This window comes from Sus scrofa, chromosome X, assembly GCF_054392235.1.
Source record: "Sus scrofa isolate SSC_HxYL_T2T_F1_AM1 chromosome X, Sscrofa_HxYL_maternal_Yorkshire_Landrace_v2.0, whole genome shotgun sequence".
Taxonomy (NCBI): Eukaryota; Metazoa; Chordata; class Mammalia; order Artiodactyla; family Suidae; genus Sus; species Sus scrofa.
Genome location: NC_139401.1, coordinates 1,059,405 through 1,636,120, shown reverse-complemented (window position 1 = coordinate 1,636,120; position 576,716 = coordinate 1,059,405). Strand labels below are relative to the sequence as shown.

General features: G+C 49.3%; 5 protein-coding genes and 1 long non-coding RNA gene across 22 annotated transcripts; 3 read left to right on the top strand and 3 right to left on the bottom strand.

Annotated features, from left to right (window-relative positions):
* The first annotated feature begins 58,951 nt into the window (after positions 1-58,951).
* On the top strand, positions 58,952-129,050 carry LOC146394433 (uncharacterized). The gene is made up of 8 exons (XM_085008474.1): positions 58,952-59,151; positions 61,531-61,689; positions 70,803-70,895; positions 75,389-75,500; positions 78,017-78,148; positions 124,177-124,268; positions 125,644-125,849; positions 126,563-129,050. The coding sequence occupies exons 1-8, from the start codon at positions 58,952-58,954 to the stop codon at positions 127,297-127,299; spliced, it is 1,731 nt and encodes a 576-aa protein (XP_084864600.1). The 3' UTR covers positions 127,300-129,050.
* A 21,234-nt stretch (positions 129,051-150,284) lies between these two features.
* LOC146394431 (serine/threonine-protein phosphatase 2A regulatory subunit B'' subunit beta) lies at positions 150,285-258,426 on the top strand. 5 transcript variants are annotated; one of them, XM_085007371.1, is made up of 14 exons: positions 167,801-169,096; positions 171,282-174,468; positions 175,118-175,303; positions 247,111-247,214; positions 247,395-247,497; positions 248,421-248,495; positions 249,349-249,435; positions 250,158-250,314; positions 253,350-253,398; positions 253,874-253,963; positions 254,178-254,353; positions 255,206-255,324; positions 255,396-255,502; positions 257,657-258,426. In XM_085007371.1, exons 3-14 carry the CDS (start codon positions 175,277-175,279, stop codon positions 257,799-257,801), a joined length of 1,239 nt encoding a protein of 412 aa, XP_084863497.1. In that variant the 5' UTR covers positions 167,801-169,096; positions 171,282-174,468; positions 175,118-175,276; the 3' UTR covers positions 257,802-258,426. The 5 variants fall into 5 exon arrangements, 4 of the variants coding, with proteins under 4 accessions (XP_084863494.1, XP_084863496.1, XP_084863495.1 ...); XM_085007368.1 differs by lacking the exons at positions 167,801-169,096; positions 171,282-174,468 and adding an exon at positions 150,285-151,061; XM_085007370.1 differs by lacking the exons at positions 167,801-169,096; positions 171,282-174,468 and adding an exon at positions 150,285-151,096.
* LOC146394432 (uncharacterized) lies at positions 248,060-249,355 on the bottom strand. The gene is made up of 2 exons (XR_014835169.1): positions 249,110-249,355; positions 248,060-248,987 (listed from the first exon to the last, which is right to left on the bottom strand). It is a non-coding gene; the product is annotated as an uncharacterized LOC146394432 (long non-coding RNA).
* Positions 254,600-482,546, bottom strand: LOC146394430 (uncharacterized). 5 transcript variants are annotated; one of them, XM_085007372.1, is made up of 10 exons: positions 264,190-264,275; positions 263,003-263,105; positions 261,611-261,724; positions 261,061-261,279; positions 260,703-260,828; positions 260,450-260,619; positions 259,956-260,010; positions 259,812-259,861; positions 256,300-258,300; positions 254,600-256,162 (listed from the first exon to the last, which is right to left on the bottom strand). In XM_085007372.1, the coding sequence occupies exons 3-9, from the start codon at positions 261,668-261,670 to the stop codon at positions 257,925-257,927; spliced, it is 1,056 nt and encodes a 351-aa protein (XP_084863498.1). In that variant the 5' UTR covers positions 261,671-261,724; positions 263,003-263,105; positions 264,190-264,275; the 3' UTR covers positions 254,600-256,162; positions 256,300-257,924. The 5 variants fall into 5 exon arrangements, with proteins under 5 accessions (XP_084863498.1, XP_084863499.1, XP_084863503.1 ...); XM_085007373.1 differs by lacking the exons at positions 259,956-260,010; positions 264,190-264,275 and adding an exon at positions 482,363-482,546 and having other exon boundaries at positions 259,812-259,885; positions 263,003-263,088; XM_085007377.1 differs by lacking the exons at positions 254,600-256,162; positions 259,956-260,010; positions 264,190-264,275 and having other exon boundaries at positions 257,815-258,363; positions 259,812-259,885; positions 263,003-263,089.
* Positions 482,547-538,357: 55,811 nt separating this feature from the next.
* LOC146394429 (putative GTP-binding protein 6) lies at positions 538,358-549,020 on the top strand. Of its 4 annotated transcripts, none has more exons than XM_085007286.1 (10): positions 538,358-538,717; positions 542,042-542,179; positions 542,674-542,744; positions 542,834-542,960; positions 543,289-543,359; positions 543,837-543,995; positions 545,298-545,506; positions 546,535-546,683; positions 546,990-547,142; positions 547,343-549,020. In XM_085007286.1, the coding sequence occupies exons 5-10, from the start codon at positions 543,350-543,352 to the stop codon at positions 547,464-547,466; spliced, it is 804 nt and encodes a 267-aa protein (XP_084863412.1). In that variant the 5' UTR covers positions 538,358-538,717; positions 542,042-542,179; positions 542,674-542,744; positions 542,834-542,960; positions 543,289-543,349; the 3' UTR covers positions 547,467-549,020. The 4 variants fall into 4 exon arrangements, with proteins under 4 accessions (XP_084863412.1, XP_084863411.1, XP_084863409.1 ...); XM_085007285.1 differs by having other exon boundaries at positions 543,194-543,359; XM_085007283.1 differs by having other exon boundaries at positions 542,830-542,960.
* A 169-nt stretch (positions 549,021-549,189) lies between these two features.
* On the bottom strand, positions 549,190-576,303 carry LOC110258926 (PI-PLC X domain-containing protein 1-like). 6 transcript variants are annotated; one of them, XM_085007288.1, is made up of 9 exons: positions 575,998-576,222; positions 574,229-574,505; positions 572,113-572,213; positions 565,721-565,870; positions 562,193-562,329; positions 557,936-558,064; positions 557,005-557,160; positions 555,108-555,291; positions 549,525-551,949 (listed from the first exon to the last, which is right to left on the bottom strand). In XM_085007288.1, exons 4-9 carry the CDS (start codon positions 565,848-565,850, stop codon positions 551,711-551,713), a joined length of 975 nt encoding a protein of 324 aa, XP_084863414.1. In that variant the 5' UTR covers positions 565,851-565,870; positions 572,113-572,213; positions 574,229-574,505; positions 575,998-576,222; the 3' UTR covers positions 549,525-551,710. The 6 variants fall into 6 exon arrangements, 5 of the variants coding, with proteins under 5 accessions (XP_084863414.1, XP_084863415.1, XP_084863413.1 ...); XR_014835142.1 differs by lacking the exons at positions 572,113-572,213; positions 574,229-574,505; positions 575,998-576,222 and adding exons at positions 549,190-549,439; positions 570,493-570,531 and having other exon boundaries at positions 551,632-551,949; XM_085007289.1 differs by lacking the exon at positions 574,229-574,505 and having other exon boundaries at positions 575,990-576,303.
* Positions 576,304-576,716: the final 413 nt, after the last annotated feature.

Sequence of the window (576,716 nt, the reverse complement as noted above, 5' to 3'; positions counted from 1 at the left end):
CCCTGCATGTCAGGCCGCTCCCCAATTAGGGGCCCCCTGAGAGCCGCTCCTGCTCAGGAACCGCTCATGGCAGGAGACGGGGCCCGGGCTGGGGGCGGCCAGGGCCAGGTGTCCACCTGCCATGATGAGGTGGGGGCAGCTCAGAGACAAAGCCACAGACAGCGGACATGAGGGGGCACTGGGGTGAGACCTCCCCCCAACAGGAGGCACAGCTTCCCAGCCACAATGGAGATCTGACCCCAAAGCTCAGAGAGCGGGGTGTGTGGGGGTCTGTGCTTGGCAGATCCTGCCACCAGGAGGGGGTGGGCAGCAAGCATTTAGCTGGCAGGGTCCCCACCGTGGCGGGGGGATGGGGATGAGGGAAGACCCCCGGGGTGGGACTGGCTGGTGCTCATTAGAGCCCCCCCAGAGGGGTCAGGGGACAGAAAGAGAGACCCCTAGATGCGGCTGGAGCCTGTCTTGGGGGGAAGCGAAACACACGTTCCATCTTCTCAGCGTAAAAATCCCAAGGTCCTAATTATCTCGACACAGCCTGTAAGGAGGGCTGCGTTCTGTCCTGTAAGAAGCCCAGGAGGACAGGGACCCCCAGCTCCTCTCATTTCTCCCGTCCTGCTTTCTCCTCCTCCGCTGCCCCCCTGCAGGGTTTTAGACAGAGAAGCAGCTTCGAACACCGTGTCCACACACACAGCTCACGAGACACACATGTCTCCGGGATGAACAGCACGCAACATACCGGATGCTGCACACAGGAAGCTTTGCTGCACACACAGGACTCAGTTCCTCCAGGTCTGGGCCTGGGATGACGGAAGCCCAGGAACCATCCGGTGTGTGCGTGGAAATCACCTCTGGGAGTAAAGGTACCTCCTCCCCAAGGTGGAACCGAGACGCTCAAAGGCCATTTTTATTCCCATTGTTAGCTCCTGCCAGAAAGATAGGAAGGGAGGGAGGGAAGAAAGGAGGAAGGGAGGGAGGGAGGGAGGGAGGGAGGGAAGGAGGGAAGGAGGGAAGGAGGAAGGAAGGAGGAAGGGAGGAGGAAGGAAGGAGGAAGGGAGGAAGGGAGGAGGAAGGGAGGAAAGAGGAAGAAGGAGGAAGGAAGAGGGAAGGAAGGAAGGAGGAAGGAAAGAGGAAGGGAGGAAGAAGGAAGGAGGAAGCAGGAAGGAAGGGAAGGAGGAAAGGAGGGAGGGAGGGAAGGAAGGGAGGGAGGGAAGGAAGGAGGAAGGAAGGAGGAAGGAAGGAGGGAGGAAGGAGGAAGGAAGGAGGAAGGAAGGAGGAAGGAGGAAGGAAGGGAGGGAGAAGGAAGGGAGGGAGGGAGGAGGAAGGAGGAATGAAGGAGGGAGGAAGAAGAAAGGAAGGAGGGAGGAAGGAGGGAGGGAAGGAAGGAGGAAGGAAGGAGGGAGGAATGAAGGAGGGAGGAAGGGAGGGAGGAAGGAGGGAGGAAGGAGGGAGGGAGGAAGAAGAAAGGAAGGAGGGAGGAAGGAGGGAGGGAGGAGGGAGGGAAGGAAGGAGGAAGGAAGGAGGGAGGAATGAAGGAGGGAGGAAGGAGGGAGGGAGGAAGAAGAAAGGAAGGAGGGAGGAAGGAGGGAGGAAGGAGGGAGGGAGGAGGGAGGGAAGGAAGGAGGAAGGAAGGAGGGAGGAATGAAGGAGGGAGGAAGGAGGGAGGGAGGAAGGAGGGAAGAAGGAGGGAGGAAGGGAGGGAGGAAGGAGGAAGGAAGGGAGGGAGGAAGAAGAAAGGAAGAAGAAAGGAAGGAGGGAGGAAGGGAGGGAGGAAGGAGGAAGGAAGGATGCCTGTGGTTTTACGGCACTGGATTTGCAGTTATTTGTGACAACAGCCCCAGAGGAATAAGATCATTACACCAGTGAACCAAGCAAAGAGCTGGGTTCATTCTCTCCTTTGAAATTTGTACCCCCCCCCCCCCCGCGAAAGGCCACCTGACCTCTGACAGCCGTTGGGCAGATGGCAGCCATGACTCAGGGCCCTGCAGAGAACTGCCTCCTGCGCAAAGGTCCTGAGGCAGAGGGAGGTTCACCTGACAGGTAAGCAGGCAGAGAGCTCCCTAGGTAAGATGATGGCCAGTGCAAAGTCCTGAGACAGGACCACGGGCAGCTTGCCCAGGGAGGAGCCAGGAGGCTGGCAGGGCTGGCACTGGTCTCTAGGTGGAAGGAGGGAAGGGGGGAAGGAAGGACGTGAGGGGCTGCGGGGGCAGCTGGTCTCCCGGGTAGGACCCAGGCAGTGAGGAGACCTCATTTGCCCTCCCACCTGCTTTCCCGTCTGTGAGTTCATGGGGTGGAGCCTGCTCTTCCTGAGACACTGCCAGCCAAGCCTGATCCGTCTTCCCCTCCATCCAGGAGACGGCTCCGTCCTGCACCCGGGGGAGCAAGAGGCATGGACACAGAGTCACGGAGACTTTGGAGGCAGCTCGGCCAGCGCCCTGACCACAGAGGACCCCGCGTGCCTTGGAGCTTTATGGGAACAGCAGCTCTGAGCCCCCGCGTCCCCGTGTGCAGACCAGACAACCATCCAGAGTCCCCCAGGGTCCCGACGTGAGCACAAGAAGGGTTCACAAGCTGGGGGAAAGTCTAGGAAAATTTCCAGAGACGCAGCGAGCGGATGCTCCATGTCAGCGTCCGCCTGAGTCGCCAAATAAGGCAATTCCTCAAGCCGCCTTCGGCTTGATCCAAAACCCGTCTCCGGAAATAGGAGACCTGCCCTAAAATGCAGTGAGTGTACTCAGACGTAGCACGTATGAAAACGGAGACTCAAATTCCAAACATGTGGAAAAACGAGCTCTCATGTTCATCCTGAGTCATTATCTTCCAAAAGCAGTGTGTGACCTGATCCCTCAGCTGCTCCGTGAGGGTTCGCTCTGCTGATGAATGCCTCCCCCCCTCCCCCTCCCCCCTTTCTCTCCCCATCTCTCTCTCTCCATCCCTATCTTTCCTTCTCTCTCTCCCTTTCTCTTCCTCTCCCTCTGTCTCCCTCTGTCTCCCCCCTCCTTCTCTCTCTCCCCCTCTTTCTCTCTCTCCGTCCGTATCTTTCCTCCTCTCCCTTTCTCTTCCACTCCCTCTGTCTCTCTCCCTCCCTCTCTGTACACATGTGTGCACACACCCTCCCTCCCCCACCCCTCCATCCCTCATCCCTCTCCCCCCTTCTCTCTCTCCCTCTCTCTCTCTCCGTCCCTATCTCTCCTCCTCTCTCTCCCTTTCTCCCTCTGTCTCTCTCCCTCCTTCTCTCCCTCCCTCTCTGTACACACACGTGCACACACACACACACACACGTGCACACACACACACACACACACACACACGGGTTCCTTTTTCCTATTCTTAATGCTGCGCTAATGCTCTGCACGAGATTTTGTTCTGCTATCTGATGAAGTAGAACCCCTCCCACCCCTTTCCCTCCATCCACCTCTACCCATCCCTCCACTTAGCCATTACGTATATTTATTCTCAATTATCTATCATCAATCCATGTGTCTACGCAGGTGTGCATCTACCCACTCATCATGTCTATCTGACTAGCAATGATCTGTCTATCCACCCGTTACATCTATTTACCTCTCAATCAATCATCTGTCTGTCTATCTATCTATCATCTATCTATCTATCTATCTATCTATCTATCTATCTATCTATCTATCATCTATCTATCTATCTATCTATCTATCCATCCATTTTATCTACTTAGCTCTCAGCCAATCACCTATCTTTTTTTTTGGTTTGTTTTATCTTTTTAGGGCCACACCGGTGGCATATAGAGGTTCCAGGTTAGGGGTCGAATCAGAGCGGTAGCTTTGGCCTACACCACAGCCACAGCAATGCCAGATCCGAGCTACATCTGCCGCCTACACCACAGGTCAGGGCAACACTGGGTCCTTAGCCCACTGAGCGAGGCCAGGGATGGAACCAGCGTCCTCACGGATGCTTGTCAGATTCATTTCTGCTGCGCCACGACGGGAATGCCGATGTCATCAGTCTGTTTGTCCTCTGTCTATCCATCATGTCTGTTACCCATGGCTGCCTCTCTGGCGCCTGTTTCTATCTGTTGTCCACACCTGTCTACTCTCTATACGCCGATGTATCTACTATTGACCCGTTCCCTCTCTCTTCAGCCCCAGTGCCGTCGGACTTAAGCATGTGGCCACACCCACGTCCTGTCCCCTCACAAAAGTGGCTGGAACGCTCCGTGTCATTCTAGCCCCTTCTGGACAAAGCAAACTCCTGTCCCTGGGGGTGGGGATGGGTGCTCACCCCTGAGGCCCCCCTCAAACCCAGAGCATCCCTTGGGTGGGGAGAAACCTCCACGCGCCATGCTTTTCCATGCCCTTGTCTTGGTCTTGAATGTAAGCCCTGCACCCCCTATGCCCTCAGACCCGCATGTCTCTCCGGGGAGCCCGCTCAGCATTGAGTCCAGACTGGCCCTTTCGCCAGCAGCAGGATGTCCTCCCCGGCCCTGCAGCCAGCCCTGGATGCCAGGAACCACACTGGCACCATCCGACGGTGGGACCTCTCACCTCCTGGGGCAGAAGAGCGTGATCCTGCACAGGCATCTCCAAGCACGTGTTTCCCATCAAAACCCGAGGGGGACGTACACAAACACCCCTGGAAATGCAGTCTCCTCGGTGGCCGATTGTGACCTCTGAGCAGCCGGCCCCCAACGGTCCCCATGGCTCCTCGATAGGGTCTTATCTGCAGAGATTCTGATTCCTCAGATAGATGCTCATTCATCAGAGACTCATCATTTAATTCATCTCTTCCCCGGAGAGATTCGAAAGCACCAGACAGCGGAAGAAAAGCGTGGGCACCCACACTGGGAATGACCGGCGGCTCAGAGGTGGCCCCTCGGGGATGACATCAAAGCCGTGACGAGGACTGCTGCCCCCAGCCCACCGCCCCTGTCCTGGCACGAACCGCCTAGTCCTCAGCCCTTCCTTCACCAGGGTTGTTGGGTTTTTGTAAGGAGACCTGGGTGGCATCTTCTGGTTGGCTGGGCTGCCATGTGGCCAGCACCCTTGGGGCTGGCGTCGGGTGGCTAAGTTCAGAGCCAGCCCGGTTCCACGGCCATGGGCATGGCCTGCCCATCCTCAGCCTGGGTCTCTCCAGCTGTGTGGTGGGATGAGACCCACTGAAGGAGCCACGGTGACTCACGGGGGGCTCAGAGGTCACCCGCGATGTCCGTGCCTCTTCCAGACCCTCTCGCCCCCTCCTCCACAGAGAAGAATGAGCTTTGGGCCCCTCAGGCCAAGGCTTGTGCCCAAAGCTCCCTTCCTCACACCTGAGGTTCCCAACCACACCCAGGCCCAGACATCCAGCCTCCAGGACTGTGAGAAACCTCTGGACACTGTTTGGGTCACCCAGGCCACGGCGCTTTGTTGGGACAGCCCTGGAAGGTGGAAGCAATGCCCGCGGCCTAACGATGGGCGTGGATGCAGGTGACCACCCCAGGGGCTCTGCGCACACAGCAGCTGTGAACCACGACCCTGCTGCAGAACTGGAAGGAGACGGCTGAGCTCTCGTGGCCAAATGCCTCTCTTTGCAGGTCAAATGCTTGGACTGGGCTGGCCAAGCTCTTGGCTACTGGCCTAGGAAGATGACCACGCTGGGCACACCTGCTTCCACGGCAACCGCCAGCGAGCACAGGACACCCCCCTCTTCTTCCATCCGGCTGGACCCCGACATGTGCCTCCAGAAGACTCCCCCAGCCCACACCCGCCTTTGGTTTCCACGCCTGGCTGTGGGGAATTCCTAGGTATGAGCAGGTGAAGTGCCCTCCTGCAGATGCCACCGCGGTGGGAGCGATACAGTGACATCAGGGGTATCCCGTCTCCCTCACGTTGGGTTTCCTGTTTCGACCAAAGGGAGCCCCCCTGGATGTGGCAGGGGAACATTAAGAAGCACCAGGGACCGAGGCGTTCAGCAGAACGTGCCCGAGCTGTCAGGGAAGTGACAGGCTCGTCTGTCTCGGTTTTGGCACCGATGGCGTGTCACTCATCTCGGCTGGAACATGACAGGTCCTCAATGAGGAGAGCGTGTTGCTTGCAGACCCTGAAAGGCACGGGGGCCTGTGCACCTGTTGGGGAACATGCATATTCTCCTTCAAGTCCGAGGACCTACAGGTGTGCTCTACGCAGGTACAGCTCACACGCCCCCGCTCGGTGACAGCCCCAGATGGGCTCTTATCTTATCCAAATGCCCATGAGCGAGTCAAGAGACTTCCCCGGGCAGGAGACGCCTGTCACAGGCAGAGTATTGAGGCAGGAAATCTATTCATAAAAACCCCACCTGCTTAGCGGGGAGAACAGGAGTGCGCCCCAGCTCCTGGAGCATAAAACCCTGACACACGTCTCCATGTCCTCGTAAACGCTTTGCACGCTTTCAGCCCTTGTAAGACACACGCACACACACACACACACACACGCACATATGCACGCACGCACGCACGCGCATGTCAGCAATGCACTGTGAAACTCTGAGAGCGGTCAGATGTTTCCAGCGGAATAAAAGGGCCCCCCGCCTGCCCCCAGCTTAACCAAACAGGATGTGGGAAATGTGTGAAAGTGCTCAGGGGTCAGGAGCCTTCCTACTGGAGAGCTGTGGGCTCGCGGATGCGCCTGCGCGGGGAGGAGCGTGAGGGGTCAGATGCGCCTGCGCGGGGAGCAGCACGCGCGGTCGGGCCAACACTTTGCGATGTCCAGCGGCCAGGCGTCCGCAGAAGCAGCAGCCCACCGCGGTTTGTCGAGAGCCCAGCCTTTCCGTCAGCGGCCAGGCGGGACTGCCCCCTTCTGTCCCCTGGGGACCTAGGGACCCTCCCGGCCCCAAGACTCCCGGGCCAAAAGTCGCCACTTCTGCTCAAACTCCAGTCCTTTACCTTCCGTCATTTTTCTGGCTGTGTTTCTGGTGCCAAGTGTTCAAACCTCAGTGTGAACCATTGTCAGGCTCCGGCATCGTGACCTGGCCACTTCTGACCGTACGCTCTCAAATGAAATGCCCCTGTGGCGGGGGGGGGGGGGGGGGGTATACATAAAAGGGAGCAGAACAGGTCCTTCTGTAGCCTCTTAGGAGAACTTAGGCAGTCGTTTCATTTCTGCCCCACATTCCGACCCGTGCTTGGTGTTGGCAGAGTTTTGTAACAACTCCTCCGGGGCTGGTTGGCTCCTGGGCAGGTCCCAGGGCTGGAAGACTGCTCTGGACCTGTCCTCAGCCATCACCACGTCACGAAGTTGTGGACCAGGTACAGGTCACAGGTGCATTTCCTTGTTTTCTTATTCTCTCTCTCTCTCTCTTTTTTTTTTTTGTCCTTTTACAGCTGCATCTGCGGCATATGGAAATTCCCAGGCGGGGGGTGGCATCAGAGCTGCAGCTGCAGGTCTTCAGCACAGCCACAGCAATGCCAGATCCTTAACCGGCTGAGCAAGGCCAGGGATAGAACCCACATCCTCATGGATACTAGTCGGGTTCTTCACCTGCTGAGCCACGACGGGAACTCCCATACATGCATTTCCTGACGGGCTCAAGACTCCGACAGGACACAGGATGGACCTCAGGCGTCTCTTCTGACTTCCCCGATGCCCCCAGGCATGTAAAATAGCACCGTGTGGCCGAGAGATTGCCGGTCATCAACAGAATGTCTTGATGGGGTCGGACCCGAAAACAAGCCCCCTCGCCACTAAGACGACGTGATCGAAAGGAAGCAAGGCTGTACACGTCATCCGGCCACAGACCGGTTCCCACGAAGCCAGATCGGGTCCCACGGGGCCCTAGGTCAAGCCGCCTGTCCGCGGCTCTTCTGACGGTTGACTCTCCTTGTGTGCAGACTCCACCAAACCCTCTCATCGTATGAGACGGCTGGTGCCAGCGTGAACGACTCTCCCGTGTGTGCCGTCATCCCCACAGGTCAATTTTCTTAGTTACAGGATCAGGACCAACACGGGTGAACAGACTTTGCAAAACAGGAAATCACAGAAGGAGCCTTCATTCAACTGTCAGACTGTTGTCATTGCTGGTTTTTTCCTACCTATTTTTTACTAAAGTGTGGCTGATTTACAATGTCGTGCCCATTTCTGTGTTCTGCAAGGTGACCCAGTCATATATATATATATATGCATTTCCCTTCTTATAGTCTCATATTATCTTCTGTTATGGTCTATCCCAGGAGACTGGGTAGAGTTCCCTGTGCGACATACTTTTTTTATTGAGCTACAGTGGCTTAAGAGCTATAAACTACTGAACATAAAATACATAAGCAACAAGGTTTCACTGAATAGCCCAGGGAAGTAGATTCAGTGTTTTGTCATAACCATCATGAAAAAGAACCTGAAAAAAAACACTTGTGTATAACTGAATCGCCTTGCTGTACGCCTGAAACGCCCACGACGTCGTCACGGCTGTTTTTTTCCTCCGCTGTGAGTCCCTGTGAATGTCCCTCTGGCTCGTCCACGTTCGGGAAACACCACCAAAGGAGCCACAGAAAGACACTCAGGGATGTGGATATGGCCGTGGGAGGACAGGTTCTCAGCCAGGCTGCGGCTGGGGGCTCAGAGCAGAAGGACGAGCTTGGCAAATTGCCATGGCGACCTTCTCGGGGCTGCCAGCGAGGTGTCTTGTGAGGACGATGTGACATGGGCCACACCCTCCTTTGTCTTCTGTCGCCCTTTGCCGTTTGGCCTTTCAGATGCATCTTCACCATATTCCAGAGAGCAAAAAAACAATGTCCGTGGGGAGAGATGGCCAAGTGTGATCCTGGTGGCGGCGTCAGGGCTGGAAAGCAATTCCCTTCCATGGGGGAGCAGGACGTGGACCCAGTCACTGGACGGCAGGAAGCACCACCCATCACCTACCCAACTCCATGGACGGTCGACCTCATTTAGCTTCTCTGCAGCTGTAGATTTATGATCTGTCTATATCGGTGACATCTATTCTCTCTCCCTCTGTCCATCATCCACTACGCACTGCAGTCTACCACCTAACGATATCTGCATCTAGTATTTATCTATGTCTGTCATCGTTAGCTATGTATCTAATCAGCTGTCTATCCATCTTGCCTGTCTACCCATCCATCTATCTCTTGATCTCGCTATCATCTCGAGCTATCCTTCTCCCCATCTCCCCACTCAGCATCTGCCTGCTCTTTCTGTCTATCTATCGATCAATCTGTCCTCCCTTCTCTGTATCTATATGTTCAGGGTCTATTTATAGCTGTCCGTACTATCTCTGTATGTCTATTCTCTGTCTATTATATACCTACCCTTTTCAGTATATGGTATAAATATATCTTTCTAAACCTATTATTAATCTATCTCTATCATCATTAGTTATGTATCTATTCAGCCATCTATCATCTCATCCATCCATCTTATCATCTGTCATCTGTCTACCTGTCTGTCTGTCTATCATCTGTCTGTCATCTGTCTACCTGTCTGTCTATCATCTGTCTGTCATCTGTCTACCTGTCTGTCTGTCTATCATCTGTCTGTCATCTGTCTACCTGTCTATCATCTGTCTGTCATCTGTCTACCTGTCTGTCTGTCTATCATCTGTCTACCTGTCTATCATCTGTCTGTCATCTGTCTACCTGTCTGTCTATCATCTGTCTGTCATCTGTCTACCTGTCTATCATCTGTCTGTCATCTGTCTACCTGTCTGTCTGTCTATCATCTGTCTACCTGTCTATCATCTGTCTGTCATCTGTCATCTGTCTGTCTGTCTATCATCTGTCTGTCATCTGTCTACCTCTCTGTCTGTCATCTGTCTGTCATCTGTCTACCTGTCTGTCTATCATCTGTCTGTCATCTGTCTACCTGTCTATCATCTGTCTGTCATCTGTCTACCTCTGTCTATCATCTATCTATGTATCTATCATCTCTATCTATAGTCTCTGTCAGTTTTCATTATCTAGCCATCTACCTATCTTGTGCAGCTTCTGTCTACGTATAATCTATCTATATCTGTGTCTACTGTCTGTGTACATCTATTCTCTATTTGTCTAATTTCTATCCGCTCTTTTCAGTCTATTATCTAACTATATATCTGTTATTTATCTATCTCGATCCATCGTTCTTAGCTTGCATCTAATCTTTATCTCATCTGTAAATATGCCTATTCATCTATCCCACTGGTTATCTAACTATATCTATATCTGTCATTTATCTATCTCGACCCATGTTCTTAGCCCGTATCTCATCTTTGTCTCATCTGTAAATATACCCATGTATCTTTCCCACTGGTTATCTAACTATATCTATATCTGTCATTTATCTATCTCGACCCATGTTCTTAGCCCGTATCTCATCTTTGTCTCATCTGTAAATATACCCATGTATCTTTCCCACTGGTTATCTAACTATATCTATATCTGTCATTTATCTATCTCGACCCATGTTCTTAGCCCGTATCTCATCTTTGTCTCATCTGTAAATATACCCATGTATCTTTCCCACTGGTTTACCACTGGGGAGATTCTGTTCCCTAGGACACCCGGAGATGCCTGGACTTATTTCTCATTGCTGCAGCCGTGGGTGAGGGGGAGCTGCTAGTATCTGGGGGTGGAGACCAGGGAGCTGCTCCACCCACCACCGTGCACAGAACGCCCCCTATTAGGGTCCTCTGGCCCCCAGGTCAGCAGACGGAGGCTGAGAAGCCCATGTTTAAGGAATCAGAATAATGGAGAGCCGTGTTCATGTTCACGGGGCTGTTGGCTGGGTGCGGACACAGACTCTGTGCCCACCTGTGCTTTTGTGTTCACTGCCACGCTTCTCGTCCCCTCACCTAGGCTGCCCCCCCCATCTCCTCCCTTTAGACCCAACCTGCTGTAGAAAGGAAACAACTGCAGAAATGCTTGGAGGGCACCTCTTGAAAAGAGCCTTGTCCAGCTAAGCCGGCATCCGGACGGCTGTGCTCCACGAGGGCTTATTGATGGGATGTGGAACATGTTATTTCTGTAGGAACACGGCCACGTGGCAACACCGTGAGAGGCGGCCTTTGAGCCGACTCCACGCAGCAGAGAAACAAGGACAGGCAGAGTGACTTTCACAAACAGTAGAGCCAGCAATTTAAATCTTGCATCTTCCATTGGAGATTGGGGAAAACGAAAGTAGGTAAAAAATGTTTTTCGTTAAGTGCGGCTTTGTAGACACGTGTCCTCTGACCGACTCAGGAGGAGTGCTCACGTTCCTAGGGTGGCGAAACCATCACGCTGGTGTGATGCTGTGTAAGATAAAAATTCTTTGGCCTCATCTCCAGAGATGGTGTTTCAGTAGATTGGGGGGTAAGGCCTGGGAGTCTCTCTTTTTTTAAAATATTTTTATTTTATATGATCACAAGGGAAAATTAACTTTATGTGTGTGTGTATGTGTGTGTATTGGTGTTCTATGAATTTTTAATTAAAGTACAGTTGATTTAGGAGTTCCTCTTGTGGCTCAGTGAATTAAGAACACGACACAGTGTCCAGGAGGGTGCAGGTTTGATCCCTGACCTCATTCAGAGAGTTAAGGATCTGGTGTGGCCACAAGCTGCAGCATAGGTTGCAGGCGGGGCTCAGATCCAGTGTTGCTGTGGCTGTGGCATAGACCTGCAGGTCCAAGTCCAGTTCTACCGCTAGGTAGATGGTGTCCATATGCTGCAGTTGCAGCCATTGAAAGAAAGGAAAAATTTTGATTGGATTAAGAAGGTGTGGTTTATATACACAATGGAATACTATTCAGTCATCAAAAAGAATAAAATAATGCCATTTGCAGCAACATGGATGGAACCAGAGAGTCTCACACTAAGTGAAGTCAGTCAGAAAGAGAAAGACAAATACCATATGATATCACTTATATCTGGAATCTAATACACGGCACAAAGGAACCTTTCCACAGAAAAGAAAATCATGGACTTGGAGAACAGACTTGTGGTTGCCAAGAGGAAATGGGATGGGGTGGGATGGACTGCGAGTCTGGGGTTAATAGATGCAAACTGTTGCCTTTGGAATGGATGAGCAATGAGATCCTGCTGTGTAGCACTGGGAACTATGTCCCATCACCTAGGATGGAGCCTGACAATGGGAGAAAAAAGAATGTGTACATATATGTGTAACGGGGTCATCTTGCTGTATAGCTGAAAATTGACAGAACCCTGTAAATCAGCTATCACGGAAAAAATTAAAACCGTTATAAATAAAAACATGATAAAAAGAAAATGTTTATTTGATATTATCATCAAGTAAAATGGACTTGGTGTGTGTGTATGCGTGTGTGTGTGGTGTTCTATAAATTTTTAAATCAAAGTCGACTTGATTTATGATGTTGTGCCAAGTTCTGCTGTACAGCAAAGTGACCCAGGCATACACACACACACACACACACACACACACACACACACACACACACACACACACACATTCTCTTTCTTATTTTCCATCACGGTCCATCCCAGGAGACGGGATATAATTCCTTATGCTGTTCAGCAGGACTGCATTGCTTATCCATTCTACACATCCCCTTTTGCATGTACTAACCCCAAACTTTTAAAAGAAGCACCCCAAGTCATTCATATGTGATGAACCCAGCGATGCAGTGAAAAGAGCATGAGCCTCGGCAAGTCCCGTGAGGGCATCAGGCTGGAGGGTTTCCCGGTTAAGGCGACGGGGCCGTTTCCTAGACCTGACCACCGTGCCTTTTGTCAGACCACAGGGGTAATGTTTATCTCACAAAGTGGTCGTGAAGAAAGAAGAATGATGCCAGCCAAATCTGGCCTATAGTAGACGTTCATTTAATAATATCTACTAAAAACACTGGCTTGTAGGAAAAGAAATCAGGAGTTCCCACCGTGGCTCAGTGGTTAATGAACCTGACTAGCATCCGTGAGGACAAGGTTCTATCCCCGGCGGGGCTCCGTAGGTTAAGAATGTGGCGTTGCCGTGAGCTGCGGTGTCCCGTCGCAGACGCAGCTGGGATCCCGAGGTACCGTGGCTCTGGCGTAGGCCAGCAGCTCCAGCTCTGACTGGACCCCTCGCCTGGGAGCCCCCACACACTGTGGGTGTGAGCCTAAGGACCCTCCCGGATACCACCCGGGCCCGTGATCCACTGCGCCACGAAGGGAACGCCATCTCTTCATTTTTTAAAGTCGTGTTTCTTTCTGTGTTTCATTTTGGGTATCGTCTATTCCGTTCTTTTCACATGAACGACTCTTCTGCACTATCCGACCTGTTCCGGCTCCCCCACAGTTTTTTCAATCAACCTGTACAGGTTTCCTCTGGAGACGCTGCAGCCTGTTTTGCATCTTCCGTGGCTGCAGTTACCATGCGACGTCTCTCCTCTAACTTTCTGAATAAATTCCCCACCGTCTCAAGAACAGTTTCCATGGACTCTTCTAACGGTAACGTTTTTGACCCTCCATCACGCCACACGTGTGTCATTCTTTTGTGAAGAGGCTTTATAAGCTGGAGCGCGAAGCCACAGCTTTGAGCTACTCATTTTTCCATGGGTGTCTCCCATGTACAGTCCGGGAAGATGTGTTCACACACTTTCGCTGGCTTTTCTCTTGCTCATCTGTCTCTTATTACAGACCCCACCTAAGACCTCAGAGGGTAGAGGAGGAAGGATTTTTCTTCCCTCCGGAAGGTGGGTGGAAGGGCTCTCTGGTAAGAAGGAATGGACACCACTTTTAAACCATCGTTGAAGCCTACTTCCTCCAGGTTCATCCTCACGTCATTCGTACAGCCTGTCTTCTTGATTTACGCTGGTTTTAAATCCCCCGGGTGGAAAGGCCAGAGCCCACAGGAAGCCAGGAGCCAGACCATTAACTGGGTCCGTAGCGTTTTCTTCTAGCATTCGAGAGTCTGTAGAGAATGGCCGGTTGGGAGCGAGCCTGAGGGCATTAGCGTCAAAGATCTATCTCATCACCCAGGAGGGGACACAGCCCAGGGAAGCTTCCGGTGGTGTTGCCCCAAGAGATAGAATCAGGGGCAACACCAGCTTTATTTCATTCTCTCGAAACACAGACGTGGTCGTTCACACAGGGGTTCAGTGGTCCAAGACGGATGCGAGAATGTTTGGAAGCCTGCCCCCTTAACGAGCTGGCTTGCGTGTGTGTGTGTGTGTGTGTGTGTGTGTGTGTGTGTGTGTGTGTGTGTGTGTGTGTGTGTTGCTTTCCTTTGTTTGAGAAAAATAAATTAAACTTTGCTACGTTTGGACTATTGGACTCCCCGGATAATGGATGACGGTGACATTCAAATTACATCAGGAACAAGATGTCTCTTCAAGAAAACCTCATTAATTACGAACTCATAAATTCAGAATTTGGGCTGAAATTTATCTTCGTGTTGGCTATTAAGAAAAGACTCTGAGTCAATTAATAGCGTAACGACTTCAGGCGAGAAGTTGGAATTACTTAGGAAAGCGAGACTTTCCATAGGTTAGAAGCAATTTCTTAACCTCTGAAAATAGGGGATTAATTGTAGTTGTCTATCAAATGATGAGGGGACCTACCCAAACAGTATTCATTAAAACTTTGGGAAGAGTTTAATCGGATGTGCACTGAAAGTAAGTCTCTTTTTACAATATTCTGTAACACCTGCGGTTCAATCATTAAGACTGGCGTTATTCTTATTTTAATACAATTAGGGAAATTTGTACGATAGCGAATCTCAGCAAAGTGCAGGGAATTACTCGGTAAAGTTTTCCCTTACAGCTCCTGCGTTTCCCTAGCTGGTGCTCTTTTGTGATTTTGCTGAGGTGCATGTTAGCGTGCCGGTTTGGGGTCTGGACTCCAGTTTTGGCTTTGCCCATGTCTGCTTTCCTGATTTCGGAAGATGCTTAATCTCCGTGCAGCTACTTCTTTCTGCATAAAGACCAGGTGGACTGAATAATTGCCCCAGGGTCTTGGATCCTATTGCTAAATTAATAACATTTATACTGTCACTCTTCATTGTTTTCCCTGGTAAATACAGATGTGCAGGAGGATGTGTGTATGAAGTGGGGGGAGATAGGTTAGGAGTTCTTTTCGTGGGTCTGCGTCTTAAAAATAACGAGAGGCTGAATGACAGGAACTCACTTCCTAGGTCCGACACAGTCCAGTGTTGGCAAGTCCCTGAAGCTCAGTCTTTGGATAAGCCTAGCTTAGTTCTCCTGGTGATTTTGAATTCCATGAGTGTGGGGTTGGAGTTTCACGTTTTTGCATCCAGCCAAGGGCTTAATACAGCACCTTCCAAACTAGCTTGTAGCAGTCAGCGCCTCAGAGGCGTAGAAGGATAATCATTCCTTCTTGTTTCCTCAATTACTACATGGAGGAGTGTGAGGCAGCTGTGCTTCTCCCTCTTAAAAATTACTTTTTAAAAATTAGAGTATAGTTGATATACAATGTTGGGCCAATTTCTGCTGTACGGCAAAGTGACCCAGTCATACATATATATATACACACATTCCCCTTCTCTTATCATCTTCCATCCTGGTCCATCCTAAGAAACTGGATCAAGTTCCCTTCGCTGGACAGCAGGACCCCCTTGCTTATCCCTTCTCAATGTCATAGTTTGCGCCTACAAACCCTAAAGTCCTTGCAGCTCTGCTTGTTGATTGGCGATAAGACATTTGTTCGCTCTGGGCCTGAGCTGAGCCACTGTCAGCTGACCAGGGAAGACCGATCTCATGGCAATGGCCAAGCTGTGGGTGCAGATGCAGCTCAAGCAGAAATGTGCAGGACCGGGGGTTGGGGAGGGAGGGGTGCAGAGACTTTTAAGCCACAATCTTCTTGATTTTTTTTTTTTTTTGAGGCATGGTTTCCATAAGAATGTAAATGAGACATTGCCTGAAGTAACATCCTTGCCAGAATCCGGTGTTCCAGATGAATGCAAAGCACCCTTTATAATTTTCGTGTGTTCCCCAATTACATCGCTGTGAGCATGGTTAAATGTCCTGGAGTGATGCTCAGGCACCAGTCTCTCTGGGTTACAGGTGAGCATGATCGGGAGTTGGACATGGAGGTACCGTCAAAAAGTGTGGTTCACCAGCCTCAGGCTGTGCACCTTTGTGTGCATTTTCCAGGGACCCTGGGGTGGCTCCGAATGTGGCAGGGGATGGACAGAAGAGGGAGCCACATGCTGCCCCTTTGCAGGGCAGGTGGATCCACCTGCATCTCAGGGCATCTAAGAACCAAGGAGACGTTTGGCTGCCTCCTGGAAGGGCCGTCCCTTCTCCCTCCTGGAAACCAGCCACGTCCCCACACCCGCCGAGACTTTCAAAGCCCAGCCTCTCCAAGGGGCAGGCTCTTGTCCCTCTGAACAGTGGGCTTGGCTGAGGGTTCATGATTATTTTCAGAGCATCCACTGTGTGCAGGACCAGGCACTGCTCCATCATCCAGGAACCCCACAGGGAGCCGATCACCTTGTTTCCAGATAAGACAAGGACAGGCTTACCGATGGGCATTCGGTAGCAAAGCTGACACTTCCACCCCAATCCAGAAATGTCATGGGCACTTTGGGGCTATCTGTCACTCCCAGCCAAACTGTTTCCTTTTCAATGTAAAAAGGCTGTGCCATCTTGTCCCTAAAGAAAGCATCTATTCCTTAGGATTTCTCCAACAGATGTTATTTTAATCTACCAGATAAAATACCATGATCTCAGAGTTCCCTGGTGGCTCAGTGGGTAAAGGATCCAGTGCCGTCGCTGCTGCGGTGCGGGTTCAATCCCTGGTCCAGGGATTCCACAAGCCATGGGTACAGCCAAAAAAATAGGACATACATCTGCTGAGAGAGTGGTGCCTGTGAAAGAGTTTAAGATGTAAATGCTTTTAACGGTGCCACTTATAAAATATTTGGGATATGCACACCCATGTTCACAGCAGCGTTATTCCCAGCAGCCAAACGGTAGAAGAAACCCACGCATCCATCAGTGGATGAGTGCATGAACAAAGCGGTCCCTCTGCACCGTGGAATATTATTCAACCTGAAAAAAGGAAGGAAATTCTGACAGGCTATGCCATGGATCACCCCTGAGGACATGAGGCTCATGGATTAAGCAGACACAAAGGGGCAAACTCTACAGGGTTCCACTCACGCAAGTCCCTGGAGGAGAGAGATTCACACAGACAGAAAGGAGACGGTGGGGCCAGCGGCTGGCGGGGAGGTGGGGTCCGTGTTTCATGAGAAGGGTCTCCGTTAGAGAAGAAGAGAAATTTCTCCAGGTAATGGTGAGAACGGTGGCACAGCTGTGTGAATGTGCTTAAATGCCAGGGAACTGTGTGCTTAAAAATGGTGAAGACGCTGAAAGTGATAAAAGATAAATGTGAAAACTGCCTTTCTTCAATAACCATCTGGAAGACTGGGTCTTCTCACCCACGCTGCCGGCCTCTTTCTGGGAGTTGAGGGGCTCTGTGCTTCGTTCTTTGACAGGAAGACGGAGGACATGTGCTTTTACGCCTTGGGGCAGAATTGGAAGGGGGTGGGGCAGGGAGGGGAGAGGAGGCTGGTGTTTCATGACCTCGCAGCCTCTGAGCCCCGAGGACCTGCTCCGGGCTCATGAACTGTGTGGTCCCTGATGCACACCTGCAAGGCAGCAGCGTGATCCCCACACCTCAGTGGGGCCACAGGTGCAGGGGGTCAAGGGTACTGAGTTGAACGGAGCCCCTCAAAGATACACCCTCTGGGAAGCTGTGAAGGGGACCCCATTCAGAAACAGGGGCTTTGCAGGTGTGATGGAGTGAGGGATCTGAAGGACAGCCCTCCATCCAAGGACAGTGTCCTCCTAAGAGACAGAAGAGGAGACACAGACATAGAGGAGAAGACAGAGGCAGAGACAGGAGGGAGGTAGCCACCAGCCCAGGGCCGCCTGGAGCCCCCAGAAGCTGGAAGAGGGAGGAAGGACCCTCCCCTGGAGCCCCTGGAGGGAGCTTGGCTCTGGAACCCCTGACCTCAGATGTCTGCTCCCCAAATACAGCCACCCTCTGAGGTCCTCGGGGTCGGAACTTCAACCTGCAAATGTGTAAGGGCACCACAACTCCTCCTATGACAGGAGACAGCCAACACGCCAAGGCAGGCTGGCCGGAAGTGACTTGAAATCGAAACCTTTTCATCAAAGGTTTACCTGGAAGACCCTGGATCACCCCTGTTCCCACCCAGACTCCCATGACAGAGGCTCCCTAGAGTTCCTGTTGTGGCTCAGCAAGTTAAGAACACAAAAACAGTATCCATGAAGATGTAGGTTCGATTCCCTGCTTTGATCAGTGGGTTAAGGATGTGGCATTGCCCTGCACTGTGGTATAGATCATAGATGCAGCTCTGATTCGGTGTTGCTGAGGCTGTGGTGTGGACCGGCAGGTGCAGCTCGGATCCGACTCCCAGCCTGGAAACTTCCATATGCCGCAGGTGTGGCCCTAAAGAGACAAAACTTAAAGTAAGTTAAATGAAATAAACCAGAGACCCCACGGCTTCCAGGGCCCCCTCTGAAGCTCAGCCCACCCCTGTGGAGTCACTTCCACCCCTTAGGAGCCCTGGAGAAAAGGTTTTGTGAGGTCTAAACCATTTGTCAGGGGCCAATTTCCTGCCGAAAGCCTCTCTATGCCAGAGAGAGAGACAGGGCACCTCAAATGCCCCTTCCAGCCAGATACCCGGCAGGTGCTGCCCAGTCTTTAGACAGAAAAGGCCAGTGTGGTCAAGCTTCCAGTGCGTCCATCTGCCAGCTGCAAAACACAGACAAAATAGCCTTTGATGGGGGTGAGGGGGTGGGGAAGCTGGGGCAGGGGAGACGGAACGCATCCAGCAATCCCACGAGGGCAGGGGACCGGCTTTCAGAGACCCCTCGGAGGGTTGGAGGACTGGGGACGGACAGACGGATCCAGCCCGGCTACGCCCGCCAACGGTGCCAATCTCTGAGCATTGAGCGGTGTGATTAAATACGGCGCGGCCCGGGGGTGGGGGGAGAGAATTTTTGATTTGAAGGTTAAGCCAATATTAGCAAGAAAAATAAAATCGACTGAGCTGTATGGCCCAGAGCGAGGCTGCCACGGTCGCTTCCAAGAATGTTTAGCCACCAAATGAGCAAGTGACTAATTGTGTAAATGCCGCTAATTACGTGTGCAGAAGCCCCTAACCGGGGCTTCTCCCTGTTACTAATAAGAAATCAATTAGTTAATGAAGTGGCCATTACATGCATGGCTCATCTTAGCCAGGGCTTTTTTCATGTTTCTCTTTTTTCCCCCCTATGATCCTCTGTAATTGCCACCGCCATACGGAGCTCTGAGCTTTCAGCATAGCTAATGAAACATCATTATATGGTAGCTGGCATTCTTGGAAGGGCTGAGAAAAACCTGCTTCCCAATTATTTTTAATTGCCAGATACTCTCACAACTGGGGCTTCCAGCCACGCGCTGTCACGGAGCAGGCACAGAGACCGTGTCTCTCTCGTCTCCGTCTGTGAAGGATGTCGGCGGTGGTTCTGGTCAGGCTGGAGACGCCACCCCACCACGCAAACTGGGTGCCCGGCGTCCAGGTGCCTTTGATGGGGCCCAGGGGAAGCCAGCCTCCATCCGCACCCGCTCCCCGGGACCAGCTCCGAGAAGGCCCATCCAAAGGGGGCTGGGGTCTCACACCCAGGGAGCTCACTGGGGCTGGGAGACACGCCAGACACAGGTGCCTTCCCCGCCATGCACGTCACCACCCCGACGCTCCGGGCTTCCAGCTGCGAGCACTCTTTATAATTATGAAGTGGCTTCGGAGCAGAAGGGCCTGCAAGTGACAAGTTGTCACCTGTGCAGAGTGCCTTTCTGACCCCAGCCACCATCCTTGCTCCCGAAACGGGCAAGGCATAGAAAGTCATGCTTTCTGGCACGCCTTCCCTCCGAGACATTCCCAGGGCGGTCATGGCGTTCGTCCAGGAAGCTCGCAGCCGGGAGGGGAGCTTTCTTATCTCACATCGAACTGAACTGCGTCCCCCACGTCCGAGTGGGTCCTGCTGCTCGTGGCCCCATGTCCCAGGATGGCTCCGGGGACGCCTCCTTCGCAGAAACCAAATTCAGTGATGGATGCGGTCGGCAGAGGTGGGCGCCTCGGCTTTTATTTGGGGATAACATGCAAATTCAATTAGTCGATCCGGCACCCCCGTTTCAGGAAATCTGCCACCAGCAGCTGCCAGGGGCTCAGACATCAGGAGCAGAGAGATGCGATGTGACGTTTTGTTCATTAAATCAACAAACCGGGTTCGGATAACAGCATTAGGTAGAAAGCCTCATCAATTCTCCTCCATTTAGGGCCCATAACGAGAAGTGACAATTGTACCTCAGATTCCCAGGGATGGCGCCGGGGAACAAAAGGGTTCGACACTGCGAACCGTCTCCGCGAAACGCAGGAGAGGCTCATGTATATGGATGAGAAACGTCACTTGTGGCCCGAGGCACCACCGAAAGTCCGTACGGCTGCTGACAAGGTTGGGGGGCAGTGAACGGATCCTTTTTTTGGATGAGGGTTTCCCCGCCTTCCCACCCCCACCCCCCAAGGCACCTCAGCTCCAGCAGCTCAGGGACCAGCCCCCTGACCACGTATGTCTGGCTTGTTCCAAAGAAATGCACTGGTTTGTGTTCAGCACGGCATGGATATGGGGAAGGGGGTGGCAGTGGGGGACACTTGTGCCAGCAAATCCTCCTTGCCCCCCAAACATCTCTCTCATGCCCCTGGTAGTCCTGTTCAAAGGCACAACATCTCAAGGCCACGCCGGCCCCCAGCACCCCCGCACATCCAGGACGCACAGAAGCCACTCCGCAAAGACGTGGGCACGGGACACGGAGAAGAGGAACCGTGTCTGCAAACAAGACCTCGCGAGGCTCTGGTTGAGCCCCTTGCACGTCGTACGTGAGCCCAGAGCTACAAAGCGCGCAGAATGTCCACCAGAGTCTCGGCGCTTTCCTCTCCCAAGTGGCCTTGTCTGTGCAACGGCCACACATGTCGCTGATGCAACACCCAGCATCTCGGGCATGTCTCCCAGACCCCAGGTCCACGCTGCTCCCTCCACAGGGGTCGAGCTGCCAGCTGGCGGTGGGTCTGAGGACCGCCTGTGTGACTGCCAGCTCCATGACACTGATAAAACTGGGGCATCGCGTGGCCATGGGGCAGGACCGCTGGAGGCTAGACCTTGGATACTGGCAGAGCTCCCAGGAAATCCAAGCTTGAGGCCAGGTTCTGGATCATCAGTTTCAGGGGCGAAGTTTCTCATGCCAGTAGAGGCACAGCCGCTCTTAAAATTCCCGACCAGAAGTCAACGGGGCTGCTATGTGGAGCAAGGTGTTGTGTCTGTCACGGTTCTAAGAACTCATGAGATGTATGCACAGGTGTGGAAAGAGAGACTGATTTTATATTTAATTTTATTTTATTTTTGTCTTTTTAAGGCTGTACCCACAGAGTATGGAGGTTCCCAGGCTAGGGAATGAATTGGAGCTGCAGCTGCCAGCCTACACCACAGCCACAGCAACATGGGATCTGAGCCGCGTCTGCGACCTACACCACAGCTCACGGCAACGCTGGATCCTTAACCCACTGAGTGAGGCCAGGGATCGAACCCGCATCCTCATGGATCCCCTAGTGGGGTCTGTTCACCACACAGCCACGACGGGAACTCCCAAGAAATGGCTTTCAAATGTGAATCTTGCTTTGTCAGTCTAATGAATACGTCTTACGTTTGGCAGTTATTGCTCGTGGAGACAGAAGATGCTATACATCTGTCTGCAGTTTATACCTTTTTAGTTCAAAGGCTTTGAGCAGCTGAGTGCTCGGGATCATGGATTGGGACAGAAGCAGAGAGAGAAGTTTCATCAGCAGGTTGGAAGGTGGGTTCAGCTTAGGGCGATGGAGGAAGCACGGCCGGACTGCTAAGTGGGGGTGTCCTGGTACCTCCATTCCCATCCAGCACCGTGAGGCTGCCTGCTGCTCTGACCCACAAGTCAGCACAGAATGGATGGGAGGATGATGCGTGGACAGAGGGATGGATGATGGAGGGATGATGGAGGGATGGATGGATGGGTGAGTGGACAGGTAGGTGAGTATTTGGAAGGAAGATGGGTGGATAGAAGAAGGATGATGAGTGGATGATGGATGAGGGATGGAGGGATGGCTGGATGGGTGGATGGATAAGTGGATAGATAGGTGTTTGGAAGGAAGGAAGGATGGATGGACAGACGTGTGAGAAAAAATTGTGCATGTGCGTTTATTTTTATTTTTTTAATTTTTTTGTCTTTTCGCCATTTCTTGGGCCGCTCCCTCAGCATATGGAGGTTCCCAGGCTAGGGGTCGAATCGGAGCTGTAGCCACCAGCCTATGCCAGAGCCACAGCAACGCGGGATCCGAGCCACATGTGCGACCTACACCACAGCTCACGGCAACGCTGGATCCTTAACCCGCTGAGCGAGGCAAGGGACTGAAACTGCAACCTCATGGTTCCTAGTCGGGTTTGTTAACCACTGCGCCACAACGGGAACTCCTGTGCATGTATGTTAGATTATGTTTAGACTCTTATCAGACTCTAGTCTTTTTTTTTTTTTTTTTTTGGTCTTTTCGCCTTTTCTAGGGCCTCTCCAGCGCTCCAGCGGCATATGGAGGTTCCCAGGCTAGGGGTCGAATCGGAGCTGTAGCCACCAGCCTGCACCAGAGCCACAGCAACGCAGGATCCGAGCTGCATCTGCAACTTACACCACAGCTCATCACGGCAACGCCGGATCCTTAACCCATGGAGCAAGGCCAGGGGTCGAACCCACACCCTCATGGTTCCTAGTCAGATTTGTAGCCCTGATGGGAACTCCCCAGACTCTGGTTTTTTGAAAGGTGGGATTCTTCCCCAAATTTCTTTATCATCATCCAGGGATTCCATGCCCTCCTGTTTGAGAGACTAGACAGGGCAAGCTGTTTTTTAAATCCCATAAATTTTCAGTGTGTGTTTTGTCATCGGGGGAATTGTCAAACAGGAGAAAGTTCTCCTTACCTCATTTGTCATGATAAGGAGGGCAGGTATTTTCTCTTCAGAACCATCTATTTTCTTTGCCTGAGGAAACAAATAGGAAGGTTGAAATTTGTGCAGGCAGCGAGTCGGCTGGTGCACCCAGAGAAGCCTGTGTGTGAGCAGAAAATCATCTTGGACAGGAGTGAAAGTGGCATAATTAATTTACTGATCTGTGCTGGCTCTGGCAAGGGAGAGAAACGCTCTGGTCTCCTACACAAGAAAAGCACCGCGTTCAATCCGGGGAGCTGCACATTTCCTAGCTATCTGGGGGAATGAGGCGCGGCTGATGAGGCAGTTTGGAAGTACAGAGAGCATTCCGGGCAGGCCAGTCGAGCCTGTGCACCACAGCCCAGGGAATTTAGAGAAACCAACGAAATCCATCATCAGAAACCGAGTGACTCCAGCCTCGGAGAGGAAACGGACTGCCACCAAGCTGCCACCCAGAAGATTAAAATAATCAAGCCACCCCAGACTCTGCAGGCATCCCTGGCACGCATCTCATTCGCGCGTCCTCCCCAAAGTCTGACAGACGAGAAGGAGACAAGAAGCATATAGGAAACCGGCTGATGGGACCCCCTGAAATCCCCACCTCAGCTCCAGAAACCTCACCCATGAGAGAACCTCTGCCTCTGCCTCCGGACGATGGAGATTTGGAACGTCGACTCTGCGGGTCCTCCAGGAAACAAAAACCGCAAGACACCACGTTACTCGCGCCAGAAGGACTATCGTTTGCCAAAGGCCCGATCTGCGCACGAGTCTGGGAGGAGGGGGAGACGCGGGGACCCCGTTGCGCCTCTGGGGGGAACGTCACTCGGCTCGGCCACGTTGGAACGATGTGCTTTCTCGAAACACCAAACGTAAAATCACCCTTCAACCCTTCACCCCAGGGGTTCCCCAAGAGAAACGAAAACATACGTTTCCACGGCGACGAAGGGTATGGAAATGTGGGCGGCGGCGGCGGGATGACGGACCGCGCCGCAAAGGCGTGTCCCTCTGCAGGTGCGTGGGTGCACTCACGGGTCCATCCACACGCTGGAACACGCTCCAGCCACAAAAAGGCGCGAAGCCCCCACGCAGCCCACGCCTCGACGGAGACCTCGGAAGCACGATGCTCCGTGACAGGGCCGGTCACAAAAAGCCAGACATTATGATGTGACCCCAGCATGTACAGCCATGGCCCAGGAACAGGGAACTCTGCGGAGACAGAACATTCGTGCTTGCCTAGGCGCTGGGGCTCGGGGCGGAGGCCCGAGAGTAGTAGTCCTGTAGTTCCTTCGGCGGGGGAATGTTCCAGAATTCGATGATGGTTGTACGACTCTGCACGTGTGTTAAAAGCATCCAGTCTCTCCTCCCAAAAGAGCGGCCGTTGGGGTGAGCAGTTCACACGTCCGAAGTGTTGGGAAGATCAGCACGGAGCTGTCTGCTGGGATTTTTCCATCCCTCTGCGTTGATGTCCCCGTCTTTACGGGAAAGTCCTCTTCCGCCGAGGTCATCCAGTAGTGTCCTGGCCGTGGAGTTCTGTCTAAAAGGCTTTCTTTTTCCACAGCCGTCCTCCTACAAAGAAGGGGCTGGCTTGGCTCCCCCAGATGTGTGTTTGCGGGGTCTCACCCTGTGGAAAAAAGGGAGCTTCATTCACCCCTGAAGGGCGTGCAAAGGTGGCCCTGGGATCTTCTGAGCCCGGTGACCCTACACGCCTTGACTCAAAGCTCCTCTTCTGCAAAGAGGTCGGACGTTACCCTACACACCCACAGAACCATCTCTGTTCATCTCCGTCTCCAGCAAACAGTCATCCTCCTAAGACGCAGAGACGGATCGCCTTTTCCTGTTGCACAAGCATCATGTCCAGAAGCACGTCATCGCCCCAAACTGAGGCGCTGCCCCCCTGCAACACTGACTCCCCAGCCCCTGCCCCATCCGCTACTCCCTGTCTCTGTAGTTACCACTGCTCAAGTGGAATCACACAACATTTGTCTTTATGCGTCTGGATGATTTCATGGAGCAGTTTCCTCCAGGTCCATCCCCGTCATTGCCTTGGATGGCACACCTTCCTTTTTTGTGGCTGAATAATATTCCCTCGCAGGGATTGGACCCCCTTTTCTTTATCCGTCCATCCATTCATCCATCCATCCATCTGAGGACACTTTTGGCAGCTGCGAATCGTGTGCCGAACTAGCTTCATTTATTTTACGGCGCCCGCTTTGTTTCAGGGCACCCTACATCTCAAAACACGCTGGTTCTGATTGCTTTTCAGAGGTTAGCGGACTCTGAATTCGGAAGATCCCCAAATGAGGACTGACGCAGAGTGTCCCAATCCCCCACACAGAGATCTCCTCCAGTCCTCTCAGATGGATTCCAGATCCCAGCTGAGAAGGTGAGACGTCTCGATGCATCCCCAACACACAAAGACGAAACGCATTTGGTGCTGCAGGAAACTCCAAGGAAAACGAGACACACGCTCTGTCCTCCAGGAGCTGACTCTCCTGGGGAGGGAAGTGGGTAAGAATGGCTTGTGAGAAAAGCGTCAGATCTGCCTCGGAGAAGAGACGCCGTCCCTGGTGGAAGGAGGGACAGGTTCACTCCAGCTTCTCTCCACGCGTGATGCTCTGCAAAGGTGATGGAAGAAGGACCATGCCTTGTGAGGCAGGCAGGCAGGAGCAGGAAGGGTGTAGGCGGGAACAACAGTACCCGATACCTTTGACCAGCACAGGTGTCGCCAGGATGGTGGGATAGTTGTCAGACAATGTTCACCACACGTTTTTAGCAATTTGTTTGTCTTTTTAGGGCCACACCTGCGGCATATGGAGGTTCCCAGGCTAAGGGTCGAATTGGAACTGCAGCTGCCAGCTACGCCACAGCCACAGCCACAGCCACATCAAATCCTTAACCCACTGAGCGAGGCCAGGCATGGCGCCTGCGTCCTCATGGATGTTATCTTGGGTTCTTACCTGTGGAGCCACAGCGGGAACTCCTAGGTCTTTACACCCCATTCACAGAAAGGCCAGCCTTCTCCTTCCTGCCCATATAAAAAAGCACCCACTAAAACCGGCTAGCACCCCAAAGCAAGAGCAACAGCCCTCACTCACAGCCAGCACCCTCCCCACTGTAGGTGGTTCCCTGTCCAGAAGGCTCCAGAAATTCACAGTACCCACCGCGCAGCTGCCCACCCCGCCCACAAGTCGGTCCTGGAGTTCTGCCTGGGACGCAGAGGCTGCCCAGCGGGGACTCCGCCTCCCAGACCAGCCCGGCAAAGCCCCCTTTCTGGGGAGATTAAGACCCTATTTGTTTCTATCATTTGCTGCTTCATCCTAATGGGCTACGGCTCTGCTCCAAAGCCGTCGTCCTGACAGCGGATGCCAAGTGTGATTAGGGGCCCTCGAGAGACGCCCACCCCGCCCTCCGGGTGTGCCGCATGTAATCACGTCGCCACCGATGGCAGAGCCGCCGACAACCCTTCTCCCCGCTTCCGGCTGGAAACAGGGACGTTCCATAAGGAAAATAGGCCTCCCTGTAATTCTTATTGACAAAACAAAGATGACATGTGTACATAATGGGTGACACGTCTCACTTTTTACGTCTCATCTTCTATTCATTAGGCTGCAGTGACAACCTTCCCCCACCCCCATCTCGCAGAAATAAAAAGACAGAAATATGGATGTGGAGTTGTGGGATCTTTTTTCCTGACCCAAGACGTCAGATCTCTCCTGCCTCGCCAGCATCTCTCCTGCCAGATGAACATCTCACGAATGTGAACTGACGCATCGGAGGTCACTGCCGTCCACTCCCTGCAGGTCACCCAGAGATAGCCCGAATGCCTCCCCCTCATCAGCGTCTTGAATCTGAGCAGGGAGGCGGCAGAGATGCGGCCAGTCCAGCTGGGGTCGGCTCTCTCCCCAGTTCAGGCCCCCCCACCCCCCGGACAGCACCCAGGGCGACGTGCAGGCCGTTCTCGTCGGCCCCACAAGACTTTGGAGCTCCCTCCATCTCCCTCCAAACCACATCAAAACACCTAAGGGTCAAGGTGCGTCTTCTCCCAGCAGCTAAGGAGCAGCACCCGCCTCAGTCATCCTCACGCCTGGAGCAGCCCACGGTCTCTGCTGTTTATCAGAACATCTCCAACCACCTCCCTAAGGTTTGGGGTAAAGGGGTCGGGGGAGAACCAGAAAGAAAGCTTTTGCCACAACTCTTTAAACACGGGTTGTGAAGTAAATTGAACCCACATGTGTCTGGTTCATTTTTGACTTAACTCGTTGCAACGTCTTTGGGTCAGAATGGTTTGACTTCCAGAGCACGTCTGGAAGCGCCCGTCCCTCTGAACAAGGATGAAGCACTTTGTTAGCAAATATTTCTCATGATCCCAAAGAGAGGCCCGAGTTCTCTGCTCAGAGAAAAAAAAAAAAATGTATATCCCAGTGTTGAAACAGGGCTCGCATCACATGTTTCCACTTAGCCGTCCTGTTCCCGCAAGAAAAAGACCGTAACCCCTCTCAGAGGGGAGACCACACCTCCTCAGTGGGGGGGCAGGGGGGATCTTCACTCCACAAGCCATTTTCCGTAGACAAATGAAATCTGCGCCCTGTGGCAGCATCAAAGCAGACATGGTCCTAGGATCCCAAGGCCCTGATAAGGTCTCAGCGAGTAGACGGAGGGGCCAAGCCGAGCACCCCAGGGCTCCTTCTAAAATAAACACTGTCGTCACTTGATGCTGGCCCAGGAAGCAGTCCCTGTCACCTGGATGCTGGCGTTTATTTCCTCGCCTGGGTTTCCAAAAATCAACACTCAATCACCCACCCTCAAGGCCAATCCCCAGGGGACGACCGCCAAGCTCCATGGAAATGCAAGCATGACCTCTGCTACAAGCAGGGCAGAGATGCACAAGCAGGATGCCGCCCAGGGCTGCTCAGGTGGTGAAGGACACCCTGGGGAAGTGTGAACGTTTGCCTTGCGGATGTGCTGCTCCGGCAGGTCTGTGCCAGAAGCTCCACGGACACGGTGATCCTCCAGGGGACAGGCTCAACCTACAGGTTCCTCTATACCGAGCAGCCCTGGGGGTGGGCATGCCTTCCTTATAGGGCTCTGCCTCCCAGGATCCGTAGCTAGAAAACCAGATACCATCTCTTCGTCTTTCCAAGGTTTGAGGCTGACCAGAGGGACGCACAAGTGGCCATCTCCACGCACAACTGCTGGGGAAAGACATGCATGGTCGTGGCTGTGTTGTAACCAGACCACCCCGCCATGGCCTCCTCTCATGCCTGTAGGTGTGTGTTGCTCATACCTCTGTATTCCCGTTGTGCATGTGTAAAAACACGGTGTTTCTGACCAAGGATGTTAGCGTTGGTTCTCCCTGAGTGGCGAGATTGTAACTAAATTTCCTTTCCTCATTTCCCCCTCTTCTATTATTTATTTATTTATTTATTTGTCTTTTTAGGGCTGCACCTGTGGCATATGGAAGTTCCCAGGTTAGGGATCCAATCAGAGCTGCCGCTGCCGGCCTCCACCACAGCCACAGCAACGCGGGATCCGAGCTACATGTGCAACTTACACCACAGCTCGCAGCAGCACCGAATCCTTAACCCACTGGGCAAGACCAGGGATCGAACCTGCGTCCTCATGGATACCAGTCAGGTTTGTTACCACTGAACCACAACGAGAACGCCTATTTTTTTTTTTTTAATTAAACAGTGCTGCCTGTGTCCTAATCTTTTAAGCTGTTTATTTTCTCTAATATTTCCCCGCAACTAGGATATACTGCCCCCACCTGGTACTCAAGTGTGACCTGATGGGCTTGCTAAGGCCACGTTCACGAAAATTCCTTAAGAAGAAAAAGCAAGAGTCGGCTGGGCTGTCTCTGAAGACGTAGTGAGGTGGAACCAAGGTGGGATTCAGGAAAGGGGAGGGGCCGTTTCCCTGTGGGGACACAGGATGGCAGGTACCCAGCCCGCCTTCTGAGCCTCCCGGCCCCAGATGCCCCGCCCCGCTGCGCCAGGGGGCACCCCCCACCCCATGCCTGATGGCACCTGTCCTGTTTCATCCCCCAGAACTGGAGGTGAAAGCAGTGTGTGGGCCAGTATCCCCTGTACTGCCCATAGTCCCAGGCCCCATGGCTGAGAGCCCTCCATGATCTAGTGGAGCCCAAGCTCACGAGGGCAGGGCTCAGCCTGCCTCCCAGAAGCTGGCTTCCTCCTTCTCCCGTCCTACGCTGTATTCTCAAGGGCTTCCTGTCTTGGGCGGCTGTAACAAGTGACCACACACTGGAGGCCTTAAAACAACGGACATCCACCCTCCCCCACCCTGGGGACCAGACCTCAAGGGGACCCAGGGCTGTGCTCCCTCCAGAGGTGCCAGGGAAGTGTCCTTCCTGCCTCTTCCAGCTTCTGGGGGCTCCAGGCGGCCCTGGGCTGGTGGCCACCTCCCTCCCGTCTCTGCCTCCGTCTTCCCGTGGCTTCTCCTCTGTGTCTGTGTCTCCTCTTGTGTCTCTTAGGGGGACACTGTCCTTGGAGGGAGGGCCCCCCCTCATCCAGGAGGACCTCCTCTCAGACCCTTCGCTTCCTCACACCTGCAATGACCTTACTTCCAAACAAGGTCTTGTTCACAGGTTCTGGGGTGAGGGCATGTGGGAGGCGCCATTCGGCCCACTGCCTGGTCCGTCTCCGAAAAGGTCATTTTATCCCCAAATACAGGAAAGCAGCAGAGGAGTGGATACAGAAGATGTGGTCTATATATATATGTATATATATATATATATACACACACACACATATACACACACACACACATACACACACACACAATGGAATATTACTCAGCCATAAAAAAGAATGAAACGATGCCATTTGCAGCAACACGGATGGACCTAGAGATTCTCATAGTAAGTGAAGTTGGTCAGAGACAAATACCATATGATATCACTTCTATGTGGAATCCAAAAAAATATAATTAAAGAATATAAAAAATAGAATCAGACTCACAGGCACAGAGAACCAACTAGTGTTTCCCACCAGGGAGAGGGCGAGACTAGGGGAGGAGAGTTGGGGAGAGGAAAAGTCTTATACTGGAGTCTAGAAATCATGTCTGTGAAATGCTGAAAATAGCAAAGCAGGGAGGTCTCTGATGGCCTCTCAGGTGGAGGCTCTGCATTCTCACCACTGTGGCTCTGGTTGCTGCTGTATGGTGTAGGTTCGATCCCTGGCCCAGGAACTGCCACATACTGCCTGTGTGCAAAAAAGAAAAAAAAAAAAAAAACCAAAAAAAGAGAGAACCTGAAATAAACGTTGCAAATCTCATTTTTTTAAAAAAAATTGCAAAGCACTGTCAAATTTCAAAAAATCTTTCCTTCAATAAACGGGGGAAAAAGGAAAGTTACAGAAACCCCCGAGTGGGCGTGGGTGGGAGTGGGCAATAATCTCAGAGGCTGTGCTGAGGCCCCAGTGTGAGGGCGCCGGGCGGGGGCGGGGGGTCTCTCGGACCCCGCCCACCTCGCTGTCAGGTCCTTGCGCCCCCGCGTTCACGCCGGGACCATTCCTAAGGGTGTCCGCTGTGCATCCTCCAGTTCTGAGCTCTGGTCCGCATCAGCACAGAAAGCCTTTCTGTCCTGGGGGAGTGGGGGGGGGGTGCTGCCAGCCGAAAACACATCCTCAGGACAGAAGGGCTTCCGAGTTGATTGGTGTGTGGCTAGGGCAGTCAGAAGCCCCTTCCCATGCGTTTCAAAGACTAGCTGGCCTTGACACTTTGGTTTCACCCCGTCGGTAATCGCACGCAGTCACTGAGAGCCAAGCCCCTGCAAATGCAAAAGGAAGTGGTTTTCATTCTAGCAAAAGCCCAGAAAAGAGGGCGGGCATGACCGACCAAAGAGCGGGAATCTCAGGTTGTAAACGATGCCTTTCCCCTCGGAGGACGTCGGTTGGCTGCAGAAGGGCCTTAGGAAGTGCCTAAGAGGAGGCGGGGACTGAGAGAAGCTCGTCCCGTCCTCATCCGCCTGCGCTGAGCTGTGGTTCACATCTGCCCCCCCAGCCGGCGCCAGATTGATGTGACGCCCACTGCTGGCCGTCCCTCCCGTAGAAGGAAGGTCCTTGCGAAGCTGAGCATTCATCACCCACGCTGCAGCCACAGCAGTAGCCAAAGGAAATTGAAAATGCCTTCATGGGCCTCCTGTTCTCCTCTGCTTTCTGCTCCCCTTTCATTGAAAGGAATTATTCTTGGCAACAATCTTTTCTTTTCAACGTGAGCCTTCCGCCTGAGCCCACGTTTCGCTTTTTCATGTCATCCCAAGTAAAAGAAGCTACCAGAGGATTCTGTCTCTTGTTTCAGAAAAACGAGGGAGAAAAAAAAAAAAATCTCTGCTTGCTCAGAAAATCTCTTTCTGAACTGAGAGAGCTGGGGTGGGGTGGGGTGGGGTGGGGCGGGTAATTTCTTCCTCTTCCTCTGTGTTTTAAAATTTTATTTTAACCAGACAAAAATGGCGAGGGATATAAAAAAAGATTAGTCCCCCACCCCAAGATACAGTGTCCCCTGCATCTTCTGTGTGCCTTGCCACCTGTAGGCTCAGACCAGACTCCACAAACGTCCCCGAATACAGACATTTCTGTTAAAAAACCAGTTCTTGTGGCGTTGCATGGTAGCCTCGCATTTAAGGATTTGGCATTGTGGCTGCTGTGGCTCAGATACATCCCTGGCCCGGGAGCTTCCTCATACTGCAGGCACGGGAAAGAGAGAGAGAGAGAAAGGAAAGAAAAAAGAAAAAGAAAGAAAGAAAAAGAGAGAGAGAGAAAGAAAGAAAAGAAAAGAAAAGAGAAAAGAAAAGAAAAGAAAAGGAAGGGGGGAAACAGCTCTTAATTCCAAACTGTGGACCACCTCTGGTTTTAGTTACGGTATGACTGACATTATCCATGAAGCACTCAGCAGTTTTGAAGCCAAAACCGGTGGCAGCATCTAATTCAAGGAGCAGGACCAGTTTGGGAACTTCCAATGATGTACCTGCTTCTGTGTGACTTAGGACTGGCCGGGTCTTTGGTAGTTGCTGTTTTGTAACTTTTTTTTTTTTTTTTTTTTTTTTTTTTTTTAACCTTGCCTGTAGCAGTCGGAAATTCCCAGGCCAGGGATCGAACCTGAAACCTGAGCCGCTGCAGTGACAACACAGGATCCTTAACCCACTGTACCACCAGAGAACTCCTAGAACTGACTTTTTATTTTGGATTTATGGCTTTCTGATCTTGGGATCTGCCTTTTCATGCCATGGTGTTCTTTTCCCATCTCGCAAGTCTATTTATTAATTTTTAAAATTTTATTTTACTACTATTTTTCTTTCTTTACATATACACACCTCTTCTTTTTCAGATTCTTTTTCCATCTCGAAAGTTTAAAATGGGGGCGGGTGCAGGCTGACTTTCTGGGTGTTAACATCTTGATCTGTGTTTGAACGGGGGCCCCCTCCTTGTTAAACCCAGCCAACATGTTTTAAAATTCTTGAAATAGCTTCTTAGTGGTGTTGCCACCCCCCGCCCCCCATCTCCTCTGGCCTCCCACCAGCCTGTCCTGAATTACAACCAGGGACAGTCACCCATGTCCCCCCAGACCCACTGGGCGGCCCCCGCCCCCAAAGCCGGCCTCTGGGAGCAGAGGGTACACGATGGAAACCCTTGAGCTGAACTGAAAGGCCTTTGGCTGGAAAGAACGCGCCACCACAAAACTGGGGCAGGAATGTGCCTCGCGGTTGCCGAAGAAAAGCATGGCGGGAGCTGAGCGCCAGACCCGCCCTCCGCGCGCAGCCGCTTTTGCAAAACACACAGGACCGCGCCGTGCGCCCTGGGCCCCGGGGGAGCCCAGCCCAGACAGCGGGGCGCTGAGGCCGCCCTGGGGCCCGACCGCCTCCGGCCCGTGGACGTGGACGCCACAGGGTGGCCACGCAGCAGGGACCGCACCGTACTTTCCTGGCAGCAGTGCCCACAGGACCCTGCGTGGGGCCACGCTCGTAGCGCTTTTCACGCACAAAACCATGGAGGAGGGAGAGTTGCCACGAACTACCCGAGTAGTCAGCGCCACCCTTGGCCGCCCCCACCCATGTTCCTGGCACCAAGTGTGTTAGTTTTAAGGGCTTCTTTTCGTTTTCCCTTGCTGGGAGATGAATGAAAGAAAACAGTGAAGGGAAATCACGCACCGGGAAGGGGAGCGGCACCGCGGTCAGGACAGACCCTTCGCTTCCTCCGGCATCCATGCTTCCTACATACCGAGCTCGCTGTACGGTGGGCCCCGCCACCCACAGATGCCGGGGCCACCCCCTCCCATCAGCGGCGCGCGTCCACGTCTGCAGAAGATTTATGACAGGGGCGCGCCCAGGCAGGTCTTGTTACAAAAGCGTTCTTCTTTGGGGAACGCAGGATGAAATATAATTATAATTTAGTGGTACCAGTGAAAAACAAACAAGCCGGTGTTCTGCACCGCCCAGGTTTTGCTAAATCTCAGAGCCTTAAATTGCTTCCCTTCCCTGCAAATTCCCCCAGTTTGCCGGGATGGACGTTTCGGGAATCTCAAAGTGGGTCCTTGTCACCCAGAGTCTGCTCTGGAATCTGACACTGCACTGGACATCCAGGCAAAGCCTTGCCTTCTCCATCATATCCAGACGTTTCTGAATAGCAACCGCTCATGGGGTCAAATATCTCAAAACCTGCCTAAAATCCAGGGGATTGTCCAGCTGTGGAAATCGGGTGGAGAACGTTGGACCTGGCGTCTCTGGAAATGCTCCTGCCTTTTTGCCAATAGAGGGAGCGTTGTGTTATAAATCTGCCAATGGGTGCCGGGGTGGGGGGCGGGGGTCACGATGAAAAGAAGTTGCTGAGGTTTGCTTGGGGCTGGCAGCCTCAGAATCATGGGACCAAGACCGAGAAAGCCCAGCGTTTCACACTCATGGGTCACTCAGCCGAGGAGGTTGCTTCCCAGCAGGTCAGCCCTGGGTACAAGCAGAGCAGCATTTTCAACGCCAAGTCCTGCCAAGAGAACGCAGGTGCGGAGGGCGGCTCCACCCGGGCGTCCGTGAAAGGAATCCCCCCGCCACACACACCCCGCAAGACCCAAGAGCCCAACTCCAAGTGTCTTCCTTGCCGAAACCGGCAACGGACGGTCAGGTCTGCTTGGTGGGCTGGGATCGTCCTGCGATGCTGAACCTTGAAGAATGGGGTCCGAGCCGACTACTTCCTCCCCCACCCCCAGATCCCTGCACGCATGAAAACGGTGGAAAAATACGCCCTCCAAAGCTTTGGAGTTCCCATTGTGGCTTGGCCCCTTAAGAATCCAGCTAGCATCCATGAGGATGTGGGTTCCATCCCTGGCCTCGCTCAGTGGGTTACCACAGAGCCGCAACGGGAACTCCTGTTACAGGGTTCCACACCACCCCTGCTGGATCTGCACCCCGTCTCTCCATGAAGTGCACCCCTGCTCCAAAGGAGCCTCCTTTTTTAAAGACTTTGAGACCATGTTTCTAACCTCCCTGGTGGGCCCCTCAGTTTTTTTGGGGGAATCTTCAGCAGCTTCATTTTGCTTCATCCGCACACTGCATCAGGATCCTGCAGCCCCTGGTTTAAGTTTTTGAGACAAGATTCACCTAACACAAAGCAACCACTTTAAAACGCACGAGTCTGGGGTGTTTAGCATGGTCACCGCATTGCACAACCATCACCCCTACGTAGTTCCAGAACATTCTCATCCCCCCAAAGGGACCCCTCTCCTTGGGCTGTCACTCTGCTCCCCCAGCCCTGACACCATGAGCCCCTTTCGTGTCTCGGTGGATTGGCCTGTTTCCTACAAACGAAATCCTACATTGTGTCCTGCTGGGTCTGGCTTCTCTCCCTGAGCATCATGGGTTCAAGTCCATCCGTGTGGCAGCCTGTGTCAGAGCTTGACTCCTTTTCACGGCTGAGTCGTAGTCCACTGTGTGCATGGACCCTATTGTGTTTATCCATCCACCCATCCATCCCTCCATCCACGCATCCACCATCCACCCATCTCTCCGTCTATCACCCACCCATCCACCATCCACCATTCATTGTCCATCTAACCAGCCAGCCAGCCAGCTACCCACTCATCCATCCCTCCACCCACCCATCCCTCCATCCACCTATTCATCCATAATATGGAAAAAAGAAAGCATATGTGAGTATGACTGGGTTACTCTGCTGTGCAGCAGACTTGGACAACATTGTAAATCAACTCTATTAAAAAAATTTAAAAACACCAATGTTGCTAAAAAACATAGTTTCTGACATATTGTAAATGTTGATACTTTCTGATCCATTTCCCATGGAAAGGAACCAGAGCTTCTTGGAGAAAAGGAATATATGTATATACGGTGTGTGTGTGTGTGTATAATGTGTATACAAAACTTATATAAATAATATATATTCCATTATATAAATAATATATATTCCATTATATAAATAATATATATACTTACCTATCACACACACAAATGCATAGGCATGTATCATGTGAGATACACACACATATGTACCCACTAAGGCAGAATGTCAATTATTAAAGCTCTCAGTTGATATCACAGACCTTTTTTTTCCCCTTGTTCAGTATTCTTACAGCTTTTGTGGACACTTGGGTGTCCTTTTTTTCCCTCACAATTAAAAACTAAGTCACAAGAACAAAGCCAACTTTTATTTCTTTTGGGGGCCAAAGCTGGGGCACATGGAAGTTCCCCACCTAGGGGTCTCATCAGAGCTACAGCTGCCGGCCCACACCACGGCCACAGCAATGCAGGATCCAAACCACGTCTGCGACCTACACCACAGCTCACGGCAACACCAGATCCTTAACCCACGGAGTAAGGCCAGCGATCAAACCCGCATCCTCATGGGTGTTAGTCAGGTGCTTAACCTGCCGAGCCGCAGAAACTCCAACAAAGCCCCTCAGGATGTTGTCCAGACTGAGGTGAAAGGACACCCATTGGGACAGGTCCTGGCCCACCCCTCGCGGGCCAGACGGGCCCCAAAGCCAAGTGGTCAAGACTGCCGTGGGGGAAGGGGGTCTCCCCTGTCTTTCCCACCTGGGCGCCCGGGATGCTCTGGTCGACGGCCCAGCCTTCACTCTCACCAACATCGTCCTGGCTCCAGCTCGTGTCACAGCTATGTTGTAATTGAATTTAATTCTGCTTCCTGTTCCCGGAGGGGCTGGAAACAGCTGGTCCCTTTGACCAGGACTGGTCCTCGAGCCCTGAGGACACTTATTAAATTTCCCTTCAGCTGGGGCCGCTGCATGCAAATCGCGCCATGGGTGTGCAAACGCCCCCTTTCCCCTTGCGGGGGACACACGGGCTCAGGCCCAGGGGCCCAGGCCAGCCCCTGCTCCTGTCCGGCTCTGTGTCCAAGGAGAGGGGACCAGCCCATGTCCCCACCGATATTAGTCTCTGTCGGGGACGAGAGCGCTAACTGTTCACGGGGAAGTTGAAAGGCAGCCCACCGAGCTCAGAGGTTGCAAGATGAAAACGTCGCCTGTGAGGGAAAAAAATCAAAACACCATCCCAGAATTGCTGTTGCAGGGGTGGGCTTTGAACCGACCTCCTCTTGCACGAGTCCCTCGAAACCTGGCCGCTAAAACGCTCGCTGTGAGAGGGGCCGGCCCTCCTCACAAGAACCATCCGCCCCGGGAGTAACACCAAGGGCAGGTATAAAAAGAGAGACCCAAGTGACCAGGGAGGGGGCATCGGCTTGAAAGGCAGAGGACGGGGGACAGACATTTGGCTGGAAAAACGAATGAGCGGTGCCGGGCGGAGAGAGAGCAGCAACACCGTACACGGGGAGCTGCATCCTCGCTGCGTTATCATTAGCGGGAGGCCCAGCTTCCCATTAGGGGTGCAGGCTTGGTGTTTGCAGAAAGGCGTAGCGACCTGTATCTGTCCCCACAGGGTCCTACAGACGGTTTGCTCAGCCCTCAACATTCTCTGGGATCTGCCCGCTCCTCCTCCCACGCCCTGCCTCCAACCCCTGACGCAGTGGGTCTTCTGGTCACTCGTCGGATGTCCCATCGCTGGTACCTCTGTTTTTCCGTATACGCTCAGCTTACACTTAGCACATGAGTCATAACGAACTCAGGGTCAAACCCTCCATATTCTGTGCTGCCGGGGCTGTACCATACGTCGGATTAGGCTGGTCATAAACGCCCAGGAGAAAAGCACTGAATCAGCGGTGGGCGGGCAGATCTCCAAAGACGGGGGGTGGGGGGTGGGGTTGCTGGCTGCTTCTGTCATGGAGCCAAGTCCTCCAGAAATAGGACTTCACACCCACACCCACCCCCTGCCCCCCGTCTGTAGCTCCAGACACTGGCCCCTCAGCAGTTGTCAGCTAGCCACAGAGACATGAAAAGAGGTCGGTGAGTGAACAGGTACAATCTTCTCTGGTTTATGGCATCGAAAGGGCGGTGGTCCCTCCTGGGTGGGGCATTAAAAGGGGGATGATAGATGGGGGTGGTCTGGGGATGTGACTTCACAGCCATCGAGGTCCTGCTGTCCAGCACAGGGAACTATGTCCAATCTCTTGGGATAGACCATGATGGAAGATAATAAGAAAGAAGATGTGGTACAGATATGCACTGGAATACTACACAGCCATAAAAAAGAATGAAATCATGCCATTGCAGCAATACGGACTGACCTAGAGATTCTCATATTAAGTGAAGTTAGGCAGTGGGAGATAAATACCCTATGATATGATATCACCTCTATGTGGAATCTAATAAAAGGGTACAAATGAAATTATTTGCAGAACAGAAACAGATGCACAGGTTTAGAAAACAATCTTATGGTGACCAAAGAGGACAGGCGAGGAGGTGGGCGAGGGGTGAGATTGGCACACGCACCCTGAGGTCCATGGAACGACTGGCCAACGGGAACCTGCTGTCCAGCACAGGGAACTCTACCCAGGATTCTGTGGTCATCTCTGTGGGGAAAGAGTCCGAGAGAGAATGGCTGTGTGGACATGAATCGCTGAGTTCCTTTGCTGTACAGCAGGTAGGATCACAGCGGTGTCCATCAATGCTACTCTAAAAAAACTGAGAAAAAGGAAAGAAAGAGAAAGAGAAGGCACATATGGGTATAAACGAGTCACTTTGCTGTGGAGCACATTGTAAATCAATTACACTCCAATTTTTTTTAATTTAAAAAGAATAATAAGAAAAAGGGGGGAAAGAGACTGAAAATATACTCACTTAGGCTACAGGAAACATATGGGGGGGGCGCTGCAGCCCCCCTCCCTCCAAACCTGCCTGGCGAATCACAGCCACATTGCAGTCCCCAGAAAGCCCGGTCCATCCACCTCAGGATCAAGTGCTTAGACCCGGGTGGTGGAGACCACGCGAGGCTGGTTCCCGGCGGGGATGAAGTGTGAGCCCTTCTCCGCGCAGGGTGACGGGAACATGTGATTCCACTTAGCTCAGCATGAAAGCGGTCTGCTCTCATACCAGAGGTTCGGTGCAAAGAATGTCAGGTCACTGCAGGTCGCCGTCCGGCAGGCTTTGAAAGAGGCTGGAGGCGGGGAGTGCGGTCCTTGTGCCGAGACGTCCTCTCATGTTTTTGTAAGAACAGACGGCGGCTGGAAAGTCAGCTCGGAAGATGAGGGCACCACCCATCCTTTGACCCACACAGGAGAAGGTCCAGGTTTTCAGCTCAAAAAGAAAAAAGGATGAGATCCTTGGACTCAGCCAGTGGCTTGGATCTTTCGTAGCCCTGAGCTGTTACAGCCAGGGCTTGGGGTCCTTAGGACTTTGGTTCAGAGTCATGGACACGCAAAAGAATAATCATTTCTTGTGTCGTCAAAGCATCAAACATGCTCTGGGGTGAGACTGACCTGACACTCTCTCTCTTTTATTTTTTAAGCTTTATCGAAAGTCAGAGTTGATGTACTGTGTTCTGATCATCTCTGCTGGATGACAAAGGGATTCATTTACACATGTCCACACATCCCTTCTCTTTCAGATTCTGGTCCTACATAGATGAGCACAGAATCCTGGGTAGAGTTCCCTGTGCTAGACAGCAGGTGCCCGCTGTCCAGTCATTCTATGCACCTCAGGGTGTGGGTGCCAGTCCCACACCCCCAGTCCATCCTCCCCCAACTGCCCCCTTTGGGAACCATAAGATTGTTTTCAAAGTCTGTGGGTCTCTTTCTTTTCCGCACATAAGTTCCTCTGTATCCTCTCTTTAGATTCCGAATCCTGGTGACGTCATAGGATGTTTGTCTTTCCCTGACTCACCTCACTTAGTCTGAGAATCTCTAGGTCCATCCATGCTACGACAAATGCCATGGTTTCATTCTTTTTCATGCCTGTCCTTTTCATCTCTCACATTGTTTTTAGCACCCTCAGCCCAGACCCAACCTCATGGAGAACCTGGCTCTGTCTTAGAGTATAAGAATGGGGAGCCCCAAGGAGCCCCCCAATAAGAGCTGATGGTGTAACTCCCCACCCCCCCAATCCCTTCCCAGTGTCCACCCAGGAACTTCAAGAGAGAAGTACCTGCCTTGTGACTGCGGTGAGCACTGACACAACACCTGGCACCTCTCAGCACAGGGCCCCCCCACCCTGCAACAAGCCCTGCCCCCAGCCTCCACGTCAAGGTCAATGACCTAAGCTTCCAGTACTGGTCTGACCAGGACCTGCGCTGCTTTCTCAGCATGTAGAACATCCATCCTTGCCCAAGGTCCAGTGTCCCTCCCGAACTCAGTCAGCCCCATACAGAGGTCAAGAGGGTGGTTTGGATCAAACAGTGTGGGTTCAAATCCAGATGCACTGATGAAGGCACTGTGTGACCTGAGGGAAGGCACTTAACTTCTCTGTGCCTTGTCCTCCCCATCCACAAAGCCAGGGAAGGGTACCGCTCACCTCCCCGCAGGTGTGATGGGCACTCATGGCCGCACCTGTCGCAGGGTGAACCTTCACCATGTCCACGACTCTTTACTGATGTCCCACCCCATCCTGCTGTTTTCCAGGTGTGCCGCCTGTGTCCTCATCTCTCAGCCTCCACCTGAAGCACCCCTTCCTACCCCTGTGGGGCTGAGTGCTCCTGGAGGATCAGGGACGACCCCTCCTGCATCTGCCCCCTGCTTCTCACCTGCAGCCAGGCTGGCTTTGTGCATCATGAGTGTTTTCAGCACGGGCCACGGGGCTTGTTTGTTATCCGACCTCAGCACATGCTTTGGGAATAAACGTGCATCTGGCGTTGGAGGGGGTGGGGGGAAGGAGTGGGTGGGAGCAGATGGCCGCTGTGCATCCTTCCTGAGGATCCATGAAGACCCCGGACTGGGAGGTGGAGTCAGAAGGACCTGATCCTGTCTCCAGCGCACACGTCCTCCCTGGCCTGTCCACCCGGGGATGCAGCTTCCCCAGGACCGCAGCCCCCAAGGAGCCAGACTGGGGCACTGCCCCATGGGGAGAAGCAACAGTACCACTGTGGAGGAGGTGGCTGTCCGTGGCATCTCCATCGCCCACCTGGGGCCACCCGCTGGGGATCCCAGCCACCCAGTGCCAGGCAGAAGTGGAGAGAACGCTGGTTGCTTCTGGAGGATGCCAGCGTGGCCCAGCCTGCCGGCACCCACGCAGATGCACGGTGATAAGGAAAACAATTGCAAACCGGGCAAACCTCATAAAGGTAGGTCAGCTCCTCTCCTGAGCAAGGTCCCCATATCCCAGAAGGTCCCCATGTCCCAGAAGGTCCCCATGCCTGAGAAGAACCTGCTGGTGTTCATACCTCCTGCAGAAGGTCCCATGTCCCAGAAGGTCCCCATGCCTGAGAAGCACCTGCTGGTGTTTCTACCCTTGTCATCCTGCCTCATCTGATAAGACCCCTCTTTCCAATGGAGATGCTTTGCACTATGGACTGCTTGGGACAAAGGGGGTAAAGGAGCCACCTCTTGCTCCCGGCGGGGCTCCTGGGGCTCAGAGACAGGAAGACGCAAAATCGAAACCTCAGGGAAGAACAAACACCACCATGCAGGGAACAGGGTACAAAATAAACTGTTTAGAGGTGAACAGAGCAATCAGTATTGAACAGAGCTTATCAGGGAAAACCGCAAAGGAGAGTCACTCCCCCAAAAAAAGGGCCTTGGTTTGCGGTGCTTGGGGGAGGGGAGGGTGCTGGCTGGCATGGGGACCAAGGACAGGGAGAGAGCTGGCTCGCCCCTCTGCTCCCCAACATCACCCAGCCCCACCCACCTGTTCACCTCCCCAACAGGCCCTCAGCCATCATCTCCAAACACGGGTCTGAATCCAGCACCACGCCAGTTGCCACTGAAGAAGGAAACGTGGAAAGTGGCTTCCTGGGGCAAGAGGGGTTCCCGCCGGGGGAGGTATCCCATCCACCAGCATCCTGAGTGTGTCCTGAGTGGGACATCCTGGGCCACAGGCCGCATCCACCAGGCATGCATGCTCACCCTCTCAGGACCCACGTCCAATGGGGCAGGTCCAGGGGTCGGGGGGTGATGAGGAACGTCCAGAGTAGATAGACAATTGCACAGGGAGAAGGACGAACCATTGCACAGGGAGAAGGACGAACCATGGAAATGGAGGGCCAGGCAGGGGAACCTGGAATGAGTTAGGGGCACTGGGAGGGGGCTCCCTCAGGACCTCCGCAAGGCCTCCAGCGACGGACTTGGATGGACCTGGAGCCCCATGGCAGGTCCCCATCAAGCACATGGTGAACTGGGAGTTCAGATGTGCCAGGAGGATTATGGGAACACGGAGGCTATTAGTTCTCCTCTGCCCTTGCTAGAAAACGACGCCTCATTTGAAATTATGTCAGAGAAGCAAATGCAGAACGGGTGACAACGTCAAGCATGTGTTGGTTGAATAAGACAGATTAGGTAACAGATGAGAGGGAGAGAGATGCATAGAGAAGAGATGGATGAAAAAGATGACATGAGAGATGAAAAGAGAAACAGACACAAATATAGATTGATAGTAGATGTGGATCAATAAGAGGTGTAGACTAATAGATGAAGAGGTACGACAGATATGGAAGAATATAGAGATAGGTGATAGATTCAAAAGAGGACATGATGGGTGGATAGACAGAGACACAGATATAGATAACTAGAAACTGATTGGTACAGATAGATAATAGATATAGACAGATGATAGATAGTCCATAGATAATAATAAGTAGATAGATAGATAAATAGACACAGATGATAGATAAATAGGTGATAGATAGGTAATAGATATAGGCAGATGGTAGATACTAGATGATAGATAATAGATAGATATAGACAGATGATAGATAGTCCATAGATAATAATAGGTAGATAGATAGATAGACACAGATGATAGATAAATAGGTGATAGATAGATAATAGATAATAGATAGGTAGATAATAGATGATAGATAATAGATAGATATAGACAGATGATAGATAATAGGTAGATATAGATAGATGATAGATAGGTAGATAGATAGATAGATAGATAGATGATAGATATATTGATAGGTCAAGAGAGAGGAAGAGACACACATACACACACAGAAACTCCAAGACCCTTACAAAATTCTCCCCTCTTGGAAAACCCTGTTCCAAGCCTTCTGGAATTCTTGTAAACCGAACCACGATTTGAGTGAAACAGGGAAATCTGCTATTTGAGCAGCCCCTCGCATGTGCGTGGGCAGCCGGGAACCCACAGCCCATGAGCAACGCTCCCCATTCCCGCACTGTCCGTCCTCATGGTTCCTCAAGCGCGGCAGAAACCTGCAGCCTCGCGTCTCGGCAAAGCCTTTCATTGCAGGTTTTGCAGAGCAAGCCATAGTTAGCGGTTAGAGCAAGCAGAGGACACGGGGCAGGGTGCGGAGGAGGCGAATTCGGGCAGAGCCATTAGAATTCGTCATTGGTCTTGGAAAAATAAGATATCTTCGTGCCAAGGCATAAAGATGTGAAAGTTGGCTAGAAAACGCACTAACAGGATTTGGATCTGTGTCCACTGTGTCTGGTGATCTGACGTGTGAACCTCTGCAAAATCTGACCTGAACTCTCGTGTCTCTGTCTCTCTCTGTCTCTCTTCCCCCTTCTGTCTCTGTCTCTCTCCGTCTCTGTCTCTGTCTCTCTGTATCTCTCTCGGTCTCTGTCTCCATCTCTCTTCCTGAATTCACAGCTGTCTTTTGAAGGAAACCAAACTTCTGTACAAATAAAACAACACACATCTGAGCACAAAGTCCTCTGGGAGCAGGCAGTGACTCCTTCACACGTGGGAAGTCCACAGGTGGCGGCCTCAGCTGGACATTATGAAAGGCCCAGGTCCTTCCACGTTGTCACCTCAAGGTTGCAGAGTGGCTGCAGCTCATCCAGGCATCACAGCCAGATCCAAAGGCAGGAAGTGAGCAGATGCCGAGAGGCCAAGGGAACGGCTACTTACACTTGGCTCTGACAGAGGTGCCCCACCCCCTGCCCACCCCCCAAATGTCTTGACGAAATTTCCTGGTAGGTCCTGACTTATCTGCAAAGGCTTTAATTGAAGGGCTGGAGAAACAGGCAGGCCGAGAGGTGGCTTGTTTCTTCTTCCTTCCAACATGTTGCAAATGGGAAGGCCCCGGGGGGGGGGAGCAGGGTTCTGCTCTCTCTTCTTCAGCTTTCCGGGGGTAGACCCAGGGTTTGAGGGAAAAATAGAGCAGAGGAGGAGACAGCCTTGACTTGGCTGGAGGCTGGTGGGGAACAGAGCTGGCCACCGCCACCCCTGTCTGGCTGGTGTTTAAAACTGACCATCTTTCATGGCATCTTTCTGAAGCTCCTTGGGTCCCCCGCGCTGGACTCTCCTGAGTCTTAGAACCCCTTGCACGGGGCTCAGTTGGGGGTCATTTCACTGGGAGGTGTGCCGTTTCAATCAGAACATGGCGGCGAGCCCATCCCCCCGGGAAGCCCCATGAACCTTTGTGTCCCAAAAGCAAGAATTTTTAAAAAGCTGACATGTTTGTTTCTTTAATACACGTGTAACTTCATTAATTAACTCTAAAGCCCAGAATATAAACTAGATCAGCGCTCCCTGAAAAGATACCAATTGATTTTTTCCCCCTTTTTACACAACGCGGTGCAAAATTTCTCCCATGATTAATTTATGGAACACCTGTCTTTGGGGGAGTTCATAATACCTGCCCAACTTCGGCGCTTATTAAACATTCATAATCGCCCTTGGAGGACGGGAAGAGGCAAACATTATTCCATTACCAAACAATTTCTCCATGAAAATCCATAATTGGAATAAAAAGCAATTTCACGCAGCAAAGGAACAGCACCTCCTCTAATGACAGACTTGGCTGATATTCAGCACACTTGAGCTGCAGCATTACTCCCGTCCAGCCTGGGGATCAAGCTGCTCACTCGCGAGCGAGCACAGGAGCTCAGCCCCCCCGCCATGGGGGCCGGAAACCAACGGAGGACCCTTCCTGTGGACTGGTGCCCAATTTCACAATGTCAAAAGGCGGAGGGAGAGATACACATTTGAAACAGAAACACGGTGACCCCCAAGCTTGGAGCCTGCCCTTCTCAGATTCCCTGAGGTCCCAAACCAGACCACCCCTCCCAGGCCCAAAGGTCCCCAGGGGGCTGCAGGCACTCACGGTCCTTACGCGAGGTTGCTTTTCTACATACCTGAGGATCTTCTGAGGGACCTATCTTCCAAAACCCAGCCTCTTCCGACTTCCTCACCAAACCCTCAGGCTTTCAGGAGAAATGACACAAAGAATGAATCCCACTTCCACCCCCGCCCCCTGCTGATAACCCCTCCCCACCTGGGTTTCACTAGAACGTTTGTAATTGTCACTGGGCACAAACTGTCACTCCGGTTTTCTTTCTCTTTATTTTTTCAGCCACTCCAAACTTAAAATCCGTTCTTAGCTTGCAGGCTGCACGAAAAGAGCAGGCAGGAGGCCAGATCTGCCCCCCAGCTCTAGTTTGCCGGCCGCTGGTCGGGACCATCCCTGATGGCCAATGGTGGCACTCTGAGGGTCAGAACAGAAGCAGGATGTGTGCGGAGGTGGCACCATCACAGCTGGACTTCACCACTCAGGACCCCTGGGGCTGGGAGGAAAGCCCGGTGTGCCAGGAACAGGGGGCTGCTGGAGTGGCCGGCAAAGCTCCTTCTGCGACCTGCCAGGGGCAACCACCTGCGCTTCTGGGACAAGGCACATGGTCTCAAAGCCGAGACAGTGGTTGCTGGTGTTTAACTGCAAGCTCCATCTCCTTCCTGGAGGACGCAGGTGGTGGAAGCTCGCAGCTTCCAACCGTAGCGTGTTCTTCCCAGGGACCAGCCCCAGCCACCCAGGAAATGGTCTCTTTAGGACCAAAGATGCTCCTATCACCCAGAAAATTCCAAGGACTTGAGGCTCCTTGTCTGAAACCAGAGACAGAGACCCAAGAAGCATTGCTCATTACATCACCAAGACCCACCTTGAGAGCTTCCCATCCGTGTGGACTGAGCACCACGCAACTCCTGTGTTCTGTGGCCCCTCTCCCGTCTCCCCCAGTCCCCAGGACACATGGGCTCCATCTGATCATCCCTGCGTCCTCTGCATCCAGCCAGGGCTGTGCCGACATCCTGGAGAAGCCCCTGGCTACACAGTGGGAACAGCCACTGGTGAAACGTCAATGCCCTTATAAAGAGATCCTCCGTCCTCTGTCGGGGAGGGCAGCCTCAGCGCGGACTGCTCCTGCTGCCCCCGGTGCCCACCTCCCCAGGGCTGCTCTCTGGTCCACCGTCCCCCTCCCCCAGTGGGCAGCCCTCCCTCCAAAACACTCCAGTCGGTTGGCAGCGAGGCTGGAACACCAGTCCCAGGGCCCTCAGGGAGATTTTTCCGGGCTGAGTGCATCTCCAGCCCTGCAGGATGTTGGGATGGAGCCAGAGGCCGGCAGACTTCCACCTGCAGGGCACAGCCATGCGGTCCGTCGGGCGACGCGGGTGGACCAGAGGCTCTGAGCTGCCCCAGGGGCCACTCCCCACCCACTGCTTCATCACACTGGTGCACACAGGCTTGGGAGCAAGTCTTCTCCTGGGACCCGCCCGCCATCCTCAGAGGAGCCAGCCGTCCTGGTTCTTTTCAGACTCCGCGTTTGCAAGGTCACCTACGCACCCATCATCTCAGTCGTCCTAGAGCAGTAGTCCCGGGCTGTTACTGCCATTGGCAGAGGTGCACAGAGGGGAGGAAAGTGTCCATCCCAGACCTGCATGTTCCCAGCCCAGGATTTACACAAGCTCGTTTCATGGTTCACATGGGACTACGTTTTTCAAATTTTTACTGATTTTCTGTGGCTTTCTTTAGTGAAATTTCCCTCTGCCTTTCCTCTCTTAAGGTCTTTGTGATTGTGTCGAAGGGCCACCTGGATAAGGCAGAAGCATCTTGGGAGTTCCTGTTGTGGTGCAGCAGAAATGAATTCATGAGGATGCGGGTTTGATCATTGGCCTTGATCAGTGGGTCGGTGATCCAGCGTTGCCATGAGCTGTGGTGTAGTTTCGCAGATGCAACTCGGATCCCGCATTTCTGTGGCTGTGGTGTAGACCTGCAGCTGTAGCTCCAATTTGACCCCTAGCCTGGAAACCTCCACATGCTGCAGGTGCAGCCCTAAAAAGCAAAAAAAAAAAAAAAAAAAAAAAAGACAAGCATCTCTCCATCACAAATTCGCACCTGCAAAGTCCCTTCTCCCATGTAAAGTCACATGGCACAGGTACTAGGTGTTAGAACATGGACGGCTTTGGGGACATTATTCTGTCCCCCACATGGGGGTCAGGGTTTGCATATCTTTGGGGACACTGTTCTATCCCCCAGGGAGAGGGGCCAAGAGGGCTCCAGGAGTGGCCAGGGTGGCTATTGATGGAACATCTATGACACAGGAGACTCATCTGGGGACAAGGGACAGCCACAGAAGTGGATGGGCCAGGGTAAAGGGTTCATCTCTGCGGACTGGCCCCTTGGTTGCATCTCCCCCTGGGGAGGGGACTGGAGGGGGAGGGGGAGCAGGGCACCCAGTGCTCAGACCTCCCCCAGCACCAGGGGCCAGCGGCAGCAGCAGTGTCCTGGAGGAAGGTGAACACTTTGGAGTCCATTCAGAGGGTCAGCCCCTGGGGGATGGTGGCAGGGGGATAGTCAGGAAGGGTTCTGTGTGTCCTCTGCCCCCAGGGGTGGCAGTGAGGTCCTGGAACAGGGCCAGGCCCTGTGGAGCTCCTGGGCACACAAGTTTTTCTGTGTCCTGTTTTTTGTTCTTAGGAAATGGGCCTCCTTCAGCCTCCAGGACCTTCCCTGAGTTCCAAGAGGCAGGTTCAGAGGGTTGCTGATCAGGGAAGGGAGGGGAGGCAGAGACCAGGGAGGAGCCATCAAGGCACAATAGTTCAGCCTTGGGGTGGGATCCTGGTCCCCCCTCAAGAGATACTCATAAGGATGTAGGCATCAGATACACCTAAGAGAAAAGCGATATTCCCTATGCTTCTCTTAGAAATGAACCCTTTAATATTGAACAGCTTGGACTACCTTGAGCTTCTCCCTGGCTTAATCGCACCCCACACACAATCACCCATAAGCTAAAAATTAGGTACCCTGAGCACAGCGGCCTGTGGGTTGAGGACGATGGGCAGGTGATGTTTCTCAGGAACTTTCCTGGTTCGTTCCAATGTCTGATCAGCATCCCCTTTTCACGGGTACTGTTATTCTCGGCAATAACCCAGCAGACCGCCCCCAGCACCAGGCCGAGATCTGACTCCAGCTTCCACGACGAAGATTCCCCCACAGAAAGAAGCATGCACATCTGCCCAACTCTCATTCTTATCTGAAACCCTGTTTTTCTCCATTTTACTGTAAAACTCCCCACAATTCTTCCCAATGGTGGGACACAGTCTTTAAGGCATGAGCCTGCTGTGGCCTCCTCTGCTGGGCAAAGCCATAAAAGCCATCTTTTGCTCCTTCACCCCAAACTCTGTCTCTGCATTTCAATTCGGCACCAGCGGAAAGAAGCCGAGTTTCGGCAACAGTCTGTGGGCTGGGGAAACAGCCAGAGCCAGCAGTGAGGTGGCCCTGGGACAGGGCCGAGCTGGTGCAGGTGGACGCACCTGTCTGGATTGCGTTTCACCCACCCTGTTGCCTCTTCCTGCCCAGAGGGACACGTGCTCAGTCATGGCACCTGCCGGTCCCTCTCTGTCCCCCAGAGCCGAGAAGCCCTGGTGTGACCCCTCTCCTCCCTCGCAGGCCCTGGCATCTGTGTGACTCTGGGTCAGACCAGGGACCCAGACCTTCACAGAAACTCCTCCTTCCTGGAAACTCCTCCTTCTGGAGACTCTGCTTTGACAGGAGGGTCCCAGCCGGTGGGGGGGGGGCTCTCCAGGAAGACATGGATGGATCTGGAGGGATGACAGGGGTGGGACTCCCCCCCGGCGCATTCTGAACCTTCCAGCCTCCACGTAGAGGGCATGGTGCCCCCGGCCCCCGACGGCCATGGGAAGCTGGTGGAGGGGGTGGATGCCCAGCTGATCCACGGGCCCAAGGAAGACGGTTGGCACCCGTGCCTGCGGCGGGGCTTGCACACTGCCAGCCTCGTCTCCTCCGCCCCCTCCCCAGGTCCCCACCATCCCCGTGGCTTTTGTGGGCGGCCATGGAGAAAGCTGCTGCGCATCTCGGAACTCGTGTGAACAGGTGGCGATGGCATGACGGCTGTCCTTGTGGGGAGCTCCCGGCTTCCAGCTGCAGCCACCATGTGGGGAGGGATGGAGGGCATCCAGACCCATGGTCGGGCCCCCCGTGGGGAGAGAACGCCTGTCTGGTCCTGACAGGCCCGCTGTGTGTGTGTGTGTCGTGAGTGTGCGTAGTGTGCATGTAACATGTGCGTAGCGTGTGCTGTGTGTGTCTCTAGGTGTGTGTATTATGTGTGCATAGTGTGTGGTGTGGGTGTGTGTGCGTCTATGCGTGTCTGTGTGTGTTGTGTTTCCATGTGTGCTGTGTGTCTGAGTGTGTGTGTGTGTTCTATGACTCTGTCTGTACGTATCTGTGCTGCATCCGTGTTGTGTCTGAGTGCACATACAATGTCCGTAGTGTGTGTGCAGTGTATATGTGTGTCCATGTGTCTCTGTGTGTTCGTGCTGTTTGTGTATGTGTCTGTGCGTCTGCATGTGTAGTGTGGGTTGCTGCCCATGTATGTATTGTGCATATCTGACTGTGTCTCTGTGTATCAGTGTGTTGCGTGTGTGCCTGAGTGTGTGTGTATAATGTGTGCTGTGTGTGTATAGTATGTGTATGGGTCTGTGTGTAACTGTGTGTGTGTGTGTGTGTGTGTGTAGAGAATGCGTGTGTCCGTGGGTCTCTGCACATCTCCCTGGTCTATGTGTATGTCTGTGTGTGTCTGTGTATTTGTGTGCACAATGTATGTCTATGAGTCTGTGTGCACGTGTGCCCCAGGTAAGACCCCAGCACTGCCCTGGTCCCCCGGGCACATCCCTCCATTAGTGGCAGTTTCACACACAGGGCAGCTGTCACGCTGGGGAACAACACGTGTGCCGCCTTCCTGCATGACCCTGTGGCACAGATGCCTGTGCCAGAGCCAAGAACAGAACCAGAGCTTCTCTGAGACCCATCCTCCCCGCCTGCCCCTCCTGGAAGGCCCCCTTTCCTTTCCTGGGGTTCCTGTTAAAACATGAAGTGCCCTGCAGGGTGCCTGGAAGAGGCTTCACCTGCACCCAGGAGCCTGGCGAGGCTGGCGAGCCTGACAGGTGAGATCTTTGTGTTTCCAGGCCTTTTGTAGTTGCTCTGGTTTCAGCCTCATCCACGCTCTTTGGGTCCGGGCCCGGGGAGCGGAGTAGCGCGCCCGCCTCCATGAAGTTACAATGGTCTCAGCCACGGCCTCCGATGGGACCCAGTCGACATTCAAGAACTCATCTGCGTCCACACTCCACAGAGGATTCCATCCCCTCACAAAGACCCCCTCCCGGTCCCGGTGGGGACCGGAGCACGTGGCCGGCGAGGCCCCAGCGGCCGCGGGAATCGGGCCCTGCTCGCCCGCTGGCTTTGCAGCTGATGTCAGCAGCCTGAGCTCGCAGGGTCACATGGCTCCGGGCGGCCGGGCGGCACAAGGCCAGGCTGGGACGGCGTCTCCCGGCTTCTGCCCAGCATTCCCGCTCGGCCCAGCCAGGCGCTGGCTCCGCAGGGCTTCTGGGACCGGATTTGCACCAGGGACCGCCTTCCTGCTCGGATTAAGGGGATTAAACACCATTAAACGAGAGCCCTCCGCCCGCCGGCCTGCGGGGGCCAAGAAAGGATCCCTTAGCATGACAAAGAGCCGCGACGTCCCCCAGAACAAATGGCATGCACTGGGCTGGGGCCATTGTTGAAAACTCCAACCCTGGCCGCTCCGTCTTGTTTTTCATTTTCCCATGCGGAGCTCAGGGTGTCACATTAATTATTTAGATCGCGGGGAGATTTCAGCAGGACGCTCGAAGGCCCTGTTCGGTGCCAGAAGGCCTCGGATCCCGCGTTAGCTTTGCTTAATTAGAGCTGAACCGGGAACTTTGATCTCGGGGAGGAAAAAGGCCAAAGACGAAAACTTTCCGTGCGCCTGAGCGCGTACCTAGCTTCTGCCCGCGCTGCTTTTCCACGCCGCCGGCCTTTGATTCTCCCAGTTCCGCGGCCCGGGAAACAACCCCAGACCACGAGGAGTTTAAACAGCTTCAAAGCCCCAGCCGCGAGGACAGTTAAATGCCAGGCACGCGGGCCGCCGAGCTCCCTTGGAGCCGAGTGGCCAGGCGGCAGGATGTATTTGTTTCCGGGGGAGGGCGGGGGCGGGGCCGGGCTGCTGGGCGCCCACGCGCCCCCGATGTCGCGTATCACCACCGGTTTCACCGCGGCCTTAGATGTCCCGCTCATTAAGCGGCTTGTTTGCCTGCTTGGCGGGTGCGGATGAAATAGACGGCCCGCTTTCCCCCGCAAGATGTTCCCGGCCTGTGTCCGCTCAGCCACGCCTGGCGGCGCCGCTTAGATCCACGCGGGTCACCGCCGAGGGCTTGCCTTGTTAAAAAATCTCCGCTCATTTACATTTTCCGGGCTGCCAAAGCAGAGGGACATGAAAAAACAAAAGTTAACCAAGGCTGGTGGAAAAAGATCCATCCCGCTGTTGTGACACCCAGGTCTGAGGACGCACCTCCGTTCCTGTCCGTCTCTCGGCACCATGCGAATCAAAGGGCGCGGGATGCAGACCCGCGCGCCTGGCCCGAGAGCGCAGCACGCCCGGCCTCCGCGGGTGTGGGTTTTCAGGACGAGCTTCCCCCGCCTTCATTAGGGACCCAGCGACTCCTCTGACAGCCGTGTCGCTGTCCACAGGAGCCTCCGCTCCCAAAGGCGCAGTCCCCGGTCCTCGGAGGATGCGGTTGGTAAATGTAGTCCATCCCTTTGCAGGGAAGGCGGAGTGGAAATGCCCTGAAATCAGAGCCCCTGAAAACACTGGCGACCATCACAGGGATCCTGAGAGATCCCGGTTGGGGTCTAAATAATACCCCAAACTGGGGGAACCCCCCCTCCAAGCATGTGTATCTTACAGCAGATGTTCTGTGAAATAATTGGGATTTACAGCTGTTAAGATAATGAGATTTTCTCTCTGTCAGGCGCTTCTTCCCACTCCCCTAGCGGATAATCCCAAAGGGCCCGATCACAACGACTTTATCCTTTCCTCCCCGGCCACCCCCACCCCATGCTTGGGGTGCAGGGACCCTTGGCACCTGCCTTGAGAAGGCTTCCAAGTCTCACCTGGAGATTCTGACACGACGTTGGACCAGGCTGCCACTGGATGGCCGAGAAGGGCTTAGCCGTTGCGGTGATTCTAGCCAAGAAGTTCCAAGGAGTTCTTGTGGCGTGCCGTGGGTTAAGGATCTGGTGTTGTCACTGCAGCTGCTTCAGCACAGGTTCGACCCCTGGCCTGGGATCTTCTGTATGCCATGGCGCAGCCAAAAAAAAGTTTAAAAAAATGTTCCCCAGTTCCGAGCAGAAAGTTGGACACAGCCTGTCTGGGGGATGGGGTGGGGGGTCACACCTTCTTTTTTTTTTTTTAATTTGTTATAGTTGATTTACAATATTCTGTCAATTTCTTTGGTACAGCTAAGTGACGCAGTTTTATACACACACACACACACTCTTTTGTATGTATATATATGTATAATGTAATATGTATACATAATATGTGTAATGGGTGTATATAGATATATGCATACACACACATTCTTTTTCTCACATTATCCTCCATCCTGTTCTGTCACAGGTGATTGGCTAGAGCTCTCTGTGCTGTACAGCAGTATCTCATCGCCTATCCACTCCAAACGCTGTAGTTTGAGTCTACTAACCCCTTCTAAACTCCCTTTAGAAAATAAAGCAATGCCTCTGAAACAGCCGTCAGGTCAGGCGGAAGCGGGGCTGAGAAACACAAGGAATACATGCTGAGGTTGTTCAGACCCACAAGGAAGGGCAGGCCGTGGAGGTGCACCAGACACCAAGCAGGTGGCCCCCGTTTCTCCCTCCACACTCCTTCTCACCACCCCTTCCATCAGGGGGTGGGCGTGAACTTGGCGAGACCCTTGTCAGGTGGTGGGGCAGCTGCCGCCTGCGACTCCACTTGGCTACACAATGGTGTAGACCGGGGGTTCCCATGGACTGAAGCCGGCCCCCTGCCTGCTTTTGTAAATAAAGATTTATTGTTTGGAATGGATAAGCAATGAGACCTTGCTGTATGGCATTGGGAACTGTGTCCAGTCACTTGCGATGGAACACGATGGAGAATGAGGTGAGAAAAAGAATGTGTATATGTGTGTGCATGTGACTAGGTCACCTTGCTGTGCGGTAGAATATTGGCAGAACACTGTAAACCAACTGTAATGGAAAAAAATAAAAATCATTTAAAAAAAAGATTTATTGGAACTCCACCACTCACAGACCACGTTTCCGATACCGGCAGAGTTGAGTGGCTCTGACGGAGGCCCTGTGATGCCCAAAACTGGACCTAGGGACGACCTGGTCCTTCAGAGCTGCCCTTGGCTCTCCGCCCAACCCTGAGCCTGGCATTTGTGAGGAGGAAGCAACCAGGGCAGGGGGACCCCAGCTTTAGTTCATAGAACGCTCTCCCGTCTGTGGCCGTGAGACGGGACGAGTCGTCTGACCCTGGTGGGTCTTGTCAAAACCCGTCACCGGGCTGTTTCCACGAACAAGGGGTGCAGCCTGAGTGGAAGCAGCTCCAGGCTCTGGGGACATGACGGGGTGGGGTGGGGGAGCTGATGTGACTCTCGAGGAGGGAGCAGCTTGGCTGAGACCCCAGCCCAGTACCGGTCCACTGTGTTACTTTCAGGGAAAAATGGAAAAATGCAAGTCCTGGTTACAAAGGAAGGACAGCTTGTCTTTTCCTTTGAGGGGTCTCCCTCTTCCCTCTCCACCTGTGCTGGCCTTTCCGACATGCTACCCAAAGGGGTTCTCCGGGGCGGGGCAGGTGCAGACTCTGGAGGATGCTGGGGGTCCAGCGGGGTCGCTGGGCACGTGGGACTGCTCCCCCCACCCCGACTCCAGGCTCAGGCCCTGGGGCGGGGCGAGGTGGCAGGGGATAAGTGAGTTTCAGGTGCACAGCAACGTGATTCACTTGGACATGTTAGACATCTTCTTTTTCGGATTCTTTTCCATCACAGATACTGTAGATATTCCTGTAGATACTGAACACCGTTCCCCGTGCTGTACGGCAGGTCCCTGCTGTTGATCTGTGTTATATAAGCAGTAAGGATGTGCCAATCCAAGACTGCCAATTTATCCCTCTCCCCACGAGAATTTTAAGAAGTCCTCTCTTACCAACTTTCAAATACACAGAAATATAGTCTCTGTCCCTAGAATGCTGCACAGAACTCACCTTTGCTTTTTTTTTTTAATTTTTAAATTTTTTAAATTTTTTATTTTTTATTTTTAGGGCCATACCTGCAGCCTGTGGAAGTTCCCAGGCTAGGGTTGAATTGGAGCTACAGCTGCAGCAACGCCAGATCCGAGCTACATCTGCAAACTACCCCGCAGCTCACGGCAACACTGGATCCTTAACCCACTGAGCGAAGCCAGAGATCAAACCCGCATCCTCATGGAGATTAGTTGGGTGCATTACTGCTGAGTCACCACAGGAACTCCATCGTTAGCAGTGTTTAACTGCATGCAGTGGTGCTTTTCGTGGGAGGCCAATTCACAGCACAGGCCCTACCCCCACCACACACACCTACAAACACACACACACACACACACACTCCGCCGGGGCAGGGACACTATGGTGGCAGAGGCTTGAAGTGACGGAACGTCTAGGCTGGAGACGACATACCTCATTCCCCCCCCCCCCAAATCCAAAGCCCTCAGGTGCTTTGGGGTGTTTTCTGGGATGGGCTGGTGTAGCCATCACAGCATAAATCACAGAAAGAAGTGGACTCTCAGCCCACACACTGCGTCAGGACTGGCTGTGATTCAAAATCCCGTCTTGCCATTTCATCCCGGCAACACACCCACACGGCCTCCCTCCTGCTCGGCCATTCTGGGACGCGCCAGGTCGGATTTCTGCTCAGCCTTACACCAAGGTTTTTCAGCTTTTGCGAGGTCTGACAGGTTAAAAGTGTATGTCTTGCAGCGGAGTTCCCGTCATGGCTCAGTGGTAACAAACCCGACTAGTATCCATGAGGACGCAGGTTCCATCCCCAGCCTCGCTCCGTGGGGTTAAGGATCCAGCGTTGCCATGAGCTGGGGTGTAGGTCAGAGATGCAGCTCTGATTTGACCCCTAGCCTGGGAACTTCCCCATGCCACAGGTGCAGCCCTGAAAGAGAAAAAAAATTTAAAAACACACACTCATTACCTCACATAGTTACTGTGCGTGTGTGTGTGTGTGTGTGTGCGCGCGTGTGCTGCAAACACTTCAGAGCTACGCCTTAGCAAACATCAGATGCGCAGTGCAAAACCATCAGCTATATTTACGGAGCTGTTCATTCCGCCTCCAGGATGCGTTCTCACAACTGAAAGTCTGTGCCTTTGACCATCAGCCCCCTCTTCCCCTCCCCCAGCCCCAGGCAACCACCCCCTCTCTGCTTCTGTGAGTCTATTTTTGATTCCGCATATAAGTGAAATCATACAAGATTCGTCTTGTCTCCGGCTGACTTCTCTCACTTAGCATAATGCCCTCAAGGTCCACCCATGTTGTCACAAACGACAAGATTCCCTCTTTTTTCAGGCTGAATAATAGTCCCAGGTGCCTTTATAAACACACCAGGGGTTTTTATACAAATACAATTTCTCATCTATTCATCCGTCAACAGATACATAGGTTGTTTCCATATCTGACTTACTGGGAAGCGTTATTCCAATTACTGAGATGCTGGTTTTCAACCATTAGCCCTCCTCCCACCCAAAAAACCCCTCAGAATTTATGCTTACAAAGAATGATTGCTTTGCCTGAGTCCTCCCTCAGACCCCCCAAAACGGGCAAATTCATTCAATCCGTTAATGACGACTCGGATGGAGAAAGGAGAGCGTTTTCTTCTCTGATCTGAAAGGCAGACACCAGACTCCCTATTTCTCGGTGAGGCTGGCAGAGGTCTTTGGAGCCGGGTGGCCAGAACTCGGAGGACTAGAAAATGTTCCCTGGAGATGCCCCCACACAACCCAGAAGATGGGAGGGAAGGACCGTGGCTTCCTGAGTGCGTTTGCTCCAAACATGACAGGCCCCCACGTTCAATCATCTTGGCATTTTGCAAAAAAGAGGAGCCCCCAAAAGCAACCGGTCCCTGAGCTGGGAAGTTGCTGTGAAGTTGTTGGTGCAGAATCCCTGCAGCTGCAGCCAGCACGGCGAGGGGCAGAGCTGGAGGGGCCAGGCCTCTGGGGTCCTGTGCAGACATCCTGGACGTGGGGACCGTGGAGCCACCGTTACAGACAGCGATGGCTGAGGACAAGCACGCACACCCAGCCTGGCGGGGACGCTCCTCTTATCTCCACCACTCTCCCCAGAAGCCAGTCTGCAGAAATGAACTAGGTAAAAAAACGGATTGTGTGCATGTAAACCCCAGAGTGTTTTCTGAGCCATGAGGGGCGCGAGCGTGTGTGTGTGTGTGTGTGTGTGTGTGTGTGTGTGTGTGTGTGTGTGTGTCTAAGTTTGAAAACCCAAGAGAAAGGAGCTCCCATCGTGGCTTATTGGTAACAAATCCAACTAGTATCCATGAGGATGCAGGTTCGATCCCTGGCCTCGCTCAGTGGGTTAAGGATGCACCATTGCTGTGAGATGCGGTATAGGTCACAGATGTGGCTCGGATCCTGTGTTGCTGTGGTGCAGACCTGCAACTGCAGCTCCAGTGGGACCCCTAGCCTGGGAACTTCCATATGCCACAGGTGTGACCTTAAATAGAAAAGAAGAAAAAGAAACCCCAGGAAGAGAACAGAAGGGGGTGACCTTTTTCATCCAATTTCAAATGCCCCCCAAACGCTTGTCCAGCTGCTGCATTCTGTCTCCCTGCAGCCTGTGAGTCGGGTCTGCCTGCATCTCAGATGTTTGAGAAGGTGGTCCCTTGAGGGACCCCAGCCTCATCCAGCGGAGGCTGGGTGTTGACTGGATTCTGTTGGAATGGCCCACAGCACCACGGCTCCACAGAGCTTGGACCAGCCGGGACCTCCATGGGGAGTGGTGATATACATTGCTGGGCTGTCTTGGGTAGGCTGGTCGACTTACCCCCTTAGCTGATATTGACGTAAGTGACGCACCAGCCACCCAAGTTCCAGTGATAGCTGGGGCCCTGCCCTTCTCCTTCCGGCCGGGCTCCCAGCCCCATTGGCCACATCCTTGTCGGTGTGCCTGGCAGGGCGAGAACCTCGGCCCGAGGGAGAGGCCCCCGCGTCGGCCGGGGAACGGGCTGCACGACCCTGAGTAATATTTATTATCTCAGCAAGAATAATAAGCCGCCCGTCTCCGAGGGGTAAACCCGCGTCTGTCACACGGATTTTCTTCACCCACCGCAGGCTCTGCGGCCTCCACGGAGCCCGCCCTGGATTTTCTGCCACTTGGGGGGAACTTTGCATGTCGGAATGCCCTCGGCTCTGGACAGACACGCAGAGGACGCACAAGGTGATGGCCTGCCTCCCTGATGCCCGGCTGACCTCGGGCCGGTGCCCCCCGATGTCAGCCAGAGGCTTAGCTGCCAAGCCCTCTTGGAAAATTGGTTTTGGGAGCCTGGGAGCCCCCTTCCCTGTCTGTCCCGCCCCCATCTATGAAAGGCGCATTTTAATTACCTCTTTCCTCCAAAGACGGCCTCGCCCCTGGAGTTGGGGGTTTAAGACATTAGCAAGTGAATAAGAAGCCTTCTTACTGTATATCATTTTAATCTCTCACGTCTGACTCAGCCAGATGGCTTATTATTACAAGCTCTGCCTCGAGAAAAAAAAAAAAAAAAAAAAGGCAAACTTTGAATCCGCGGATTTGCAATATGACGAGAAAAGAGACCAAATGGGGGGCAGGGGGTGGCCTCGCGTCCCCCTGCAGAGCCCGCGTGTTCACGCACGGCCTCCGTGGGCGCTCGTTGCCACGTAATCACCCCCCCCACCCACCCCCGGCAAAGGAATTGGTGGCGGAGATGACCATCGCGGCTTTGGACGTTCCCAGGCGCCAGATCCGTCGGTAAAATATGAAGCCGCTTATACGGAGCCGCTTAGCCGATGTCAAGGTCTCGCGTGCCCCGCCCTGAGCTTCCGGACGCAGCGCAGCCTCACACCTGAGACAGTGAAGGCGCTCCCCGTTCAGGGGCTGCTCCCGGAGCTGGCAGTTCCAGGGTTTATGGCCCGGACCACGCGGCCATAAACTTCTTCCCCATGAACAAAAGTCCCCCCTCCCACCGCCCCCGTCGTCATTAAACTAATCACTATCTGGTTTTTAATGGGCCCGGGGCTTCGGGGTTCGGGGACAAGGCACCGTTTGCATGTATGCGATCTGGCAACGCGTTTCTCCCCAACTCAGCGTCAGGGAGAAAACCTCAGACCTGGAAAAGTGTCCCCTCTTAGAGCGTCTGCCTACGCGCCTTTCTAAAAACATATGTGCATCTGTCATTGAAAACCTACTGCAAATGAATATAGGGTTCTAAGACGGATTCTTCAAAGGAGGGTGGGTCCGACATGGACTGGAACTCCTGTCTGCAAATAGCAGGATCACAGAGCATCTGCCCCTGGGGAGAAAAGACGCCTGTGTAGGATGCAACTGTGCAGGTGAGGCTTGCCCTTCCTGATGGGTGTGCTGGAGCTTGCATCTGCTGACATCCATGCAATGTTGACACAAAGAAACCATCAGGAAGATTTACCCACTTTTAGATACAGTGTGGCCTTTATAACAAAGGATATGTTTCTCTGCGGCTCAGCAGGGTGCCAAGGCAGAGACAGAAGGTTCCAGAATGGTGGGGGAGGGGCACACTTCTGTCACACTGCCCTTTAATGACTCACCTCCCTACCCATGCACTCCCAGCTCTGATCTGGCAGATCTGGCAGCCGCACATCCATGCCCCCCACCAACCCATCCCAGTGGATGGTTCGTTTTCCTACCAGCTACACTCTTTTCCTGCTAAATCTGTGCATTGCAGCATGTTTGTAAGACTATGCTTATTCACCTGTGAAGCATGAATTGCTGTAGCTCGGCCCCTAGGAGCCCCGCATCCACCCCCAACCCCTGAACCCCCTTCTCTTTCCTGTGTCCAGAGCCTAAGCTCCAGGAGTGCAGCTCCAAACTCCCAACCTCTGAGGGCTGTGGGCTGTGCACTGGGACCCCCGGGGACGGAGGGGGGAGCGTGTGTCTCCCCAGGCCTAAGAGGGGGTTCCCGACCCAAGACATCTCAGTGGGTGAGGGGGGCCTGAGAGCGCCTGCCTGCCGGCCTCTGGGGCAGGTCAAACTGGACCACATGACCACCTTGGGTGAGGGAGTTGCTCCTGTGGCCTCAGGGGACCCTCCCCCCACCATTGGGCTCTGGGGTCCTCTCTCCCGGGCATCCTTCACCTGCCCAGATGCCCCTCCTGGACCCCGAACGGCTCCTGGGCCTTCCGCAGGATTCACCATCCTGGCGGCCCCTTCTCTTCCATGTCTCCATGGACGTGTCCCCAAGACCAGACCTACCCGTCCTCAGTCTGACCAGCGCAGGGAGCCCTGACTTCCCGCTGCCACCTGGCGTCTCTGTGCTCCGCGTACACATTCAGGGAGCCCTCTGGTGGGGTGAGCTTATGTGTGTATGTGTGGCTACCGTGTGTGTGCACGGGGGTTTGCGCACAGATATATGTGCCTGCGTGTTCATCACATGCAGCTGTGAGCAACTGTACAGATGTGCTTGTGTGTGTGTAACCTGTGAGGCTGTGTGTGCAGTCACACGGGTTATGCGTGCATGGGTACTGCCTGTGGCTATGGGCATTTGAACATGTGTGCACATATATTTGCGTGATGATGTGTGTTACATGAGTGAGTATCTGTGTGCATGTTTATTGTGTGTGCCCTGAGCCACGTAAGAGTCTGCCCGTATTTTTGCAGGTATGTGGTGTCGTGTGTGGGTGTGTGCACATGTGAGGATTGTGCACACGTGGCTCAGGATGTGCTTGTTTATTACACATGACTGTGCACCCCCACGTGTATATTTGCATGTGTGCGCATGCGTGACAATCTATGTGTGTCTGTGTGTGTATCTGTGTGTGTGTCCATCTGTGTGTGCATCTGTTGTGTGTCTGTGTGTGTGTGTCTCTCTGTGTGTGTGTCTCTGTACGTGTGTCTGTGTGTGAGCACGTGCATTCTGGTGAGTCTCCCACCCCCATTTATATTCCAGTGGATTAAACTGTAGGTGAATATTAAACCTCTCCACTGAGAGAGACTTTCCAGGAATAAAAACAGCAGAAGCAAATGCTATGGAGAACACAGATCAGTTTGATTACATGCAAATTTTAAACTCTTTATGTCTGAACAACCATAACCAATGTATAGCATTGTCTAAAAACCGTAAACAAGAGACTAGCACAAAAGGTGTGGAAAATATTTGTGAAATGTATGAATGAGAAAGGGTTCGGGTCCTTAATATATTAAAAACTCTTACAGGAGTTCCTGTTGTGACTCGGCAGGTTATGAACCCAACCCATGAGGATGCAGGTTCGATCCCTGGCCTCGCTCAGTGGGTTAAGGATCCAGTGTTGCCGGGAGCTTTGGATTAAGGTCGAAGACTCAGCTTGGATCTGGTGTTGCTGTGGCTGTGGCGTAGGCCTGCAGCTTCAGCTCCGATTCAACCCCTAGCCTGGGAAATTTTAGGGTGCAACCCTAAAAAAATAAAAAAATAAAAAGCTCTCACAAATCTGTCTGTAAGAATGACAATTATTTACAGAATCCTTTCTGTGCACTAAAATTTTGTATTGCACTGTTTACATATGTAATCTCGTTTAAAACAACTTCAACCACAAATCAAACCTAGGTGATTTGTTACAGATTAGGAAACTGAGAATTAAAGAAACCAAACTTCCCAGAGTCACAGAGCAGGTAGTAAGCTGTGGTTTGTGATTCAAACCCAGATCCGTTGGACGCAAAAGCTCAGTGTCTTAAAGACTCTGCTATCCTGCCCCAAACACACACTAGAAGAATAATCAACCATCCTAAATAATTTACAGATGAAAAATACACAAGGAGAGTAAACCTGGGGTCGGGGGTGGGGAATGTTTACCACGGAAAAGAATACAATTCAAAATGATGGATGCTATTTAAAATATGTCAGCGCGTTCCCATTGTAGCTCAGTGGTTTAAGGACCTGACATAGTGGCCATGAAGATGCAGGTTCCATCCGTGGCCTTACTCAGTGGGGTTAAGGAGGTGGCATTGCCGTGAGCTGTGGTGAAGGACGCAGCTGCAGCTCCCATTCAGCCCCCAGTCTGAAACTTCTGTATGCCACAGGTACAGCCCTAAAAAGAAAAAAACACGTCACATTTTCAGAGTTCTTTTTTTTCCTTTAAGAAGAAAGCTCGTCACTGAGACCTGCTCTGTTGGCCTCAGTATAAATCAGCGTAGCCTCCGGGAATGACTCTTTGTGCCGCGGCCGAGAATCTGGCCTTTTACAAGTGCAGGAGTTGGATCCAGTCATTAAACAGTCACTCCTTTGTGCGCCAGGATGGATAGGGAATAATGGAAATTCTCCCAAATACGTGCCGAGCTGAGTAGATGCTGATGTAAACACCACACAGCTACAAAAACCCTGTTTGGCAAAAATACGTGATGATATTCCACGTATGTAACTTCTGAGCCAGTCTCTCCATTCCTCCCCAAAATGAACCCCAAAAGCTGAAAGCCCGTATGGGGGCAGGGGGCAAATGGGCTCTGATACCTCCCTGGCTGCCAGGCCTTCCTGCCCCCTCGTAACAAGGCACAGAGCCCCTCCCCAGGTGGTCTCAGATCCAGTGACGAGATCCCTGTATCTCAGATACAGGGTGTCTGGAAGGGCGAGCTGCATTTATTTTCTGATGTCCTGGTGTCGGGGGAGGGGGGGTCCGTCCTGATGGAGAGATGCTTTGCTAGGGTTAGATACGCTGCCTACCCCTCCCCCCCCCATGACCCTCCGCACACCCAGTTCAGGCCCTGCAGGCCCTGATCCACCGTCTCCGCCAGCCTCCCTGGCAGGTGTCACGGGGACTGGCGGGACCATGCCCCTGCCCTGGGCACTGAGGGGCTGGAAGCAGTTCCAGGACACGGCCCAGCAGGAACCAGGACCCCGGTCCTTAGCAGACCCGTAGCAGGAAAGCCTCGGCACAGGGGAACCACAGAGCCTCCCAGGGTGGCCCCAGGGTGCCAGGTCACTCGCCTCGTGCTTTCTTGAAGGACCTGGAGCTCCAGACAGGGATGGGTCGTGCACGTCCCCACATGGGGAGGTGCAGGTCACCCGCCAGCACAGGCCTCCTCGCTCCCAGCCACAAGTATGACGGAAAAGTGAATTTTCCATTTGAAAACCGGCCAAGCCGCGTCGGGTAGCGGAACACACCTGTGAACCGTCCACCACCGTCCCAAGAAAGAGGTGCCCGGATGGACTTGTGGAAATAAAATGCCCCACGGGTTTTACTGTGTGCCTTTAAACGCTGCAGGTGCACCCATGTGCACCCACGAGATATTTATATTTGATGTCTATGTATCATGTCTACACAATACGGATAAACGTGTTTATAATGTCTGATGCTTGTTTATAATGTCCCCATACAGTGTTTCTAATAATGTCTATGTACGATGTGTGTCTATAATCCCCTCGTATATAACAGCGGTATGTAACATCTGTGCACAATGTTGATACATAATATCTATAGACAATGCATACAGAGAATGCCTATATACAGTCTCTCCATACAATGTTTCTAATAATGTCTATGTACGGTGTGTGTCTATAATCCCCTCGTATATAACAGCGGTATGTAACATCTGTGCACAATGTTGATACATAATATCTATAGAATGCCTGCCTGCAATGTTTCTGTATATTTATACTGTCTGCATACAAAGTGTATATATCGTGTCTCCATACAATGTCTATATACATATTTATAATGCCTGTATACAGTGTCTATATATAACACCTACATAAAATGTCTGTAAGGTTTATGCACAAGGTTTACATAGCATATCTATAAACAGCGACTATGCTTAATGCCTATACATGTGTCTCCGTACACGGCTGATACATAACGTTCACATGCAACGTCTCTATAACGGCGATACGATGTCTATACTTATGGCCCGTGTACGATTTTCATATGAAATGTCTATGTACAATGTCTATACGCAGTGTTCATCTATATACCCCACATGTGACACCCACATATAATGTCTACATACAATGTCTATAGACAGTCACGCTTGTCTGTATAAAATACATGTCTGTGCCATACTTGTATGTAGTGTCTGTGAAATACCCACATACAGTGCCTGTCTGTGATACTCGTGTATAATTGTATATATAATGTCCACATACAGTGCTTAGATATAAAGCATCTCTATACAACATCTATACATACAATCTGTATACAATTTCTTTTTTTTTTAATACTTTATTTTCCAGGTTTCTGAAGGGTCCAGCCTTTCTCCTGCCAGTGACAATCTCAATGCTGTCTCTCTCTCTCTCTTTTTTTTCTGTTTTTGTTTGTGTTTTTTAGGGCTGCACCCACGGCACATGGAATTTCCCAGGCTAAGGGTCAAATTGGAGCTTCAGCTGCGGACTTACACCACAGCCACCGCAACACCGGATCCCAGCCGTGTCTGTTACCTACACCACAGCTCACTGCAACGCTGGAGCCTCAAGCCACTGAGCGAGGCCAGGGATCGAACCTGCATCCTCATGGATACCAATCAGGTTCATTACCACCGAGTCACCACAGGAATTCTTACCATTTCTATATAGCATGTCTGTGTGCAATGTCTGTATGTAATATTTGTCTGTATGCAACATATATAACACCTACAAATAATGTCTATTTACAATAAGTACATATATATATTATATCTATATATAAAGCATCTCTGTATAACACATAGATTATGCTGATGTATAATACTTATGTATAATGTCTATATGTAATACTTACATGTATGTACCTATGATGTCTACTGACAATGTCTGCATATGATATTTACATACGTATATGTAGAAGGTTTATATATAATGTCTGGGCATAATACATACATTATCTCTATGCAACATATAATATCTATACAATATACATATAATATCTATACAATATACATATAATATCTATTGGTGATGTCTACATACAGCGCTTAGATACAATGTTTCTATACATACTGTCTGTTCACAGTTTCCCTGAAAAAGGTCTGTGTACCATATCTATTCGAGTGTACCCACATACACGTAAGTGTGTATATATATGTACTTACGCAGACACCCCCCCACACAATGATGGAAATGCAACCTGACCAGAACAAATTGTGCACAGGAGGAAAATGAATGGGCAGGTTAAGCTGAACCGACGCCCCGCTCGGCAGGTCAGCGCGGAAAACGCAGGTGTCGGCCTCCATCTGCATATGCAGACGCTGGCAGACAAGCCTCTGTGTTTCCTGAACAGTTTTCCACCAGATGTTCGCCTTTCTGTCCCCGAAGTTCCAGCGTTTCCTCCGCGTGCCCCTCACGACCGGGCGGGGGGGTACTTCTTTATTCTCTTAGGTTCTAAATAAATGATAGGCTTGGTCCGCACCCCACCCCCACTAAGTAATGGTGCTCCGTGGTGGAGCAAAAGCACCTTCCTCGGCCGCCTGGAAATAAAAGATCCACGTCGGAACAGAGCATCCTTCCAGCGTCTCCGTTTCAGAAAAGTTTTGTCCCCGAATCACCTAAAAAAAAAGAAAAAAGAAATCAGGGGAAGAAAATAGGCGTTGTCAGCCCCCATCTCCGCGTCACTTTGTTTGCTGGGCTGTTTTGCATTTCAAGACATTTCTACTCACCTTGAGTTCCCGGTTCAAAAAGAAACAATAAGTTTAATCTTCTCACTTGACAATGATGTATGGTTCTGGAGAAAAACAGTTTTCAGGTATGATCATGCAAAGCCTACTCCCTGCCCCCCCACCGTGGCTTCTTCACACACCGTGTAAAATACCCAATGCACCAAAGCTTTATCCAGAAGCCACCCAGGTCACAGCCACGCCATCCTGTGTACAGCTGGCAGCCATACCTTGGCCGGGACCAGCACGTTGGGCACCGAACACACAGCCCACAGCGGAGGCAGGAATCTCCAGAGGCCGTGACAGCCACCGCCCCACCCCCCATGCTGGTCCTGATGACCTTGTCCAAGTTAGCAAATTTGCCTAGTGCTGCCTCTTATGCAACTGGTTTCAATTAGGATTCCTGCCTGTTTCTCCTCCTGCCCCCTTGCCGTTAACTGCAGATTAGCATCTGTCCACTCAGCGGGGAGAGTGGATCTGGAATAAAATACAGCACAGGGCCTGCAAAACACCAGGGACCCCAGATAGAAGGCAGGGCCATCCCCTCCACCCCACGGGCGGGCTTGGGGCGGTCCCCTGACTCGGATCCATGGCAGGGAGGCTCCAGGATGAAGCCCCGTTTCTTTGTATAACTCAGGATGTACAGAGTAGACGGAGGCAGGAAAAATCCCTACCAACCCACCAACGGTGATGGAGAAGGAAAAAAAATCCCCACCAACACCTACCCATTTTAGGTTCTGGGGGGAGCGGGGGAGCTGGCAAATTAGATTGACAAAAGACAGATTAGCAGGAGAAGACAGAATTTACACACACCCTCTCAGGGATGAGCATCTCAAAGGGATGAGTGGAACCTGGGTGCCTACAGCGTCTTCTCAAAGAACTTTCGATTTCTGGAGACCAGAAGAAAGAAACGTGGGCAACTGTGGGGAGGTAAGCAGGTGGGGAAACCACCGGAGGGAGATGTGTTTAAGAAAAATCCCAGTGAGTGTGTGTGAGGATGTAGTCGGCTTTGTTGGGTGAGCCGTGACCCCCACAGCACCCCGTGCAGAAAGGACGCGCTCTCCCATGCTCTGAGGACGGGCTGCACAAAGTGGGAGGTTTTTATAGGAAGGAGGGGGGTGGAGATGCTGATTCCAAAGAAAAGAAAGGGTTATTTTGAAGCCAAGCCCCCTTCTCTTGTGGGGAGGGGAACGGCCAGGTTCTTTAACATGCAAATGGTCTCCCCTGGGTCGACCCGGACTTTTCTGAAGGGTTTTGGAAGGTCACATTTCAGAGAGGAGGTGAAATCGCAAATCAGCTCTGGGTTTGCTGTCCTGGGGGCAGGAGACTCCGTTTAGGGCTGTGGTTTCTTTGTAACAGGTGTGTTTGTGCAGGTCCGCCTCTGAGCCAACTCCTCACCCTCTGTGGGGCCATAAAACCTCCCCAGAGATGGGGTTCACCGTTGGTAGTGTCCTCTGTCCGCAGAAGCTTCTGTGTTTTGTCCTTTAAGGGAACCTCCCGGGAGGAGTCTCTGTAAATGTGCTTCTCCACTGCCTCTAGCTCAGAACAATCCTTACGCCAAATGGCAGCATTTGGGTGCAGCTTCTGCCTCTATAGCAAACATGCTCATCTGCACCCCAATCCCTGCCCCCCCAAAAAACTCAGAGTTACCGAAACACCCATGCTGCCTTTTAGGGATGCTCTTCTGGGGGCAGGTATAGCTCTTGCTATTGTTATGGTGATGGGTTAACATACAAAAGGGATTTTAAAGATAGTGTGTACTTGTACACAGATGTGTGTAGCAGCCCCACTTAGGACAGCTGCAAGGTGGAAACAACCCAAATTTCCATGGATAATGGCTGGTTGGTGGATGGATGGATGCATGAATTATGGATGGTTGTTAGATGGATAATGGGTGGGTGGATGGATGGATGGATGGATGGATAAACAGAATGGGGTCCATCCACACCGTGGCCTATGACTCAGCCGAGGAAAGAAGAGAAGCACGGACACAGGTTGCCACATGGATGGACCTTGAACCCACGATGCTCAGGGAGAGAAGTCAGACCCAGAAGGACACACAGTGTGGGATTCCATTTGTAGGAAACATGCAGAGGCAGGCCAGTCCACAGAGGCAGGAAGCAGATTTTTGGTTGCCCAGGTCTCAGGAAAGGAGGTCGTGAGGCGTGACTGTGTCACGGATGGGGGTTAAAAATAAACGTAAAAGAAAAGAATACGTCCCCTTCGAAATGGGTTAATATTCATTCCATTTTAATCATATTTAAAGACATGTACAATTTTTAAAAATCAGAGGGGATGAGAGTGTTCTGGAATGAGATGGGCTCTATTCCCAATCTTCCCTGTGCTATAAAGTGAATCCTTCTACTTAGTTTATATCTTGTAGCTTATTTTATACCTTGCATATCCTTGTACAAATAGAGCCCTGTAGCTTGTTTGTTTCCATATATTCTTGTAGCTCATTTTCTATTTTGTAACATATTTTATGCCTTTCCTCTATAAGTTACACATTGACGAAGACTTTATCTAAAAAAAAATTCACAAGCAGGAGTTCCCTGGTGGCCCAGATGGCTAAGGACCTGGCATTGTCACTGCTGTGGTTCAGGTGGCTGCTATGGTGTGGGTTTGTTTCCTGGCCCCAGAGCTCCCACATGCTCTAGTCAATGAATTACATAATAATTAAATAAATAGAAATAATTGTTTAAAGTTCACAATAGGTCTCCTGAAGAGCAGAAATCTATTGCCCAGAGTCAAAGGAAAAGGTGCACAGACCCAGAGAATATCATGTAATGAATGTCCCTGGGCCAGTGACACGCAGGAAATCGGCCATTTGTCATAATTAATGGGTTATTAGTGGGTATTAAGGCGCCCCTGTCATCAGAGAGCATGTCGCAATCCTGTCTCAGTGAACAGCAAGCATGGGGAGGGCGCCCCCCTCTCCCCACTCTGGCCCCTTGTTTCCTACCCGGGTGGTGGGCTGAGGGGGCTGCCTTCTGCCCCAGGCGAGTCCCATTTGGGGAAGAGATGAAATTTCAGCAGAGCCGGGGAAACACCGAAATGAAAAATCATCCCGCAAATAATTAGAAACAGGATAGAGTAAGGGGTTCCTTAACCCTCTGACCACAAGTCAAATACACAGCCATCCGTTAAGGTAAAATCTGAAGCTAGGGGGGGCCAGTGGGAATGTCATGGGCGGAGACAGACAAAGGACCAGCCCAGCCCAGCATCCTAACACAGCACCCCAGCCCCCAGGATCCCAGTGCAGGATCCCAGCCAGGCACCCCAGTCCACCATCTGCAGTCGGGCACCCTAGCCCAGCGGCCCAGCCCACCCTCCTACTCCAGCATCCCAGCCCAGCATCCTAGTCCAGTGTTCCAGTCCAACATCCCAGCCTAGTGTCCCAGTGCAGCAGCACCCCAGCCCAGCCACCCAGTCCAGCAGGCCAGTCCAGCAGCCCAGCCCAGCAGCCCAGCCCAGCACCTGAGCCCAGCAGCCCAGTCCAGCAGCCCAGCCCAGCATCTGCAGTCCAGAAAAAGGATCAGAATCACCTGTTCCAGGGCATTGTTTTGGATTCAGACACACGAACCCCTCAGGTGCTCACAGTTTACCCCTGTGTGAAGGTGGTTCCAAGGTCGCCGTCCACTACCACAGAGTCTTTATGTGTGTAACTGCCACCCTCAGAACCACGGGCACGGGGCCATCCTCAGGCATTTGTGGAAAGCCTGCAGCTCAATCTACGTGAACCTCACGCTCATCACGCAGAGAACGCACACTTCAGGCTTAAGGCTGGGGCAGCCTCGTTAAACGTCTACCCTTTGACCAGAATGGGCATGTTCTCCTTTTTCTGAGGCTCCCACCCAGGCTGTCTCCCAAGGGGACCCCCGGTCACTGTGACCGCGAGTTAGAAGCTGCCTGAAGTTGCTTATTTTATTTTATTTTTTTTGCTGGCGGTTCTGGCGGGAGGGGGGATTAAGCCTTTCTCACTGTCCTCATGGGTTTCTTGCTGCCCCAGTGTCTTTTTCAGTTTTATTTTTAAAATGTCACCGAGACGGCAGCCCTGTTGTGACCGGCAGTGAAAGGGTTAACAGGGCACTGTGGATGCACAAGCATCATGTCACCTGGTCTTAGACATTATCCTTGGAGATGCTCTGGCTCCTGCATGGGGGCCACGAGTCACCAGAGCCCGGGGTCCTTAGTGACAAAGCCACTCTCCCCAAGGTGCCCAGGGACACACCGCGTTCTTGAGAATTGCTCGAAGGTCAAGAGGTAGATGAGAAAAGTCAGGGGACAGGGCACTGGGCCTCACATCCCAGGACTCTGTCCAGGGGACAACACATGGGACACTGAGACCAGGAGAGCACTCAGCAGCCCAGACATCCAGGGCCCATTTTGCCAAGAACCCCACAGCCACAGCCATCCCATCGTCCCCCTCCACCAGCCCAAGGGAACCCCAGAGACCACAGCCTCTCAAACTCCACTGAATGCTCAGTAAAGCTAACTTCTGGGGCTGCTGTAGGCCATTTACCTAGTTAACCTACTCCATCGTTAACCTAGTCCATCATTAATCTAGTCCATAGTTAACCTAGTCCATCATTAGTCTACACTATCACTAACCCAGTCCACCATTAGTCTACTATATCTTTAACCTAGTCCATTGCTAACCTAGTCCATCATTAACCTAGTCCATCATTAACCCAGTCCATTGCTAACCTAGTCCATTGTTAACCCAGTCCATCATTAGGGTACTCTATCATTAACCCAGTCCATCATTAGTGTACTCTATCATTAACCTAGTCTATCATTAATCTAGTCCATAGTTAACCTAGTCCATTATTAGTCTAGTACATAGTTAACCTAGTCCATCATTAGTCTACTCTGTCATTAACCTAGTCCATCATTAGCCTACACTATCACTAACCCAGTCCATCATTAGTCTACTCTATTGTTACCCTAGTCCATTGCTAACCTAGTCCATTGTTAACCCAGTCCATCATTAGGGTACTCTATCATTAACCCAGTCCATTGCTAAACTAGTCCATCATTAACCTAGTCCATTGCTAACTTAGTCCATCATTAACCTAGTCCATCATTAGTCTACACTATCACTAACCCAGTCCATCATTAGTGTACTCTATCGTTAACCTAGTCCATCATTAACCTAATCCATTGCTAACTTAGTCCATCATTAACCTAGGCCATCATTAGTCTACACTATCACTGACCCAGTCCATCATTAGTGTACTCTATCGTTAACCTAGTCCATTGCTAACCTAGTCCATCATTAGTCTCCTCTATCATTAACCTAGGCCATCATTAGTCAACTCTATCATTACCTAGTCCATCATTAACCCAGTCCATGTAAACCCGGTCCATCCTCGGCCTTCCTCTGCAACACCCACACCCAAAGCCATCAGCGCGGCTGGAGGACTCATCACCACACACCTTTCCTCTTCCAAGTCAAGGTTAATTTTAAATTATCACAAGGCAGCAGAGACTTTAATTACCAAGGAGCGAGGGGCCCCACCAGCCCCAGGAGTGGCCTCTGCCGGTGTCGTCTCAAAAGCCGGAGAGACTTGTGGGCTTTCCAACCAGGTGGAAAGAAAATACAAAAATGCAGGACCTTTAGAGGGAAGGGCGCATCACATCTCGTGTTTAACTCTTACCGTGCATTTGGGGGGGGGCACGTAATTCGGTTCATGGATGAGCCAAGTGAAAGAGCCCCTTGGGTAAAAATCCTCTGCCTGATCTGACACCCGAGCGGAGCTTCCTAGAATTCTGCGCACCTGTGACAGTCACAGGTCAATGCCCAGCTGGCTCGCTGGCCCGCTGGCCGCAGGCAGGGCAGTGGGGGGTAGATAGGGAAGGCCCCTCCCGGCCTGGATTCCGAAGCATCCTGGCTTCCAACTGCTCTTCCTTTGTCGCCCCCTCCCTCTTTGTGTTCAATTGCGAGCCTGGAAATCACGAGGAAAAAAGCCCAGGACACCTCCCGGGAAACAAAACCATTTTGGTGCCGCGGTGTGATTCACTGCGTTTCTTCCTAAAGCCGGGTCTGCGGTGCATGCTAAGCCTTCATTTTGTAGGATGCACTCGGGCCTTTTCTTTTCTTTTTAACCCTCTGTGCCCTCTTTTCTCACTAAAAGAACAGTCGGGATGTTAAGCATAGTCATTGTTCCTGAGTGGGTCTGGCTCCTGGTCTCGGTTTCACCCCGAGGCAGGCTCCTGCCTCCACGGGGTCAGGGGTCACCTGCTAAATCATGCATACCCACAATCCCCTGTGAGTCACGCGGCCGACAAGCTGGGTGCTAATGATTAAACCGAGCTGCATTAAACTCTGGCACTAAATTGCTATTACCCGCGTGATGGATTACACTTCTAACGAGCCGATTATTGCCACCCGCGACCTTGCAGGCAGGCAGAGCGTCGCATTACCCCCAACACGCCAGGGTCAGCGCAGCCGCGACACGCCTACGTGTGCGCGCGCGTGGACGGGCATCTGGGCACGTGCGTCACCTCGTTTGATCCGGGATTGGCTCCTCTGTCTTTCCACGGCTCCTCGGAGCAGGGGCGCTCATGCGACCAGCTCTATGAGGTGCGCCGCTCCTTACAGTGTTTGCATAGACGGGAAATGGAAATATCTGCTGAATAACCCTCATGCAGAGTAAACCGGGGCGGGCCGGGTAAGGGAAAGGACCTCGAAGGAAAAGGACTTTCCGCAGGAAGCCGCCCACGCGTCGTCCGGGTGGGGCATAGATGTGGTCTGGCTGCCGGTTTGAGGCCAACTCTCAAGAGCCCCCTTGACCGTCAACCTGACAGGAGGGCCCCATCAGGTGTGACAGCAATGACCCATGGGTTCAGGGCGGGGGGGTCACCTGGGGCAGGAAGAGGGGGTGAAGGGAACAGAGCCCCACACTCAGGGAGGGGTGGGAGCTCCCCTAGGGGCCTCCATGCAGATCAGCGGAGGGTGGGAGTCGGTGAAAAGCTGCCTGGTGTCCCCAGAGTCTGGGGCTGCGTCTGGCTCAGTGCCTGCCCCCAGCGGCCCGGCCAGTTCAGCTGGGCAGGGGAGGGTCGCGGGATGCCCAGAGGTCAGGATGCCCACGGGGGTGGGCAGGTGGCACATCCCACCCAGGAGGGAGGCTGGGCTCCCACGAGGCAGCAGGGGCTTCTGCAGACCACGAGGGGCACTCTGGCCCAACCAAGGGGAAACTTGAGCTCCGTGGTGTCTCATGGTGGGGGAGGTGCAGCGGAGACCCCCTCCTGAGCCAGTGTCTGCCCTTCCCCCAAGTCGGGGCTCCCAGACCCCATGAAAAGTGAGGCTGACAGGAGGCACAGGGAGCCAGGTTGTGTTCTTTCTGGGGAGACGGTGATAAAGTATCACAAACCAAAGGCTCAGATTATCCCCCATCCGCCCTCCCCAAGCCCTGGAGGCCAGATGTCTGAGGTCAAGGGGTCCCAGGGCCCCACTGGCTCCAGAGGCTCCAGGGGAGGGTCCTTCCTGCCTCTGCCAGCTTCTGGAGGCTCTAGGCGGCCCTAGGCTGGTGGTCGCCTCCCTCCCGTCTCTGCCTCCATCTTCACGTGGCTTCTCCTCTGTGTCTGGGTCTCCTCTTCTGTCTCTTAGGAGGACACTGTCCTTGGATGGAGGGCCCCCTCATCCAGGAGGACCTCCTCTCAGAGCCTTTGCTTCATCACATCTGCAAAGACCCTGTTTTCTAACAAGGTCCATTCTGAGGTTCTGGGTCTATCCTGCCCTGAATTCTGCCTCCCTCGAATTCACATGCTGAAGCCCTGACCCCCAGGACCTCAGACGGGGCTGTGTTAGGAGACGGGTCTGTCAAGAGGGGATGGAGGTAAATGAGGTCACAGGGCTGGGTCCTGATCCCCCAGGACAGGGGTCCTTCGAAGAAGAGGAGGTCAGGACACAGACACACAGGGACGACTCTCTGGGGACATGGGGAGGAGACGGCCGTGGACACGCCCAGGAGAGAGGACTCAGGAGGGACCTGCTGCCCCTGGGGCTCAGGCTCCAGCCTCCAGGACTGGGGTAGATCATGTCTGCAAATTAAGATGAAAATGCATAATCCAACTGTATGCTGTCTCTAAGGGACTCATTTGAGACCCAAAGACAGAAAAAGATTGAAAGTGAAAAGACGGAACAAGGATAGCCCCTCTGAGTGATAACGAAGAGAAAACAGGGTGTGGCCTGCTCCTGTCAGAAAAGAGATTTCTTTAGAACAATTTTAGATGAACAGAGAAATTATATATATTTATACGCAATCATGTTGATCAGTATTATAAGGTGTTACAATGCTAAAACAGTTTAATGGTACAATTATATTATTTTAATTAATTTTTATTTACATATTCTCTGTCACTATATAAATACATGTATAATTATATAAAAGTATAAATTTATGTACAGTTATATAAATATATAAATTTATGGAGTTCCCATCCTGGCTCAGCAGGTTAAGAACCTAACTAGTATCCCTGAGGATGCGGGTTCCATCCCTGGCCTTGCTCAGTGGGTTAAGGATCCAGCGTTGCCACAGTCTGGAGTGTAGGTCGCAGATGTGGCTGGGTTGCAGTGTTGCTGTGGCTGTGGTGTCAGCTGGCAGCTGCAGCTCCTATTTAACCTCTAGCCTGGGTGCATCCGTATGCTGCTGGTGTGGCCCTAAAAAGCAAAAAAATATTATATTAGGCAATTATGTGAATACAGAATCAAATTATATAATTACACAATATATAAATATATTAGACTATCTGTAAATATATAAATATAGACATATGTAATTACATATAAGGAGGAAATATAAATATTTATATTTAATACATATAAACAAAAATTAATAAAATGTAACTAGAAACTATATTAAATTATATAAATATTAATATAAAATATATTCAATATAAATTACATTACATATTATATACATATAACAGAAAATAAATGCAAAATATATTAAATTACGTTATATATAAAGTATGCACATGTAAAATGTAGCGCGTGCACGTTCTCTATGCAAAGCCTGACTCCCATGTGCCCCGAAAAGAACCTGTCTACATATTTGAACACTAGGCAAAGGCCATCTACTCACTGTCAACGGCGGGCTTGATGCCCCTGGGAGACGGGTTGGCGGTTTCTCCACTTCCTTCCCTCTCGGTGCCTCCCGGCACGTTCCAAACGCCGCCCCCGGGGACTGTAGGGTCCTAAGTCCTCGTTCCGAAAGCGTTTACAGAAGGAAGAGCCCGTGTGTGGGGAACGAGGGTTCAGGGTCAGCTCACAACTGCCATCGGCCAGAGAAGGACAGCCAGGCACTGAAGACCCCTCCTCTCGGGGACTGATGAGTGCCCCCCAGGAGATGCCCCCGGAACGTCCCAGTGTGACCCTATACGACTTGGGGTCTTTGGAACATCACTAGGGCCTGGGTCACGGTGTGTTCAAGGGCCCCATCGTCCACACACACCCAGTGACCTCGTCCTACAAGAAGGAAATTCGGACACAGACACACAGAGGAGATGAGGTGAAGGCGGGGGCGAAAATGGGGCTGGAAGTCGCCCCACCCAGGAGTCCAGCCCCAAAGCTGGAAAGTGGGCAAGATATACTCTTCTGTGGAGCCTCCGGACGGGACCAGCCCCGCCTGCACCTTGAGTTCCCGCTTCTGGCCCCAAGCACCGGGACAGGATGAAATTCGGCTGCTCTGAGTCACCCAGTGTTGGGTCACTTCTTACCACTCCAGTGGTCACTCCCCTGGAGGCTAAAACAGAGCTTGCAGCGACCTTACTTCCCCCAGTTCCTCCGCGAAGCTGCCCCTGCCCACCTGGCCTCCCCTCCCCCTGGCCCCCCAGCCACCTGCAGCCACACCCCTTGCCCAGCTGCCTGTCATTATGCTTTCTTTGAGGGCAGGTCCCCGTCTCACTGCTGAGGGTTGTAGTGTGGGGGCCCCAGCCCCCAAATTCAAATACCCCAGTGCAGTGGCATTAGGAGGTGGTGCCTTTGGGTCAGAGGAGGCTGGGACCTCCATCAGCTCTCGTTTGTCATTTTTTAAAGCTTCAGTAACTAGAGCTGATGTACCAGGTTGTGGTCATCTTGGTGTCCAGCACAGTGATTCGGCGATCCACGTCTCTCTTCTTTCACTGTCCTTCCCCATCTAGGCAGTCACGAGAGTGGGCAGAGGTCCCTGTGCTGGACAGCAGGTCCCCTGGACCGTCCATCTTTCATGGTGGGATTAGTGTCCATCTAAGAGGAAGAGACACCACAGCTTGCTGTCTCTCTCTCTCTCTCCTCTCTTTCTCTCTCTGTCTGTGTGTGTGTCTCTCTCTCCCCTGACTTGAGAAGCAGAACTCCAAACTCTAAGTCACTTTTACCTCCAGCAACGGGACAACCAAGACGTGACCCAGCAGACAAGTCCGTCCTCTCCCAAACCTTTCCAGCGCTGACCATACACGCTCTGCATAACCCGGGGGCTGCTACGTCGCTGGGCTGAGCGCCACTGCGATCGCAAGTCCACATAACAGCTCCAGGTCTCCTGGAAGGCATGACAGCAGTGCCGTGGCTTTCCACGGGAGCAAAAACCCACAGACCCAGGCATGGGCCCGAAGGGCCCCCGGCAGTAATCAGAAGTCAGCTTTGCTCTGTAATTTTTTTTTTAAATTAAAGTATCATTGATTTATTTACAGGGTTGTGGTAATTCCTGCTGTACAGCATAGTGACCCAGTCCTAAATATATATACATTCCCTTTCTCATATTATCCTCCATCCTGGTCTATCCCAAGAGACTGGACAGAGTTCCCTGTGCTGGACAGCAGGACCTCATGGCTGATCCATTCTCAGTGTCATAGTTTGCATCTATGCACCCCAAATGCCCCATCCCTCCCACTCTCTGTAATTAAAAAGCATGTTGAAGAAAAGAGAAGGAACCCACGGGCTGAATGGGGTCCTGCCTGTGATGCTGCGGGGCAGTGCTTGCAAAAAGCAAACCCAGGGTCTCTGTCCACAGGTGCCCCGTGGCCACCGTCCGCATCTCCGAGGACACTGACCTCTCCAGGATCACGGAAGGGCAGGATTCAGAACCTTGGAACATCGCCAGCCCCTTCAGCAGAAAAGTGCACGTCCGTTCAAGGGGACATGACTGCAATTCACACCAGCTGCTAAAGGGCGAAGGAGTCTGTGGGGTTTTCCGGCTGGAAAGGGGGCTTCTCCACGCAACCCCGTCCCCAGGGCTCCGAGTCTCCCCACACGGCTGGAGACCATGGCCTCAGACACCCGCCCCTCGTCAGCTCTGGATAAACAGCTTCTGACACGTTTTCAATATGATTACATTAGAACAAGTGGGTCGTGATTGATAACCTAATATCCGGGCCATGGAAGCCATCCATCATGGGAAGTATATTAATTATTCAATGTAGCTCTCTAATGCGAGAATCAATGCTGGAAATGAAGAGAAGGAACTCCAAACTCCCGGCAGACCCCCACAACACGACACTAAAGGAATACTGAATAATCACCACCCGTAATCGTCGGCTTAATAAAATCCATTCATTTCGCTGTCAAAGGCACCGCACAGCTCCATCTTACAAGAGGATAATTGAATGTATTTTTACATTCTGTTTTTTGGGGACACAGTGATGCCGGTGTTTCCAAGGTCGTTAGGTCTGAAGGGCATAGCTGATGTTAACATGTCAGCAGCCAGGATACGTGGTGGGGACCCTCATGTGGGGCGGCTGACACAGGGTGGCCAGTTCCCGAAGGCAGACGGGGGGCCAGGGTGGGTCCCAGCTCAGAGACCCAGGAACGCCTGTGGATTCAAGAACCCGGCAGTGCTTGACCCCGCCCCGCCGGCAACACGATTCTGACTCGCGCTCTTGGTTGGAATGTGCCTGGCTTTGTTCGTAGGGCTGGATGGACCCCAGGGAAACTCACCCCCTACAAAGCGAGCTGGTCAGCTCACTTTGCTGGTCAGCATGGTTTAATTTAGTGAAAAGGCGGAGGAAGACGTGCCTTGCACAGGTGCCCTGTGTACTGCAGGATTCAAGGACCTAATTCCAAACCCAGGCTGTGGGTTAGGGGCCTCCACACCCCAGGCAGGTGGCAAAAGAAATGCCTGTGCAAGTGGGACCTACGTTGAACTCAGTATCTGCCAGGCAACCATTTAGGAAAGGCACATTCTTTATCGACAGAGGTGGAGATGGTGCCTCCAGGTTTGGTCCCTGGAGGAACCCCACGGGCATTTTTATCATATTCTATTTAATTCCATTTAGGAATCAACATGAGACCATGAATACTTAAGATAGGTGACCAAATGCCCAAACTTTCAGGGCACAGGCTCCAGGGGAGGCCTCACCAGGAGCTGAGCCTATGCTGTAGCAGGAAGTCTGGAGTTGGTGCTGCCTGGACGCTTGATTCATTTCCTCAGTGGAATCCTTATGGAAAGGGGTTCTTACCTGATATGGTAGCTTTTGTCTTCGGGCACATCCCCTCGTGGCACAAAGTGGCTTCTGCTGCTCCAGACATCACACCCTTTAACAATAGCATTGATGGCAGGAAAAGAGACGACCTCCCTGTTCTCAAACTTACCTGCTTCAATAAGGAAAAGTCTTCCCAGAATCTGGCTCAGCATCTTTGCTAATCCCACCAACCATAACTGGAGCTTCCAGGGACCTGAGAAAGGGAAGCTGGGTGCCTGGTGTTTTCTGTTGTGAGAGGTAGGAGCCTTCCGATAGGTGGACAGGATGCTCTCCTGAGGGCATTTCTCTTCACCAGGAGACAGGATGCATCTGGAAGTTGAGAAGGCTCTGAGGGAGGGTCCTTCCTGCCTCTTCCAGCTTCTGGGGTCTCCAGGCAGCCCTGCGCTGGTGGCTGCCTCCCTCCTGTCTCTGCCTCCATCTTCCCATGGCTTCTCCTCTGTGTCCAGGTCTCCTCTTCTGTACCTTAGGGGGACACTGTCCTTGGATGGAGGGCCCCCCTCATCCAGGAGGACCTCCTCTCAGACCCCTAACTTCATCACCTCTGCAAAGACTCTATTTCCAAATAAGGTCTCACTTCCAAGTGGACATGAATTGGGAGGGGGGGCACAGACCCCCTGGGCCCCACTGTCCAGGGCGAAGCTGGAAGGGAGATCACAGTGGACGCTGGGGCTTCTTCCACACAGGGTCTCTCCCCCGGGTCTCCCCAGCCATCTGGGTGGGAGGTGTGCCCCCTGGCAGAGGAGAGATGGCTGATGGTGTCAAGACGGGTCATGAGATTTTAAGAGGGTTTTTTTTTTTTTTCTGCAACCCTTTCTTGTGAAAGACATGAAAAGCAAAGGAGAAAAAATGAAAGCAATACATTGAGAGTGGAATACAACTCAGCCGTAAAAAAGGACAAAATAATGCCATCTGTGGCAACATGGATGGATCTAGAGATTCTCATACTAAGCGACATAGGTCAGACAGAGAAAGTCAAATACCACATAACGTCGCTTCTATGTGGAATCTAAACTGTGGCACAAATGAACCTGTCTACACAACAGAAGCAGAGTCACAAACATAGAGAACAGACTTGTGGTTGCCAAGGTGTGAGGGAGGGGGCTGGACGGGGAGTTTGGGGTCCTCTCCAGGGGCCACCTGACCCGCCTGTCCTTTTCCAGGTGACAGACAAGGGGGATACCCTTCGGAGTGGGAAGGGAGCCACGGAGAAGGTCAGCCTTCACGTGGGGTGTCCGAGAAACCTGGCTTTCCCAGCATGTGTGCTTCAGAACAACCTCATCAGCTTCGCCCTGGTGCCTCTGGGGGAGCGGTGGTGGTGGTGGTGGTGGTGGCGGTGGCAGAGATGACGCCCACGAGACGATCCCGAAGCCGAGGACGCCTGGCCGGCAGCGCTGAAACACAGCCAGGACCACCTTTGTTTGCGCTGCAGCTTCTCTCCCCATTAATAGAGAGAAACCACCCCAACTGCCGGAAAGGGGTTCTCCAGGTGCACCACCCAAATCCCTGAACCCCAAGACACGTGTCCCTGGCTTGCCATTGCCATGGGAACCGGCCGCCCCCAAGCAGGGGGCTGACAAAGGCGTCCACCAGCTGCCTTGACACTCCCGCTGGACCAGCCGTGTCCGCACCCAGGGCGGGTCACACCCGAGTCCCAATTTTCCCCTTTGCACCCTCAAAATCATCCCAATCTGTGTCAGAAAATATGACACATTCCCACGGAGGCTTTAGTTCTCCATGCTTAGGGGGGAAAGAAAGCCCTCAAACCCCCTGTTTCTAATAATCAGTAATGGATGCATTCCAACGTGCCGTTGGGAAACGCGCGTTTAAGACAATTTACACAAAACTGTCAAATCCTCCTCAGAAAGAGCGACAGAATACAGAGGGAGGCAGGGAAGGCAGCGCCTGCATTCGGGCCAAGAAAGACTTGTCTTATTTTTTCCGTGTTAGGCATTGTTTGAAATAATAACAAAATAATAGAAAAGGAAAGGACATACGCTATAATTGCAGGTGTGCTTGTGGGGCTTTTTGTGGGCGTCTTTGTCTTCCATTCACGCCAATATCAGTTGATTAAATCATAGTTCAAGAGGTCAGAGCAGCTTTCACTCCACTGTCTATTCACTGATTAACCCAAAACACAACAGGTGCCCCTCGGTAGGTGACTAGCATAGGAAAGCCTGTCCAGCCATTTAAAAATTGTAAATCTATGCAGCAGGAATACAAACTAGACATTTACAGCTCAGGGGCAAGGCTGGTTTCATTTCGGGCACCGGTTTCAAGAAAGAAGGGTGAGAAAGAGCTTTCTCATTATATTTCTTTACAGGCTGTTATCCTGGGAAACCGTCGCTTAAAGGTGCCAGCGTTGGCGGCTGCAAATTAATGACAGTTGCCTTCCCCAGAGTCAAACCTGTTTCCTGGAGCATGGTTCCTGACACTCTTGCCCATGGGTCATTTGACTGCAGGGAGTGAGGGCTGAGGTCTAGCCACCACCCGTCCCGTCCATGGCGCCGAAAAATGATGCCCTCCACTTTGCAGGAGTTCCTCTTCTGTGGTCAGCGCTGGGACTCTTCTGCCACTTCCTCCTTTTCCTTAAACCCTCACAGGCTCTCAGAAGTCTCCCTTCAGTGCTGGGCTGTGGGCATGGAAAGGCACCTTTGCAAGAGGAGGTGTTACTTCTTGCCTCTTAAAAATCGAACCTTCTGCAGAGTTCATGGCTTATGTCAAGAAAAAGAAAGAACCTAGGAAGGTCCCATTGTGACTCAGCAGTAATGAGCCCAACGAGCATCCATGAGGATGCGGGTTCAATCCCTGGCCTTGCTCAGTGGGTTAAGGATCCAGCATTGCCGTGAGCTGTGGTGTCGTTTGCAGATGCAGCTCGGATCCTGGGTTGCTGTGGCTCTGGCATAAGCCAGAGATGTGGCTCGAATCTGGCATTGCTGTGACTGTGACTGTGACATAGACCTGCAGCTGCAGCTCCAATTCCCTGGCTCAAGAACTTCCATACACCACAGGAGTGGCCTTAAAAAGAAAAAAAAAATCTAACCTTTCTGTAGAGTTCAAGGCTCATGTCACGATAAAGAAAGAAGCCGGGAATGAGTTGGTGCCAATTTACCAAGTTTCCTTGCTCCTTGGACCATAGCGTTTACAGAATGTCCCCCGGGTCTGACTTGGGCCTTGAGGTTCACCCCACCCCAGCCTTAGGTGTTCTTGTCTGGGCCGGGGGACCCAGGCGTGATGTATCAACCTCGGCTGACCCACATCCGGGTTCCCTGGGAGACCCCAGGCGGCAGGCGGGTCCCAGGACCATTTCTGAGCATCCTGTGGGAGGGCGGAGGTTTCTGCCCCTTTAGGTGGGTGGGGCGGTCGGTTCATGTGACCCAGTGTCTGAGCCTCCAAGTGGAATTTACTGTAGAGGAAAAGCACACCAACAAAAGAAGGTGGCGTCCTGGTGGCCGCAGGGTCCAGTCTGGGTGGCTTCTCACTGTACCCAACCGGGATGGCCCCTTGTGGCCGAGAACCAGATCATTCATCATGGAGGTAAGACAGAAATCCTTTAGGAATTTCATAACATCAAATTCATCATTTTAACTGTTTTAAAGTGAAATGTTCCATTCAGTGGGGCTTGATTTCATGCATTCGAAATGTGCAACCCTCACCACTGTTTAGTTCCAGAATATTCTCCTCCTCCAAATAGACCTCTCCTCAAGAGTTGTCACTCCCCCTGCTCAGCCCCTGGCAGCACAAAACCACCTTCTCTCTGTTCTGGACATTTCCTATCCATGGAATCCCACACACTGTGTGTCCTTCTGGGTCTGGCTTCTCTCCCTGAGCATCATGGTTTCAAGGTCCATCCACCTGGCAGCCTGTGTCAGAGCTTCACTCCTTTTCATGGCTGAGTCATAGTCCACTGTGTGGATGGACTCCATTCTTCTTATTCATCCATCCATCCATCCATCCATCCATCCATTACCCTGCCATCATCCATCCATCATCCATCCATCACCCACCTATCCATCCATTCATTCATCCACCCATCCACCCATCCATCATCCATCCATGCATGCATCCATCACCCATCCATCCATGCATTCATCCATCAGCCACCTATCCATTCATCTGTCCATCCATCATCCATCACCCACCTATCCATCCATTCATCCATCCATCCATTCATCCACCCATCCATCATCCATCCATGCATGCATCCATCACCCATCTATCCATCCATCATCCATCCATCCATTCATTCGTCCATCAGCCATCTATCCATTCATCTGTCCATCCATCCATCACCAGTCTGTCCATCCACTCATCCATCCATCCACCCATCCACGCATTCATCATCCATCCATCCATCCATCACCCATCCATCCATCCACTCATCCATCCATCCATCCACCCACCCATCCATCCATCCATCACCCCACACATCCATCCATCCACCCACCCATCCATCCATCACCCATCCATCCATCCACTCATCCATCCATCCACTCATCCATCTATCCATCCATCATCATCCATCCATCCATCACCCATCCATCCATCACTGGTCTATCCATCCACTCATCCATACATCCACCCATCCACCCATTCATCATCCATCCATCCATCCATCCATCCACTCATCCATCTATCCATCCATCCATCATCCATCCATCCATCCATCCATCCACTCATCCATCTATCCATCCATCCATCATCCATCCATCCATCACCCAGCTATCCATCACTGGTCTGTCCATCCACTCATCCATCCATCCACTCATCCACCCATCCATCCATCCATCAAGGGACACTTGGACAATTTCCACCCTTTGGCTGTTGTAAATAGTGCTGCCTTCAACATGCATGTACAAATTTTAGTTTCGGTTTCTGCTTTCAATATTTTGCGTTTCATATATATCCACACCCAGGAGTGGAATTACTGGGTCTTATGGAAATTCTATACTTAACGCTTGGACGAAACCCGGGGCTCAGCCTGGGCTAGGGTCTCCGACCGCCCATGGAGGCTGGCATGAGGCCAGGGAAGAAAGGAGGTGTGGGTAGCAGGTCCCAGGAGGCAACCTTTGTGTGCATGTGTGTGGACACACACACACACACACACACACACACACACACACACACACACAGCATGAGGGGGCGTCAGGCAAGACAAGCTTTCCAGCAGATTAGAAAGCCTGGCAGTTCCTTCCAGCTCCCACCAACACACACACATTCATTTCACAAAATTCATCCTAGAGGTAAAATCCTAAGGCCTGGGATGGGGAGGGGGCAGGTTCTTTGTGCCAGATTTCACAGAGAGCAAAAAATACAGAGCCAGGGCTAGAAGCTCCATCTTGAGTTTCTGGCCAAGGAAAGGGGGCCTGGACCACCCACAGAGGAGCCAGGGCGTCCCCTCCAGTTTTGCTCAGAGACCCCTCAGCCTCCCCACGGCCCCCTCCCTGTTCTGCTTCTCATGGTCTGACTGTCCACCCAGACCCAGCCCACCCCCCGCTGCCCCCAGGGAGGGGCATCGAGACCCTAGGACCCTCCTCCGCTAAGAGCCAACGTTGAGACGCGAAGCAGTCCTGGGAGTGCCCAGGACGCAGGAGCCAGATGTGGAACTTGGTGGGGCTGGCGCTGCCCAGCACAGCCACGCCCCACGCTGCAGGTCCAGCCCAGGTCCAAGGCCCCTTGGGGACCCTCCTCAAGGGCTGTTTGCAAACCCTGGGACATTCCCATCTCTCTTTCACTCTCCAGAATGAAAACGTCACACGCAACGGGACGGCACACATGTAAATTTTAGTCTGAGGTGCAGGGAACTATGCAAATAGCACACTTATTTATTAAATGCATTCATTTATTACAATGAGTAATTATTCCTGGCGAAAAGAATTACTTTTATTAATAAACATGGTAATCAACAATGGGGACTGGTCGGAGGATTTTGAGTGGAGCAGCATTTTGTTTCCCGGTCATACACACACACACACACACACACACACGTTTTCTTTCTCTGCACAAACACGCATTTCCCCAGCATACACACGCACACACATCCTCTCCACACACACGCACACACACACACGCACACACACAAAGTCTGTAGTATTTCTGTCAATCTCACGGAGCTCCAATGAGACTGTGAGAAATGTGAAAACTTACGTGATCAGATCTGACAGTTCTTGGCAGCTGGGCAGCTGAGCCCTGGAAAGTATCTCTCTCTCTCCATCCAAGATTGAATTTGGACTGAAACACAGGGCTCATTTAAGCAGCAATTAAAGGGCCTTATAGACTGGAGGAGAATGAAATGATTAATGCAAAGAGTCTTGTTTAATGGGGATATTAAGTAAACTGCTGGTTAAAATGCCCATATATCATCCGCGGGCCCCTAATTGGCTTCCTGTTCCGCCGGCATGTGGCATTTTCAGGAGGAATTACGTTCCTTTAGCACGACCGTTGCAAATGCAGTAAATCAACCCCGTGGATTTTAGCTAATTTTGATGGAGACTAAATTGAAGCCATAGCGGACACGAGGGCTCGTAATTAAAGTTCATAGCAACTTCCGAGATGCAGAAAGCAGGACGCCTCTGGAGGAAGGCAGGGTTCTGAGTGCCGGCCCAGGAGCGCCCCCAAACGCCCTTCCCCTCGAGCGCTCCTGCCACTGGGACCCATAGGACCACATGCATCTGGTACCCACCCCCGAGGGTTCAGCACACGCACCCTCGTGGAACCCGGGGGTGACCGGCATTCAGGAGCACAGAGAAAACTACAGCTGAGGAGTGGAAAGGGAAACTTCCACATGCAGTCCTGGGCCTTCTCTCCCTGAGGGTGGGTGGGACCCAGCTCTGTTGGAGGTCGCCCCTCGACTGGGTTACAGTCCATGGCACAGGTCACAGCACGTGACCTCCATGACTCTACCCGGGTACCCGAGAGGCCCTCTCATCGTGGCTCAGGAAACAAGCTGCTTCGTGGAAGGAGGGCTCCATGGCAGGGCTGGGGACCTCCTCCTGGGGCTGAGAGAGGCCCCTGGCCAACGGCCTGTAAATAACCAGGACTCTAGTCCTAAAACCACAAGGAACTGGGTTTTCCCGACAATCTGAACGAGCTTGGCAAAGGCTCCAGGGCTTCACATGAGAAATGCAGCTGGCTGACCTCGAGTTTGCATAGAATTAAAAGACGTGACATGATAGAAGAAAAGAGAGAGAGAGTTTGCATGTTTGAAGTCATGGCACCGTGGTAAAACTAATCACTTACAGGAGGCTTGAAGAAGTCACCTGTGCATGTTGCAACAGCGAGAGTAACTGGAGTTTCCTGTAAGTCCAGTTTGCGGTAGAAAAAAGAGCAGTGAACTGGCAGGCACAAAAATGTGAAACATGGTACAATAAAAATACAAAATCAAGACAAAAAGATGAAAAATGGGATGGGAGGGGGCAGAGTAGGTAGGCAAAAGAAAAGCAGAATAAGAAGAATAGATTCAGGGGTTCTCGTCATTGTGTAGCATAACAAACTTGACTAGTATCCGTGAGAAAGAGGGTCGATCCCTGGCCTCGCTCAGTGAGTTAAGGATCCGGTGTTGCCATGAGCTGTGGTGTAGGTCACAGATGTGGCTCGGATCCCGCGTTGCTGTGACTGTGGCTGGCGGCTAGAGCTCCAATTCCACCCCTAGCCTGGGAACATCCATATGCTACAGGTGTGACCCTAAAAAGGTGAAGGAATGAAAGAGAAAGAAAGAAAGAGAGGGAGGGAAGGAAGAAAGGAAAAAGAAAGGAAGAGGGAGAAGGAAGGAAAGAAAGAAAAATAGATTTAGAGCCAAATGGATCCATTCCATTAAATGTAACATCAATTACAATACAAGCCAAATGGATAATTACATTAAATGTGAAAGCAGGAGTTCCTGTCGTGGTGCAGTGGAAATGAATCCCACTAGGAACCATGAGGTTGCGGGTTCCATCCCTGGTCTCGCTCAGTGGGTTAAGGATCTGGTGTTGCTGTGAGTTGTGGTGTAGGTCGCAAACACGGCTCGGATCCCACGTTGCTGTAGCTGTGGTGTCGGCCAGCAGCTGTAGCTCCTATTGGACCCCTAGGCTGGGAACCTCCCTGTGCTGAAGGTACAGCCCTGAAAAGCAAAAAAAAAAAAAAAAAAAAAAAAGAGAGACACATCCCTGGAGACAAACAACGGCATTTCGTACAGATAGGAAGGTCAATCCACCAGGAAAATACAACAATTCTAAACGTCTATGCTCAGAATGACAAGTCGTCAAATAGAGAAAGCAAATTTGATAGAAGAAAGAAAAGGAGGAAGAGATAAGTCTGTAATAATGATGGTGCATTTAACACACCTCCCGCACCGATAGAATAAAGAGATTGCACATTCAACGACGGAAAAGAGAGATTGCACATTCAACAATGGAAAGAAGAGACTGCACATTCAGTGATGGAAAAGAGAGACCGCTCACTCAACGACAGGGAAGAGAGATTGCACATTCAACGCGGATCTACGCGTTTGAACAGGGCAATTAACACACCTGCCCTGACAGCAACCATCCCACCCCCCCAGCAAGTGCAGGATACACATTTTTTTCCCAAGAGAATAATTTCCCGAAAGTCATTGTGTTCTGGGTCATAAAACAAAACCGCTCAAACAGCAAAATACTAAAATCATTGCGTGTGGTCTCGGACTACAGTAGAATGAAGCTGGAACTCAAATTTTTACATAATGTTTACACAACTGCCAAAATGTTTAGAAATTCATTGGCGTCTGTCTAAAAAAACAGGTCAGGCGTTCCCAGTGGGACTCTGCGGAAACCAATCCGAAGAGTATCTTTGCTGACACGGGTCTGATTGATGACCTCACCGGTGGGTTAAGGATCCAGCATTGCCGTGAGCGGTGGCGCAGGTCGCAGATGAGGCTCAGATCTGGTGTTGCTGTGGCGGTGGATTCAACCCCTAGCCTGGGAACTTCCATATGCCGCGGGCGTGGCCCTAAAAAGCAAAAAAATATAAAGAAAGAAAGAAAACCACAAGTCGAGAAGGAGATTTCAATGATAATCAGAAAACCACCTGAATGGATAACACCACAAATTAAGACTTCTGGCTGGCAACGAAAGCTGAGTTTGGTGGAAATTTCCTGGCCTTAAAATTGTATTTTAGAAAGGAAGAAAGGTTGAAAACTAATACTTAAGATCTCATCTTAATAAGAAAACAAAACAAAACAAAACCCAAAGGAAGCAGAAGAAAGGGGACAGTAAATAGCAAAGACTAATGAAACAGAAAACAAGAATTTGACAGGCTTCAGAAAGCCAAAAGTTGGTTATGTGAAAAGACTAATAAAATTGATAAAATCTGGGCAAGCATAATAATAAAAAGAGAAGGCACAAATCAGCAGAATGGAGAATTTTTTAAATGGAAGGGGGCATTGCTGTACATATTAAAAAGAACTCTTATGCTAATGAATTTGAAAACAAAGATGGAGCAGACAAATTCTGAGAAAAACGCAGTATCTCAAGATCCATGCGAGGGATGGAAAAAGGGATTGGTTCCATATCTATTACAGAAGTTGAGGGGTTTTTTTACTTTTATTTTTAAAAACTTTTTTACACGTGTACTTTTTAGACTTCATTTTACTTTTATCTTTTTTTCTTTTTTGGGGGGTGTGCTTGCAGCATGTGGAAGTTCCTGGGTCAGAGATCGAACCTGTGCCACAGCAGTGACCGAGCCACTGCGGTGACAAGGCCGGACCTATAACTGGCCGTGCCACAAAAGAACGTCTGAATTTATAATTTGTAATACTTGCCCCAAGAAACCGTCAAACCCACATGGCATTCCTCAGGGAATTCTGCCAAACATTTAAGGATCTTACGCAAATTCTTCCAGAAAAGAAGAGTGGAGGGGAGAAAAAAAAAAAAAAGGAAGATTCCTCAGCTGTCGTGGGGTGGACCGCATTGCCGTGGCTCCAGGATCCTTCGGAACCATTATAAGCTCACAAGACAAGGCAGCCAGACGCCAACGGCCCTAGGAGATTGCGGCCGCAGTGGTTCTGGGAAGCACCCCCTGCAAAGCCAGCAGCCGCTTCCTGCAGAAATCCTTACGGAGAGAAAAGCGAGCCTGGGCCTCCGTGGGGTTGGTCAGGTCCTCTACTTGACCCTGAATCTCACCCTAACGCCGTCAGGAAGCCAGTACAGAGCTGCTCACAAGGGTCCTTTGGCCTGAATCGCTCGGCAGTAGGAATTAAAGACCCAATTCAGTGAATGCATGTGGAGTGTCTGGCGGGTCCCTGGCGTGGCATGGGCACAGGGAACCCCATCACGGGAAAGACGGGGGCCTCCCGCAGCCTCCCGGGGCTCGTGACCCCACACGGAGGAAGGTGAGACCAGTAAGGCCCCCAGAGCCCCCGCTGGGCTGGATGTGTGGTCCGTCCCCCGGTGAGCACTCATGCAGTGCCCTGTGTTAGACATCAGTACGCGGCATCCAGATTCCGCCCCCCGCCAGACCCCCTGCCCAGCTGCTTGGGGACACTGTCCAGTGACCTGCTCCTTCTGCCTCCGCCTCGGCTGCAGAGAGCTGCCTGGCCAAAGTCACCCCTCACCTCCAAGGACTCAGCCGGGCGGGGCAGACGTTTGGGCTACGTCAGTGCAACAAGGGACACCTGTGGTGGACAGTGACTGCCCAGAGCTCCCTGCCAGTTGGTCCTGCATGGCCAGTCCACATCTCCCTGTGCTGGACCTGCTCCCAGCCCCTTCCCGGGGGGGAGGCTGATCCCTGGTTAACACCCCGCACCCTAACTCCCACGTGTCAGCATCAGCTGCGGGAGAGGCCAGCCGTCCATGGGTACCACCCTCGGCTCCAGCTGCATCCCCGTCTCTCCTGCCCCGCTTTTCCCTCTGCCCCAATTTGCTCACCTATTTTTTAAGTTGTTATCATTGCCGTTCTGTTCTCCTGTATCTACCACATGTAGGTCAACGTAAATTGTTTTCAAATAATGGGAATGTATGTTTGAAAGGAGAGTTTGCCGATGATGCTAGTACCTCAAAGGAGCTGGTGTTTCATCTTCCTGCGTTGGAAATAGGCCGTCCCTCCTTAATTTGCTTTTAAAAACCTGGGACTTTAGAGCCTGCCCTTTCTCACGATAAGACTCACCTTCAGCACCGACTGGGAAAAGAAGTGTTTTACTTTATTCTCCCTGAAGCTCTGCTCAAAAAGAGCAGCTCCCATCCTGCCGTGATGTGTACCCTCTCTGACCCCAAGACTGCTTGACCAAAGCCACTGCCCCCGCTCCCCCACAGACACATGAACGCCGGCGCCACATCCGTGTGGCCTTGCCAAGTGCTGTCCTGCTTTGAGAGGTGGATTCAAATCCCTTAAGCATGAACGTGCTGGCCAGAGTCCCGAAAACACCCTCCCCCTCCACCAGGGCTGGATCCTTCTTTCTGGGAGAATCGGACCCGGATAGGGATGGGAAAGGGTCTAAAACCCCAGTCCAGATGAGCCCGAGGGTGCTAAGGATTTGAGTCAAGTCACAAGCAGCCAGGAGACCCTCCCAGGAGGCTGCCCGTCCCGAGTCCTGTGGGCAGAGGGGACAACCTTGGGCAAGGGTGTCCTGCCCCCAGATTCCCGCAGGTCGGTTACTGCAGGGTGAGGAGAGAACCGCTCCAAGGTGTAAACAGATGGGCCCCGTGGGGTCACAGCTGTCACATTTCATAACATTTGTGGTTTGCCAACAGCTGTGCTTTATTAGATGGACGCCGTTGTGGGTGAGAGGGTAGGACCGTCTCCGCACACGGGACCCCAGGGCCTGCGTAAGGAGGGTGTGTTATTCTGACGTGTTGTTCTGTGGCCCTGTTCTTCCTCCTGCTGGTGCTGCTGCTTCTGTTGCTTTTGCTGTGGTCATGGTGCTGGTGGTCCTTGTTGCCCGGATGCTGGGGTTCTCATGGCAGCTGTTGGAGGGCAATGAGAACTGTCCCCAGAGCTGCTGTGCTGGGTTCCCATAGGAGAAGACCCGCCACCACTGTGTCCCTGGATATGAGGAGAAACTGACTTTTCCTGAGATGCCCTGGGTAGAAGAGTGCCCCCCACACATCCTGGCACCAGAGCCTTTGAACAAGACCTGGTTTGCAAATGAGGCCTGTGCAGGTGTGATGAAAGATCTGAGAGGAGGTCCTCCTGGATGAGGGGGGCCCTCCATCCAAGGACAGTGTCCTCCTAAGAGACAGAAGAGGAGACACAGACACAGAGGAGAAGCCACATGAAGATGGAGGCAGAGACAGGAGGGAGGCGGCCACCAGCCCAGGGCTGCCTGGAACCCCCAGAAGCTGGAGGAGGCAGGAAGGACCCTCCCCTGGAGCCTCTGGAGGGAGCGTGACCCTGGGACCCCTTGACCTTAGATGTCTGGTCTCCAGGATGGGGAGGGTGGGTTTCTTTGAGCTCAGCCTCCTGAAGTGTATTCTAAAGCTTCAAACACATGGAATCAGAGCTCCTAGGGATATTCCTGGAAGAGGAGTTGCCACAGTTGTGTTGTCAAGCACCAGGAAGTACATCTTTCTATCTTTGTGGGTGTATCAGTCAGCACATGCTGCTGTAACAAAGTACCCCTGTCTGGGGGCTTAAAGAACAGACACTTATTTCTCACAGTTCTGGATGCTGCAAGTCTGAAGTCAAGCCATGGGCAGATTAGTTCCTGGTGAGGCTGTTTCCAGAGAGGCTCTCTTCCAGACTGGCAGATGCCGACATTGTCACCGTGTCCTCAGGTAGTAGAGGGAGAGAGATTGAGGTCTCTTCTTCCGAGGACACCAGTCCTATCAGACCAAGACTCCACCTTACAACCTCATTTAATCTTAATGACTTCCTTACTCCAAATGCAGTTCCATTTCATGTCAGGGCTTCAACATAATGAGCTTGTGGGGGACACAAGCCATTCCAAAGCAGTGAGACCACATGGTCTCTGTCACAAAGACTCAACTCTGCCATTGTAGGGCAGAAGTAGCCCTAGACCATACATTAGTGAAGGGGCATGGCTGTATTCCTATAAAACTTTACTGTCAAATTTGAGCGTCATAAGAAGTTTCAGGGGTCAGAAGATGTATTTTCTCCAGATTGGTGTTCAGCCATTGAAGGATGTTACACCCCCATTATGTGGTCCATGTGTATGAAATGTTTAGAACAGGCAAGCAATAGATGCAGGAGTAGATTAGCTGTTGCTTAGAGCTGCTGTTGTGGTGGGTAAGAGGGTGATAGCACAAAGGTACCAGTTTCTCTTTGGGATTCTAAACTTGATTGCCATGCTGGCTCCACAATTCTGCAAATTATTTCTTAGGAAAGCTGCTTAAAACAATGTAAAATCATTTTTAACCTGTGGGTGGGCCACACCAAAGCAGGTGAAGGGCCATAGTTTGCAAACCTGCAGCAGGATACCGTGGTGCTACCAGAGTTACTGTCATGGCCTGCAGAGGTATTTGTTGCCATCTGCAAATGTCCTAGTGCCCAGAGCCATAAACGGCAGACCTTAGGTGTTGCAGGAAAGAGAGAGGATGCTGGATCCCATCTCAGTAGAAAAGACCCCCATAGAAGAAGGAAGTTTGTTGTCAAAGTACTGGGTTTGCCCATCTTAGCCATTTCCACGGCCATTGTGCAGTTTCACCACTGTAGCATTAATTGTCCAAAATTAATAACCCAAATGCCAGGTAGTAATACCTTCAGACATTTGTCTTCTAGAGTCCTGGATTTGAAGATGGAGAAACCAAGCTTCACAGAAGAAGCAGTACAGTCTATACTCAGGGACACACAGCTGAGGGAGATGGTACGAGAGCTGGAGCCACATTGCTGGGCTCTGCTGTCCCCAGACCCCTCAGCATCCTCAGGGGTGGCTTGACAAAGCTGCAAGAGGCTTTCCCACACAGGGAGGTGATTTTGAGAAGGGTTTCTCCTCTGGAGCCTTCACCTATGCAAAATATATGCTACACAGCTCAGAAAGAATGAGAAAGCACACCCATAAAACACCAGATTCCAGGACAGCTAAGTCCTAATGGTGCCCTGAAACATTCAAACGTTAAAGCAAACGCTTAGAAATGTCATGACAGCATCGTTCCAACATTCATCCTGAGCCACTGCTTCTGGATCAGTTCTATAAACGGTCAGAAGCAGCGGTAAACACATCCCAGTACAGATGCACCGGCTTGCTCCAGGTCAGCAGGATGTGATTGATGTCGCCTCAAAATCTGTGTCCTCGTCAATCACTGGGTTTGTTCAGGTTGTTTTTCTTGGTGGGGAGAGGGGATGGGGGGGAGTGTGTCGTTTTCTTGGGGCAAACACACAGAGTTTGTGCTTAAGCTCACTGCGGCCAGTATTCTACTGCCCTGAGCATGCAAGACGGAGATGGACAAGACATCAGAAAAAGCAGCCAGGAGCCCTGGTCCCTGAAGCCAGATTCTGGTATGGGCACAACATGGCACCGAATGTGTCCAAGCTGCGGCAAGCAGCTGACACTTTCGGAAAGGCGGCAGATGTAGCAGCTTGCTGGGAGGAAAACGCTGCTGGACGGGGATGGGGCCACAGGTGATGACGCATCTTCGTGGTTCAGCAACTCTCATCCTGGGAGATGAAGGGTCCAAACTCTGCTCCTCCTGCCTCCTCCTAAGGTCCCGTGGGGACTGCGGGTCTCTGCCGGCTGGACTGGGAGGATTTGCTTTCTGGGCTTTTTGCTCCCTGAGACAGAGGGACACGTGTCCCCCCTTGCAGGTGTTGGAGAGGGTGCTGGATACTGGAATTCTGGATGGTCTGTCATTTCTCGCCCCCAAACAACCTCTCTATAACCTCAGCACCAAAAGTAGACCTCTTTCAGATCTTTTTTTTCTCATGGGCCATACCTGCAACAGATGGAGTTTCCCAGGCTAGGGGTCACATCAGAGCCAGAGCTGCAGCTGCCAGCCTACGCCACAGCCACAGCCACGCAGGATCCGAGCCACATCTGGGACCTACACTACAGCTCACGGCAACACTGAATCCTTAACCAACCAGTTGAGGCCAGGGATGGAACTTGAGTCGTCACAGATCCTGTGGTGGGTTCTTAACCCACTGTGCCACATGGCACTCCTGTCATATCATTTTTATTACATCACTTATTGTTCACTGACTGTTTCTCCTTGCGTCCAGTGAGCACATGGATGCACTGAGGCATCAGGAATGATAAACATGGAGATGGGATTGTAAGGAGAACGCCTGAGGTGAACCTCTACAAAAATAAAATAAAACCGAAGTCATGATCCAGGAAAACCAGGAACCCCCCGACCAACAGCCCAAAGGAGAAGCGGTCAGCACCCACAAGCCAGCACTGTTTCTGAAAGCCCCAGGCTGGCCGGATGAGTGGCCCCTGTGGTACTTAAGTGTGGGCATGTTCTCAGGGTGGAGGGGCAGCCAGATCACCACACAGGGTGTCTGGGGTGAGCCGGGACATGGGCATCCAACACCCACCCTGACAGACAGCAGCCTCCTGTGCCACAAAGCACCCGCGTGCCACTCCCGGTAAATCCTCTCCTCCTCCTGGAGAGGAATGAAAAGAGCAGGTACAAAAATAAACATTTCCTGCCACACAAGTGCTCACTTTTGACAGGCAAATCCCCTGAAGCTACGAGGGGAGAGGGCGCCGGGCTGCGCTGAGCCGCTGGGGGGAGTAACTCATCTGCATGCGAGGAGCGTCTGTGGCTTCCTCCAGGGGACGGGGACCCAAGGAAGGGCGGCCGACACACAGGCTCACGTGCGTCCAGACACAGGCAGTCGGGCACATAGACACACATGCACACGGTCCTACAAACATGGGTACATGGTCCCACACACATGTGCTCATGGTACCCCACACACGTGTAGGAGGTAACACACATGTGTTCACAGTCCTACACACTCATGCACATAGTACCACACACACATGCACAAGGTCCCACACATACGTGCTCACAGTAACACACACGTGCATGTGGTAATACACGCATGCACACGTTCCTACACACACATGCACATAGTCCTAAACACACGCACACACACACACACACACACACGGTCCCACACACATGTCCGCACAGCCCTACACACATACACACGTTGCTACCTACATGCACATGGTCCTACACACAGAGAGACATACAAACATACAAACACACAGACACACCTACCTGTGCACAAACATGCACAGATCACGCTCATATACACAGACACACATGCCCACACTTGACACACAGACACACGTGGACACACAGAGACACAAGCATGTGTGCACACATGCAGTTACACAGACACACACATCTACACAGACACATACAGTTACACACACACACACCTACCTGTGCACAGACATACATAGATCACGCTCATGTACACAGACACATATGTGGACACTGACATGTGCACACAGAGGCACATGGACACATGGAGACACAAACACACACATCTACAGACACATACGGTTATACAGACACACACAAACATATACAGATCATGCTCATACACACAGACACACATGGACACAGAGATACCAACACGCACACACATGCACACGCGTGTGCACACACACACACACATACTCCAATGGGAGGCACATGGCCTCTCTTCCAGCAAACAGCTGACATGACGTTTGCAGGAAGCGCAGGAGAATGACATTTTGGGGGGACCCGTCACTCCATGCAGGTGGTTCTCAGCGCGCGCCCCGCCATCAGCGCGTGGGGGAAGAGGCTCCCCGGCTGATTATCACCTCCAGGAAATGATCCTGACGGGTGGGGGGCCGGAGCCGGGGGTTGGGGGGGGGCTGGGGTGACGAGGGGTCAGCCGGCGAGCCCCCCACCCGTCCACCCGTCCGCGTGGGTCCAGGCCAGGCCCGGCATAATGTGTCATAATTTGGCCGCGGAGCCTGACAGCCCAGGCTGACTTGGGCATTAAATCATCGCCCTGAGGGATTCTCATCGCGGCAATTTCTGCTGGCAGGGCTGTCATCTCGTCCCACACAGCACCTATCATTCTTGACATGATTGGATCAAAATTAGTCAGTGCATTTAGATGTAAATTAGAGACATCCAAGAATAATAATGAGCGGAGCGATCCAGCGCTGTGTAATTGACACGGCAACAGCTTCCTTGCGCGCGCTGCGCGGCCGGCCTGATTAATACCCTGATAACGAAAGTCACGTATCAAAAAAAGTCGGAAAACTTTTTTGAGGGGCATATTTAACTCAGCCTTAAATCCCAAATAAGTCTGTAATGTTAGCTCACCCCGCAGTGAGAATTACCAGACGGTCCCCCACACGCATGGAGACATGACCACAGCGGCCCCGCCCTGAGCCCTCCCGCTCACGCTGCCTCAGCCCCTGTTCCCGGGCTCCTTCCAGACCCGCAGTTCTCCTCTGTGGCCCACGATGCCTGCCGCCGAGCTGCCACATCCCCCGGCGCCCGCAGGGATGTGCTGATGGGTGGCCATGATCCACTTGGCCCCTGGCGGCTGGACGCTTCCTTAGAGCTGGGGCCTTATTTCTTCTGGGATGAATGCTCAGGAACCCTCCCAGGAGTGCCTCACACCCTGCAGGTGCCTTTCCCCAAGAAACTCTCCCCAGGGCTTTGTGCGCCTCCCCTAAAGCTATCTGACCGCGCTGCTGGGAGTGAACGGGGTTTTCCATCCAGGCCTGCTGCTTGACTCCAGGCAAGACCCGACCCGTCCCTGGTCCTGGGGCACAAGGTGACCCTAAACACTGCACCCCCATCAAGCCATCAAGGCTCCAGGGGCCAGAAGCTGGTTAATAACAACCACAATCAAGCATTCGACTATGCTACTTTGTCTATAAATGGTGATAGATGGACAGATGATAGATAGATAGATAGATAGATAGATAGATAGATAAAGATATGATAGGTAGATGATAGATAAACAATAGATGATAGGTAAATAGATAGATAATAGACAGACAATAGATACATACGTAGACTGAAAATAAGCAGATATAGAAGACAGATAGATAGGTAGATAGATAGATTATACCTAGGTAGATAGACAATAGGCAGATGATAGATAATGACAGACAATAGGTAGACAATGAACAGATAATAGAACATAGAAATAGATAAATAGATAACATGCAGACATGGGTAATGGATGGATAAACAGATATAGATACAGATGAATGGACAGATGCTACACACAGAGATAGGTGATAGATAAACAGGTGATGCATGATCCACAGACTAAGGTGAAGGCAGAGAGAGGTGGATACAGATTAAGGAATTAAAGGAGTCCAAACAAATGGCTTTTCCTACTTCATCAGAAGTGTTCTATAAAACCGAAAGTGGGTCTGGGGTGAGGTGGGGTGGTGGGAGACAGGGTTCCCCACAGATGGTGGGACCCACGCGGGGTTGGAACAGCTCATGGGCAGGAGCGGTCACCGCGCCCTGGTGGACACACGTGGTCATGAAAGACCCGGATGTTGGACCATCAGGGTCCAGCTCCACCATCAGGCTCTTTGTGGGTGGGCCTGGTTGAGCTGAGGGCATGAGGAGCCCAGAAGACCCCAACCCAATACCCGCCACCCTGGGAGGAGGATGGAAACGTGGACACTCACGTGGGGGACGGTGAGGAGACATCGGCGTCTACGAGCCAAGCGCTCCGCAGATGACCAGCAGCACCAAGGAGCTGCAGGAGACGTGGGGCAGTTTCCCTTGAGCCTCCAGGAGGACCAGCCCCGCCCACAGCTCCAGCCCCAACATTTGGCTCCTGGACCGAGAGCGTTTCTGTGGCTCTCAGCCAGCACACAAGGAACAACCTTGTTCCCACAGCCCTAGGAAACAATGTAATAGACGGCTCTGTTACAGAATATAACGTACTGAGTACATTATTACAAAATTGGTGTAATCTGTGCTTATCTGTCATGGACTGATATCAACACAAAATTACAGCAAGGATTTCCCGATGCTGTTTCCCCAAGTGTATTTCTCATCTCCTGTCCCCATCAGTCGCCCTCCTCCGAGTTGTTCTCAGGCACAGGCTGGGCTGTGTGTCTCTGCACTCACCGCCTCCCCCCAGCACCTGAGCAGTTTTCGGCTCTGAGTCCCAGGTCCTGGGAGAACCACTGGTCCCCATCGTGAAATGCACGGATGTCCAGCAGAGGCTGGCACCGCAGGTATCGGTGAGGCAAGTAGAACAGGGGACATCAGGCGCTGACCCCTCAGCCAAGGAGGACCGAAGGTGGGGGCAGGCGTCAGGAGGCACATGAGGGCCCCTTCCCACCCATCCTTCCGCCCTCCCAGGGTTCCCACTCACCCACCAGGACGAGGTGAGGCTACTCAGGAGGGCTCGGCTGAGACAGGGAGGCCAGCTGCTTTGGTCACTGACCAGCTGCCTCATGATAGATAATAGATAGATGATAGATAATTGACGATTGATTGATTGATGATGGATGACAGATGATAGATAGATGACAGATGACATATAGATAGATGATAAATAATTGATAGAAGATAGATAAATGATAGCTAATAGATAGGCAATTGATAGATAATAGTTACATAGTTACATAGATAGATGATATATAGATAATAGATAGTTACATAGATAGACAATTGATAGATGATGGATAGATGATAGGTAGACACATAGATAGATGACAGATGATAGGTGATAAATAATAGTCACATACATAGATGGAGAGATAGGCAATTGATTGATAGATAATTGTTATGTACATAGTTATATGGATAGATGATAAATAGATAATAGTTACGTAGATGATAGGTAGATGGGTAGAGGATAGATGATAGATAGGTGATAGAAATTTCATGCTAGGTCAGGGTCCCTCAGCACCACCCTCCTGAAGTGGGGGCTGCAGGACTCTGATGGGGGCATCCTGTGCTCTGTGGGGGGCTGAGCAGCATCTTTGCTTCCCAGATGCCAGCAGCTCCCCACCACCCACACCACTCAGGTGAGGACAGAACCTGCCCCCAGACATGGTCAGAGGTGCCCTGAGGGACACAGCCTCCCCTGCTGGGGCACTGCTGTTGGGGACACGCTCAGAGGGCTCAAGACTCCGCCGGGGCTGGTTCCTCCCTGCAAGAACGTTTGGCTCCCACGCTGTTACGACTTTGGAATTTTTCTGCGTTGATCTCTATACCCACAGAGTCCTCTGCTGGCTGAACCCTCGGACTAAATTCTTCAGCAGAAAGAGGTTTTTTTGTTTTGTTTTGTTTTGTTTTCCATGAATCTTTGCACCCAAACAGAGCGTTGCTGACCTAGGTCTCAGGACGCCAGGTGGAGGTTCTGCAGTCTCCCAGCTCCGACCCTGGGATCAGAGGCAGTGGGAGGCGGAAGTGAGAGGCGAGCGGAAGCCACGGGGAGGAAGAATCAGGGGCGGTGCTCTGGCCGACAGAGGGCAGTGCTGTGCACCCCCAAGAAGAAAGCAGAGAAAATGAACGTAGGCTGAAGCCAGAGCGTGAGGGACTCAGGTCAGCTACCAGCAGGGACTTCCCTGTCACCAAACACTGGCTCACAGGGGGAGGGGACATCTCTGTGTGCCAAGCACCCAGGGACCGGACCACGCACCCGGAGGGGACCCTGCATCCCTGTGCTGTGCCGACCACCCTCGCACCTCCTGAAAACCAAGCTGAAAACGGCATCTCCCTCTGCGCGTCCCGCTGGGCTCCGACCGTGATGCTTTACGAAAGAGTCCCCAGAGGGACTCAGAGAACCAGCACAAGCTTTGCCTCAAAGGCCACGGTGGTGCTGCGTTGCGGGGAGAGGTTCAGGCGCTGGGCGCCCCCACGTGAAAACAGAGCGAGTTCGGCTTGCACCGCGCCCACCTGGAGGCCCTTGGAGAGCAGGTGCCCAGGAGCGCGCACTAGTGGTGGGCGTGCATTTGCCCCACTAAAGTCAGCGAAATCAAGGGCACTGCAGTCCAGCATCCTTTCAGACGTGAGGGAGGGAGGGGGTATGTGGCTGGACGGTTCCACTTGTGCTCGAGGCACCTTTGAAAGACTCCCAAGGGCCAGAGGACCCATGTTCTGTGATAAACTTCAGAATAGCCCTGCAGGAGTTCCCCTTGTGTCTCAGTGGTTCAGGAACCCCACCAGCATCCATGAGGATGCAGGTTCAATCCCTGGCCTGGCTCAGCGGGCTAAGGATCCAGTGTTGCTGTGAGCTGTGGTGTAGGTCACAGATGCTGCTCGGCTCCTGCATTGCTGTGGCTGTGGTGTAGGCTGGCAGCTGTAGCTCCGATTCAAACGCTAGCCTGGGAGCTTCTACATGCTGTAGATGCGGCCCAAGAAAGAAAGAAGCCCGTGTATGGAGCGGGCCAGCCTTCTCCTCACTCCTAAGCCCCAACTGAAGCACCCCAGGTCTGCACAGGAGGTCTCCCACCAGCCAGCGCAGAGGGATCCCGGTAATTCCTACCTCCTGGAAGACCTTGGATCTGAGTGGAAAGCCGCTGAGGTGTGCTCAGCCTGGGCCCCCGTCACACTGGTCTGGAGCTCTGCTGTGTGGGGTCCTCAGCCACTGACTCACGGTCACCAAGGATGACAAACTTGACCTTCTGACAGTGTCTCCAGCAGCGGCCACACAAAACCTCCAGCTGCACGCTGGCTGGACGAAGGATGTTGGGTTATGGCTGTGCTGCCCGCCTCCCGAGGCACCACGTAGGAAAACGTCCCAAGAATCCAGCAAACATCTGGAGAATAGCACACACCGGGAGCCTTGCGTTTCCACGCGGACGCTCGATGTTTGCTAACAGTCATTATGCAAATGTAAACACTTAAAACGTGTCACGGTTTTCGCAGACTCGCAGGTTGGCACGTTCTGTTCCCTTAGCTGTAAAAATGTGACAATTACAGGCTTAGCGCAAGAGTGGATGTGTCAAAACAATGGCAGGCGTGCGGTAAGCACTAGCTGGGCGTTTAGCACCCGTAGCCGTTCATTTCGAGTGTCTGCCACAGATGAGCTGCGCCACCGTGACGCTAACGTCTTGTGTACACAGTCTGACAGTTCTGCGAAACCCACGCACATGCATAAGCAACCCTCCCTTGGGCACCAGCTGTGGAAACAGAGATGCCTCCTCTCATGGGCGCTGACCGTCTGCACTTGGAGCCACTCTTGCTGGTCCGTCCTGAAAATCCCAGCAGAACCTGGGTCCCACAGACCATGGTCTCAGAGCCCTTGACTCTGTGCTGCTGACCCCCTCTAAACTGCCCAGACCACCATGGCGCTGAGGGACCATGGTACCTGGAGGCTCGCCAGACCCCACGCCTTCGCTGCGGGAGCACATGGCAGGTGTTCAGGTACCAGCACTGATGAACTCGATGGCTGATGCATTGGACCAAGTAGCCTCTGCTTTGTGAATTTACAAATATGCGCAACCTGAAAGCTGAGGGTTCTGTTTTATTGGGGGAACATGAAGACTAGTGCCCAGGAGGCAGCATCTCAGGAGCTCTTAGAAACTGCTCCAAAGAGGCAGGGGGATGGCAGTGTGTCTATGATTTTGGTGAAGGGGGAGGTCCCTACAACCAAGCACACATTGTGTGGAAGGTCGTTGCTGGTCTCATGAAGGTCACTGGTGGTTACGAGGAGACGTCACCATGAAAGATGGTAGTGGTTTTCTAGGGACAAGGAGATGCAGGACTTGGCCTTCTAAAATCTTCTGAAAACCTCTTACCATCTGAAGTCCTGTTCTGCCAGTTTTCCCAGAGCGCAGAGCCCCTCACTCTTGGTCTCCACCCTGAGCTCCTTTCAGGGGGTGTTGGAGGTCGCCAGCTGCAGCGGCTCAGGATTCAGTCCCTGTCCAGGCAGTGGCACGAGCCCATGTCCACTTCACTCATCCATCATTTCATGTGGCCTCCACCTTGACCTGGAGGTCCTGGGAAACATCCCCACTCTCCAGTCAAATCCTTTCTGTCCCGTTACCCTTGACTGCTCTCGGGGGACCCTCAGTCCTTCCCTGAGATCTCACTTGCCCCCACTTAGTCTCTCTACGGTAGGGGCAGGAGGTGGGAACGGAAGAGCACCGCTGTCTCTGTCCCCGTGATGACGTTACGTGGCACCAGTGTCTTTGCAGAAGGAACTCAGGACATAATCTGTGACTTAGAGCTGATCTAAAGGGAGATTAGGCAGACTGGCCAAACCTGATCACACGAGTCCTTTGAAAGTGGAGCGTTTTTCTCTGCCGAGTGGAGAAGGGCAGTCAGAGAGATTCCAAGGGCGAGGAGTCTGTCCGTGCTTGTGGACTCGAAGGTGGTGGGGCCACAGGGCGAGGCATGAGGGCAGGTTCTAGAAGCTGAGAGCAGACCCTGGCTGACCACCAGCAAGTCAACAGAGACCTCAGCCTTACAAGAGCAAGGAACTGAAGTCTGCCAACACCTCATAAGTCATTTCCCCCAGCAACCCGGAACCCCCTTGTCTCTCAGGACGGGACTCGATAAACCAGACGCGCTTGGGAAAAACCGGAGGAAGCCCCATACCTCCCTCCCTCCCTCTGTCGATGGGGGCCGTCTCTCCTTGGACACCCTTGGGCACCTCGCAGCCTCCCCCTAAACACCCGTTGCTGCAGCTTGACTGGAGGACTCCTGCTGGTGGTAATTAGACTCTGCCTGGATCCCAGCCCCCGGCTATCAAGCCCACGGTGCCCCCTGCCCTCACCTGACCTCCTGGCAACTCTGCCAACACATCTCCTTCCGCTGGAAATGTTTCGGGCTTCATCTCGGGGTGGGAAGTTTGAAGCAAATTGGACCAGCCATGTTTGACTCACAAGCCTCTGAAAAATTAATACGTTTCTGACTTTTGCAAAAAGTGTCCAAAATTTTTCTGCTCACCACTCGAAAAAAGGCCAGCCTTGGAGATTTCCAACTTTTTCCGTACACTTGGTCAAAGGGCGAGTTGGGTTTGGGGGTGGATTTTTTGAGAGTGGGAGTGCCCAAAGTTTTACGATCATTGTATGGAGACACAGAAGGTGTTTGCGAGGATGTGGGGCTTGGACGTGCTGTTCATGGGCGTTTTCTCATAATGCTGTCAATTATGGTTCAGCAGGTTCTTGAAGACATGCATCACCTGGTCACACCCATGGCACGTGGAAGTTCCAGTGGCAAGGGGCGCGCGGCACCACAGCAGCGACTCGAGCCACTGTAGTGACAACGCCAGACCCTTAACCCGCTGAGCCACCAGGGAGCTCCAGTGAGATTCCAGTTTATGTTTAGCAAAGAAGAAATGCAGCCGTGAGGCATCTTCGGCACTGCTGCTGGCCACGGCCTCTTCCCGCACGCACGCAGCCAGTGGTGGATCCCCTCCTGGACCACGGTGCTGCTGATGTGAACCCACCTGAGGGTCCTTCTGTTTCTCATGTTCCTCTCGGCTCCCCCGCTTTCTGTGCGTTGATTTAATTCCCCATCCCCCTAATCCTGGAGCAGCGTCGTCCTGCCAGAATTCAGAGCCTTCTTATCTTTGGTTCCTTGAACATTTGGCAAGCTTGGCAGCAGCCAGGCCCAACTTCCTCGTCTGGGGGCAGGGGCAGACGTGCTTCCTGCCGATGTCTGGGCATCGTTCAGACGTCCATCAGAGGGGGTGCTCTGGCCAGCATTAGGGTCTTGAGGGCGTGATGGAAACCAGGGGCAGGTGAGAAATCCATCATGGCAGCAGCAATGGCCCCAGAGTCCACAGTGGCTTGGAAAGGTCTTCTGCCACCTCCTGGCCTTGGGGTCTGATCTGCGCTCCGACACGGGTTCTTCAGGCTCCCTGTTGGGTGTCAACTCCTGGACATTCTTCCCACCAATTCCTTTCCTATGAGGACGTTGGCATCTCGTGGGTTCTCTCGGTCTCTGACTGAAAATCCTGACTCTGACTCTGACCTGGTCCCGGTCCTGGTCCCGGTCCACCTTGCTTCCACCACTTTGCTTATTTGGAGACTGTGCTGATGCTTCTCACCAGGATATGCTTTCTCAACAAACTCTAGGGGCATCTCTTGGTTGCCAGAGAACGTCTTTGCTTGGACGCTTGACGATTAATGAATCAAGCCACACTCCACGTCCAGGAGCGGGTCAGAGGCCTGGGAGAACCTCCCCATTGGCCTCCATATCGATCCACAGGGAGAATCTGCAGAGACAGTCTGACCGCAGAGTGGACCTTCCTAACGAGCCCTGAGAGTGTAATTTCAGTGGCCGGGGAAACTTCTCCGCTTGGACCCTGAGAGGTTAACCAATCCCACGTGCGCCCTTGAAGATGGACCCATCAAGCCACACCCCAGCTCAAGAAGCAGCTCAAAGACATAAGAATACCCACTTTGGTCTCAATAGTCCCTACATTTCTGCCTGGAGAATGAAGCTGACATGTAGATTTATATATTTTTTTTTAATTTTTATTATGGTTGATTTACAATGTTCTGTCAATTTCTGCTATACAGCAAAGTGACCCAAATATATATATGTCTTGAGATGGAGAATACACATACACACACACACACACACACACACGCCTTCCCTTGATCAGAGCAAATTGCTGCCTGTGACCTCATTGGATGGACACTGAGACATCTCCATCACACCTGTTGAGCTCCCAGGATACAGGAGATGTTTTACTCTGCTTTACTGCCCTGTTCACGCTACATAAAGTAACCCCCCTGTGGTGGTCCTTCCCGGATTAAAGCAGTGACGTTACGTCAAAGGAGCGCTCCGAGGCTGCGGGATCACGGTTCACACACTCCGCCTGGATTAGAATCTCTGTGACTCTCTCTTAAAAACCATCCCGGAGTTCCCATCGTGGCGCAGTGGTTATTGAATCCGACTAGGAACCATGAGGTTGCGGGTTCGGTCCCTGCCCTTGCTCAGTGGGTTAATGATCTGGCGTTGCCATGAGCTGTGGTGTAGGTTGCAGATGCGGCTCGGATCCTGCGTTGCTGTGGCTCTGGCATAGGCCAGTGGCTACAGCTCCGATTAGACCCCTAGCCTGGGAACCTCCATATGCCGCGGGAGCGGCCCAAAGAAATAGCAAAAAGACAAAAAATAAAAATAAAATAAAATAAAAACCATCCCAAGATCAACCGAGACCACAGATAAATGACCCAGGACTCAGACTTTAGGCACTACCAGGAGGTCAAGCAACCATGACCTTCAAAGGCATGGGAGAGATTTCCTTGTGGAACCAAGTCTGAAAGAAGGACAGGATGAGGTAGAACATGTGGGGAAACATTATAAATTCTGAGAAAGCTGAAAGAATGGAACTTCTAAACATGAGAAAGAACAGAGAAGAGGGACGTAGAAGAAAATCATGGACTTGGGCAATCAGTCGACATCAAAGGATGTTGGGGTCAGCAGAACAATGGCCCCAGGGGATCCATGTTTCAGTCCCAGTGTCGTAGACAGAACAGTGTCCCCAAAGATGTCCATCCCCCAACCTACAACTTGTAGATACGTTAACGTACATGGCAAAAGGGACTTCAAAGTTGTGGCTCAGTTAAGGATCTTGAGTTGGGAAGTTCTCCTGGATGACGGGGCTGATCCCCACGTCGTCATGAGGGTCCTGACCATAGGGAGGTAAGGGTTGCAAGAAGACAATCCAAGCTTCTGGCTCTGACGATGGAGGAAGGGGCCATGGGTCAAGGAACATGGGCAGGTTCTTGAAGCTGGGCAAAGCAAAATATGAAGCAGAGTCTGCCCTGGAGGCTCTGGAAGGAACCAGTCCTGGCCACACACGTTCGACCTCGCCCCTCCATAATTGCAAGACAAGTTTGTGTTGCTTTCGGCTACAGACTTTGTGGTAATTTGTTACAGCAGCTCCAGGACCCTCATAGAGTTGCCACTTAAACTGAGAAACCAGCCAGTGAGATGTTAAGACGGCAAATGAGAGGATGGAGGGAGTCAGGGCACTACGTGTAAACAGAAAAGTGAGAAACAACAAACAACACATCTTTGTAAATGTTAAAGGGAAAATTTTTTTTTTTTTTTTTGCTTTTTTTTAGGACCGCACCTGTGGCATATGGAAATTCCCAGGCCAGGGCTTGAATCAGAGCTGCAGCTGCCAGCCTACATCACAGCCACAGCAACGAGGGATCTGAGCTGAGCTGCAACCTACACCACACCTCATGGCATGGCCACACCCTTAACCCACTAAGTGAGGCCAGGGATTGAACCCACATCTTCATGGGTACTAGTCAGGTTCGTTACCACTGAGCCACAATGGGAACTCCAAGAAAATTTTTAACTACAAGGAATATTCATCAAATACAGAAAGAAACAGTAATTGCAACCTAATGTAAACATCAGTTATAAAATATTCTGGCTGAACAGCTGTGGTGCAAACCACAACTGTGACTTGGATCTGATCCCTGGGCCAGGAGCTCCATATGCCACGGAGTGGCAAAAAAACAAAAACAAACAAAAACAAAAACACCCCAAACCCACACACCTAGGAAAAAAACTAGGAAAAATAGAATATTTTTACAATTTTATGATGGTATTGAACACTTAAAATATACTCAAATGTTTGCATTTCATCTGAGATTCTCTTTTCACATTATTTGCCTCCTTTTTCTTACTGAGTTGTCACTTTCTTATTGAATTGTTGAAGCTCTTTACATAGGATAGTGTCATTAACTCTGTTTTCTTCTAATGTGTATTTGATTATACTTTTGCTCATGGTTTCTTTAGCCCTGCAGAAGTGTTTAGTCTTCATGCATGTAACTCCACCAGTCTTGCATGTGTGTTTGCATGTGTGTGTGTGTGTGTTCGTGGCATCTAAGTTTTGTGCTGCACTTTGAAAGTCTGGGGGTGCTTTGCTGGTATCTCCAAATGCTGCCTGTGAGAAATAAAACAGCTGCTGCTGCTTCTTTTCTAATATATATAACTATATATATTTATATATATATAATGGCCAAATTAAAACAAATAGCATTCATCTCAATAAACATGAATGGGTTTAATTCGTCTATTAAAAGGGAATGGTTTTCAAATTGATGTATCAAGCTATATCCAGCTGTAAGCACTACATGAAAGACATGCAGAAAAGAGTGACATTTCAAAAGGTCAAACATAAAAGACAAAGAAATCCTAGATAAATGGACACCATCTGACAGCAGGGGTTAAAGTCCTAATAAAAGACAATTGAGGATTTAGACCGAAAAACATTAGCCAAAGAAGGGCACTTCCTGATACTTGAGCACAATCCACAATCAAGACACAACAGTCCATGGGGAGTTCCCGTCCTGGCACAGCAGAAATGAATCTGACTAGGAACCATGAGGTTGTGGGTTCGATCCCTGGCCTCGCTTAGTGGGTTAAGTATCCGGTGTTGCTCTGAGCTGTGGTGTAGGTCATAGACAGGGCTCGGATCCCGCGTTGCTGTGGCTGTGGTGTAGGCTGGCAGCTACAGCTCTGATTAGACCCCTAGCCTGGGAACCTCCATATGCCGTGGGTATAGCCCTAAAAAAGCCAAACAAACAAACAAACAAACAAATAAAAACAAAGACGTAACACTCTTGGATATCTACATGCCAAATAACTCAGTAGCCACCTACATAGTATCAGAAAAGGAGGGTGCCAGGAGAAATAGTAACAGATTAGTAATAATGATACAAAGTAAGTCTACACTATTAGAAATAAAGATACAAGAAGTGCCAACACTCGACACACACGTCTTTGCAAATAACGTGGACATTTTGACCATGGGCACTGCTTCCTATGCAAATATCATTTTCACTGTTAACCCCAAAAGCAATCAAAAGTATAAAATTACCCCTTCCAACCAATGACATAGAGAAAAATCATATAAAAAACTACCTTATGGAAAGTACCAGGATTAGATGGCTTCATGGGAAAATTCTACCAAGCCTTCAAGAAGCAGAGATTCTCAAGCCTCCTGAACATCTTAGAGAACATGAAGAGGGAGCAAATCCCCCCAGAGCCTTTCTATGAAGTAAGTAAAACAACTTACTAAACCGAGTATAGGTAGGAAAGATTGAAGTATATCACATCCTCGAGTCACTCATGGATATTAATGTAAAAATCCAAAATAAAATATCAGCCAGCGGATGCCAACGTCACATTTAAAAAACAATACACTGTGACCAAGTGACGTTTATAGCAGGAATGCAAGGGTGGTTTGATATTGGGGAAAATGTTAGTATAATTCACGGTAGGTAGATCTGAGGAGAAAGCTCATCGGAGTAACTCTACAGGTGCTGGGAAAAACCCTTGGCATAATTCCTAAAAACACGGGGAAAACTAGGAACAGGAAGCTCTTTATTAACGTGATAAAAACATGTAGTGTAGCGGAATCCGAAAGCCAGCATCCTGCTTAATAGAGAAACACTAGGAACATTTGTGCCACGGTTAGAAATCACACGAGGACATCCTTCAGCCTTACTCTCCTTTAACCTTGTGCTCCAGGAGTTAGCTCAAGCAGTTAATTGGACAAAACAAAATGATTACGGGAGTCCCTGCTGTGGCTCAGCAGAAACAAATCCAACTAGCATCCATGAGGACACAGTTTCGACCCCTGGCCTCACTCCGAGGGTTAAGGATTGGGCGTTGAGAGCTGTGTGTAGATCACAGATGTTTCTTGGATCTGTTGTGGCTGCGGTGCACACCTGCAGGTGCAGCTCCCATGTGACCCCTCACCTGGGAACTTCCATACGCAGCAGGTGCAGCTGTAAGAAGGAAAACAACGAAAAGAAGAAAGAAAAAAGTGCGCTGTTGGTGCCTGACTCAACAGATCAGTAAACTAGAATAGCATCCAGAAAATAACCCCAACTCCACATGGAAATCTGGTACCTCAAGTCCCTGGGAAAGATGGACCTACCCCATAAATCAGAAAAGATCAAATTAACTCTGTTCCTGTTACCATACACCAATAAACTGATTAGAGACGCACATGTCTTTTTTTAGTGGAATTATGTAAGTAATGCGGGAAAACCTGCTTGAATTCCCACATTTTCTGTGTGGGAGGAAAGGCTTTCCAACTATGACTCAAAACCTAGATGCAAGAAAAGGAGAGAGGGACAAATTTGACAACAGACAAATATTTTTGGCCTAATTGTGTGTCCTCCAGCCCCCCCAAAATGCATAAGCAAAGTCAAAAGGGGAAAGACAAATTGAGAAAGAAATATTTGCCACACTTACCACAGGTACACGGCCAATAGCCTTACTATCATAGGTTTTCTTTCTTTCTTTTTTTTTTTTTTTTTTAGTAAGGAGACAGGTCCAGCATCCTACAGAAAATGGGCAAAATATACAGACAGACAAAACAGGGAAACGTAAAAACAGCCCTTTAATGTATGAAAAGATGATAGAGAGAGATAACAGCTAGACGGATAAGAGCTACCTGATAAATATAACATAGATAAAAGATAGATCAATGACAGATAGAGAGCACGGATGGCTCTATCAATCCATCTACCAATGGACAGATGGGCAGATAATAAAACAACAGAACCTAAGAGCGTGAGGCTCACCGTCCATGTATTTCTTTGGCCTAGAAGCGTGTGCCTGTGTGTGTCTGTGTGTGTGGGGGGGGAGTCTTCTGAAATCTCTTTCCTGAGACGTCTGCCCAGCCACGGAGGCCTGAATCGGAGTCCAGCTGTGCAACTTTGGGGAAGTTATTAACCCGCTCGAACTTGTCAGAAACCACCCCGCCATTTAAAAAAAAAAAAATGAAGACCAGGGGGAAAAATAAAAAACAGCGAAATGCACAAAAGTATTTGTTATGATTTCCCCTCTCTTCAGATGTTTCCTTTATATATTTTTTATTTTCAGCATGAAAAATTAATTAGTAGGTTTTGCCTCACGGGCCATGGTACAGCAAGCTATAGGAAAACAACAAGAAATCCCCCCAATTCCACACTCATCTGCCATGTAAGGCACGGAAATCTAGCGGCGTCAGAAGCTTTTCTATGGAGAAAATGCCAGAATTGACATTCTCCGCCAGAGCACGCAGGACCAAAGGGAAAAAGCCCGGAGCCTTCATCTCCTCATCCGCGGGCATAATCGCTGGTTGCGGAGGCATAGCTGTGGCGTGTACGCGTCACGCCGACGCCCCGATGCATGTCAATCACCCGCCTCCAGGCCTCTTGGAACCTGGCCGTGTTCATGGTTCACAAGTGGGGCTGTCCGACCGCAAGACACGCCGCAGACAATCCCCAGTCCGAGCGACCTGGCGCTCTGACCGTCACAGGCAGCCCACCGCGTGGCCAGCAGAAACCTGTGGCCCATCTCGGCTGCTGGAACGCTGGCCGGTGGCTTCTGTCTCGCCCCCAGTGGGAGGAGGGGGGTGTCCCGGCAGGAGGAGAATCCTGGGCCAGCAGGGCCATCCCCTTCCTGTTCCCAAAGTCAGCTCCATGTTGGGCTCAGGAGAGACAGGCAGGGCCCAGGGCAGGGCGTGTGCGTGTGTGTGTGTGTGTGTGTGTGTGTGTGTGTTTGCAGGACCAGAGGTGAGAGTGCATGTGTTCCATGTGTGTGAATGTATGTGGAGATGTGTGTGTGCATCTGATGTGGGTGCTGCATGGGTAAATGTGCATGTGTGTACAGATGTGTGTGTGCGCACATGTGTGGCTGGGTCATGTCTGTGTGGCTGTGCCTCATCCCATGTGTGTTTCCCCATCACACATCCTTGTGTCTCGCGGACAAGCCAACCGAGCTCATAACTAAAGAAACGGGTTCTTTCCTCTGACCAGCGTCTGCGTCCTGATCTCCTGGTCACGTGTTTTGAACCTGAAGACGTTTGGTGCTAAGGGATGGCTGAGCATGGGGGCGGCTGGACCCCAGCCTGCTGTGCGGCCCCCTGTCCACTTGACTGCCTGGGGCCAAGGCTGCGCCCTTGCCCGTGGACACCTGGGTGCATTTGCATGATGCCGGGTTCCTGCTGCCCTTCACGGGGGACACGATCTTTCAGGCTGGAGGCCTGAACCTGTTCTCCCTGAAGACCCCTGAGCCGGAGCAGTCTGGAGAATGGACCCTGCCTGCTCGTGATGGAGAGGCAGTGTCACCTCTGCTGGGTGCCCTCGGCACGTGGGGACACAACTGCCTATCTCCAACTTCACATCCTCCATACCCAGAACACCAGCCAAGGCATCACCCACCAGCCGCAAGCATCACCCACCAGCCACAAGCATCATCCTGCTAATCACAAGCATCACCCACCAGCCGCAAGCATCACCCACGGGCCCCCCTTTCCTTCCCTGGCCAACTGCAGGGGCACAGGGCGCTGGTTCCCCCGTGACTGTCAGTATTTGTTCTGGCGGCTCTCCAGGATGCTGCGCCTCAGTGCACACAGGACCCCAGTGCACGCGCCCCTCTGTGAGCCCTTCCTGTCTTGGGATCCCAGCCGTCATTGACTGCTCCCCCGCATCCCTCATAAGGGACAACGTTCACGTGACAGCCCTTCATCCTGTGCCTGCGCCAGGCAGCCCCCCGCCCTTCCCCGCCCTCCCCCGCCCCCGCTGCTCCCCGGCTCTCTCCTTAATGCCCACGTCTCCGCGATCAGGAACAAATATGATTTCTGATTGAACACCGCTTTATTTGCCAGTTCTGTGGTCTTTTCTTATCTTGTTCCACATTGCTCAGGCTTTGTGGTTAAATTATGTATTAAGGTCAATGTCAAAACAGAGAAGATCTGTAACCTACAGGGAGCTGGCTTTTATTCGTGATTAGGGTGAAGTGCGGGCTGCCTGTCAGCGAGCGGGGGCGAGCGCAGCGTGGGGGCTGCCGCGCAGCGGGGCTCTACAAAGGCAGCGCGCGGCTCCCGGGACGCGCCCGTGATGGATTCGCCCGGATCGCCCGCCTCTCTTGAAAGCCGGCTTGCCTGGGCTCAATCTGAGAGCTGTCAGCCGCACCTATGGCGCCGTGTCATAAATCAAACGCAAAGTGAGTTCGCTGGGGAGCGCCGCGGATGTCATGTACCCGCTTGTAGTTTGAGATCTTCTAAAGGAAAACGGTGTCAGAATAAGGAAGACAGGGAGGGATGTGGGTTTTTTTTTTTTTTTTTTCTTTTCCTTAAAAAAAAAAAAAAAAAAAAAAAAATGAGAGACGGCTTGAAAAGCCTGGCTGCAAACTTTTCCTCAAAACTTGCAGAGTTCTGAGCGCCGGGTTGGGCCCCGTGGTAGTCCAACCAGGGCGCGTTCCAGAGGGGCGGAGGGGACTCCCGGGACGTGAGGCATGCGGGACTTGACTCTGCTCCCCGGTTTTCTTCTTCACGGCTTTGTCAACACAGAGCAGCGTCCCTTCCTGGGCGTGACCTAGGAGATGCGTTCTGCGCGATGCGCACGGACCTGAGGCCACCTGCTGCGCCCAGGGAGGAAGGAGCACGGAGACGCCCCTGAGCACGCAGAGACGCTGCTGCTGGCCAGGGCGCATTCTGCAACTTCACTTCTGCCACCTCTTTTTTTGCGGGGGGGGGGGGCTATGCCCTCGGCTTGCGGAAGTTCTGGAGCCAGGGATCAAATTCGCAGCAGCAAGGGTGGCGATTTCCTAACCCACTGAAACGATTGCTCTGCACAGAGGAAGAAAAGGCTCCCGTGTGCCTGCGTCCACGTCCAGCACCGGTGCTGGCCGTGAGAGCTTCGGGGACAGCCGGACCCTTCAAGGAAGGGGGCTCCCAGCTGGGAGGGAGTACCTGTCGGGGTGGCTCAATTCTTGCCCCCCCAGCAAGCCCACGGAAGGTGGATTAACTTCTCATGCGGGAGGAAGGGTTTGATCAAGGAGCTCCTCACCTGGGTGATGCCATAGGCCTCCCGGTCCAAACGTGAGGAGGGTGGCCTTATCCGCTCCACCTACGCTGCTTCACGCTCTGGCAAGTCCCGCAGGGCTGTGAAACCACCCACCGTGTGTCCCGCATCCTATGCCATCCATGACGTCATGAAGGCATACGATGCCACGTACGCTCCAGTACGTGTGCCGCATGTGCGTGTGTGTATGTCCACAGACTCACATGCCGTGAACGTGTGGAGTGAAACGTGTCGGGGTTCGATACAAACCAGAGCACCAAGGGCCTCTGGGCGGAGAGGGGACCCAGAGGGGCACCTGGGGACATCCTGGCTGTTGCAAACGTGTGCTGCTCCACACAGGAGCTGGCGTGGGGGAAAGTCACCGGGTCGGTGCCTGGGGAAACTCTGGGCCTCTGCAAATGTGTGGGGGTTTGTTACTGCATTTTTAGGGCCGCTCCTGCGGCATATGGAGGTTACCAGGCTAGGGGTCCAATCAGAGCTGCAGCTGCAGCCACAGCAATGCGGGATCCTAGCCGCATCTGCGACCTACACCACAGCACACGGCCATGCTGGATCTTTAACCCATTGAGTGAGGCCAGGGCTCAAACCTGCATCCTCGTGGACACTATGTTGGGTTCTTAACCCGCTGAGCCACCATGGGAACTCCACAAAGGTGCACCTTCCGTCTGTAGAAAGATGTGAACTCTGGAATCAATACCTGCCCCCCAACATGGGCCATGTCTCCCGTATTTTACTCTGTCTCATTTTTTCCTGACCGACCAACAGTGACCCGGAGGTGACAAATGTGTGTCTGTGGCTCATGCAAGGACAAGGGTTAATGCAGGGTCTGCCTCTCAGGAGCTTGAGCCCCCGGTGCGGGGGTGGTGGTGAGGGGTTAAGCCTCCGGTCCAGGCAGAGCTGAGAGAAGCCCCCTCCCTGGGGCCTCGTCTCTGCAACTCCTCCTCATTCCTGAGAGTAACTAAAGTCAGCGCTCGCTCGCTGGGTTAAAACCAAGTATCACCCCATCCTTCAAAAACGAAAAATAACCCCATCTTTTTCTGATACCTGTGGAGCTGTGCACAGACAACGTGATTTGATGTCATAATTTCTTTCTTTCTTTCTTTCTTTCTTTCTTTCTTTCTTTCTTTCTTTCTTTCTTTCTTTCTTTCTTTCTTCCTTTCTTTCTTTCTTTCTATCTTTCCTTCTTTCTTTCCTTCTTTCTTTTTCTTTCTTGTCTGCCCTGTGGCACATGGAGTTGCCAGCCCAGCGATCACATCCGAGCCGCAGTTGTGACCTAAGCTTCAGTGGCAGCAACACCAGATCTTTAATCTACTGTGCTGGGCCAGGGATGGAACCTGCGTCCCAGCGCTGCAGAGACACCTCCAAGCCCACTGTGCCACAGTGGGAACTCCCACCATTTCTTTTTTAAACTATTAAAGTATAGTTGATTTACAATGTTCCTTCAATTTCTGCTGCTCAACAAAGTGACTCAGCTATATGCGTGTGTGTGTGTGTATATATTCTTTTTTTTTTCATACTATCTTCCATCGTGGAAGCTCCTGTGAGGACACACGGAGGAGACGGCCATCGACTCGCCCAGGAGAGAGGCCTCGGGAGGGACCCGCCCTGCCCTCCCCTGGGGCTCAGGCTCCAGCCTCCAGGACCAGGTGGGATAAAAGTCTGTAGCTGAAGCTGTCCAGTCTGGGGTATTATGAGCCTCGGGAATGTTTTCCAGCCCCACGTCACCACAGGCAAGTTGTTTTACTGTTACTCCAATGACGTAAAAATCATCCCATGTGCCTTGTGCTTAGAGTTGTGAGACGCTGGGGCCATGAACAGTTTGCAAATTAAATCCCAGCCAAACAAGAAGCCCTTCAAGCCCACCTCCTGCCCCCAAGAAGTCAGAGAGCAGTTGTGCCCCCACCCCAATCCCGGGGTGGGGGCAGTCCAGCTCAGGGAGGCGGGGCTGTGGTTCTGGTTCCATCCGCTTCCTCCGGGAGCCTCCCCTGTGCACGTCCTGCCTCAGGTTTGCGCGGGTGTTTTTGGAACTGCAGCAGAACCTATGTCCCAAAGCAATTTCAGGCCCTCCAGCTTTCTGGGCAAGATAAAGGGCATGGTTTTGGAGCCTGGCCTCCCAATCGGGCCAAGCAGGGTCCAAGGCAAGACCACAGACCGAACCCACCAAGATGGGTGCGGTGCTTCCAGCCCCAACACCCGCTCTGCAGGGGGGCCCTGCACCAGCCCAGAATACCCCAGCATGGAAGAAATGATCCTACCTCCTTCACATGGGTGCAAGATATGGAGCAAGGGGTCTTCAGACGAGGTGAAGGGTCTAGGGTGGGTGCCCAGGCGGAGGAGGTGAAGCCCCAAAAGCCAGAAGCCCCAGAGGGCCCCCCCGCCGGCCGCCGTGGTGGTGCTGGCCTTGTTAGAGCATCCCTGGGCAAGGTTTCCAAGGTCATCAACTATTTCTCTGATTCACTAATGGGCCAACCCTTTTAAAGTCAGGATCTTAATTTTTAATTAAAAAAAAAAGTCAAGGCGTTCCCATTGTGGCTCATCAGGTTAAGAACCCAACTTTTATCCGTGAGGATGTGGGGTCAATCCCTGGCCTTGCTCAGTGGGTTAAGGATCCCTCCTTGCCGTGAGCTGCCGCGTGGGTTGCAGATGTAGTTTGGATCCGGTATTGCTGTGGCTGTGGTGTAGACCAGCATCTGAAGCACCGATTCATCCCCTAGCCTGGGAACTTCCATATGCCAACTTCCTGTGGCCCTAAAAAATGGAAATAAAAATGCTTAAAAAAAAGTTTAATATTAAAAGAAAAGGAGTTTTCATGACTCCCTCGGAGGTAGCAAATTATTTTTCTTGTAACGTTGCTTTAGCGCAAATGTAAAATAATCACCTTCGGCCTTTTTATACACCAGAACAGCACCACGACAACTTGGCACGTTGACTCCCAGCAGCGCAATGAACCTGACAGTCAAACCTGACAATAACCGGTGTGGGTATTATAACCGGCGATGTTGGGTCAATGTCAGGTTCGGTGGAGAAGTATTTTTCTTCAAACTTCCCCATTGAATCTGCTTTGGTCTTTTGATGCCAGCGGTCTTCATGCAGAAAAATCCGTTTTGAATAAAGACGTCAGAGTTCCCAGTGTGGCTCAGTGGGTTAAGAACCCAACACAGTGTCCATGAGGGTGCGGGTTCCATCCCTGGCCTCACTCAGAGGGTTAAGGATCTGGCGTTGTCAATGAGTAGGAGGCAAATGCATACACAGGCGTATCCAGGAATGTGTTGAGGGGGGACGGATGTTAGAGCCGCCCCGCCCTGTTCTGTGTGTATTTGCTGCACAGGACTGGATTCAATGTATGGGTTTCCTGGGGTGGGAATAATGGAACCACAAACTGAGGGCCTTAAAACAACAGGAACCCGCCCTCCCCCATCCTGGGGACCAGATGTCTGAGGTCAAGGGTCCCAGGGCTGCACTCCCTCTAGAGGCTCCAGAGGAGGGGCCTTCTTGCCTCCTCCAGCTTCTGGGGGCTCCAGGCGGCCCTGGGCTGGTGGTCGCCTCCCTCCCGTCTCTGCCTCCATCTTCCTGTGGCTTCTCCTCTGTGTCTGGGTCTCCTCCTCTATCTCTTACGACACTGTCCTTGGAGGGAGGGCCCCCCTCATCCAGGGGGACCTCCTCTCAGACCCTTCCTGTGGCTTCTCCTCTGTGTCTGGGTCTCCTCTTCTGTCTTAGGAGGACACTGTCCTTGGATGGAGGGCCCCCCTCTTCCAGGAGGACCTCCTCTCAGACCCTTCCCGTGGCTTCGCCTCTGTATCTGTGTCTCATCCTCTGTCTCTTAGGAGGACACTGTCCTTGGATGGAGGGCCACCCCCCATCCAGGAGGTCCTCTGCCAACCTCTTGATTTCAGACTTCTGGCCTCTGAAACTTGAGACAATAAGATGCTCAGCTCATCTTAAATAATTTTTGCTGCTTGAACACACTGGTTTGGGGTGACATGTGACCATAGCCTCAAGACAGCCAGACACACTTTTACGGGGTCCGCCTTGGGGTCACCCCCGCAGTCCCCTCCCATGGAAGGTAGCCTTTACTTCCGACCCCCCGCCCTCTGTGCACTCCCCCCCGCCCCCGTTCTGACCCCATTCTCCCCCATGAATTTTCCCCTCACCTGGGACATACCAGAAGCAGAGCCCAGCCCATCCCACCTGCCCATTCCCTCTCCACAGCATCCACTTTGCAGACCACGGCCTGACTCCTACCCCCGGCAGGCTTGTCAGTGCCGTGTGGACGCTGGTCGGCACCCCCCCCCCGGGGGGGAGTGGGCTCCTTGGAGGAGTCTGGATGCTCAGCTCATCTTAAACAGGACACAGATGCCCCTTCCCCCAGCAGACAGCCCGGTCCAGCCTTACCGGGGAGGGGAGGGTATCTGGATGCCGTTCCCCCCCCCAAGAATGTCAGAGGAAACCCTTTCTTTCATCAGGTATTTGATACGCAAATCCCCTGCCCCGTTCACAGTTGGACAGAGACATCCCCCCCCACCTTCAGCCCTAATTTATTTATCTTAAGGCCGGCGATGCCGCGTGATTTCATCATGAAGGGCTCCCAATCAAAGCTTACCTTATCTGGAGGTAATTAATACAAAGCTTGTTGAATTAAAGATGTGAGTCCTGACACTTTGGCAGGGGGTAGGGACATGGTCTCTGGGGCCCAAATCATGCCCGAGACAGACCAATTAACACCGTGCATCTTCTTTTATGTTAACTCCAATTAGGATTTCTTAAAATTTTTAAAGTTATTTTCTTCTTCACCGTCTCGGCGTGTCAGGCGCTACATCAAAGGCCCTCGGAGGAGCACCGCAGGTAATGCCGACTGGCAGGCAGGACTGGGGGGACCAGCTCCAGGCACCGGGCGGGAGGCAGGGCTGGGTCTGGGCGTCCGGGGACCAGCGCTGTTCCCATGAGCACCGGGGTTGGGTTTACCCCACAGCCCCCACTCCAACCAGCAAGGGGCCGGTCCTGCGGCTCAGGCAGGCCCTCCCCTCAGGTTGATGGGACGTCCTCTCCCTGCAAGGTTGTATCCTATCAGAGAATTAAGGCTGTTCATCCAGGGGGCTGCCAAGGGCCAAGGAGGACCTGGAGCTGTAGCAGCCTGACGGGCTTTCTTGCAGTAGCAAACAACCACAACCAAGCACCTAAAAACACAGTCCTCCACATACACGCACCCCCGAGCCCTGGAAGCTACAAGTCTGAGGTCAAGGGATCCCAGGGCTGTGCTCCCTCCAGAGGCTCCAGGGGAGGGTCCTTCCTGCCTCTTCCAGCTTCTGGGGGCTCCAGGCAGCACCTCCTCCCTCCTGCCTCTGCCTCCATCTTTATGTGGCTTCTCCGTGTTGAGATCTCCCTTCTGTCCCTTAGGAGGACACTGTCCTTGGATGGAGGGCCCCCCTCGTCCAGGAGAACCTCCTCTCAGACCCTTCCCTTCATCACACCTGCAAAGACCCTGTTTCCTAATAAGGTCCTGTCATAAATATCCTTGTGGACATGAATGTGGGGGACCCTGACCACCCTCTGGGTGGCTTTTGCTCCCAGGAGAGCCTCCTGTCCTGCAAGATCACCCCGGCCCTCGTCCCTTCCCCTCCCCCGAGGAGGGCCCTGGGGCAGGGGTTCCCAGGAAAGTGCACCAGGAGGGAACATCCGGACTTCTCGGTCAGTAACAGAAATGCAGGAAGGACGTGTCCTCCACCTCAAGGCCACGGCAGGAGACCAGGGTCCGTGGGCATCTCGGTGGAAACATGGACCCAGAACTAACCACAGGGTCTGTCCTGGTTTCCTCCGGGATCTGCACAGACCAATGGGCTCCTGCTGCTGGCCCATCGGTGGGTGACCAGACTCAGGGTCAACTGGACAGGCTTTCCTATTGACACTGTGGTCTGGGGTCCTGGGGGAGGTGACCCAAGAGCTGTTGACGAGACCTGGCAACAGGCATATCTGACTGCAATGTCCGGGAGCAAGGCTGGTCCCTCAAGGTCCTCTGTCCAGCTTCCTCCACCTCCCATGACTGAGGTGGGGGGGTCCCACCATTGTGTTTGTTGATCTGTGCTTTGAGGGAGACTGAGCAGTAGACACAGAGAAAGAGATGACAGATAATAAATAGTCAGATGATACATAGATACATGATTAGATAGATACAGATGAATGATAGGTACAGGTGATAAAAATGGGTGACAGATATATGGATAGACACTTGGGTATATCAATTGATTGATACATGGTAGAGGGTTGGATACAGATGATATGATTGGTAGATTGATGATGAACACATCGATACAAGTAGGTGGTAGGTAAAAATGAACAGATATATGGTGGATATAGATAGATGATAGATAGACAATAAATGGATGATAGGTACAGTAGATAGATAGATAGAAGTAGATGACGGATATATAGACGGATACGTAAGTGGATAGAGACACGGATAGACTGATAGATGATTAGATATGGGTGATAGATTAGCAGCTATGATAGATTAGTGAGGGTGGATACCTAGGTACCAGAGCTCTAGGTATACTGGATATATAGGTATGATAGATGATGTGCATGCTTATTGATTCTTGCTAGGTGCATAGATGGAGAGGTGGGGATTTTCACCCTAAGGAGAGCTAGTGATGCCTTGATAGATGATGACTGACAGCAGTTCTGATTAGGAAAACGATGCTCTGTCCGGAGTTTCTCAGCCTCACATTGTGGGCGCGTGGGGCTGGACGGCTCTGATGAGGGGCACCCTCTGCACTGTGGGGGGCTGAGCAGCCTCCCTGATCTCCACGCACCACATGCCAGTGGGTCCTGCCCATTTATGACAGAGACGCCCCCCCCCAGCACTGCCAAGGTCCACAACTTAGTGATTGACAGTGGCTAAGATTATGCTCCGTTCATAGTTATTGTAAAATGGTGGCTCTCTTCCCTGTGCTGTACAATCTACCTTGTGCTATTTATTTTATACATAATTCTTCCTCCCCTCTTCCTGCCCTCACCTCCTTCTTGCTCCCCACTGGTAATAAATGGCTTGTTCCCTGTGTCTGTGGGTCTGCTTATTTTTTGCATATATGTTCATTTGTATTTATTTTAGATTCCACATAGAAGTGATATCATATGGGAGTTCCCATTGGGGCTCAGCAGTAACGAACCTGACTAGTATCCATGAGGATGTGGGTTTGATTCCTGGCCCCACACATTGGGTTAAGGATCCAGCATTGCCGTGAGCTTCAGAGTAGTCACAGATGTGCCTCAGATCTGGCGTTGCTGTGGGTGGTGTAGGCTGGCAGCTGCAGCTCCGATTCAATCCCTAACCTGGGAATTTCCATATCCCATAGGTGTGGCCCTAAAAAATTAAAAAATAAAACTGGGCACAGTTACGTACACCTTAATGGTGGCACCCAGCAATTCTACCTCTAAGTAGGTACACAAAAGACGTGAAAATAGGATCTCCAACACATACATTCACAGCAGCACTGCTCACAACAGCAAAGGTGAAACACCACAAATGTCCATGGATGGATGGGTGGGTGGGTAGATGGCTGGATGGATGGGTGGATGGATGAATAAATGGGTGGATGGATGGATGAATGTATGGATGGGTGGATGGGTGGGTGGATGGATGGATAGATGGGTGGATGGATAGATGGGTGGGTGGATGGATAGATGGGTGGGTGGATGGATAGATGGGTGGGTGGATGGATGGATAGATGGGTGGATGGATGGATGGTTGGATGGGTGGGTGGGTGGATGGATGGGTGGGTGGATGGATAGATAGATGTGTGGGTGGATGGATGGGTGGGTGGATGGATGGGTGGGTGGATGCATAGATAGATGTGTGGATGGATGAATAGATGGATGGATGGATGGGTGGGTGGATGGATGGGTGGGTGGATGGATGGGTGGGTGGATGGATGGATGGATGGATGGATGGATGGATGGATGGGTGGGTGGATGGATGGATGGATGGATGGGTGGGTGGATGGATGGGTGGGTGGATGGATGGATGGATGGATGGATGGATGGATGGGTGGGTGGATGGATGGATGGATGGATGGGTGGGTGGATGGATAGATAGATATGTGGATGGATGGATGGGTGGATGGGTGGATGGATGGATAGATGGGTGGTTGGATGGATGGATGGATGGGTGGGTGGGTGGGTGGATGGATGGATGCACATGTAGATGGATGGATGGATGGATGCATGGGTAGATGAGTGGAAGGGTGGATGGATAAACACAATGGGGTCCATCCACACAGTGGACTGTGACTCAGCCGTGAAAAGGAGGGAAGCTCTGATACAGGCTGACACATGGATGGACCTTGAACCCACGATGCTCAGGGAGAGAAGCCAGATCCGGAAAGACACAGGGTGGGATTCCGTGGACAGGAAACATGCAGAAGAGGCAAGTCCACAGGCGCAGAATGTAGGTTTGTGGTTGTCAGAGGCTGGGGCAGGGGTGTGGAATGACTGTAAATGGGGACGGGGTCTCCTTTTGGGGAGAGGACAGTGTTCTGGAACCAGGTGGAAGTGGTGGTCACACAGCCCTGTGAGTGTGCCAAATGCCCCTGAATCACCCACTTAAAATGGTTCATTTTAGGTGACACCATTTTACCTCAAGCTCATTGAAAACAGTCTTTTCTCTGAAAGCCACATCACCTCTGAAAAATACAACGAGGCTGCCAGAAGGTTTTTATCCACTGTAAAGTGCTCTACAGGTGTGAGCTGTTACTGTCACTGCCACAGTAAAGCATCCCTCTCGTTCCCGCCAAGCTCTAGCGATGGAGGCCGAGGCACAGGTGACAATGAATGTGACAATGGTGGAGGTGACAGTGCCAGCGCTGGTGGCCAAGGTGGAGGTTGATGGTGTTGGTCTGAGGGCTGATTATGGAGGTGACAGTGGTGGTGATGCTAGACAAGGGGATGACAATGGTGGAGGTGACGGTGGAGGTGACAGTGCCAGCGCTGGTGGCCAAGTTGTAGGTGATGATGTTGGTCGGAGGGCTGATTACAGAGGTGACAGTGGTGATCAATGCTGCCGAGGTGGAGGGGTCCGGGTGGGAGCCAGGCACAGCAGTGGCTTCCTCTCAGCCCCGTCTTCCTCACCTCAGCAGCACGTCCCCACATCCCTGCAGAACTGTCCGCCTCGGCAGCCTGGCTCGTGGGGCCAACTTACTGAAATTGTGCCAACACTTCTGCACCACACCCCCGACTATGTCCAAACCCAGGAGCTCCCATGCACGGCATTTCTGCAGGGCCTGCGGGGAAGGGAGTTGCTAGCCAGCCGGACAAGAGCAGGTGCAAAGAACGGAGGTCACTGCCTAAATGGGGGAGGAGACCCCTTTCCCTGAGCACAGTGGCAGGCACTTCTGAGCTGGCCCGTCAGTGGATGCCAGACATCCTAGAACCGCCAGTGCACAGCCGCCAGCGGATCTCACAGCTCTTTACACAGTGTCTGGACACCTCCCATCACTTCTGGACATGCCTGTCCTTGCATCTTATCCTCGTGCAAAGGCAGCACAGACCTGCCACTTGCAGAACCTTCCATTCATGCTTCTTAGAGATGCGAAGAGCAGCCTGTGGCCAAACACCAGAAATCCAGCTTGCGACCCTGAATAACTCACATGGGCAGCCACATATCCTTTCATCCCCACACATGTGCATCTCTGTGGAGAAGGAAAGCGGGACAATTCATGCACAGCGTCAGCTGTGAATAGATGTCTGCAAAACAGACTTTGAAAAATGTATGGTTACCAAAGGGAGCAGGTTGGTGGGAAGGGATGGGCCGGGGGTTTGGTGTGGAAATGCTATAAAATTAGGTGGTGACGATGGATGTATAGCTATAAATATAATAAAATTCATTGAATGAAAATTTTTCTGCCAAAAAAAAAAAAAAAGAGTTTTTGGAAAAAACCCTGCAAGGCTTGCAGTGCGGTTCCTGGAGCTGCAGGGTAAGAGGTGTTTCTGGCAAGGCTGAGCCAGACTGTCTCCAGCAGGGACCCAGTGGATTCTTGCACCCTCGGTGGTGCCTGTGGCCCCCAGCGTGGGCTGAGGGCCGTGAGGACAGTGCCAGCTGCCCTGCCTGTGTCTGGAAGCAGCCAGAACTTGGCTCAGCCCGTTCTGGATTCCAAACCCAAGGATTTGATGCGTTCTTCCTATTAAGTGGCCAGGCGGATATGGGGTTCCTGTCTCCCCTCCGTTTTAATCATATCTGGTGTGGGATGACCGTTAAATCCAGAGAAGGCAGTGAAGACAGAAAGGGGATGAAGGGATGGTTTTGTTAGGAAAAGTCCACGGGCTTGCCAGCTTCGGTTCTGAATTTGTCAGTTTGCAGTGGAATCCAGACCTAGTTAGGAACCAGGAGCAGGGTGGTTGGGGGCAGGTCGATGCTGGTTTCTAATGAACTTTCTAAAAACCCCAAATGCCCGCCTCATTAAACACAGAAGGGCGGGGGAGGCGCCCTCCCCTCACCAGAGAAGAAAGTTGCAAACCTACAGCGAGGGAGATAAGTCTCAAAACTCTGCAAAGCCCAGAAATGCTGCATTTCTGTGGGTGACAGCGCCATCGCGTGTCTGCACAGAGAACGGGCAGCCGGATACTGGTTCCAACCCCAAGCAGGCTTCCTCCTAGCCCGCCAGGGAACAGCACCCGCCCACACGACGTCGCCAGCCTCCAGGTCGGGAGAAACAACACCACGCCTGCATGGGGGAGGGGGGCATAAATGTCAACATGACGATACAGACGGGGGTCCAGTGTTTAGGGGATGGTTCACTGTCTTAGATGCCCTGGGGTCAGGGTTAGGGGAGATGCAGGCTGGAATGTTCTGAGCCACTGAGACTATTTTCAAAAGGTTCAGAAAAAAACACACGTATATACATAATGTTTACACATAGTGTGTGTGCGTGTCTGTATACGGGTGAAGGAAGGAAGGGAGAAAGTCACTGCCACTCAGAGATGAGCCGGGGACCAGAGCCTCCCAGGGTGCCTGGGAGCTTGTCTTAAATGATGGAAGGAAGGAGGGAGGGGAGGGGGGGAGGTGGAGGGAAAAGGGAGGGAGGGGGAGGGGAGAAGGAGGTCCTTGCCTTCTGTCTCAAACCTTCGCTCCAACTCCATCGTGAGTGGCGTCCAGGGTCCCAGGGTCCCTCCCTGCACACAGACACCCCCAGCCCCACTGGCCTCCTCGGGACCCCCTCCCCCTTCCTTCTGGTCCTAGGGCAGCAGAGAGTCCCAGGTCTCCACCTACACCCACCAACCATGTCCAAATGCTTGCTAATTCTGCAGGGACCGGGCTGAGGCCACCTTCAATGTCCGAATCCCAGCATGCGTGCCCCTGGGCCCCATTGGGACAGCTGGCCTCCATCTCCAGGACAGCCGTGCAGGTCAGCCGAGTCATGGGGCAGGGGTCTCGGGGGCCAGGCATAGCCTGCTGGCTGTGGGGTTCCAGGTAGTGCCTGGGAAGCCACCCAGAAACCTGAGATCCCTGCAGGGAAAGCTGTGCAGGAAAACATCTCTAGGGCCCCCCTGGCATGACTCAAAGGTGCCTTTCCTGTCTGGGTGCTGGGGGCCACGTGCTGAGGCCTGGGCCCCTCTAGGGGAGACAGAGGAGGCCATACACAGACCCTGGTCCAGGGTTTCATCCACGGGAGCAAAGGGACCAGTGCAGGTGCTCTGCAGGTGAGGGCCACCCACACACCTGGGCACACAAGGGAGTCTGAAGCAGAGATGGAGAAATAGCTTGGGGGTTTCTCAATCCATTAAAGAGAATTGCTATGCAACCCAGCAATTCTGCTCCTTGATACATCCCCCAAATTACTAGAAACATGTGTTCAAGCAAGCACTGGTACACGAAGCCTCAGCGGCACTATGCACATCAGCCAAGTGTTCAAGGATGGGCAGACAGACGGGTGGATGGATGAATGGACGGGTGGATGGGTAGATGGATGGGGGAGTGGATGGATGGGGGATGAATGGATGGATAAGTGGATGGATGGATCATTTTTAGATGGACAATGGATAATGGATGGGTGGATGGCTGGATGGTGGATGGATGGATTTCTGATGGTTTTTAGATGGGTGTTGGATGGATGATGGATGGACGGATGGATGGATGGATGGGTAGATTGGTGGATGATGGGTGGATGGATGGATGGAGGGAGGGATACACAAAGCATCATCCATGGAAAGGAGAGAAGTTCTGACACAGGCTGCCACATGGATGGACCTTGAACACATGATGCTCATAGAGAGAAGCTGGACTCAGGAGGCTTCATATTGCATGACTCCATGATGTGAAAAATCCAGAACAGGCAACTCCATGGAAACAGAACACAGACCAGTGGCTGCTGGGGGTGCGGGGAGGCAGGTTTGGATTGGTTGAGAGCTACCCACATGGATGGGGGTTAATTTCGTGCTGTCACAACCTCCCATGTGGAGGGCTCCATAGCCCAGAGATAATGCTGTTTGGGCATGAGAGGCTGGACTCTCAGTCCAAGAGCCTTGAGTGGGTCAAAGGGAGGGGACACAGCTGGGCACCAACAACTTCTTCTACTCCCCTATGTCCTTTGATGGAATCTGGACCCCTCACCAGGCCTCCAAGGATCCCTGACCACCCCCAAACACCCCACTCCCAGGAATTCTCCCTTGGGCCTTGGCCCACCCTGACTACCTTCAGTTCTCAGAACACGCCAAGCTCCTTGCTGGCTCAGAGTCTTTGCACGTGCTGATCCCTCTGCCCAGATTGCTGTTCCTCGTACATGACTGGCAACTCCTGGTGCTTTAACTGTTGCCCTACATGTCCTTCCCTCTTCAAGGGTGACTCCACCACCCACCCAAGTTGACATCCTCACTCTTCCTTCTCCACACCCTGCGAGGCCACCATCCCCAAGGAACTCCCCATGTGCAGCAGTTATATATTATTTTGTTTATCTATGCACTTTCAGTCTGTCTCCTCCACTGTAAAGCTCAACCAGCATCTAGGAAGCTGAAGTCCACAGGGTAGGGCCTTGAGGCATAGTAGAGAGGAGAAAAGCATTTTCTGGGCCGATTCCCTGGGGCCTGTCCGAGTGCCAGAACCACGTGCAGACTCTTGTTTTCCTTCCCTATCTCCGAGGTCTTGCACAGATAATCTTCTGCCACCACTGCAGCCTACAGAGCCAGCCCCTCGCCCTTCGGCGCCGGCAGCCACCTACGTGGTGTGGTGCATCGACCCCCCACCCCTGCACCTCCACAGGTGCCTCCAAGCCCCGCTCCCTTCTGCAGGGGAGGAATCAAAGGCAGCTGTCAAAACACACACCTTGCCTGGGTTAGGTCTGGGCCGGCCATTAACGCCTTCCCCCAAGTTTCCCGGGATTCCCGGGCAAGGCCGGGGGTGGGGGGGTCTGAACCACAATGTCCCCGGGGCCCCAAAACCAGGAAAGGAGGGACGGAGGCTCAGAAGGAAGGTAGGCGAGTGCAGGGCAGGGATGCCCCCGTGATGCCGCCGACTCGGGATCCCAGGATCCCCGCTGACCCAGGGCTGGTGCAGAGGGAACCCCCGAGTCCTACCTGAAGTCCTAGCCAGACACCCAGGGAAGGGCTGGGTGGCTCCTCTCCAGTCCTACCTGACTGCCTAACTGGCACCTCCAGCCTGGCCCTGGGTTCTGCTACACTCCAGACCCAAATCACAAGGTGACTCGGAAAGAGGCAGTCCCCCCAGAAGAGCCCACGACACAGAACCGGTGGGCAGGGACAGACCACATAGCCCATGTCCCGGAGATGGCGCTTTGCAGGGCAAAACTTTGGAGAAAACGGCACCGTGGATCCCCCGGGGATCCCCCGGGATCAACAAAGCAGAAGCCTGGACAGAACACGGAGGAAGCACATGAGCATGTCCACGTTTCCAGGACAGGAACGGCCTCCCACGCAGGAAAAACATAGAGTGTCAGTTTGGTAAATCCAGCAACTCCGCATGTAGATATGCAGAAAATTCAAAAGGCCAACCAGAAAGGGAGGGAAGGAGTTCCCGTCGTGGCGCAGTGGTTAACGAATCCGACTAGGAACCATGAGGTTGCGGGTTCGATCCCTGCCCTTGCTCAGTGGGTTAACGATCCGGCGTTGCCGTGAGCTGTGGTGTAGGTTGCAGACGCGGCTCGGATCCCGCGTTGCTGTGGCTCTGGCATAGGCCGGTGGCTACAGCTCCGATTTGACCCCTAGGCTGGGAACCTCCATATGCTGTGGGAGCGGCCCAAGAAATAGCAACAACGACAAAAAAAAAAAAAAAAAAAAAAAAAAAAAAAAGACAAAAGACAGAAAGGGAGGGAAGCTGCTTACCAAAAGGCTTGGCAATCCGTAAGCAAACAGCCACTTGTGGCAGAAAAATACATACAAATGAAAAACATACGAATGTTTCACTGGGAAAATGCCGCTCACGAAGAAATGAGGCAAATTTCCCCACTGGTGATCCCCTACAAAGGCAAAATAGCACTGGAAGGACACCTCCAGCCCTGATCTCTGGAGCCTGGGAGCAGGACTTTATCTGGAAATGGAGTCTTTGCAGAGGTGATGGAGTGAGGGGTCTGAGAGGAGGTCCTCCTGGATGAGGGGGGCCCCCCATCCAAGGACAGTGTCCTCCTAAGAGACACAAGAGGAGACACAGACACACAGGAGAAGCCACGTGAAGATGGAGGCAGACACAGGACGGAGGCGGCCACCAGCCCAGGGCCGCCTGGAGCCCCCAGAAGCTGGAAGAGGCAGGAAGGACCCTCCCCTGGAGCCTCTGGAGGGAATGGGGCCCTGGGACCCTTTGACCTCAGACGTCAGGTTCCCAGGATGGGGGAGGGTGGGTGACTGTGGTTTTAGGCCCTCATCTGTCCTTTGCGACAGCACCCACAGAGCCTGTTTTCAGTGGCAGAGTTGACAGTCTCAAGGAACCTGATAACGCAGCAGACATGCGTGTTCACGGCCACAGGGAGGCCGGCACTGGAGCCTTCTGGGAAAGAGACACAGCTCTGGGTACCGAAGACTCCAGAAACTTCCTCTGGGCCCTCCCTCCAAGAACCACTCCCTAAATCAGCGTCGTGCTGGAAGGTCGTAAGTCAGCGCCGTGCCCGGAAGATCCCACGTGGGCAGCGTTCGACTTTGCCGTGTGGAACTTGGAAACGAGGGAGCGCCTTGGACATCAGGGAAACGGCTGAGCCGACAGCTGGTGAAGAGCCACACCGCGAACCAGACCCTCACCGGGAGAAAGAAAACAACAACACACTCACCCCACAGTTTAACTGGAAAAACTTCTGGACGTAAAAGCATCTGCTGCAAACCTGGTGAGATCCCAACTTACAGCACGAGACGCGTGCCATCCCTTCCCGGCGGGGATGAAGGGGAGTTGCTACTGATGGACAGTCAATTGCTTGGGGAAAAAACCAACAGAAGGAAACCCACAAACTCTCTCTAGGAGTGACATTATTTACGCCTTTTTCCTTTCTTTTTAGGGCCACACCTGCAGCCTATGGAAGTTCCCAGGCTAGAGGTCGAATTGGAGCTGCAGCTGCAGGTCTGCACTACAGCCACAGCAACACTGCATCCAAGCCGCGTCTGTGACCTATTCCACAGTTTGTGGCATTGCTGGATCCTTAACCCACTGAGCGAGGCCAGGGATCAAACCCACATCCTCATGGATCCTGGTCAGGTTCTTAACCTGCTGAGCCAGAACGGGAACTCCCTTGCCTGTATGTTTCTTAAGGCTGCCTTAGTCTTTTTTTCCTTTATTGTTTTCTTCAATGTTCTACCAGGAGTCTTCCCAGATAGCTTTTGCAATCAGACGAAGCATCTTCGGATTTTTCAAAGCTCGGAGAAGGTTGCCTTCTGTCCTGGGCTGGGTGGGGGGGGCAGCACCAGAACAATCCTGAGCCTCTGTGGGAAGAAAGGAGGCCCCTTCTTCAGGGCAGGCACCAAACGTCCATCTGGCTGGGGAAAGGTCGGGAGCGGTGTGAGGGACCCTCACCCCCACATAGTAACTGCTTTGTTCTACTTCCAGCAGAGCAGACCCAGCAGGTGCCACAGCCGTGCTTAGAACCCCAGGCCACTGACCTCAATGGCGGCCCTGCCCACTCAGGTGAGTCACAGGTAAGGCGCCCGGCCCTGCTGGGCACTTTGTCTCTGCTGAGCAGGCCACCGCCTCTCCAGGGGCCGCAGACACAGTTCCCTTGTTTCAGGAAGCAGCAGGCGCCCATCCTGAGCGTGTGTGGAGGTGGCCTGGGAGGCGTCGTTGGGATTAGCGCCTGCAGACGTGGTCGGACGCGGGCCCAGGTCTCGGAGGGGAGCCGTTTCTTCCCCCACAACCGTGTGATGTGGGCAGCAGCGGTGTTTGGGCAGCGGCGGTGTTTGTCCAGCGGCGGCATCTCCCCGTTGGCTGGGGCCTCGAGGCCACTAGAGACAGACCAGGGATACTGGCTGTCAGGAATGAGGCCACGAGCAGGATTTATCATGTTTGCTCAGTGCTGCTCCGGGCGGGTGTGGCGGGGGCACCAAATATGTGTCCAGACGCTGCCGGTTCTCCTGTCGGAGCAACCCTGGGGGGCTCCCCAGCCTCGGTGGCCTCGGGGAGCCCTAAGTCATCGACTGGGTAGGCTTGAGGCTGTTTTGCAGCTTCTCCTGTGTCGGCCCCGTGTCCAGAGGTGGCTCCGGCGTGAGAGGAAGGGGTTTGAGTTCCGTCTCCGTGGTGTTCGCGGCTTCCCCCCTCAAACCAACCGCTGGACTCAGGCTCAACCCTGAGTCACCCAGAAAGGAGACTCTGTGGGACCTCCTGGACCCGCCCAGGGCGCGGGCGGCTTCTGCTGGTGTCAGGTGCGCCTCTCTATCTGGTGGACATTCGAGAGCAGATGGATGCTATGCAGGTGATCATGAGGTCACCAGGGCCTGTGGGCATCTGTGCCCCGCAGACATTGCCACCGCGCAGAAAGCGGTGCGTACACCCGGCACTGTGCCCCGCCCGGGTGGTTACAATACAAGTGCACGCCCTCCTCGCCCCCTGTTCCATCACCCCCGGAAGACAGCGGCGGGAAGCCGAGTTGGAGGGACTGGCCTTGTGTCAGGAGGGGCGGTTGCTCGGGGGAAAGCGGTGTGTTCGGATGAGCGGGGGCAGAGGTCGCAGGTCCAGAGCGCGGTGGGGCGGTGGCGGGTGGGGGACAGAGTCAGACGCTCCCACAAGTGCACGTGGCCTAGAAAGTGCCAGCATCTGTGTCTGGGGATCCCTCTGCCTCTTCTTCCTCCGAGCGTTCCCTTCCTTGGGAGGAAAAGGCAGACCCCAGAGTGTCCCACCACCTCACACCCCTCGGGACAGCGATTGTCAGAGAGCAGAAATTCAGGTGTTCCTATTGTGGCCCAGCGGGTTAAGGACCTGACGTCCTCTCCACGAGGATGCAGGTTGGACCCCTGGCCTCGCTCGGTGGGTGAAGGATCTGGCGTTGCTGCGAGCTGTGGTGCAGGGTGCAGACGCCGCTCAGATCTGGCGGCTGTGCTGTAGGCCGGCAGCTGCAGCTCCAACTGGACCACTAGCCCGGGAACCTCCACGGGGTGCAGGTGCGGCCGGAGAAAAAGAGCAGAACCCCGTTGTGTTATGTGTATTGTACCCTAGCCAACAAGCCGGGCAGGAACCGGTTCGTGAACCGGCCACGCGGAAGGACCTGGCCGCCTAACGCGGCTCAGTTCTCTGAGGGATTAGCTCCCGCCGAAGGCGCTGGGCGATTCCAATACCGGGTACTCGGTGTGAAATCTGCATGAGTGCGCGCTACCTGGGGCGCCCGGATCCTGAGCCGCAGAATAATTAGACACACTCGCGGACTTCTTTTCATCTCTGTCTGATCTTAATGACAAGTCTGCAGCTCCCAGGGTCGAAGTTCACATCCAGGGGCGTGGGGTCATTGTCTAACGATGTTCGCTCGCGGCTGCTGGGGTTCAATACATACACCAGCCAGGGTGTTTTGTAACGTTGGGATTTTTTTAAAAATTTAATAAGGGAAGTTTAATTTCTTTCCATGAAACGCTCTTAAGAAGCCCATGCCTGTCATTGCTGGCTGAGGTATAGTGAAATAAGTGCCAGTGTTATCTCCCTGCATGATAAACCCCAAAAAATGAATTAGGCAGTTCCCCTGCGGCTCAGCAGGTTAAGGGCCCAGCATCGTCCCTGCTGTGGCTCCGGTCATTGCTGTGGCACAGGTTCCACCCCCCCCCCCCCCCCCCGCCTGGGAACTTCCCCATGGTGAAGGTTCAGCCAAAAACCAAAAGCACACAAACAAAAAACCTGGAGCGGTTCCCGTTATGGCTCACCAGGTTAAGAACCCAACAGAATATCCATGAGGGTGTGGGTTCAATCCCTGGCCTCGCTGAGTGGGTTAAAGGATATGGCGTTGCTGTGAGCTGTGGTATAGGCCTGCAGCTACAGCTCCGATTAGACCCCTAGCCTGGGAACTTCCATATGCTGCAAGTGCGGGCCTAAAAAGCAAAAAAAAAAAAAGAAAAAAAAACACCTGTCTTGGAGGCGGCTGTCCTCGGCCCCAGCCTGTGTTTCTGGAAACGGAGACAGGACGTGGCCCCTTGGGCCCCTGGCAGCCCTGAGGTTTGCAGAGTCACAGGCACTGTGCAGGCTGCATCCCAAAGCCCCCCGTCATCTGTTAAGGTGCCACTTCCCCTGTGAGCAGCAGCTCAGGATGCCAGGCCCCGGGCTGGCCCTGTTTACAGCAGCCGCTCCCTGGTCTCCCACAGCTGCCCGGCCCCAGCCGACCCCTCCTATTTATAACTCGCTTCTCCCAGCAACCACACCAACACAGCACCCGCAACAGCTGAGGGGCAGAGGTGAGGCCCCGAGGTCTTAGATGCACAGATCCTGTTTCTTTACGTGAGCCCAAAAAAGACCCACACCCCAGGGCTCCCGGGTCTCCCAGCCCTGAGCTGAGGCCCCAGCTCAGGGGCCGCTGGGTTTTCCATTTGAGCCCAGCTGCCAGCAGGACCTGGAGGTCGAGCAAGGTCGAGTGAGGCTGAGCGTCTCCCCCTGGGTGGGTCCAGTTCCTCTCCGACAGGACACGGAGGGTCCCCGAGGTTGAGGTCCGCCCCAGCCAGGTGCTGGCTGGTCTAGGGGTCAGAGGGTGGGGCCGCGGCTGGAACCCTGGTGCCTCCAGTGCTGAGCCGCTCTGTATGCCTTTTAAAGGAAACTGACCACATGGACAGCCTGGGAGGGCCTTATGCTCAGGGAGACACGTCAGGCAGATAGACAAGCACTGCAGGGCATCACATAGACGTAGAATCGGAAAAATACAACCCACCAGGACCATGATCAGAAAAAGCAGACTCAGAGATACAGAGAGCAAACTAGTGGTGACCAGCGGGGCGGGGGCCGGGGTACGGGGCGGGGGGGACAATGAGGGGAGGGGAATAAGAGGCACAAACCACTAGGTATAAAATCAGTAACAGGGAGTTCCCGTCAGGGTGCAGTGGAAACAAACCCGACTCATATCCATGAGGGTGCAGGTTCAATCCCTGGCCCCGCTCAATGGGTTAAGGATCCTGCGTTGCCGTGAGCTGCGGTTTAGGTCACAGACTTGGCTCAGATCTGGCATGGCTGTGGCTGTGGTGCAGGCTGGCAGCTGCGGCTCCGATTCACCCCCCGCCTGGGAACTTCTGTATGCCACAGGTGCAGCTGTAAACAAATAAAAAATTAAAAAATCAATAATAGGCATATGTTGTACAGCACAGGGAGTCGAGACAGTGTTTTATAATAACTGCAAACGGAGCCCAGTCATTAAAAACCGTGAATCACTAGGAGGTCCACCAGAAACTCAGATAATCTTGTGCATCAAGTGTACTTCCGTGGAAGAAAGCAGCAGCCAGGTACGTAGACCACACGTTAATGACGAAATTGGTTTTAAAGGCAGGCGTCCCGCCGAGCCCACAGGCATCGAAGTGGGACTGTGTTTCTGCTGGCGATCCAGACGCATGTGGTCCCTCTCCGCAGGCTACATCTCGGCTCCTAGGAACGTGGGAGCAAGTGCTTTTACCAGGGGCCATCCCTGCTCTCCATTCGGCCGCTCTTCATGGCCACCAGCTTTCAGGGAGTGTCCCAGCCGCGGCCTCACAAAAGCACGCGTTGTGGAATTTCAGGAGGGGCGGCAGGGCTGGCCTGGACGGAGGCAGGATGCCACAGCTGTCCCTGCCGGCTGCCGTGCTTTCCATTTTTATTTCAATCGCACTGGATGGACGCCTGGAGCCCCCGAGCCCGTGGGGTCCCTGATACCCCTCTTCCATTTCCTTCCCCAGGAGCGGAGCTCACGTCTCAGGAAAGGCATCTCATGCTTGACATGAATGAGTGAACTCCTGGCTCTTCCCCAAATGTGACTGCTGGCCGGGCCAGCCCTGGCCCCACCCTCCTCCTCACCCCACACCCAGCCAGCCAGCAAATTCTGCAGACTCTGCCTCCAAAACCCACCCAAGTCCAGCTGGTTCTTGCCTCCTCTGCCACTGCCTGGTATGGGAGCAGCCCCAGGCTCTGGTCCGAGTTCTGGCCCTGGGCTCTCTGGTCCCACACTGTCCACAATGGTCGGTTGTCACCGGGAGCCAGAGGCAGATCCCACCAGCCCAGCCTCAAAGTCCTCCCTGAGCACCACAGCCAAATGTTGGAAGCCACCCTAGTGGCCATGGATGGAGGGATGGATGGGTGGATGGATGGATGGATGGATAGAAAAGAGAGATTATTGACAGAAGATAGATGTAAAGATAAATAATGGATGGATGGATAATAAATCAATAATGGATGGACGGATGGATGGACAGATGGATAAATGAACAGGTAGATAAAAGATAGAGATATTGAGAGATTATAGGCAGATGGGTAGATGTCTGGACCCAACAGCCCACAGCCGGGGAGAATTATCCCCATACCTTCCCACACCACCACCAGCTTCCCAAGTTTTCACCCTGATCCCCCCTTTGTAAGCCCCTCAACCTCCTCCCATCCCCTGGCAGCGGCAGAGGAGGCAAGAACTGGCAAGAACCCTTCCCTCCAGCAGGTCCAGAGTGGGCAGATATCCTGGGAGAGGGAGGACATCTGGTCACCCTTTCAGGATAGAAGGACCACCCCCTGGGAGACAAGGCAGGAAATATCGCCCTGGGCAGCAGCGGCAACACACATGCAGGTGATGGGGAAACAGACCCACTGGCCCTGCTGATAGGAAGGAGGCCACCTAGCCGGCCAGAAGGTCACAGGAAGGGGCAGCGGCTCACCCCCACCCTTGCCATCACCTCCCCCAGGGCCACAACCAGGTGAAGGATGGCTGTGCGACAGCAGCCCAGACACACCTGAAAGGTTGCAGCCCTGGATGAGCTGCTGTGCAGCCAGAGTTTGCAGGGTCGTTGGGTGAGAAGCCAGCGTTTCTGCGCTGTCACTGCGCGGCTTTGGCTTATGTATGGTGACGCTTGGCCTTGGTGTTCAAGTGGAGAACCCTTGAAGATGTTGGTTGGGGCAATACGGGGTTGGACGCTTGCAAGAGGCTGCGACCGCAATGGTCATATCCTTTTGGGCCACCAGGTGGCGCCAACCGCCACCGGCAGCCGCTGCGCCCCTTAAACGCATTTAGACCCGCACCCGTATAGGTTTGGGAGCTGATTTTCACATCCAGCATGTTCCACATCCCTAAAGCTGCCAGGATATCAAGTGACGTAATTTATAAGTCACATTCTAAATGAAATAAACCCAAATGCAGTTGACAACAACAAAAAAAGCTTGCAGACCCACAATCACTAACTGAACTTTTTACGGGTATGGTTTGTCTGTGTTGGTGGGAATGCAAAATGGTGCAGCTGTGAATGAAATCACATGGCTATGATTAGGAGTTCCCACCGTGGCTCAGTCGCTAATGAACCCAACTAGGATCCATGAGGATGTGGGTTCGATCCCTGGCCTTGCTCAGTGGGTTACGGATCTGGTGTTGCCCTGAGCTGGGGTGTAGGTCGCAGATGCGGCTCAGGTCCGGCGTTGCTGTGGCTGTGGTGTAGGTTGGCAGCTACAGCTCTGATTTGATGCCTAGACTGGGAACCTACACATGCTGCCCATGCAGCCCTAAAAAGACAAAAGACAAAAAAAAAAAAAAAAAAAAAAAAGACAAAAAGACAAAAAGAAAACAAATCACTCAGCTATGCTTTAGTGCAATTTCTACTTCCCACCTGGGGGGCAATAACAAAGAGCTTTCATTACAGGGATGTGATATCTGAGCTGGAGCCTCTGGGCCCCCGGGGTAGGGGGATGGACCCTGAGTCCCTGGCCACGGGATGCTCAACTTGCATTTTTCTTTCAGCCGCCAAAGGCACCTGTTTGTAAGAGAGCATCAGGAAACCCTCAGGGGTGCACGCACTGGCAGGTGGCAATGCCACCTGTGTGGCTGCCCTCTTCCCAACAGATGGTTCCTGCCCCTCTGTGCACATGGGGCTCTCGGAGGGCACAAGCGTCAAGTGTCAGGGGCCCACCAGGTGGAGAAAACCAGGCTGCCCACCTCCCACCACAGCCTCCCTGAGTGTTGAGGGAGAGAAGAAGGAGCAGGGTGGGAATGCACTCTTCCCGCCCGCCTGCCTCAGCCACACACACACACACACACACACACACACACACACACACACCCCTCCACAAGTGTTTTATTCCTACATCCAAGGTGCGGACACACAGCACTGATGAGCAAGGAGATTCTGGGGTGATGTTTTTCCAACCAGGACACCACCCACTGCCATGTCATACCCATGACTCCACCCACCCTCTCCCCACCCAAGGGGGCAGGGCTCGGTTCTGGCGGCCCCGCCTCTCATCAGAATGTACCAGAATTGTCAGAACTACCTCCTATAATGTCCACGCGGCAAGGGAAGTTCCCTCGTGGGGCAGTGGAATGAGGATCTGGTGTGGCCTCAGCTGTGGGGCAGCCTGCAAGTCCGTTGAGGGTTCAGTCCCTGGCCAGGGAACTTCCACCTGCCATGGGTATGGCCAGAATAAGAATGAGAGTAAGAACAGCCACGGGTGAGGAGATGGTGGGGAAATACCTCATGTTAACTGATGAACAAAGGCCCCCTTTTTTCCAGCGGATGCGGCTTAAATGAATAGCCAGGGGCAGGATGCGGAGAGGCATCGTCTGCACTGAAAACACACTTGTTCCCTGAGCAAACAGCTTCGATGTGGGCTGATGTTGGTGCCGTTTGAGCTGCGGGGGGGATCTACTAGATCCAAGAGAAACCCAAGCCCTCTGCCTGGTCGTTTGCTCTAACACCCTGTCTCCGGCTTATCCATCTGTGTGACGGTTGTGCAAACGTAGGTAGACACCTGCCCTGTTGCCAGCCGCCATCCACAGCTGGGGTCCCAGCAGCGGGTGAAACCGACTAGTTCCCTCTCCTCAGGGGGTTTCATTGTAATAGGGGCTGGGGGCCGCCCCGATAGGGAGATCACATCCAGAGAGCCAGGACATACCTTGCGTTTTGTTGGCTTGTTTGTGTTTTCTCTTTTGCTTCGTTTCTTTTCATGGCTGCACCTGCAGCATGTGAAATCTCCCAGGCTAGGGGCTGAATCAGAGTTGCAGCTGCTGGTCTACACCACAGCCACAGCAACGCGGGATCCAAGCTGCGTCTGCGACCTACACCCCAGCTCATGTCAACACCGTATCCTTAACCCACTGAGCGAGGCCAGGGATCCAACCCACATCCTCGTGGATCCTAGTCGGGTTCATCACCGAGCCGCCACGGGAAATCCTAAATCTGTTGAAAACTTTGGACGACATGCCTGTATGTCCCCAAAATTCCGAGGTGGAAGCCCTGATCCCCAGTGGGTGTGTTAGGAGGTGGGGCTTTGGGAGGTGATTAGTGTTAGTTGAGGTCATGAGGTGGGTCCTTTTTAAAAGAGGAAGAGACCCCAGATCTGTCTCCACCGTGTGAGGACAGAGCCTCACTGGAACCTGAGCCTCGCCAGGAACTAATCTGCCCCTGCCGTCGTCTCGGACGTCCAGCTTCCAGAGCCCTGGGAAATCCATGTCCAGTGTTGAAGCCACTCCCGTCTGTGGCATTTTGTAACCGCAGACTTGGGAGATAATGACAAGGCCTCTGAAACAAATCTGGGGAAAATAAATGACCCAAAGGTGAGCTTCGGGCATCACCTCTCCTTCCTCTGAAGCTGTCACTGATGAGGAGGAGAGCCTCCAGTTGGCCCGAGACCTGAGAATCCCACGTCGGTTGTCACCGAAAGAGCTGGTGCCCACTCACCCCGGTGATGGGGTGACACCTGCCCGGGACTTGCGAGGAGCAGGGCCTGTTCCTGGGGTCGGGGCTGCCCCATGTCGTCTCTGGGTTAGCCCGATCCTTCAGAGCTGCTCCCACAGCTGCCTCCCTCAGGGTCCCTGCCCCGGACGGCTGGCTCTGTACGAGTGTCCTGGGTGCTACCCACGGCGGGGCTGAAACTGCAGGACGCTGCCCTCCTTCATTTCTGGGGGTGTGATGTCCGAGGTCTCCGTGGGCAGGGCCGGTTCCTCCCGGGGGCTTGCGGGGGAGAAGCGGCCCGGGCCCTCCCAGCTTCTGGGGGCTGCCGGCACGCTTGGCGGTCCTGGGCGTGCGGACCACCGCGTCGTCTCTGTCTCTGCTCCGTCCACTCGCGGCTTCTCCTGGGGCGTGGCTGCCTCCGGATCCCCCCTTTGGATACAGACCCCATCGGAGCGGATCAAGCTCCGCCGGAACAGCCTCGTCTTGATCGTCTCGCAGAGACCCCGTCTCCGCACACGGTCAGACTCTGAGGTCCCGGGGCGAGGGCCGCACCTGGTGAATGGGGCCACGTTCCGCCCAGCGCGGGTGTCCCCTCCCGCGTCTTCCTCTCCCTCTTGCGTCCCCCTGCACGGCCGTCTCCTCTGTCCAGCATCCCTCATCCTGTGTGCTCCTCCCTGGCCTCCGTGTCCCCCTTCTCACCTGCCACCCCCCCCAGCCCCACCCTGTGAAGGCCCAGCTCACCAGCTGCCACATCCTCAGGACTCAGCATGTAACACCCACCCCCAGGAGTGTGCAAAAGCCTCGGACCCTGGCGGCTATGAACCATCTCACTCTGTGACTAAGAGGAGGAAGGCTTGGGCTCTTGCCTTGGAGGATGCAGCCTCTCCATGAACCAGGCAGCTGGCTCGTCAGGGGAGGTGGGGATTTAATACAGATGGAGGGAGGGTCAGGGAGCCCTGAAACCCTCGGGACCAGATGGCCCCCACACGGGGAAAGAAAACTGTACCTAACGAGCCCTGCCTGTGCCCTGGAAGCTGCCAGCCTGCCTTTGCAGAGCCAGCTTTCCTGGGGGCCCGCCAGAATGTGAGTCCCTGTGCCACATCTCTGAAGGCCCATGGGGGCCACGGCGGTGCTGCAGGGCAGCCAGGCTGAGATCCTAGACCCAGAGGCCCATAAAAGGCCACTTGGGGAACCGCTGGCCGTCAGAAGCAGCTCTGTGTTGTCAGCTTGGAGAGAAGGGGGCAGGGGCATGAGTTCCTGCAGCGCCATCGGCTTGTGGATGGTGGGGGTTGAACTACGAACGTGAGGTCAGGCTTCCCGTCGCTGGGGGGCAAGGAGGGTCCCCCCACCCACGCACAGCGAGCTGGTGAGGTCGGAGCAGTGTGCGAAGCCGGCCCCTTCAAGGCATAGCCTTTGCAACCGAGAGGGAAAATCTGAGCTTCTGCCCCAGGGCAGTGGTCCCCCAGTGCAGAGAGCCTGCTGACACTGTCACCCCTCCTGGCTCCAGGGCCCTGGCCTCAGACACTCCCTGCCGCTCGTTCCCAAGCGGCATGGAGCAGGGCTGTAGAATCGAAACGCTACCCACCCGGGAGCCCCTCGTCGTCCTGCCGGACACAACACGGCCGTGGGGGTTGCCTCCTTCCTCCAGCTGCCTTCCAAAAATAGAGCCTCCAGGACACACACGAGGTCAGGTGTTGGACGCGGATGCCAGCTGCTCGCCTGCAGGGATGTTTTTAGAGTGTCGGCATCTCGGCCACTTGTGCCGCGGCCAGAAATAAACTCTGCCACTCATGCGGGTGAGGCGCCTGGGAGACGCGGGCTGGGCGCCACCTGATCCACCCCTGCTCTGCACACATGGCATCGATTGAGCCAGGAGGTGGGGGGGTTGGGTGGAGGGGACTCCATCCCACAGCTGCTGTCCTGAGTGTCCAAAGCCACGACCTGACCACCCTGGACCAGGCTGGCTCGCGCTGAGGGTTCACTGCAGGCTGCCCTTTCTTAGAAGGTGCCGTGCCTTCCCTCCCAGGCTGCCACGGTGTGTGTCTGAGTCTCCACTACACTCTCGGTCCAGAGATCAAGAAGCAGCCTGGCCATCCTCCCAGCCCCCACTGTCCACCTGGAACTCCTGTCCCCCTGCCCCCACTGTCCACCTGGAGCTCCTGTCCCCCTGCCCCCAGCATCCACCTGGAGCTCCCAGCCTCCTGGCCCCCAATGTCCACCTGGAGCTCCTGTTTCCCAGCCCCCAGCATCTACCTGAGGCTCCTGTCCCCCCTCACCCAGTGTCTGCCTGGGGCTCCTGGTCCCCCAGCCCCCAGTGTCCACCTGGAGCTCCCATCCTCCCCCCTCAGCGTCCACTTGGGACTCCCATCCCCCTGCCCCTAGTGTCCACCTGAGGCTCTTGTCCCCACCTCCCCCAGTGTCTGCCTGGGGCTCCCGGCCCCCCAGCCCCCAGCATCCACCGGGAGCTCCTGTCCTCCCTCCCCCAGCGTCCACGTGGGGCCCCCACGCTGAGCTCTAATGCACAGCCAGCTTGGACTGTGCCCACACTGAGCTCTGATGCACAGCCAGCTTGGACTGTGCCCTCGATGACACAAATCCTACATTGTGGACCCACAGCTCCTGCTGGACCACAGCTCCGAGCTGCAGAGGGCATTTGGTAAACACCTCTCTGGGGGCACCTATCACCACCCAAAGGGACACAGCTCTGCCCCCACCCGGGGGTGGGTGGGACTCGGTCTTCCTGGTGTATCCAGACCACACAAGCTGGGGGTGATCCAAGCTGTGGTGCAGCCTGCTGAGCGCGTGAGCCCTTGAGGCTCTGCCTGTGGGGACGGATTTGAACACTCAGTGAAAACAGCTCACTGCTAACGACAGAGCAGGACTCACAATCCCAGGAATGGGGGAGTCTGTCTCCCAGCCTTGCACAGCCCACGGGGTATGGGATAGCTGTCCCGGGGACCCCCCAGCTGAGGTCCCACCCCTCCTATTGGCTACTGTGAGGTCAGCCCCTCTTCCACACCTAGAGATGGGGTGCAGCCAGCTCAAGGAGGATAGAGAACGACCGGCAAGCTGCCCACAGGTCAGTTCTGTGGACTCCAGTGCTCCTGGGGTCAAGGGCATCCCTCCCGCGTGGTGAGCCGTCTGGCACCAGGTGGGCCCTACCTGTGCCGGGAACCAGGCAGCATGACAGCAGGTGAGAAGCGCCTGGAGACCATCAACCTCTCAGGGCCAGGACACCCAGGCAGTGGCCTCCTGAAGCCCAGTCCGGCCAGACGCAGCCCCCAGCCCACTGGGTGGACAGTGCTGTCCACAGACCATATCCCACGGCCGCCCCAGGAAGGTTCCTGAAGGAAAACAGGCACAAGGTTGGAATCCACGTAAAATTGTCAAATCCACCTTAGTAATTTGTTGGATGGTAAAAAAGATGCACAAAGAATCAAATTATAGGAGTTCCCTGCTGGCTCAGCAGGTTAAGGCTCCGGCGTGGTCACCCCTATGTCTCGGGTTGCTGCTGTGGCAATGTTTCGCTCCCTGGCCCTGGACCTTTCAAGCGCTGTGGGCAAATCCAAAAAAAAAAGAGAGAGAGAATCAAATTATAAATAATATAGCATGCTACCGTAATTGCATTATAACATATGTGCCTATGAAATGTAAAAGGCACAGTATTGCCATATTGTGCCATGTTCATTATATAACACACCCATATACTGTGTAATAATATGGCACCGTGGTGCATTAAGCATATAGTGTCTTATTGCTACATGATAGGCTTACATGTATCATGTAAAGTTATATAAAGTAAAATGTATACATGTGGGTATGATATATAATTATGCGTCATGAAATTTTATAGGATACATATTATATGCATCATGTAGAGTATAGAATATACAATAATACACATAATTTTTATATGTAGATATATGCATGTACCTTACAAGCTTTTTGCTTGTTTCCAAGCGGCATGTGTGCATGTGTCTTAAAGGAAATAGGTCGGCATCTCATCCATCTGTCTATTGTGTATCTGCTTAGCATCATCCATCTCTATCTACCCATCTGTCTATCTATCCAGCCATTAAGTGTCTATCTCTCATGTATCTATCTGTCTATCATCTCTCATGTATCTATCTGCCTATCTACCTATCTATCCATCTATTATATATCTATTATGGATTTATCGAGCATCCGTCTCTATCTGCTTATCAATTATTTATCTACTTACCTATCTCTCCATCACCTGTCTATTTCTCTACCCATCTAACCTGTCATCGATCTATCAATATCTATCATCTATTTACCTTTCATCGCCTGTCGGGACGGAAACACAAGCTGACTATGCAAGTTGCATTTCAAGGAGTCAGGTACCAACCATCTCAGCATGTTTGCAGAGAAAGAATTGAACTGGTTTGGGCAAGGTGGTCGGGTTTGGCTTTAAGATGGGTCAGAATCCTGTTCACCATAGTGAATAACCCACTTCCTGGGTGGAACCCAGTTCTGACTCTGCCCCACGCGTGGTCAGAAGATGGCCTTTTGAGAGACATGCTCACTCATCGTAGAAGCAAGTTGTGTCTGGAACGATGGCATCCCTGACGACGGGGCAGGAGGTGATGGGACATGATTTGGTGCCCACTGACAGCGCTGGCTCTGTCTGAGCCTCAGAAATGCCACAACTCTGAGAGCTGGCCTTTCACGTGACCAGAAGCTGTGGGGGGGTCACTTGTCGCCGCCATGGAACCGTCATGACCGGGCAGCACAGGCAATGCCCACCACGGTGTCGGCTGAACCCACGCGAGCTCTGTGTCCCCCGCACCCCAGTGAAGCCCACGGGTCAGGGCGTCACTGTCCTCGAAGTGCCTGACCGCGGCCGATGCTGGAGGTCAAGGGTTAATGACATTCCTCAGATTCTGGAGCCAGACAGCAATGCAGCCTTAATGCCAGGCGTGGCTGCAATTTCCTGAAATTTCCTGGTACGCAACCTCTGGGGCATGAAGAAGAGCCCTTAAAATAACCTGAGGTCCATGCTGCCAACAGGAGCCTGTGCCCAGCTGTCCCCCAAGGACATGCCTGCTGCCTGGCTCCGGAGGGACACAACGCACAGCCGGGACCGCCGAGCCCCGTGTCCTCGTCAACCTTGGGGATGGCGGCCAGAGAAAGACCGGGGTGTCTGGGCAGCCTCGTCCGAATGGTTTGTCACAAGACGCCCCCGTTTGAGAGAGTCGTCAGGACTTCTGCCCACTCCCAGCCCCAGGCTGACGGGCTGCGTTCCGTTCCCGACACCCCCCACCATGCGGGGTCCCCGAGGCTGCAGGTGACCACACAGTGGAGCTTAAAACCACAAACCTCCATCCTCCCCCAGCCCTGGGGACCAGACCTCTAAGGTCAAGGGGTCCCAGGGCCGTGCTGCCTCTGGAGGCTCAGGGGAGGGTCCTCGGCCCCCGGGGTCTGTTTTCTCTGTAACTTCCTTAGATGTTCCGATTTCTCCCATCGCACCCAAAACTTCCATGGTTAGAAAGTAATTCGCTGTTGCTGTGCCGTGATCTAAGGCACGAACCTTGGCCCTCAGAAGTAAAACCCTGAGGGATTTCCTGCCGTGGTGCAGCAGAAACGAATCTGAATAGCATCCATAAGGTGGTGGGTTTGATCCCCGCCCTCGCTCAGCAGGTTGAGGATCCGACATTGCCCTGAGCTGTGGTGTAGGTCGCAGACAAGGCTCGGATCTGGCGTTGCTGTGGCTGCGGCATAGGCCAGCAGCTGTAGCTCTGATGCAACCCCTAGCCTGGGAACCTCCATATGCCACCAGTGCAACCCTTAAAAAAAAAGCAAAAAAAAAAAAAAAAGAAAAATACAGCCCTGCATCATCAAGGAAAATGTGAGCTCACATTCAGAATCAAATGTGGGTCTTAGAAAAGGACAAATACCATGTCTAACCCCCCAGCACCCTTAACACTGTGTTCACTGAAAGAAAAATACACCACACCCGTTGTCTAAAGAGTTTCCACCTCCTTTGAGTCCAAGGGGAATCATAGGTCACAGCAAAAGTCCTCCAGCTAGGAGTTCCCACCATGGTGCAGTAGGTTAAGAATCTGACTGCAGCAGCTCCGGTTTCTGCAGAGGCACAGGTTGGATCCGCAGCACATCGCAATGGGTTAAAGAATCCGGGGCTGGGAGTTTCCGTCGTGGTGCAGTGGAAACGAATCTCACTAGTACGGAGGTGTGGTTGACTTACAATATTATATTCGTTTCAGGAGTACAGCGTAATGACTCACACATCTGACAGGTTATCCTCCCTTAGAGGTTATTACAAGATAATGGCTCGAGGAGTTCCTATTGTGGCTCAGCAGGGTATTACCTGACATAGTGTCCATGAGGATGCGGGTTCGATCCCTGGCCTCACTCAGTGGGTTAAGGATCCGGCATTGCCCTGAGCTGTGGTGTAGGTCACAGATGAAGCTCAGATCTGGTGTTGTTGTGGCTCTGGTGTCAGTCGGCAGCTGCACCTCTGATTCAACCCCTAGCCTGGGAACTTCCATATGCTGCAGGTGCGGCCCTAAAAAGAAGGGGGGGGAAGGTCATGCCTCTGTTCCCTGCGCTGCATGATCTGTCCTTGCAGCTTCTCTCTTATACATGGTCGTCTGTACCTCTCCCCGCTCCCCCCTTCTGCCCCTCCCCCTTCCTTCTCCCCCTGGGAACCCCTCCTTGCTTCTCTGCATCCGCATCTACTTCCTTTTTGTTTTATTCACTAGTTTGTTTGTTTTAGATTCCACATGTAAGTGATATCATGTGATTTTTGTCTTTCTCAGACTTCACTTACTAGGAAAATCTCTAGTTGCATCCATGTTGCTGCAAATGCATGACACATTCTTTGTCAGGGCTGAGTAATATTCCGCTGTGTATGTGGACCACCTCTTCTTTCTCTGTGCCTCTGTCAATGGACCTTCAGGTCACTTCCACATCTTGGCTGTTGTGAATAGCAGGGCAGTGAGCATGGGCGTGGGAGGCGGGGCGATTTTCCTAAGATAGTTTTGCAGAGTGAGGACTTTTAAACCACAGAAAATGCACATCTCTCAGAACCGATCACAGAGTTGCTTTTGAAGAGAATTTAAGGGAACAGCCGAAGGGGAGACCATGTGTTTATTAAAGCAAAACACAGGCAGGTTATCTGGACTGAAGCAGAGGCGTCACTCCCCCTCTGGGGCAGGTGTATTCCACAAGGCTCCTCTCCCAGCCCAGGTGGGCGGGGGCCCCAACCAGCCTGGAACCCACAGGAGAAGAGCATCCTGAGCATTTGCGTTTTTCACCGCGCCCCGATCAGAGCTGATCCTCAAAGTTTGTGACTCTCAGCCGAGTAAGTGCTTGGCTCCCAAGGGTGCTTTTTGCCTCCGTGCAACGTAACCAAATGAGGAAGTTTTTCCCCATTATCTGGAATCATTATTTAAAGTTGTTGGCTTAAGAGCCTTATCAAATGACTCCAGGCTTACAGAGAAGTGTCTCTTCTCTTCTGAGGGGGATAAAGGGCGGTGGGCGATGGTGAGTGAGGGCTCTGGGTCCACCACAAGTGGAGGTGGGGCTGCGTGAGCATTCTGGGGCGGCCACAACCGATGGCCACACACCAGGGGCTTAAAGCCACACAAAGTCATTGGGCTCAAGTCCTGGGGGACAGGCGTCTGAGGTCAAGGGGTCCTGGGGCCGTGCTCCCTCCACAGGCTCCAGGGGAGGGTCCTTTCTGCCTCTTCCAGCTTCTGGGGGCTCCAAGTGGCCCTGAGCTGGTGGTCACCTCACTTCTGTCTCTGCCTCCATCTTTATGTGGCTTCTCCTCTGTGTCGGGGTCTCCTCTCCTGTCTCGTAGAAGGACACTGTCCTTGGAGGGAGGGACCCCTCATCCAGGAGGACCTCCTCTCAGACCCTTCCCGTGGCTTCTCCTCTGTGTCTGGGTCTCCTTTCCTGCCTCCAATTCCATCCAATTCTCCATCACCCTCCAAGGATGCATCTTCCCCATCAACCCTCAGGAAACATGTCCAGGTCTGTGGGACCCACGGCTTCTGCTCATTTCCCACAAGGACAACGGTCCTGGTCTTCGGTCTCGGTGGCAGGCAGCTGCCGCCTTGCCCTGGCCCCTAACGCCTTTCCAGGCGGTTGCATCCATTACATCTTCATTTCTTACCAGCCGTTATTCTCTCCCATTGCGACGGAGCAGTTACAGGTTCGGTCATCAGAGGATGCGGCGTCTGGGCGCTGTGATGCGTGTTGCTGCACTTTGCGAGAATACTGAAGAGACGTCATTATTTCCCTCGGTCCCGAGGTGGCTTCTGCCTTTTGATTACCTGCACCAGAAGCATTTCCATACGCCATCCTTCACCCTGCGGGTGCCAGGCGCTGAATATTCAGATTACATTGGAGCTTTTTGCCCATGGATAAGGAATTGGATGCTCTTCTACCACACACAGTGTCTCCCGGGACGGGAAATCGAGTGGAAGGTGGCAGAAAGCAAGTCAGAAGCCGAAGTGCTTTTCCTTATCACCGAAACCTGAAACAGCGCCGGGGGGAACCGGGGGCTGCAGAGGGAATTCAATCAGACGAGAAAAGGAATGGGGGCCTTTTTAACCTGCCGCTCATGTTGCCAAACACGTGGCAGCCAGGGGCTGGGGGCGGCGGGCAGGGTCGCCTTCCCAGGGATGAGGACGCGGGCATGGGGACTTAGGGGAAGGAGAGACACACACACACACACACACTCACTCACTCACACACACACACACACACTCACACACGCCGCTGCCCTGCAACCCAGCTCTCCTGCCAGACGCCGTGCCCGCCACCCTCTGCTTCTTCCTGAACGCTTAAGATACGCAAAATTGACACCATGTCCTAGTTACACTTTCTCAGAGCATCTCTGACAACCAGCTCTCCCAGGCTGCATTAAAGCTGAGCTGGCTGGACTTTCTCACCAGAACTGCCCCCAGTGACCCCAGGCTGTGAGTGTCCTGGGGTGGCCACGACAGATGACTCCAAACTGGAGGGCTTAAAACAGCACAAGGGCACCCTCCCCCATCCTGGGGACCAGACTCTGAGGTCACAGTGTCCCCGGGCCACGCTCCTTCCAGACGCTGGGGGGAGGGTCCTTCCTGCCTCCTCCAGCTTCTGGGGGCTCCAGGCGGCCCTGGGCTGGTGGCCGCCTCCCTCCCGTCTCTGCCTCCATGTTCCCGTGGTTTCTGCTCTGTGTCTGTGTCTCTTAGGAGGACACTGTCCTTGGAGGGAGGGCCCCCCTCATCCAGGACGACCTCCTCTCAGACCCTTCCCTTCATCACACCTGCAAAGACCCTGTTTCCAAATACGGCCTGGTTCACAGGTTCTGGGTCGGGGCGAGGACATAACTGTGGGGCCCCCACTGAAGCCCTCACCCTGGGGTCAGGGAACTGGGATCTCTGTAAGAATGGTGTTGCCCTTTTCAGAGGCAACACCAGGCTTGGGACAACCTTCGCTAGGTTCTCCAAACCTCAGGGCAGCCCTGCCTCTGCCAACTTTCTGCAAACACCTTCACTGGTTCTCCCCAGATGGCTAATCAGACCCGCGTCACCAGGTCGTCTTAGAGCCAGGTAAGACGCAGGGCACCCTTAGCAACGGTCTCCTCAGAGGCCTCAAATGTTCATGGGACAGTAGAGAAAGCGCATCAAGGACAGAGAGTGGCCACAGGGCCAGGGGCACAGGGAGAAGGCCGCTTCCGCCTGGGCACGGCCGGGCCTGCCTCGTTCCTCGCGGGCCCTGTGCTGGGGCCCCTGCCGCCTCGCCTGTCACATTCTGATCCCACGGCCTCACACCCTGTCTTCCGAGCCCCTTCCCTGCTCCCTTTCATGGGTGTGTCTTGGTTGCTACCTACGGGCTTCCTCTTCTTTTTTAAAATTAAGGTGATATTCATGTGATATGAAAATAAGCATTGCCCCTGGACAGTGGTACCACCATCTGGAGTCCCATGCCCATAAACGACCATCCTTCTCACTGTCACGGTCATAGTCACAGGCCTCAAACATACTGCATCATTTCAGTCCCCGGCATGAAAACCTTCACTGTTCTGCCTCTTGTGTAGCAGTCAGCTAGCGGCAGGTAACAGCCACTCCCATGATCACTGGTTACAGGAGCACTCCTCTCTTTTCCTTTAGGCATCTACACCCATGGGTGGCTGGGCATTGGCTGACGTGCACTGGCCCTTCTCTCTAAACTCAGTGACTGGGCTTCTTCCCTGAGTTCCCTCAGGGCTCACTGGCCCACCCTTGGGAGTGGCTGTGCTCACAGGTAGCTGTGACACCTTTTGTTTTGTCCACTTAAGGATAGCCCAGGAGGCAGTATCCTGAAATACTGCCCAAGAGGAAAGGGGGACTCTCAGGATAGAAGTCATAGGAGCTCCTGTTGTGGCTCAGTGGTAACAAATCTGACTAGTAACCATGTGGCTGACTGCTTGCAGTGCAGAAATACATTCTGTTGGAGTTCCCGTTGTGGCTCAGTGGGTGAAGAACCCAACTAGTATCCATAAGGATGCGGGTTCGACCCCTGGCCTCACTCAGTGGGTCAGAAACACGGCTTGGATCCTGCCTTGCCTGCCAGCCTACACCACAGCCACAGCAACACAGGATCTGAGCCACATCTGCGACCTACACCACAGCTCACAGCAATACCAGGTCCTTAACCCACCGAGCGAGGCCAGGGATCGAACCCTCATCCTCACGAATACTAGTCGGATTCGTTTCCGCTGCGCCATGATGGGAACTCCTGTAAAGTATATTTTAAAATCTTTGGTTTTCAAGGATCCCTTTTGGGATATGGTGAACTGTGATCACACAAAATATTTTGTTTTTTGAGAAAAATAAAATTATGGTCCTTTCATTTAAAATTTTTTTTTAATTGTCAGGTTTCTGCGGCATTTTGCCTACAAAGCTGCTGCTTAGGAAACATTCCATGGATCTCCCCTCCTTTTTGTCCCCATTGCAGAAAATCTGAAGTGTAAGGAATGACCCTAAAACAATCTTCGTTGAAGAAAACGTTCAAAGGCCATTTGAGCCCGGGTTTCGCATCTGGAAACCTTTCCCTGAAGCCACGTGGCTTTTAATGAAGCGAGAAGTGGGGCAGTGGGTCCTGGGGTTGTTTGAGGCCCACCAGGAAGGCAGCGCAGGGGTGACCGTGGTTGACAGGAAGGCACTGTTTCCTCAGGCATCACAGAAGGCGCAAACGTCCAGTGTGGGAATGTGTGTGCCGGGGCCACCCCACCGAGACGGGACGCACTTGTCACTTCCCCCACTTTCTCACGGTACAAAAGGAAGTTTCATGGGGCAACGAACTGCTGAGGAAGAAACCAGCCAGGAATAAAGCAAAGCACAGAAAGGCCAGGGAGGGGAGGTCCTGCTGCGGCTCAGTGGGTTAACAACCCGACCAGGATCCCTGCAGGTTCGATGCCTGGCCTCTCTCAGTGGGTTAAAGATCCTGCGTTGCCACGAGCGGCTTGGATCTGGTGTGGCAGTGGCTGTGGCGTAGGCTGGAAGCTGCAGCTCCCATTTGACCCCTAGCCTGGAAACTTCCATATGCTGCAGGTGCGGCCCTAAAAAGCAAAAAAAAACCCGTAACATACCTCCGTACTTTCCATCCTCAAGGAGACCCCAACTCCACGTGCACAGAGAGACTGCTCTGGGTCAGAAGCTGGGGTGGGGGGGTACCAGGCCATAACAAGTCTAGATAAACTTCCCACCATGCTCTGCACCGAAATCCATCTCGGCCAAAAGGTGGGGATCAGGGAGGACCCCGGGTCCAGTCAGGTGTGAAGGACAAAACAAGGTCCCTGCCCAAAGGAAGACGAAGTCCCGGAAGAACTGCCCCATGATTTAAATCACCTCTCTGGCTCCTCATTCAGGGGGACGCCCGCACCCTCACTCCTCCTCTGGCTGCGTGTGACTGGGCTGCGTCTGCCCTACACGCATAAACTACTGCTCTGTGTGCGCTCCCACAGGTGGTACTGTGTCTCTAACAATACCCTTTGTATCTGTTTCAAGTCTTTTGCCTCCTTGAAACACTCTTTCTTTCCACAGGGGGCAAGAATCCGGGGAAGTCTGCCTTTCGCTGATGGGGATGGAGTCGGCCCAGGTGGTTGTAGAGGTCCCAGGAGAGGACTACAGATATCGAGGGGAACGTATGGGACGTTGGGAGATCACCGTAGGTTAATAAATTGCTCCTGAAAAAAGCCATCAGCCAAGGCAGGCTGGCTTGCGGAGTGGAGGTGCCAGAACTGCTTCAGGTCGTTGGGTGGGGATGGGATGAGGCCTGCCTTCGGATTCCGTCCACCAAGGGCAGAAGGCTGAGGACCGCCCTTCAGCTGATTTAAATACCCACCTTACCCATACCAAGGAGGAGCCACTCCTCCTGGAAAGGAAGAGGCAGGCTTTTCCAACCCCGACTCCCCCTTGGAGGAGAAAACTGTGGCCCATCGGATCCTGGGGGCAGAGCTTCCCTGCCCGCCCCTTGCATCTCTCACTAGCATCCTTTCTTAGTAGATCTATTTCTTGTCCATCACTTTGTCGCTTTGCTGAATTCCTTTGGCGCAGAGGCACAAAGAATCTGAACCTTAGTAAGTCCAGACAACAGGTGAGTGCTAATTTAAAATGTTGATTCAAGTCCCAATCTGGGTTTAGGCTGGGTTCGAGCCGAAGCACGTGGGTTCAAGGCCCAATCTGGGTTCTGGCCGGGTTCAAGTCCCGGCACGTGGGTTAAAGGCCCAGTATGGGTTCTGGCCGGGTTCAAGTCCTGGCACGTGGGCTCAAGGCCCATTATGGGTTCTGGCCGGGTTCAAGTCCCGGCACGTGGGTTCAAGGCGCAGTATGGGTTCTGGCCGGGTTCAAGTCCCGGCACGTGGGCTCAAGGCCCAGTATGGGTTCTGGCCGGGTTCAAGTCCCGGCACGTGGGCTCAAGGCCCAGTATGGGTTCTGGCCGGGTTCAAGTCCCGGCACGTGGGTTCAAGGCGCAGTATGGGTTCTGGCCGGGTTCAAGTCCCGGCACGTGGGCTCAAGGCCCAGTATGGGTTCTGGCCGGGTTCAAGTCCCGGAACGTGGGTTCAAGGCCCAATTTAGGTTCTGGCCGGGTTCAAGTCCCAGCACGTGGGTTCAAGTCCCGGCACGTGGGCTCAAGGCCCAGTATGGGTTCTGGCTGGGTTCAAGTCCCGGCACGTGGGTTCAAGGCCCAATCTAGGTTCTGGCCGGGTTCAAGTCCCAGCACGTGGGTTCAAGTCCCGGCACGTGGGTTCAAGGCCCAATCTGGGTTCTGGCCGGGTTGAGGCCGTTAGTGCTGTCAGTTTCACAGCCTCTATCTGGTCTAGCGGCTAAGTTCCTGGTTTTCATCCAGGCTGCTCAGTTTCAATTCCTGAGCAGAGAGTTAAGATCTCGCTTCAAGCCATTACCCACTCTGTCTCTCTGAGATAAGGAGCAAACTCCACCCCCAACCCCCATGCTGAGGCTCTCCTGCCACCGCTGGAATGTAGAGTAGCCAGCAGAGCTCCCCATGTCTGTCTGGAGGGTGGCTGTGCCCATCCCAGGTCCAGCTAGCCTCGGGCCCCACGGCACCTCTTGGCCCTTGGGGTCGGGAGCCTGCCCGGCTGCACGCAGTGAAGGTGGTTCTGTTTCTGAGTTTATTGCCGTCCAGTTGGCAGACACACAGGCTCTTCCTTCGTTCTCTCGGCCTGGCCGGGGGCATAAAGCCGTCTTGTGCAGGCCCTTCCCCTGTAAAACCACAGGGGTGAATGGAAGCTCGTTTAAAAGACCCAGAGTGAAACGCACGTTTGTTCTTTGAGAAGATGTCTGTTTTGCGATGCCCTCAGAGATGTGTATTAGGATTTACTGCTCTCCAGACGCGTCAGCCCGTGAATAGAAAGAAGTGCTTGGAATTCCTGCCTCACGGCTGTCTCGGGACCCAGGACACTCGGGTTTTATCCTCATCTTCAGCTGGACGAAGAACGTCTTGGTCCATCAGTCAACAAAGGATGTTGCAGTCCGCAGTCGCCCGCCCTGGGGGGATTGGGGGCGGGGTGGGGAGGGGAATTAGGGCTCTGGCTGCACTTAGAGATTTAAGGAGCCAACAAGGAGTGATTTCCATGGGCTCAGATTCTAGCATCTTCCCATAATAGAAAAAGGCTAAATTTATTAAGTTGAAATGTCAAGCTCTCTTTTTGTTTTTCTTTTTATGGCCGAGCTCCACCTGTGAAGTTAACGCCACAGCTTTCGGCAATGCCAACTCCTTCACCCACTGATGGATGGGTTAAGGAAGCCAGCCTTGCATCCTCAGAGAGACAACTTCAGGTCCTTAACCCTTTGAGCCTCAAGGGGATCTCCCAGTTTTCTTTAATTAACAGTAACCTTTTAATGTCCCAGGAACCTTGTTTTTGTTGCAAAATCTTCTCCGTATCCTGGCTCCTCCCCAACCCTCCCTCAGAGCCATCTGCAAGGCTGCCTCCTGGGCTTGAAGCCTTCAGCAAGGCGGCCAAATGAAATATAATTCTCCACGTTTGAGAAAATTTTGTTTTCAGTTGACAAACGCGAATGAAGTTTGCAATCAATACACACACAAAATAAAACCATAGTTTAAGAGTATTACGCAATGAGTGTAGCTATATTTATACGAAGAAGAGACCCCAGCTCATAAGAACTTGAAACTACCTCCTAATAGAGAGCAAACCCAAGGGAAGACTTTTAAAATAAAGAAAAAAAAATCAAGACATAAGGGAAAGAGATGCATATGTGCTGCGTGGGTGATTTATTAAAAGGACAAACTGAAAGAAGCTAGTCGAGGGGCCGAAGGCTATTGAGGTGATTAATTCCGCCTCTATCGATTTAGATGGATGCTTTTCGCCATTCTGAGTGGTTCATGCTCATCCTAAAAGGCCAGCTTTAAAGCACTTGCACCCCTCCAACCCACCATTACCATTTCATTAACAGAATTATCGTCGAGGCGAGGCTGGCGGGGTGATGGGGGGGCCCATCTTACTTAAAAACCGCACCTGCGCCCCACCTCCGCCTCGGGGCGCTTCCGCGCCCGCCGCGCGCGTGCTCGTTCCCGGGCCGGTAGGCACGCACTGCGCACGCTCCCCGCGGTACCACTCCCTTCTCCTGCGGCGCTGCCAGGCCTCCCAGGCGCGCTGGGCTGGCGCGCACTGCGCATGCCCGACCCCCCAGCCGCCGCCGCCGCCGCCTCCTCCTCCTCCCCCCGCCCCCGCCGAGCTCGCCCCGAGGATGCCCGCATCGCTGCGGCCCTAGGGGCCCCTCGCTGGCGCAGGCCGTCCCCCACAAATCCCTCAAAGCGGAACGACTTCTAAGTGGGGCACCCGCGGTCCTCAACCGCTGTCCCCACCCCGGTCCCCACCCCGCTCCTGGGCGCCCCCCAGCGCCCTTGCACAGGCCCGGCCCGAGTTGTGGGCGCGGATGGGAGGATCGTGATAACGCCACGCGTTGCGGGTGACGCACAACGCAGGCGACCTTCTAGGGGCGCGCGCCTCGGGCGCCCGTTTTGAAGCTGCCCTGAGCTGGGCGGGCCCTGCTGCGGTCCGAACGCCCGCCTCGCCCGGGCCCCGCGAGTCCACGCAGCCCCGGGGCGGGGCGCCGCCCCCCACCCCTTGCGCAGGAGCCCCACCCGGCCGGGCGCCGCTCGCCCCGGACCCAGGACCCCGGACCCAGGACCCCAGACCCGCGACCCCCGCCGGCCGGCCGCCTTCACCCGGGACCTCCGGTCCGGAACCCTGACTCTGCCGGGCCCCGCCTCCTCCTCTGGCCCCGAATCACGACTCCCTCGGACTCCCCTTTGGCGGCCGTAGCCCGCTCGGCGGTTCATTCAGGCCCGAGTTCTGTCCGGGCCCCGGGCACGTGTGCGGGAGGAAGGGGGTCCCCCAGGAAGGGGGGCGCCGAGTCCCGGAGATGCCGCCCGGCAAAGTCCTGCAGCCGGTCCTGAAGATGAAGGTGGATGAGCTCTTCCTGTGCTGGCTCAGCGAGCCCAGCACGCAGGCGATGCTCCAGGACTGTTTGCAGAGGATCAAGGTGCCCGGCAGGCCCGAGAGGGGCGGAGGAGACACGAGGCAGCCCGCGCCCCCGCTCGCCGCCCCAGCCCCGGCCTGCAGACCTCGCGGCCCCGGTAGCCTGGGCGCGCCCAGTCCGGCCCCGGCGTCCACCGCACTCCCAGTGGGAGCCGCCTCTAGTGCCCGGAGTGGGCCACCTGTTCGAGGGCCTCGTAGATCCGCAGGGACCAGAGTAGTAAGTTACTCTTCCTTCTGCTAACACCTGCGCAGGTAATTCGGGTCGCGTAAACTCACGTGTGGCTCCGAGGTGGCCGAGGCTGGTGGAGGAATGTCAGGGGTGATGGCGCTTGCACGTCTAGTCTGTACCCCCTACCCGACCCCCCCAAGAAACTCCCGCACACCGAAAAATGTCTTTGACGCAGTCCCATGTGGCTTGCGGTTCTGGAGTTTGTTTCCAGTTGGGTTTAGTTACCCACAGCGACTCTCCTACTTAGCTGCCGAACCTGGAGCTTTTATCCCTAATTTATCCCCAATAAGGACATTTGGGCAGCAGTGTATTTCTTTTTTCTTTTTGCTTTTTTGGGCCCCAGGTGCGACCTATGGAAGTTCCCAGGCTACGGATCACATCAGAGCTGCAGCTCCGGTCTGTGCCACAGCCACACCAGATCCCAGCCGCATCTGCAACCCACACCACAGCTCACGGCAACGCCGGATCCGTAACCCACTGAGCAGACCAGGAATTGAACCTGCATCCTCGTGGATACCACCTGGGTTCTTAACCCGCTGAGCCGCCACGGGAACACCAACAGCACCTACTTGTGCACTGCAGACAGAAAGCCACAGCGGGGTGCAAGTTCAGTTCCCATAGGTGTGCACAGCAGGGAAGGGGGGTCTCTCCCCCTGGAGAGAGGTTGTGGACGATGTGAGCTGTGGGACCTGGCAGCGCACTGAACTTAAGAGGGGAGGGCGTGGGGGAAGGGTGGACCTCCCGGGAACCGATGAACAGACTGGGAACAGAACAGATCAGAAGTTTCTGCTCAGAGACCAGAGCGGTCGGACCCCAGAAGGCGGGCTGCTGAGCCGGGGGCCATGCCGGGCAGCTGCGCTGGGCAGGGCGCAGCGTTCTGGGCTGCGGGATGTGCGTCATGGCTGGCTGCTGGGCTCCCGAAGGGTGGTGTTGCCCCAGGACCACTGTCAGGCGTGGCGCCCCAGAGAGGCCAGCTTCCGCCTCGGGGGGCCTGTCGTGGCTGCCCTGCCGTAGAAAACGGGGATGAGAGGCTGCTGAGGAGGCAGGGGGAGATGAAAGACCCCCCCCACCCCGCCCCCGTCCGTGCTTTCCATTACCAGATAGAATAAGACAGCAGCAGGAGGAACGGGTTTTGAGGAAACGCAGAAAGACTGTCTCTTCAAAGTCCCAAGAGTCTTGGAAAAGTAATGACAGACCTTGTGTGGCACCTGAAGGTGGCTTTGAACCCGTCTGGGTGTATGTGCAGCTTGGGGCCTGCTTCTCTTGGATTTTGAGGCACGCGTAACCCAAAAAGACCTGTCTTTTCATTGGGACAAAGTGATAAGCGCTCTTTTGCCCCAAGAAGTGGATAATTAACTCCGGAATAGTGTTCGTAGAGAAAACGCCACGAGGAAAGCAGGGAACCCTACTTCTTCACGGACTGCTAGTGGTCCCTGCCGAGGGGAGCCCCGCTGGCCGGGTGGACCACTGTCTGATTGTCCGTTGACACGAGGACCCCTCGGGTGGTGCTGGGTGCTTCCCGAGGACGGGTCACTCCTGGCGGAATGACCTGGGAGTGGAATTGCTGGGTCGTACGCCACGTGTGTTTAACTTAAAACATAAAAACGGAGTTTCCGTCATGGCTCAGTGGTTAAGGAACCCGACTAGGATCCATGAGGATGCAGGCTCCATCCCTGGACTCGCTTAGTGGGTCAAGGATCCAGCGTTGCCGTGAGCTGTGGTGTGGGTCGCAGATGGGCTTGGGTGCAGTGTGGCTGTGGCTCTGGTGTTGGCCAGCAGCTGTAGCTCCGATTCGACCCTAGCCTGGGAACTTCCATATGCTGCAGGTGCGGCCCCAAGTAAAATAAAATAAAAACAAAAAAGCCGTTCCCAAAGCCCCTGAGTGATTCCATGCTGGGTGTCTGTCCCATTTCCCCCCGCCGTGCGAGCCATCCACGTTCTCCCAGCCCCGGCTGTCTTCGGACCTACTCCAGCCGTCCTGGTGGGTGTGCTGGGTGTCCCGGTTTTATCTGCCTTTCCCAGTCTCCTGACGGCAGCATCGCTTCGTGAGTTATCAGCAGATGTGCGCCGTCCCCGGCCCTCTGCCCCCTGGGGCTCCGGGTGGCTTCTGCTTCTGAGCTGCCAGGGCTCTTCGTGGGGGTCCCGTGCAGCGCCTTTGTTTCACGCGTTTCTCTTCGGTCTGTGTCCCGTTTTGTCATTTGTTTAACATGTGTTTTGAAAGCACGAGCTGTTAATTTTTCGATTCTTTTAATTTTTTTCTCATCTGGTTTTTATTGACAACGTCCTGTCTGCGACATGCGGGCCTCTGCCAGGGTCTCAAGGGTTGTTTGTCTTTTCCCCCCTAGCGGTTTCCTGGGCTTTGCTTTTTCATGCAGGCTTCTGATCCCTTTCACATCAGGCTCCGCGGTGACACTAGTGACCCAGGGACCCCAGCAGTTTTGGAATCTTCTCTCTTCTTTGCCACTAGGTTGCATTGTCGGAAGTCAGGCGGCTGTGTGAGTCTGGGTCTGTTTTCTGATGTCCGCCCCCCGATCGCGCTTGTGCTGTCTCTCTGTGGCGCTGGGTAAGCACCGGGAGGGAGGCAGGTGACGTGCGGCCAGCTCTGTGCTTTTATCTATTTATTGTTCTTTTTACAGCCCCACCTGCGGCAGATGATGTGGGGGTTCCCAGGTTAGGGGTCCAGTCGGAGCTGCAGCTGCTGGCCTACCCCACAGCCACAGCCACGTGGGATCGGAGCTGCCTCTGTGACCTACACCACAGCTCACGGCACCGCCGGGTCCTTCACCCACTGGGCAAGGCCAGGGATGGAACCTGCATCCTCATGGATCCTAGTTGGGTTTGTTACCGCTGAGCCACGACGGGAACTCCAGTTCAACACACAGGAATGTAGAACACACGTGGATCTTGCTTTCGGAAATTCGGAAGCTGGAGGAAATCTGATGAAATCGCCAATGATCCCTGCCGGTTTGCTGCTGATCCACCAGGGCAACTCCAGCTCTCATGTCCGCGTCTCCAGGAGACTCAGCTTGTCAGCTTCTACGAAACACCCTATTGGAGTCTCGGTTGGGGTGGCGTTGCATCTGCTGATACTTAGGGCACAGTTGATGAATTTCACATGCGGAGTTCTCCAGCCCGTGGGTGCTGGATGTCTTTGCATTTCCCCGCGCCTCTCACGCCTTCTCCCAGCAGCGCTGTGCGCAGTCTTGCATCTCCTCTGTTCATTGTTTACCGTCTGTCGAGATTGTTAACTCTTTGCAGCCGCGTTGTAGTTTGGGGGATCCAGTTAGCCCTTGGTTTTCGCAGGATGTGAGGCCGTGTTCTCGCAGGTTGGAAGCGGGTGCCTGGGAGACACGCTCGTGTCCGTGTCCTCAGGCGTGACCCCGCGTGTTTACCTTGACGCATCTTCCGTAGGTGTTCTCGGCGGCTGTGCTGGGGGCGGAAAAGGAGCTGGAAGCCCTCCGAGCAGAAGCCTTTCTGCTCAGAGCCTCGAGGGGCCCGCTGGCGGGCTTTGCGATGGGGCCGAGCTCGGCTGCACTCAGTTCTGCTCTTCCAGCGAAGAACGCTCGCTCTCCGGCTTCCCTATTGTGCTGCCGAGAGTCTCGGTGGAGGAAGGAGGGGAAACATGGAGAACGTGGCCTCGGTTGAGAGCTTTGCCTCGGTGGAGGGGCTGGAAGGGTGTCACCCACCCCGCTCTTCCTGACCAGTGGCCCAGAGGCTTCTGGGATCGTGTGGTGGCACCATGCCATCATCCTGTCCTCTGGGGCCTCCCAGACCGGGAGGAAGCCTCTGCTCCACGGCCCCGCAGCCCACGCGGGCTCGCCAAGGGCAGCTCACTGGGGCCCCCCCAACCAGGCTGTGGATGCTGCCCAGCTGCCAGTCCTGCTCCCGACTGGCCACAGCAGGGGCTGTGGGACAGCTGAGGGGCCAGGGGACTCAGGTTGCCACAGCCCACCCCCCAGCAGTACTGGGCAGGGCCCTGCCCTCAAGTCCCGAGTTCCCCCAAAGCTGCCCGGGGCCACGTGTGCCAGCTTCCCAGACCTCGTGCGGGGGCTCGGCTGGAAGAGGCCGATCACAGCTCTGTCCTGGAAGGCTGCGGAGGGTGGGGGCGGGGGGGAGCCCTGTGTGGCAGGACAAGCCCTGGGGGGGCACTGGTTCAGAGGGCGTGGTTCTGCGGCCCTGGGCCAGGCCCCAGTCAGTCCTGGTTCAGGGGCCTTGGTTGAGTCCTGGTTCAGCCCAGGTTTGGTTCTGGGTCCGTCCTGGTTCCGGAGTCCTCGTTTGGTCCTGTGTCCATCCTGGTACAGGGGCCCTGGTCCGTCCTGGTTCAGGCCTGGTTCAGGGGCCCCGGTTCAGGAGGGGCTAAAGGTAAAGGCGGGGAGAGCCTCTGGGGGCTTCCCAACAAGCAGGCAGCCTCAGGCTGGCTCTGTCCCCATGGCCCCACAAAGACTGTGTGGCCCCCTGAGTTGTCCCGTGTTGGGTGGAGACCTCTGGAGGGGGAGGGGGAATAGTGCCCGTCCTCCCCCCCGCAGAGTCACCCACAAGAATCCCGTGCTTCGTGCTGCAGGGGGAGGCCCTCGTGGCGGCGACTCAGGCCCAGGGCTTTTGGGACCTGGGGTTTAGTGGCTGTCAAGGGAAGAGCTGTGTACCCTGCGTTCCCCTCTGATGGCGTTATTGCTAGGATTTATGTTGGTTTTATTGGAGCATTTGTTTCATCAGCGCTCAGGGCAGGGCTGCGGGAGGGCCTCAGGTCGGGGCCAGACAAGGGCAGCTCTCGGAGCTCTGGAGGGCACTTTGGGAACAGGTCCGCAGCACAGGGGGCTTCCGGAGCCTTTGTTAGTGCTGTGACCTCGTGACCTGCTCAGAGGACCTGGTGAGGATGGAGGTGGGGTGGGGGGGTCCTGAGGGGGAGGACAGGGGTGGAGGGACAGCTGGTTGGGAGGCTTGTGGAAACCGTTGCTGAGCCCCTGTCCCGATTTCCAGTTTCAGGGTCTGAGGTGGTGGTGGAGTTTGTCTCTAGCCTTTTTTGGGGTCTGCTGCTGGGACCCCCCCGGGAGGACCCCTGCTTCACACAGTAGAGACAGTCTGTCCTTTCCGGGGACAGCAGGCTCCTGTGACGGCCTCATGACCCACAGGTGTCCGTGGTTTCAGGAGCAGGACTGGGGACCTGCCTTCTGGACCCACACTCTTCGTCTTGGCCCCGAAGTGGGAAGGCCGTGGGCATTGCGCTGAGAGGGCCGGGCACCGCATCAGTGCAGCCAGGGAGCCGTCGCTCGTGGGCTTGGCCGTGCGCCCTCCCGGCTGTGAGGACGAGGTGGAGGTGAGACCCGTGTCCTGTAGGCTCCCTCCTGGGTGGAGGGGGACGTTGCAGGGCGGGGTCAGGTGTGTCCTCGGAGCCGCGTGCTGGCTTTGGTTAGAGACCGTGGGAAGGTCTGCAATGAGTCCCTGCCCTTCCTCTTGCTCGCTGTCTATCTTAAGTGACCCTGGGCTGTTCTGAGGTCTGTACGTTTAAGGATTAGGTGACAGTTCGGTTGCTGTTGCTGAAACCAGCTGCCAGGACGCAGCTCAGGTGAGTGTGCCGTCCACGGCCACAGCAGCACCTCACCGGGGGCCCCGTCTGTGACGTTTCTGGCTGTTGCAGTTGAGGGAGGGCTCCTGGCACCTGGGGGTGGAGACCAGGAGTGCCTCCCCATCCCGAGGTGCCCAGGACGCCCGAGAAGGGGATGTCGCTCCCTGCCCCGGGCTGCGTGGGTCTGGGTGAGAACGGAGCCAGCAGACATGCTGGTCGTATGTCAGATCTGTCTTCTCCGATCAGGGTTTGCCCGCTCCTTCCTGCGGGTCAGAGGGTGGCTGTCTCGGACGTGGCGGGCCTGGGGGCAGCATTTGGGCCTGGGCACAGCGCCCGGACTGTGATGCCCATTGCACCAGCTTGACCAGCCTGCTGTCCAGGCTCCTCCCTCCCGGGACTCTGTCTCCCTGGTGGCTGCAGCCGGGGACACGAGGGCTGGACTTCCCCTGCTCCTCTGCTTCCTCTGGGTGCACATTCACGCTCTTGGAAGGAGGAACGAGGCACCATCATGAGGCCACGTTGGAAGGAGAGGGAGGGGACGTGCAGGCTGGCCGCGAGGTCCTGGGAGGTGGGAGGTGGGGCGGCCTCCTGGGGGGACCTCTCCGGGCAGGGGTGGAGCTTGGGGGTGGCTCATGCCCTTGGCATAATCATCAGGAGGCACCAGGAACCAGCTGGGCCAGGGAGCAATAGTGGTGTGAACAGGACTCCTCCAGGGGATGCCTGAGAAGGTGGCGTGGGGTCTCCATCAGGAGGTGGGGTGCAGGCGGTCTGTCAGGTGCTGGGGTGCAGGGTGGTCCATCAGGTGCTGGGTGCTGGGTGGTCTCCATTATGTGATAGGTGCAGGTGGTCCGTCAGGTGATGGCTGCAGGCTGGTCTCTCAGGTGCTGGAGTCCTGGGTGGTCTAACGGATGATGAGTACTGGATGGTCCGTCAGGTGCTGGGTGCTGGGTGCTGGGTGGTGTCTGTCATGAGATGGGGGCAACTGCTAGTCCTTGGACTTCAGGGTGACTCTTGCTTCCCGGGCTCCTCAGGCGTGCACTTACAGGCTCTGCCTCTTCCCCAGGCGGAGGTCCTGCCTGACTGTGACCTGGGCTTCTCCAGCCCCACACAGCAGACAGAGTGTGCCACCCCCTGTGTGTCAGCCGTGTGTCGCCTTTGGGCAGCAGTGTCACACGGCGAGGGGGGCCCAGGTCACTGGACGTGCAGAGATGCCGTCCAAGGCAGATGGGCTGCTTGCGCTCTGGCTCTTGGAAGAGTAGGGTCTTGGGTTTTGGAGATGTGGTGCTTTCCCATTTAGGAGTCGAAAGCTGTGCTCAAACTCTTCTTCTCCTGCCTCAGCCACACCGGAGGCAGCCAGGGCTCCTCGCACCCCTGTGTCAACCGCTCTCGTGCGGCTGTAGGGGGACCTTTCCCGGCTGCGTTCGGGAATCTGTTACGACCCGTGACGCTCGCCAAGTCCAGGCGTACGGCTGTCCATGCTGTCTCCTGGCTGCACGCTGCTCAGCTGGCTGCAGGTCCCATGGGTTGTGTCCGGTGGGTCCGGGGCTTGTTTCTGGCCTTGGGCTGTGAGCGGCCCTGTGAGTACCCCTGGGGAGGTGCGTCGCCAGCTGTCCTAGGGATGGAACTAAAGAGCCATCGCGGTGTTCATGGCGAATGTACATGTCACTTTTTAAGGAACCGTCAGGCTGTCTTCCCGAGGGCTGCACACGTCCTCCGCCTCCCAGCAAGGCACAGGTGCAGCAGCGCCAGCATCCTCGCCAGCCCTCAGCATCGCCAGGCGTTGGACCTGCCCCCTTTTGGAATGTGGGCCGCTGGTGGCACCTCTGGTTTTATCTGCATTTCCTGGATCAGTGAGGTTGAGTGTACAGGGATCCATCTGAGCCGCAGCTGCAGCAGGTGCTGGATCCTTAAGCTGCTGCGCCACAGCAAGAACGCCTCGCTGTGTTGCTGAAGGCTGTTCAGACCCTCTGTTGTGTTCCCAGGGGGTGGTTAGTTTTCTTATCGAGGAGTAATTTCTGTACGTTTTCTGGATATAACTCCGTCAATAGGTAGAGGATTTGCAAAATGCCTTCCTGGTGAATGACTTTGCCTATGATCTACTTTTTTCTTCCAGTTTTACGGTGATGTAATTGACACACAGCACTTTATCCGTTTAAGCTGTTTCGCATAATGAACTGACCTACATACATCATGAAATGATTCTCACCAGAAGTTCCGTGAACATTCATCTCATACAGATAGAACTTTAAAGAAATTTTAAAAATGGGAGTTCCCTCCATGGTGCAGTGGGTTAAGAATCTGACTGCACCGGCTTGGGTCACTGTGGAAGCACGGGTTTGATTCCCAGCCCAGTGCAGAGGGCTGAAGGATCCGGCATTGCTGCAGCCATGGCATAGGTTGCAGCTGCAGTTCGGATTCAGTCCCTAGCTCGGAAACTTCCACATGCTTCTGGTGCAACCATGAAAAGTAAGTAAATAAAAAATAAGAAATATAGGAGTTCCGGTTGTGGCTTAGTGCGGTAAAAACCCAACTAGTATCCGTGAAGACGCAGGTTTGATCCCTGGCTTCGCTCAGTAGGTTAAGGATCTGGCGTTGCTGTGAGCTGTGGTGTAGGTGGTAGTTGAGGTTGTGCCTGGGTCGTAGGCTGGCAGCTGTAGCTCTGATTCGACTCCTAGCCTGGGAACTTCCATGTGCCGCGGGTGCAGCCCTAAAAAGACAAAATAAATCAGTAAATGTTAAAAGGAATTTTTCCCCCTTGGGATGGGACCTCACCATTCACGCACCGAGCTTTCATATGAAATGTACATCTGAGCTCGTTAGGTTTCCGTCTACACCACAGCCCTCATACCGTTTATCTCGTGGGGAGACATTTGCATCACTGTCTTCTGATGCTCCCACCCCCCACGTCCTCTGATGGCTGCAAATCTGGTCTCTCTCGCTGTGAGTTTGTTTGGTTCAGACGTGCAGTGGGCCTCCAGAACTGCTAGTCCCTGGAGCAATTCGATCTTGCTTTGCACTTCAGGGAGTCTGGTTGTGACCCGTCCCCACACAGGACCTCACGTGATAACAGGCTGTATTCTCCACTCTGGACATTCCGCCCCCCTCCTCCACTCCGACTCATTTCTTTCACAGCCGGGGGTGTCTCTCTCTCTCAATGTCCCTCACCTTGTCCTGTATTCTCACAGTGTCTTCTGGAAAAGAGAGGCTTATGGTTTGGATGAAGTCCCCGTTGTCACTTATTTTCTTTATATCCGCTTGTGTGTGATCTGGAATCTAAACAGTAGGGTCAAACCCCAGGGCGGGAGTCCCCGTCGTGGCGCAGTGGAAACGAATCCGACTGGGAACCATGAGGATGCAGGTTCCATCCCTGGCCTCGCTCCGGGGGTTAAGGATCCGGCGTTGCCATGAGCGGTGGTGTAGGTCGCAGATGCAGCTCGGATCCTGTGTTGCTGTGGCTCTGGTGTAGGCGGCAGCTGCATCCCCGATTAGACCCCTGGCCTGGGAACCTCCGTATGCTGCGGGTGCGGCCCTAAAACGCAAAACAACAACAACAACAAAAACAAAAAAACAAAAAATCCCACAACCCCGTGCAGAAAGGCTTCCTCCTGGATTTCCGCTGGAACTTTTACAGATGGCACTTGGATGCCTAGTCTTGCCATCGGTGCAGGCTGACTCTTCCATGCGGTCTCGGGTGAGCTGCTGAGGTTAGTTTCTTTGGGACGATTACTCGGTTGCTCTGCTGTCAGTCTTTGAAGTGGTTTCCCGTTGTCCTGGGTTGGCGCCTGGCTGACGGTCCTGTGGCCCCACGGTGGCCATCCCACGTACGCATGTGCTCATGCCATGGGTCCCTGTCCTGCTGCCACGCCTTCTAGTGACCTGGAAATCAGCCTCCCCCCCATCACCTTTGTGCACCATTGTTGGGATGGCTTTTCTGGGTCCTTTATGCTTCCGTAGAGTTTTATTGTATTTTAGGGCTGCACCTGCGGCACATGGAGGTTCCCAGGCTAGGGGTCCAATCGGAGCTGCAGCTGCTGGCCTACAGCACAGCCACAGCCACACGGGACCCGAACCACGTCTGCAACGTACACCACAGCTCACGGCACCGCCGGATCCTTAACCCACTGAACAAGGCCAGGGATCGAACCTGTGTCCTCATGGATACTAATCGGGTCCATCACTGCTGAGCCACGGAGGGAACTCCTGTAGTTTTACAGTCATGTCGATTTCCGCACGAAAAGGCAGCTGAGGTCCAGATGATGACTGTCTGGCCTGCCGGTCTCTGGGGGAGCGTGGCCGTCCTCACGGCGGGCCGTCCATCTCCAGAGGTGCGGGAGGGGGCGGTCTGCCCTCCTGCTCAGGGTTGTGATGTGGCCGACGGGTCTCACGGCTGTTTTCTAGGTGGGACCTGGGTGTCAGTCCCTTAATACGCTGTCGTGAATGGACGGTCGGCCTCGTGTCCGCTCCACACGCTCCCGCCAGCAGCAGCACCCCTGCCCTCCGCCCTGTGACCTTGGGACCCTGTGTCCTAGTTTTGCGGTCCGTGGAGGTGCGGAGGGAGGGCTTTGTGCATCAGGGGCTGAGGTCATGTCTCTGCTGTCTGGGCCTCTGCCCGGCCAGACCCCTCGGGTTGGATCTGGTCGGGGGTCAGTGCTGAGAGTGGGCGCACTGGCACTGTCCCCCCTCAGCCGGAAAGCGCCCCCTGTCTTCCTCCGGAGGGCGTGGCTGCAGGTGTGCTCAGACGCCGCCCACTCAGGTGAGGGGGCTGCCTTGTGCCTTTAGGTGGCCGGGAAATGCCGGAGCGGGTGGGTGTCCAGCTTGTCCAAGGCCTCGTGGTCACGCAGTGTTTGCTCACGGTCTGTGCGCGTTACCTGGCCTCACTGCCTGGGGTGACCCCGCCGATCCCAGGCGGTGACCCCACCCGTGGCTGGGCCGAGAGGGCTCACGCGCTGAGAGATTGGTGTGTCCGCTTGGGACGTTGGTCTGCCCTCCATGTGCTGTTGCGGGTGTGGTGTCGGGCAGGGCGGGCCTCCTAAAAGGAGAGGCCTGTGCCTCCTCCTGTCCTTCCTGCAAGACTGTTCAGGTCCTTTCTGCCTTAAAATGCCGGCGACTGTCACTGCGACCGCTTCTTCCCTGGGTGTCGAGGTCCGACCCCAGCGCCGGTGTGCTGGGCGTCGGAAGCCCCGTGGCGTGCAGCCCCCATGCCCCCCTGGCAGTGCCACGTGGAGGCCGGGCCCGAAGGTCAGTCCGGAAACATGAGAACATATCCTGCAACACCCCTTGCTCGGGGGACACGTGTCGTGGGCTTTGGGAGGTGCTCACAGTGCGTGAAGGTGGGTGCTTCTTGCCGTGGGTCTCGTGGGTCCTTCTAGGACCCGGGGCAGGGGTGCACCAGGGCGGCCCGCGACCTCCCGGACAGCCGACTCCTCAGACCGAGGCCCCCCCGAGCAGTGGGTGTGGGGTCGCCGTTCTCTCATTGACGCCGTGTCGTGGGCAGGCCGTATCGTCCTGGGTTTTCTGGGCAGCCTTTGGCTCCGACACTGAGAACCATGGGAAGAGTGTGTGGCAGGGTCTTGTCTGGTCCCAAAGGAGCCCAGGAACCTCAGGTCTCCAAGGAGAACCCCCGGGTGCCCGCCGTCCCTTCCCCCGAGGGTCTGCACCGCGAGGTCGGGCATGGTCCTACTTGCGCTGCTAAGAGCAGTTTTCACCAGTATTTGCCCAGCGAGTGGCTCCTCTGGCCCTGGAGGCTCTTCCTGCTTCTCCTGACAGTGTCTCCAGCCTGGCCAGGGCCTTGCGTGTCTGGAGCACAGGGCCAGGGCCTCAGGAGGGGAAGCAAGCCTGTGCAGTTCCAGACCCTTCCTGAGTGGAGGTGCTGCTTCCGAAGTCCTGGCTGCAGGGGGGCAGCTGGTCTCCGCCAGGGGGCCCTGAGCCGCAGTCCTGCGAGAGTCCCCTGTCTGCCTGGGTGTCCCAGGCCTGCTCCATCCCGTGGCCTGCAGCCTGGCCTCGTCACCTCTGCCCCTCTCCCTGGGCTGTGCTGGGTGTGCCCGTGCTCTTGGGGACAAACGTTGCTCTTTCCCGTGGTCTGCGGGTCTGTGTCCCTCTCCCGTGCGTTCCCTTTGAGCTGGAGGACCTGCTGACCTTGCCCGGTGGACTTAGCGGCAGATGAATAAGAGGTTGCATTTCTCTGCCTGCATCGACCCTCCTGTTTGCAGCAGGGTTTAGGGTGCGAGGCGCCTGTATGGGAGCCGTCTTGCACCCTTAGCAAGGGGCACGCAGGTCCCAGCACTGCTATGGAAACAGAACATAGAGCTGACTTGAAAGGTAAGGCCCAGAGGCCCTGCGGGCAGGCCGGTGACCAGCATGTGCCACTGCCCTGGGCTGGTCGCTCTGGTGCAGCAGTGCTGAGCTTTGCCACCAGAAATCACCCCCCGGGCTCAGAAGCCAATGGTCAGCCTGGCCCCGGGTCAGGCAGGCTGGTTACGTGGGTCTGCTGTCTGCGGGACAGCCCATGGGTGGGTTCTGCGGGGTCCCCCCCCCCATCTGCTCGCCCCTTTGTTCCTGCAAGAGCATTCCCAGAGCCCCGCGGGGGTCCCACTCTGTGCCTGCGCGGGACTGCAGCCACCACGTCGGCCAGATGGCCACGGCGAGTCTCAGGGCCGGGCCCTGGTCTGGATGGAACACGAGCTCCACACAGACCTGGCGTGTGGGGACCTCCCCCTGGTGTGTGTGTGGTCAGGGCCACGTGCGGCTGCAGCAGTCTCACATGGCTGTTGTGTGTCCAGATCCACAAGGGGTGCACTGCAGGGTGCCCCCAGGATTGTGACAAGGCACCGTGTGCAGTCTGTGTGCAAGTGCCTACGTGGGCTCCTGTTCACACATGAACCTGGACTGTGTGGGAAGCACAGGCTCTGAACTCTGCCGGGGGCCTGTGAGACAAACAGGGGTCAAGAATAACCCCCCAAACAAGTCCATCAAGCAGGAAGCAGGGGATGGGGGGCCTGCCCTCCCCCCAGCATCTTTGTCCCAGGTCCAGGGGGTGGCGGGGAGAGGGCAGGGAAGGTCAGCCCTGGTAGGAGGAGGCGGCCCTGGGGTCCTGGGACCTCAGAGGTGGAGACGGAGGTCAGCTCTGGGGGAGCGGGAGGGGGGATTGTCCAGAGGTGGGGCCTGGCCCTGTCTCTGCTTAGTCCTCATGTCAGATTCGGGGCCCCTGCATTCCCCACTCGGTGCATGACCGTCTGCTCATGCGACCACCCACGCCGTCTGCATCATCTGTGTCACCCTCCACACCACCCGTGTCTTCTGTGTCACTTCCCACACCACCTGCGTCCTCTGCCTTGTCTGCGTCACCCCCTCCCCATCCGTGTCACCGTCCCATCGCGCTCTACACCGTCGTGTCCGGTGCGAGGAAGCTGTAAAACTCCCCATCTTTGGACCGAGCCCGTCAGAGTGTCGCCTGCAGTGTAAAGTTTGTGTATCTCAACTCCAGGTGCCGAGCTGCCTCAGGCCCCGCTCCTTTAGGTGGAGAGGGAACAGCCCTAGGGCCGCACGTGGGCTCGGGGGGCCCATCGGGCGCCGTGGCGTCCCCCGGTGCTGCACAGACCTCCCCTGTCTGGAGCGAAGTCCCCTCCCTCCCGGGAACTCGCAGGGGGCGTCTGCGCACCATCTGTTCCGGCCGGCCGACCGGGAACAGGCCGGGTCCCTGCCCGGCGGAGCCCAGTGAGAGCGCGGCTCCCAGCCGAGAGCAGAGGCGCCTCCGCGCTCAGCGGGAGCTCAGGGCCGCCGCTCGGATCTGCCCGGCGCGGGCCGGCCCAGCCCCGCCGGGAGGGGCGCCGCAGCAGGCGCCCGGCTCGGCCTGTGGAATGCGCGCGGCCCGGGCCCGGCCCCCACAGCGCCCGGCGGGCGACGCATGGAGCGCGCTGAGCACGGCCGCCCGGACCGCCCCGAGCCCGCCGGCCCCGGCCAGCCGCAGCCCCGAGAGCGCGCCCGGCCCGGCCCCCGGCGGCCCATGCGAGGCGACATGCGGCTCCGGGACCTGTCCCTGCGCCAGGACCCCGATCTGCGGCAGGAGCTGGCCTCGCTGGCCCGCGGCTGCGACTTCGTGCTGCCCTCCCGTTTCAAGAAGAGGCTCAAGGCCTTCCAACAGGTGCGCCGGGGCCTCAGGCAGCCGGGCGAGGCCGGGCAGGCGCGGGTGGGCGCCGCCTGCGATCCCGGAGCCTCAGCTGGGAGCGGCTTTCGTGCTTGTTAGCGAGTTTGTTAGGGGAGGTTATTGGGGGAGTTTGTTAGGCGGCTCTTGCCCGCCGTTTTAGCGGGCCTGGGACAGGCAGGGTGCCTCTCCAGCGAGGGGGGAGCTTCCCCCTCGGTAGGAAGCGTGGGGACTGGACCCTCCGAGGGGCCGGGGGAGCCCCGGGGTTGTCGGACGCAGGGCACCGTCGGGGAGCGGTGTTGGGTCGGGGAGCGCTGTTTGCTGTGAGCGCGTGGCGCCCGGGGTTCTGTAAGGACTCCGCTTGTCAACATCTCCGCTCCTGCTCGGGGCTCCAGAGGAAACCCCCTTCTGTCTGTGCCTCCGACATTAGTGGAGGGGCCGTGGGGTTCAAAGCCCTGGCTGCCCTGGGAGCATTTTGTGATTGGAGGAGCTGCTTTTCAGGTCCAGGGCTCTTCATCACTTGTATTTACCCCCCAATCAAGGAGTTAAAGCTATGTCACCCCCCTAAAAAGCCCATCAAGTCAGACCAGGCTGCTTGGGGTGGGAAGGACTGCTTTCTGCTGGTACCTGAACTGGATTGCTTTTCTGAGGCCGTTTCTCAACTTTTGCAGAGCTTCTGAATTTCCTCTGTCTGGTCTCCATCTTCCAGCTTCCCGGCAAGCGGGTAGTGCTTGGGAGTTTGGGAGGAACGTGTTTAGGGTCGGGGTGTGCGGATCTCAAAGCAGAGCCAGCCAGGCTGCTGCCCTTGTTTTACAGGAAGGGGCCTCGGTGTTTGCTGGCTGCTCTTGGTCCTACCTGTGCACACACGCTGTGCTGAGATGGTCTCTAGATTTGGAAACCCTGCCCTCCCCTGACGGTGGCCGTCACTCGGTGGTGGGGGCACCTCCTGGCTCCAGGCTGCAGGCAGACCCGTCCCTGACTGTCTGGGTTGTTCTAGGACAGCTGTTGATCTTACAGAAGCACTTTTTGGGAAACACGCTTCGCGAATGCCTTTAAGAGGAAGGAGTTTCATGTTACAGAAAATGTGGTCCATCCATGTTCCCTGAGAGGGACAGTGGGCTGCCGAGAGGAGTGCCCCTTGGGGGTGGGGGAGTTTTCCTGGTGTTCAGTCCTTGATGTTTGAGGGTGGATTCAGGAGGTAGCCTCCGTGGCTACCCTCCAGGGTAGACCAGGCTGAGGGGAATGGGTTAGAGATGGTGGGGGGAGATGATGGGTGGATGGTGGACACATGGGGGGTGTGTGTGGGGGTGTGTGTGTGGGGGTCGGGGTGTGGGGGGTGTGTGTGTGGGGGTGTGTGTGGGGGGTGTGGGGATCGGGGGTGTGTGTGGGGGGTCGGGGGGGTGGGGTGTGTGGGGGGGTGTGTGTGTGGGGGTGTGTGTGGGGGTCGGGGTGTGAGGGGTGTGTGTGTGTGGGGGTGTGTGGGGGGTGTGGGGATCGGGGGTGTGTGGGGGGGTCGGGGGTGTGGGGGGTGTGTGTGGGGGGTCGGGGGGTCAGGGGTGTGGGGGGTGTGGGGGGGTCGGGGGGTCAGGGGTGTGGGGGGGTGTGTGTGGGGTGTGTGTGGGGGGTCAGGGGGAGTTTGACGGGGATGGTGGGCAGTGCCTTAGACATGACAGCCAGGGCCTTTAGTGGGTGTCCACTGGATGTGGGGCAGTGGATGGCCCACAGTGTGGATTGTGCTGTGTCTGCCCACCTGCCCTGCCTGCAGGTGCTCGGGCCTTGTGCACTCTGGGCGGCCTTGAAACCCCAGGTAGTCCACAGCCATGTCCGTTTGACCTGGTGCCAAGCTCATGACAGTACACTGCTGGTTCTGTGGCCTACCCTGTGCCTCCCCCCAACCCCCAGGACTGCACCATGAGCTCCCCTGCTTCCCTCCATGTTGTCACTGCCCCGTCCTGCTCACACCTGTTCCGCCGCCCTGTGGGGTCCTTCAGGTCCACACGGGCCCCACAAAGCACCCAGACCCCAGTGCAGCTGTCCCCCAGGTGACAGTGCTGGACATGGAGCTGACCCTCCTCACAGTCACAGCCTGGCTTCTGGGCTCTGGGAGTCTCAGAGACCATGAGGAGTCATAGCACTGGGCAGGGCGGGCCCTGAGTGCCCTCTGACGCACAGTGTCCCGACCCGACCTGATGTGGCCACTCTGGATGCAGTACCACTGCCCTGCCCAGCCCCAGCCCCAGCCCCAGCCCTGCCTCTGGTCTGGTGCTGATCCAGGGGTAGCTCATGCTGGGCAGACGTGGAGTCCCTGCTCCACCAGCTCCTCCACAGCTCGTGCTGTCCCCATATGCCCACTTGCTGTCCAGAGCAGCTCAGCCACACCCCAGGTGGTGGCCTCTGGCCTCTGCACAGAGGCTGTGCTGGTTTCCAGCCGTCCAGGCCCTGTGCAGATCTAGTGGGCTGCGGGCAGCCCTGTTAGTTCTGGATCAGTGATGAGTCAGGGAGCCCTGGCCTCCCGGCCTGAGCCAGAAATAGCTCTTTGTGACCAAGCTGTCATCTTGACCAGCACCGGGTGACAAGCCCCAGGAGGCAGCAGGCAGGTTGCTGGAGGTGGGGGTGGCATCGCCTTTGGAAATCTGGTGCCCACCCGTGCTGCTGCTGCTTACTCTCTAAGGGGCCTCAGCCCCGTGGAGCACATGCTCCCTCTCTCTGTCTCCCTCCCCCCACTCTCTCTGTGTCTCCCTTTGTTTCTGCGCCTCTGTTTCTCTGCACCTCACTGTGTGGCACACACATGTGTTTGTGCCACTTTTGCTGTCCCTGTATGTCCATCCTGACTGCAGGGAGCTCTGGAAAGGGTCCCTGTGGCTTGGCTGGGACCTGTAGGGCTAGGTGGGGCCAGCTCCCAGTGGTGCCTTGTGCGCTGCAGGATGCGTGCCTGCAGCTGTGCCTCTGCGCTCTATTTCTGGCCTGGAGATTAAACCGTAAATCTCCCATGTCCGCGCTGGGCTGTTTTGTTTCTCCGTTGTCGGGTGTGGGGAGCTGTGCCCAGCCTCCCTCGCAGCACCTCGGCTTGGCCTGGGTGAGGCTGTGCTGGGGCAGGTTCCCGGCCTAATGCCAGCTGGGCATGGCTGCCCCCTCTGCAGGCCTGCACCTCCAGCCCACTCTCTGGGCATGGCATGGCGATACCGGCCTCCGTTTCCCTGCTGTTGGCTTCTGGATCTTCCCCCATTTGCTAACGGTTTTCACCCACTGAGTCTTTATACCTTCTGTGAGTCTCTTGGAGGTAAATATTCTTTTTTCCATCTGATCTTTGTATTTTAACTGGAACATTAGTCCATTTACATTTATTAAGTCTATTAGTCCATTTTGATTTATTTTCATCTCATTTTGTGCTTCTTCTTAGGCTCCCCTTTCCTGCCTCCTTTTTATCTTTCCCTGTGAGCCTGGACCTCCTGGCGCCAGCTTCCTGCTTTTCTTACGCGCCGGTGCGCCAGTGGTGTCACCATCGTTCTAGGTTCCAAGTCGATCTCTTTACGCTCCACGTCAAAACGCTTAACCCCTTCAGTTCCACCAGCCTTTCAGTTATGCTGTTGTCTTGACAGAGTCCTTACAAGAGGTAGAATGACCTTTATGTGCCTGATTTATGTGGTTGCTACATGCGTTTGCCCCCATGTACACCTGCCTGGATCTTTTTCTGTCTTGCATTTGGGGGCACTTTGCTTCCACCTGACACAGCTTCCTCAGCCTCTCGTGGCAGGTCTTGCTCTCATTTTGGTCTTTAAAATGCCTCAGTGTTCCTGTCATGTGACAGACACCTTCGCAGCAGGGGGAGTCCTAGATGGAGACTGCTTTTCTCCAGCTCCTGGGATCTGTTGTTCCCGCTGAGAGCTGGCTGGAGGTCTAGGTGCGCCTTTGGTCATGGCCCCCCTTCCCCCTTTTCATCCTCTTCGTTCCTTTTGGGCTGTGTCTGCACTTCTGCTGGCAGCTCTGGGCTCTCCAGGTTCGTTGTCCTGGTCCAGGTGCGGGTCTTTCTCCAACCCCTGGGACTCATGGCTCCTGCATTCCCTGGATGCGTCTCCCGCTGTCCCAGCTGCAGTCTGAACACGAGTTTCACTTCTCTCTTCCATCACGGAATCTCTCACTGGCGGTGCCTGATCTGCTCTTTACCCAGTCTGACAAGTATGTTTTCTCTTCATCTCCTTTTCATTTCTAGAAGTCTTACTTGGGTCTGTCTTAAATCTGCCTGCTCGTGTGTTCTCAAGCCTGTGTTTTATTTCTGGAAATACACGAAGCGTGTTGGTTCTCTCTTGTGATAGCTCCAGGGCCTGGAGCCTGTGCAGGTTCGATCCTGCTCCCTGTCTGCAGACTCAGCCGCATGGTGCCCTGTTTCCATGTGTGTTTGAAGGTTTGACCATAACCTCCTTGTTTTCCGGGTGACGTTGGGGGTTTCTGGAGTCCTGAAAGAAGGATGGCTTTACCCTCAGGAGGTCTTGCTGCTTTGGGCGCTGCCAGCCTGGGACAGTTTGACGTTTTCGGCTTGAGAGTCTGGGGCCCATACAGATGGCTTGAGTGTGGCTGGTGGGCTTGAGTGACAGTCTGTGGAGGCTGTGTTCTGGGGTGGGGGGACCTCCAGCCCCCCAGCTCCCTGCCGTGGTGATGGTGCCAGGCTTGAGACCCATGATTTTCCTCTGCTCCCCAGGGGTCACGGGGGGGGGGTGGGGATCTCTCTGTGGTTTACCCTCTGCATCGAAGGTGCAGCCATGGGGATCCCCTGGCAGGGGCGGTCTGTCCCCTGAGCTGCCTCCTGTCCCCTGAGCTCTACAAGGCTGGGGGGTGACCTTCGCCCTGCCCTGGAGGCAGGTCCTGTTCAGGCCCCACCAGCCTTGCTGGGTCCCCCTTCCTGCCTGGTGTGTGAGGCCTGAGAATTCCTCGCCTTCCCGCCCGTCTGTGGACGTGCCCCAGGAGACACCGGAAGATGTGCGGGCCAGCGTCTTGAGCTCCATCCAGCAGAGGGGTTGCCACAGAAAGAAAGGTCCCTTTACAGTTTGAAGCACAGCTTTCTGAAAGAGAGGAAGGTTGTTTCCTGTTGGGGCAGCACTTTTGGAGGTTCTGTGAGTGCCTAACCCTGGGAGCCTGCTCTAGGGTGGGGGTGGCCCTGCTGCTTCTAGTTGGGACTACAGGAAACCCTACTGAGCCTGGGGAGGCCTGTGAGGGGCAGCAGGTGGGGGTGACAGTGGGGCGGGGACAGGTGGGGTGAGCATGGGGGGAGGGAATGGGGGAGGGAACGGGGGGAGGGAACAGGGGGAGGGAATGGGGGAGGGAACGGGGGGAGGGAACAGGGGGAGGGAACGGGGGGAGGGAATGGGGGAGGGGGACAGGTAGGGGACAGGACAGATGTGGATGGAGGTGGGCTCCAGTGCAGGTGGGTGTCATCTGTGGATGGCCTTGTGACCGGGGGTGACAGTTCCTGTGAAGGAGCAGCCCATGGCTGGAGAGGGTGGGCGGAGTGGGCTCTGTCTTGACCAGCTGTGTCAGGTGGATCTGAGCTTGGTCTTGGAGGAAGTGAGGCAGGGGCTGTGGGGGTGTTGGGAGGGACCGTGGTGCCCAGGCCCTGAGACAGGCAGGGACAGTGGCACGCCCCGGACAGATGCACCCCTGCCCTGTGGCCCAGGGCAGTGGTGTGGTGCTCACGCTCCCTGTCCTGCTCCCACAGGAGGACTTGGTGAAAGGGACGTGTGGTGGTCATGGGATAATGGTCCTGCTGGCACTGCAGGGGGTGTTGTCGCCAAGGCTGTTGAGAGCAAACCTCCTGGCATGGTGTCTGTGTTCCCAGCCTCCTGCTCCAGCCTGGGTAGAGTGGCTTCCTTCCCCTGCCTGGACTTTCGCTCCCTCCTCTCCCCGCCTGTTCCTCTCCCCTCCTCCCCTTGCCCCCTCCTCCCCATGCCCCCTGCTCCCCCCTCCTCCCCATGCCCCCTGATCCCCCTGCCCCCTCCTCTCAGCCCCTGGCTCCTGTCTTGGGTGCGTTCTCTCCCACACGCTCCCACTCCAGGAGGCAGCAGCCCCGTGTGTCCAGCACTGCTTTGCCGCGGGCGTGTCTCATGAAACGTGGGCCTGGGAGGTGAGGCCTCTGGGCCCTGAGGCGAGGCATGTGGGGAGCTCAGGGTCCTCGTGTCGGCCCCAGGAGAGGGGAGCAGCAGGCGCAGGAGAGGGAGACCTTCTCCGTGGGTGGAATCCCTGCCTCATGTACTCTGCGAGCACGTCCAGAAGGAGCAGAGGTGTGGTTACGCCCTGAGCCGTTAAAGTACTACTTTCTCTAGTTGCCTTCATTCTCTGGAACTCCAGACGCGCAGGCAGAAACAGCCCGGACCCGAAGCCCCGGTGTGCGCTGGTGGTCGCTCCTTCCACGTGCCTTCAGCTCCCTCTGTATTTCCCGTCCATCCAGGATGGACCGGGACTGTTGGCTGTGGCACCATGACCCTGGGGTCAGCAGTCGCACGACGGACTCCAGCTGCAGTGCAGGGTCTCCCTCCTTCATCTCGGTTACTTCCCTGGGCCTTTGGGGGATGTGTTTACCTTCTTTCTTTGGGACGCAGGCGCTATGACTGCGACGTAGCATCCTTGCTCTCTGAGGTCTTTGCAACAGCATTAACTGGGCGTGGCCAGAGGAGATGGGGCGTGTCATGGCAGGATGTGGTGGGCGTGGCTAGGTGAGATGGGCATGTCGTGGCAGGATGCGGTGGGCGTGGCTAGGTGAGGTGGGCGTGTCATGGCAGGATGCGGTGGGTGTGGCTAGGTGAGGTGGGCGTGTCATGGCAGGATGCGGTGGGCGTGGCTAGGTGAGATGGGCGTCGTGTGGCAGGATGCGGTGGGCGTGGTTGGGCAAGTGGGGCAAGTGGGGCAAGTGGGGCGTAGCGAGATGAGGCGGGGGAGCAGCCCTTGGGTGGGTGCAGGTGACCGCCCTTCTTCGAGTCCCCGACTCCTCCACGATCCTGAAGTTCCTTCTCTGAATAACCACGGGTCCTAGATAGGACTTTGGGGCCCCTCTGCCCAGGATGGCCCATCCAGCTTCCATCCTCCTTGCGATGCGGCTGAGCCCCTGAGCCTGGGCTGGGGGTCAGTCCTCCCATACCTGTGTCCCCTCACCCTGTGCGGCCTGTCCCAGCCCTGCTGGCCATGTAAGGTTTGACAGGCTACTGCACGGACCTCAGACCTCGCCCACGTCAGGGCAGAGCCCGCTGTCGTGAGTCTGCCCGCGGGGATATGGAGTCAGGATCGCCGCCCCTCCCAGCCGTGGTAGGGAGATGAGAGAACAAAGTGACTCCCGGGTTAGAATAACTCCATGTAGTAACTTACATCGCAACCAGGTAAAAAGACAGGTGGTGCCTGGGGACAAATGACCGAACTGTCAGAGCCCAAGTAGGTGGTGCCCTGGAGGCTGGCAAGAGGACCGCAAATACAGGCAGACATCTGTGCAGAGAAGACACCAGAAAGAAAGTACTGTCGGAGTTCCTCGTGCGGTTCAGCGGGTTAAGAACCTGGCATCACCTCTGTGAGGATGTGGGTCTGATCCCTGGCCCAGCTCCATGGGTTAAGGATCTGGTGCTGCTGCAAGCTGCAGTGTAAGTCACAGGCGTGTCTCAGATCTGGTGTTGCTGTGGCTGTGGTGTAGACCTGCAGCTGCAGCTCCGATTCGACCCCTAGCCTGGGAACTTCCCTATGCCACAGGGGCAGCCCTGGAAAGAGAAAGAAAACATAGTCTTTTAAACAGCTGACGGCATGGTACACCTCAGGCATGGGAAGTGGGTGCAGGGTTAAATTTCCCTTGCCTGTCTTTGTTCCCATCAGACGGCAGAGTCCCGGGTTGACTCCCTGTCTGTGGACAGCCCACATGTGGCATATGCCCTGTGCTCCACTCCATGGGGGTGGGGGTGGCGGGGGCCGGTGCGAGGCTGCTCCCCTTCCACGGCTTCAAGTGGCACCCCTCCCCATGGGGCCCAGCTCCCCTGAGACTGACAGTGCGGCCGCCAGTGCCATGGAGGTGCCTCTGCAGTCCAGCTCGTGTGCCGGGCGGGTGTGGGAGGAGGTGCTGCGTGCGGAGAGATTGGAGACTTTGCCTGGTGTAGACTGAGCTTCTAGAGAGTGCTTTTGCACCCCTGAGCAGGAAACGTGCATCCAGGTTGTCTGTGTCCCTGGGACCCGCCCCTCCTGCCAGGCCTCTGTGGACGAGTGCACACCACGCTGTTCCCCCCCCCAACCCCAATGCCTGTGTCTCCCCACGGGGGCCTGACCAGCCACGAGCACAGTGGAGCTCAGGGGCTGCAGGGCGAAGGAGGAAGGCTTGCTCTGGTGCAGGGCTTTGGCGGGACTTGAGTTCTGTCACCCTGCGTCTGTTTTGTGCAAGTCTCCTGAGCCTGCCTGAGAACTACCTGTGAGGCAGGCACTGTGGCCAGTGAGTCAGGGAGTGGTCACTGCACTGTGGTGTCGAATCTCCGCTCTGCCGTGTCTCAGGCAGCTCCTTGGTCCTTGCCTCCTGGGTGGGGGGTGGGTGGTGAGGGTGGCGTCCCCGTCCTGACAGTGGAGGAGAGGGTGGGCGCCACCTCTGTCTGTATGTGCGGCCACAGACGGTCCCCTGCTGACCCTGCCTGCCCCATGGCTGTGACCTTGGGGCTGCTGGCCTCTCCCCTCCTTCCTGTCCCCTCACTTGGCCGCTGATCCTGTCACCCCTCAGGACAGAGCTGGCTCTGCCTCAGCCTGGGAGGTTGTATTTGGCGATCAGGGACCTGACACCCAGCGCCCCCAGGTGGCCGTGTTGACCCAGTCCAGCTGACTCAGGATGCCTCCGCCTTCTCTAGAAACGCGGCCCCGTCTGCGGTCCTGACCCTGTGTGAGGTCGTTGAGCACCGAGCCTCTCACTGGGCACCTCCGGGACCACGTGGGAAACGTAGCACATCCCCGACGTGCTGCTGGGCACTGAGGGGGTCCCTGCGCTGCTGAGGTGGAGAAGCGTCCCCACCGCAGGCTGTCAGCGTGACGTCCACCCCCAGTGTCAGTGTCACTGCACAGATGGCACTGACTGTCCGTGTGTTTGTCCTGGTGGTCAGCTGGCTGCGGGTGTGGAGCCGTGGTGTGTGTGCTGTGCTGGGTAAAGCCCGGTGCTTGGTGGAGGTGGCTGGCACGGGGCACGCCCGCCGTGAGCCCCCTCCTTCCAGTGCTTCCCCGCCAGGACCCTGAGCTCTCCCTGCCTCGTGAGGTGTGTCCGTGGGTGCCCAGCTGCCAAGCACGGGGTGTGTCCTGGACATGGGGCTGTGGGCTGGACCCTGTCTCCTCTTCTCTGCCTGTCAGGGGAACGGGCACATGTTCTCTGTGGCCGCTCACCAGTTGTGACTCAGGGCAGCTGTTTCTGGCACCAAGGAGGCCTTCCTGGGTCAGCATAGAGGGGCACTGTTGCGTCCTGAGGGGGACAGTGACATACAGTCCAGGGACAGCGAGCTTCGTTGAGCATGGCCACAGAGGAGCCTGGCTGTGCCCGCCCGCCAAGTTCCCCCCAGCTACTCGGTCCCCGTGCAGCTGCCTCTCTGCAGGTGTTTGCTGAGCTGTCTGGCTGAGCGCTCCCGTCTGCTCAGGGCATTTGCAGACACAGCCCCAATCTGTGTAGATGGTGCAGCTGGCCTCCGTGTACCTGCAGCCCGGGCCAGGTCAGTCCCATATGTCACCTGACACACTGTCCAGAGGGCCTGGCAGGGGGCACCAGCTGCCCTTTGACATGGCTGAGGGCGTGGGTGTCGGCTCTGGGATGGCTCCCTGCCATGCCCTGTTCTGGGGGAGTGACCCCCATGGCTGTGCACTTGCTGAGGCTGTCCTCTGGCTGCCTGGACCTGTGTCCATCCACCAGGAAGTGCAGGTGTGGGGACAGGTGGTGACTGGTGCGAGCTCCAGACCAGAGGACACCATGTCCTGGCTGTGAGTGATGGCCCAGGGACAGCCCGCCTGTGCCCACCTGCCCTCGGGGAGGGGGCCAAGGCAGGTTGTCCACGAGCACCACACTGGCCTCTGCAGCCTGGGTGGTCAGCTGTGCTTGTCCCCAGGGGTCACACCCGAGGCGCTCTGGGGAGGTGGGCCGTGTGGACCAGCTCAGCAGTCACAAGTGGTACGCCTATGCTTGGCTGGTGTGATCTCGGGGGGCCGGGGGGCCTCACGCCCAGGAGGTCTGTGGTGCTCTGTCCCTGCATGGGTTGGCGGGCCCAGCGCACCCCTCTTGGGGACCCGACCCACCCACATTCGTTGTGCAGGTGGGAAGAGGCCCGCCCCCGCCCCCGCTGATTCCCAACCCTGCTTCGCCCTCAGGTCCAGACCAAGAAGGAGGAGCCCCTGCCCCCGGCCGCCAGCCAGAGCATCCCCGCCTTCTACTTCCCCCGCGGCCGCCCCCAGGACACCGTGAACATCGATGCCGTCATTGCCAAGATCGAGAGGACCTTCGCCCAGTTCCCGCACGAGAGGGCCACCATGGAGGACATGGGCAGAGTGGCCAAGGTGGGTGTCTGGTGTGCAGACCTGGCCCGTGGCCCAGCTGGGGTCGGGGTCACGCCCGGAGCCTCTCGTGTCTGAGCCCCGCCCGCTCCGGCCCCTCGCGCTCTGCGGCAGCGCCAGCAGCTCCTTGCTGACCTTTGTCCCCCAAGCCTGGAGGAGCAGATGCGTCTGGGTGCCATCCCCTGATGTGGCTGTGGTGACGTCTGGGTGCTGTCCCCTGACGTGGCCATGGTGACGCTGGCAGCTTTGAGGAGCCCGTTCCCAGAGGCTCAGGCGTGCCTTGGCTGCATCTCCTGTCAGTGGTGCTCTTGGGGGTTGGTGGGGGTTGGTGGGGGTTGCGGCGTGTGGCTCAGGACCACATGCAGCAGCAGGGAGTGTGGGAGTTTCCACTTGACCTAAGCGTGTGTGTCGCTGGCAGTTCGGTGTATCCAGGTTCCAGAGTCTCTTCGTGGCTGCAGTGTGGTCATTTCAGTATCTGTGCCCCCTGCTGTGGGCTTGCCACCACTGTGGGTGCATGCCACCTGCTGTGGGCACGCCCCATGTGCTGTGGGCACACACCACCTGCTGTGGGATGGAGACACCTGCTGTGGGCTCACACTGTGGTTTACTTACCCCTCCTCCAGGGGTCTCTGTGCAGCGAGGGGCCCATGCGCCCTGCAGACCGTCGAGTGCTCACCCAGGGGTGGGGTCGTGGGGACAGAGAACTGTTCCTCCCCTCCATCAGATGCCAAGGTTGCCCTGCATGAGGAACCACACGGGAGCACCCAGCCCTCCGCACCCCGGCAGCCGGATGTGGGCGCCCCCTGAGGGTGGGTTCTCCTGACCCCGAGGGCCAGGCTGCTTTACCGAGGGCCTCTGAGCTCAGCGTGGCTGCTCCAGCCTTTCCCTCCTGTGGCTGGGCTGGGTCGCTTTCCCTCTCTGCTTCCTGCTACAGCCCCTCCCGCCCCCGCCCCCTGCCTCCTGTGAGATTGCTGTGTGTCTGCCCTGTCTCCTCCTCCCCCTCCCCCGGAGAGCTCTCTGTATCCTGCCTTGTCTCCCCCCCCACCCCCATCCGAGAGAAGGGGGTGTCCTGGAAGCTACCCCCCCCCCCCCCGTCCTCCTGTGCATCTGGAAGCCCTCCTGTTCTGCGAAACTCCCCACGTGCGCCCTTTTGCTTTTTCAGACGTCAGGCGTTGCCGTTCCCTCTCTCTCTAGCAGCTTTTTCGAGACGCGCTGCACAGCTCTCCCGTTTAGAGTGTACAGCGCAGGGCTTGTGTGTGTTTTCATGGAGCTGTGCAGCCTTCACCAGTCCAGTTCTTGTCACCCCCGATCGCCCGCAAAAGAAACCTCACATCCTTGGGCAGTCGTCCCGCAGCCCCCTTCTCCCCCGTGCCCAGGAGACCACTAACCCGCCCTCTGTCTGCGGATGGGCCTGTCCCGTGCGTTTCCTGGGGCTGGAGCTACGCCTTCTGCGTCTGATCCGGCAGCCCCTGTCCAGGCGTCTCTCGGTTCCCGTTCCCGCACATTCTCATCCGCTGATCCTCCACCGACGCGGGGGCTGTTCTGCCGTTTGGCTGCTGTGCGCTGTGCTGCGGTGAACCCTCCGTCCCGTGAGCTTTTATGTGGATGGTCAGGCTTGCCTCGCTCTTGGGTCGGTACCTAGGACCGGAATTGCCGAGCCACACGGCCACACCCTGTTTAACTTCGCGGAACCACGAGACTTTTCCAGAGCAGCTGCTGCGCGTGCCGTTCCCACTGGCGCTGTGGGCGGGTTTCAGCTTATTCACACCCTTCCCGACGCTTGTTACCTGTCTCTCTGTTTGGGGACCAGTCCGTCCTGCAGTGTAAGGGACCACTCATCCCTCCTCTTGTTCTGATGAGCGTGTCCTTGAAGACTGACCTTGAGCCTCTGCTCATGCGCCTGTTGGCCATTTCTGTGTCTTCCGTGGAAAAATGTCTCTTCAGGTCCTTTCACTATTTTTTCCAGCTGGATTTTTTCTTTTTTCTCTTTGTGGCTATAGCTGGAGCATATGGAAGTTACCAGGCTTGGGCGTCTAATCCGAGCTGCAGCTGCAGTCTACACCACAGCCACAGCCACACCAGATCTGAGCCGCATCTGCGACACACACCAAAGCTTGTGGCAACACAAGATCAAAAACCCACTGAGCGAGGCCAGGGATCCAACCTGCATCCCCACAGACACCATGTCGGGTTCTTAACCTGCCAAGCCACAACAGGGATTCCTATTTGTCATTTTATTATTGAATTGTAAGCTCCCTTTAAATATCCTAGGTACAGTTCCTCATCAGATATGTGATGTGCAAATGTTTTCTCCCATTCTCTGGGTGGTTTTCTTCACTTGTTTTGTCCTTTGGTGCAAAAAATATTTACAATTTTTTTTATTACTCAAATGAATTTATCACATCTGTAGTTGTATACTGATCATAACAATCTGATTTCACAGGATTTCCATCCCACAACCCCAGCGCATCCCCCCACCCCGCAGACTGTCTCCTCCCGAGACCAGAAGTTTTTCAAAGTCTGTGAGTCAGCATCTGTTCTGCAAAGACGTTCAGTCTGTCCTTTTTTCAGATTCACTTGTCAGTGAAAGCATTTGATGTTGGTGTCTCATTGTCTGGCTGACTTCACTCAGCATGATAGTTTCTAGGTCCATCCATGTTGCAAAAAATGCTGGTATTTCATTGTTTTTAATGGCTGAGTAATATTCCATTGTGTATATGTACCACATCTTCTGGATCCACTCCTCTGTCAATGGACATTTAGGTTGTTTCCATGTCTTGGCTATTGAAAAGAGTGCTGCAATGAGCATCGGAGTACATGTGTCTTTGAGAGTTGTGGTTTTCTCTGGAGAGATGCCCAGGAGTGGGATTGCTGGATCAAATGGTAGTTCTATGTTTAGTTTTCTGAGGCATCTCCATACTGCTTTCCAAAGTGGTTGCACCAATTGACAATCCCACCAACAGTGTACTAGGGTTCCTTTTTCTATACACCCTCTCTAGCACTTATTGTTTGTAGACCTTTGGATGATGGCCATTCTGGCTGGTGTAAGGTGGTACCTCATCGTGGTTTTGATTTGCATCTCTCTAATAATGAGTGATATTGAGCATCTTTTCATGTGTTTCTTGGCCATCTATATGACTTCTTTGGAGAACTGTCTGTTTAGATCTTCTGCCCATTTTTTGAAGGCTTGTTTGTTTTTTTGGTATGGAGCTATAGGAGGTGTTTATAAATTTTGGCGATTAATCCCTTGTCAGTTGATTGACTTGCAAAGATTTTCTCCCATTCTGTGGGATGTGTTTTTGTGTTGTTTAGGGTTTCCTTTGCTGTGCAGAAACTTTGAATTTGATTAGGTCCCATTTGTTTATTTTTGTTTTTGTTGTCAATACTCTGAGAGGTAGATCTGAGAAGATGTTGCTGTGGTTTATGTGAGGAAATGTTTGGCCTATGTTTTCCTCTAAGAGTTTGATAGTGTCTGGTCTTATATCTAGGTCTTTCATCCATTTGGAGTTGATTTTTGTGTCTGGTGTTAGGGAGTGTTCTACTTTCATTCTTTTGCATGTGGCTGTCCAGTTTTCCCAGCACCACTTATTGAACAAGCTGTCCTTTCTCCATTGTATAGTCTTGCCTCCTTTGTCAGAGATGAGTTGGCTGTAGGTTCATGGGTTTAATTCTGGGCTTTCTATCCTGTTCCACTGATCTCTGTTTCTGACTTTGTGCCAGTACCATGTGGTTTTGATGATTGTTGCTTTGTAGTATAGTCTGAAGTCTGGGAGCCTACTTCCTCCAGCTCCATTTTTCTTTTTCAGGATGTCTTTGGCTCTTCTGGGTCTGTTGTGCTTCCAGACAAACTTTAAACTCTTTTGTTCGAGTTCTGTGGAAATTGTCCTTGGTCATTGGATAGGGATTGCATTGAATCTGTAGGTTGCCTTAGGTAGTATAGTCATTTGGATAATATTAACTCTTCCAATCCACGAGCATGGTATGTCTTTCCATCTATTTGTGTCCTCTTTGATTTCTTTCATCAGTGGCTTATAGCTTTCAGAGTACAGGTCTTTTGTCTCTTTAGGTGGGTTTACTCCTAGGTATTTTATTCTTTTGGATGCGATGGTGAACGGGATTGCTTCCCTAATTTCTCTTTCTGCTCTTTCATTGTTGGTGTATAGAAGTGCTGTCAATTTCCGTGTATTGATTTTGTCTCCTGCGACTTTGCCAAATTTGTGGATGAGCTCTAACAGTTTTCTGGTAGAGTGTTTAGAATTCTCTAGGTATGGTATCACGTCATCTGCAAATAGGGATAGTTTGACTTCTTCCTTTCCAATTTGGATTCCTTTTATTTCTTTTACTTCTCTGATTGCTGTGGCTAGGACTTCCAGAACTATGTTGAAGAGTAGTGCCGAGAGTGGACATCCTTCTCTCGTTCTTGATCTCAGTGGGAATTCTTTCAGCTTTTCAGCATTGAGAATGATGTTTGCTGTGGGTTTGTCATATATGGCCTTTATCATGTTGAGGTAGGTTCCCGTTATGCCCCCTTTCTGAAGGGTTTTCATCAGAAATGGGTGTTGTATTTTGTCAAAGGCTTTCTCTGCATCTATGGAGAGGATCCTATAGTCTTTATTCTTCAGTTTGTGAATGTGGTGTATCCCACTGATGTATTTGCGAATATTGAAGAATGCTTGCATCCCTGGGATAAATCTCACTTGATCATGATGTCCAATCCTTTTAATGGATTGTTGGATGCGGTTTGCTAGTATTTGGTTGAGGATTTTTGCATTGATGTTCATCAGTGAAATGGGCCTGTAGTTTTCTTTTTTTTGTGGAATCTTTGTCTGGTTTTGGTATCAGGGTGATGGTGGCCTCATAGAATGAGTTTGGGAGTATCCCTTCCTCTGCAGTTTTTTGAAATAGTTTCAGAAGGATAGGTGTTAGCTCTTCTCTAAATGTTTGATATAATTCGCCTGTGAATCCTTCTGGTCCTGGATTTTTGTTTGTTGGAAGTTTTTTAATCACAGTTTCAATTCCAGTTCTTGAGATGGGTCCATTCATCTTTTCTCTTTCATCTTGGTTTCGTCTTGGAAGAGTGTACTTTTCTAAGAATTTGTCCATTTCTTCTAACTTTTCCGTTTTATTGGCATACAGTTGCATATATTAGTCTCTTATGATCCTTTGTATTTCTGTGATGTCTGTTGTTACTTCTCCTTTTTCATTTCTAATTTTATTGATGTAATTCCTCTCTCTTTTTTGCTTGATCAGTCTGGCTAGGGGGTTATCAATTTTGTTGATGTTTTCAAAGAACCAGCTTTTCGTTTCATTGATCTTTTCTCCAGTTTTCTTTGTTTCTATTTCATTGATTTCTGCTCTCATCTTTATGATTTCTTTCCTTCTACTAACTTTAGGTCTTGTCTGTTCTCTCTTGAGCTGCTCTAGATGTAAAATTAGCTTGTTTGTTTGAGCTTTTTCTTGTTTCCTGAGGTGGGCTTGTATTGCTATAAACTTTCCTCTTAGAATGGCTTGTGCTGCATCCCAAAGGTTTTGGCATGTTGTATCTTTCTTGTCATTTGCGGCTAGGTATTTTTTAATTTCCTCTTTGGTTTCTTCAGTGATGCATTGGTTGTTGAGTAGCACGTTGTTTAGTGTACACGTGTTTGTGTTTTTTGCATTTTTTTTTCTTGTTGTTGATTTCCAGTCATATAGCGTTGTGGTCGGAAAAGATGCTTGATAGGATTTCAATTTTCTTAAAGTTACCGAGGTTGGATTTGCAGCCCAGGATATGATCCATCTTAGAGAATGTTCCATGTGCACTTGAGAAGAATGTGTATTCTGTTGCTTTTGGATGGAATGTCCTATAAACATCTAAGTCCATCTGGTTTAATGCATCATTCAGGGCCCGTGTTTCCTAATTGATTTTCTGTCTGGTTGATCTGTCCATTGCTGTCAGTGGGGTGTTAAAAGTCCTGCACTGTGATTGTGTTATTGTCAATTTGTCCTTTATGGTTGTTAGCAGTTGCCTTATATATGGTGATAAACCTGTGTTGGGTGCGTAGATATTTAAAGTGTTATATCATCTTCTTGGAGTGATCCTTTGATAATTATGTAATGTCCTTCCTTGTCCCTTAAAATATTCTTCATTTTAAAGTCTATTTTGTCTGATATGAGTATTGCTACTCCAGCTTTCTTTTGATCCTTGTTTGCAGGAAATATTTTCTTCCATCCTCTCACTTTCAATTTGTATGTGTCCCTAGAAGTGAAGTGGGTCTCCCGAAGACAGCATATGTATGGGTGTTGTTTCTGTATCCATTCAGCCAGTCTATGTCTTTTGGCTGGGGCGTTTAGTCCATTCGCATTGAAGGTAATTATTGCTATGTATGTTCTTATTGCCACTTCATTAATTACTTTGGATTTGTTTTCACTGCTCATTTTTCTTTCCTTCTTTTGTTCTTTTCTGCCTAGAGAAGTTCCTTTAGTATTGGTGTAAGGCTGGTTTAGTGTTGCTGAATTCTCTCAGCTTTTGCTTATCTGTGAAGGTTTTTATTTTTCCTTCAAATCTGAATAAGAGCCTTTCTGGGTGGAGTAATCTTGGTTGGAGGATTTTTCCTTTCATCACGTTAAGTATATCATGCCACTCCCTTCTGGCCTGCAGAGTTTCTGCTGACAAATCTGCCGATAACCTTATTGGGGTCCCCTTGTATGTTATTTGTTTCTTTTCCCGAGCTGCTTTCAAGATTTTCTCTTTGTCTTTAATTTTGGTCGGTTTGACTAATATGTGTCTTGGTGTATTCCTCGTTGGGTTTATTTTATATGGTATTCGTTTTGCCTCCTGGATTTGCGTGAGTGATTCCTTCCCCATTTTGGGGAAATTTTCGGCTATTATCTCTTGGAATATTTTTTTTGTCCTCTTCTCTCTTTTCTCCTTCTGGCACCCCTATAATACGGATGTTGGTGCGTTTCACGTTGTCCCAGAGTTCTCTGAGACTCTCTTCATTTGTTTTCAAGCTTTTTTCTCTTTTCTGTTCTGCATCCATAATTTCCACTGATCTGTCCTCCACCTCACTTATTCGCTCTTCTGCCTCCTGTATTCCGCTGTTAGCTGCTTCTAGTGAATTTTTTAATTCAGTTATTGTATTTCGCATCTCTTCATGTTTAAGTTGTATATCTTGTATCTCTTTGGTCAGTGTTTCCTGCAAGTTATCCATCTTTGCCTCCAGTTTATTTCCAATGTCTTGCATCATCTTCAGCATCAACAATCTAAAGTCTTTTTCCTGGAGGCTGAGAAACTCCTGATCACTTAGCTGATTTTCTGGGGGTTTTTCTTTCTCCCTCATCTGAGTTATAGTTCTCTGTCTTTTCATTTTTATAGCTTTTTGGTGTGGTGACCTTCTTACAGTTGTAGCTTCTCTTCCTTCTTGTATCTTCCCCCCTTGTGGCTGAAGTTGGGTGTGAGGGAGCTTGCTGTAGGCTTCTCGATGGGAGGGGCTGATGCCTGCCCCCTGGTAGGTGGAGCTGATTCTACTCCCTTTGGTGGGTGGGGCTTAGTCTCTGGATGGGATTAGAGGCAGCTGTGTGCCTGAGGGTCTTTAGGTAGCCTGTTTACTGAGGGGCAGGGCTGTGATCCCACCTGGATTGTTGTTTGTCCTGGGGCTTCTCAGCAGCTGACTGATAGGTGGGGCCAGATTTTCCCAAAATGGCCCCCTCCAGAGACAGGCAGCTGCTGAATATTCCCGAGAGCTTTCCCTTCAATGTCCTTCCCTCACAACAAGCCAGGTTCACCCCTGTTTTCCCGGGATGTCCTCCAAGAACTGCGGCCAGGTTTGACCCAGATTCCTATAGAGCCTTTGCTTTGCCCTGGGACCCAGTGCACATGAAAGCCCATGTGCACCTTTTAAGATTGGGGTCTCCATTTCCCCCAGTCCTGTGGAGCTCCTGTGCAGAAGCCCCACTGGCCTTCAATGCCAGATGCTCCAGGGGCTCTTTCTCCCAGTGCCAGATCCCCACACGTGAGGATTTGATGTGGGGCTCAGAGCTCTCACTCCTATAGGTGTATCTCTGTGAACCAGTTAGTTTCCAGTCTGTGGGCTTCCTACCTGGGAGGTGTGGGGTTCTTTATATGGCGAAATCGCCCCTCCTACCTCTTGATGTGGCCTCCTCTTTTTCTTCTGGAGTAGGATATGGGTTTCCGGTCCATTTGGGTGGAGATTGCTCAGTCTTTAGTTGTGAGTTTTGCTGTTTTTATTAGAGAAATTGAGCTCCAGTCCTTCTATTCTGCCATCTCAATCCAGCACACCCCTACAGTTTTTTTTATGGTATAATTAACAAAAGACATTCGTTTCAGTCTTGTTGATAATTTTTTGGATTTGACCCCAAAGCGAAGGCACCAGAGGCCAAAGTAAGTGGCACTGGTTGGAAGGAAGGCGCGTCTGCAGCGGCAGGAAGACCACCACCCCAGGGAAAGGCAGCCCTCGCGTCGAAAGAAGTCTGCACAGCCTGTGTCTGAGAAGCAGGGTTTCCAAGTTTTTACTTTCGAGGGAGCACTTTTATCTGTTTCTTTGCTGCCCTGGCTTTGGTGTCAGATGCAAGAAACCATTGCCAAATCCCCAGGCGTGAAGACGTCCCCTCGTTTTTCCGCTAAGGACGTTGTGGTGTTCGGCTCTCGCATCTAGGCCTTTGGTCCATTTTGAGTTCGTGCTTGGTTGTAGTGACGGGGATGTCTCGGTGTCACCCCTTGGCCGGTGGACCGCCAGTCGCCGGCACCGCTCCTTGGAGACTCACTCCTCTTTCCACGCCCAGGGGCCTTGGCAGCCTTGTTGAGAGTCAGCGGACGGTGGGTGTGAGGGACCCCTCTCCGATTTGGTTCTCTTCCCTGGACCGTGTCTTGTCTTCGCGCCGGGGTCACTCGACGGGGCTCCCTCCTCTGCAGCAAGCACCCCCTGACCATTTTCAGATCGGCTGTCTGTTTTGTTCTTCCGCAAGATGCTGTGGAATCTCACGCAATCCCTGCGACTTGTAGTGTCAGCCTGCCAGTTTCTCTTACGAAGAAGCCAGCAGCTGGAGTTCCCGTCCTGGCTCAGTGGTTAACAAATCCGACTAGGAACCATGAGGTTGTGGGTTTGATCCCTGGCCTTGCTTAGTGGGTGAAGGATCCGGCATTGCCGTGAGCTGTGGTGCAGGTTGCAGATGCGGCTTGGATCCCACGTTGCTGTGGCTGTGACATAGGCCGATGGCTACAGCTCTGAATCGACCCCTAGCCTGGGAACCTCCATATGCCGCGGGAGCGGCCCGAGAAATGGCAAAAGAAACAAACAAACAAGAAACCGAAGAAGCCAGCTGGGGTTCTGCCGGGGATGGTGATGAATACTTAGGTCTCTCTGCAGAGCATCAGCATCTTACCCTCAGGTCTTCTGATCCATGTACAAGGTGAGCTGCTCCATTTACTTAGAGCTTCAGTTTCTTTCAAAAGTGTCTCATAGGTAGCTCCCGTCATGGTGCAGCTGAAACGAATCCAACTAGGAACCATGAGGTTGCGGGTTTGATCCCTGGCCTCGCTCAGTGAGTTAAGGATCCGGCATTGCCACGAGCTGCAGTGTAGATGGAAGATGCATCTGGGATCCCGTGTTGCTGTGGCTGTGGTGTAGGCCTGCGGCTGCAGCTCTGATCTCACCCTTCGCCTGAGAACTTCCATATGCCGCGGGTGCAGCCCTAAAAAAGCAAACAAACAAAAGAAATGTGCCTTACAGTTCTGGAGTATAAGTTTGCACTTCTTCTGTTAGATTTGTCCCAAAGTATTTTCTTCTTTTCTGTGCTTTGGTAAATTGAATTGTTTCCTGAACTTATCTCTGCCTTGTTCATGGGAAGCACATAAACATGCAGCTAACCTTTGTGTATTGGTCTTGTACCCTGCAATCCTGCTGGACTCATTTATCAGTCCTAAGAGTCTCTTAGCGCGTGCGTCAGGATTTGGTGCACATGTGACCGCGTCATCCGCCGGTGGAAGTAGTGCCCCTTCCCCGTCCCAGGGTGCATGTGTTCTGCTTTTCTGTCTTGCCTGATGGCTCTGGTTAGAACTTCCAGAGCAGAAGTGGCCAGAGCAGACGTTCTAGTTTTGTTCCTGATCTTAGGGGAGAAGCTCCCGTGTTTCATCACGAGTGTGGGGTTGGCTGTAGGGCTTCCATAGACACCCCTCATTGGTCAAGGACCTTCCTTGCTGTTCCGCGGTTCTATTCTTAGCTGAGTGTTTTCATACAGAAAGGAAGTTGCATTGGTCAGGTGCTTTTTTGGCATTTGTTGAGATGATCCTGTGGTTTTGTTTTTTTGTTGTGTTTTTTTTGGGGGGGTTGTTTTATTTTGTTTTTTTCCTGCTTTTTAGAACCTCTGCTGAGGCATGTGGAAGTTCCCAGGGTGGGGGTTGAATCAGAGCTTCAGCTGCCGGCCTACGCCACAGCCACAGCAGTGCAGGATCCTTAACCCACTGGGCGAGGCCAGGGATTGAACCCAAATCCTTGCCGATACTGGTCAGGTTTGTTACTGCTGGGCCACAGCGGGTCCTGGTTTTTTGTGCTGTTGATGTGGTGTTATGTGCACTGCTTTAGCCAATGCTAAACTTGCATTCTCGGGATAAATTCCACTGGCTCCTGGGGTATAAGCCTTTTTATATGTTGCCTCCTTCTGTTGGCTGTTTTGTTGGGTTTTGCATCTGTTCCTAAGCGATACTGGATTGCGGTTGTCCTATGATTCCTCTGTCTGGTTTTGGTATTAAGGTGATACTGGCCCAGCGGACAAATTGGAAGCATTCCTTTCTATTGGGGATTGCCTTTTACGGCGTTTTTTAAAATGTTGTTTTGACAGTATGTGAAAAACCACCATAGTTCCCAGGTTAAAGCTGGAAAACCAGATACATTCAGAGACGCCCAGATTCTCTTGCTGTCTGTTCAGCTCTGTTCTCTTCCTGCATGGAATCGTTTTCATGGCTTCGGTTAACGTGAAAAGCATTTGTTCTACTTTTAGACTCGAGCAAGTACATTCAATTCTGTGAGTGTGTGATTCTCTCTGTGGGTGTGTGTGTATTTGCTTTCTTCCCTTTCTTAGACGTAAAAAGTCGTATATTGGAGCTCCCCGGTGGCTCCGTGGGTTAAGGGTCCGGTGTTGTCACTGCTGTGGCTCAGGTTCCATCCATGGCCTGGGAGTCCCCGCATGCCACAGGCACGGCCAAAATGATGATGATAATAATGGTAACAACCATAAAGTGTGCCCTGCTGCACACGTGGGTGTTTGTCAGTGAACGTTTGTCTCGGAGCCTAGGCCCTTCACCCAGTGTCTTCGTCCTCACTCTGCGTGGAAAGGATTGTGCAAACGAGTCTTTATTTTTATTTTTTTCCTGTTTGTGTGTGTACATTCTTCTTCTTTTTTCCCCTTTTTTTCCTTTTTTGGCCACCCCATGGTATATGGAGTTTCCTGGCCAGGGAGCAGGTCTGAGCCAGAGCGGCAGCCTACACTGCAGCTGCGGCAACACTGGATTCTTAACCCACTGTGCTGGGCTGGGGATCGAACCTGCGTCCCAGCGCTACAGAGACACCGCCGATCGCATTGAACCACAGCAGGAAGGCCTGTGTGTCCCCTCTTAAATGCAGTTTCTAGAACAGTGTTATTGCAGGATGGACGCCTTCGAACGTCGCAGCCGTTTCAGGTGCACAGCAACGGGAGCCCGTGATGCGCACCTGTCTTCTTCCTTCCCATGGAGGTTATGGCAGAACTCGGAGTCCGGTTCCCTGTGCTCTGCTGCTCATCTCCTGCGGATGTTCTGCTCTGTCTCCTGCAGAGCGGGCGTCGTGGGCTCTCCCCACCCTGCCAGTTCCTCCTCCCCACGTGGTCTCCCCCGTGGTAACCCCGCGACTGGTTCTGAGACCTCCCAGCCTGTCTCTGTCCTCTAAGGAAGCTCTTCTGTACCATTTTATTAGCGTCCACGTGGCAGGCGCCTGTGTCACGTGTCTTTCTCTGTCTGACGTCCTCACTTCGTGTGCGAATCTCTAGGCCCATCCACGTTGCCGCAAATGGACTGATTTCATTCGCTTTTGAAGCATTTCATTCAGTGGGAAAAATTACTCGTGTTTTGTTGTAACCCTTAAAAGATGGTGTTGAAACATCACAAACTCTCTAACAGTGGGTTATAAATGTACAGGGGAACGGAGAGAGTATCTGGAATTCCCGTCGTGGTGCAGCGGAAACGCATCCATGAGGAACCATGAGGGGTTCGATCCCTGGTCTCGCTCAGTGGGTTGAGGATCCAGCACTGCCGTGAGCCGTGGCATAGGTCGCAGATGTGGCTTGGATCCCTTGTTGCTGTGGCTGTGGTGTAGGCCGGCAGTTGCAGCTCCGATTCGACCCCTAGCCTGGGAACGTCCATCTGCTGTGGTTGCGGCCTAAAAAGCACAAAAAAAAAAAAAAAAAAAAAAAAAAAAAAGAGAGAGAGAGAGGGAGAGAGAGAGACTAGTATTTATTTATTCATTTATTTAGGACTAATATTTATTTATTGATTTATTTTCCTTTTCAGGGCCATTCCTGAGGCACATGGAGGTTCCTAGCTTAGGGGTCATATCAGAGCTACAGCTGCTTGTCTACACCACAGCCACAGCAGCACATGATCCTTAACCCACTGAGCAAGGCCGGGGATGGAACCTGCGTCCTCATGGATGCTAGTTGTGTTCTTCGCCTGCTGGGCCACAGTGAGACCTCCCGTGACTTGTCTTCTACGTGTGGTCCACGCCCCAGCTTCAGCCTTCACCCCTTCCATGCTGTGCGGTACCTGACAGCTCCTTTAACGTGGGCTTTGGCCAGTGTCCCCTCCTCGGAGTCAGCACGTTCTCCATCACAGCCTCCTGGGCGGCCGTGACTCTCTGTCGGTTCCCTCCACCCACCCGCTCGTCCTCAGAGCCTCCCGCCCCCGCAGTCAGCTGCCGCTTCTCCAGCCGGTCATGTCCAGTCACTTCCACCTGCTCCGTGTCCTGCTTCCTTCAGTGTGTAGTGCACGGAGTCACCTGCTCTCAGGTTGCAGGTCAGTGACCCCTCTGGACCCCATTCAGGACGGCAGGCCCGCAGACCAGAGCTAGCTGGGCCCCTGGCTGGAGGGCAAGGCGGGTTTGGTGATCAAGAGAGATTTAAACCCCCCCTCCCCCACCGCCTCGAAGCCAGGTGACCTGGCCTTCTAGCCTGGGGAGGGTGGAGTTCTGCCCGCTCGGCCCCTTCTACCCCCGGGGACCGGGCAGCCCCGCCACACATTTGTCATGTGTGAGCTGAGTGCCTGACACACAGCGGATGCCTGACGCTCTGAAAGGAGCCACACGCCGCTTTCACGCTGTCTTGTCCTGCGCGCAGACTAAAGAACCGCCGTGCAGGTGCCCAGGATTCAGGCATCTCTGCCCGAGGAGCGCAAATCCCGCCCGTCTGTGGGGACCGCAGGTGTCGCGGCCGTGGCCGCTGGACTTTGTGCCTGCCGGGGCCTGGCTGCAGCATCCTTCATCCTGCAGTTCCTCCCCCCCGCCCAGGAACCATGCAGCGCAGGGGCGCGAGGTTCAGGTGCACCCTTCCCTCCCACGCGGGGCTGTCAGCGCCGCCGTGACGCTGGGGAGGGCCCTGGGCTGTGCCGGTACCGGTACCGTCCTCTGTGCGCGGTCCCGGTCCGGGCAGAGGCCTGGTGACGTGCTTGCCGTCAGATCCCCGCCTGGGGCTCTGTGGCTCAGCTCTCCCCCGACCCCTCCCGAGGGGGGGCGCCCCCCGAAGGCCACGCGGTCAGACCCAGGAGCTCGCGCTCAAGTGGCTGCGAAATGCTGCCCTGGTGCCCTTGGTTGGCGTTTCTCTCCATTTGCTAAGATTTTATTTCTTAAGTTTGCACCACAGCTGCTGATTGAAGTCGGCGTTGTGTCCCTGTTTATCCTGGGCTTGTCCACTTTGTGATTCAAGGTGAACCAAATGAATCCTTTTATTTCTTTGCAGCAGCAGCAGCGTCCCTCATCGTGCCCCGGAGTTTGAGGAGGGCGGTCTGTTCCTTACAGGCGCCAGCGGCAGCGACCTCACCAGGCACATGCCCTTTATAGAAACACCCCGTTTTCTCTTTGACCGTTAATCTCCTTTAGCAAAATTCCTCTATTGAGGATTTTAATTTCTGGAGTCAGTTTTGGTCATTTATGTGTTTTTTCTAAAACAATTTTTGCAGGATTACAGATGTATTCCTCTAAAGCTTTTACATTATCATTTTTTTTACTTTAATAGTTTATTTTATTTTATTTTACTTGTTTTCCTGCTGTACAGCATGGGGACCAAGTTACACTTACATGTATACATTTTTTTTTACACCCTTTGTTCTGTTGCAATATAAGTATCTAGACATAGCTCTCAATGCTACTCAGCAGGCTGTCCTTGTAAATCCATTCCAAGTTGTATCTGATAACCCCAAGCTCCCAATCCTTCCCACTCCCTCCCCCACCCATCAGGCAGCCACAAGTCTATTCTCCAAGTCCATGATTTTCTTTTCTGTGGAGACGTTCATTTGTGCTGTATATTAGATTCCAGTTATAAGTGATATCATATGGTATTTGTCTTTGTTTTTCTGACTTATTTCACTCAGGATGAGAGTCTCTAGTTCCATCCATGTTGCTGCAAATGGCATTATTTCATTCTTTTTTATAGCTGAGTAGTATTCCATTGTGTATATATGCCACCTCTTCTGAATCCAATCATCTGTCGATGGACATTTGGGTTGTTTCCATGTCCTGGCTATTGTGACTAGTGCTGCAATGAACATGCAGGTGCATGTGTCTCTTTCAAGTAGAGTTTTATCTGGATATATGCCCAAGAGTGGGAATTCTGGGTCACATGGAAGTTCTATGTATAGATTTCTAAGGTATCTCCAAACCGTTCTCCATAGTGGCTGTACCAGTTGACATTCCCACCAGCAGTGCAGGAGGGTTCCCTTTTCTCCACAGCCCCTCCAGCACTTGTTATTTGTGGATTTATTAATGATGGCCATTCTGACTGGTGTGAGGTGGTATCTCATGGTAGTTTTGATTTGCATTTTTCTTATAATCAGCGATGTTGAGCATTTTTTCATGTGTTTGATGGCCATCTGTATATCTTCTTTGGAGAAATGTCTCTTCAGGTGTTTTGCCCATTTTTCCATTGATTGATTGGTTTTTTTGCTGTTGGGTTGTATAAGTTGTTTACATATTCTAGAGATTAAGCCCTTGTCAGTTGCATCATTTGAAACTATTTTCTCCCATTCTGAAAGTTGTCTTTTTGTTTTCTTTTTGGTTTCCTTTTGCTGTGCAAAAGCTTTTCAGTTTGATGAGGTCCCGTGGGTTTATTTTTGCTCTAGTTTCTATTGCTTTGGGAGACTGATCTGAGAAAATATTCATGAGGTTGATGTCAGAGAGTGTTTTGCCTATGTTTTCTTCTAGGAGTTGGATGGTGTCCTGTCTTATATTTAAGTCTTTCAGCCATTTTGAGTTTATTTGTGTGCATGGTGTGAGGGTGTGTTCTAGTTTCATTGCTTTGCATGCAGCTGTGCAGGTTTCCCAGCAATGCTTGCTGAATAGACTTTCCTTTTCCCATTTGATGTTCCTGCCTCCCTTGTCAAAGCTTAATTGACCATAGGTGTCAGGGTTTCTTTGCGGATTCTCTATTCTGTTCCATTGGTCTGTCTGTCTGTTTTGATACCAGTACCACACTGTATTGATGACTGTGGCTTTGTAGTATTTCTTGAAGTCTGGGAGCGTTATGCCTCCTGCTTGGTTTTTGTTTCTCAGGATTGCTTTAGTGATTCTGGGTCTTTTGTTGTTCCATATAAACGTTTGGATGGTTTGTTCTAGTTCTTTGAAAAATGTCATGGGGAATTTGATACGGATTGCATTGAATCTGTAGATTGCTTTGGGTAATATGGCCATTTTTACAATATTGATTTTCCCAATCCAGGAACATAGACTATCTTTCCATTTCTTTACATCTTCTTTGATTTCTTTGATTAAAGTTTTATAGTTCTCGGCGTATAGGTCCTTTACCTCCTTGGTCAGGTGTATTCCGAGGTATTTGATTTTGTGAGGTGCAATTTCAAAAGGTATCATATTTTTGTATTCCTTTTCTAATATTTCATTGCTGGTATACAGAAATGCAACGGACTTCTGAATGTGAATCTTATATCCTGCTACTTTGCTGAAGTTATTAATCAGTTCAAGTCGTTTTGGGGTTGAGTCCTTAGGGTTTTCTATGTATAGTATCATGTCATCTGCATACAGTGACAGTTTGATCTCTTCTCTTCCGATTTGGATGCCTTTTATTTCTTTTGTTTGTCTAATTTCTGTGGCCAGGATTTCCAGAACTATGTTGAAGAGCAGTGGTGAGAGTGGTCATCCCTGTCTTGTTCCAGATTTGAGTGAGAAGGCTTTCAGTTTTTCCCCATTGAGTATTATATTTGCTGTGGGTTTGTCATAAATGGCTTTGATTGTACTCAGGAATGTTCCCTCTATACCCACTTTGGCGAGGGTCTTGATCATGAATGGATGTTGGACTTTGTCAAATGCTTTTTCTGCGTCTATTGAGATGATCCTATGATTTTTGAATTTTTTTTTGTTAATGTGGTGTATGATGCTGATTGATTTGCGTATGTTGAACCATCCTTGTGAACCTGGGATGAACCCAACCTGGTCATGGTGTATAATTTTTTTGGTATGTTGTTGGATTCGGTTGGCTAAGATTTTGTTGAGAATGTTTGCATCTATATTCATCAATGATATTGGGCGATAGTTTTCTTTTTTGGTGGTATCTCTGTCTGGTTTTGGAATGAGGGTGACGGTGGCCTCATAGAATGTCTTTGGGAGTATTCCTTCTTCTTCAACCTTTTGAAAGAGTTTAAGGAGGATGGGCACCAATTCCTCTTTATATTTTTGATAGAATTCGCCTGTGAAGCCATCTGGTCCTAGACGTGTATTTGTAGGGAGTGATTTTATGACCTCTTCAATTTCATTTCTGGTGATCGGTCTGTTCAGTTGGTCTGTTTCTTTTTGATTCAGTTTTGGCAGGCTGTAAGATTCTAGAAAATTATCCATTTCTTCCAGATTGTCAACCTTGTTGCCATATAGTTGTTCATAGTATTCTCTTATGGTTTTTTGTATTTCTGCTGTGTCCGTTGTGATTTCTCCTTTTTCATTTCTAATTTTGGTTATTTGGGTTCTTTCTCTCCTCTTTTTAGTGAGTCTGGCCAGGGGTTTGTCAATTTTGTTCACCTTTTCAAAGAACCAGCTCTTGGTTTTATTAACTTTCTCTATTGTTTTTTGAGTCTCTATTTTATTGATTTCTTCTTTGATCTGTATAATTTCCTTCCTTCTGCTGACTTTAGGACTTTTTTGTTCTTCTTTTTCTAATTCATTTAGGTGGAGTGTTAAGTTGTCAATTTGGGATCTTTCTTCTTTTTTGAGGAAGGCCTGTATTGCTATAAATTTCCCTCTGAGCACTGCTTTTGCAGCATCCCATCGATTTTGAGAGGTTGTGTCTTCATTATCATTTGTTACAAGGTATTTTTTTAATTTCCTTCTTGATTTCCTCATTGACCCATTGGGTTTTTAGTAGTGTGTTGTTGAGTCTCCAGGTAGTAGGTTTTTTCTCATTTCTTTTCCCATGGTTGATTTCTAATTTCATGGCGTTGTGGTCAGAGAAGATACTTGAGATAATTTCTATGCTCCCAAATTTATTGAGATTAGCTTTGTGTCCCAATATGTGGTCAATTCTTGAGAATGTTCAATGTGCGCTTGAAAAGAATGTGTATTCTGATTTTTTTGGATGTAGTGTCCTGAAGATATCAATTAAGTCTAACTTTTCTATTGTTTCCTTTAGGCTCTCTGTTGCTTTATTGGTTTTCTTTCTAGAGGATCTGTCCATTGATGTGAGGGGGGTATTAAGGTCTCCTACTGTGATTGTATTCTGATCAATTTCTCCCTTTGTGTCTGTTCGTATTTGTTGTATGTATCTGGGTGCTCCTGTATTTGGGGCATATATGTTGCCGATAGTAACATCCTCTCCTTGGATGGATCCCTTAATCACTAAGTAGTGTCCGTCTTTGTCTTTCTTTATGTCTTTTGTTTTAAAGTCTATTTTGTCTGATATGAGCGTTGCGACTCCTGCTTTTCCGTCATGTCTATTGGCGTGAAATATTTTTCCCCACCCTTTCACTTTCAATCTATATGTGTCCTTTGTCCTAAGGTGAGTTCCTTCTAGGCAGCAGATTGAAGGTTTTTGCCTTTTTATCCACTCAGGCACTCTGTGTCTTTTGATCTGGGCATTTAGTCCATTGACATATAAGGTGATAATTGATAGATGATTATTTATTTCCATTTTGAACCTCGTGTTCCAGTTGATTCTATGGCTCTCCATTCTTCCTTTCTTTTTTTTTTGGTTGGATGGTCTCCTGTTATTATCTGCTTGAGTGCATTTTTTTTTTCACTTTTTGCAAATGCAATATTTGCTTTTGGCTTGTGGTTGCCCTGTTCTTTTTTTCTTTTTTTCTCATTCAAAACCTATTTTATTGTATTTTACTTTTTACTTTTTCCACTGTACAGCAAGGGGGTCAGGTTATCCTTACATGTATACATTGCAATTACAGTTTTTTCCCCCACCCTTTCTTCTGTTGCAACAGGAGTATCTAGACATAGTTCTCAATGCTAGTCAGCAGGATCTCCTTGTAAATCTATTCTAGGTTGTGTCTGATAAGCCCAAGCTCCCGATCCCTCCCACTCCCTCCCCCTCCCATCAGGCAACCACAAGTCTCTTCTCCAAGTCCATGATTTTCTTTTCTGAGGAGAGGTTCATTTGTGCTGGATATTAGATTCCAGTTATAAGTGATATCATATGGTATTTGCCTTTGTCTTTCTGGCTCATTTCACTCAGGATGAGATTCTCTAGTTCCGTCCATGTTGCTGCAAATGGCATTATGTCATTCTTTTTTATGGCTGAGTAGTATTCCATTGTGTATGTATGCCACTTCCTCCGAATCCAATCATCTGTCGATGGACATTTGGGCTGTTTCCATGTCCTGGCTATTGTGACTAGTGCTGCAATGAACATGCAGGTGCATGTGTCTCTTTTAGGTAGAGTTTTGTCCAGATAGATGCCCAAGAGTGGGATTGCAGGGTCATATGGAAGTTCTATGGATAGATTTCTGAGGTATCTCCAAACTGTTCTCCATAGTGGCTGTACCAGTTGACATTCCCACCAGCAGTGCAGGAGGGTTGCCTTTTCTCCACAGCCCCTCCAGCACTTGTTATTTGTGGATTTATTAATGATGGCCATTCTGACTGGTGTGAGGTGGTATCTCATGGTAGTTTTGATTTGCATTTTTCTTGTAATCAGCGATGTTGAGCATTTTTTCATGTGTTTGATGGCCATCTGTATATCTTCTTTGGAGAAATGTCTCTTCAGGTGTTTTGCCCATTTTTCCATTGATTGATTGGTTTTTTTGCTGTTGGGTTGTATAAGTTGTTTACATATTCTAGAGATTAAGCCCTTGTCAGTTGCATCATTTGAAACTATTTTCTCCCATTCTGAAAGTTGTCTTTTTGTTTTCTTTTTGGTTTCCTTTGCTGTGCAAAAGCTTTTCAGTTTGATGAGGTCCCGTGGGTTTATTTTTGCTCTAGTTTCTATTGCTTTGGGAGACTGATCTGAGAAAATATTCATGAGGTTGATGTCAGAGAGTGTTTTGCCTATGTTTTCTTTTAGGAGTGTGATGGTGTCCTGTCTTATATTTAAGTCTTTCAGCCATTTTGAGTTTATTTGTGTGCATGGTGTGAGGGTGTGTTCTAGTTTCATTGCTTTGCATGCAGCTGTGCAGGTTTCCCAGCAATGCTTGCTGAATAGACTTTCCTTTTCCCATTTGATGTTCCTGCCTCCCTTGTCAAAGCTTAATTGACCATAGGTGTCAGGGTTTCTTTGCGGATTCTCTATTCTGTTCCATTGGTCTGTCTGTCTGTTTTGATACCAGTACCACACTGTATTGATGACTGTGGCTTTGTAGTATTTCTTGAAGTCTGGGAGCGTTATGCCTCCTGCTTGGTTTTTGTTTCTCAGGATTGCTTTAGTGATTCTGGGTCTTTTGTTGTTCCATATAAACGTTTGGATGGTTTGTTCTAGTTCTTTGAAAAATGTCATGGGGAATTTGATACGGATTGCATTGAATCTGTAGATTGCTTTGGGTAATATGGCCATTTTTACAATATTGATTTTCCCAATCCAGGAACATAGACTATCTTTCCATTTCTTTACATCTTCTTTGATTTCTTTGATTAAAGTTTTATAGTTCTCGGCGTATAGGTCCTTTACCTCCTTGGTCAGGTGTATTCCGAGGTATTTGATTTTGTGAGGTGCAATTTCAAAAGGTATCATATTTTTGTATTCCTTTTCTAATATTTCATTGCTGGTATACAGAAATGCAACGGACTTCTGAATGTGAATCTTATATCCTGCTACTTTGCTGAAGTTATTAATCAGTTCAAGTCGTTTTGGGGTTGAGTCCTTAGGGTTTTCTATGTATAGTATCATGTCATCTGCATCCAGTGACAGTTTGATCTCTTCTCTTCCGATTTGGATGCCTTTTATTTCTTTTGTTTGTCTAATTGCTGTGGCTTGGACTTCCAGAACTATGTTGAAGAGCAGTGGTGAGAGTGGTCATCCCTGTCTTGTTCCAGATTTGAGTGAGAAGGCTTTCAGTTTTTCCCCATTGAGTATTATATTTGCTGTGGGTTTGTCATAAATGGCTTTGATTGTACTCAGGAATGTTCCCTCTATACCCACTTTGGCGAGGGTCTTGATCATGAATGGATGTTGGACTTTGTCAAATGCTTTTTCTGCGTCTATTGAGATGATCCTATGATTTTTGAATTTTTTTTTGTTAATGTGGTGTATGATGCTGATTGATTTGCGTATGTTGAACCATCCTTGTGAACCTGGGATGAACCCAACCTGGTCATGGTGTATAATTTTTTTGGTATGTTGTTGGATTCGGTTGGCTAAGATTTTGTTGAGAATGTTTGCATCTATATTCATCAATGATATTGGGCGATAGTTTTCTTTTTTGGTGGTATCTCTGTCTGGTTTTGGAATGAGGGTGACGGTGGCCTCATAGAATGTCTTTGGGAGTATTCCTTCTTCTTCAACCTTTTGAAAGAGTTTAAGGAGGATGGGCACCAATTCCTCTTTATATTTTTGATAGAATTCGCCTGTGAAGCCATCTGGTCCTAGACGTGTATTTGTAGGGAGTGATTTTATGACCTCTTCAATTTCATTTCTGGTGATCGGTCTGTTCAGTTGGTCTGTTTCTTTTTGATTCAGTTTTGGCAGGCTGTAAGATTCTAGAAAATTATCCATTTCTTCCAGATTGTCAAACTTGTTGCCATATAGTTGTTCATAGTATTCTCTTATGGTTTTTTGTATTTCTGCTGTGTCCGTTGTGATTTCTCCTTTTTCATTTCTAATTTTGGTTATTTGGGTTCTTTCTCTCCTCTTTTTAGTGAGTCTGGCCAGGGGTTTGTCAATTTTGTTCACCTTTTCAAAGAACCAGCTCTTGGTTTTATTAACGTTCTCTATTGTTTTTTGAGTCTCTATTTTATTGATTTCTTCTTTGATCTGTATAATTTCCTTCCTTCTGCTGACTTTAGGACTTTTTTGTTCTTCTTTTTCTAATTCATTTAGGTGGAGTGTTAAGTTGTCAATTTGGGATCTTTCTTCTTTTTTGAGGAAGGCCTGTATTGCTATAAATTTCCCTCTGAGCACTGCTTTTGCAGCATCCCATCGATTTTGAGAGGTTGTGTCTTCATTATCATTTGTTACAAGGTATTTTTTTAATTTCCTTCTTGATTTCCTCATTGACCCATTGGGTTTTTAGTAGTGTGTTGTTGAGTCTCCAGGTAGTAGGTTTTTTCTCATTTCTTTTCCCATGGTTGATTTCTAATTTCATGGCGTTGTGGTCAGAGAAGATACTTGAGATAATTTCTATGCTCCCAAATTTATTGAGATTAGCTTTGTGTCCCAATATGTGGTCAATTCTTGAGAATGTTCAATGTGCGCTTGAAAAGAATGTGTATTCTGATTTTTTTGGATGTAGTGTCCTGAAGATATCAATTAAGTCTAACTTTTCTATTGTTTCCTTTAGGCTCTCTGTTGCTTTATTGGTTTTCTTTCTAGAGGATCTGTCCATTGATGTGAGGGGGGTATTAAGGTCTCCTACTGTGATTGTATTCTGATCAATTTCTCCCTTTGTGTCTGTTCGTATTTGTTGTATGTATCTGGGTGCTCCTGTATTTGGGGCATATATGTTGCCGATAGTAACATCCTCTCCTTGGATGGATCCCTTAATCACTAAGTAGTGTCCGTCTTTGTCTTTCTTTATGTCTTTTGTTTTAAAGTCTATTTTGTCTGATATGAGCGTTGCGACTCCTGCTTTTCCGTCATGTCTATTGGCGTGAAATATTTTTCCCCACCCTTTCACTTTCAATCTATATGTGTCCTTTGTCCTAAGGTGAGTTCCTTCTAGGCAGCAGATTGAAGGTTTTTGCCTTTTTATCCACTCAGGCACTCTGTGTCTTTTGATCTGGGCATTTAGTCCATTGACATATAAGGTGATAATTGATAGATGATTATTTATTTCCATTTTGAACCTCGTGTTCCAGTTGATTCTATGGCTCTCCATTCTTCCTTTCTTTTTTTTTTGGTTGGATGGTCTCCTGTTATTATCTGCTTGAGTGCATTTTTTTTTTCACTTTTTGCAAATGCAATATTTGCTTTTGGCTTGTGGTTGCCCTGTTCTTTTTTTCTTTTTTTCTCATTCAAAACCTATTTTATTGTATTTTACTTTTTACTTTTTCCACTGTACAGCAAGGGGGTCAGGTTATCCTTACATGTATACATTGCAATTACAGTTTTTTCCCCCACCCTTTCTTCTGTTGCAACAGGAGTATCTAGACATAGTTCTCAATGCTAGTCAGCAGGATCTCCTTGTAAATCTATTCTAGGTTGTGTCTGATAAGCCCAAGCTCCCGATCCCTCCCACTCCCTCCCCCTCCCATCAGGCAACCACAAGTCTCTTCTCCAAGTCCATGATTTTCTTTTCTGAGGAGAGGTTCATTTGTGCTGGATATTAGATTCCAGTTATAAGTGATATCATATGGTATTTGCCTTTGTCTTTCTGGCTCATTTCACTCAGGATGAGATTCTCTAGTTCCGTCCATGTTGCTGCAAATGGCATTATGTCATTCTTTTTTATGGCTGAGTAGTATTCCATTGTGTATGTATGCCACTTCCTCCGAATCCAATCATCTGTCGATGGACATTTGGGCTGTTTCCATGTCCTGGCTATTGTGACTAGTGCTGCAATGAACATGCAGGTGCATGTGTCTCTTTTAGGTAGAGTTTTGTCCAGATAGATGCCCAAGAGTGGGATTGCAGGGTCATATGGAAGTTCTATGGATAGATTTCTGAGGTATCTCCAAACTGTTCTCCATAGTGGCTGTACCAGTTGACATTCCCACCAGCAGTGCAGGAGGGTTGCCTTTTCTCCACAGCCCCTCCAGCACTTGTTATTTGTGGATTTATTAATGATGGCCATTCTGACTGGTGTGAGGTGGTATCTCATGGTAGTTTTGATTTGCATTTTTCTTGTAATCAGCGATGTTGAGCATTTTTTCATGTGTTTGATGGCCATCTGTATATCTTCTTTGGAGAAATGTCTCTTCAGGTGTTTTGCCCATTTTTCCATTGATTGATTGGTTTTTTTGCTGTTGGGTTGTATAAGTTGTTTACATATTCTAGAGATTAAGCCCTTGTCAGTTGCATCATTTGAAGCTATTTTCTCCCATTCTGAAAGTTGTCTTTTTGTTTTCTTTTTGGTTTCCTTTGCTGTGCAAAAGCTTTTCAGTTTGATGAGGTCCCGTGGGTTTATTTTTGCTCTAATTTCTATTGCTTTGGGAGACTGACCTGAGAAAATATTCATGAGGTTGATGTCAGAGAGTGTTTTGCCTATGTTTTCTTCTAGGAGTTTGATGGTGTCCTGTCATATATTTAAGTCTTTCAGCCATTTTGAGTTTATTTGTGTGCATGGTGTGAGGGTGTGTTCTAGTTTCATTGCTTTGCATGCAGCTGTGCAGGTTTCCCAGCAATGCTTGCTGAATAGACTTTCCTTTTCCCATTTGATGTTCCTGCCTCCCTTGTCAAAGCTTAATTGACCATAGGTGTCAGGGTTTCTTTGCGGATTCTCTATTCTGTTCCATTGGTCTGTCTGTCTGTTTTGATACCAGTACCACACTGTATTGATGACTGTGGCTTTGTAGTATTTCTTGAAGTCTGGGAGCGTTATGCCTCCTGCTTGGTTTTTGTTTCTCAGGATTGCTTTAGTGATTCTGGGTCTTTTGTTGTTCCATATAAACGTTTGGATGGTTTGTTCTAGTTCTTTGAAAAATGTCATGGGGAATTTGATACGGATTGCATTGAATCTGTAGATTGCTTTGGGTAATATGGCCATTTTTACAATATTGATTTTCCCAATCCAGGAACATAGACTATCTTTCCATTTCTTTACATCTTCTTTGATTTCTTTGATTAAAGTTTTATAGTTCTCGGCGTATAGGTCCTTTACCTCCTTGGTCAGGTGTATTCCGAGGTATTTGATTTTGTGAGGTGCAATTTCAAAAGGTATCATATTTTTGTATTCCTTTTCTAATATTTCATTGCTGGTATACAGAAATGCAACGGACTTCTGAATGTGAATCTTATATCCTGCTACTTTGCTGAAGTTATTAATCAGTTCAAGTCGTTTTGGGGTTGAGTCCTTAGGGTTTTCTATGTATAGTATCATGTCATCTGCATCCAGTGACAGTTTGATCTCTTCTCTTCCGATTTGGATGCCTTTTATTTCTTTTGTTTGTCTAATTGCTGTGGCTTGGACTTCCAGAACTATGTTGAAGAGCAGTGGTGAGAGTGGTCATCCCTGTCTTGTTCCAGATTTGAGTGAGAAGGCTTTCAGTTTTTCCCCATTGAGTATTATATTTGCTGTGGGTTTGTCATAAATGGCTTTGATTGTACTCAGGAATGTTCCCTCTATACCCACTTTGGCGAGGGTCTTGATCATGAATGGATGTTGGACTTTGTCAAATGCTTTTTCTGCGTCTATTGAGATGATCCTATGATTTTTGAATTTTTTTTTGTTAATGTGGTGTATGATGCTGATTGATTTGCGTATGTTGAACCATCCTTGTGAACCTGGGATGAACCCAACCTGGTCATGGTGTATAATTTTTTTGGTATGTTGTTGGATTCGGTTGGCTAAGATTTTGTTGAGAATGTTTGCATCTATATTCATCAATGATATTGGGCGATAGTTTTCTTTTTTGGTGGTATCTCTGTCTGGTTTTGGAATGAGGGTGACGGTGGCCTCATAGAATGTCTTTGGGAGTATTCCTTCTTCTTCAACCTTTTGAAAGAGTTTAAGGAGGATGGGCACCAATTCCTCTTTATATTTTTGATAGAATTCGCCTGTGAAGCCATCTGGTCCTAGACGTGTATTTGTAGGGAGTGATTTTATGACCTCTTCAATTTCATTTCTGGTGATCGGTCTGTTCAGTTGGTCTGTTTCTTTTTGATTCAGTTTTGGCAGGCTGTAAGATTCTAGAAAATTATCCATTTCTTCCAGATTGTCAAACTTGTTGCCATATAGTTGTTCATAGTATTCTCTTATGGTTTTTTGTATTTCTGCTGTGTCCGTTGTGATTTCTCCTTTTTCATTTCTAATTTTGGTTATTTGGGTTCTTTCTCTCCTCTTTTTAGTGAGTCTGGCCAGGGGTTTGTCAATTTTGTTCACCTTTTCAAAGAACCAGCTCTTGGTTTTATTAACTTTCTCTATTGTTTTTTGAGTCTCTATTTTATTGATTTCTTCTTTGATCTGTATAATTTCCTTCCTTCTGCTGACTTTAGGACTTTTTTGTTCTTCTTTTTCTAATTCATTTAGGTGGAGTGTTAAGTTGTCAATTTGGGATCTTTCTTCTTTTTTGAGGAAGGCCTGTATTGCTATAAATTTCCCTCTGAGCACTGCTTTTGCAGCATCCCATCGATTTTGAGAGGTTGTGTCTTCATTATCATTTGTTACAAGGTATTTTTTTAATTTCCTTCTTGATTTCCTCATTGACCCATTGGGTTTTTAGTAGTGTGTTGTTGAGTCTCCAGGTAGTAGGTTTTTTCTCATTTCTTTTCCCATGGTTGATTTCTAATTTCATGGCGTTGTGGTCAGAGAAGATACTTGAGATAATTTCTATGCTCCCAAATTTATTGAGATTAGCTTTGTGTCCCAATATGTGGTCAATTCTTGAGAATGTTCAATGTGCGCTTGAAAAGAATGTGTATTCTGATTTTTTTGGATGTAGTGTCCTGAAGATATCAATTAAGTCTAACTTTTCTATTGTTTCCTTTAGGCTCTCTGTTGCTTTATTGGTTTTCTTTCTAGAGGATCTGTCCATTGATGTGAGGGGGGTATTAAGGTCTCCTACTGTGATTGTATTCTGATCAATTTCTCCCTTTGTGTCTGTTCGTATTTGTTGTATGTATCTGGGTGCTCCTGTATTTGGGGCATATATGTTGCCGATAGTAACATCCTCTCCTTGGATGGATCCCTTAATCACTAAGTAGTGTCCGTCTTTGTCTTTCTTTATGTCTTTTGTTTTAAAGTCTATTTTGTCTGATATGAGCGTTGCGACTCCTGCTTTTCCGTCATGTCTATTGGCGTGAAATATTTTTCCCCACCCTTTCACTTTCAATCTATATGTGTCCTTTGTCCTAAGGTGAGTTCCTTCTAGGCAGCAGATTGAAAGTTTTTGCCTTTTTATCCACTCAGGCACTCTGTGTCTTTTGATCTGGGCATTTAGTCCATTGACATATAAGGTGATAATTGATAGATGATTATTTATTTCCATTTTGAACCTCGTGTTCCAGTTGATTCTATGGCTCTCCATTCTTCCTTTCTTTTTTTTTTTGGTTGGATGGTCTCCTGTTATTATCTGCTTGAGTGCATTTTTTTTTTCACTTTTTGCAAATGCAATATTTGCTTTTGGCTTGTGGTTGCCCTGTTCTTTTTTTCTTTTTTTCTCATTCAAAACCTATTTTATTTTATTTTATTTTATTTTATTTTATTTTATTTTTTACTTTTTCCACTGTACAGCAAGGGGGTCAGGTTATCCTTACATGTATACATTGCAATTACAGTTTTTTCCCCCACCCTTTCTTCTGTTGCAACAGGAGTATCTAGACATAGTTCTCAATGCTATTCAGCAGGATCTCCTTGTAAATCTATTCTAGGTTGTGTCTGATAAGCCCAAGCTCCCGATCCCTCCCACTCCCTCCCCCTCCCATCAGGCAACCACAAGTCTCTTCTCCAAGTCCATGATTTTCTTTTCTGAGGAGAGGTTCATTTGTGCTGGATATTAGATTCCAGTTATAAGTGATATCATATGGTATTTGCCTTTGTCTTTCTGGCTCATTTCACTCAGGATGAGATTCTCTAGTTCCGTCCATGTTGCTGCAAATGGCATTATGTCATTCTTTTTTATGGCTGAGTAGTATTCCATTGTGTATGTATGCCACTTCCTCCGAATCCAATCATCTGTCGATGGACATTTGGGCTGTTTCCATGTCCTGGCTATTGTGACTAGTGCTGCAATGAACATGCAGGTGCATGTGTCTCTTTTAGGTAGAGTTTTGTCCAGATAGATGCCCAAGAGTGGGATTGCAGGGTCATATGGAAGTTCTATGGATAGATTTCTGAGGTATCTCCAAACTGTTCTCCATAGTGGCTGTACCAGTTGACATTCCCACCAGCAGTGCAGGAGGGTTGCCTTTTCTCCACAGCCCCTCCAGCACTTGTTATTTGTGGATTTATTAATGATGGCCATTCTGACTGGTGTGAGGTGGTATCTCATGGTAGTTTTGATTTGCATTTTTCTTATAATCAGCGATGTTGAGCATTTTTTCATGTGTTTGATGGCCATCTGTATATCTTCTTTGGAGAAATGTCTCTTCAGGTGTTTTGCCCATTTTTCCATTGATTGATTGGTTTTTTTGCTGTTGGGTTGTATAAGTTGTTTACATATTCTAGAGATTAAGCCCTTGTCAGTTGCATCATTTGAAGCTATTTTCTCCCATTCTGAAAGTTGTCTTTTTGTTTTCTTTTTGGTTTCCTTTGCTGTGCAAAAGCTTTTCAGTTTGATGAGGTCCCATGGGTTTATTTTTGCTCTAATTTCTATTGCTTTGGGAGACTGACCTGAGAAAATATTCATGAGGTTGATGTCAGAGAGTGTTTTGCCTATGTTTTCTTCTAGGAGTTTGATGGTGTCCTGTCATATATTTAAGTCTTTCAGCCATTTTGAGTTTATTTGTGTGCATGGTGTGAGGGTGTGTTCTAGTTTCATTGCTTTGCATGCAGCTGTGCAGGTTTCCCAGCAATGCTTGCTGAATAGACTTTCCTTTTCCCATTTGATGTTCCTGCCTCCCTTGTCAAAGCTTAATTGACCATAGGTGTCAGGGTTTCTTTGCGGATTCTCTATTCTGTTCCATTGGTCTGTCTGTCTGTTTTGATACCAGTACCACACTGTATTGATGACTGTGGCTTTGTAGTATTTCTTGAAGTCTGGGAGAGTTATGCCTCCTGCTTGGTTTTTGTTTCTCAGGATTGCTTTAGTGATTCTGGGTCTTTTGTTGTTCCATATAAACGTTTGGATGGTTTGTTCTAGTTCTTTGAAAAATGTCATGGGGAATTTGATACGGATTGCATTGAATCTGTAGATTGCTTTGGGTAATATGGCCATTTTTACAATATTGATTTTCCCAATCCAGGAACATAGACTATCTTTCCATTTCTTTACATCTTCTTTGATTTCTTTGATTAAAGTTTTATAGTTCTCGGCGTATAGGTCCTTTACCTCCTTGGTCAGGTGTATTCCGAGGTATTTGATTTTGTGAGGTGCAATTTCAAAAGGTATCATATTTTTGTATTCCTTTTCTAATATTTCATTGCTGGTATACAGAAATGCAACGGACTTCTGAATGTGAATCTTATATCCTGCTACTTTGCTGAAGTTATTAATCAGTTCAAGTCGTTTTGGGGTTGAGTCCTTAGGGTTTTCTATGTATAGTATCATGTCATCTGCATCCAGTGACAGTTTGATCTCTTCTCTTCCGATTTGGATGCCTTTTATTTCTTTTGTTTGTCTAATTGCTGTGGCTTGGACTTCCAGAACTATGTTGAAGAGCAGTGGTGAGAGTGGTCATCCCTGTCTTGTTCCAGATTTGAGTGAGAAGGCTTTCAGTTTTTCCCCATTGAGTATTATATTTGCTGTGGGTTTGTCATAAATGGCTTTGATTGTACTCAGGAATGTTCCCTCTATACCCACTTTGGCGAGGGTCTTGATCATGAATGGATGTTGGACTTTGTCAAATGCTTTTTCTGCGTCTATTGAGATGATCCTATGATTTTTGAATTTTTTTTTGTTAATGTGGTGTATGATGCTGATTGATTTGCGTATGTTGAACCATCCTTGTGAACCTGGGATGAACCCAACCTGGTCATGGTGTATAATTTTTTTGGTATGTTGTTGGATTCGGTTGGCTAAGATTTTGTTGAGAATGTTTGCATCTATATTCATCAATGATATTGGGCGATAGTTTTCTTTTTTGGTGGTATCTCTGTCTGGTTTTGGAATGAGGGTGACGGTGGCCTCATAGAATGTCTTTGGGAGTATTCCTTCTTCTTCAACCTTTTGAAAGAGTTTAAGGAGGATGGGCACCAATTCCTCTTTATATTTTTGATAGAATTCGCCTGTGAAGCCATCTGGTCCTAGACGTGTATTTGTAGGGAGTGATTTTATGACCTCTTCAATTTCATTTCTGGTGATCGGTCTGTTCAGTTGGTCTGTTTCTTTTTGATTCAGTTTTGGCAGGCTGTAAGATTCTAGAAAATTATCCATTTCTTCCAGATTGTCAAACTTGTTGCCATATAGTTGTTCATAGTATTCTCTTATGGTTTTTTGTATTTCTGCTGTGTCCGTTGTGATTTCTCCTTTTTCATTTCTAATTTTGGTTATTTGGGTTCTTTCTCTCCTCTTTTTAGTGAGTCTGGCCAGGGGTTTGTCAATTTTGTTCACCTTTTCAAAGAACCAGCTCTTGGTTTTATTAACTTTCTCTATTGTTTTTTGAGTCTCTATTTTATTGATTTCTTCTTTGATCTGTATAATTTCCTTCCTTCTGCTGACTTTAGGACTTTTTTGTTCTTCTTTTTCTAATTCATTTAGGTGGAGTGTTAAGTTGTCAATTTGGGATCTTTCTTCTTTTTTGAGGAAGGCCTGTATTGCTATAAATTTCCCTCTGAGCACTGCTTTTGCAGCATCCCATCGATTTTGAGAGGTTGTGTCTTCATTATCATTTGTTACAAGGTATTTTTTTAATTTCCTTCTTGATTTCCTCATTGACCCATTGGGTTTTTAGTAGTGTGTTGTTGAGTCTCCAGGTAGTAGGTTTTTTCTCATTTCTTTTCCCATGGTTGATTTCTAATTTCATGGCGTTGTGGTCAGAGAAGATACTTGAGATAATTTCTATGCTCCCAAATTTATTGAGATTAGCTTTGTGTCCCAATATGTGGTCAATTCTTGAGAATGTTCAATGTGCGCTTGAAAAGAATGTGTATTCTGATTTTTTTGGATGTAGTGTCCTGAAGATATCAATTAAGTCTAACTTTTCTATTGTTTCCTTTAGGCTCTCTGTTGCTTTATTGGTTTTCTTTCTAGAGGATCTGTCCATTGATGTGAGGGGGGTATTAAGGTCTCCTACTGCGATTGTATTCTGATCAATTTCTCCCTTTGTGTCTGTTCGTATTTGTTGTATGTATCTGGGTGCTCCTGTATTTGGGGCATATATGTTGCCGATAGTAACATCCTCTCCTTGGATGGATCCCTTAATCATTAAATAGTGTCTTTGTTTGTCTTTCTTTATGTCTTTTGTTTTAAAGTCTATTTTGCCTGATATGAGTATTGCAACTCCTGCTTTTCTGTCATGTCTATTGGCATGAAATATTTTTTTCCAACCCCTTCACTTTCAATCTATATGTGTCCTTTGTCCTAAGGTGAGTTCCTTGTAGGCAGCAGATTGAAGGTTTTTGCTATTTTATCCACTCAGCTACTCTGTGTCTTTTGATTGGGGCATTTAGTCCATTGACATATAAAGTGGGAATTGTTAGATGATTATTTATTTCCATTTTTAACCTTGTGTTCCGGTTGATTCCATGGTTCTCCATTTTTTCTTTTTTTGGTTGGATTGTCTCTGGTTATTTTCTGCTTGAGTGTTTTTTTTGTTTTGTTTTCATTTTTTGCGAATGCAATGTTTGTTTTTTATTTGTGGTTGCCCTGTTTTTTAAGTATGTTAACCTCTTACTATAATTGTGTGTTTTAGCCTGATGGTCCTTTAGGTTCAAACACTTCATTACTATACTAAAATTAAGAAGAGAAACAAAAACAACAACAACAAAAAAAAAAAAACAAAAAAACCCAAATTTTTTTTAATGAGTCTATTTATTTCCTTACTTCCCTTGCCAACATTTTATGATTTTGATGACTCTTTTTTCTTGGAAATTTTATTTTGTTTTAAACATGTTCGTGATTAAATCTGTGTGCTGGCTTTTTGAGTGACTGCTCTCTGATTGTGGTTTCCTCAATCCTAGTTCTTCCTCTTCTTTTTTTTTTTTCCTCCCTTTCTTTCCATTCTTTCCTTCCTTTAGAGAAGCCCTTTCATTATTTCTTTTAGCTTGGGTTTTGCACTGCTGTATTCTTTTAGCTTTTGTTTGTTGGAAAAAATTTTTATTTCCCCTTCTATTTTAAATGATATTCTTTCTGGATAAAGTATTCTAGGTTGCATATTTTTTAATTTCAGTGCTTTAAATATCTCTTGCCATTCCCTCCTGGCCTGCAGAGTTTCTGTGGAGAAATCAGCTGATAATCATATGGGGGTTCCCTTATAATTGACACTTGGCTTTTCTCTTGCTGCCTTTAGGATCCTCTCTTTATCATGAACTTTTGCCATTTTTATTATGATGTGTCTTGGTGTGGGTCTGTTTGGGTTCAGTTTGTTTGGGGCCCTCTGTGCTTCCTATATCTTGAACTCAGTATCCCTTAGATTTGGGAAGTTTCCAGCGATAATTTCTTCAAATATATTTTCCATCCCCTTATCTTTTTTCACTCCTTCTGGAATTCCTGTTATGCGTAGATTGTCCCAATGATATTACCCCATAGGTCTCTTATATTGCTTTCATGCTTTTCCTTTGGTTTTCTGTCTGCTGTCCTGTTTGGGTGATTTCCGTTATTCTATCTTCCACATCACTAATTTGTTCTTCTGCATTATTCATTCTGGTTTTTACTGCCCTTAGCTCAGTTTGTGTCTCTGCAAATGAATGTTCTAGTTTTTCTTGGCTCCTCCTTATGTTTTCAGGTTCCTTTCTGATGGTGTCTGCATTACTGTTCATATCTTCTCTTAATTCCTTCAGTATTTTCACTATTTCTCTTTTGAACTCCAGGGTTGTCAGACTGCAGAGATCTGTTTCATTGCTCACAGCTTTAGGTGAGTTCTCCTGTTGGTTTGACTGGGGGTGATTTCTCAGCTTCTTCATCTTGCTTGTTGTTGTTTTTTTTTTTTTCTTGGTGGAGTTGTACTCCCTGTGGCCAGGCAGGCTTTGCCTTGACATTGCCGTGGAATATTTCCTGAGGGCTGGCGTTGTTGGTCGGTCTTCTTTGAGGCAGCATGGCTTTTTCTGAGGGTGGGCAGGGCTGACAGGGTCTCTCTGAAGCAAAGCAGGACTTCCTCAGGGCAGATAGGACTGGGAGGTCCACACCGGTTGGAAGCAGATTTCACACGGCCGGGCAGAGCTTGCTCTGGTGTTTCTGGGCCATGGGGCTCTTCCAGGGGGCTGGCAGTGCTGGACAGCTGTTCCACGGGGGTGCTGCACCCCCTGAGCCTGGGAGAGGCCAGCTGGGCCACTGAGAACCCAAGGGGCTCTTCCCCAGGGCAGCCAGGATTGGCAGGATCAGCCCACAATGGAGGCAGATTTTCCACAGCCGGGCCGGGCTTGTTCTAGCTTTTCTGGACTGCGGGCCTTTTCCAGGGGGCTGGCGGTGCTGGGCAGCTGTTCCATGGGGAGTGCAGCACCCCCTGAGAACAGGAGCAGCTAGCTGGGCCGCTGAGAACCCAAGGGGCTCTCGCTCTCCTCTTTTCTTTTGTTTTACCCAGTTATGTCATGGGGTTCTTGCCGTTATTGGAGTTTAGGTTCTTCTGCCAGTGATTAATTGCTATTCTGTGTGAGTCGTTTAACCTGTAGATGTGGGTTTTTTTTATTGTGTTTGTGGGCGAGGGCGAGCGTGTCCCCCTACTCTTCCGCCATCTTGCCTCCAAAACTCGTTATCTTCTTGAATGATTTTTCAGCTCTATCAAATCTGCACAGACGACCCTTTTCCTTTGTAGGGTTATTTATTTCTGCTTCCTTTGACCGCTCATGCTGTAGAGTAACTGATACTACTTTTTTCGGATAAATATCTGTCAGCTTCATGGGGTACTCTACTTTTTTCATCTTTTGTGAATCTCTGTTTTCATCTTTACTACTTTCTTTTTTCTTTTTAGAGCCACACCTGAGGCATATGTAAGTTCCCAGGCTAGAGGTCAAATTGGAGCTGCAGCTGCTGGCCTACACCACAGCCATGGCCACACAAGATCCACGCGGCATCTGTGACCTGCAGCACAGCTCACAGCGACACCAGATCCTTAACCCACTGAGCGAGGCCAGGGATCGAACCCACGTGTTCACAAACACAGTGTTGGGTCCTTAACCTCTGAGCCACAGTGGGAACTCCTCCTCTTCACTCCTTTCTTATACGTGTTTCCTTTCTCTTTTTTTTCATAATTTTTTTATTTTTCCACTGTACAGCAAGGGGGTCAGGTTATCCTTACATGTATACATTATAATTACATTTTTTCCCCCAGCCTTTCTTCTGTTGCAACAGGAGTATCTAGACATAGTTCTCAATGCTATTCAGCAGGATCTCCTTGTAAATCTATTCTAGGTTGTGTCTGATAAGCCCAAGCTCCCGATCCCTCCCACTCCCTCCCCCTCCCATCAGGCAGCCACAAGTCTCTTCTCCAAGTCCGTGATTTTCTTTTCTGAGGAGATGTTCATTTGTGCTGGATATTAGATTCCAGTTATAAGTGATATCATATGGTATTTGCCTTTGTCTTTCTGGCTCATTTCACTCAGGATGAGATTCTCTAGTTCCATCCATGTTGCTGCGAAGGGCATTATGTCATTCTCTTTTATGGCTGTGTAGTATTCCATTGTGTATATATACCACCTCTTCCGAATCCAATCATCTGTCGATGGACATTTGGGTTGTTTCCCTGTCCTGGCTATTGTGACTAGTGCTGCAATGAACATGCAGGTGCATGTGTCTCTTTTAAGTAGAGCTTTGTCCGGATAGATGCCTAAGAATGGGATTGCGGGGTCATATGGAAGTTCGATGCATAGATTTCTAAGGTATCTCCAAACTGTTCTCCATAGTGGCTGTACCAGTTGACATTCCCACCAGCAGTGCAGGAGGGTTGCCTTTTCTCCACAGCCCCTCCAGCACTTGTTCTTTGGGGACTTATGAATGATGGCCATTCTGACTGGTGTGAGGTGGTATTTCGTGGTCGTTTGGATTTGCGTTTCTCTTATAATCAACGGTGTTGAGCATTTTTTCATGTGTTTGTTGGCCATCTGTATATCTTCCGTGGAGAAATGTCTGTTCAGGTCTTTTGCCCATTTTCCCATTGATTGATTGGCTTTTTTGCTGTTGGGTTGTATAAGTTGTTTGTATATTCTAGAGAGTAAGCCCTTGTCGGTTGCATCATTTGAAACTATTTTCTCCCATTCTGAAAGTTGTCTTTTTGTTTTCTTTTGGGTTTCCTTTGCTGTGCAAAAGCTTTTCAGTTTGATGAGGTGCCATGGGTTTATTTTTGCTTTTACTTCTATTGCTTTGGGAGACTGACCTGAGAAAATATTCATGATGTTGGTGTCACAGAGTGTTTTGCCTATGTTTTCTTCTAGGAGTTGGATGGTGTCCTGTCGTATATTTAAGTCTTTCAGCCATTTGGAGTTTATATTTTTGTGCATTGCGTGAGGGTGTGTAATAATTTCACTGCCTTGCATGCAGCTGTCCAGGTTTCGCAGCAATGCTTGCTGAATAGACTTTCTTTTTCCCATTTGATGTTCCTGCCTCCCTTGTCAAAGCTTAATTGACCATAGGTGTCAGGGTTTCTTTCCGGATTCTCTAGTCTGTTCCATTGGTCTGTCTGTCTGTTTTGATACCAGTACCACACTGTTTTGATGACTGTGGCTTTGTAGTATTTCTTGAAGTCTGGGAGCGTTATGCCTCCTGCTTGGTTTTTGTTTCTCAGGATTGCTTTAGTGGTTCTGGGTCTTTTGTTGTTCCATATAAATGTTTGGATGGTTTGTTCTAGTTCTGTGAAAAATGTCATGTGGAATTTGATACGGATTGCATTGAATCTGTAGATTGCTTTGGGTAATATGGCCATTTTTACAATATTGATTTTCCCAATCCAGGAACATGGACTATCTTTCCATTTCTTTACATCTTCTTTGATTTCTTTGATTAAAGTTTTATAGTTCTCGGCGTATAGGTCCTTTACCTCCTTGGTCAGGTGTATTCCGAGGTATTTGATTTTGTGAGGTGCAATTTCAAAAGGTATCATATTTTTGTATTCCTTTTCTAATATTTCATTGCTGGTATACAGAAATGCAAGTGATTTCTGAATGTGAACCTTATATCCTGCTACTTTGCTGAAGTTATTAATCAGTTCAAGTCGTTTTGGGGTTGAGTCCTTAGGGTTTTCTATGTATAGTATCATGTCATCTGTATACAGTGACAGTTTGATCTCTTCTCTTCCTATATGAATGCCTTTTATTTCTTTTGTTTGTCTAATTGCTGTGGCTAGGACTTCCAGAACTATGTTGAAGAGCAGTGGTGAGAGTGGGCATCCCTGTGTTGTTCCTGATTTGAATGAGAAGGCTTTCAGTTTTTCCCCATTGAGTATTATATTTGCTGTGGGTTTATCTTAAATGGCTTTGATTATATTCAGGAATGTTCCCTCTATACCCACTTTGGCGAGGGTCTTGATCATGAATGGATGTTGGACTTTGTCAAATGCTTTTTCTGCATCTATTGAGATGATCATATGATTTTTGACTTTTTTTTTGGTAATGTGGTGTATGATGCTGATTGATTTGCGTATGTTGAACCATCCTTGTCAACCTGGGATGAACCCTACCGGGTCATGGTGTATAATAGTTTTGTTATGTTGTTGGATTCAGTTGGCTAAGATTTTGTTGAGAATGTTTGCATCTATATTCATCAATGACATTGGGCGATAGTTTTCTTTCTTGGTGGTATCTCTGTCTGGTTTTGGAATGAGGGTGATGGTGGCATCATAGAGTGTCTTTGGGAGTATTCCTTCTTCTTCAACCTTTTGAAAGAGTTTAAGGAGGATGGGCACCAATTCCTCTTTATATTTTTGATAGAATTCGCCTGTGAAGCCATCTGGTCCTAGACGTGTATTTGTAGGGAGTGATTTTATGACCTCTTCAATTTCATTTCTGGTGATCGGTCTGTTCAGTTGGTCTGTTTCTTTTTGATTCAGTTTTGGCAGGCTGTAAGATTCTAGGGAATTGTCCATTTCTTCCAGATTGTCAAACTCGTTGCCATATAGTTGTCCATAGTATTCTCTTATGGTTTTTTGTATTTCTGCTGTGTCCGTTGTGATTTCTCCTTTTTCATTTCTAATTTTGGTTATTTGGGTTCTTTCTCTCCTCTTTTTAGTGAGTCTGGCCAGGGGTTTGTCAATTTTGTTCACCTTTTCAAAGAACCAGCTCTTGGTTTTATTAACTTTCTCTATTGTTTTTTGAGTCTCTATTTTATTGATTTCTTCTTTGATCTGTATAATTTCCTTCCTTCTGCTGACTTTAGGACTTTTTTGTTCTTCTTTTTCTAATTCATTTAGGTGGAGTGTTAAGTTGTCAATTTGGGATCTTTCTTCTTTTTTGAGGAAGGCCTGTATTGCTATAAATTTCCCTCTGAGCACTGCTTTTGCAGCATCCCATCGATTTTGAGAGGTTGTGTCTTCATTATCATTTGTTACAAGGTATTTTTTTAATTTCCTTCTTGATTTCCTCATTGACCCATTGGGTTTTTAGTAGTGTGTTGTTGAGTCTCCAGGTAGTAGGTTTTTTCTCATTTCTTTTCCCATGGTTGATTTCTAATTTCATGGCGTTGTGGTCAGAGAAGATACTTGAGATAATTTCTATGCTCCCAAATTTATTGAGATTAGCTTTGTGTCCCAATATGTGGTCAATTCTTGAGAATGTTCAATGTGCGCTTGAAAAGAATGTGTATTCTGATTTTTTTGGATGTAGTGTCCTGAAGATATCAATTAAGTCTAACTTTTCTATTGTTTCCTTTAGGCTCTCTGTTGCTTTATTGGTTTTCTTTCTAGAGGATCTGTCCATTGATGTGAGGGGGGTATTAAGGTCTCCTACTGCGATTGTATTCTGATCAATTTCTCCCTTTGTGTCTGTTCGTATTTGTTGTATGTATCTGGGTGCTCCTGTATTTGGGGCATATATGTTGCCGATAGTAACATCCTCTCCTTGGATGGATCCCTTAATCATTAAGTAGTGTCCTTCTTTGTCTTTCTTTATGTCTTTTGTTTTAAAGTCTATTTTGTCTGATATGAGCGTTGCGACTCCTGCTTTTCTGTCATGTCTATTGGCGTGAAATATTTTTCCCCACCCTTTCACTTTCAATCTGTATGTGTCCTTTGTCCTAAGGTGAGTTCCTTCTAGGCAGCAGATTGAAGGTTTTTGCCTTTTTATCCACTCAGGCACTCTGTGTCTTTTGATCTGGGCATTTAGTCCATTGACATATAAGGTGATAATTGATAGATGATTATTTATTTCCATTTTGAACCTCGTGTTCCAGTTGATTCTATGGCTCTCCATTCTTCCTTTCTTTTTTTTTTTTGGTTGGATGGTCTCCTGTTATTATCTGCTTGAGTGCATTTTTTTTTTCATTTTTTGCAAATGCAATATTTGCTTTTGGCTTGTGGTTGCCCTGTTTTTTTTTTTTTTCTCATTCAAAACCTATTTTATTTTATTTTATTTTATTTTATTTTACTTTTTACTTTTTCCACTGTACAGCAAGGGGGTCAGGTTATCCTTACATGTATACATTGCAATTACAGTTTTTTCCCCCACCCTTTCTTCTGTTGCAACAGGAGTATCTAGACATAGTTCTCAATGCTATTCAGCAGGATCTCCTTGTAAATCTATTCTAGGTTGTGTCTGATAAGCCCAAGCTCCCGATCCCTCCCACTCCCTCCCCCTCCCATCAGGCAACCACAAGTCTCTTCTCCAAGTCCATGATTTTCTTTTCTGAGGAGAGGTTCATTTGTGCTGGATATTAGATTCCAGTTATAAGTGATATCATATGGTATTTGCCTTTGTCTTTCTGGCTCATTTCACTCAGGATGAGATTCTCTAGTTCCGTCCATGTTGCTGCAAATGGCATTATGTCATTCTTTTTTATGGCTGAGTAGTATTCCATTGTGTATGTATGCCACTTCCTCCGAATCCAATCATCTGTCGATGGACATTTGGGCTGTTTCCATGTCCTGGCTATTGTGACTAGTGCTGCAATGAACATGCAGGTGCATGTGTCTCTTTTAGGTAGAGTTTTGTCCAGATAGATGCCCAAGAGTGGGATTGCAGGGTCATATGGAAGTTCTATGGATAGATTTCTGAGGTATCTCCAAACTGTTCTCCATAGTGGCTGTACCAGTTGACATTCCCACCAGCAGTGCAGGAGGGTTGCCTTTTCTCCACAGCCCCTCAAGCACTTGTTATTTGTGGATTTATTAATGATGGCCATTCTGACTGGTGTGAGGTGGTATCTCATGGTAGTTTTGATTTGCATTTTTCTTATAATCAGCGATGTTGAGCATTTTTTCATGTGTTTGATGGCCATCTGTATATCTTCTTTGGAGAAATGTCTCTTCAGGTGTTTTGCCCATTTTTCCATTGATTGATTGGTTTTTTTTTTTTTTTTTTTTTTTTTTTTTTTTTTTTTTTTGCTGTTGGGTTGTATAAGTTGTTTACATATTCTAGAGATTAAGCCCTTGTCAGTTGCATCATTTGAAACTATTTTCTCCCATTCTGAAAGTTGTCTTTTTGTTTTCTTTTTGGTTTCCTTTGCTGTGCAAAAGCTTTTCAGTTTGATGAGGTCCCATGGGTTTATTTTTGCTCTAATTTCTATTGCTTTGGGAGACTGACCTGAGAAAATATTCATGAGGTTGATGTCAGAGAGTGTTTTGCCTATGTTTTCTTCTAGGAGTTTGATGGTGTCCTGTCATATATTTAAGTCTTTCAGCCATTTTGAGTTTATTTGTGTGCATGGTGTGAGGGTGTGTTCTAGTTTCATTGCTTTGCATGCAGCTGTGCAGGTTTCCCAGCAATGCTTGCTGAATAGACTTTCCTTTTCCCATTTGATGTTCCTGCCTCCCTTGTCAAAGCTTAATTGACCATAGGTGTCAGGGTTTCTTTGCGGATTCTCTATTCTGTTCCATTGGTCTGTCTGTCTGTTTTGATACCAGTACCACACTGTATTGATGACTGTGGCTTTGTAGTATTTCTTGAAGTCTGGGAGCGTTATGCCTCCTGCTTGGTTTTTGTTTCTCAGGATTGCTTTAGTGATTCTGGGTCTTTTGTTGTTCCATATAAACGTTTGGATGGTTTGTTCTAGTTCTTTGAAAAATGTCATGGGGAATTTGATACGGATTGCATTGAATCTGTAGATTGCTTTGGGTAATATGGCCATTTTACAATATTGATTTTCCCAATCCAGGAACATAGACTATCTTTCCATTTCTTTACATCTTCTTTGATTTCTTTGATTAAAGTTTTATAGTTCTCGGCGTATAGGTCCTTTACCTCCTTGGTCAGGTGTATTCCGAGGTATTTGATTTTGTGAGGTGCAATTTCAAAAGGTATCATATTTTTGTATTCCTTTTCTAATATTTCATTGCTGGTATACAGAAATGCAACGGACTTCTGAATGTGAATCTTATATCCTGCTACTTTGCTGAAGTTATTAATCAGTTCAAGTCGTTTTGGGGTTGAGTCCTTAGGGTTTTCTATGTATAGTATCATGTCATCTGCATACAGTGACAGTTTGATCTCTTCTCTTCCGATTTGGATGCCTTTTATTTCTTTTGTTTGTCTAATTGCTGTGGCCAGGATTTCCAGAACTATGTTGAAGAGCAGTGGTGAGAGTGGTCATCCCTGTCTTGTTCCAGATTTGAGTGAGAAGGCTTTCAGTTTTTCCCCATTGAGTATTATATTTGCTGTGGGTTTGTCATAAATGGCTTTGATTGTACTCAGGAATGTTCCCTCTATACCCACTTTGGCGAGGGTCTTGATCATGAATGGATGTTGGACTTTGTCAAATGCTTTTTCTGCGTCTATTGAGATGATCCTATGATTTTTGAATTTTTTTTGTTAATGTGGTGTATGATGCTGATTGATTTGCGTATGTTGAACCATCCTTGTGAACCTGGGATGAACCCAACCTGGTCATGGTGTATAATTTTTTTGGTATGTTGTTGGATTCGGTTGGCTAAGGTTTTGTTGAGAATGTTTGCATCTATATTCATCAATGATATTGGGCGATAGTTTTCTTTTTTGGTGGTATCTCTGTCTGGTTTTGGAATGAGGGTGACGGTGGCCTCATAGAATGTCTTTGGGAGTATTCCTTCTTCTTCAACCTTTTGAAAGAGTTTAAGGAGGATGGGCACCAATTCCTCTTTATATTTTTGATAGAATTCGCCTGTGAAGCCATCTGGTCCTAGACGTGTATTTGTAGGGAGTGATTTTATGACCTCTTCAATTTCATTTCTGGTGATCGGTCTGTTCAGTTGGTCTGTTTCTTTTTGATTCAGTTTTGGCAGGCTGTAAGATTCTAGAAAATTATCCATTTCTTCCAGATTGTCAACCTTGTTGCCATATAGTTGTTCATAGTATTCTCTTATGGTTTTTTGTATTTCTGCTGTGTCCGTTGTGATTTCTCCTTTTTCATTTCTAATTTTGGTTATTTGGGTTCTTTCTCTCCTCTTTTTAGTGAGTCTGGCCAGGGGTTTGTCAATTTTGTTCACCTTTTCAAAGAACCAGCTCTTGGTTTTATTAACTTTCTCTATTGTTTTTTGAGTCTCTATTTTATTGATTTCTTCTTTGATCTGTATAATTTCCTTCCTTCTGCTGACTTTAGGACTTTTTTGTTCTTCTTTTTCTAATTCATTTAGGTGGAGTGTTAAGTTGTCAATTTGGGATCTTTCTTCTTTTTTGAGGAAGGCCTGTATTGCTATAAATTTCCCTCTGAGCACTGCTTTTGCAGCATCCCATCGATTTTGAGAGGTTGTGTCTTCATTATCATTTGTTACAAGGTATTTTTTTAATTTCCTTCTTGATTTCCTCATTGACCCATTGGGTTTTTAGTAGTGTGTTGTTGAGTCTCCAGGTAGTAGGTTTTTTCTCATTTCTTTTCCCATGGTTGATTTCTAATTTCATGGCGTTGTGGTCAGAGAAGATACTTGAGATAATTTCTATGCTCCCAAATTTATTGAGATTAGCTTTGTGTCCCAATATGTGGTCAATTCTTGAGAATGTTCAATGTGCGCTTGAAAAGAATGTGTATTCTGATTTTTTTGGATGTAGTGTCCTGAAGATATCAATTAAGTCTAACTTTTCTATTGTTTCCTTTAGGCTCTCTGTTGCTTTATTGGTTTTCTTTCTAGAGGATCTGTCCATTGATGTGAGGGGGGTATTAAGGTCTCCTACTGCGATTGTATTCTGATCAATTTCTCCCTTTGTGTCTGTTCGTATTTGTTGTATGTATCTGGGTGCTCCTGTATTTGGGGCATATATGTTGCCGATAGTAACATCCTCTCCTTGGATGGATCCCTTAATCACTAAGTAGTGTCCGTCTTTGTCTTTCTTTATGTCTTTTGTTTTAAAGTCTATTTTGTCTGATATGAGCATTGCGACTGCTGCTTTTCTGTCATGTCTATTGGCGTGAAATATTTTTCCCCACCCTTTCACTTTCAATCTATATGTGTCCTTTGTCCTAAGGTGAGTTCCTTCTAGGCAGCAGATTGAAGGTTTTTGCCTTTTTATCCACTCAGGCACTCTGTGTCTTTTGATCTGGGCATTTAGTCCATTGACATATAAGGTGATAATTGATAGATGATTATTTATTTCCATTTTGAACCTCGTGTTCCAGTTGATTCTATGGCTCTCCATTCTTCCTTTCTTTTTTTTTTTGGTTGGATGGTCTCCTGTTATTATCTGCTTGAGTGCATTTTTTTTTTCACTTTTTGCAAATGCAATATTTGCTTTTGGCTTGTGGTTGCCCTGTTCTTTTTTTCTTTTTTTCTCATTCAAAACGTATTTTATTTTATTTTATTTTATTTTATTTTATTTTATTTTTTACTTTTTCCACTGTACAGCAAGGGGGTCAGGTTATCCTTACATGTATACATTGCAATTACAGTTTTTTCCCCCACCCTTTCTTCTGTTGCAACAGGAGTATCTAGACATAGTTCTCAATGCTATTCAGCAGGCTCTCCTTGTAAATCTATTCTAGGTTGTGTCTGATAAGCCCAAGCTCCCGATCCCTCCCACTCCCTCCCCCTCCCATCAGGCAACCACAAGTCTCTTCTCCAAGTCCATGATTTTCTTTTCTGAGGAGAGGTTCATTTGTGCTGGATATTAGATTCCAGTTATAAGTGATATCATATGGTATTTGCCTTTGTCTTTCTGGCTCATTTCACTCAGGATGAGATTCTCTAGTTCCGTCCATGTTGCTGCAAATGGCATTATGTCATTCTTTTTTATGGCTGAGTAGTATTCCATTGTGTATGTATGCCACTTCCTCCGAATCCAATCCTCTGTTGATGGACATTTGGGTTGTTTCCATGTCCTGGCTATTGTGATTAGGGCTGCAATGAACATGCAGGTGCATGTGTCTCTTTTAGGTAGAGTTTTGTCCAGATAGATGCCCAAGAGTGGGATTGCAGGGTCATATGGAAGTTCTATGGATAGATTTCTAAGGTATCTCCAAACTGTTCTCCATAGTGGCTGTACCAGTTGACATTCCCACCAGCAGTGCAGGAGGGTTCATTTTCTCCACAGCCCTTCCAGCACTTGTTATTTGTGGATTTATTAATGATGGCCATTCTGACTGGTGTGAGGTGGTATCTCATGGTAGTTTTGATTTGCATTTTTCTTATAATCAGCGATGTTGAGCATTTTTTCATGTGTTTGATGGCCATCTGTATATCTTCTTTGGAGAAATGTCTCTTCAGGTGTTTTGCCCATTTTTCCATTGATTGATTGTTTTTTTTTTTTTTTTTTTTTTTTGCTGTTGGGTTGTATAAGTTGTTTACATATTCTAGAGATTAAGCCCTTGTCCGTTGCATCATTTGAAACTATTTTCTCCCATTCTGAAAGTTGTCTTTTTGTTTTCTTTTGGGTTTCCTTTGCTGTGCAAAAGCTTTTCCGTTTGATGAGGTCCCATGGGTTTATTTTTGCTCTAATTTCTATTGCTTTGGGAGACTGACCTGAGAAGATATTCATGAGGTTGATGTCAGAGAGTGTTTTGCCTATGTTTTCTTCTAGGAGTTTGATGGTGTCCTGTCATATATTTAAGTCTTTCAGCCATTTGGAGTTTATTTTTGTGCATGGTGTGAGGGTGTGTTCTAGTTTCATTGCTTTGCATACAGCTGTCCAGGTTTCCCAGCAATGCTTGCTGAATAGACTTTCCTTTTCCCATTTGATGTTCTTGCCTCCCTTGTCAAAGCTTAATTGACCATAGGTGTCAGGGTTTCTTTCCGGATTCTCTATTCTGTTCCATTGGTCTGTCTGTCTGTTTTGATACCAGTACCACACTGTATTGATGACTGTGGCTTTGTAGTATTTCTTGAAGTCTGGGAGAGTGATGCCTCCTGCTTGGTTTTTGTTTCTCAGGATTGCTTTAGTGATTCTGGGTCTTTTGTTGTTCCATATAAACGTTTGGATGGTTTGTTCTAGTTCTTTGAAAAATGTCATGGGGAATTTGATACGGATTGCATTGAATCTGTAGATTGCTTTGGGTAATATGGCCATTTTTACAATATTGATTTTCCCAATCCAGGAACATAGACTATCTTTCCATTTCTTTACATCTTCTTTGATTTCTTTGATTAAAGTTTTATAGTTCTCGGCGTATAGGTCCTTTGCCTCCTTGGTCAGGTGTATTCCGAGGTATTTGATTTTGTGAGGTGCAATTTCAAAAGGTATCGTGTTTTTGTATTCCTTTTCTAATATTTCATTGCTGGTATACAGAAATGCAACGGACTTCTGAATGTGAATCTTATATCCTGCTACTTTGCTGAAGTTATTAATCAGTTCAAGTCGTTTTGGGGTTGAGTCCTTAGGGTTTTCTATGTATAGTATCATGTCATCTGCATACAGTGACAGTTTGATCTCTTCTCTTCCGATTTGGATGCCTTTTATTTCTTTTGTTTGTCTAATTTCTGTGGCCAGGATTTCCAGAACTATGTTGAAGAGCAGTGGTGAGAGTGGTCATCCCTGTCTTGTTCCAGATTTGAGTGAGAAGGCTTTCAGTTTTTCCCCATTGAGTATTATATTTGCTGTGGGTTTGTCATAAATGGCTTTGATTGTACTCAGGAATGTTCCCTCTATACCCACTTTGGCGAGGGTCTTGATCATGAATGGATGTTGGACTTTGTCAAATGCTTTTTCTGCGTCTATTGAGATGATCCTATGATTTTTGAATTTTTTTTTGTTAATGTGGTGTATGATGCTGATTGATTTGCGTATGTTGAACCATCCTTGTGAACCTGGGATGAACCCAACCTGGTCATGGTGTATAATTTTTTTGGTATGTTGTTGGATTCGGTTGGCTAAGATTTTGTTGAGAATGTTTGCATCTATATTCATCAATGATATTGGGCGATAGTTTTCTTTTTTGGTGGTATCTCTGTCTGGTTTTGGAATGAGGGTGATGGTGGCCTCATAGAATGTCTTTGGGAGTATTCCTTCTTCTTCAACCTTTTGAAAGAGTTTAAGGAGGATGGGCACCAATTCCTCTTTATATGTTTGATAGAATTCGCCTGTGAAGCCATCTGGTCCTAGACGTTTATTTGTAGGGAGTGATTTTATGACCTCTTCAATTTCATTTCTGGTGATCGGTCTGTTCAGTTGGTCTGTTTCTTTTTGATTCAGTTTTGGCAGGCTGTAAGATTCTAGAAAATTATCCATTTCTTCCAGATTGTCCGACTTGTTGCCATATAGTTGTTCATAGTATTCTCTTATGGTTTTTTGTATTTCTGCTGTGTCCGTTGTGATTTCTCCTTTTTCATTTCTAATTTTGGTTATTTGGGTTGTTTTCTCTCCTCTTTTTAGTGAGTCTGGCCAGGGGTTTGTCAATTTTGTTCACCTTTGCAAAGAACCAGCTCTTGGTTTTATTAACTTTCTCTATTGTTTTTTGAGTCTCTATTTTATTGATTTCTTCTTTGATCTGTGTAATTTCCTTCCTTCTGCTGACTTTAGGACTTTTTTGTTCTTCTTTTTCTAATTCATTTAGGTGGAGGGTTAAGTTGTCAATTTGGGATCTTTCTTCTTTTTTGAGGAAGGCCTGTATTGCTATAAATTTCCCTCTGAGCACTGCTTTTGCAGCATCCCATCGATTTTGAGAGGTTGTGTCTTCATTATCATTTGTTACAAGGTATTTTTTAATTTCCTTCTTGATTTCCTCATTGACCCATTGGGTTTTTAGTAGTGTGTTGTTGAGTCTCCATGTAGTAGGTTTTTTCTCATTTCTTTTCCCATGGTTGATTTCTAATTTCATGGCGTTGTGGTCAGAGAAGGTACTTGAGATAATTTCTATGCTCCCAAAGCATAGAAATTGAGCATTGAGATTAGCTTTGTGTCCCAATATGTGGTCGATTCTTGAGAATGTTCAATGTGCGCTTGAAAAGAATGTGTATTCTGATTTTTTTGGATGTAGTGTCCTGAAGATATCAATTAAGTCTAACTTTTCTATTGTTTCCTTTAGGCTCTCTGTTGCTTTATTGGTTTTCTTTCTAGAGGATCTGTCCATTGATGTGAGGGGGGTATTAAGGTCTCCTACTGTGATTGTATTCTGATCAATTTCTCCCATTGTGTCTGTTCGTATTTGTTGTATGTATCTGGGTGCTCCTGTATTTGGGGCATATATGTTGACGATAGTAACATCCTCTCCTTGGATGGATCCCTTAATCACTAAGTAGTGTCCTTCTTTGTCTTTCTTTATGTCTTTTGTTTTAAAGTCTATTTTGTCTGATATGAGCGTTGCGACTCCTGCTTTTCTGTCATGTCTATTGGCGTGAAGTATTTTTCCCCACCCTTTCACTTTCAATCTATATGTGTCCTTTGTCCTAAGGTGAGTTCCTTCTAGGCAGCAGATTGAAGGTTTTTGCCTTTTTATCCACTCAGGCACTCTGTGTCTTTTGATCTGGGCATTTAGTCCATTGACATATAAGGTGATAATTGATAGATGATTATTTATTTCCATTTTGAACCTCGTGTTCCAGTTGATTCTATGGCTCTCCATTCTTCCTTTCTTTTTTTTTTTGGTTGGATGGTCTCCTGTTATTATCTGCTTGAGTGCATTTTTTTTTTCATTTTTTGCAAATGCAATATTTGCTTTTGGCTTGTGGTTGCCCTGTTTTTTTTTTTTTTTTCTCATTCAAAACCTATTTTATTTTATTTTATTTTATTTTATTTTACTTTTTACTTTTTCCACTGTACAGCAAGGGGGTCAGGTTATCCTTACATGTATACATTGCAATTACAGTTTTTTCCCCCACCCTTTCTTCTGTTGCAACAGGAGTATCTAGACATAGTTCTCAATGCTATTCAGCAGGATCTCCTTGTAAATCTATTCTAGGTTGTGTCTGATAAGCCCAAGCTCCCGATCCCTCCCACTCCCTCCCCCTCCCATCAGGCAACCACAAGTCTCTTCTCCAAGTCCATGATTTTCTTTTCTGAGGAGAGGTTCATTTGTGCTGGATATTAGATTCCAGTTATAAGTGATATCATATGGTATTTGCCTTTGTCTTTCTGGCTCATTTCACTCAGGATGAGATTCTCTAGTTCCATCCATGGTGCTGCAAATGGCATTATGTCATTCTTTTTTATGGCTGAGTAGTATTCCATTGTGTATATATACCACTTCCTCCGAATCCAATCATCTGTCGATGGACATTTGGGTTGTTTCCATGTCCTGGCTATTGTGACTAGTGCTGCAATGAACATGCGGGTGCATGTGTCTCTTTTAGGTAGAGTTTTGTCCAGATAGATGCCCAAGAGTGGGATTGCAGGGTCATATGGAAGTTCTATGGATAGATTTCTAAGGTATCTCCAAACTGTTCTCCATAGTGGCTGTACCAGTTGACATTCCCACCAGCAGTGCAGGAGGGTTCCCTTTTCTCCACAGCCCCTCCAGCACTTGTTATTTGTGGATTTATTAATGATGGCCATTCTGACTGGTGTGAGGTGGTATCTCATGGTAGTTTTGATTTGCATTTTTCTTGTAATCAGCGATGTTGAGCATTTTTTCATGTGTTTGATGGCCATCTGTATATCTTCTTTGGAGAAATGTCTCTTCAGGTGTTTTGCCCATTTTTCCATTGATTGATTGTTTTTTTTTTTTTTTTTTTTTTTTTTTTTGCTGTTGGGTTGTATAAGTTGTTTACATATTCTAGAGATTAAGCCCTTGTCAGTTGCATCATTTGAAGCTATTTTCTCCCATTCTGAAAGTTGTCTTTTTGTTTTCTTTTTGGTTTCCTTTGCTGTGCAAAAGCTTTTCAGTTTGATGAGGTCCCATGGGTTTATTTTTGCTCTAATTTCTATTGCTTTGGGAGACTGACCTGAGAAAATATTCATGAGGTTGATGTCAGAGAGTGTTTTGCCTATGTTTTCTTCTAGGAGTTTGATGGTGTCCTGTCATATATTTAAGTCTTTCAGCCATTTTGAGTTTATTTTTGTGCATGGTGTGAGGGTGTGTTCTAGTTTCATTGCTTTGCATGCAGCTGTCCAGGTTTCCCAGCAATGCTTGCTGAATAGACTTTCCTTTTCCCATTTGATGTTCTTGCCTCCCTTGTCAAAGCTTAATTGACCATAGGTGTCAGGGTTTCTTTCCGGATTCTCTATTCTGTTCCATTGGTCTGTCTGTCTGTTTTGATACCAGTACCACACTGTATTGATGACTGTGGCTTTGTAGTATTTCTTGAAGTCTGGGAGAGTGATGCCTCCTGCTTGGTTTTTGTTTCTCAGGATTGCTTTAGTGATTCTGGGTCTTTTGTTGTTCCATATAAACGTTTGGATGGTTTGTTCTAGTTCTTTGAAAAATGTCATGGGGAATTTGATACGGATTGCATTGAATCTGTAGATTGCTTTGGGTAATATGGCCATTTTTACAATATTGATTTTCCCAATCCAGGAACATAGACTATCTTTCCATTTCTTTACATCTTCTTTGATTTCTTTGATTAAAGTTTTATAGTTCTCGGCGTATAGGTCCTTTGCCTCCTTGGTCAGGTGTATTCCGAGGTATTTGATTTTGTGAGGTGCAATTTCAAAAGGTATCGTGTTTTTGTATTCCTTTTCTAATATTTCATTGCTGGTATACAGAAATGCAACGGACTTCTGAATGTGAATCTTATATCCTGCTACTTTGCTGAAGTTATTAATCAGTTGAAGTCGTTTTGGGGTTGAGTCCTTAGGGTTTTCTATGTATAGTATCATGTCATCTGCATACAGTGACAGTTTTATCTCTTCTCTTCCTATTTGAATGCCTTTTATTTCTTTTGTTTGTCTAATTGCTGTGGCTTGGACTTCCAGAACTATGTTGAAGAGCAGTGGTGAGAGTGGGCATCCCTGTCTTGTTCCAGATTTGAGTGAGAAGGCTTTCAGTTTTTCCCCATTGAGTATTATATTTGCTGTGGGTTTGTCATAAATGGCTTTGATTGTACTCAGGAATGTTCCCTCTATACCCACTTTGGCGAGGGTCTTGATCATGAATGGATGTTGGACTTTGTCAAATGCTTTTTCTGCGTCTATTGAGATGATCCTATGATTTTTGAATTTTTTTTTGTTAATGTGGTGTATGATGCTGATTGATTTGCGTATGTTGAACCATCCTTGTGAACCTGGGATGAACCCAACCTGGTCATGGTGTATAATTTTTTTGGTATGTTGTTGGATTCGGTTGGCTAAGATTTTGTTGAGAATGTTTGCATCTATATTCATCAATGATATTGGGCGATAGTTTTCTTTTTTGGTGGTATCTCTGTCTGGTTTTGGAATGAGGGTGATGGTGGCCTCATAGAATGTCTTTGGGAGTATTCCTTCTTCTTCAACCTTTTGAAAGAGTTTAAGGAGGATGGGCACCAATTCCTCTTTATATGTTTGATAGAATTCGCCTGTGAAGCCATCTGGTCCTAGACGTTTATTTGTAGGGAGTGATTTTATGACCTCTTCAATTTCATTTCTGGTGATCGGTCTGTTCAGTTGGTCTGTTTCTTTTTGATTCAGTTTTGGCAGGCTGTAAGATTCTAGAAAATTATCCATTTCTTCCAGATTGTCCGACTTGTTGCCATATAGTTGTTCATAGTATTCTCTTATGGTTTTTTGTATTTCTGCTGTGTCCGTTGTGATTTCTCCTTTTTCATTTCTAATTTTGGTTATTTGGGTTCTTCCTCTCCTCTTTTTAGTGAGTCTGGCCAGGGGTTTGTCAATTTTGTTCACCTTTTCAAAGAACCAGCTCTTGGTTTTATTAACTTTCTCTATTGTTTTTTGAGTCTCTATTTTATTGATTTCTTCTTTGATCTGTGTAATTTCCTTCCTTCTGCTGACTTTAGGACTTTTTTGTTCTTCTTTTTCTAATTCATTTAGGTGGAGTGTTAAGTTGTCAATTTGGGATCTTTCTTCTTTTTTGAGGAAGGCCTGTATTGCTATAAATTTCCCTCTGAGCACTGCTTTTGCAGCATCCCATCGATTTTGAGAGGTTGTGTCTTCATTATCATTTGTTACAAGGTATTTTTTAATTTCCTTCTTGATTTCCTCATTGACCCATTGGGTTTTTAGTAGTGTGTTGTTGAGTCTCCATGTAGTAGGTTTTTTCTCATTTCTTTTCCCGTGGTTGATTTCTAATTTCATGGCGTTGTGGTCAGAGAAGATACTTGAGATAATTTCTATGCTCCCAAATTTATTGAGATTAGCTTTGTGTCCCAATATGTGGTCAATTCTTGAGAATGTTCAATGTGCGCTTGAAAAGAATGTGTATTCTGATTTTTTTGGATGTAGTGTCCTGAAGATATCAATTAAGTCTAACTTTTCTATTGTTTCCTTTAGGCTCTCTGTTGCTTTATTGGTTTTCTTTCTAGAGGATCTGTCCATTGATGTGAGGGGGGTATTAAGGTCTCCTACTGTGATTGTATTCTGATCAATTTCTCCCATTGTGTCTGTTCGTATTTGTTGTATGTATCTGGGTGCTCCTGTATTTGGGGCATATATGTTGACGATAGTAACATCCTCTCCTTGGATGGATCCCTTAATCACTAAGTAGTGTCCTTCTTTGTCTTTCTTTATGTCTTTTGTTTTAAAGTCTATTTTGTCTGATATGAGCGTTGCGACTGCTGCTTTTCTGTCATGTCTATTGGCGTGAAATATTTTTCCCCACCCTTTCACTTTCAATCTATATGTGTCCTTCGTCCTAAGGTGAGTTCCTTCTAGGCAGCAGATTGAAGGTTTTTGCCTTTTTATCCACTCAGGCACTCTGTGTCTTTTGATCTGGGCATTTAGTCCATTGACATATAAGGTGATAATTGATAGATGATTATTTATTTCCATTTTGAACCTCGTGTTCCAGTTGATTCTATGGCTCTCCATTCTTCCTTTCTTTTTTTTTTTTGGTTGGATGGTCTCCTGTTATTATCTGCTTGAGTGCATTTTTTTTTTCACTTTTTGCAAATGCAATATTTGCTTTTGGCTTGTGGTTGCCCTGTTTTTTTTTTTTTTTCTCATTCAAAACCTATTTTATTTTATTTTATTTTATTTTATTTTTTACTTTTTCCACTGTACAGCAAGGGGGTCAGGTTATCCTTACATGTATACATTGCAATTACAGTTTTTTCCCCCACCCTTTCTTCTGTTGCAACAGGAGTATCTAGACATAGTTCTCAATGCTATTCAGCAGGATCTCCTTGTAAATCTATTCTAGGTTGTGTCTGATAAGCCCAAGCTCCCGATCCCTCCCACTCCCTCCCCCTCCCATCAGGCAACCACAAGTCTCTTCTCCAAGTCCATGATTTTCTTTTCTGAGGAGAGGTTCATTTGTGCTGGATATTAGATTCCAGTTATAAGTGATATCATATGGTATTTGCCTTTGTCTTTCTGGCTCATTTCACTCAGGATGAGATTCTCTAGTTCCATCCATGGTGCTGCAAATGGCATTATGTCATTCTTTTTTATGGCTGAGTAGTATTCCATTGTGTATATATACCACTTCCTCCGAATCCAATCATCTGTCGATGGACATTTGGGTTGTTTCCATGTCCTGGCTATTGTGAATAGTGCTGCAATGAACATGCGGGTGCATGTGTCTCTTTTAGGTAGAGTTTTGTCCAGATAGATGCCCAAGAGTGGGATTGCAGGGTCATATGGAAGTTCTATGGATAGATTTCTAAGGTATCTCCAAACTGTTCTCCATAGTGGCTGTACCAGTTGACATTCCCACCAGCAGTGCAGGAGGGTTCCCTTTTCTCCACAGCCCCTCCAGCACTTGTTATTTGTGGATTTATTAATGATGGCCATTCTGACTGGTGTGAGGTGGTATCTCATGGTAGTTTTGATTTGCATTTCTCTTATAATCAGCGATGTTGAGCATTTTTTCATGTGTTTGATGGCCATCTGTATATCTTCTTTGGAGAAATGTCTCTTCAGGTGTTTTGCCCATTTTTCCATTGATTGATTGTTTTTTTTTTTTTTTTTTTTTTTTTTTTTTTTTTTGCTGTTGGGTTGTATAAGTTGTTTACATATTCTAGAGATTAAGCCCTTGTCCGTTGCATCATTTGAAACTATTTTCTCCCATTCTGAAAGTTGTCTTTTTGTTTTCTTTTTGGTTTCCTTTGCTGTGCAAAAGCTTTTCCGTTTGATGAGGTCCCATGGGTTTATTTTTGCTCTAATTTCTATTGCTTTGGGAGACTGACCTGAGAAGATATTCATGAGGTTGATGTCAGAGAGTGTTTTGCCTATGTTTTCTTCTAGGAGTTTGATGGTGTCCTGTCATATATTTAAGTCTTTCAGCCATTTGGAGTTTATTTTTGTGCATGGTGTGAGGGTATGTTCTAGTTTCATTGCTTTGCATGCAGCTGTCCAGGTTTCCCAGCAATGCTTGCTGAATAGACTTTCCTTTTCCCATTTGATGTTCTTGCCTCCCTTGTCAAAGCTTAATTGACCATAGGTGTCAGGGTTTCTTTGCGGATTCTCTATTCTGTTCCATTGGTCTGTCTGTCTGTTTTGATACCAGTACCACACTGTATTGATGACTGTGGCTTTGTAGTATTTCTTGAAGTCTGGGAGCGTGATGCCTCCTGCTTGGTTTTTGTTTCTCAGGATTGCTTTAGTGATTCTGGGTCTTTTGTTGTTCCATATAAACGTTTGGATGGTTTGTTCTAGTTCTTTGAAAAATGTCATGGGGAATTTGATACGGATTGCATTGAATCTGTAGATTGCTTTGGGTAATATGGCCATTTTTACAATATTGATTTTCCCAATCCAGGAACATAGACTATCTTTCCATTTCTTTACATCTTCTTTGATTTCTTTGATTAAAGTTTTATAGTTCTCGGCGTATAGGTCCTTTGCCTCCTTGGTCAGGTGTATTCCGAGGTATTTGATTTTGTGAGGTGCAATTTCAAAAGGTATCGTATTTTTGTATTCCTTTTCTAATATTTCATTGCTGGTATACAGAAATGCAACGGACTTCTGAATGTGAATCTTATATCCTGCTACTTTGCTGAAGTTATTAATCAGTTGAAGTCGTTTTGGGGTTGAGTCCTTAGGGTTTTCTATGTATAGTATCATGTCATCTGCATACAGTGACAGTTTGATCTCTTCTCTTCCTATTTGAATGCCTTTTATTTCTTTTGTTTGTCTAATTGCTGTGGCTTGGACTTCCAGAACTATGTTGAAGAGCAGTGGTGAGAGTGGGCATCCCTGTCTTGTTCCAGATTTGAGTGAGAAGGCTTTCAGTTTTTCCCCATTGAGTATTATATTTGCTGTGGGTTTGTCATAAATGGCTTTGATTGTACTCAGGAATGTTCCCTCTATACCCACTTTGGCGAGGGTCTTGATCATGAATGGATGTTGGACTTTGTCAAATGCTTTTTCTGCGTCTATTGAGATGATCCTATGATTTTTGAATTTTTTTTTGTTAATGTGGTGTATGATGCTGATTGATTTGCGTATGTTGAACCATCCTTGTGAACCTGGGATGAACCCAACCTGGTCATGGTGTATAATTTTTTTGGTATGTTGTTGGATTCGGTTGGCTAAGATTTTGTTGAGAATGTTTGCATCTATATTCATCAATGATATTGGGCGATAGTTTTCTTTTTTGGTGGTATCTCTGTCTGGTTTTGGAATGAGGGTGATGGTGGCCTCATAGAATGTCTTTGGGAGTATTCCTTCTTCTTCAACCTTTTGAAAGAGTTTAAGGAGGATGGGCACCAATTCCTCTTTATATGTTTGATAGAATTCGCCTGTGAAGCCATCTGGTCCTAGACGTTTATTTGTAGGGAGTGATTTTATGACCTCTTCAATTTCATTTCTGGTGATCGGTCTGTTCAGTTGGTCTGTTTCTTTTTGATTCAGTTTTGGCAGGCTGTAAGATTCTAGAAAATTATCCATTTCTTCCAGATTGTCAAACTTGTTGCCATATAGTTGTTCATAGTATTCTCTTATGGTTTTTTGTATTTCTGCTGTGTCCGTTGTGATTTCTCCTTTTTCATTTCTAATTTTGGTTATTTGGGTTCTTCCTCTCCTCTTTTTAGTGAGTCTGGCCAGGGGTTTGTCAATTTTGTTCACCTTTGCAAAGAACCAGCTCTTGGTTTTATTAACTTTCTCTATTGTTTTTTGAGTCTCTATTTTATTGATTTCTTCTTTGATCTGTGTAATTTCCTTCCTTCTGCTGACTTTAGGACTTTTTTGTTCTTCTTTTTCTAATTCATTTAGGTGGAGTGTTAAGTTGTCAATTTGGGATCTTTCTTCTTTTTTGAGGAAGGCCTGTATTGCTATAAATTTCCCTCTGAGCACTGCTTTTGCAGCATCCCATCGATTTTGAGAGGTTGTGTCTTCATTATCATTTGTTACAAGGTATTTTTAAATTTCCTTCTTGATTTCCTCATTGACCCATTGGGTTTTTAGTAGTGTGTTGTTGAGTCTCCAGGTAGTAGGTTTTTTCTCATTTCTTTTCCCATGGTTGATTTCTAATTTCATGGCGTTGTGGTCAGAGAAGATACTTGAGATAATTTCTATGCTCCCAAATTTATTGAGATTAGCTTTGTGTCCCAATATGTGGTCAATTCTTGAGAATGTTCAATGTGCGCTTGAAAAGAATGTGTATTCTGATTTTTTTGGATGTAGTGTCCTGAAGATATCAATTAAGTCTAACTTTTCTATTGTTTCCTTTAGGCTCTCTGTTGCTTTATTGGTTTTCTTTCTAGAGGATCTGTCCATTGATGTGAGGGGGGTATTAAGGTCTCCTACTGTGATTGTATTCTGATCAATTTCTCCCATTGTGTCTGTTCGTATTTGTTGTATGTATCTGGGTGCTCCTGTATTTGGGGCATATATGTTGACGATAGTAACATCCTCTCCTTGGATGGATCCCTTAATCATTAAATAGTGTCTTTGTTTGTCTTTCTTTATGTCTTTTGTTTTAAAGTCTATTTTGCCTGATATGAGTATTGCAACTCCTGCTTTTCTGTCAAGTCTATTGGCATGAAATACTTTTTTCCATCCCCTTCACTTTCAATCTATATGTGTCCTTTGTCCTAAGGTGAGTTTTTTGTAGGCAGCAGATTGAAGGTTTTTGCTATTTTATCCACTCAGCTACTCTGTGTCTTTTGATTGGGGCATTCAGTCCATTGACATATAAAGTGGGAATTGTTAGATGATTATTTATTTCCATTTTTAACCTTGTGTTCCGGTTGATTCCATGGTTCTCCATTTTTTCTTTTTTTGGTTGGATTGTCTCTGGTTATTTTCTGCTTGAGTGTTTTTTTTGTTTTGTTTTCATTTTTTGCGAATGCAATGTTTGTTTTTTATTTGTGGTTGCCCTGTTTTTTAAGTATGTTAACCTCTTACTATAATTGTGTGTTTTAGCCTGATGGTCCTTTAGGTTCAAACACTTCATTACTATACTAAAATTAAGAAGAGAAACAAAAACAACAACAACAAAAAAAAAAAAACAAAAAAACCCAAATTTTTTTTAATGAGTCTATTTATTTCCTTACTTCCCTTGCCAACATTTTATGATTTTGATGACTCTTTTTTCTTGGAAATTTTATTTTGTTTTAAACATGTTCATGATTAAATCTGTGTGCTGGCTTATTTGAGTGACTGCGCTCTGATTGTGGTTTCCTCAATCCTAGTTCTTCCTCTTCTTTTTTTTTTTCTTTTTCCTCCCTTTCTTTCCTTTCTTTCCTTCCTTTAGAGAAGCCCTTTCATTATTTCTTTTAGCTTGGGTTTTGTACTGCTGTATTCTTTTAGCTTTTGTTTGTTGGAAAAATGTTTTATTTCCCCTTCTATTTTAAATGATATTCTTGCTGGATAGAGTATTCTAGGTTGCATATTTTTTCATTTCAGTGCTTTAAATATCTCTTGCCATTCCCTCCTGGCCTGCAGAGTTTCTGTGGAGAAATCAGCTGATAATCATATGGGGGTTCCCTTATAATTGACACTTGGCTTTTCTCTTGCTGCCTTTAGGATCCTCTCTTTATCATGAACTTTTGCCATTTTTATTATGATGTGTTTTGGTGTGGGTCTGTTTGTGTTCACCTTGTTTGGGGCCCTCTGTGCTTCCTATATCTTGAACTCAGTATCCCTTAGATTTGGGAAGTTTCCAGCGATAATTTCTTCAAATATATTTTCCATCCCCTTATCTTTTTTCACTCCTTCTGGAATTCCTGTTATGCATAGATTCGCCCACTTATATTACCCCATAGGTCTCTTATATTGCTTTCATGTTTTTCCTTTGGTTTTCTGTCTGCTGTCCTGTTTGGGTGATTTCCGTTATTCTGTCTTCCATCTTACTAATTTGTTCTTCTGCATTATTCATTCTGGTTTTTACTGCCCTTAGCTCAGTTTGTGTCTCTGCAAATGAATGTTCTAGTTTTTCTTGGCTCCTCCTTATGTTTTCAGGTTCCTTTCTGATGGTGTCTGCATTACTGTTCATATCTTCTCTTAATTCCTTCAGTATTTTCACTATTTCTCTTTTGAACTCCAGGTTTGTCAGACTGCAGAGATCTGTTTCATTGCTCACTGCTTTAGGTGAGTTCTCCTGTTGGTTTGACTGGGGGTGATTTCTCAGCTTCTTCATCTTGCTTGTTGTTGTTTTTTTTTTTTCTTGGTGGAGTTGTACTCCCTGTGGCCAGGCAGGCTTTGCCTTGACATTGCCGTGGAATATTTCCTGAGGGCTGGCGTTGTTGGTCGGTCTTCTTTGAGGCAGCATGGCTTTTTCTGAGGGTGGGCAGGGCTGACAGGGTCTCTCTGAAGCAAAGCAGGACTTCCTCAGGGCAGATAGGACTGGGAGGTCCACACCGGTTGGAAGCAGATTTCACACGGCCGGGCAGAGCTTGCTCTGGTGTTTCTGGGCCATGGGGCTCTTCCAGGGGGCTGGCAGTGCTGGACAGCTGTTCCACGGGGGTGCTGCACCCCCTGAGCCTGGGAGAGGCCAGCTGGGCCACTGAGAACCCAAGGGGCTCTTCCCCAGGGCAGCCAGGATTGGCAGGATCAGCCCACAATGGAGGCAGATTTTGCACAGCCGGGCCGGGCTTGTTCTAGCTTTTCTGGACTGCGGGCCTTTTCCAGGGGGCTGGCAGTGCTGGGCAGCTGTTCTATGGGGAGTGCAGCACCCCCTGAGAACAGGAGCAGCTAGCTGGGCCGCTGAGAACCCAAGGGGCTCTTGCTCTCCTCTTTTCTTTTGTTTTACCCAGTTATGTCATGGGGTTCTTGCCGTTATTGGAGTTTAGGTTCTTCTGCCAGTGATTAATTGCTATTCTGTGTGAGTCGTTTAACCTGTAGATGTGGGTTTTTTTTATTGTGTTTGTGGGCGAGGGCGAGCGTGTCCCCCTACTCTTCCGCCATCTTGCCTCCAAAACTCGTTATCTTCTTGAATGATTTTTCAGCTCTATCAAATCTGCACAGACGACCCTTTTCCTTTGTAGGGTTATTTATTTCTGCTTCCTTTGACCGCTCATGCTGTAGAGTAACTGATACTACTTTTTTCGGATAAATATCTGTCAGCTTCATGGGGTACTCTACTTTTTTCATCTTTTGTGAATCTCTGTTTTCATCTTTACTACTTTCTTTTTTCTTTTTAGAGCCACACCTGAGGCATATGTAAGTTCCTAGGCTAGAGGTCAAATTGGAGCTGCAGCTGCTGGCCTACACCACAGCCATGGCCACACAGGATCCACGCGGCATCTGTGACCTGCAGCACAGCTCACAGCGACACCAGATCCTTAACCCACTGAGCGAGGCCAGGGATCGAACCCACGTGTTCACAAACACAGTGTTGGGTCCTTAACCTCTGAGCCACAGTGGGAACTCCTCCTCTTCACTCCTTTCTTATACGTGTTTCTTTTTTTTTTATAATTTGTTTATTTTCTCACTGTACAGCAAGGGGGTCAGGTTATCCTTACATGTATACATTGCAATTACATTTTTTCCCCACCCTTTCTTCTGTTGCAACATGAGTATCTAGACAAAGTTCTCAATGGTACTCAGCAGGATCTCCTTGTAAATCTATTCTAGGTTGTGTCTGATAAGCCCAAGCTCCCGATCCCTCCCACTCCCTCCCCCTCCCATCAGGCAGCCACAAGTCTCTTCTCCAAGTCCGTGATTTTCTTTTCTGAGGAGATGTTCATTTGTGCTGGATATTAGATTCCAGTTATAAGTGATATCATATGGTATTTGTCTTTATCTTTCTGGCTCATTTCACTCAGTATGAGAGTCTCTAGTTCCATCCATGTTGCTGCAAATGGCATTATGTCATTCTTTTTTATGGCTGAGTAGTATTCCATTGTGTATATATACCACCTCTTCTGAATCCAATCATCTGTCGATGGACATTTGGGTTGTTTCCATGTCCTGGCTATTGTGAATAGTGCTGCAATGAACATGCAGGTGCACCTGTCTCTTTTAGGTAGAGTTTTGTCCAGATAGATGCCCAAGAGTGGGATTGCAGGGTCATATGGAAGTTCTATGGATAGATTTCTGAGGTATCTCCAAACTGTTCTCCATAGTGGCTGTACCAGTTGACATTCCCACCAGCAGTGCAGGAGGGTTCCCTTTTCTCCACAGCCCCTCCAGCACTTGTTCTTTGGGGACTTATTAATGATGGCCATTCTGACTGGTGTGAGGTGGTATTTCATGGTAGTTTTGATTTGCATTTTTCTTATAATCAGTGATGTTGTGCATTTTCTCATGTGTTTGATGGCCATCTGTATATCGTCTTTGGAGAAATGTCTGTTCAGGTCTTTTGCCCATTTTTCCATTGATTGATTGTTTTTTTTTTTGCTGATGGTTTGTATAAGTTGTTTGTATATTCTAGAGAGTAAGCCCTTGTCAGTTGCATCATTTGAAACTATTTTCTCCCATTCTGAAAGTTGTCTTTTTGTTTTCTTTCGGGTTTCCTTTGCTGTGCAAATGCTTTTCGGTTTGATGAGGTCCCATGGGTTTATGTTTGATCTAACTTCTATTGCTTTGGGAGACTGACCTGAGAAAATATTCATGAGGTTGATGTCAGAGAGTGTTTTGCCTATGTTTTCTTCTAGGAGTTTGATGGTGTCCTGTCATATATTTAAGTCTTTCAGCCATTTTGAGTTTATTTTTGTGCATGGTGTGAGGGTGTGTTCTAGTTTCCCTGCTTTGCATGCAGCTGTCCAGGTTTCGCAGCAATGCTTGCTGAATAGACTTTCTTTTTCCCATTTTATGTTCTTGCCTCCCTTGTCAAAGCTTAATTGACCATAGGTGTCAGGGTTTCTTTCCGGGTTCTCTATTCTGTTCCATTGGTCTGTGTGTCTGTTTTGATACCAGTACCACACTGTTTTGAGGACTGTGGCTTTGTAGTATTTCTTGAAGTCTGGGAGCGTTATGCCTCCTGCTTGGTTTTTGTTTCTCAGGATTGCTTTAGTGATTCTGGGTCTTTTGTTGTTCCATATAAACGTTTGGATGGTTTGTTCTAGTTCTTTGAAAAATGTCATGGGGAATTTGATACGGATTGCATTGAATCTGTAGATTGCTTTGGGTAATATGGCCATTTTTACAATATTGATTTTCCCAATCCAGGAACATAGACTATCTTTCCATTTCTTTACATCTTCTTTGATTTCTTTGATTAAAGTTTTATAGTTCTCGGCGTATAGGTCCTTTACCTCCTTGGTCAGGTGTATTCCGAGGTATTTGATTTTGTGAGGTGCAATTTCAAAAGGTATCATATTTTTGTATTCCTTTTCTAATATTTCATTGCTGGTATACAGAAATGCAAGTGATTTCTGAATGTGAATCTTATATCCTGCTACTTTGCTGAAGTTATTAATCAGTTCAAGTCATTTTGGGGTTGAGTCCTTAGGGTTTTCTATGTATTGTATCATGTCATCTGCATACAGTGACAGTTTGATCTCTTCTCTTCCGATTTGGATGCCTTTTATTTCTTTTGTTTGTCTAATTGCTGTGGCTTGGACTTCCAGAACTATGTTGAAGAGCAGTGGTGAGAGTGGGCATCCCTGTCTTGTTCCAGATTTGAATGAGAAGGCTTTCAGTTTTTCCCCATTGAGTATTATATTTGCTGTGGGTTTAATGTTCCCTCTATACCCACTTTGGCGAGGGTCTTGATCATGAATGGATGTTGAACTTTGTCAAATGCTTTTTCTGAGTCCATTGAGATGATCATATGATTTTTGACTTTTTTTTTTTGGTAATGTGGTGTATAATGCTGATTGATTTGCGTATGTTGAACATCCTTGTGAACCTGGGATGAACCCAACCTGGTCATGCTGTATAATTTTTTTGGTATGTTGTTGGATTCGGTTGGCTAAGATTTTGTTGAGATTGTTTGCATCTATATTCATCAATGATATTGGGCGATAGTTTTCTTTTTTGGTGGTATCTCTGTCTGGTTTTGGAATGAGGGTGATGGTGGCCTCATAGAATTTCTTTGGGAGTATTCCTTCCTCTTCAACCTTTTGAAAGAGTTTAAGGAGGATGGGCACCAATTCCTCTTTATATGTTTGATAGAATTCGCCTGTGAAGCCATCTGGTCCTGACTTTTATTTGTAGGGAGTGATTTTATGACCTCTTCAATTTCATTTCTAGTGATGGGTCTGTTCAGTTGGTCTGTTTCTTTTTGATTCAGTTTTGGCAGGCTGTAAGATTCTAGAAAATTGTCCATTTCTTCCAGATTGTCAAACTTGTTGCCATATAGTTGTTCATAGTATTCTCCTATGGTTTTTTGTATTTTTGCTGTATCCGTTGTGATTTCTCCTTTTTCATTTCTAATTTTGGTTATTTGGGTTCTTTCTCTCCTCTTTTTAGTGAGTCTGGCCAGGGGTTTGTCAATTTTGTTCACCTTTTCAAAGAACCAGCTCTTGGTTTTATTAACTTTCTCTATTGTTTTTTGAGTCTCTATTTTATTGATTTCTTCTTTGATCTGTATAATTTCCTTCCTTCTGCTGACTTTAGGACTTTTTTGTTCTTCTTTTTCTAATTTGTTTAAGTGGAGGGTTAAGTTGTCAATTTGGGATCTTTCTTCTTTTTTGAGGAAGGTCTGTATTGCTATAAATTTCCCTCTGAGCACTGCTTTTGCAGCATCCCATCGAGTTTGAGAGGTTGTGTCTTCATTATCATTTGTCTCAAGGTATTTTTTAATTTCCTTCTTGATTTTCTCATTGACCCATTGGTTTTTTAGTAGCATGTTGTTGAGTCTCCATGTAGTAGCTTTTTTCTCATTTCTTTTCCCGTGGTTGGTTTCTAATTTCATGGCATTGTGGTCAGAGAAGATACTTGAGATAATTTCTATGCTCCCAAATTTATTGAGATTCGCTTTGTGTCCCAACATGTGGTCGATTCTTGAGAATGTTCCATGAGCATTTGAGAAGTTATATGTGTTTCTCTTGTCACTTTTCCAGCTTCTTGAACATTGATACTTCTTTTCAGTCAGCTTTCCTGTGCTCTGACAGTGAGTAAGGCCCCAGCTTTAGGTGTGCACTTTGACCCAAGTGGACATGGTGAATGTCTGGTTTCTGCAGCATCCCCGCAGTGCGTAGGGTGTGCATGTGGCCCTGACTGACCACTGACCGCCTGCCACACAAATGTTGGCCTGATCCCAGCACCCCGGTGAGCCAAGCTGCTGCAGCTGTCCGTGCATGAGGTTCACGCCCCAGACGTGCGTTTCTCTGGGGTGTCCATGCCTCGTTGCTGAATTGCTGCTGGTCTGGTGACTGGGTTGTTTCAGGACACCCCGTAGGGCCGTTTTTGATGTGGTGGCCCTGGCACATTCCAGCCAGAGGCCCTGGAAGCCGTCAGCACTGGGCAGTGATGCTTGTCATGACTGCTGCACTGGTGGGTGTGTGCAGGGCCCAGACACTGGCTTCATGCCTCCCTTCCCAGGACCAGATTGGGTCCCTGCTCATGTTTCTCATCAGAGTCTCTTTTCTGTTTCCCAGCAGCTTCCTTGTATAACTGATGTGAGCAAAGAGCTGGGGTGCACTGTGCATGCATGTGTGTGTGTGTGTGCACTTTAAACAGTGAGTGTGTGCAGTGTGAGCAGTGTGTGTTGTATGTGTGCACTGTGGAGCAGTGAGTTGTGCAGTGTGTGTGTGCAGTGTGAGCAGTGAGGGTGTGTGAGTAGTGAGGGTGTGCCATGTGAGCAGTGTGTGTGGTGTGTGTGCACTGTGTTGCAGTGTGTGAGCAGTGAGTATGCAGTGTGTGTGTGCAGTGAATGTGTGGGTGTGCACTTTGCGTGTGTGGTTACTCTGTGCAGTGTGTATATGCACTGTGTGAGCAGTGAGTGTGTGTGCACAGTGTGTGTGTGAAGTTACTCTGTGTGCACTGTGTTGTGCACTGTGTGTGCAATGTGTGTGTGGGTTGTGCAGAATGTGTGGATGGGTGTGTGTATGGGTGTGTGCACTGTGAGCAGTGGGTGTGTGTGTGCATTAAGTGTGCACAGTGTGAGCAGTGAGTATGTGTGTGCAGTTACTCTGTGTGTTTTCACTCACATTCTCCCAGAGCTCACAGGGCCATAAGCAGCCTGCCATTCCCCAGGTGTGTGTGTGTGTGCAGTTACTGTGTGTGGAGTTACTCTGTGTGTGTGCAGTTACTGTGTGTGGAGTTACTCTGTGTGTGTGTGTGTGCAGTTACTCTGTGTGCATGCAGTTAATGTGTGTGGAGTTACTCTGTGTGTGTGTGTCTGTGTGTGTGCAGTTACTGTGTGTGGAGTTACTCTGTGTGTGTGCGTGCAGTTAATGTGTGTGGAGTTACTCTGTGTTTGTGTGGGGGGGAGTTACTCTGTGTGTGTGTGGAGTTACTGTGTGTGGAGTTACTCTGTGTGTGTGTGCAGTTACTCTGTGTGTGCATGTAGTTAATGTGTGTGGAGTTACTGTGTGTGTGTGTGTGGAGTTACTCTGTGTGTGTGTGTGTGTGTATGGAGTTACTCTGTGTGTGTGTGTGTGTATAGTTACTCTGTGTGTGTGTGTGTGTAGTTCTGTGTGGAGTTATTCTGTGTGTGTGTGTGTGTGTGTGTGCATGTGGAGTTTGTGTGTGTGTGTGTGCAGTTACGGTGTGTGGAGTTACTCTGTGTGTGCAGTTACTCTGTGTGTGTGGAGTTACTCTGTGTGTGTGTGTCTGTGTGTGTGCAGTTACTGTGTGTGGAGTTACTCTGTGTGTGTACGTGCAGTTAATGTGTGTGGAGTTACTCTGTGTTTGTGTGGGGGGGAGTTACTCTGTGTGTGTGTGGAGTTACTGTGTGTGGAGTTACTCTGTGTGTGTGTGCAGTTACTCTGTGTGTGCATGTAGTTAATGTGTGTGGAGTTACTGTGTGTGTGTGTGTGGAGTTACTCTGTGTGTGTGTGTATGGAGTTACTCTGTGTGTGTGTGTGTATAGTTACTCTGTGTGTGTGTGTGTGTAGTTCTGTGTGGAGTTATTCTGTGTGTGTGTGTGTGTGTGTGTGCATGTGGAGTTTGTGTGTGTGTGTGTGCAGTTACGGTGTGTGGAGTTACTCTGTGTGTGCAGTTACTCTGTGTGTGTGCAGTTACTGTGTGTGGGTGTGTGCATGTGGAGTTTGTGTGTGTGTGTGTGCAGTTACGGTGTGTGGAGTTACTCTGTGTGTGCAGTTACTCTGTGTGTGTGCAGTTACTGTGTGTGGGTGTGTGCATGTGGAGTTTGTGTTATGTGTGTGTGTGGAGTTACTGTGTGTGTGTGCAGTTACTCTGTGTGTGTGTGTGTGTGTGTGTGTGTGTGGAGTTTGTGTGTGTGTGTACAGTTACTGTGTGTGGAGTTACTGTGTGCAGTTACTGTCTGTGGAGTTACTCTGTGTGTGTGTGTGTGTGTGTGGAGTTTGTGTGTCTGTGTGTGCAGTTACTGTGTGTGCAGTTAGTCTGTGTGTGTGTGTACAGTTACTGTGTGTGGAGTTACTCTGTGTGTGTGCAGTTACTGTGTGTGGAGTTACTCTGTGTGTGTGTGTGCGTGTGCATGTGGAGTTTGTGTATGTGTGTGTGTGCGTGCAGTTACTGTGTGTGGAGTTACTCTGTGTGTGTGTGCAGTTACTCTGTGTGTGCAGTTACTGTGTGTGGTTACTGTGTGTGTGTGTGCATGCATGTGGAGTTTGTGTATGTGTGTGTGTGCGTGCAGTTACTGTGTGTGGAGTTACTCTGTGTGTGTGTGCAGTTACTCTGTGTGTGCGTGCAGTTACTGTGTGTGGAGTTACTGTGTGTGTGTGTGTGTGGAGTTACTCTGTGTGTATGTGCGTGTAGTTACTGTGTGTGGAGTTACTTACTGTGTGTGGAGTTTGTGTGTGTGTGCATGCAGTTAGTGTGTGTGGAGTTACTGTGTGTGTGTGTGTGTGTGTGTGCAGTTACTGTGTGTGGAGTTACTCTGTGTGTGTGTGTGTGTGTGCAGTTACTGTGTGTGGAGTTACTCTGTGTGTGTGTGTGTGTGTGTGTGTGGTGGGGGGAGAGGGAGAGCCTGGAGCTCACAGGGCCATAAGCAGCCTGTCGTTCCCCAGGCTGTTCCTTCCGGTCCAGCCACCCCAGCCCCAGGCTCCACGGCTCTGCTTTCTGTCTCCACGGCTTAGTTAGCACTTCTTGGAACTTTAACACAAATAGAAGCATAAAGTAGGTAACATTTTATTGTGGTAAAATTCACATAATAGTCTATCAGCATTTCAGCCATTTTAAAATTCAGAGATCTTGGCAGTTCCCTTTGTGGCTCGGCAGAAATGAACCTGACTAGGATCCATGAGGATGCAAGTTCAATCCCTGGCCTCACTCCGTGGGTTGAGGATCTGGCATTGCCATGGGCTGTGCTGTAGGTCCCAGATGCGGCTCAGATCATGTGTTGCTGTGGCTGTGGAGTAGGCCAGTAGCTGTAACTCTGATTCCACACCTAGCCTGGGAGCATTACTATGCCACAGGTGTGGCCCTAAAAAGAAAAAGACAAAAAAATTATAAAAATCAGGTGTTGGAGTTGCTGCTGTGGCACAGTGGGCTCAGCAGTGTCTCTGCAATGCCAGCACGCAGGTTCAGTCTCCGGCCTGGCACCTGATGTTGTCATACCTGTGGCCTGCATCACAGCTACCACTCAGATCTGATCCCAGGCCAGGGCCCAGAACTCCATATGCCACAGGGCAGCCAAGAAGAAAGAGAAAAAGAGAAAACCCATCTGTTGTTTTCGTAGCCCTGAGTTCCATGTGCTTGTGATTCTCTAGGTACACATCCTTTGTCAGCTGTGTCCGTCTGTATGTTTGCTCTTTTCATTCTCATAACAGTCGTCGGATTTGCAAACGTTTCTAATTTTGGTCCCTTTGAGCTTTCAGATTTTTTTTTAACGGAGTTTGTACCTTAGGCAGGAGGTACTGGCAAATCCACGGCCCCTTCATTTCTCAGGTTTTCTTCTAGAGGTTGATCCGGTTAGCGCTTCCCTGCAGGTCTGGGCTGTACTCTGATGGCTCATTTGCACATGGCGGGTCCGAGGCAGGGTGTGTTCTGCACACGGAGCCCAGTGGCTCTGGGCCGCCTGGTGGGCACCTTGTCCTTCTGCTGCCCGGCCTTGGCCCCTCCTCCAGCGTCGGTTGCCTGTCTGTGTCTATGTCCCTAGCGTGGGTTCTGCCAGGTGTCAGGCTGTGCGTGTCAGTCTTGTTTGACACTGTACTCGAATCCTCTAACCTGTGTCCTGAGTCCCTGTGACACTGTCCCCGTGTCCTCTCTAACCTCTGTGTCCTGAGTCCCTGTGACAGCGTCCCCGTGTCCTCTCTAACCTCTGTGTCCTGAGTCCCGGTGACAGCATCCCCGTTTCCTCTCTAACCTGTGTCCTGAGTCCCTGTGAAACTGTCCCCGTGTCCTCTCTAACCTGTGTCCTGAGTCCCTGTGACAGCGTCCCCGTGTGATCTCTAACGTCTGTGTCCTCAGTCCCTGTGACACTGTCCCCGTGTCCTCTCTAACCTCTGTGTCCTCGGTCCCTGTGACAGTGTCCCCGTGTCCTCTCTAACCTGTGTCCTGAGTCCCTGTGACAGGGTCCCCGTGTCCTCTCTAACCTGTGTCCTGAGTCCCTGTGACAGTGTCCCCGTGTCATCTCTAACGTCTGTGTCCTCAGTCCCTGTGACACTGTCCCCGTGTCCTCTCTAACCTCTGTGTCCTCGGTCCCTGTGACAGTGTCCCCGTGTCCTCTCTAACCTGTGTCCTGAGTCCCTGTGACAGGGTCCCCGTGTCCTCTCTAACCTGTGTCCTGAGTCCCTGTGACAGTGTCCCCGTTCCTCTCTAACCTCTGTGTCCTGAGTCCCTGTGACACTGTCCCCATGTCCTCTCTAACCTCTGTGTCCTGAGTCCCTGTGACACTGTCCCCATGTCCTCTGTAACCTGTGTCCTCGATACCTGTGACACTGTCCCCGTGTCCTCTCTAACCTGTGTCCTGAGTCCCGGTGAGAGCATCCCCGTGTCCTCTCTAACCTGTGTCCTGAGTCCCGGTGACAGCATCCCCATGTCCTCTCTAACCTCTGTGTCCTGAGTCCCTGTGACACTGTCCCCGTGTCCTCTGTAACCTGTGTCCTCGATACCTGTGACACTGTCCCCGTGTCCTCTCTTACCTCTGTGTCCTGAGTCCCTGTGAGAGTGTCCCCGTGTCCTCTCTGTGTCCTCGGTCCCTGTGACACTGTTCCCGTGTCCTCTCTAACCTGTGTCCTCAGTTCCTGTGACACTGTCCCCGTGTCCTCTCTAACCTGTGTCCCGAGTCCCTGTGACACTGTCCCTGTGTCCTCTCTGACCTGTGTCCCGAGTCCCTGTGACAGTGTCCCTGTGTCCTCTCTAACCTGTGTCCTGAGTCCCTGTGACAGCATCCCCGTGTCCTCTCTAACCTCTGTGTCCTGAGTCCCTGTGACACTGTCCCCGTGTCCTCTCTAACCTGTGTCCTGAAGTCCCTGTGACACTGTCCCCGTGTCCTCTCTAACCTGTGTCCTGAGTCCCGGTGACAGCGTCCCCGTGTCCTCTCTAACCTGTGTCCTGAGTCCCGGTGACAGCGTCCCCGTGTCCTCTCTAACCTGTGTCCTGAGTCCCTGTGAGGGTTTCCCCGTGTCCTCTCTAACCTGTGTCCTGAGTCCCTGTGACAGTGTCCCCGTTCCTCTCTAACCTGTGTCCTGAGTCCCTGTGACACTGTCCCCGTGTCCTCTCTAACCTGTGTCCTGAGTCCCGGTGACAGCGTCCCCGTGTCCTCTCTAACCTGTGTCCTGAGTCCCGGTGACAGTGTCCCCGTGTCCTCTCTAACCTGTGTCCTGAGTCCCTGTGACAGGGTTCCCGTGTCCTCTAACCTGGGTCCTGGGTCCCTGTGACAGTGTCCTCATATCCTCCCTAGTCTGTTTCCTGGGTCCCCGTGATCATGTCCCCGTGTTCTCTCCAACCTGTGTGTCTTCAGTCCCCTTCCTCCCCCCCAAGTCCGGTGCAGCGACCACACGCGGGGCTTGTCTGGAGCCTGGTTCGGGGTCTGCGGCGACCGCATCCTGCCCGCCACCACTTCCGATCCTGGAACCTTTCTCTTCTCTGCTGACGCTCTGTCCCCGCGCGCAGAAGCTGTTTTCCTGCTGCCCCCGGGGCCCCGCTTCCCGTCGGGTGGCTTTCTGGCCATCACTTTCTGCCGCAATGATTTCTGCTCTGTCCTCGTCTCTGCTGGATGTCACGGCTGAGCTCTCGCTCCAGCGTCTTCACGGGCAGCTTGTGCGCTCAGCCTGTCTTGCTGCTGACGGGGACGTGGGGCTCTCAGAGGCCCCCCGAGCCCTGCTGGACCCCCGGCCCCAGGCACCCACATGCCGGCTTGTTTCCCGTTGCGTTTGCACCTGGCGCAGCGACGCGCGTGTTTGTCGTGTCGTTTCTCCTTTGGGCAAAGCGCTCCTCACAGACCCACTCTTCTCATGCTCGACACCCGCAGCATTAGACGCGTGTGTGCTCCCGATTCTGGCTTGGGTCTGTCCTGGGCCCCGGGGACACCGGCCGCTGCCCCTCACCCGCTCCCCGGGCTGCCGAGGCCGCGGCTCTGGCCTCTCTGCCACCCGCAGGCGTCCTGCAGTTGTGCCCCGCTTAACACCTTGTCCCTGGTGAGCAAGGACCCGTCGCCCCGCCACCTGCCAGCCCCGCGTCCCAGGCCATCCCCTGTGCCTCTTACCTCCGGCCAGGGACCGCCACCTGGAGTCTCTCCACACCCTGCAGCCCCTCAGTCTCTGCCTGGACCCTGGCTGCCCCCAGTCTGTATTCCTGGCCCATAAACACCACCCACCCCAAACCCTCCACAGCTCTGGGGCCTCCCAGCTCTGGGGCCCTGGCCCTCCTGGCTCTGGGGCCCTGTGCTTCTGTGCCCTGCAGGAGCAGCTCCTGGACTCAGGGACAGACCTGTGGTCATAGCAGGGGTGGGGCAGGGTGTGGGTGTGGATTGGTCTGGGGGTCCCAGGGCAGAAGCTCTGGCCCCTGGACTCGGGGCGCCTCTGCCTCCCAGCATGTGGACGGTCTCTCTCCTGCGTCTTCCCGGCCTCTTGGCTCGGCTTCTTGCCTTGGGCATCAGGGATATGTCACCCACTCAGCCCCTGCCCACTTCCCGCGGCAGAGAACGGGCTCTGGAGAGGTCCAGTGTCTGACCCTCGTGCTCTCTGCAGTGACCAGTCCCCTCCGGGGCCCACCCAGGGTCGCCTCTTCAGGACACACATGCTCCTAGCACCCTGGAAGATCCAAGGGGGCAGGGGCTCCGGGTCGGCAACAGGGGCAGAGGTCACAGAGCAGCAGGGAAGGTGCTCCTGGCAGAGGCAGTCACAGTGGGGGCAGGTGCTGCTGGACCCCTGGCCCAGGGGCCTGCAGGTTCATGGGCTCCGAAGGGGCACTCGGCAGAGGCCGGGGCGTCCGTGTACCAGGTCGGGGTACTCTTGTAGCACAGCACTGATGACTGTCAGACACAGTGAGAGCAGAACCAGGCCCACGCCCAGCTGCATGCTGCTGTATTCACGGCGGGCTGGGGGTGGCTGGCCATGCGGATGGAGGACAGAGCTGGGGGGGCTCTGAGTGGAGGGAGAACAGACTTGGGAGAGTGTGAGTGGAGGGAGGGGAGTGGGGGGGGTGAGTGAGAGGGATGGAGCTGGGGGGTCAGTGGAGGGAGGACAGAGCTGGAGGGGTGAGTGGGGGGACAGAGCTGGGGGCTCTGAGTGGAGGGAGGACAGCTGGGGGGCTGTATGTTTTGGGGGGGCTTTGCAGCACAGGCACGCACAGTTTGGGGGGGCTTGGGTGTGGCTTATTGGGACCTGGGCACCACCTGCCTGCGTCTCCACGTCCTGACAGGTGCATCCTCTCCTGCACCCTGTCCCCGTCTGTTCCTTGGGTGGCTCCTTGCTGTTCCCTGTACATCTTTCTGCCTCATTTCCCACTTGCCGCGGGCCCTTGTCGGGAAATGCCCGGTCCACGCCTGGTCTGTGGCCCCTAACGGTGCCTGCCCCCAGGTTCTGATGGCAAAGGTGCCCGTTCCCCCACCTCTGTCTCGGGGTTTGGTGTCTGAGGCCTGTTCAGGGGTCTCCACTTCTGCAGCATCCGGGAGGTCTCCCCTCAGTGTTCCTGCTGGAAGGTGTGCTGTTCCAGCGCCCGTGCGCGGGGCTGGGACCCCGTGTCTGTGAGTTTGGAGGACCTGGCCTGGGCGACCTGCCGACTCTGGCTGAAGACCATGCTTCCTCTGAGCTGCAGCCGGCTTCGCCTCGAGCTGGCCTTCGGGCAGCGCTGGAGGCTGCTCCTAACCGCCGTCCCTTCTGACCGTGTCTGCCCCTCTCTGCCCCCGCGCCCCTGGCACTGCCCGGGAGATTGGACACTCCTGTGGGGTTGTACCTGGGTCTTAAACAAGCCGGTCTTTTCTACAAACCTGCCTCCTGCATGTGGATGAGCTTTGCATTTTTTTTTCTCTTTTTTCTTTTCTTCTTTTTTTTTTTGTTTGCTTTTTAGGGCCGCACTTGGGGCACATGGAGGTTCCTAGGCTAGGGGTCCTATCAGAGCTGCAGCTGCCGGCCTACCCCACAGCCCTAGCAATGCCAGACAGATCCTTAAGCCACTGAGCAAGGGTAGGGATCAAACCTCATCCTCACGGATGCTGGTTGGGTTCCTACCCCCCTGAGCTACAACGGGAGCTCCCCAGCTTTGCATTTTCATCGGGGGCCAGGTGACGGTTTAGCACCCTGCGTCTCCAGTGCAGGAATCAGCACGGCAGGTCCCTCCCCTTGTGGGTGTGTGGTTCCTCCCAGCCCTGCTTTGCAGCTTCCTCCTCCAGACCTCACAGTTTCGGCGTGTCTGTCTGTAGGTTGATGGTTTTGTGCTTTTTCTAAGTGGTTCTGGTGGATTGTTCGTTTCTTAATTATTGGCTGCTCGTGTGCGTGTTGGCACATAGCTGACTCTCGCATGTTGTCTGGGATCCAGTAGCTGTGCCGAATTTACTCTGGAAATCTTTCAGACCGCTGCGCCTGTCGCATATTTAGGAGTCGGCAGTTCCCCTCTTTGTCCCTCCTTGTGCTCCCCGCGGGGTGGAGCCGCCCACGTCCCCGTGTGCCGACGGGAGGTGCCACTGGGAGCTTGACCCCTGTGCGCAGCCTTTGTCCAGGCTCCTTGGTTTCCAGCCCGGCGTCTGTGACGACCTTGCTGCCGACTGGGTTGGGTAGGGTGTCAGCCTCTGCTCCTGAGAGGCAGGCCGGATCCCTGTTGCAGGCCCAGGCCGGGGACGTGGTGCCGCCCTTGTCCCTGTCCCCTGGGGTGCGGACGTGGTCAGGGACGTTCCTCCCGAACCTCAGGCCGGGCTCGTGGGAGACGGGGTGGGTCCAGGCTTTTCTCTGTGGGGACGTTTTAACTGACGCCCGGCGTCCCGGAATGCAGACGCACCCAGGTTCTCTGTTCTTAATCCTGATGACACGCGACAGCCACCGTATCCGTCTGTGTCACTGCGGTCATCACGTTTAGCGGCCGCAGGTTGTCCCCCGTGTGCGCTGCCCGTCTGTCCAGCTGGCGGGCCCTGCCACGGCCACTCGCGTGGGCACGTGCCTCCCTTTGTCTGGTCCCCGGAGCTTTGCTGGGCTCCTGAGTGGTTGGAACCTCTGTGGAGACCCGACTTAGCTTTGATTTTCTCGGCTGTGCCTGTGCTGTGTCTTCCTCCCACCACGTGTTGGAGGTGGATGCGCAGAGCATGGGTTTTCAGCCTCCATCACGCCCAGTGCCAGCGCGGAAGCGACACAGTCACCTCACTGCTGTTGTGGTCCCCGGGGCAGGATGTGTGGTCACGGCTCCATCCCTAACCCACACGGCCGTTTGCGCCCTCATCTCCGGCCAGCAGAGGACACTGCCCTTCCAGGGTTTGGGACATGCTCCTGGCTGGGCACACCTGCTGCCACACTGCCTTCGGTTGGGGAGGTGGCAGTGTGACAGCAGCTCTCCCGGGACGCCTGTCCTGCCCTCACAGTGGCCCCAGCTGTGAAGGCAGCTGCAGGGCCGGGTGCCCCTGACCGTGCCGCCGCTCCCGCTCCCGCAGGCCTGCGGCTGCCCGCTCTACTGGAAGGGGCCGCTCTTCTGCGGTGCGGGGGGAGAGCGCACCGGCTCCGTCTCCGTCCACAAGTTCGTCGCCATGTGGAGAAAGTGAGTCCTGGTGGTGCGGGGGAGGGGGTGGTGGCCCCGGGAGTCCCCTGCCGCAGCCCCCGTGTCCCTCCCGGCTCTCCTGCCTGCGCCCAGCGTCACAGAACACCTGACGGACCCTGAGTCTGGGGAGGGGCCTGGGGACGCCTGTGTGAGGACAGTCTGGCGTCCTGTGTCACTCAGGGTCCTGCAGAACTGTCATGACGATGCTGCCAAGTTCGTCCATCTGCTCATGAATCCCGGGTGCAACTACCTGGTGCAGGAGGACTTCATCCCCTTCCTGCAGGTACGTGCCTGCAGCCTCCGCCCTCCCTGCTCACGCCCTCCTTCGCCTGGCAGGCGCTCCGGGTCCCTCGTTCTCTGCCGCGCATGCTCGCCGTCTGGCGTCCTCCCCGGCCCCCACCCTCGGTTCCCCCCCCCCCGCCGTTCTCCCCCCACCTCCCCACAGCTGAGCAAGCTCTCCCTCCCCGCTTCCTTCCTGCCCCCACCCTCGTCTCTGCATCCTTGCCCTGCACACCTGTCCCCCCTTCTCACAGAGGCGTCCCCGTGTCTGCACCCCACTGGGCGGGGGGTCTGGTTCTCTGACTTTGGGGCCGCCTCTCCCAGAGCGGGTCCGCTCGCCCCTTCGTCCCGTGCGAGGCAGGACTGTGCAGGCACCACTGCCCAGCCCCTCCAGGGTGGCGTCCGCAGGGGATCAGTGCCGTGGGCTGAGGTTTCCGGGAAGCGGGGGGTGGTTTATTTGGGTGGAAGAGGATGGCAGACGACTCCGTTACGTTACTGTGTGTTCCGTCTACACAGCACATAATACAACCTGCCCACGTGGTTCCAAGAGAAAGGATTTCAAAGCCTGCGGGGGCTGCAGTTTTTATTAGATGAGGATATTTCAGATTGGCATTCTCGAGCTTTGCGATCGGCTCGCGTGTCAGTCCCTCTGTTCCCAAGTCAAGTTCCCCTTGCCTGTCAGGCCCTGGATTTACATGTGAAAGGCTGTGACAGCGGCTTTGGTGTGACCCGGGGGCGCGCGCTCGTCCTGGCCACACGCTCCTGCGCAGTCCCTATGGGCCGGGATTCCACAGAACCGCGAGTCTGCACCGACTCCACCGGAGCTGCTCTGTGGCCGGCGGTGTCCAGGCTGCGGGGTGGACACGTGTATGCTGGTCCCCGGGGCGGGCGGTGCACCTCAGGCCGTGTCCTTGTCCACTTGTGCAGGACGTGGTGAACACCCACCCGGGCCTGGCCTTCCTGAAGGAGGCGTCCGAGTTCCATTCCCGCTACATCACCACCGTGAGTACCGCGTGGGCCCTGCTGCCCGGCTGGGTGGGGGCAGCAGCGTTCCAGGCCCTGCGTCCTCAGCGTGAATCGGGGTCGGGCGTCAGAGAGCCTGGACGTCCTCACCACGGGCCTCTTGGGCAGGCAGCCGCCACCGCAGCAGCCATGGCAGGCAGGTGCCGCCCAGAGAACCCGTGTCTTGCTCCTGGGCAGGGAGGGATTTAGGGCACCTGGGCCTGAGGGGTCTGTACCTGTGGGAGGCCCGCACTGACTTAGAGCCTCGTGCTCCAGGCAGGGGCAGGTGAGGGGAGGCGACAGGTGAGGGACATTCCAGGGAGAGGAGGGGTCTGAGTGAGGAATCCCCCCATCCGGGACCAGAGCTGAGCCCCATGTCCAGCGTGGGCCTCCCTGGGGAGGGAGGGAGGGAGGAGGGAGGGGGGAGGGGAAGGAGAGGGATCACGCTCAGGCCTGAAGTTACTGCCTCTCATCCACTCGTAAGTTCAGTGTCTGTGGAAGGTTCAGAGCAGGTTTTTAAACCAAAGCCATGGAAGGGGGACTCAGGCTTGCAGGAACTCCGGTCCCCACCGTCCCGACTCACGAGTGACCCCCTCAGGCATTCGCCCACCTACCCATCCACATGGGGCAGGGGCAGCTTCTCCCGCCACCCGTGCCGCCTCCTGCAGCCAGAGACAAGACCAGATCCCCAAGGGCTGATATGTGGGTGGGGGAGTGGTGCCCTCTGCTGGCCACGCGGTGTCCTGCAGCCCAGGGTCCAGAGCTCCCCCTGAGGCCAGAGGGCACAGGGAAGGTCCCCGTGGGGCCCTGCAGCCCCGCAGTGTACGGCGGTCAGCTGACCACTCTCCTACAGGTCATTCAGAGGATCTTCTACACCGTGAACAGGTCCTGGTCCGGGAGGATCACCTGTGCAGAACTCAGGAGGAGCAGCTTCCTGCAGGTGGGCAGCTGGACGGGGGGGAGGGGGGGGGACTCGTGGCCCTCCCTGCTCCATCGCGTCATCACCCATCCCCTCGTCCATCCCTGCGTCCATCCGCCCACCTCCCCCTCGTCCATCCCTGCGTCCACCTACTCACCCACCGTGTCCATCCCTGCGTCCATCTACTCACCCACCGTCCACCTCTCCCCGCCCCCACCCTCAGCATCCCTGTGCCTCCGCACCCATCACCCCTCCCTCGATGCTCGCAGCCATTCGTTTACCCATAATTCATCCCTCCACCCACCTCCCCATCCCCCATCCCGCATCCACTCCCTCCTCTGTCACCTGTTCATGCGTCTCCTCTTCTTCTCATCCATCCTTCCTCCCACCCTCACATCTTCCCTTCATCCTGGATCCAAACCCGCATCCTCTACTCATTTATCCAGAAGGCAAGCCCCCGCCACTGGGGCGCCGGCCCCTCCCTAACCTGGGGCTGCGGGTGGGGCCACCTCTCCTGCGTCGCCAGTGTCCGCCTGGGAGCCGTCACCTGGGCTGCACGTTGTGGCCGTCAGGTGACGGCCCTGACACAGGTGCGGCCCCGACGCGGTGCTGTGCTCTCGACCCTCCACCCATGAGCCTTCCCTCACGATACGAGGGTCCTGGGGTCCCCCCCTGCGGGAGGCCTGCCCGCCTCGGATGCTGCCTAGGGTTCTGGCTGCAGCGTCCTGGGTTTGTCCTGGCAGAACGTGGCGCTGCTGGAAGAGGAAGCGGACATCAACCAGCTGACGGAGTTCTTCTCGTACGAGCACTTCTACGTCATCTACTGCAAGTTCTGGGAGCTGGACACCGACCACGACCTGCTCATCGACGCGCAGGACCTGGCCCGGCACAATGACCACGGTGAGTACGCGGCCCCCGGCGGGGGGACACTGGCCCCGTCCCCTCCAGGGACACCAGCGTGGCCGCCTCCCAGAGCGCCAAGGACTGACGCTCCGTACTGCCCTCCGGTCACCTCCTGCAGCCCGGCCCTTCCAGGACACTCACTGCAGGACACGTGGGGGACAGGGACACAGGCAGAACATGCGGGGAGCAGGGCAGACGCGGGAAATACGATAGGACACATGGGAACAGAGCAGACACGGGACACACAATAGCACATGCAGGCAGCAGGGCCGACATGGGACATGCACTGGGACACGTGGGAACAGGGTGGACACGGGACATGGGTGGAGCAGGGCAGACGTGGGGCAGGGGCAGGCGGGCCGTCAGCAGCAGGCGTGTCCTCGGCAGCCGTGGCTCCTGTGCACCCAGCTCCTGCCCCACCCCCACCCAGGACCCTCGGCTTGTCGTCACATGGGGGCCTCCCCACCGTCCTCTCGTGCCAGGCCCCCCACCAGGCCCCCTGTGGGTGCAGCTCTGAGCATGGTCCCTGCTCTGCGGGAGAGCAGACGCCTGTGTGCAGTGGGGGGGTCACAGTGTCCCCGCTGCGCACTGCCCTCCCCTCCCATGTTGCAGCCTCCGGTGGGCCTGTCTGCGGGTGGACGTGCAGGGTGAGGGCACCACGTGGGGCACTTGGGTGGGGCCGGGTGGCACCAGGCTGTGCCCGTGACAGCCCGGGGGTTGCGCTGCAGGACAGGGGAGCAGAGCCATCTGAGGGCTTTCGCTCTGGCCTCTGCGTGCGGCCCGTGAGCTCTCGTTGCTCCGGGCAGGGGGCCCGGGCAGGGGCTTCAGGGCCTCACTGCAGCTGCAGCGGGGACAGGCGGCCGTAAATACCTTCTTAGCAGAGGCCACCAGCTCCCAGCTCCGGCTCCAGAGTGCAGGTGCTCAGCGTGCAGACGCGGGATGCAGTTGAGGGTGCCGTGGGCCCATCTGGTAGAGCGTCTGCTTGTGCTGGGCGTCTTCAGCTGCTTAAACCTGCGTGTCGTGATGTGATGCTTTCTTTCACGTCCCTTCACCTCAGGCGCGGTTCTCGGTTCTCCAGCATTTGTTGTATTTGTGGTCGGTGCGTCCCCGCTGTCTGCTCCCTGCCTCTGGTCTCACCCGGTGAGGCTCCCGCGGCTGAGGGTCCTTCTCAACTGCAGCCCTAACGTGACACGTGGTCTCCGCTCTGACCCGAGCTGCGGACTCAGCGGGAAGTGCCCCCTGGCGCAGGGTGGAGATGGCCCCCGGCCCCATGGCCCCTCTCCAGCCACCCACGTACCTGGGACCTCCTGTCCACTCCGTTGAGGCCTCACGTCAGGGGCTCTCGTGGGGACAGTGGGGGAGCTTGTCACCATGCAGGGCTGGGAGCTGGTGGCGTTGTGGGCTCGTCTGTCCTGGTAACACTAGTGATGGGACAGGACACGGCAGCTTCCGGGACAGCCCCGGGCGGACACACGTGCCTTGATGCATCCCATGCGCTTGGCAAGCCTGAGTCCTGCCTGAGGCACAGTGGGGTCGTCTCACACCAGGGAGAGGAACACGCAGGGGCCTCCGTGTCGTCAGCCCACTGATCCTGTCATCAGATCACTTTTTTCCTCTTTCCTTCCCCGTCAGCTGTCCTGTCCCCTGGGGCTGCTGTCGTGGTGGAGGTGGGGCGGGGCTCCCACGACAGGAGATGACCCTCCAGTTCCGAGCTGGACGTACAGCGTCGGTCCATCACCCGGAAGGGGTTACGGAGGCGACTCGAACAGAGCACACAGCCTGGGTGGAAAACACCCCAGACTCCCAGCCCTCACTGTGGCGCACGGCGAGCACGGGCGTCGCTGCCGCTCCAGGACACAGGTTCCATCCCGGCCCCGCGCAGTGGGTTGGAGGATGCTGCCTCGCTGTCGCTGCCGCTCTGGTCACAACCGAGGCTCGGATCTGATCTCTGGCCCAGGAAGTCCTTGTGCCGTGGGGCAGCTAAACCAGAAAAAGGGAAAAACAAAAAAATCCCATATTCATTCTCTCTCCTCCTGAACAGCAGAGGTCAAGGGGGCCCAGGGCCGCGCCCCCTCCAGAGGCTCCAGGGAGGGTCCTTCCTGCCTCTTCCAGCGTCTGGGGGCTCCTCCCGTCTCTGCCTCCGTCTTCCCGTGGCTTCTCCTCCCCTCCTCTGGGTCTCCGCTTCTGTCTCTTAGGAGGACACTGTCCTTGGATGGAGGGCCCCCCTCATCCAGGAGGACCTCCTCTCAGGCCCCTCACTTCACATCTGCCAAGACCCTTCTTCCCACTAAGGCCTTGTTCACAGACATGGGGTCAGGACGAGGCTGTGTCTCTTGGGGACCCCTGTTCACCCTCGAACACCATCCAGTCACTTCCTTACCCGTGACCTTCACGGAGCCTGGATGAACGGTCAGGAAAGAGACTGCCTCTCTACTTCCCCATTTTTGTGGCTTCATGCGTGGTGTGGGCCGAAAAGCGTCCCCAGAATCCGCAGGATGAAGCCCTGGCCCCCAGGACGTCAGGACGGGGCTGTGTTAGGGGTCGGGGTCTTTCAAGATGAGATGGAGATAAATTGGGTGGGGGGGGGGTCCTGATCCCCCAGGACGGGGGTCCTTAGACGAAGAGGAGGTCAGGACGCAGACACGCACAGAGGGAGGGCCGGTGAGGATGCGGGGAGGAGACGCCGTCAACAGGCGCGGAGAGCGGCCTGCGTGGGGACCCGCCGGCCCGCGCGTCTGGCGCGTCCTGTCCTCACCGCGGCCGCAACGACTTACTCGGCCTCGTCCTCTCTCCTTCCCCGCCGCGTGGGAGTTGAAACGCGCTTGTGTTCCGACCGCGGTCGCACCGGGTGTCGGGAGCAGAGCCCCGGCCGAGCGCGTGTGAGCCCCTTCCTCGCCGTCCGCTGGCCAGGCGCCCCCAGGCCGGCCTCTGCCCCCGCGGCTCAGGGTCCTGGGAGGCGCGAGCAGGGTTTGGGCCCCGAGGTTCCGCCCCGCCCGAGGGCGCGGGCGCTCACGGCCTGTCCTGCTTCGCAGCCATTTCCAGCAGGATGATTGACAGGATCTTCTCCGGAGCCGTCACGCGGTACGTCTCGGCCCCGCTGCTCTGCGCCTCCTCAGGGCTGTGGCCGCTTTCGCGCTGCGTCCACCTCTGCCGTTCGCCGCCCACGGGGGCGGCACGTTCAGTGCCTGCCAACGTCACGTGAGGTCACGGGGGTGGGGGGGGGGCACGGGCCTCTGAGGCCCGGAGGTGGCGGTGGCCGTGGCGGTGACTGTAGCAGTCGTTCCTGTCCCACCTGGGGTGCTGGGGGGACCCTCTCTGGTCACGTGGTCCCTCTCAGGCCCAGTAGGAAGGGAGTGTAGGATGGGATGGGGGCAGATGGGGGTGGAGGGATGGGGGGTGGAGGGATGAGGGATGAGGGATGGGGGCAGATGGGGGGGGCAGATGGGGGGGGCAGATGGGGGGGGCACGTGGGGAGATGGGGGTGGTCAGATGGGGGCAGGGACCGTGCTCACGTGCTTCTCCCTGACGTGGTCTTGTGTCCGAATTCCATGCCCAGAGGGAAGAAGGTGCAGAAAGGCGGCAAGATAAGCTACGCGGACTTTGTCTGGTTTCTGATCTCGGAGGAGGACAAGAAGACTCCCACCAGGTAGGTGATGGCCACGGCCCTGGGCTCCAGCTGCGAGGACACTAGGAGGCCGGGGGGGGGGGGGCAGTGAGGGCGCCCCAGGGCTGTCTGGGCCAGGTCGCTCGAGGGGGTGCAGGCTGGGTGCCCGGCTTCCCTCAGCGTCGGTCCCAGGCTGGGTTCCCTGGTTCCCACGGGGCCGTCCCGGGCAGCCGCGCTGATGGTGTCCGTGCGGCAGCATCGAGTACTGGTTCCGCTGCATGGACCTGGACGGGGATGGGGCGCTGTCCATGTTCGAGCTGGAGTACTTCTACGAGGAGCAGTGCCGCAGGCTGGACAGCATGGCCATCGAGGCCCTGCCCTTCGAGGACTGCCTCTGCCAGATGCTGGACCTGGTGAAGCCCCAGAGTGAAGGTGCCGCCCAGAGGAGACGCCCCGGGGAGGAGGGGGACACCCCCTGAGAAGGGGGGACCTGTGGGAGGTGGGACAGCCCTCTGTGAGGGGTGTGAGGGCTTGGCCCACTCGGGGAACAGCTGACCCCACTCTGTGTCACTAATCAGGCGAGGGAGGGCCTCAGGAAGGTGGGCAGGTGCCCAGGGCAGGGCAGATGTCTCACTTGGACTCACCTGCCACCCAGGCCAGGTCCTGGGGTGGACGGGACCCTGTGTCCCAGCCTCCTCACTCCCTCTACCCTCATTTGATAGGTCTGGTCCTGGCCTGGGAAGGTGGACCCCCATCCCCCAGCCTGTGCTCCTTCATCTCCCAGTGGGGAGGCTAGGTCGGGCCCCGGGTGTGGGGTCACTGAGGGTCAGCGGCCCTTGGCTCCCCTCATCCCGGCCCTGTACTCTCCACCTCCCCCTCCTGGTGCTGGGATCCCAGTGTGGGGTTCATCTGGGAGCCAGGGGACCCAGGACACGGTCTGAGGTCAGAGGGAGGCGCTGCCCCCACTCGGACGCCTTGGTTGGGATCCTGGTCTCCGGACTGTCACCTAAGGACCCCCCTGACTCGGCTCCTCCCTGTTCCGTGTCTGCGGTGCTGGGCAGCTCCATCTGGCCCTCAGGCGGTGGGCACATGGGCAGAGTCTCCTCCTGAGCCACGCGCATCCTAGGACACGCAGGGCCCCCCCGTGCTGGGCTCGGTCCCCCTGCCCCAGGTGTCCGTCCAGGGGAACAGCGGCACCAGTGCGGGTTTGCAGCGGCGTGTGCCTCGCGCCCGCTGGCACCAGCCTCTGACGCGCATGCGCGGCCGTCTTCCCCCCGCCCGCAGGGAGGATCACGCTGAGCGACCTGAAGCGCTGCAAGCTCGCCGGCGTCTTCTTCGACACCTTCTTCAACATCGAGAAGTACCTGGACCACGAGCAGAGAGAGCAAGCCTCGCTGCTCAGGGTGAGTGTGGCGGGAGCCCCAGGGCGCCGCCGCCCCCCGCGGCCCGTGTGACCCGCGTGCCTCCTCCGCAGGAGAGCGACAGCGAGGGCCCCGAGCTGTCCGACTGGGAGCGCTACGCGGCCGAGGAGTACGACCTGCTGGTGGCCGAGGAGGCCGTGGGCGAGCCGTGGGAGGATGGGTGAGTGGCCGCCGAGTACCTGGGGAGCAGGGAGGGAGGGGGCGGCGGAGTCGGGGACGGAGACCCGGAGCGCAGACAAGCACGTGCAGCTATCCGGTTGGGGACACTTCCTCTCCTGGCGCTGCTGCACAGAGCAGTCTCGCCATGGCCTGGCCTGTGTCCTCCTGTGGCCTGTGGGCTGAGGTCATGCCCCTGCTGCGCCTTCTCCCTCGTGGCTGTTCTCCTCCTTCTGAGTCTTGGGGGTTCTTTCCCCCGGATGCAAGTCCTGCAGGAGCTGGGTGAGGAGTGAACATTGCCCCCTGCCCTGTGGCTCGTCTCTCCATTTCCCCGACGCCACCTCACGTTGGTGAGCTGCCGTTTGCCAGCTTGCTTTCACGGGCTCTGCTCTGGGTGTGAGAAGCCAGGGCCTGATTTAAAGCCACAACACTTTGTCCCGCAGTTTCGGGTGTTTCCAGTGTACCTGTGCGTCTCTGATCTGCTGGGCTGACCTTCCCTGTGGGGTGCGAGGTCTGGCCCAGCTGCTCCAGCGCCACTGAACGAAGCCACCAAACCGTCCTTGTTATTTTTAATCAGCTGACCGTGTGCGAGGTCGTCCCTGAGCCGACTCCGTGCTGTCGCTGTGTCTGTCCACCAGTGCAGCACCGTCTGGGCCACCGTGGCCTGTGGGCAGTGGAGACTTGTGGCAAGGCCTCCCTCTGGTCTTGCTCAGAACCCTTTGGGTCCCTCCCGTTTCTGCGGCTTCCGTGTGAGCCGTGGGTTCAGCCTGAGGTCCCAGGAGTAGCCTCGGGGGCACTTACTGGGCTGGGCCGTCTCCTGGGGGTGAGAATCGGCCTGTGACCGCTGGACCCCCTGCGAGGCTCGGTCTTGGGAGCATCTGTCCCCCGATCAGTGGGACCGTCCTTTCCCCGGCCGCCCGGTCCCGCTTTCTGCTGCTTTGCGGGAACCGGCCATCGCGTGCTGAGAGCCGGGGCTCTGTTCTCCAGGGTGGTGTGGCTTCCGTTGCCTCCATGTGGAAGTGTAAGAGTGAGCTTGTCTGCTTCTAGAACACGTTGTGCTGCAGCTCTGAGGACTGCGTGAGGCCGGTGGGGACAGTGGCGGTCGTACAGACTCGGAGGTGCCCGAGCTGCAGTGTGCGCTGTCTCTTCACGTCTCCAGCCCCCTCTCCCGGCGGCGGTGGGTGGTTTTTGGTGTACTGGTCTTTGCGTGTTTTATGAGCTGTGAACCGCAGGATGTCACAGTTTGGGGGCCGCCAAGGCTCCGTCAGCGTCTCCATCCTGGGCCTCCCCTGGCGCCACAGAGATGCGCGGTCCACGTGTCTTCTGTTTTATCAGGTGCACTTGTTAGGTTTCTAAGCTGTTTTCCACGTTCTTGGCGTTTTCCTAGTGGCAGCCGAGGTCCCTGTTGACCTGGGGCCGTTCTTCTCCGCTCTGTGGACGTCGTCTTTCTTCCTGGCCGTGGTTTCCTGGGACACCCAGGATGACCTTCAGTGAACGAGATGACCGGAGGTGGCCTGGCCTCGGCCCCGTCTCCGGTCCGGAGTCCCCTTCTCTACCCGAGATGCACGGAGCCCGCTGTGGGGTTTTGTCAGGGTCCTGCACCAGCGTGAGGGCGTCTGTTTGACGCCAGTTTGTGGAGACACTGAACGTGGTCAAGTGCGTTGGCCACGCGGCTCCGGGTCTGTCGCCTGCAGATTCAGTGAATGGTGCTGAGTGAACGGGCCTCGCGTCCCCTGGCCAGCCCGGCCGTGATGCAGGGTCCTTTCTGTATGTTCTTGGCGTCCGCCGGAGACACTGTCCTGTCTTGGGTGGGGGTCATGCTGGCCCCTGGTGACCACCTTGGCTTCCGGGTTATGGCCCCTGGAACAGCGGCCTCCTCCTGCTGTTTTCTGGAAGAGTTCGTATCAGGGACGTGTCCTTTCCCCCGGTTGGCAGGATTCACCAGGGAGGCCTCTGGGCCCAGATGCCACAAGCTCAGAGTTGCAGCAGCCAAGGCCACACGTCATGGAGCACAGGGGGCGCCTCGAGGCCGTTTGGCCAGTGCCCCTGCTCACCTGAGCGCAGGTGGCCCCTCGAGGCTCTGTGGGGAACGCCTCTGCTCACCTGAGCGCAGGGGGTGCCCAGCCCCTGTGCATCCTCACTGCACCCCTCCCTGCAGGTACGAGGCCGAGCTCAGCCCTGTGGACCAGAAGCTGAGTGCGCTGCGGTCTCCGCTGGCCCAGAGGCCCTTCTTCGAGACGCCGTCCGGCCTGGGCACCGTCGACCTGTACGAGTGCGGGGATGACGACCTGCAGCCCTCGTGACCCGCCCGTGGGACGTCCGTGCGGCCCGCTGGAGGCAGCGGCTTCTGTGTCGAAAGCAGACTGTTTGGTGGCTGAGCTGTGTCTTTTACAGAAAGTGAAGTGTGTTTGACGGAATGATAGTTGTTATTTATTCACGCGGAAGCTGGTCGGAGGCGGGCACGGAGGCGCGTGTCCCACCTGTCCTGGAGGGGCCAACGCGCACACAGGAACCCGGGCCTGGCCTGGGGGCCACCCACGTCCAGGGCGTCCCTGAAGATGAGGACGGCCGCGGCCCCGCTGGCCGGCTCTTGTGTCCCGGTGTGTGGAGGCGCCCCCTTGTCCCTGCTGACAGCCAGCCCCAGAGGGGACCGGGCTGCTGTCCCTCGGGCTGGTCGGCGGGCAGGGGCCCGCAGGTGGGCGGTGGTCGTCAGGAACATTCCAGGAGCCCCAGAAGCTTCCGTCCTGCACGAGCGTCCCCGGGAGGGCACGCCACCGCCACAGGGAGCACCCACGCCAGCTTCTGTGAACGTTGTTGTGTAAATGTACAAAACTTGTAAAGTTACCTTTTATTTGCCGTGCAGAGCTGTTTAAAAATGTTTTATGAGATCACGTTTGTATTTTCAAATAAAGAATTTACGGATTTTCAGCCACAGGCTCCGCTGATGACAAAACCAGACAGAGCAGCAGGAATGCTGGACGCAGTTTGCAGAGTGACGGATGGCAGTGTCACCGTGGGGGGGGCCCACAGGGGTGTGGCCCTCGGGGGCAGGGAGCCAGCCCGGCGTGGGTCACGGGTGCTGGGCCTGAGGGCTCCCAGCAGCCTGACCCTCCTGGGCCACGCGGCCTGAGCTCTGGCCCCAGGTGCTGACACTGCCCCCGTGGCCAGCCTCCTGTGGTCCCGTCTATCTGTGACAAACAGCCCTGCAGACAAACAGGGACAGCCTGATACCCACCCCCATGCCCCCCTGGCACCCCCTGCTCCAGGAGAGCCCGGCCCCACGCATCCAGGGGGAGGCAGCCAACAAGCCCCGGGCACAGGGCAGTTGGTCTAATTAAATGGCCACTGACCAGACCTCGGGGAGTGAGTCCGTCTGTCTTGCAGCTGGACTCACGGCGCTGGACACACTGCTCCAACAGCAGGGCTGGGGCCCCGCAGGTCCGCCCAGCACCCTGCGCTGAGCATCGTGGACGGGGTCAGAGCTGTTCTGGAACCTGCCTGCCCAGCGCAGCGGTCAGTCAGCAGGAGTGGGCACCTGGGTAGGTCCTGCATCAACGGTCACATGCCCCGAACCCCGTACAGGGTCAGATCTGCGCATGTGGATGACGGGCCATCGCCAGCCCCTCAGTCTGGGGACCCCAGGGCCTGGGTCGTCCACATGCAGAGGCTGCCATACACACGGATGTGGTGGCAATGCCCCCCACAGCTATCGGGGACCCGAGGACACAGGGGCAAGACTCCGGAGCAGGGCCTTCCTGCGGGCTGGCCACACTCCTGCCCGGAGCCCCTGGGCTGGTACACGGATCCCACAGGATTGGGTCTGCACAGGGCTCCTACCCCACCAAGGGCCGCCCCAATCCACCGGCCTCCCCGAGAACCCCGCTCCAGCTCAGGCCAGGGGGCTGGGGGGCTGGTGCTGCAGGCAGGAGCCAGGACAGGCACCGAGGACCCCAGGGCACCCCAGACGCAGTGCTCTGAGCTGCTCAGGTCCAGGCCTGGAGATGCACCCGAGATCCTGCAGGAGCTCAGAACACCAGGGTGGCTGGGATGGGGAGGGCATGACAACCAGGCCCACCGCCAGGCGACCCTTCCTACAGTGGCCCCAGGTCACTGGTGAGAATCCTGCCCGGAAGCCCCCTCCGTTCCCCACCCCAGGCAGAGGCAGAGGTCACCTGGAGACCCCCGCCTGGGGGTGGGGGCAGGAAGAGGCAGCCCCTTGGGCCCCCCATCCCCTGCAACAGCCGCTCCAGACCCTCCAGCGTCCCTGCAGCCGTGGCCCAGAGCCCCCGCCCCCGCCGTTGCGATGCACCCACCGGGCTGGACGGCTCCGTGACCACGTCTTCCTCGGATGAAATCTGAGTCCCTAGAGACAACGGTGTCACAGACCCTGCAGGGGAGAGTGGCCAGTCCTCCCCTCAGGGACAAGCCAGGCTCAGGGCCGCCCCCGCGGGGCGCACCTTCATCAGACTCAGTCCGTCCTGAGAGGGAACGTGGAAGGACATCGCCTGCTTGCTGGTGGAGGAGAACGGGGGCGCGGAGCCTGATACACGCTGACAGAGGCCCAGCCCCAGGACGCGGGAGCCCAGTGGCCTCTCTGACACCCCCTGAGCCCCCGCTCCTGAGCTGCGGGTCCCTGGGCGGGATGGGCGGAGCCCACGTTGCCTCTGGAACTCTTTGTACCGAGCCAGGGGTCTGCACACGTCCGCCCACCCGCGGAGCAGCCGTCCCCGCCCTTCATCGCCAAGACCCAGGCAGGGTCCTTGCACCAACGGCCAGAAGGGCCAGCCCAATCTCGGGGCTGCAGCCACCCCAGAGCTCCACCTGTCCAGACAGGGTGGAAAATGCGTGAGCGGAGGGTGGGGGCCGGCAGAGGTGCAGACTCCAGCCGGAGGGAGCCCCGCCCCCAGTCCCTCCAGGTCTCCCCCCAGCCTCTACCAGGCCGGGCACTCACGCTCCACGGGGATCTTGCAGAACCTGACGAGCAGGAGTGGGCAGCAGAGATTGGGGAAGTGCTGGCAGCCTCTTTCTCATCGGTCCTGTCTGGCCTCTGGCTTCTGCGCTGACACCGGTCCATTCCGGGGGGCGGGGCTTAGAGAAAGGGGCAGGGCTCCAGACCACCAGCTGCAGATACGAGCTCAGCTCAGCTCGGAAAGGCGGGGGCCCGATGGAGCAGTGGAGGTTAGGCAGGGGAGGGGCCCAGCTACCTGTGGATCAGGTGGGTGGCTTAAGCACCAGGCTGTGAGCCAGCGGCCAGGTAGAGTCGAGGGCGCGGCAGATGAACTCAGGAGCGTCTCTGCCCAGCTGTATGTGTCCAGGTGCTTCTGAAATAGCTGCGGAAGAGCAGGGCAGGTCAGGAAGACACCTCCCATGTGCTGGGGCTCTGGGAGACCACCTGGGTGCAAGGCCTGGGGGCACCCACCCAATCTGCCGGGTCCAGGTGAGGTTCATGGGGAGGGGTCCGTGTCCTGAGTCTGGGGATCCATTTGGGCACCTTTTCCCAAAAGGGAGGAGCCATGGCAGGCTTGACACCCCCTTCCAGCTGAAGGGGTGGGGGCTGCTTACCTCCAAGAGACCCCATAAGAAGCTGAAAAGCCTCTGTGCTGTGGCCACACCCACAGGCTTGTGTGCCCAGTCTGTGATCCAGGGCTGCACCGAGCCCCCGAGGGCGGGCCCCAGAATTGCTGGTGGCCTTCCACAGACTCTGCACTTCAGGGGAGGAGTCCAGCATCTGGATGGGTTTGTCAACCACAACAGGAGCGCAGAGACCCCGCCCCAGGGGACCTGGGCTCAAGACAAAACAGAGGAGAATGTGGAAGGGCCTCCCCCACAGGTGACAAGGACAGGGTCCCAGGAAAAGGCTGGTGCTCAAAGGAAGGCTGATGCTGCGGGTCCCCCTGGGGTTGGGGACACTCATGGGGGTGTGTGTGGCGTAGAACCACAGTGACCCACACGGAGGTCACTGATCTGATTAGTGGCCAGATGGAGACCAGCCTACTCCAGCTCCATCTACACCAGCCACGTCACAGCGGACCCGCGGAAGCTCTCGCAGCTTTTCAACACAATGACCCAAGGGAAACTCACTGACCAGGGGAGGCACCCGTGGTTTATTTACCAGGAGAGAAAAGTACATGTAGGGCCGATGCTTTTTGGAATTTTTGGATCGTTTGAACATTTTGGGCTGCTCCACAACGAGAAACAAACGAGGCCACTCCCACCAAGGAGCAAACTGCAGGAAAACCAAAGCGACATTGGCGTATGAACATCAGGGGGAAAGGGGGGCGGTGGGATGCCACGTCCCCAGGACAGGGAAGATAGGGGGCATCTGACGGGCATCTAGGAAGAGCTGGGCCTCTCGCCTGTGTGCAGCCTGGATCCTGAAGGACACGTGCCAGCTGGGAGCACCGTGCCAGGGGTGCCATGCCTGGGAGTGCCATGCCTGGGAACTCCATGCCAGGAACACCACGCCAGAAACACCACATCTGGTAACTCCACTCCAGGAACACCACACCTGGCAGATCCGTGCCAAGAACGGCACACTAGCAATATCCCACCTGGGAACTCCATGCGAGGAACACCACATCTGGGCGCCCCACCCCAGGAATGCCGCATCGGATGCTCCCCCTCAGGGAGGGGGCGCTCCCTCCCCAGCACTTCCAGAGAAACCACAGACACGCTCGCAGCAGGGGTCAACCCCCAAGAAAGGGAGAAACTCCAGCAGCAGCAGCAGCAGGGAGGTCTGAGGCCCTCGGGTGGGTGCCCATGGCGGGGTCATCACGGCCACTGAGGGCTGAAGGCTGTCCCCATAAGAGCCCAGATCCCCTTCCGGCCTCAGGTGAGCACCTCCTCCTCTGCGACACGGTTGGACCAACACCGCCTGGGGCCCGATGCCAGGCAGACGCCTCAGAGACTCTGCTCATCAGACATTTCTAAGTAGCCCCTGATGCTGGGGCGGGGGCCTCAGCGTGGAAAACACAGCAGGCAACAGCCCAGCAGGAAGTGGGCCACATGCCATACCCTGGACCCCACAATGCTGGGGCCACTCTTCCACAAAGGCAGAGTCAGAAAACCAAGGCTCACTCACGCGTCATGACAACATGACAGCACAGACGTGACGGGATGGATAGATGCCCTCCCCCAGTCATTGTCGCAGCACAGGTCTTCAAGGTCACTGGGAAGGTCACACATGGGGCCTCCCTGGGACCTGGGATCCCGGTGTTGGGAGGAGCCAAGGTCAGCACAGACGTGTCCCAACCCCCCTCACGCACATGTCCCTGCTGTGCGTCCCAACACCCCTCCGCAGGGACACATCATACCTGTGTGTCCCAACCCCCCCAGGCACATGTCCCAGCTGTGTGTCCATGCAGGCTGCCTTGGCCCCTGCTTGCCTGAGTCCTGAGTCCAGTCCAGGACAGCTGACAGCACCCCAAGCTCCCACCAGGGATGGGGGGACCTACAGCCCCACTGTCTCCTGCAAGCACATGTCCTCCCTGGTGTAGGCACCCACCTTTGGCTGCAGACGGGCTCAGGAATGAGAAGGAGCAGCTTGTGTCCTCCTTGGGGACCTGGTAGCTCAGGGTCAGCAGCAGGTCACTGAGAAGGACAAGGGCCTGTGGGGCCAGGGGTGAGTTGGCACCCATTGAGATGGGCATCCAGTCATCCCCATGGGAGCAGGAACCATCCACCCCACGGAGACCCAGCCTTTCCAAGGTGGGAGACCAGTGCTGGGAGGGGCACAGCAGCCGAGCCTGGAAAACCCCCCAACACCCCACCCCTGCCTGCATACAAGACAGAGGTCAAAGGGTCAAAATATGAACATGAACATGAAACCAGTGCACACAGGACAGGAACTGACATGGACAAGTGCTGGAGCATGAGGCTGACTGGCAGAATGACATGCAAACACACTACACCCATGCAACAAGACCATGTGCTGTACAAACACACAACATGCAAACACTCATACAACATGTAACACAGACCATGTGCTATACAAATACATTACATGCAAGCATGCAACATGCATATATCATATGAAACAAAGACCATGTGCTGTACAAAGATACAGCACGCAAACACACAACACACATACAACATGCAACACAGACCATGTGCTATACAAATACATGACATGCAAGCATGCAACATGCATATATCATATAAAACAGAATGTGTTGTTCAAACATATGACATGCAAACACAACATTCATACAACATGCAACACAGACTATGCTGTACCAAGATACAACATGCAAACGCACAACATACATACAACATTCAACACTGACTTGTGCTGTACAAATACATGACATGCAAGCATGCAACATGCATACATCATGTAACTGTGTGCTGTGCAAACATGACATGCAAACACACAACATTCACACAACATGCCATGCAGACCTGTGCTGTACACACAACTGCAAACACGCAACCTGCATACATCATGCTACACCATGTGCTGTACAAACATGCAACATACATGCAACATGGACCATGTGCTGTACAGACAATGTACAAACTTACAACGTATGACCTACAGTGTACAACATACTACAGACAGGTACAAGCAACACACAGGGCATCGTCTGCAGCACCCAGGCAGGAAACCAGCCCCAAGGGGCCATCCCCAATGCTCACAAGCTGCACAAGGGACCATCCCAGAGTCGCTGTCAATGGCCAGAAAGTACAAACCTCCTTCCTGACAGGACGTCAGGAATATGAGGTGCTTTCCTCTAGGGCCCCAGCGGGGTCTTTGCTACCAGGAAGCAGGACCCCCGAGACTGTGGAGGATGGAGGGAGGAAACGACGGCCCAACTGAATGCGTAGAAGAGCCTGGCGAGGCGCTGGGCTGAGGACAGAGCGCACGGAGCAGCTGACATGCTTGGGAGCCGGCAGGACCCCAGGCACGTGCGTCAGAAGCTGCACCCAAGCCCAGGTTATGTAGCTGGAGGGGCCTGGTGTGTAGACAGCAGGGCCTGAGGGGGAAACCTCACTTTGACTCACTGTGTATGATGCGTAACCACCAGCCCATAAAGCATCCACCCCGGGGTCTCCCACACAGGTTCCATCACCAGCCGGGCACAGGGAGTTCAAGGCTCCAGCGTTGCCACAGTTGCAGCCCTGGCCCAGGAACTCCTTATGCCACAGGGCAGCAGTGGCCGAGTGATGACAAGCCAAGCCTGAGTCAGGCTGTTTTCCGGATCATCACAGGGCTCCCCTGGGGGACAGGGGGATGTTTTTTACCCCCATCTACCCACTCACAGGGTAGAAGCCCCCTTCGTATGCTCACGTGAGCAACCGGGGCCCACAAAATGTGACCCCTGTCCCCGGGTCTGCAGAGACCAGTGAATGTTGGGGCTCAGTGGACCATCCCCCAACACGTACACGATTTCATGTGATTTCTACAGAGTGGAAAGGCTGAGCCTAAGGCCCTCCATCGTCACCCCAGGGACACACCCAAGATGCATACCCACCACCCCTGTGTCTGAGGACACACAGCACACACCCCACATCACACACCAGATCCACACCCACATCTACACCCACATCAAACACACACATCGCACCCACACCATGTCCACATCCACACCCACACATCCCGCTGGATGAGCGTGTCCAGCAGTGGGGTCATCACACCAATTCATCGACCAGCCGGGCAGATCGGACACGGGTGGAGCCCCCTCCCTCATTGCAGGATGGCCGGGTCCCGGTGTCTCTGCACTGGTGGTCACTCTGGCCATGTCCCTGTGCTGGGGGGAGAGGGTGGGGACTAAGAGTGGTCAGTGGACTGGGGAGGGGATGGGGAAGGGGACGGGAGAGGAAGAGGAGAGAATGGAGAGAGGGGGAGGGAGCAGAGGGGATGCAGGAATGGGGGAGGGGAAAGGGGGGTGAGGGGACAGAGGGGAAGGGGGAGGGGGAAATGGGGGCAAGGGGACAGGGCCAATGGCAGGGGCAGGGAAAAGGACGGCAGCTCCTCCAGAACACAGACGCCTCCCCCCAAGATTCTGGGCCCATAATCACCTCAATTATCAACCCCAGGGTTCCCCCCCCACCCAGAGTCAGGCATCCGACCTGACCCTCAGGCCGTGAAAAGAGGACACAGCTGCCCCCATTGCCTTAACGTCACCACCCCCACCCCACCCCTGCCTTTGCCCCCCCCTACTCACCCACAGGACTCAGGTGCTGATGGGACCCCCTGGATGGAGGCCAGGCCCACCCCCAGACCCTCACCAACACATAAACAAGAGGACACCCTCAGGTGACTGGACCTCAAGAGGACAGCAGGACACGGCCACAGGGGCTGTGATGGGCACCAGGCCCCACCATTCCCACACTCAGACCCCATGGAGGAGGTGTGTCCCTGTGACTCACCCACCCAGGACGTCCATGGCACACAGGACCAGGCTACGGCCCCATGGGGTCAGCTCTGCCCACTGCAGGGCAAGTGGGAAGGGGGTCTCCCCAGGCTTAACTGCCCCACCCCTGGCTTCACACTTCAAGGCTGACCCCACAGGACTGGGGTCTCTGCAGAAACAAGATGTTGGGACAGAGAGACAGATGTGCAGATGGGAGAAGGTGGCCAGCGCAGGGGTTGGGGGGGTGATGCTGAGACGGGAGGGAGGTGGACACCAGCCCAGGGCCCCCTGGAGCCCCCAGAAGTTGGAAGAGGCAGGAAGGACCCTGCCCTGGAGCCTCTGGAGGGATCGCGGCCCTGGGACCCCTTGACCTCAGACATCTGAACCCAATAGCTGGGGGAGGGGGGATGCCTGTGGTTTAAGCCCCAGGTGGTGGTCACCTGTGAGGCCCCCAGAGACCCTCCCACATGGCACATCCTCTGAGAGGCATCCTGTCCTTGAGACTGACATCTGGGGCACTGGACAGAGGAAGCCACGCATGTCAGGGCCACAGAATGTGGTTGGTGGCTCCAACACCTCCCATGGAAAGAAGTGACAACATGCCCTGAGCTGTCCTGAGTCACGCTGATCCACTGGGACGAGGACCCTGATGGACCCATCCCGATAGCTGAGCACCAAGAAAACAGGACAGAAAAAGAAAAACAGCAGCATCCCCCTGGCCCCTCGGTGAGGACGCCCCACCTTTTCCTGGCTAAGGGGTTCCCACTGGCCCCCAGTTCAAATGCTCTGGGAATAAAGGGGACCCAGCGGGAGGGGAGGAGCGGCTGTACCCCCAGGCAGGGCAGAGGCCCCCAGAATCTCCATGCCTCTTGGCATGAGATGGGCAGAGCCACCCTCCCAAACGTCTGTCCATACCTGGTTGCCTGAGCTCGTGTGTCCATGCAGGCCCCTCATGCGACCCCGCTGTCCCTCTGTCCATCATCACACTAATCAGCTCAGGGTCTGGGATGAGGTCGGGGCCCCACCCGCGGGCACACCCTGACCTTAGCTCTGCCTCTGAGATGTGGGCGGGGGCACATCGGGGGCCGGGAGGAACAAGCCTGGAATTAGACACAGTCCGCACATAAGCCCTGAGCCACTCGTGACTTTTCCTTCGTTGGATTCAGGCTTTTGCCAGGGGACCCCGAGATTTTAGAAAAACCCCCTGAAGTTCTCGCACCTGCTCCTAGTGGGAGGTTACTGCGGGGACACAGGAACTTGGTCTCTGAAACACGGGGTGTTTCCCTCCCTTTGGCTCCACCCAGTGGCCTTAACCGGAAAGCACAGCCTTGGAACTTGTACAAGTGGGGAAGGTTTCATGGGGCGGGGTCTGGGGCGGAGCTAATGCAGCGGCGGGGCCGCGGGGGAGGGGCCACATTGACCCTCCCCAGGAGGTGCACCTCAGCATTGGGTCTGGGACGTGGGCGGGGGCACATCTGGGCCAGGAGGAACAAGCCTGGAATTAGACACAGTCCAGACATAAACCCTGGGCCTGATTGAAATCCTGGGATTTTCCTTTGTTGGATCCAGCCACTCATCGAGGGATGCCGCGTTTTAAGAAGTCCCTGAGTCCCACGTCTCCCACCTGCTCCCACCTGTCAGGTTACAGCTGTGGATCCAAAGACAGTCAGAGCGGTGCTGGGAGGGTCTGGTCTTTTCTCCCTTTGTCTCCGCCCCGTGGGCTTGACCTGAAAGCACAGCTTTGGAAATGGTGGTCAAACACTCAGGGAGGTTTCTTGGGGCGGGGTCCGGGGCGGGGCTAATGTGGGGGGGAAGCAGGGGCGGGGCCACAGTGACCCTCAGCGGAGGCTTACACCACTTTCATGTGCACCAGGTCCAAGGGCAAAGCAGAGACTCCACAGGAATCTGGGTCCTACCTGACTGCACTTCTGGGAGGATCTCCTGGGAAACCGGGGTGACTGTGGCTCCTTGTGGGAGGACACTGGAGGCAAAGGTCTCTGAATATTCAGCAGCACGTGCTCCTCTAGAGGTGGCCATTTTGGGAAAATCTGGTCCCACCCATCAGCACTGAGAAGCACCAGGCCAAACAATAATTCAGGTGGGGTCACAGCCCCACCCAGCAGGCAACAGGCTGCCTAAAGACCCCCAGGCGCACTCAGCAGCCTCTAATCACACCCAGAGACAGAGCCCCACCCACCAGAGGGATAGGAATAGGCTCCTCCTACCCGTGGGCAGGCACCAGTCCCTCCCATAAGGAAGCCTACAGCAACCCCCCCAACCAACCACAGCCACAAGGAGGCTGACATCAGAAGTAAGAGAGGCTACAACTCTACTGTCTGCAAAAAGGAGACTACTCCAAAACTCATAAAAATGAAAAGGCAGAGAACTCTATTTCATATAAAGGAGAAAGAAAAAACCCCAGAAAAATAGCTCAGGGATCTGGAGATTCTCAGTCTCTAGGACGAAGACTTTAGACTGACGACAGTGAAGATGATGCAGGACACTGGAAAGAGACTGGAGGCAAAGATGGATAATTTGCAGCAAACACTGAGAAAGGAATACAAGATTTCAAACTTAAGCACATGAGATGCAAAGTACAATAACTGAAATAACAAATTCCTTAGAAGCAACCAACAGCAGGATACAGGAGGCAGAATAACAAATAAGTTGAGGTGGAAGACAGATGAGTAGAAATCACGTATGCAGAACAGAAAAGAGGAAAAAGATTGAAAAGAAATGAAGAGAGTCTCAGAGAACTCTGGGGCAATGTGAAACGCACAACATCCGTATTGTAGGGGTGCCCGAAAGAAAGACAGAGAGAGAGAGGGAGAGATAAAAACGTTCCAAGAGATAATACCTGAAAACAGAGCTAACATGGGCAAGGAACCACTCACTCAAACCCAGGAAGCACAGTAAGCACCATGTAAAATAAACCCAAGGAGGAACACCCTGAGACAAACGGACCAAAATTCAACACAAAGAGAAAATACGGAGAGCAGCTAGGGAAAAGACACAAATAACGTACAAGGGAACCCTGATAAGGTTATGGGCAGATTTTTCAGCAGGAACTCTGCAGGCCAGAAGGGACTGGCATCATATACTTAAGGCGATGAAAGGAGAAAACCTCCAACCAAGAGGACTTTACACAGCAAGGCTCTCATTCAGATTTGAAGGAGAAAACAAAAGCTTTACAGATAAACAAAAGCTGAGGGAATTCAGCACCACTACACCAGCTTTACAACAAAGGCTAAGGGAACCTCTCCAGGCAGAAAAGGCAAGGCTGCAACAGGAAACAAAAATACCAAAAATGACATGGCTCACCAGGAAAGGCATACATACAGTGAAGGTAGGAAACGGTCCACGCACAAAAGTGCTCCCAAAACCAGAAATTCATGAGAAGAGGTGAGTACAAATGCAGGACCCTGGAGACACACTTGCAATTAACAGACGAACAACGTAAACTCGTATGTATAGAGACTCCTATATCAAAACCTCAGGGCAGGAGTTCCCATCATGGCGCAGTGGTTAACGAATCCGACTAGGAACCATGAGGTTGCGGGTTCGATCCCTGCCCTTGCTCAGTGGGTTGACGATCCGGCTTTGCAGGGAGCTGTGGTGTAGTTTGCAGACGCGGCTCGGATCCTGCGTTGCTTTGGCTCTGGTGCAGGCTGGCAGCTACAGCTCCAATTAGACTCCTAGCCTGGGAACCTCCATATGCCACGCAAGCAGCCCAAGAAATGGCAAAAAGACAAAAACACCTCAGGGCAAATGCAATCCCAAAACCTACAATTGATACACACAAAAATAAGAAAAATCAACTCAAATACAAGACTAAACAGAGTCATCAAACCACAAGAAGAGAGAAGGAGAAAAAAGAGCAGCAAAAACAAATCCAAAACAGCTAATAAAATGGCAACAAGAACATACATATAATTACCTCCAATGTAAATGGACTTGCTGCCCCAACCCAAAGGCTGTCATGACCTGATGGGTCGGAAAGTGTGGGCTGGAGCAGACATAGGCTGGCTGAATGGATATGAACACAAGATCCATATGTATCCTGTCCTCAGGAAGCCCACCTCACTTGTAGGGACACACATACACTGAAAGTGAGAGGATGGGAAAAACTCCTCCATGTCAATGGGAATCCAAAGAAAGCTGGAGTAGCAACACTCCCATCAGCAAAGTAGACCTTAAAATGAAGACTGTTATAAGAGACAAGGTAGGACATTCCGTAAGGGTCAAAGGATCTGAAATGGAGTCTTAACTAAAGAACAACCCCCCTTGGCTAAGAAGGCAGCTGCAAGCCTTTCCAGCTGTGCTCATCACTATGCCACCCTTCTTGTAATAGTGTAACAACTGTGTGCTCTCTGTCCAAGCCAGCAGCCCTGCTAATCAGGTACCCAGCACTGCTCATCAGTTCTGCTTCTGCAACCTTGCTTGCTCAGTTTCTTAGGGAGGAACACTGTCTGCTTGGGGATGGGGGAGGTCCGGGATGCTTACATGGGAAAATCAAGACCTTGTAGTGTATAAAGGTTACTGAGAACAAAGACCTGGTGCTCCGACTCTGGAGGTGACTTCTCTGAGCCTGCACCGGTGCTGAATAAACCTTGCTTTTCCATATCTCCGAGTGCTGTTTGTCTCCTTCCATTGCCACGGTTTTTGCGGTTTCTGCAACATTTTGGTGCGTTGGCCGGGAAGCCGACAACGAAGCTGACCTCTTGTGCCACCGTTGTCGGGGAACCCGGGGAGGCCATGGTCGCTGGCCCAGTGACAGGTGGATAGCACGCACCAGCCACTTTGCCGGATCCAGACCCTCACTTGGGCCGTGGCCTTGGCCCACACCGCTTCCTGAACGGACTCAGAAGGAGAGTGGAAACAGGTTCCAGGACAGGACGTCAGACTGGTGAGTGCCCTGGGGACATCTGCCCAAGTCAGGACCCGCCATACGGTGGATGGAGAGACTGATCACCTCTCAGTGACCAAAGGGTCACTCAGGTCAGGGTTTGCTCCCTTGGGATCAGGAGGCTTGTCAATTCTGGTGTGTGTGTGAGTGACTGGAGAGAACGAGAGCCCATGCTCCACCGTCTTTGGACTACGGAGCCTGAGTGAGTCCTAACCTGCAGTTCCGCGGTGACCCTCATACAGCTTATGGTGGCCCTCTTCGGGGGGATCCTGATGTTGGGGTTTATACAGTCCCACCTATGCTAAGAGGCACCTGAAATATCTCCTCTGGGGGAGTGGTCAGGCGGACGAAGCGATTGTTACCTGAGGCCTTGTCCTCACTGTTTGTTTTGTGTCACCAGCACAGGGTGGGACTTCACACAATGGGTAAATCGGCTTCCAAGCCCACTGTCTTAGAGTGTATGGTTAAGAATTTTAAGAAAGGATTTTCTAGAGATTACGCTGTTAAGCTGAGTCCTGGAAAACTGTGTATCCTCTGTACCCTAGAGTGGCCCTCCTTTGGTGTTGGCTGGCCTCCAGAAGGGACCTTAGATGTGTTCACAGTTGCAGCAGTATATAATAACAGGAGACCCTGGACACCCAGACCAATTTCCATATATTGATCAATGGTTGGAAATTGCCTATTTGAGGCCCCCATGGGTTCGGTTCTGCACCACAGACCAGGGACAGTGTAGGGTGCTAGTAGTCCAGTCCAAGAAGAAAACCTTGTCTCAAAACAAGGTGCCACCTATTTATCAAGGGGAACCTGAGGACGCGCCCCTTATGCCACCACCTTATGTGCTGCCGGCCCCACCTCCAGGAGCCGAAGGTCCCCAGATGCCAGATAGCCCACCGCCTTCTGTTTCTCCTCCTCCTTCTGCTTCTGAAGTTCCCAAGGTGCTATCACCCCCGCAGCCAGATTCTCCAGAACCTATGAGCAGGTGTCTCCGGTCAGCTCATAGGAGCATTTGTAATACTGGAGCAGCCACTCTAGCATTACAAATGCCCTTATGGGAGACACAGCAAGTCGCCCCCAATGGGACCATACAAGAAGGGGGATGTTTTTATTATTACCAGCCCTTTTCCACTATTGATCTCAACTGGAAACACCATATGCCCTCATATTCTGAAAAGACTCAGGCGCTGATTGATCTCTTAGAATTCATTTTCCAGACACACTGTCCCACCTGGATAGACTGCCGGCAACTCCTCTTTACTCTATTTGACTCTAAAGAGCGCTGGTGAATTGAAGCAGAAGCCCCAAAATGGCTTCAGCCCAATACGGGGGGTTGAGCATACTTGGCAAACTGGGTGACGGAAGCCTTCCCAGAAGAAAATCCCCCTTGGGACTATGACACTGAAGAAGGGAAACGTAACCTAGAGAGGTACTGGCAGGCCTTCCTACAGGGGGCAAAAGCTGGGGCTAAAAACCCACTAATATAGCTAAGATCAGTGAGATACTACAAGAGCCAAATGAAAGCCCAGCCAAATTCTATGAGAGACTATGTGAGGCTTTCCAAATCTACACCCCTTTTGATCCCGAGGCCCCTGAGAACCAACAGATGATAAATGCTGCCTTTGTGGGACAAGCCCAATCAGATACCTGTAAAAAGCTACAGAAATTAGAAGGATTTGCAGGAGAGAATGCCACTAAACTATTGGAAATAGCCAACAAGGTTTTTATTAACCGAGACCAGATGGCCCACCAGGATGCAGAGACGAGAATGAAACAAAAAGTGACTCTTCTGAAAGCCGCCCTATCAAAACCGGTGCCCCCAGTGGGACCACCCCATAGGGGACAAGGCACAGGCCAGGGGAAAGGAGTCCCCTGGAACATGACCAATGCGCTTACTGCAAAGAAAAGGGGCATTGAAAAAATGAATACGGAGTTCCCGTCGTGGCGCAGTGGTTAACGAATCCGACTAGGAACCATGAGGTTGCGGGTTCGATCCCTGCCCTTGCTCAGTGGGTTAACGATCCGGCATTGCCATGAGCTGTGGTGTAGGTTGCAGACACGGCGCGGATCCCGCATTGCTGTGGCTCTGGCGTAGGCCGGTGGCTATAGCTCCGATTCAACCCCTAGCCTGGGAACCTCCATATGCCGCGGGAGCGGCCCAAGAAATAGCAACAATAACAACAACAACGACAAAAAAAAAAAAAGACAAAAAAAAAAAAAAAATGAATGCCCCAACCGTCCTGAGAAAAAGACCAAGGCCCCACCTAGCCAGTACTGATCTGAGCCATTCAGCACCAACCTGATTGGCCTGGCAGAGTCTGATTACGGGGGACAAGGCTCTCTCCAACTGGGCCCCCGAGAGCCTATGGTCAGAATTCAAGTAGGGGGCCACCCCATAGACTTTATTGTTGACACAGGTGCCGAACTTTCTGTGGTTACACAACCTGTGGCTCCCCTCTCGGGGAAAGAAACCACCATACTTGGCGCCACAGGTATCCAAACCCACAGGCCCTTCTGCAGTCCTCGACGATGTCGGTTAGGAGGCGATGAAGTAATACATGAATTTCTTTACCTGCCTGACTGCCCAGTCGCCCTGATGGGAAGAGACCTGCTGGCTAAAATGGGGACACAAATTTCCTTTTCTACTGATGGATCGGCCCAACTTAAATTGACAGAACCGCCCTCTCCTTTAATCATGGCTCTTGCTGTAAAAAGGGAAGAGGAATGGCGCTTGCACTCTTCCCCTTCAGAAATGGGGACCATTCCCCCAGAACTAGAGACTAAATACCCATTGGTTTGGGCTGAAGGAAACCCACCAGGACTGGCAAAATGCCACGCTCCTGTCTTGATTGATCTAAAACCCGGAGCTCAACCGGTAAAGCTACAGCAATACTCAATTCCCAGAGAAGCTCGACTGGGAATCCAGGTTCACCTGGATAGGCTGCTTCAGCATGGACTGTTAATAAAACGTCAGTCCCCTTGGAACACCCCTTTACTGTCCGTGAAAAAACCGGGAACACAGGACTACCGCCCAGTACAGGACTTGAGAGCCATAAATGAAGCAGCAGTCACATTACATCTGTCCGTCCCTGACCCGTGTACCCTGCTAGGGCTGATCCCCTCCACTGCTGAGTGGTTTACTTGCCTGGACTTAAAAGACGCTTTTTTCTGCCTCCGGGTGGCACCTGCCAGTCAGCTCTTGTTCGCTTTTGAATGGGAGAATCCACATACAGGGACAAAGGATCAGCTCACCTGGACTAGACTCCCACAGGGATTCAAAAACTCTCCCACTCTTCTTAGCGGCGCCCTAGCTGCTGACCTGGCTGAATTTCCTGGACAAAAACTGGGCTGTGTTTTGCTACAGTATGTTGATGACCTCTTACTGGCTGGCACCACGGAGGCTCAGTGCCTAGAAGGAACAAGAGCTCTCCTTTCCCTACTGATGGAGGCACGGTATCAGGTATCAAAGAAAAAGGCACAAATCCGCAAAGAAACAAGTCAAGTATTATCTGGGCTTCAACATCATGCAGGGCCGACGCATGCTGGGGACTGAAAGAAAGCAGGCAGTCTGTGCCATTCCTGTCCCTACCACCCGCCGGAAGGTTCGTGAGTTCCTAGGGGCAGCAGGATTCTGCCGGATATGGATCCCTGGGTTTTCAGACTTGGCCAGGCCTCTGTATGAGGCTCTAAAAGGAGAAAAAAAGGCTCCCCTTGAATGGGGACCAAGCCAGGAGGCAGCATTTCAAACAATCAAAACCAAACTCACTGAGGCTCCAGCCGTGGGACTTCCTGATGTAACCAGAGAATTTAACCTTTTTGTTCATGAGAAAAATGGCATGGCTTTGGGAGACTTAACACAAAAATTTGGGCCTTGGCAGAGGCCAGTGGCATATCTGTCTAAACAAATGGACTCAGTTGCGGCCGGATGGCCTCCCTGCCTCCGAGCACTGGCAGCTACCACCTTGTTGGTGAGAGAGGCTGACAAGTTGACCCTGGGACAAAACCTCAATGTTGAAGTCCCACACTCAGTTGTAGCCCTAATGGATACCAGGGGCCACCATTGGCTCACACATGCACGAACGACTCAATATCAAGGGTTACTATGTGAAAGTCCACGGGTAAAACTGGAGATTATATGAACTCTGAACCCAGCCACTCTTCTGCCAGATGGAATGGGGCCCCCAGACCATAACTGCCTGGAGGTACTAGATTAGGTGTTTTCCAGCAGGCCTGACTTGACTGACAAACCACTCCAAAATCCTGACCTGGTCTTATATACTGATGGCTGCAGCTTTATGGAGGATGGAAAAAGGATGGCAGGATATGCTGTGGTATCTGACTTAAAAGTGATAGAAGCAGAGGTGCTTCCTCAAGGCTGGTCAGCACAGAGAGCAGAATTATGGGCCTTAATGAGAGCACTGGAACTCAGCCGAGACCAGAGAGTTAATATCTATACCGACCCACGGTATGCCTTTGCAACTTTACATGTCCATGGAGCCTTATATAAAGAAAGAGGGCTCCTCACTGCTGAAGGAAAAGGAATTAAAAACCAGGCTGAAATCTTAAAGCTCCTAGAGGCAGTATGGGAACCTAAAGAAGTTGCAGTTATCCACTGTAAAGGCCACCAAAAGGGAGATGACCCAGTGACAAAAGGAAACCGTAGTATTGATGCAGCTGCCAGACAGGCAGCCCGGGGACAACAGCCAGACAAACCTAAGGTCTTGCTGGCCCCAGAAGTGCCAGCTATCCCCAGATATTCTCCAGAGGAAGAAAAAATGGATAAGGGAGGAAGGAGGAACTAAAACTAAAACAGGATGGTGGGTCACACGGGACCACCGAGTTTACGTTCCAGAACAGCTGGCCTACAGACTAGTCCACCAACAACATGAGCTAACCCACATGGGCAAAACTGCCTTAGAGACCCTACTGGGCAGGTACCATCTCATTGCTCGTCTTCCTGCACTCTGCTCCTCTGTCTCCCAAAGATGCATAAACTATTTACAGAATAATGCCCGCCAGGGTCCCCACAGACCAACTAGAGCACAACACTGTGGACTGTCCCCATTTGAGGATATAAAAGTGGACTTCACTGAAGTCACCCCTAGTGAGGGGTACAAATATTTCCTAGTTTTTATATGTATTTTTTCAGGATGGGGAGAGGCCTTCCCTACCCAAACTGAAAAGGCAAGGGAAGTAACCAAGGCACTCCTGAGAGACATTATTCCCAGATATGGAATGCCTCTGACCATCGGGTCAGGTAATGGACCAGCATTAGTGGCCGAAACAGTACAACAGGTGGCAAAAGCTTTACAGATCTGACGGAAACTACATTCTGCTTATCACCCTCAAAGTTCAGGGAAAGTAGAATGCATGAACCGAACCCTTAAACAGACCCTGGCAAAGTTATGTCAGGAAACTGGCTTGCCCTGGATAGACATGTTGCCAGTGGCCCTCTTAAAAGTGAGATGCTCACCCCAAGAGGGAATAGAATTCTCGCCATTTGAAATCTTATATGGAAGGTCACCTCCACTAATCAGTTTAAAAGGAAACACCAGGGAGTTGGGAGACTTGGAATTACATAAACAATTACAAGGACTGGGGCTCACTATTTCTCGGATACATAAATGGGTCACGGACAGAATACCTGTGTCCTTAGGTATAACAGTACACCCCCACAAGCCAGGGGACCAGGTGTGGATAAAGGACTGGAAAAAGGAGCCTTTGAGGCCGGTATGGAAGGGCCCCTATACTGCAATTCTAACCACCCCCACTGCTCTTAAAGTAACAGGAATAGATGCTTGGATCCATCATTCTAGAGTAAAACCGGCTGGCACAGCTGATGACCGTGGAGAGTGGGAGACTGCCCTCAATCCGGAGAGACCTCTTCGCCTGACAATACAGAGAAGGAGACGACGATCTCAAAGCCCTGCTCTGGCCACACCGGAAGCTGGTGAGTCAACGCACAGCTGAAGCTTGAGGAATCGGCAGCCTGGTAAAATAAACTGCCTTACCTCCCTTCCACAAGACACTCTCTAACTGTCATACACTCTTATCTTATGACCAACATGTATGTTTGCTGCCTGTTGCTGTTAATCTGGTCCCCTTTGGTTCTGCCGGGATCCATGTCCTCATGTGACCTGTACATTCGAGTGACCCGATCAGATCAAGGGGTTACATGGGCTTTGCTTTACTCCACTCATTTCTCCTGTTCCGGAGAAATTCATGGAAGTTGTACTCACAACAGGACCACTTATTCTATCTGTCAACAGGGGGACCAATATACTTGCTTTGATCCATGATACTAACCAACTGAGGAATGGTTAGAAGTCCGGCGCTCTCATAAATCAGGGCAGCTAATTAATCGGACCCAAATTACCAACCCCAAGTTGCCAGTATCAATACTTTTTGATGCCTGTGAAGCTATGAATGGGTCATGGACTTCTACTAGACCATGTGGAAGCCCATCATGGGAAAGAGAACATAGACTCCAGCATGAATATATGTGCTGGGGGACCACCTGCAGCGGTTGCCTGGAATGCACTTTCTGGAGCTGTGTGGCCTGGGCAACCTGGAATAAGGGAGACAAAACAGCTGTCCTTCAAAAGGGTACAGCCCCTCCAGACTGCCAGACTAAAGCCTGTAACCCAGTTAATTTCACTATTTCCAATTCCAGTGAGCCCAAATGGAAGGAGAGTTTCAAAATAAGCATTCGCATTGACGGAAGAGGCCTTGACCCTGGAGCTGTGCTACATTTCCAGAGAATCACGTTTGCACTCCAAGCTGCCTCTCACAGCATCTTTCATTCCTTTTATGAAGAGATAAGAAACATCCCACCTCCCATTCTGGCCACAACTAAGAACCTGTTCTTAGCCCTGGCAGAAACTATTGCACAAACTCTCAAAGTCTCCTCTTGTTATGTATGCGGGGAAACGAACACAGGAGACCACTGGCCTTGGCAAGCCAGAGAACTGGACCCATTAGAGCCTCATAGTGAGACTGCATACCCCCAACTCACCAATGGGGTATGGCTCCTCAGAACTGCTATTATAGGGAGAAATTGTCTTGCGAGGTGGGGAGGATGGTTTAATGTTTCGGTAGGAAGCTTAACATGTTTAGGCCTAAGGTATTATAATCTGACTGCCCAAGAGACTCAATGGTGGTCATCCTCCAATCGCTCAGAGCCCAAGCCCAATCCCTTGTCTAACTTCTCCCTCCTTCGACAAGCATGGGAAGATATCAGTACTAATATGCAGTGGCGGGCACCAAAGGGATTATATTGGATTTTTGGAAAAATGGCCTATTCCATACTCCCCCCAAATTGGGCTGGAGCATGTGTGCTGGGAACAATCAGACCTTCCTTCTTCCTGCTCCTACTGTCACTAGGAAAGCAACTGGGAGTTCCTATATATAGGCACAGGGTGCCCAGAGAGACCAGAGGGCTCTCCAAATTGGAAACTGGAAAGATGATGAATGGCCCCCAGAACAGATAATTCAATATTATGGGCCTGCCTCCTGGGCAGAGGATGGCGCTTGGGGATATCACACCCCTATCTATATGCTGAACCACATCATCAGACTACAGGCGGTTTTGGAACTGATACCCAATGACACTGCAAGGACCTTGACTATATTGGCCCAACAACAAACTAAAATGCATAGTGCAATCTACCAAAATCTCTTGGCCTTGGATTATTTACTTGCTTCTGAAGGAGGGGGTTTGTGGAAAATTTAACTTAAGTAATTGCTGTCTACAAATAGATGACACCGAAAAGGTGGTGAAGGAAATTGCTGACTGCATGACTAAACATGCCCATGTACCTGTACAAACTTGGAAAGGATGGGATGCAGACAGTCTCTTTGGTAAATGGTTCTCTTGGTTGGGAGGAATTAAGACAACGGTCAGAACAATCATGGTTATACTCACAGGGTGCCTACTTATCCCCTGCCTTGTACCTCTCCTGATAAGTATTATAAAAGGATTTATAAGAACCATGGGTAAGGAGTTCCCGTCGTGGTGCAGTGGTTAACGAATCCGACTAGGAACCAAGAGGTTGGGGGTTTGATCCCTGCTAGGAACCATGAGGTTGTGGGTTCGGTCCCTGCCCTTGCTCAGTGGCTTAACGATCTGGTGTTGTCGTGAGCTGTGGTGTAGGTTGCAGACGTGGCTCGGATCCCGCATTGCTGTGGCTCTGGCGTAGGCCGGTGGCTACAGCTCTGATTCAACCCCTAGCCTGGGAACCTCCATATGCCGCGGGAGCGGCCCAAGAAATAGCAACAACAACAACAACAACAAAAAAGACAAAAAGACAAAAAAAAAAAAGGAACCATGGTTAAAAGAAAAACAGCCTCCCACCTGCTACTTATTAGAGGCTACCAAAGGGTTATGCCTGATGATGATCTGTAAAGGGTGCAGATCACCCTGAACATCAAGAGAGTGGAATGAAATGGAGTTTTAACTAAAGAACAACCCCCCCTGGGCTAAGAAGGCAGCTGCAAGCCTTTCCAGCTGTGCTCATCACTATGCCACCCTTCTTGTAATAGTGTAACAACTGTGTGCTCTCTGTCCAAGCCAGCAGCCCTGCTAATCAGGTACCCAGCACTGCTCATCAGTTCTGCTTCTGCAACCTTGCTTGCTCAGTTTCTTAGGGAGGAACACTGTCTGCTTGGGGATGGGGGAGGTCCGGGATGCTTACATGGGAAAATCAAGACCTTGTAGTGTATAAAGGTTACTGAGAACAAGACCTGGTGCTCCGACTCTGGAGGTGACTTCTCTGAGCCTGCACCGGTGCTGAACAAACCTTGCATTTCCATATCTCCGAGTGCTGTTTGTCTCCCTCCATTGCCACGGTTTTTGCGGTTTCCACAAGAGTTCCATCCGAGAAGAAGGTATAACACGTGTACATATAAATGCTCCCAACGCAGGATCACCTCAATACTTACGGCAAGGTCTAACCACCTTAAATGGAGAAACTGACAATATAGCCCAACAATAGTGGGGGCGGTAACACTCCACTTACAGCAATGGACACATCATCCAGGTAGAAAATCAACAAGGAAACACAGGCCCTACATGAAGCATTAGACCAGAGGGACCCAAGAGAGATTTATAGCACATTCCATCCAAAAGCAGCAGAATACACATTCTTCTCAAGGACACATGGAACATCCACTTGGCTGGATCCCATTCTGGGCCAGAAATCAAGCTTCAGGAACGTTCCGAACATTGACAGACCTACACAGTCTCACCGACGTTGACTTCAAAAGGGATATGGTGAAAAGACGGACGGAGTTAAAACAGGATATGAACAGGAGTGCAGAGTCCCTCCGAAAGGAACTAGAGCATATGAGGAGGCACCAAGAAAAACTAGGAAATTCATTGGCAGAGACACAAACTGAGCGAAAGGCAATAAAGACCAGACAGAATAACGCAGATGAAGGAATTAGTGAGGTGGAAGAAAGAACAGTGGAACTCACCCAAACAGGACAGCAGACAGAAAACCAAATAGAAAAACATGAAAGTCATTTAAGAGACCTATGTGGTAACATAAAGTTGGCCAGACTATGCACAACAGAAATTCCACAAGGAGAAGGAAAAGAAAGGGGGTTTGAAAATATATTTGAAGAAGTTATGTCTGAAAAATTACTACATCTAAAGAAACAGATGTCAAGATAGAGGAAGCACAGACGGCCACAAAGACGTTGAATCTGAATAGAACCACATCAAGGCATATTATTATAAACACGGCAAAATTAAAGATAAAGGGAGGAATCTAAAAGCAGCAAGAGAAAAGCAAAGCTTTAATTATAAGGGAACCCCAACAAGGCTATCAGCTCATTTCTCTACAGAAACACTATAGGCCACAAGGGAGTGGCAAAATATCTTTAAAGTGCTGAAAGGAAAAAATTTGCCATCTAGAAGACTCTATCCAGCAAGAATATCATTGAAAATAGAAGGAGAAATAACGCATTTCTCCAACAACAACACAAGCTAAGAGTACAGCAATACAAAACCCATTCTAAAAGAAATACTGAAAGGGCGTCTCTAAAATAAAAAAGAAAAAAGAGGAAAATCCAGGGTGGAGGAAACGACAGTTGGAAAGCAACAACTTAAATAAGCCAGCATACAGATCTAAACATGAAGCTGTCAAAAGAAAAAGAAAAACAAAGACAGCAAATTCGTACACTGTGGGCAAGGGAAGGAAGAAAAATTAGACTCTTTTTCATTGTTTTTAAGGATGTGTTTGAGCCTGTATGATTATCAGGCCAAAGCAAACAGATACAGGAAGGGGTTAACATTCTCAAAAAGCAGGGCAACCACAAATCAAAACTGAACATTACAGTCACAAAAACTGAAAAGTATTTGAGCATAAAATAAATGGAAAGCATCCATCAAAAAAAGAAAGGAGGAAAAGAGAAACATAGAATTAACTGGAAACGAATGTTAAATGGCAATAAATCCATAACTATCAATAATCACCTTAAATGTCAGTGGACTGAATGCTCCAATCAAAAGACACTGACTGGCACATTGGATAAAAAAGCGAAAACCTTCAATCTGCTGCCTACCAGAGACTCACCTTAGGGCAAAGGACACAGATAGATTGAAAGTGAGGGGCTGGGAAAAGATATTTCATGCCAAAGGACCAGACAGGAAAGAAGGAGCTGCAATCCTCATACAAGACAAAATAGACTTTAAAATGAAGGCCATAAAGAAAGACAGAGAAGGACACTACTTAATGATTAAGGGATCCATTCAAGAAGAGGATATTACAATCATCAATTTATATGCCCCACATATAGGAGCACCCAGATAACTACGACAAATATTAACAGACATAAATGGACAAATTGGTGGGAACACAATCACAGTAGGAGACATTAGCACCCCATTCACATCAATGGCCAGATCCTATGGACAGAAAACCAAACAAGCAACAGAACTCCTAAAGAAATAGGAGAAAAGTTAGACAATGATATTTTAAGGACACTATATCCAAAAAAAGCAGAATATACCTTCTTCTCAAGTGCACATGGAACAGTCTCAAGGATCGATCACATACTGGGGCACAAAGCTGACCTCAACACATTTAAGAGTATAGACATTATTTCAAGTATCTTCTAGGACCACAATGATCTGAAACTAGAAATCAACCACAGAAGAAGGTGAAAAAAAGCTATTACATAGAGACGAAAAAAAATGCTCCTAAAAAAACGAATGTGTCAATTGGATTTTGAGGAAATCAGAAAGGAAATTAAAAAATACCTTGAGACAGATGATCATGAAAACAAACCACTCAAAATATAGGGGATGCAGCCAAAGCAGTGCTCAGAGGGACGTTCATAGCAAGACAGGCCTTCCTCAAAAAAGAAGAAAAATATCCAATGGACAACTTAACCCACCACCTAAATGAATGAGAGAAAGAAGAACAAGCAAAACCTAAATTCAACAGAAGAAAAGAAATCATAACAATCAAAGAGGAAATCAGTAACAGAGATTCAAAAACAAGAGACAAAATTCATCAAACCAAGAGCTGGTTCTTTGAAAAGGTCAACAAAATAGAGAAACCTTGGGCTAGACCCAACAAGAAGAGGAGAGAAGAAACCCAAATAAACAAAATAAGAAATGAAAAAGGAGAAGTCACAACAGATACTGCAAAAATACAAAAACCATAAGAGAATACTATCAACAACTATATGCCAACAAATTTCACAATCTGGAAGAAACGGACATAGTTCTAGAGACTGACAGATTGCCAAGAATGAATCAACAAGACAGAGATCCACTGAACAGACCAATCACTAGAAATGAAATTGAATAGGTCAAAAAACACTCCCTACAAATTCAAGTCCAGGACCAGATGGCTTCACAGGCAAATTCTACCAAACATACAAACAGGAACTTACACTCAGCCTCCTTAAACTTTTCAAAAGGTTGAAGAAGAAGAGACACTCGCAGAGACACTCTATGATGCCACCTTCGCCCTAGTTCTAAATCCAAAGATACCACCAAAAAAGAAAACCATAGGCCAATGTCTTTGATGAATATATACGCAAAGATTGTCAACAAAATCTTTGCCAACCGAATCCAAGAACATATAGAATAGAACATACAACACCACCAGGTGGGATTCATCCCAGGTGCACAAGGACGGTTCAACGCATGCAAATCAGTCAACATCATTATCACAGTAACAAAGGAAAAGGCAAAAAGCACATGAGCATCTCCACTGATGCAGAAAAAGCATCTGACAAAGTCCAACATCCTTTCATGATTAAAACTCTTACCCAAGTGAGTATAGAGGGAACATCCCTTCACATAATTAAAACCCCTTACGACAAACCCACGGCCAATAGAATACTCAATGGAGAAAAGCTGAAAGCCTTCCCACGAAAATCTGGAACAAGACAGGATGCCCACTCTCACCCCTGCTAGTCAACATAGTTTTGGAAGTCCCAGCCACAGCAATCAGACAGACAAAAGAAATAAAAGGCATCCAAACAGGAAGAGAAGAGATAAAATGTCACTGTATGCAGGTGATGTGATACTATATATAGAAAAGCCTAAGGACTCAACCCAAAAACTACTTGAACACATCAATATATTCAGCAAAGCATATGAGATTAACCTTCAAAAATCAGTCATTTTTCTGTGTACTAACAATGAAATATTAGGAAAGGAATACAGAAATACAATACCTTCTAAAATTGCACCAAAAAAAAAATCATATACCTGGGGTTACACCTGACCAACGAGGTAAAAGACCTATACGCTGGGAACTGTAAAACAGTAATCAAGGAAATTAAAGAAGATGTAAAGAAATGGAAAGATAATCCATGCTCCTGGGCTGGAAAAATTAACATGGTAAAAATGGCCATGCTACCCAAAGCAACCTGGAGATTCAATGCAATCCCTATCTAGTGACCCATGACATTTTTCACAGAACTAGAACAAACACTCCAAAAATTTATAGGGGACCACAAAAGACCCAGAATTGCCAAAGCAATATTGAGAAGCAAACACCAAGCAGGAGGCATCACTCTCCCACACTTCAGGAAATATGATGAAGCCACAGTCATCAAGAGAGTGTGGTCATGGTACCAAAACAGACAGGCAGACCAAGGGAACAGACAAGAGAACCCAGAAAGAAACCAAAACACCTACAGCCAATTAATCTTTGACAAAGGAGGAAATGGAAAGACAGTCTTTAAATGGAAAGCAGTCTTTTCAGCAAACTGCTCCTGGGAAACCTGGACAGTGGGCTGCAAATCAATGAAGCTAGAACTCACCCTCACGCCATGCACACAAATAAACTCAAAATGGCTGAAAGACTTAAATATACGACAAGAAACCATCCAAATCCTGGAAGAGAACATAGGCAAAACATTCTCTGACATCAACCTTACAAAAGTGTTCTCAGGTCCGTCTCCCCAAGCAACAGAAAGAAAAGCAAAAATAAGCCAATGGGACCTCATCAAACGGACAAGGTTTTGCACAGCAAAGGAAACCAAAACAAAAACAAAAAGACAACTTACGGAATGGGAGAAAATAGTTTCAAATGATGCAACTGACAAGGGCCTGATCTCTAAAATATACAAACAACTTCATACAACTCAACAGCAAAAACGCCAACCACCCAATGGAAAAATGGGCAAAAGACCCGAAGAGATGTTTCTCCAAAGAAGATAGACAGATGGCCAATAAGCACACGGAGCAATGCTCACCATCCCTGATGATTAGAGAAATGCAAATCAAAACGACCACGAGATGCCACCTCACACCAGTCAGAATGGCCATCATTACTAAGTCCACAAAGAACAAATGCTGGAGGGGGTGTGGAGAAAAGGGAACCCTCCTGCTCTGTTGGTGGGAATGGAAGCTGGTACAAGCACTATGGAAAACAGTATGGAGGTACCTTAGAAAACTATACACAGAACTACAATATGACCCACGAATCCCACTCTTGGGCATATATCTGGATGAAACTTTCCTTGAAAAAGACACATGCACCTGCATGTTCACTGCAGCTCTATAAACAATATCCAAGACATGGAAACAACCCAAATGACCATCGAGAGATGATTGGATTCAGAAGATGTGGTGTATATATACACAATGGAATACGACTCAGCCATAAAACAGAACAAAATAATGCCATTTGCAGCAACATGGATGGAACTAGAGACTCTCATACAGACTGAAATAAGTCAGAAAGAGAAAGACAAATGCCATACAATATCACTTATAATTGGTATCTAATATACAGCACAAAGTAACCTTTCCACAAAAAAGAAAATCGTGGACTTGGAGAACAAACTTGTGGTTGCCAAGGGGGAGGGAGATGGATGCAATGCTTGGGGTTTATAGCTGCAGACAATTGCCTTTGGAATGGATGAGCAATGAGGTCCTGCTGTGTAGCACTGGGAACTAAATCTGGTCACTAGTGACGGAGCAGGATAATGTGAGCCAAAGAATGTATACATGTATGTGTAACTGGGTCACCATGCTGTACAGTAGAAAATTGACAAAACACTCTAAAAAAGCCCTAATGAAAAAAAATTAAAAATCATTACCAAAGGAAAAAAAAAGAGAACACTTCCTAACACCATGCACGAAAATAAACTCAAAGTGGGTGAAAAACCTCAATATAAGACCAGATACTGTAAAACTCTTAGAGGAAAACATAGGACAAACACCTTCCGACATAAACCACAGCAACCTCTTCTCAGAGTCACCTCCTAGGGTAAGGTCAATAAAACCAAAAAGGAACAAATGGGACTTAATTAAACTTCAAAGTTTCTGCACAGCATAGGAAACCCCTAAACAAAACAAAAAGGCAGCCCACAGAATCAGAGCACATATTTGCAAATGAAGAAATGAACAACAGGTTCAGCTCCCAAATTTATCAACACCTTCTGCAGCTCTATACCCCCAAATCAAACAACCCCATCGAAAAATGGGCAGAAGATCTAAACAGACAATTCCCCAAAGACGACCTACAGATGGCCGCGAAACACATGAAACTATGTCCAACGTCACTCATTATGAGTGAAATGCAAATTGATCCACTATGAGTTACCACCTTATGCCAGCCAGAATGACCACCCAAAAGTCTACAAACTATAAATGCTGCAGAGGATCTGGAGAAAAGAGGACCCTCCTACACTGTTGGTGGGAATATTCACTCTTGTGTGGAATGTGGACAACTGTATGGAGATTCCTCAGAAAACTCAAAATTGAATTACCATTTGATCCGGCAATCCCACTCCTGCGCATCTATCTGGAGAAAACCATGACTACAAAGACATCCGTACTCCAGTGTGCATTGCAGCACTCTCTACAACAGCCACGACATGGAAACAACTCAGTGTCCATACTCAGAGGAGGGGATAAAGAACAAATGTTCCATATACACAAAGCAAAATCCCTCAGCCATTAAAAGGGAAGAACGAACGGCATTTGCAGAAACATGGATAGACCTAGACATGGTCAGGCTGAGTGAAGTCAGTCCGACAGTGAGACACCCACATCAAATGCTGCCCCTTACATGTGGCATATCATAAGAGGACACAATGATCTTCTTTGCAGGACAGACACTGATTCACAGACTGAAAAATATAGGGTTTCCCAAGGAGACAGGTTGGGGTTGGGGGGATGTACTGGGAGGTTGGCATGGAAATGGTATAAAATGATGTCATGATGATCCTAGCACAATTATAAATACAATAAAATTCATTGCATAATTAAAAAAGGAAATATAGAAATGTGAATCATTAAAACAAAAAGGCCTTTAGCATGGAAACTTCCATATTACACTTGTGTTCCTAAAACACAAAGCAAAATAAAAAAGATTTCTAATCAAGAACCTACTTTACCACTTAAAACTACTACCAAGAACAAATGAAATCCAGAGCTAGCAGAAAGGAGGAAATAATCATGATTAGAGTTGAAATTAGCAAAAGAGATAACAGAAAAACAAGAGAGAAAATCAGCGAAATCAGGAAAGAGTTGGTCCTCCAAAAAAGATCAGCTAAGTTGACAAACTTTTAGTTACATACACTATGGAAAAAAAAAAAAAAACAGTGAAGACTCAAATACTACAATCGAAAATGACAGGGATGAAAGCATTTTCTAAGCAGAAAACCCAAATATTCCACACACACAAACACTGTTGGGCTAACAAATAACTTCAGCAAAGGAGCAGGATATGAAGGCAACGCACAGAAATCAGGTGCATTCCTAGCTACAAATACTAAACAATCTGACAAGGAAATTAGAAAAATACTTCCATGTATAACAGCAAAGGGCTTTCCATTGTGGCTCTGTGGAAATGAATCTGACCAAAAGACCACCAACACGTGAAACAATGTTCAACATCACTCATCCTTGGACATGCAAATAAAAACACTGGTGAGGCAGAAGTGCACATGGAATAGGATGCCTACTGTCAAAAACAACACTGAGGAGTGCCTCTGAGACTCGGAGGGTCAAGGACCAGGGCAGGGTCAAGGTGTGGGCTGGGTTACCGGAGCAGGTCTGATCTGTGGCCTGGGAACTTTCATATGCTACAGGGGGGCTGTAAAAAAGACAAGTAAACAAATAATTGAGACTATAAAAATTATTTAAAAAACTGTATCGACAGGGGACGGGATTAAGATGGTGGAATAGAAGGACTGGAGCTCAACTTCTCTCCTAAAAACAACAAAATTCACAACTAAAGGCTGAGCAATCTCCACCCAAATGGACTGGAAACCTTAAAAACGATATCCTACTCCAGAAGAAAAAGAGGAGGACACATCAAGAGGTAGGAGGGGTGATTTTGTGATATAAAGAACCCCATACCCCCCGGGTGGGAAGCTCCAGAGACTGCACACTAGCTGGTTCACGGAGACACACCTACAGGAGTGAGAGTTCTGAGCCCCACATCAAAATCTCACATGTGGGGATCTGGTACGGGGAGAAAGAGCCCTGGAGCATCTGGCATTGAAGGCCAGTGGGGCTTCTGCACAGGAGCTCCACGGGACTGGGGGAAATGGAGACCCCATTCTTAAAAGGCAGACACAGATTTTTACATGCACTGGGTCCCAGGGCAAAGCAAAGTCTCCATGGGGATCTGGGTTAAACCTGGCCACAGTTCTTGACGGACATCCTGGGAAAACAGGGGTGAACGTGGCTTGTTGTGAGGGAAGGACATTGAAAGCAAAGCTCTTGGGAATATTCAGCAGCCTCTGCATGTTTCTAGAGGTGGCCACTTTGGGAAATTCTGGCCCCACCCATCAGTCAGATGCTGAGAAGCCCCAAGGCAAACAACAATCCAGGTGGGATCACAGCCCCGCCCCTCAGTAAACAGGCTCCCTAAAGACTCCCCCAGGGACACAGCTGCCTGGAATCCCATCCAGACACTAAGCCCCACCCACCAGAGGGATTAGAATCAGCTCCACCTACCAGGGGGCAGTCATCAGTCCCTCCCATCAGGAAGCCTACAGCAAGCCCCCCATACCGACGTCAGCCACAAGGGGGGAAGATACCAGAAGGAAGACATGCTACAGCTCTATTATCTATACAAATGTCACCACACCAAAAACCTATGAAAATGAACAGACAGAGAACTATAACTCAGATGAGGGAGAAAGGAGCAACCCCAGACAAACAGCTAAGTGAGGAGATTCTTGGCCTCCAGGAAAAAGACTTTAGACTGTTGGATGCTGAAGATGATGCAAGACATTGGAAATAAACTGGAGGCAAAGATGGGTAACTTACAGGAAACATTCAGCAAAGAGATACAAGATATCAAACTTTAACAAGAAGAGATGCAAAATTCAACCACTGAAATACAAAATTCACTAGAAGCACCTAGAAGCAAAATACAGGAGGCAGAAGAACAAACAAGCGAGGTGGAGGACAGATGATTGGAAATCGTGGATGCAGAACAGAAAAGAGAAAAAAGCTTAAAAACAAATCAAGAGAGTCTCAGAGAACTCTGGGACAACACTAAACGCACCAACATCCATATCATAGGGGTTTCAGACGAGAAGAGAGAGAGAAGGAGACAGAAAAAATATTCCAAGAGACAATAGCTGAAAACTTCCCTAACATGGGAAAGGAATCACTCACTCAAATCCAGGAAGCACAACGAGTAGCATATAAAATAAACCCAAGGACGAACACCCCGGGACACATATTAGTCAAACTGACCAAAATTAAAGACAAAGAGAAAATCTTGAAAGCAGCTAGGGAAAAGAAACAAGTAATATACAAGGGAACCCCAATAAGGTTATCGGCAGAATTGTCAGCAGAAACTCTGCAGGCTGGAAGGGAGTGGCATGATATACTTCATGCAATGAAAGGAAAAAACCTCCAACCAAGATTACTCTACCCAGCAAGGCTCTCCTTCACATTTGAAGGAGAAGTCAAAACCTTCACAGTTAAGCAAAAGCTGAGAGAATCCAGCAACACTAAACCAGCCTTACACCAATACTAAAGGAACTTCTCTAGGCAGAAAAGAACAAGAGAAGAAGGAAAGGAAAAAGAGCAGTGAAAGCAAATCCAAAGTAATTAATGAAGTGGCAATAAGAACATACATAGCAATAATTCCCTTCAATGCGAGTGGACTAAAGCCCCAGCCAAAAGACATAGACTGGCTGAATGGATACAAAAACAAGACCCATACATTGGCTGTCTTCGAGAGACCCACTTCACTTCAAGGGACACATACAAATGGAAAGTGAGACGATGGAAGAAAATATTTCCTGCAAACGAAGATCAAAAGAAAGCTGGAGTAGCAATACTCATGTCAGACAAAATAGACTTTAAAATGAAGAATATTTTAAGGGACAAGGAAGGCTGTTACAAAATGATCAAAGGATCAATCCAAGAAGACGATATAACACTTTAAATATCTACGCACCCAACACAGGTTCACCACCATATATAAGGCAACTGCTAACAACCTTAAAAGGAGAAATCGACAAGAACACAATCACAGTGCAGGACTTTAACACCCCACTGACAGCAATGGACAGATCAACCAGACAGAAAATCAATTAGGAAACACAGGCCCTGAATGATGCATTAAACCAGATGGACTTCATAGATATTTATAGGACATTTCATCCAAAAGCAACAGAATACACTTTCTTCTCAAGTGCACATGGAACATTCTCTAAGATGGATCATATCCTGGGCTGCAAATCCAACCTCAGTAACTTTAAGAAAATTGAAATCCTATCAAGCATCTTTTCTGACCACAACGCTATATGACTGGAAATCAACAACAAGAAAAACTGCAAAAAACACAAACACGTGGACAGTAAACAACGTGCTACTCAACAACCAATGGATGACTGAAGAAATCAAAGAGGAAATTAAAAAATACCTAGCAGCAAATGACAAGAAAGATACGACACACCAAAACCTATGGGATGCAGCGCAAGCCGTTCTAAGAGGAAAGTTTATAGCAATACAAGCCCACCTCAGAAAACAAGAAAAAGCTCAAACAAACAAGCTAACTTTACATCTAAAGCAGCTCGAGAGAGGAGGACAGCCAAGACGTAAAGTTAGTAGAAGGAAAGAAATCATAAAGATGAGAGCAGAAATCAATGAAGTAGAAACAAAGAAAACTATAGAAAAGATGAATGAAACGAAAAGCTGGTTCTTTGAAAAGATCAACAACATAGATAAACTCCTAGCCAGACTGATCAAGCAAAAAAGACACGGACTGAAATCAGTCAAATTAGAAATGGAAAAGGAGAAGTAACAACGGACACCACAGAAATACAAAGGATCCTAAGAGAATACGATCTGCAACTATATGCCAATAAAATGGAAAACCTAGAAGAAATGGACAAATTCTTAGACAAGTACACTCTTCCAAGACTAAACCAAGATGAAATGGGAAAGATGAATGGACCCATCACAAGAACTGAAATTGAAACTGTGATTAAAAAAATTCCAGCAAACAGGAGTTCCCATCGTGGCGCAGTGGTTAACGGATCTGACTAGGAACCATGGGGTGAAGGGTTCAGTCCCTGCCCTTTCTCAGTGGGTTGATGATCCGGCATTGACGTGAGCTGTGGAGTAGGTTGCGGATGCGGCTCGGATCCCGCGTTGCTGTGGCCCTGGCATAGGCCGGTGGCTGCAGCTCCGCTTGGACCCCTAGCCTGGGAACCTGCATGTGCCACGGGAGCGGCCCTAGAAAAGGAAGAATGACCAAAAAAAAAAAAATTTCCAACAAACAAGAGTCCAGGACCAGATGGCTTCACAGGCGAAGTCTATCAAACATTTAGAGAAGGGCTAACACCTATCCTTCTGAAACTATTTCCAAAAATTGCAGAGGAAGGGATACTCCCAAACTCATTCTATGAGGCCACCATCACCCTGATACCAAAACCAGACAAAGATTCCACAAAAAAAGAAAACTACAGGCCCATTGCACTGATGAACATTGATGCAAAAATCCTCAACAAAATACCAGCAAACCGCATCCAACAATCCATTAAAAGGATTGGACATCATGATCAAGTGGGATTTATCCCAGGGATGCAAGCGTTCTTCAATATCTGCAAATCCATCAGTGGGATACACGACATTCACAAACTGAAGAATGAAGACCATAGGATCCTCTCCATAGACACAGAGAAAGCCTTTGACAAAATCCAACACCCATTTCTGATGAAAACCATTCAGAAAGTGGGCATAAAGGGAACCTACCTCTACATGATAAAGGCCGTATATGACAAACCCACAGCAAACATCATTCTCAATGCTGAAAAGCTGAAAGAATTCCCACTGAGATCAAGAACGAGAGAAGGATGTCCACTCTCGGCACTACTCTTCAACATAGTTCTGGAAGTCCTAGCCACAGCAATCAGAGAAGGAAAAGAAATACAAGGACTCCAAATTGGAAAGGAAGAAGTCAAAATATCCCTCTTTGCAGATGACGTGATACCATACCTAGAGAATCCTAAAAAGTCTACCAGAAAACTGTTAGGGCTCATCCACGAATTTGGCAAAGTCACAGGATACAAAATTAATACACAGAAATCAACAGAATTTTCATAAAGTAACAATGAAAGAGCAGAAAAAGAAATTAGAGAAGCAATCCCATTTACCATTGCATCCAAAAGAATAAAATACCTAGGAGTAAACCTACCTAAAGAGACAAAAGACCTGTACTCTGAAAACTATAAGCCACTGATGAAAGAAATCAAAGAGTTCACAAATAGATGGGAAGATATACCATGCTCATGGATTGGAAGAATTAATATAATCCAAATGACTATACTACCCAAGGCCATCTACAGTTTCAATGCGATCCCTATCCAATGACCAAGGAGAGTTTTCATAGAACTCGAACAAAACAGTGTAAAGTTTGTTTGGAAGCACAACAGACCCAGAAGAGCCAAAGACATCCTGAAAAAGAAAAATGGAGCTGGAGGAATCAGGCCCCCGGACTTCAGACTATACTACAAAGCAGCAATCATCAAAACCACATGGTACTGGCACAAAGTCAGAAACAGAGATCAGTGGAACAGGATAGAAAGCCCCAAATTAAACCCATGAACCTACAGCCAACTCATCTCTGACAAAGGAGGCAAGACTATACAATGGAGAAAGGACAGCTTGTTCATTAAGTGGTGCTGGGAAAACTGGACAGCCACATGCAAAAGAATGAAAGTAGAACACTCCATAACACCAGACACAAAAATAAACTCCAAATGGAGGAAAGACCTAGATATAAGACCAGACACTATCAAACTCTTAGAGGAAAACATAGGCTAAACAACTCTGACATAATCCACAGCAACATCTTCTCAGATCCACCTCTCAGAGTATTGACAACAAAAACAAAAATAAACAAATGGGACCTAATCAACTTCAAAGTGTCTGCACAGCAAAGGAAACCCTAAACAACACAAAAACACATCCCACAGAATGGGAGAAAATCTTTGCAGATGAATCGACTGAAAAGGGATTCATCTCCAAAATGTATAAACAACTTCTGCAGCTCCATACAAAAAAAACAAAGAAGCCTATCAAAAAATGGGCAGAAGATCCAAACAGACAGTTCTCCAAAGAAGACATACAGATGGCCAAGAAACACATGAAAAGATGCTCAACATAACTCATTATTAGAGAGATGCAAATCAAAACCACTATGAGCTATCACCTTACACTGGCCAGAATGGCCATCATCCAAAAGTCTACAAACAAGAAGTGCTGGCTGGAGAGGGTGTGGAGAAGAAGGAACCCTAGTACACTCTTGGTGGGAGTGGAAACTGGTGCAACCACTTTGGAAAGCAGTATGAAGATTCCTCTGAAAACTAAACATAGAACGAACATTTGATCCAGCAATCCCACTCCTGGGCATCTACCCAGAGAAAACCACAACTCGCAAAGACACATTTACTCCAATGTTCATTGCAGCACTATTTACAATAGCCAACACATGGAAACAACCTCAATGTCCATCGACAGAGGAGTGGATCCAGAAGATGTGGTCCGTATACAAAATGGAATATTACTCAGTCATTAAAAAGAACAAAATACCAGCAATTTTTGCAACATGGATGGACCTAGAAACTATCATGCTGAGTGAAGTCAGCCATACAATGAGACACCAACATCCAATGCTTCCACTGACATGTGGAATCTGAAAACAGGACAGACAGAACAGCTTTGCAGAACAGATGCTGACTCAGAGACATTGAAAAACTTATGGTCTCCGGAGGAGACAGTCTGCGGGGTGCGGGATGGGCTTGGGCTGTGGGATGGAAATCCTGTGAAATCAGAAGGTTATGATCATTATAAAACTACAGATGTGATAAGTTCACTTGAGTCATTAAAAAAAAAAAACTAAAACTTTTACCAGCCCAGAAGACATTAAAATCAAACAAAAAACAAAAAGCAAAGTTACAACCACATGCTGAAAAACCTTCAACCAAAGGAGTGGAAAAAAGATATCCTACTCCAGATGACAAAGAGGAGCCCAGATCAAAAGGTAGGAGGGGTGATTACACAACAGAAACATCCCATACCTGATGGGAGGGACGCTCACAGACTGGAAAGGAACTGTATCACACAGACTCAGCTACAGGAGTAAGAGATCTGAGCTGAACATCAGGTCCCCACACCTGGGGATCTGGCACTGGGACAGAGAGACCCCAGAGCATCTCGTATTGAAGGCCAGTGGGGCTTGTGCATCGGAGCTCCATGGGACTGGGGGAAACTAAGACCCAATTCTTAAAAGGCACACACAGACTTCCATGTTCACTGGGTCCCAGGGCAAAGCACAGACTCCATAGGCATCTGGGTTGGGCCTAACTGCACTTCTTGGAGGATCTCCTGGGAAAGCAGGGGTGACTCTGGCTCATTGTGGGAGGACATTGGAGGCAAAGGTCTCGGGAATATTCAGCGGGTGTTGCTCCTCTAGAGGGGACCATTATGGGAAAATCTGAACACACCCATCAGCACTGAGCAGCTTCAAGCCAACCAAGTGGCATCACAGCCCCACCCATCAGGAAACAGGATGCCTAAAGACCCCCAAACACAGAGCCACCTCCAATCACACCCAGAGACAAAGCCCCACCCACAAGAGGGACAAGCAGCAGCTCCACCTGCCACAGGGCAGAACCATGTCCCTCCCATCAGGAAGCCTACAGCAAGCTCCCGGTACTGAATTCAGCCACCAGGGGGGCCCACATCACAAGTAAGAGAGGCTACAACTCTCTTGGATGAAAAAAGGAGACTGCCCCAAAAACCTATAAAAATGAAAAGGCAGAGACCTGTACCTCAGATAAGGGAGAACGAAAACCCCCAGAAATACAGCTAAGTGATCTGGAGATTATCAGCCTCCAGGAAAAAGACATTAGACAGATGATAGCAAAGATGATGCAGGACTTTGGAAAGAGCCTGGATGCGAAGATGGATAATTTACAGAAAATACTGAGCAAAGAAACACAAGATTTAAAACTTAAGCAAGCAGAGATGCAAAATACAATAACTGAAACAAAAAATTCATTAGAAGCAACCACCAGCAGAATACAAAAGGCAGAAGAGTGAATAAGTGAGGAGGAACAGAGACTAGTGCAAATCACGGATGTGGAAGGCAATGAGAAAAAAGATTGAGTGAGTTCCCATTGTTACACAGTGGAAACTGTGGAATCTGTCTAGGAACCATGAGGTTGTGAATTTGATCCCTGGCCTCGCTCAGTGGGTTATGGGTCCTGCATTGCTTCGAGCTGTGGAGTAGCTTGCAGATGTGGCTCGAATCTGCCATTGCTGAGGCAGGGGTGTAAGCTGGCAGCTACCGTTCCAATTAGACCCCTAGCCTGGGATCCTACACATGCCATGGATGTGGCCCTAAAAAGCCAAAAAAAATAAAATAATAAAAAGAAAGAAAGAAAGAAAGGAAAGAAAAACGAAAGAAAGGAAATGAAGAGAGTCTCAGAGAACTCTCAGACAGCATGAAACACAGCAACATCCATATTACGGGGTTACCACAAGAAGAAGAGAGAGAGAGGAAGGGACAGAAAAAATCCTCAAAGAGAACATAGCGGAAAACTTCCCTAATATGGAAAGAAACCACTCACTCAATTCCAAGAAGGACAGCGAGGACCATGTAAAATAAACCCAAGGAGAAACACCCTGAGACAAATGGACCAACACTCAACACAAAGAGAAAATACTGAAAGCAGCTAGGGAAAAGACACAAATAACTTACAAGAGAACCCTGATAAGGTTATGGGCAGATTTCTCAGAAGAAACTCTGCCAGCCAGAAGGGAGTGGCATCATATACTTAAGGCGATGAAAGGAGAAAACCTCCAACCAAGAGGACTTTACACAGCAAGGCTCTCATTCAGATTTGAAGGAGAAAACAAAAGCTTTACAGATAAACAAAAGCTGAGAGAATTCAGTACCACTACTCCAGCTTTACAACAAAGGCTAAGGGAACCTGTCTGGGCAGAAAAGGCAAGGCCGCAACAGGAAACAATAATGGAAAAAATGACAAGGCTCACCAGGAAAGGCATACATACAGTGATGGTAGGAGACCGTCCACGCACAAAAGTGCTCCCAAAGCCAAAAATTCGTGAGAAGAGGTGGGTACAAATGCAGGACCCTGGAGACACACTTGCAATTAAGAGATGAACAACTTAAACTCGTATATGTATAGACTCCTATATCAAAAGTTAAGGGCAACTGCAAACCCCAAACCTGCAATTGAGGCACACAAAAGTAAGAAAAATCAACTCAAATACAAGACTAAAGAGAATCATCAAACCACAAGAGGAGAGAACAAGAGAAGAAGGGGAGAAAAAAGAGCCACAAAAACAAATCCAAAACAGCTAATGAAATGGCAACAACAACATACATATAATTACCTCCAATGTAAATGGACTCAATGCCCCAATCCAAAGGCTGTCAATGACCTGGTGGGTCGGAAAGTGTGGGATGGAGCAGACATAGGCTGGCTGAATGGATATGAACACAAGATCCATACGTATCCTGTCTTCAGGAGGCCCACCTCACTTCTACGGACACACATACACTGAAAGTGAGAGGATGGGAGAAACTCCTCCATGTCAACGGGAAGCCAAAGAAAGCTGGAGTAGCAACACTCCCATCAGCAGAGTAGACCTTAAAATGACGACTGTTATAAGAGACAAGGTAGGACATTCCATAAGGAACAAAGGGTCCATCTGAGAAGAAGGTATAACTCGTGTACATATAAATGCTCCCAACGCAGGGTCATCACAATACATACGGCAAGTGCTGACCACCTTAAACGGAGAAACTGACAAGAGCCCAACAATATTGGGGGGCGGTAACACCACACTTACAGCAATGGACACATCATACAGATAGAAAATCAACAAGGAAACACAGGCCCTACATGAAGCATTAGACCAGAGGGACCCAAGAGAGATTTATAGCACATTCCATCCAAAAGCAGCAGAATACACATTCTTCTCAAGGGCACATGCAACATCCACTAGGCTGGATCCCATGCTGGGCCAGAAATCAAGCTTCAGGAACGTTCCGAACATTGACAGACCTACACAGTCTCACCGACGTTGACTTCAAAAGGGAGATGGGGAAGAAACTGACGGAGTTAAGACAGGATATGAACAGGAGTGCAGATTCCCTCCGAAAGGAACTGGAGCATATGAGGAGGAGCCAAGAAAAACTAGAAAATGCATTGGCAGAGACACAAACTGAGCGAAAGGCAACAAAGACCAGATGTCATAATGCAGATGAAGGAATTGTGAGGTCGAAGATAGAACAGTGGAACTCACCCAAACAGGACAGCAGACAGAAAAACAAATGGAAAATCATGAAAGTCATTTAAGAGAGCTATGGGATAACATAAAGCGGGCAAAAATATGCAAAACAGAAACTCCACAAGGAGAAGCAAAAGAAGAGGGATTGAAAATATATTTGAAGGAATTACATCTGGAAACTTTTCCAATCTAAAGGAAACAGATGGCAAGATAGAGGAAGCACAGACGGCCACAAAGAAGCTGAATCTGAATAGAACCACATCAGGACATATTATCATAAACATGCAAAATTATAGATAAAGAGAGGATATTAAAGGCAACAAGAGAAAAGCAAAGCGTTAATTATAAGGGAACCCCAACAAGGCTATCAGCTCATTTCTCCACAGAAACACTACAGGCCGCAAGGGAGTGGAAAAATGTCTTCAAAGTGCTGAAAGGAAAAAATCTGCCATCTAGAAGACTCTATCCAGCAAGAATATCATTGAAAATAGAAGGGGAAATAACGCATTTCTCCAACAACAACACAAGCTAAGAGTACAAAACCCATTCCAAAAGAAACACTGAAAGGGCTTCTCTAAATTAAAACAAAAAAAAAAAAAAAAAGGAAAATCCAGGTTGGAGGAAACCATAGTTAGAAAGCAGTCACTTAAATAAGCCAGCATACAGATCTAACCATGAAGCTGTCAAAAGAAAAAGAAAAACAAAGACAGCAAATTCATACACGGTGGGCAAGGAAACTAAGAAAAATTAGATTCTTTTTCATTGCTTTTAAGGATGTGTTTGAGCCTGTATGATTATGAGGCCAAAGCAAGCAGATACAGGTAGGGGTGAACAATCTTAAAAAGCAGGGCAACCCCAAATCAAAACTAAACATTACACTCACAAAAATGGGAAAGTTAAGGATTTGAGCATAAAATAAATGGAAAGCATCCAACCAAAACAAGAAAGGAAGAATGGAGAACAATAGAATCAACTGGAACATGAGGTTGAAACTGGCAACAAATCCACATCTATCAATTATCACCTTAAATGTCAATGCACTGAATGCCCCAATCAAAAGACACAGAGTGGCTGAGTGGATAAAAAGGCAAAAACCTTCGATATGTTGCCTACAAGAAACTCACTTTAGGACAAAGGATACATATAGGTTGAAAGTGAAAGGGTGGGGAAAAATATCTCACGCCAACAGACATGACAGCAAAGCAGGAGTCGCAACACTCATATCAGACAAAATAGACTTTAAAACAAAAGACATAAAGAAAGACAAAGAAGGACACTACTTAATGATTCAGGGATCCATCCAAGGAGAGGATGTTACTATCGTCAACATATATGCCCCACATATAGGAGCTCCTGGATACATACAACAAATATTAACAGACATAAAGGGAGAAATTGATGAGAATACAATCACAGTAGGAGACTTCAATACCCCCCTCACATCAATGGACAGATCCTCTAGACAGAAAACCAATAAAGCAACAGAGAGCCTAAAGGAAACAATAGAAAAGTTAGACTTAATTGATATCTTCAGGACACTACATCCAACAAAATAAGAATACACATTCTTCTCAAATGCACATGGAACATTCTCAAGAATCGACCACATCCTGGGACACAAAGCTAACCTCCATAAATTTAAGAGCATATAAAGTTAACCGCAATAAATTTAAGAGCATAGAAATTATCTCAAGTACCTTCTCTGACAACAACGCCATGAAACTAGAAATCAACCATGGGAGAAGCAATGAGAAAAACCTACTACATGGAGACTCAACAACATGCTACTAAAAAACCCATGGGTCAATGAGGAAATCAAGAAGGAAATTAAAAAATACCTTGAAACAAATGATAATGAAGACACACCTCTCAAAATCGATGGGAAGCTGCGAAAGCAGTGCTCAGAGGGAAATTTATAGCAATACAGGCCTTCCTCAAAAAAGAAGAAAGATCCCAAATTGACAAATTAACCCTCCACTTAAACGAATTAGAGAAAGAACAAAAAGTCCTAAAGTCAGCAGAAGGAAGGAAACTATAAAGATCAAAGAAGAAATCAATAAAATAGAGATTCACAAAACCATAGAGAAAATTAATAAAACCAAGAGCTGGTTCTTTGAAAAGGTAAACAAAATTGACAAGCCCCCGGCCAGACTCACTAAAAAGAGGAGAGAAAAAAACCAAATAACCAAAATTATAAATGAAAAAGGAGAAATCACTATGGATACAGCAGAAATACGAAAAACCATAAGAGAATACTATGAACAACTATATGGCAACAAGTTGGACAATCTGGAAAAAATTGACAATTTTCTAGTATCTTACAGCCTTCCAAAACTGAAACAGGAAGAAACAGAACAAATGACCAGACCAATCACCAGAAATGAAATTGAAGAGGTCATAAAAACACTCCGTAGAAATAAAAGTCCAGGACCAGATGGCTTCACAGGCGAATTCTAACAAACATACAAAGAGGAATTGGTGCCCATCCTCCGTAAACTTTTTCAAAAGGTCGAAGAAGAAGGAATACTCCCAAAGACATTCTATGATGCCACCATCACCCTCATTCCAAGACCCGACAGAGACACCACCAAAAAGAAAACTATCGGCAAATATCGTTGATGAGTATAGATGCAAAAATTCTCAACAAAATCTTAGCCAACCGAATCCAACAACATCTCTAAAAATCATACACCATGACCAGGTTGGGTTCATCCCAGGTTCACAAGGATGGTTCAACATACGCAAATCAATCAGCATCATACACCACATTACCAAAAGAAAAGTCAGAACCACATCATCATCTCAATAGACGCAGAAAAAGCATTTGACAAAGTCCAACATCCATTCAGGATCAAGACCCTCGCCAAAGTGGGTATAGAGGGAACATTCCTGAATATAATCAAAGCCATTTATGATAAACCCACAGCAAATATAATACTCAATGGGGAAAAACTGAAAGCCTTCTCACTCAAATCTGGAACAAGACAGGGATGCCCACTCTCACCACTGCTCTTCAACATAGTTTTGGAAGTCCTGGCCACAGCAATTAGACAAACAAAAGAAATAAAAGGCATTCATATAGGAAGAGAAGAGATAAAACTGTCACTGTATGCAGATGACATGATACGATACGTAGAAAACCCTAAGGACTCAACCCCAAAACGACTTGAACTGATTAATAACTTCAGCAAAGTAGCAGGATATAAGATGCACATTCAGAAGTCACTTGCATTTCTGTATACCAGCAATGAAATATTAGAAAAGGAATACAAAAACACGATACCTTTTAAAATTGCACCTCACAAAATCAAATACCTCGGAAGACACCTGACCAAGGAGGTAAAGGACTTATACGCCGAGAACTATAAAGCTTTAATCAAAGAAATCAAAGAAGATGTAAAGAAATGGAAAGATAGTCTATGTTCCTGGATTGGAAAAATCAATATTGTAAAAATGGCCATACTACCCAAAGCAATCTACAGATTCAAGGCAATCCCTATCAAATGACCCATGACATTTTTCACAGAACTAGAGCAAACCATCCAAACATTTATATGGAACCACAAAAGACCCAGAATCGCCAAAGCAATCCTGAGAAACAAAAGCCAAGCAGGAGGCATAACTCTCCCAGACTTCAAGAAATACTACAAAGCCACAGTCATCAAAACAGTGTGGTACTGGTCTCCAAACAGACAGACCGACAAATGGAACAGAATAGAGAACCCGGAAATAAACGCTGACACCTAGGGTCAATTAATCTTGGACAAGGGAGGCAAGAACATCAAATGGGAAAAAGAAAGTCTGCTCAGCAAGCATTGCTGGGAAACTTGGACAGCTGCATGCAAAGCAGTGAAACTAGAACACACCCTCACACCATGCACACAAATAAACTCAAAATGGCTGAAAGACTTAAATATATGACAGGACACCATCAAACTCCTAGAAGAAAACATAGGCAAAACACTCTCTGACATCAACCTCATGAATATTTTCTCAGGTCAGTCTCCCAAAGCAATAGAAATTAGAGCAAACATAAACCCATGGGACCTAATCAAACTGAAAAGCTTTTGCACAGCAAAGGAAACCCAAAAGAAAACAAAAAGACAACTTACGGAATGGGAGAAAATAATTTCAAATGATGCAACCGACAAGGGCTTACTCTCTAGAATATACAAACAACTTATACAACCCAACAGCTAAAAAGCCAATCAATCAATGGGAAAATGGGCAAAAGACCTGAGTAGACATTTCTCCACAGAAGATATACAGATGGCCATCAAACACATGAAAAAATGCTCAACACCGTTGATTATAAGAGAAATGCAAATCAAAACGACCATGAGATACCACCTCACACCAGTCAGAATGGCCATCATTCATAAATCCACAAAGAACAGGTGCTGGAGGGGCTGTGGAGAAAAGGGAACCCTCCTGCACTGCTGGTGGGAATGTCAACTGGTACAGCCACTATGGAGAACAGTTTGGAGATACCTCAGAAATCTATACATAGAAATTCCATATGACCGCACAATCTCACCCTTGGGCATATATCCGGATGAAACTCTACTTAAAAGAGACACATGCACCCGCATGTTCATTGCAGCACTAGTCACAATAGCCAGGACATGGAAACAACCCAAATGTCCATCAACAGATGATTGGATTCGGAAGAGGTGGTATATATACACAAGGGAATACTACTCAGCCATAAAAAAGAATGACATAATGCCATCTGCAGCAACATGGATGGAATTAGAGACTCTCATATTGAGTGAAATGAGCCAGAAAGACAAATACCATATGATATCACTTATAACTGGAATCTAATATCCAGCACAAATGAACATCTCCTCAGAAAAGAAAATCATGGACTTGGAGAAGAGACTTGTGGCTGCCTGATGGGAGGGGGAGGGATAGGGAGCTTGGGGCTTTCAGACACAACTTAGAAGAGATTTTCAAGGAGGTCCTGCTGAGTAGCATTGAGAACTTTGTCTAGATACTCATGTTGCAACAGAAGAAAGGGTGGGGAAAAAATGTAATTGTAATGTATACATGTAAGGATAATTTGATCCCCTTGCTGTACAGTGGGAAAAAAAATGCCTTGAGAAAGATGATCATGAATACTCAACCACTCAAAATCTAGGGGATGCTGCAAAAGCAGTGCTCAGAGGGAAGTTCATAGCAAGACAGGCCTTCCTCAAAAAAGAGGAAAAATATCCAATCGACAACTTAACTCACCACCAAAATCAATGAGAGAAAGAAGAACAAGCAAAACCTAAATTCAACAGAAGAAAAGAAATCATAAAGATCAGAGAGGAAATCAGTAAGAGATTCAAAAAATAAGAGACAACATCGATCAAACCAAGAGTTGGTTCTTTGAAAAGGTCAACAAAATAGACAAACTTTGGGCTGTACCCACCAAGAAGAGGAGAGAAAAAACCCAAATAAAGTTAAGAAATGAAAATGGAGAAGTCAAAACTGATGCTGCAGAAGTACAAAAACCACAACAGAATACTATCAACAACTATATGCCAACAAATTTAAAAATTGGAACAAACGGACATATTTCTAGAGACTGACAGCCTGCAACGAATGAATCAAGAAGACAGATCAACTGAACAGACCAATCACTAGAAATGAAATGGAAGATGTCATAAAAACACTCCCTACAAATTCAAGTCCAGGTCCAGATGCCTTCACAGGCGAATTCTACCAAACATACAGCCTCCTTAAACTTTTCAAAAGGTTGAATAAGAAGAAACACTCGCAGAGACCCTCTAAGATGCCACCATCACCCTAGTTCCAAAACCAGACAAAGATGCCACCAAAAAAGAAAACCATAGGCCAATATCTTTGATGAATATAGATGCAAAAATTATCAACAAAATTTTTGCCAACCGAATCCAACAACATATAGAAAAGATCATACAACACCACCAGGTGGGATTCATCCCAGGTGCACAAGGACCGTTCAACACATGCAAATCAGTCAACATCATTATCACAGTAACAAAGGAAAAGGCAGGAAGCACATGAGCCTCTACATTGATGCCGAAAAAGCATCTGACAAAGTCCAACATCCATTCATAGTTAAAACTCCTACCCAAGTGGGTATAGAGGGAACATCCCTTCACATAATTAAAATCCTTTATGACAAACCCACAGCCAATAGAATACTCAATGGAGAAAAGCTGAAAGCCTTCCCATGAAAATCTGGAACAAGATGGGGATGCCCACAATCACCACTGCTCTTCAACATAGTATTGGAATGCCTAGCCACAGCAATCAGACGAATGAAAGAAATAAATACTATCCAAATTGGAACAGAAGAAGTAAAACTGTCACTGTATGCAGATGACATGATACTATACATAGAAAACCCTAAGGACCCAACCCAACAACTGCTTAATCTCATCAACAAATTCAGCAAAGTAGTAAGATATGAGATTCACATTCACAAATCAGTTGGATTTTTGTATACTAAAAATGAAATATTAGGAAAGGCATACAGAAATAAAATACCTTTTAAAATTGCACCAAAAAAACAAAATCCTATAACTGAGGTCACACCTGACAAAGAAGGTAAAAGATGTATATGCTGGGAACTATAAAACATTAATCAAGGAAATTAAAGAAGATGTAAAGAAATGGAAAGATACTCGATTATCCTGGGCTGGGAAAATTAACATTGTAAAAATGGCCATACTAACCAAAGCAATCTAGAGATTCAATGCAATAGCTACCATATGACCCATGACAATTTTCACAGAACTAGAACAATCCAAACATTTATATGGAACCACAAAAGACACAGAATTGCCAAAACAATCCTGAGGAACAAACACCAAGCAGGAGGCATAACTCTCCCAGACTTCAGGCAATATTAGAAAGCCACAGTCATCAGACAGTGTGGTATTGGTACCAAAACAAACAGACAGAACAATCGTACAGAGTAGAGAACCCAGAAAGAAACCCAAACACCTACAGTCAATTAATATTTGACAAAGGAGGCAAGAACATTAAATGGAAAAGAGTCTTTTCAGCAAACTGCTCCTGGGAAACCTGGACAGCAGCCTGAAAATCAATGAAACTAGAACACACCCTCACACCATGCACACAAATAAAATCAAAATGGCTGAAAGACCTAAATGTAAGATAAGACACCATCCAACTCCTGGAAGAGAACATAGGCAAAACATTCTCTGACATCAACCCTACAAAAGTGTTCTCAGGTCCGTCTCCCCAAGCAACAGAAAGAAAAGCAAAAATAAGTCAATGGGACCTCATCAAACGGACAAGCTTTTACACAGCAAAAGAAACCAAAACAAAAACAAGAAGACAGCTTGCAGAAGGGGAGAAAAGAGTTTCAAATGATGCAACTGACAAGGGCCTGATCTCTAAAATATACAAACAACTTAATACAACTAAACCCAAAAAATGCCAACCACCCAATGGGAAAATGGGCAAAAGACCCCAAGAGACGTTTCTCCAAAGAAGATAGACAGATGGCCAACAAGCACACGGAGAAATGCTCACCATCCCTGATGATTAGAGAAATGTAAATCAAAACGACCACGAGATACCACCTCACACCAGTCAGAATGGCCAACATTCCTAAGTCCACAAATAACAAGTGCTGGAGGGGGTGTAGAGAAAAGGGAATCCTCCTGCACTGTGGGTGGGAATGGAAGCTGGTACAACCACTATGGAGAACAGTATGGAGGTAACTCAGAAAACTATACATGGAACTACCATATCACCCAGGAATCCCACTCTTGGGCATTTATCCGGACAAAACTTTCCTTGAAAAAGACACATGTACCCACATGTTCACTGCAGCACTGTTCACAATAGCCAAGACATGGAAACAACCCAAATGTCCATCGAGAGATGATTGGATTCGGGAGATGTGGTATATATGCACAATGGAATACGACTCAGCCATAAAACAGAACAAAATAATGCCCTTCACAGCAACATGGATGGAACTAGAGACTCTCATACGGACTGAAGTAAGTCAGAAAGAGAAAGACAAACACCCAAGATATCACATATCTGCAGTCTAATATATGGCACAAAGGAAACTTTCCACAAAAAAGAAAATCGTGGCCTTGGAGAACAGAATTGTGGTTGCCAAGGTGGAGGGAGAGGGATGCAGTGCTTGGGGTACATAGATGCAGAATATTGCCTTTGGAATGGATGAGCCATGAGGTCCTGCTGTGTAGCACTGTGAACAAGGTCTGGTCACTAGTGACAGAGCATGACAATGTGAGCCAAAGAATGTATACATGTATGTGTAACTGGGTCACCATGCTGTACAGTAGAAAATTGACAGAACATTCTAAACAAGCCCTAATGAAAAAAAGGAAAAATTCATTACCAAAGGGAAAAAAAAGAGAACACTTCCTAACACCATGCACGAAAATAAACTCAAAGTGGGTGAAAGACCTCAATGTAAGACCAGATACTGTAAAACTCTTAGAGGAAAACATAGGACAAACACCTTCCGACATACACCACAGCAACCTCTTCCCAGAGCCACCTCCTAGGGTAAGGTCAATAAAACCAAAAAGGAACAAATGGGACTTAACTAAACTTAAAAGGTTCTGCACAGCAAAGGAAACCCCTAAACAACACAAAAAGACAGCCCACAGAATCAGAGCACATATTTGCAAATGAGGAAATGAACAACAGATTCAGCTCCCAAATTTATCAACCCCTTCTGCAGCTCTATACCCCCAAATCAAACAACACCATAAAAAATGGGCAGAAGATCTCAACAGACAATTCTCCAAAGAAGACATACAGATGGCCGAGAAACACATGAAACTACGTCTAAGGTCACTCATTATGAGTGAAATGCACATCGATCCACCATGAGGTACCACCTTACACCAGCCAGAATGACCACCACCCAAAAGGCCACAAGCTATAAATGCTGCAGAGGGTGGGGAGCAAAGGGGAATCTCTTACACTGTTGGTGGGAATGTTCATAGGTGTGTGGAGTGTGGACAACTGTGTGGAGATTCCTCAGAAAACTCAAAAGTGAATTACCATTTGATCCGGCAATCCCACTCCTGCGCATCTATCCAGAGAAAACTATGACTCCAAAAGACACCCGTACTCCAGTGTGCACTGCAGCACCCTCTACCACAGCCAAGACATGGAAACAACTCAGTGTCCATCCTCAGAGGAGGGGATAAAGAAGATGTGGTCTATATACACAATGGAATATTACTCAGCCATTAAAAGGGAAGAAGGAAGGGCGTTTGCAGCAACATGGATGGACCTAGACATGATCAGGCTGAGTGAAGTCAGTCCGACAGTGAGACACCCACATCAAATGCTGCCCCTTATATGTGGCATCTCATAAAAGGACACAATGAACTTCTTTGTAGGACAGACACTGATTCACAGACTGAAAAATGGATGGTTTCCCAAGGAGAGAGGTTGGGGTGGGGGGATGTACTTGGGTTTTGGCATGGAAATGCTATAAAATGCGGTCATGATGATCCTAGCACAATTATAAATACAATAAAATTCATTGAGTGGTTTAAAAAAAAAGGAAAAAAAAGTTAATCTTTAAAAGAAAAAGCCCTCTAGCCTGGAAACTTCCATATTACACTTGTGTTCCTAAAACACAAAACAAAACAAGAAACATCTCATATTAAGAACCTACTTTACAACTTAAGGAACTACTACCAAGAACAAATGAATTCCAAAGCCAGCAGAAAAGCGGAAGCAGTCATGATTACAGTCGAAATTAGTAAAAGAGATAAGAGAAAAAAAGAGAAAATCAACGAAATCAGGAAAGAGTTGGTCCTCCAAAAAACATCAGCAAAGTGGACAAACTTTTAGTTACACACACCAAGAAAAAACAACAGTGAAGACTCAAATACTGCAATCGAAAATGAAAGTGATGAAAGCGTTTTCTAGGCAGAAAACCCAAAGATTCCACACACACAAACACTGTTGGGCTAACAAATAACTTCAGCTAGCAGCAGGATATGAAGTCCACAACAGAAATCAGGGGCATTCCTAGCTACACACACTAAACTATCTGACAAGGAAATTGGAAAACTACTTCCATGTATAACAGCAAAGGGCTTTCCATTGTGGCTCTGTGGAAATGAATCTGACCAAAAGACCACCAACACGTGAAACAATGTTCAACATCACTCATCCTTGGACATGCAAATAAAAACACCGGTGAGGCAGAAGTGCACATGGAATAGGGTGCCTACTGTCAAAAACAACACTGAGGGGTGCCTCTGAGACTCGGAGGGTCAAGGACCAGGTGTGGGCAGGGTTACCGGAGCAGGTCTGATCTGTGGCCTGGGAATGCTCCCAGTGAAGGATCATCTCAATACATACGGCAAGTGCTGACCACCTTAAACGGAGAAACTGACAATATAGCCCAACAATATTGGGGGGCGGTAACACCCCACTTACAGCAATGGACATATCATCCAGGTAGAAAATCAACAAGGAAACACAGGCCCTAAATGAAGCATTAGACCAGAGACACCCAAGAGAGATATATAGTACATTCCCTCCAAAAGCAGCAGAATACACATTCTTCTCAAGGACATATGCAACATCCACTAGGCTGGATCCCATGCTGGGCCAGAAATCAAGCTTCAGGAACGTTCCGAACATTGACAGACCTACACAGTCTCACCGACGTTGACTTCAAAAGGGAGATGGTGAAAAGACGGACGGAGTTAAGACAGGATATGAACAGGAGTGCAGATTCCCTCCGAAAGGAACTAGAGCATATGAGGAGGAGCCAAGAAAAACTAGAAAATTCATTGGCAGAGACACAAACTGAGCTAAAGGCAATAAAGACCAGACGGAATAATGCAGACGAAGGAATTGGTGAGGTGGAAGATAGAACAATGGAACTCACCCAAACAGGACAGCAGACAGAAATCCAAATGGAAAAACATGAAAGCCATTTAAGAGAGCTATGGGATAACATAAAGCGGGCAAAAATATTCAAAACAGAAACTCCACAAGGAGAAGCAAAAGAAGAGGGATTGAAAATATATTTGAAGGAATTACATCTGGAAACTTTTCCAATCTAAAGGAAACAGATGGCAAGATAGAGGAAGCACAGACGGCCACAAAGAAGCTGAATCTGAATAGAACCACATCAAGACATATTATAATAAACATGGCAAAATTAAAGATAAAGAGAGGATTCTAAAGGCAGCAAGAGAAAAGCAGACCGTTAATTATAAGGGAACCCCAACAACGCTATCAGCTCATTTCTCCACAGAAACACTACAGGCCTCAGGGGTGTGGCAAAATATCTTTAAAGTGCTGAAAGGAAAAAATCTGCAATCTAGAACACTCTATCCAGCAAGAATATCATTGAAAATAGAAGGGGAAATAACGCATTTCTCCAACAACAACACAAGCTAAGAATACAAAACCCATTCTAAAAGAAACACTGAAAGGGCTTCTCTAAATTAAAACATAAAATAGAAAAGAGGAAAATCCAGGTTGGAGGAAACCATAGTTAGACAGCAGTCACTTAAATAAGCCAACATACAGATCTAAACATGAAGCTGTCAAAAGAAAAAGTTAAAAAATAACAGCAAATTCAAACACTGTGGGCAAGGGCAGTAAGAAGAATTAGATTCTTCTTCATTGCTTTTAAGGATGTGTTTGAGCCTATATGATTATCAGGCCAAAGCAAGCAGATACAGGTAGGGGTGAACATTCTTAAAAAGCAGGGCAACCTCAAATCAAAACTGAACATTACAGTCACAAAAACAGAAAAGTATTTGAGCATAAAATAAATGCAAATCATCCAAGCAAAACAGGAAAGGAAGAAAAGAGAAACGTAGAATTAACTGGAAGACAAGGTTTTAAATGGCAATCAATCCATATCTCTATCAATAATCACCTTAAATGGAAAGGACTGAATGCTCCAATCAAAAGACACAGGCTGGCACGTTGGATAAAAAAGCAAAAACCTTCAATCTGCTGCCTACCAGAGACTCATCTTAGGGCAAAGGACACAGAGAGATTGAACGTGAGGGGATGGAAAAAGATATTTCATGCCAATGGACTGGACAGAAAAGCAGGAGCTGCAATCCTCCTATCAGACAAAATAGACTTTACAATGAAGCCCATAAAGAAAGACAGAGGAGGACACTATTTCATGGTTAGCGGAACCATTCAAGAAGAGGATATTACAATCGTAAACATATATGCCCAACATATAGGAGCACCCAGACACCTATGACAAATATTAACAGACAGAAAAGGAGAAATTGGTGGGAACACAATCACAGTAGGAGACATTAGCACCCCACTCACATCAATGGCCAGATCCTCGGGACAGAAAGCCAATAAAGCAACAGAGCTCCTCAAGGAAGCAGTAGAAAAGTTAGACTTAATTGCCATTTTCAGGACATTCCACCTAAAAAACTCAGAATATACCTTCTTCTCAAGGGCGCATGGAACTGTCTCAAGGACTGATCACATCCTGGGCAACAAGGCTGACCTCAACACATTTAATAGTATAGACATTACTTCAAGTATCTTCTTGGACCACAATGGTCTGAAACTAGAAATCAACCACAGGAAAAGAAGTGGAAATAAGCCTATTACATGGAGACGAAATAACATGCTCCTAAAAAACAAATGCGTCAATTGGATTTTGAGGAAATCAGAAAGGAAATTTAAAAATTCCTCGAGGTAGATGACCATGAAAACACAACCACTCAAAATCTAGGGGATGCCGCCAAAGCAGTGCTCAGAGGGACGTTCATAGCAAGACAGGCCTTCCTCAAAAAAGAAGAAAAATATCAAACTGACAACTTAACCCACCACCTAAATGAATGAGAGAAAGAAGAACAAGCAAAACCTAAATTCAACAGAAGAAAGAAATCATAAAGATCAGAGAGGAAATCAATAACAGAGATTCAAAAAACAAGAGACAACATCGATCAAACCAAGAGTTGATTCTTTGAAAAGGGCAAGAAAGTAGACAAACTTCAGGCTGGACCCACCAAGAAGCGGAGAGAAAAAACCCAAATAAACAAAATAAGAAATGGAAAAGGAGTAGTCACAACAGATACTGCAGAAATACAAAAACCATAAGAGAATAATATCAACAACTATATGCCATCCAATTTCACAATCTGGAAGAAACGGACATCTTTCTAGAGACTGACAGCCTGCCAAGAATGAATCAAGAAGAGCTATATCAACTCAACAGACCAATCACTAGAAATGAAACTGAAGATGTCATAAAAACACTCCCTACAAATTCAAGTCCAGGACCAGATGGCTTCACAGGCGAATTCTACCAAACATACAAAGAGGAACTTACACCCAGCCTCCTTAATATTTTCAAAAGGTTGAAGAAGAAGGAACACTCACAGAGACACTTTTTGATGACACTTTCCCCCTAGTTCCAAAACCAGACAAAGACACAACCAAAAAACTAAAGACCAATGTCTTTGATGAATATAGATGCAAAAATTATCAACGAAATCTTTGCTAGACCAAATCCAACAACATATAGAAAAGATCGTACAACACCACCAGGTGGGATACACCCCAGGTGCACAAGGACAGTTCAACACATGCAAATCAGTCAACATCATAATCACAGCAACAAAGGAAAAGGCAAAAAGCACATGAGCATCTCCACTGATGCAGAAAAAGCATCTGACAAAGTCCAACATCCATTCATGCTTAAAACTCTTACCCAAGTTTGTATAGAGGGAACATTCCTTCACATAATTAAAATCCTTTATGACAAACCCACAGCCAATAAAATACTCAATGGAGAAAAGCTGAAAGCTTTCCCACGAAAATCTGGAACAAGACGGGGATGCCCACTCTCACACTTGCTATTCAACATAGTTTTGGAATTCCCAGCCACAGCAATCAGACAAACAGAAGAAATAAAAATTATCCAAATTGGAAGAGGTAAAACTGTCACTGCATGCATATGACATGATACTATACAAAGAAAACCCTAAGGACTCAACCGAAAAACTACTTGAACTCATCAACATATTCAGGAAAGGATATGAGATTAACCTTCAGAAATCAGTCACATTTCTGTACACTAACAAGGAAGTATTAGAAATGGCATACAGAAATACAACACCATTTAAAATTGTACCAAAAAAATCATATACCTGGGGTTACACCTGACCAAGGAGGTAAAAGACCTATACGCTGGGAACTGTAAAACAGTAATCAAGGAAATTAAAGAAGATGTAAAGAAATGGAAAGATAGTCCATGCTCCTGGGCTGGAAAAATTAACATGGTAAAAATGGCCATGCTACCCAAAGCAACCTGGAGATTCAATGCAATCCCTATCTAGTGACCCATGACATTTTTCACAGAACTAGAACAAACACTCCAAAAATTTATAGGGGACCACAAAAGACCCAGAATTGCCAAAGCAATTATGAGGAGCAAAAACCAAGCAGGAGGCATCACTTTCCCACACGTCAGGCAATATGATGAAGCCACAGTCATCAAGACAGTGTGGTCCTGGTACCACAACAGACAGGCAGACCAAGGGAACAAAAGAGAGAACACAGAAAGAAAACCAAACACTTACACTCAATTAATCTTTGACAAAGGAGGCAAGAACATTAAATTGAAAAAGACACTCTTTTCATCAAGTGCTCCTGGGAAGGCTGGACAGCGGCCTGCACATCAATTAATCTAGAACACACCCGCACACCAGGCACACAAATAAACTCAAAATGGCTGAAAGACTTAAATGTAAGACAAGACACCATCCAACTCCTGGAAGAGAACAAAGGCAAAACATTCTCTGACATCAACCCTACAAAAGTATTCTCAGGTGAGTCTCCCAAAGCAACAGAAAAAAAAAGCAAAAATAAGTCAATGGGACCTCATCAAATGGACAAATTTTGCACAGCAAAGGAAACCAAAACGAAAAACAAAAAGACAACTTACAGAATGGGGGAAAAGAGTTTCAAATGATGCAACTGACAAGGGCCTGATCTCTAAAATATACAAACAACTTCATACAACTCAACAGCAAAAACGCCAACCACCCATGGAAAAATGGGCAAAAGACACAAAGAGACGTTTCTCCAAAGATAGACAGATGGCCAACAAGCACACGAAGCAATGCTCACCATCCCTGATGATTAGAGAAATGTAAATCAAAACGACCACGAGATACCACCTCACACCAGTCAGAATGGCCAACATTCATAAGTCCACAAATAACAAGTGCTGGAGGGGGTGTGGAGAAAAGGGAACCCTCCTGCACTGTGGGTGGGAATGTAAACTGGTACAGCCACTATGGAAAACAGTATTAAGGTCCCTTAGAAAACTATACATAGAACTACCATATGACCCAGGAATCCCACTTTTGGGCATATATCCTGACAAAACTTCCCTTGAAAAAGACACATGCACCCACATGTTCACTGCAGCTCTATTCCCAATAGCCAAGACATGGAAACAACCCAAATGTCCATTGAGAGATAATTGCATTCAGAAGATGTGGTACATATACACAAAGTAATAGGACTCAGCCATAAAACAGAACAAAATAATGCCCTTCACAGCAACATCGATGGAACTAGAGACTCTCATCCTGAGTTAAATAAGTCAGAAAGAGAAAGACAAATACCATATGGTATCACTTCTATCTAGAGTCTAATATATGGCACAAAGGAAACTTTCCACAAAAAAGAAAATAATGGCCTTGGAGAACAAACTTGTGGTTGCCAAGGGGGAGGGAGATGGATGCAGTGCTTGGGGTTTATAAATGCAGACTACTGCCTTTAAAATGGATGAGCCATGAGGTCCTGCTGTGTAGCACTGTGAACTAGGTCTGATCACTAGTGACGGAGCAGGATAATGTGAGCCAAAAATGTATACATGTATGTGTAACTGGGTCACCATGCTGTACAGTAGAAAATTGACAGAACACTCTAAACCAGCTCTAATGAGAAAAAATTAAAATCATTACCAAAGGAAAAAAAAGAGAACACTTCCAAACACCATGCACGAAAATAAACTCAAAGTGGGTGAAAGACCTAAATATAAGACCAGATTCTATAAAACTCTTAGAGGAAAACATAGGCCAAACACCTTCTGACATACACCACAGCAACCTCTTCTCAGAGCCACCTCCTAGGGTAAGGTCAATAAAACCAAAAAGGAACAAATGGGACTTAACTAAACTTAAAAGGTTCTGCACAGCAAAGGAAACCCCTAAACAACACAAAAAGACAGCCCACAGAATCAGAGCACATATTTGCAAATGAGGAAATGAACAACAGATTCAGCTCCCAAATTTATCAACCCCTTCTGCAGCTCTATACCCCCAAATCAAACAACACCATAAAAAATGGGCAGAAGATCTCAACAGACAATTCTCCAAAGAAGACATACAGATGGCCGAGAAACACATGAAAATATGTCCAACGTCACTCATTATGAGTGAAATGCACATCGATCCACCATGAGGTACCACCTTACACCAGCCAGAATGACCACCACCCAAAAGGCCACAAGCTATAAATGCTGCAGAGGGTGGGGAGCAAAGGGGAATCTCTTACACTGTTGGTGGGAATGTTCATAGGTGTGTGGAGTGTGGACAACTGTGTGGAGATTCCTCAGAAAACTCAAAAGTGAATTACCATTTGATCCGGCAATCCCACTCCTGCGCATCTATCCAGAGAAAACTATGACTCCAAAAGACACCCGTACTCCAGTGTGCACTGCAGCACACTCTACCACAGCCAAGACATGGAAACAACACAGTGTCCATCCTCAGAGGAGGGGATAAAGAAGATGTGGTCTATATACACAATGGAATATTACTCAGCCATTAAAAGGGAAGAAGGAATGGCGTTTGCAGCAACATGGATGGACCTAGACATGATCAGGCTGAGTGAAGTCAGTCCGACAGTGAGACACCCACATCAAATGCTGCCCCTTATATGTGGCATCTCATAAAAGGACACAATGAACTTCTTTGTAGGACAGACACTGATTCACAGACTGAAAAATGGATGGTTTCCCAAGGAGAGAGGTTGGGGTGGGAGGATGTACTTGGGTTTTGGCATGGAAATGCTATAAAATGCGGTCATGATGATCCTAGCACAATTATAAACACAATAAAATTCATTGAGTGGTTTAAAAAAAAAAGGAAAAAAAGTTAATCTTTAAAAGAAAAAGCCCTCTAGCCTGGAAACTTCCATATTACACTTGTGTCCTAAAACACAAAACAAAACAAGAAACATCTCACGTCAAGAACCTACTTTACAACTTAAGGAACTACTACCAAGAACAAATGAATTTCAAAGCCAGCAGAAAGCAGGAAACAATCATGATTAGAGTCGAAATTAGTAAAAGAGATAAGAGAAAAACAAGAGAGAAAAATCAACGAAATGGGGAAAGAGCTGGTTCTCCAAAGAAGATCAGCAAAGTGGACAAACTTTTAGTTACACACACCAAGAAAAAACAACAGTGAAGACTCAAATACTGCAATCGAAAATGAAAGTGATGAAAGCATCTTCTAGGCAGAAAACCCAAAGATTCCACACACACAAACACTGTTGGGCTAACAAATAACTTCAGCTAGCAGCAGGATATGAAGGCAACGCACAGAAAGCAGGTGCATTCCTAGCTACACACACTAAACTATCTGACAAGGAAATTGGAAAAATACTTCCATGTATAACAGCAAAGGGCTTTCCATTGTGGCTCTGTGGAAATGAATCTGACCAAAAGACCACCAACACGTGAAACAATGTTCAACATCACTCATCCTTGGACATGCAAATAAAAACACCGGTGAGGCAGAAGTGCACATGGAATAGGGTGCCTACTGTCAAAAACAACACTGAGGGGTGCCTCTGAGACTCGGAGGGTCAAGGACCAGGTGTGGGCAGGGTTACCGGAGCAGGTCTGATCTGTGGCCTGGGAACTTTCATATGCTGCAGGTGGTGCTGTAAAAACGCAAGTAAATAAATAATTGAGACTATAAAAATTATTTAAAAAACTGTATCGACAGGGGATGGGATTAAGGTGGCGGAATAGAAGGACTGGACCTAAACATCTCTCCTAAAAACAACATATTTCAAAACTAAAGACTGAGCACTCTTCACCCAAATGCACTGGAAACTTAAAAACGTTATCCTACTCCAGAAGAAAAAGAGGAGGACACATCAAGAGGTAGGAGGGGCGATTTTGTGATATAAAGAACCCCATACCTCCTGGGTGGGAAGCTCCACAGACTAGACACTAACTAGTTCATAGAGACTCACCTACAGGAGTGAGATTTCTGAGCCCCACATCAAAATCTCGCGTGTGGGGATCTGCCATTGGGAGAAAGAGCCCTGGAGCATCTGGCATTGAAGGCCAGTGGGGCTTGTGCCCAGGAGCTCCACGGGACTGGAGGAAACGGAGACCCCATTCTTAACGAGTGCACACATACTCGTGCACTGGGGCCCAGGGCAAAGCAAAGTCTCCATGGGAATCTGGGTCAAACATGATCAAAGTTCTTGGAGGACATCCTGGGAAAACAGGGCTGAATGTAGCTTGTTGTGAGGGAAGGACATTGAAAGCAAAGCTCTCAGGAACATTCAGCAGCTTCCCTTCTCTGGAGGGGGCCATTTTGGGAAAATCTGGCCCTACTTGTCAGCTGCTGAGAAGCCCCAGGGAAACCTCAACCCAGGGGGGATCACAACCGCACCTCTCAGTAAACAGGCTACCTAAAGACCCCTCAGGCACACAGCTGCCTCTAATCTCATCCAGACACTAAGCCCCACCCAACAGAGGGATTAGAATCAGCTCCACCTACCAGGGGGCAGGCATCAGTCCCTCCCATCAGGAAGCCTACAGCAAGCCCCCCATACCAACTTCAGCCACAAGGGGGGAAGATACCAGAAGGAAGACAGGCTACAACTCTATTATCTATACAAATGTCACCACACCAAAAACCCTATGAAAATGAACAGACAGAGAACTATAACTCAGATGAGGGAGAAAGGAAAATCCCCAGACAAACAGCTAAGCAAGGAGGAGATTTTGAGCCTCCAGGAAAAAGACATTAGACTGTTGATGCTGAAGAAGATGCAAAACATTGGAAATGAACTGTAGGCAAAGATGGATAACTTACAGGAAACACTCAGCAAAGAGATACAAGATATCAGACTTAAAAAAGAAGAGATGCAAAATACAATCACTGAAATACAAAATTCACTAGAAGCAGCTAACAGCAAAATACAGGAGGCAGAAGAACAAACGAGGTGGAGGACAGATGAGTGGAAAATACAGATGCAGAAAAGAGAAAAAAGCTTGAAAACAAATGAAGAGCGTCTCAGAGAACTCTGGGACAACATTAAACGCACCAACATCCATATTATAGGGGTGCCAGAAGGAGAAGAGAGAGAGAAGGAGACAGAAAAATATTCCAAGAGACAATAGCCAAAAAATTCCCTCATATGGGGAAGGAATCACTCACTAAAATTCAGGAAGTACAATGAGTACCATATAAAATAAACCCAAGGAGGAATACCCCGAGATACAACTAGTCAAACTGACCAAAATTAAAGACAAAGAGAAAATCCTGAAAGCAGCTAGGGAAAAAAAACAAAGAACATACAAGGGAACCCCAATAAGGTTATCAGCAGTTTTTTCAGGAGAAACTCTGCAGGCCAGAAGGGAGTGGCATGATATACTTAACTCAATGAAAGGAAAAAACCTCCAAACAAGATTCCTCTACTCCGAAAGGCTCTCATTCACATTTGAAGGAGAAATCAAAAGCTTGACAGATAAGCAAAAGCTGAGATAATTCAGCAACACTAAACCAGCCTTATACCAAATACTAAAGGAACTTCTCTAGGCAGAAAAGAACAAGAGAAGAAGGAAAGGGAAAAGAGCAGCAAAAACAAATCCAAAGTAATTAATGAAGTGGCAATAAGAACATACATAGCAATAATTCCCTTCAATGTGAATGGACTAAAGCCCCAGCCAAAAGACATAGACTGGCTGAATGGATACAGAAACAAGACCCATGCATTGGCTGTCTTCGAGAGACCCACTTCACTTCTAGGGAAACACAACAATTGAAAGTGAGAAGATGGAAGAAAATATTTCATGCAAACGGGGATCAAAAGAAAGCTGGAGTAGCAATACTCCTATCAGACAAAATAGACTTTAAATTGAAAACTATTTTCAGGGACGAGGATTACATAATGATCAAAGGATCAATCCAAGAAGATGATATATCAATTTTAAACATCTACGCACCCAACACAGGTTCATCACCATATATAAGGCAACTGCTAACAACCTTAAAAGGAGAAATCGACAAGAACACAATCACAGTGGGGGACTGTAACACCCCACTGACAGCAATGGACAGATCAACCAGACAGAAAGTCAATTAGGAAACACGGGCACTGAATGATGCATTAAACCAGATGAACTTCATAGATATTTATAGGACATTTCATCCAAAAGCAACAGAATACACTTTCTTCTCAAGTGCACATGGAATATTCTCTAAGGTGGATCATATCCTGGGCTGCAAATCCAAACTCAGTAACTTTAAGAAAACTGAAATCCTATCAAGCATCTTTTCCGACCACAACGCTATATGACTGGAAATCAACAACAAGAAAAAAAAAATGCAAAAAACGCAAACACGTGGACACTAAACAAAGTGCTACTCAACAACCAATGGGTGACTGAAGAAATCAAAGAGGAAATTAAAAAATACCTAGCAGCAAATGACAAGAAAGTTACGACACTCCAAAACCTATGGGATGCAGCAGAAGCCGTTCTAAGAGGAAAGTTTATAGCAATACAAGCCCACCTCAGAAAACAAGAAAAAGCTCAAACAAACAAGCTAACTTTACATCTAAAGCAGCTCGAGAGAGGAGGACAGCCAAGACGTAAAGTTAGTAGAAGGAAAGAAATCATAAAGATCGAGCAGAAATTAATGAAGTAGAAACAAAGAAAACTATAGAAAAGATGAATGAAACGAAAAGCTGGTTCTTTGAAAAGATCCACAAAATGGATAAACCCCTAGCCAGACTGATCAAGCAAAAAAGAGAGAGGACTCAAATCAGTCAAATTAGAAATGGAAAAGGAGAAGTAACAACATACACCACAGAAATACAAAGGATCCTAAGAGAATACGATCTGCAACTATATGCCAATAAAATGGAAAACCTAGAAGAAATGGACAAATTCTTAGACAAGTACACTCTTCCAAGACTAAACCAAGATGAAATGGGAAAGATGAATGGACCCATCACAAGAACTGAAATTGAAACTGTGATTAAAAAAATTCCAGCAAACAGGAGTTCCCATCGTGGCGCAGTGGTTAACGGATCTGACTAGGGACCATGGGGTGAAGGGTTCAGTCCCTGCCCTTTCTCAGTGGGTTGATGATCCGGCATTGACGTGAGCTGTGGAGTAGGTTGCGGATGCGGCTCGGATCCCGCGTTGCTGTGGCCCTGGCATAGGCCGGTGGCTGCAGCTCCGCTTGGACCCCTAGCCTGGGAACCTGCATGTGCCACGGGAGCGGCCCTAGAAAAGGAAGAATGACCAAAAAAAAAAAAATTTCCAACAAACAAGAGTCCAGGACCAGATGGCTTCACAGGCGAAGTCTATCAAACATTTAGAGAAGGGCTAACACCTATCCTTCTGAAACTATTTCCAAAAATTGCAGAGGAAGGGATACTCCCAAACTCATTCTATGAGGCCACCATCACCCTGATACCAAAACCAGACAAAGATTCCACAAAAAAAGAAAACTACAGGCCCATTGCACTGATGAACATTGATGCAAAAATCCTCAACAAAATACCAGCAAACCGCATCCAACAATCCATTAAAAGGATTGGACATCATGATCAAGTGGGATTTATCCCAGGGATGCAAGCGTTCTTCAATATCCACAAATCCATCAGTGGAGAACACCACATTCACAAACTGAAGAATGAAGACCATAGGATCCTCTCCATAGACACAGAGAAAGCCTTTGACAAAATCCAACACCCATTTCTGATGAAAACCCTTCAGAAAGTGGGCATAACGGAACCTACCTCTACATGATAAAGGCCGTATATGACAAACCCACAGCAAACATCATTCTCAATGCTAAAAAGCTGAAAGAATTCCCACTGAGATCAAGAATGAGAGAAGGATGTCCACTTTCACCACTTCTCTTCAACATAGTTCTGGAAGTCCTAGCCACAGCAATCAGAGAAGGAAAAGAAATAAAAGGACTCCAAATTGGAAAGGAAGAAGTCAAACTATCCCTCTTTGTAGATGACGTGATACCATACCTAGAGAATCCTAAACACTCTACCAGAAAACTGTTAGAGCTCATTCATGAATTTGGCAAAGCCGCAGGATACAAAATCAATACACAGAAATCGACAAAATTTCTATACACTAACAATAAAAGAGCAGAAAAGGAAATTAGAGAAGCAATCCCATTTACCATCACATCCAAAAGAATAAAATACCTAGGAGTATACCAACCTAAAGAGACAAAAGACCTGTATTCTGAAAACTAGAAGCCATTGATGAAAGAAATCAAAGAGGACAAATACAGATGGAACGATAGACCATGCTCCTGGATCAGAAGAGTTAATATTATCCAAATGACTATACTACCTAAGGCAATCTACAGATTCAATGCAACCCCTAACCAACGACCAAGGACATATTTCACAGAACTCAAACAAAACAGTTTAAAGTTTGTTTGGAAGCACAACAGACCCAGAAGAGCCAAAGACATCCTGAAAAAGAAAAATGGATCTGGAGGAAGCAGGCCGCCGGACTTCAGACTATACTACAAAGCAGCAATCATCAAAACCACATGGTACTGGCACAAAGACCGAAACAGAGATCAGTGGAACAGGGTAGAAATCGCCAAATTAAACCCATGAACCTACAGCCAACTCATCTCTGACAAAGGAGGCAAGACTATACAATGGAGAAAGGACAGCTTGTTCAATCAGTGGTGCTGGGAAACCTGGACAGCCACATGCAAAATAATGAAAATAGAACACTCCCTAACACCAGAAACAAAATCATCTCCAAAGAAAGAAAGACCTAGATATAAGACCAGAAAATATCAAACTCTTACGGAGAATATAGGCCAAAAAATCTCTGACATAAATCACAGCAACATCTTCTCAGATCCTCCTCTCAGAGTATTGACAACAAAAACAAAAATAAACAAATGGGACCTAATCAACTTCAAAGTGTCTGCACAGCAAAGGAAACCCTAAACAACACAAAAACACATCCGACAGAATGGGAGAAAATCTTTGCAAGTGAATTGACTGAAACTGGATTCATCTCCAAAATGTATAAACAACTTCTGCAGCTCCATACCAAAAAAACAAAGAAGCCTATCAAAAAATGGGCAGAAGATCCAAACAGACAGTTCTCCAAAGAAGACATACAGATGGCCAAGAAACACATGAAAAGATGCTCAACATAACTCATTATTAGAGAGAGGCAAATCAAAACCACTATGAGCTATTACCTTACACTGGCCAGAATGGCCATCATCCAAAAGTCTACAAACAAGAAGTGCTGGCTGGAGAGGGTGTGGAGAAGAAGGAACCCTAGTACACTCTTGGTGGGAGTGGAAACTGGTGCAACCACTTTGGAAAGCAGTATGAAGATTCCTCTGAAAACTAAACATAGAACGAACATTTGATCCAGCAATCCCACTCCTGGGCATCTACCCAGAGAAAACCACAACTCGCAAAGACACATGTACTCCGATATTCATTGCAGCACTACTTAAAATAGCCAACACGTGGAAACAACCTCAATGTCCATCGACAGAGGAGTGGATCCAGAAGATGTGGTCCATATACAAAATGGAATATTACTCAGCCATTAAAAAGAACAAAATACCAGCAATTTTTGCAACATGGATGGACCTAGAAACTATCATGCTGAGCGAAGTCAGCCATACAATGAGACACCAACATCCAGTGCTTTAATAGACATGTGGAATCTGAAAAAAAGACAGATGGAACGTCTCTTCAGAACAGATGCTGACTCAGAGACATTGAAAAACTTATGGTCTCCGGGGTGGGGGATGTGCTTGGGCTTTGGGATGGAAATCCTGTGAAATCAGAAGGTTATGATCATTATACAACTACAGATGTGATAAGTTCACTTGAGTCATTAAAAAAAAAAAAACTAAAACATTTGCCATCCCAGAAGACATTAAAATCAAACAAAAAACAAAAAGCAAAGTTACAACCACATGCTGAAAAACCTTCAACCAAAAGGAGTGGCAAAAACATATCCTACTCCAGATGACAAAGAGGAACCCACATCAAAAGGTAGGAGGGGTGATTGCACAACACAAACATCCCATACCTGATGGGAGGGACGCTCACAGACTGGAAAGAAACTGTATCACACAGACTCAGCTACAGGAGTAAGAGATCTGAGCTGAACATCAGGTCCCCACACCTGGGGATCTGGCATTGGGACAGAGAGACCCCAGAGCATCTCGTATTGAAGGCCAGTGGGGCTTGTGCATCAGAGCTCCATGGGACTGGGGGAAACTAAGACCCAATTCTTAAAAGGCACACACAGACTTCCATGTTCACTGGGTCCCAGGGCAAAGCACAGACTCCATAGGCATCTGGGTTGGGCCTGACTGCACTTCTTGGAGGATCTCCTGGGAAAGCAGGGGTGACTCTGGCTCATTGTGGGAGGACATTGGAGGCAAAGGTCTCGGGAATATTCAGCGGGTGTTGCTCCTCTAGAGGGGGCCATTTGGGGAAAACCTGAACACACCCATCAGCACTGAGCAGCTTCAAGCCAACCAAGTGGCATCACAGCCCCACCCATCAGGAAACAGGATGCCTAAAGTCCCTCAGGCACACAGCCACCTCCAATCACACCCAGAGACAAAGCCCCACCCACAAGAGGGACAGGCAGCAGCTCCACCTGCCACAGGGCAGAACCATGTCCCTCCCATCAGGAAGCCTACAGCAAGCTCCCGGTACTGAATTCAGCCACCAGGGGGGCCCACATCACAAGTAATAGAGGCTACAACTCTCTTGGCTGAAAAAAGGAGACTGCCCCAAAAACCTATAAAAATGAAAAGGCAGAGACCTGTACCTCAGATAAGGGAGAACGAAAACCCCCAGAAATACAGCTAAGTGATCTGGAGATTATCAGCCTCCAGGAAAAAGACATTAGACAGATGATAGCAAAGATGATGCAGGACTTTGGAAAGAGCCTGGATGCGAAGATGGATAATTTACAGAAAATACTGAGCAAAGAAACACAAGATTTAAAACTTAAGCAAGCAGAGATGCAAAATACAATAACTGAAACAAAAAATTCATTAGAAGCAACCACCAGCAGAATACAAAATGCAGAAGAGTGAATAAGTGAGGAGGAGCAGAGACTAGTGCAAATCACGGATGTGGAAGGCAATGAGAAAAAAGATTGAGTGAGTTCCCATTGTTACACAGTGGAAATGAATCTGTCTAGGAACCATGAGGTTGTGGATTTGATCCCTGGCCTCGCTCAGTGGGTTATGGGTCCTGCATTGCTTCGAGCTGTGGAGTAGCTTGCAGATGTGGCTCGAATCTGCCATTGCGGAGGCAGGGGTGTAGGCTGGCAGCTACCGTTCCAATTAGACCCCTAGCCTGGGATCCTCCACATGGCATGGATGTGGCCCTAAAAAGCCAAAAAAATAAAATAATAAAAAGAAAGAAAGAAAAAAGAAAAGAAAAAAGAAAGGAAATGAAGAGAGTCTCAGAGAACTCTCAGACAGCATGAAACTCAGCAACGTCCATATTACGGGGTTACCACAAGAAGAAGAGAGAGAGAGGGGAAGGGCCAGAAAAAATACTCAAAGAGAACATAGCGGAAAACTTCCCTAATATGGGAAAGGAAAGACTCACTGAAATCCAGGAAGGACAGCGAGTACCATGTAAAATAAACCCAAGGAGAAACACCCTGAGGCAAACGGACCAAAATTCAACACAGAGAAAATACTGAAAGCAGCAAGGGAAAAGACACACATAACTTACAGAGAACCCTGATAAGGTTATGGGCAGATTTTGCAGCATAAACTCTGCCGGCCAGAAGGGAGGGGCATCATATACTTAAGGTGAAGAAAGGAAAAAACCTCAAACCAAGACTACACAGCAAGGCTCTCATTCAGATTTGAAGGAGAAAACAAAATCTGAGAGAATTCAGTATCACTGCACCAGCTTTACAACAAAGGCTAAGGGAACCTCTCCAGGCAGAAAAGGCAAGGCCGCAACAGGAAACAATAATGGAAAAAATGACAAGGCTCACCAGGAATAGCATACCTACAGTGAAGGTAGGATACCGTCCATGCACAAAAGTGCTCCCAAAGCCAGAAATTCGTGAGAAGAGGCGGGTACAAATGCAGGACCCTGGAGACACACTTGCAATTAAGAGACCAACAACTTAAACTCGTATGTATATAGACGCCTATATCCAAACTACAGGGCTACTGCAAACCCAAAACCTACAATTGATACACACACAAGCAAGAAACATCAACTCAAATACAAGACTAAAGAGAATCATCAAACCACAAGAGGAGAGAACAAGAGAAGAAGGGGAGAAAAGAGCCACAAAAACAAATCCAAAACAGCTAATAAAATGGCAAGAAGAACATACATATAATTACCTCCAATGTAAATGGACTCAATGCCCCAATCCAAAGGCTGTCATGACCTGATGGGTCGGAAAGTGTGGGCTGGAGCAGACATCGGCTGGCTGAATGGATATGAACACAAGATCCATACGTATCCTGTCCTCAAGAGGCCCACCTCACTTCTAGGGACACACATACACTGAAAGTGAGAGGATGGGAGAAACTCCTCCATGTCAACAGGAAGCCAAAGAAAGCTGGAGTAGCAACACTCCCATCAGCAGAGTAGACCTTAAAATGACGACTGTTATAAGAGACAAGGTAGGACATTCCATAAGGGTCAAAGGGTCCATCAGAGAAGAAGGTATAACTCGTGTACATATAAATGCTCCCAGTGAAGGACCATCTCAATACATACGGCAAGTGCTGACCACCTTAAACGGAGAAACTGACAATAGCCCAACAATATTGGGGGGCGGTATCACCACACTTACAGCAATGGACACATCATCCAGGTAGAAAATCAACAAGGAAACACAGGCCCTAAACGAAGCATTAGACCAGAGGGACCCAAGAGAGATTTATAGCACATTCCATCCAAAAGCAGCAGAATACACATTCTTCTCAAGGGCACATGGAACATCCACTTGGCTGGATCCCATGCTGGGCCAGAAATCAAGCTTCAGCAACGTTCCAAACATTGACAGACCTACGCAGTCTCACCGACGTTGACTTCAAAACGGAGATGGTGAAAAGACTGACGGAGTTAAGACAGGATATGAACAGGAGTGCAGAGTCCCTCCGAAGGGAACTAGAGCATATGAGGAGGAGCCAAGAAAAACTAGAAAATTCATTGGCAGAGACACAAACTGAGCGAAAGGCAATAAAGACCAGACGGAATAATGCAGACGAAGCAATTGTGAGGTGGAAGATAGAACAGTGGAACTCACCCAAACAGGACAGCAGACAGAAAAACAAATGGAAAATCATGAAAGTCATTTAAGAGACCTATGGGATAACATAAAGCGAGCAAAACTATGCAAAACAGAAACTCCACAACTAGAAGCAAAAGAAGAGGGATTGAAAATATATTTGAAGGAATTACATCTGGAAACTTTTCCAGTCTAAAGGAAAGAGATGGCAAGATAGAGGAAGCACAGACGGCCACAAAGAAGCTGAACCCGAATAATACCCCATCAGGACATATTATCACAAACATGCAAAATTATAGATAAAGAGAGGATATTAAAGGCAGCAAGAGAAAAGCACAGCGTTAATTATAAGGGAACCCCAACAAGGCTATCAGCTCATTTCTCCACAGAAACACGTACAGGCCACAAGGGAGTGGCAAAATATCTTCAAAGTGCTGAAAGGAAAAAATCTGCAATCTAGAACACTCTATCCAGCAAGAATATCATTGAAAACAGAAGGGGAAATAAAGCATTTCTCCAACAACAACACAAGCTAAGAGTACAAAACCCATTCCAAAAGAAACACTGAAAGGGCTTCTCTAAATTAAAAAAAAAAAAAGGAAAATACAGGGTGGAGGAAACCACAGTTAGAAAGCAGTCACTTAAATAAGCCAACATAGAGATCTAAACATGAAGCTGTCAAAAGCAAAGGAAAAACAAAGACAGCAAATTCATATACTGTGGGCAAGGGAACTAAAAAAAATTAGATTCTTCTTCATTGCTTTTAAGGAAGTGTTTGAGCCTATATGATTATGAGGCCAAAGCAAGCAGATACAGGAAGGGGTGAACATTCTTAAAAAGCAGGGCAACCCCAAATCAAAACTAAATATTACAGTCACAAAAACGGGAAAGTTAAGGATTTGAGCATAAAATAAATGGAAATTATCCAAGAAAAATATGAAAGGAAGAATGGAGAACCATAGAATCAACTGGAACAGGAGGTTCAAAATAGCAATAATCATCTATCAATTATCACCTTAAATGTCAATGCACTGAATGCCCCAATCAAAAGACAGAGAGTGGCTGAGTGGATAAAAAGGCAAAAACCTTCAATATGTTGCCTACAAGAAACTCACCTTAGGACAAAGGACACATATAGATTGAAAGCGAAAGGGTGGGGAAAAATATCTCACACCAACAGACATGACAGAAAAGCAGGAGTCAAAACACTCATATCAGACAAAATAGACTTTAAAAAAAAGCCATAAAGAAAGACAAAGAAAGACACTATTTAATGATTAAGGGATCCATCCAAGGAGAGGATGTTGCTATCGTCAACATATATGCCCCACATATAGGAGCACCTGGATACATACAACACATATGGACAGACACAAAGGGAGATATTGATGAGAATACAATCACAGTAGGAGAATTCAATACCCCCCTCACATCAATGGACAGATCCTCTAGACAGAAAACCAATAAAGCAACAGAGAGCCTAAAGGAAACAATAGAAAAGTTAGACTTAATTGGTATCTTCAGGACACTACATCCAAAAAAAGCAGAATACACATTCTTCTCAAATGCTCATGGAACATTCTCAAGAATCGACCACATCCTGGGACACAAAGCTAACCTCCATAAATTTAAGAGCATAGAAAGTTAACCTCAATAAATTTAAGAGCATAGAAATTATCTCAAGTACCTTCTCTGACAACACCACCATGAAACTGGAAATCAACCATGGGAAAAGCAATGAGAAAAACCTACTACATGGAGACTCAACAACATGCTACTAAAAACCCAATGGGTCAATGAGGAAATCAAGAAGGAAATTAAAAAATACCTTGAAACAAATGACAATGAAGACACAACCTCTCAAAATCGATGGGATGCTGCGAAAGCAGTGCTCACAGGGAAATTTATAGCAATACAGGCCTTCCTCAAAAAAGAAGAAAGATCCCAAATTGACAAATTAACCCTCCACTTAAACGAATTAGAAAAAGAAGAACAAAAAGACCTAAAGTCAGCAGAAGGAAGGAAACTATAAAGATCAAAGAAGAAATCAATAAAATAGAGATTCACAAAACCATAGAGAAAATTAATAAAACCAAGAGCTGGTTCTTTGAAAAGGTAAACAACATTGACAAGCCCCTGGCCAAACTCACTAAAAAGAGAAGAGAAAGAACCCAAATAACCAAAGTTATAAATGAAAAAGGAGAAATCACTACGGATACAGCAGAAATACAAAAAACCACAAGAGAATACTATGAACAACTATATGGCAACAAGTTGGACAATCTGAATGAAATGGACAATTTTCTAGAATCTTACAGCCTGCCAAAACTGAATCAAGAAGAAACAGAACAACTGAACAGGCCGATCACCAGAAATGAAATTGAAGAGGTCATAAAAACACTACCTACAACTCAAATGTCCAATGACAGATGATTGGATTGGGAAGATGTTGTATATATACACAATGGAATACTACTCAGCCATAAAAAAGGATGAAATAATGCCATTTGCAGCAACATGGATGGAACTAGAGACTCTCATACTGAATGAAGTAAGTCAGAAAGAGAAAGACAAATACCATATGATATCAGTTATACCTGGAATCTAATATCCAGCACAAATGAACATCTCCTCAGAAAAGAAAACCATGGACTTGGAGAATAGACTTGTGGTTGCCCCAGGGAGAGTGGGAGGAAGTGGGAGGGATTGGGAGCTTGGGGTTAACAGACACAAACTATTATGTGGCACTGAGGACTATGTCTAGATACTTAACAACATAGCATAAGGGGAGGAAAAATTATGTACACATGTATGTGCAACTGCGCCCCCAACCTGTACAATGGGGAAAAAAAGCGTGCTATGGAAAATAACAATAAAAATAAATTAAAAAAAAAAAAACACTTCCTACAAATCAAAGTCCAGGACCAGATGGCTTCACAGGCAAATTCTATCAAACATATGAAGAGGAATTGGTGCCCATCCTCCTTAAACTCTTTCAAAAGTTTGAAGAAGAAGGAATACTCCCAAAGACATTCTATGATGCCACCATCACCCTCATTCCAAGACCAGACAGAGATACCACCAAAAAGAAAACTATCGGCCAATATTGTTGATGAATATAGATGCAAACATTCTCAACAAAATCTTAGCCAACCGAATCCAACAAGATACCAAAAAAATCATACACCATGACCAGGTAGGGTTCATCCCAGGTTCACAAGGATGGTTCAACATACACAAATCAATCAGCATCATACACCTCATTACCAAAAGAAAAGTCAGAAGCACACGATCATCTCAATAGAGGCAGAAAAAGCATTTCACAAAGTCCAACATCCATTCATGATCAAGACCCTCGCCAAAGTGGGTATAGAAGGAACATTCCTGAGTACAATCAAAGCCATTTATGATGAACCCACAGCAAATATAATACTCAATGGGGAAAACTGAAAGCCTTCTCACTCAAATCTGGAACAAGACAGGGATGCCCACTCTCACCACTGCTCTTCAACATAGTTTTGGAAGTCCTAGCCACAGCAATTAGACAAACAAAAGAAATAAAAGGCATCCATATAGGAAGAGAGAAAACTGTCACTGTATGCAGATGACATGATAAGATACATAGAAAACCCTAAGGACTCAACCCCAAAACGACTTGAACTGATTAATAAATTCAGCAAAGTAGCAGGATATAAGAGTCACATTCAGAAGTCAGTTGCATTTCTGTATGCCAGCAATGAAACATTAGAAAAGGAATACAAAAATACGATAACTTTTAAAATTGTACCTCACAAAATCAAATACCTCAGAATACACCTGACCAAGGAGGTAAAGGACCTATATGCTAAGAACTATAAAACTTTAATCAAAGAAATCAAAGAAGATGTAAAGAAATGGAAAGATATTCCATGTTCCTGGATTGGGAAAATCAATATTGTAAAAATGGCCATCCTACCCAAAGCAATCTACAGATTCAAGGCAATCCCTATCAAATGACCCATGACAATTTTCACAGAACTAGAACAAACCATCCAAACATTTATATGGAACCACAAAAGACCCAGATCGCCAAAGCAATCATGAGAAACAAAAACCAAGCAGGAGGCATAACTCTCCCAGACTTCAAGAAATACTACAAAGCCACAGTCATCAAAACAGTGTGGTACTGGTCTCCAAACAGACCGACCAATGGAACAGAATAGAGAACCCGGAAATAAACGCTGACACCTAGGGTCAATTAATCTTGGACAAGGGAGGCAAGAACATCAAATGGGAAAAAGAAAGTCTATTCAGCAAGCATTGCTGGGAAACTTGGACAGCTGCATGCAAAGCAATGAAACTAGAACACACCCTCACACCATGCACACAAATAAACCGAAAATGGCTGAAAGACTTAAATATACGACAGGACACCATCAAACTCCTAGAAGAGAACATAGGCAAAACACTCTCTGACATCAACCTCATGAATATTTTCTCAGGTCAGTCTCCCAAAGCAATAGAAATTAGAGCAAACATAAACCCATGGAACCTCATCAAACTGAAAAGCTTTTGCACAGCAAAGGAAACCCAAAAGGAAACCAAAAGACAGCTTAATGAATGGGAGAAAATAGTTTCAAATGATGCAACGGACAAGGGCTTAATCTCTAGAATATATAAACAACATATGCAACCCAACAGCAAAAAAGCCAATCAATCAATGGAAAAATGGGCAAAACACCTGAATAGACATTTCTCCAAAGAAGATGTACAGATGGCCATCAAACACATGAGAAAATGCTCAACATCGCTGATGATAAGAGAAATGCAAATCAAAACGACCATGAGATATCACCTCACACCAGTCACAATGGCCATCATTCATAAATCCACAAATAACAAGTGCTGGAGGGGCTGTGGAAAAAAGGGAACCCTCCTGCACTGCTGGTGGGAATCGAAACTGGTACAGCCACTATGGAGAACAGTTTGGAGATACCTTAGAAATCTATACATAGAACTTCCATATGACCCCGCAATCCCACTCTTAGGCATATATCCAGACAAAACTCTACTTAAAAGAGACACATGCACCCGCATGTTCATTGCAGCCCTATTCAATATAGCCAGGACATGGAAACAACCTAAATGTCCATCGACAGATGATTGAATTCGGAAGAGGTGGTGTATATACACAAGGGAATACTACTCAGCCATAAAAAAGGATGACATAATGCCATTTGTAGCAACATGGATGGAACCAGAGAATCTCATCCTGAGTGAAATGAGCCAGAAAGAGAAAGACAAATACCATATGATATCACTTATAACTGGAATCTAATATCCAGCACAAATGAACATCTCCTCAGAAAAGAAAATCTTGGACTTGGAGAAGAGACTTGTGGCTGCCTGATGGGAGGGGGAGGGAGTGGGAGGGATCGGGAGCTTGGGGCTATCAGACACAATTTAGAAGAGATTTTCAAGGAGATCCTGCTGAGTACCATTGAGAAATTAGTGGAGATACTCATGTTGCAACAGAACAAAGTATGGGGGAAAAAATGTAATTGTAATGTATACATGTAAGGATAACCTGACCCCCTTGCTCTACAGTGGGAAAATAAAATTAAAAAAAATTAGACCAAACATAAACCCATGGGACCTAATCAACCTGAAAAGCTGTTGCACAGCAAAGGAAACCCAAAAGAAAACAAAAAGACAACTTACGGAATGGGAGAAAATAGTTTCAAATGATGCAACCGACAAGGGCTTACTCTCTAGAATATATAAACAACTTATACAACCCAACAGCAAAAAAGCCAATCAATCAATGGAAAAATGGGCAAAAGACCTGAATAGACATTTCTCCACGGAAGATGTACAGATGGCCATCAAACACATGAAAAAATGCTCAACACCGTTGATTATAAGAGAAATGCAAATCAAAACGACCATGAGATACCACCTCACACCAGTCAGAATGGCCCTCATTAATAAGTCCACAAAGAACAGGTGCTGGAGGGGGTGTGGTGAAAAGGGAACCCTCCTGCACTGTGGGTGGGAATGTCAACTGGTACAGCCACTATGGAGAACAGTTTGGAGATACCTTAGAAATCTATACATAGAACTTCCATATGACCCCTCAATCCCACTCTTGGGCATCTATCCGGACGAAACTCTACTTAAAAGAGACACATGCACCCGCATGTTCATTGCAGCACTATTCACAATAGCCAGGACGTGGAAAAAACCAAATGTCCATCAACAGATAATTTGATTTGGAAGAGGTGGTATATACACACAAGGGAATACTACTCAGCCATAAAAAAGAATGACATATTGCCATCTGCAGCAACATGGATGGAACTAGAGAATCTCATCCTGAGTGAAATGAACCAGAAAGACAAATACCATATGATATCACTTATAACTGGAATCTAATATCCAGCACAAATGAACATCTCCTCAGAAAAGAAAATCATGGACTTGGAGAAGAGACTTGTTGCTGCCTGATGGGAGGGGGAGGGAGTGGGAGGGATCGGGAGCTTGGGGCTATCAGACACAACTTAGAATAGATTTTCAAGGAGATCCTGCTGAGTAGCATTGAGAACTTTGTGGAGATACTCATGTTGCAACAGAACAAAGGGTGCGGAAAAAAATGTAATTGTAATGTATACATGTAATGTTAACCTGACCCCCTTGCTGTAGAGTGGGAAAAAAAATACCTTGAGAAAGATGATCATGAAAAAAAACTACTCAAAATCTAGGGGATGCTGCAAAAGCAGTGCTTAGAGGGAAGTTCATAGCAAGACAGGCCTTCCTCAAAAACGAAGAAAAATATCCAATCGACAATTTAACTCACCACCAAAATGAAAGAGAGAAAGAAGAACAAGCAAAACCTAAATTCAACAGAAGAAAAGAAATCATAAAGATCAGAGAGGAAATCAGTAAGAGATTCAAAAAATAAGAGACAACATCGATCAAACCAAGAGTTGGTTCTTTGAAAAGGTCAACACAATAGACAAACTTTGGGCTGTACCCACCAAGAAGAGGAGAGAAAAAACACAAATAATGTAAGAAATGAAATAGAAGTCACAACAGTTGCTGCAGAAATACAAAACCCACAACAGAATACTATCAACAACTATATGCCAACAAATTTCACAATCTGGAAGAAACGGACATCTTTATAGAGACCAACAGCCTGCCAAGAATGAATCAAGACGACATAGATCAACTGAACAGACCAGTCACTAGAAATGAAATTCAACAGGTCATAAAAACACTCCCTACAAATTCAAGTCCAGGTCCAGATGGCTTCACAGGCGAATTCTACCAAACATACAAAGAGGAACTCACACCCAGCCTCCTTAAACTTTTCAAAAGGTTGAAGAAGAGACACAAGCAGAGACACTTTATGATGCCACCTTCGCCTTAGTTCCAAAACCAGACAAAGATACCACCAAATAAGAAACGTATAAGCCAATGTCTTTGATGAATATAGATGCAAAAATTATCAACGAAATTTTTGCCAATGGAATCCAACAACATACAGAAAAGATCATACAACAACTGGATTCACCCCAGGTGCACAAGGACGGTTCACGACATGCAAATCAATCACCATCATAATCACAGCAACAAAGGAAAAGGCAAAAAACACATGAGCATCTCCCTGATGCCGAAAAAGCATTTGACAAAGTCCAACATCCATTCATGGTTAAAACCTTTACCCAAGTGGGTATAGAGGGAACATCCCTTCACATAATTAAAATCCTTTATGACAAACCCACAGCCAATAGAATACTAAATGGAGAAAATCTGAAAGCCTTCTCACGAAAATCTGGAACAAGACGGGGATGCCCACTCTCAACTCTGCTATTCAACATAGTACTGGAATGCTAGCCACAGCAATCAGACAAATGGAAGAAATAAAAACTATCCAAATAGGAAGAGAAGAGGTAAAAGGTCACTGTATGCAGATGACATGATACTACACATAGAAAACCCTAAGGACCCAACCCAACAACTGCTTGATCTGATCAAGAAATTCAGCAAAGTAATAAGATATGAGATTAACATTCACAAATCAGTTGGATTTTTGTATACTAAAAATGAAATATTAGGAAAGGCATACAGAAATAAAATACCTTTTAAAACTGCACCAAAAAAAATCCTATACCTGCGGTCACACCTGACCAAGAAGGGAAAAGACCTACATGCTAAGAACTGTAAAACATTAATCAAGGAAATTAAAGAAGATGTAAAGAAATGGAAAGATACTCGATTATCCTGGGCTGGGAAAATTAACATTGTAAAAATGGCCATACTACCCAAGGCAATCTAGAGATTCAATGCAATCCCTATCTAGTGACCCATGACATTTTTCACAGAACTAGAACAAACCATCCAAACATTTATATGGAACCACAAAAGACCCAGAATTGCCAAAGCAGTCTTGAGGGACAAACACCAAGCAGGAGGCATAACTCTCCCAGACTTCAGGCAATATTAGAAAGCCACAGTCATCAGACAGTGTGGTATTGGTACCAAAACAAACAGACAGAACAATCGTACAGAGTAGAGAACCCAGAAAGAAACCCAAACACCTACAGTCAATTAATATTTGACAAAGGAGGCAAGAACATTAAATGGAAAAGAGTCTTTTCAGCAAACTGCTCCTGGGAAACCTGGACAGCAGCCTGAAAATCAATGAAGCTAGAACTCACCCTCACGCCATGCACACAAATAAACTCAAAATGGCTGAAAGACTTAAATATACGACAAGACACCATCCAACTCCTGGAAGAGAACATAGGCAAAACATTCTCTGACATCAACCTTACAAAAGTGTTCTCAGGTCCGTCTCCCCAAGCAACAGAAAGAAAAGCAAAAATAAGTCAATGGGACCTCATCAAACGGACAAGGTTTTGCACAGCAAAGGAAACCAAAACGAAAACAAGAAGACAGCTTGCAGAATGGGAGACAATAATTTCAAATGATGCAACTGACAAGGGCCTGATCTCTAAAATATACAATCAACTTAATACAACTCAACCACAAAAATGCCAACCACCCAATGGGAAAATGGGCAAAAGACCCCAAGAGACGTTTCTCCAAAGAAGATAGACAGATGGCCAACAAGCACACGGAGCAATGCTCACCATCCCTGATGATTAGAGAAATGCAAGTCAAAGCGACCATGAGATACCACCTCACACCAATCAGAATTGCCAACATTCATAAGTCCACAAATAACAAGTGCTGGAGGGGGTGTGGAGAAAAGGGAACCCTCCTGCACTGTGGGTGGGAATGGAAGCTCGTACAACCACTATGGAAAACAGTATGGAGGTAACTCAGAAAACCATACATGGAACTACCATATGACCCAGGAATCCCACTCATGGGCAATATCCAGACAAGACGTTCCTTGAAAAAGACACATGTACCCACATGTTCACTGCAGCACTGTTCACAATAGCCAAGACATGGAAACAGCCCAAATGTCCATCGAGAGATGATTGGATTCGGGAGATGTGGTATATATGCACAATGGAATATGACTCAGCCAAAAAACAGAACAAAAGAATGCCCTTCACAGCAACATGGAGGGAACTAGAGACTCTCATATGGACTGAAGTAAGTCAGAAAGAGAAAGACAAATACCCAAGATATCACATATCTGCAGTCTAATATATGGCACAAAGGAAACTTTCCACAAAAAAGAAAATCGTGGACTTGGAGAACAAACTTGTGGTTGCCAAGGGGGAGGGAGAGGGATGCAGTGCTTGGGGTTCACAGATGCAGACTACTGCCTTTGGAATGGATGAGCAATGAGGTCCTGCTGTGTAGCACTGGGAAGTAGGTCTGCTCACTTGTATGGAGCATGACAATGTGAGCCAAAGGATGTATACATGTATGTGTAACTGGGTCACCATGCTGTACAGTAGAAAATTGACAGAACACTCTAAACAAGCCCTTTTGCAAAAAAAAAAAAAAAAGAGAACACTTCCTAACACCATGCACGAAAATAAACTCAAAGTGGGTGAAAGACCTCAATATAAGACCAGATACTGTAAAACTCTTAGAGGAAAACATAGGCCAAACACCTTCCGACATAAACCACAGCAACCTCTTCTCAGAGCCACCTCCTAGGGTAAGGTCAATAAAACCAAAAAGGAACAAATGGGACTTAATTAAACTTCAAACTTTCTGCACAGCAAAGGAAACACCTAAACAAAACAAAAAACAACCCACAGAATCAGAGCACATATTTGCAAATGAAGAAACCAACAACAGATTCAGCTCCCAAATTTATCAACCCCTTCTGCAGCTCTATACCCCCAAATCAAACAACCCCATCAAAAAATGGGCAGAAGATCTCAACAGACAATTCTCCAAAGAAGACATACAGATGGCCGAGAAACACATGAAAATATATCCAACGTCACTCATTATGAGTGAAATGCACATCGATCCACTATGAGGTACCACCTTATGCCAGCAGAATGACCACCACCCAAAAGGCCACAAGCTATAAATACTGCAGAGGGTGTGGAGCAAAGGGGACCCTCTTACACTGTTGGTGGGAATGTTCATTGCTGTGTGGAATGTGGACAACTGTATGGAGATTCCTCAGAAAACTAAAAATTGAACTACCATTTGATCCGGCAATCCCACTCGTGGGCATCTATCCAAAGAAAACCATGACTCCAAAAGACACCCGCACTCCAGTGTGCACTGCAGCACACTCTACCACAGCCAAGACAGGGAAACAACTCAGTGTCCATCCTCAGAGGAGCGGATAAAGAACATGTGGTCCATATACACAATGTAATATTACTCAGTCATTAAAAGGGAAGAAGGAAGGGCGTTTGCAGCAACATGGATGGACCTAGACATGATCAGGCTGAGTGAAGTCAGTCCGACAGTGAGACACCCACATCAAATGCTGCCCCTTACATGAGGCATCTCATAAAAGGACACAATGAACTTCTTGGCAGGACAGACACTGATTCACAGACTGAAAAATGGATGGTTTCCCAAGGAGACAGGTGGTGGGTGGGGGGATGTACTGGGGAGTTGGCATGGAAATGCTATACAATGAGGTCATGATGATCCTAGTACAATTATAAATACAATGAAATTCATTGAGTAATTAAAAAAAGGGAATAAAGAAAAGTGAATCATTCAAAAAAAAAAGGCTTCTAGCGTGCAAACTTCCATATTACACTTGTGTTCCTAAAACACAAAGCAGAATAAAAAAGATCTCACATCAAGAACCTATTTTACAACTTAAGGAACTACTACCAAGAACAAATGAAATCCAAAGCCAGCAGAAAGGAGGAAAGAATCATGATTAGAGTCAAAATTAGCAAAAGAGATAATAGAAAAACAAGAGAGAAAATCAACGAAATCATAAAAGAGTTCGTACACAAAAAAAGAACAAAGTTGACAAACCTTTAGTTACATACACTATGGAAAAAACAACAGTGAAGACTCAAATACTACAATTAAAAATGAAAGTGATGAAAGCATTTTCTAGGCAGAAAACCCAAAGATTCCACACACACAAACACTGTTGGGCTAATACATAACTTCAGCAAAGGAGCAGGATATGAAGGCAACGCACAGAAATCAGGTGCATTCCTAGCTACAAACACTAAACAATCTGGTAAGGAAATTAGAAAAATACTTCCATTTATAACAGCAAAGGGCTTTCCATTGTGGCTCTGTGGAAATGAATCTGACCAAAAGACCACCAACACGTGAAAAACAAAATGTTCAACATCACTCATCCTTGGACATGCAAATGAAAACACCAGTGAGGCAGAAGTGCACATGGAATAGGATGTCTACTGTCAAAAACAACACTGAGGAGTGCCTCTGAGACTCGGCTGATCAAGGACCAGGTGTGGGTAGGGTTACCGGAGCAGGTCTGATCTGTGGCCTGGCCTGGGAACTTTCATATGCTGCAGGTGGGCTGTAAAAAAGACAAGTAAGCAAATAATTGAGACTATAAAAATTATTTAAAAAACTGTATCGACAGGGGACGGGATTAAGATGGTGGAATAGAAGGACTGGAGCTCAACTTCTCTCCTAAAAACAACAAAATTCACAACTAAAGGCTGAGCAATCTCCACCCAAATGGACTGGAAACCTTAAAAACGATATCCTACTCCAGAAGAAAAAGAGGACACATCAAGAGGTAAGAAGGGAGATTTCACGATATAAACAACCCCAGACCTGGACACTAACTGGTTCACAGAGACTCACCTACAGGACTCACCTACAGGAGTGAGAGTTCTGAGCCCCACATCAAAATCTCACGTGTCGGGATCTGGCACTGGGCGAAAGAGCCCTGGAGCATCTGGCATTGAAGGCCAGTGGGGCTTTTGCACAGGAGCTCCACGGGACAGGGGGAAATGGAGACCCCATTCTTAAAAGGCACAAAATGACTTTTACGTGCACTGGGTCCCAGGGCAAAGCAAAGTCTCCATGGGAATCTGGGTCAAACGTGGCCGCAGTTCTTGGAGGACATCCTGGGAAAACAGGGGTGAACGTGGCTTGTTGTGAGGGAAGGACATTGAAAGCAAAGCTCTTGGGAATATTCAGCAGCCTCTGCCTTTCTCTAGAGGTGGCCACTTTGGAAAATCTGGCCCCACCCATCAGTCAGCTGCCAAGCCCCAAGGCAAAGAACAGTCCAAGTGGGATCACAGCCCCGCCCCTCAGTAAACAGGCTCCCTAAAGACCCAGCAGGCACACAGTTTCCTGGAATCCCATCCAGACACTAAGCCCCACCCACCAGAGGGATTAGAATCAGCTCCACCTACCAGGGGGCAGGCATCAGTCCCTCCCATCTGGAAGCCTACAGCAAGCCCCCATACTGACGTCAGCCACAAGGGGGGAAGATACCATAAGGTAGACAGGCTACAACTCTATTATCTATACAAGGGTCACCACACCAAAAACCTATAAAAATGAAAAGACAGAAAACTATAACTCAGATGAGGGAGAAAGGAACAACCCCAGACAAACAGCTAAGCGAGGAGGAGATTGTGAGCCTCCAGGAAAAAGACTTCAGACTGTTGGATGATGAAGATGATGCAAGACATTGGAAATAAACTGGAGGCAAAGATGGATAACTTACAGGAAACACTCAGCAAAGAGATACAAGATATCAAACTTTAACAAGAAGAGATGCAAAATACAATCACTGAAATACAAAATTCACTAGAAGCAGCTAACAGCAGAATACAGGAGGCAGAACAAACAAGCGAGATGGAGGACAGATGAGTGGAAATCGTGGATGCAGAACAGAAGAGAGAAAAAAGCTTGAAAACAAATGAAGAGAGTCTCAGAGAACTCTGGGACAACACTAAACGCACCACCTCCATTTTATAGGGGTGCCAGAAGGAGAGAAGAGAGAGAAGGATACAGAAAAAATATCCCAAGAGACAATAACTGAAAACCTCCCTAACATGGGGAAGGAATCACTCACTCAAATCCAGGAAGCACAACGAGTAGCATATAAAATAAACCTAAGGACGAACACCCCGAGACACATACTAGTCAAACTGACCAAAATTAAAGACAAAGAGAAAATCTTGAAAGCAGCTGGGGAAAAGAAACAAGTAACATACAAGGGAACCCCAATAAGGTTATCAGCAGAATTGTCAGCAGAAACTCTGCAGGCTGGAAGGGAGTGGCATGATATACTTCATGCAATGAAAGGAAAAAACCTCCAACCAAGACTAACTCCACCCAGCAAGGCTCTCCTTCACATTTGAAGGAGAAGTCAAAACCTTCACAGTTAAGCAAAAGCTGAGAGAATCCAGCAACACTAAACCAGCCTTACACCAATACTAAAGGAACTTCTCTAGGCAGAAAAGAACAAGAGAAGAAGGAAAGGAAAAAGAGCAGTGAAAGCAAATCCAAAGTAACTAATGAAGTGGCAATAAGAACATACGTAGCAATAATTCCCTTCAATGCCAGTGAACTAAACGCCCTAGCCAAAAGACGTAGACTGGCTGAATGGATACAGAAGCAAGAGCCATACATTGGCTGTCTTCGAGAGAGCCACTTCACTTCTAGGGACACATACCAATGGAAAGTGAGACGATGGAAGAAAATATTTCCTGCAAACGGGGATCAAAAGAAAGCTGGAGTAGCAATACTCATGTCAGACAAAATAGACTTTAAAATGAAGAATATTTTAAGGGACAAGGAAGGCTGTTACAAAATGATCAAAGGATCAATCCAAGAAGACGATATAACACTTTAAATATCTACGCACCCAACACAGGTTCACCACCATATATAAGGCAACTGCTAACAACCTTAAAAGGAGAAATCGACAAGAACACAATCATAGTGGGGGACTGAAACACCCCACTGACAGCAATGGACAGATCAACCAGACAGAAAATCAATTAGGAAACACAGGCCCTGAATGATGCATTAAACCAGATGGACTTCATAGATATTTATAGGACATTTCATCCAAAAGCAACAGAATACACTTTCTTCTCAAGTGCACATGGAACATTCTCTAAGATGGGTCATATCCTGGGCTGCAAATCCAACCTCGGTAACTTTAAGAAAATTGAAATCCTATCAAGCATCTTTTCTGACCAAAACGCTGTATGACTGGAAATCAACAACAAGAAAAAAAAAAAACTGCAAAAAACACAAACACGTGGACACTAAACAACGTCTACTCAACAACCAATGGATCACTGAAGAAATCAAAGAGGAAACTAAAAAATACCTAGCAGCAAATGACAAGAAAGATACGACACACCAAAACCTATCGGATGCAGCACAAGCCGTTCTAAGAGGAAAGTTTATAGCAATACAAGCCCACCTCAGGAAACAAGAAAAAGCTCAAACAAACAAGCTAACTTTACATCTAAAGCAGCTCAAGAGAGGAGGACAGACAAGACGTAAAGGTAGTAGAAGGAAAGAAATCATAAAGATGAGAGCAGAAATCAATGAAGTAGAAACAAAGAAAACCATAGAAAAGATGAATGAAACGAAAAGCTGGTTCTTTGAAAAGATCCACAAAATGGACAAACCCCTAGCCAGACTGATCAAGCAAAAAAGAGAGAGGACTCAAATCAGTCAAATTAGAAATGGAAAAGTAGAAGTAACAATGGACACCACAGAAATACAAAGGATCCTAAGAGACTACGATCTGCAACTATATGCCAATAAAATGGAAAACCTAGAAGAAATGGGCAAATTCTTAGAAAAGCCCACTCTTCCGAGACTAAACCAAGATGAAATAGGAAAGATGAATGGACCCATCCCAAGAACTGAAATTGAAACTGTGACTAAAAAACTTCCAGCAAACAGGAGTTCCCATTGTGGCGCAGTGGTTAACGGATCCGACTAGGAACCATGGGGTCGCAGGTTTGGTCCCTTCCCTTGCTCAGTGGGTTGATGATCCGGCACTGCCGTGAGCTGTGGAGTAGGTTGCAAATGCGGCTTGGATCCCACGTTGCTGTGGCTCTGTCGTAGGCTGGTGGCTGCAGCTCCGGTTGGACCCCTAGCCTGGGAACCTCCAGGTGCCACGGGAGCAGCCCTAGAAAAGGCAAAATGACAGGAAAAAAAAAAAAAAACTTCGAACAAACAAGAGTCCAGGACCAGATGGCTTCAGAGGCGAAGTATATCAAACATTTAGAGAAGGGCCAACACCTATCCTTCTGAAACTATTTCCAAAAATTGCAGAGGAAGGGATACTCCCAAACTCATTCTATGAGGCCACCATCACCCTGATACCAAAACCAAACAAAGATTCCACAAAAAAAGAAAACTACAGGCCCATTTCACTGATGAACATTGATGCAAAAATCCTCAACAAAATACCAGCAAACCGCATCCAACAATCCATTAAAAGGACTGGACATCATGATCAAATGGGATTTATCCCAGGGATGCAAGCGTTCTTCAATATCCACAAATCCATCAGTGGAGAACACCACATTCACAAACTGAAGAATGAAGACCATAGGATCCTCTCCATAGACACAGAGAAAGCCTTTGACAAAATCCAACACCCATTTCTGATGAAAACCCTTCAGAAAGGGGGCATAACGGGAACCTACCTCAACATGATAAAGGCCATATATGACAAACACACAGCAAACATCATTCTCAATGCTGAAATGTTGAAAGAATTCCCCCTGGGATCAGGAACGAGAGAAGGATGTCCACTTTCACCACTACTCTTGAACATAGTTCTGGAAGTCCTAGCCACAGCAATCAGAGAAGGAAAAGAAATACAAGGACTCCAAATTGGAAAGGAAGAAGTCAAACTATCCCTCTGCAGATGACGTGATACCATATCTAGAGAATCCTAAAGAATCTAACAGAAAACTGTTAGAGCTCATCTACGAATTTGGCAAAGTCACAGGATACAAAATTAATACACAGAAAGCAACAGAATTTCTATAAAGTAACAATGAAAGAGCAGAAAAAGAAATTAGGGAAGCAATCCCGTTTACCATTGCATCCAAAAGAATAAAATACCTAGGAGTAAACCCACCTGTACTCTGAAAACTATAAGCCACTGATGAAAGAAATCAAAGAGGACACAAATAGATGGAAAGCTATACCATGCTTGTGGATCAGAAGAGTTAATATTATCCAAATGACTATACTACCTAAGGCAATCTACAGATTCAATGCGATCCCTATCCAGTGACCAAGGACATTTTTCACAGAACTCGAACAAAAGAGTTTAAAGTTTGTTTGGAAGCACAACAGACCCAGAAGAGCCAAAGACATCCTGAAAAAGAAAAATGGAGCTGGAGGAAGCAGGCTCCCGGACTTCAGACTATACTACAAAGCAGCAATCATCAAAACCACATGGTACTGGCACAAAGACAGAAACAGAGATCAGTGGAACAGGATAGAAAGCCCCAAATTAAACCCATGAACCTACAGCCAACTCATCTCTGACAAAGGAGGCAAGACTATACAATGGAGAAAGGACAGCTTGTTCAATAAAAGGTGCTGGGAAAACTGGACAGCCACATGCAAAAGAATGAAAGTAGAGCACTCCCTAACACCAGACACAAAAATCAACTCCAAATGGATGAATGACCCAGATATAAGACCAGACACTATCAAACTCTTAGAGGAAACCATAGGCCAAACACTCTGTGACATAAACCACAGCAGCATCTTCTCAGATCCACCTCTCAGAGTATTGACAACAAAAACAAAAATAAACAAATGGGACCTAATCAACTTCAAAGTTTCTGCACAGCAAAGGAAACCCTAAACAACACAAAAACACATCCCACAGAATAGGAGAAAATCTTTGCAAGTGAATCGACTGATAAGTGATTCATCTCCAAAATGTATCTACAACTTCTGCAGCTCCATACCGAAAAAACAAACAGGCCTATCCAAAAATGGGCAGAAGATGCAAACAGACAGTTCTCCAAAGAAGACATACAGATGGCCGAGAAACCTGAGAAACACATGAAAGGATTCAACGTCACTCATTATTAGAGAGATGCACATCAAAACCACTTTGAGGTACCACATTATACCAGCCAGAAAGGCCATCATCCAACAGTCTACAAACAAGAAGTGCTGGCTGGAGAGGGTGTGGAGAAGAAGGAACCCTAGTACACTGTTGGTGGGAGTGGAAATTGGTGCAACCACTTTGGAAAGCAGTATGAAGATTCCTCTGAAAACTAAACATAGAACGACCATTTGATCCAGAATTCCCACTCCTGGGCATCTACCCAGAGAAAACCACAACTTGCAAAGACACATGTACTCCGATATTCATTGCAGCACTACTTAAAATAGCCAACACGTGGAAACAACCTCAATGTCCATCGACAGAGGAGTGGATCCAGAAGATGTGGTCCATATACACAATGGAATATTACTCAGCCATTAAAAAGAACAAAATACCAGCAATTTTTGCAACATGGATGGACCTAGAAACTATCATGCTGAGCGAAGTCAGCCATACAATGAGACACCAACATCCAGTGCTTTAATAGACATGTGGAATCTGAAAAAAAGACAGACGGAACGTCTCTTCAGAACAGATGCTGACTCAGAGACATTGAAAAACTTATGGTGTCCGGAGGAGACAGTCTGCGGGGTGGGGGATGTGCTTGGGCTTTGGGATGGAAATCCTGTGAAATCGGATTGTTATGATCATTATACAACTACAGATGTGATAAGTTCACTTGAGTCATTAAAAAAAAAAACTAAAACATTTACCAGCCCAGAAGACATTAAAATCAAACAAAAAACAAAAAGCAAAGTTACAACCACATGCTGAAAAACCTTCAACCAAAGGAGTGGAAAAAAGATATCCTACTCCAGATGACAAAGAGGAGCCCACATCAAAAGGTAGGAGGGGTGATTGCACAACACAAACATCCCATACCTGATGGGAGGGATGCTCACAGACTGGAAAGGAACTGTATCACACAGACTCAGCTACAGGAGTGAGAGATCTGAGCTGAACATCAGGTCCCCACACCTGGGGATCTGGCATTGGGACAGAGAGACCACAGAGCATCTGGTATTGAAGGCCAGTGGGGCTTGTGCATCAGAGCTCCATGGGACTGGGGGAAACTAAGACCCAATTCTTAAAAGGCACACACAGACTTCCATGTTCACTGGGTCCCAGGGCAAAGCACAGACTCCATAGGCATCTGGGTTGGGCCTGACTGCACTTCTTGGAGGATCTCCTGGGAAAGCAGGGGTGACTCTGGCTCATTGTGGGAGGACATTGGAGGCAAAGGTCTCGGGAATATTCAGCGGGTGTTGCTCCTCTAGAGGGGGCCATTTGGGGAAAACCTGAACACACCCATCAGCACTGAGCAGCTTCAAGCCAACCAAGTGGCATCACAGCCCCACCCATCAGGAAACAGGATGCCTAAAGACCCCCAAACACAGAGCCACCTCCAATCACACCCAGAGACAAAGCCCCACCCACAAGAGGGACAAGCAGCAGCTCCACCTGCCACAGGGCAGAACCATGTCCCTCCCATCAGGAAGCCTACAGCAAGCTCCCGGTACTGAATTCAGCCACCAGGGGGGCCCACATCACAAGTAAGAGAGGCTACAACTCTCTTGGATGAAAAAAGGAGACTGCCCCAAAAACCTATAAAAATGAAAAGGCAGAGACTGATACCTCAGATAAGGGAGAACGAAAACCCCCAGAAATACAGCTAAGTGATCTGGAGATTATCAGCCTCCAGGAAAAAGACATTAGACAGATGATAGCAAAGATGATGCAGGACTTTGGAAAGAGCCTGGATGCGAAGATGGATAATTTACAGTAGATACTGAGCAAAGAAATACAAGATTTAAAACTTAAGCAAGCAGAGATGCAAAATACAATAACTGAAACAAAAAATTCATTAGAAGCAACCACCAGCAGAATACAAAATGCAGAAGAGTGAATAAGTGAGGAGGAGCAGAGACTAGTGCAAATCACGGATGTGGAAGGCAATGAGAAAAAAGATTGAGTGAGTTCCCATTGTTACACAGTGGAAATGAATCTGTCTAGGAACCATGAGGTTGTGGATTTGATCCCTGGCCTCGCTCAGTGGGTTAAGGGTCCTGCATTGCTTCGAGCTGTGGAGTAGCTTGCAGATGTGGCTCGAATCTGCCATTGCGGAGGCAGGGGTGTAGGCTGGCAGCTACCGTTCCAATTAGACCCCTAGCCTGGGATCCTCCACATGACATGGATGTGGCCCTAAAAAGCCAAAAAAATAAAATCATAAAAAGAAAGAAAAAAAGAAAGAAAAAAAGAAAAGAAAGAAAAAAAGAAAAAGAAAAAAAGAAAAGAAAAGAAAGGAAAGAAAGGAAAGAAAGGAAAGAAAGGAAAGAAAGGAAAGAAAGGAAAGAAAGGAAAGAAAGGAAAGAAAGGAAAGAAAGGAAAGAAAGGAAAGAAAGGAAAGAAAGAAAAGAAAGAAAAGAAAGAAAAGAAAGAAAAGGAAAGAAAAGGAAGAAAAGAAAAGAAAAGAAAGAAAGAAAGGAAGAAAGAAAGAAAGAAAGAAAAAGAAAGAAGGAAAGAACGATAGAAGGAAAGAAGGAAAGAAAGAAAAAAGAAACAAAGGAAATGAAGAGAGTCTCAGAGAACTCTCAGACAGCATGAAACACAGCAACATCCATATTACGGGGTTACCACAAGAAGAAGAGAGAGAGAGAGGAAGGGACAGAAAAAATCCTCAAAGAGAACATAGCGGAAACTTCCCTAATATGGGAAAGGAACCACTCACTCAAATCCAGGATGGACAGCGAGTACCATGTAAAATAAACCCAAGGAGAAACACCCTGAGACAAACGGACCAAAATTCAACACAGAGAAAATACTGAAAGCAGCAAGGGAAAAGACACAAATAACTTACAGAGAACCCTGATAAGGTTATGGGCAGATTTTTCAGCAGGAACTCTGCAGGCCAGAAGGTAGGGGCATCATATACTTGAGGCGATGAAAGGAAAAAACCTCCAACCAAGAGGACTTTACACAGCAAGGCTCTCATTTAGATTTGAAGGAGAAAACTAAAGCTTTAGAGATAAACAAAAGCTGAGAGAATTCAGTACCACTACTCCAGCTTTACAACAAAGGCTAAGGGAACCTCTCCAGGCAGAAAAGGCAAGGCCGCAACAGGAAACAATAATGGAAAAAATGACAAGGCTCACCAGGAATAGCATACCTACAGTGAAGGTAGGATACCGTCCATGCACAAAAGTGCTCCCAAAGCCAGAAATTCGTGAGAAGAGGCGGGTACAAATGCAGGACCCTGGAGACACACTTGCAATTAAGAGACCAACAACTTAAACTCGTATGTATATAGACGCCTATATCCAAACTACAGGGCTACTGCAAACCCAAAACCTACAATTGATACACACACAAGCAAGAAACATCAACTCAAATACAAGACTAAAGAGAATCATCAAACCACAAGAGGAGAGAACAAGAGAAGAAGGGGAGAAAAGAGCCACAAAAACAAATCCAAAACAGCTAATAAAATGGCAAGAAGAACATACATATAATTACCTCCAATGTAAATGGACTCAATGCCCCAATCCAAAGGCTGTCATGACCTGATGGGTCGGAAAGTGTGGGCTGGAGCAGACATAGGCTGGCTGAATGGATATGAACACAAGATCCATACGTATCCTGTCCTCAAGAGGCCCACCTCACTTCTACGGACACACATACACTGAAAGTGAGAGGATGGGAGAAACTCCTCCATGTTAACAGGAAGCCAAAGAAAGCTGGAGTAGCAACATTCCCATCAGCAGAGTAGACCTTAAAATGACGACTGTTATAAGAGACAAGGTAGGACATTCCATAAGGGTCAAAGGGTCCATCAGAGAAGAAGGTATAACTCGTGTACATATAAATGCTCCCAGTGAAGGACCATCTCAATACATACGGCAAGTGCTGACCACCTTAAACGGAGAAACTGACAATAGCCCAACAATATTGGGGGGCGGTATCACCACACTTACAGCAATGGACACATCATCCAGGTAGAAAATCAACAAGGAAACACAGGCCCTAAACGAAGCATTAGACCAGAGGGACCCAAGAGAGATTTATAGCACATTCCATCCAAAAGCAGCAGAATACACATTCTTCTCAAGGGCACATGGAACATCCACTTGGCTGGATCCCATGCTGGGCCAGAAATCAAGCTTCAGCAACGTTCCAAACATTGACAGACCTACGCAGTCTCACCGACGTTGACTTCAAAACGGAGATGGTGAAAAGACTGACGGAGTTAAGACAGGATATGAACAGGAGTGCAGAGTCCCTCCGAAGGGAACTAGAGCATATGAGGAGGAGCCAAGAAAAACTAGAAAATTCATTGGCAGAGACACAAACAGACAATAAATACCACATGGAATAATGCAGACGAAGGAATTGGTGAGGTGGAAGATAGAACAGTGGAACTCACCCAAACAGGACAGCAGACAGAAAACCAAATGGAAAAACATGAAAGCCATTTAAGAGACCTATGGGGTAATATAAAGCGGGCCAGACTCTGCACAACAGAAACTCCACAAGGAGAAACAAAAGAAGAGGGATTGAAAATATATTTGAAGGAATTACATCTGGAAACTTTTCCAGTCTAAAGGAAAGAGATGTCAAGATAGAAGAAGCACAGACGGCCACAAAGAAGCTGAATCCGAATAGAACCACATCAGGACATATTATCATAAACATGCAAAATTATAGATAAAGAGAGGATATAAAAGGCAAGAGAAAAGCAAAGCCTTAATTATAAGGGAACCCCAACAAGGCTATCAGCTCATTTCTCCACAGAAACACGTACAGGCCACAAGGGAGTAGCAAAATATCTTCAAAGTGCTGAAAGGAAAAAATCTGCCATCTAGAAGACTCTATCCAGCAAGAATATCATTGAAAATAGAAGGGGAAATAAAGCATTTCTCCAACAACAACACAAGCTAAGAGTACAAAACCCATTCTAAAAGAAACACTGAAAGGGCTTCCCTAAATTTAAACAAAAAAAAAAAAAAAGAGGAAAATCCAGGGTGGAGGAAACCACATTTAGAAAGCTGTCACTTAAATAAGCCAACATACAGATCTAACCATGAAGCTGTCAAAAGCAAAGGAAAAACAAAGACAGCAAATTCATATACAGTGGGCAAGGGAACTAAGAAAAATTAGATTCATTTTCATTGCTTTTAAGGATGTGTTTGAGCCTGTATGAATATCAGGCCAAAGCAAGCAGATACAGGAAGGGGTGAACATTCTTAAAAAGCAGGGCAACCCCAAATCAAAACTGAACGTTACAGTCACAAAAACGGGAAAGTATTTGAGCATAAAATAAATGGAAAGCATCCAACCAAAACAAGAAAGGAAGAATGGAGAACCATAGAATCAACTGGAACAGGAGGTTGAAATTGGCAACAATTCCATATCTATCAATAATCACCTTAAATGGCAAAGGACTGAATGCCCCAATCAAAAGACACAGAGTGGCTGAGTGGATAAAAAGGCAAAAACCTTCAACATGTTGCCTACAAGAAACTCACCTTAGGACAAAGGATACATATAGGTTGAAAGTGAAAGGGTGGGGAAAAATACCTCACGCCAACAGACATGACAGAAAAGCAGGAGTCGCAACACTCATATCAGACAAAATAGACTTTAAAACAAAAGACATAAAGAAAGACAAAGAAGGACTCTACTTAATGATTCAGTGATCCATCCAAGGAGAGGATGTTACTACCGTCAACATATATGCCCCACATATAGGAGCACCTGGATACATACAACACATATGAACAGACACAAAGGGAGATATTGATGAGAATACAATCACAGTAGGAGACTTCAATACCCCCCTCACATCAATGGACAGATCCTCTAGACAGAAAACCAATAAAGCAACAGAGAGCCTAAAGGAAACAATAGAAAAGTTAGACTTAATTGCCATCTTCAGGACACTACATCCAAAAAAAAACCGACTACACATTCTTCTCAAATGCTCATGGAACATTCTCAAGAATCGACCACATCCTGGGACACAAAGCTAACCTCCATAAATTTAAGAGCATAGAAAGTTAACCTCAATAAATTTAAGAGCATAGAAATTATCTCAGGTACCTTCTCTGACAACACCACCATGAAACTGGAAATCAACCATGGGAAAAGCAATGAGAAAAACCTACTACATGGAGACTCAACAACATGCTACTATAAAACCAATGGGTCAATGAGGAAATCAAGAAGGAAATTAAAAAACACATTGAAACAAATGACAATGAAGACACAACCTCTCAAAACGATGGGATGCTGCGAAAGCAGTGCTCACAGGGAAATTTATAGCAATACAGGCCTTCCTCAAAAAAGAAGAAAGATCCCAAATTGACAAATTAACCCTCCACTTAAACGAATTAGAAAAAGAACAAAAAAAAGACCTAAAGTCAGCAGAAGGAAGGAAACTATAAAGATCAAAGAAGAAATCAATAAAATAGAGATTCACAAAACCATAGAGAAAATTAATAAAACCAAGAGCTGGTTCTTTGAAAAGGTAAACAACATTGACAAGCCCCTGGCCAAACTCACTAAAAAGAGAAGAGAAAGAACCCAAATAACCAAAGTTATAAATGAAAAAGGAGAAATCACTACGGATACAGCAGAAATACAAAAAACCACAAGAGAATACTATGAACAACTATATGGCAACAAGTTGGACAATCTGAATGAAATGGACAATTTTCTAGAATCTTACAGCCTGCCAAAACTGAATCAAGAAGAAACAGAACAACTGAACAGGCCGATCACCAGAAATGAAATTGAAGAGGTCATAAAAACACTCCCTACAACTCAAATGTCCATTGACAGATGATTGGATTGGGAAGATGTTGTATATATACACAATGGAATACTACTCAGCCATAAAGAAGAATGAAATAATGCCATTTGCAGCAACATGGATGGAACTAGAGACTCTCATACTGAATGAAGTAAGTCAGAAAGAGAAAGACAAATACCATACGATATGACTCATATCTGGTATCTAATATACAGCACAAATGAACCTTTCCGCAGAAAAGAAAACCATGGACTTGGAGAATAGACTTGTGGTTGCCCCAGGGAGAGGGGGAGGAAGTGGGAGGGATTGGGAGCTTGGGGTTAACAGACACAAACTATTATGTGGCACTGAGGACTATGTCTAGATACTTAACAACATAGCATAAGGGGAGGAAAAATTATGTACACGTGTATGTGCAACTGGGCCCCCAAGCTGTACAATGGGGGAAAAAAAGCGTGCTATGGAAAATAACAATAAAAATAAATTAAAAAAAAAAAACACTCCCTACAAATCAAAGTCCAGGACCAGATGGCTTCACAGGCAAATTCTATCAAACATATGAAGAGGAATTGGTGCCCATCCTCCTTAAACTCTTTCAAAAGTTTGAAGAAGAAGGAATACTCCCAAAGACATTCTATGATGCCACCATCACCCTCATTCCAAGACCAGACAGAGATACCACCAAAAAGAAAACTATCGGCCAATATCGTTGATGAATATAGATGCAAAAATTCTGAACAAAATCTTAGCCAACCGAATCCAACAACATACCAAAAAAATCATACACCATGACCAGGTTGGGTTCATCCCAGGTTCACAAGGATGGTTCAACATACGCAAATCCATCAGCATCATACACCTCATTACCAAAAGAAAAGTCAGAAGCACAAGATCATCTCAATAGAGGCAGAAAAAGCATTTCACAAAGTCGAACATCCATTCATGATCAAGACCCTCGCCAAAGTGGGTATAGAGGGAACATTCCTGAATATAATCAAAGCTATTTATGATAAACCCACAGCAAATATAATACTCAATGCGGAAAAACTGAAAGCCTTCTCACTCAAATCTGGAACAAGACGGGGATGCCCACTCTCACCACTGCTCTTCAACATAGTTTTGGAAGTCCTAGCCACAGCAATTAGACAAACAAAAGAAATAAAAGGCATTCATATAGGAAGAGAAGAGATCAAACTGTCACTGTATGCAGATGACATGATACTATACCTAGAAAACCCTAAGGACTCAACCCCAAAACGACTTGAACTGATTAATAAATTCAGCAAAGTAGCAGGATATAAGAGTCACATTCAGAAGTCCGTTGCATTTCTGTATACCAGCAATGAAATATTAGAAAAGGAATACAAAAATACGATAACTTTTTAAATTGTACCTCACAAAAGCAAATACCTCAGAATACACCTGACCAAGGAGGTAAAGGACCTATATGCCAAGAACTATAAAACTTTAATCAAAGAAATCAAAGAAGATGTAAAGAAATGGAAAGATAGTCCATGTTCCTGGATTGGAAAAATCAATATTGTAAAAATCAAAGCAATCTACAGATTCAAGGCAATCCCTATCAAATGACCCATGACAATTTTCACAGAACTAGAACAAACCATCCAAACATTTATATGGAACAACAAAAGACCCAGAATCGCCAAAGCAATCCTGAGAAACAAAAACCAAGCAGGAGGCATAACTCTCCCAGACTTCAAGAAATACTACAAAGCCACAGTCATCAAAACAGTGTGGTACTGGTATCAAAACAGACAGACAGACCGACCAATGGAACAGAATAGAGAACACGGAAATAAACCCTGACACCTATGGTCAATTAATCTTGGACAAGGGAGGCAAGAACATAAAATGGGAAAAGGAAAGTCTGTTCAGCAAGCATTGCTGGGAAACTTGGACAGCTGTATGCAAAGCAATGAAACTAGAACACACCCTCACACCATGCACACAAATAAACTCAAAATGGCTGAAAGACTTAAATATATGACAGGACACCATCAAACTCCTAGAAGAAAACATAGGCAAAACACTCTCTGACATCAACATTATGAATATTTTCTCAGGTCAGTCTCCCAAAGCAATAGAAACTAGAGCAAACATAAACCCATGGGACCTCATCAAACTGAAAAGCTTTTGCACAGCAAAGGAAACCCAAAAGAAAACAAAAAGACAATCTTACTGAATGGGAGAAAGTTTCAAATGATGCAACCGACAAGGGCTTAATCTCTAGAATATATAAACAACTTATACAACCCAACAGCAAAAAAGCCAATCAATCAATGGAAAAATGGGCAAAAGACCTGAATAGACATTTCTCCAAAGAAGATATACAGATGGCCATCAAACACATGAGAAAATGCTCAACATCGCTGATGATAAGAGAAATGCAAATCAAAACGACCATGAGATACCACCTCACACCAGTCAGAATAGCCATCATTCATAAATCCACAAATAACAAGTGCTGGAGGGGCTGTGGAAAAAAGGGAACCCTCCTGCACTGCTGGTGGGAATGGAAACTGGTACAGCCACTATGGAGAACAGTTTGGAGATACCTTAGAAATCTATACATAGAACTTCCATATGACCCCGCAATCCCACTCTTGGGCATCTATCTGGACAAAACTCTACTTAAAAGAGACACGTGCACCCGCATGTTCATTGCAGCACTATTCACAATAGCCAGGAGATGGAAACAACCTAAATGTCCATCGACAGATGATTGGATTCGGAAGAGGTGGTATATATACACAATGGAATACTACTCAGCCATAAAAAAGAATGACATAATGCCATTTGCAGCAACATGGATGGAACTAGAGACTCTCATACTGAGTGAAATGAGCCAGAAAGACAAAGACAAATACCATATGATATCACTTATAACTGGAATCTAATATCCAGCACAAATGAACCTCTCCTCAGAAAAAAAAATCTTGGACTTGGAGAAGAGACTTGTGGCTGCCTGATGGGAGGGGGAGGGAGTGGGAGGGATCGGGAGCTTGGGGCTATCAGACACAATTTAGAAGAGATTTTCAAGGAGATCCTGCTGAGTAGCATTGAGAACTTTGTGGAGATACTCATGTTGCAACAGAACAAAGTATGGGGGGAAAAATGTAATTGTAATGTATACATGTAAGGATAACCTAACCCCCTTGCTCTACAGTGGGAAAATAAAATTAAAAAAAATTAGACCAAACATAAACCCATGGGACCTAATCAAACTGAAAAGCTTTTGCACAGCAAAGGAAACCCAAAAGAAAACAAAAAGACAACTTTCGGAATGGGAGAAAATAGTTTCAAATGATGCAACCGACAAGGGCTTACTCTCTAGAATATACAAAAAACTTATACAACCCAACAGCAAAAAAGCCAATCAATCAATGGAAAAATGGGCAAAAGACCTGAATAGACATTTCTCCACGGAAGATATACAGATGGCCATCAAACACATGAAAAAATGCTCAACACCGTTGATTATAAGAGAAATGCAAATCAAAACGACCATGAGATACCACCTCACACCAGTTAGAATGGCCCTCATTAATATGTCCAGAAAGAACAATTGCTGGAAGGGGTGTGGAGAAAAGGGAACCCTCCTGCACTGTTGGTGGGAATGTCAACTGGTACAGCCACTATGGAGAACAGTTTGGAGATACCTTAGAAATCTATACATAGAACTTCCATATGACCCCTCAATCCCACTCTTGGGCATCTATCCGGACAAAACTCTACTTAAAAGAGACACATGCACCCGCATGTTCATTGCAGCCCTATTCACAATAGCCAGGACATGGAAACAACCCAAATGTCCATCGACAGATGATTTGATTCAGAAGAGGTGGTACATATACACAATGGAATACTACTCAGCCATAAAAAAGAATGACATAATGCCATTTGCAGCAACATGGATGGAACTAGAGAATCTCATCCTGAGTGAAATGAGCCAGAAAGACAAAGGCAAATACCATATGATATCACTTATAACTGGAATCTAATATCTAGCACAAATGAACATCTCCTCAGAAAAGAAAATCATGGACTTGGGGAAAAGACTTGTGGCTGCCTGATGAGAGGGGGAGGGAGTGGGAGGGATCGGGAGCTTGGGACTATCAGACACAACTTAGAATACATTTTCAAGGAGATCCTGCTGAGTAGCATTGAGTACTTTGTGGAGATACTCATGTTGCAACAAAACAAAGGGTGCGGAAAAAAATGTAATTGTAATGTATACATGTAAGGATAACCTGACCCCCTTGCTGTAGAGTGGGAAAAAAAATACCTTGAGAAAGATGATCATGAAAAAAAACTACTCAAATCTAGGGGATGCTGCAAAAGCAGTGCTCAGAGGGAAGTTCATAGCAACGCAGGCCTTCCTCGAAAACGAAGAAAAATATCCAATCGACAATTTAACTCACCACCAAAATGAAAGAGAGAAAGAAGAACAAGCAAAACCTAAATTCAACAGAAGAAAAGAAATCATAAAGATCAGAGAAGAAATCAATAAGAGATTCAAAAAATAAGAGACAACATCGATCAAACCAAGAGTTGGTTCTTTGAAAAGGTCAACACAATAGACAAACTTTGGGCTGTACCCACCAAGAAGAGGAGAGAAAAAACCCAAATAAAGTAAGAAATGAAATAGAAGTCACAACAGATGCTGCAGAAATACAAAAGCCACAACAGAATACTATCAACAACTATATGCCAACAAATTTCACAATCTGGAAGAAACGGACATCTTTATAGAGACCAACAGCCTGCCAAGAATGAATCAAGACGACATAGATCAACTGAACAGACCAGTCACTAGAAATGAAATTCAACAGGTCATAAAAACACTCCCTACAAATTCAAGTCCAGGTCCAGATGGCTTCACAGGTGAATTCTACCAAACATACAAAGAGGAACTCACACCCAGCCTCCTTAAACTTTTCAAAAGGTTGAAGAAGAGACACAAGCAGAGACACTTTATGATGCCACCTTCGCCTTAGTTCCAAAACCAGACAAAGATACCACCAAATAAGAAAACTATAAGCCAATGTATTTGATGAATGTAGATGCAAAAATTATCAACGAAATTTTTGCCAACGGAATCCAACAACATACAGAAAAGATCATACAACACCACCAGGTGGGATTCACCCCAGGTGCACAAGGACGGTTCACCACATGCAAATCAATCACCATCATAATCACAGCAACAAAGGAAAAGGCAAAAAACACATGAGCATCTCCACTGATGCTGAAAAAGCATTTGACAAAGTCCAACATCCATTCAGGGTTAAAACTCCTACCCAAGTGGGTATAGGGGGAACATCCCTTCACATAATTAAAATCCCTTATGACAAACCCACAGCCAATAGAATACTCAAAGGAGAAAAGCTGAAAGCCTTCCCAGGAAAATCTGGAACAAGACGGGGATGCCCACAATCACCACTGCTCTTCAACATAGTATTGGAATGCCTAGCCACAGCAATCAGACGAATGAAAGAAATAAATACTATCCAAATTGGAACAGAAGAAGTAAAACTGTCACTGTATGCAGATGACATGATACTATACATAGAAAACCCTAAGGACCCAACCCAACAACTGCTTGATCTCATCAAGAAATTCAGCAAAGTAGTAAGATATGAGATTCACATTCACAAATCAGTTGTATTTTTGTATACTAAAAATGAAATATTAGAAAAGGCATACAGAAATAAAATACCTTTTATAACTGAACCCCAAAAAAATCCTATACCTGGGGTCACACCTGACCAAGAAGGTAAAAGACCTACATGCTAAGAACTGTAAAACATTAATCAAGGAAATTAAAGAAGATGTAAAGAAATGGAAAGATACTCGATTATCCTGGGCTGGGAAAATTAACATTGTAAAAATGGCCATACGACCCAAGGCAATCTAGCGATTCAATGCAATCCCTATCTAGTGACCCATGACATTTTTCACAGAACTAGAACAAACAATCCAAACATTTATATGGAACCACAAAAGACACAGAATTGCCAAAGCAATCCTGAGGAACAAACACCAAGCAGGAGGCATAACTCTCCCAGACTTCAGGCAATATTAGAAAGCCACAGTCATCAGACAGTGTGGTATTGGTACCAAAACAAACAGACAGAACAATCGTACAGAGTAGAGAACCCAGAAAGAAACCCAAACACCTACAGTCAATTAATATTTGACAAAGGAGGCAAGAACATTAAATGGAAAAGAGTCTTTTCAGCAAACTGGTCCTGGGAAACCTGGACAGCAGCCTGAAAATCAATGAAGCTAGAACTCACCCTCACGCCATGCACACAAATAAACTCAAAATGGCTGAAAGACCAATATACGACAAGACACCATCCAACTCCTGGAAGAGAACATAGGCAAAAGATTCTCTGACATCAATCTTACAAAAGTGTTCTCAGGTCCGTATCCCCAAGCAACAGAAAGAAAAGCAAAAATAAGTCAATGGGACCTCATCAAATGGACAAGATTTTGCACAGCAAAGGAAACCAAAACGAAAACAAGAAGACAGCTTGCAGAATGGGAGAAAAGAGTTTCAAATGATGCAACTGACAAGGGCCTGATCTCTAAAATATACAAACAACTTCATACAACCACAAAAATGCCAACCACCCAATGGGAAAATGGGCAAAAGACCCCAAGAGACGTTTCTCCAAAGAAGATAGACAGATGGCCAATAAGCACACGGAGCAATGCTCACCATCCCTGATGATTAGAGAAATGCAAATCAAAACGACCACGAGATGCCACCTCACACCAGTCAGAATGGCCATCATTACTAAGTCCACAGATAACAAGTGCTGGAGGGGGTGTGGAGAAAAGGGAACCCTCCTGCACTGTGGGTGGGAATGGAAGCTGGTACAACCACTATGGAGAACAGTATGGAGGTGCCTTAGAAATCTATACATAGAATTACCATGTGACCCAGGAATCGAACTCTTGGGCATATATCCGGACAAAACTTTCCTTGAAAAAGACACATGTACCCACATGTTCACTGCAGCACTGTTCACAATAGCCAAGACATGGAAACAGCCCAAATGTCCATCGAGAGATGATTGGATTCGGGAGATGTGGTATATATGCACAACGGAATATGACTCAGCCAAAAAACAGAACAAAAGAATGCCCTTCACAGCAACATGGAGGGAACTAGAGACTCTCATATGGACTGAAATAAGTCAGAAAGAGAAAGACAAATACCCAAGATATCACATATCTGCAGTCTAATATATGGCACAAAGGAAACTTTCCACAAAAAAGAAAATCGTGGACTTGGAGAACAAACTTGTGGTTGCCAAGGGGGAGGGAGAGGGATGCAGTGCTTGGGGTTCACAGATGCAGAATATTGCCTTTGGAATGGATGAGCAATGAGGTCCTGCTGTGTAGCACTGGGAACTAGGTCTGCTCACTTGTATGGAGCATGACAATGTGAGCCAAAGGATGTATACATGTATGTGTAACTGGGTCACCATGCTGTACAGTAGAAAATTGACAGAACACTCTAAACAAGCCCTTTTGCAAAAAAAAAAAATAAAAAAAGAGAACACTTCCTAACACCATGCACGAAAATAAACTCAAAGTGGGTGAAAGACCTCAATATAAGACCAGATACTGTAAAACTCTTAGAGGAAAACATAGGCCAAACACCTTCCAACATAAACCACAGCAACCTCTTCTCAGAGCCACCTCCTAGGGTAAGGTCAATAAAACCAAAAAGGAACAAATGGGACTTAATTAAACTTCAAACTTTCTGCACAGCAAAGGAAACACCTAAACAAAACAAAAAACAACCCACAGAATCAGAGCACATATTTGCAAATGAAGAAACCAACAACAGATTCAGCTCCCAAATTTATCAACCCCTTCTGCAGCTCTATACCCCCAAATCAAACAACCCCATCAAAAAATGGGCAGAAGATCTCAACAGACAATTCTCCAAAGAAGACATACAGATGGCCGAGAAACACATGAAAATATATCCAACGTCACTCATTATGAGTGAAATGCACATCGATCCACTATGAGGTACCACCTTATGCCAGCAGAATGACCACCACCCAAAAGGCCACAAGCTATAAATACTGCAGAGGGTGTGGAGCAAAGGGGACCCTCTTACACTGTTGGTGGGAATGTTCATTGCTGTGTGGAATGTGGACAACTGTATGGAGATTCCTCAGAAAACTAAAAATTGAACTACCATTTGATCCGGCAATCCCACTCGTGGGCATCTATCCAAAGAAAACCATGACTCCAAAAGACACCCGCACTCCAGTGTGCACTGCAGCACACTCTACCACAGCCAAGACAGGGAAACAACTCAGTGTCCATCCTCAGAGGAGCGGATAAAGAACATGTGGTCCATATACACAATGTAATATTACTCAGTCATTAAAAGGGAAGAAGGAAGGGCGTTTGCAGCAACATGGATGGACCTAGACATGATCAGGCTGAGTGAAGTCAGTCCGACAGTGAGACACCCACATCAAATGCTGCCCCTTACATGAGGCATCTCATAAAAGGACACAATGAACTTCTTGGCAGGACAGACACTGATTCACAGACTGAAAAATGGATGGTTTCCCAAGGAGACAGGTGGTGGGTGGGGGGATGTACTGGGGAGTTGGCATGGAAATGCTATACAATGAGGTCATGATGATCCTAGTACAATTATAAATACAATGAAATTCATTGAGTAATTAAAAAAAGGGAATAAAGAAAAGTGAATCATTCAAAAAAAAAGGCCTCTAGCCTGGAAACTTCCATATTACACTTGTGTTCCTAAAACACAAAACAAGAAACATCTCACATCAAGAACCTATTTTACAACTTAAGGAACTACTACCAAGAACAAATGAAATCCAAAGCCAGCAGAAAGGAGGAAATAATCATGATTAGAGTCGAAATTAGCAAAAGAGATAACAGAAAAACAAGAGAGAAAATCAATGAAATCATGAAAGAGTTCGTACACAAAAAAAGATCAGCAAAGTGGACAAACCTTTAGTTACACACACCAAGAAAAAACAACAGTGAAGACTCAAATATTGCAATCGAAAATGAAAGTGAAGAAAGCATTTTCTAGGCAGAAAACCCCAAGATTCCACACACACAAACACTGTTGGGCTAACAAATAACTTCAGCTAGGAGCAGGATATGAAGTCCACATACAGAAAGCAGGTGCATTCCAACCTACACACACTAAACTATCTGACAAGGAAATTGGAAAAATACCTCCATGTATAACAGCAAAGGGCTTTCCATTGTGGCTCTGTGGAAATGAATCTGACCAAAAGACCACCAACACTTGAAACAATGTTCAACATCTCTCATCCTTGGACATGCAAATGAAAACACCGGTGAGGCAGAAGTGCACATGGAATAGGGTGCCTACTGTCAAAAACAACACTGAGGAGTGCCTCTGAGACTTGGCGGGTCAAGGACCAGGCTTGGGCAGGGTTACCGGAGCAGGTCTGATCTGTGTCCTGGGAATGCTCCCAGTGAAGGATCATCTCAATACATATGGCAAGTTCTGACCACCTTAAACGGAGAAACTGACAATATAGCCCAAAAATAGTGGGGGGCTGTAACACCCCACTTACAGCAATGGACACATCATCCAGGTAGAAAATCAACAAGGAAGCACAGGCCCTAAATGAAGCATTAGACCAGAGGGACCCAAGAGAGATTTATAGCACATCCCATCCAAAAGCAGCAGAATACACATTCTTCTCAAGGGCACATGGAACATCCACTAGGCTGGATCCCATGCTGGGCCAGAAATCAGGCTTCGGGAACGTTCCGAACATTGACAGACCTACGCAGTCTCACCGACGATGACTTCAAAAGGGAGATGGTGAAAAGACTGACGGAGTTAAGACAGGATATGAACAGGAGTGCAGAGTCCCTCCGAAGGGAACTAGAGCATATGAGGAGGAGCCAAGAAAAACTAGAAAATTCATTGGCAGAGACACAAACTGAGCGAAAGGCAATAAAGACCAGACGGAATAATGCAGACGAAGGAATTAGTGAGGTGGAAGATAGAACAATGGAACTCACCCAAACAGGACAGCAGACAGAAAACCAAATGGAAAATCATGAAAGCCATTTAAGAGACCTATGGGATAAGATAAAGCGAGCCAGACTATGCAGAACAGAAATTCCACAAGGAGAAGCAAAAGAGGAGGGGATTGAAAACATATTGGAAGAATTTTGTCTGGAAACTTTCCAAATCTAAAGGAAACAGATGTCAAGATAGAGGAAGCACACACGGCCACAAAGAAGTTGAATACGAATAGAACCACATCAAGGCATATTATAATAAACATGGCAAAATAAAGATAAAGAGAGGATTCGAAAGGCAGCAAGAGAAAAGCAAAGCGTTAATTATCAAGGCTATCAGCTCATTTCTCTACAAAAACACACACAGGCCACAAGGGAGTGGCAAAATAATGCCCTTCACAGCAACATCGATGGAACTAGGGACTCTCATATGGACTGAAATAAGTCAGAAAGAGAAAGACAAATACCCTAAAATATCACATATCTGGAATCGAATATATGGCAAAAGGAAACTTTCCACAAAAAAAGAAATCGTGGACTTGGAGAACAGACTTTTGGTTACCAAGGGGCGGGAGATGGAGGCAGTGCTTGGGGTTCATAGATGCAGACTACTGCCTTTGGAATGGATGAGCAATGAGATCCTGCTGTGTAGCACTGGGAACTAGGTCTGGTCACAAGTGACGGAGCAGGATAATGTGAGCAAAAGAATGTATACATGTATGTGTATCTGGGTCACCATGCTGTACAGTAGAAAATTGACAGAACACTCTAAACAAGCCCTAATGAAAAAAAAAAAAACATTAGCAAAGAATAAAAATAGAACACTTCCTAACACCATGCACAACAATAAACTCAAAGTGGGTGAAAGACCTCAATATAAGACCAGACACTGTAAAGCTCTTACAGGAAAACATATGACAAACACCTTCCGACATAAACCACAGCAACCTCTTCTCAGAGCCACCTCCTAGGGTAAGGTCAATAAAACCAAAAAGGAACAAATGGGACTTAATTAAACTTCAAACTTTCTGCACAGTGAAGGAAACACCTAAACAAAACAAAAAGGCAGCCCACAGAATCAGAGCACATATTTGCAAATGAAGAAACCAACAACAGATTCAGCTCCCAAATTTATCAACCCCTTCTGCAGCTCTATACCCCCAAATCAAACAACCCCATCAAAAAATGGGCAGAAGATCTCAACAGACAATTCTCCAAAGAAGACATACAGATGGCCGACAAACATGAAACCATGTCCAAGGTCACTCATTATGAGTGACATGCACATTGATCCACTATGAGGTACCACCTTATGCCAGCAGAATGACCACCACCCAAAAGGCCACAAGCTATAAATGCTGCAGAGGGTCTGGAGCAAAGGGGACCCGCTTACACTGTTGGTGGGAATATTCACTGGTGTGTGGAATGTGGACAACTGTATGGAGATTCCTCAGAAAAGTAAAAATTGAACTACCATTTGATCCGGCAATCACACTCCTGGGCATCTATCTAGGGAAAACCATGACTCCAAAAGACACCCGTACTCCAGTGTGCATTGCAGCACCCTCTACCACAGCCAAGACAGGGAAACAACTCAGTGTCCAACCCCAGAGGAGCGCATAAAGAATATGTGATCCATATACACAATGGAATATTACTCAGTCATTAAAAGAGAAGAAGGAACGGTGTTTGCAGCAACATGGATGGACCTAGACATGATCATGCTGAGTGAAATCACACAGACAGTGAGACACCCACATCAAATGCTACCCCTTACATGAGGCATCTCATAAAAGGACACAATCAACTTCTTTGCAGGACAGACACTGATTCACAGACTGAAAAATGGATGGTTTCCCAAGGAGACAGGTTGCGGGTGGGGGGATGTACTAGGGGGTTGGCATGGAAATGCTATAAAATCAGGTCATGATGATCTTAGCACAATTATAAATACAATAAAATTCATTGAGAAATTAAAAAAAGGAAAAAGAAAATTGAATCATTCAAAAAGAAAAGCCTTCTAGCCTGGAAACTTCCATATTACACTTGTGTTCCTAAAACACAAAGCAAAATAAAAAAGATCTCACATCAAGAACCTACTTTACAACTTAAAACTACTACCAAGAACAAATGAAATCCAAAGGTAGCAGAAAGGAGGAAATAATCATGATTAGATTCAAAATTAGCCAAAGAGATAATAGAAAAACAAGAGAGAAAATCAACGAAATCAGGAAAGAGTTGGTCCTCCAAAAAAGATCAGCAAAGTTGACAAACCTTTAGTTACATACACTATGGGAAAAACAACAGTGAAGACTCAAATACTACAATCAAAAATGAAAGTGATGAAAGCATTTTCTAGGCAGAAAACCCAAAGATTCCACACACACAAACACTGTTGGGCTAATAAATAGCTTCAGCAAAGGAGCAGGATATGAAGGCAACGCACAGAAAGCAGGTGCATTCCTAGCTACAAACACTAAACAATCTGGTAAGGAAATTAGAAAAATACTTCCATGTATAACAGCAAAGGGCTTTCCATTGTGGCTCTGTGGAAATGAATCTGACCAAAAGACCACCAACACGTGAAAAACAAAATGTTCAACATCACTCATCCTTGGACATGCAAATGAAAACACCAGTGAGGCAGAAGTGCACATGGAATAGGATGCCTACTGTCAAAAACAACAGTGAGGGGTGCCTCTGAGACTCGGTGGGTCAAGGACGAGGTGTGGGTAGGATTACTGGAGCAGGTCTGATCTGTGGCCTGGGAACTTTCATATGCTGCAGGTGGGCTGTAAAAAAGACAAGTAAGCAAATAATTGAGACTATAAAAATTATTTAAAAAACTGTATCGACAGGGGACGGGATTAAGATGGTGGAATAGAAGGACTGGAGCTCAACTTCTCTCCTAAAAACAACAAAATTCACAACTAAAGGCTGAGCAATCTCCACCCAAATGGACTGGAAACCTTAAAAATATAACCTACTCCAGAAGAAAAAGAGGAGGACACATCAAGAGGTAAGAAGGGTGACTTCACGATATAAACAACGCCAGACCTGGACACTAACTGGTTCACAGAGACTCACCTTCAGGACTCACCTACAGGAGTGAGAGTTCTGAGCCCCACATCAAAATCTCACGTGTGGGGATGTGGAACTGGGCGAAAGAGCCCTGGAGCATCTGGCATTGAAGGCCAGTGGGGCTTTTGCACAGGAGCTCCACGGGACTGGGGGAAATGGAGACCCCATTCTTAAAAGGCAGACACAGATTTTTACATGCACTGGGTCCCAGGGCAAAGCAAAGTCTCCATGGGGATCTGGGTTAAACCTGGCCACAGTTCTTGACGGACATCCTGGGAAAACAGGGGTGAACGTGGCTTGTTGTGAGGGAAGGTCATTGAAAGCAAAGCTCTAGGGAACATTCAGAAGCCCCTGCCTTTCTCTAGAGGTGGCCAAGTTGGGAAAATCTGGCCTCACCCATCAGTCAGATGCTGAGAAGCCTTAAGGCAAACAACAGTCCAAGTGGGATCACAGCCCCGCCCCTCAGTAAACAGGCTCCCTAAAGATCCGCCCCAGGCACACAGTTTCCTGGAATCCCATCCAGACACTAAGCCCCACCCACCAGAGGGATTAGAATCAGTTCCACCTACCAGAGGGCAGGCATTAGTCCCTCCCATTAGGAAGCCTACAGCAAGCCCCCATACCAACATCAGCCACAAGGGGGAAGGACACCAGAAGGTAGAGAGGCTACAACTCTATTATCTATACAAAGGTCACCACACCAAAAACCTATAAAAATGAAAAGACAGAAAACTATAACTCAGATGAGGGAGAAAGGAACAACCCCAGACAAACAGCTAAGCGAGGAGGAGATTGTGAGCCTCCAGGAAAAAGACTTCAGACTGTTGGATGATGAAGATGATGCAAGACATTGGAAATAAACTGGAGGCAAAGATGGATAACTTACAGGAAACACTCAGCAAAGAGATACAAGATATCAAACTTTAACAAGAAGAGATGCAAAATACAATCACTGAAATACAAAATTCACTAGAAGCAGCTAACAGCAGAATACAGGAGGCAGAACAAACAAGCGAGATGGAGGACAGATGAGTGGAAATCGTGGATGCAGAACAGAAGAGAGAAAAAAGCTTGAAAACAAATGAAGAGAGTCTCAGAGAACTCTGGGACAACACTAAACGCACCACCTCCATTTTATAGGGGTGCCAGAAGGAGAGAAGAGAGAGAAGGATACAGAAAAAATATCCCAAGAGACAATAACTGAAAACCTCCCTAACATGGGGAATCACTCACTCAAATCCAGGAAGCACAACGAGTAGCATATAAAATAAACCTAAGGACGAACACCCCGAGACACATACTAGTCAAACTGACCAAAATTAAAGACAAAGAGAAAATCTTGAAAGCAGCTGGGGAAAAGAAACAAGTAACATACAAGGGAACCCCAATAAGGTTATCAGCAGAATTGTCAGCAGAAACTCTGCAGGCTGGAAGGGAGTGGCATGATATACTTCATGCAATGAAAGGAAAAAACCTCCAACCAAGACTAACTCCACCCAGCAAGGCTCTCCTTCACATTTGAAGGAGAAGTCAAAACCTTCACAGTTAAGCAAAAGCTGAGAGAATTCAGCAACACTAAACCAGCCTTACACCAATACTATAGGAACTTCTCTAGGCAGAAAAGAACAAGAGAAGAAGGAAAGGAAAAAGAGCAGTGAAAGCAAATCCAAAGTAACTAATGAAGTGGCAATAAGAACATACGTAGCAATAATTCCCTCCAATGCCAGTGAACTAAACGCCCTAGCCAAAAGACGTAGACTGGCTGAATGGATACAGAAGCAAGAGCCATACATTGGCTGTCTTCGAGAGAGCCACTTCACTTCTAGGGACACATACCAATGGAAAGTGAGACGATGGAAGAAAATATTTCCTGCAAACGGGGATCAAAAGAAAGCTGGAGTAGCAATACTCATGTCAGACAAAATAGACTTTAAAATGAAGAATATTTTAAGGGACAAGGAAGGCTGTTACAAAATGATCAAAGGATCAATCCAAGAAGACGATATAACACTTTAAATATCTACGCACCCAACACAGGTTCACCACCATATATAAGGCAACTGCTAACAACCTTAAAAGGAGAAATCGACAAGAACACAATCATAGTGGGGGACTGAAACACCCCACTGACAGCAATGGACAGATCAACCAGACAGAAAATCAATTAGGAAACACAGGCCCTGAATGATGCATTAAACCAGATGAACTTAATAGATATTTAAAGGATATTTCATCCAAAAGCAACAGAATACACTTTCTTCTCAAGTGCACATGGAACATTCTCTAAGATGGGTCATATCCTGGGCTGCAATTCCAACCTCGGTAACTTTAAGAAAATTGAAATCCTATCAAGCATCTTTTCTGACCAAAACGCTGTATGACTGGAAATCAACAACAAGAAAAAAAAAAAACTGCAAAAAACACAAACACGTGGACACTAAACAACGTCTACTCAACAACCAATGGATCACTGAAGAAATCAAAGAGGAAATTAAAAAATACCTAGCAGCAAATGACAAGAAAGATACGACACACCAAAACCTATCGGATGCAGCACAAGCCGTTCTAAGAGGAAAGTTTATAGCAATACAAGCCCACCTCAGGAAACAAGAAAAAGCTCAAACAAACAAGCTAACTTTACATCTAAAGCAGCTCAAGAGAGGAGGACAGACAAGACGTAAAGGTAGTAGAAGGAAAGAAATCATAAAGATGAGAGCAGAAATCAATGAAGTAGAAACAAAGAAAACCATAGAAAAGATGAATGAAACGAAAAGCTGGTTCTTTGAAAAGATCCACAAAATGGACAAACCCCTAGCCAGACTGATCAAGCAAAAAAGAGAGAGGACTCAAATCAGTCAAATTAGAAATGGAAAAGTAGAAGTAACAATGGACACCACAGAAATACAAAGGATCCTAAGAGACTACGATCTGCAACTATATGCCAATAAAATGGAAAACCTAGAAGAAATGGGCAAATTCTTAGAAAAGCCCACTCTTCCGAGACTAAACCAAGATGAAATAGGAAAGATGAATGGACCCATCCCAAGAACTGAAATTGAAACTGTGACTAAAAAACTTCCAGCAAACAGGAGTTCCCATTGTGGCGCAGTGGTTAACGGATCCGACTAGGAACCATGGGGTCGCAGGTTTGGTCCCTTCCCTTGCTCAGTGGGTTGATGATCCGGCACTGCCGTGAGCTGTGGAGTAGGTTGCAAATGCGGCTTGGATCCCACGTTGCTGTGGCTCTGTCGTAGGCTGGTGGCTGCAGCTCCGGTTGGACCCCTAGCCTGGGAACCTCCAGGTGCCACGGGAGCAGCCCTAGAAAAGGCAAAATGACAGGAAAAAAAAAAAAAACTTCGAACAAACAAGAGTCCAGGACCAGATGGCTTCAGAGGCGAAGTATATCAAACATTTAGAGAAGGGCCAACACCTATCCTTCTGAAACTATTTCCAAAAATTGCAGAGGAAGGGATACTCCCAAACTCATTCTATGAGGCCACCATCACCCTGATACCAAAACCAAACAAAGATTCCACAAAAAAAGAAAACTACAGGCCCATTTCACTGATGAACATTGATGCAAAAATCCTCAACAAAATACCAGCAAACCGCATCCAACAATCCATTAAAAGGACTGGACATCATGATCAAATGGGATTTATCCCAGGGATGCAAGCGTTCTTCAATATCCACAAATCCATCAGTGGAGAACACCACATTCACAAACTGAAGAATGAAGACCATAGGATCCTCTCCATAGACACAGAGAAAGCCTTTGACAAAATCCAACACCCATTTCTGATGAAAACCCTTCAGAAAGGGGGCATAACGGGAACCTACCTCAACATGATAAAGGCCATATATGACAAACACACAGCAAACATCATTCTCAATGCTGAAATGTTGAAAGAATTCCCCCTGGGATCAGGAACGAGAGAAGGATGTCCACTTTCACCACTACTCTTGAACATAGTTCTGGAAGTCCTAGCCACAGCAATCAGAGAAGGAAAAGAAATACAAGGACTCCAAATTGGAAAGGAAGAAGTCAAACTATCCCTCTGCAGATGACGTGATACCATATCTAGAGAATCCTAAAGAATCTAACAGAAAACTGTTAGAGCTCATCTACGAATTTGGCAAAGTCACAGGATACAAAATTAATACACAGAAAGCAACAGAATTTCTATAAAGTAACAATGAAAGAGCAGAAAAAGAAATTAGGGAAGCAATCCCGTTTACCATTGCATCCAAAAGAATAAAATACCTAGGAGTAAACCCACCTGTACTCTGAAAACTATAAGCCACTGATGAAAGAAATCAAAGAGGACACAAATAGATGGAAAGCTATACCATGCTTGTGGATCAGAAGAGTTAATATTATCCAAATGACTATACTACCTAAGGCAATCTACAGATTCAATGCGATCCCTATCCAGTGACCAAGGACATTTTTCACAGAACTCGAACAAAAGAGTTTAAAGTTTGTTTGGAAGCACAACAGACCCAGAAGAGCCAAAGACATCCTGAAAAAGAAAAATGGAGCTGGAGGAAGCAGGCTCCCGGACTTCAGACTATACTACAAAGCAGCAATCATCAAAACCACATGGTACTGGCACAAAGACAGAAACAGAGATCAGTGGAACAGGATAGAAAGCCCCAAATTAAACCCATGAACCTACAGCCAACTCATCTCTGACAAAGGAGGCAAGACTATACAATGGAGAAAGGACAGCTTGTTCAATAAAAGGTGCTGGGAAAACTGGACAGCCACATGCAAAAGAATGAAAGTAGAGCACTCCCTAACACCAGACACAAAAATCAACTCCAAATGGATGAATGACCCAGATATAAGACCAGACACTATCAAACTCTTAGAGGAAACCATAGGCCAAACACTCTGTGACATAAACCACAGCAGCATCTTCTCAGATCCACCTCTCAGAGTATTGACAACAAAAACAAAAATAAACAAATGGGACCTAATCAACTTCAAAGTTTCTGCACAGCAAAGGAAACCCTAAACAACACAAAAACACATCCCACAGAATAGGAGAAAATCTTTGCAAGTGAATCGACTGATAAGTGATTCATCTCCAAAATGTATCTACAACTTCTGCAGCTCCATACCGAAAAAACAAACAGGCCTATCCAAAAATGGGCAGAAGATGCAAACAGACAGTTCTCCAAAGAAGACATACAGATGGCCGAGAAACCTGAGAAACACATGAAAGGATTCAACGTCACTCATTATTAGAGAGATGCACATCAAAACCACTTTGAGGTACCACATTATACCAGCCAGAAAGGCCATCATCCAACAGTCTACAAACAAGAAGTGCTGGCTGGAGAGGGTGTGGAGAAGAAGGAACCCTAGTACACTGTTGGTGGGAGTGGAAATTGGTGCAACCACTTTGGAAAGCAGTATGAAGATTCCTCTGAAAACTAAACATAGAACGACCATTTGATCCAGAATTCCCACTCCTGGGCATCTACCCAGAGAAAACCACAACTTGCAAAGACACATGTACTCCGATATTCATTGCAGCACTACTTAAAATAGCCAACACGTGGAAACAACCTCAATGTCCATCGACAGAGGAGTGGATCCAGAAGATGTGGTCCATATACACAATGGAATATTACTCAGCCATTAAAAAGAACAAAATACCAGCAATTTTTGCAACATGGATGGACCTAGAAACTATCATGCTGAGCGAAGTCAGCCATACAATGAGACACCAACATCCAGTGCTTTAATAGACATGTGGAATCTGAAAAAAAGACAGACGGAACGTCTCTTCAGAACAGATGCTGACTCAGAGACATTGAAAAACTTATGGTGTCCGGAGGAGACAGTCTGCGGGGTGGGGGATGTGCTTGGGCTTTGGGATGGAAATCCTGTGAAATCGGATTGTTATGATCATTATACAACTACAGATGTGATAAGTTCACTTGAGTCATTAAAAAAAAAAACTAAAACATTTACCAGCCCAGAAGACATTAAAATCAAACAAAAAACAAAAAGCAAAGTTACAACCACATGCTGAAAAACCTTCAACCAAAGGAGTGGAAAAAATATATCCTACTCCAGATGACAAAGAGGAGCCCACATCAAAAGGTAGGAGGGGTGATTGCACAACACAAACATCCCATACCTGATGGGAGGGATGCTCACAGACTGGAAAGGAACTGTATCACACAGACTCAGCTACAGGAGTGAGAGATCTGAGCTGAACATCAGGTCCCCACACCTGGGGATCTGGCATTGGGACAGAGAGACCACAGAGCATCTGGTATTGAAGGCCAGTGGGGCTTGTGCATCAGAGCTCCATGGGACTGGGGGAAACTAAGACCCAATTCCTAAAAGGCACACACAGACTTCCATGTTCACTGGGTCCCAGGGCAAAGCACAGACTCCATAGGCATCTGGGTTGGGCCTGACTGCACTTCTTGGAGGATCTCCTGGGAAAGCAGGGGTGACTCTGGCTCATTGTGGGAGGACATTGGAGGCAAAGGTCTTGGGAATATTCAGCGGGTGTTGCTCCTCTAGAGGGGGCCATTTGGGGAAAACCTGAACACACCCATCAGCACTGAGCAGCTTCAAGCCAACCAAGTGGCATCACAGCCCCACCCATCAGGAAACAGGATGCCTAAAGACCCCCAAACACAGAGCCACCTCCAATCACACCCAGAGACAAAGCCCCACCCACAAGAGGGACAAGCAGCAGCTCCACCTGCCACAGGGCAGAACCATGTCCCTCCCATCAGGAAGCCTACAGCAAGCTCCCAGTACTGAATTCAGCCCCCAGGGGGGCCCACATCACAAGTAAGAGAGGCTACAACTCTCTTGGCTGAAAAAAGGAGACTGCCCCAAAAACCTATAAAAATGAAAAGGCAGAGACTGATACCTCAGATAAGGGAGAACGAAAACCCCCAGAAATACAGCTAAGTGATCTGGAGATTATCAGCCTCCAGGAAAAAGACATTAGACAGATGATAGCAAAGATGATGCAGGACTTTGGAAAGAGCCTGGATGCGAAGATGGATAATTTACAGTAGATACTGAGCAAAGAAATACAAGATTTAAAACTTAAGCAAGCAGAGATGCAAAATACAATAACTGAAACAAAAAATTCATTAGAAGCAACCACCAGCAGAATACAAAATGCAGAAGAGTGAATAAGTGAGGAGGAGCAGAGACTAGTGCAAATCACGGATGTGGAAGGCAATGAGAAAAAAGATTGAGTGAGTTCCCATTGTTACACAGTGGAAATGAATCTGTCTAGGAACCATGAGGTTGTGGATTTGATCCCTGGCCTCGCTCAGTGGGTTAAGGGTCCTGCATTGCTTCGAGCTGTGGAGTAGCTTGCAGATGTGGCTCGAATCTGCCATTGCGGAGGCAGGGGTGTAGGCTGGCAGCTACCGTTCCAATTAGACCCCTAGCCTGGGATCCTCCACATGACATGGATGTGGCCCTAAAAAGCCAAAAAAATAAAATCATAAAAAGAAAGAAAAAAAGAAAGAAAAAAAGAAAAGAAAGAAAAAAGAAAGAAAAGAAAAGGAAAGAAAGGAAAGAAAGGAAAGAAAGGAAAAAGGAAAGAAAGGAAAGAAAGGAAAGAAAGGAAAGAAAGGAAAGAAAGGAAAGAAAGGAAAGAAAGGAAAGAAAGGAAAGAAAGGAAAGAAAGGAAAGAAAGGAAAGAAAGGAAAGAAAGGAAAGAAAGGAAAGAAAAGAAAGAAAAGAAAGAAAAGGAAAGAAAAGGAAGAAAAGAAAAGAAAAGAAAGAAAGAAAGGAAGAAAGGAAGAAAGAAAGAAAGAAAAAGAAAGAAGGAAAGAACGATAGAAGGAAAGAAGGAAAGAAAGAAAAAAGAAACAAAGGAAATGAAGAGAGTCTCAGAGAACTCTCAGACAGCATGAAACACAGCAACATCCATATTACGGGGTTACCACAAGAAGAAGAGAGAGAGAGAGGAAGGGACAGAAAAAATCCTCAAAGAGAACATAGCGGAAACTTCCCTAATATGGGAAAGGAACCACTCACTCAATTCCAGGATGGACAGCGAGTACCATGTAAAATAAACCCAAGGAGAAACACCCTGAGACAAACAGACCAAAATTCAACACAGAGAAAATACTGAAAGCAGCAAGGGAAAAGACACAAATAACTTACAGAGAACCCTGATAAGGTTATGGGCAGATTTTTCAGCAGGAACTCTGCAGGCCAGAAGGGAGGGGCATCATATACTTGAGGCGATGAAAGGAAAAAACCTCCAACCAAGAGGACTTTACACAGCAAGGCTCTCATTTAGATTTGAAGGAGAAAACTAAAGCTTTAGAGATAAACAAAAGCTGAGAGAATTCAGTACCACTACTCCAGCTTTACAACAAAGGCTAAGGGAACCTCTCCAGGCAGAAAAGGCAAGGCCGCAACAGGAAACAATAATGGAAAAAATGACAAGGCTCACCAGGAATAGCATACCTACAGTGAAGGTAGGATACCGTCCATGCACAAAAGTGCTCCCAAAGCCAGAAATTCGTGAGAAGAGGCGGGTACAAATGCAGGACCCTGGAGACACACTTGCAATTAAGAGACCAACAACTTAAACTCGTATGTATATAGACGCCTATATCCAAACTACAGGGCTACTGCAAACCCAAAACCTACAATTGATACACACACAAGCAAGAAACATCAACTCAAATACAAGACTAAAGAGAATCATCAAACCACAAGAGGAGAGAACAAGAGAAGAAGGGGAGAAAAGAGCCACAAAAACAAATCCAAAACAGCTAATAAAATGGCAAGAAGAACATACATATAATTACCTCCAATGTAAATGGACTCAATGCCCCAATCCAAAGGCTGTCATGACCTGATGGGTCGGAAAGTGTGGGCTGGAGCAGACATAGGCTGGCTGAATGGATATGAACACAAGATCCATACGTATCCTGTCCTCAAGAGGCCCACCTCACTTCTACGGACACACATACACTGAAAGTGAGAGGATGGGAGAAACTCCTCCATGTCAACAGGAAGCCAAAGAAAGCTGGAGTAGCAACACTCCCATCAGCAGAGTAGACCTTAAAATGACGACTGTTATAAGAGACAAGGTAGGACATTCCATAAGGGTCAAAGGGTCCATCAGAGAAGAAGGTATAACTCGTGTACATATAAATGCTCCCAGTGAAGGACCATCTCAATACATACGGCAAGTGCTGACCACCTTAAACGGAGAAACTGACAATAGCCCAACAATATTGGGGGGCGGTATCACCACACTTACAGCAATGGACACATCATCCAGGTAGAAAATCAACAAGGAAACACAGGCCCTAAACGAAGCATTAGACCAGAGGGACCCAAGAGAGATTTATAGCACATTCCATCCAAAAGCAGCAGAATACACATTCTTCTCAAGGGCACATGGAACATCCACTTGGCTGGATCCCATGCTGGGCCAGAAATCAAGCTTCAGCAACGTTCCAAACATTGACAGACCTACGCAGTCTCACCGACGTTGACTTCAAAAGGGAGATGGTGAAAAGACTGACGGAGTTAAGACAGGATATGAACAGGAGTGCAGAGTCCCTCCGAAGGGAACTAGAGCATATGAGGAGGAGCCAAGAAAAACTAGAAAATTCATTGGCAGAGACACAAACAGACAATAAATACCACATGGAATAATGCAGACGAAGGAATTGGTGAGGTGGAAGATAGAACAGTGGAACTCACCCAAACAGGACAGCAGACAGAAAACCAAATGGAAAAACATGAAAGCCATTTAAGAGACCTATGGGGTAATATAAAGCGGGCCAGACTCTGCACAACAGAAACTCCACAAGGAGAAACAAAAGAAGAGGGATTGAAAATATATTTGAAGGAATTACATCTGGAAACTTTTCCAGTCTAAAGGAAAGAGATGTCAAGATAGAAGAAGCACAGACGGCCACAAAGAAGCTGAATCCGAATAGAACCACATCAGGACATATTATCATAAACATGCAAAATTATAGATAAAGAGAGGATATAAAAGGCAAGAGAAAAGCAAAGCCTTAATTATAAGGGAACCCCAACAAGGCTATCAGCTCATTTCTCCACAGAAACACGTACAGGCCACAAGGGAGTAGCAAAATATCTTCAAAGTGCTGAAAGGAAAAAATCTGCCATCTAGAAGACTCTATCCAGCAAGAATATCATTGAAAATAGAAGGGGAAATAAAGCATTTCTCCAACAACAACACAAGCTAAGAGTACAAAACCCATTCTAAAAGAAACACTGAAAGGGCTTCCCTAAATTAAAACAAAAAAAAAAAGAGGAAAATCCAGGGTGGAGGAAACCACATTTAGAAAGCTGTCACTTAAATAAGCCAACATACAGATCTAACCATGAAGCTGTCAAAAGCAAAGGAAAAACAAAGACAGCAAATTCATATACAGTGGGCAAGGGAACTAAGAAAAATTAGATTCATTTTCATTGCTTTTAAGGATGTGTTTGAGCCTGTATGAATATCAGGCCAAAGCAAGCAGATACAGGAAGGGGTGAACATTCTTAAAAAGCAGGGCAACCCCAAATCAAAACTGAACGTTACAGTCACAAAAACGGGAAAGTATTTGAGCATAAAATAAATGGAAAGCATCCAACCAAAACAAGAAAGGAAGAATGGAGAACCATAGAATCAACTGGAACAGGAGGTTGAAATTGGCAACAATTCCATATCTATCAATAATCACCTTAAATGGCAAAGGACTGAATGCCCCAATCAAAAGACACAGAGTGGCTGAGTGGATAAAAAGGCAAAAACCTTCAACATGTTGCCTACAAGAAACTCACCTTAGGACAAAGGATACATATAGGTTGAAAGTGAAAGGGTGGGGAAAAATACCTCACGCCAACAGACATGACAGAAAAGCAGGAGTCGCAACACTCATATCAGACAAAATAGACTTTAAAACAAAAGACATAAAGAAAGACAAAGAAGGACACTACTTAATGATTCAGTGATCCATCCAAGGAGAGGATGTTACTACCGTCAACATATATGCCCCACATATAGGAGCACCTGGATACATACAACACATATGAACAGACACAAAGGGAGATATTGATGAGAATACAATCACAGTAGGAGACTTCAATACCCCCCTCACATCAATGGACAGATCCTCTAGACAGAAAACCAATAAAGCAACAGAGAGCCTAAAGGAAACAATAGAAAAGTTAGACTTAATTGCCATCTTCAGGACACTACATCCAAAAAAAAACCGACTACACATTCTTCTCAAATGCTCATGGAACATTCTCAAGAATCGACCACATCCTGGGACACAAAGCTAACCTCCATAAATTTAAGAGCATAGAAAGTTAACCTCAATAAATTTAAGAGCATAGAAATTATCTCAGGTACCTTCTCTGACAACACCACCATGAAACTGGAAATCAACCATGGGAAAAGCAATGAGAAAAACCTACTACATGGAGACTCAACAACATGCTACTATAAAACCAATGGGTCAATGAGGAAATCAAGAAGGAAATTAAAAAACACATTGAAACAAATGACAATGAAGACACAACCTCTCAAAACGATGGGATGCTGCGAAAGCAGTGCTCACAGGGAAATTTATAGCAATACAGGCCTTCCTCAAAAAAGAAGAAAGATCCCAAATTGACAAATTAACCCTCCACTTAAACGAATTAGAAAAAGAACAAAAAAAAGACCTAAAGTCAACAGAAGGAAGGAAACTATAAAGATCAAAGAAGAAATCAATAAAATAGAGATTCACAAAACCATAGAGAAAATTAATAAAACCAAGAGCTGGTTCTTTGAAAAGGTAAACAACATTGACAAGCCCCTGGCCAAACTCACTAAAAAGAGAAGAGAAAGAACCCAAATAACCAAAGTTATAAATGAAAAAGGAGAAATCACTACGGATACAGCAGAAATACAAAAAACCACAAGAGAATACTATGAACAACTATATGGCAACAAGTTGGACAATCTGAATGAAATGGACAATTTTCTAGAATCTTACAGCCTGCCAAAACTGAATCAAGAAGAAACAGAACAACTGAACAGGCCGATCACCAGAAATGAAATTGAAGAGGTCATAAAAGCACTCCCTACAACTCAAATGTCCATTGACAGATGATTGGATTGGGAAGATGTTGTATATATACACAATGGAATACTACTCAGCCATAAAGAAGAATGAAATAATGCCATTTGCAGCAACATGGATGGAACTAGAGACTCTCATACTGAATGAAGTAAGTCAGAAAGAGAAAGACAAATACCATATGATATCAGTTATAACTGGAATCTAATATCCAGCACAAATGAACATCTCCTCAGAAAAGAAAACCATGGACTTGGAGAATAGACTTGTGGTTGCCCCAGGGAGAGGGGGAGGAAGTGGGAGGGATTGGGAGCTTGGGGTTAACAGACACAAACTATTATGTGGCACTGAGGACTATGTCTAGATACTTAACAACATAGCATAAGGGGAGGAAAAATTATGTACACGTGTATGTGCAACTGGGCCCCCAAGCTGTACAATGGGGGAAAAAAAGCGTGCTATGGAAAATAACAATAAAAATAAATTAAAAAAAAAAAACACTCCCTACAAATCAAAGTCCAGGACCAGATGGCTTCACAGGCAAATTCTATCAAACATATGAAGAGGAATTGGTGCCCATCCTCCTTAAACTCTTTCAAAAGTTTGAAGAAGAAGGAATACTCCCAAAGACATTCTATGATGCCACCATCACCCTCATTCCAAGACCAGACAGAGATACCACCAAAAAGAAAACTATCGGCCAATATCGTTGATGAATATAGATGCAAAAATTCTGAACAAAATCTTAGCCAACCGAATCCAACAACATACCAAAAAAATCATACACCATGACCAGGTTGGGTTCATCCCAGGTTCACAAGGATGGTTCAACATACGCAAATCCATCAGCATCATACACCTCATTACCAAAAGAAAAGTCAGAAGCACAAGATCATCTCAATAGAGGCAGAAAAAGCATTTCACAAAGTCGAACATCCATTCATGATCAAGACCCTCGCCAAAGTGGGTATAGAGGGAACATTCCTGAATATAATCAAAGCTATTTATGATAAACCCACAGCAAATATAATACTCAATGCGGAAAAACTGAAAGCCTTCTCACTCAAATCTGGAACAAGACGGGGATGCCCACTCTCACCACTGCTCTTCAACATAGTTTTGGAAGTCCTAGCCACAGCAATTAGACAAACAAAAGAAATAAAAGGCATTCATATAGGAAGAGAAGAGATCAAACTGTCACTGTATGCAGATGACATGATACTATACCTAGAAAACCCTAAGGACTCAACCCCAAAACGACTTGAACTGATTAATAAATTCAGCAAAGTAGCAGGATATAAGAGTTACATTCAGAAGTCCGTTGCATTTCTGTATACCAGCAATGAAATATTAGAAAAGGAATACAAAAATACGATAACTTTTTAAATTGTACCTCACAAAATCAAATACCTCAGAATACACCTGACCAAGGAGGTAAAGAACCTATATGCCAAGAACTATAAAACTTTAATCAAAGAAATCAAAGAAGATGTAAAGAAATGGAAAGATAGTCCATGTTCCTGGATTGGAAAAATCAATATTGTAAAAATCAAAGCAATCTACAGATTCAAGGCAATCCCTATCAAATGACCCATGACAATTTTCACAGAACTAGAACAAACCATCCAAACATTTATATGGAACAACAAAAGACCCAGAATCGCCAAAGCAATCCTGAGAAACAAAAACCAAGCAGGAGGCATAACTCTCCCAGACTTCAAGAAATACTACAAAGCCACAGTCATCAAAACAGTGTGGTACTGGTATCAAAACAGACAGACAGACCGACCAATGGAACAGAATAGAGAACACGGAAATAAACCCTGACACCTATGGTCAATTAATCTTGGACAAGGGAGGCAAGAACATAAAATGGGAAAAGGAAAGTCTGTTCAGCAAGCATTGCTGGGAAACTTGGACAGCTGTATGCAAAGCAATGAAACTAGAACACACCCTCACACCATGCACACAAATAAACTCAAAATGGCTGAAAGACTTAAATATATGACAGGACACCATCAAACTCCTAGAAGAAAACATAGGCAAAACACTCTCTGACATCAACATTATGAATATTTTCTCAGGTCAGTCTCCCAAAGCAATAGAAACTAGAGCAAACATAAACCCATGGGACCTCATCAAACTGAAAAGCTTTTGCACAGCAAAGGAAACCCAAAAGAAAACAAAAAGACAATCTTACTGAATGGGAGAAAGTTTCAAATGATGCAACCGACAAGGGCTTAATCTCTAGAATATATAAACAACTTATACAACCCAACAGCAAAAAAGCCAATCAATCAATGGAAAAATGGGCAAAAGACCTGAATAGACATTTCTCCAAAGAAGATATACAGATGGCCATCAAACACATGAGAAAATGCTCAACATCGCTGATGATAAGAGAAATGCAAATCAAAACTACCATGAGATACCACCTCACACCAGTCAGAATAGCCATCATTCATAAATCCACAAATAACAAGTGCTGGAGGGGCTGTGGAAAAAAGGGAACCCTCCTGCACTGCTGGTGGGAATGGAAACTGGTACAGCCACTATGGAGAACAGTTTGGAGATACCTTAGAAATCTATACATAGAACTTCCATATGACCCCTCAATCCCACTCTTGGGCATCTATCTGGACAAAACTCTACTTAAAAGAGACACGTGCACCCGCATGTTCATTGCAGCACTATTCACAATAGCCAGGAGATGGAAACAACCTAAATGTCCATCGACAGATGATTGGATTCGGAAGAGGTGGTATATATACACAATGGAATACTACTCAGCCATAAAAAAGAATGACATAATGCCATTTGCAGCAACATGGATGGAACTAGAGACTCTCATACTGAGTGAAATGAGCCAGAAAGACAAAGACAAATACCATATGATATCACTTATAACTGGAATCTAATATCCAGCACAAATGAACCTCTCCTCAGAAAAAAAAATCTTGGACTTGGAGAAGAGACTTGTGGCTGCCTGATGGGAGGGGGAGGGAGTGGGAGGGATCGGGAGCTTGGGGCTATCAGACACAATTTAGAAGAGATTTTCAAGGAGATCCTGCTGAGTAGCATTGAGAACTTTGTGGAGATACTCATGTTGCAACAGAACAAAGTATGGGGGGAAAAATGTAATTGTAATGTATACATGTAAGGATAACCTGACCCCCTTGCTCTACAGTGGGAAAATAAAATTAAAAAAAATTAGACCAAACATAAACCCATGGGACCTAATCAAACTGAAAAGCTTTTGCACAGCAAAGGAAACCCAAAAGAAAACAAAAAGACAACTTACGGAATGGGAGAAAATAGTTTCAAATGATGCAACCGACAAGGGCTTACTCTCTAGAATATACAAAAAACTTATACAACCCAACAGCAAAAAAGCCAATCAATCAATGGAAAAATGGGCAAAAGACCTGAATAGACATTTCTCCACGGAAGATATACAGATGGCCATCAAACACATGAAAAAATGCTCAACACCGTTGATTATAAGAGAAATGCAAATCAAAACGACCATGAGATACCACCTCACACCAGTTAGAATGGCCCTCATTAATATGTCCACAAAGAACAAGTGCTGGAAGGGGTGTGGAGAAAAGGGAACCCTCCTGCACTGTTGGTGGGAATGTCAACTGGTACAGCCACTATGGAGAACAGTTTGGAGATACCTTAGAAATCTATACATAGAACTTCCATATGACCCCTCAATCCCACTCTTGGGCATCTATCCGGACAAAACTCTACTTAAAAGAGACACATGCACCCGCATGTTCATTGCAGCCCTATTCACAATAGCCAGGACATGGAAACAACCCAAATGTCCATCGACAGATGATTGGATTCAGAAGAGGTGGTACATATACACAATGGAATACTACTCAGCCATAAAAAAGAATGACATAATGCCATTTGCAGCAACATGGATGGAACTAGAGAATCTCATCCTGAGTGTAATGAGCCAGAAAGACAAAGGCAAATACCATATGATATCACTTATAACTGGAATCTAATATCTAGCACAAATGAACATCTCCTCAGAAAAGAAAATCATGGACTTGGGGAAAAGACTTGTGGCTGCCTGATGAGAGGGGGAGGGAGTGGGAGGGATCGGGAGCTTGGGACTATCAGACACAACTTAGAATACATTTTCAAGGAGATCCTGCTGAGTAGCATTGAGAACTTTGTGGAGATACTCATGTTGCAACAAAACAAAGGGTGCGGAAAAAAATGTAATTGTAATGTATACATGTAAGGATAACCTGACCCCCTTGCTGTAGAGTGGGAAAAAAAATACCTTGAGAAAGATGATCATGAAAAAAAACTACTCAAATCTAGGGGATGCTGCAAAAGCAGTGCTCAGAGGGAAGTTCATAGCAACGCAGGCCTTCCTCGAAAACGAAGAAAAATATCCAATCGACAATTTAACTCACCACCAAAATGAAAGAGAGAAAGAAGAACAAGCAAAACCTAAATTCAACAGAAGAAAAGAAATCATAAAGATCAGAGAAGAAATCAATAAGAGATTCAAAAAATAAGAGACAACATCGATCAAACCAAGAGTTGGTTCTTTGAAAAGGTCAACACAATAGACAAACTTTGGGCTGTACCCACCAAGAAGAGGAGAGAAAAAACCCAAATAAAGTAAGAAATGAAATAGAAGTCACAACAGATGCTGCAGAAATACAAAAGCCACAACAGAATACTATCAACAACTATATGCCAACAAATTTCACAATCTGGAAGAAACGGACATCTTTATAGAGACCAACAGCCTGCCAAGAATGAATCAAGACGACATAGATCAACTGAACAGACCAGTCACTAGAAATGAAATTCAACAGGTCATAAAAACACTCCCTACAAATTCAAGTCCAGGTCCAGATGGCTTCACAGGTGAATTCTACCAAACATACAAAGAGGAACTCACACCCAGCCTCCTTAAACTTTTCAAAAGGTTGAAGAAGAGACACAAGCAGAGACACTTTATGATGCCACCTTCGCCTTAGTTCCAAAACCAGACAAAGATACCACCAAATAAGAAAACTATAAGCCAATGTATTTGATGAATGTAGATGCAAAAATTATCAACGAAATTTTTGCCAACGGAATCCAACAACATACAGAAAAGATCATACAACACCACCAGGTGGGATTCACCCCAGGTGCACAAGGACGGTTCACCACATGCAAATCAATCACCATCATAATCACAGCAACAAAGGAAAAGGCAAAAAACACATGAGCATCTCCACTGATGCTGAAAAAGCATTTGACAAAGTCCAACATCCATTCAGGTTTAAAACTCCTACCCAAGTGGGTATAGGGGGAACATCCCTTCACATAATTAAAATCCCTTATGACAAACCCACAGCCAATAGAATACTCAATGGAGAAAAGCTGAAAGCCTTCCCAGGAAAATCTGGAACAAGACGGGGATGCCCACAATCACCACTGCTCTTCAACATAGTATTGGAATGCCTAGCCACAGCAATCAGACGAATGAAAGAAATAAATACTATCCAAATTGGAACAGAAGAAGTAAAACTGTCACTGTATGCAGATGACATGATACTATACATAGAAAACCCTAAGGACCCAACCCAACAACTGCTTGATCTCATCAAGAAATTCAGCAAAGTAGTAAGATATGAGATTCACATTCACAAATCAGTTGTATTTTTGTATACTAAAAATGAAATATTAGAAAAGGCATACAGAAATAAAATACCTTTTATAACTGAACCCCAAAAAAATCCTATACCTGGGGTCACACCTGACCAAGAAGGTAAAAGACCTACATGCTAAGAACTGTAAAACATTAATCAAGGAAATTAAAGAAGATGTAAAGAAATGGAAAGATACTCGATTATCCTGGGCTGGGAAAATTAACATTGTAAAAATGGCCATACGACCCAAGGCAATCTAGCGATTCAATGCAATCCCTATCTAGTGACCCATGACATTTTTCACAGAACTAGAACAAACAATCCAAACATTTATATGGAACCACAAAAGACACAGAATTGCCAAAGCAATCCTGAGGAACAAACACCAAGCAGGAGGCATAACTCTCCCAGACTTCAGGCAATATTAGAAAGCCACAGTCATCAGACAGTGTGGTATTGGTACCAAAACAAACAGACAGAACAATCGTACAGAGTAGAGAACCCAGAAAGAAACCCAAACACCTACAGTCAATTAATATTTGACAAAGGAGGCAAGAACATTAAATGGAAAAGAGTCTTTTCAGCAAACTGCTCCTGGGAAACCTGGACAGCAGCCTGAAAATCAATGAAGCTAGAACTCACCCTCACGCCATGCACACAAATAAACTCAAAATGGCTGAAAGACCAATATACGACAAGACACCATCCAACTCCTGGAAGAGAACATAGGCAAAAGATTCTCTGACATCAATCTTACAAAAGTGTTCTCAGGTCCGTATCCCCAAGCAACAGAAAGAAAAGCAAAAATAAGTCAATGGGACCTCATCAAATGGACAAGATTTTGCACAGCAAAGGAAACCAAAACAAAAACAAGAAGACAGCTTGCAGAATGGGAGAAAAGAGTTTCAAATGATGCAACTGACAAGGGCCTGATCTCTAAAATATACAAACAACTTCATACAACCACAAAAATGCCAACCACCCAATGGGAAAATGGGCAAAAGACCCCAAGAGACGTTTCTCCAAAGAAGATAGACAGATGGCCAATAAGCACACGGAGCAATGCTCACCATCCCTGATGATTAGAGAAATGCAAATCAAAACGACCACGAGATGCCACCTCACACCAGTCAGAATGGCCATCATTACTAAGTCCACAGATAACAAGTGCTGGAGGGGGTGTGGAGAAAAGGGAACCCTCCTGCACTGTGGGTGGGAATGGAAGCTGGTACAACCACTATGGAGAACAGTATGGAGGTGCCTTAGAAATCTATACATAGAATTACCATGTGACCCAGGAATCGAACTCTTGGGCATATATCCGGACAAAACTTTCCTTGAAAAAGACACATGTACCCACATGTTCACTGCAGCACTGTTCACAATAGCCAAGACATGGAAACAGCCCAAATGTCCATCGAGAGATGATTGGATTCGGGAGATGTGGTATATATGCACAATGGAATATGACTCAGCCAAAAAACAGAACAAAAGAATGCCCTTCACAGCAACATGGAGGGAACTAGAGACTCTCATATGGACTGAAATAAGTCAGAAAGAGAAAGACAAATACCCAAGATATCACATATCTGCAGTCTAATATATGGCACAAAGGAAACTTTCCACAAAAAAGAAAATCGTGGACTTGGAGAACAAACTTGTGGTTGCCAAGGGGGAGGGAGAGGGATGCAGTGCTTGGGGTTCACAGATGCAGAATATTGCCTTTGGAATGGATGAGCAATGAGGTCCTGCTGTGTAGCACTGGGAACTAGGTCTGCTCACTTGTATGGAGCATGACAATGTGAGCCAAAGGATGTATACATGTATGTGTAACTGGGTCACCATGCTGTACAGTAGAAAATTGACAGAACACTCTAAACAAGCCCTTTTGCAAAAAACAAAAGAGAACACTTCCTAACACCATGCACAACAATAAACTCAAAGTGGGTGAAAGACCTCAATATAAGACCAGATACTGTAAAACTCTTAGAGGAAAACATAGGCCAAACACCTTCCAACATAAACCACAGCAACCTCTTCTCAGAGCCACCTCCTAGGGTAAGGTCAATAAAACCAAAAAGGAACAAATGGGACTTAATTAAACTTCAAACTTTCTGCACAGCAAAGGAAACACCTAAACAAAACAAAAAACAACCCACAGAATCAGAGCACATATTTGCAAATGAAGAAACCAACAACAGATTCAGCTCCCAAATTTATCAACCCCTTCTGCAGCTCTATACCCCCAAATCAAACAACCCCATCAAAAAATGGGCAGAAGATCTCAACAGACAATTCTCCAAAGAAGACATACAGATGGCCGAGAAACACATGAAAATATATCCAAGGTCACTCATTATGAGTGAAATGCACATCGATCCACTATGAGGTACCACCTTATGCCAGCAGAATGACCACCACCCAAAAGGCCACAAGCTATAAATACTGCAGAGGGTGTGGAGCAAAGGGGACCCTCTTACACTGTTGGTGGGAATGTTCATTGCTGTGTGGAATGTGGACAACTGTATGGAGATTCCTCAGAAAACTAAAAATTGAACTACCATTTGATCCGGCAATCCCACTCGTGGGCATCTATCCAAAGAAAACCATGACTCCAAAAGACACCCGCACTCCAGTGTGCACTGCAGCACACTCTACCACAGCCAAGACAGGGAAACAACTCAGTGTCCATCCTCAGAGCAGCGGATAAAGAACATGTGGTCCATATACACAATGTAATATTACTCAGTCATTAAAAGGGAAGAAGGAAGGGCGTTTGCAGCAACATGGATGGACCTAGACATGATCAGGCTGAGTGAAGTCAGTCCGACAGTGAGACACCCACATCAAATGCTGCCCCTTACATGAGGCATCTCATAAAAGGACACAATGAACTTCTTGGCAGGACAGACACTGATTCACAGACTGAAAAATGGATGGTTTCCCAAGGAGACAGGTGGTGGGTGGGGGGATGTACTGGGGAGTTGGCATGGAAATGCTATACAATGAGGTCATGATGATCCTAGTACAATTATAAATACAATGAAATTCATTGAGTAATTAAAAAAAGGGAATAAAGAAAAGTGAATCATTCAAAAAAAAAAAAAAAAAAAAGGCCTCTAGCCTGGAATCTTCCATATTACACTTGTGTTCCTAAAACACAAAACAAGAAACATCTCACATCAAGAACCTATTTTACAACTTAAGGAACTACTACCAAGAACAAATGAAATCCAAAGCCAGCAGAAAGGAGGAAATAATCATGATTAGAGTCGAAATTAGCAAAAGAGATAACAGAAAAACAAGAGAGAAAATCAATGAAATCATGAAAGAGTTCGTACACAAAAAAAGATCAGCAAAGTGGACAAACCTTTAGTTACACACACCAAGAAAAAACAACAGTGAAGACTCAAATATTGCAATCGAAAATGAAAGTGAAGAAAGCATTTTCTAGGCAGAAAACCCCAAGATTCCACACACACAAACACTGTTGGGCTAACAAATAACTTCAGCTAGGAGCAGGATATGAAGTCCACATACAGAAAGCAGGTGCATTCCAACCTACACACACTAAACTATCTGACAAGGAAATTGGAAAAATACTTCCATGTATAACAGCAAAGGGCTTTCCATTGTGGCTCTGTGGAAATGAATCTGACCAAAAGACCACCAACACTTGAAACAATGTTCAACATCACTCATCCTTGGACATGCAAATGAAAACACCGGTGAGGCAGAAGTGCACATGGAATAGGGTGCCTACTATCAAAAACAACACTGAGGAGTGCCTCTGAGACTTGGCGGGTCAAGGACCAGGCTTGGGCAGGGTTACCGGAGCAGGTCTGATCTGTGTCCTGGGAATGCTCCCAGTGAAGGATCATCTCAATACATATGGCAAGTTCTGACCACCTTAAACGGAGAAACTGACAATATAGCCCAAAAATAGTGGGGGGCTGTAACACCCCACTTACAGCAATGGACACATCATCCAGGTAGAAAATCAACAAGGAAGCACAGGCCCTAAATGAAGCATTAGACCAGAGGGACCCAAGAGAGATTTATAGCACATCCCATCCAAAAGCAGCAGAATACACATTCTTCTCAAGGGCACATGGAACATCCACTAGGCTGGATCCCATGCTGGGCCAGAAATCAGGCTTCGGGAACGTTCCGAACATTGACAGACCTACGCAGTCTCACCGACGATGACTTCAAAAGGGAGATGGTGAAAAGACTGACGGAGTTAAGACAGGATATGAACAGGAGTGCAGAGTCCCTCCGAAGGGAACTAGAGCATATGAGGAGGAGCCAAGAAAAACTAGAAAATTCATTGGCAGAGACACACACTGAGCGAAAGGCAATAAAGACCAGACGGAATAATGCAGACGAAGGAATTAGTGAGGTGGAAGATAGAACAATGGAACTCACCCAAACAGGACAGCAGACAGAAAACCAAATGGAAAATCATGAAAGCCATTTAAGAGACCTATGGGATAAGATAAAGCGAGCCAGACTATGCAGAACAGAAATTCCACAAGGAGAAGCAAAAGAGGAGGGGATTGAAAACATATTGGAAGAATTTTGTCTGGAAACTTTCCAAATCTAAAGGAAACAGATGTCAAGATAGAGGAAGCACACACGGCCACAAAGAAGTTGAATATGAATAGAACCACATCAAGGCATATTATAATAAACATGGCAAAATAAAGATAAAGAGAGGATTCGAAAGGCAGCAAGAGAAAAGCAAAGCGTTAATTATCAAGGCTATCAGCTCATTTCTCTACAAAAACACACACAGGCCACAAGGGAGTGGCAAAATAATGCCCTTCACAGCAACATCGATGGAACTAGGGACTCTCATATGGACTGAAATAAGTCAGAAAGAGAAAGACAAATACCCTAAAATATCACATATCTGGAATCGAATATATGGCAAAAGGAAACTTTCCACAAAAAAAGAAATCGTGGACTTGGAGAACAGACTTTTGGTTACCAAGGGGCGGGAGATGGAGGCAGTGCTTGGGGTTCATAGATGCAGACTACTGCCTTTGGAATGGATGAGCAATGAGATCCTGCTGTGTAGCACTGGGAACTAGGTCTGGTCACAAGTGACGGAGCAGGATAATGTGAGCAAAAGAATGTATACATGTATGTGTATCTGGGTCACCATGCTGTACAGTAGAAAATTGACAGAACACTCTAAACAAGCCCTAATGAAAAAAAAAAAAAACATTAGCAAAGAATAAAAATAGAACACTTCCTAACACCATGCACAACAATAAACTCAAAGTGGGTGAAAGACCTCAATATAAGACCAGACACTGTAAAGCTCTTACAGGAAAACATATGACAAACACCTTCCGACATAAACCACAGCAACCTCTTCTCAGAGCCACCTCCTAGGGTAAGGTCAATAAAACCAAAAAGGAACAAATGGGACTTAATTAAACTTCAAACTTTCTGCACAGTGAAGGAAACACCTAAACAAAACAAAAAGGCAGCCCACAGAATCAGAGCACATATTTGCAAATGAAGAAACCAACAACAGATTCAGCTCCCAAATTTATCAACCCCTTCTGCAGCTCTATACCCCCAAATCAAACAACCCCATCAAAAAATGGGCAGAAGATCTCAACAGACAATTCTCCAAAGAAGACATACAGATGGCCGACAAACATGAAACCATGTCCAAGGTCACTCATTATGAGTGACATGCACATTGATCCACTATGAGGTACCACCTTATGCCAGCAGAATGACCACCACCCAAAAGGCCACAAGCTATAAATGCTGCAGAGGGTCTGGAGCAAAGGGGACCCGCTTACACTGTTGGTGGGAATATTCACTGGTGTGTGGAATGTGGACAACTGTATGGAGATTCCTCAGAAAAGTAAAAATTGAACTACCATTTGATCCGGCAATCACACTCCTGGGCATCTATCTAGGGAAAACCATGACTCCAAAAGACACCCGTACTCCAGTGTGCATTGCAGCACCCTCTACCACAGCCAAGACAGGGAAACAACTCAGTGTCCAACCCCAGAGGAGCGCATAAAGAATATGTGATCCATATACACAATGGAATATTACTCAGTCATTAAAAGAGAAGAAGGAACGGTGTTTGCAGCAACATGGATGGACCTAGACATGATCATGCTGAGTGAAATCACACAGACAGTGAGACACCCACATCAAATGCTACCCCTTACATGAGGCATCTCATAAAAGGACACAATCAACTTCTTTGCAGGACAGACACTGATTCACAGACTGAAAAATGGATGGTTTCCCAAGGAGACAGGTTGCGGGTGGGGGGATGTACTAGGGGGTTGGCATGGAAATGCTATAAAATCAGGTCATGATGATCTTAGCACAATTATAAATACAATAAAATTCATTGAGAAATTAAAAAAAGGAAAAAGAAAATTGAATCATTCAAAAAGAAAAGCCTTCTAGCCTGGAAACTTCCATATTACACTTGTGTTCCTAAAACACAAAGCAAAATAAAAAAGATCTCACATCAAGAACCTACTTTACAACTTAAAACTACTACCAAGAACAAATGAAATCCAAAGGTAGCAGAAAGGAGGAAATAATCATGATTAGATTCAAAATTAGCCAAAGAGATAATAGAAAAACAAGAGAGAAAATCAACGAAATCAGGAAAGAGTTGGTCCTCCAAAAAAGATCAGCAAAGTTGACAAACCTTTAGTTACATACACTATGGGAAAAACAACAGTGAAGACTCAAATACTACAATCAAAAATGAAAGTGATGAAAGCATTTTCTAGGCAGAAAACCCAAAGATTCCACACACACAAACACTGTTGGGCTAATAAATAGCTTCAGCAAAGGAGCAGGATATGAAGGCAACGCACAGAAAGCAGGTGCATTCCTAGCTACAAACACTAAACAATCTGGTAAGGAAATTAGAAAAATACTTCCATGTATAACAGCAAAGGGCTTTCCATTGTGGCTCTGTGGAAATGAATCTGACCAAAAGACCACCAACACGTGAAAAACAAAATGTTCAACATCACTCATCCTTGGACATGCAAATGAAAACACCAGTGAGGCAGAAGTGCACATGGAATAGGATGTCTACTGTCAAAAACAACACTGAGGAGTGCCTCTGAGACTCGGCTGATCAAGGACCAGGTGTGGGTAGGGTTACCGGAGCAGGTCTGATCTGTGGCCTGGCCTGGGAACTTTCATATACTGCAGGTGGGCTGTAAAAAAGACAAGTAAGCAAATAATTGAGACTATAAAAATTATTTAAAAAACTGTATCGACAGGGGACGGGATTAAGATGGTGGAATAGAAGGACTGGAGCTCAACTTCTCTCCTAAAAACAACAAAATTCACAACTAAAGGCTGAGCAATCTCCACCCAAATGGACTGGAAACCTTAAAAACGATATCCTACTCCAGAAGAAAAAGAGGACACATCAAGAGGTAAGAAGGGAGATTTCACGATATAAACAACCCCAGACCTGGACACTAACTGGTTCACAGAGACTCACCTACAGGACTCACCTACAGGAGTGAGAGTTCTGAGCCCCACATCAAAATCTCACGTGTCGGGATCTGGCACTGGGCGAAAGAGCCCTGGAGCATCTGGCATTGAAGGCCAGTGGGGCTTTTGCACAGGAGCTCCACGGGACAGGGGGAAATGGAGACCCCATTCTTAAAAGGCACAAAATGACTTTTACGTGCACTGGGTCCCAGGGCAAAGCAAAGTCTCCATGGGAATCTGGGTCAAACGTGGCCGCAGTTCTTGGAGGACATCCTGGGAAAACAGGGGTGAACGTGGCTTGTTGTGAGGGAAGGACATTGAAAGCAAAGCTTTGGGAATATTCAGCAGCCTCTGCCTTTCTCTAGAGGTGGCCACTTTGGAAAATCTGGCCCCACCCATCAGTCAGCTGCCAAGCCCCAAGGCAAACAACAGTCCAAGTGGGATCACAGCCCCGCCCCTCAGTAAACAGGCTCCCTAAAGACCCAGCAGGCACACAGCTTCCTGGAATCCCATCCAGACACTAAGCCCCACCCACCAGAGGGATTAGAATCAGCTCCACCTACCAGGGGGCAGGCATCAGTCCCTCCCATCTGGAAGCCTACAGCAAGCCCCCATACTGACGTCAGCCACAAGGGGGGAAGATACCATAAGGTAGACAGGCTACAACTCTATTATCTATACAAGGGTCACCACACCAAAAACCTATAAAAATGAAAAGACAGAAAACTATAACTCAGATGAGGGAGAAAGGAACAACCCCAGACAAACAGCTAAGCGAGGAGGAGATTGTGAGCCTCCAGGAAAAAGACTTCAGACTGTTGGATGATGAAGATGATGCAAGACATTGGAAATAAACTGGAGGCAAAGATGGATAACTTACAGGAAACACTCAGCAAAGAGATACAAGATATCAAACTTTAACAAGAAGAGATGCAAAATACAATCACTGAAATACAAAATTCACTAGAAGCAGCTAACAGCAGAATACAGGAGGCAGAACAAACAAGCGAGATGGAGGACAGATGAGTGGAAATCGTGGATGCAGAACAGAAGAGAGAAAAAAGCTTGAAAACAAATGAAGAGAGTCTCAGAGAACTCTGGGACAACACTAAACGCACCACCTCCATTTTATAGGGGTGCCAGAAGGAGAGAAGAGAGAGAAGGATACAGAAAAAATATCCCAAGAGACAATAACTGAAAACCTCCCTAACATGGGGAAGGAATCACTCACTCAAATCCAGGAAGCACAACGAGTAGCATATAAAATAAACCTAAGGACGAACACCCCAAGACACATACTAGTCAAACTGACCAAAATTAAAGACAAAGAGAAAATCTTGAAAGCAGCTGGGGAAAAGAAACAAGTAACATACAAGGGAACCCCAATAAGGTTATCAGCAGAATTGTCAGCAGAAACTCTGCAGGCTGGAAGGGAGTGGCATGATATACTTCATGCAATGAAAGGAAAAAACCTCCAACCAAGACTAACTCCACCCAGCAAGGCTCTCCTTCACATTTGAAGGAGAAGTCAAAACCTTCACAGTTAAGCAAAAGCTGAGAGAATTCAGCAACACTAAACCAGCCTTACACCAATACTATAGGAACTTCTCTAGGCAGAAAAGAACAAGAGAAGAAGGAAAGGAAAAAGAGCAGTGAAAGCAAATCCAAAGTAACTAATGAAGTGGCAATAAGAACATACGTAGCAATAATTCCCTTCAATGCCAGTGAACTAAACGCCCTAGCCAAAAGACGTAGACTGGCTGAATGGATACAGAAGCAAGAGCCATACATTGGCTGTCTTCGAGAGAGCCACTTCACTTCTAGGGACACATACCAATGGAAAGTGAGACGATGGAAGAAAATATTTCCTGCAAACGGGGATCAAAAGAAAGCTGGAGTAGCAATACTCATGTCAGACAAAATAGACTTTAAAATGAAGAATATTTTAAGGGACAAGGAAGGCTGTTACAAAATGATCAAAGGATCAATCCAAGAAGACGATATAACACTTTAAATATCTACGCACCCAACACAGGTTCACCACCATATATAAGGCAACTGCTAACAACCTTAAAAGGAGAAATCGACAAGAACACAATCATAGTGGGGGACTGAAACACCCCACTGACAGCAATGGACAGATCAACCAGACAGAAAATCAATTAGGAAACACAGGCCCTGAATGATGCATTAAACCAGATGGACTTCATAGATATTTATAGGACATTTCATCCAAAAGCAACAGAATACACTTTCTTCTCAAGTGCACATGGAACATTCTCTAAGATGGGTCATATCCTGGGCTGCAAATCCAACCTCGGTAACTTTAAGAAAATTGAAATCCTATCAAGCATCTTTTCTGACCAAAACGCTATATGACTGCAAATTAACAACAAGAAGAAAAACTGCAAAAAACACAAACACGTGGACAGTAAACAACGTGCTACTCAACAACCAATGGATGACTGAAGAAATCAAAGAGGAAATTAAAAAATACCTAGCAGCAAATGACAAAGATACGACACACCAAAACCTATGGGGTGCAGCACAAGGCGTTCTAAGAGGAAAGTTTATAGCAATACAAGCCCACTTCAGGAAACAAGAAAAAGCTCAAACAAACAAGCTAACTTTACATCTAAAGCAGCTTGAGAGAGAAGGACAGACAAGACCTAAAGGTAGTAGAAGGAAAGAAATCATAAAGATGAGAGCAGAAATCAATGAAATAGAAACAAAGACAACCATAGATAAGTTGAATGAAACGAAAAGCTGGTTCTTTGAAAAGATCCACAAGATTGATAACTCCCTAGCCAGACTGATCAAGCAAAAAAGAGAGAGGACTCAAATCAGTCAAATTAGAAATGGAAAAGGAGAAGTAACAACGGACACCACAGAAATACAAAGGATCCTAAGAGACTACGATCTGCAACTATATGACAAAAAATTGGAAAACCTAGAAGAAATGGACAAATTCTTAGACAAGTACACTCTTCCGAGACTAAACCAAGATGAAATAGGAAAGATGAATGGACCCATCACAAGAACTGAAATTGAAACTGTGACTAAAAAACTTCCAGCAAACAGGAGTTCCCATTGTGGCACAGTGGTTAACGGATCTGACTAGGAACCATGGGGTGAAGGGTTCGGTCCCTGCCCTTTCTCAGTGGGTTGATGATCCGGCATTGACGTGAGCTGTGGAGTAGGTTGCGGACGCGGCTCGGATCCCACGTTGCTGTAGCTCCGGCATAGGCCAGTGGCTGCAGCTCCGGTTGGACACCTAGCCTGGGAACCTGCATGTGCCACAGGAGCGGCCCTAGAAAAGGAAGAATGACCAAAAAAAAAAAAATTTCCAACAAACAAGAGTCCAGGACCAGATGGCTTCACAGGCGAATTCTATCAAACATTTAGAGAAGGGCCAACACCTATCCTTTTGAAACTATTTCCAAAAATTGCAGAGGAAGGGATACTCCCAAACTCATTCTATGAGGCCGCCATCACCCTGATACCAAAACCAGACAAAGATTCCACAAAAAAAGAAAACTACAGGCCCATTGCACTGATGAACATTGATGCAAAAATCCTCAACAAAATACCAGCAAACCGCATCCAACAATCCATTAAAAGGACTGGACATCATGATCAAATGGGATTTATCCCAGGGATGCAAGCGTTCTTCAACCTCCGCAAATCCATCAGTGGGATACACCACATTCACAAACTGAAGAATGAAGACCATAGAATCCTCTCCATAGACATAGAGAAAGCCTTTGACAAAATCCAACACCCATTTCTGATGAAAACCATTCAGAAAGTGGGCATAACAGAACCTACCTCAACATGATAAAGGCCATATATGACAAACCCACAGCAAACATCATTCTCAATGCTGAAAAGCTGAAAGAATTCCCACTGAGATCAGGAACAAGACAAGGATGTCCACTCTCGCCACTACTCTTCAACATAGTTCTGGAAGTCCTAGCCATAGCAGTCAGAGAAATATAAGAAATAAAAGGACTCCAAATTGGAGAGGAAGAAGTCAAATTATCCCTCTTTGCAGATGACGTGATACCATATCTAGAGAATCCTAAAGACTCTACCAGAAAACTGTTAGAGCTCATCCACGAATTTGGCAAAGTCACAGGATACAAAATTAATACACAGAAATCGACGGAATTTCTATAAAGTAACAATGAAAGAGCAGAAAAAGAAATTAGAGAAGAAATCCCGTTTACCATTGCATCCAAAAGAATAAAATACCTAGGAGTAAACCCACCTAAAGAGACAAAAGACCTGTACTCTGAAAACTATAAGCCACTGATGAAAGAAATCAAAGAGGACACAAATAGATGGAAAGATATACCATGCTCGTGGATTGGAAGAGTTAATATTATCCAAATGACTATACTACCCAAGGCCATCTACAGTTTCAATGCGATCCCTATCCAATGACCAAGGAGAGTTTTCATAGAACTCGAACAAAACAGTGTAAAGTTTGTTTGGAAGCACAACAGACCCAGAAGAGCCAAAGACATCCTGAAAAAGAAAAATGGAGCTGGAGGAAGCAGGCCCCCGGACTTCAGACTCTACTACAAAGCAACAATCATCAAAACCGCATGGTACTGGCACAAAGACAGAAACAGAGGTCAGTGGAACAGGATAGAAAGCCCCAAATTAAACCCGTGCACCTACAGCCAACTCATCTCTGACAAAGGAGGCAAGACTATACAATGGAGAAAGGACAGCTTGTTCAATAAGTGGTGCTGGGAAAACTGGACAGCCACATGCAAAAGAATGAAAGTAGAACACTCCCTAACACCGTACACAAAAATCAACTCCAAATGGATGAACGACGTAGATATAAGACCAGACACTATCAAACTCTTAGAGGAGAACATAGGCCAAACACTCTGTGACATAAACCACAGCAACATCTTCCAAGATCTACCCCTCATAGTATTGACAACAAAAATAAACAAATGGGACCTAATCATATTCAAAGTTTCTGTACAGCAAAGGAAACCCTAAACAACACAAAAACACATCCCACAGAATAGGAGAAAATCTTTGCAGGTGAATTGACTGAAAAGGGATTCATCTCCAAAATGTATAAACAACTTCTGCAGCTCCATACCAAAAAAACAAACAAGCCTATTAAAACATGGGCAGAAGATCCAAAGAGACAGTTGTGCAAAGAAGACATACAGATGGCCAAGAAATACATGAAAAGATGCTCAAAAACAATCATTAGAGAGATGCACATCAAAACCACTATGAGGTTCCACCGTACACTGGCCAGAATGGCCATCATCCAAAAGTCTACAAACAAGAAGTGCTGGCTGGAGAGGGTGTGGAGAAGAAGGAACCCTAGTACACTGTTGGTGGGAGTGGAAATTGGTGCAACCACTTTGGAAAGCAGTACGGTGATGCCTCAGAAAACTAAACATAGAACTACCATTTGATCCAGCAATCCCACTCCTGGGCATCTACCCAGAGAAAACCACAACTCGCAAAGACACATGTACTCCCATGTTCATTGCAGCACTATTTACAATAGCCAACACGTGGAAACAACCTCAATGTCCATCGACAGAGGAGTGGATGAGAAGATGTGGTCCATATACACAATGGAATACTACTCAGCCATTAAAAAGAACAAAATACCAGCATTTTTTGCAACATGGATGGACCTAGAAACTATCATGCTAAGTGAAGTCAGCCATACAATGAGACACCAACATCCAATGCTTTCATTGACATGTGGAATCTGAAAAAAAGACAGACAGAACGTCTCTGCAGAACAGATGCTGACTCACAGACATTGAAAAACTTATGGTCTCCGGAGGAGACAGTTTGGGGGGTAGGGGGATGTGCATGGGCTGTGGGATGGAAATCTTGTGAAATTAGATTGTTATGATCATTATACAACTACAGATGTGATAAATTCACTTGAGTCATTAAAAAAAAAAAAAAAACTAAAACATTTGCCATCCCAGAAGACATTAAAATCAAACAAAAAACAAAAAGCAAAGTTACAACCACATGCTGAAAAACCTTCAACCAAAAGGAGTGGCAAAAACATGTCCTACTCCAGATGACAAAGAGGAGCCCACATCAAAAGGTAGGAGGGGTGATTGCACAACAGAAACATCCCATACCTGCTGGGAGGGACGCTCACAGACTGGAAAGGAACTGTATCACACAGACTCAGCTACAGGAGTGAGAGATCTGAGCTGAACATCAGGTCCCCACACCTGGGGATCTGGCATTGGGACAGAGAGACCCCAGAGCATCTCGTATTGAAGGCCAGTGGGGCTTGTGCATCAGAGCTCCATGGGACTGGGGGAAACTAAGACCCAATTCCTAAAAGGCACACACAGACTTCCATGTTCACTGGGTCCCAGGGCAAAGCACAGACTCCATAGGCATCTGGGTTGGGCCTGACTGCACTTCTTGGAGGATCTCCTGGGAAAGCAGGGGGTGACTCTGGCTCATTGTGGGAGGACATTGGAGGCAAAGGTCTCGGGAATATTCAGCGGGTGTTGCTCCTCTAGAGGGGACCATTATGGGAAAATCTGAACACACCCATCAACACTGAGCAGCTTCAAGCCAACCAAGTGGCATCACAGCCCCACCCATCAGGAAACAGGCTGCCTAAAGACCCCCAAACACAGAGCCACCTCCAATCACACCCAGAGACAAAGCCCCACCCACAAGAGGGACAAGCAGCAGCTCCACCTGCCACAGGGCAGAACCATGTCCCTCCCATCAGGAAGCCTACAGCAAGCTCCCAGTACTGAATTCAGCCCCCAGGGGGGCCCACATCACAAGTAAGAGAGGCTACAACTCTCTTGGCTGAAAAAAGGAGACTGCCCCAAAAACCTATAAAAATGAAAAGGCAGAGACTGATACCTCAGATAAGGGAGAACGAAAACCCCCAGAAATACAGCTAAGTGATCTGGAGATTATCAGCCTCCAGGAAAAAGACATTAGACGGATGATAGCAAAGATGATGCAGGACTTTGGAAAGAGCCTGGATGCGAACATGGATAATTTACAGCAGATACGGAGCAAAGAAATACAAGATTTAAAACTTAAGCAAGCAGAGATGCAAAATACAATAACTGAAACAAAAAATTCATTAGAAGCAACCACCAGCAGAATACAAAAGGCAGAAGAATGAATATGTGAGGAGGAGCAGAGACTAGTGCAAATCACGGATGTGGAAGGCAATGAGAAAAAAGATTGAGTGAGTTCCCATTGTTACACAGTGGAAATGAATCTGTCTAGGAACCATGAGGTTGTGGATTTGATCCCTGGCCTCGCTCAGTGGGTTAAGGGTCCTGCATTGCTTCGAGCTGTGGAGTAGCTTGCAGATGTGGCCCGAATCTGCCATTGCTGAGGCAGGGGTGTAGGCTGGCAGCTACCGTTCCAATTAGACCCCTAGCCTGGGATCCTCCACATGGCATGGATGTGGCCCTAAAAAGCCAAAAAAATAAAATAATAAAAAGAAAGAAAGGAAGGAAGGAAGGAAAGAAGGAAAGAAAAGAAAAGAAAGAAAGGAAATGAAGAGAGTCTCAGAGAACTCTCAGACAGCATGAAACTCAGCAACATCCATATTACGGGGTTACCACAAGAAGAATAGAGAGAGAGGAAGGGACAGAAAAAATACTCAAAGAGAACATAGCGGAAAACTTCCCTAATATGGGAAAGGAACCACTCACTCAAATCCAGGAAGGACAGCAAGTACCATGTAAAATAAACCCAAGGAGAAACACCCTGAGGCAAACGGACCAAAATTCAACACAGAGAAAATACTGAAAGCAGCAAGGGAAAAGACACAAATAACTTACAGAGAACCCTGATAAGGTTATGGGCAGATTTTTCAGCAGGAACTCTGCCGGCAGGAAGGGAGTGGCATCATATACTTAAGGCGATGAAAGGAAAAAACCTCAAACCAAGTCTACACAGCAAGGCTCTCATTCAGATTTGAAGGAGAAAACAAAAGCTTTAGAGATAAACAAAAGCTGAGAGAATTCAGCACCACTACACCAGCCTTACAACAAAGGCTAAGGGAACCTCTCCAGGCAGAAAAGGCAAGGCCGCAACAGGAAACAATAATGGAAAAAATGACAAGGCTCACCAGGAATAGCATACCTACAGTGAAGGTAGGATACCGTCCATGCACAAGAGTGCTCCCAAAGCCAGAAATTCGTGAGAAGAGGCGGGTACAAATGCAGGACCCTGGAGACACACTTGCAATTAAGAGACCAACAACTTAAACTCGTATGTATATAGACGCCTATATCAAAACTACAGGGCTACTGCAAACCCAAAACCTACAATTGATACACACACAAGCAAGAAACATCAACTCAAATACAAGACTAAAGAGTGTCATCAAACCACAAGAGGAGAGAACAAGAGAAGGAGAGAAAAAAGAGCCACAAAAACAAATCCAAAACAGCTAATGAAATGGCAACAACAACATACATATAACTACCTCCAATGTAAACGGACTCAATGCCCCAACCCAAAGGCTGTCAATGACCTGGTGGGTCGGAAAGTGTGGGATGGAGCAGACATAGGCTGGCTGAATGGATATGAACACAAGATCCATACGTATCCTGTCCTCAAGAGGCCCACCTCACTTCTAGGGACACACATACACTGAAAGTGAGAGGATGGGAGAAAATCCTCCATGTCAACGGGAAGCCAAAGAAAGCTGGAGTAGCAACACTCCCATCAGCAGAGTAGATCTTAAAATGACGACTGTTATAAGAGACAAGGTAGGACATTCCATAAGGAACAAAGGGTCCATCTGAGAAGAAGGTATAACTCGTGTACATATAAATGCTCCCAACGCAGGTTCATCACAATACATACGGCAAGTGCTGACCACCTTAAACGGAGAAACTGACAAGAGCCCAACAATATTGGGGGGTGGTAACACCACACTTACAGCAATGGACACATCATACAGATAGAAAATCAACAAGGAAACACAGGCCCTGCATGAAGCATTAGACCAGAGGGACCCAAGAGAGATTTATAGCACATTCCATCCAAAAGCAGCAGAATACACATTCTTCCCAAGGGCACATGCAACATCCACTAGGCTGGATCCCATGCTGGGCCAGAAATCAAGCTTCAGGAACGTTCCGAACATTGACAGACCTACACAGTCTCACCGATGTTGACTTCAAAAGGGAGATGGGGAAGAAACTGACGGAGTTAAGACAGGATATGAACAGGAGTGCAGATTCCCTCCGAAAGGAACTGGAGCATATGAGGAGGAGCCAAGAAAAACTAGAAAATGCATTGGCAGAGACACAAACTGAGCGAAAGGCAACAAAGACCAGATGTCATAATGCAGATGAAGGAATTGTGAGGTCGAAGATAGAACAGTGGAACTCACCCAAACAGGACAGCAGACAGAAAAACAAATGGAAAATCATGAAAGTCATTTAAGAGAGCTATGGGATAACATAAAGCGGGCAAAAATATGCAAAACAGAAACTCCACAAGGAGAAGCAAAAGAAGAGGGATTGAAAATATATTTGAAGGAATTACATCTGGAAACTTTTCCAATCTAAAGGAAACAGATGGCAAGATAGAGGAAGCACAGACGGCCACAAAGAAGTTGAATCTGAATAGAACATCAGGACATATTATAATAAACATGCAAAATTATAGATAAAGAGAGGATATTAAAGGCAACAAGAGAAAAGCAAAGCGTTAATTATAAGGGAACCCCAACAACGCTATCAGCTCATTTCTCCACAGAAACACTACAGGCCTCAGGGGTGTGGCAAAATATCTTCAAAGTGCTGAAAGGAAAAAATCTGCAATCTAGAAGACTCTATCCAGCAAGAATATCATTGAAAATAGAAGGGGAAATAACGCATTTCTCCAACAACACAAGCTAAGAGTACAAAACCCATTCCAAAAGAAACACTGAAAGGGCTTCTCTAAATTAAAACCAAAAAAAAAAAAGGAAAATCCAGGGTGGAGGAAACCACAGTTAGAAAGCAGTCACTTAAATAAGGTAACATAGAGATCTAAACATGAAGCTGTCAAAAGAAAAAGAAAAACAAAGACAGCAAATTCATATACGGTGGGCAAGGAAACTAAGAAAAATTAGATTCTTCTTCATTGCTTTTAAGGATGTGTTTGAGCCTGTATGATTATGAGGCCAAAGCAAGCAGATACAGGTAGGGGTGAACATTCTTAAAAAGCAGGGCAACCCCAAATCAAAACTAAACATTACACTCACAAAAATGGGAAAGTTAAGGATTTGAGCATAAAATAAATGGAAAGCATCCAACCAAAACAAGAAAGGAAGAATGGAGAACCATAGAATCAACTGGAACATGAGGTTGAAATTGGCAACAAATCCACATCTATCAATTATCACCTTAAATGTCAATGCACTGAATGCCCCAATCAAAAGACACAGAGTGGCTGAGTGGATAAAAAGGCAAAAACCTTCAATATGTTGCCTACAAGAAACTCACTTTAGGACAAAGGATACATATAGGTTGAAAGTGAAAGGGTGGGGAAAAATACCTCACGCCAACAGACATGACAGCAAAGCAGGAGTCGCAACACTCATATCAGACAAAATAGACTTTAAAACAAAAGACATAAAGAAAGACAAAGAAGGACACTACTTAATGATTCAGGGATCCATCCAAGGAGAGGATGTTACTATCGTCAACATATATGCCCTACATATAGGAGCTCCTGGATACATACAACAAATATTAACAGACATAAAGGGAGAAATTGATGAGAATACAATCACAGTAGGAGACTTCAATACCCCCCTCACATCAATGGACAGATCCTCTAGACAGAAAACCAATAAAGCAACAGAGAGCCTAAAGGAAACAATAGAAAAGTTAGACTTAATTGATATCTTCAGGACACTACATCCAACAAAATAAGAATACACATTCTTCTCAAATGCACATGGAACATTCTCAAGAATCGACCACATCCTGGGACACAAAGCTAACCTCCATAAATTTAAGAGCATAGAAAGTTAACCGCAATAAATTTAAGAGCATAGAAATTATCTCAAGTACCTTCTCTGACAACAACGCCATGAAACTAGAAATCAACCATGGGAGAAGCAATGAGAAAAACCTACTACATGGAGACTCAACAACATGCTACTAAAAAACCCATGGGTCAATGAGGAAATCAAGAAGGAAATTAAAAAATGCCTTGAAACAAATGATAATGAAGACACACCTCTCAAAATCGATGGGAAGCTGCGAAAGCAGTGCTCAGAGGGAAATTTATAGCAATGCAGGCCTTCCTCAAAAAAGAAGAAAGATCCCAAATTGACAAATTAACCCTCCACTTAAACGAATTAGAGAAAGAACAAAAAGTCCTAAAGTCAGCAGAAGGAAGGAAACTATAAAGATCAAAGAAGAAATCAATAAAATAGAGATTCACAAAACCATAGAGAAAATTAATAAAACCAAGAGCTGGTTCTTTGAAAAGGTAAACAACATTGACAAGCCCCCGGCCAGACTCACTAAAAAGAGAAAAGAAAGAACCCAAATAACCAAAATTATAAATGAAAAAGGAGAAATCACTACGGATACAGCAGAAATACGAAAAACCATAACAGAATACTATGAACAACTATATGGCAACAAGTTGGACAATCTGGAAAAAATGGACAATTTTCTAGTATCTTACAGCCTTCCAAAACTGAAACAGGAAGAAACAGAACAAATGACCAGACCAATCACCAGAAATGAAATTGAAGAGGTCATAAAAACACTCCGTAGAAATACAAGTCCAGGACCAGATGGCTTCACAGGCAAATTCTAACAAACATATAAAGAGGAATTGGTGCCCATCCTCCGTAAACTTTTTCAAAAGGTCGAAGAAGAAGGAATACTCCCAAAGACATTCTATGATGCCACCATCACCCTCATTCCAAGACCCGACAGAGACACCACCAAAAAGAAAACTATCGGCAAATATCGTTGATGAGTATAGATGCAAAAATTCTCAACAAAATCTTAGCCAACCGAATCCAACAACATCTCTAAAAATCATACACCATGACCAGGTTGGGTTCATCCCAGGTTCACAAGGACGGTTCAACATATGCAAATCAATCAGCATCATACACCACATTACCAAAAGAAAAGTCAGAACCACACGATCATCTCAATAGACGCAGAAAAAAACATTTGACAAAGTCCAACATCCATTCATGATCAAGACCCTCACCAAAGTGGGTATAGAGGGAACATTCCTGAATATAATCAAAGCCATTTATGATAAACCCACAGCAAATATAATACTCAATGGGGAAAAACTGAAAGCCTTCTCACTCAAATCTGGAACAAGACAGGGATGCCCACTCTCACCACTGCTCTTCAACATAGTTTTGGAAGTCCTGGCCACAGCAATTAGACAAACAAAAGAAATAAAAGGCATCCATATAGGAAGAGAAGAGAGAAAACTGTCACTGTATGCAGATGACATGATACTATACCTAGAAAACCCTAAGGACTCAACCACAAAACGACTTGAACTGATTAATAAATTCAGCAAAGTAGCAGGATATAAGATGCACATTCAGAAGTCACTTGCATTTCTGTATACCAGCAATGAAACATTAGAAAAGGAATACAAAAACACGATACCTTTTAAAATTGCACCTCACAAAATTAAATACCTCGGAAGACACCTGACCAAGGAGGTAAAGGACTTATACGCCGAGAACTATAAAGCTTTAATCAAAGAAATCAAAGAAGATGTAAAGAAATGGAAAGATAGTCCATGTTTCTGGATTGGAAAAATCAATATTGTAAGAATGGCCATCCTACCCAAAGCAATCTACAGATTCAAGGCAATCCCTATCAAATTACCCATGATATTTTTCACAGAACTAGAGCAAACCATCCAAACATTTGTATGGAACCACAAAAGACCCAGAATCGCCAAAGCAATCCTGAGAAACAAAAACCAAGCAGGAGGCATAACTCTCCCAGACTTCAAGAAATACTACAAAGCCACAGTCATCAAAACAGTGTGGTACTGGTCTCCAAACAGACAGACCGACCAATGGAACAGAATAGAGAACCCGGAAATAAACGCTGACACCTAGGGTCAATTAATCTTGGACAAGGGAGGCAAGAACATCAAATGGGAAAAAGAAAGTCTGCTCAGCAAGCATTGCTGGGAAACTTGGACAGCTGCATGCAAAGCAGTGAAACTAGAACACACCCTCACACCATGCACACAAATAAACTCAAAATGGCTGAAAGACTTAAATATACGACAGGACACCATCAAACTCCTAGAAGAAAACATAGGCAAAACACTCTCTGACATCAACCTCATGAATATTTTCTCAGGTCAGTCTCCCAAAGCAATAGAAATTAGAGCAAAAATAAACCCATGGGACCTCATCAAACTGAAAAGCTTTTGCACAGCAAAGGAAACCCAAAAGAAAACAAAAAGACAACTTTCAGAATGGGAGAAAATAGTTTCAAATGATGCAACTGACAAGGGCTTAATCTCTAGAATATGTAAACAACTTATACAACCCAACAGCAAAAAAGCCAATCAATCAATGGGAAAATGGGCAAAAGACCTGAGTAGATATTGCTCCACAGAAGATATACAGATGGCCATCAAACACATGAAAAAATGCTCAACACCGTTGATTATAAGAGAAATGCAAATCAAAACGACCATGAGATACCACCTCACACCAGTCAGAATGGCCATCATTCATAAATCCACAAAGAACAGGTGCTGGAGGGGCTGTGGAGAAAAGGGAACCCTCCTGCACTGTGGGTGGGAATGTCAACTGGTAAAGCCACTATGGAGAACAGTTTGGAGATACCTTAGGGATCTATACATAGAAATTCCATATGACCGCACAATCTCACCCTTGGGCATATATCCGGACGAAACTCTACTTAAAAGAGACACATGCACCCGCATGTTCATTGCAGCACTATTCACAATAGCCAGGACATGGAAACAACCCAAATGTCCATCGACAGATGATTGGATTCGGAAGAGGTGGTATATATACACAAGGGAATACTACTCAGCCATAAAAAAGAATGACATAATGCCATCTGCAGCAACATGGATGGAATTAGAGACTCTCATATTGAGTGAAATGAGCCAGAAAGACAAATACCATATGATATCACTTATAACTGGAATCTAATATCCAGCACAAATGAACATCTCCTCAGAAAAGAAAATCATGGACTTGGAGAAGAGACTTGTGGCTGCCTGATGGGAGTGGGAAGGATCGGGAGCTTGGGGCTATCAGACACAACTTAGAAGAGATTTTCAAGGAGTTCCTGCTGAGTAGCATTGAGAACTTTGTCTAGATACTCATGTTACAACAGAAGAAAGGGTGGGGAAAAATGTAATTGTAATGTATACATATAAGGATAATTTGATCCCCTTGCTGTAGAGTGGGAAAAAAAATGCCTTGAGAAAGATGATCATGAATACTCAACCACTCAAAATCTAGGGGATGCTGCAAAAGCAGTGCTCAGAGGGAAGTTCATAGCAAGACAGGCCTTCCTCAAAAAAGAAGAAAAATATCCAATCGACAACTTAACTCACCACCAAAATCAATGAGAGAAAGAAGAACAAGCAAAACCTAAATTCAACAGAAGAAAAGAAATCATAAAGATCAGAGAGGAAATCAGTAAGAGATTCAAAAAATAAGAGACAACATCGATCAAACCAAGAGTTGGTTCTTTGAAAAGGTCAACACAATAGACAAACTTTGGGCTGTACCCACCAAGAAGAGGAGAGAAAAAACCCAAATAAAGTAAGAAATGAAATAGAAGTCACAACAGATGCTGCAGAAATACAAAAGCCACAACAGAATACTATCAACAACTATATGCCAACAAATTTCACAATCTGGAAGAAACGGACATCTTTATAGAGACCAACAGCCTGCCAAGAATGAATCAAGACGACATAGATCAACTGAACAGACCAGTCACTAGAAATGAAATTCAACAGGTCATAAAAACACTCCCTACAAATTCAAGTCCAGGTCCAGATGGCTTCACAGGTGAATTCTACCAAACATACAAAGAGGAACTCACACCCAGCCTCCTTAAACTTTTCAAAAGGTTGAAGAAGAGACACAAGCAGAGACACTTTATGATGCCACCATCACCCTAGTTCCAAAACCAGACAAAGATACCACCAAATAAGAAAACTATAAGCCAATGTATTTGATGAATGTAGATGCAAAAATTATCAACGAAATTTTTGCCAACGGAATCCAACAACATACAGAAAAGATCATACAACACCACCAGGTGGGATTCACCCCAGGTGCACAAGGACGGTTCACCACATGCAAATCAATCACCATCATAATCACAGCAACAAAGGAAAAGGCAAAAAACACATGAGCATCTCCACTGATGCTGAAAAAGCATTTGACAAAGTCCAACATCCATTCAGGGTTAAAACTCCTACCCAAGTGGGTATAGGGGGAACATCCCTTCACATAATTAAAATCCCTTATGACAAACCCACAGCCAATAGAATACTCAATGGAGAAAAGCTGAAAGCCTTCCCAGGAAAATCTGGAACAAGACGGGGATGCCCACAATCACCACTGCTCTTCAACATAGTATTGGAATGCCTAGCCACAGCAATCAGACGAATGAAAGAAATAAATACTATCCAAATTGGAACAGAAGAAGTAAAACTGTCACTGTATGCAGATGACATGATACTATACATAGAAAACCCTAAGGACCCAACCCAACAACTGCTTGATCTCATCAAGAAATTCAGCAAAGTAGTAAGATATGAGATTCACATTCACAAATCAGTTGTATTTTTGTATACTAAAAATGAAATATTAGAAAAGGCATACAGAAATAAAATACCTTTTATAACTGAACCCAAAAAAAATCCTATACCTGGGGTCACACCTGACCAAGAAGGTAAAAGACCTACATGCTAAGAACTGTAAAACATTAATCAAGGAAATTAAAGAAGATGTAAAGAAATGGAAAGATACTCGATTATCCTGGGCTGGGAAAATTAACATTGTAAAAATGGCCATACGACCCAAGGCAATCTAGCGATTCAATGCAATCCCTATCTAGTGACCCATGACATTTTTCACAGAACTAGAACAAACAATCCAAACATTTATATGGAACCACAAAAGACACAGAATTGCCAAAGCAATCCTGAGGAACAAACACCAAGCAGGAGGCATAACTCTCCCAGACTTCAGGCAATATTAGAAAGCCACAGTCATCAGACAGTGTGGTATTGGTACCAAAACAAACAGACAGAACAATCGTACAGAGTAGAGAACCCAGAAAGAAACCCAAACACCTACAGTCAATTAATATTTGACAAAGGAGGCAAGAACATTAAATGGAAAAGAGTCTTTTCAGCAAACTGCTCCTGGGAAACCTGGACAGCAGCCTGAAAATCAATGAAGCTAGAACTCACCCTCACGCCATGCACACAAATAAACTCAAAATGGCTGAAAGACTTAAATATATGACAAGACACCATCCAACTCCTGGAAGAGAACATAGGCAAAACATTCTCTGACATCAACCTTACAAAAGTGTTCTCAGGTCCGTCTCCCCAAGCAACAGAAAGAAAAGCAAAAATAAGTCAATGGGACCTCATCAAATGGACAAGGTTTTGCACAGCAAAGGAAACCAAAACGAAAACAAGACAGCTTGCAGAATGGGAGACAATAATTTCAAATGATGCAACTGACAAGGGCCTGATCTCTAAAATATACAATCAACTTAATACAACTCAACCACAAAAATGCCAACCACCCAATGGGAAAATGGGCAAAAGACCCGAAGAGACGTTTCTCCAAAGAAGATAGACAGATGGCCAACAAGCACACGGAGCAATGCTCACCATCCCTGATGATTAGAGAAATGCAAGTCAAAACGTCCATGAGATACCACCTCACACCAATCAGAATTGCCAACATTCATAAGTCCACAAATAACAAGTGGTGGAGGGGGTGTGGAGAAAAGGGAACCCTCCTGCACTGTGGGTGGGAATGGAAGCTGGTACAACCACTATGGAAAACAGTATGGAGGTAACTCAGAAAACCATACATGGAACTACCATATGACCCAGGAATCCCACTCATGGGCAATATCCAGACAAAACTTTCCTTGAAAAAGACACATGTACCCACATGTTCACTGCAGCACTGTTCACAATAGCCAAGACATGGAAACAGCCCAAATGTCCATCGAGAGATGATTGGATTTGGGAGATGTGGTATATATGCACAATGGAATATGACTCAGCCAAAAAACAGAACAAAATAATGCCCTTCACAGCAACATGGAGGGAACTAGAGACTCTCATATGGACTGAAATAAGTCAGAAAGAGAAAGACAAATACCCAAGATATCACATATCTGCAGTCTAATATATGGCACAAAGGAAACTTTCCACAAAAAAGAAAATCGTGGACTTGGAGAACAAACTTGTGGTTGCCAAGGGGGAGGGAGAGGGATGCAGTGCTTTGGGTTCACAGATGCAGACTACTGCCTTTGGAATGGATGAGCAATGAGGTCCTGCTGTGTAGCACTGGGAAGTAGGTCTGCTCACTTGTATGGAGCATGACAATGTGAGTCAAAGGATGTATACATGTATGTGTAACTGGGTCACCATGCTGTACAGTAGAAAATTGACAGAACACTCTAAACAAGCCCTTTTGCAAAAAAAAAAAAAAAAAAAGAGAACACTTCCTAACACCATGCACGAAAATAAACTCAAAGTGGGTGAAAGACCTCAATATAAGACCAGATACTGTAAAACTCTTAGAGGAAATCATAGGCCAAACACCTTCCGACATAAACCACAGCAACCTCTTCTCAGAGCCACCTCCTAGGGTAAGGTCAATAAAACCAAAAAGGAACCAATCAGACTTAATTAAACTTAAAAGTTTCTGCACAGCAAAGGAATCCCCTAAACAAAACAAAAAACAACCCACAGAATCAGAGCACATATTTGCAAATGAAGAAACCAACAACAGATTCAGCTCCCAAATTTATCAACCCCTTCTGCAGCTCTATACCCCCAAATCAAACAACCCCATCAAAAAATGGGCAGAAGATCTCAACAGACAATTCTCCAAAGAAGACATACAAATGGCCGGGAAACACATGAAAATATATCCAACGTCACTCATTATGAGTGAAATGCACATTGATCCACTATGAGGTACCACCTTATGCCAGCAGAATGACAACCACTCAAAAGGCCACAAGGTATAAATGCTGCAGAGGGTGTGGAGCAAAGGGGACCCGCTTACACTGTTGGTGGGAATGTTCACTGGTGTGTGGAATGTGGACAACTGTATGGAGATTCCTCAGAAAACTAAAAATTGAATTACCATTTGATCCAGCAATCCCACTCCTGGGCATCTATCCAGAGAAAACCATGACTCCAAAAGACACCCGTACTCCAGTGTGCACTGCAGCACCTCTACCACAGCCAAGACATGGAAACAACTCAGTGTCCCTCCTCAGAGGAGGGGATAAAGAACATGTGGTCCATATACACAATGGAATATTACTCAGCCATTAAAAGGGAAGAAGGAACGGCAATTGCAGCAACATGGATGGACCTAGACATGACCATGCTGAGTGAAATCACACAGACAGTGAGACACCCACATCAAATGCTACCCCTTACATGAGGCATCTCATAAAAGGACACAATCAACTACTTTGTAGGACAGACACTGATCCACAGACTGAAAAATGGATGGTTTCCCAAAGAGACAGGTTGCGGGTAGGGGGATGTACTGGGGGTTTGGCATGGAAATGCTATAAAATCAGGTCATGATGATCCTAGCACAATTATAAATACAATAAAATTCATTGAGTAATTAAAAAAAGAAGAAGAAAAAGAAAAGTGAAACATTCAAAAAAAAAAAAAAGAAAAAAGGCCTCTAGGCTGGAAACTTGCATATTACACTTGTGTTCCTAAAACACAAAACAAAACAAGAAACATCTCACATCAAGAACCTACTTTACAACTTGAGGAACTACTACCAAGAAGAAATGAAATCCAAAGCCAGCAGAAAGGCAGAAATAATCATGATTAGGGTGGAAATTATCAAAAGAGATAACAGAAAAACAAGAGGGAAAATCATCGAAATCAGGAAAGAGTGTTTCTCCAAAAAAGATCAGCAAAATAGACAAACCTTTAGTTACACACACCAAGAAAAAACAACAGTGAAGACTCAAATACTGCAATCGAAAATGAAAGTGATGAAAGGATTGTCTAGGCAGAAAACCCAAAGATTCCACACACACAAACACTGTTGGGCTAATAAATAACTTCAGCCAAGGAGCAGGATATGAAGTCCACACACAGAAATCAGGGGCATTCCTACCTACACACACTAAACTATCTGACAAGGAAATTGGAAAAATACTTCCATGTATAACAGCAGAGGGTTTTCCATTGTGGATCTGTGGAAATGAATCTGACCAAAAGACCACCAACACGTGAAACAATGGTCAACATCACTCATCCTTGGACATGCAAATAAAAACACTGGTGAGGCAGAAGTGCACATGGAATAGGGTGCCTACTGTCAAAAACAGCACTGAGAGGTGCCTCTGAGACTGGGCGGGTCAAGGACCAGGTGTGGGCAGGGTTACCGGAGCAGGTCTGATCTGTGTCCTGGGAATGCTCCCAGTGAAGGATCATCTCAATACATATGGCAAGTGCTGACCACCTTAAACAGAGAAACTGACAATACAGCCCAACAATATTGGGGGGCGGTAACACCCCACTTATAGCAATGGACACATCATCCAGGTAGAAAATCAACAAGGAAACACAGGCCCTACATGAAGCATCAGACCAGAGGGACTTCAGAGAGATTTATAGCACATTCCATCCAAAAGCAGCAGAACACACATTCTCCTCAAGGGCGCATGGAACATCCACTAGGCTGGATCCCATGCTGCGCAAGAAATCAAGCTTCAGGAACGTTCCGAACATTGACAGACCTACGCAGTCTCACCGACATTGACTTCTAAAGGGAGATGGTGAAAAGACGGACGGAGTTAAGACAGGATATGAACAGGAGTGCAGAGTCCCTCCGAAAGGAACTAGAGCATATGAGGAGGAGCCAAGAAAAACTAGAAAATTCATGGGCAGAGACACACACTGAGCGAAAGGCAATAAAGACCAGACGGAATAATGCAGACGAAGGAATTGGTGAGGTGGAAGATAGAACAATGGAACTCACCCAAACAGGACAGCAGACAGAAAACCAAATAGAAAAACATGAAAGCCATTTAAGAGACCTATGCGGTAATATAAAGCGGGCCAGACTATGCAGAACAGAAATTCCACAAGTAGAAGCAAAATAAAGGGGGATTGAAAATATATTTGATGAATTACGTCTGGAAACTTTTCCAATCTAAAGGAAACAGATGGCAAGATAGAGGAAGCACAGACGGCCACAAAGAAGCTGAATCCGAATACAACCACATCAAGGCATATTATAATAAACATGGCAAAATTAAAGATAAAGAGAGGATATTAAAGGCAGCAAGAGAAAAGCAAACCGTTAATTATAAGGGAACCCCAACAACGCTATCAGCTCATTTCTCCAGAGAAACACACACAGGCCACAAAGAGTGGCAAAATATCTTCAAAGTGCTGAAAGGAAAAAATCTGCAATCTAGAAGACTCTATCCAGCAAGAATATCATTGAAAATAGAAGGGGAAATAACGCATTTCTCCAACAACAACACAAGCTAAGAGTACAAAACCCATTCTAAAAGAAACACTGAAAGGGCTTCTCTAAATTAAAACAAAAAAAAGAGGAAAATCCAGGGTGGAGGAAACCACAGTTAGAAAGCTGTCACTTAAATAAGCCAACATAGAGATCTAAACATGAAGCTGTCAAAAGAAAAAGTTAAAAAATAACAGCAAATTCAAACACTGTGGGCAAGGGCAGTAAGAAAAATTAGATTCTTTTTCATTGCTTTTAAGGATGTGTTTGAGCCTATATGATTATCAGGCCAAAGCAAGCAGATACAGGAAGGGGTGAACATTCTTAAAAAGCAGGGCAACCTCAAATCAAAACTGAACATTACAGTCACAAAAACGGAAAAGTATTTGAGCATAAAATAAATGCAAATCCTCCAAGCAAAACAAGAAAGGAAGAAGAGAGAAACATAGAATTAACTGGAAGAGAAGGTTTAAAATGGCAATCAATCCATCTCTATCAATAATCACCTTAAATGGCAAAGGACTGAATGCTCCAATCAAAAGGCACAGACTGGCACGTTGGATAAAAAAGCAAAAACCTTCAATCTGCTGCCTACCAGAGACTCATCTTAGGGCAAAGGACACAGACAGATTGAACGTTTTGGGCTGGGAAAAGATATTTCATGCCAATGGACAAGACAGGAAAGCAGGAGCTGCAATCCTCCTATCAGACAAAATAGACTTTAAAACGAAGGTCATAAAGAAAGACAAAGGAGGACACTATTTCATGGTTAGAGGAACCATTGAAGAAGAGGATATTACAATCGTCAACATATATGCCCCACATATAGGAGCACCCAGACAACTACAACAAATATTAACAGACAGAAATGGAGAAATTGATGGGAACACAATCACAGTAGGAGACATTAGCACCCCACTCACATCAATGGCCAGATCCTCTGGACAGAAAACCAATAAAGCAAGAGAGCTCCTAAAGGAAACAGTACAAAAGTTAGACTTAATTGACATTTTCAGGACACTATATCCAAAAAAATCAGAATATACCTTCTTCTCAATGGCACATGGAACAGTCTCAAGGATTGATCACATGCTGGGGCACAAAGCTGACCTCAACACATTTAGAGTATAGACATTACTTCAAGTTTCTTCTCGAACCACAATGGTCTGAAACTAGAAATCAACCACAGGAAAAGAAGTGGAAAAAAGCCTATTACATGGAGACGAAATAACATGCTCCTAAAAAACCAATGCGTCAATTGGATTTTGAGGAAATCAGAAAGGAAATTTAAAAATTCCTCGAGGCAGATGATCATCAAAACACAGCCACTCAACATTTAGGGGATGCTGCAAAAGCAGTGCTCAGAGGGAAGTTCATAGCAAGACAGGCCTTCCTCCAAAAAGAAGAAAAATATCCAATGGACAACTTAACCCACCACCTAAATGAATGAGAGAAAGAAGAACAAGCAAAACCTAAATTCAACAGAAGAAAAGAAATCATAACGATCAGAGAGGAAATCAATAACAGAGATTCAAAAACAAGAGACAAAAGTCGATCAAACCAAGAGCTGGGTCTTTGAAAAGGTCAACAAAAGAGACAAACTTCAGGCTGGACCCAACAAGAAGTGGAGACAAAAAACCCAAATAAGCAAAATAAGAAATGAAAAAGAAGTCACAATGGATACTGCAGAAATACAAAAACCATAAGAGAATACTATCAACAACTAAATGCCAACAAATTTCACCATCGGGAAGAAACGGACATCTTTCTAGAGACCAACAGCCTGCCAAGAATGAATCAAGAAGACGTAGATCAACTCAACAGACCAACCACTAGAAATGAAATGGAATAGGTCATAAAAACACTCCCTACAAATTCAAGTCCAGGTCCAGATGGCTTCACAGGTGAATTCTACCAAACATACAAAGAGGAAGTTACACCCAGCCTCCTTAAACTATTCAAAAGGTTGAAGAAGAAGAGACACTCGCAGAGACACTCTATGATGCCACCATCACCCTAGTTCCAAAACCAGACAAAGATACCACCAAAAAAGAAAACTATAGGCCAATGTCTTTGATGAATATAGATGCAAAGATTGTCAACAAAATCTTTGCCAACCGAATCCAACAACATACAGAAAAGATCATACGACACCACCAGGTGGGATTCATCCCAGGTGCACAAGGACGGTTCAACACAAGCAAATCAATCACCATCATAATCACAGCAACAAAGGAAAAGGCAAGAAGCACATGAGCATCTCCACTGATGCCGAAAAAGCATCTGACAAAGTCCAACATCCATTCAGGGTTAAAACTCCTACCCAAGTGGGTATAGAGGGAACATCCCTTCACATAATTAAAACCCCTTACGACAAACCCACAGCCAATAGAATACTCAATGAAGAAAAGCTGAAAGCCTTCCCACGAAAATCTGGAACAAGACAGGGATACCCACTCCCACCACTGCTATTCAACATAGTATTGGAAGCCCCAGCCACAGCAATCAGACAAACGAAAGAAATAAAAACTATCCAAATCGGAAGAGAAGAAGTAAAACTGTCACTGTATGCAGATGATGAGATACTATACATAGAAAACCCTAAGGACCCAACCCAACAACTGCTTGATCTGATCAACAAATTCAGCAAAGTAGTAAGATATGAGATTAACATTCACAAATCAGTTGTATTTTTGTATACTAACAAGGAAATATTAGAAAAGGCATACAGAAATACAATACCTTTTAAAATTGTACCCCAAAAAAATCCTATACCTGGGGTCACACCTGACCAAAGAGGTAAAAGACCTATAAGCTAAGAACTGTAAAACATTAATCAAGGAAATTAAAGAAGATGTAAAGAAATGGAAAGATACTCAATTCTCCTGGGTTGGAAAAATTAACCTGGTAAAAATGGCCATACTAGCCAAAGCAATCTAGAGATTCAGTGCAATGTCTATCATATGACCCATGACATTTTTCACAGAACTAGAACAAACAATCCAAAATTTTATATGGAACCACAAAAGACCCAGAATTGCCAAAGCAATTCTGAGGAACAAAAACCAAACAGTAGGCATCACTTTCCCACACTTCAGGCAATATGATGAAGCCACGGTCATCAAGACATGTGGTACTGGTACCAAAACAGACAGGCAGACCAATGGAACAGACGGGAGAATGCAGAAAGAAACCCAAACACCTACAGTCAATTAATATTTGGCAAAGGAGGAAAGAACAGTACATGGAAAAAAGTCTTTTTGGCAAGTGTTGCTGGGAAACCTGGACAGCAGCCTGGAAATCAATGAAACTAGAACACACCCTCACGCCATGCACATAAATAAACTCAAAATGGCTGAAAGACTTAAAGATAAGACAAGACACCATCCAACTCCTGGAAGAGAACATAGGCAAAACATTCTCTGACATCAACCTTACAAAAGTGTTCTCAGGTCAGTCTCCCAAAGCGATCAAAATAAGCGGAAAAATAAACCAATGGGACCTCATCAAATGGACAAGCTTTTGCACAGCAAAGGAAACCAAAATGGAAACAAAACGACAACTTATGGAATGGGAGAAAATAGTTTCAAATGATGCAACTGACAAGGGCCTGATCTCTAAAATATACAAACAACTTCATACAACTCAACAGCAAAAACGCCAACCACCCAATGGAAAAATAGGCAAAAGAACCGAAGAGACGTTTCTCCAAAGAAGATAGACAGATGGCCAACAAGTATAGGAAGCAATGCACACCATCCCTGATGATTAGAGAAATGCAAACCAAAATGACCACGAGATGCCACCTCACACCAGTCAGAATGGCCAACATTCATAAGTCCACAAATAACAAGTGGTGGAGGGGGTGTGGAGAAAAGGGAACCCTCCTGCACTGTGGGTGGGAATGGAAGCTGGTACAACCACTATGGAGAGCAGCGTGGAGGTACCTTACAAAACCATACATGGAACTACCATATGACCCACGAATCCCACTCTTGGGCATATATCCGGACAAAACTTTCCTTGAAAAAGACACATGCACCTGCATGTTCACTGCAGCACTGTTCGCAATAGCCAAGACATGGAAACAACCCAAATGACGATCAAGAGGTGATTGGATTCGGAGATGTGGTATATATACCCAATGGAATACGACTCAGCCCAAAAACGGAACAAAATAATGCCCTTCACAGCAACATGGATGGAACTAGAGACTTTCATCCTGAATGAAATAAGTCAGAGAGAGAAAGACAAATAACATATGATATCACTTCCATCTGAAGTCTAATAAATGGCACAAATGAACCTTTCCACAAAAAAGAAAATCGTGGACTTGGAGAACAGACTTGTGGTTGCCAAGGGGGAGGGGGAGATGGATGCAGTGCTTGGGGTTCATAGATGCAGACTATTGCCTTTGGAATGGATGAGCAGTGAGATCCTGCTGTGTAGCACTGGGAACTAGGTCTGGTCACAAGTGACGGAGCAGGATAATGTGAGCAAAAGAATGTATACATGTATGTGTAACTGGGTCACCATGCTGTACAGTAGAAAATTGACAGAACTCTCTAAACCAGCCCTTTTGCAAAAAAGTAAAAAATCATTACCAAAGGAAAAAAAAAAAAAAGAGAACACTTCCTAACACGATGCACAACAATAAATTCAAAGTGGGTGAAAAACCTCAATGTAACACCAGATATTGTAAAATTCTTAGACGAAAACATAGGCCAAACACCTTCCGACATAAACCACAGCAACCTCTTCTCAGAGCCACCTCCTAGGGTAAGGTCAATAAAACCAAAAAGGAACCAATCAGACTTAATTAAACTTCAAAGTTTCTGCACAGCATAGGAAACCCCTAAACAACACAAAAAGACAGCCCACAGAATCAGAGCACATATTTGCAAATGAAGAAACCAACAACAGATTCAGCTCCCAAATTTATCAACCCCTTCTGCAGCTCTATACCCCCAAATCAAACAACCCCATCAAAACATGGGCAGAAGATCTCAACAGACAATTCTCCAAAGAAGACATACAGATGGCCAAAAAACACATGACACCATGCCCAAGGTCACTCATTATGAGTGAAATGCACATTGATCCATTATGAGGTACCACCTTATGCCAGCCAGAATGACCACCACCCAAAAGGCCACAAACTATAAATGCTGCAGAGGGTGTGGAGAAAAGGGGACCCCGCTTACACTGTTGGTGGAAATGTTCACTGGTGTGTGGAGTGTGGACAACTGTATGGAGATTCCTCAGAAAACTAAAAATTGAACTACCATTTGATCTGGCAATCCCACTCCTGGGCATCTATCCAGAGAAAACCATGACTCCAAAAGACACCCGTACTCCAGTGTGCATTGCAGCACCTCTACCACAGCCAAGACATGGAAACAACTCAGTGTCCATCCTCAGAGGAGGGGATAAAGAAGATGTGGTCCATATACACAATGGAATATTACTCAGTCATTAAAAAGGAAGAAGGAAGGGCGTTTGCAGCAACATGGATGGACCTAGACATGATCAGGCTGAGTGAAGTCAGTCCGACAGTGAGACACCCACATCAAATGCTACCCCTTACATGTGGCATCTCATAAAAGGTCACAATGAACTACTTTGCAGGACAGACACTGATTCACAGACTGAAAAATTGATGGTTTCCCAAGGAGACAGGTTGGGGGTGGGGGGATGTACTGGGGGTTTGGCATGGAAATGCTATAAAATCAGGTCATGATGATCCTAGCACAATTATAAATACAATAAAATTCATTGAGTAATTAAAAAAGGAAGAAGAAAAAGAAAAGTGAATGGTTAAAAAAAAATCCCTCTAGCCTGGAAACTTCCATATTACACTTGTGTTCCTAAAACACAAAACAAAACAAGAAACATCTCACATCAAGAACCTACTTTACAACTTAAGGAACTACTACCAAGAACAAATGAAATCCAAAGCCAGCAGAAAGGCGGAAAAAATCATGATTAGAGTCGAAATTAGCAAAAGAGATAACAGAAGAACAAGAGCGAAAAACAACGAAATCAGGAAAGAGTGTTTCTCCAAAAAAGATCAGCAAAATGGACAAACCTTTAGTTACACACACCAAGAAAAAACAACAGTGAAGACTCAAATACTGCAATCGAAAATGAAAGTGATGAAAGGATTGTCTAGGCAGAAAACCCAAAGATTCCACACACACAAACACTGTTGGGCTAATAAATAACTTCAGCCAAGGAGCAGGATATGAAGTCCACACACAGAAATCAGGGGCATTCCTACCTACACACACTAAACTATCTGACAAGGAAATTGGAAAAATACTTCCATGTATAACAGCAGAGGGTTTTCCATTGTGGATCTGTGGAAATGAATCTGACCAAAAGACCACCAACACGTGAAACAATGGTCAACATCACTCATCCTTGGACATGCAAATAAAAACACTGGTGAGGCAGAAGTGCACATGGAATAGGGTGCCTACTGTCAAAAACAGCACTGAGAGGTGCCTCTGAGACTGGGCGGGTCAAGGACCAGGTGTGGGCAGGGTTACCGGAGCAGGTCTGATCTGTGTCCTGGGAATGCTCCCAGTGAAGGATCATCTCAATACATGCAGCAAGTGCTGACCACCTTCAACGGAGAAACTGACAATATAGCCCAAAAATAGTGGGGGGCTGTAACACCCCACTTATAGCAATGGACACATCATCCAGATAGAAAATCAACAAGGAAACACAGGCCCTACATGAAGCATCAGACCAGAGGGACTTCAGAGAGATTTATAGCACATTCCATCCAAAAGCAGCAGAACACACATTCTCCTCAAGGGCGCATGGAACATCCACTAGGCTGGATCCCATGCTGGGCCAGAAATTAAGCTTCAGGAATGTTCCGAACATTGACAGACCTACGCAGTCTCACTGACGTTGACTTCTAAAGGGAGATGGTGAAAAGACGGACGGAGTTAAGACAGGATATGAACAGGAGTGCAGAGTCCCTCTGAAAGGAACTAGAGCATATGAGGAGCCAAGAAAAACTAGAAAATTCATGGGCAGAGACACACACTGAGCGAAAGACAATAAAGACCAGACGGAATAATGCAGACGAAGGAATTGGTGAGGTGGAAGATAGAACAGTGGAACTCACGCAAACAGGACAGCAGACAGAAACCAAATGGAAAAACATGAAAGCCATTTAAGAGACCTATGCGGTAATATAAAGCGGGCCAGACTATGCAGAACAGAAATTCCACAAGGAGAAGCAAAAGAAGAGGGATTGAAAATATATTTGATGAATTACGTCTGGAAACTTTTCCAATCTAAAGGAAACAGATGGCAAGATAGAGGAAGCACAGACGGCCACATAGAAGCTGAATCCGAATAGAACCACATCAAGGCATATTATAATAAACATGGCAAAATTAAAGATAAAGAGAGGATTCTAAAGGCAGCAAGAGAAAAGCAAACCGTTAATTATAAGGGAACCCCAACAACGCTATCAGCTCATTTCTCCAGAGAAACACACACAGGCCACAAAGAGTGGCAAAATATCTTCAAAGTGCTGAAAGGAAAAAATCTGCAATCTAGAAGACTCTATCCAGCAAGAATATCATTGAAAATAGAAGGGGAAATAATGCATTTCTCCAACAACAACACAAGCTAAGAGTACAAAACCCATTCTAAAAGAAACACTGAAAGGTCTTCTCTAAATTAAAACAAAAAAAAGAGGAAAATCCAGGGTGGAGGAAACCACAGTTAGAAAGTAGTCACTTAAATAAGCCAACATACATATCTAACCATGAAGATGTCAAATGAAAAAGTTAAAAAAAAAAATGACAGCAAATTCAAACACTGTGGGCAAGGGCAGTAAGAAGAATTAGATTCTTCTTCATTGCTTTTAAGGATGTGTTTGAGCCTATATGATTATCAGGCCAAAGGAAGCAGATACAGGAAGGGGTGAACATTCTTAAAAAGCAGGGCAACCTCAAATCAAAACTGAACATTACAGTCACAAAAACGGAAAAGTATTTGAGCATAAAATAAATGGAAATCCTCCAAGCAAAACAAGAAAGGAAGAAGAGAGAAACATAGAATTAACTGGAAGAGAAGGTTTAAAATGGCAATCAATCCATCTCTATCAATAATCACCTTAAATGGCAAAGGACTGAATGCTCCAATCAAAAGGCACAGACTGGCACGTTGGATAAAAAAGCAAAAACCTTCAATCTGCTGCCTACCAGAGACTCATCTTAGGGCAAAGGACACAGACAGATTGAACGTTTTGGGCTGGGAAAAGATATTTCATGCCAATGGACAAGACAGGAAAGCAGGAGTTGCAATCCTATCAGACAAAATAGACTTTAAAACGAAGGCCATAAGGAAAGACAAAGGAGGACACTATTTCATGGTTAGAGGAACCATTCAAGAAGAGGATATTACAATCGTCAACATATATGCCCAACATATAGGAGCACCAGACACCTATGACAAATATTAACAGATATAAATGGGGAAATTGGTGGGAACACAATCAAAACAGCAGACATTAGCACCCCACTCACATCGGTGGACAGATCCTCTGGACAGAAAACCAAACAAGCAACAGAGCTCCTAAAGGAAACAGTAGAAAAGGTATACTTAATTGACATTTTCAGGACACTATATCCAAAAAAATCAGAATATACCTTCTTCTCAATGGCACATGGAACAGTCTCAAGGATTGATCACATGCTGGGGCACAAAGCTGACCTCAACACATTTAGAGTATAGACATTACTTCAAGTTTCTTCTCGAACCACAATGGTCTGAAACTACAAATCAACCACAGGAAAAGAAGTGGAAAAAAGCCTATTACATGGAGACGAAATAACATGCTCCTAAAAAACCAATGCGTCAATTGGATTTTGAGGAAATCAGAAAGGAAATTTAAAAATTCCTCGAGGCAGATGATCATCAAAACACAGCCACTCAACATTTAGGGGATGCTGCAAAAGCAGTGCTCAGAGGGAAGTTCATAGCAAGACAGGCCTTCCTCCAAAAAGAAGAAAAATATCCAATGGACAACTTAACCCACCACCTAAATGAATGAGAGAAAGAAGAACAAGCAAAACCTAAATTCAACAGAAGAAAAGAAATCATAACGATCAGAGAGGAAATCAATAACAGAGATTCAAAAACAAGAGACAAAAGTCGATCAAACCAAGAGCTGGGTCTTTGAAAAGGTCAACAAAAGAGACAAACTTCAGGCTGGACCCAACAAGAAGTGGAGACAAAAAACCCAAATAAGCAAAATAAGAAATGAAAAAGAAGTCACAATGGATACTGCAGAAATACAAAAACCATAAGAGAATACTATCAACAACTAAATGCCAACAAATTTCACCATCGGGAAGAAACGGACATCTTTCTAGAGACCAACAGCCTGCCAAGAATGAATCAAGAAGACGTAGATCAACTCAACAGACCAACCACTAGAAATGAAATGGAATAGGTCATAAAAACACTCCCTACAAATTCAAGTCCAGGTCCAGATGGCTTCACAGGTGAATTCTACCAAACATACAAAGAGGAAGTTACACCCAGCCTCCTTAAACTATTCAAAAGGTTGAAGAAGAAGAGACACTCGCAGAGACACTCTATGATGCCACCATCACCCTAGTTCCAAAACCAGACAAAGATACCACCAAAAAAGAAAACTATAGGCCAATGTCTTTGATGAATATAGATGCAAAGATTGTCAACAAAATCTTTGCCAACCGAATCCAACAACATACAGAAAAGATCATACGACACCACCAGGTGGGATTCATCCCAGGTGCACAAGGACGGTTCAACACAAGCAAATCAATCACCATCATAATCACAGCAACAAAGGAAAAGGCAAGAAGCACATGAGCATCTCCACTGATGCCGAAAAAGCATCTGACAAAGTCCAACATCCATTCAGGGTTAAAACTCCTACCCAAGTGGGTATAGAGGGAACATCCCTTCACATAATTAAAACCCCTTACGACAAACCCACAGCCAATAGAATACTCAATGAAGAAAAGCTGAAAGCCTTCCCACGAAAATCTGGAACAAGACAGGGATACCCACTCCCACCACTGCTATTCAACATAGTATTGGAAGCCCCAGCCACAGCAATCAGACAAACGAAAGAAATAAAAACTATCCAAATCGGAAGAGAAGAAGTAAAACTGTCACTGTATGCAGATGATGAGATACTATACATAGAAAACCCTAAGGACCCAACCCAACAACTGCTTGATCTGATCAACAAATTCAGCAAAGTAGTAAGATATGAGATTAACATTCACAAATCAGTCACATTTCTGTATACTAACAAGGAAATATTAGAAAAGGCATACAGAAATACAAAACCTTTTAAAATTGCACCCAAAAAAATCCTATACCTGGGGTCACACCTGAACAAGGAGGTAAAAGACCTACATGCTAAGAACTGTAAAACATTAATCAAGGAAATTAAAGAAGATGTAAAGTAATGGAAAGATAGTCCATGCTCCTGGGCTGGAAAAATTAACATGGTAAAAATGGCCATACTAGCCAAAGCAATCTAGAGATTCAATGCAATAGCTACCATATGACCCATGACATTTTTCACAGAACTAGAACAAACAATCCAAATATTTATAGGGAACCACAAAAGACCCAGTATTGCCAAAGCAATCCTGAGGAACAAAAACCAAGCAAGAGGCATAACTCTCCCAGACTTCAGGCAATATTACAAAGCCACAGTCATCAAGACAGTGTGGTCCTGGTACCAAAACAGACAAGCAGACCAATGGAACAGATGGGAGAATCCAGAAAGAAATCCAAACAACTACAGTCAATTAATCTTTGACAAAGGAGGCAAGTACAGTAAATGGAAAAAAGTCTTTTCAGCAAACTGCTCCTGGGAAACCTGAACAGTGGGCTGCAAATCAATGAAGCTAGAACACACCCTCATGCCATGCACACAAATAAACTCCAAATGGCTGAAAGACTTAAATGTAAGACAAGAAACCATCCAACTCCTGGAAGAGAACATAGGCAAAACATTCTCTGACATCAACCTTACAAAAGTGTTCTCAGGTCCGTATCCCCAAGCAACAGAAAGAAGAGCAAAAATAAGTCAATGGGACCTCATCAAACGGACAACCTTTTGCACAGCAAAGGAAACCAAAAAGAAAACAAAAGACAACTTACAGAATGGGAGAAAATAGTTTCAAATGATTCAACTGACAAGGGCCTGATCTCTAAAATATACAAACAACTTAATACAACTCAACAGCTAAAACGCCAACCACCCAATGGAAAAGAGGGCAAAAGACCTGAAGAGACGTTTCTCCAAAGAAGACAGACAGATGGCCAAGAAGCACACGAAGCAATCCTCACCATCCCTGATGATTAGAGAAATGCAAATCAAAACAACCATGAGATACCACCTCACACCAGTCAGAGTGGCCATCATTACTAAGTCCACAAAGAACAAATGCTGGAGGGGGTGTGGAGAAAAGGGAACCCTCCTGCACTGTGGGTGGGAATGGAATCTGGTACAACCACTATGGATAACAACAGTATGAAGGTGCCTTAGAAAACTACACATAGAACTACCATATGTCCTAGCAAGCCCCCTCTTAGGCATATATCTGGACAAAACGGTCCTTGAAAATGACACATGCAGCCGCATGTTCATTGCAGCTCTATTCCCAATAGCCAAGACGTGCAAACAACCCAAATGTCCATCAACACATGATTGGATTAGGAAGATGTGGTATATATACTCAATGGAATAGTACTCAGCCATAAAAATGAACAAAACGATGCCATTTGCAGCAACATGGATGGAACTAGAGACTCTCATCCTGAGTGAAGTCAGAAAGACAAAGAAATAGCATATGATGTCATATCTGATATCTACTATATGGCACAACTGGACCTTTCCACAGACAAGAAAATCGTGGACTTGGAGAACAGACTTGTGGTTGCCCCATGGGGTCTTTGCGGAGCTTGGGGTTCTTGGATGCAAACTATTGCCTTTAGAATGGATGAGCAATGAGGTCCTGCTCTGGAGCACTGAGAACTATGTCTCGTCACTTTTGATGGAGCCCGAGCATGGGAGAAATGAGAATGGGTACATGTATGTGTAACTGGGTCACCGTGCCATACAGTAGAAAAAATATTCTATTGGGAAAATGTTTTTTTTAAGTACTAAGAGTTCTTATCACAAGGAAAAAATTTTTTCCTCTTTCAATCTGTATCTACAAGAGATGACGGAGCTTCACTACATTTAGTGTGGACGTCATTTCGGGAGGAAAGTCACTTCACTCTGCTGGACATCTCAGGGAAAGCAGAGGAAAAGTTAGTTAAACCTCATCGGATAATCAAACATTAAAATCTCAAAACTATCATTAAATCTAAAACCATCAGTCCTCTATTTGCTCAGAGGATTTTTTTTCATGTGTTCATTTTTGGATTTTTTGTTTTTTGCCTGTGGCACGCAGAGGACTGATGTGGGATCTCTGTTCCCAGGCCAGGGATTGAATATGGGCCACAGATGTCTGAACCCCTAGACCACCAGGGAACTCCCTCTTCTGGATGCACTCTTCCTGGAAAATTAACAGCTTCTACCTTTCCATCCAATTAGCCAGGAAGAACTGCAGAAATGAAAGCCATTTCTGGCTTGTTATTATATTCTAGCCTTTGGGGCAACGACCATACATACACATCACCAAATAGGGAGAAAAAGTGTGTCCACGTCAGAACACGAGAGACGGTGCATCTGGTGGTACAGGACGAAATCTCGTGAGATGCAGTCTGGATCAAAGAGGGACAGATGAATGGGAGGCCCTGAGCTGTGGCCACAAGCAGCCGGGAGGAGGAGGGAGGTTTCTGGGAGAAAGAATCCCCAAGGCTGAGGCTGACGTCCATCTAGATTGTTCTGAGGGTGCTGTCAAAACACGGCCGCTGTCTATAGCCGAGATAGTGTTTTGGGCAAAGAAGGAAAAAAAAATAGTTTTCATGGCTTTTCCAGGCAGAGGGGGGACATAGTTGGCTCATGCCCTCGTGATGTGGCCCTCCTTTGGGAGTGATGAGGAGGTGGTTTTCTGGTCGGGAATAGAAAATAGGGCCACTGATGAAAATCAGGGATGGGTGCAAGTTTGCGTTCTTCAGACCTGGTGTTTGGTGGCCCCAGGACTGGTCCTGGTGGAATTGGGCTCCCTGGCTTTCAATTGTTGGCGGTTCAGGTCTGCAGGAGAGCTCAAGACATTGCTGTGTGTACCCCTGGAGGGGGAACCAGGACCTGCCCCCAGGCTGCACCATTTTCTCCTGACGGCCCCTCCTGGTCTCTGCATCCCCTCCCTTCCCTGACCAGCACCTGTGGGTACCTGCCCTTTGGGGCTCAGGGAAGTGCCTCAAGGCTGAAGCCTGTCCCCTGAAAACAAGACATGGGGAGGGGGGAACGACACAGAAAGTCCACTGTTTTCCCACTGGGAGCACAGGTCAGAGGCCCAGGCCCAAAGGAAGCAGACACTGTGTCAAGCACAGGCCAGTTCCATCATCTGGGTTCTTCACCAAGTCTCATCCCCACCCTTTGGGATCAGACGCAGAAATGCAGAGAGGCAGACAAACGTGCAACTGCATCAAATCCCAACATGAGAGACTCCAGGTCTTAACTACAGACACTCGAGAAGGTGACAGAGGTGGAAAAATCAGGAAGAATGGACAAGAAGAGCAGGAAGGGAAACGTGACGACGAAGAAGGTACAGAGGTGGCCCCATTTCACAGAGCACCCCCCCAAGAAAATCAGCAAAAGCTAACTAGAAAAGGATGTGTTTATTTTCACTTTGAATGCAGTACCATTAAGTCCACCAAGGAAGGGAAAACTGACCCCATGATCCAGTAACCCCATGCCTGGACACACATCCAGAAAATACACACACTCTAAGTCAAAAAGATCCACGCACCCCTAAGTTGACAGCAGCACTATTCACAATATCCAAGACCTGGAAACAACCTAAATGTCCAACGACAGAGGACTGGATAAAGAGGACATTGTGCGTATGCACAATGGAAAACTACTCAGCCAAGACAAAGAATGAAATTGTGCCATTTGCAGCAGCAGGGAAGGACGTGGAGGGCATTATGTTAAGTGACGTGAGTCAGCCAGAGAAAGACAAATACTGTATCATAGCACTTAAATATGGAATATAAAAAAACACAACAGATGAGTATGACCCAAAAGCACCAGACTCACAGATACAGAAAATTAGGGGTAACCCATTTGGGGGGTGGGAGAAATAGGGGGAAGGGAGTGAGAGGGACCACCTGCTATGTTTTAAAATATACATGTTGCAAAGGGGGATCCTGTACAGCAGAGGGAAGAGAGCCATTATTGTACAACTAACGTAAATGGAACATAACGTCAAACAAGAAAAAGGCCCATCTTCCCAGGCTCTGCACAGCCCTGCTGGCCGGGGCTAGAAGCTGGTTCTGCAGCTCAGCTCCAACCTCCTTCCACACCCGTGTCTACTCACTGCTCCAGGGTTGCCAGGACCCAGGGCACCACATGACCAAGGCAGGGACACTCAAACCTGCTCTGGGAGGGGCCTCTGGGGCCTTTCCCTCTCCCTTCTCCAGATTCTTCTGCTGCTGCTCTTCTAGTAGCTCATGTCTCTTCCCAGCCCCATTATTCACTGATCCTTCCTTCATCCCAAACAGGCTCACAAAATCAAACCCCATACCATTCCCTCAGCTTGGTGCCCCCAGCATTACTCAGGCAAACACATCCCCAAACTCCTCAGACACCTCTGCCAGACCCCTGAGGGACTTAGGATGGTGTATCAGGGCCTGCAGAGCAGCTGAACCAATACAATGTTTGGAAGTAGCAGAGGCAGATTCATTTTACAGAATCATCTCAGGCAGTTATGAAGGATGGCAGGTCCAGAGGTTGCAGGCAGCCTGGCAAGCTGGAGGCCTAGGGAACAGGTGATGCTGTAGCTTGAAGCTGCCATCTGTCTGGAGGCAGAATTCCCCCTACCTTGGGGACCTCAAGTCTTTTCCCTCTAAAGGTCCTCAACTGATTAGGTACGGACCACCCACACAGGACACACATACTTCTTTGTTCTCTTGTTTGCTTCTTAGGGTCCCAACCTCAGCACGTGGACGTTCCTGGGCCAGGGGTCAAATCAGAGCTGCAGCTGCCAACCTACACGACAGCCACTGGCAACACAGAATCTGAGCCACATGCTCTAACTATACCTCACCTTGTGGCAGTGCTGGATCCTTAACCCCTCATCAAAGCCAGTGACTGACCTTGCATCTTCACCAACACTGTCAAGGTCTTCATCCCTTGAGCCACAACCCCTGAGCCACAAAGGGAACGCCTTATTTTTAGACCCTGCGTATGTGTGATAATCACGCAGGATGTGTCTTTCTCTGACTTATCTCACCCAACACCATTCCTCCAGGTGCTGGTTGGACGGAGGGAGCTGAGAGGGTCTCCACCTCTCTCTCCAGGAAGCCGGCATAAGACCCTGGGACACCCTGACCTCAGTCATCTGGTCTCCAGGGCTGGGGGAGGGTGGGTTCCTGTGGTGGTAACCTGGGTGGTTTGTGGTCATTTATTGTCACAAGCCCACGAAACCCCTTTATGGAGCATACACAACCAATCTCTATGTCCGTGAGAATCAACAAATGCCAACTTACATTGTAGAAACACGCCTGTCAGGAGACACCAGCGACATGTAACTGTTTACAAGGATTAAGAGCCTCAGCCGTGCAAAAGCAAATAGTCCAACCTGAGACGGTTGGGCACCAAAACGAGTTCCCAGTGTTGTCATCACTTTCCCAGGTCAGACACAAGTCATAAAACACTGTCCCAGGATGAACCAGAGGGAGGTCACTGCCACCATCCCTAAAGCGTGCTCCAAATCCATGCCCACCCTGCCTTGGTCAGCAGGACAGGGGAGGCCATCTCTCCTTTTTTAACAGCCATGAAAACCACCAAAGGTTTTAAGCAGATATGGACACGCCTTAATTGGTGTTCTAGAGAATTCACTCTGTTCAGAGAGAAAAATGGGTAACAGGAAAAAGGGTGAGATCTCGGAGGTCTGCCAGGAGGAGGTGTTTGACTGAAAAGGGTAAACACATTTAATTGTTCAAACAAAATGTTTTCTTTGCGCACATTGCTTCTGACACCCAATCTGGGGCATTTCAACCCCAAGGAATTCTCCAGTTCCCTTTAGACCCCAGCTGTGTGTGCTCCAATTCAATTTACCTCGGAAAGCACCCTGAGTTGGTTGAAATGCCAACAAGAGGGCCCAGGCCCAGAAGAGATCCCCCGCCCCGTCTCCAAACATACGCCCCCACACTTCCGTCCAACATGCCCACAGATAGAGGGTCCCCATGTCCTCCCCCCAAAGAACTCAGGAAACACCTGACTTACCCGTTGCTCATCAAGGGGGGAAGAGCCAGAGGGGGAGGGGAGGGTGGGAGTGGGTCCCACATGCAGGAGCTTCTCTCTCCTTGGACTTGGCAGGGCTGCACCCTCCCAACTGTGGGCTCCACAACCTGAAAGCTTTCTGAACCCCCTTTTTAGGGAGAGTCCACTAGGAAGGCCTGATTAAAGGACGACCCCTCAGCAAGTCTCAAGGTTTGGGGTGGAGCTAAAAGAGCCTACCCTTTCATCCCCTGGGTGGTTCCTCTGGCACCAGCCCCACCTCATTAGCATAAACAGGTGAGCCTGGGTTTCTCAGGAAAAACTAAAGATGTTCTGCCCTCAGGGATCAAGAACTTGCTGTGATTTAGGAGCTGGGCGCCAGGGACCAGGTCCTCCTGGATAAGGTGGCCCTCCCTGCAAGGACCGTGTCCTCCTAAGAGACACAAGAGGAGACCGAGGTACAGAGGAGAAGCCATGGGAACGGTCTGAGAGGAGGTCCTCCTGGATGAGGGGGGCCCTCCATCCAAGGACCGTGTCCTCCTAAGAGACACAAGAGGAGATGCCACGTGAAGATGGAGGCAGAAATGGGAGGGAGGTGGCCACCAGCCCAGGGCCACCTGGAGCCCCAGGCACTGGAAGAGGCAGGAAGGACCTTCCTCTGGAGCCTATGGAAGGACTACACTGGATATAGGTGGCCTGCACCCCAAAATGTTGCCCCCAAAGCAGAGCCTCAATAAACAGACACAAACACAATGGAGTATCAGCCATAGAAAAAGTGAAATAATGGCATTTGGAGCAACACAATTGGATCTAGAGATTCTCATACTGAGTGAGGGCAGATACAGGAAGACAAATACCATCAGAAATCACTTGTATCTGGACCTTAAAACATGGCACAAATGAACCTGTCTGCAGAACAGAAACCAGCTCACAGACATGGAGCACGGACTTGTGGTTGACAAGGGGGAGGGAGTGGTTGGGGGGAGTTAGCTTGGGGTCAGTAGCTGCATAGCGATGAATCTATTTGTGTGTGTGTGGTGGGTGGAGTGGTGTCAAGTGCACTCCATTGAGTAGAAACAAGTCATTAATGTCATCTGAGACTAGAAAAACTAAACTAGCCCATAATTTATCTCTTTGCATCTGCGGTACATTTTAAGATGACTCTGTCATTAGCCGTCTAAACTCTTTCTACTTGATCCTGAAACATAGCATGCCTCCCGATGATGAACATGAGCTGCAGACTATAATTCCAGATGAGAGAGAAGAACTGCATGTAGGTGGAAAGCAACTAGTAGGCTTCATGCAGAGAAAGAATTTCTTTTCCTCCGGCTTGGTCTCACTGTAAACATTCCGCTTCAGAGAAATAAAATGGTAAGGACAATTGAGGATAGAGATGTATTTATGGCTTTTCCTAATATATTTGGGGTGACATTGAGAATGGAGAAGCAGGAGGTCCCTTCATGAGTCAGTGAAAACAAATCTGACAGGGAACCATGAGGTTGCGGGTTCAATCCCTGGCCTTGTGACCAGTGGGTAAGAATCTTGCACTGCTGTGAGCTGGGGTGTTAAGTCACAGAAGCAGCTCACATCCCGTGTTGCTGTGGCTCTTGCACAGGCCAGTGGCTACAGCTCCGATTAGAACCTCCATATGCCATGGAAGCACCTCTAGAAAAGGCAAAAAGACCAAAAAGAAAAAACGTGTATAAGCAATGAGGTCCTGTTGTACAACACAAGGAATTCTATGCAGTCTCTTGGGATAGAACTCGATGGAAGAGAGTAAGAAAGAAGCAGTGGGGCTTAATCGCAATGGAATATTACTCAACCACACAAAGAATGAGACCATGCCATTTGCAGCCCTGTGCCTGCCCTAGAGATTCCCATAGGAAGTCAAGTCAGTCGTAAAGAGAAGACAAACACCTCAGTGTATATGGACACACACATCCTGTTCTAACAAACCTGTAGGTCCACAAACCACCAGGTCAAACTACCAAAGACCTTATGCCTTCGGAGACCCCAAGGCTTTGGGGAGCTGTGGGCCTAGAAAACAGGGGTAGAGACTACATATCTCGTTCTTAGGTTGTCACTGGAGTGTGGACAGGGGTTTCCCTGTGGGGTCACTCGTCCCCTCTGGGGGCTTCCCACTTGTGCCCAGAATTATCCTCCTGCAGGAGAAGGAAGCAGGGTCCCTCAGGCGTATGAGCCCAATGCTGCTGGGTTCCAGACTCTGGCCTCTTGGCTGGAGCAGATCCCAGTCAAGAAGGACCCTCAGCCCCAGAAGAAACTGTTTGCAGATGGCCACTCCGGGACACAGGCAGGACGGTGCAGCCTCCTGAGCCAACCCAAGCCTCTGGAAGAAACCTCCCTTACAAGTAACAGCCGAGACCAAAAGCCAACAGCATTCAAGTGAGAGGCAGAGAACAAGATGAGCCTTGTGGTCACGGGAGGTGGGGGAACTGGGGGAAGCTGGTGCAAAGGGACCCCACCAGTTAGAAGATGACCTAGTCCTAGGGGTGTGACGGCCAACAGTATACATGTAACCTACACGGCCAGACTGTAGAGCAGGTTTATTCAAAGTCTACCTTAAGAGTTCTCATCACAAGGGAAAAAGTTTTTTCTTAAATCTCGAATTGGGTTTCTCCAGGAAATGATGGACGTTCCCTAGAATTGTCCTAGCCGTCATCTCACGATGTAAGTCACATGGCCATGCTGGACACGTGAGACTATCCCGCTGCTGTGTCTCTTCTACTGCAAACGTGGAAGAAAAGTGGGGGAATGTATTCACCAGTACTTTTCATCTCTGCAGACTTGTGTGACTTTTCAGAGCCAACAGGAGGCTTGAGGGCCTGGAGGCAAATGGGGGGTCAGGTGTGTGTAGAAATAGGGAGTCGCTCTGCTGTGTAACAGGCACTAAAACAGTGCAGATGGTCAGTTCTATTCCAAACACCAACTCGTAGAAAATGAGATGGGGGAGTTCCCCCTCGTGGCTCAGTGATAAGGAACCTGACTAGGATCCGTGAGGATGTGGGTTTGATCCCTGGCCTCACTCAGTGGGTTAAGGATCTGGTGTTGCCGTGAGCTGTGGTATAGGTCACAGATGTGGTGGGATCTGGGGTGGCTGTGGTGTAGCCTGGAAGCTGTGACTTTGATTTGACCCCTCGTCTGGCAACCTCCATATGCCACAGGTGTGGCTGTAAAATAAAAAAAAAAAAGCACTATCAAGTCACAATGTTGTGTAGGAGGAATAAATCAAGTGCTGAAGGTCAATTTTGTCCCAAAAACAAACTCACAGCAAAAGAGATGAGATCTGTGGTTCCCAGAGGCTGGAGGGGGAGGGGAAGGTACCACCGACAGGGTATCAGACACGTTGGTCCTGGGATGAAACGTACAGGACGAATGGCATCAGCACCAACGCACCTTATGCATTAAAGTTGTTGAGAGCAATTCCTGAGAGTTCGAAACAGAAGAATTTTTTCCTCTTTCACTTTGAATCTGCAGGAGAGGATGGAGGTTCCCTAAACTGACTGTGGACATCATTTCAGGATGCGAGTCCCATCTCTCGGCTGGACACCGCGATGAAACTGGATGAAGAGTAACTCAAATCTAGTGTTCAAAAATTAAATCTAAAAACTAAGTTGATTAAATCTAAGAAATTAACCCTATGTTTGCTTAGATGAATGTCCTTCATATACTCATTTTTGGATTTTTTTTTCTTCCTTTGTTTTTGTTTCTTGCCTGAGGTGGGGAGAGGCTTGATGTGGGATCTCAGTTCCCAGACCAGGGATGGACCATGGGCCTCCGTGGTCAAAGGTGTCAGGTCTGAACCTGTAGACCCCCCACCCCAGGGAGCTCCCTTCTGGACGTATTCTTCCTGGAAAATCAACAGCTTCTACCTTTCCATCCAATTAGCCAGGAAGAACAGCAGAAATGAAAGACATTGTTGGCTTGTTATTATATTCCTGTCTTTGGGGCAATGACCATAAACACACATCACAAAGTAGGGAGGAAAAAGTGTGTCCACGTCAGAACCCCACAGACAGTGCACCTGCTGGTGAGAGAAGAAATCTCATGAGATGAACTCTGGATAAGACAGACAGGCCAGTGGGAGGCCCTGAGCTCTGGCCACAGCAGAAGGGATGTTTCTGGGAGAAAGAAACTCCAAGGCGAGGCTCATGTCCATCTAGATTGTTCTCGGAGAATAGGATGCTGCCAAAACTCAGCCTCTGTCTACCATGGAGATGGATTTTTGGGTGAAGGAGGAAGAAGTAACTTAAATTGCTTTGCCAGGCAAAGGGGGTCACAGCAGGCTGCTGCCCTAAAGACTGGGTCCCCCTTTGGGAGAGATGAGGAGGGGGTGGGTTTACAGTTTGGGGAGTAGAAAATACGGACCCAGAGAAGGACCAGAGTAGATGCAAGCTTGCATTCTTCTCCAGAGCTGGTGTTTAAGGGCCCCAGGACTGGTGCTGGGGGTCCTCCTCTCTGGCTCTCATCTGTTGGGGGTTTAGTTCTGCAGAAGAGCTCAAAGACATTGCTGGGTGTAGCCCCTGAGGGGGAACCAGGACCTGCCCCCAGGAGGCACAGTTGTCTCCTGATGGCCCCTCCCTGGTCCATGCATCCCCTCCCTTCCCTGATCTGCCAGCACTTGTAGGCACCTGCCCCTTCGGACTCAGGGAAAGGCCTGGAGATTGAAGTCTATTTCCTAAAAGCTAGATATGGGGCTGGGGGGGGGGGAGATTCAGAAAGTCTGCTGTTTTTCCCAGTGAGAGCACAGGCCAGAGGCCCAGGCCCTCAGGAAGCCGATGCAGAGTCAAGCACAGGTCAGCTGCATTGTCTGGGTTCTTCACAGAATCTAATCCTTACCCTTTGGCCTCAGACGCAAAAACACAGAGACATATAAATATGCCACTGCATGAAATGAGCAACATCAGAGACTCTGGGTCCTTCCAGTACAAACTAGAGAAGGTGACAGAAGTGGCAACTTCAGGAGGGATGGAGGAGGAAGAGCTGGAACAGAAGTATGACAACGGAGAATGTACAGAGGAGGCCACATTTCATGGAGCACCCCCAATTAAAAAAATTAGGAAATGGGAAATACAGATAAGTTATAGTTTTGAAAGCTCTACCGTTAATTCAGCCAAGAAAGAGAAAAACAGCACTTATAGAATGTAGGAAATACAGCAGACGAGTATGACCCAAAAGCACCAGACTCACAGATACAGAAAACTAGGGGTGACACATTTGGGGGTGGGGGGAACATGGCGGAAGGGAGTGAGATACAAACTGCTATGTAGAAAATATATAAGCAGCAAGGAGACACTGCACAGCACAAGAAAGCCCTTATTTTACAATAAACATAAGTGGAATATAATGTCGAGAAAAAGGCCCATCTTCCAAGCTCTGTTAAGACTTCCCAGCCAGGGCTAGAAACTGCTGCTTCATCACAGCTCCAACCTCCTTCCACACAGGTGTGTACTCACTGTTCCTGGGTCGCCAGGACACATGGAACCACATGACCAATGTGGGGACCCTCAAACCTGCTGTGGGAGGGGCCTCTGTGGCCATTCCCTCTCCCTTCTCCAGATCCTGCTGCTCCTCCTGTGCCTCTTCTAGTACCTCACGTCTCTTCCCAGCCCTATTATTCACTCATCCAAATGATCTTCCTTCATCCAAACAGGCTCCCAAATATGAAACCCTATGCTATTCCCTCAGGCTTGGTTCACAGACCATTACTCAGGCAGATACATCCCCAAACTCCTCAGGCACCTCTGCCAGACCCCTGAGGGACATTGGATGATGTATCAGGCCCTGCAGAGCAGCTGAACCAACAGATTGTTTGGAAGGAGAGGGAGAGACAGACTCATTTTATAGAATTATTTCATGCAGTTATGAAGGATGCCAAGTCCAGAGGTTGCAGGCAGCCTGGCAAGCTGCAGGCCCAGGGAACAGGCGATGCTGTAGCTTGAAGCTAACATCTGTCTGGAGGCAGAGTTCTCCCTACTTCGGGGACCTCGGTCTTTTTCCTCTAAAGGTCCTCAACTGATTAGGTACACACCGCCCACATGTGACACGTATCACTGTTTACTCCACTTATTTGTTTCCTTTCTAGGGTCACAACCTCAGCATGTGGACATTCCTGGGTGAGGGGTCAAGTCAGAGCTGCAGCTGCCAGTCTACACCACAGCCACTGGCAACACAGAATCGGAGCCACATCTGTAAACAATGTTGCACCTTGGGGCAATGCCAACTCCTTAACCCACTCAGTGAGGCCAGGGATCAAACCTGCATCCTCACAGACACTATGTCAAGTTCTGAAACCACTGAGCCACAACGGGAACACCTAGTTTCATTTTCAGCCTCTGCATATAGGTTATTATCACACAGGACGTGTTTTCCCCTGACTTAAACTTCACTGACCACCACACCCTCTAGGTCCTGGTTGGATGGAGGACCTGAGGGGCTCCCCCTTCCTCTCTCCAGGAAGTCCTTGTGCAGTTCCATCCCCCGAGGTTTGGATCATCTGTGAGGTTGGAGCCAAAGGTCTTTCTGCTCCACCCTCAGCTGCTCCTGGCAGCCATGGTGTCACAGCCATTTTTGAACGTTGGTATCTTGAGTTTTCACAATCACCCCCATCCCTGCTTCCTTTTATTTGGCTTTTTGCCATTTCTTGGGCTGCTTCCGAAGCATATGGAGGTTCCCAGGCTAGGGGTCTAATCGGAGCTGCAGCCACTGGCCTACACCAGAGCCACAGCAACACGGGATCCGAGCTGCGTCTGTGACCTACACCACAGCTGAAGGCAACGCTGGATCGTTAACCCACTGAGCAAGGGCAGGGATCGAACACACAACCTCATGTATCCTAGTGGGATTCGTCAACCACTGGCCACAACGGGACATCTGCTTCCTTTTCTTTTTGCTCAATTTTTCCACTTCTCCCCTCAAACCCTCTCTTCTCTCGCAGGTGACTCAACACAGGGAGAAGAAACCAGGCTGGGCGGCCACACCTGTTGGACATCTCCCTCCCCCTCTATCCAAGGTCCTGGCTGACAATCTAGATGTCCCTACATTTCCTGAGGGACCTTGTCACCAAGTGTCTTTGGGGGGGGGATGCTAGTATGCATTCCACCAATAATTAGGAACTTTTCCTTCTTTGATTTCATTGGAAGGCAATTCCAGTATAAACAGGGCTTTATTGACCTTTACCATTTATTCAATCCCAGGCCATCCTTTCCCTGAGATTTAAAAGGAAAAGCCTTGCAAGAGCCCCTCAGGTCCCCGCCTGCACTGATGGTGGGAAGGGAACTTGGTGCTGCCAGGACAGCAAAGAGTGTGGGGGTTCCTTCAAAAACTGAAAGTAGGCATTTCCACGGTGACTCAGCAGAAACAACCTGGGATGGAGTCCATGAGGACCCACCTTAGATCCCTGGGCTCACTCAGTGGGTGAAAGATCCGGGGTTGCCATGAGCTGTAGTGTAGGTTGCAGATGGGGCTCCGATCTGGCATTACTGGGGCTTTGACATAGAACAGCAGCTGCCAATCTGAGCTGAACGCTAGCCTGGGAGCTTCTATAGCCTGCAGGTATGGCCCTAAGGAAAGAATAAGAAAACCAACCACCACCACCAAACTCAAGAGAACTGAAAATAGAACTACCACATGATCCAACAATCCCACCTCCTGGACATCTATCCGGAGAAAACTGCAAAAGATACCTGTGCCCCTATGTTCACAGCAGCACTATTCACAGTAGACAAGACATGGAAACTGCCTAAGTGCCCATCGACAGAGCATGAGTAAAAAAAGATGTGCTCCATACCCACAATGGAATATTACTCAGCCCCATAAAGTGAACAAAACGATGCCATTTTCAGCAACATGGATGGACATACTGGCGATCATACTAAGAGATGTAGGTCAAAGAGGGAGAGGCAAACACCAGCTGAGCTCACTGCCATGTGGAATCTCATATGACACCAAAGAACTTGTGTAGAAAAGAGAAACAGATTCATAGAGAACGTATGGTTACCAAACAGGAACGGCTGGGGGAGGAATAAATTAGCTGTTTGGGATCAACAACATACACACTAGTATAGATAAACTCAGTAAGCATCAAGGCTCTCCTGTACAGCCTAAGAAGCTATATTCAATATCCCGTCATCACCTATACAAGGCAAGACTCTCAGAACGATATAACTCATACCCTTTGCCATGCACTTGAAACACAACATTGTGAATCAGCTATACTCCAATATAACACAAATGCCTTTTTAAGGAAAGGATAGAGGAGTTTCCACTGTGGGGCAACAGGTTCAGCAGCATCTCTGTAGCCCTGGGACGTGGGTTTGACACCCAGCTGGCACACAGTAGGTTAAGGATCCAGCATTGTGATAGAGTTTTCAACTGTGGCTCAGATCTGATTCCCGGCCTGGGAACTCCATATGCCTCAGGCAACCAAAAAAAAAAAAAACAAAATTTTAAAAATTGAAAGAATTCTAAAAGTTGAAAAAAATTTTAATTCACAAAATCAAAATTCGAAAAGTCATTTTAACAAGGGAACACCTTCTGAACTAGACCTTTTTCACTGCCATCCTTACAGCCTAGTGAACCCTCCTGGCTAGGGCGTCACTGTGCAGGGCTGGGCTGTTCTCTTAGGAGGGGAGACAGCTGTGTGTTCTGCTTCCTAATTAGTTTCTGTCCAATCCCAGCCACCCCAGCCCTGTGTCCTCGCTGCCTGAAACAGGAGGACCACACAGGGCAGGGAACAGGGCTCACACAGCCCTGCAAGAAATGCAGCATTGGCCCCAAATCAGGCTTTAGGGGCAGAGCCCCCTGGGCCCAGAGACACCATCCTGGGTGACACAGCAACGGAGAGAGAAGAATTGACAAGGGCCTGCCGAGAGGCCTGGCAGAGGATGGTGGGACAGAGGGACAGGCACAGAGGGACACACACATACACACACACAGACCCAAATGTATAAGCAGACCCACAGATGCAGGAATAGAAACACAGACAGGAATATAAGCACAGAATGAAAACACAGGAATCTAAAAAAAGCAACAAATGCAGGAATATAGACACAAGCCTATAAACACAGGCAGAGACACCTAAAAAGACACACAGATGCATTAATAGATGCATCACAGACACACCCAGGTGTGGAAATAAATACAACCAGCCCCAGGTCATTAGCATAAACAGGTGAGCTTGGTTGTCTTAGGAAAAACCAAAGATGCTCTGCTCAAATGGATCAAGAACTTGCTATGGTTTAAGAGCTGTGTGCCAGGGACCAGGTCCTCATGAATGAGGAGGGGCCTCAACCTGGTAACAAGTATCCTTACAACAGAGAAGACACAGAGGAGAAGCCACGGGAAGGATTGGAGAGGAGGTCCTCCTGGATGAGGGGGCCCTCCAAGGACAGTGTCCTCTTAGTAGACACAGGAGGAGACACAGACACAGAGGAGAAGCCCCGTGAAGATGGAGGCAGAGACGGGAGGAAGGCAGCCACCAGCCCAGAGCCACCTGGAACCCCCAGACGCTGGAAGAAGCAGGAAGGACCCTCTCCTGGAGCCTCTGGAGGGAGCACAGGTGACATAGGGGGCCTGCACCCCAAAATGTTGCCCCAAAGCAGAGCCTCAATAAATAGACACAAACACAATGGAATATCAGCCATAAAAAAGAGTGAAATACTGGAAGTTGCAGCAACATGGTTGGACCTAGAAATTCTCATACTGAGTCAAGGCAGATACAGGAAGACAAATACCATCAGAGATCACTTATATCTGGACCTTAAAACATGGCACAAATGAACCTGTCTACACAACAGAAACCAGCTCACAGACATGGATCACAGATTTGTGGTTTCCAAGGGGGAGTGAGTGGGTTGTGGGGAGTTAGTTTGGGGTCAGTAGCTGAAAACTGTGACAGTGAGAATGGAGTCAGTGGAAACAAATCTGACGGAGAAATATGAGGTTGCGGGTTCAATCCTGGGCCTTGCTCAGTGGGTTAAGAATCTTGCATTGCTGTGAGCTGGGGTGTAGGTCACACATGTGGTGGGATCTGGGGTGGCTGTGGTGTAGCCTGGCAGCTGTGACTTTGACCCCTCATCTGGCAACCTCCTTATGCCACAGGTGTGGCTATAAAAAAGCAAAAATAGAAAAAAAGAAAAAGTACTCTCAAGTCAATGTTGTTCCAAAAACAAACTCACAGCAGAAGGGAAGACATGTGTGGTTCCCAGAGGCTGGAGGGGGAGGGGAAGGTACCACCGACAGGGCATCAGACACGTTGGTCCTGGGATGAAACGTACAGGATGAATGGCATCAGCACCAATGCACCTTATGCACCAAGGGTGTTGAGAGCCAATCCTCAGAGTTCTTATCACAAGGAGAAGAACATTTTTCCTCCTTCACTTCGTATCGCCAGGAGAGGATGGAGGTTCCCTAAACTGACTGTGGACATCATTTCAGGATGCGAGTCCCATCTCTCGGCTGGACACCGCGATGAAACCCGATGAAGAGTAACTTAAATCTGATCTAGTGTTCAGAAATTAAATCTAAAAACCGTAAATTGATTAAACCTAAGAAATCAATCCTATCTTTGCTTAGATGCATGTCCTTCATATACCCATTTTTGGATTTTTTTCTTCCTTTGTTTTTGTTTCTTGCCTGAGGTGGGGAGAGGCTTGATGTGGGATCTCAGTTCCCAGACCAGGGACGGAACATGGGCCTCCGTGGTAACAAGTGTCGGGTCTGAAACCATAAACCCCCCCACACACCAGTGAATTTCCTTCTGGACGTATTCTTCCTGGAAAATTAAAAGCTTCTGTATTTCCATCCAATTAGCCAGGAAGAAGAGCAGAAATAAAGGACATTGCTGGCTTATTATATTCTCGTCTCTGTCTTTCGGCAACAACCATAAACACACATCACAAAGTAGGGAGCAAAAAGTGTGTCCACGTCAGAACCCCAGAGATGGAGGATCTGCTGGTGAGAGAAGAAATCTCATGAGACGAACTCTGGATCAAGGACAGACAGGCAACTGGCAGGCCTTGAGCTGTGGCCACAAACAGCAGAAGGGGTGGGGGTGATGTTTCTGGAACAAAGAAACCCCAAGGCAAGGCTGAGGTCCAGCTAGATTCTTCTCTGAGGATAGGATGCTGGCAAAAATCAGCCTCCGTCTACCGTGGATATGGATTTTTGGGGGAAGGAGGAAGAAATAACTTAAATTGCTTTGCCAGGCAAATGGGGTCACAGCAGGCTGCTGCCCTAAAGACTGGGTCCACCTTTGGGAGAGATGAGGAGGGGGGTGGGTTTACAGTTTGGGGAGTAGAAAATACGGCCCCAGAGAAGGTGCAGGGTGGGTGCAAGCTTGCACTCTACTCCAGAGTTGGTGTTTAAGGGCCCCAGGACAGGTCCTGGGGGTCCTCCTTTCTGGCTGTCATTGGTTGGGGGTTTAGTTCTGCACAAGAGCTCAAAGGCTTTGTTCTCTGTGTATCCCTTGAGGGGGAACCAGGACCTGCTCCCCAGGCAGTACTGAGGTCCCCTGCTGGCACCTCGGGGTCTCTGCATCTCCTCTCCCCCCTCATCAACACCTGTGGGCACCTGTCCTTCAGGGCTCAGGGAAGGGCCTGGAGGCTGAAGCGTATTCCCTAAACACAAGACATGGGAGACACAGCGAGGCTGGTGCTTTTCCCGGTGGGGCCACAGGCCTGAGGCCCAGGCCCTCAGGAAGCAGACACTGAGTCAAGCACAGGTCAGGTGCATTGTCCGGGTTCTTCACAAAGTCTCATCCCTACCCTTTGGCATCAGACAGAGAAAAGCAGAGAGACAGACATATATGCTACTGGGTGAAATGCCCAACCTCAGAGGCTCCGGGGCCTAACATTAGAACCTGGAGAAGATGTGTTACACTTTTGAAAGCTCCACCATGAACTCAACCAAGGAGGAGAAAACCGACCATATGACCCCGTGACCCCACTCCTGGACACACACCCAGAAAATACAGAGTCTAAATCCCAAAGATCCATGCACCCCCATGTTCATGGCAGAAGTATTCCCAAGAGCCAAGGCCCGGAAACAACCTAAATGTCCACGACAGGGCAATGGATGAGATGTGGTGCATATGCACAGTGGAAGCCCACTCAGCCAAGACAAAGTGAAACTGTGCCACTTGCAGCAACAGGGATGGACGTGCAGGGCATTATGTTAAGTGACAGGAGTCAGCCAGAGAAAGACACATACTGTATCATAGCACTCAAATATGGAATGTAAAAAATACAGCAGACCAGTGAGAATAACAGAAGTACCAGACTCTCAGAAAACTTGGGGTGACCCATCTGGGGGGGGAGCATAGGGGGAAGGGAGTAACAGATACAAATGACTATGTAGAAAATATACAAGCTGCAAGGGGATCCTGTACAGCTCAGGAAAGAGAGCCCATAGTTTACAATAAACATGAATGGAATATGTCGTCAAACAAGAAAAAGGCCCATCTTCCCAGGCTCTGCACGGCCCTGCTGGCGGGGCTAGAAACTGGTTCAGCAGCACAGCCCCAACCTCCTTCCACACCCGTGTGTACTCACTGCTCCAGGGTCGCCAGGACCCAGGGCACCACATGACCAAGGCAGGGACCCTCCAACCTGCTGTGGGGGGGGGGGGCCTCTGGGGCCATTCCCTCTCCCGTCTCCAGATCCTGCTGTCCTTCTAGTAGCTCATGTCTCTTCCCAGCCCCATTATTCACTGATCCAAAGGATCTTCCTTCATCCCAAACAGGCTCACAAAATCAAACCCCATGCTATTCCCTCAGGCTTGGTGCACAGATAATTACTCAGGCAAACACATCCCCAAACTCCTCAGGCACCTCTGCCAGACCCCTGAGGGACTTAAATAGTGTATCAGGGCCTGCAGAGCAGCCGAACCAATGGAATGTTTGAAAGCAGAGGGAGAGACAGAGTCATTTTAAGGAATCGTCTCATGTATTTGTGAAGGATGGCAGGTCCAGAGGTTGCAGGCAGCCTGGCAAGCTGCAGGCCCAGGGAACAGGCGATGCTGTAGCTTGAAGCTGCCATCTGTCTGGAGGCAGAATTCCCCTCCCTCAGGGACCTCAGTCTTTTCCCTCTAAAGGTCCTCAACTGATTAGGTACGGACCACCCACACAGGACACACATACTTCTTTGTTCTCTTATTTGTTTGCTTTTTAGGGTCCCAACCTCAGCACGTGGATGTTCCTGCGCCAGGGGTCAAATCAGAGCTGCAGCTCCCAGTCTACACCACAGCCACTGGCAACACAGAATCTGAGTCACATCTGCGAACTATGTCTCACCTTGTGGCAATGCTGGATCCTTAAGCCCTCATCAAAGCCAGTGACTGACCTTGCATCTTCACCAACACTTTGTCAAGGTCTTCAACCATTGAGCCACAACCCCTGAGCCACAAAGGGAATGCCTTATTTTTAGACTCTGCATATGGGTGATAATCACACAGGAAGTGCCTTTCTCTGACTTATCTCACCCAACACCACACCCTCCAGGTCCCGGTTGGAGGGAGGGAGCTGAGAGAGTCTCCACCTCTGTCTCCAGGAGGCTGGTGTAAGACCCTGGGACACCCTGACCTCAGGCATCTGGTCTCCAGGGCTGGGGGAGGGTGGGTTCCTGTGGTGGTAACCTGGGTGGTGTGTGGTCATTTATTGTCACAATCCCATGAAACCCCTTTATGGAGCAAAGACAACCAATCTCTTTTTCCATGAGAATCAACAAACGCCAACTTACATTGTAGAAACACACCTGTTAAGAGAAACCAGCGACATGTAACTATTTATTTACAGGGACTAAGAGCCTCAAGCCTTGCAAAAGCAAAGAGTCCAACCTGAGACGGTTGGGCACCACCACAGGTCCCCAGTGTTGTCACCTCTTTCCTGTGTCAGACACAAGTCACAAAACACTGTCCCAGGATGAACAAGAAGGAGGTCACTGCCACCATCCCTCAAGCGTGCTCCAAATCCATGCCCACCCTGCACCAGCCGCCCTGCCTTGGGCAGCAGGACAGGGGAGGCCATTTGTCCTTTTCTAACAGCCATGAAAACCACTGCGGGTTTTAAGCAGGTATAGACACACCTTGATTGGTGTTCTAGAGAATTCACTCTGATTAGGGAGAACAATGGGTGACAGGAAAAAGGGTGAGATCTCGGGGGTCTGCCAGGAGGAGGTGTTTGACTGAAAAGGGTAAACACGTTTAATTGTTCAAACAAAATGTCTTCTTTGCTCACATTGCTACTGACACCCACTGTGGGGCATTTCCACACCAAAGATCCTCCAGTTCCCTTTGGACCCCAGCTGGGTGGCCTCCAATTTACCTCAGAAAGCACCCCGAGTTGGTCGAAATGCCCACAGGAGATCCCCCAACCCCACCAACACCAGCAAACACAGGCCCCCACACTTCTGCCCAACACGCCCACAGATGGAGGGTCCCCATGTCCTCCCCCCGAAGAACTCAGGAAACACCCCACTTAGCTGTTGCTCATCAAGTGGGGAATAGGCAGAGGGGAAGGGGAGGGTGGGAATGGGTCCCACATGCAGGAGCTTCTGTCTCCTTGGACTTGGCGGGGCTGCAACCCTCCCAACCATGGGCTCCCCTACCTGAAAGCTCTCTGGACCACCTTTTTTGAGAGGGTCCACTAGGCAGGCCTGATTAAAGGTTGACCCCTCAGCAAGTATGGAGGTTTGGGGTGGAGCCAAAAGAGCCTACCCTTTCATCCCCTGGTACCACCCACAACTCCTTAGCATAAACGGGTGAGCCTGGGTTTCTTGGGAAAACTAAAGATGCTGTGCTCAAAGGGATGAAGAACTTGCTGTGGTTTAAGAGCTGTGTGCCAGGGACCAGGTCCTCCTGGATGAAGAAGGACCCTCAATCTACTAACAAGTATCCCCATAACAGAGAAGACACAGAGGAGAAGCCACGGGAAGGGTCTGAGAGGAGGTCCTCCTGGATGAGGGGGGCCCTCCCTCCAAGGACAGGGTCCTCCTAAGAGACACAAGAGGAGACACCACGAGAAGACGGAGGCAGAGATGGGAGGGAGGTGGCCACCTGGAGCCCCCACAAGCTGGACGAGGCAAGAAAGACCCTGCCCTGGAGCCTCTGGAGGGAGCACAGGGGATATAGGGGGCCTGCACCCCAAAATGTTGCCCCCAAAGCAGAGCCTCAATAGACACACACAATGGGATATCAGGCATAAGCAACAGTGAAACGATGGCAGTTGCAGCAACACGGTTGGACCCAGAGTCTCATAGTAAGTGATGGCAGATACAGAAAGACAAATACCATCGGAGATCACATATCTGGACCTTAAAATCTGGCACAAATGAACCTGTGTAATAACAGAAACCAGCTCACAGACATGGAGCACTGACTTGTGGTTGCCAAGGGGGAGGGAGTGGGTTGGGGACAGAGTTTGGGGGTCAGTAGACGCAAACTCTGAAATGGAGAAGGGATAAGCAGGAGTTCCCCACGTGACACAGTGGAAACGAATCCACCAGGAACCAGGAGGTTGCGGATTCCATCCCTGGCCTCACTCAGGGGCTTAAGGATCTGACATTGCCGTGAGCTGGGGTGTAGATCACAGATGTGCCTCAAACCCAGCACTGCTGTGGCTGGGGTGTAGGCCAGCAGCTGTAGCTGCTATTTGACCCCTAGCCTGGGAACCTCCACAGGCCTTGGGGGTGGCGCTAAAAAAATGTAAGAGTCCAGAAACAGACCCACAAAAAGGAGAAAAAAAAACAGACTGGATATGCAATGAGGTCCTGCTGTCCAGCACAGGGAAATTTATCCTGTCTCTTGGAATAGAACTTGATGGAAGAGAATGAGAAAGAAGCTATGGGGCATAATCGCAATGGAATATTACTCGACCATAAAAAAGAATGAAACCATCCCATTTGCAGCCATGTGGATGAACCTTTAGATTCCCAATGGAAGTCAAGTCCATCAGAAAGAGAAGACACACACCTCAGTATATATACAAACACACACATCCTGCTCTGACAAACCTGTAGGTTCATGAGCCACCAGGTCAGCCTACAAAAGACCTTATCCCTTCACAGAATCCAAGGCTTTGGGGAGCTGATCACCCAGAAAACAGGGGTAGAGGCTACATACCTCCTTCTTAGGTTGTCACTGGAGTGTGGACAGGGGCTTCCCTTGTGGGGTCACCCGTCCCCTCTGGGGGCTTCCCACTTGTGCCCAGAATTGTCCTCCTTCAGGAGGAGGAAGCAGGCTCCCTCAGGCGTATGAACCCAATGCTGCTCGGTCCCAGACTCTGGCCTCACTCCTCCTGGCTCTCAGCTGGAGCAGAAACCAGTCAAGAAGGACCCTCAGCCCCAGAGGAAACAGTCTGCAGACAGCGTCTCGGGGACACAGGCTGGACAGTGCAGACTCCTGAGCCAAGCAAGCCCAAGCCTCTGGAAGAAAGCTCCCTTCTGAGTAAGAGTCAAGACAAAAAGCCAACAGCATTCAAGTGAGAGGCAGAGAACAAGATGAGCCTTATGGTCACAAGGGGTGGGGGAACTGGGGGAAGCTGGTCAAAGGAACCCCCTCCAGTTAGAGGAAGACTGAGTCCAAGGGGTGTGACGGCCAACAGGATACATGTAACCTACACGGCCGGACACTGTAGAGCAGGTTTATTCAAGGTAAACCTTAAATGTTCTCATCACAAGTGAAAAAGTTATTTTTTCCTCATTGTTGAATTGGGTTTCGCCAGGAAATGATGGACGTTCCCTAAAATTGTTCTAGCTGTCATCTCACGATATAAGTCACATGGCCATGCTGGACTCGTGAGGCCAACCCAGTGCTGTGTGTCTTCTACATCAAAACTGGAAGAATACGGGGAATATATTCTTTGCAGCTCTGCAGACTCGTGTGACTTTTCAGACCCAACAGGAGGCCTGAGGGCCTGAAGGCAAGTGGGGGGTCAGGTGTGTCTAGAAATAGGGAGTCGCTCTGCTGTGTAACAGGTACTAAAACAGTGCAGGTGGTCAGTTCTATTCCAAACACCAACTCGTAGAAAATGAGATGGGGGAGTTCCCCCTCGTGGCTCAGTGATAAGGAACCTGACTAGGATCCATGAGGATGTGGGTTTGACCCCTGGCCTCACTAAGAGGGTTAAGGATCTGGCGTTGCCGTGAGCTGTGGTATAGGTCACAGATGTGGTGGGATTGGGGTGGCTGTTGTGGAGCCAGACAGCTGTGACTTTGACCCCTCATCTGGCAACCTCCATATGCCACAGGTGTGGCTGTAAAAAAGCAAAAATAGAAAAAGTACTCTCAAGTCAATGTTGTTCCAAAAACAAACTCACAGCAAAAGAGATGAGATCTCTGGTTCCCAGAGGCCGGAGGGGGAGGTACCACCAACTGGGTATCAGACACGTTGGTCCTGGGATGAAACGTACAGGACGAATGGCATCAGCACCAACGCACCTTATGTACCAACGCACCTTATGCTTGTTGAGAGCCAATCCTGAGAGCTCTTATCACAAGGAGAAGAATGTTTTTCCTCTTTCACTTTGAATCTGCAGGAGAGGATGGAGGTTCCCTAAACTGACTGTGGACATCATTTCAGGATGCGAGTCCCATCTCTCGGCTGGACACCGCGATGAAACTGGATGAAGAGTAACTTAAATCTGATCTAGTGCTCAAAACTTAAATCTAAAAACCGTAAATTGATAAAATCTAAGAAATTAACCCTATGTTTGCTTAGATGAATGTCCTTCATATATTCATTTCTGCATTTTTTCTCTTTCTCCCTTTGTTTCTTGCCTGAGGTGTGCAGAGGCTTGATATGGGATCTCAGTTCCCAGACCAGGGATGGAACATGGGCCTCTGTGGTAAAAAGCGTCGGGTCTGAACCCATAGATCCCTATCCCCCCACCCCAGGGAACTCCCTTCTGGACGTATCCTTCCTGGAAAATCAACAGCTTCTACCTTTCCATCCAATTAGACAGGAAGAACAGCAGAAATGAAAGACATTGCTGGCTTGTTACTATATGCTCGTCTCTTTGGGGCAATACCATAAACACACACCACCAAGTAGGGAGAAATATGTCCACGTCAGAACCCCAGAGATGGTGCATCTGCTGGTGAGAGAAGAAATCTCATGAGATGAATTCTGGATAAAGGAGAGACAGGCCAGTGGGAGGCCCTGAGCTCTGGCCACAGCAGAAGGGATGTTTCTGGGAGAAAGAAACCCCAAGGCGAGGCTGAGGTCCAGCTAGATTTTTCTCTGAGGATGCTGCCAAAACTCAGCCTCTGTCTACCGTGGAGATGGAGTTTTGGGGGAAGGAGGGAAAAAAAAAAACTTAAATTGCCTTGCCAGGCAAAGGGGGTCACAGCAGGCTGCTGCCCTAAAGACTGGGTCCACCTTTGGGAGAGATGAGGAGGGGGTGGGTTTACAGTTTGGGGAGTAGAAAATACGGCCCCAGACAAGGTGCAGGGTGGGTGCAAGCCTGCACTCTTCTCCAGAGTTGGTGTTTAGGGGCCCCAGGACAGGTCCTGGGAGTCCTCCTTTCTGGCTGTCATTGGTTGGGGGTTTAGTTCTGCACAAGAGTTCAAAGGCTTGGTTCTGTGTGTATCCCTTGAGGGGGAACCAGGACCTGCTCCCCAGGCAGTACTGAGGTCCCCTGCTGACACCTCGGGGTCTCTGCATCTCCTCTCCCCCCTCATCAACACCTGTGGGCACCTGTCCTTCAGGGCTCAGGGAAGGGCCTGGAGGCTGAAGCGTATTCCCTAAACACAAGACATGGGAGACACAGCGAGGCTGGTGCTTTTCCCGGTGGGGCCACAGGCCTGAGGCCCAGGCCCTCAGGAAGCAGACACTGAGTCAAGCATAGGTCAGGTGCATTGTCCGGGTTCTTCACAAAGTCTCATCCCTACCCTTTGGCATCAGACAGAGAAAAGCAGAGAGACAGACAAATATGCTACTGTGTGAAATGCCCAACCTCAGAGGCTCCGGGGTCTCACATTAGAACCTGGAGAAGATGTGTTACAGTTTTGAAAGCTCTACCGTGAATTCAACCATGAAAGAGAAAACCGACCCTATGATCCCGTGACCCCACTCCTGGTCACACACCCAGAAAATACAGAGTCTAAATCCCAAAGATCCATGCACCCCCATGTTCATGGCAGAAGTATTCCCAAGAGCCAAGGCCCGGAAACAACCTAAATGTCCACGACAGGGCAATGGATGAGAAGATGTGGTGCATATGCACAGTGGAAGCCCACTCAGCCAAGACAAAGTGAAACTGTGCCACTTGCAGCAACAGGGATGGACGTGCAGGGCATTATGTTAAGTGAGAGGAGTCAGCCAGAGAAAGACACATACTGTATCATAGCACTCAAATATGGAATGTAGACAATACAGCAGACCAGTGAGAATAACAGAAGTACCAGACTCTCAGAAAACTTGGGGTGACCCATCTGGGGGGGAGCATAGGGGGAAGGGATTAAGAGATACAAATGACTATGTAGAAAATATACAAGCTGCAAGGGGATCCTGTACAGCTCAGGAAAGAGAGCCCATAGTTTACAATAAACATGAATGGAATATGTCGTCAAACAAGAAAAAGGCCCATCTTCCCAGGCTCTGCACAGCCGTGCTGGCCGGGGCTAGAAGCTGGTTCTGCAGCACAGCTCCAACCTCCTTCCACACCCGTGTGTACTCACTGCTCCAGGGTCGCCAGGACCCAGGGCACCACATGACCAAGGCGGGGACCCTCCAACCTGTTGTGGGAGGGGCCTCTGGCACCTTTCCCTCTCCCTTCTCCAGATCCTGCTGTCCTTCTAGTAGCTCACGTCTCTTCCCAGCCCCATTATTCACTCATCCAAATGATCTTCCTTCATCCAAAGAGGCTCCCAAATATGAAACCCTATGCTATTCCCTCAGGCTTGGTGCACAGACAATTACTCAGGCAAACACATCCCCAAACTCCTCAGGCACCTCGGCCAGACCCCTGAGAGACTTAGGATGGTCTATCAGGCCCTGCAGAGCAGCAGAACAGAATGTTTGGAAGGAGAGGGAGACGGAGATTCTTCTTATAGAATTATCTCATGAAGTTATGAAGGATGCCAAGTCCAGAGTTTGCAGGCAGCCTGGCAAACTGGAGGCCCAGGGAACAGCGATGCTGTAGCTTGAAGCTGCCATCTGTCTGGAGGCAGAATTCCCCCCCCCCCCCTCGGGGACCTCAATCTTCTTCCTCTAATGGTCCTCAACTGATTAGGTACGGACCACCCACACATGACACGTACCATTGTTTATTCCACTTATTTGTTTCCTTTTTAGGGTCACAACCTCAGCATGTGGACAATCCTGGGCAAGGGGTCAAATCAGAGCAGCAGCTGCCAACCTACATGACAGCCACTGGCAACACAGAATCGGAGCCACATCTGTAGACTATGTTGCACCTTGGGGCAACGCCAGCTCCTTAACCCACTCAGTGAGGCCAGGGATCAAACCTGCATCCTCACAGACACTATGTCAAGTTCTGAAACCACTGAGCCACAACGGGAACTCCTAGTTTCATTTTCAGACTCTGAATATAGGTTATCATCACAGAGGACCTGTTTTCCCCTGAGTTAAACTTCACTGACCACCACACCCTGCAGGTCCTGCTTGGATGGAGGACCTGAGAGGCTCCCCCTCCCTCTCTCCAGGAAGCCCTTGTGCAGTTCCATCCCCCGAAGTTTGGATCATCTGTGAGGTTGGAGCCAAAGGTCTTTCTGCTCCACCCTCAGCTGCTCCTGGCAGCCGTGGTGTCACAGCCATTTTTGAACATTGGCATCTTGAGTTTTCACAATCACCCCCATCCCCGCTTTCTTTTTTTTTTTTGACTTTTTGCCATCTCTTGGGCTGCTTCTGCGGCATATGGAGGTTCCCAGGCTAGGGGTCCTATCAGGGCTGCAGCCACCAGCCTGTGCCAGAGCCTCAGCAACGCGGAATCCGAGCTGCGTCTGTGACCTACACCACAGCTGACGGCAACGCTGGATCGTTAACCCACTGAGCAAAAGCAGGGGTCAAACCCGCAACGTCATAGTTCCTACTTGGATTCGTTAACCACTGGCCACAACGGGACCTCTGCTTCCTTTTCTTTTTGCTCAATTTTTCCACTTCTCCCCTGAAACCCTCTCTTCTCTCGCAGGTGACTCAACGCAGGGAGAAGAAACCAGGCTGGGCGGCCACACCTGTTGGACATCTCCCTCCCCCTCTATCCAAGGTCCTGGCTGACAATCTAGATGTCCCTGCATTTCCTGAGGGACCTTGTCACCAAGTGTCTTTGGGGGGGGGTGAGGGGAAGTCGGGGATGCTAGTTTGACGTCTACCAATAATTAGGAACTTCTTCCTCTTTGATTTCATTAGAGGGCAATTCCAGTATAAACAGGGCTTTATTGACCTTTACCATTTATTCAATCCCAGGCCATCCTTTCCCTGAGATTTAAAAGGAAAAGCCTTGCAAGAGCCCCTCAGGTCCCCGCCTGCACTGATGGTGGGAAGGGAACTTGGTGCTGCCAGGACAGCAAAGAGTGTGGGGGTTCCTTCAAAAACTGAAAGTAGGCATTTCCACAGTGACTCAGCAGAAACAACCTGGGATGGAGTCCATGAGGACCCACCTTGGATCCCTGGGCTCACTCAGTGGGTGAAGGATCTGGGGTTGCCATGAGCTGTAGTGTAGGTTGCAGATGGGGCTCCGATCTGGCATTACTGGGGCTGTGGCACAGAACAGCAGCTAGAATTTGACCCCTAGCCTGGGAGCTTCTATAGCCTGCAGGTATGGCCCTAAGGAAAGAATAAGAAAACCAACCACCACCACCAAACTCAACAGAACTGAAACTAGAACTACCACATGATCCAACAATCCCACCTCCTGGACATCTATCCGGAGAAAACTAACTGCAAAACATACCTGTGCCCCTATGTTCACAGCAGCACTATTCGCAATAGACAAGACATGGAAACAGCCTAAGTGCCCATCGACAGAGCATGAGTAAAAAAAAGATGTGCTCCATACCCACAATGGAATATTACTCAGCCCCATAAAAAGAACAAAACGATGCCATTTTCAGTGACATGGATGGACATACTGCCGACCATAGTAAGATGGAAGTCAGAGAGGGAGAGGCAAACACCAGCTGAGCTCACTGCCATGTGGAATCTCATATGACACCAAAGAACTTGTGTAGAAAAGAGAAACAGATTCATAGAGAACGTATGGTTACCAAACAGGAACGGCTGGGGGAGGAATAAATTAGCTGTTTGGGATCAACAACATACACACTAGTATAGATAAACTCAGTAAGCATCAAGGCTCTCCTGTACAGCCTAAGAAGCTATATTCAATATCCCGTCATCACCTATACAAGGCAAGACTCTCAGAATGATATAATTCATAGCCTTTGCCATGCACTTGAAACACAACATTGTGAATCAGCTATACTCCAATATAACACAAACGCCTTTTTAAGGAAAGGATAGAGGAGTTTCCACTGTGGGGCAACAGGTTCAGCAGCATCTCTGGAGCCCTGGGACGTGGGTTTGACACCCAGCTGGCACACAGTAGGTTAAGGATCCAGCATTGTGATAGAGTTTTCAACTGTGGCTCAGATCTGATTCCCGGCCTGGGAACTCCATATGCCTCAGGCAACCAAAAAAAAAAAAACCAAAATTTTAAAAATTGAAAGAATTCTAAAAGTTGAAAAAAATTTTAATTCACAAAATCAAAATTCGAAAAGTCATTTTAACAAGGGAACACCTTCTGAACTAGACCTTTTTCACTGCCATCCTTACAGCCTAGTGAACCCTCCTGGCTAGGGCGTCACTGTGCAGGGCTGGGCTGTTCTCTTAGGAGGGGAGACAGCTGTGTGTTCTGCTTCCTAATTAGTTTCTGTCCAATCCCAGCCACCCCAGCCCTGTGTCCTCGCTGCCTGAAACAGGAGGACCACACAGGGCAGGGAACAGGGCTCACACAGCCCTGCAAGAAATGCAGCATTGGCCCCAAATCAGGCTTTAGGGGCAGAGCCCCCTGGGCCCAGAGACACCATCCTGGGTGACACAGCAACGGAGAGAGAAGAATTGACAAGGGCCTGCCGAGAGGCCTGGCAGAGGATGGTGGGACAGAGGGACAGGCACAGAGGGACACACACATACACACACACAGACCCAAATGTATAAGCAGACCCACAGATGCAGGAATAGAAACACAGACAGGAATATAAGCACAGAATGAAAACACAGGAATCTAAAAAAAGCAACAAATGCAGGAATATAGACACAAGCCTATAAACACAGGCAGAGACACCTAAAAAGACACACAGATGCATTAATAGATGCATCACAGACACACCCAGGTGTGGAAATAAATACAACCAGCCCCAGGTCATTAGCATAAACAGGTGAGCTTGGTTGTCTTAGGAAAAACCAAAGATGCTCTGCTCAAATGGATCAAGAACTTGCTATGGTTTAAGAGCTGTGTGCCAGGGACCAGGTCCTCATGAATGAGGAGGGGCCTCAACCTGGTAACAAGTATCCTTACAACAGAGAAGACACAGAGGAGAAGCCACGGGAAGGATTGGAGAGGAGGTCCTCCTGGATGAGGGGGCCCTCCAAGGACAGTGTCCTCTTAGTAGACACAGGAGGAGACACAGACACAGAGGAGAAGCCCCGTGAAGATGGAGGCAGAGACGGGAGGAAGGCAGCCACCAGCCCAGAGCCACCTGGAACCCCCAGACGCTGGAAGAAGCAGGAAGGACCCTCTCCTGGAGCCTCTGGAGGGAGCACAGGTGACATAGGGGGCCTGCACCCCAAAATGTTGCCCCAAAGCAGAGCCTCAATAAATAGACACACACAATGGAATATCAGCCATAAAAAAGAGTGAAATACTGGAAGTTGCAGCAACATGGTTGGACCTAGAAATTCTCATACTGAGTCAAGGCAGATACAGGAAGACAAATACCATCAGAGATCACTTATATCTGGACCTTAAAACATGGCACAAATGAACCTGTCTACACAACAGAAACCAGCTCACAGACATGGATCACAGATTTGTGGTTTCCAAGGGGGAGTGAGTGGGTTGTGGGGAGTTAGTTTGGGGTCAGTAGCTGAAAACTGTGACAGTGAGAATGGAGTCAGTGGAAACAAATCTGACGGAGAAATATGAGGTTGCGGGTTCAATCCTGGGCCTTGCTCAGTGGGTTAAGAATCTTGCATTGCTGTGAGCTGGGGTGTAGGTCACACATGTGGTGGGATCTGGGGTGGCTGTGGTGTAGCCTGGCAGCTGTGACTTTGACCCCTCATCTGGCAACCTCCTTATGCCACAGGTGTGGCTATAAAAAAGCAAAAATAGAAAAAAAGAAAAAGTACTCTCAAGTCAATGTTGTTCCAAAAACAAACTCACAGCAGAAGGGAAGACATGTGTGGTTCCCAGAGGCTGGAGGGGGAGGGGAAGGTACCACCGACAGGGCATCAGACACGTTGGTCCTGGGATGAAACGTACAGGATGAATGGCATCAGCACCAATGCACCTTATGCACCAAGGGTGTTGAGAGCCAATCCTCAGAGTTCTTATCACAAGGAGAAGAACATTTTTCCTCCTTCACTTCGTATCGCCAGGAGAGGATGGAGGTTCCCTAAACTGACTGTGGACATCATTTCAGGATGCGAGTCCCATCTCTCGGCTGGACACCGCGATGAAACCCGATGAAGAGTAACTTAAATCTGATCTAGTGTTCAGAAATTAAATCTAAAAACCGTAAATTGATTAAACCTAAGAAATCAATCCTATCTTTGCTTAGATGCATGTCCTTCATATACCCATTTTTGGATTTTTTTCTTCCTTTGTTTTTGTTTCTTGCCTGAGGTGGGGAGAGGCTTGATGTGGGATCTCAGTTCCCAGACCAGGGACGGAACATGGGCCTCTGTGGTAACAAGTGTCGGGTCTGAAACCATAAACCCCCCCACACACCAGTGAATTTCCTTCTGGACGTATTCTTCCTGGAAAATTAAAAGCTTCTGTATTTCCATCCAATTAGCCAGGAAGAAGAGCAGAAATAAAGGACATTGCTGGCTTATTATATTCTCGTCTCTGTCTTTCGGCAACAACCATAAACACACATCACAAAGTAGGGAGCAAAAAGTGTGTCCACGTCAGAACCCCAGAGATGGAGGATCTGCTGGTGAGAGAAGAAATCTCATGAGACGAACTCTGGATCAAGGACAGACAGGCAACTGGCAGGCCTTGAGCTGTGGCCACAAACAGCAGAAGGGGTGGGGGTGATGTTTCTGGAACAAAGAAACCCCAAGGCAAGGCTGAGGTCCAGCTAGATTCTTCTCTGAGGATAGGATGCTGGCAAAAATCAGCCTCCGTCTACCGTGGATATGGATTTTTGGGGGAAGGAGGAAGAAATAACTTAAATTGCTTTGCCAGGCAAATGGGGTCACAGCAGGCTGCTGCCCTAAAGACTGGGTCCACCTTTGGGAGAGATGAGGAGGGGGGTGGGTTTACAGTTTGGGGAGTAGAAAATACGGCCCCAGAGAAGGTGCAGGGTGGGTGCAAGCTTGCACTCTACTCCAGAGTTGGTGTTTAAGGGCCCCAGGACAGGTCCTGGGGGTCCTCCTTTCTGGCTGTCATTGGTTGGGGGTTTAGTTCTGCACAAGAGCTCAAAGGCTTTGTTCTCTGTGTATCCCTTGAGGGGGAACCAGGACCTGCTCCCCAGGCAGTACTGAGGTCCCCTGCTGGCACCTCGGGGTCTCTGCATCTCCTCTCCCCCCTCATCAACACCTGTGGGCACCTGTCCTTCAGGGCTCAGGGAAGGGCCTGGAGGCTGAAGCGTATTCCCTAAACACAAGACATGGGAGACACAGCGAGGCTGGTGCTTTTCCCGGTGGGGCCACAGGCCTGAGGCCCAGGCCCTCAGGAAGCAGACACTGAGTCAAGCACAGGTCAGGTGCATTGTCAGGGTTCTTCACAAAGTCTCATCCCTACCCTTTGGCATCAGACAGAGAAAAGCAGAGAGACAGACATATATGCTACTGGGTGAAATGCCCAACCTCAGAGGCTCCGGGGCCTAACATTAGAACCTGGAGAAGATGTGTTACACTTTTGAAAGCTCTACCATGAACTCAACCAAGGAGGAGAAAACCGACCATATGACCCCGTGACCCCACTCCTGGACACACACCCAGAAAATACAGAGTCTAAATCCCAAAGATCCATGCACCCCCATGTTCATGGCAGAAGTATTCCCAAGAGCCAAGGCCCGGAAACAACCTAAATGTCCACGACAGGGCAATGGATGAGATGTGGTGCATATGCACAGTGGAAGCCCACTCAGCCAAGACAAAGTGAAACTGTGCCACTTGCAGCAACAGGGATGGACGTGCAGGGCATTATGTTAAGTGACAGGAGTCAGCCAGAGAAAGACACATACTGTATCATAGCACTCAAATATGGAATGTAAAAAATACAGCAGACCAGTGAGAATAACAGAAGTACCAGACTCTCAGAAAACTTGGGGTGACCCATCTGGGGGGGAGCATAGGGGGAAGGGAGTAACAGATACAAATGACTATGTAGAAAATATACAAGCTGCAAGGGGATCCTGTACAGCTCAGGAAAGAGAGCCCATAGTTTACAATAAACATGAATGGAATATGTCGTCAAACAAGAAAAAGGCCCATCTTCCCAGGCTCTGCACGGCCCTGCTGGCGGGGCTAGAAACTGGTTCAGCAGCACAGCCCCAACCTCCTTCCACACCCGTGTGTACTCACTGCTCCAGGGTCGCCAGGACCCAGGGCACCACATGACCAAGGCAGGGACCCTCCAACCTGCTGTGGGGGGGGGGGGGGCCTCTGGGGCCATTCCCTCTCCCTTCTCCAGATCCTGCTGTCCTTCTAGTAGCTCATGTCTCTTCCCAGCCCCATTATCCACTGATCCAAAGGATCTTCCTTCATCCCAAACAGGCTCACAAAATCAAACCCCATGCTATTCCCTCAGGCTTGGTGCACAGATAATTACTCAGGCAAACACATCCCCAAACTCCTCAGGCACCTCTGCCAGACCCCTGAGGGACTTAAATAGTGTATCAGGGCCTGCAGAGCAGCCGAACCAATGGAATGTTTGAAAGCAGAGGGAGAGACAGAGTCATTTTAAGGAATCGTCTCATGTAGTTGTGAAGGATGGCAGGTCCAGAGGTTGCAGGCAGCCTGGCAAGCTGCAGGCCCAGGGAACAGGCGATGCTGTAGCTTGAAGCTGCCATCTGTCTGGAGGCAGAATTCCCCTCCCTCAGGGACCTCAGTCTTTTCCCTCTAAAGGTCCTCAACTGATTAGGTACGGACCACCCACACAGGACACACATACTTCTTTGTTCTCTTATTTGTTTGCTTTTTAGGGTCCCAACCTCAGCACGTGGATGTTCCTGCGCCAGGGGTCAAATCAGAGCTGCAGCTCCCAGTCTACACCACAGCCACTGGCAACACAGAATCTGAGTCACATCTGCGAACTATGTCTCACCTTGTGGCAATGCTGGATCCTTAAGCCCTCATCAAAGCCAGTGACTGACCTTGCATCTTCACCAACACTTTGTCAAGGTCTTCAACCATTGAGCCACAACCCCTGAGCCACAAAGGGAATGCCTTATTTTTAGACTCTGCATATGGGTGATAATCACACAGGAAGTGCCTTTCTCTGACTTATCTCACCCAACACCACACCCTCCAGGTCCCGGTTGGAGGGAGGGAGCTGAGAGAGTCTCCACCTCTGTCTCCAGGAGGCTGGTGTAAGACCCTGGGACACCCTGACCTCAGTCATCTGGTCTCCAGGGCTGGGGGAGGGTGGGTTCCTGTGGTGGTAACCTGGGTGGTGTGTGGTCATTTATTGTCACAATCCCATGAAACCCCTTTATGGAGCAAAGACAACCAATCTCTTTTTCCATGAGAATCAACAAACGCCAACTTACATTGTAGAAACACACCTGTTAAGAGAAACCAGCGACATGTAACTATTTATTTACAGGGACTAAGAGCCTCAAGCCTTGCAAAAGCAAAGAGTCCAACCTGAGACGGTTGGGCACCACCACAGGTCCCCAGTGTTGTCACCTCTTTCCTGTGTCAGACACAAGTCACAAAACACTGTCCCAGGATGAACAAGAAGGAGGTCACTGCCACCATCCCTCAAGCGTGCTCCAAATCCATGCCCACCCTGCACCAGCCACCCTGCCTTGGGCAGCAGGACAGGGGAGGCCATTTGTCCTTTTCTAACAGCCATGAAAACCACTGCGGGTTTTAAGCAGGTATAGACACACCTTGATTGGTGTTCTAGAGAATTCACTCTGATTAGGGAGAACAATGGGTGACAGGAAAAAGGGTGAGATCTCGGGGGTCTGCCAGGAGGAGGTGTTTGACTGAAAAGGGTAAACACGTTTAATTGTTCAAACAAAATGTCTTCTTTGCTCACATTGCTACTGACACCCACTGTGGGGCATTTCCACACCAAAGATCCTCCAGTTCCCTTTGGACCCCAGCTGGGTGGCCTCCAATTTACCTCAGAAAGCACCCTGAGTTGGTCGAAATGCCCACAGGAGATCCCCCAACCCCACCAACACCAGCAAACACAGGCCCCCACACTTCTGCCCAACACGCCCACAGATGGAGGGTCCCCATGTCCTCCCCCCGAAGAACTCAGGAAACACCCCACTTAGCTGTTGCTCATCAAGTGGGGAATAGGCAGAGGGGAAGGGGAGGGTGGGAGTGGGTCCCACATGCAGGAGCTTCTGTCTCCTTGGACTTGGCGGGGCTGCAACCCTCCCAACCATGGGCTCCCCCACCTGAAAGCTCTCTGGACCACCTTTTTTGAGAGGGTCCACTAGGCAGGCCTGATTAAAGGTTGACCCCTCAGCAAGTATGGAGGTTTGGGGTGGAGCCAAAAGAGCCTACCCTTTCATCCCCTGGTACCACCCACAACTCCTTAGCATAAACGGGTGAGCCTGGGTTTCTTGGGAAAACTAAAGATGCTGTGCTCAAAGGGATGAAGAACTTGCTGTGGTTTAAGAGCTGTGTGCCAGGGACCAGGTCCTCCTGGATGAAGAAGGACCCTCAATCTACTAACAAGTATCCCCATAACAGAGAAGACACAGAGGAGAAGCCACGGGAAGGGTCTGAGAGGAGGTCCTCCTGGATGAGGGGGGCCCTCCCTCCAAGGACAGGGTCCTCCTAAGAGACACAAGAGGAGACACCACGAGAAGACGGAGGCAGAGATGGGAGGGAGGTGGCCACCTGGAGCCCCCACAAGCTGGACGAGGCAAGAAAGACCCTGCCCTGGAGCCTCTGGAGGGAGCACAGGGGATATAGGGGGCCTGCACCCCAAAATGTTGCCCCCAAAGCAGAGCCTCAATAGACACACACAATGGGATATCAGGCATAAGCAACAGTGAAACGATGGCAGTTGCAGCAACACGGTTGGACCCAGAGTCTCATAGTAAGTGATGGCAGATACAGAAAGACAAATACCATCGGAGATCACTTATATCTGGACCTTAAAATCTGGCACAAATGAACCTGTGTAATAACAGAAACCAGCTCACAGACATGGAGCACTGACTTGTGGTTGCCAAGGGGGAGGGAGTGGGTTGGGGACAGAGTTTGGGGGTCAGTAGACGCAAACTCTGAAATGGAGAAGGGATAAGCAGGAGTTCCCCACGTGACACAGTGGAAACGAATCCACCAGGAACCAGGAGGTTGCAGATTCCATCCCTGGCCTCACTCAGTGGGTTAAGGATCTGACATTGCCGTGAGCTGGGTGTAGGTCACAGATGTGGCTCAAATCCAGCACTGCTGCGGCTGTGGTGTAGGCCAGCAGATGTAGCTGCTATTTGACCCCTAGCCTGAGAACCTCCATAGGCCTTGGGGGTGTCCCTAAAAACAGTAAGAGTCCAGAAACAGACCCAAAAAACGGGGAAAAAAATAAACAACACTGGATAAGCATGAGGTCCTGCTGTCCAGCACAGGGAACTCTATCCAGTCATTTGGGATAGAACTTGATGGAAGAGAATGATAAAGAAGCAGTGGGGCATACACACAATGGAATATTACTCAACCATAAAAAAGAATGAAACCACCCCATTTGCAGCCATGTGGAGGAACCTAGAGATTCCCATAGGAAGTCAAGTCAGTCATAAGGAGAAGACAAACACCTCAGTATATATGGGAACACACATCCTGCTCTGACAAACCTGTGGGTTAACGAGCCACCAGGTCAGCCTACACCAGACCTTATCCCTTCACAGATTCAAGGCTTTGGGGAGCTGAGCGCCCAGAGAACAGGGGTAGAGGCTACATACATCATTCTTGTGTTGTCAGGGAGTGTGGACAGGAGTTTCTCTTGTGGGGTCACCCGTCCCCTCTGGGGCTTCTCAATCATGCCCAGCATTGTCCTCCTGCAGGAGGAGGAAGCAGGGTCCCTTAGGCATATGAACCCAACACTGCTGGGTCCCAGACTCTGGCCTCACCCCTCCTGCCTCTCGGCTGGAGCAGAAACCCGTCAAGAAGGACCCTCAGCCCCAGAGCAAACAGTTTGCAGACAGCATCTCGGGGACACAGGCAGGGCGGTGCAGCCTCCTGAGAGAAGCCCAAGTCTCGAAGAAAGCTCCCTTATAAGTAACAGCCGAGACAAAAAGCCGACACCATAACTTCAATCAAGAAATAGCCCCATCTTCCCAGGCTCTGCACAGCCAGGCTGGCCGGGGCTAGAAGCTGGTTCTGCAGCACAGCTCCAACCTCCTTCCACACCCATGTGTACTCAATGTTCCAGGGTCGCCAGGACCCAGGGCACCACATGACCAAGGCGGGGACCCTCCAACCTGCTGTGGGAGGGGCCTCTGGGGCCTTTCCCTCTCCCTTCTCCAGATCCTGCTGTCCTTCTAGTAGCTCATGTCTCTTCCCAGCCCCATTATTCACTGATCCAAAGGATCTACCCTCATCCCAAACAGGCTCACAAAATCAAGCCCCATGTTATTCCCTCAGGCTTGGTGCCCCCAGCATTATTTAGGCCAATACACCCACAAACTCCTCAGGCACCTCGGCCAGACCCCCGAGGGATGTAGGATGGTGTATCAGGGCCTGCAGAGCAGCTGAACCAATAGAATGTTTGGAAGGAGGGAGAGGCAGACTCATTTTAAAGAATCATCTCATGCGGTTATGAAGGATGGCAGGTCCAGAGGTTGCAGGCAGCCTGGCGAGCTGGAGGCCCAGGGAACAGGCAATGCCATACCTTGAAGCTGACATCTGTCTGGAGACAGGATTCCCTCCTCCTTGGACCTCAGTCTTTCTCCTCTGAAGGTCGTCGACTGATTAGGTAAGGACCACCCGCTGTGTGCCATGTCTAGTTTCATTTCTTCCTGTATTTGTTTCCCTTTTTAGGGCCACAGCTGCAGCATATGGACATTCCTGGGCCAGGGGTCAAATCAGAGCTGCAACATCCAGCCTACGCCACAGCCATAGCAAAACAGAATCTGAGCCACATCTGTAAACTATGTTGCACATTGGGGCAACGCCAGATCCTTAACCCACTCAGTGAGGCCAGGGATCAAAGCTGCATCCTCACAGACATGTTGTCAAGTTCTTAACCTACTGAGCCACAACGGGAACTCCTAGTTTAATTGTCAGACTCTGCATATAGGTTATCATCACATAGGATGTGTTGTTCTCTGACTAAACATCACTGAACCCCACACCCTCCAGGTCCTGCTTGGATGGAGGACCTGAGAGGCTCCCCCTCCCTCTCTCCAGGAAGCCCTTGTGCAGTTCCATCCCCCGAAGTTTGGCTCATCTGTGAGGTTGGAGCCAAAGGTCTTTCTGCTCCACCCTCAGCTGTTCCTGGTGGCCGTGGTTTCACAGCCATTTTTGAACGTTGGCATCTTGAGTTTTCACCATCACCCCATCCTGCTTCCTTTGCTTTTTGCTCAATTTTTCCACTTCTCCCCTCAAACCCTCTCTTCTCTCGCAGGTGACTCAACGCAGGGAGAAGAAACCAGGCTGGGCGGCCACACCCTGTTGGACGTCTCCCTCCCTCTCTATCCAAGGTCCTGGCTCACAATCCAGCCGTCTCTACATTTCCTGAGGGACCTTGTCACCAAATTTCTTTGGGGGGGGTGAGGGGAGTTGGGGGACACTAGTTTGCCTTCTACCAATAATTAGGAACTTTTTCCACTTTGAATATATTAGAAGGCAATTCCAGTATAAACAGGCCTTTACTGATCTTTCCTATTGATCAACCCAGGCCACACTTTCCCTGAGAGTTAAGAAGTAAAGCCTTCCAAGAGCCCCTCAGGCCCCCGGCCTGCACTGTGGGTGGGAAGGGAACTTGGTGCAGCCACGACAGATACCAGTGTGGGGGTTCCTTGAAAAAGTGAAAGTGGGTATTCCCACTGTGACTCAGCAAAAACAACCTGGGATGGGATCCTTGAGGACCCACCTTGGATCCCTGGGCTCACTCAGTGGGGTGAAGCATCCGGGGTTGCCATGAGCTGTAGTGTAGGTTGCAGATGTGGCTCCGATCTGGCATTACTGGGGCTATGGCATAGAACAGAAGCTGCAGCTGATTTGAACCCTCGCCTGGGGACTTCCATACCCTGCAGGTATGGCCCTGACAAAAAGAAGAACAAGCAACTCGACAAATCTGAAAATAGAATGACCACATGATCCAGCAATCCCAACTCCTGGGCACATATCCAGAGAAAACCATAACCCAAAAAGGTACCTGCACGCCTATGTTCACAGTAGCACTATTGACAATAGGCAAGACAGAGAACCAACCTAAGTAGCCACTGACAGAGGATGAATAAAGAAGATGTGCTCCATACACACAATGGAATATTACTCAGCTATGAAAAAGAACAAAATGATGCCATTTTCAGTGACATGGATGGACATACAGGGGATCATGCTAAGAGATCTAAGTCAGAAAGGGAGAGAAACACCAGCTGAGCTCACTGCTATGTGGAAACTTGTATGACACCAATGAACTTATTTAGAAAAGAGAAACAGACTCATAGAAAATGTATGGTTACCAAAGGGGAATGGCTGGGGGGAGGGATGTATGAGTTGTTTGGGGTCAACAACATACACACTAGTATAAACTCAGTAAGCATCAAGGCTCTCCTGTACAGCCTATAACACTATATTCAATATCCTGTAATAACCCATACGAGGCAAAAATGTCAAAATGATGCATGTAAAACTCATACCCTTTGCCATACACCTTAAAAATAACCTTGAAAATCAACTATACTCCAACACAATATAAAAGTTTTTTTTTTAAGAAAAGGATAGAGGAGTTCCCACTGTGGGGCACAGGATTGGCAGTGTCTCTGGAGCCCTGGGACGTGGGTTTGACACCCAGCCCGCACAGTCGCTTAAGGATCCAGCATTGTGATATAGGTTTCCACTGTGGCTCAGATCTGATCCCTGTCCCAGGAACTCCATAGGCCTCGGGCAGCCAAAATACAATTTTAAAAATGGAAAGAATTCTAAAATTTAAAAAAATAGGTTTAATTCACAAAATTACAATTTAAAAGTCATTTTACCAAGCGCACAGCTTCTGAACTTGAACTAGACCTTCTTCACTGCTATCCTTACAGCTTTGTGAACCCTCCCAGCTATGGCATCACTGTGCACGGCTGGCCTGTTCTCTTAGGAGGGAAGACAGCTGTGTATTCTGCTTTCTAGTTAATCTGTCCAATCCCAACCACCCTGGCCCTGTGTCCTCACTGCCTGAAACAGAAGGACCATGCAGGGCAGAGAACAGGGCTGACACAGCCCCACAGGAAATGCAGCATTGGCCCCAAATCAAGCTTTAAGGCCAGAGCCCACTGGCCCAGAGAAAACATCCTTGGTGCCACAGCTGTGGGGAGAGGAGAGTTGACAAGGGGCTGCCAAGAGAGGCCTGGGGGCCACAGGGATGTGCACAGACACAAAGGGACACACACAGACCTATGAACACAGACACAGATGTATAAGCAGACCCACAGATGCAGGAATATAGACACAGAATATAAACACAGGAATCTAAAAATAGCAACAGATGTGAAAATATAGACACAAACCTATCAACACAGGCAGAGAGACCTAAAAAGAGAATCAAACGCAGTAATAGATGCATCACAGACACACAGGCAACCAGCCCCAGCTCATTAGCATAAACAGGTGTGCTTGGCTGTCTTAGGAAAAACTAAAGATGCTCTGCTCACAGGGATCAACAGCTTGCTGTGGTTTAAGAGCTGTGTGCCAGGGACCAGGTCCACATGGATGAAGAAGGGCCCTCAACCTAATAACAAGTATCCTTACAACAGAGAAGACACAGAGGAAAAGTCATGGGAAGGGTCTGAGAGGAGGTCCTCCTGGATGAGAGGGGCCCTACTATCCAAGGACAGTGTCCTCCTAAGAGACACACGAGAGAAACAGACAGAGAGGAGAAGCCATGTGAAGATGGAAGCAGAGATAGGAGAGAAGCGGCCACCAGCCCAGGGCCACCTGCAGCCCCCAGATGCTAAAAGAGGCAGGAAGGACCCTCCCCTGGAGCCTCTGCAGGGAGCAAGGGGATATAGGGTGCCTGCACCCCAAAATGTTGCCCCCAAAACAGAGCCTCAATAAATAGACACACACACAGATGGAATATCAGCCATAAAAGAATGAAACACTGGCATTTGCAGCAACACGGTTGGACCTATTCTCACACTAAGTGAGGGCAGGCAGATACAGGACAACAAATACCATCAGAGATCACTTATATCTGGAACTTAAAACATGGCCCAGATGAACCTGTCTGCAGAACAGTAACCAACTCACAGACATGGAGCACGGACTTGTGGTTGCTGACGGGGAGAGAGTGGCCTGGGGGTGGGGGTTTGGGGTCAGTAGCTGCAAAGTGTGACATTGAGAATGGATAAGCAGGAGCTTCCCCTGTGGGGCAGTGGAAACAAATCTGACGGGGAACCATGAGGTTGCAGGTTCAACACCTGGCCTTGCTCAGTGGATTAAGATTCTGACATTGCCATGAGCTGGGGTGCCGGTCGCAGAAGCAGCTCAGATCCCGTGTTGCTCTGGCTCTTGCACAGGCCAGTGGCTACAGCTCTGATTAGACCCCTGGCTTGGGAACCTCCAAGTGTCATGGGAGCAGCCCTAGAAAAGCCAAAAAAAAAAAAAAAAAGAGAAAGAAAAAAACAGACTGGATAAGCAATGAGGTTCAGCCTAACAGCACAGGGAATTCTAGCCTGTCTCTTCAGATAGAACTTGATGGAAGAGAATGATAAAGAAGCAGTGGGGCATACACACAATGGAATATTACTCAACCATAAAAAATAATGAAACCATCCCATTTGAGCCAAGTGGATGAACCTAGAGATTCCCAATGGAAGTCAAGTCGGTCAGAAAGAGAAGACAAATACCTCAGTGTATATGGACACACACACATCCTATTCTGACAATCCTGTAGGTTCATGAGCCACCAGGTCAGCCTACAAAAGACCTTATCCCTTCACAGATTCCAAGGCTTTGGGGAGCTGATCACCCAGAAAACGGGTAGAGGCTACATACCTCCTTCTTAGGTTGTCACTGGAGTGTAGACAGGGGCTTCCCTTGTGGGGTCACCCGTCCCCTCTGGGGGCTTCCCACTTGTGCCCAGAATTATCCTCCTGCAGGAGGAGGAAGCAGGGTCCCTCAGGCGTATGAGCCCAACGCTGCTCGGTCCCAGACTCTGGCCTCACTCCTCCTGGCTCTCAGCTGGAGCAGAATCCAGTCAAGAAGGACCCTCAGCCCCAGAGGAAACCATCTGCAGGCAGCGTCTCGGGGACAGAGGCTGGACGGTGCAGCCTGCTGAGCCAAGCAAGCCCAAGCCTCTGGAAGAAAGCTCCCTTCTGAGTAACAGTCGAGACAAAAAGCCAACAGCATTCAAGTGAGAGGCAGAGAACAAGATGAGCCTTATGGTCACAAGGGGTGGGGGAACTGGGGGAAGCTGGTCAAAGGAACCCCCTCCAGTTAGAGGAAGACTGAGTCCAAGGGGTGTGACGGCCAACAGGATACATGTAACCTACACGGCCGGACACTGTAGAGCAGGTTTATTCAAGGTAAACCTTAAATGTTCTCATCACAAGTGAAAAAGTTATTTTTTCCTCATTGTTGAATTGGGTTTCGCCAGGAAATGATGGACGTTCCCTAAAATTGTTCTAGCTGTCATCTCACGATGTAAGTCACATGGCCATGCTGGACTCGTGAGGCCAACCCAGTGCTGTGTGTCTTCTACATCAAAACTGGAAGAATACGGGGAATATATTCTTTGCAGCTCTGCAGACTCGTGTGACTTTTCAGACCCAACAGGAGGCCTGAGGGCCTGAAGGCAAGTGGGGGGTCAGGTGTGTCTAGAAATAGGGAGTCGCTCTGCTGTGTAACAGGTACTAAAACAGTGCAGGTGGTCAGTTCTATTCCAAACACCAACTCGTAGAAAATGAGATGGGGGAGTTCCCCCTCGTGGCTCAGTGATAAGGAACCTGACTAGGATCCATGAGGATGTGGGTTTGACCCCTGGCCTCACTAAGAGGGTTAAGGATCTGGCGTTGCCGTGAGCTGTGGTATAGGTCACAGATGTGGTGGGATTGGGGTGGCTGTTGTGGAGCCAGACAGCTGTGACTTTGACCCCTCATCTGGCAACCTCCATATGCCACAGGTGTGGCTGTAAAAAAGCAAAAATAGAAAAAGTACTCTCAAGTCAATGTTGTTCCAAAAACAAACTCACAGCAAAAGAGATGAGATCTCTGGTTCCCAGAGGCCGGAGGGGGAGGTACCACCAACTGGGTATCAGACACGTTGGTCCTGGGATGAAACGTACAGGACGAATGGCATCAGCACCAACGCACCTTATGTACCAACGCACCTTATGCTTGTTGAGAGCCAATCCTGAGAGCTCTTATCACAAGGAGAAGAATGTTTTTCCTCTTTCACTTTGAATCTGCAGGAGAGGATGGAGGTTCCCTAAACTGACTGTGGACATCATTTCAGGATGCGAGTCCCATCTCTCGGCTGGACACCGCGATGAAACTGGATGAAGAGTAACTTAAATCTGATCTAGTGCTCAAAACTTAAATCTAAAAACCGTAAATTGATAAAATCTAAGAAATTAACCCTATGTTTGCTTAGATGAATGTCCTTCATATATTCATTTCTGCATTTTTTCTCTTTCTCCCTTTGTTTCTTGCCTGAGGTGTGCAGAGGCTTGATATGGGATCTCAGTTCCCAGACCAGGGATGGAACATGGGCCTCTGTGGTAAAAAGCGTCGGGTCTGAACCCATAGATCCCTATCCCCCACCCCAGGGAACTCCCTTCTGGACGTATCCTTCCTGGAAAATCAACAGCTTCTACCTTTCCATCCAATTAGACAGGAAGAACAGCAGAAATGAAAGACATTGCTGGCTTGTTACTATATGCTCGTCTCTTTGGGGCAATACCATAAACACACACCACCAAGTAGGGAGAAATATGTCCACGTCAGAACCCCAGAGATGGTGCATCTGCTGGTGAGAGAAGAAATCTCATGAGATGAATTCTGGATAAAGGAGAGACAGGCCAGTGGGAGGCCCTGAGCTCTGGCCACAGAAGGGATGTTTCTGGGAGAAAGAAACCCCAAGGCGAGGCTGAGGTCCAGCTAGATTTTTCTCTGAGGATGCTGCCAAAACTCAGCCTCTGTCTACCGTGGAGATGGAGTTTTGGGGGAAGGAGGGAAAAAAAAAACTTAAATTGCCTTGCCAGGCAAAGGGGGTCACAGCAGGCTGCTGCCCTAAAGACTGGGTCCACCTTTGGGAGAGATGAGGAGGGGGTGGGTTTACAGTTTGGGGAGTAGAAAATACGGCCCCAGACAAGGTGCAGGGTGGGTGCAAGCCTGCACTCTTCTCCAGAGTTGGTGTTTAGGGGCCCCAGGACAGGTCCTGGGGGTCCTCCTTTCTGGCTGTCATTGGTTGGGGGTTTAGTTCTGCACAAGAGCTCAAAGGCTTCGTTCTGTGTGTATCCCTTGAGGGGGAACCAGGACCTGCTCCCCAGGCAGTACTGAGGTCCCCTGCTGGCACCTCGGGGTCTCTGCATCTCCTCTCCCCCCTCATCAACACCTGTGGGCACCTGTCCTTCAGGGCTCAGGGAAGGGCCTGGAGGCTGAAGCGTATTCCCTAAACACAAGACATGGGAGACACAGCGAGGCTGGTGCTTTTCCCGGTGGGGCCACAGGCCTGAGGCCCAGGCCCTCAGGAAGCAGACACTGAGTCAAGCACAGGTCAGGTGCATTGTCCGGGTTCTTCACAAAGTCTCATCCCTACCCTTTGGCATCAGACAGAGAAAAGCAGAGAGACAGACAAATATGCTACTGTGTGAAATGCCCAACCTCAGAGGCTCCGGGGTCTCACATTAGAACCTGGAGAAGATGTGTTACAGTTTTGAAAGCTCTACCGTGAATTCAACCATGAAAGAGAAAACCGACCCTATGATCCCGTGACCCCACTCCTGGTCACACACCCAGAAAATACAGAGTCTAAATCCCAAAGATCCATGCACCCCCATGTTCATGGCAGAAGTATTCCCAAGAGCCAAGGCCCGGAAACAACCTAAATGTCCACGACAGGGCAATGGATGAGAAGATGTGGTGCATATGCACAGTGGAAGCCCACTCAGCCAAGACAAAGTGAAACTGTGCCACTTGCAGCAACAGGGATGGACGTGCAGGGCATTATGTTAAGTGAGAGGAGTCAGCCAGAGAAAGACACATACTGTATCATAGCACTCAAATATGGAATGTAAAAAATACAGCAGACCAGTGAGAATAACAGAAGTACCAGACTCTCAGAAAACTTGGGGTGACCCATCTGGGGGGGAGCATAGGGGGAAGGGAGTAAGAGATACAAATGACTATGTAGAAAATATACAAGCTGCAAGGGGATCCTGTACAGCTCAGGAAAGAGAGCCCATAGTTTACAATAAACATGAATGGAATATGTCGTCAAACAAGAAAAAGGCCCATCTTCCCAGGCTCTGCACAGCCGTGCTGGCCGGGGCTAGAAGCTGGTTCTGCAGCACAGCTCCAACCTCCTTCCACACCCGTGTGTACTCACTGCTCCAGGGTCGCCAGGACCCAGGGCACCACATGACCAAGGCGGGGACCCTCCAACCTGTTGTGGGAGGGGCCTCTGGCACCTTTCCCTCTCCCTTCTCCAGATCCTGCTGTCCTTCTAGTAGCTCACGTCTCTTCCCAGCCCCATTATTCACTCATCCAAATGATCTTCCTTCATCCAAAGAGGCTCCCAAATATGAAACCCTATGCTATTCCCTCAGGCTTGGTGCACAATTACTCAGGCAAACACATCCCCAAACTCCTCAGGCACCTCGGCCAGACCCCTGAGAGACTTAGGATGGTCTATCAGGCCCTGCAGAGCAGCAGAACAGAATGTTTGGAAGGAGAGGGAGACGGAGATTCTTCTTATAGAATTATCTCATGAAGTTATGAAGGATGCCAAGTCCAGAGTTTGCAGGCAGCCTGGCAAACTGGAGGCCCAGGGAACAGCGATGCTGTAGCTTGAAGCTGCCATCTGTCTGGAGGCAGAATTTCCCCCCCCCCCTCGGGGACCTCAATCTTCTTCCTCTAATGGTCCTCAACTGATTAGGTACGGACCACCCACACATGACACGTACCATTGTTTATTCCACTTATTTGTTTTCTTTTTAGGGTCACAACCTCAGCATGTGGACAATCCTGGGCAAGGGGTCAAATCAGAGCAGCAGCTGCCAACCTACATGACAGCCACTGGCAACACAGAATCGGAGCCACATCTGTAGACTATGTTGCACCTTGGGGCAATGCCAGCTCCTTAACCCACTCAGTGAGGCCAGGGATCAAACCTGCATCCTCACAGACACTATGTCAAGTTCTGAAACCACTGAGCCACAACGGGAACTCCTAGTTTCATTTTCAGACTCTGCATATAGGTTATCATCACAGAGGACCTGTTTTCCCCTGAGTTAAACTTCACTGACCACCACACCCTGCAGGTCCTGCTTGGATGGAGGACCTGAGAGGCTCCCCCTCCCTCTCTCCAGGAAGCCCTTGTGCAGTTCCATCCCCCGAAGTTTGGATCATCTGTGAGGTTGGAGCCAAAGGTCTTTCTGCTCCACCCTCAGCTGCTCCTGGCAGCCGTGGTGTCACAGCCATTTTTGAACGTTGGCATCTTGAGTTTTCACAATCACCCCCATCCCCGCTTTCTTTTTTTTTTTTGACTTTTTGCCATCTCTTGGGCTGCTTCTGCGGCATATGGAGGTTCCCAGGCTAGGGGTCCTATCAGGGCTGCAGCCACCAGCCTGTGCCAGAGCCTCAGCAACGCAGAATCCGAGCTGCGTCTGTGACCTACACCACAGCTGACGGCAACGCTGGATCGTTAACCCACTGAGCAAAAGCAGGGGTCAAACCCGCAACGTCATAGTTCCTACTTGGATTTGTTAACCACTGGCCACAACGGGACCTCTGCTTCCTTTTCTTTTTGCTCAATTTTTCCACTTCTCCCCTCAAACCCTCTCTTCTCTCGCAGGTGACTCAACGCAGGGAGAAGAAACCAGGCTGGGCGGCCACACCTGTTGGACATCTCCCTCCCCCTCTATCCAAGGTCCTGGCTGACAATCTAGATGTCCCTGCATTTCCTGAGGGACCTTGTCACCAAGTGTCTTTGGGGGGGGTGAGGGGAAGTCGGGGATGCTAGTTTGACGTCTACCAATAATTAGGAACTTCTTCCTCTTTGATTTCATTAGAGGGCAATTCCAGTATAAACAGGCCTTTATTGACCTTTACCATTTATTCAATCCCAGGCCATCCTTTCCCTGAGATTTAAAAGGAAAAGCCTTGCAAGAGCCCCTCAGGTCCCCGCCTGCACTGATGGTGGGAAGGGAACTTGGTGCTGCCAGGACAGCAAAGAGTGTGGGGGTTCCTTCAAAAACTGAAAGTAGGCATTTCCACAGTGACTCAGCAGAAACAACCTGGGATGGAGTGCATGAGGACCCACCTTGGATCCCTGGGCTCACTCAGTGGGTGAAGGATCTGGGGTTGCCATGAGCTGTAGTGTAGGTTGCAGATGGGGCTCCGATCTGGCATTACTGGGGCTGTAGCACAGAACAGCAGCTGCAGCTAGAATTTGACCCCTAGCCTGGGAGCTTCTATAGCCTGCAGGTATGGCCCTCAAGAAAGAAAAAAAAACAACCACCACCAAACTCAACAGAACTGAAACTAGAACTACCACATGATCCAACAATCCCACCTCCTGGACATCTATCCGGAGAAAACTAACTGCAAAACATACCTGTGCCCCTATGTTCACAGCAGCACTACTCACAATAGACAAGACATGGAAACAGCCTAAGTGCCCATCGACAGAGCATGAGTAAAAAAAAGATGTGCTCCATACCCACAATGGAATATTACTCAGCCCCATAAAAAGAACAAACGATGCCATTTTCAGTGACATGGATGGACATACTGCCGACCATAGTAAGATGGAAGTCAGAGAGGGAGAGGCAAACACCAGCTGAGCTCACTGCCATGTGGAATCTCATATGACACCAAAGAACTTGTGTAGAAAAGAGAAACAGATTCATAGAGAACGTATGGTTACCAAACAGGAACGGCTGGGGGAGGAATAAATTAGCTGTTTGGGATCAACAACATACACACTAGTATAGATAAACTCAGTAAGCATCAAGGCTCTCCTGTACAGCCTAAGAAGCTATATTCAATATCCCGTCATCACCTATACAAGGCAAGACTCTCAGAATGATATAATTCATAGCCTTTGCCATGCACTTGAAACACAACATTGTGAATCAGCTATACTCCAATATAACACAAACGCCTTTTTAAGGAAAGGATAGAGGAGTTTCCACTGTGGGGCAACAGGTTCAGCAGCATCTCTGGAGCCCTGGGACGTGGGTTTGACACCCAGCTGGCACACAGTAGGTTAAGGATCCAGCATTGTGATAGAGTTTTCAACTGTGGCTCAGATCTGATTCCCGGCCTAGGAACTCCATATGCCTCAGGCAACCAAAAAAAAAACAAAATTTTAAAAATTGAAAGAATTCTAAAAGTTGAAAAAAATTTTAATTCACAAAATCAAAATTCAAAAAGTCATTTTAACAAGGGAACACCTTCTGAACTAGACCTTTTTCACTGCCATCCTTACAGCCTAGCGAACCCTCCTGGCTAGGGCGTCACTGTGCAGGGCTGGGCTGTTCTCTTAGGAGGGGAGACAGCTGTGTGTTCTGCTTCCTAATTAGTTTCTGTCCAATCCCAGCCACCCCAGCCCTGTGTCCTCGCTGCCTGAAACAGGAGGACCACACAGGGCAGGGAACAGGGCTCACACAGCCCTGCAAGAAATGCAGCATTGGCCCCAAATCAGGCTTTAGGGGCAGAGCCCCCTGGGCCCAGAGACACCATCCTGGGTGACACAGCAACGGAGAGAGAAGAATTGACAAGGGCCTGCCGAGAGGCCTGGCAGAGGATGGTGGGACAGAGGGACAGGCACAGAGGGACACACACATACACACACACAGACCCAAATGTATAAGCAGACCCACAGATGCAGGAATAGAAACACAGACAGGAATATAAGCACAGAATGAAAACACAGGAATCTAAAAAAAGCAACAAATGCAGGAATATAGACACAAGCCTATAAACACAGGCAGAGACACCTAAAAAGACACACAGATGCATTAATAGATGCATCACAGACACACACAGGTGTGGAAATAAATACAACCAGCCCCAGGTCATTAGCATAAACAGGTGAGCTTGGTTGTCTTAGGAAAAACCAAAGATGCTCTGCTCAAATGGATCAAGAACTTGCTATGGTTTAAGAGCTGTGTGCCAGGGACCAGGTCCTCATGAATGAGGAGGGGCCTCAACCTGGTAACAAGTATCCTTACAACAGAGAAGACACAGAGGAGAAGCCACGGGAAGGATTGGAGAGGAGGTCCTCCTGGATGAGGGGGCCCTCCAAGGACAGTGTCCTCTTAGTAGACACAGGAGGAGACACAGACACAGAGGAGAAGCCCCATGAAGATGGAGGCAGAGACAGGAGGAAGGCAGCCACTAGCCCAGAGCCACCTGGAACCCCCAGATGCTGGAAGAAGCAGGAAGGACCCTCTCCTGGAGCCTCTGGAGGGAGCACAGGTGACATAGGGGGCCTGCACCCCAAAATGTTGCCCCAAAGCAGAGCCTCAATAAATAGACACACACACAATGGAATATCAGCCATAAAAAAAGAGTGAAACACTGGCATTTGCAGCAACACAGTTGGACCTAGAGATTCTCATATAAAGTGAGGGCAGGTAGATACAGGAAGACAAATACCATCAGAGATCACTTATATCTGGAACTTAAAACACGGCACAAATGAACCTGTGTACAGAACAGAAAAACCAGCTCACAGAAATGGATCACAGATTTGTGGTTTCCAAGGGGGAGTGAGTGGGTTGGGGGGCTTTAGTTTGGGGTCAGTAGCTGCAAAGTGTGACATTGAGATGGATAAGCAGGAGTTCCCTTCATAAGTCAGTGGAAACAAATCTGATGGAGAACCATGAAGTTGTGGGTTCAATCCCTGGCCTTGCTCAGTGGGTTAAGAATCTTGCATTGCCGTGAGCTGGGGTGTAGGTCACAGAAGCAGCTCAGATCCCATGTTGCTGTTGCTCTTGCACAGGCCAGTGGCTACAGTTCCGATTAGACCCCTAGCCTGGGAACCTCCATATGCCATGGGAGCACCCCTGGAAAAGGCAAAGACCAAAAAGAAAAAACCTGTATAAGAAATGAGGTCCTGTTGTACAACACAAGGAATTCTATGCAGTCTCTTGGGATAGAACTCGATGGAAGAGAGTAAGAAAGAAGCAGTGGGGCTTAATCGCAATGGAATATTACTCAACCACACAAAGAATGAAACCATGCCATTTGCAGCCCTGTGCATGCCCTAGAGATTCCCATAGGAAGTCAAGTCAGTCGTAAAGAGAAGACAAACACCTCAGTGTATATGGACACACACATCCTGTTCTAACAAACCTGTAGGTCCACAAACCACCAGGTCAAACTACCAAAGACTTTATCCCTTTGGAGATTCCAAAGCTTTGGGGAGCTGTGGGACCAGAAAACAGGGGTAGAGGCTACATACCTCCTTCTTAGGTTGTCACTGGAGTGTGGACAGGGGTTTCCCTTGTGGGCTCACCCGTCCCTTCTGGGGGTTTCCCAGTCGTGCCCAGAATTGTCCTCCTGCAGGAGGAGGAAGCAGGGTCTCTCAGGTGTATGAACACGACACTGCTCGGTCCCAGACTCTGGCCTCACCTCTCCTGCCCCTTGGCTGGAGCAGAACCCGGTTAAGAAGGACCCTCAGCCCCAGAGCAAACTGTTTGCAGATGGCCAGTCCTGGACACAGGCAGGATGGTGCAGCCTCCTGAGCCAAGCCCAAGCCTCTGGAAGAAAGCACCCTTCCAAGTAACAGCCGAGAGCAAAACCCAAGACCATTCAAGTGAGAGGCAAACAAGATGAGCCTTGTGGTCACGGGAGGTGGGGGAACTGGGGGAAGCTGGTGCAAAGGGACCTTCTCCAGTTAGAGGATGACTCAGTCCTAGGGGTGTGATGGCCAACAGGGTACATTTAACCTACACGGCCAGACACTGTAGAGCAGGTTTATTCAAAGTCAACGTTAAGAGTTCTTATCACAAGAAAAAAATTTTTGTCAGTCTTGATTTGGGTTTCTCCAGGAAATAGTCATTCCGTAAAATTGTTCTAGCCATCATCTCATGATGTAAGTCACATGACCATGCTGGAGACGTGAGGCTAACCTGGTGCTGTGTCCCTTCTACTGCAAACGTGGAAGAAAAGTGGGGGAATGTATTCACCAGTACTTTGCAGCTCTGCAGACTTGTGCAGACTCAGACCCAATAGGAGGTAAAAGAGCATGAAGGAAAGCTTGGGTCAGGTGTGTCTAGAAATATGGAGTCACTCTGCTGTGTAACAGGCACTAAAACAGTGCTGAGGGTCTATTCCAAACACCAACTCGTAGAAAATGAGATGGCGGAGTTCCCCCTCGTGGCTCAGTGATAAGGAACCTGAGTAGGGTCCGTGAGGATCTGGGTTTGATCCCTGGCCTCGCTCAATGGGTTAAGGATCTGGCTGGGGCTGTGGCACAGAACAGCAGCTGCATATATGAGCTGAACCCTAGCCTGGGAACTTCCATAACCTGCAGGTATGGCCCTGACAAATAGAAGGAAAAAGAAAAAACCCACCAGCACCAAAAAACAAACTCAAGAGAACTGAAAATAGAACGACCACATGATCCATCAATCCCACTCCTGGGCATCTGTCCAGAAAAAGCCGTAATTGGAAAAGCTACCTGCACTCCTGTGTTCACAGCAGCACTATTCCCAATAGACAAGACATGGAACCAACCTAAATGCCCAACAGAGCATGAATAAAAAAGATGTGCTCCATACCCACAATGGAGTATTACTCAGCCATAAAGAAGGATAAAATGATAACATCTTCAGCAACATGGGTGCACATACAGGGGATCATACTAAGATGTTGGTCAGAAAGGGAAGGACAAACACCAGCTGAGCTCACTGCCATGTGGAATCTCATATATGACACCAACGAACTTATGTAGAAATGAGACTCAGACATGGAGTACGTATGGTTACCAAACGGCAACAGCTGGGGGAGGAATATTAGTTGTTTGGGGTCAACATACACTCTAGTATAAACTCAGTAAGCATCAAGGCTCTCCTATACAACCTAAGAAACTATATTCAATAGCCCGTAATAACCTACATGAGGTAAGGTACTCAAAGTGATACATGTATAACTGACACCCTTTGCAATACACCTGAAACACAGCACTGTAATTCACTATACTCCAATGGAATAGAAGTTAAAAAAATGAATAGAGGAGTTCCCGCTCTGAGGCAACAGGATCAGTGGCATCTCTGGAGCCCTGGGACGTGGGTTTGACACCCAGCTGGCACAGTGGGCTAAGGATCCAGCATTGTGATATAGATTTCTACTGTGGCTCAGATCTGATCCCTGGCCTGGAAACTCCATATGCCTCAGGCAGCCTCAATAAACAAACCTTTAAAAATTAAAAGAATTCTAAAATTTTTAAAAATAAGTTTTTTAATTCACAAAATATTTAAGAAGGCATTTTAACAAGTGAACCCCTTCTGAACTAGACCTTTTTCACTGCCATCCTTATGGCCTTGTGAACCCTCCCAGCCAGGGTGTCACCATGCAGGGCTGGGCTGTTTCCCTAGGAGGGGAGACAGCTGTGTGTTCTGCTTCCTAATCAATCTCTGTCCAATCCCGGCCACCCTGGCCCTGTGGCCTCACCACCTGAAACAGAAGGACCATTCAGGGCAGGGAACATGGCTCACACAGCCCTGCAGGAAATGCAGCATCATCACCCCCAAATCAAGCTATAGGGGCAGAGCCCCCTGGGCCCAGAGAGACCATCCTGAGTGACACAGCCATGGGGGGAGGAAGAATGACAAGGGGCTGCCGACAGAAGCCTGGGGGAGGCCACAGGGGTGTGCACAGACACAGAGGAAAACACACATAAACGTACACAGACCTAAGAACATAGATGCCCAGGCACAGAATAAATATAGACACACACAGACCTATGAAGACACACAGATGTATAAGCAGACCCACAGATGCAGGAATAGAAACACAAACAGGAATATAGACACAGAATGTAAACACAGGGATCCAAAAACAGCAACAGATGCAGGGGTATAGACACAAACCTATAAACACACATGGATGCAGTAAGGCAGTTGCTACAGACACACAGGTGCAGGAATATAGTCAAAGACAGGCAGATGCAGCAATGAACAGACACACACAGACAATTGCAGATACTCTTAAGTGCAGGACCATAGATGCAGATACATAAACACAGAGAGACCTGTACAGAGAGGGGTCCCCTCGCCCTCACAGGCTTTCCCAGCCAAGTGAGAAGACTTACAAGGGGTGAGAATTCCCTAAGAAGCCCAGACTCTCCACTCTGCACTGGGGTGACCTGCAGGTGACGAAGCCACTCAGCAGCTCTGCCCAGGTATCTGCTCCAATGGAGAGGACACAGCTCTGCCTTTCTGGCTGTTGCAGGAAGCCTGGGTGCCTTGCAGGAGCTCAGCCCTGGGGGCCGAAGACCAAGATGCCAGCTGAGCAATAAAGACCCCTGAGCCCCTTGTCAGTTCCAGAAATGGCCGGCAACACCAGTGACTGAAACAAAGGGCTTATCAGACACAACTTAGAATAGATTTACAAGGAGATCCTGCTGAATAGCATTGAGAACTATGTCTAGATACTCATTTTGCAACAGAACAAAGGGTGAGGGAAAAAATGTAATTGTAATGTATACATGTAAGGATAACCTGACCCCCTTGCTGTACAGTGGGAAAATAAGAAAATAAAAAATAAAAAAATAAAACACAAAGCCTCTTCCTGAATCCTCAGGTGCCCAAAACAACCGTCTTAGCGTAGGAGAAACGGGGACCCTCAGAGTCACATTAAAATCATCAAAGACCAGGGAGTTCCTGTCGTGGCTCAGCGGAAACCAATCTGACGAGCATCCATGAGGATGCAGATTCAATCCCCGGCCTTGCTCAATGGGTTAAGGATGCCAAGTTGCCTTGCACTGTGGTGTAGGTCGCAGATGCAGCTTGGATCCCAAGGTGCTATGGCTGTGGTGTAGACCACTGGCTACAGCTTCAATTCGACCCCTGGCATGGGAACCTCCATATACCTTGGGTGAGGCCAACAACACACACACAAAATCAAAGACCACAAACAAGGTCCGTGAACCCCATCTGGTCATGAAACCCTGAGGTCACCCCCACGTCTCCTGGACACCCCATCCCCCACACAGGATCCTTCAAATGCACACTTTTTAGGGCTGGATCTGTGTCACATGGAGGTTCCCAAGCCAGGGGTCGCACTGGAGCTGAGGCTACTAGTCTACACCACAGCCACAGCCTTGCTGGATCAGGCCTTTGTCTGTGACCTACATACACCACAGCTCACAGCAAGGCTGGATCCTTAACCAACTGATCGAGGCCAGGGATTGAACCCATGTCCTCATGGATACGAGTCATTCCTGCTGAGCCACTGCAGGAACTCCTGCACGCTCTTGTCGATTCCTAGAAGCCACAGGGCATTGGCTTCGCCCAGACCATGTGCAGAATCTTGAGCTAAGAAAATGCTTCTCTTTGCCAAGATCCAAACGCCCAGACCCTGAGCTACCCTGCACATACCGCCTTAACACCGGGTTGCCCTGGGTCAGTCACAGGGACTCACGACCTAGGGACGTTTCTCAAAGTTGAGGCCTCACGGTGCTTCTGCCACCCAATGTGGGGCATTTCCACACCAAGAAATCCCCCAGTTCCCTTCGGACTCCAGCTGAGTGTCCTCTACTTCAATTCACCTGGGAAACGACCCCCCAGTTGGCACCAACCAGCAGGGGAGGGCCCAGCCCACAGGACTGGCCCCACCTCACCCACAACCACAGGCAGGGGCCCAGGTCACCCCCACTTCTGTCCAACCTCCTGCAGACACAGGGTCCCCGAGCCCCCCACCACACAGAACTCGGGCAACATGGGACTTCTCTGCTGCTCATCAAGGGGTGAACAGCCAGAGGGGGAGGCAGAGAGCAAGATCTGGGGGGCCCCCAAAAGCTGAAGTTGCTGTCCCTCTGGAGCTTGGGGTGCAACACCCTCCCAACTGTGGGCTCCCCAACCCAGAAGCCGAGTCCTTATTGTAGGGAGGTTCCCATTGGCAGGACTGAGAAGCCTTGGCCCCTTGGCAGCTCTGGAGGCTGGGGCTCAAAAGCCAACCTTCTAACCTCTAGGTGGGTTCCTCAGGCAACCAGCCCCACCTCACTAGCATAAATCGCATTAGCATAAACACAGGTGAGCTTGCGTTTCTCAGGAAAAATCAAAGAGGCTCTGCTCAATGGTATGTCTCAGGAAACGGCTAGGGCTTTAGGAAATGTGCTTTAGGGACCAGATCCTCATGGATGAAACTCAGCCCTGAAGGCAATCATCAGTGGCCTTGTAACAGAAGATGCAGAGAAGCCATGGGAAGGATCTGGGAGGAAGTCCTCCTGGATGAGGAGTCCCTCTGTCCAAGGACAGAGTCCTCCTGAGAGACAGAAGACACCCAGACACAGAGAAGCCACGGGAAAGGTCTGGGAGGAGGGCCTCCTGGATGAGGGGTCCCTCCATCCAAGAACACTGTCCTCCTGAGACAGCAGAGGAGACACAGAAGAAGAGCCATGTTTAGATGGAGTGGGCAGTGAGGCGACCAGCAGCCCAAGGCTGCCTGGAGCCCCAGAAACTCGAAGGACCCTGCCCTGGAGCCTCTGGAGGGAGCGCGGCTCTGGGACTCCTTGACCTCAGTCATCTGTCTCCAGGGCTGGGGGAGGGTGGGTTCCTGGGGTGTTAACCTGCGTGATTTGTGGCCATTTATTATCACAAGCCCACAAGACCAAATTCCAGAGCAACGAAAACCCATTTCTACTTCCATGAGCCTCAACACATGCAGTTATGCAGCAAAGATCCATCTGGAAGGAGAAGCCAGATAGCTAACTACTTATTTCCAGAGCCTGAGCCTCAGCCTTGCAAACGAGTGCCCGCTCTTAGGCAGCTGGGCCCAGGGAAGAGTCCCCAGCACAGTCATCTCTTTCCCGGGTGAGACACAAGTATCAGAACATTGCCCTGAGATGCACCCAGGGGGAGGTCGCAGCCAGCAACCCCAAAGTGTGTTCCAAATCCGTGCCCACTCTGCACCAGCCACCCCGCTTCTTCAGTCAGCAGGACAGGTGAAGCCATTTGTCCTTTTCTGACTGCCATGAAAATCGAGGGTTTGAAATACATAAGGACACAGTCTAATTGGGGGTGTAGAGAATTCGCTCTGATTGCAGAGAACAAATGGCTAACAGGGAAAAAAGTGAGATCTCGGAGGTCGGCCACAAGGTGTTTGATGGAAAAGTGGAAACACATTTAATTGAAGAAAAATTTTTTCTCTGCTCAGAGAGCTTCTGACCCCCAACGTGGGGCGTTTCCACACCAAGGAACCCAGCAGGTCCCTTCGGACCCCAGCTGGGTGTCCTCTACTTCAGTTCACCTCAGGACCGGGTTGATGCCAACGCTGAGATAGATGGGGGTCCCAACCCCCAGGACTGCACCTGCCGAACCACCAACCACAGGCCCAGGTCCCCCACACTTCTGCCTAACCTACTTCAGACGGACGGTGTCGCCAGCCTTGGTCACATAACTCAGGAACCTTGTGAATTCACTACTCTCCCTAAAGGGTGAGCAGCCAGAGGAGGAGCTGGGGGTGGTGGCAGGTCCCACAAGCAGAAGCTTCAGTCTCCTAGGAGTTTGGGGTGTGGCACCCTCCCAACTGTAAGCTCAACCAAGAAGCTCTCTGAACCCCCTTTGTAGGGAGGTTCCTTCCACTAGGCAGGACTGGAAAAGCCTTGGCCCCTCAGCAGCTCTGGAGGTTGGGGGTGGGGCTCAAAAGCCAACCTTCTAACCTCTAGGTGGGTTCCCCAGGCAACCAGCCCTGCCTCATTAGCATAAATCTCATTTGAATAAACTCATTTGCATCAACAAGTGAGCCTGGGTTTCTCAGGAATAATCAGAGAGGCTCTGCTCAAAGATATCTCTCAGGAAATGGCTAGGGTTTCAGGAAATGTGTTCTAGGGACCAGATCCTCATGGATGAGGCTGAGCCCTGCATCCAGTCATGAGTGTGCTTATAACAAAAGACACAAGAGCAGCCACAGGAAGGGTGTGATAGGAAGTCCTCCTGGATGAGGGGGCCCTCCCTCCAAGGACACTGTCCACCTAAGAGACACAAGGGGAAACACAGAGGAGAAGCCACAGGAAGGCGGAGGCAGAGCCAGGAGGAAGGTGACCGCTAGCCCAGGGCTGCCTGGAGCCCCCAGAAGCTGGAAGAGGCAGGAAGGACCCTCCCCTGGCACCTCTGAAGGGAGCACAGCCCTGGGACCCCTTGACCTCAGACCACACGAAACCAATTTATAGAGCAAAGAAAACCCATCTCCACTTCCATGAGAATCAACCCAGGCAAAGTTCTGTGGCAGGAATGCACCTGTCGGGAGATCCAGAGACAGGGAACGAGTTATTTACAGAGACGGCGAACCTCAGCCTTGCAAAAGCAGGGCATCTGCTCTTAGACGGTTGGGCACACTGACTCATCCCCAGGGTTGTCATCTCTCCTGTGTCAGACAAGTCATACAACACTGTCCCGAGATGTATCTGGGGCACGTCATTCCCATCAGACCCAAAACGGGTTAAAATCTGTGCCTGCTCTGCACCAGCCACCCACCTCGGTCAGCAGGACAGCTGAAGCCCTTTGGCCTTTTCCAACAACCATGAAAACACCAGAGGGTTTGAAGCAGGTACAGACACGAATTAATTGGTGTTTTGGAGAAATCACTCTGATTACAGAGAGAAGAACGGCTAACAGGGGAAAGGGTGAGATCTCGGAGGTCTGCCAGGAGGAGGTTTTGATGGAAAAGCAGAAACATTTCATTGTTAATAGATTATTTCTCTGCTCACAGTGCTTCTGACACCCAGCGTGGGGCATTTCCACACCAGGGAATCCTCCAGTTCCCTTCGGACCCCAGCTGGGGGTCCTCCAATTCAGTTCACCTCAGAAAGGGCCCCGATTGGGCGAAGACCCAGCCGAGAAGGCCCCAGCCCCCCAGGACCACGCCCATCTCACCACTAACCACCGGCAGGGACCCAAGTCTCCCACACTTCTGTCCAACCTCCTGCACATGGAGGGTGCCCCCCAGAACTCAGGACACACGAGACTTACCTGTTGCTCAGCAAGGGGTGAACAGCCAGACGGGGAAGTGCAGGGCGAGGTGGGTGTGGGTCTCCCCTGCTGGAACTTCTGTCTCCATGGAATTGGGGTGCAGCCCCCTCCCAACTGTGGGCTCCCCAATCCAGATGCTCTCTGAACCCTCGTTTTAGGGAGGTTCCCCTCGGCAGGACTGATTAAAGGCTTGGCCCCTCAGCAGCTCTGGAGGTTGGGGGTGGAGCTAAAAAAGGCTTTTCATAACCTGGTTGGTTTCTCTGCCAACCAGTCCTGCCTCATTGGCATAACCTGGTGAGCTTAGGATTCATAGGAAAAACCAGGGATGCTCTGCTCGAGGGGTCAAGACATTGCTATGGTTTTACGACCTGTGTGCCAGGGACCAAGTCCTCGTGGATGAGGTGACTACATTTAGGGGCCACCAAGTGTCTTAACAGAGAAGGCACAGAGCAGCCCCAGGAAGGGTCTGAGAGGAGGTCCTCCTGGATGAGGGGGGCCCTCCATCCAAGGACAGTGTCCTCCTAAGAGACACGAGAGGAAACAGAGGAGAAGCCACGGGAAGATGGAGGCAGAGACGGGAGAGAGGTGGCCTCCAGCCGAGGGCTGCCTGGAGCCCCCAGAGGGAGCCGCCTCCTGGAGGGAGCACAGTCCTGGGACCCCTTGACCTCAGATGTCTGGTCCCCAGGATGGAGGAGGGTGGGTTCCTGTGGTTTGAACCCACGTGATTTGTGGTCATTATCACCCCCACCCCCCTCCAAAACCAATTTACGGAGCTAAGACGACCAATCTCTACATACATCAGAATTAACACATGACAATTAACTTGCAGAGATACACCTGTCAGGAGAAACGAGCCAGGTAACTGTTTACAGAGGTGAGCCTCAGCCTTGAAAAAGCAAAGCGTCTGCTCTTAGACGGTCGGCCACGGGACTAGTTCCCAGTGTTGTCCCCTCTTCCCTGTGTCAGACGCAAGTCATGAAATAGTGTCCACATCGTGATGCCTTAGAACCCTGATTATAACCTGAGAGGTACCTGGGGGAGGTCGATGCCACCAGCCCCAAAGCCTGTTCCAAATCCGTGCCTGCCCTGCACCAGCCACCCTGCCTCGGTCAGCAGGGCAGGTGAAGCCATTTGTCCGTTTCTAACTTCCATGAACAGCACAGAGAGTCTGAAGCAGGTACGAACAAGACTTAATTGATTTCTAGAGACTTCGATTAGGGAGAACTGGCAATAGGGAAAAGGGCGAGATCTCGGACGTCTGCCAGGAAGATGTGTTTGTGGAAAAGCAGAAACACATTTTATTGTTAAAGGAAAATTATTTCCCTGCTCACAGCACTTCTGACACCCAGCGTGGGGCATTTCCACACCAAGGAATCCTCCAGTTCCCCTCGGATACCGGCTGGGTGTCGTCCAATTCAATTCACCTCGGAAACAACCCCGAGTTGATGCTAACGTGTGTCGCGAAGGGGCCCCAGGCCCCACTACTGTTCCCACCTCACCACCAACCACAGGCAGGGGTTCCAGTTCACTCACATTTGTCTCTAAACTGCTACACAGGCTCCCCACAGCCCCCCTCACACAACTCAGAAAACAAGTGACTTACCTGTTGCTCATAAAGAGGTCAACACCCAGAAGAGGAGGGCAAGAGCAAGGTTTGGGGACTGCCACGTGCAGGAGCTTGTCTTCATGGATGTTTGGGGTGCAGCACCCTGCCAACTGTGGGCTCCCCAATCTGGAAGCTTTATGAACCCCTGTTTAGGGAGGTTCTGCCAAGTAGGACTGGTTCAAGCCTTGGCCCCTCAGCAACTCCCGAGGTTTGGGGGTGGAGCTTAAAAAGCCAACCTTTTAATCACCTTGTTGGTTCCTCTGGCAACCACCCCACCTCATTAGCATAAATCCCATTAGCATGAACACAGGTGTGCTTGGGTTTCTTAGAAATAACAAAAGACGCTCTCCTCAAAGGGATCACTCAAAAATTTGCTATGGTTTGGGGAGCTGTGTGCAGGGACCAGGTCCTCATGGATGAGGGTGGCCCTAAATCCAGTAAGAAGTGTGCTTAGAACCACAGACATGATACAGAGGAGAAGCCTCGGTCAGCCAATCAGGTGAAGCCACCTGTCTTTTTCTAACAGGCAGGAAAAGGGCCAAGCGGTCTAAGCAGGTATAGGCACCATCTGATTGGTGTTTGAGATGACTGGCTCTGATGAGACAAGAAAGGCTTACAGGGCAAAGGGAGAAATCAGGGAGGTCCTCCAGGTGGAGGTGTTTGCTCGAAAGACGTAACCACATTGTTAATTGTTAAAGTTGTTTCTCTGCTCACAGGGCTTCTGACACCCAGCATGGGGCGTTTCCACACCAAGGAATCTTCTAGTTCCCTTCCAACCCCAGCTGGGTGTCCTACCAATCAATTCCCCTCGGAAAGGACCCTGAGTTGGTGCCAGTGTGTATTGAGAGGGAGCCCCAGGCCCCCAAGACTCTCCCCACCTCACCACCAACCACAGGCAGGGGTCCAGGTCATCCACACTTCTGTCCCAACTCCACCACAGGCTCCCCACGGCCCCCCTCATACAACTCAGGAGACCCGTGACTTACCTGTTGCTCATAAAGAGGTCAACACCCAGAAGAGGAGGGCAAGGGCAAGGTTTGGGGAGTCCCCACGTACAGGAGCTTGTCTTCATGGAGTTTGGGGTGCAGCACCCTCCCAACTGTGGGCTCCCCACTCTGGAAGCTCTATGAACTCCTTTTGAGGGAGCTTCTGCCAAGTAGGACTGGTTCAAGCCTTGGCCCCTCAGCAACTCCCGAGGTTTGGGGTGGGGCTTAAAAAGCCAACTCTTTAATTACCTTGTTGGTTCCTCTGGCAACCAGCCCCACCTCATTAGCATAAGTGGCATGAGCATGAACACAGGTGTTCTTTGGTTTCTTACGAAAAACAGAGTTGCTCTCCTCAAAAGGATCAAAACATTGCTAAGTTTTCTCGAGCTCTGTGCAAGGGACCAGATTCTCAATGATGAATTGCTCTCAATCGAATAATATGTTTACCACAAAAGAGATGACACAGAGCCGAAGGCACAAGATGGAGCCAGAAATGGGAGGGAGGTGGCCACCAACCCAGGGCCACCAGGAGCCCCCAGACCTGGAAGGGGCAGGAAGGTCCCTCCCTGGAGCTTCTGGGGGGTACACAGTCCCGAGACCCCTTGGCCTTAGACCTCGGCTCTCCATGTTGGGGGAGGATGGGTACTGTGGTTTTAACCCATACGATTTTTGTGGTCATTTATTAATACCACCCCAGAAAACCAAGTTTCAGAGCAAAGACTACAAATCACAGGTGTTACTGTTACTTCGAGACTCAACACATGCAATCTTACATTGCAGACACACCTGTCGGGAGAAACCAAAAAACAGGCAACTTTATTTCCAGAGATGTGAGCCTCAGCCTTGCAAAAGCAAAGTGTCTGCTCTTAGAAGGTTGGGCACACGCACTAGTCCCCAGTGTTGTCATCCCTTCCCTGTGTCACACACAAGTCATGAAATATTGTCACTGTCATGAAGGCATAGCACACAGATTATAACCTGAGATGTACCAGGGGAGGTAGTTGCCACCAGCCCGAAAGCGTGTTACAAATCCTTGCCGCCCCGCACAAGCCACCCCGCCTGGGTCAGCAGGACAGCCGAGGCCATTTGTCCTTTCCTAACGCCATGGAAACCACCGAGAGTTTGAAGCAGGTTCGGGAATGATCTACCTGGTGTTTTTGAGAATTCACTGATTACAGAGGAAAAAACGGCTAACAAGGGAAAAGGTGAAATCTCAGACATCTGCCAGGAGGAGGTGTTTGATAGAAAAGCGGAAACACATTTCACTGTTACAGGAAAATTACTTCCCTGCTCACAGCACTTGTGACACCCAGCATGGGGCATTTCCACACCAGGGAATCCTCCACTTCCCTTTGGACCCCAGCTGTGTGTCTTCCAATCAATTTACCTCTGGAAGGACCCTGAGTTGGAGCAAACGTGTATTGAGAGGAGGCCCCAGGCCCCCAGGACTGTCCCCACCTCACCACCAAACACAGGCAGCATCCACGTCACTTACACTTGTGTCCAAACTGAGACGGGGTCCCCACAGCCCCCCACAAACACTTACCTGTTGCTCATAAAGAGGTCAACACCCACAGGAGAGCGAGGGCAAGGTTGGGGGAGTCCCCACGTGCAGGACCTTGTCTTCATAGAATTTGGGGTGCAGCACCCTGCCACATGTCGGCTCCCCAATCTGGAAGCTCTATGAACCCCTTTTTAGGGAGCTTCTGCCAAGTAGGACTGGGTCAAGCCTTGGCCCCTCAGCAACTCCCGAGGTTTGGGGTGGAGCTTAAAAAGCCAACTCTTTAATTACCTTGTTGGTTCCTCTGGCAACCAGCCCCACCTCATTAGCATAACTCGCAAGAGCATGAACACAGGTGTGCTTGGCTTTCTTAGGAAAAACCAGAGATGCCCTGCTCAAAGGCATCAAGAAAGTTTTATTGTTTTAGGAGCTGTGGGCCAGGGACCAGGTCCTCATGGAGGAAGATGCTCCCTAAATCCGTAACAAGGGGGCTTGTAACAAAAGCGACCATGCAGAGAGGCCATAGGGAGACGGAGGCAGAGACAGGAGTGAGGTGGCCACCAGCCCAGGGCCACCTGGAGCCCCCAGAAGCTGGAAGAGGCAGGACGGACCCTCCCCGGGGCCTCTGGAAGGAGCGCGGCCCTGGGACGCCTTGACCTCAGGCATTTACTCTCCAGGCTGGGGGAGGGAGGGTTCCTGGGGTTTTACCCCACATGTTTGTGCTCCTTTATTATCACAACCTCCCCCCCCACGCCTGAAACCAATTTATAGAGCAAGGAAAATCATCTCTCATTCCATGACAGTCAACATTGAAAATTAAATTTCATAGACACACCTGTCAGGAGAAACCAAAAAACAGGCAACTATTTACTTATAGAGTCTGTGAGCCTCAGTCTTGCAAAAGCAAAGCACCTACTCTTAGACGTTTGGGCACAGGGATGATTCCCCAGTGTTGTCACCTCTTCCCTGTGTCAGACATAAGTCATGAAGTATTGTCAAGGTCATGTAGCCACAGTACACAGATTATAACCCGAGATGTACCAGGGGAGGTGGTTGCCACCAGTCCCAAAGTGTGTCCAAATCTGTGCCCGCCCTTCACCAGCCACCCCGCCTCAGTCAGCAGGACAGCTGAGGCCATTTGTCCTTTTCTAACAGCCATGAAATCCACCAGGGGTGTGAAGCACATGAGGACAGGATCTAATTCGTGTTTTAGAGACTCCACTCTGATTATAGAGAGAAGAATGGGGAACAGGGAGAAGGCTGAGGTCTCGGAGGTCTGCCAGGAGGAGATGTTTGTGGAAAAGCAGAAACACATTTCACTGTTAAGGGAAAATGATTTCCCTGCTCACAGTGCTTCTGACACCCAGCGTGGGGCATTTCCACACCAAGGAATCCTCCAGTTCCCTTTGGACCCCAGCTCGGTGTCCTCCAATTTACCTCTCAAGGGACCCCAAGTTGTGGCAAACGTGTATTGAGAGAGGGCCCCAGGGCCCCAACACTGTCCCCCCTCACTACCAACCACAGGCAGGATCCAGGTCACCCACACTTCTGTCCCAACTCCACCACAGGCTCCCCACAGCCCCCCACAAACCCTTGACTTACCTGTTGCTCATAAAGAGATTAACACCCAGAAGAGAAGGGCAAGAGCAAGGTTGGGAAGTCTCCATGTGCAGGAGCTTGGGTGCAGCACCCTCCCAACTGTGGGCTCCCTAGTCTGGAAGCTCTATGAACCCCTTTTGAGGGAGCTTCTGCCAAGTAGGACTGGTTCAAGCCTTGGCCCCTCAGCAACTCCCGAGGTTTGGGGAGGAGCTTAAAAAGCCAACCCTTTAATCACCTTGTTGGTTCCTCTGGCAACCAGCCCACCTCATTAGCATAAATCGCATGAGCATGAACACAGGTGTGCTTGGGTTTCTTAGGAAAAACCAAAAGAGATGCTCTCCTCAAAGGGATCAAGAAATTGCTACGGTTCTTTGAGCTCTGCGCGAGGGACCAGATCCTCAAGGATGAAGATGCTCCTTCAGTGGAATAATTATCACAAAAGAGATAAGAAAGCCGAAGCCACAAGAAGATGGAGCCAGAGATGGGAGGGAGGTGGCCACCAGCCCAGGAGCACCCAGACCTGGAAGGGACAGGAAGGACCCTCCCCTGGGGCTTCTGGGGGGTACACAGCCCTGGGACCCCTTGGCCTTAGACCTCGGCTCTCCATGTTGGGGGAGGATGGGTACTGTGCTTTTAACCCCACTGATTTGTGGTCATTAATTACCACCACCCCCAAAAACCAAAAATACAAAGACTACAAATCACAGGTGTTACTGTGACTTCCTCGAGACTCAACTCATGCAATCTTACATTGCAGAGACACACCTGTCAGGAGAAACCAAAAAACAGGCAGCTTTATTTCCAGAGACGATGAACCTCAGTCTTGCAAAAGCAAAGTGTCTGCTCTTAGAAGGTTGGGCACAAGGACGAGTCCCCAGTGTTGTCATCCCTTCCCTGTGTCACACACAAGTCATGAAATAGTGTCACTGTCATGAAGGCATAGCACACAGATTATAACCTGAGATGGACCAGGGGAGTTGGTTGCCACCAGCCGAAAGCGTGTTCCAAATCCGTGCCCACCCTGCACCAGCCACCCCGCCTGGGTCAGCAGGACAGGGGAAACCATTTGTCTTTTTCTAACTTCCATGGAAACCACCAAGGGTGTGAAGCAGGTTCGGGAATGATCTAATTGGTGCTTGAGCTGACTGCTTCTGACTTTTCAAGGCAGAGTGTCTTACAGGGAAAGGGAGAAATCAGGGAGGTCCTCCAGGTGGAGGTGTTAGCTCAACATGCATAAACACAGTTTTGCTTGTTAAAGGAAAATTGTTTCTCTGCTCGCAGGGCTTCTGACACCCAACGTGCTGTGTTTCCACCCCAAGGAATCCTCCAGTTCCCTTTGGACCCCAGCTGGGTGGCCTCCAATTTGATTCACCTCCGAAACCCCGAGTTGATGCAAACCTGTGTCAAGAGGGGGGCCAAGCCGCCGCAAACAGCCCCCACCTCAACACCAGCCATAGGCAGGGCCCAGATCACCCCCACTTCTGTACAACCGCCTGCAGACAGAGGGTGCCCTCCCCACAGAGGTCAGGAAACCCGTGACTTCCCTGTTGCTGATAAAGGGGTGAACAGCCAGAGGGGGAGGGCGAGGTCGGGGTAGGAGTGGGTGAGGGTCCCACATTCAGGGGCTTCTGTCCCCATGGAGTGTGGGGTGCAGCATTCTCCCAACTGTGGGCTCCCCAACCCAGAAGCTCTACGAACCCTTTTTTTTAGGGAGGTTCCCCTCTAGAGGGGAAAAGCCTTGGCCCTGGAGGTTGGGGGTGGAGCTAAAAAAGCCAACTGTCTCACCACGTGGATGGTCCTCAGACAAGCAGTCCCACCTCATTAGCAGAAACAGGTGTGCTTGGCTTTCTTGGGAAAAACCACAGGTGCTCTGCTCAAAGGGATCAAGAAAGTGCTATGGTTTTTGGGTCTGGGTGCCAGGGACCAGGTCCTCATGGATGAAGGTTGCCCCTACATCTCATAACACGTGTCCTTCTAACAGAGAAGACACACAGGAGAAGCCATGGGCAGGGTCTGAGAGGAGGTTCTCCTGGAGGAGGGGGGGCCCTCCATCCAAGGACAGTGTCTTCCTAAGAGACCGAAGGGGAGACCCAGACACAGAAGAGAAGCCACTTGAGATGGGGAGAGAGATGGGAGGGAGGTGGCCACCAGCCCAGGGCCACCTGGAGCCCCCAGAAGCTGGCAGAGGCAGGATGGACCCTCGCCTGGAGCCTCTGGAGGGAGCACAGGGGATGTAGGGGGCCTGCACCTCAAAATGTTGCCCCCAAAGCAGAGCCTCAGTAAATACACACACAATGGACTATCAGCCATGAAATAGAATGAAATGAGGGCATTTGCAGCAACACGGTTGGAGCTAGAGATTCTCACACTAAGTGAAGTCAGTCAGACAGACACAAATACCACAGGAGATCACTTGTGTCTGGAATCTAAAATCTGGCACAAATGAACCTGTCTACAGAACAGACACAGAGCCACAGACATGGGGAACCGACGTGTGGTCGCCAAGCGGGAGGGAGTGGGATGGACGGGAACTGTGGGGTGAGTAGATGCAAAGTATGACACTGAGAATGGACAAGCAGGAGTTCCCTTGTGGTGCAGTGGAAATGAATCCAACTAGGAACCTGAGGTTGTGGGTTCCATCCCTGGCCTCGCTCAGTGGGCTAAGGATCCGTGTTGGTGTGAGCTGTGTTGTAGGCAGCAGACAAGGCTCAGACCCAGCGGTGCTGTGGCAAAGGCCAGCAGTTATAGCCCCTCTTTGACCCCTAGCCAGGGAACTTCCATATGCCACGGGTGCAGCCCTAAGAAAAGGAAGAGTCCAGGAGCAAACCCAGAAATATATGTATATATAGAAGGATAAGCTGAGGTCCTGCTCTCCAGCACAGGGAACTCTATCCAGTCTCTTGGGATAGAGCAAGAGAGAAGATAGTAAGAAGCTGTGGTCCATACACACGGTGGAGTATTACTCAGCCCTCAAAAAGAACGAAAGCATGCCATTCACAGCAGCATGGATGGACCTAGAGACCCTCCTCCTAAGTGAAGGAAGTCAGAGGAAAACACCCCATGAGACCACATGCGTGTGGAATCTAAACTAGGGCACAGACGCCCTGACCTACAGAACAGAAACAGACTAACAGACACAGAAAACAGACTTGCCAAGGGAAGAGAGAGGGGAGGAATGAGGAGTTTAGCATCAGCAGATACACACCACTCTACAGAGAAAAATTTTTTAACCTCGCCAGCGGCATGTGGAAGTGCCCGGGCCAGGGATCCAGCCCATGGCACCACAGTGACCACGCTGGGTCTTTCACCTGCGGAGTCACATGGGAACTCTATACATAGGTGTTTTTCACAAAAAGCAGACCTTTGGCCAAGGGGTAGGTGCGTGGAACTCACTTGTGAGACAGTCACAAGCACCAGGGCTTGGGGGGGGGGGCAGGAGGGAGGGGCTTCCCTGTTCGGATAGCATCATACTCTCAAGACCGCTGACCCCTGAACCTAACCTTTCTCCAAGTTTTGAGATGCCAGACAGGCCTTCTGCAAGGGAATTAACGGTACTCAGTCCAGACACTGCATTGGAGCGAGGGTCTGACCCCAGAGGTCAAGGGCTTCGCCTGTAAAACTGGCCACATCTGACCATCCTGGCAGGTCACTAGTGCTTCTGAGTGACCAGGTATGAACTGGGGGTTCCCAGCACCCGTTCTGGTTCATGTTCCCTTTCCCCTTCCCAGGACGCCCGTGCCAGGTTCCATCATCTCCTCCTGGGAGCTGGAGACGGGCATGTGCCACCCGCCTCTATGCAGATTAAATCCTGAGTGGCTGCAGCTGCCAACCCTCAACCCCTCTGAAAGGAGCTCAGCACGGGCACCAGGAGGGAGGACCCTGTGCTCTGGGAAACCTGGCAGAACAGGGCTTCAGGGGGTTAGAGGTTTCAGGAGCCCGAGTCTTGCATCTCCTCGTGCCTAAAATACCACCAACATGCTTCGTGGTGACGTCTGCTCCTCGTGACCAGCAGTGACCTTCTGTAGAAGGGGTGCCTGGCTGCGTGGACCTCCCCCCTCACCAAGATCACAGACCCACTGCCCTCCTCTGCCTCTTTGGGGCCACCGGTTTCTCAGAGCTCCTGAGATGCTGCCTCCCACGCTCTAGTCCTCATTTGGCCCCAAATCTAATGGAACCCTCAGCTTTTAAGTTGTGCATATTTAAGTCAACCCTACAGAGGCCCATGGAACTCAGAAAAACAATGCACTCATTAAACTACAGGTCTGTTAGGACAGGATGCCAATCGGGCATCGCCAGGTGGGAGCCTGAGTGGGGCAGGGCATGGCCTCCTCCAGCCCCTCAACCCAGACACTCTTTGAACCCCACAGGCCAGGGATTCTGAGGGAGGCTTCCCACTGCCAACTGGAAACCATGCCCAACCCTGAGGCTGAGAATGAGGTGCCACTGGGAGAGTCCTGAGGACAGCAGCCCAGGAGGCAGCCTGCAGATTTCTCTGGCAGACGGGTCCCAAGAGGCCAGGGAGGAGCCAGCACACACAGGCGTTTTTGCTGGAAAACAATCCGCCTTGTCCAACATCCCCGGAAAGGGGACTTCCATGGGGAAAGCAGACACGCCAAGTCCATGGACTGCGTGCTTCTCTGTGTGGGGGACATCCCCAGAGTCTGGGCGCGTGGACTCAGTTCCTGGAGCTGCACCTTAGTGGTCTGGGTACAGCGTCCTGCTGGTCTCCACCTGCGGCCCCTCAGGGGCAGTGTCTGGGGCAGCTGTAGGGGCTGCGGGCTCGGTGGCCGCCGCATCCTCTGTGGACAGCAGTGGCAGGTGGGAATGAGGAAATCCTGCCTCAGGAACTAGGGGTGCTGTGGGCACCCAGCCATCCACCGCTGCCTCCACCCCCACAGGAGCCTGCGAGAGGCCAGGGTGGAAACCAGCCTCATTCTGGCTCTTCTGACGCAGAGAAAAGCGCCCAGGTCCTTGAGGGGCCTGGTTGAATGACGACGTGTTTTCATGAGGGATTACAGGTTGCTTTTTTCCATTTTCCAGCACAAGCTCCTACATATCCTGGTTCCTCCCTGGCCCCTCACTGCTCTCCCAGACGCTGGCTTCTGCATGGACAGCCTCAATCCTGTCCACTCCATAAAACCTAATTCTCAATGTTTAGCTGGTGCATCGTTTTCTCTCAGTCAGCACAGGGGAGAGTTTGGGTGCCCAGGACTGTAGGCTTGAGGATGGATGAAATCAACTGGCCGTGGGGGATCAAACTCCACCTCCAGCCCCTCACCTGTCCTGGGGGGTCAGGGAGCTGGATTGCTGGAGCCAACCCTCCAGTCCAGGCTGGTCTCGATGGCAACCAGCTCCACCCTGGAGGGCACCCAGGAGCCCCTGGGTCAGCCTCCTAAACAGCTTATCCCTTCAGAGGGAGCTGAGCACCCAGAAAACAGGGGTAGAGGCTACATACCTCCTTCTTAGGTTGTCACTGGAGTGTGCACAGGGGTTTCCCACTCGTGCCCAGAATTGTCCCCCTGCAGGAGGAGGAAGCAGGGTCCCTCAGGCATATGAGCACAACAACAGCTCGGTCCCAGACTCTGGCCTCACCCCTCCTGCCTCTCAGCTGGAGCAGAAACCAGTCAGGAAGGACCCTCAGCCCCAGAGGAAACCATCTGCAGACAGCATCTCGGGGACACAGGCAGGACAGTGCAGCCTCCTGAGCCAAGCCCAAGCCTCTGTAAGAAAGCTCCCTTCTACGTTACAGCCGAGACCAAAAGCCAACAGCATTCAAGTGAGAGGCAGAGACCAAGATGAGCCTTGTGGTCACAGGGGGTGGGGGAACTGGGGGAAGCTGGTGCAAAAGGTCCCCCTCCACTTAGAAGATGACCGAGTCCTAGGGGTGTGACGGCCAGCAGGATATGTGTAACCTACACGGCCGGACACTGTAGAGCAAGCTTATTCAAAGTCTTATTCTTAAGAGTTCTCATCACAAGGGAAAAAGTTTTTTTCTATTTCTGAATTGGGTTTCTCCAGGAAATGATCGATGTTCCCTAAAATTGTTCTGGACGTGATTTCATGATATAAGTCATATCTCCCTGCTGGACACGTGTGGCTTACCTGGTGCCGTGTGTCCGTTCTACCTCAAAACTGGAGGAAAAGTGGGGGAATATATTCCACAGTGCTTTGCAGCTCTGCAGAGTTGTATGACTTTTATGAGCCAAGAGGGGTCCTGAGGGCATGAAGGCAAATGGGGGGTCAGGTTGCCTAGATATAGGGAGTCGCTCTGTTGTGTTACAGGCACTAAAACAGTGCTGAAGGTCCATTCTGTTCCAGACACCAACTCGCAGAAAGAGAGATGAGAGCTCTGGTTCCCGCAGGCGGGAGGGCGGAGGCGGGGAATGTACCGCCATCCTGTCGTGAGATAAACTTGTCCCGGGATGAAATGTGCATGATCAATGCCACTAACACCCACGCACGTCGTCCCCAGAGTCGTTGAGACGGCCAATCCTCAGAGTTCCTACCAGAGGAAAAACGGTTTTCCTTTTCTTTCATTTTGTATCTACAGGAGGTGACAGAGCTTCAGAAAACTTACTCTAGACGTCACGTCAGGATGTGAGTCACATCGCGAGGCTGGACACCTCAGTGAAACTGGATGAAGGACAAGGTAAATCTAATGGTAAAAAATGAAATCTAAGAACCGTCTATGTATTAACTCTAAAAAATTCACCCCACGTTTGCGTAGATGAATGTCCTTCATATGTTCCTTTTTGGGTGTTTTTCTATCTTGCTTTTGTTTCCCCCCTGAGGTGTACAGAGGCTTGATGTGGGATCTCAGTTCCCAGCCCAGGGATGGAACATGGGCCACGGCAGTCAAACGAGCTGAAACTGAACCCTAGACCCCCAGAGAACTCCCTTCTGGACGCACTCTTATTAGAAAATTAAGAGCTTCTGCATTTCCATCCAATTAGCCAGGAAGAACTATAGAAATGGAAGACAATTTTCTGGCTTGTTATTGTATCCTTGTCCCTGTCTTTGGCGCAACAACCCTAAGTACAAATCACAAAGCTGGGAGGAAAAAGTGTGTCTCCGTCAGAACCCAGAGACAGTGCACCTGCTGGTGAAAGAAGACATCTCATGAGATGAACTCTGGGTGAGAGAGAGGCAGGCGAGTGGGAGGCCCTGAGCTGCGGCCACAAGCAGCAGGAGGGAGGTTTCTGGGAGAAAGAAACCCCAAGGCTAAGGCTCATGTCCACCTAGCTTATTCTGTAAGGATGCTGCCAAAACTCAGCCACTGTTTACCTTGGAGAAGGATTTTTGGGGGAAGGAGGAAGAAATAACTTAAATTGCTTTGCCAGGCAAAGGGGGTCACAGCAGGCTGCTGCCCTAAAGACTGGCCCCCTTTGGGAGAGATGAGGGGGTGGGTTTACAGTTTGGGAGTATTAAGTAGGGCCACAAGTAAGGTTCAGGGTGGGTGCAAGCTTGCATTCTTCTTCAGAGCTGGTGTTTAGGGTCCCCAGGACAGGTGCTGGGGTCCTCCTCTCTGGCTGTCATTAGTTGGGGGTTTAGTTCTGCACAAGAGCTCAAAGGCTTTGTTCTCTGTGTATCCCTTGAGGGGGAACCAGGACCTGCCCCCAGGCGGCACTGAGGTCCCCTGCCAACCCCTCCCTGGTTTCTGCATCCCCTCTCTCCCCTCATCAGCACCTGTGGGCACCTGTCCTTCAGGGCTCAGGGAAGGGCCTGGAGGCTGAAGCGTATTCCCTCAACACAAGACATGGGAGACACAGCGAGGCTGGTGCTTTTCCCACTGGGGCCACAGGCCTGAGGCCCAGGCCCTCAGGAAGCAGACACTGAGTCAAGCACAGGGCAGGTGCATTGTCAGGGTTCTTCGCAAAGTCTCATCCCTACCCTTTGGCATCAGACAGAGAAAAGCAGAGAGACAGACAAATATGCTACTGGGTGAAATGCCCAACCCCAGAGGCTCCGGGGCCTCACATTAGAACCTGGAGAAGATGTGTTACACTTTTGAAAGCTCTACTGTGAATTCAACCATGAAAGAGAAAACCGACCCTATGATCCCGTGACCCCACTCCTGGTCACACACCCAGAAAATACAGAGTCTAAATCCCAAAGATCCATGCACCCCCATGTTCATGGCAGAAGTATTCCCAAGAGCCAAGGCCCGGAAACAACCTAAATGTCCACGACAGGGCAATGGATGAGAAGATGTGGTGCATATGCCCAGTGGAAGCCCACTCAGCCAAGACAAAGAGTGAAACTCTGCCATTTGCAGCAACAGGGATGGACGTGCAGGGCATTATGTTAAGTGACAAGAGTCAGCCAGAGAAAGACCAATACTCTATCACAGCACTCAAATATGGAATGTAGACAATACAGCAGACCAGTGAGAATAACAGAAGTACCAGACTCTCAGAAAACTTGGGGTGACCCATCTGGGGGGGAGCATAGGGGGAAGGGAGTAAGAGATACAAATGACTATGTAGAAAATATACAAGCTGCAAGGGGATCCTGTACAGCACAGGAAAGAGCCCATAGTTTACAGTAAACATGAATGGAATATGTCGTCAAACAAGAAAAAGGCCCATCTTCCCAGGCTCTGCACAGCCCTGCTGGCCAGGGCTAGAAGCTGGTTCTGCAGCACAGCTCCAACCTCCTTCCACACCCATGTCTACTCACTGCTCCAGGGTCGCCAGGACCCAGGGCACCACATGACCAAGGCGGGGACCCTCCAACCTGCTGTGGGAGGGGAATCTGGGGCCATTCTTTCTCCCTTCTCCAGATCCTGCTGCTACTGCTGCCCTAAGTAGCTCACGTCTCTTCCCAGCCCCATTATTCACCGGTCCAAAGAATCTTCCTTCATCCCAAAGAGGCTCACAAAATCAAACCCCATACCATTCCCTCAGGCTTGATACCCACACCATTACTCAGGAAAACACATCCCCAAACTCCTCAGGCACCTCTGCCAGACCCCTGAGGGAATTAAATGGTGTGTCAGGGCCTGCAGAGCAGCTGAACCAATAGCATGTGTGGAAGGAGAGGGAGACACAGAATCATTTTAAGGAATTGCCTCATGCAGTTATGAAGGATGGCAGGTCCAGAGCTTGCAGGCAGCCTGGCGAGCTGGAGGCCCAGGGAACAGGCAATGCTGTAGCTTGAAGTCGACATCTGTCTGGAGGCAGAATTCCCCCTACCTCGGGGACCTCAGTCTTTTCCCTCTAAAGGTCCTCAACTGATTAGGTACGGACCACCCACATGTGACAAGTTTCATTGTTTATTCTACTTATCTGCTTCCTTCTTAGGGTCACAACCTCAGCATGTGGTGGGTCAGGGTTCAAATCAGAGCTGCAGCTGCCAAACTACACCACAGCCACTGGCAACACAGGACCTGAGTCACATCTGCGAAGTATGTCTCATCTTGTGACAATGCTGGATCCTTAAGCCCTCATCAAAGCCAGTGACTGACCATGCATCTTCACGGACACTTTGTCAAGGTCTTCAACCCCTGAGCCACAGAGGGAACGCCTTATTTTTAGACTCTGCATATGGGTGATGAAGATGTAAGGATGTGTCTTTCTCTGACTTATCTCACCCAACACCACACCCTCCAGGTCCCGGTTGGAGGGAGGGAGCTGAGAGGGTCACCACCTCTCTCTCCAGGAAGCTGGTGTAAGACCCTGGGACACCCTGACCTCAGGCATCTGGTCTCCAGGGCTGCGGGAGGGTGGGTTCCTGTGGTGATAACCTGGGTGGTGTGTGGTCATTTATTGTCACAAGCCCACAAATCCATTTATGGAGCATACACAACCAATCTCTATGTCCGTGACAATCAACAAATGCCAACTTACATTGTAGAAACACACCTGTCAGGAGACACCAGCGACATGTAACTATTTACACGGACTAAGGGCCTCAGCCGTGCAAAAGCTAAGAGTCCAACCTGAGACGGTTGGGCACCACAATGAGTCCCCAGTGTTGTCATCACTTTCCCGTGTCAGACAAAAGTCATAAAACACTGTCCCAGGATGAACCAGAGGGAGGTCACTGCCACCATCCCTAAAGCGTGCTCCAAATCCATGCCCACCCTGCCTTGGTCAGCAGGACAGGGGAGGCCATTTGTCCTTTTCTAACAGCCCTGAAAACCACCGCGGGTTGTAAGCAGATATGGACACGCCTTAATTGGTGTACTAGAGAATTCACTCTGATTAGCGAGAACAATGGGTGACAGGGAAAAGGGTGAGATCTCGGGGGTCTGCCAGGAGGAGGTGTTTGACCGAAAAGGGTAAACACATTTAATTGTTCAAACAAAATGTTTTCTTTGCGCACATTGCTTCCGACACCCAATCTGGGGCATTTCCACCCCAAGGAATCCTCCAGTTCCCTTTAGACCCCAGCTGTGTGTGCTCCAATTCAATTTACCTCGGAAAGCACCCTGAGTTGGTTGAAATGCCAACAAGAGGGCCCAGGCCCAGAAGAGATCCCCCGCCCCGTCTCCAAACATAGGCCCCCACACTTGTGTCCAACATGCTCACAGATGGAGGGTCCTCAAGTCCTCCCCCCAAAGAACTCAGGAAACACCTGACTTACCCGTTGCTCATCAAGGGGGGAACAGCCAGAGGGGGAGGGGAGGGTGGGAGTGGGTCCCACATGCAGGAGCTTCTCTCTCCTTGGACTTGGCAGGGCTGCACCCTCCCAACTGTGGGCTCCACAACCTGAAAGATTTCTGAACCCCCTTTTTAGGGAGAGTCCACTAGGAAGGCCTGATTAAAGGACGACCCCTCAGCAAGTCTCAAGGTTTGGGGTGGAGCTAAAAGAGCCTACCCTTTCATCCCCTGGGTGGTTCCTCTGGCACCAGCCCCACCTCATTAGCATAAACAGGTGAGCCTGGGTTTCTCAGGAAAAACTAAAGATGTTCTGCCCTCAGGGATCAAGAACTTGCTGTGATTTAGGAGCTGGGCGCCAGGGACCAGGTCTTCCTGGATAAGGTGGCCCTCCCTGCAAGGACCGTGTCCTCCTAAGAGACACAAGAGGAGACCGAGGTACAGAGGAGAAGCCATGGTAAGGGTCTGAGAGGAGGTCCTCCTGGATGAGGGGGGCCCTCCATCCAAGGACCGTGTCCTCCTAAGAGACACAAGAGGAGATGCCACGTGAAGATGGAGGCAGAAATGGGAGGGAGGTGGCCACCAGCCCAGGGCCACCTGGAGCCCCAGGCACTGGAAGAGGCAGGAAGGACCTTCCTCTGGAGCCTATGGAAGGACTACACTGGATATAGGTGGCCTGCACCCCAAAATGTTTCCCCCAAAGCAGAGCCTCAATAAACAGACACAAACACAATGGAGTATCAGCCATAGAAAAAGTGAAATAATGGCATTTGGAGCAACACGGTTGGACCTAGAGAGTCTCATACGAAGTTAAGCCAGATACAGGAAGACAAATACCGTCGGAGATCACATATCTGGACCTTAAAATCTGGCGCAAATGAACCTGTGTACACAACAGAAACCAGCTCACAGACATGGAGCATGCAACTGTGGTTGCCAAGAGGGAGGGAGTGGGGCTTTGGGGTCAGTAGCTGCCAACTGTGACACTGAGAATGGCTAAGCAGGAGTTCCCCTTGTGACAGTGGAAACGAATCCAACCAGGTACCATGAGGTTGTGGGTTCAGTCCCTGGCCTTGCTCAGTGGGTTAAGGATCTGACATTGCCATGAGCTGGGGTGTAGATCACAGATATGCCTTAAACCCAGCACTGCTGTGGCTGTGGTGTAGGCCAGCAGCTGTAGCTGCTATTTTACTCCCAGCCTGGGAACCTCCATAGGCCTTGGGGGTGGCCCTAAAAACGGTAACAGTCCAGAAACAGACCCACAAAAAGGAGGAAAAAAAAAATAGAAAGACCGGATAAGCAATGAGGTCCTGCTGTCCAGCACAGGGAATCTGTCCTGTCTCTTCGGATAAAACTTGATGGAAGAGAATGAGAAAGAAGCAGTGGGGCATAATCGCAATGGAATATTACTCAACCACAAAAAAGGAATGCAACCATCCTATTCGCAGCCATGTGGATGAACCTGGAGATTCCCATAGGAAGTCAAGTCATTCAGGGAGAGAAAACAACACCTCAGTATATATGGACACACACATCCTGCTCTGACAAACCTGTAGGTTAACGAGCCACCAGGTCAGCCTACAAAAGACCTTATCCCTTCACAGATTCCAAGGCTTTGGGCAGCTGAGTGCCCAGAAAACAGGGGTAGTGGCTACATACCTCATTATTAGGTAGTCACTGGAGTGTAGACTGGGGTTTCCCTTGTGGGATCACCCGTCCATCTGGGGGCTTCCCACTCATGCCCGGAATTGTCCTTCAGGCATATGAACACGACACTGCTCGGTCCCAGACTCTGGCCTCACCGCTCCTGCCCCTCGGCTGGAGCAGAAACCAGTCAAGAAGGACCCTCAGCCCCAGAGGAAACCATCTGCAGACAGCATCTTGGGAACACAGGCAGGACGGTGCAGCTTCCTGAGCCAAGCCCAAGCCTCTGGAAGAAAGCTCCCTTCTAAGTTACAGCCAAGACCAAAAGCCAACAGCATTCAAGTGAGAGGCAGAGAACAAGATGAGCCTTGTGGTCACAGGGGGTGGGGGAACTGGGGGAAGCTGGTGCAAAGGGACCCCCTCCAGTTAGAGGAAGACTCAGTCCTAGGGGTGTGACGGCCAACAGGATACGTGAAACCTACGCGGCCGGACACTGTAGAGCAGGTTTATTCTAAGTCAACCTCAAGAGCTCTCATCACAAGAAGAAAATTCTCAGTCCTGAATTTGGGTTCTCCAGGAAATGGACGTTCCCTAAATTTGTTCTAGCTGTCATCTCACGATGTAAGTCACATGGCCATGCTGGACACGTGAGGCTAACCCGGTGCTGTGTGTCTCTTCTATGGCAAACGTTGCAGAAAAGTGGCATAATATATTGACCACTACTTTGCATCTCTGCAGACTTGTGCAACTTTTCAGACCCAGTAGGAGATAAGAGGGCGTGAAGGAAAGCTTGGGTCAGGTGTGTCTAGAAATAGGGAGTCGCTCTGCTGTGTAACAGGCACTAAAACAGTGCAGATGGTCAGTTCTATTCCAAACACCAACTCCAGAAAATGAGATGGGGGAGTTCCCCCTCATGGCTCAGTGATAAGGAACCTGAGTAGGATCCGTGGGGATGTGGGTTTGATCCCTAGCCTCGCTCAGTGGGTTAAGGATCTGGCGTTGCCGTGAGCTATGGTGTAGGTCACACATGTGGTGGGATCCGGGGTGGCTGTGGTGTCGACTAGCAGCTGTCGCTCCAGTATGACCCCTGGTCTAGGAACTGCCATATGCCACAGGTGCCGCTGTAAAAAAGAAAAAGAAAAAAGCACTATCAAGTCACAATGTTGTCTAGGAGGAACGAATCGAGTGCTGAAGGTCTATTTAATTCAAAAACAAACTCACAGCAAGAGAGATGAGATCTGTGGTTCCCAGAGGCCGGAGGGGGAGGGATGGTACCACCAACAGGGTATCAGACACGTTGGTCCTGGGATGAAACGTACATGACAAATATCAACACCAAATCATCTTATGCGCCAAGGGTGTTGAGAGCCAATCCTGAGAATCTTATCACAAGGACAAGAACGTTTTTCCTCTTTCACTTTGAATCTGCAGGAGAGGATGGAGGTTCCCTTAACTGACTGTGGACATCATTTCAGGATGCGAGTCCCATCTCTCGGCTGGACACCGCGATGAAACCTGTTGAAGAGTAACTCTAGTGTTCAAAAATTAAACCTAAAAACCATAAATTGATTAAATCTAAGAAATTAACCCTATGGTTGCTTATATGAATGTCCTTCATATATTCACTTTGGATGTTTCTCATTTTTATTTCTGATTTTGCCTGAGGTGTGCAGAGGCTTGATGTGGGATCTCAGTTCCCAACCAGGGATGGACCATGGGCCTCTGTGGTAAAAAGTGTCGGGTCTGAACCTGTAGACACCCCCACCCCACCCCAGGGAACTCCCTTCTGGAGGTATTCTTCCTGGGAAATCAACAGCTTCTACCTTTACATCCAATTAGCCAGGAAGAACAGCAGAAACGAAAGACGTTGCTGCCTTGTTATTATATTCCTGTCTTTGGGGCAACAACCATAAAAACACATCACAAAGTAGGGAGAAAAGTGTGTCCACGTCAGAACCCAAGAGATGGTGCACCAGCTGGTGAAAGACGACATCTGATGAGATAAACTCTGGATAAAGGACAGACAGGTCAGTGGGAGGCCCTGAGCTCTGGCCACAAACAGCAGAAATGGGGATGTTTCTGTGAGAAAAAACCCCAAGGCGAGGCTCATGTCCATCTAGATTGTTCTGAGGATAGGATGCTGCCAAAACTCAGCCTCCGTCTACCGTGGACATGGATTTTGGGGGAAGGAGGAAGTAGTAACTTAAATTGCTTTGCCAGGCAAAGGGGGTCACAGCAGGCTGCTGCCCTAAAGACTGGGTCCACCTTTGGGAGAGATGAGGTGGGGGTGGGTTTACAGTTTGGGGAGTAGAAAATACGGCCCCAGACAAGGTGCAGGGTGGGTGCAAGCCTGCACTCTTCTCCAGAGCTGGTGTTTAGGGGCCCCAGGACAGGTCCTGGGGTCCTCCTCTCTGGCTGTCATTAGTTGGGGGTTTAGTTCTGCACAAGAGCTCAAAGGCTTTGTTCTCTGTGTATCCCTTGAGGGGGAACCAGGACCTGCTCCCCAGGCGGTACTGAGGTCCCCTGCCTGCCCCTCCCTGGTCTCTGCATCCCCTCTCTCCCCTCATCAGCACCTGTGGGCACCTGTCCTTCAGGGCTCAGGGAAGGGCCTGGAGGCTGAAGCGTATTCCCTCAACACAAGACATGGGAGACACAGCGAGGCTGGTGCTTTTCCCACTGGGGCCACAGGCCTGAGGCCCAGGCCCTCAGGAAGCAGACACTGAGTCAAGCACAGGGCAGGTACATTGTCCGGGTTCTTCGCAAAATCTCATCCCTACCCTTTGGGATCAGACAAAGAAAAGCAGAGGGACAGACATATATGCTACTGGGTGAAATGCCCAACCTCAGAGGCTCCGGGGTCTAACATTAGAACCTGGAGAAGATGTGTTACACTCTTGAAAGCTCTACCGTGAATTCAACCAAGGAAGAGAAAACCGACCATATGACCCCATAACCCCACTCCTGGACACACATCCAGAAAATACACAGTCTAAATCCCAAAGATCCATGCACCCCCATGTTCATGGCAGAAGTATTCCCAAGAGCCAAGGCCCGGAAACAACCTAAATGTCCACGACAGGGCAATGGATGAGAAGATGTGGTGCATATGCCCAGTGGAAGCCCACTCAGCCATAAAAAAGAGTGAAACTGTGCCATTTGCAGCAACAGGGATGGACGTGCAGGGCATTATGTTAAGTGACAAGAGTCAGTCAGAGAAAGACCAATGCTGTATCACAGCACTCAAATATAGAATGTAGGAAACACAGCAGACGAGTGAGTATAACAGAAGTACCAGACTCAGATACAGAAAACTTGGAGTGAACTATCTGGGGGGGAGCATAGGGGGAAGGGAGTAAGAGATACAAATGACTATGTAGAAAATATACAAGCTGCAAGGGGATCCTGTACAGCACAGGAAAGAGAGCCCATAGTTTACAATAAACATAAATGGAATATGTCAAACAAGAAAAACGCCCATCTTCCCAGGCTCTGCACAGCCGTGCTGGCCGGGGCTAGAAGCTGGTTCTGCAGCACAGCTCCAACCTCCTTCCACACCCGTGTGTACTCACTGCTCCAGGGTCACCAGGACCCAGGCCACCACATGACCAAGGCGGGGACCCTCCAACCTGCTGTGGGAGGGGCCTCTGGGGCCATTCCCTCTCCCTTCTCCAGATTCTGCTGCTGCTGTTCTTCTAATAAGTAGCTCGCGTCTCTTCCCAGCCCCATTATTCACGGATCCTTCCTTCATCCCAAACAAGCTCACAAAATCAAACCCCATACCATTCCCACATCAGGAGCTTCTGTCTCCTTGGACTGTAGGGGCTGCACCCTCCCAACCGTGGGCTCCCCAACCTGAAAGCTCTCTGGACCCCCTTTTTGGGGAGGGTCCACTAGGCAGGACCGATTAAAGACTGACCCCTCAGCAAGTCTCAAGGTTTGGGGTGGAGCTAAAAGAGCCAACCCTTTCATTCCCTGGGTGGTTCCTCTGGCACCAGCCCCACCTCATTAGCATAAACAGGTGAGCCTGGGTTTCTCAGGAAAAACTCAAGATGCTCTGCTCACAGGGATGAAGAACTTGCTGTGGTTTAAGAGCTGTGTGCCAGGGACCAGGTCCTCCTGGATGAAGACGGGCCCTCAAACTACTAACAGGTATCCCTATAACAGAGAAGACAGAGAGGAGAAACCATGGGACAGGTCTGAGAGGAGGTCCTCCTGGATGAGGGGGGCCCTCCCTCCAAGGACAGTGTCCTCCTAAGAGACAGAATAGGAGACGCCACACGAAGACGGATGCAGAGATGGGAGGGAGGCGGCCAGCAGACCAGGGCCAACTGGAGTCCCCATAAGCTGGACAAGGCTGGAATGACCCTGACCTGGAGCCTCTGCAGGGAGCACAGGGGACATAGGGGGCCTGTGCCCCAAAATGTTGCCCCCAAAGCAGAGCCTCAATAAATAAACACACACACAGTGGGATATCAGTCATAAGGAGCAGTGAAATGATGGCATTTGCAGCAACACGGTTGGACCCAGAGTCTCATAGTAAGTGATGGCAGATACAGGAAGACAAATACCATCGGAGATCACTTATATCTGGACCTTAAAATCTGGCACAAATGAACCTGTGTACACAACAGAAACCAGCTCACAGACATAGAGCACAGACTTTTGGTTGCCAAGGGGGAGGGAGTGGGTTGGGGCAGGTTTTGGGGTCATTAGCGGCAAACTGTGACATTGAGAATGGATAAGCAGGACTTCCCCTTGTGACACAGTGGAAACGAATCAACCAGGAACCAGGAGGTTGCAGATTCCATCCCTGGCCTCACTCAGTGGCTTAAGGATCTGACATTGCCGTGAGCTGGGTGTAGGTCACAGATGTGGCTCAAATCCAGCACTGCTGCGGCTGTGGTGTAGGCCAGCAGCTGTAGCTGCTATTTGACCCCTAGCCTGGGAACCTCCATATGCCTTGGGGGTGGCCCTAAAAAAAGTAAGAGTCCACAAAACAGACCCTCTATAAGGAAAAAAAAAAAAAAACACACTGGATGAGCAATGAGGTCCTGCTGTCCAGCACAGGGAACTCTATCCAGTCATTTGGGATAGAACTTGATGGAAGAGAATGAGAAAGAAGCAGTGGGGCATAATCACAATGGAATATTACTCAACCACAAAAAAGAATGAAACCATCCGTTTGCAGCCACGTGGATGAACCTAGAGATTCCCAGTGGAAGTCAAGTCCGTCAGAAAGAGAAGACAAACATTCAGTATATATGGAAACACACACATCCTATTCTGACATACCTGTAGGTTAACGAGCCACCAGGTCAGCCTACAAAAGACCTTATCCCTTCAGAGATTCCAAGGCTTTGGGGAGCTGAGTGCCCAGAAAACTAGGGTAGAGGCTACATATCTCCTACTTAGGTTGTCGCTGGAGTATGGACAGGGGTTTCCCTTGTGGGGTCACCCATCCTCTTTGAGGGCTTCCCACTCATGCCCAGAATTGTCCTATTGCAGGAGGAGGAAGCAGGGTGCCTCAGGCGTATGAACACAACACTGCTCGGTCCCAGACCCTGGCTTCACCCCTCCTGCCTCTCAGCTGGAGCAGAGACCAGTCGAATCAATGAAAGTAGAACACACCCTCACACCACGAACAAGAACCTCAACATGGATGAAACACTTAAATATAAGACATGGCACCATGCAATTCCTGGAAGAGAACACAGGCAAAACATTCTGACATCAATCTTACAAGTGTTTTCTCAGGTCAGTCTCCCAAAGAAACAGACATAAACGTTGAAATTACCCAATGGGACCTCATCAAACGGACAAGATCTTGCACAGCAAAGGAAGCCAAAAAGAAACCAAAAGGACACCTTACAGAATGGGAGAAAATCCTTTCAAATGAGCCAACTGGCAACAGCCCCATCTCTACAATATGCAAGCACCTTGTACAACAGCAAAAAAAGCCAACAACCCAATGGAAAAATGGGCAAGAGACCGCAATAGACATTTCTCCAAGGAAGACAGACAGATGGCCAATAAGCACATGTAAACACCCTCCACATCCCTGATGAGTAGAGAAATGCCAACCAACACGACCACGAGATACCACCTCACACCAGTCAGAATGGCCGTCATTCATACGTCCACAAATAGCAAGTGCTGGAGGGGGTGTGGAGAAAAGGGAACCCTCCTGCACTGCTGCTGGGAATGGAAGCTGGTACAACCACTACGGAAAACAGTATGGAGATACCTCAGAAATCTATACATAGAACAACCATGTGACCCAGCAGTCCCCCTCTTGGGCATGTACCTGGACAAAACGGTCATTCAAAAAGACACATGCACCCGCATATTCATTGCAGCTCTACTCCCAATACCAAGACATACAAACAACCCAAATGTCCATCAACACATGATTGGATTAGGAAGATGTCATATATATACACAATGGAATACTACTCAGCCATAAAAATGAAAAAACAATGCCATTTGCAGCAATATGGAATTATAGACTCCCATCCTGAGTGAAGTCAGACAAAGCAATACCATATGATGTCACATATCTGATATCTAATATATGACACAATTGGACCTTTGCACAGAAATGAAAGTCATGGACTTGGAGAACAGACTTGTGGTTGCCCGATGGGGCGGGTAGGGAGTGGGGTGTTTGGGGAGCTTAAGGTTCTTGGATGCAAACTATTGCCTTTGGAATGGATGAGCAATGAGGTCCTGCTGTGGAGCAATGAGAACCGTGTCTCGTCACTTATGACGGAGCCTGAGCATGGGAGAAATGAGAATGGGTACATGTATGTGTGACTGGGCCACCGTGCTGTACAGTAGAAAAATATTCTACTGGGAAAATGTTTTTTTTTTAAATCATAAGAGTTCTTATCACAAGGAGAAAATTTTCTCCCTCTTTCATTCTGTATCTACATTTAGTGTGGACGTCATTTTGGGAGGACAGTCACTTCACTCTGCTGGACATCTCAGTGAAAGCAGATGAAAAGTTAAACCTAATCGGATAATCGAACATTAAAATCTCAAAACTTTATAATTAAATCTAAAACCATCAATCCTATATTTGCTTAGAGGGGTTTTTTTCATGTATTCATTTTTGGATTTTTCCTTTTTCTTGTTTTTTGCCTGTGGCGTGCAGAGGACTGATGTGGGATCTCCGTTCCCAGGCCAGGGATTGAATATGGGCCACAGATGTGAAAGTACCGAGTCTGAACCCCTAGGCCACAAGGGAACTCCCTTCTGGACACACTCTTCCTGGAAAATTAACAGCTTCTACGTTTCCATCCAATTAGCCAGGAGGAACTGCAGAAATGAAAGCTGTTTCTGGCTTGTTATTATATTCTAGCCTTTGGGGCAACGACCATACATACACTTCACCAAGTAGGGAGAAAAAAGTGTGTCCACATCAGAACACGAGAGACGGTGCATCTGGTGGTACAGGACGAAACCTCTTGAGATGAAGTCTGGATCAAAGAGGGACAGACGAATGGGAGGCCCTGAGCTGTGGCCACAAGCAGCCGGGAGGAGGAGGGAGGTTTCTGGGAGAAAGAAACCCCAAGGCTGAGGCTGACGTCCATCTAGATTGTTCTCTGAGGGTGCTGTTGAAACGCGGCCGCTGTCTATAGCCGAGATAGTGTTTTGGGCAAAGGGAAAAAACAGCTGTCATGGCTTTTCCAGGCAGAGGGGGGACATAGCTGGCTCATGCCCTTGTGATGTGGCCCCCCCTTTGGGAGGGATGAGGTGGTGGTTTTCTGGCCGGGAATAGAAAACAGGGCCACAAATGAAGATCAGGGTGGGTGCAAGCTTGCGTTCTTCAGAGCAGGTGTTTGGTGGCCCCAGGACTGGTCCTGGTGGACTTGGGCTCCCTGGCTTTCAATTGGTGGCAGTTCAGGTCTGCAGGAGAGCTCAAAGACATTACTCTGTGTACCCCTTGAGGGGAACCAGGACCTGCCCCCAGGCTGCACTGTTCTCCCTGACGGCCCCTCCCTGCATCCCCTCCCTTCCCTGACCAGCACCTGTGGGCACCTGCCCTTTGGGGCTCAGGGAGGTGCCTCAAGGCTGAAGCCTATCCCCTGAAAACAAGATATAGGGAGGGGGGAACGACACAGAAAGTCCACTGCTTTTCCCACTGGGAGCACAGGTCAGAGGTCCAGGCCCTCAGGAAGCAGACACTGTGTCAAGCACAGGCCAGTTCCATCATCTGGGTTCTTCACCAAGTCTCACCCCCACACTTTGGGATCAGACGCAGAAATGCAGAGAGGCAGACAAATGCGCCACTGGGTCAAGTCTCAACATGAGAGACTCCAGGTCCTAACTACAGACACTCGAGAAGGTGACAGAGGTGGAAACATCAGGAAGGACGGACGAAAAGAGCAGGAAGGGAAATGTGATGACGAAGAAGGTGCAGAGGTGGCCCCATTTCACAGAGCACCCCCAAGAAAATTAGGCAACGCTAACTAGAAAAGGATGTGTTTATTTTCACTTTGAATGCACTACCATTAAGTCCACCAAGAAAGGGAAAACTGACCCCATGATCCAGTAACCCCACGCCTGGACACACATCCAGAAAATATACACACTCTAAAAAGATCCACGCACCCCTAAGTTGACAGCAGCACTATTCACAATCGCCGAGACCTGAACAACCTAAGTGTCCAACAACAGAGGAGTGGTGAAAAGGGACATGGTGCATATGCACAAGGGAACACTACTCGCCAAGACAAAGAATGAAACCGTGCCACTTGCAGCAGCAGGGAAGGACGTGGAGGGCATTATATTAAGTGACATGAGTCAGCCAGAGAAAGACCAATACTGTATCACAGCACTTAAATATGGAATGTAAAAAATACAGCAGACGAGTGTGTATGACCCAAAAGCACCAGACTCACAGATACAGAAAACTAGGGGTGAACCATTGGGGGTGGGGGAAGTGGGGAAAGGGAGTGAGAGGGACAACCTGCTGTGTTTAAAATATACATGTTGCAAAGGGGATCCTGTACAGCACAGGGAAGAGAGCCATTATTTTACAACAAACGTAAATGGAAAATAACGATCAACAAGATAAAGGCCCATCTTCCCAGGCTCTGCACAGCCATTCTAGCCGGGGCTAGAAGCTGGTTCTGCAGCACAGCTCCAACCTCCTTCCACACCCATGTCTACTCACTGCTCCAGGGTTGCCAGGCCCCAGGGCACCACATGACCAAGGCGGGGACCCTCAAACCTGCTGTGGGAGGGGCCTCTGGGGCCGTTCCCTCCCCCTTCTCCAGATCCTGCTGCTGCTGCTGTCCTTCTAGTAGCTCATATCTCTGCCCAGCCCCATTATTCACCGATCTTTCCTTCATCCCAAACAAGCTCACAAAATCAAACCCCATACCATTCCCTCAGCTTGGTGCCCCCAGCATTACTCAGGCAAATACATCCCCAAACTCCTCAGGCACCTCTGCCAGACCCCTGAGGGATGGAGGATGGAGTGTCAGGGCCTGCAGAGCAGCTGAACCAATAGAATGTTTGGAAGGAGAGAGACACACAGACTCATTCTAAAGAATCATCTCATGTGGTTATGAAGGATGGCAGGTCCAGAGGTTGCAGGCAGCCTGGCAAGCTGGAAGCCCCCAGGGAACAGGCGATGCTGTAGCTTGAAGCTGCCATCTGTCTGGAGGCAGAATTCTCCCCACCTCCAGGACCTCAGTCTTTTCCCTCCATTGGTCCTCAACTGATTAGGTACAGACCACCCACACGTGACAAGTTTCATTGTTCTCTTGTTTGCTTTTTAGGGTCCCAACCTCAGCACGTGGACTTTCCTGGGCCAGGCGTCAAGTCAGAGCTGCAGCTGCCAGCCTATACAACAGCTATCGGCAACACAGGACCTGAGCCACATGCTCTAAGTCAACCTCACCTTGTGGCAATGCTGGATCCTTAAGCCCTCATCAAAGCCAGTGACTGACCTTGCATCTTCTCCGACACTTTGTCAAGGTCTTCAACCATTGAGCCACAACCCCTGGGCCACAAAGGGAACGCCTTATTTTTAGACTCTGCATATGGGTGATGATGATGTAAGGATGTGTCTTTCTCTGACTTATCTCACCCAACACCACACCCTCCAGGTCCCGGTTGGAGGGAGGGAGCTGAGAGGGTCACCACCTCTCTCTCTAGGAAGCTGGCATAAGACCCTGGGACACCCTGACCTCAGTCATCTGGTCTTCAGTGCTGGGGGAGGGTGGGTTCCTGTGGTGGTAACCTGGGTGGTTTGTGGTCATTTATTGTCACAAGCCCACAAATCCATTTATGGGGCAAACACAACCAATCACTACGTCCGTGAGAATCAACAAATGCAAACTTATACTGTAAAAACACACCTGTCAGGAGACACCAGCGACATATAACTACTTATTTGCAGTGACTAAGAACCTCAGCCTTGCAAAAGCAAAGAGTCCAACCTGAGACGACTGGGCACCACCACGAGTCCCCAGTGTTGTCATCACTTTCCCGGGTCAGACACAAGTCATAAAACACTGTCCCAGGATGAACCAGAGGGAGGTCACTGCCACCATCCCTCAAGCGTGCTCGAAATCCATGCCCACCCTGCCTTGGGCAGCAGGACAGGGGAGGCCGTTTGTCCTTTTCCAACAGCCGTGAAAACCACTGAAGGTTTTAAGCAGATATGGACATGCCTTAATTGGTGTTCTAGAGAATTCACTCTGATCAGAGAGAACAATGGGTGACAGGGAAAAGGGTGAGATCTCGGAGGTCTGCCAGGAGATGTTTGAATGAAAAGGGTAAACAAGTTTAGTTGTTCAAACAAAATGTTTTCTTTGCTCACATTGCTTCTGACACCCACTGTGGGGCATTTCCACCCCAAGGAATCCCCCAGTGCCCTTTGGAGCCCAGCTGGGTGTCCTCCAATTCAATTTACCGCAGAAAGCACCCTGAGTTGGTTTAATTCACAAAAGAGGGCCCAGGGCCCACAGGAGATCCCCCACCCTACAATCACCAGCAAACACAGGCCCCCACACTTCTAACATGCCCACAGATGGAGGGTCCCCATATCCTCCCCCCAAAGAACTCCTGGAACACCTGACTTACCCGTTGCTCATCAAGGGGGGAACAGCCAGAGGGGGAGGGGAGGGTGGGAGTGGGTCCCACATGCAGGAGCTTCTGTCTCCTTGGACTTGGCGGTTCTAGACCCTCCCAACTGTGGGCTCCCCAACCTGAAAGCTCTCTGAGCCCCCTTTTTTGGGAGGGCCCAGTAGGCAGGCCTGATTAAAAGTTGACCCCTCAGCAAGTCTCAAGGTTTGGGGTGGAGCTAAAAGAGCCAACCCTTTCATCCCCTGGTTGGATCCTCTGGCACCAGCCCCACCTCATTAGCATAAACAGGTGAGCCTGGGTTTCTCAGGAAAAACTCAAGATGCTCTGCTCAAAAGGATCAAGAACTTGCTGTGGTTCAAGAGCTGTGTGCCAGGGACCAGGTCCTCCTGGATGAGGAGGGGCCCTCAACCTAATAACAAGTATCCCCATAACAGAGAAGACACAGAGGAGAAGCCACAGGAAGGGTCTGAGAGGAGGTCCTCCTGGATGAGGGGGCCCTCCCTCCAAGGACAGTGTCCTCCAAAAGAGAGAAGTGGAAAAACAGACACAGAGGAGAGGCCACGGGAAGATAGAGGCAGAGACGGGAGGAAGGCGGCCACCAGTCCAGAGCCACCTGGCGCCCTCAGAAGCTGCAAGAGGCAGGAAGGACCCTCTCCTGGAGCCTCTGCAGGGAGCACAGGGGATATAGAAGGCCTGCACCCCAAAATGTTGCCCCCAAAGCAGAGCCTCAATAAATAGACACACACACAATGGAAAATCAGCCTTAAGAGAGTGAAATGATGGCATCTGCAGCAACACGGTTGGACCTAGAGATTCCCATACTGAGTGAAGGCAGATACAGGAAGACAAATACCATCGGAGATCACTTATATCTGGACCTTAAAACATGGCACAAATGAACCTGTCTACAGAGCAGAAACCAGCTCACAGACATGGAGCACGGATTTTTGTTGACAAGGGTGAGGGTGTGGGTGGGGGAGAGTTAGTTTGGGGTCATTAGCTGCAAACTGTGACATTGAGAATGGAGAAGCAGGAGTTCCCTTCCTGAACAGTGGAAACGAATCTGACGCACCAAACACAGGTTCACCACCATGTATAAGGCAACTGCTAACAACCTTAAAAAGAGAAATCGACAAGAACACAATCATAGTGGGGGACTGTAACACCCCACTGACAGCAATGGACAGATCAACCAGACAGAAAGTCAATTAGGAAACACGGGCCCTGAATGATGCATTAAACCAGATGAACTTAATAGATATTTATAGCACATTCCATCCAAAAGAAACAGAATACACCTTCTTCTCAAGTACATATGGAATATGCTCCAAGATGGAGCATATCCTGGGCTACAAATCCAACCTTGGTAACTTTAAGAAAATTGAAATCCTATCAAGCATCTTTTCCGACCACAACGCTATATGACTGGAAATCAACAACAAGAAAAAAACTGCAAAAAACACAAACACGTGGACACTAAACAACGTGCTACTCAACAACCAATGGATCACTGACGAAATCAAAGAGGAAATTAAAAAATACCTAGCAGCAAATGACAATGAAGATACGACACGCAAAACCTATGGGATGCAGCAGAAGCTGTTCTAAGAGGAAAGTTTATAGCAATACAAGCCCACCTCAGGAAACAAGAAAAAGCTGAAACAAACAAGCTAACTTTACATCTAAAGCAGCTCGAGAGAGGAGGACAGACAAGACCTAAAGTTAGTAGAAGGAAAGAAGTCATAAAGATGAGAGTAGAAATCAATGAAGTAGAAACAAAGAAAACCATAGAAAAGATGATGAAACGAAAAGCTGGTTCTTTGAAAAGATCCACAAAATTGATAACCCCCTAGCCAGACTGATCAAGCAAAAAAGAGAGAGGACTCAAATCAGTCAAATTAGAAATGGAAAAGGAGAAGTAACAACAAACACCACAGAAATACAAAGGATCCTAAGAGACTACTATATGCAACCTCACGCCAATAAAATACAAACCTAGAAGAAATGGGCAAATTCTTAGAAAAGCACACTCTTCCAAGACTAAACCAAGATGAAATAGAAAAGATGAATGGACACATTTCAAGAACTGGAATGGAAACTGTGATTAAAAAACTTCCAACAAACAGGAGTTCCCATCATGGCGCAGTGGTTAACGGATCCGACTAGCAACCATGGGGTAGCGGGTTCAGTCTCCGCCCTTGCTCAGTGGGTTGATGATCCGGCATTGCCGTGAGCTGTGGAGTAGGTTGCGGACGCGGCTCAGATCCCGAGTTGCTGTGGCTGTGGCGTAGGCCAGTGGCTGCAGCTCCGGTTGGACCCCTAGCCTGGGAACCTCCTTGTGCCGCGGGAGCAGCCCTAGAAAAGGCAAAAAGACAAAACAAAAAAAGAAACAAAGAAACTTCCAACAAACAAAACTCCAGGACCAGATGGCTTCACAGGCGAATTCTATCAAACATTTAGAGAAGGGCTAACACCCCTCTTTCTGAAACTATTTCAAAAAATGGCAGAAGCGGGGATACTCCCGAACTCATTCTATGAGGCCACCATCACCCTGATACCAAAACCAGACAAAGATTCCACAAAAAAAAATAAATAAATAAAAAGACAGGCCCATTTCACTGATGAACATTGAGGCAAAAATCCTCAACAAAATACCAGAAAACCACATCCAACAATCCATTAAATTGATTGGACATCATGATCAAGTGGGATTTATCCCAGGGACACAAGTGTTCTTCAATATCCTCAAATCAGTTAGTGGGAAACACCACATTAACAAACTTAAGAATAAAGACTGGGATCCTCTAAATAGATGCAGACAAAGCCTTTGACAAAATCTAATACCCATATCGGATAAAAAAAAAAACCCTTCATAAAGTGGGCATAATGGGAACCTACCTCAACATGATAAAGGCCGTATATGACAAGCCCACAGCGAACCTCATTCTCAATGCTGAAAAGCTGAAAGAATTCCCGCCAAGATCAGGAACAAGACAAGGATGTCCACTCTTGCCCCTACTCTTCAACATAGTTCTGGAAGTCCTAGCCACAGCAATCAGAGAAGGAAAAGAAATAAAAGGAATCCAAGTTGGAAAGGAAGAAGTCAAACTATCCCTCTTTGCAGATGACATATACCATACTTAGAGAATCCTAAAGACTCTAACCAGAAAACTGTTAGAGCTCATCCACGAATTTGGCAAAGTCGCAGGAGACAAAATCAATACACAGAAATTGACAGCATTTCTATGCACTAGCAATGAAAGAGCAGAAAAAGAAATTAGAGAAGCAATCCTGTTTACCATTGCATCCAAAAGAATAAAATACCTAGGAGTAAACCCACCTAAAGAGACAAAAGACCTGTACTCTGAAAACTATAAGCCACTGATGAAAGAAATCAAAGAGGACACAAATAGATGAAAAGATAGACCATGCTCGTGGATCAGAAGAGTTAGTATTATCCAAATGACTATACTACCTAAGGCAATCTACAGATTCAATGCAATCCCTATCCAATGATCAAGGACATATTTCACAGAACTCGAACAAAAGAGTTTAAAGTTTGTTTGGAAGCACAAAAGACCCAGAAGAGCCAAAGACATCCTGAAAAAGAAAAATGGAGCTGGAGGAAGCAGGCTCCCAGACTTCAGACTCTACTACAAAGCAACAATCATCAAAACCACATGGCACTGGCACAAAGACAGACATAGAGATCAGTGGAACAGGATAGAAAGCCCAGAATTCAACCCATGCACCTACAGCCAACTCATCTCTGACAAAGGAGGCAAGACTATACAATGGAGAAAGGACAGCTTGTTCATTAAGTGGTGCTGGGAAAACTGGACAGCCACATGCAAAAGAATGCATGTAGAACACTCCCTAACACCAGACACAAAAATCAACTCCAAATGGATGAACGACCTATATATAAGACCAGACACTATCAAACTCTTAGAGGAAACCATAGGCCAAACAACTCTGACATAAACCACAGCAGCATCTTCCCAGATCCACCTCTCAGAGTATTGACAACAAAAACAAAAATAAATAAATGGGACCTAATCAACTTCAAAGTTTCTGCACAGCAAAGGAAACCCTAAACAACACAAAAACACATCCCACAGAATGGAGAAAATCTTTGCAAGTGAATCGACTGATAAGGGATTCATCTCCAAAATGCATAAACAACTTCTGCAGCTCCATACCAAAATAACAAACAAGCCTATCAAAACATGGGCAGAAGATCCAAACAGACAGTTCTCCAAAGAAGACATACAGATGGCCGAGAAACCTGAGAAACACATGAAAGGATGTTCAACATCACTCATTTTTAGGGAGATGCAAATCAAAACCACTCTGAGGTATCACCTTACACCAGCCAGAATGGCCATCATATAAAGGTCTACAAACGATACGTGCTGGAGAGGGAGGGGAGAAAAAGGAACCCTAGTACACAGTTGGTGGGATTGTCAATTGGTGCAACCACTGTGGAAAGCAGTATGGAGATTCCTCAGAAAACTAAACATAGAACTACCATTTGATCCAGCAATCCCACTCCTGGGCATCTACCCAGAGAAAACCACGACTCACAAAGACACATGAACTCCAATGTTCATTGCAGCACTATTTACAATAGCCAAGACATGGAAACCACCTAAATGTCCATCGACAGAGGAGTGGATCCAGAAGATGTGGTCCATATACACAATGGAATATTACTCAGCCATTAAAAAGAACAAAATACCAGCATTTTTTGCAACATGGATGGACCTAGAAACTATCATGCGAAGTGAAGTCAGCCATACAATGAGACACCAACATCAAATGCTTTCACTGACATGTGGAATCTGAAAAAAGGACAGACGGAACGGCTTTGCAGAACAGATACTGACTCACAGACACTGAAAAACTTATGGTCTCTGGAGGAGACAGTCTGTGGGGTGGGGGATGAGCTTGGGCTGTGGGATGGAAATCCTGTGAAATCAGATTGTTATGATCATTATACAACTACAGATGTGATAAATTCACTAGGGCCATTAAAAAAAAAAAACTAAAACATTTACCAGCCCAGAAGACATTAAAATCTAACAAAAAACAAAGTTACAACCACATGCTGAACAACCTTCAACCAAAAGGACTGGAAACTCTCAAAAAGCTATCCTACTCCAGATGACAAAGAGGAGCCCACATCAAAAGGTAGGAGGGGTGATTACACAACAGAAACATCCCATACCTGCGGGGTGGGATGCTCACAGACTGGAAAGGAACTGTATCACACAGACTCAGCTGCAGGAGTGATAGATCTGAGCTGAACATCAGGTCCCCACACCTGGGGATCTGGCACTGGGACAGAGAGACCCTAGAGCATCTGGTATTGAAGGCCAGTGGGGCTTGTGCATGGGAGCTCCACAGGACTGGGGGAAACTAAGACCCGATTCTTAAAAGGCACACACAGACTTTCACATGCCCTGGGTCCCAGGGCAAAGCACAGACTCCATAGGCATCTGGGTTGGGCCTGACTGCAGTTCTTGCAGGATCTCCTGGAAAAACCGGGGGTGACTGTGGCTCATTGTGGGAGGACATTGCAGGCAAAGGTCTCGGGAATATTCAGCGGGTGTTGCTCCTCTAGAGGGGGCCATTATGGAAAAATCTGAACACACCCATCAGCACTGAGCAGCTTCAAGCCAACCAAGTGGCATCACAGCCCCACCCATCAAGAAACAGGCTGCCTAAAGGCCCTCAGGCACACAGCCACCTCCAATCACACCCAGAGACAAAGCCCCACCCACAAGAGGGACAGGCAGCAGCTCCACCTGCCACAGGGCAGAACCATGTCCCTCCCATCAGGAAGCCTACAGCAAGCTCCGGGTACTGACTTCAGCCACCAGGGGGGGCCCAAATCACAAGTAAGAGAGGCTACAACTCTCTTGGCTGATAAAAGGAGACTGCCCCAAAAACCTATAAAAATGAAAAGGCAGAGACATATACCTCAGATAAGGGAGAACGAAAACCCCCAGAAATACAGCTAAGTGATCTGGAGATTATCAGCCTCCAGGAAAAAGACATTAGACGGATGATAGCAAAGATGAAGCAGGACTTTGGAAAGAGCCTGGATGCGAAGATTGATAATTTACAGCAAATACTGAACAAAGAAATACAAAATTTAAAAGTTAAGCAAGCAGAGATGCAAAATACAATAACTGAAACAAAAAGTTCATTAGAAGCAACCACCAGCAGAATACAAAAGGCAGAAGAATGAATAAGTGAGGAGGAGCAGTGACTAGTGGAAACCATGGATGCGGAACAGAAATGAGACAAATATTGAAAAGAATTGAATGAGTTCCCATTGTTACACAGTGGAAATGAATCTGTCTAGGAACCAAGAAGTTATGGGTTTAATCCCTGGCCTTGCTCAGTGGGTTAATGGTCCTGCATTGTTCTGAGCTGTGGTGTAGATTGGAGATGTGGCTCGAATCTGCCATTGCTGAGGCGGTGGTGTAGGCTGGCAGCTACAGGTCCTATTAGACCCCTACTTGGAGCATGTGGAGACCGCTAACCTGGGAATCTGCCATTGCTGAGACTGCAGTGTAGGCTGGCAGATACAGCTCCAACCAGACCCCTAATTGGCATGTGGAGACCCCTAACCTGGGATACTCCACATGCCATGTGTCCAGCCCTAAAAAGCCAAAAAAAAAAAAAAAAAAAAGAAGGAAAAAACAAAAGAAAAAAGAAAGAAAGGAAATGAAGCGAGTCTCAGAGAACTCTCAGTGTGAAACTCAGCAAAATCCCTATTATGGGGTTACCACAAGAAGAAGAGAGAGAGAAAGGGACAGAAAAAATACTCAAAGAGAACATAGAATAAAATTTCCCTATGGGAAACCACTCATTCAAATCCAAGAAGCTCAGTGAGCACCATGTAAAATAAACCCAAGGAGAAATACCCTGAGATACATATTAATCACACTGACCAAAAGTAACTACAAAAATGAGAAAATACGGAGAGCAGCTAGGGAAAAGACACAAATAACGTACAAGGGAACCCTGATAAGGTTATGGGCAGATTTTCAGCAGGAACTCTGCCGGCCGTAAGGGAGTGGCATCATATACTTACGGCGATGAAAGGAAAAAACCTCCAACCAAGAGGACTTTACACAGCAAGACTCTCATTCAGATTAAAAGGAGAAAATAAAGGCTTTACAGATAAACAAAAGCTGAGAGAATTCAGCACCTCTAAACAAGCTTTACAACAAAGGCTAAGGGAACCTCTCCAGGCAAAAAAGGCAAGGCCGCAACAGGAAACAAAAACAGCAAAAATGACAAGGCTCACCAGGAAAGGCATACATACAGTGAAGGTAGGAAACCGTCCACACACAAAAGTGCTCCCAAAGCCAGAAATTCGTGAGAAGAGGCGGGTACAAATGCAGGACCCTGGAGACACACTTGCAATTAAGAGACGAACAACTTAAACTCATATGTATATAGACGCCTATATCAAAACTACAGGGCTACTGCAAACCCAAAACCTGCAATTGATACACACACAAATAAGAAGAATCAACTCAAATACAAGACTAAACAGAGTCATCAAACCACAAGAGGAGAGAACAAGAGAAGAAGAGGAGAAAAAAGAGCCACAAAAACAAATCCAAAACAGCTAATAAAATGGCAAGAACATACACATAATTACCTCCAATGTAAATGGACTCAATGCCCCAACCCAAAGGCTGCCATGACCTGGTGGGTCGGAAAGTGTGGGCTGGAGCAGACATCGGCTGGCTGAATGGATATGAACACAAGATCCATACGTATCCTGTCCTCAAGAGGCCCACCTCACTTCCACGGACACACATACACTGAAAGTGAGAGGATGGGAGAAACTCCTCCATGGCAACGGGAATCCAAAGAAAGCTGGAGTAGCAACACTCCCATCAGCAAAGTAGACCTTAAAATGAAGACTGTTATAAGAGACAAGGTAGGACATTCCATAAGGGTCAAAGGGTCCATCCGAGAAGAAGGTATAACACGTGTACATATAAATGCTTCCAACCCAGGATCATCTCAATACATACGGCAAGTGCTGACCACCTTAAACGGAGAAACTGACAATAGCCCACCAAGAGCGGGGGGCCGTAACACCCCACTTACAGCAATGGACACATCTTCCAGATAGAAAATCAACAAGGAAGCACAGGCCCTACATGAAGCATTAGATCAGAGGGACTTCAGAGAGATTTCTAGGACATTCCATCCAAAAGCAGCAGAACACACATTCTCCTCAAGGGCGCATGGAACATCCACTAGGCTGGATCCCATGCTGGGCGAGAAATCAAGCTTCAGGAATGTTCCGAACATTGACAGACCTACGCAGTCTCACCGACGTTGACTTCAAAAGGGAGATGGTGAAAAGACAGACGGAGTTAAGACAGGATATGAACAGGAGTGCAGAGTCCCTCCGAAAGGAACTGGAGCATATGAGGAGGAGCCAAGAAAAACTAGAAAATTCATTGGCAGAGACACAAACTGAGCGAAAGGCAATAAAGACCAGACGGAATAATGCAGAGGAAGGAATTAGTGAGGTGGAAGATAGAACAGTGGAACTCACCCAAACAGGACAGCAGACAGAAAACCAAATGGAAAAACATGAAAACCATTTAAGAGACCTATTCGGTAATATAAACCGGGCCAAACTATGCACAACAGAAATTCCACAAGGAGAAGCAAAAGACAGGGGGGTTGAAAACACATTTGAAGAATTATGTCCAGAAACTTTCCAAATCTAAAGGAAACAGATGTCAAGATAGAGGAAGCACAGACGGCCACAAAGAAATTGAATCCGAAGTGAACCAATCAAGGCATATTATCATAAATATGGCTAAATTACAGATAAAGAGAGGATTCTAAAAGCAGCAAGAGAAAAGCAAAGCGTTAATTATAAGGGAACCCCAACAAGGCTATCAGCTCATTTCTCCACAGAAACACGTACAGGCCACAAGGGAGTGGCAAAATATCTTCAAAGTGCTGAAAGGAAAAAATCTGCAATCTAGAAGACTCTATCCAGCAAGAATATCATTGAAAATAGAAGGGGAAATAACGCATTTCTCCAACAACAACACGAGCTAAGACTACAGCAATACAAAACCCATTCTAAAAGAAACACTGAAAGGGCTTCTCTAAATTAAAACAAAAAAAGAGGAAAATCTAGGGTGGAGGAAACCACAGTTGGAACTCAGTCACTTAAATAAGCCAACATACAGATCTAACCATGAAGCTGTCAAAAGAAAATGAAAAACAAAGACAGCAAATTCATACACTGTGGGCAAGGGAACTTAGAAAAATTAGATTCATTTTCATTGCTTTTAAGGATGTGTTTGAGCCTGTATGATTATGAGGCCAGAGCAAGCAGATACAGGAAGGGGAGAACATTCTTCAAAAGCAGGGCAACCCCAAATCAAAACTGAACATTACAGTCACAAAAACTGAAAAGAAAAGTATTTGAGCATAAAATAAATGGGAATCACCCAAGCAAAACAAGAAAGGAAGAATGGAGAACCATAGAATCAACTGGAACTTGAGGTTCAAAATGGCAATAAATAATCGTCTATCAATTATCACCTTAAATGTCAATGGACTGAATGCCCCAATCAAAAGACACAGAGTGGCTGAGTGGATAAAAAGGCAAAAACCTTCAATATGTTTCCTACAAGAAACTCACCTTAGGACAAAGGATACATATAGATTGAAAGTGAAAGGGTGGGGAAAAATATCTCACGCCAACAGACATGACGGAAAAGCAGGAGTCGCAACACTCATATCAGACAAAATAGACTTTAAAACAAAAGACATAAAGAACGACAAAGAAGGACACTACTTAATGATTAAGGGATCCATCCAAGGAGAGGATGTTACTATCGTCAACATATATGCCCCACATATAGGAGCACCCAGATACATACAACACATATTAACAGACATAAAGGGAGATATTGATGGGAATACAATCATAGTAGGAGACCTTAATACCCCCCTCACATCAATGGACAGATCCTCTAGACAGAAAACCAATAAAGCAACAGAGATCCTAAAGGAAACAATAGAAAAGTTAGACTTAATTGATATCTTCAGGACACTACATCGAAAAAAATCAGAATACACATTCTTCTCAAATGCACATGGAATATTCTCAAGAATCGACCAGATCCTGGGACACAAAGCTAACCTCAATAAATTTAAGAGCATAGAAAGTTAACCTCAATAAATTTAAGAGCATAGAAATTATCTCAAGCACCTTCTCTGACAACAACGCCATGAAACTAGAAATCAACCACGGGAAAAGCAATGAGAAAAACCTACTACATGGAGACTCAACAACATGCTACTAAAAAACCAATGGGTCAATGAGGAAATCAAGAAGGAAATTAAAAAATACCTTGAAACAAATGATAATGAAGACACAACCTCTCAAAATCAATGGGATGCTGTGAAAGCAGTGCTCAGAGGGAAATTTATAGCAATGCAGGCCTTCCTCAAAAAAGAAGAAAGATCCCAAATTGACAACTTAACCCTCCACTTAAACGAATTAGAAAAAGAAGAAAAAAAAGACCTAAAGTCAGCAGAAGGAAGGACACTATACAGATCAAAGAAGAAATCAATAAAAGAGAGATTCACAAAACCATAGAGAAAATTAATAAAACCAAGAGCTGGTTCTTTGAAAAGGTAAACAAAATTGACAACCCCAGGCCAGACTCACTAAAAAGAGGAGAGAAAAAACCCAAATAAACAAAATTATAAATGAAAAAGGAGAAATCACTACGGATACAGCAGAAATACAAAAAACCATAAGAGAATACTATGAACAACTATATGGCAACAAGGTTGACAATCTGGAAGAAATGGATAATTTTCTAGAATCTTACAGCCTGCCAAAACTGAATCAGGAAGAAACAGACCAACTGAACAGACCGATCACCAGAAATGAAATTGAAGAGGTCATAAAATCACTCCCTACAAATAAAAGTCCAGGACCAGATGGCTTCACAGGCGAATTCTATCAAACATATAAAGAGGAATTGGTGCCCATCCTCCTTAAACTCTTTCAAAGGGTTGAAGAAGAAGGAATACTCCCAAAGACATTCTATGAGGCCACCATCACCTTCATTCCAAAACCAGGCAGAGATACCAACATAAAAGAAAACTATCGCCCAATATCATTGATGAATATAGATGCAAACATTCTCAACAAAATCTTAGCCAACCGAATCCAACAACATACCAAAAAAATTATACACCATGACCAGGTTGGGTTCATCCCAGGTTCACAAGGATGGTTCAACATATGCAAATCAATCAGCATCATACACCACATTACCAAAAGAAAAGTCAGAACCACATGATCATCTCAGTAGACGCAGCAAAAGCATTTGACAAAGTCCAACATCCATTCATGATCAAGACCCTCGCCAAAGTGGGTATAGAGGGAACATTCCTGAATATAATCAAAGCTATTTATGATAAACCCACAGCAAATATATTACTCAATGGGGGAAAACTGAAAGCTTTCTCGCTCAAATCTGGAACAAGACAGGGATGCCCACTCTCACCACTGCTCTTCAACATAGTTCTGGAAGTCCTGGCCACAGCAATTAGACAAACAAAAGAAATAATAGGCATCCATATAGGAAGAGAAGAGATAAAACTGTCACTGTATGCAGATGACATGATGCGATACATAGAAAATCCTAAGGACTCAATCCCAAAACTACTTGAACTGATTAATAAATTCAGCAAGGTAGCAGGATATAAGATTCACATTCAGAAGTCACTTGCATTTCTGTGTACTAGCAATGAAACATTAGAAAAGGAATACAAAAATACGATACCTTTTAAAATTGCACCTCACAAAATCAAATACCTCAGAATACACCTGACCAAGGAGGTAAAGGACCTATATTCCCAGAACTATAAAACTTTAATCAAAGAAATCAAAGAAGATGTAAAGAAATGGAAAGATAGTCCATGTTCCTGGATTGGGAAAATCAATATTGTAAAAATGGCCATCCTACCCAATGCAATCCACAGATTCAAGGCAATCCCTATCTAGTGACCCATGACATTTTTCACAGAACTAGAACAAACAATCCAAACATATATATGGAACAACAAAAGACCCAGAATCACTAAAGCAATCCTGAGAAACAAAAACCAAGCAGGAGGCATAACGCTCCCAGACTTCAAGAAATACTACAAAGCCACAGTCATCAAAACAGTGTGGTACTGGTATCAAAACAGACAGACAGACAGACCAATGGAACAGACTAGAGAACCCAGAAAAAAACCCTGACACCTATGGTCAATTAATCTTGGACAAGGGAGGCAAGAAGATAAAATGGGAAAAAGAAAGTCTGTTCAGCAAGCATTGCTGGGAAACTTGGACAGCTGCATGCAAAGCAATGAAACTAGAACACACCCTCACACCATGCACACAAATAAACTCAAAATGGCTGAAAGACTTAAATATACGACAGGACACCATCAAACGCCTATAAGAGAACATAGGCAAAACACTCTCTGACATCAACATCATGAATATTTTCTCAGGTCAGTCTCCCAAAGCAATAGAAATTAGAGCAAAAATAAAGCCATGGGACCTCATCAAACTGAAAAGCTTTTGCACAGCAAAGGAAACCAAAAAGAAAACAAAAAGACAACTTATAGAATGGGAGAAAATAGTTTCAAATGATGCAATGGACAAGGGCTTACTCTCTAGAATATACAAACAACTTATACAACCCAACAGCAAAAAAGCCAATCAATCAATGGAAAAATGGGCAAAAGACCTGAATAGACATTTCTCCAAAGAAGATATACAGATGGCCAACAAACACATGAGAAAATACTCAACATCGCTGATTATAAGAGAAATGCAAATCAAAATGAACATGAGATACCACCTCACACCAGTCAGAATGGCCATCATTCATAAGTCCACAAAGAACAAGTGCTGGAGGGGCTGTGCAGAAAAGGGAACCCTCCTGCACTGCTGGTGGGAATGTCAACTGGTACAGCCACTATGGAGAACAGTTTGGAGATACCTTAGACATCTATGCATAGAACTTCCATATGACCCCGCAATCCCACCCTTGGGCATATGTCCGGACAAAACTCTCCTTAAAAGAGACACATGCACCCGCATGTTCATTGCAGCACTAGTCACAATAGCCAGGACATGGAAACAACCCAAATGTCCATCGACAGATGATTGGATTCGGAGGAAGTGGCATATATACACAAGGGAATACTAGTCAGCCATAAAAAAGAATGACATAATGCCATGTGCAGCAACATGAATGGAACTAGAGAATCTCATACTGAGTGAAATGAGCCAGAAAGACAAAGACAAATACCATATGATATCACTTATAAGTGGAATCTAATATCCAGCACAAATGAACATCTCCTCAGAAAAGAAAATCATGGACTTGGAGAAAAGACTTGTGGCTGCCTGATGGGAAGGAGAGGGAGTGGGAGGGATCGGGAGCTTGGGGCTATCAGACACAACTTAGAAGAGATTTTCAAGGAGATCCTGCTGAGTAGCATTGAGAACTTTGTCTAGATACTCATGTTGCAAGAGAACAAAGGGTGGGGAAAAAATGTAATTGTAATGTATATACGTAAGGATAATTTGATCCCCTTGCTGTACAGTGGGGAAAAAAAATACCTTGAGAAATATGATCATGAAAACACAACCACTCAAAATCTAGGGGATGCCACAAAAGCAGTCATCAGAGGGAAGTTCATAGCAGGACAGGCCTTCCTCAAAAAAGAAGAAAAATATCCAATCGACAATTTAACTCACCACCAAAATGAAAGAGAGAAAGAAGAACAAGCGAAACCTAAATTCAACAGAAGAAAAGAAATCATAAAGATCAGAGAGGAAATCATTAAGAGATTCAAAAAACCAGAGACAACATCGATCAAACCAAGAGCTGGTTCTTTAAAAAGGTCAACAAAATAGACAAACTTCGGGATGGACCCACCAAGAGGGGAGAGAAAAAACCCAAATAAAATGAGAAATGAAATAGAAGAAGTCACAACAGATGCTGCAGAAATACAAAAACCACAACAGAATACTATCAACAACTAAATGCCAACAAATTTCACCATGTGGAAGAAACGGACATCTTTCTAGAGACCGACAGCCTGCCAAGAATGAATCAAGAAGACGTAGATCAACTCAACAGACCAACCACTAGAAATGAAATTGAATGGGTCATAAAATCACTCCCTACAAATTCAAGTCCAGGTCCAGATGGCTTCACAGGCGAATTCTACCAAACATACAAAGAGGAACTCACACCCAGCCTCCTTAAACTTTTCAGAAGCTTGAAGAAGAAGAGACACTCGCAGAGACACTCTATGATGCCACCATCACCCTAGTTCCAAAATCAAAAATACCACCAAAAAAGAAAACTATAGGCCAATGTCTGATGAATATAGATGCAAAAATTATCAATGAAATTTTTGCCAACGGAATCCAACAACATTTAGAAAAGATCATACAACACCACCAGGTGGGATTCATCCCAGGTGCACAAGGACGGTTCAACACAAGCAAATCAATCATCATCATTATCACAGCAACAAAGGAAAAGGCAAGAAGCACATGAGCATCTCCCTGATGCCGAAAAAGCATCTGACAAAGTCCAACATCCATTCAGGGTTAAAACTCGTACCCAAGTGGGTATAGAGGGAACATCCCTTCACATAATTAAAATCCCTTATGACAAAACCACAGAAAATAGAATACTCAATGGAGAAAAGCTGAGAGCCTTCCCACGAAAATCTGGAACAAGACGGGGATGCCCACAATCACCTCTGCTATTCAACATAGTATTGGAAAGCCTGGCCACAGCAATCAGACAAACGAAAGAAATAAAAACTATCCAAATCGGAAGAGAAGAGGTAAAATGTCACTGTATGCAGATGCCATGATACTATACATAGAACACCCTAAGGACCAAACCCAACAACTGCTTGATCTGATCGAGAAATTCAGCAAAGTAGTAAGATATGAGATTCACATTCACAAATCAGTTGTATTTTTGTATACTAACAAGGAAATATTAGAAAAGGCATACAGAAATACAATACCTTTTAAAATTGCACCAAAAAAAATCCTATACCTGGGGTCAGGAAAATCCTATACCATGGAAACAGTATGGAGGTACCTTAGAAATCTATACATAGAACTCCCATTTGACCAAGAAGGGAAAAGACCTACAAGCTAAGAACTGTAAAACATTAATCAAGGAAATTAAAGAAGATGTAAAGAAATGGAAAGATACTCGATTCTCCTGGGTTGGAAAAATTAACATTGTAAAAATGGCCATACTACCCAAAGGAATCTAGAGATTCAATGCAATAGCTACCATATGACCCATGACATTTTTCACAAAACTAGAACAAACAATCCAAACATTTATATGGAACCACAAAAGACCCAGAATTGCCAAAGCAATCCTGAGAAACAAAATCCAAGCAGGAGGCATAACTCTCCCAGATTTCAGGCAATATTACAAAGCCACAGTCATCAAGACAGTGTGGTATTGGTACCAAAACAAACAGACAGATCAATCGTACAGAGTAGAGAACCCAGAAAGAAACCCAAACACCTAGGGTCAATTAATCTTTGGCAAAGGAGGCAAGAACAGTAAATGGAAAAAAGTCTTTTCAGCAAACTGCTCCTGGGAAACCTGGACAGCAGCCTGCAAAGCAATGAAGCTAGAACACACCCTCACGCCATGCACACAAATAAACTCCAAATGGCTGAAAGACTTAAATGTAAGACAAGACACCATCCAACTCCTGGAAGAGAACATAGGCAAAACATTCTCTGACATCAACCTTACAAAAGTGTTCTCAGGTCAGTCTCCCCAAGCAACAGAAAGAAAAGCAAAAATAAGTCGATGGAACCTCATCAAACGGACAAGCTTTTACACAGCAAAGGAAACCAAAACGAAAACAAAAAGACAGCTTGCAGAATGGGAGAAAAGAGTTTCAAATGATGCAACTGACAAGGGCCTGATCTCTAAAATATACAAACAACTTAATACAACTCAACCCCAAAAATGCCAACCAACCAATGGGAAAATGGGCAAAAGACCCCAAGAGACGTTTCTCCAAAGAAGATAGACAGATGGCCAACAAGGACACGGAGCAATGCTCACCATCCCTGATGATTAGAGAAATGCAAATCAAAACGACAACGAGATACCACCTCACACCAATCAGAATGGCCAACATTCCTAAGTCCACAGATAACAAGTGCTGGAGGGGGTGTAGAGAAAAGGGAACCCTCCTGCACTGTGGGTGGGAATGGAAGCTGGTACAACCACTATGGAGAACTGTATGGAGGTACCTTAGAAATCTATACATAGAACTACCATTTGACCCACCAATCCCACTCTTGGGCATCTATCCAGACAAAACTTTCCTTGAAAAAGACACATGCACCTGTGTGTTCACTGCAGCTCTATTCACAATAGCCAAGACATGGAAACAGCCCAAATGTCCATTCAAGAGGTGACTGGATTCAGAAGATGTGGTATATATGCACAATGGAATACGACTCGGCCATAAAACAGAACAAAATAATGCCCTTCACAGCAACATGGATGGAACTAGAGACTCACATACTGACTGAAGTAAGTCAGAAAGACAAATACCCTATGATATCACTTCTATCTGGAATCTAATATATGGCACAAAAGAACCTTTCCACAGAAATGAAAATCGTGGCCTTGGAGAACAGACTTGTGGTTGCCAAGGGGGAGGGAGATGGATGCAATGCTTGGGGTTCACAGATGCAGACTATTGCCTTTGGAATGGATGAGCAGTGAGATCCTGCTGTGTAGCACTTGGGAACTAGGTCTGGTCACTAGTGATGGAGCAGGATAATGTGAGCCAAAGAATGTATACATGTATGTGTAACTGGGTCACCATGCTGTACAGTAGAAAATCAACAGAACACTCTAAACCAGCTCTAATGAAAAAAATTAAAAATCATTACCAATTCAAAAAAAAAAAAAGAACACTTCCTAACACCATACAGAAAAATAAACTCAAAGTGAGTGAAAGACCTAAATCTAAGACCAGATACTATAAAACGCTTAGAGGAAAAATAGGCCAAACACCTTCCGACATAAACCACGGCAACCTCTTCTCAGATCCACCTCCTAGGGTAATGTCAATAAAACCAAAAATGAACAAATGGGACTTAATTAAACTTCAAAGTTTCTGCACAGCAAAGCAGACCCCTAAACAACACAAAAAGACAACCCACAAAATCAGAGAATATATTTGCAAATGAAGAAACGAACAACAGATTCAGCTCCCAAATTTATCAACCCCTTCTGCAGCTCTATACCCCCACATCAAACAACCCCATCAAAAAATGGGCAGACGATCTAAATAGACAATTCTCCAAAGAAGAAACACAGATGGGAAAAAACACATGAAACCATGTCCAACGTCCCTCATTATGAGAAAAATGCACATGAGTCCACCCTGAGGTACCACCTTACACCAGCCAGAATGACCCTCACCACAGTGTCTACCAACAATAAAAGCTACAGAGCGTGTGGAGAAAAGGGGAACCTTTTGCAAAACTGGTGGGTAATTCATTGGTGTTTGGAATGTGGAAAACTCTACGGAGATTGCTCAAAAAACTAAAAATTGAACTACAGTTTGATCAAGCAATCCCACACTTGGGGATCTATCCGGAGAAAACAATGACTACAAAAGACACATATGTAAAAATTTTCACTGCAGCAGTCTACACAACCAAGACAGGGAAACAACTCAGTGTCCATCCTCAGAGGTGAGCATAAAGAAAATGTGATCCAAATACACGATGGAATATTACTCAGTCATTAAAAGGGAAGATGTCATGGCGCTGGCAGCAACATGGATGGACCTAGACATGATCATGCTGAGTGAAGTCAGACAGACAGTGAGACACCCACATAAAATGCTACCACAAAATGGGGAATCTAAAACAAGGACAGTATGAACTTATTTGTAGAACAGATACAGATTCGCAGACTTCAAAAAATGTATGCTTTCCAAGGGAGACAGCTTGGTGCGTGGGGCCAAGCACTGGGGCTGTGGATGGAAGACGTATAAAGCTGGAGGGTGTTGATCAGTGTACCCTTATCACTGGAAGAAGATTTGGGGAGTCATCAAAGCCGGAAAAACAAAAAACCAAGAGTGATTCACTCACAGCAAAGACCTCTAGCCTGGGAACTTCCACCTTCCTCGGGTGTAGACAATAAAAAACAAAGGAAACAAAACAAAACAGAGCTCAAATCAACCACCTACGTTACAACTGAAGGAACTAACTAGAAAAAATTCAATCTGATTTAATCGTGATTAGAGTCACAAGGCGCAAACGTGAGAATAGAAAAACCAGAGAGAAAAATCAGTGACACGGAGAGCTGGTCCCCCTGATAGATCAGCAAAGTTGACCAAGATTTCATTACATATACCAAGGAAACAAGGGTGAAGACGCAAAACCTACCACCACAAATGAAAGTAGAAGGATGCGAGGAGTTTCTGGGTAGAAAACCCAAAGAGTCTGTACACAGAAGACCTGCTGGGCCCATAAAGACATTCAGCAAGTCTCACGATGTGAAGTCCACACACAGAAAACGGCTGCATTTCTCTGCACCAATAGTAAACCATCCGATAACAAAATCACACACGTGATGCCACTTGGACGAGCATCACAATGGAGTTGCTGATGTGCATCCGTGGAGACAAATCCGACCAGCATCTGTGAGGATGCGGGTGGAATAAACGGACTTGCTCACTGGGGGAAGGGTCTGGTGTTGCCATGAGCTGTGGTGTAGGTGGCAGACTCTCCTCAGACCCCATAGGGCTTTGGCTGTGGTGTCAGCTGAGGACTACAGCTCCGAAGCGCCCTCAGGCGTGGAAACCTCCGTATACTGCTGCTGCTGCCCTGAAAAGTCCACCCCCCTCAAAAGAAAAGCATCAACAGGAAAGAAATATGAGGAAGCAACCATCCAAGAGGCAAACGACCTGTCCAAAGAAAATGATGAAACATGGCTAAATGCAAGCAGACGGAACTCAATGGATCCACCGCGTTCCCACTGGGGCTCTGTGGGGCAAGGGCAGGACACAGTGCCCATGAGGAGACTGGTCCGATCCCTGACCACACTCATGGGGTGAAGGCTCCAGTGGGCTCTGGTCGCTGGGTAAGCTGGCAGCTGCATTTCAGGTTGCACCCTGGCCTGGGAACCTGCAGATGCCCCTGCCACAGCTCGGAAACCACCAAAACAAAAAAGTACTGTCTTTTTAGCATGTGGTGCTGGGAAAACCACATTGCCACATGCCAAAGAAGAAAACAGAGAGCCTTTTCATTGTGGCTCAGCAGAAACTAATCTGACTAGCTTCCATGAGGACACAGGTTCAATCCCTGGCCTCAACCAGTGGATTAAGAATGCCCCTACTGCAGGACAGCTGCACCCACAACAAGGCCCCCCAGTGGAGACTCAGAGGGCACCTGTCAGAGCTCAAGAGATCTGCTGCAAGTGCAGGAACCCTGACGGTGTGCCATAAGGAGGTTCCCAAGTCTAGAGATCAAATCAGAGCTGCCACTCCCAGCCGACCCCACAGCCACAGCAATGCCAGATCCAAGCCATGTCTGCAGCCTACACCACAGTTCATGGCAACGCTGGATCCTCAATGCAATGAGCGAGTCAAGGGATCAAACCTGTGTCCTCAGGGACCCTAGTCGGGTTCTTAACCCACTGAGCCACAACAGGAACTCCCTCGATGGCTTCCTCTCTAAAGCAGCTGATTTATCGCCCGTCCGCAGCTCCTGGGTGGACGTCCAGTTACATCTTGGGGACAGACAGGTAACACCGTGTGCAGACACTCAGCCTTGGGGACCCCAGATGGCCCGCTAGCACCAGCGCTGGATAGCAGAAAGGGGCAGGGTTAACGGGACCCCACGTGGCCTTGCCCACCACCCCCTCCAGCTGCTCTCACACTGTCCCATCCACAACCATAACCAGGTGGCCGCACCCCCAGAGGGCTGAACATCCCAGCGAAACAGAGCCCGTCACCCCAGCCCAAAGGCCCACAGGGACCTGCTTGATTCCAGACGTTTCTGCCCCCACACCCTCGGCCCAGCACCTGGATGCACATCAGAGAAGAGGTCACTTACCCGGAAGCGCCTTCTGGTTGGCGGTCCTGCATCAGACAGGACGCGTTTCTGCAGGAGCAGAGCAACGGTCAGGAGCAAGCTCGTTCCAGTCACCGCTGGACAGAACGGCCCAGTCTGACCTCTGACCCCAGCAGGGTGACTGGGGCCCTTTAGAGACCCAGGACCCCCACCTCCCTCAGGGACATGCTCCCCACCACCCCCACCCCAGGTCCAGCAGCAAAGCGGGTTCTGCCCCTTCCAGGGCCCCGGGTGGACCAGCCCTGCTCCCACCTCCCCCCCTAATGTGGTGGCTCCTGAGACCGCGTCCTGCCTTCGTCCACGGTGGGGGCTCTCCCCTCGGCACCAGGGACAGCTGGGCTGGACCACACCGGGTGGGGCATTCGGAGCAGGGTCCCTCGTCTCACCCACCAGGTGCCAGCAGCTCCCGCTCCCCTCATGGGACAACCAGAATGTCCCCATACATGGCTCAGTGTCCCCTGAGGGGTAAGACAGCCCCAGATAAGTACAATTTCTTCGGACAGATGCAGGGATGGAGGGTCCATAGACGGATTGACAGCGGAATGACACATGACTGACATGGGGTTATAACACAGACAGGTGACAGGTCATTGACAGGAAGTCCCCAGGCTGAGACAGGGGCCTCAGTCACAGCACCGCTGAAGTTCTGGGCTGCAGGACCCTGATGGGGGCGTCCTGTGCAATGTCCACCCCCCCACATGCCAGAAGGACCCCTGCCCAGTGTGACACCCACATGTCCCCTGACATCACCAAGTGTCCCCAGTTGAGAGCCACAGGTGTAGACACGGGATGAATAGAATTCCGCCAGACCGTGTCCTTGGGTGACCCCGAGGGGGATGACCAGGACATTTAAGTCTTTGGGTTTTGTCACCTCAGGCAGACCCGCTGGGCAAGCCACGTGGCTGAGACCACCACGCTCGTCGGCCATGTCCCTGGACAGGGTGGGAGCTGCAAAGCATGTGTTTGGGGAGCTCCTTGGTGGACAGCCAGTCAAGGGTCTGGTGCCGTCCCTGCTCAGGTCACAGCCGCAGGGCCGGTCTGACCCCTGGCCTGGGACCCTCTGTGTGCCACGGGCGCGGACCAGAAACCACACTGACTAAACACCCGTCTCACCCAGAGTGCTTCGGGGGCTGGTTAGGTCAGAGGACAGGACGGATGCGCGTCGCCACGGAGACAGAAAGCCATTTCCACGCCCCACCCAGAGTCTATGCTCAGGGGGAGCTTGCCCGGCCTGTGCCAACTGCCCACCTGGACTTCCGTCCCAGGAACGGGAATGCACGGGCGCAGTGTGTCCTGGCGCTGAGGTGCTGCGAGAAACCGGGGTCAGCCCTGAACGGGGGTGTTCTCGCCTCCAAGTTCAAGGGCAGCGAGGTCTGCCTTTGCCGTGCCCCCAGCCGGGCATCAGCATCCAGGGAGCACCCCCAGTGTGTGCTTTTACAGCTCTCACCCTTGGCAGAAAAATGCCTGATATGGGCTGAACTTTGTCCCCAAATTCACAGGCTGGGGGTTGAAGGGACCCCAAAATTCACAGGCTGAAGCCCTGAGCCCCGGGACCTCCAGATGGGGCTGCATTGGGAGACGGGTCTTTTGAGAGGGGGTGGAGGTTAATGAGGTCACAGGGGTGGTCCTGAGCCCCCAGGACGGGGGTCCTTAGAGGAAGAGGATGTTGGGACACAGACACACACACAGAGGGCCGGCCGTGTGAGGACGTGGGGAGGAGACGGCCATCGACGGGCCCAGGAGAGAGGCCTCGGTGGGGACCAGCCATTCCCGCCCCAGGGCTCAGGCTCCAGGCTCCAGGCTCCAGGCTCCAGGCTCCAGGCTCCAGGCTCCAGGCTCCAGGCTCCAGGCTCCAGGCTCCAGCCTCCAGCCTCCAGCCTCCAGCCTCCAGCCTCCGGGACCAGGAGGGATAAATGCCTGTTGCTGAAGCCACCCCATCTGGGGGATTGTTTTGTTTTGTTTTGTTTTGTAGGGGAGCTCAAGCAGGTGAATTCAATCCCTTCAGGGTGAACCACCAAGGAATCTGTAAAACGAAGCCCGATTTCAGTGAGGCCTCCAGGAAGTCCTCGGGTTAGGATGTGATTGAAAGCGCATGAAAAAACCCCAAATCTGGGAAGAGGAGGCCCAGGAAAGCCCTCCAGGTTTGCAGGGAGGGGTCCAGGCGGAGGGGGCGGGTGACCCCTCCCATTCTCACCCCTCCCCCTCCTCTCACCTGTGACCTCGGCCTGGCCTCAGGAGGCCCTTCTGTGCAGACGAGGTGGAGGGCCCCCGAAACGCTCGCCCCAGAGAAGCCAGGCCTCTTTTCTCACTTGCTTCTGGGGGATCTGCGCTGCTTTTAAAGCTTTCGGGACAAAGCGGAACACAGGACCTTGGTCTGGCTGGCTCAGGCCCTTCGTCTCACTGAGGTGACGAGAAGCCTCGCGGGACAGCAGAGCTGCAAGAGGAGGTGCAGGCCTGGGCTCGGCCGAGTGGGCGGGCAAGTGGAAGGAGACTCCAGAGGCCGCCTCCCCTGCTGCCCTGTGGCCTTAAATGGAGATCCACGAGCCCAGCAATCAGTTCACCGGGGAAACCTGCCTCTCCTCACCCCGGGGCGGCTGCGGAATTGGAGTCACGTGAGGTAGCCCAGGTGAGGGGGCTGCACCAGCCCCAGGAAGGTGACCTGTTCAGGGGCAGGACTCGGGCCCTCCCATGGCACTCACCCCTGGAGCCCAGGTCACCCCACTCAGAGCAGAAACTGCGAACAGACAAGCCCACACAGCCCTAGAGCCAACACTGAAGCACTGACATTCAGACAGAGGCACGGAGCTTCCCAGGACGGAGGCCGGCTTCCCCCCCAGGCCCCCACATCCCCCCCGAATCGCCAGGACTGAGGCCAGTTCTCCTCCAGGGTCCCACATCCTCCCTGAAGTGACAGCACTGAGGCCGGGTCTCCCCCAGGTCCCAATATCCCCCGGAATCTCCGAGGGCGGAGGCTGGGTCTCCCCAAGTTTCCCACGTCCCCCTGAAGCTCTGGACGGAGGCCGGCTCTCCCCCGGGTCCTCATATCACAGTGTTTGCAGAACTCGGTCAGGTGTAAAGTTCTCACTGAAGACAGTGCACAGTCAGGTCCAAACACACTCGGTGTGGACAGCGCACGGTCAGGTGGAGACACAGTTCAGACAGCACATGGAGAGGTCTGAATCTATCGTGTAGACAGAACTTGGTCGGGTTGAAACGAGCTTAGGGCTGCTCCCCCGGGAGACACAGGTCACCCACGTGGGGTCTCTCATCTCTGGACAGGGGCTCAGCCCTGGCGAGAAGTGGGGTGTCCCTTTCTTGGAAAAGAAATCAATACGTCAGGATCAGCCTTCACACCTCATCCCGTCAGGAAGCTGCTCAAAACCTTCCCGAAATGAAACACTTCAACATGCAACACGAAAACGAAAACCCTTCCAGATTCCTCTGGCCACGTGAGGTCAGGACCAGGGCTCCGCCAGCAGCTTCTCCCAGTGCAGCCCAGGCTCCCGCAAGGACACACCAGATGCGGCTAGCAGAAAGAAGAAAATACCAATGATTGGAGGAGAAATTAGCCAAATAGATAAGAGAAAAGCAGGAGGAAAAAAAAAACTCAATGAAAGACTGAACGCTGGTCCTCCCAAGAGGCCACAAAGTTGACAAAGCTTTAGTTCCGAACACGAAGGAGCAAACAGTGATGGCTCAAAAACTAAAATCAGAAAGGAAAGTGGAATGATGAAAGGATTTTATGTGTAGAAAACCCAAAGATTCCACACACACAAAAACTGTTGGGCTAATAAATACATTCAGCAAAGGAGCAGGATATGAAGTCCACACACAGAAATCAGTTGCATTCCTATCTGCAAACACTAAACAATCTGATAAAGAAATTACACAAATAGTTCTCCTTATAATTGCATCCAAAAGGAGCTTTCGACGTGGCTCAGCGGAAACAAATCTGACTAGCATCCATGAGGATGCAGGTGCAATCCCTGGCCTTGCTCCCTGAGGTAAGGATCAGGTGTTGCTATGAACCGTGCTGTGGGTCACAGACTCAGCTCAGATCCTGCCTTGCTGTGCCTGCGGCGAAGGCCGGGACTACAGCTTCTACCAGACCCCTAGCCCGGGAACCTCCATATGCCGCCAGTGCAGCCTTTAAAACACACACACACACACACACACACACACACACACACACAAAGCAGCATCAAAAAGAATGAAATCTTTTGGAAGTACCTTCATCAAGGAGGTGAAAGACTTGTACGAAGAACATTACAAAACACTGCTGAAAGAAAGAAGACAGAAATATAAACACAGAGTTCCCGTAGGGGCTCAGGGGTCAAGAACCTGACATAGTGCCCATAGATGCTGGTTCGATCCCCGGCCTCGCTCAGTGGGGTGAGGATCCAGGGTTGCTCTGGCTGTGGGTAAGCTAGCAGCTGCAGTTCCAATTCCACCCCTAGCCTGGGAACTTCCATAGGTTTCAGGAGCAACCCCGCCTCCCAAAACAAAAACAAAAAAGAAAAGAAAAATCCCACAGCCCATGTTCATGGCCTGAAGAATATGAAGCTGTTAAACTGTCAGTTCTTCCCAAAGCAACTTGGGGATTCCACGCCATCACTGTCCAAATCTCAGAGAGTCTGGAGTTCCTGTTGCGACTCATTGGAAACGAATCTGACTAGTGTCCATGAACACACAGGTTGGATCCTTGGCCTTGCTCAGTGGGTTAAAGACCCAGCACAGCTGGGAGCTGGGGTGTAGGTCACAGAGGCGGCTCCAATCCCACGTTGCTGTGGCTGTGGCTTCGGCTGGCAGCTTAGCTCTGATTCAAGCCCTAACCTGGGAAGCTCCATCTGCCTCAGGTGCAGCCCGACAAAGTCAAAACAGGAGATCCCCTCACGGCAGAGTAGAAATGCATCTGACTAGGAATCATGAGTTTGTGGGTTCAATCACTGCCCTCACTCAGTGGGCTAAGGATCCGGCATTGCCGTGAGCTGTGGTGTGGGTTGCAGATGCAGGTGGGATCTGGCATGGCTGTGGCTGTGGCGTAGGCTGGTGGCTACAGCTCCAATTGGACCCCTAGGCCAGGAACTTCCATTTCCTCTGTGTGCAGCCCTATAAAGACAAAAAGACAAAAAAATAAATAAATAAATAAATAGACCAAAAAGCAAAACAAAAAATTTGTTTGTTGGAGAAATATAAAAACTCCTCCTAAACTTCATATGAAATCTCAAGGGACCCCAAAGAGCTAAAACTACTTTGAACAAGAAAACCAGAGCCGGGAGTTCCCGTTGTGGCTCAGTGGTTAAGGAATCCAACTAAGAACCATGAGGTTGCTGGTTCGATCCTTGGCCTCGCTCACTGGTTTTAGGGAACCAGCATTGCCATGAGCTGTGGTGTAGGTCGCCAACGTGGCTCAGATCTGGCGTTGCAGTGGCTGTGGCATAGGCCGGCAGCTTCAGCTCTGATGGACCCCTAGCCTGGGAACCTCCATGTGCCACAGATGCAGCCTAGAAAAAGGAAAAAATAAAAAATAAAAAAGAATTACCATAGGATCCAACAATTCGTTCCCAGGTGTATACACCCAAAGAGTGGGCAGCAAGGTCTGGAGGAGACAGCGGTACTCTCCTGTTCACAGCAGCTAAAACACGGAAGCCCCCAGTGCCCGTCAGCCAATGAACGGATAAGCAGCCTGTAATTCGGACACGCCAGGGAGGGCCATTCAGTCTTCCAAGGAAAGACCGTCCTGCAAGATGCTCTGACCTGAGGAACCTTGAGGACGATGTTACCCTGATGACACAAGCCCATCACAAAGAGGCACATGACATGTGACTCCAGGTCCTCAGAGCTGTCACATCACAGAGACAGAAAGCAGAGGGCTGGGTACCAGGGGCTGGGGGGCAGGGGATGGGCAGTTAGTATTTGATGGGTGAACACTTTCAGGTTTACAAGATGAAAAGGATGAGTTACCGAGATGGGTCGAGAGGATGGTTACCCATTATGAGACGGTATATAGTTAAGGAGAGTTATGACGGTAAATTCTATGTCATGTATCTTATACCATGATAAAAAAACTGGGGAAAAAAAGACACAGCGGGAGTTCCCGTCGTGGCGCAGTGGTTAACGAATCCGACTAGGAACCATGAGGTTGCGGGTTCGGTCCCTGCCCTTGCTCAGTGGGTTAACGATCCGGCGTTGCCGTGAGCTGTGGTGTAGGTTGCAGACGCGGCTCGGATCCCGCGTTGCTGTGGCTCTGGCGTAGGCCGGTGGCTACAGCTCCGATTCGACCCCTAGCCTGGGAACCTCCATATGCCACGGGAGCGGCCCAAAGAAATAGCAAAAAGATGAAAAAGAAAAATAAAAAAGAGAGAGACACCAAGATATACCACGTTCACGGGCTGGAAGATACATCTGTGCTAAGATGTGCAGTCTTCCAAATTGATCTGTAAATTCAACACCACCCCAATCAAAATCTCAGCATACTTTCTGAGGATATAACAAATGGATTCTCAAATGGATATGGAAGAGGAAGGAATATAAACACGCAAAACACGTTGGACAAAAAAAGAACAAAGTTACAGATTCTCATGGTAAGTGAAGTCAGTCAGAGAAAGACAAATAGCCTATGAGATCCCTGACACGAGGAATCTAACATGTGACACAGGAGGGAGTTCCCGTTGTGCCTCAGGCAGGTTACAAACCCAACCAGTATCCACAAGGATGCAGGGCTGATCCCCAGCCTTGCTCAGTGGGTTCAGGATCCGGCATTGCCATGAGCTGTGGTATAGGTTACACATGTGGCTCGGATCCCATGTGGCTCTGGCTGGGGTGTCAGCTGGGAGCTGCAGCTCCGATTCAAGCCCTCGCCCTGGAACTTCCACATGCTGCAAGAGCAGCCAAGAGAAGAAATCCATATGGCAGGTTGTCCTCGTGACAAAATCCCTACTAAGGAGCATTTCCAACACATGCTCAGGGCCACCGCATTTTGAGACAGGCCCTGAATTCCCCACATCTTGTCCTGACCTTCGTCTGAGACACTGCAGTCAAGGTGCTAAATGCAGCCCCTGAAGCACTGCAGTCAAGGTGCTAAATGCAGCCCCTGAAGCTGTGCGCCACCTAAGGACACGACCCCCCCAACTCCACCACGAGGTCTTTCCCGAGGACACAGGCCATCTCAAGCCCTGGGATTTCAGGGGCTTACTCTAGCAGTAGACACCTTCCCGTTCTTGTCAGCAGAGGAAGAAAGCTACAGACAGGAGCCAATGGGAGGAAACTGGCAGTGCCCCCAGTGCCTGAGATGCCCTAGCCAAGTCCTGCATCGCCTCTTCTGGGGGTGGGGGTGGGGTGGGAGAGGGGTCCTGCCAGCTCCCCTGACTCTTCAATGCCCCATGACTCAGGAGACTTCTCCCCACCCAAGCTAGGCTTTCACGGCTGGGTTTTGTCTGCTTTGTTGCTGCTTCTCACAAAGAAGTTGTGAAATCAATGTGTTAATTCTTTTATTTATTTATTTTTTCATCTTTTTGCTATTTCTTGGGCCGCTCCTGTGGCAAATGAAAGTTCCCAGGCTAGGGGTTGAATCGGAGCTGCAGCCACCGGCCTACACCAGAGCCACAGCAACGCTGGATCCGAGCCGTGTCTGCAACCTACACCACAGCTCACGGCAACGCCACATCCTTAACCCACTGAGCAAGGGCAGGGACCGAACCGTCAACCTCATGGTTCCTAGTCGGATTCGTTAACCACTGCACCACGATGGGAACTCCTCAATGTGTTAATTCTTAAGAATTACTGGCATGTGGAGTTGCCGTCGTGGCGCAATGGTTAACGAATCTGACTAGGAACCATGAGGTTGAGAGTTTGATCCCTGGCCTTGTTCAGTGGGTTAAGAATCCGGCGTTGCCGTGAGCTGTGGTGTAGGTTGCAGACGCAGCTCAGATCCCGTGTTGCTGTGGCTGTTGCACATGCCGCTGGCTACAGCTCCAATTAAACCCCTAGCCTGGGAACCTCCATATGCTGTGGGAGCCGCCCTAGAAAAGGCAAAAAGACAAAGAAAAAAAAAATTCCTGGCATGTGATGCAGCCTATGTTCACTGCAGCACTGTTCACAACAGCCAAGACCATAAAAGCAACTTTAATATCCACTGACAGAGGAATGGATAAGGAAGATGTGGTTCATCTACACCATGGAATACTACTCAGCCATGAAAAAGAGTGAAATAATGCCATTTGCAGCAAGATGAATGGCCAGAGATGGTCAGACTAAATGAAGTCAGAGGGAGAAATACAAACACTACATGATATCACTTATATGTGGAATCTAAACTATAGCACAGATGAACCTGTCTACAGAAGAGAAACAGTCTCACACACGTGGAGAACAGACTGGTGGTTGACAAGGGGGAGGGGGAGGGAGTGGGATAGTCGGGGCGTTTGGGGTTCGTAGACGCAAACTAGGACACTGAGAATGGATCGGCAATGAGGTCCTGCTGTACCGCACAGGAGACTCTATCCATCTCCTGGGATAGACCAGGATGGAAGAGAATCTGAGAAAGGGAATGTATGTATATGTAGGACTGGATCACTTTGCTGGACAGCAGAAATTGGTACAACATTGCAGATCAACTATACTTTAGTGAAAATGTTTTTAAATTGAAAAATTTTTAAAATAAAAAGTACACAGCTTAATCAAGAAAAAAGAAACTAATACAAAGAATGTGTATATATACATAAATAATATGAAGTAAATATATCTATTTGAGAGGCTGAGTCACTTTGCTGGACAGCAGAAATTGGCACAACATTGTAAGTCAATTTCTTTCTTTCTTTCTTTCTTTCTTTCTTCCTTCATTCCTTCCTTCCTTCCTTCCTTCCTTCCTTCCTTACTTTTAGGGCCGCACCTGAGGCATATGGAAGTTCCCAGCCTAGGGGTTGAGTCGGAGCTACAGCTGCAGGTCTACACCACAGCCACAGCACTGCAGGATCCAAACAGCATCTGAGACCTACACCACAGCTCAAAGCAACACCAGAACCCTGATGCACTGAGCAAGGCCAGGGATCTAACCCATAACCTCACGGATAGTAGTCAGGTTCATTTCTGCTGTGCCACAACAGGAACTCCCTCAACTCTACATTAAAAAGTCAAAAACATCAACATAAAAATCATGAGCATGTGCCAATCAATGGAATAGAACCCTGCACAGCCGGCTCCAGGCTAAGCCCAGGCACAGCCGCCTGGCTCCCAGTGCACCTTCCTAAACCTGCCATGCCTTCCAGCACGTCCGGCAGCTGCCGCTTCTCCCCACCTGGTTTCCCAGGTCCTCCAGCAGCCTCGTCACCGCCGTCGCCACACCGGCGTCTCCTCGTTTATAGTCAGTGGTAGATGTTCCCCAACTGTCTGCTGAGAGGTCTCTGGGACGTCTGGATTTTCATCTCAACGAGGTTTTAGGGTTTTAGGTTCACAGCTTCCTTGGAAGGAAACCATCTACCCTCTATCAGCAGCCATACGACACGTGATCAATAACAAGGCAGTAAAAAAAAACCGCATTGCCTCATGATCAAGCCTGTTAATCCTTGAGGTTCCCTCCCACACACACCCCTTGAAACCTCGGAGGAGACTGGCTCCGGGGGGCAGCGCCGGTGATGCCGCGGGGATGGCATGGAGATAGATCACAGTGCAGAGAAGAGCTGAGAGGTCTGGTTGCACAAGGAGCCCACCGCTCTGCTTGGGCCACAGGCCCGGGAAACAAGAGTTCCCCGTCATTTTTCAACGTCCGCCCCAGGCCCCCATAAAGCTGCGCTTAGGAGCGAGGTGACCTACCCGAATCTCCCGCCAGGTGGCGTGGCAGGAGCAGACCACGCTGCCGCCTGCTCTTGACCGCCTTCCTTCTGCAGAGCTGGGTGCCACCCAGGCATCAGAGCCAGCCCTGCAGAGGCGCCCTTGCTGGGACAGACGACCTGGTGGCTTGATCATGAGCCCCGTCCATGACATCTCTTGGGCCGCAAGGCTGTCTCCAGCCGTTTGTGACGGGGGGAGGGCAGAGACCAGCCACAAAAGGACCAGCCACCAGAACTCATACACCTGTGAATTCACCATTGATTCATTGTCTTCATTGAGCTTCTCATCCTACCTACAGGGAAATGGCCCCTAGGAATAACCACCGGGGAGGGAGGGGCGCCACAGGCAGCTGTAGGTGAAGATTCTAAGGCTTCGAGTGTGCCTGAAGGCTGATTGTCTCCCTCTGAATTGAAGCTTGTGACGCTGCACAGCCTCATCACACTTGCCAGGCAGTGTATGCGACAGGTCCTGGCCTAAGAGGCCCCTTCCATGTTCCACCCATTCCTAAAGGGAAATTGTGCCTGTACCCCGTTTCCGACAACACTTCTCCACACTCCTCTGGGGTCTCCTTCCTGCTCTATGATCAAAGACAAGCCTAAACAGCGCCTCTGGAAACATCTGAAAGGCTGTGGCTTTCTGCAGACACCTAAGAAGCAACATCTCAGTTAAAACTGTTCTCTTGGGAGTTCCCGTTGCAGAGCAGCGGAAATGAACCTGCCTAGTATCGATGAGGATGCAGGTTCCACCCGTGGCCTCGCTCAGGGGGTTAAGGATACAGCATTGCCGTGAGCTGTGGTGTAGGTCAAAGACGTGGCTCGGATCCCGAGTTGCTGTTTTGTGGCTGTGGGGCAGCTGTAGCTCCAATTCAGCCCCTACCCTGGGAACTTCCCTATGCCTTGGATGCGGCCCTAAAAAGCAAAGAAACAAAACAACAACAAAAAGCTGTTCTCCTATACTAATGTTGAGGAGATGTTGTGGCTCATGGGGGTAGAAACCCTGGAGAAAAGAACCCCAAAAATGCGTAAATATTTAAAGGCAGCTCTTATGGGAGGGGAGCTCCTGCGATTCCATGCTGTCCTGAAGCCAGACCATCTAGAGGAATGGCTCTCGAAGTTTTTTGCTTTGAAACTTTTGTCCCTGATAAAAGATATTTGAAAACAAAAACACCAACAGAAATGGTTCTCCTGTGTAAAAAACAAGTTTTCTCTCTGCACCACGGGTTTTGAGTTTTGCCAAGAGGGTACTTTGGAAGCAGTCTTCCTACCACTTCATCTCCCGGCCCACATCTGCCAGCTGGATTTGGATCCCACAAAGCTGGGGACCCCTGGCCAGACTCTTGCCCCCAAGGGTGCACTCAGGGTGCCAATGCAGACTTAAGAACACCCCCCCACCCTTCCTACTGGGAAGTCCCAAACAGTATTTGGGACCCCTGAGGGAGGATAGCATTTGACATCCATGACAAAGTTAGGGGCCCATAAGGTTAGGGGGCTCGGAGCTTGTGCCCCGTAAACCAGGGCTTAGATGAACAGTGACAGACTTGGACCTGCAAGGCAGGGTTTGGGACCCACCCAGACTGCACTCGGAAACCTCGCCCAGGGTAGAGTCCCGGCCCCCCCTCTGGCTACATTCCCACCCTTAGCTAATAACACAGACTATACCCTCAGGACCAGACAAGACAAGCCATGGCCAAGTTTGGGGCCTCTGCAACAGACATGAAGCCCTAAGGCAGAATGTAGGACTCACAGGCACAGGCCTGGATCCCCAGGACCACAGTCGAGATACAGCATATACTTTGGACCGCTGGACTGGATTTGGAAACCCAAACGGTGTTCACAATACCCCCAGGCCAGATTCCAGACCCCAAGGCAAAGTCCAGGACCCTCAGGGCAAGGTCTAGGACCCCCTAGGGCTGCACTTGGACCCTAAGGTAGGGCCTGGGCTCCGGACTGCACTAAGGCAGAGTTCAGAACCCCCGCGACTGCACTCAGACGCCCCAAGGCAGAGTCTGGGATCCTCATAAATGCGCTTGGACTCCCAAGACAGGATCTTGAACCCAAGGGCTGCACTGGGACCCCTAAGCCAGGGTCTGGGACCCCCGAGACGTACTGAGACCCCGAAGGCAAGGTCTAGGACCCGCCGGGGCCGCCCTTGAACCCCTAAAGTAGGATGTGAGACACCCGAAACGCACTCGGGCCCTAAAGCACAGTTTAGGGCTCCCAAGGCCGCACTCGGACCCGCAAGGCAGAGTTCGGGGCTCCAATGAACAGAGCTAGACCTCCAGGGCCAGACCTCCTACGCTGCGTGGAGGCCGGAGAGAGGCGCAGGGAGGTGGTGACTGTGGGGAAGCGCCGCCAGGTATCCCGCCGGGCTCCGCTCCAGCGCTACGTGGCCTGGGAGCATAACCGCCAGCATCCAGGAGAAAAAGGAGCAAGTCCGGGGAGGCGGTGTCCGGGCCCGGGCCACTCGCACCAATCAGGCGGCGGAGAACACGTGACTCCGGCGGCCAATGGACAGCCCGCCCGGAAGCACGCCCCCGAGGCCACGCCCCGTTGCGTACAGGCGCGCACGGGATGTGGGCCCTACGGGCCGCCGTCCGCCCGGGGGCCCGGCTCTCCCGCGTGGTTCGCGGCTGCGGGGCTCCAAAGGCCGCGCCGCCGCTGCCGCCCTGCCCCAAGCGCACGGTCGCCGCCTTCCGCGGGGGTGCGGGGGGCCCAGAGGGGCGAGAGGGTGGAAGGTGGAGCCCAGGTGCGAATGGCTGGAGAAGTCGGGCTGGAGAAGAGGAGGAGGAGCCAGAAGATGCGGAGGAGGAAGAGGAGGAAGAGGAGCTGCTGAGGAGGGACCCTTTGTTACCGGCGGGGACCCAGCGCGTGTTCTTGATTCACCCTGAGGTCAAGTGGGGACCCAGGAAACCACAAGGGACCCGAGGTAACTGGGAGCGCGGCCGCCGGCTGGGACGCAGGGGGGCGGGGCGCTGGAGGCTGCAGCCCATAGGGCGGAAGCGCTGGGGAGGGACTCCGAGGGCTGGCGCTCATAGGTTGGGGCCGGCGGGGGCGGGGCTCTGGGGCGGGACTCCTGGGGCTGAAGCCCAGAGGGCGGGGCGGCCGGGGGAGGGGCTCGTGGGGGCGGGGCACCGATGGCTGGCCTGTGGGGGCGGGGCGCCGAGGCTCTGCTGTAAATCCTAATTCTGGGCGGGGTCGCCGTACCTGAGCGCTCTGCCCCCCTGCGGGTCCTGGGCCCCCTCCCCTTTCAGCCGCGCCCTGGGTTATCGCTTTTCCCTGCTTCTTCCGCATCCTCCGCCGTCCCGAAAGGAAAAGCATCCAGCCAGTGACACCCGTGTGCACAGGGTCCCTTGTGTCCCAGAGTTTTGAGGCTTTTATCAGCCGCGTTTCACTCTGTGTGACTGAATACTAAGCCCAAGATTGTGTACAAAGGTGTTCACCCGCTCTTTGTAGCAGAAACCATGAACCCCGCTGAGCCCCTGCGCGGCTGTCCGCCTGGGACCGGCATCCAGCGCCCTCATCCATCAGGAACCCCATTGTCCCCACCCCAGTCGGGCTGCGGGGTAGGGACAGCAGACACACGGAGCAGGAGCCTGCCACCTGGCCTGAGTGCTGTGTTCAGAACCGAGTAGGAAGACAGACGCAGGTGGGGAGGGGGCCATCTCTTTAGAGTGGGTCTGGATGGCCTGGGAAGAGGGACCCCACAGAAAAATAGGGACAAGTGTCCAGAGAGGGCTCCCGAAGGAGCATGTCCTGGGGCCTCCTGGGACCACTGCCTGTAGGCTTTTGGGGGCTTTTAAAACCACGTCTCTCCAGTGGTGCAGGCCATGCATGGCCTCGGGTCAGCACAGGGACTCTGGGTTTAAGCAGAGCAGGGACCCACGGTGGGGGAGGGGTCGGTCACCTTAATCCTTTCCTCCCCCTCTTTTGTTAGCACTTTATTGAGCATACGATGAACCACCTAGGATGCAATTCAGTGGCATGTCGTCCATTCACAGTGCTGTGCAGCCACGACCTCTGTCTAGACTGTGTACCCTTAACAACCCTGTAGCCTTAACAGCAGGCCTCCCCCATCTCACCCCCATCCATCCCCCGGCCCCTGGAAACCAGGGGCTTTCTGTCCCTGTGGATGGTCCTGTCCTGGACATTTCACGTAAGTGGAATAGATGATACGTGGTCTTTACTGTCCAAGGAGCATGTTTTCCAGGCTTGTTTATGCTGTAGCCTGTGTCGGCCTTTTAAAAATTTTTCTTAGACTTTTTTTTTAAAGAGCAGTTTGAGTTTCACAGCAAAACTGAGAGGCAGGTACAGAGATGCCTCTTAAACGCACTCACATTTACCGCCTCCTCCCATCAACACCCTCACCCGATGGTGCATTTGTTACAGTTGATGACCCTATGGGGACATGTCACCATCACTCAGAGGCCACCGTCTATCTCGGGGCTCACTCTTGCTGTGGGTTTGGACAAGTGTACATCATGGATCCATCATTATAGTGTCACACATGGTATTTTCTCTTCCCTAAACACCCTCTGGGCTCTGCCCGTTCCCCCCCCCACCCCCACAACTGTATCCACAGTTGTGTATTTTCCGGAAGGAACAGAGCTGGAATCCCAGAGTCTGCTGCCTTTTCTCGCTGGCTTCTTTCACATAGAAACACGCATTTCAGGTTCCTCCATGACTTTTCACCGTGCGATGGCTCATTTTTTTTCGGTGCTGCAATAACATTCTACTGTCTGGATGGACCACAGTTTATCCAGTCACCTACTGAAGGACATCTGGCTGCTTTCGTTTTGGCAATTAGGAGTGAAACCGCTATAAGCATCTGTGTGCAGGTTTCTGTGTGGACATAAGCTTTCATCTCCTTTGGGTACATACCAGGGAGCGTGATTGCTGGATCACATGGTAAGAGTTTATTTAGTCTTTTCAGAAATGGCCAAACCATCTTACAAAGTGGCGGCACCCTTCTCTAGTCCTCAGCAGCCCCAAACGGGAGTTCCTGTTGCTTCACACCCTCATCAGCACCTGGCGTGGCCAGGGTTCTGGATGCCAGCCATTCTCCGAGTTGTGTAGTGATGTCTCATGGCTGTTTTAGTTTGCATTTCGCCGATGACACGTAACATGGAGCATTTTTCCATATGTTGAGCAGGCTTTAGTGACATGGAGCCAAGGCCTGGGCACCTTCTGTGGTCCTAGGCTCAGGACTCAGTCTCTCATGGAGCCTGTGCCCCTGGACTGGGGTCTCCACACATGCTTCTCTGTTTTCATTCCCACTGATGGATACCTAGGGGCAGGTGGTGGGATCCCCTGTGTTGTTTTGACCAGACCCCCAGGCAGGCAGCCATGGGAGCGACCAGAAGAGGCAGGGACAGCAGTAGGGATTCACGATGGGGCCGGCACGCAGCCCCTGGGGTCGCCTGAGTGTTTGCTGATGGGCCAGACCCCGCGCAAGCAGGTGGAGGTGAGGTGTGGCCGCGGGTCCCTGGGGAGGCGTCCGAGAAGACTGGTTCTCATGGCCCAGGGGTGGGGACCCCGCCTCACATAGCTCCAAGGGTGAGGACACTGCCCTGAGGATGGGTGACCCCCTCCTCCCATGGCCCAGAGCACAGAGGACTCTGCTCTGTGGCCTTGGCCCCCATCAGCCTTGTCTCAACAGCCTCTTCTTACCTGTGTCCTCACTGTGCCTTGAAGAGGGTCGGGTGACCCCAGAGACAGCAGCACCAAGGGTCCCAGGAGTGAGGACCATGAAGCAGGAGGCGCCATGAACCGGCTGTTTCTCTGAGCTTCTGTGCAAAGGCAGGGCTCATGGCACTTATTCCATGTGTAACCAGGGAGTTCCCATGTGGCAGGGGTTAAAGATCTGGCATTGTCACTGCAGCAGCTCCAGAACTTGCATATACTGGGGACACAGCCAAAAAAAAAAGCCACTCAGAACCAGGGAACAAACCAGGGTCCTCGCAGAGCCATCCACCAGCCCTCAGGTCCCTCGAGACCTGCAGCCACCCTGTCCACCCCCATCAGGGCTCAGAGGACTCATGGGCACCCTGCCCTGCCTGCCCGCCGACAGTCTGCCCAGAAGGATGGAGCTGCGTTTACAACAAATGCTGATTCAGGTGCTTTCCTGGCACCATTGTGTAGGCAGCACCATTCCAGCCTTGGGCATGTGGCCAGGGGCACCTGGCAGGACAGGACAAGGCCTGGGCTGACTTGGCCAGAAATTGACCTCACACTGGCCTGTCTCTCCCCACAGCTGAGTGGCAGGTGGCAGAGGCCCAGGCACTGGTGCGCACGCTGGATGGCTGGTCAGTGGTGGACACGGCAGTGGTACCCACCAAGACCCCAGACAGGAGGCTCATCTTCGGCAAAGGGACCCTGGAGCACCTGACGGGTGGGTCCAGCGCACGTGTTCCCGCCCCCTCCTGGAAACAGAGCAAGCATGGCTGTCCCTCTGGGCCTCATGGCAACTTGAGCCAGACATAGAAGGCCACCAGGTCTGCGTCAGAATTCAGGAGAGGCCCCGAGAGTCAGGATCTTGAGAGAATTGGGCGCGTGTCAGCTGTGCAGCCCAGCCCACCACCCGCTCTCAGGGCCCAGGGACTGCGCCCCACACCGCTGCCTGGCTCACAGCTCAGAGCAGGAGACGCGCGGGGGAGGGTGCTTAGCGCCCGGGTTTTACCCCGAGTTTAAAAGGTGCTCAGGCTCACGGGATCCCCATGCGTGAGACCTGTGCCCCTGAAGGTGGACGCGGGCCTCCCCATGGACCCAACCCGCACTCGCCAAATACGGCACCCAGAGAGTCATGCCCGGGGAACACTGCCAAATAAAGTGCAGGTCCATCCCCGGACAGACATCACGAGTCTGATGGGCGTCCTCTTTCCTTAGAGAAAATCAGGGGGTCCCGGGAAGTCTCCGCTGTCTTCCTGAACGTGGAGAGGATGGCCACGCCCACCAAGGTAGGGGGGGTGGACGCTGGCTCCCCTCCCCCACCCGGTCAGCCCCCTGCTGTGAGGACACAGCCGTCACGCCTTCCTCTTCTAGAAAGAACTGGAAGCCACCTGGGGCGTGCAGGTGTTCGACCGATTCACCGTGGTTCTGCACATCTTCCGCTGCAATGCGCGCACCAAGGAGGCACGGCTGCAGGTGGCGCTGGCCGAGCTCCCGCTGCTCAGGTGCCTGCAGAGCGCCGCTCTGGCGGAAGGACCCCTTGTTTTCATATATCTAGACTCTTGCCAGATGTGAGGGCGGCATGTGGACCCCGAGCTTGTGGTGGGCGGGGCCGAGCAGCAGTCTGCTGGGGTGGGTCCTCCACGAGGAATGTCGCCCAGCTCCGCACCCTGGATCCCCTAACAGTGGAGGCTTCCGCAGGAGGAAGGCCCCCAGTGAGCCTGTTCTCTCTGTCCAGACACACCTCCCCCACCCCGGGCTGCATCCTCTGCCCCGTGTCTGATGCTGGAAGCGCATGTGCACATCTACTGAGCCCACCCTTATCCACGCCAGGTCCCACCTGAAAAGTGATATTGGCCACCTGGACGGACGAGGAGGGGGCTCTCGCTACATCATGGGGTCAGGTAATGCGATGGAGGTCTCCTCAGCGGGCACTTGGAACGGGGTTGTCATGGCTGCCCCTAAAAAGGGCGCAGTGTCCCAGAAAGGCCCTAACGGGGCCAGGGCTGCCCATGGGCCTCATCTGTGGTCATGTTCTGACAAAGCAGGGCATTAGGGTGCTTCCTAGGGTGGCAGTAAGAAAGGAATGCGAACCAGCGCCTTAAAACCACATACCTTCATCCCCTGGTAGCCTTGGAGACCAGGCATCTGAGGTCAGGGGTCAAGGGCAGTGTGTAGTAAGGCTGCCGGCCGCCAGGCAGAGCTGTCTTGGAACAGGTGTCAGGCTGTGGCTGCTGTGCGAGTAGGCTTCCCACCCCCAGAGCCAGCCGGTCCATATCCCCCTCTGTGGCGTGGGGTGGGTTCGAGGGGGAAGCCTGCTGGGGCTCGGGCCTCTTTGCTCCCGTGTCTGCTCAATGACTTGCCGTCTTGGATGTTTGCAGGGGAGTCTTCCTTGCAGGTGCAGCAGCGTCTCCTCAAGGACAAGGAGGTGAGGATTCGGCGCGCGCTGGAGAGGCTGCGGGGGAAGAGGCTGCTCCTGGGGAGGCAGCGGAGGCGGCGGGAGTTCCCCGTGATCTCTGTGGTCGGATACACAAACTGTGGTGAGCGGTGGGGCCCCCAGGTATTTTAGGGGAATCCACCTGCAGAGCCAACGACACCCAGGTTTCGCTGAAGGCTCCTGGATAGTGGGAAAGACTGGGTGTGTGCCTGTCTCCGGCCGTCGCAGGGGCCACGGCTGGAGCCCAGCCTGTCTGCTGAGGGCAGGGCGGGGGGGGGGCGGTGCGGGCTGACGCCCCTCTTAGCGGATGCCCTCCAAATGCTGAGAAAGAGGGAATTGGATGTTTTTCGTTTTCAAGTCCATGTGCAAAAGAGACTTCATCTTAAAGGAATCCAAAAATTCTGATTTTACAAAGTAAAACTTAACAGTGTGTTTTAAGGTCCGTCTTTAGGAGCATATTGAGAAAGCTGTGGGCACGTGACAGAGCTCAGGTGTCCTTTAGGGTCCCAAAGCCCTGAAGTCACAGGGCCCTGAACGCAGTAGGAAGCACCTGGTCCCTCAGTGGGAAGCACCAGGGTATGACCTCGCACGTGCCAGGAAACCCAGCACCTTCTGGCGGAGTCGCTCAGAGGGTGGGAGAGGGTGTGGGGGCCGCCTCTCTGTTTCTGAGATTCCCAGGGAGCGGCCTGCGGGTCCCGACACCCGCTGCTGGGGATTCGGGGTCGCCGGCTGAGCCGAGAGCGTCTAGGCTGAGCTGACCTACCTGGTCCCTCCAGGGCAGGGACAGTCAGCACCTTCCGTGGACTTGGGGCAGGGCTTGGTACCCAGAGCTCACCAGTGGGTCATCCTCGACCGGATGGCTGTGACCCTGAACTTGGGGTCAGCTGGGGAGAGCGTCCACCTTGCCAGGAAAGGCCGTGGAGGGGCCACCTCAGAACACAGTCGTGTCTGTCTACACCCTCCCCCTGTCTACACAGACATCCACCCCACCTCACACGGATCCCCTGTCTACACAGACACCTGCCCCATGTCACACACACACTCTGCACCCACCCGACCCCAGCACCCCCTGTCTACACAGACACCCACGCCACACTCACACACCATACCTTCCCTCTGTCTGTGCCCACCTCATACACACGTCCCTACTGTCTACACCACCACCCTCGCCTACACAGGTGCCTGTGCCCCTGGCTCTGGTCCCTCTCTCCTGGAAGCCTAGACAGCGGCAGCTGTGTCCTCATGCGCCTGAGCATGGCATCGCCAGGGTCCTGCAGAGCCCGCTGGGCTCAAAGACCCTCCCCCTGGCCCAGCCTCCAGCGGCCTGTGGTCAGCGATCCCGTCGCTGCAAGGTCACAGTGGATGGTGGGGACATGGGCACCCTCCTCTTGTGACCCACTTGCAGGAAAAACCACGCTGATCAAGGCCCTGACGGGGGACGCCGCCGTCCAGCCCCGGGATCAGCTCTTTGCCACACTGGACGTCACGGCCCACGCGGGGTCGCTGCCCTCCCGCATGGCTGTCATCTACATGGACACCATCGGCTTCCTGTCCCAGCTGCCCCACAGCCTGATCGAGTCCTTCTCGGCCACTCTGGAGGACGTGGCCCATTCGGTGAGCAGGGTGGGGCCAAGGCCCAGTCATTTCAAATACCAGCCAGCAGGGGCCTGGCACCCTCATCACCACACCACACGGGATGGGGGGGGGGTCCTCTCATCGCCACACCACACGGTGGGAGGGCCTGGTCCAGTCAACACAGTCCATGGGGTCCCGGTCCCCTCACAGGTGCCATCACACGGGCTGAGTCCTCCTCAACCACTCCAGGGAGCAGACGTCTGCTCTTTTCTAAAGTAAATGCCAACCAAAAGGAGTTCCCTTTTGGGATGTTGGGGGCCCTGGACAGAGGCATGAAGGAGAGACAGTGACCCCTACAGAATCTGGGGTTTCGTCAGCAGACAGGGACTCGGGTGTCCCTGACGCTCCAGCACCTTAGAGGCCACAGTAGCCCAAGCACAGGCTTAGGTCCTTGCTCCGTTCTGAAATCCTACAACTTCTGAAATGAAACGTTAAGGAAAAGTTAGGTTCCTCTCAAAAAAGAACCCGGAAGTGAGTCCCCCACATCTTACAGGCCACCTTCTTTCCAGGCAGAATTGCCCTGGGCTGTTATTTCCTCCTTTTCTGTATTTTCCAAATGTTGCATAAGAACTACACATAAAGCACAAGATAAGGAGAAACACCTTCTTTAAAACGGGAACCTGAAGGTTTCACAGAAACATGCAACAGCCCAGAGCGCTGACCGAAGCCCATGTGGGGGGGGGGGGCTGGATGCTGGTAACTGGCTGCACCCAGGTGCAGCCGGTACCCTTGGGGCGGGGGGTGGGGTGAGCTTGAGGGCCCCTCGGTCCAGGTGCACCGGGAGCGGCCTGCCCAGGGCGGATCCCCAGCAACGGGGCAGGGCCTCAGTCCCCTGCAGGCCAGCTCTGCGGTCTCAGCCACACACCCCGCACCGGCCCCACGCCGGCTCCACCCCATCCGGTTGAGCGGTGCCCTAAGAGCCCGGTCCCCCACCTGGCGGGCCCTCCTGGGTGGGGGCGGGCGTCGCCGACCCCAAGCCCCCTGACCGCCCGACCACCTGGTCCCAGGATCTGATCGTCCATGTGCGAGACGTGAGCCACCCCGAGACGGAGCTGCAGAAGGACAGCGTCCTGTCCGCCCTGCGGGGCCTGCGCCTGCCGGCCGTGCTCCTGGACAACGTCCTGGAGGTTCACAACAAAGTGGACCTGGTGCCCGGGTGAGCGCCCCGCCGCCTGCTGCCCCACGTCGCCAGGGCCCGAGAGCCCCTTCCTGCTCCCGGGCGTGTCCCCCCGCACCCGCTGCTGGTCAGAGCCGTAACCCAGGGTCCGCCCCAGCGGAGCACACGTTCGGGGCTGCGTGTTCGACCCCTTCACCCCGCACTCCGGCCGGGAACACGCGTCTCTTCGCATTGCCCTCTTTTACCTCCCGGCGGGGCCAGGTCCTCACCGGGCGGGGGACTGTGGACCCAGGCCCGGGTCCCCCTCTGAGCCGGGTCTGCCCCTGCCCCTCCCCCAACCCCCAGGTACAAACCCATGGGACCGCACGCCGTGGCCGTGTCCGCCCTCCTGGGGCTCGGGCTGGAGGAGCTGAAAGCCAGGCTGGAGGATGCGGTGCTGACAGCCACGGGGAGGCGGGTCCTCACCCTCCGCGTGCGGCTGGCGGGGGCGCAGCTGAGGTGCGTGGGGGGCGCGGGGGAGGGGCTGGGGCGAGGGGGTGGCGGGGGAGCGGCGACGCGGCCAATCCCGTTTAACCGCCACGTGTGAGCCGGTGGCCACGCTCATCCACGCGCCTTGTCCACATCCGAGCTGTCGGCTCAGCCCTGGCTCGGGGCTCCTTTGGGGGTACCTGTTCTCATTACACGTGTCTTCCTCCCAGCTGGCTGCATAAGGAGGCCACGGTGCAGGCGGTGGATGTGATGCCCGAGGCTGGAGCGGCCGACGTCAAGGTCATCATAAGCCACTCGGCATACGGCAGGTTCCGGAAGCTCTTCCCCGAGTGAAAGACACGCAAGGGCCTGGGCTGGACTGCGCGTTATAGCCTCCAGGAGAAGCAGGCGCTGTGTGGGGGCCTCCCTCCCTGTACCCCTTCACCTGGCAGGGGGCTCGTGGGACTCCGAGTGGGATTCGGCCTTCCTGGTGGGACTCTGAGGGCTCCTGTCAACTGTTAGGGCATCTGAAGAGCGATTCCCTTACAGGATGACTGAGCCTCGAGACCCTAAAAATTCTGCATGTGTGTTTGTAAACCAGCCTTTCTGATTGTTCAGCAAAGCCCTGTGAACAGTGGCCATGAGGGAGGCAGGTGGACTCCTCCATCGTGTTGGCTGGTGGCTTATTCAGCAAATGCGCTGTGTGTCCACAAGGTCACGGCGGCCAGGCTTTGCCCTGTCCTGTGGTAGCGGCAGGGGTGTAATTAACAGGACAGCCCAGCAGGCGGAAGAGTCTCCCCCTTTGCAGGGCCAGAGAGACGAACCCATCACGCCAAGGGAAATACAAGTTCAGGCTTCTTGTCCACAAGCAGGAAGTCACGTCTTGGAGCCCAGCTTCCAAGAAGACCCCTTGGGGACCCCTTCCTAACATCTGAGAGGCTCCAGGGCTCCCAGACTGCTGGCACCCTGGTGGGTGGGGAGGATCCTGCTCGGTCGTTTGCCAGGCATGGTTGCCCCCACGTGCCCTCAAGTCCCCCAGGGCTCCCTCAGCGTCCTCTCAGCCTGGTCCCTGTGCCTGGCCACCCACCTCCTCCCAGGTCCACCCCTCCAATTCCTCCCCATCTACAATATGTGAGGGCGGGCTGTGGGGGTCGGTTATGGCCTCTGGTCCCCTCCTCTCCTGGTACCCCCTCCCACTGCCCAGCTCCTCCCCACCCCCAGCCCCAGAAGCCCCACCCAAGGACTGGGGGGAGCAGGGCCAGACAGCCTCTGCTGGAGCTTATCCTGCAGGCCCGGAAGGGAAGGATAAGGTGGAGCCTGGGGGAAGGGAGGGCCTCAGGGAGCCCAGATTTCATGGGACCCCAGAGAGAGGGTTCAGGCTCCCAGTGGGTGAGAACAGGTATAAGACCCTGCCCCAGATTCGCACAAGACCCTCCATCTGTGGACAGGGTCTCCCCTCCCAGTTGGGGTCCACTGGGTCCAGAGATGCTGGGGGCTCTGAGGACAGGCCCAGGTGGATGGACAGGACACAGGACGCTCCTGTTAGAGGAAGGGGGTTGGGCCAGGCAGCCCCTGGGGCGCCCCATCACATATCTGATGGGGAGGTGGCCTCAAGATGGTTTTGAGGGTTGAGAGCCTCCATCGTGTTGGCCGGTGGCTTATTCAGCAGATGCACTTGGGCTCACACACTGGCTGAGAAGAGGTGAATGTGTGTGGCCAGCCCCACTTCACGGGTGGCAGCCTGAGCACGTGGCCTGGAAGCTGCCCCGCTAGCAACATCCTTCTGCCAGAACTCCCTCCTCGAATACGGAAGGCTCAAAAATTCATCTTCAGCACAGATGCAGGACCTCTGCTTCATGTCCCCGTGGGAAGCTAAAACTATAAAGCAAAAATAAACAGGAGGATGGAGGCGTGACTTGGTTTTTTTCAAACTCACTATGACCTGGGCAAGTGCTCCATCAGCATTGAATTGCTTCCTGTGTGGCACCACAAAAGCCGCCACGACTTTCTAGTTGTTTGCGTGGCCACAGAAAATCCACAAACGGGAGTTCCCATTGTGGCTCGGCGGGTTACAAACCTGACTGGTATCCATGAGGATGCGGGTTTGGTCCCTGGCCTTGTTGAGTGAGTTAAGATCCGGCATTGCCTTGAGCCCTGCAGCAGGTCACCCACGCGGCTTGGATCCTGCATTGCTGTGACTGTGGTGCAGGCCGGCAGCTGAGCCACAGACAAGAAGTTCCCCGATGATTAAGGGTTTGGCCTTGCTGCTGCAGCAGCTTAGTTGCTGCTGTTGTGGATTCAGGCCCTGGCTGGTGGACTTCCACTTGCTGCAGGCATGTCCAAAAATAAAAATAAACCCAATTTAAAAGAAAGCAAGCAAATATTTATTTTAAAAAATGCCACAAACACAACTGACTTTAAGGTCTTTTAATCATTCTCCAGAATTAAATGATCCACATTGACCCGTTCCGGACACAAGTGTGAGGTCCAGCGGGAGCCACTGGCCAGGGGCAGCCGTCAACACCCGCCCTTGCCTCTGTTGCTCCCCTGCACCAGCTCCACACGCCAGCCGCAAGTTCAAAGCCCGCCCAGCAAGGCTCAGGCCAGGGTAGCCCCTGGGGTGGCCTGTGAGTTTCTTTCTGGATTTCAGGTGCCTTCACTCAAAGCAGAAGCAGGTTTTCTTAAGGAAAAGGGCTGATGGGGTCCCAAAGAGTATGTCTTCCAATGTGGATTAAACGGTCATTTTCAAGACTATCCTAAGAACCTGATCCCTTTACAGGAAGAATGTTCCAGAACATGAGCCACACAAGGACACACACACACACACGCCCCGGCCTCCAGGTCTCTCTAAAGCCGGACATTCCATTAAAAGCCCAGTTGGGGTCTCTCCTTTGGCTGAGGCGCAGGCAAAAGAATATGCTTTCACAACCTCTGAGTTTGGGAAACTCCTGCTCATTGCGGGAAGAGAGCAGAGGCCTCGTGGACGATGGCCAGCCTCCCTCAGGACCGGAGTCAACACCAGGTCTCATTGTTCCACGGGGTTTTAACTTACGGAGGTGCCTGAGCCAACCCAGAGCAGCAGAAAGCTGCACAGCAGTATGTTCCCGTGCCCAGGAGCCAGGCCGCCGTGCAGGGCCACCGGGGAGCCTGTGTGGGGCGGGAGGACGATGCCCGAGGCCATGGACTGTGCACAGCAGGGGCAGGGTGGGCCACGCAGCACTGGACCCTCTGATTGGTTCTGGGGCTCTGGGCTGCCGAGACGGCCACTGGGCTTCTGGACCTGGCACTGGGTGTTGGGGGCGGGGGCGGTGAACCAGCCTGGTGTGTGAGCCCTGGACAGCAGGGTAGTGGGTGCCCATGGGCCAGAGGACCCCCAAGTTGGTGGATTTATCCTCAGGGTCAGCGAGCACCCTGGGGGCAGCCCCCCTGGGTCTACAAGGCCCCCAAACGAGAGCATCAAGAACACAGAAAATAAGAAAACACAAAGTGAACAGACAGTGAACAGAGTGAACGGAACGGCAGAACACGGGGCAAGTTGGGAAACAGAGAAACACCGCCTAGGGCTTTGGGAGAACAGGAAGAGCTACAGGTGTGGATCCAGCTGCAGCAAAGAGGCCAAATGCAGAGAAAAACACGTCACCTCAGGTTCGATACCTGAGGGTGCAGGGCAGCCGCACACCTGGGCTGGGGAGCTGGGGGAGGCGATGTGAGCACACACAAGAGACAGCCGTGAGGAGGACGAGGCTGCGAGGGCCGTGTGCCTGCACCTGCACAGGCACGGACGTCACATCGTTTCACCCGCGTCCGCACACCTGCACCACTGTGCTGAGACCTGTGTCCTTACACCTGAGTCATCCCGCTTACACCTGCACCATATCACGTACACGTCTGTCCTTACACCTGCCTCTTTCTGCCCGCACCCGTGTCCCTACACCTGTGTCCTCACATTTACGTCCTGTGTAAAGACAAGGTTACAGTGGGGGTCTGGGGATGGGGGGGGGGGGCACGTGTGCAACATCGCTTACACGTATCTCTGTAACAACCCCCCAAACAGACCCTTCATTCCTGCAACAGCCAGGGAATACCAGCCGACCCCTAGGAATCCTGGGAAAAGGGAGCAGGTGCTGGTTCCCTTTTAGAATGAGAAACAGGTGGTCCCCCATGAGTTAATAAAATAGTTCTCTTGATAGGATTCCAACACGCTCAGTCCTGTCCTATGGACATGACATTACAGACCCTGAGCGGGGGGGACACCCTCTGCTGCCCCCACTCCCGCGCCCACCCCACCCCCGGGAGGGAACAGCCCTGAGCCTGTCCCATCGGCAACCACAGCAGAGCTGGGCCGAGCCCACACAGACCCACGATCCAGGTAATTCTCCTTGAGGAAGGCGCAAACCACCACCTTTAATCTCCCCCTACATGTGGATACCTCCCTAGACCCACCGGGGACCTCCCGGGCTGGGTGCGCTGAGGGGCACCGCCTCAGAGGGGAGGCCAGGGGCCCCACCGCTCTGCTCACCCAGGTGGCTGGCGGCCATCCCACAGGATGGAGGAGCAGCCTTGGTGGTGCCTGGAGGCCGGGTTTGCCAGGAGCACCCTCAGCCCCGAAACAGCTTCTCGTTGAGTCTTATGACGTCGCTGACGAACGTGTCTGCCCCGATGAAGTCGCCCGCGATGATGTTGGTGCAGCGGACGCCCGACCCTGGGCACTGGGCCCGCACCCACGCGTCTAGGTAGGGCAGGCTGGGCAGCGTCATCCTCTCCAGGGACCCAGCCAGGTGCCCCAGGACGTACTCCAGGTTCTCTGTCAGGTTGATGCCGGCCACAAACAGCCCACCTGGAACAGAGAGGGGAGGGGGCTGGTGCCCGCAGTGCCGCCCACTGGGCCAGCCCTCCCTGGGCTGCCCTGGGTCAGCTTCAGACTCTCCGATCTCAGACCGAGATGAGAGCTGACACAGGGGCTCAAAGGGATGTCGACTCATTGAATTTCTCCTGTTGCAGATGATGATGGACAGAACTGTCCCCAAACACGTCCATGTCCCGATTCCCACGTGGGGGATGGACTAACATCCCCAATTCCACATCCTGATTCCTGGAACCTGTGAGTAAGTGACCTTATGTGACAAAAAAGGGACTGTGCAGCTGGGATGACTTTAAGGATCTCGAGATGGTGGATGATGCTGGATTATCTGGGGGGCCCTACATGTCATCACAGGGTCCTGGTAAGACGCAGGCAGAGGGAGCCTGGAGACAGAACAGGGAGAAGGGGATGGCAGGATGGCAACTGGGGAGAAAACACGATGGGAGGCAGAGGCACTGAACGCAGTGCCCCTGGAAGCTGGAAGGGCAGGAGGCAGATTCCTCAGAGCCTCAGAAGGACCAGCCCCGCCCCCCAGGACCAGCCCCGCCCCCAGGACCAGCCCCGCCCCAGGACCAGCCCCGCCCCTCAGGACCAGCCCCGCCCCCCAGGACCAGCCCCGCCCCTCAGGACGAGCTCCGCCCCCCAGGACCAGCCGGCCCACAGGACCAGATCCCGCCATACTCCGCCCGGCTGTTCTCTCCAAAAGCCCACCCATGACTTCCCAGAACCAGGACAACACATCTGCCTGCGCTTGTAGGCCAAGAGGTCTGTAGTTGTGTCACAGCAGCAAAAGGAGACCCCCCCCCCACAGAGTGTATCAGCAGCTGATTTTCAAGGGGGTCCCCAGAATCTTCGAAATGCAGACTCAGGCCCAGCCCAGACCTGCCAAATCAAGAGTCTGGGAGGGTGGCCCGGGCCCAGTGGAGGGTAGGCGCCCCACGTGGTGTAAATGCACAGCCTTCCTTGGGGTGGGGGGAGTGTGAACTCTCCGGTCCTGTTTTTGGGGGTTTGTTTGCTTTTTGCTTTTTAGAGCTGCACCTGCGGCATATGGAAGTTCCCAGGCTAGGGGTCGAGTTAGAGCTGCAGCTGCCAACCGATGCCACAGCCACAGCAATGCTGGACCCTTAACCCACAGAGCAAGGCCAGGGATCAAACCCGCATCCTCATGGATACTAGTCAGGTTCGAAACTGCTGAGCCACCGTGGGAACTCCCTGGTCCTGTTTTTTGAAACTAGAGGTGAAATCCGTGTAACGTAAAATCAACCATTTTACAGCAGGGCCACGTAGCACATGCACGGCGCTGGGCAACCACCATCGCTTCTGGCTCCTGATCTTTGCTTTTAATCTTTTTATGGCCACACCTGCAGCATGTGGCAGTTCCCAGGCTAGACACTGAATCGGAGCTGCAGCTGCAGGTCTATACCCATCACTGCCACAGCAATGCGGGATCTGAGCCACATCTGTGACCCCCACCGCAGCTCCCAGCAACGCTAGATCCTTAACCTGCTGAGCAAAGCCAGAGATGGAATCTGCTCCGTCATGACACTATGCGGGTTCTTAATCCACTGAGCCACCATGGGAACTCCTGGTTCCCGATCATTCTCATCCCCTAAGGAAACCCATGAGCTGTCACCCCCAGCCCCTCCTCCAGCCCCTGGCACCACAAACCCACTTCCCGTCCCTGTGGATCTGCCCCTTCTGGACATTTCCTCTCGGTGGAATCACACACGGTGTGTCCTTCGGGGTCTGACTCCTTGAACCCTGTTTTCAAGGCCCATCTGCATCTCCTCATTCCCTTTCACGAACCATCTTCCACTGTGTGGATGGGGCACATGTGATAGTCCGTCTCTCCAGCCACAGGCATTCGGGTCGTTCCCACCCTGAACATTCCCCAAACCTCACCCCAGAGCCGGGACGGAGCTGATTCCAGGTCCAGCCAGGCTGGGGGCCAGGGCCTCCCTCCCCCAGACCCTGCCACCTGGCAGCCTCATCAACACTGCCCCGAACTGCGTCACCACAGCCAGGTTTCCTTCTACGAACATGGACAAGGAAACAGAAACCCTAAAGGTCCATACAGTGTCCAGGGTGAAACAGCTGCCTTGGGGGAAAGGGGGCCCGATGCCCAGGAGCAGGCGCCAAACTCCCACAGATGTGTCTGCAGTGACCGATGCTTTTGTAAAAACCATCATCTATCGCGTTGGCTCAGAGAAAACCGCCAGTGACGCCCTCCCTGGGGTACCGAGTGTGACACAGGATAGAGCTTGATCAGCGGCTGTTGGCCAAGGACAGGAATCTGACGGCAGACCCTGGAGTCAAGGGTCCACGTTGACTGCAAACATTAAACCCCTAAGCCGTGGACCCGTCAGCAGGAGAAGTTCCCCTTCACCAAACCGATGGCTACACCAAGCAAAAACCCCAGAGATCCTCAAAGCTGATCGTCTTCAAGAAACCAACAAACCCCTGGGACAAAGCAGGAGACAAAGCTGGGAGGCAACATGGCAGCTGGGCACACGCCGAGCCCACGACCCCGGCTGATCCCCCGCAGCGGGAGGCCGGCACACAGCGCACGGCCCGGCGGACGCCCCGGAACTGAGCAAGTGAAATTTGACAGAGACACAAGGTGAGAGACACAGAGACAGACACAGAGAGATGGGGCGGAGGTGGAGCTGCCGGGCTCGGGGGCCACTGTCCCCCTCCTGACCCACCACTGGGCAGGGCCACGGGCCAGCTCCAGGTCAGCCGTGCAGATGGACGGGCTCACGCGTGTAAACCCTTAGCAGTGCCCAGTCGGTGGAAACCCTGACGTCTCCTGTCCCTGAGGCCCGTGTGCAGGGAAATAAGACAGCGTGACCGCGAAACCACGGTGCGCGGGGACACGCTTGGTCCTGCTGGCCTCACCCGCAGAGAGAGCCAGGGCCATGGGTCTGCCTGCAAGGCTCCCCATACACACCTGGGTCAAGGCCACATTTGTACATATACAGGCGCACGGGCATGGCCACGCACGGGTGTGTACATGCAGGCACAGATGTTCGTGTACGTACGTGCACACACGGGCAGACGCTGCTCTGCATTTCCTTCACTGGACCCCCAAAGCAAACCCCGGCCGGCAGCACACGTGTGACGGCAGCACGCACCTGGGCGCCCGCAGCTCTTCATGCGTTCCAGGTAGCAGACGAGGTCCTGGGGTTTCACCTTGTTCCCCCACCAGTAGGGGATCCCCGGCCACAGCTCCGCATGCCGGCTCACGGACGCCTCGTCCTCGTAGGACAGGATCACCTGCTGGCCCCGCGACCACAGCTGGCGCAGCGTCGGCATCTCCTGCAGCGGGGGATGGGGGGGTGCCCTGAGATGGGGTGGGCGGTTACTGGGGGGTCTGTGAGAGGAGACAGGGTGGTGGGTTATTGGGGTGTCTGCACGGGGAAAGGGTGGTGGGTTATTGGGGTGTCTGCATGGAGAGAGGGTAGTGAGTTATTTGGGTGTCTGCATGGAGAGAGGGTAGTGAGTTATTGGGGTATCTTGAGGGGAGACAGTGGGTGGGTTACTGGGGTGTCTGTGAGAGGAGACGGTGGTGGGTTATTGAGCTCTCTGCATGGAGGGGGGTGGTGGGTTATTAGGGCGTCTGTGAGGCTAGACAGTGGTCAGTTATTGGGGTGCCTGAGAGGAGACAGTGGTGGATTATTGGGGTGTCTGCATGGACAGGGCGGTGAGTTATCGGGGTGTCTGTGTGGAGAAAGGGTGGTGGGTTGTTGGGGTAGTCTGTGAGGCTAGACAGAAGTGGGTTATTGGGGTGTTTGTGTGGACAGGGTGGTGGGTTATTGGGGTGCCTTGCGGGGGTGGGGACTCCGTCCCAAAAGCATCCCGGCACCCTGATTCCCACAAGCTCACAGACACTCATCTTCAAAGCACCTGAGCTCACACTGACCCTTGATTAGTTACAAGTATGTAACAGATTCTGTGATGATTTTACACATCACAGGACAGTCACCTTGCCCTGTGACACACTTCCCAGCCTTCCTCCCCAGCACTGGGACGTCCTCGGTGGGGCTCAGAGTGGTTGGCATGTCCCCAGGACAGCGTCTCGGGCATGTCCTCTCGGGCCCTGAGTGCCCGGCCGTCCCAGGCTCACGGCCGTGCATGCTGTGGTCTCTGTTTTAACCCCAAATACTCAGCCCTGGATGCACCTGCTGCTGTCACAGAGTGGACTGGAGAAATGCCAAACATAAGGATGTGACATGAATTGATGTAAACACAACCAAAACGGATGTGGGCTTAAACTTTCGGGCTCCTGGGGGACGGAGGGAGGGTGCACATCAGCCACTAGCACCAAATGGAGAGAACTATGGACATAACCAAACCACAGCTTGTATTACAGGCTCAACTGTGTCCTCAAGATTCCCAGGCTGAAGCCCTGACCCCAGGACCTCCAGATGGGGCTGTGTTGGGAGACGGGTCTTTCAAGAGGAGAGGGCGGTGAATGAGGTCACAGGGGTGGGTCCTGATCCCCCAGAACAGGGGCCCTTAGAAGAAGAGGAGGTTAGGACACAGACACAGAGGGGCGGCCCTGTGAGAACACGGCCACTGACACGCCCAGGAGAGACGACTCAGGAGGGACCGGCCCTGCTCGCCCCTGAGGCTCAGACTCCAGCCTCCAGGACCGGGAGGGAATAAACTGAGCCTCCTGGATTGTGTACAGCAGCCAGGTACCCAGCACATACGCACGCAGGGTGTGAAAATGCTGGGAATTCTTCTAAACGGGTGCCAAGGGCAACCCAAGGTCATGGGAAGCAGCTGCTTCATGTGATGCCACGCGGGACGGGTGCAGGCACCAGGCGGTAGGTGCCGTGCCTCTGAGGGCAGTGGCTCCCTCCTCCCTGGGCATCGAGGGGACCCCGCCAGCGGCCTCACCTGGCCCCAGCATCCTCTCAGCACCAAGCCCGCAGATGGAGTCTGTGATGAGAAGCCAGCCCGCCCTCCCCGCCGTCCCGCTGCCGCTGCCGCGGAGAGTGTGGGGATGGCGTGACCCCTGCTCACCCCTCGGGGGCACAGCATGTCCCCAAAGATGTTCTTGATGCAGGCGACCAGGTACTCGTGCAGGTCCTCGGTCATCCCCTCGAAGTCCCTGCAGGCCAGGACCACCACCTCCCGGGGGTGGTTTTCCAGCCACCCGGAGATCTCCGTGAGCGTGTCCTGGGGGGAGGGGGGGCTGCGTCAGCGTGTCCTGGGGGGAGGGGCGCTACGTCGTCGCCGTCGTCGTCTTGAGAGCCGCTGGGCGGGAAGCGCACCCCTCCCCATCCGCCCGGTCCTAAACAAACGCAGAGCCAGAGCACAGCAGCAGCCCTCCAGGGCCGCAGCCTCGTCGCAGTGCCAGCCTGGCCTGCGTTGCCCTTGCTGTGGGGGAGACGTGGGCATGTGTGTGTGTGCTCGCATGCGTTTGTGCCTGTAGGTGCACACGTGCGCACATACATCAGTGCCTGTGTGTGCACAAATATGCATGCGTGTGCATACCCGCTCCAGAGGGCACGGCTTGTGCAGTTGCCTGAGGTCTGGAAGCTCCAGGGAGCTTGTGAGGCCAGCTGGTGACCTGCAGAACGAGGTCCCCAGGAAGGCGCCTCCAGACCTAAAGGATCCTGGGGGCCTGGGGACACAGGGGACCAAAACCAGTGCAAAGTAGGAGGTGATGTATCCAGCAGCCGAGACATTGGACTGGATACCCCTCAACTGGACACAGGAAGACGGATCAGGGACCCACTTATGCAGAACTCCAGGAGCCACCGCAGTGGCCAGGGGTACAGGGGTGAGTTCAGAGACGCACGCCGGTCAGGAATTCTAACTGATGACGGCCAGGGTCAGCCTCTCCTGCCTGCAGAGGACGGGGGTCTGTCCCATCGGAGCTCAGGCCTCCACCCCCTGCCTGGAGCGGACGTGTGTCCGCAGCTGCTGGCCCCCGGCTCCCCCGCCCTACCTCCACCAGCGCGGTGGTGTACAGCATGTGGACGAAGTGCAGGTTCCTCTGGGCGCCCTCCAACATGTGCGCGATCCGCAGGTCCAGGTACCGCACCCCCGCGTCCAGCTGCTCCGTGACGTCCAGCACCTGCGCACAAGGTTGGTCACCCCCGCTGGGGAAGGAGGGCAGCTCCCACCTGGCTCATCGCCCCCCTCAGGGGCAGGGAATGCCAGGGGGACGGCGCCCAGCTGAGGGCCGTGTTGTCCAGTGTCCGATCAGTAGCCGTGGTGCCTGCAGGGCTTGAGTCCTGCATCTGGAACCAGCTCTGCAGGGACTGTGGCCACGTGGGGCCAAAGACCTGCCTGGTGAGGTCCGTCTGGCAGTGGGTGCCCCTCAGCCCTGATGCTGGGTCCCTGGAGGTCCCTGCAGGGTCCAGCCTTGCCTTTTTCCAGGCAGTCCCTGGGTGGAACCCCCTCTGGGTGCAGCGGCCCCAGGCCAGGCTCCAGGACACCCCAGGGTGCACAGGGACAGGCACCTGCAGAGGGGACGGTTCTGCCCAACCACAGTGGTAGGAAAGACAAGACAGAATCCAGAGGGCAGATAGAGGGACAAAAAGACCCTCTGGGACGCACAAGGAACAGAGAGAGAAAAACGATATAAATTAGGAGAGGAAAACGGTGCCAGGCACTGTGCACAGACCAATGAAGGGAAAGAAAAATATAAGGAAACGGTGGCCTCTCTATCCAAAATCAAAGAAAACTCATGGTACTGTTAACCTAAAAAATAAAAGAAACAGTACCGCGTCCCCTCTACACAAAATGATGAAAAGGACAGGAATTACAGTGGAAATAATTCTCACGCTCTCTGTGGCCCTGCAGGGAGCTCAGGTTCCTCCTGCTGGACCCCTACTGGCAGGTAAGGACTGAGGCTTGGGGGCTATGAAGGGGCCCCCAGGCGCGTGGCCGGCCCTACACTCCAGCCCCAGCCTCCATGCAGAGCTGCCCAGAGGGGCCCTGGGACCGAGGGTCTGCCCTGTGTGAGCTGGAGATGGGCACGTGCCACCTGTCTCCACACAGACTGAATCCTGAGCTGCTGCAGCTGCCCACCCCCAACACCCCTGACAGGAGCTCAGGGTGGAGACCAGGAGTGCGGACTCTGTGCTCTGGGAAAACTGGAAGGACCGGTCCCCAGAGGGTTGGAGATTTTCAGGAAAAGCTTTTGGCATCTCCTCGTATCTAGAAAAGCACGAACATCCTTCGTGGTGACGTCTGCTCCTCGTGACCCGCAGTGACCTTCACGAGACCAGCAGTGACCCGCTGCACAATGTATGTTTGGTGGCAGGGACCCCCCACCCCTTCACTAAGACCACAGACACTGCCCTCCCCCTGCCTCTCAGGAGCAGTTTCTCAGAGCTCCTGGGATGCTGCCTCCTGGGCTCTAGTCCTGATTTTGCCCCCAGTCAAACTGAAATCTCAACTTTTTTTTTTTTGTCTTTTGTCTTTTGTCTTTTAGGGCTGCACCTGCAGCTTGTGGAAGCTCCCAGGCTAGAGGTCGAATAGGAGCTGTAGCTACCGGCCTACGCCACAGCCACAGCCACGTGGGATCTGAGCTGTGTCTGCGACCTACACCACAGCTCACGGCAACACCGGATTCTTAACCCACCGAGTGAGGCCAGGGATCAAACCTGCAACCTCATGAATCCTAGTCGGATTTGTTTCCGCTGCGCCACGACAGGAACTCCTGAACTCTCAACTTTTAGGTTGTGCATATTTTCATTGACACCTAGGTCAGTGTCCCTGCCGTGGGGACCCGGGGTCACCCAGGCTGCAGGGCACAGGCCTTCAATCCTGTGGCCTTTCCTTTGGTTGAGGCTCTGGGTGGAGGGACCACTGTATCCGCTAACATCTCCTTTGGGAATTTACAGTGTTTTTCAGACGATGAAACAGGCGCTCATCTTTTACTATTTGGAAAACAATATTAAAAGCAGCAGAGAGAGTTCCTGTCGCGGCTCAGTGGAAACGAATCCAACTAGGAACCACGAGGTTGTGGGTTCGATCCTTGGCCTCACTCCGTGGGTTAAGGATCTGGCGTTGCCGTGGGCTGTGGTGCAGGTCGCAGATGTGGCTCGGACCCCAGGTTGCTGTGGTTGTGGTGAAGGCCAGCAGCTGCAGTTCCGATTCGACCCCTAGCCTGGGAACCTCCATATGCCGCAGGAATGCCCCTGAAAAGCAAAATAATAAATACATTAATTTAAAAAAACAAAAGCAGCAGAGCCTTTTGGTAGCAGAGCCTGAAGAGGATGAAGAAATGTACCTGCGGCCTGTGGCCCAGCGCTGACCGGCGCTGAGACCTGGGGACAGGACATCACAGGCAATTGCTGGGAGGCAGGAGGGTGCATTGCCACCCACTTTCCCCAGGTGCCCCGACACAAAATTAAATGATGCCCCCGCCCCGGGTCATCCTGTGGACGTCCTGCATTTGCCCCGTTTTGATGATACAGCATGTTCAGGAGAGAAACCACTTCCAGTGTCAGAGGAACTTTCTGATTCCCAGACTCGTGCTCTGGGGCTGGAGCCTCCGCACAAGCTTTCTGCTTATGTCCTCTGCTGGATCCGCTGCAGGCTCCCAGCCTTCCCCGCAGTGCCACTGGCCCCCAACACCCCCTCCAGACCTCCTTGTCGCCAGCATGATGGGACCCCAGCTCGACGGGGGACTCCTGGGCTCCAGGGGACCTGCTCCCCACTCCCAGCGGGCTCCCACGCACCCTTGAGAGGCTGCAAGCACCTGACACATTTGGGAATGTGGTCTCCCAACATTCCAGCCCTCGCTCTCCACCCCTGCGGATCCAGAGGGATTCCAGATGCGTGTGTGACAGACACTCCCAGCCGGAAGCAATTACAAAGGACCGAGTTTCAGGAGTGATCCTGTTACCCTCCAGAGGGACACCACATGGGGGGAGGGGGGCTGGGGGTGGGCAGCGCCCCAGGCGGCTGTGTTCCTGCCTCCGCGCCCAGGTGGGCTCCCCACCCCCCACCCCGCGCCCTGCTGGCCAACACGTGCGCAGGGCAGCAGGGTCCCTTGGGCAGCCCTGCCCCTGATCGACCCCAGGAGGGGAAGTCCCCTTCCTCTCAACCCCCAAGAACCGCCCCATCCCAGCTTCTCTCCAGACCCTAAAAGCCCCACCCAGGTGGGCAGAGGCTGTGGGTGAAGGATGAGGGGCAAAGTAGGAAGGAGAAACTTCATTCTCCCACTGAAAATAGGGCACGGCCAGCGTTCCCCCCCTCCCCGAGAAAATGCACACGTGCTGGTGATTTCTTAACTTTTTCAAATGTCCGTGAACCTTTAAAAACAGGCCTGTGGCCAGTCCCACAGCTCTGAACGTGTCTCTTCCAGGCCAGGGTGCATCTCTGTGTGAACCTGAGGTGTGCCACCTGTCTCTACGGGGACTGAATCCTGAGCCGCTGCCACTGCCGCCCCCCACCCCTGACAGGAGCTCAGGGTGGGGACCAGGAGTGAGGACTCTGTGCTCTAGGAAAACCAGAAGAACCGGTCTTCAGGTGGTTAGACATTTTCAGGAGAAGATTTTTGGAGCCCAAGCATCTCTTTGGATCTAGGAAAGCCCTAAAATCATTCACGATGACGTCTGCTCCTCATGACCAGCAGTGACCCTCACGAGACCAGCAGGGACCTTCTGCACAATGTGAGCTTGGTGGCAGGGACTCCCCCTTCACCAAGATCAGACACTCTGCCCTCCCCCTGCCTCTTCGGAGCGGTTCAACGGAGTTCCTGGGATGCTGCCTCCCGGGCTGCAGTCCAGACTTTCCCCCAGGAAAACCGAACTCTCGACTCTCAGGTCGTGCACGTTTTAAAAGTCAACATCTGACCCGTGATGCAGAGGCAAAGGCCCCGCTCCTGGCTCCTGGGAGGAGAGGCCTGGCTCCAAACACAAACCCACCTCCTGAGGACGAGGGGCATCGCTGATCTGGGAACCGGGCGGCAGGGTGGTCCCTGCTCAGCTGCACAAAGCGCGAGACCCTTGTCTCTGCAGCCTCTCCGAGGCCACCCATGAAGCCACCTGTGATGCGTCCCCTCTGGCTCCACACTGGTTCCAGGGTGAAAGCACACTCCTTCTCTCCTACCTGCCCAGGAGGCTTTGCGGGTGCAGGGGGTTCGTTTTCCATCCTATGTCCCCACCAGGGACAAGGATGTCAGTCCCTGTGGGTGACGCTGGCAGGAACTCGCGTCCAAGCTGGCCAGATGCCCACAGAGCCTCACCTGGGTGATGGACCACCGGAGCACCACGGGGAGGGTGACGCAGGGCAGGATCTTGGCCAGAAGCTGCAGCAGCCGCGACTCGTTGTGGGAAATGGGCGATTTCTTGTTCAAGCAGTAGGTCATCGTGTCATGGCTCCCTGGGCGACACCCGAGGGACATCTCATTACTCCTTCCTCCTGCTCTGGGCCCCGCGCCACACACAGGAAACACACGCGCAGCCCTGGGGGCACTCCGTGGCCCCCGAACTCTCATCCACCAGGACGTGGGAATGGGACCATGTCTAGAAATGGGGTCTTTGCAGGTGTGAGGAAGGGAAGGGTCTGAGAGGAGGTCCTCCGGGATGAGGGGGCCCCTCCCTCCAAGGACAGGGTCCTCCTAAGAGACAGAGAGGAGACCCAGACACAGAGCAGAAGCCACGGGAAGATGGAGGCAAAGACGGGAACAGGAAACACACTCCCAGGAACACACGTTGGTTGCAGAACAATGAGAATACACAGGTAAGCAAAAAATAAAATATGTCCTCCTATTGACATACACATATTTCTATGTATATTTTTATATATCGCATATATGTTATACATCTGGGTCCATTTATATGTGGAGACCATTCATTTATATATATATGTGTGTGTGTGTACATATATATATATATTTTAAACAAACAACAGAATCAAACTATGCCATTTGAATCTGCTTCTTCACTTGACAGGATCCAGGAGCCGTCACATCAGGTCCTTCACTTCCGCACATCTGCAAAGACCCTGCTTCCAAATAAGGTCCTGTTCACAGGGTCAGAGGGGCGTGAATGTGGCAGCACACACAGCGCGTGCTCACTCCCATGGTCAGGTTTGTGGTGTCCCCCCCGCCCCCAAGCCCCCCAGCCCAGCCTTAGGAGCATCGGGACTGTGCCTGAGACCCCGGGGCTCTGTCCTCTGCGAATGATCAGACCGCTGCAGTGACTGGATTCAGGTCACGGCCGGTGGGACACTGGGCCCGCGGATGGGGAAACAAACAGATCGGGTTCTGCCCCCAAACGCTGCTGGCCGACAGCAGACACCCCCTAACGCGGGCGCTCCAACACGCCTTTGGATACAGCGGCACTATTCACAGCAGCAAAGCAGACGGAAACCACCCAAATGTCCAGGAACTCATGGGTGGAAACACAGCATGGGGTCCATGCACAAGGTGGACTGTGACTCAGCCATGAAAACGAGTGAGGCTCGGACACAGGCTGCCAGGTGGCAGCCTGGCACCCACGATGCTCCGGGAACAAAGCCAGACCCAGAAGGACATATTTTGTGTAACCATTTAGAAAAATGCCCAGGAGTTCCCATTGTGGCACAGCGGAAACAAATCTGACTAGGAACCATGAGGTCGTGGGTTCGATCCCTGGCCTCGCCCAGTGAGTTAAAGATCCGGCATTGCCATGAGCTGTGGTGTAGGTCGCAGATGTGGCTCAGATCTGGCATTGCTGTGGCTGTGGCGTAGGCCGGCAGCTGAGCTCTAATTCGACCCCTAGCCTCGGAACCTCCATATGCCGCAGGGGCGCCCCTAAAAAGACAAAAGACAAAAAAAAAAAAAAAAAAAAGAAAAGAAAAGAAAAGAAAAATGTCCAGAAGAGGCAAGCTGACCGAGACAGAAGCAGTTAGGATTTGTCAGGGCTTGAGGAGCGTGAATGGGAGATTACATAACAGGACCAGGGGTTACAGGGCGTTCTGGACCTACGCAGGAGGGGTGGTGGCACAGAGCTGTGAACATGCTCAAAGCCCCCAAACTCTTCAGTTTGCGTGGGTGAGGAGTTCCCAGTGTGGCTCAGTAGGTTAAGAACCCGACTAGTATCCATAAGGAGGGGGGTTCAATTCCTGGCCTCGCTCAGTGGGTTAAGGATCCGGCAGTGCTGTCAGCTGTGGTGTAGGTCACAGAGGCAGCTTGGATCTGGTGTTGCCATGGCTGTGGTGTAGGCTGGCAGTTGCGGCTCTGATTTGACACCTAGCCCGGGAATTTCCATATACCGTGGGTGTGGCCATACAAAGAAAATAAATAAATAAGTAAATAAATAAATATTATAAACGGGTGAACTGCATCGTATGCAAGCTGCGTCTCAATAAAACTGTAAAAAAAAAAAAAACCTATCCAGGAGTGTGTAACTTACTCCTCCATCAAATTATGCCTCTCCAAGGACGGAGGGCAGAGACAGGGCCTGCAGGCCTGAGCCTGGCCCCCTGGGGTGCGGGCCAGGGGCTGGGAGACAGGGCCCCCCAGGAGGGAGGGGCCAGAGCCCTGTTCAGAGTCCCCAAGGCTCCCCTGCCTCAGCCTTCTCTCCCTGCTGTGCAGCTTTCATCCCGGCTGCGCTTAGCCTGGCTGTGCCTGCAGCTGGGGTCCCGCGGCCCCACATCCCCAAAGAGTCTGGTGGTCTTGCCGGGGCCTCAGCCAGGAGACCCACAAAGGGCTGCTCCTGGGGACGGAGGCCTGAGCACTGGAAGCATCCTTCCTGTGGCGTCCCCACTGGGAAGCACATGGCAGGGGCCGAGGGCACGGGGCTGTGGCTGGATGACCCTGTGCTGGGTGGGCAGGCGGTTCCCTGTCGGCCCCACACCCTGAAGGGACGGGTGGGCAGTGGGGCCCTCTCGTCCCACAGAGGGGGAACAGGCAGCACAGAGCCCAGCGGTGGTCAAGAAAACAAAGCAAACAGAAAACTTCCAACAGTGAGAGACAGTGTCAGGCCGGGTATCCAAGTGAATCAGTGTTTTGCATCTGTCTGACAGCCCTGCAAACGAAAGACAGGCCAAGGCAGCCGGCGGGCAGCGCCAGGGTCGCAGAGGTGCAAGGGGCCTGCGTCCGCGTAGCTGGAGGAGTGCGGGTGGACGATGGGGAGCGCGTGCACCCGCACCCAGGCCACAGAGCCGTAACCATCTCTCCAACGACCCGAGCACAGATGCGCACCCTGGAACTGCCCACCTGCCTGTCCCCACGGGGCAGCCCCCGGCGAGACGCCTGTCCAGGGCTGAGCTTTGCAGCACTTTCTGCTCCAAAAAGGGCTTGAGTCAAAGGCTCCTCAGCTCGATGAGAAAGTCTTGGACCACCTTACTGCATCTCAGGGGGGGTCTGACCCAACTCTGGACTCTCCAGGTCCAAGTGCAGAAGACACTACACCAGCTCTGATGGAAAACGTGGGTGTGCAGATGAGGGGCTGAAAGGGGCCAGGACAGCCTGGCTGAGGGGCTGTCACGTCTCCTGAAGCCGCGTTCTTGGAGGTGCACCATGTGCCTCCCGGGCCAAGGGGGAATGAGGTAGACAGAGGAAGGAAGACGCTTGTGTGCCTGCCTGTGGGTGCATGCATGTGAATGCATGTGCATGCCTCTGGGTGCATGTGTGCTGCCTGTGAGTGTGGGTGTGTGCCTGTGCGCATCTGTGTGTGCATGCCTGTGTGTGCACATCTGTGTGTGCACGCCTACGGCACCTGAGGCTTCCCCGCACCCTGGACCCAGCTGACCGCAGGTGCCCCCACCAGGCACGCAGGGCACTCACCTGGGATGGACAGGTGGTGGAGGGGCACGTCCCAGAGCCGCGGGCACAGCGCCGACATCCAGTCCGCGTTCACATCCCTGGGGCAGGGCCCACGCGGGAAGCTGCCAGATGTGCTCGCCTGTCCGCCCATCAGAGGCAGCTCCGGGTGACCTGGGAGGAAACGAGGTCGTGTCCACGTAAAAGGAACCAGCGGAGCTCCCTTCCAACGGGAGGACGGGAGAGGGTGGGCACGAGGGTGCAGAAGACGTCAGGAGAGAGACAGACTGAGACAGAAAGGGAGACAGACAGACACACAGACCCCGAAGGAGGGGGAGGGGAAGAGAGGTTGGAGGCGGACACAGAGAACGCTCTAGAACAGAGCGCAGGCATTCCTCCCGCCAAGGACATTTACGTTTAAAGAGGAGATGCCCATTAGCGTCTCACTCCCTGGTCATCTGTGGTTTCCCGGCTGCCTTCCTGTGACTTCGTCCCCACAAAAGACCTGGGTTTTAGTGTCCCCTCCTCCTGCCACAGCCTGGGGCTGAGTGTCCCCTCCTCCTGCCACAGCCCGGGGCTGAGTGTCCCCTCCTCCTGTCACAGCCCGGGGCTGAGTGTCCCCTCCTCCTGTCACAGCCCGGGGCTGAGTGTCCCCTCCTCCTGTCACAGCCCGGGGCTCAGTGTCCCCTCCTCCTGTCACAGCCCACGGCCTTTCCACAACAGTGAAGGTGGCCTGAAGGACCAGAAACCCCCTCCCCCTCTGCGTCTGGAAAGGTCTTCCCACAAAGACCCTTCCCCACAAAGACCCGGCTGAGCCTCAGGACCCCCTTCCTGACCAGGCCACACAGGCCCAGGCCCTCTGGGCTCCTCAGCCAGGGGGTGACCCGCTCCTTCCCAGGACTGGTCCGAACAAGGCTGGTTACCCACCTGTCCCCCTCCTCCCTGCCCACCTGCAGCCCCTGCCCTCCACCTGGGCAGAAGCCCCTCTCGGGGCACCTCCTGCGTCGGGGCCTCTGATCCACGTACCTTCAGCCACCTTCACGCCAGCCCCGCGCCTGGGCCCCTGCGCCTGCGTTTGCTCCTCTCCACGGAGAAACCCCCTTTGCTCCAAGTCTCCAGATGCCTGCAGACCTTGTCAGCAGTTACCTCTGGTGTCACAGTCCCCCCTCTATGACAACAGCTCTCCTCTATTGTCATACTACCCCTAGAGCGACAGTCTCCCCTTTACAGCAAGCGTCCTCCTCTATTGTCATATTACCCCTATTGTTCTCTCCTGCCCCCAGAGTGACAGCCCCCCCAACAGAATAAGAGTCCTTCTCTACTGGCCTATCCCCCCTACACTAATAGGTCCACTTTAGTGTCACAGTCCTCACTCTACAGCAATAGTTCCTTCTCCACTGTCATAGTTCCTCCTCTACAGTGACCGTGCTCCTCAGCTGTTATAGTCCCCACTCTACAGTAATATCCCCCCTCTATAATAATAGTCCTCCTCTACCATTACAGTTCCCACTCTACAGCGATATTCCCCCCTCTACAGTAACAGTCCTCCTCTACTGCTATCGTCCCCATTCTGTAGTAATATCCCTCCTCTCTAGTAGTAATCCTCCTCTATTCTAACCATCCGCTTTGTGCAGTATTAGTCCCCCCTCTACAGCAATAGTCCTGAAACCGAGTAGGGCCCCATGGGGCTCCTGGGCACAGAAGGCTTTCAGTGTCCCCCCTCCCCTGTCCTGCCTTCTTGTTTGTAGGAAACAGGCTTCATTCAACCTCCAGGACCTTCCCTGAGTTCTGAAGGGCAGCTTCAAATAGCTGCTGATCCAGGAAGGGAGGAGATGCAGACACGAGGTGCGCCCGTTCCTCATTCCAGAGAGAAAGTCCCACTTTGAGAAATGCTGAAGCTCATCAGGAGCCACCCCGAGTCCAGACTGAACAGACTGAAGGAACAGGCCCTGCACACACCCTGATCCTTATCAGCAATCCTGCCCCTGAATCTGCTATAAAACTCCTCCCCCCCCCCCCCGGGGTTGGGGACACACAGCTTCGAGGGCACGAGCCTGCTGTGGCTGCCTCTGCCTGGCAAAGCAACCAAGCTCTTCTCTTCTACCTCACCCCAAACTCTGTCTCTGAGGTTCAATTCCGTGTCAGTGCCCAGAGGCCGGGTTTCGGCATTTGATATCTCTATGTTTACATCCCCCCTTCACAGTAACAGTCCCCTCTACAGTAACGGTCTTCCTGTATTGTCAGATTCCCCCTGGACAGGAGAGCGTCTCTTCCACCATAATAATATCTATGTCACTGTCCCTCTTCTACAGGAATGGTCCTCCTCTATCGACACTGTCCTCCCTCTACAGTAACAGTTCTTCCTATAGAGTAATAGTTCTCTTCCATTGCCATAGTCCCCCCTCTGCAGTAACAGTCTCCCCTCTACTGTAATAGAGCCATTCTATTGTCACAGTCCTCACTCTGCAGTCAGAGTCCCTCCTCTACAGTAAAAGACTCTTCTCCTTTTCAAAGTTTCTCCTCTACAGTAACAGTGCTATGTCATGTCATAGTCCCCCCTCTGCAGTAACAGTCTCTCCTCTACTGTAATAGACCCACTCTATTGTCACAGACCTCTCTCCACAGTAACAGTCTCTCCTCTACAGTAAAAGTCTCCTCTCTATTGTCAGTTTCTCCCCTACAGTAACAGAGCTACTTTATAATCAGTCCCCCCTCTGCAGTGATAGTCCTCCTGGATTGCCATAGACCCTTTTCTAGTGTGACAGTCCCCCTCTATTGTCATAGTCTGCTTCTCTAGAGTAAAACTCCCCTATTCCCCTATGTACTAACACTTCACAGTTCCTCTGCACTAACAGCCCTCCTGCACTGTAATCGCCCCTCTATAGTAACAGTCCCCCCTCTTCAGTAATAGTCCTCCTCTACTGCAATAGTTCTCCTTCTTTTGTAATAGGCCTCTCTCTATAGCAATAGACCCCCCTTTATTTTAATAGTCTTGCTATACTGTAATAGTCCCCTCACAATGGTAAGAGTCTCCCCCATTATAAGAGTCCACTCTCTAATGACATAACGCTGCCTTTGCTATACTAGTCCATCTCCACGGAATAGGCCCCCTCTACTGTCATAGTCCCTCCACTACTGTAACAGCCCCCACATTATCACAGTGCCCCACTGTACCATTCCTCCCTTTACAGTAATAGTCCCCCTGCTACAGTAAGAGTCCCTCCCCCTTCACATCCCCTTATATTAGTCCCCGTTCCTTCTTGCAGTAATTCCTTTGCAATGTTTCCCACTCAGCTATAGTAGATGCTCAATAAATATCTGTCAAATAAATGTATGAAATAGATAAACGAGTAAACAGAAAAAAAGAAAGAAAAAATTTTCCTGGATTTGAATTTATTTCATCAGCCTCAAGGGACTGCAAGGGTGACATACATCAAAACACTTGCTGTAGGGCCCAGGCGTGGGTGTATGAGGCAGCTGTGGATGCATGTCCCCCATGATGCATGGTGTGTGCCTGTGTCACCATAGTGGGGGCACCTGTGGGTATGTGTCTGTCTTCCTATCACAAAGGAGACCTCTGCCCAAACACAAGATACGTAACACCAAGAGTGTCCTGTCCCCATGACCTAGGTCACCTGCCCATTGGGTGTCCTGTCCCCATGTCCCCAGGCCTCTGGTTCATGAGAACATGGGTCGCTTTGTAACAAGCCCTTCATCCCCCCATCGGCCCCTGCACACCTGAGAAGGTCATGAGATTGTCCATGACGGGAGGAAAATGGTCCCATGCCCGTGGACACCAGTCCTGCATTTGCCAAGCACTCCCCTCCTCCCAGGTGCACAGGTGTGGACCCGTCCTCGCCCTTGCAGCAGACCTCAGCTCTCTGCTTTCCAGGTACAGATTCAGGTGTGTTCAGCACACCCAGAACCACCGGGGTGACCCCACTCCTCAGTCTCGAGTTCTCCGCAGCACCTCTGGGAGTCAGCGGGGTGAGCCAGGGCTCCCCGCCCCCGCCCCCAGCACTTCCTCAGCTGGATCCACTCCACCCTCTGGCTTCTCAGTCAGCGCCACCCCGCAGTGGCCACGAGGAGAGGCTTTCACAAAACGCAGCAGGATGAGCTGACCCTGCTCTGACCTGAGCCGCGGGGACGCCACAGGGAGGCGCCTTCCGCCCCACGCACATCCGCAGGTGGTGACTGGCACATAGTGACACTCAGGAAATAGTTGTCAGGGGAAGGGACGGATGGACGTGCACACAGACGGCAAACCCACCTGATGCTCCCGAAGTCCTTTACACCTGGACCCCCGAATGCTCACCCCTCAACACTCCCCGGACCCCTCCCCTGCAACGCTCGCTGTTCTCCCACCACCACCAGGCTCCCCAAACGCTTAGCAAGCTCCCGAATGCTCGGTGAGCTCCCAAAATGCTCGTCCACACCGACTCCCCCACCCCCGACGCCGCAGGGCTGGTAAAGGAAACTTCAGCCATCGAGTTCTTGCCGACTAGGTCAGCAGCACAGGAGACGGCGGGCTCAGCGGCTCTGACCCAGGGAGCTCCCCACCCTCCGCGCCGGGGCCACCAGAGCCCAAGAGGGGGACGCTGCCCCCCGGGGCCCCGGCCCTCCAGCCCCTCCAGCGGCCCCTGCAGCCCCAGGGTCCCGGGAAGGAAGGCGGAGCCGGGGCTGAAGGATGGGCGCGTGGACCACCCTCGACACCCGTCCGGCCTCGGGAGCCGACCTGCCCGACTCCCCGGCGGACTGTCAGGGGTCTCAGAATTCAGACCGACGGTGGCACTCACCGCGACCGCCGAGTCCCGCGGGCTTCTGGCCGCAGCTCCACCGGCTCCCCGCCTCGGCTGGGAGCCCAGGGCACTTCCTCCAACGCTTAGGCGCTGATTGGATGCAAACGCCCACTCCTGGAAGGTGTGGGCGGAGCCACCTCCCAGGGCCGACCCGCCCCCACCCCAGCACGCAGCCCTCCCCCCACCCCTGAAGGGACCCCACCGCAGCAACCTCGCCACCTCTGGAAGGGACCCCACTGTGGGGACTGCGCTGCCCAGCTGGGGGTCCTCGAATCCTCGGGCAGACAGTCTGCAGGGACCAGACCCCCGCAGGGGACTCCGTGAGGACGTCCTGACCGGGCCCATGGCATCCAGTGGTCGGATGGTGGGATGTGAGGACATTCTGAGGGTGACCACCTCGAGGTCCAGGGGTCAGAGGACAGGGACGGAAGGATGTCCCGAGTGTGACCACTGAGTCCAGGAGTCAGAGGATAGGGTTATGAGGGTGTCCTGACTGTGACCTTGGGGCCAGTGGCCAGAGGATGGGGAGATGAAGATGTCCTGGGTGTGCCCACAGGGTCCAGTGGTCAGAGGATAGGGACATGAGTGTGTCCTGAGTGTGACCCCAGGGCCCTGTGGTCAGTGGACTGGATGTGACCAATCTGAGTCACGTGTGCCTGGCTGAGCTCTGGCCGCTATCCATTATAGCAGTCGCTGGACCCCAGGGCTGGAGCGAACTAGACTCTCACCCCAGAGCCCAGTTGCATCATCCTGGAGGCACCCATGCCTTTGATCTCGGAGCCCACGAATCGGCAAACGGCCAGTTCCTCCACTGAAGTGTCCTTCCTTCTGCCCTAAGTGGCTGGCCCTTGTCTCAGCTCCAATGATGGTGTGGCCTCAGTGGGTGGAAGTGGATCCCCAGGGCACGTCCACACCTGCAGACCCCCTGCCCCTGACGCTGACCCCAAGGTGACTACAGCCCAGGAGGGGGGTCCCTTCCCCTCTCCTCATTCCTGTCTGCTCCTCTTCCTGAGTCCTCCGCTCAGCGAAGAGTCTTGCCCACCCGCACCCCCCACACCGGCGGGAAGTCAAGGAACAGAGTGGACAAATGTTGGGATGGCTCAGAGGCCGACAGGGGTGAATTCTCCAGGGGGCCTCTCTCCCCTCCGTTCAGAACCCTCATCCCTCTGTCATTGCTGCTGGCGGACTTGGGGCTTCTGGTCTCTCATGGGGACGTCAAAGCACCTGGCTGGCTCCTCTCTCCCTGCCTCATCCAAACGCAGGCCCCAGAGGCTCCCTCCCTCCTTCCCTCCCCCCCCCCCCACCCTCACATTTCCTGCCCCGCCCCCTCAGCTCTCCCACCCCTTCCCTGCCTGCAGCTTCTCACCAGTCCCTTGTTCTCTGCTCTGGCCCCTTCCACAGCCCAGGATCCCAGGTGGAGCTGGTAAAAATGGGCCTGCCCACCCCCCTCCACTGCCTGCATAATAGACCCTCCCTCCGGTCTGGGCGGGGCTTCCTGACCGCCCGCCTTCAGGCGTCCTCCTCCCCGAGAGGTCTTCTCCTGCCCTTCACCCTCCTGCCTCCAGGGGGCGAAATCACCGCCCAAAGTTGTCCAGATCTCCAGAACCTATGACTTACTTCTTCAGGCTCCGTGGCAGAGGGGAATCAGGTTGCAGAACAGCTGAGCGTGAGGCAGAGAGCGTCCCCTCTTCACCCAGGCCGGCGGTGCAAACACCGGGCTGAAATGTGGACGAGGGACCGGAAGGAGCATCAGTGATTCTGTGGGAAGGACTCCTCAGCCATTGCTGGCTTTGCATACGGAGGAAGGGCCTCCAGCCAAGGATGCAAGGCTCCAGAAGCTGGAAAGGCAGGACAGTATCCTCCCCCAGGAGCCCCCAGAAGGAACCAGCCTGCCCACACGTGCACCAGCCCAGGGAGGCCACGTGGCACTAGTGACCAACCAGACCTTTGTGGAAGCAGTTACAGCGCCTGCAGGGAACTAACAAATGCAAGGTCTCTTTCCTGCAGCTGTTCCTCCTTTCCGACCCCGCCCTCCACCTCCTTCCTCCAGTCGGAGCTGAGAGGCTGCCTCCTCCATGCAGCCCTCCCACAGCCATTCACACCTGCCATCCGGGATGAAAGCTACTCCCACAGGGAGCAGGGAACAGGTCCCATGTATGTTGTAGCCCAGACACTCAGCGCAATGCCTCCTTCAGAGAATCAGCAGATGCGTCTCCCGGACAAAGACCCTGACATCACCCAAGGAGACAGGCACTGCGACTTCCCAAGCCTGGGCGGTGGGCAACTTTTCTATAAAACCCTGGTGTGGGTTTTATGGAATTCTCGTTGTGGTTCAGTGGAAACGAACTTGACATAGTCTCCATGAGGTTGCAGGTTCCATCCCTGGCCTTGCTCAGTGGGTTAAGGATCCGACATTGCTATGGCTGTGGTGTAGGCTGGCCCCCTAGCCTGGGAGCCTCCATATGCCACAGATGTGGCCTTAGAAAGCAAAAAACAGAGCCAACCCAAAACCTTGGTGTGGGTTTTTTATTGTTAAAAATTGTTTTGTGTTAAAGAGAACAATTTGGGGGCATTTAGCCCATTCCCAGTGTTGTGCCAGCACCACCTCTATCTGGTTCCAGCACATCCTTATCCCCCTGGAGGAGACCCTGTCCCGTTAATCACTCTCAGTGTCCTCGCCCCTCCGCCTGAAAACACCAGATTGCTTCTGTCTCCATGGATTTATCTGCTCTGGATGGCTCATATTAAACGGAATCAAGAAAATGTGGGTTTTCACTTGGCTGTACAGCAAAAATTGAGAGGACATTGTAAATCAACTATAATAAAAAGTTTCTTTAAAAAAAGCGTGACTTTTGTGACTGGCTTCTCTCGCTGAGCATTGTGTCCTCAGGGTTCACCCACTTTGTAAGCAAGTGTTGGAACTTCATTGCTTTTCATGGCTGAGTAATATTCCATCAAGGAATGAGAGTAACTGCTATGGGTTCAAATCGATGTGACAACCTGTACATCCCATTCTGATGACGGAGCAACCTCAGGGAGGACAATGCAGCTTCAGGACATTCCAGTGTACTTTTGGGGATATAGACAAAAACTCATGATATCCTCCTCCCAGTAGAGCATCACATGGTGGAGAGGGGACCCAGGTAAAGGTGAGGGGTGCCCATGAGGCAGAGGGCCTGGAGTGGAGAGTCAGGGGAACCTGCATCACCCCTCACCCCCCACCTGGGCCCTCATCTCACTGTGAATGTCCACCCATCTGGGCCCTGACCTCATTCTGGATGTCCCCCCATCTGGGCCCTTACCTCACTCTGGACATCCCCCCATCTGGGCCCTGACCTATGTGGATGTCCCCCCATTTGGGCCCTGACCTCACTCAGGACATCCCCCCGACCTGGGCCCTAACCTAAGTGGGCATCCCCCCATCTGGGCCCTGACGCCACGGTGGACGTCCCCCACTCCCACCCACAGCTCCCGCAGCCCCATGGTATCCATCCTGGCAGCTCCCAGCCCTGCCCCCAGTTTTGTTCCCCCCTCCTTCTCTAGTCTCTTAACAGCCTGCCCTCGGGTTCCTGTGCTTTGTCACAGTGACAACTTGGCACTGCAGGAATTCCCGCTTCTGCACAGAGACCCCCGTCTGCTTGCCCAGGTGGTACCTGGGTGGCAACATGGGGGTTATGGAGTGTAAACGAGGGCGTGAACAACCCTCACCAGGACGGTCCAGAGGCAGACCCACCGTTCAGCCTGCACGTTGATGTGTGCCCAGCAGCGCAGGACAGAAGCCACCAGGGGCAGGGCCAGCTCTATCATCAAGCTGTGACCAGCCCCGTGGGGCGGGGGCCCTGCACAGGCTGACTGACTGACTTCGGCCCTGGACGCCGGGGGGCGGGGGGGTGTCCTGATTCCTTTCACCCCGAGGCTGGGACCTGCCAGGTGAAGCAGACAGCCCTCCAGTCAGTCCATGGGAGTTGCGGGAACACGGGTGCGGCTGCAGAGTAAGGCGGGAGCACCTCCTGTTACTCGAAAATGGCAGAAACATGATTTTTACCGTAACACCCGGAACCATGGAAGGAATTTTCTGAGGTGAGCTTGTAACACTGCCCATCCATGTGGACACCCCTGCCCTGCTTACCCTCCCTCAGTGGGCGGAGTCGAGCCCTGCCCCCCAGAAGTGGCCTCCAAGGTCTCCTGGGGGGCCTCCCTGCACCCTGGGGATGTGACCTGCCTGAGACCCTGGACCTGATGCTGCAGCTCAGGCTGGCCTGTAGAGGTCATGCAGAGGTCATGCAGAGGTCACATGGAGGTCACGCCGAGGTCTGAGAAGTCTAGCCCCAAAGAAGCAGCACATGGACCTGGACACAGGTATGTCCCCTGTGCACAGCTGGGTCCCTACCAGCACGTGTGAGGTCACCTTCTCAGGGCCATGGCCCCTGTCCTGCTCGAGGAGCAAGGCCTGCCCACCACCTGGCCCACGTCCCTTTGCTGTGACACCTGCGGAACTCACATCTGTGCCTCCTGCAGCCCTTTCTCCCTCCTGTGAGGCTGTCAGCATAACTGACGCACCCTGGGCCCCTCTAGCTCCTCCTGTCTGTGCACGGACCCCACCCAGGACTGTGCTGTGTGGTCACTCACTTCTCTGTCCTCAAGGCCCTTCTAGTTCATAGACTTTTTAGGAGTTCCCATCGTGGCGCAGTGGTTAACAAATCTGACTAGGAACCATGAGGTTGTGGGTTTGATCCCTGGCCTTGCTCAGCGGGTTAAGGATCTGTGGTGTAGGTCGCAGACATGGCTCGGATCCCACGTTGCTGTGGCTGTGGTGTAGGCTGGCGGCTATGGCTCCGACACAACCTCTAGCCTGGGAACCTCCATATGCCGCAGGAGCGGCCCTAGAAAAGGCAAAAAAGACCAAAAAAAAAAAAAAAAAAAAAGACCATTTAAGAGTTATTAGGACCAGGGGGCCTCTATGCTGTTAGTTCCCAAACAGTGAACACGGATGAGCCCAGTTCCCTATTCATGAACTGTGACACAGCACCTCCTGTTTGCAAGTGCCGCCCTGCTGTGTTAACTACAAACTGTCCCCATGACCCCTCGGCCATGCAGGTCAAAGCAGCAAATGCTTCCAATCGTTTGGGAAGCATTCTTGCCTGACCCCCAAGGAAGCACGTGACTCCCCAAGGAGTAGGCTATCAGCAGACCAGGGGCTGAGGGAACCATGTCTTCACCAGGCCACCAGACGTGCCCGTGTCCCCACCCACGTCCAGCCGCAGGGAACCAGCCAGATGGACACCCCCTTCCAGAGGCCCCGCCTTGGGGGGCGGGGGACCAGCCTGAGGGAGGACGGACGTGCAGTAGTGTGGGACTCTCACTGACCCTCCCTCTGCGTGTCCCCCTGTCCTAGGCCCAACCCCCTGTCTGTCGGCATCCATCCCTGTCCCTTTCCGGCCCCCTGTGGTCTCGAACCCAAGGAATCCTTCCTCTCTAGGCTCCCAGCGCTCACTTTCCAACCTCAAGACCGTCGCTGTCCAAGTCACCGTCGGGTGTCTCTCTGCCCGGTGAAGACGAAGCTGTTTTCAGCAGTGTAGACGGGGCTACACTTCCGCTCCTAGCCCACGTCTGGCTCGACATGGGGTGTTTCCTGCGGCCAAGGAGCCTGGGGCCGAGGCGGAAGCGGGCTCGGGAGCTGGGATCTGAGAGCTGGGGGGCAGGCGTTGGGGAAGGGAGCTGGCATCTGGGCGCTGCGGGCAGGCCGGGCGCTGGGAGGGGGGACTGAGAGCGAGGGCGGGCTCGGGCTCTGGGGCGGAGCCGGGGGGTGGAGCCAGGGCGGGTCCCGCTCTGAGGGCGGGCGCCGGAGGCGGGCGCTGGGCGCCGCTGGCCGGCTTGGGCTCCGGGGTCGGTGGAGGACTCGAGTGTTGGGGGCGGGCTTGGGGGCCGGCCCGGGCGCTGGGGGCGGGGGCTGAGGGCGGGGGCGGGTTCGGGACCTGGGGAGGGGCTGAGGGCGGAGCCAGGGCGGGTCGGGCTCTGAGGGCGGTGGCTGAGGGCGGGCCTAGGACCCGGGGCCCAGGGGCTCTGGGGGCGGGGGCGGGCTCTGGGGCGGAGCCGGGCTCGGGCTTTGCGGAAGGGCTCCGGGGCCCGGCCCGTGCGCTGGGGCGGGGGCTGGGGGTTGGAGCGGGTGCGGACGCACGCTGGGAGCGGAGGCTGGGGCCGGCGCCGGGGGCGATGACCGA

Coding starts and splice junctions, on each gene's coding strand:
- LOC146394433 (XM_085008474.1), top strand. CDS start 58,952: ATGCCCCTCCTGGACCCCGAACGGCTCCTGGGCCTTCCGCAGGATTCA. Junction 75,501..78,016: donor CCTTCAGCAGAAAAGTGCAC/GTCCGTTCAAGG, acceptor GTCCTTTTCCAG/GTGACAGACAAGGGGGATAC. Junction 124,269..125,643: donor GAGCCCACGACACAGAACCG/GTGGGCAGGGAC, acceptor CGTGCCCGGAAG/ATCCCACGTGGGCAGCGTTC.
- LOC146394431 (XM_085007368.1), top strand. CDS start 150,729: ATGCCGCCCGGCAAAGTCCTGCAGCCGGTCCTGAAGATGAAGGTGGAT. Junction 151,062..175,117: donor GATCCGCAGGGACCAGAGTA/GTAAGTTACTCT, acceptor CTTCGCCCTCAG/GTCCAGACCAAGAAGGAGGA. Junction 255,325..255,395: donor AGCAAGCCTCGCTGCTCAGG/GTGAGTGTGGCG, acceptor CCTCCTCCGCAG/GAGAGCGACAGCGAGGGCCC.
- LOC146394429 (XM_085007283.1), top strand. CDS start 538,363: ATGTGGGCCCTACGGGCCGCCGTCCGCCCGGGGGCCCGGCTCTCCCGC. Junction 542,745..542,829: donor GGATGGCCACGCCCACCAAG/GTAGGGGGGGTG, acceptor TTCCTCTTCTAG/AAAGAACTGGAAGCCACCTG. Junction 546,684..546,989: donor AAAGTGGACCTGGTGCCCGG/GTGAGCGCCCCG, acceptor CCCAACCCCCAG/GTACAAACCCATGGGACCGC.
- LOC146394430 (XM_085007372.1), bottom strand. CDS start 261,670: ATGTTCAAACGATCCAAAAATTCCAAAAAGCATCGGCCCTACATGTAC. Junction 260,620..260,702: donor GCCACCCACCTGATCCACAG/GTAGCTGGGCCC, acceptor TCGTATCTGCAG/CTGGTGGTCTGGAGCCCTGC. Junction 260,011..260,449: donor CTGCAAGATCCCCGTGGAGC/GTGAGTGCCCGG, acceptor CTCCTCCACCAG/CAAGCAGGCGATGTCCTTCC.
- LOC110258926 (XM_085007289.1), bottom strand. CDS start 565,850: ATGGGCGGACAGGCGAGCACATCTGGCAGCTTCCCGCGTGGGCCCTGC. Junction 557,161..557,935: donor ACACCACCGCGCTGGTGGAG/GTAGGGCGGGGG, acceptor CCCTCCCCCCAG/GACACGCTCACGGAGATCTC. Junction 555,292..557,004: donor ACATGCTGTGCCCCCGAGGG/GTGAGCAGGGGT, acceptor CCCCCGCTGCAG/GAGATGCCGACGCTGCGCCA.